The sequence below is a fragment of the Triturus cristatus genome, chromosome 1_1 (genome assembly GCF_964204655.1).
Source record: "Triturus cristatus chromosome 1_1, aTriCri1.1, whole genome shotgun sequence".
Lineage (NCBI taxonomy): Eukaryota > Metazoa > Chordata > Amphibia > Caudata > Salamandridae > Triturus > Triturus cristatus.
Window position 1 is genome coordinate 926,929,817 of NC_140579.1, and position 467,881 is coordinate 927,397,697.

The window sequence follows — 467,881 nt, forward strand, 5'->3', positions numbered from 1 at the left end:
GCTCTGCAACACATATTAAAAACGTTAACAAAGCCAATAGCTCTCTCTAAACACGAGACCTATTGGCTGTGCCAGTGCTTGTTTATTATTATTTCCAGTGCACGGAGTGTCTTTTGTTTTATTTATTGGTTCTTCCATTTATATGCCGCTACTCCAGCTGGTGGTGTCAAATGTCACAAGTAAAAATACAGTGAGAGCTCCCACACAGCCTGCCCTGTGTGTGTATATTTAGTCGCCCAAGATGGCATGTGTTTAATCAGACACTGAGCCGGTGGCTAGTGTGAGGCGGCTTGTGGCCTACTTTCCCGCGTAGATTTGACACATATTATTTACCCCTGAAAGGCCCTGTTTCGTGTGCCGCTGTGGGAGAGGAAGGCCCGTTTGACAGCAAAAAGGAAATCCGCCTTGGGTGAGTGTTTTGTGCGATTGTGTGAGTTTGTGTCAAACTGTGCATGCGTGTTTGCATCTGTGCGTGTTTGTGCGCATGGCTGTGCGTGTGCCTCTGTGTTTGCGCTAAGGGTATATGCATGTTTTTGGGTGTATGCGTGCATGTGTGTTTGTGTGCTGAGCGTATGTGTGTATACCTGGCTGTGCTTGTGCCTGTGTCTTCATGTGCTTGGTTGTCATCAGTTCCTTCTTATGCACCTTTTCCTGTAACCTCTCTACGTTATTGATGTTCGAGACAGCGGGTCAGCTAATAACCTTATGCAAAGACATAGAACTACGAAGATAACCCGGGGGTGTGGCTGTGACATCGTAGAATTCTAACCACCGGGTTGAAAACGGAATCTTGACCACCCGCAGCGCCACTCTTTGATGCAGTGCGAGTTCAGCTGCTTGCAGAATCCCTGCATTTTAAGAGGCTGCTGGGCGGTGCTGTACGAGGGCCACCATCCTTTCCCGAGGACCAAGCAGCGAGGGGATTCCGGCTCTGGAACAAAGGCTTGGTGCATCGAAGCCGCCTCCTCAGGGATAGGAAGTGCTAGATACAAATACAATTTCTTGCAAGCGCCTACTTAGATAAGATGTCTTCTAGCAGTTCTCTGGAGCAATATTCAAATGGGAAGGGGTGTTGGCATTATTAACTAAGCATATTTACTTGGGGGGGTGTGGCGTAACAGTCAGAGCTGCTGACTTCGGCACGGCGTCTGCTCAACATCCTGCTCAATTTCCAGTGTCACGCACACTCACCACAGACACTTTAATATTCACTGTGAGCAGGCACTCACAACGGGCTCTTTGATGGTCTTTGTGTGATTTCACATTCATTAAGTATTTGCAGATGCTCAGCTTGTCAATAGACACTCACTGCATGCCCTTGTATGTTGAGTGTGAACAAACACTCGTATGTGCTCCTAGACGATCTGCGTGAACACAGTCACTACAGACTCGTGGGTGTGCAGGGTGTAAGGTCACGTTCCGGCTCAGGAGGCTCTCAGGTGATAGTGTGACCTCATGCTAGTGAAAACACAGATTTTTAATGTATGAGCGCACACTCTGAGGACAATGGGATGTTAATGCGTGTGAACACACTCTTTACAACAGTAAATATATTAGTGTTTGTGCACCCAGCAATGACTCCGGGGGGATGTATGTATGCAGTGCTCACCCACAGAGGATTTGGGGATGTTTTGTGTAAGAGCACGCACACATGACCGCCAAAGAGAAGTTCAGGTGTGAAAGCCATGATTCAGGGCAATGGGAGGACGCACACATGAAGGGCATTGGACCGCTGACTATGTTAGTACACACTCTCCGTGGTAGTTGTGAACTCACCGACTCCTAAATTACACCAGTGGTGGCAGGCGGGGAGGCTTCCGGTACCAGGAAGCGCGGAGACTCCGCAGTCGGGCTGCAGGGGCTGGAATTGGAGTCCGAGCTGTAGCCGTCGCTACACCCGCAGTCCGCTTCCCCGAATCTGCCAAAGTTCTTAGATATTGTGTCGTGTTGTATGTTGTTGCCATACGGGTATTTGACATTTTCATATAGTTTAGAGCCTGTCATCCAGTTGTCACATTTGTTTGTTGTATTTGTCTTGCAACACATGTCAACACAATCTAGTGATTAAACAAGTTATTTAATTTGTGTACCACCTTTGTCGATAGGCACTGAACTCCTATACAAGTAAGGAAAGGGTAAACAATTACGCAGAAATAATGTGCTTTCAAGTGAGATTTAAATTTGGAGCGCACGGGTTCAAGCAGCAGAGATTGGGTAAGTAATTCCATAGCTGAGTGAGGTGAACTGAGGGAGATGAGGCCTCTCCCCCTGGAGTACTATTCACACCGGGGGACATTCCTGGGTTCTGGCACTCCTTCCCCCAACCAAGAAGGAACTTAAGAACCTCTTTAAACAACGTCTTTTTCTCTGGAACCTTCCAGATGATAGACCCAGTCCCTAAGTCCAGCAGGCGGCATCTCCCATGTCCCACTCCTATGTGCTCCTGTTCTTTGCCCGCACCTTTGCACAGCTTTCCTTTGCTTTGTAGCTAGGTTTGTGCTGTATTAATCTCAATACATATATATTTTTTAGTTTTATATAGCGTAAACCTGACCAGAAGGTATGAGAGCACTTTATATGAGCACCAGATGTGTTAGAGATGGACACATTCATTTTGATAAGCACAGGGAGATTAAGTGATGTGCCCAGAATCAAAGGATGTTGAGAGTCCCTGCCGAGACTGGAACCCAGTTCCCCAGCTTCGAGGTCGACCGCTCTAGCCGTTAGGCAACATCCTTACAAACATACTTACAACCAAATATACAAGTAGTAACCAGTGCTTAATTTGTAAAATAATTAGTACTGTTGCCTAAGGTTTTGCTCAGAGGCCCTTAAAGGTCATGGGTCAGGGTGCTGAATCCCAAGGCTCTGTAGTCCAGATTCCAATGCACGCCTCTTGAATACACTCCCAGACTCTGTCTGTGTCTTTATCTCATTTTTTGAGGTGCTTTGCCATCCTTGCTTTCTCCCTTTGTCACTGTTTTTCCGTCCTTGCCCTTTCCCATTTTCTGTTTTTCTCTCTCTTGCTGTGGATGATAGTCTGATGAGGAAAAATATATGTGGGTCCCCAAATATGAGTGGCTGTGACCCCCTGCAACCACCGGCTAAAACTAAGCAATGGTGGAAAGTAGACCAGTACCTGAAGATTAGGAGCTCTAATGTTGTGCAATTTCTGAATAAATTGTTCCAAATGTTCACGGGCACTGTTGTTTACACTCTTGCTCTTCAGATAACGAAGTGACTGGATTAAGCCAGGGGATCGTTTCTATGCGCTTTTCTTACAGCCGCACTGAAGCGTTTTGAGCCATGAGCAGTTTGTTAAACTCTTTCCAGTGATCCACGGCCGGACTGGGAACCCAAAGCAGCCCTGACAATTTTGATGGACAACCCCACCCCCTGCTGCTTTTGTTACTCAGGCCGATATAGCAGCACTGCCGTAAAACCGCCCCCAGTAACAACAAGCATTTGCAATGCAATAGGTCTCGCATTTACACGAGTTTAAGCTATTGGCATTATAAATGACAATGCGTTTTAGTTATGTTTTAACGAAAACAAAAATAAAAGGCATTGTCATTTGCAATGTCAATAGCTCAAACTCGCGTAAATGCGAGACCTATTGCATTGTAAATGCTTGTTTACAACTTCACTTCGACAAGTTGAAGCTCTTGCGTCCTGTGACTTGACCATCAATTCGTTGATCTTCGGCAGCTCCGTGACAGGGGGCGGCACAACTCAACCGCGTACCTCGTCCTTCCTTAGTTGAAAAAAGACTGAATTTGTTGCGTTCTCGTAAAAAAAAAAAAATTTATAAAAGCATTGGCATAGCCAATAGGTCTCGACTTTGGGACCTTATAAGTGTTTAGTTATCCAGCACCATATCCTTGGAGCAACAACATCAACTATTGCATAGCTAAACACTTATAAGGTCCCAAAGGCGAGACCTATTGGCTATGCCCATGCTTGTTAGTTGCTGGTTGCTAATTTACATTCCTAGTAAAAACTGCCAAATGTATGGCCGCCCTTATGTACAATAAACATCTTTACTTCAGACAGGAATGAAAGAATCAGTTCTGCCAATTTAGAAGGACGACTCTGTTGACTTGTTAAATGGAAGTAAATGTGCAGATGTGTTTTGCCTCCCCCTTCTCTAGCAAGACATCAGGTTGGCTTGGAGGCGGACACTGAAAGACTGCTGCACCCCTCTAATATTAACTAATACAAGCTGGGACTAAAGAAGGCCTATTCTACTTGCAAATAATAGTTTTTAAGACCCGCACCTTCCGCATTTTCATTTATAGTTGGTAGGTGGGCCCACACAAGGTTTTGCGCAGCAACGGGCATTTCGTACATGCAGGGTTTAAAGTTGGCAAAATTGGTGATCTCAGGGCCCCTTTGTATTTACGACAAAAGGCGCATGGATTTGATGCTCAGATTAAGGAGTGCCCGTAAAAATAAATGACGGACTGCTTCCCACCCTAGACAATCTAATCATGGGAGCGTGGAGTCACGGGAAGGAATCTCCAACAGAGCCTTCTGTAGAAAGGGCAAGAGGAAGGGAGTGTTGTGGAACAGTCCCCGAAGAGGAAGGAAAGCGGGCAGGGCTGGGCTGGTAGCTAAAAGGAGCCTAGGAAAATATTTGAACGTCTAGCTAATAGTTCGCAAAGCGAGCGATTCTGACTATTTCAGGGCAAGTTTGGAGAGGCCTCCCCTGAAGAAATTACTTCTTGATTAGGCCTATTTATTCACTTTACTGTACAATCTTCCAAACGCTTGGGATGGAAAGAAGTTATCTCATGGAGACATTTCTGAACACAACCTGGTGAAATATCCCAGTACCTTGGGGTCAGCAGAGTGTCCAGGAATATAGATTTGTTCTCTGCGCGATCAGATCACGTATGCCGTGCCGCCCATGTCGTGTGACGCTTTAAACCAGCCCTGACTATGTTTTCAACTACACGTCGCCTTCTGGACCCGTAGGTCTGCTTTTTACACTTAAGGCACGGGCTCGAAAATACCAGCCCGCCAAATGTTAAGTAAAAATCAAGGACTGGCTGAAGGAGTGGCCGCCAGTGCATCTACCTAGAGGTAGACTTGTATGACACATCCTCGAGGAGGCGGTGTGACTTGGTGGCCTCTTGTCCCATAGTCCTCCAGGGTTATTTTTTGTTTCGTAATACCAGTACCACCCCTGAAAAGAGGCCATGCCTGCTTGATGTTTCAAGTTGTTACCTGATGCAGGGTGAAGTTTGATTCAGGGAGAAGCTCAGCTCGACGTTAGTCCTAAGTGCTGCTCGGCCCAGAGAGTCTGCTAGGCGCACAGATGTTATGCTAAGCCAAGTTTGTTCCAGGGTCAGGCTGGCATGAAGCTCACTCTGTATAGTTTTCTAGGATGAGCACCTGGAAATGTTAGACCCAGACATAGTCAGGCCAGTGCTCAGAAAGTCTTGATGATGCAGAAGTTTATCCAGGGTAGGTACTAAGTGAAGCTAGACTTAGCAACATTGCAAAGCAAAGTTTGCCCAGAATCATGGTGAGGTCAAGCTTGTCCATTGGTGTTACTTAAAATTCGGGCCTTGGTCAGTGTGTGGTGGAACTCGCTCAGTGATCTCTGCTAAGCACAGCTTGCTCAAGTATCCCTTCATAGATTCCTTTCATCTCTTTCAGCCGTAATTCGGTCCATCTCCCAACACCAGAGTGGGACAGAGCCCCTACAACAGTCCAGTGATCCCAACGGTTAGCTTCAGAATATGACAAACCTTCTCAACCTTAATGTGATGGTAAAGAATGAACATCACAGCCAAACCTTCTGGCAAATCAATGGCACTATGCTTTTTTATTAAAAAAAAAAAAAAAAATGTTATTGAATTTTTTAATATGATCAGCACAATTACAGTGTGTTGATTACATTCACACAATGAGCTTAAGTCAAAACATAATTTTCTCAACAAAGAGAAGCTCAGTCCATGGTTGGTTCTTTGTGAAGCTTAGCCATGGGACCAATGGCGTAGCATGGGCAGGGCCACAGGAGCGGTGGCCCCAGACGCAAAATTCTTAGAGATATTCTTTGGGGAGCGGGGCATCTTAGGGGTGCAACATTTAAAAAGAAAAGTGAAAGGATACTCTCCTTATCCCGGGTCCTGGCAACCCACGCTACACCGATGCATGGAACAGTGCTATGCAAATTGTAACCCATGGTCTGTGCTGTTTTTTAAGTAGGATTTTTGGTGGGTTTGTTTTTTCCAAACAATAACAACAAAACATATATTTTTCTGGGCATCTTCATTTCTTGTATACCGGTATCTTTTCCCCCCATTTGCATACTCCTCTTGTCTACCATCCTTTCTCATTAATTACTTGGGAACCGTCTTCGTGTTCCTAATTAAGATTCTATCTATGTAAGGCATGCTGTTTTGTTCTTGCTTACGGTCAATGTGGTTCATCATTCATTGTCTGTGGGTATGTCAGATAGTGTACACTGTCTCAATGATTGTATTATTTCATCTGACGCCCATGCACTCTCCATCTTCCCCATACATCCTCATACTTTTGGGGTCACTCCATCCCCATGCACAAATCCATGTTTCTATGCCTTTTTTGATTGTGAGTGGTTCTTCTGTTATCCACTTTTGTACTACATCTCGTTCCGCTACTACTAATCCTTGGTTTAACAATATTTTGTGGAATCTCAAGAGATTCTGTGTTCTCAGAATACCCAACAGCGTGGTGCTGGTTTCTAGTTCTAGAGGGCACCCAAATATTGTCTCCCTTTCTCTCTGGATTCTCGACCAATTTTTGTGGATAGCTGAACATTCCCATAGTGTGTATGAAGGTCCCCTGTTACCTGTATTTTCACAAGCATGTGTCATTTCCTATTCAGCCGAATTTCATCAGTTGCTTTCTTGTATAATACAACCTGGGTAGGATTTTGAACTAAAGTCGATCATATTGATACTTCACAGTGGAGCATTAAGGCCTCCCACGCTTCATCGTCCATTTCTCCTATATCTTTCTCCCATTGTATTTTTGGTCTCTGTTCTGTTACACTATTTGACTTTAATATAGCATGCAAATGCCACTAGTGTGGCACTGTAGGAATCTCACTGTGTGGCGTGACTACACGAGAATCTGTATGTTTTTTTGGAGAGATCAGTGGTTTTAGTGTGACATGTGGGAAGAGTTGGGTGAGGTGTATGGACCTCACATGTGGTCCGGTTGCTCCACGTTGAACTTGATACTGTGTAAATGTTTATAGAAGTATGTGGGATGATTGGTGTGAATCTTATCCGGCATGTATTCCATGTATCTGACTGATGAATAGTAGTGTGATGGGAGTGCTAGACATTCTTCTGTAGGGTGGTGGTGTGTTCTGTGAGGACCACCCGCAGGAGGGAGGCACGACTGATGACGTCCACAGGCACCATCTGTAGATGGGGTCCTCAAATAACAGTGATTGTACACCCATAGGTAATCAACAGAAACTGGCAACTCAGTATACGGTCTATGGTAATGCAAAGTAATTTGAGGCCCAGGGTCAGTGCTGAGCAGAGTTCAGTCTATGATCGATGCTAGGTGAGGGTTAACTAACACTTGATCATAAGCGAAGTTCAGCCTATCAATCAATCAATCAATCACGTCATTTGTATAGTGCACTACACACCCGGGGGGGTCTCAAGGCGCTGGGGGAGGGGAAAGTTGCTGCTCGAACAGCCAGGTCTTGAGCTGCTTCCTGAAGGCGAGATGGTCTTGGGTTCGCCGAAGGTGGGTGGGGAGGGAGTTCCACGTCTTGGCTGCCAGGTAGGAGAAGGATCTTCCTCCGGCGGTGGCTCTGCGGATGCGTGGTACGGTGGCGAGTGCGTGGCCGGTCGATCGTAGCTGGCGGGTGGGCGTGTAGAAGGTCATGCGGTCATTGAGGTACTTGGGGCCCAGGTCGTGGAGAGCCTTGTGTGCGTGGGTGAGGAGTCTGAACGTCGTTCTCTTGCTGACGGGGAGCCAGTGCAGGTCTCTCAGGTGGCCGGTGATGTGGCTGTGTCGGGGGGTGTCGAGGATGAGTCGGCGGAGGCGTTCTGGATGTGTTGGAGTCTTTTTTGGAGTTTCGCTGTGGTTCCGGCGTAGAGGGTGTTCCCGTAGTCCAGTCGGCTGGTGACGAGTGCCTGGGTGACGGTCTTCCTGGTTTCCGTGGGGATCCATCTGAAGATCTTGCGGAGCATGCGCAGGGTGTTGTAGCATGAGGATGAGAGGGCGTTGACTTGTCTGGTCATTGTCAGGGAGGAGTCCAGGATGAAGCCCAGGTTGCGTGCGTGGTCCGTCGGTTTGGGAGTGGTGCCCAGGGCCGGGGGCCACCAGGAGTCGTCCCAGGCGGAGGGTGATGATCCCAGGATGAGGACGTTTTTCATCCCTTCGTGTAGGTTGGCTCTGGCGGTGGTGGGGTCGCTGGTGAGGGAGAGGATGAGCTGGGTGTCGTCGGCGTAGGAGATGATGTTGAGGTTGTGCTGGCGTGCGATGGCTGCGAGGGGGCTCATGTAGACGTTGAAGAGGGTTGGGCTGAGTGAGGATCCTTGTGGTACGCCGCAGATGACTTCGGTAGCCTCGGATCTGAACGGAGGGAGGCGGACTCTCTGGGTTCTTCCCGTGAGGAACGAGATGATCCATTCCAGCGCTTTTTCTCGAATTCCGATGTTGCTGAGGCGCTTCACTAGAGTTCGGTGGCAGATGGTGTCGAATGCCGCAGAGAGGTCCAGGAGGATGAGGGCCGCTGTTTCCCCGTTGTCGATCAGGGTTCTGATGTCGTCGGTGGCTGCGATCAGGGCGGTCTCGGTGCTGTGGTTGGCCCGAAACCCGGACTGCGAGGGGTCGAGGGATCCGTTCGTCTCGAGGAAGGCGGCCAGCTGTTTGTTGACGGTCTTTTCGATGACTTTGGCCGGAAAAGGAAGGAGCGAGATGGAACGGTAGTTCTTGAGGTCGGTGGGGTCCGCCGTTGGTTTCTTCAGGAGGGCGGTCAGCTCGGCGTGCTTCCAGCTCTCCGGGAAGGTGGCTGTGTGGAAGGAGGAGTTGATGGTGTCTCGGAGATGGGGTGCGATGGTGGCGTCGGCTTTGTTGAAGACGTGGTGTGGGCACGGGTCGGTTGGTGATCCGGAGTGGATGGAGTTCATCGTGCGGGTGGTGTCTTTTGTGCTGATCGGGGTCCAGTTGCAGAGGGTGGTGGTGGCGGGCATTGGTTCGGTGGTAGGGTGCGTGGTCTGTGCGTCGAAGCTGTTGTGTATGTCGGCGATCTTGCGGTGGAAGAACGAGGCGAGTGAGTTGCAAAGGTCTTGCGAGGGAGTGATGTCGTTGTTTCAGGCGCTGGGGTTGGAGAACTCTTTGACGATGCTGAAGAATTCCTTGTTGTCGTGGGTGTTGTTGTCCAGTCGTTCTTTGAGTGCCGTCTTCTTGGTGGCGCGGATCAGCTGATGGTGTTTGCGGATGGCGTGCTTGAGGGCGGTCCTGTTGTCCGTGGTGTGGTCGAGCCGGCAGGCTTTCTCGAGGGTGCGGCAGTTCTTCTTGGATTCCTTGAGTTCGTCGGTGAACCAGGGGGTTTTCTTGCTGCCGTGTCTGCTGGGAGGGTTCTTAAGTGGTGCGAGGTCATCGGCGCAGACGGTCAGCCACTTGGTGAGGTTGCTGGCTGCTTCGTTGGGGTCCGTTGTGCTGGTGGGAGTGTTCTGGCTGAGGGAGGCGGTGAGCTGCTCGGCGGTGATCTTGCTCCAGCATCGGCGGGGGACCTGTTGCGGGTGGTGGTGGGTCGTAGTTTTTTTGAAGCTGAAGTGGACGCAGCTGTGGTCGGTCCAGTGGAGTCCGGAGGCGTGGCTGAAGGAGATGTGCTTGCTGGATGAGAAGACTGGGTCAAGCGTGTGGCCGGCGTAGTGGGTGGGGGTGTTCACTAGTTGCTTGAGTCCGAGGTTGGCGAGGTTGTCCAGCAGGGCGGTGGTGTTTCTGTCATTGTTGTTCTCCAGGTGAAAGTTGAGGTGTCCTAGGAGGATGTAGTTGGCGGAGGGAAGGGCGTGCCGGCTGATGAAGTCTGCGATGTCTTCGCTGAATTGTGTGCGTGGTCCCGGTGGTCTGTAGATGAGGGTGCCGCGGAGGGTGGTCTTGGGGTCAGTGTATATCTGGAAGTGCAGGTGTTCGGCGGCGGTGAAGGTTTCGTCGGAGTTGGTTGAGATGCGGATGGTGTTCTTGTGTACGATGGCGATGCCTCCTCCCGTCTGGTTTACGCGGTCCTTCCGGGTGATCTTGTATCCGTCCGGGATGGCTATGGCGATGTCGGGCGCTGAGGAGGCGTTCATCCAGGTTTCCGTGAGGAAGGCGACGTCCGGTGCTGTCGTGTCGAGCAGGTCCCAGAGTTCCACGGCGTGCCTGTGGATGGAGCGGGTGTTGAGCAGGATGCACTTCAGGTGGTTGCTGCTGGTGCAGGGCTTGGCGGTGGCCGTGCAGGTCCGGTAGCAGGAGAAACGGCAGGCTTGGCAGGCGAAGGGTCCGTGGGTGCGTCTCGGGGTGGCTTGGTAGCAGGCAGGGTTCCGGCCAGTGTTGAGTGCGTTGAGTGTTGCGGCGTCGGGTCGTCTTGCTTCGGCGGGGGCCAGGGGTCCTGGCACTGGGCGCGGTCCAGGCGCGGACAGGCGCAGACGGGCTTACCTTTGGCGCACCTTCGGCGCTCAATCGGTGCTCCCGCTGCGCGCGTCCGCTGCGCGGTCGCTCAGGGGGCGTCATAAGTAAGGAGCCGGGAGGGAGGAGCAGCTGGGTGGCGGGAGCGGGGCGGCGAATGGAGTCGCAGGGGGGCGGGGCCGCAGGGAGGCAGCGGCGGGAAATCCAAGGGTCTGCGGGCAGCGGGGATCCCAGGAGCTGCGGGCGGCGCTCGAGGGAAACTGCAGGCAGGAGGCGGCAGGCAAGGCAGGCAGGAGCGGCAGCAGAGGGTGGAGCGACCAAGCCCTGAAGAGAGCTGAGCGGTCACAAGCTGAGGTCCCCAACGGTCCCCTTAAGTAAGGAGCCGGGAGGGAGGAGCATCTGGGTGGCGGGAGCGGGGCGGCGAATGGAGTCGCAGGGGGGCGGGGGCGCAGGGAGGCATCGGCGGGAAATCCAAGGGTCTGCGGGCAGCGGGGATCCCAGGAGCTGCGGGCGGCGCTCGAGGGAAACTGCAGGCAGGAGGCGGCAGGCAAGGCAGACAGGAGCGGCAGCAGAGGGTGGAGCGACCAAGCCCTGAAGCTGAGCGGGCACCTAGGGTTGGTGTTGGGGAAAGGTCAGCCTAAGGGAAAGTGATCTTCAGCCTCATGTCTGTGCTAGATGACGTTCATGCAGGGTTAGTGCAATGTGATGGTTACTTGGGGTCAGTGACAAGCGAAGCTCATCCCATGTTAAATGCCCTGTGAAGCTCTGTCCATGGTCGGTGCTTACCTTAGGTGTTACAAGAAGCTTGACTCTAGCCAGTATTAAGTGATGCTCGGTCAGTGTTGCTGATGTTGTGCCTCTCAATTGATCCTCTCCCTTCCGACAGGCCATATGCTTCCCATATACTCCAATAGGGGACCCACTCAAACCAAGTGAAACAGTACCTGGCACACTAGGAAGGACACTGCTTAAACTAAATACCCACCTGAGATACTGACCACTGACTGCCACATGTTCATATAAAAGGCTTCACATGATTGCCACATGTGCCATGTGTCAGTTGGATTTGTGCATCTAACCACAGGATGAACATACTGCCTCTTTCATGCCCTCTGCCTCAAAGAATCAAAGTATTAAGACTGTTGTCACGCAATAGGGAACATATGTCTTCCCCTGCAATCACATGTGTATGTCATAGGCCACTTACCATGGAGAAGGCAGCAAGTCAGCATTGTCCCCCAGACTATATGCATATAGAGGCACTGCGTCTGACTCAGCAGATTCAAAATGCTCACTTGCAGATGTAACACCTTGCTACGTGGCCCAGTGGATATCTACCGATTCCTGCCAGGTCCCATCCAACTCCTGGAGCTCCTGTCACACCTACCACCATTAGAAGACCATCCAGAATCCTGCCTTAGGTACGTCAGTGCAATAGACTAAGAATGTGAGTGGGCAACTAGGGACACCGAAGGACAAGGGAACCAGAGAGCTGCCATGCACCAGCAGGGGAGAGAGAGCTCCTAAACACCCCCTGCTGACAGAGGCAAAACCAGGTAGGGCCTGCAGTGTTTCCCCATTGGAGCATAATGCTTCCACAGCCCATGGTCAAAGTTAGTTGAAGATAACCACAAGGGGGGCTCATAAGTTGGATACAAAATTAACATCTGATTTGTCAGTGAATCCGTTTCAACAGAGAGGCTCGGGAACAGATAGGCTTATTGAGCACGAAAGAAGATGAGGAGGCATCTGTATGAAGTTTACAAGAAAGTGTCCCCTAAGATATGATAAGTTTCCCCTCAAAAGTGTAAGGACTTTCACAAAGAGGCAAAGAATCACGTAACTTGCTTCAGTCATTCTCCATAACTTATCTGTTCTATAAGCTTCTTACAATAAGTAATATTTACTGGAATGTTGTTGAAGAATTGACGTCCTGGTCTAAAAACATCTTTTACAAGCTTCTTGAAGCCATTCTCGGTGAACAGATGTATCTAAAACTTCGCAAAGCCTTTCCCAGTACCTGTTTTTTAAGACCTTTTTAAACATGTTTCCAATAACTGATGTCTTCTAAAAGCTTCTCAATGCCTTTACCAGTAACAAATACTTACCTAGGAGCTTGTGTACACACTTCCCTGTAATCACTCGACCAGAATCTTCTTCAAACCCTTCCCAGTAAATGTTGTTTTCTAAGCCCTTTGTTCTTCTCTTCTAATAGGTTCTTGAAGCCCATCCGGTTAACTGATTTCTTATACGATTTTTGCAAAGCCCCTTCCATTAATCTGTCTCTTCTTGAAGTCTATCCCAGTAACCAGTCGCTTGAAGTTGCCTGCAGCTCTGAGGTCCTTGGCAGTAACCCGTTTATGTTTTTCAGCGTCAGGGGTCTGCTGATGTCAGAGATGAGCCCGGCCTGGCAGCAGGGGCCAAGGACTCCAGCAAGGGAGCAGCCTTCCAACACCCGACATCCCTCGTCCTCTGACAGCGACTCTGGCTGCCCACAAGAGGAGGTCCCCTGCATTGCATCAGATTCCACACCAGCTCAGGTATGGTCAAAAAGGTTTTGTAGCAGATGAGTCTCAGTTCCCTCTGGATCAACATGCCCTGCCAAATACTGCAGAGCAGGAACTGCAGCTGTGTTATGATACTTAGAACCTCCTCTATCATTGGGTTAAACCTCACTTTAAAAAAACCGCAGTTGTATTATTTTACATATCAAACTGTGCATGGTACATAATATTTCCAAGACACGTTTGTTTATCTGCATCTCTAGCAAAATAAAACTCATCTTGCGTCCATAATGGTGATATGAGTTTGGACGATTGTCAGTATGCTTCCTGTGTAAAATCTCACCTCAGCCGTGGATGCATTGCATCACTGTGCTGGAAAATCCGGGATGATCACCTCTACCTCCTGCTAAGCCCTGCTGTTGTGCAGGAACCATCATTAACATAGTTTGACCCCTTATCCCCAATGCACCCAAGCTCCTACTATGATTGTAGTTGCGTAAATTGCACTTGCGTTTCTATTGCTCTTCATACCGCTAACGAGGCACCAAAGTGCATTAGCAGAAAGGGAGCGCGCTATTCTGTGGGCATGCCACGTTTGGAAGTGTCTGTCTGTCATGTGTCCTATATAGGTCATGTTTTGGTAGCATGCGGGATGACCAGAGTTACACTCTTACTGTGATTTGTCACTCCAGTTGTGAAGCTGAAGGGGCCAGGTGTGAGGGACCGGACTCAAGGATAAAGCTGGTGAATGGATGGGTCAAGAGTGTGTGAGTGATTTCTGGTTGTGTGGTAGGGTTTTTTATGTCATATGCATGCCAGAGAAAGCTCAGCCTAAGTTTCCGTAAGGTTGAGGCTGCACACATGTAACTGTTTTAGCAGACATCTGAGAACAGACTTGGTGATGTAAAAATGCAGATACCTACATGGTTACAGTGGGTGCCATAGGTGGTACAAGGTGGTACATGCTTCCGTTGGTTATACAAGAGTTCCTGCATTCCACAGGTGGCATGGCAGCAACTCACGTGAAACAGACATTGTACAACTAACCATGAGTGGTATGTGCTACTCCTCCCAACCTAGAGATGGCAAAACCATTGTGATACTAACGTACTAAGACCTCCTGGCTCACTTTGTCCACCCCCCAGTTGCATATAAAATATGTCCCATATCATTTTCTCCATTTACCCTGAACTGTAAATGGGAGTTGTTGATTGACTGTATTTAATTTTCAGCATGTTTGCCAAAATACCTAGGCCCTTGTAGGGAGACTTCTACTGTTTAGTGGAGACTAGATACAATTAAGGCCAAATTATGTTCAGCGTTTCGGACGTGACGCAGATACGAGTAGTTTAATAAGATTTTCAATTTATGGAAAATGTATCACTCTCAATTGTAGCTTCTTCCTGTCCCTGCAGGTGGCACTGACGTGTTTGTCCATGAAGGATGCGACAGCCCTACCAACGAGCAGGTGCCCACATCGAATCAGGACTCTGCTGTGCCAGCTGCCCCCACAAGACATCGATGTAAGAGAGTTGGCCACTGTATTGCTCACATTCTCTCAAAATGCCCACCTTGCCCCCGGCCCTGCCATATCTCTTTCATTTCTCCTTTCATGGCCCCAAGCCCCTTTGACTCACCCATGTGTCCCCAGTGACCCCGCCGAAGGCTCCACTGCTCCTTCCCACTACAACTTCATAGACCCTCTGCTTCTCAATCTTTGTGAGCTGCTTCACTATCGTTTTCGGTAGCCGTGGGTGACAAAATCTAATCATTCACACTCCACCATCTTTCACTGACTCTACTCTGTGTTCCTTGATTCTGCCCACCCCTTCATATAATAGCACTGCAACAGCTTTGCTCATTTTACTGCTGCTGGGTTTGGTAAATGCCATCTCTCAGCAATCTGTGAGCTTTGGCTCACACGTGTCCCTTATGCCTGGACAGGGCTGTAAGAACTTTGGGTAACTCTCTCACCTTTGCCAGTGTACTGACATCCTTGAGTCTCACCAAGGCAGCTAGGTGAGGTCGGCCATTCTTATTCCCAAATGCACCAGGGCTCTATCGTCCCAGAAGAGATGCTGTGGCACCTGACAGCTGTGTGTTTGTATTCCAGGAGCGGTACTGCACAGCCCTGGCAGAGGAGGAGCGGGGGCAACTGCAGCAATTCTACATCCAGAGAAGACTACAGTCCTTGGGACAAGGGAGTGTGCAACCTGTGAACGCTGTGCATGCAGGGAACCTCTGTGAGCGGGTAAGATCCACAAACGATATCTATGTCCACCTTTAATTTACTCACAATGCTTTCTTCAATCTTCACTCATCAAGCTGTAAGCCATTTTTTGCCATCAAAACAAAGGCCAGGTGTCATTTTCATCTTCAAGTCAAGGAGTAGAAGCTATGCTTACTCTCCAGTCAGAGAGTGGAAAGAACATTTGTCCACCCCTTCAAGTCAGACTGCCACTTTCATCTGATAATCAGTATATGAAAGACACTTCTGTCATCAATGGGGTTAATGGCAACTTTAACCTCTAGTAGAGAACCAGCGCCATCATTACTCTCCACTCAGAAGAAGATGCACTATTTATTCCTTAGAGAATAAGTCAGAAACAATATTTACCCTAAATCAGAGAGTGGAATCCATCTTTACTCTTCACTCGGATTTAGAGGGCCATCTCCATCTGACAACCAGAGTATGAAAGCTAATTTTATCCCCCAGTAAGTGTACCAATTGCATCTTTATCCTCCAACAAGGGACATGCCAGTGCGAGGGCAAGATAAGACCATTGCCCTCCAACCAGAAGATGGAAGCAATCTTTACCATGCAGCCCGGAGGCGGAAGCCGTACGTATCTGATACTCACAGAGGGTGGAATGTATCTGTATATTAATCAGATGGGTTGATGTGATCGGACTCCTCCAATCAGAAGCCAGATGTGTCTCTACTCTCCAGCTGGAGAATAACATTTATCTTATCCTCAAGACGAGGGTCACTGCTCTCTATTACCTCGAATCGGGGTATATGCCTGTTCTCCTGAGTTCAAAATACCAGTTGCAAAGGGGCAGATTCTGGGAATCTGCCCCTTTTTGACTGGTATTTTTTCATTTGGGATGAATCATCCCAAATGCAAAAATCGCAATTTAAGTCATCGCTAAATTTGCGATGACTTAAATTGCAATTGCATTTAGGGAATCGCAAATTGCGATTCCCTAAATACAATGCATTAACCCCCAAAAATTTGCGTTTTCGCAATTAAGAAACGCAAATTACTATCAATTCAAAGTTGATGGTAATTTGCGAGAACTTTGAAAAATGCACAAACGTGCATTTTTTTAGAGTTCCATGCTGCACACATGCATGCTCTTGGGGCATGTGTATGTGCAACATGTGGTAACATGGCAAATTCAGGGGTGCATCAGAGTCTCCCTTTGGCACCCTTGAAATTGTATGCGCAATTTGGGAGTACCTATTTGGCACTCGTAAATTGCGCATGCAATTCCCATTCATTCCTATGGGCCTGCAGGCCCATAGGAATGAATGGGAAGCAATTCCTTAATAGCGATTTGCAATTTGTGAGTCGCACTAAAGGAATGTGTAGGAATCGCAATTTATTTTGCGATTCCTACATGCATAAGTAATTGCGATTCCTAAATTGCTATTTCTTAATAATCACAATTTAGGAATCGCAATTACAAAGTTTGATGCATATGGCCCCACATTTCTAAGGCAACATTGTTCGAGAATGAAGATGCTTGAATCTAGAACCTACAACTTTCGATTACCTTCCATTTGAAATTTGATCTTGGAACAACCATGATACCTGATTGGCTGGATCACGCATAACGCAATAGTTTGTAATTCTCTCGGTGCTGTAGCTGTTGAGTTGTATTTCCTAACGCCAAGAAAGAGGCAGCCTACACCACTCAGTGGACAGATTCAGATAAGTGTGCTTTGGCCTCATCGAACTTGGAGTTTACCAATGAGTTAATACTTTTTCATGCTGGATGCAGTCTGAAGCGTGGGTCATTTTCACAGATGTATTAATGTAACTGTACGGGGTTAACATCCATATTGTTAGTAAAGAGAACATACAGCACAAAAAAAACCTATGCTCAGTGTGTTTAATTAATACAATCACACACTTCAATTAGAAATAAATAAACTTAAAATACAGTAGAGAGAAAATGTTTCAAGCACCTATTAACAGCAAGCATTAAAACAAATGAATTCCAGAGTAGGGGCTGGTTGGAATTCCAGAATTTAGATGCCAATATTAAGAAAAGCCGAAACCTTAAAGGAGCACAAGGTGGCTGAGGACATGTAAAGAGACGAAGGTAGAGTTCTTGGTAAAAGGTGATCAGATCGAAGTCTGTGAGATATGGGGTAGGGGCAGAGGGTTTAAACTCATGCAGATACTACACAGAAGTTCATGCAAAGTAGGAAGTCAGGCATAAAAGTACGCCCTTGGGCAACGTGGAGGCTGGCCACCGCATGAACATTACTGGAGACCGCAGTGGAGCTGTGATCCGGCGTGCTGAGGACCCGCTGGCTGCGCACATGACTAGTGCGCATGAAGGTGACCATAATGTAATATCTCACCACAAGTGCCGAAACGAGATGCGTTGTTGGTTGGGCCCTTAAGACCCCTTCTACTATCCCACACACACCGTAGTTCTGATCCGAAGGGGAAAACTACCCAGTTGCTCTGAATAAAGGCATGCCACAGATAGAGGCCACTATCCACCGGCCCGAGGGGGAAAATTACCCAGTTGCTTTGTGTAAAGGCTTGCTACAGACAGAAGCTACCATCCGCCGGGCACATGCATGAAGGCATGGGTCGTAAAGACCCTAAGCAAAGGATTTTGCAGTTTGGAAAGCCAGCAGAGAAAATGCAGGAAACAAGTACCAACATGGCGGAAGGCGGACAAGAGGCCGCCCCTGCATGCGATCCTTCTACAAGCCCGGCTTTCCTGTTACAAGAGCTTAGGGCCGGCTTCTGAAGATTAGATGGCGGTTCGGCACCCTGGAAAAGAGTTTGGACAATCTGGGGGCCAAAATCGAAGTGCATGATAATCGGTTGGATACAGTGGAAGGGAGGGTTTCAGATTTAGAGGACGGGACCGTCCAATCCACTAAGCTCTTGGAACGCATGGAAAAGATCCTCAAGGACGTTGCTATGAAATACGAAGATTTGGAGGCGCACAGTAGGCGTAACAACATTAGCATTTTTGGGGTCCTTGAATCGACTACCACTGGCCAAATTGATCTATTTCTTGAACCTTTACTATCTGATCTTTTTGGTAAAGACGCTTTCACGCCTGGCTTTGTTGTTGAGCACGCACACCGCTTCTTGGGCCCTCTCCCCAATCCTGGTTGCCCTCCTAGACCCATAATTACCCGCATCATGAACTTCCGAGACAGGGACACTGCACTGCGCCTCGCAAGAGAGCGAGGTGCGATCACTTGGCAGGGATCAACATTGGCTCTGTTCCCAGACCTTACAGCGATGGTTCAGGAGGGAGGCGAGGCGCAAGTACAATGGAGTCAAGGCCACGCTTAGAAATTTGGGTCTCAAGTATGGCATGCTTTACCCAGCGCGCCTTCAAGTAGATATTGAGGGCAGATCCCGAGTTTTCGATAGACCCACCGCTGTGCAGGAATTCTGTAAAAGCTTTGAAAACAACAGCAGTCAAAAGAACGCAGATGCCTCTAGATCTTCCCCCCTCACAGTGGCTCGGTTGCCAGCATGGAACTCTTCTCCACTGAATGATGCTAGTACCAAGACCTGAGTCGCTGTTGCTCTGGTCTGAATGTTTTCATACTATATTAAGATAGGATAACTAACATGTTAAGTAGATTTACTACAATACTGGGTTCTGACGGGGCGTTGCCTCTCCCCTGTGTGTATAGCACGTTAAAGGTGTTATTAGATTGGAATGTATCTTACTTTTCTTCTGCTTATACATTTAGGATGTTTACATGATACATTTGGTTATTGTTTGATGGGGAAGGTTCCTTGCGATGCGTTGCGCAAGGATGGGTAGGGAAGGGAGGGAATCTTCACAGTTTTTGGATACGATGATCTGTATACCAGTATGCTCACTGTTTCAAGAAGAGTTTTTCTTATGACGCAAATACAGCATTCATTGAAATTTTGCTTAGATGACAACATTGAATAACCTGTCCGCCTACTCTGACCTGTCGCTTATCACATGGAACGTTAGACGCCTCAACAATGCTAGGAAAGGGAAGCACATACTACATTACTTGCAGAGGCATAAAATTGATGCAGCATTTTTACAAGAAAATCATTTTCTCAAAACAGACGTCACCTATGCAAATCGAGCTGGGGCCCACATCGCTACTTTTCAAGTTATAGCACATACGCGAGAGGCACTGCGATATTGATACATAAGCATCTCCCTTTCCACCTTTAAAAAAACTCACTGCGATAGAGAAGGTCGTTATACATTAGTAGTGGGGAAACTGATGGGCCACAGCGTGGCATTTGTGTGCTTATATGCCCCCAACACCGATTCCATGATTTACACTCTCAAATCCTGCAGCTAGATGCAGAGCACATATTTATGGGGGGCGATTTTAATTTGTTGCTAGACCCTTCCTTAGACCGCTCCTCCACCTCCCCGGTCACAAAGCCGCGTGCGCACCGAGCGTTGTTGGAACTATGCGACTCCTTGAAAATGCTAGCTGCTTGGAAACGGCGCAATCCGACTGGCTCCACCTATTCTCATTACTTGGCTCAGTATGATACATGGACCAGATTGGACTACTGGCTGATCTCCCCAGGACTGTTTCCATGGTATAGGGGCATCCAGGCACTCCCCAGAATGTATTCAGATCACTCCCCAATCGTGCTGGGGGCTCGTATTCCCAGACATGAGGGATGTGAAAGGCAGTGGAGATTCCCAGGACGGGCCCTTAATGATGACGTATTCCATTCCGAACTTAGGAACGCAATAGAAGATTATTTCAAACTAAATACTGGGTCAGTTGAGTCCTGGGCTATTCTCTGGGAGGCCTTCAAGGCCTATATGCGGGGTGTCTGTATTTGAAAACATGCAGGGGTGCTGAAAGATCTCAGGGCCACTGTGGCCCATATTGAACAGCAATTAGAATCATTAGACAGAGAGCTGCTTAACTGCCCAAAGCCGGATGGTCTTAGGAAACGTTTAAACCTTTTGACTGAATTCAGGGAAGCGGCAGAACGGGAAACCCATTTTTTAAGTAAGTATGTTACCGCTCGCCGTTACGGAGAGGGCGAGAGACCTGGCCTCACACTATTGCGACTTTTGAGGCCCCCATATAGAAGATCTTGTATTACCGAAATCAGATCTTCGTCAGGTCAGATCCTCACAGAAACTCTAGAAATTCAAGATTAATTTTTAACATACTATGACACACTATACACATCTAGAGTAACGCATAATCCAACAGATCAGGAGGAATATCTGGCGAGATAGCCTTGGTATATTTGGAAAAATGTATGCAAGAGTTCCTAGCGGAACCTTTTTAGGTCGAGCCTAGAACAGCGCATGCGCTGTTGCTCGACTTCTAGTAAAGGGGATCTCGAAAGTGCTACCCAGGCATTTGCTGGCTGGCTACAAGCTTGAGTGCATGTGCGTGTGCACGCGCGGCCATCTAGCTTTTGCAATGGCTCATTAAGCCATGCTCCTCCACCCCCTCTCTCTCTCTGCTCTCAGTCCCCCTCCTCCCTGCTCCCCCTCCCTCAGCTTCTGATGTGAAGTGAGTTACATTTGTGGATAGAATTACAGCTTTAAAAACGAACGGAGCTAACACGTTTTGATTGGATTTTTTTGTTTTTTTTAATCCTCATTGGATAGCTATAATTATGGTCTCTGTCTGCATTTCTTTATTATGTTGCTGTTGTTATTGCCTTCTCATGATGTGCTACGCAGCCCACAAATTACTTGAGATATTCGCTGAACAAGTGAACCTCTTAAGTGTGGTTAGTTCCTTCCCCAGGATGTGATGACCTTTGCTTAAAAGACGATCCATTTTTGCTGAAACGAAGAAACTAATGAAAAATGGCTCCGCCCGAAGGTCCTTGCAATTATCACAGAATCTCCCAAGATGGTTACAGTGCTTGTCCTCTAACACAACTCCACCAAAATCAAATTACATTTCTATTCATTTTTTTGATGGAGGCATTTTTAAACAAGCATTTACAATGCAATGGTCTCGGCATTGTTAAAGTTAGAGCTATTGGAATTGCTCCTGACATTATTTTGGTTAATGTTTTTGTTTTTAAAACATTTAAAGAAACGGCATTATTATTTACAATGTCAATAGCTTAATCACTCTCAAATGTGAGACCTATTGCATTTGCACCCAGACACAGAGCCACACACACAAAGCCACCCACACACAGCCACTCACATAGAGCAACCCACACACAAATAGAGCCACCCACAGAGCCAGCTACACACACACACACAGATACCCACACACTGACAGAGCCACCACGCATAGAGCCACCTACAAAAAAACCACCCACACAGAGCTACCCCCACACACACAGAGCCACCCCCACACACACACAGAGCCACCCCCACACACACACAGAGCCACATACACACACACACAGCCACACACACACACAGCCACACACAGCCACACACAGCCACACTTTCAAAGCCCATACATGACAGTAACCCGATTCAAGGCCCCATTCTCCCGATTTATATTTTTTAATCTCCCACTTTGCTCTTCTGAAATGTTGGCATGTATGCCTATGGGGGTGGTCGCGCTGCTGAAGATGATAGCGCTGCCGAGATTACTGTACTTTTTCCGTACCCTGCCGGTATGGATCCCGATCACCTTTTTTAAGACGCTTCGGACTTTGCTGACAGGATTTATATGGGGAACTGGGAGGCGGCGGGTGGCCCTGTCCACCCTGATGAGGCAGAGGGAGGATGGGGGACTGGCGGCCCCGGACTTTGAATGGTACTATCTGGCGGCGCAGCTGCAGTGGCTGACACAGGCCGTGGCGCGCGAGTTTCTGGGCCCGGAGGGCCCGGGGGGTAGGCTCATCCCGCGGCATGTGCTGTCCTTTATTGTGCTTCGGCAGAGCCTCCGGCTGGATCAGCTTACCCTCGAGGAGCGTACACTCCACTTGTGCTGGATTCGGAGTCAGAAGCGAGCAGGCTTCGCAGCCCCGTATGCCCCGGAGATTCCACTGGGCATGTGTACGGCCCTCCCTCATGGCGGGGATTGGTCGGCGTTGGCTGGTTGGGAAGAGCGGGGGGTACACATGATTGGGGATTTTTATAGGGATGGCGTATTGTTGCCGGACTTGCAAGGGGCGTATGATTTACCGAGGGGGGATTATTTTCTGCACACTGCCTTGGTGGCGGCGATCCAGAAACAGTGGAGGATGGGGCTTTCGGAGCCCCCGATTTCTTTGGGGTGTCAGTATGTCACTATGGTGGCGGGTACGTTCAGGGCTATCACTTGTCTATACGGGCGGCTGTCCACGGAAAAAGTGCTGCCTCTGGATGCCCTGAGGGGTAAATGGGAAGGGGATCTGGGTAGGCCCATTCCTGAGATGACGTGGGCGCAGCTGGTGCGGCGGGCCTGGAAGGGCACGCGCAATGCCAGATTCCAACTGGTCCAATTCTATACTTTACACAGGGCTTACTTAACTCCGGTTAAACTCCTACAGTACTTCGGAGGCTCCCAATCGCCGTGTCCTCGGTGCAGAGTGGAGGGTGCTGATTTTGGTCACATGTTTTGGTCCTGTGTGGGACTGGGCTCTTATTGGGTAGATGTGGTGGCGTGCCTGAATCAAGTGACGGAGCGAGAGCTGGAGGCGGAGATGGGGACTTGCCTGTTGTTGTGGTTTCCGCACACCCCCAAAACCAAAATTACAAGCAAGTTTTATGATCTAGGATTGATAATGGCGAAGAGGGAGCTCACTATGCACTGGAAGGCTAGATCTGGGCCGAGCTTTCGGAGATGGAAGGCGAGCTTCTTGTCCTGGGCGGGGAGCGAAGGGACGCTGCGCCTGCAGATGGCCAGACGCACGTCTAATGACAAAGCGCTGGAGGCGGCACGGGCGTGGGGAGCTCTGGTGGAAGGGCTTAGATCCTTGGAGGAGTTGAATGAGGAGGATAGGGATCCTGTGGACGGGGATAGGAGGGTGGAACCCGGGGTGGGGCCCCTGGGGCGACTGGGGAGACCGCCATGAATAGGGCCATTTAGGTACACCTGTAGAGGACTCAGCGTTTGCACAATGTATTGGTAACTGTCGACTAGTTGTGGTGGGCGGCTGGGATCTGGATGGGGGGCGGGGGGGAGGGTCTCCGGAGTCTTGAGAACAGTGGACAGGCTCGTTTGATTGCCCTGGGCTCGGATTTCCTGAACCCCGGGTCCCTCCCAGCAGCAGTAAAGGAGGGGTTGACGCGGGCACACTGGCAGGGGGGGTGGGGGTAGAGAGGGCGGAGGGTTGGGGCATTAGGGAGGAAACGCGGGAAGTACGGATTACTCCTGATACATATATTGAGGATTGAGTCCTTTATTTTTATTTTTCTGTTGTTGGTTTCACTGCACTGATGGAAATTTAATAAAAAATGTTTAAAAATAAATAAATAAATAATGTATGCCTATGGGGGTGTGTGTGTGGGGGAGGGGGTGTTCTTTGTTTACCTTGTGGGCAAAGAGATGCTGAGGCTCTGACAGACGGGCATAATGAAAGATGGGTATAATGGCATCCAGTACCCCACAACTTCAAGCGTTTTGTGGAGGGGCGCCCTCGCAGCGCACACGAGAGGTGAACAAATGAACGACATCCCCATGGGGTAGACACCGGGGCAGCTACTGGAAGTCTGCAGGCCGGGGAAAGGGTAACTGGGGGAAACGAAGGGGACAGAAAGAGAAAAAAAAGGCACAGAATCACGGGGACAGCAAAGGGGACAGGAGAAAAAAGGCACAGAATCACGGGGGCAGCGAAGGGGACAGAATCACGGGGGCAGCGAAGGGGACAGGAGAAAAAAGGCACAGAATCACGGGGGCAGCAAAGGGGACAGCAGGAGAAAAAAGGCACAATATTTACATTACACATTCGGGCACGGGGAGATTAAAAGTTGCAATGTCCGCAGCTAAGAAGCCCCGATCTGGTCTATTGTGCCTTAGAAATGAGAGACGAGTCACGGTTTTGTCACCAGTGCTTAGTGTGTTAATGAAACACGAGTCCAGGGAACCAGGGTTTCCACAGGAGCAAACACAGATGCTGCCGGGGCAGTGACTATCGGGCTCGGGCAGGAGGGGCGGGCCAAGCTGCATACATTACGGCTCTGATGGGCAAAGGTGTGCAGTTCCCTTTGTGGGTCATGGCAAATCTTTTTAGGGACCTGAACGTTGAGGCCACAGCCCAGAGACTCCTTGCATCTGTTCCTCTGACTCCTGCGCCCTCGGCACCAATGGCACCCACTTAGCAATCCGCTCAGGGGAGACTCATTTACATTCGGTGCATTCGAAATGAGGGGATGCTGATGAACTTTTAAGGAGTATGGGGAGCCAGATAGCAAATTACTTTACCTAACTTTTGTTTTTTATTTATATAGCGCGACTACCTTTGGTTTGGAGCAGCTCTACTATCCACAGCCCCACTGTGTGAACCTAGCGAATCTACAGACCACCTTTATATGTGGGACAAATACAGACAACACACCGCCCCTCCCCCCTCATGTGTAGAGCTATCACTGCCCACAGACCCTTCTATGTTTGGAGCCACCACTCTCCACACACCACGCCTGGGTGTGGAGCTGACGAACCCCTGTCCACAGATCCCCCCTATATGTGTGAAGTTATCAGTGTCCACAGACCATCTCTCACATCTCTATCCTGATCTGCTCCCTGCAGTGCTGTCCCAGTGATCAGACATCTCTATCTGGCTCTCAGGATGCATACCTGTTCCAAGCCGCATCGTGCACCACTATCCAAACAATGGTACATCCGCAGAGCTCTCGCAATGCATCTTTACCCAAAACTGCACGCTCCTCTGCTGTCCTATGCTAAATCACTCATCACCTGGAGCTACCCCCTCCAGTAGTGTCGCAGAGAGATGCACCAAGCCCCCTCCTGCAAGGTGTTCCCGTCCTCACCGCACACCCACAGAGCTCTCCTCTCACAATAAAATCTAGGGCCTTTCACAAATCACCTCGTTCCTGGGTGCATAGTGCCAATATCGGCAACATTTATCACAACACACATAAGTACATAAATAAAAACACACGACACTGAATGTAAGTGGAGAAATATTGCTGCAGGTTTATTAGCATAAGCAATATGCAAACATGGTGGGTTATCTTACGGGCGATCCCAGGGCAGGCCAGCCCCTATGCCGCCTGCCCGTCTGATAAGCCTAGAGTCACCATGGCAACGCCAATTGGTGTATACCTAATGTTGGGAGGGTCCCCCCCTCCCACCTGTGGACCACCAGTCCACTTGCTACACACGCCCCCCCGTGATGGGTGGGCGGAGCATACATGGCAGCCCCCGGTTGCTCAGACCCACAACCGCCTGTCGGATAGCGGGGCGCCGTCGGTCTTCCAGTGGACACGCTAAACATCCCTGGGTATCCTGGCTTAGCACCACACGGTGCTGCTGCATGCTATACCCCTTGGTATGTGCAGACCCTGGATCGCCCTGTAACTCCTCCTGCAACACAAAGTGAGAATTGTTAGAAAACCTGGCCCCCCCTTTGTCCCTCCGGACGCCGGGTAAGCGGATGGGCGGGCAAGGCGAACGAGCGGACAAGAGGGCGAGGAGGGGGCGGAGACAGAATATGTACCCCCCTGGCTCCTCCCCGCCGGAAGCAGCTATCTGCTGGGGTCTCCCTTGGTCCATCCCAGGGACACGACCTCCCACCCCTGTGCCTTCCTGTGGCACTAAGGCGGCCGCCCTCAAAGGGGCGGGCCGCTGCGCAACCCCCCCCCGGGCAGCCTTACATAGTGCCAATATCGGCAACAGTTATCACAACACACATAAGTACATAAATAAAAACACACGACACTGAATGTAAGTGGAGAAATATTGCTGCAGGTTTATTAGCATAAGCAATATGCAAACATGGTGGGTTATCTTACGGGCGATCCCAGGGCAGGCCAGCCCCTATGCCGCCTGCCCGTCTGATAAGCCTAGAGTCACCATGGCAACGCCAATTGGTGTATACCTAATGTTGGGAGGGTCCCCCCCCTCCCACCTGTGGACCACCAGTCCACTTGCTACACACGCCCCCCCGTGATGGGTGGGCGGAGCATACATGGCAGCCCCCGGTTGCTCAGACCCACAACCGCCTGTCGGATAGCGGGGCGCGTCGGTCTTCCAGTGGACACGCTAAACATCCCTGGGTATCCTGGCTTAGCACCACACGGTGCTGCTGCATGCTATACCCCTTGGTATGTGCAGACCCTGGATCGCCCTGTAACTCCTCCACAGCCTTGGGAGTGGCCACCGTCACTACCAGGGCCCCCCACCAAGGTACCACTCCTATTTGCAACCCGCAGCTGCCAATGCTTCCCCAAGATCCAGTAAAATTAAATCCATGCCTAAAGTGGAGAGGTGAACCCCATCACCCTCCAGGCACCCTGTGGACTTGGCGTGCATACGACGATGAAGCCAAGACCTTTTTGTTCTGCGCAACTACGCATGGCCCCAGGTAGGCCTTTTTACCTCCCAGGTCCAGCCAAAACAAGTCTACGCCCAACCGGACCGGCGGCCAGCATGCACCAACAGGACAGGAGCCCCCATCCTTTCTAAACTCCCCCGTGGATTTTTGACTAAAATGACCTTAAACCTATAACTGGACGATGGTCCAATGTAGCCTTTGCATGGCTGAGGAACAATCCCTTTGACAAGACACTCCTGCCTGACAGTGCCAATGCGGGAGGAGGTAAGAGTTGAAAAGCCCGCCTTACTTCCTCTTTCACTCAGTTGGAGTATGTCCATCGCATTCCATCAGACACCACAATTCTAAACTCCCCATGGATTTAGGACTGAATTTAACCTGCCTAAGAATAGGCGATGGTCCAATGATACCTTTGCCTGGCTGAAGAACAAAACCTATTCCAAGCCACTCCTACCAGGAGGTGCCAATGTGAGTGAGTTAAGAGATGACAAGGTTTGTACCTCCTCTTTCCTCCGTTATCTGAGTCGGAGCACTAGTCGGAGTGTGCCATCACCTTCTGACATTCACCACCATATGTGAAGCCTTGCCCTTCCAACTTTCTGCTAGCGTACTAGAGAGCAGACAAGGCAGCGTGACCCGGGGGGGGGGTGGACCAAAGCATAAATACCCTTCTATGTTGAATACTGGGAAAGACAATGGTTCTCCTGCTACTTGTAGCCCAACTATGTTTCCCAGGAGTTTCCCCCAATCATATGGACCAAGTCGCCCCTGTGGAAGGCCCCTTCCACCCTGCATAGCTGCCAGCCAGTGCTGGAGGGCGGGAGAAGTTGCCCGTTGCCGTTACTCACATCAATAGTACCTGTTTCGCCGAACACAAGGACGGGCCACTAAGTGAGCTGGCCAGGCTCCGCCCTTGAACCAGAGGTCAGACCCAGGCCCCTCTAAGTTCTGCTGCTTCACCTGCCCGTTAACACAAATAACTGGGGCAACTGAACCACTTATCGCCGTGCTGCATGTCCTCTTCCACGGGCACCTGTCCCAGCATCCAAACGCAACCAGAAAGTTGAACCGTACCCCAAACGGTAACCCCCAACTGGCCTGGAAGCGAGACAGACAATACTACTGCCACAACAAGGTATGTCCTTTGCCTATTCCATGTCTGGCTGTAAGAGTTAGACATTGCCAGTCCCGAGTGAAAAAGGAGCTCTACAGCTGCTGGTGCTAATGGTGGAACATGTGGCCTGATGGAGCAGACTGTAATTCCATTGCTACTGCCGTGCACGACCCACAACCATTGGCTCTCCATGGTACAATACCTTCATGCTAATCATGGTTTCCTAGGAGGATGTTGACAAGTCTTGTTTAAGAAGTCTAACCGTGTCCTGAACAGTACCCCCCAACTGGCCCTGATCCGAGACAAACCATGCCATGGCACATAGGTGATTTTAATAGCTAAGAGCCGGTCTAACAGCGTCAACCGGCATCCTAAGCTAAAATAGGAGTGTTGGAGTAAGGGTATCCAGTGCGAATAAAGACGACAGCCTCCCATCTGACCAACCGTGGCGGGAACCACTCCTGTAGATTTTAGTACAAATGGTCCCTGTTGACCTGTCACTGCCTGATGTACGTGACCCCGGTACATGGTCCCCTTGCATGGCGGCATGCCATTGAGACAAACATCCAATCCCCGATAAGTACCACTACCTGCCTACGCAACATTCTTGCCTGGCATTCCTCCATGCCCAGATATACCATGCGATGATTGCTCTACTCCGTCACTTGACCCGGCCATACTTCGAAGAACCAACACAGCATGACAAAGCGGCCTGTGACCTGCCCCAAACTCAACTGAATCATCCCATGAGCCGAATGATGTGCGAGCTCGCCGCCACCTCTGTCAAAGCCTGCCAACCCCACCGGTATTTGGACCCCTATTGCTCCCAAAATTGGGGGGGGGGGGGGGAGGGGGCAGTCCTGTTTGGAGATGTGTGTAATGGAGGACATGTGTCCTAGAGTACCTATTGTTTGGGTGCAAATATCAGTACCACAAATACCTGGTGTGTTCAATACTAAGAACAGTGCTAACCACTCAATCATCGTCTTAAAACCGTGTGTGACAAACCGGGAGATTAAAGGCAGGCAGTGTGACACGGAAAGACCCACCACGCGGCTGTGCCCCAAAATCCACCATCCCACATCAAACAGACCCGCTGGAAATACAACAAGAGCCTAACTCTCTGCACCCGCGGATAACCCAGGAAATAACCAATAACACTCGAGTAAAAAACAACGGAGGTCCTTTCAACGTGTAACATGTGTCCCGAATGTACAATATGCGCGAAGGTGTGCAGGTGTGTAGGAATAAAAACCTAACATTGACTGTGCATAGGAACTAGTATGCGTGCTGCTATGCAGCACAGCTTGGCCCCTCTGATCCACTTCACAAACTTTGGAAGCAAGCCTTTGCTGGTTACCCTCAGATCCTAGCCGTGCACACCTAACCCAGGGGGGTTCCCATACTAACGAAGCAATAGTCCTAATGGTAGACTGCTTACCGCTCAGTGTCCCGGGACATAAAATGCTAAATCCACTACATGATCAAAATTTTAGGCAGCACTTGTCTGGAGACATTCAACATCTGTCATGAAGCGCAGCACGTGGCAATCAAGCTTGGGGAGCTGACACGCCTCTATTTCCCCTTGAACTCCAAGTAGCCAAAAAGAGGCAAAACTGCCCCCCCCCCAAGGCTAGGATAGCTTCGGCAGGAGGAAAGCTAAAAGAACCGACAAGCCAACTCCTACCTCAGGGGAGCACATAGTTACTGCAAAATGGGTACTCCTACCTTCGACAGGATCCAACAAAAGACCGTCATGATGGCCCTAGTGGTATAGGTTCCACTGCCTCACTCATGAAATTACCGGGCACCCAAAGTGAACGGCTAACATAACGACACCAACGGAGCAGAGGGAACCCTGCGCAGGGTTCAAGGATCGTGTAACAGTTAACTAATCTGCAGGGCTAAACAGCTCGCTCTGGCGATCCCCCCTGGCAAGCAGACCGGCCACCAGCACACCGCGTTGTTACTAGGTGTTCCGCACCTGAAATCCTGACTGATCACTATTCATGTCGAATCTCCGCGCACTGAGACACCACGCAATGTAGAAATGTAAATGATGTGACGCCGAAGTAGAAACGTGAAACTAGAGCTCCCCGATACATGGGATACTGAGCACATGTCATGCGTCCCTATCTTCAATGCAAAATAAGCACTCCCTACAACCAGCCCATCTGTTGGCTAACCAGCTGACCAACAGCAGCGTATGAAAACTGGGTCAAACGTGCCCGTGCCGTGGGCCCACTGGAAGGCAACAGCCTTAAGGCGCCTGACAGGTCTTCCGCTTCGTGTGCGCCAGCCTGATCACCCTTCATAGCGTTAGAGTAATGCGCATAGAGAGAAACAATGTTTTTTTTTTTTGTTTTTTTTTTACAATTGTCTGTGTATGTGAGCGCAAGGTTGTCGAAACAAAAAACATGACTCCGGTACTCGACACCTGCGCAAATATCATTGCCTCCCTGAATTCACTACGCGAGGAGCACTACCTACCACAGCCCATCTATCGGCTGATCAGTGCTTTTAATTGTTTACAGTGAAATAAATCATCATCATCGCTCCGGTGCAAGGCCCACCAAGAGCTATTCTACATCATGTCAGCCTGCCTGCGAATACGTCAGCTGGGCTGTCTCCCCACACCAGTAAACAGCCAATTTTCGCTGAAGGACACCAACCGCACCGAGAGAGCCCTGCGCCAGCTTCAAGTATGAATAAGAGATTAAAACTCACGGGGTGTGGACGCAAGCTCGAGGCTCGCACCCTTGTTTCCTGCACCAGAAACGGCGATGCCGCCGACGGACCACACCCTCTCCCAAACTCGACCGCCTAACATTAGTCAAAGTAGCGGAGCACTCGAAGGCCTGAGTAATGTCCCCAAAGCTCTACAACCTGCACTTCTAATAATAGTCACAGGGCAGCGCTGCCTCGCAGTGGCCTGTATAACCTGACACAAGTCCTATGCTCGACCCGCAGGTGAGGAGACTGAACTAGTGTTGATCTTGTGCTGAAGGCGGTCATGGTGACGGAGGGCGACTCCGCGAGCTTGTGCTCAACGCACCATTAAAATAACCATAATAGCTCTACCGGATTTATTACTGCCGAGCGCCGCGTTTACAAGGCAAACTGCCTTGGACCGCCAAAATGCCCACACCATAGCTGAGCGCCCGCGTCTCGGGCTATGCTACTCCCGACCGCCACAACCGTCGGCCACCTCGCTGGTGTGTCACCTGTTCCCCCCCATCTGATGTGCCCCCTATTCCATATTGAAAATAAAAACACTTCTCTCGAAAGCGGGACATGCCAACGGCCCATAAAGCGCTCAACCGTAAAATGTCACATAAGCCCCAGTTCCACAGCCGCTCTCGGTACCCCCTGTCACAATCTCAAAAGGTCTCCCCAGGCCCCACGCTGGAGTGACCGAGGGTGGCTGCTGGCGCGCCAGGAACATGCGTGATTGGGCCCCGCCAAACCTTGGGCCGTTGCCCGTGCAAAATTGCAGCAAGGCAACGACAAACGCGCGTGCCTAAGCCGCAGGCACCGCGCTGCTCGCATTCGAGCTGGAGGGAGGGATGGGGGGCGGGGGGGCGGAGGACAAGGTCGCCTGCGACGAAGTTCGCGCCGCACATGGGCTGGAGGCCCTGCCCGTTATTCGAAACTGCTCCCCCGAGTCCGTGGTCGAAAGTCTCTGCCCCAGGTGATACATAATGACGCCTTATCCTCGCAATTACCAGCACATCCTGCTTTACAGCTGCCCGGTCTGCTGGGCCAATCTTCCTAACCATTTCTCCGTCTCTCTGAACAACGCACGACACAGCAGACCTGCACCGGAGAACCTGCACTCAGAACAGTACCCGGTGAGGCAGGCTGAGTGACCCGCGCCCGCCGAACCAGTAATGTTGTGCAAAATATCGCGAGCTGTACCAGAAAGTAATGGAGCGCTTAAACCCAAACACAGTATTTGCATTACATGATCCGGCACGGGCGGACTAAGCGATGTGGACGCAACCCCAAGGATCGAACACCGATTGCCGGTACCAAATTCGGCAGTCTAGCCGTTCCTAACAAGCCTGTCGTTCCTCTGCCCCATACGTAGGGAAAGGGGGGTGACGGGCACACCATATCCCCCTGCACTCGGGCGCTCTCGTGAATTGTAGCGGCAGGAACGACCCGAAAGAAACAGGCAACTCACACGGCGCCGTCTACCTCCGCCGAATGCCCTGCACGTTCCGAACAAGACACCATACCACAGCGTCAGGTACAAGCTACCCCAGATCGGGACCACGTTGTGTATTATTAAAAAGGCAGCACACAAATTAATGCTCACTATACATGTGACAGTGCTTCTGCCCTTCAGGCGGTGCAGTGGAGCAGATCAGCCCGCAGAAACTGGCGGCGTCATGCCAAACTCACAGACAGGTGCTGCCAGAGCACGCTAAAAACCCAAGCATTGTGGTCAAATTTCTACCCAATTAGCATTTTTACACTCAAAACGTTGTAAATTGGGTATTCTACCTGTGTAACCAAATAAACTCAAATTTCAATCACTTAAAAAGCCGAAACTTTACAAAACTAATTAATTCACAGCGTACAAGCACTAGTGTAATTGTGCGAGTTAGGTCCGGTGTTATACAGTAATATTATGGCATCACTCCCTAGAATATTCGGTGAAAAGGAGTCCGCCTCCCGGACCACAGAAACCAGGAACCAGAAAGAAGGGGGGGCCATATTACCTTCCATGAAAGGGGTAATGGTGCGCCCTTGGAGGGGCCTTGTACTAAAGCACTGCCCTTGCGGGCTTTATAGGATTCACGCGGTTGGACAAATAACGCTGGGGACGAGAACCTGAATTGTGCATGGCACGTAGAGGCTATGAGGCCTTTATGATCGGTACCGATACTCGATAAAGTCCGGTGAGATAAGTGAAAGCCTATTTCAGCCGACATCAGGATAACGTAATATACGGGGGGCGCCCATCCCCGGAGATAAGTGCGGACATCTCAGGACATCCTTACTGGTAGGCCGTATAGTTTAAGGTTGCTCGTTGTCAAGGATCACAAGTTCGATATCTAGCCAAATTAACCCTTTTGCACCATTAAATAATGTTCTAATAATGAATGCATTGCGGTGTGTATGCAGTTCTAGATGAACGTTTGCAGCACACTGTTGAATTTAAGACCTTAATTTATTAATTGAAAGTAACAAAAGGATGCCTCTTTTGAAAATAGCTACCAGCCGACCCACCTACACCCTACGCACTCTGTCTTCCTCTTGGCACACGTTCTTTGCAGCAGGCACACCAACCCTCCGCACGAACCTCCCGGAAGTCAAAACCTCAACTATACAAAATCCCGCTCGCTCTCCAGGAGGATAAAGAATCACACGAATTATCTGACGTTAATGTGAGGCCCGGTAATTGTCGCGGAAGAAACGCAGCCTGTGCTGAACTGCTACACCCCGCCACCAAAATCCCCAGCAGGGGCAGGGCATGCGAGACGACCATACCAATAACACAACCTCCGAGCTACAAGCTCCACGACTCACCGCACACAGAAGAGGCGCACCAGCCAGACCAGCGGGCCACCCCGTGGCACCTCGCCAGCAAACGATGGACGGCGAGCCTTGCCAAGGCGCGCGAGTCACGACCAGGCCCGGAGATATCAGCGACGAGACGACGCAAGCCCTTCAAGGCGAACGAGCGGACAAGAGGGCGAGGAGGGGGCGGAGACAGAATATGTACCCCCCTGGCTCCTCCCCGCCGGAAGCAGCTATCTGCTGGGGTCTCCCTTGGTCCATCCCAGGGACACGACCTCCCACCCCTGTGCCTTCCTGTGGCACTAAGGCGGCCGCCCTCAAAGGGGCGGGCCGCTGCGCAACCCCCCCCCGGGCAGCCTTACAGAATGGTGTCACTGGATTCTGTATAGCTCACATTCCACCACTTGCAGCCCGGGCTGCCTGTCACAATGCATTTCTAGCTCCGTACTGCCTCGTGCACAAATCTATCCCCTCCCCTTACCATAAACTGGTTGGTCTTTTCAAGGGCAAATTTACAAGTGCAAACGCCGCTTTCTAACATCTGGTAATTCCACCTGGTGAAATGCGGAGCCGGCAGCAGGGGCTCCCCAGCAGTGAATGACGAGTCTCAACTTGTCACAGTTTGAGGGCAGCCTCCGGCTTTTGGAGAAAATTCGTACTCACGTGCACATTCCACCAGGCCATTCATTCACCTATTACCCCCTGTCACACAGGCACATGTCAGCGGTATGTACTAAGCGCCTTAGACGAAGTCTACGTTTATACAAATGTGTTTCCTACACTGCCTGCAGCCCGGGGTCGCTCTCTCTTTAGATTCCTTGCCCGGCAGTCGCTATAGAGCTATAACATCCTCCTCCCCCCCCCCCCTTTCACTTGGAGCCTGCTTCGTGCTGTAGAAAAACACATTCATATAGTATATTAATACGTTGAGTAATCGTAGCACTTGTAGTTTAATTTACAGTGAAAAGAAATGACGAACTGTAATACTAGGCGTTATACGAATGTGCTATTGTTATGATTTTCAATAATGTCTGTATTCTTAGGGCCTTTTTTGCTGAAACAATGCTTCGTAGGTCTGGGCACTAAGTCACTACATTTCCAGAAGATAAAAAAAGAGAGGTGGCGCCTCCTACTGGTGACCCCCTCGTACTGCAGGGTCCCCGTGCCCATTCATCAGAGACAGAAAGGAGGCTCATTGAGCAAGGTGGGAGACAGGGGGAGAGGGGTGGGGGAGCGAGGGAGGTGGGTGGCACCCCCTCCTGGGACTACAGCTCAGTTCTCATGCCCTCCAGAGGCCTCCCCCTCCCTGGACGGGGGAAGGAGGTAGACGACAGCTGCTTTCAGCTAGGGCTGCGGTATAAAAGGGGGTGGTGATGGACGGAGCATCAGAACCAATCAAACACTCACACCCAGTCAACAGATCTGGGTTTAATCCATCACCGTTCTTTAGACTACTCTGCCACCCCAGTTCAGACATGGCCATATGCAAATCAGTCTGACCCTGTGCTTCATGGGAACAGTCCAGCCCGAACTGCCAAGCCATGCCTTCCCTGGACCGGAAACAAGCTTCCTAGGACCGGTTTCTGGCATTTCAGCCGTCTTCAGCCAGGCTTGCTTGAATCCAGTGGCAAAGTGAGCAAGGGACTCACGTCTGAGCATACCCTGCCAACTTATGGCGAACAAAGCAAAAACCAAAGGAAATGATGGACGGAGTGTTGAACATTGCAAGCACTCACCCCCAGTCAACTGATCTGGGTTTAATCCATCATCGTTCTTTAGCCCACTCTGCCACCCCAGTTCAGACATGGCCATATGCAAATCAGTCTGACCCTGTGCTTCATGGGAACAGTTCAGCCCGAACTGCCAAGCCATGCCTTCCATGGACTGGAAACAAGCTTCCTAGGACCGGTTTCTGGCATTTCAGCCGTCTTCAGCCAGGCTTGCTTGAATCCATTGGCAAAGTGAGCAAGGGACTCAACGTCTGAGCATACCCTGCCAACTTATGGCGAACAAAGCGGTACAAAAGGGGGTGGTGATGGACGGAGCATCAGAACCAATCAAACACTCACACCCAGTCAACAGATCTGGGTTTAATCCATCACCGTTCTTTAGCCCACTCTGCCACCCCAGTTCAGACATGGCCATATGCAAATCAGTCTGACCCTGTGCTTCATGGGAACAGTCCAGCCCGAACTGCCAAGCCATGCCTTCCCTGGACCGGAAACAAGCTTCCTAGGACCGGTTTCTGGCATTTCAGCCGTCTTCAGCCAGGCTTGCTTGAATCCAGTGGCAAAGTGAGCAAGGGACTCAACGTCTGAGCATACCCTGCCAACTTATGGCGAACAAAGCGGAACAAAAGGGGGTGGTGATGGACGGAGCATCAGAACCAATCAAACACTCACACCCAGTCAACAGATCTGGCTGGACTGTTCCCATGAGGCACAGGGTCAGACTGATTTGCATATGGCCATGTCTGAACTGGGGTGGCAGAGTGGGCTAAAGAACGGTGATGAATCAAACCCAGATCTGTTGACTGGGTGTGAGTGTTTAATTGGTTCTGATGCTCCGTCCATCACCACCCCCTTTTGTACCGCTTTGTTCGCCATAAGTTGGCAGGGTATGCTCAGACGTGAGTCCCTTGCTCACTTTGCCACTGGATTCAAGCAAGCCTGGCTGAAGACGGCTGAAATGCCAGAAACCGGTCCTAGGAAGCTTGTTTCCGGTCCAGGGAAGGCATGGCTTGGCAGTTCGGGCTGGACTATTCCCATGAGGCACAGGGTCAGACTGATTTGCATATGGCCATGTCTGAACTGGGGTGGCAGAGTGGGCCTAAGAACGGTGATGGATCAAACCCAGATCTGTTGACTTGGTGTGAGTGTTTGATTGGTTCTGATGCTCCGTCCATCACCACCCCCTTTTGTACCGCTTTGTTCGCCATAAGTTGGCAGGGTATGCTCAGACGTGAGTCCCTTGCTCACTTTGCCACTGGATTTAAGCAAGCCTGGCTGAAGACGGCTGAAATGCCAGAAACCGGTCCTAGGAAGCTTGTTTCCGGTCCAGGGAAGGCATGGCTTGGCAGTTCGGGCTGGACTGTTCCCATGATGCACAGGGTCAGACTGATTTGCATATGGCCATGTCTGAACTGGGGTGGCAGAGTGGGCTAAAGAACGGTGATGGATCAAACCCAGATCTGTTGACTGGTTGTGAGTGTTTGATTGGTTCTGATGCTCCGTCCATCACTGATGAGTACAGGCCCCAGCTAGGCCCGCAAGTACAAAGGGTTCGCCCTTCTGTGTACGAAGTACTAGAAGGAAGTTGGCACGGAAACTGCAAATACAAAGACAAAGTTTATTAACCTTCAAAGGTGGTCCTACAACCTACGCAACACTCTACAGTATTGCACAGAGTAGCACAAAGAACTTGTGCACATGGTCTCCTTTTATACACAATAGGGGGGCTCATAAGTAGGCGGATACAACATGAAGCAAGATTTATGGTCTTATATGGACATGTTCAGTGCATAATCAATACATGGGTGGAGTTAACGTTTCCTGAGACGTGTGAAAACACATTCGAGCAAAGCCTAATTAGTGACAGATGTGGTCAGTTCTGAACATGCACTGAACGCACAAAGGGTTTATTCATAGACTGTTGCTAGGCAGATCTCGGGAGTGACTAATGAAGAGGTAAGACTCTTCTCGTGCAGAGCACGTGGTTTCGTGGCCATACAAGATGGCGGATGGCTAAGCAAAAATGGAGTCCGAACATTAGTCAATATAAAGCAGAAAACGTAATTCAGACATGAAGAGCACATGTCTTCAGTAAATGCTTAATCATATCGCTGTTTTATTTACAACAGACGACCCTTTCAGCATTTGCTGAAGACATTCGGCTTGCTAGGATAATCAAGATAATCATCATTTATATCGATTCTCATCATCTCAGTTATTTCTTTGTTTATGCTCTTTTGATAGGTGGCATCGGCAACAGCTTTCTTATTGGGGATACAGAATGAAACACATAGAGAACATATCATAGGACCACATTGAATACACGTACAACATGTGAACAAAATTGCTACAATAATACATAGACCAGTAAGAACTTTCCATCCCCATGTAGTAATTAAGGTCCAAAACCATCCAGAAAAGGTCCAAGTGCCATTTTCTGTATGAATGTCAGCAGCAATGTTATGCAATTTATTAATAGCTTTATAAACTGATGGTGTGTGATCAGGGATGAACACACAACAACTACTTCCTATAATTCTTCATGCTCCACCTCTATCTGCTAACATAACCTCTAATACCATACGATTCTGTAATGTAACAATTCTAGTGATCTGCAATTCTTCCGTAATGTTCCCGAGAGCAGCAGCAGTTTGATTCGTCACAGCCTCTACAACCCTAGTTAATCGTCGAACCTTCCTACTATTCAGGGCAGCTCCAACAAAGAAAAACAGTCCTAGATTAAAATCAATATACTGTTGCAAACTGGTATCCGTCTGGTCAACGTCATCAACAGATAGAGTGCGTTTATACCTATTTACGGTTACGTTGTTTAATAACTTCAAATCTTTATGATAAGACGCAGGTGCTAAGAATACAGGGGGTAATAAAAAAGCCACATAACATACCCCGGACCATCCGGCAGGCAAACGATAGTAACCTTTATTACCACACACAAAATAGGTATTGTGGGAGGCCAGAAATGTACTGTTATTTAACCCATCTATATTTAGTACAACAATGCAATCACTGACACCAACAGGAATATGACCAACGCTTTGGATACACATGTCCGCTTGGGCTTGTGCCACTGAAATTACAAATTTCTCGTTTCCATTAGTGTCTCTAGTATTCGTAAAGATGTAGGGAATTGATTCATTGTCTGGGCGATATGCTTCCCATTCCCATATTGTTCCATTGGCTTGTGGGTAGCCTTCTTTATCGTGATGACACTCTTTGTTAAGTCTGAAGAGTAATCGTCCCACTGTAGGTTTTCGTGTGGCAAAAAGCAAAGTGTACCATGCTCTACAAGAGCCGTTATGGGAGAAAGGGAGAGGTATAAATGGTGTTCCCCCTTTCTTCTGATGGGCTGGCATCATACCACATATCCAACAGTTTGTAGCATTTGTAGCAACGTGGGTATGATGCAGCATCTGGATGAAAGTATTATTCAGATAGGATTGGCGATGCTTCAATTCTTGGTATGGAAGGGTGTAGAAGTAGTGCTCCTCAGGCACTGGAGTAGACACAACAAGAAACTCACGGGCAGGAATTACATCCTCAACAAACCACGTGGTTGTAGCAGCAATTGCCATAACAACAATGAAACCTATCGCACAAAAAAATTTCTTCTTCTCCATTTTCAAATAAATGTCAATATCTTCCCGAAACTAAAAAGGTTGTCAGAACTCTTCCCCCTAGGCACCTGTTGATTTCTTCACCATCGGGCCAAGACGGGTGTCGCTACACTAATGCAGGGCTGATCCCCCCCCCTTGCCTCATCGGCTCTCCGTTTCACTAACCCAGGGGCTGCTCTGACAACGTATTTTGATACTCAAAAAAAAATTCACTTCCTCGGTCTGAGTTGATATCTTCTTACTCCAGGGGTCGCTTGGTCCGGGAAGAGCTTCTCAGAGTCATCCGGGTCCACAGCACGGCCTCTCTTCGCAGTCAGGATTTCTCGATGGTCGGTCAATACAGCAGGCTCCACCAATCCGGGTGGCACTCTACGACAATGCATATAGTGGATCCAATTTTTGCGGTTGGAGACCCGGACAGCCGTTCTCGTTGCAAGCAAGACCTGCTCAGGACCGCACCACCTCGGCTCTAGGCTGCTCGTCCTCTCAAACGATTTCACCAAAACAAAATCTCCGGGCCGGATATCATGGCCTTCACCTGTGGACCGGTCAGGGAGCGCTTCTCGAACCTGTTGATGAATAGAGACCAACTTATTGGTTAACTGTACCAGATAATCACTCATCATTACACAAGGTACATCATACACTGACTTTGGTTTCGGTGGGCCCCAAATGTTCATCGGACGTCCAAACACGATCTCATATGGCGTGAGACCGGGTCGAGAATGCGGTACTAATCTGATTGACAATAATGCCAAAGGTAAACCATCCGGCCAAGTCAGAGAAGTAGAAGCTTGTATTTTCGCTATCTTAAGCTTCAGAGTGCCGTTGTACTTCTCAACCAATCCCGCAGACTGAGGGTGAAATACTGCGTGGAATTTGTGTGATTCCCAATCCTTTTAGGACATACTTGATAACGTCCGCTATAAAATGAGGTCCATTATCGCTCCACAACAATCTACAAACACCATATCGAGGGAAGAACTCCTTCAATAACACCTTGGCTGTAGTAATTGCAGTATTGTCTTTCGTAGGGTATGCCTCAATCCATTTGCTGAAGGCGCAAACCACTACTAGGACATACTTCAGATTATTACAGCGTTCAAGCTGAATATAATCCATTTGCAAAACTTCAAAAGGTGCAGTGGGTGTTGCAAATCCTCCTGCTGGAGTTCGTGTCCCTTTTCCCGGATTGTACTTTAGGCAAATCATACAAGTCTGCACCACTCTCTTTGCCGTGCTAGCAATCTCTGGATGCTCCCAAACTTGTGTGAGCAATTTTACAATTGCGGAAGCTCCAACATGAGCTAGCCCATGTGCCATCTGAACCATAGGTTGTACAAAAGCAATGGGTAACTTCCATTTATCCATCTGCTTATTTCTCCAACAACCTTCATCGTCCAATTCTCCGTCATTAGACCATTGCTCCCGTTCTTTATCGGAAGCTGTCCTCTGTATCTCTAACACTTCTCTCCTAGCATCGTGCCATCTTTCAGCCTGCGACTTCACAACATACATTGCAGTGGAGTCAGGCTGCATCGCAGTGTCTTGTGCTACTCGATCTGCCAGAGCATTCCCTTCTCCCACTTTGTCTATCACCTTTTTATGTGCATTGCATTTAACTATGGCAATCTTCTTTGGATATGTTAATGCAGTCAAGAGGTTGCGAACTAACTCTCCGTTCATTATCTGTGCTCCATGTGACGTTCGAAACCCTCTCTCCTTCCAGAGTAGGCCAAAGTCGTGCGCTACCCCGAAGGCATAGCGGCTATCTGTATAGACATTCACACGCAATCCTGCACTAAGCTCACATGCTCGTGTTAATGCTATCAGTTCCGCTGCTTGAGCTGATTTCTGCGGTATGCGTGCTGTCTCCACTACTGTTTATAACGTGGTGATTGCATACGCCGCTGAAGTCGTACCATCTGGTAGCTTCAGGCACGACCCATCCACCCACAGTTCTCCATCTACATCTGTAAAGGGCGTATCCTGGAGATCAATACGACCCTTTGTCTGTTCCTCAGTTACAAAGATGCAATCATGTGCTTCTTGTGCCTCAGGCTGAGTCTCCGGAAATGGCAACAATGTGGCTGGGTTTAGTGTTGCGCATCTATTCAATGTGATATGAGGAGCCAACAACGTCAGCTCATATCCTGTTAGACGAGCACTAGTTAAGTGCTGCGTCTTTGTCTGATTCAACAGGGCATCAACAGCATGGGGGACCAGCACCAATAGCTTATGAGATAACACAATTCCTTTGCTTTGGCGTATTGACACAGCTGTCGCCGCAACCGAGCGAAAACAACCAGGCAATGCTCGGGCAACAGGATCAAGTACTGCCGAGAAATATGCACAAGGGCACTGCTTGTCGCCGTGCATCTGTACTAAAACCGATAACACACATCTCTTTCATGTACATACAATGTAAAGGGCTTCGTATAATCAGGGGTGCCTAACACTGGTGCTGAACAAAGGGCTGGTCGTAATTGTTGAAAAGCATTTCCACACTCGTCTGACCAGGGAAGGGGAGTTGGAGTGTCTTTCGTCAAAAGTGCCAACAGCGGTTTAACTATGTGTGAAAAACCCAGTATCCATTGCCTACAAAAAGAAGTGAGTCCCAAAAATGCACGCACGTCCTTCTGTGTGGAAGGTACTGGCGTGTCCAAAATTGCTTGAACGCGATCCAATGTGAGTGCACGCCCCACCTTAGACAAAAGGTGACCTAGGTAGGTTACCTTTGGTCTACAGAATTGTAATTTTGTTCTTCGATACTTTGTGATTGTGCAATGCCAAAAAGGAAAGCAAGGATAACGTGCACTTCTCACATTGCTCAGGAGTATCGGCCACCAACAAGATGTCTTCGATATATTGTATGAGGGCCACCCCTTCAGGTAAAACAAAGGAATCCAACTGTCGTTTCAATGCTTGACTGTAAATGCTAGGACTTTCTGTGTAGCCTTGAGGAACTCTACAAAATCGATATGAACGATTATTCAAAGTGAAGCCGAAAAGGTATCGGCTATCAGGATGAATAGGAATCGAAAATAAAGCATTTTTCAAATCAATAACAGAGAACGTGGTCGCCGTTGGCGGGACCAAAGTAAGCAATGTCGTGATGTCAGAAACCACTGGGTATTGAGGTATCACTATCTTATTCACCTCCCTCAAATCAATAATAAAACGATAAATTCTAGTATCAGTGTCTTTCTTCAAAATCGGAAGGATAGGACTATTGCAGACATTGTATGGAACTTCCTCCACTACCCCCACCTTAATGAGATCCTGCACTATCTGCGTGAGTGCCTCCTCCCCCTCCTGCGAAATGCGATATTGAGGTAGGCGTGGTAACACAGCTCCCTCCTTTACCCTAATGTGTACCGGGGGGATAACCATCCGTCCCACATCAGTATCCGAGGTAGCCCACAGAGTGCGGGGTAGAGAAGCCAATGCGGTATCCTCTGCAACCACACACATCCTTCCTATCATTGGATAGTTATCGTTTAAAATCACACACACTCCTTCAGGGGAGCAACGGATTGTGGCTCTGAAATGTTTGAGCATATCCAGACCCACAATGTTATCAGGCGTGTTCGGGAAAAGCAAAAATGGACAGGGTGTAGAAAACTTATTAACATGAAATGCAAGGGGTTGTGATAATGGGCTAAGTGAAGGTGTGCCATCAAACCCTATCGATGTAACCGTTAAGCCAGACAGGGGAGCCCTCGGAACCAATTGTTTGGACAGAGCGCTACGAGTAGCTCCTGTATCAACCAGAAACCGATCAGTAGAACCCAAAACATGTGCTGTAACATAAGGACCCCTCTGATCTACTGGCACTTCAACTGATTCCTCCCCCCATCCTACGCAATCCTATGCATGTTGTGAATCGTGATACCCAGGGCGTTCATAATCGGACATTTGATACTGGTTTCGTCGATCAAACACATTAGGCCCATCACGTGGCCGCATATTAGAATCAAATCGAGCACGATCAGTTAAATGTCCTCTAGGGCCCGAAAAACCTCCTCTACCTCTCATCAGCCCCTGGCCACGCCCCTGGCGCTGTGCATGTAATACCAGACAATCCCTGGCCCAATGACCCAACTGTTTGCAATACGCACATTGATCCTTAGTTACATCTGGGCGACCAAAAGGGGGACCATAAAATCCTCTTCCACCTCTCTCAGCACCCCGGCGAGGCGGACCATACACTTGCGCTAACATCACCTTTGTTTTTAAATCTTTCGACTTTTTCTCTTCGTTACCCTTCGCTTCTTGTTCCTGACGCTCGTAATACTGAGCCATCGTCAGGAGGGATGCCGGAGACGATGTTGTCCAAGAGCTTTCACTCGCTTTTAATCGAGCTGCTACTCCTGGCAATAAATTCGACACATATTTATCAACAAAAAGATGTCGTCCCGTATCATCCGTAAGTGACTGACCGCTAAAATCATGAAATGTTTCCTCAAATCGCGTAAAGAAATCAAACGGATTCATCAACCTTCTGTTTGCATGAGGCTAACATATTCCAATCAATCTTTTTAGGGGGGATAATCGTTTTTAACTTAGTCAAAATAGCAGCTGGGAGATCTAAAATAATCTGGGGCAGCTTTTGCGCGGGTTTTCTCTCTCTATCCTCGTCTTCTATGTCAGACCATTTCGCCTTAAAAACAGCTTGATCATCTACTTTCCGTACAGATCGCCACATATCCGGTGGTAAAATAAGCCCAAAGAACAAATCTATATCTGCTAGGGTCATAGTACAAGAATTTAAAGCCCCCTCAACTTCCTCATAAAAGGCGGCAGGATTCTTTCGGGGATCGGGTAGTGCTTTCTTCAATGCCATAACATCAGCCCTATGCCAAGGAGTATAAACCCAATTGTACACAAAATATCCTCCAGCATCGGGGGAAGACATATCCGAACTAGTTCCCGCTCCCTTAGGAGGAACGTACAGAGGCGCTGCCTCTCGCATCGGCTTAGCATGCACTAATTCAATCTTATCTGAATGAATGATAGACGACTGCTTTCCGCCTGCATTTGGATTCAATTGCTCCTCCTCCTCTTTCTTTTGGCGCTCTTTTTCTTTGAGTTGAAACATCGCGTCCCGTAACAACCGTCGAACCGCATCGGGTACCTTAGAGGGAGAAAGGACACCGTTACGTAATGCTTTAGAATCTAATACTATATCATCAGGCTCAAAAACATTGGAGTATTTCCGAAAAGCAGTAACCACTTCATCAGACAAGGTTTCAGCAAAGTATAACTTTTCCCTATCCTGCCATCCTTCCAAAGACGGCAATAATTCAGCGAGAGATAGTTTATTTTTAAGAGCACGAAAAGAAACTTTCCGGAGCTCACCCATGCGATCAGTTGATAACATGGACCGCGTGTCTACCTTCTCCTTGAGCAATCCAGGATCCTTGACTCCCGGAGCGGACGGGCCAACATAAGGTGGCGGAGAACGATCTAATAGAGAAAAATCATCTTCAAGATTAGTAAGGACAGGATAAAGAGGCTGCCGAACAGCATATTGACCCGATATTTGCAACCTGTGCTCTTTCTCCTGTTTTTCCGCCCGTTCTTGTTCCTCACGCTGTTTCGCTTTCTGTGCTTTCACATGGTCCTTTTTCCGTTGTTCTTTGTCACTCAGCGCTTTTTTACGTTTCTCGCGCTCACGCACTTCTTTCATCCACAATCGTATACATTCAAACATGTCTTGTCTCGCACGCCGCTTACATATACACTGCTCCTTATACTCAATCTTGCGCATATCAAACGATCCATACAAAGGCCATCGCAACTCAGGATCCTTCTTGGTATATTTCCTCCACAATGTGCTGTACATTATAGGGGAAAGACCGTGCTTCACGTACATGTCCCTATTAGGAGTCCCCTCTGGGGGGGCTGGTTCAGATTCCTCAAGACTTAACCGGTTTCCAAAACAGCAGCACCACTTACAGAGTGCGCTCAAAGCAGGCATGTTCAAGAATAGTGCAAAATATGCAACATTATCCAAAAATGGCACTTAAACGTTGCGCCGTTCAAATTCAAACAACCTTGGAGAAATATCTCCACATTACCTGCCTATATGTGTTGCAACGCATATATTTTCACATTACTTATTTCAAAATATGACCGGTCATCACAAATCAAATCAAATAGCCACAACAAGCGCATCCTAAAACTGCCTTGCCAACCCAGGCTTCAAAAACTCGCAGCAATTACCGTACAACGGTTCTTACCAATCAAGAGCGTCCAGATTCCAACTGCCAAGTTCCAAATCCGCCCAAACGGCTATTGCACGGCAAAACCGACAGAAGGGGTCTCAGTCGAGGACCGGTGCCACCCAGATGGTCAGCTCGGAAGGGAAGGAAGAAAGCCTCGGGATGCCAGGACTAAAGACGCCGCTGGCAGTGATCACGTCCCCGGCAAGGTTCCACTCCTTCGTCACGACCAGTCCTTCGAGTATCCGAGTCGCCGATGAGCCCCACGTGACGGGCGCCAATTGATGAGTACAGGCCCCAGCTAGGCCCGCAAGTACAAAGGGTTCGCCCTTCTGTGTACGAAGTACTAGAAGGAAGTTGGCACGGAAACTGCAAATACAAAGACAACGTTTATTAACCTTCAAAGGTGGTCCTACAACCTACGCAACACTCTACAGTATTGCACAGAGTAGCACAAAGAACTTGTGCACATGGTCTCCTTTTATACACAATAGGGGGGCTCATAAGTAGGCGGATACAACATGAAGCAAGATTTATGGTCTTATATGGACATGGCAAAAACCAAAGAAAATGATGGACGGAGTGTTGAACATTGCAAGCACTCACCCCCAGTCAACTGATCTGGGTTTAATCCATCACAGTTCTTTAGCCCACCGGTGATGGATCAAACCCAGATCTGTTGACTTGTTGTGAGTGTTTGATTGGTTCTGATGCTCCGTCCATCACCACCCCCTTTTGTACCGCTTTGTTCGCCATACGTTGGCAGGGTTTGCTCAGACGTGAGTCCCTTGCTCACTTTGCCACTGGATTTAAGCAAGCCTGGCTGAAGACGGCTGAAATGCCAGAAACCGGTCCTAGGAAGCTTGTTTCCGAGCCATGGAAGGCATGGCTTGGCAGTTCGGGCTGGACTGTTCCCATGATGCACAGGGTCAGACTGATTTGCATATGGCCATGTCTGAACTGGGGTGGCAGAGTGGGCTAAAGAACGGTGATGGATCAAACCCAGATCTGTTGACTGGGTGTGAGTGTTTGATTGGTTCTGATGCTCCGTCCATCACTGATGAGTACAGGCCCCAGCTAGGCCCGCAAGTACGAAGGGTTCGCTCTTCTGTGTACGAAGTACTAGAAGGAAGTTGGCACGGAAACTGCAAATACAAAGACAAAGTTTATTAACCTTCAAAGGTGGTCCTACAACCTACGCAACACTCTACAGTATTGCACAAAGTAGCACAAAGAACTTGTGCACATGGTCTCCTTTTATACACAATAGGGGGGCTCATAAGTAGGCGGATACAACATGAAGCAAGATTTATGGTCTTATATGGACATGTTCAGTGCATAATCAATACATGGGTGGAGTTAACGTTTCCTGAGACGTGTGAAAACACATTCGAGCAAAGCCTAATTAGTGACAGATGTGGTCAGTTCTGAACATGCACTGAACGCACAAAGGGTTTATTCATAGACTGTTGCTAGGCAGATCTCGGGAGTGACTAATGAAGAGGTAAGACTCTTCTCGTGCAGAGCACGTGGTTTCGTGGTCATACAAGATGGCGGATGGCTAAGCAAAAATGGAGTCCGAACATTAGTCAATATAAAGCAGAAAACGTAATTCAGACATGAAGAGCACATGTCTTCAATAAATGCTTAATCATATCGCTGTTTTATTTACAACATCACCACCCCCTTTGTTCGCCATAAGTTGGCAGGGTATGCTCAGACGTGAGTCCCTTGCTCACTTTGCCACTGGATTCAAGCAAGCCTGGCTGAAGACGGCTGAAATGCCAGAAACCGATCCTAGGAAGCTTGTTTCCGGTCCAGGGAAGGCATGGCTTGGCAGTTCGGGCTGGACTGTTCCCATGAGGCACAGGGTCAGACTGATTTGCATATGGCCATGTCTGAACTGGGGTGGCAGAGTGGGCTACAGAACGGTGATGGATCAAACCCAGATCTGTTGACTGGGTGTGAGTGTTTGATTGGTTCTGATGCTCCGTCCATCACCACCCCCTTTTGTACCGCTTTGTTCGCCATAAGTTGGCAGGGTATGCTCAGACGTGAGTCCCTTGCTCACTTTGCCACTGGATTCAAGAAAGCCTGGCTGAAGACGGCTGAAATGCCAGAAACCGGTCATAGGAAGCTTGTTTCCGGTCCAGGGAAGGCATGGCTTGGCAGTTCGGGCTGGACTTTTCCCATGAGGCACAGGGTCAGACTGATTTGCATATGGCCATGTCTGAACTGGGGTGGCAGAGTGGGCTAAAGAACGGTGATGGATCAACCCCAGATCTGTTGACTGGGTGTGAGTGTTTGATTGGTTCTGATGCTCCGTCCATAACCACCCCCTTTTGTTCCGCTTTGTTCGCCATAAGTTGGCAGGGTATGCTCAGACGTGAGTCCCTTGCTCACTTTACCACTGGATTCAAGCAAGCCTGGCTGAAGACGGCTGAAATGCCAGAAACCGGTCCTAGGAAGCTTGTTTCCGGTCCAGGGAAGGCATGGCTTGGCAGTTCGGGCTGGACTGTTCCCATGAAGCACAGGGTCAGACTGATTTGCATATGGCCATGTCTGAACTGGGGTGGCAGAGTGGGCTAAAGAACGGTGATGGATCAAACCCAGATCTGTTGACTTGGTGTGAGTGTTTGATTGGTTCTGATGCTCCGTCCATCACCACCCCCTTTTGTACCGCTTTGTTCACCTTCAGCTAGGGCTGGGCATGGCCTGGACGCTCCCCCCTCACAGTCGGGCAGCTGTTTCCCTCAGAGGCCCTTGAAGACTCTGGCCGCCTATACCCCGCCCCCATTCGGTTATGTTATGGAATGTATTAAGCACACACTTAACCCCAGGGCTTTATTGCGCTTCATTTCACAGAAAGAATGCGGGTAGCCTAGGGTGAAGTCTGTGGAGCTCTCGAAGGGCGTTTGTGGCTGGCTGACCCAGCCGTAGGCAAGCAAGGCATTTCCGACCTATGGCTGACTACACCCCAGCTCTGCTGGCCTTGCGGACTTTTTTGTTGTTGTTGCAGATTTATATAGCGCGAACTCGACCCGAAGGTATTGGAGCGCTTTACATGCGCGCCGGTTACGTTGCACATTCAGGCACGAGGGGATTAAGTGATTTACCCAGGATCACAAGACGTGGACGCGACCCCGAGGGTCGAACTCTGGTTTCCAGCACCAAAATCGGCAGTGTAGCCGACGGACCGCATCCGCTTCCCCGAAAATACTCAAAAGAAATGAGGATTTAGGAAGAGTATAAAACAAACATGCCACCAGTGCTCGCCCGCTCCCCTCCAAACACCCGCTCCTCGGACAGGAGACGAGCGTTAGAGCCCTAAAACACAAAAGAAGTTAAGTGCGGACAACAAAGTCACCAGGAAGGAACAGAACCGATAAAAACCAACGCTGCACAAAGACAATACTTACAGAAAAGAAACACAACTTGCAGAGTCACGAGTAAGACCAAAACACCCACACCGCCGCCTTTCTCCGAGGTGAAGCAGAAATGCCTCGGAGAAAGGCAGCGGCGGTTTCGGATTCGGGGGCGTGTTTTTCTTTTCTCTCCTCTTGCCAATGGCTGGAGGAGAGAAAAACACGCCCGGGCGAAAAGCAACAAAAAAAAACGCCCCCGAATCCGAAAAGGATGGGGCCTGTTCGGAGTGACAAACCTCTTCTCCAATGGCTGGCCAGCATTCAAGAGGCCAGCCAATGGAGAAGAGGAGAGAAGAGGGGTGGGTTCAAGCCCCTCTTCTCCAAGTCATTAAATCTCGCGAGCGAGACTACGCAAGCGCAGCCTTCGCTAGCCGAGACCTAAAAATTGAAAGGTCTGACTTTCTAATTCACCAGATTCAATGCTGCAAAGTAAGCAACGTGATGAGGTCCTCTAAGTACGGCGTAAAAACAAAATTATATTGGTAGAAGTCACAAATCTACACATGATGTTTTAAAAAACAAACCTTTTAGTTGTCCCATTCGTTTGCCATTACGATTTATGAAGACAAGAAGAAGAACCTATCTTCCAATGAAGCCCTCAAGTTGCAAGAAGCTACAATGCCACTATGTCACTTAAACTGTTTATAAGAGTAATTTTATAGAGGAGATTGGAAATAAATCATCAGCTAACTGAGTACCAGAATTGGAAGGGAAATAAATAGCTTTTTTAAAATATAATATACAAAAATAAAATTAAAAAAGCACACTGAATGATCTTTGTCTCTGAAGGGAAAGAAACTATTTTTGGAAGATATTTTGATTAGCATTTTCAGAAAAACATCAAAAATATAAACATTGAAGGGCACTGGGCAGCCATTCCCCAGCACGCAAGTAGACAGTTATGGGAACCAAGCACTCTGCTAAGTTGGGGTGGCGGGTAGTTTTAAATCCGCTGGGCAGGGAGGCAGGGAGGAGGGAGGGGGGGCAGGGACGTTTTGGGAATGTTGGTTTGTGTTTGGTTCAAGGTTCAGTTACCACACATTGGCATGCTTTGCACCTCAGACTTGTTATAGTTCCAGGAGGAGTTGCGCGGAAACTACTACTTGTCACCACCGCACATGGCGAGAGAGTCACATAATACCGCCTTAGAGGCCACCGTCGGCTCCACAGGGGAACAAGCTAGGCAACACAGTCCCACACTTGCAATTCTATCATGGAACGTGAACGGGCTGGGAGATAAGATCAAACGTGGGCTTGTCCTACAGTATCTCAGGCGCAAGGAGCCGGCGGTGGCACTCCTACAAGAAACGCACCTGGTCGGCTCGACCACGAAAGCACTGGACAGATGGGGGTTTAAGATGGCGATACATTCAGAATTCACGTCTGGGTCCCGCGGGGTTGGCATATTGGTAACCAAGCGCTTCCCACTGATTTTAGTTGACTCCCGTCGGGAGGAACAGGGCCGATTCGCGGCGCTCACCTGCCAATGGGAGGGTAAAGTATATAATTTGGTAACCGTCTACATCCCGCCAACACTCCACCAGGATACGCTCCGGGCATTGGGGGAATTCCTGCTGACATTACCACCGGGGGAACTCATTCTGGGCGGGGATTTTAACGCAACGATGAACCCGCTACTGGACAAGTCATCCTTTAGAGACCACAGTAGCGCAACCCCCAAACTGCGAGAATTCACGGAGGCGCTCGGCCTCATAGACACCTGGAGGGCCCAATGCCCTGAAGACCGACAATACACCTTTCACTCGGGGGCTCACAACACCCTTTCCCGCATAGACTATATCTTCGCGTCACCCATGGGGTTTCGAGGCATGACTGATGTTTCCCATTTACCCAGGGGCATCTCGGACCACTCTCCGGTAGTAATCACATTCACACTCTCTACCCCACGTCACCGCAGAATATTCCCAATTTATCCGGGATACCTTAAAATCCCCAAAATTCGCAAAGCCCTTCAGGCGACGACCAAACATTATTTCGCGGAAAACAAGGACCCTGAGATAGGCCCTGCGACACGGTGGGAGGCGTACAAAACAGTCCTTCGTGGACAGGCAATTTCCATGATTACAGACCATAAGAGGACCCAGCAGCTTGAGGTACTTAGGCTTGAGCAGGGGGTGGCAGAGGCGGAGGCAAACCAGGTCACGCATACAGACGATGACACTGCACATAGTGCCCATTTGGCGCAGCAGGAATATCGCTCCTATCTTATGGAAGCCGCACGAGCCAAACAGACGGCTGCCCGACATACTGTCTACGAGCTGGGAGACAAGGCGGGCAAACTGTTGGCATGGCTTGAGAGACGGGAACGGGCCTCGCGCTGGGTGGCGCGGATCAGGCTGGAATCGGGAGACTACACGTCTGAGCCGCGGCAAATCGTAGAGGCCTTCGCGGCGCACTACAAGACGGTATATACGCCGGAGGCCTCGTCCACGGTGGCAGAAAATGAGGCCTTCCTCCGGGACATCGCGATGCCGCGACTGGCCCCGCTGGAAGTAGAGGCCCTAGAGGCAGACCTGAAGGCAGAAGAGCTCACGTTGGCAATACTCGCTCTCCGTGCCGGGATGGCTATGGGCCCAAATGGTATTCCGGGAGAATTCTATAAATTGAACGCTGCCCAGGTAGTCCCGCATCTACTGGCCATGTACACTGACAGCCTGTCGACAGGGATACTCCCCCCGGACCAGAGAGTGGCTACCATAGTGGCCATTCCGAAGCCTACTAAGCCAGCGCATGAGTGCGCCTCCTATCGCCCAATCTCATTGCTGAATGCGGAGGCAAAAATTCTGGCGAAGGTGCTGGCGACAAGACTGCAGCCCTGCCTCACAACCCTAATACACCCAGACCAATCGGGATTTATGCCGCGCCGGAATACCGCCCTAAATCTACGGCGGCTCCACGGAATTCTTGCGCGCCGCGCATCGATAGAGGAGGACGCAGCCATCCTCTCGCTGGATGCACGAATGGCGTTTGACCGGGTGGAATGGCCGTTCCTCTTCGCTGTCCTTCGCCACGTAGGATTCGGCCCCAAGATGTGCGCTTGGATTCAGCTTCTGTATACCGAGCCGCTGGCACAGGTGGTGGTTAATGGCCATATTTCAGACCCCTTCCCGTTGGGGCGGGGGACGCGACAGGGATGCCCTCTTTCCCCGCTCCTTTTTGCTTTGGCTCTGGAGCCGCTGGCGGCGTGGCTGCGGCAGGACCCGGTGATCCAGGGACTAAGGTGGACAATGGGGTGGGAGGATCGCATTTCCCTCTACGCTGACGACATCCTGTTGTACTTAGCCTCCCCAGCCCGCTCGATCGTTTGTCTCCTGGATATCTGTGCGTCTTACGGGAGGGTATCGGGCTACGAGATTAACTGGGAAAAGTCCATTGTCTACATGCTCCGCGGCTCCCCGCCTAGGCTCCCGCGGGATTGTGCGATTCGGGTGGTGACGGACGGGTTCAAATACCTGGGAATCTATGTGACAGCTGATAGGGACCGCTTTATAGCTGAAAATCTGACGCAGCCTCTGCTTCGGTTTCGAAGCGATGTCAAACATTGGCGCTCCTTGCCCTTGACGTTGCTGGGAAGGGCCGCCCTCTTCAAAATGATGGCTCTCCCTAGATTTCTGTATATACTTCAGAATACCCCCTTCCCGGTGCCCCCAACATACTTCGCCGCCGTCAATGCAGAAGTCACCAGCCTACTCTGGGAGGACAGGACGCCGCGGATAGCATTCCACAAGCTCACCAGGGGGTGGTACGACGGTGGGATAGCCCTCCCAGACATACGACTGTACTATTGGGCAGCGCAGCTCACGGTGATAAACCAGTGGTTGCATGTGTCAGGGGACGACCCGGCATATCGTATGGATCGGCACCTGCTGGGGGCTGAGGGGGTCATGGGGGCGCTCTACAACCATAAAAAGGGCCGATGCCCTCCAGGCCCCACGACACACACCCTCCAGCTATGGTTTGCGGCGCAGCGGGCTCTGGGCTGGGCTGGGAAAATCACCCAAGCTACGCCATTGTGGGAGGCAAAACAGTTGGGGGTGCTACGTACCACTAAGGGGTTCCATCAATGGGACCTCATTGGCATCTCCAGGGTGGGTGACCTTTGGAAGAAGGGAGAAATGGTCACATTTACACAACTACAAGCAGATTTTGACCTGGCTGCCACTGAGGGGTTCAGGTACATACAAATCCGTCACGCGCTCCAGGCGGCGGTCCCGCCGGGGACTCGACTTCCGGAGTCGTCGCCGCTGGAGGATCGGCTCCTCACGGAACACCTGACTCAGAGGGCGACCTCCCTAACATACCGAAAGCTGATAAACAACCGGCCAGATCCCTTCGAGGCTCTTAAAAACCGATGGGAGGCTGAGCTGGGGGAGTTTGATGAAACGGACTGGCAGGCGGCGCTTTCCTCCCCTAGGGAGGTGGGCGTCTCATCCAGACTGCGGCTGGTCCAACTTAAAATTCTGCACCGCACATACTACACTCGTACACTCCTGTTTAAACTTAACCGAATCGACTCCCCGCTATGCCTTAGGCAGTGTGGGATGGAGGGCACCCTCATACATACCCTGTGGGAATGTCTGGTCATAACCCAGTACTGGAAGGGAATTCTGCGCACACTCTCCCAGGTGACCAAGGTCCCGACACTCCCGGAGCCGCGGAGGTGTCTCCTCAACGTCTGGGAACCGACTGATCTCCACAGAATCGCACAACTCTGGGTAACACTGGGGCTTATGTTAGCGAAGCGCAATATAGCTCAAATGTGGGGCTCTAGCCAAGCTCCAACCCTCGCCCAATGGTCCCGAGATATGGACTCCACAATGGTGGTCGAAAAAACTGTCTACATACACAGAGGCTGCCCCAAAAAATGGACCCAGGTCTGGGGTGGGTGGAACGCTTATAGAGGGAATATATGTGAACCCCCAAGCGACACCTCAGACTCAGACTTAAGTGACCACGATTAGAAGATACGTACTTGCTCGACGCAATGTGATAAACACTGTATTGCGAAGCCAGATGGCGCCCACTCTTTTTCACCAGGTCATGAATGTTTCCTTCTACTCGCACTGGACAAGTACTCTACTGACTCTGATGCCAATGTTTCCTGTTTTATGTCTTAATTTCAATAAAAATATTTACAAAAAAAAATATATAAACATTATCACAATTGGAACAAATCTGCAATATTTGATACAATCACATTTAGTCATAGTAGGCATGAGCGACCATGTTTCTGAGACGTTCTACATAATCCTCAACCATAAGATTGGCTCTGCCACGTCCCACAAATGCTGCTGCTGCATAATTTAGTTAGATCTATTAGGGGTCCATTATTTTAGTGATCATCTGCCCCCAAGTGACTAAATCCTCTACGTATTTGTCATTCCTACGGGTGAGTTTAATCAGCCGCGGTGCGTCCATTGGGGCGTAGGGGCGTAGCCCCACCAGCCACTTGGACCCGCGGCTGCTCACGTATGCTAGCAGTGCAGCGCTGTCAGTTTCCTTTTCCTCTCCTTCACAGTTCACAATAGCGTGGGTGGGACCGGCCGATGAAGGGGGTGGGGCCGGGGGCGAGCACTCCGTTTGAGTGACAGTGCACAGTGCACACTGAAGGCCAGCGGCGCGCGGCGTATGCGCATACTCGAGTTTGGGTTGTGACCAACCCAAACATGCGCACTGTCAGCCAGTCAGCCACTACTGGCTAGGAGAGCGAGGGAGGGCCGAGAGGGACCCGAGAGGCCGAGGGTTGCTTCATGCAGCAGCCCCCGGTCTCTCCTATGGGCGAGCCCTATCTGTGCCCACACGGTGCTGTAGCCAATTCAGGCGCTGCTAATGTTGCAGCGTCTTCTTGATTGGCTGAGAGACACCGCGCAGCCTGCAAACCAGGCATTGGGTGCCACGCAAGGTATGGCCAATCACTGTGGCTTATGCGAACAGTGATTGGCCATCATCGTTAGCAGGTGCGCACTGGCAGTCCGTCGTCACCGCGCCACACACACCTCGTGGCGGTGCACACTGTGTGGTACTGGCTGGCTGCTGCTCCTGCTCCTGCTCGTGTTGCCAGGTGAGTTTGAATTGGAACTGTTCCCAGACGGGCTGAAGACAGTGCCTGGCGGCAGGGCTTCGAGCAGTTGGTTTTATTCATTCTATTCCTTCTGCTTTTTCCAAAATTTGATAAAGTTCTCAAGATCTCAACTGTCGGGTCATTTTGTAACCGTAAATATGTGAAAGATTTAAAGCACTGACAGTGTATGTGCTGTACAAATGAGGTGTTACTAGCACCCAGTTCACTAGTCTTGAGTTCATGGACCCCGGATCCCTATTAATGAAAGCCGCGGTATCTGCAAGTATCCGTATACGCTCATCTTCTTTCATATAAAATAAATAATCATCATTAATATTGATATTATTGTTATTAATGTTATTGTATTTAGCAATGACTGAGCACCATATTGTAGCTGAATTTATGTAGTTTGTGTCATATACAACCCTCGAATGACTCGCCTGCCCTCCCTCTTGCTAAATACAGTCGCAGGCCGCTGGTGACAGCAGCGGGGCCCGTAGTGTGCGGCTATCTTCGCGGATGGGCTGTGATTTTAAGGTTAAAAATAGCAGCACTGCGGCAGCGAGAGGCGTCCCCCGAGGGGGCCCGGCCTGGTGTGTGAGACAGAGAGTGTCGACACGTGTGTCCTGCAGGAATGTCCCCCCCCCCCCCAGACACACACACACACACACACACTGTGACCATTGTCCGAACTGAGGGGCAGCTGAGATCCGCGAGAGGAGGCTGGGCTCTGAGGGAAGAGACACACGTTTGTTTTTGTAACAGGCTCACTTGTGATTTTTCTCCTTATGTATCATTACTTTGCCTATTGTGAAGCGCTCTGACACCTTCGGGTAAAGTACGCGCTATATAAAAACGCATTAAATAAATAAATAAAACACAGAGGTCTGTGAGGGGAGGGCTTGGCTCTGAGGGGAGAGACAGATGAGGTATGTGAGGGAAGGCTGGGTTCTGAGGGCGAGATAGGTGAGGTATGTGAGGGGAGGCTGGGCTCTGAGAGAGAGACAGGTGAGGTCTGTGAAGGGAGATTGGTCTCTGTGGGAGACAGGTAAGGTATGAAGGGGAGGCGGGCTCTTAAGGGGAGACAGAGGAGGTCTGTGAGGGGAGTCCGGGCTCAGAGGGGAGAGACAGGTGAAGTATGTGAAGGGAGGCTGGGCTCTGAAGGGAGGGACAGGTGAGGTATGTGAAGGGAGGCTGGGCTCTGAGGGGATAGACAGGTGAGGACGGTGTGTGAGGGGAGACTGGGCTCTGAGGGGAGAGAGAGACAGATGAAGTTTGTGAGGTAAGGCTGGGCTCTGAGGGAGGAGACACAGATGAGGTTTGTGAGGGGCTGCTGGGCTCTGAGATGGGTGATACAGCTGCGGTCTGTGAGAGGAGGCTGGGCTCTGAGGGGAGAGACAGAGGAGGTCTGTGAGGGGAGACTGGGCTCTGAGGTGAGAGACAGAGGAAGTCTGTGAGGAGGAGGCTAGGAACCGAGGTGTGAGAGACAGATGATGATATCTGTGATGGGAGACTGGGCTCTGAGGGGAGAGACAGATGAGATCTGTGATGGGAGGCTGGGCTCTGAGGGGAGAGACAGATGAGATCTGTGATGGGAGGCTGGGCTCTGAGGGGAGAGACAGAGGAAGTCTGTGAGGAGGAGGCTGGGGACCGAGGTGTGAGAGACAGATGATATCTGTGATGGGAGACTGGGCTCTGAGGGGAGAGACAGATGATATCTGTGATGGGAGGCTGGGCTCTGAGGGGAGAGACAGATGAGATCTGTGATGGTGGGCTGGGCTCTGAGGGGAGAGACAGGTGAGGTATGTGAGGTGAGACTGGGCTCTGAGAGGGGAGAGACAGGTGAGGTTTGTGAGGGGAGGCTGACTTGGCACTAGTGTAAGTACAACAATTTGTTCGCACCCTGCTGCAGGTCACAGGTTCGAATGGGCCCGGAAGTGGTTTACCAAACCTTTCAGAAGTATAAGTGAAACAGTTGTCTGAAAGAAAGTCAGTGATTGAAGCGTCTGGGGTTTATGCTGTGTGTTGAATATGTATGTATTGGACACTTCCTTGTAGATTTGGGATCTGGCTTTCTAACGTCATGATTTTACATTCAAGTACTTGGATTCCTACATTTTTTAAAGAAACTTCAAACTGCAAGTATCAGAAAGCAAAAACCAGTACATGTGGGACATCTCAAACCTCAAGTTTTGTTTATGTGCACAAAAGGCATTTAGGGAGCAGCGTATTTTTACAGGGGAAGGGAATAGAGTGCTGGCATGCCTGCACCAGCTCTCCCAAATGTATTCTGGTTACTGTAGTTCATAACAGTTTAAGTACGCCCAGGTAGAAAGTGTTAACCGTTAGCGTTAACGCAGCCAGTGCCTGCATTTCTGGATACAGGTTTATTAGTCACTTTGTAATTTGTCTGTAGTGAAATCCTATAATTCGAACGAGAAATACAAAGCCAACCTTTCTGACAATCTATCTTTCAATTTTAATGCTTACCATCACTTTACGGATGCCACTGAATTAATTTATGAGGTGGCTTGTATTTGATTTCTAGTTATTGTTTTATTTTTATTTTATTTTTTACAAAAAGCAATCCTGCTTTGCATGCTTGAGTTTTAATGCTGTCCGAGCAGAACCCCTAAAATTACTGAGGCATGTCTTTATGTAATTGTTTTATATTTGAAAATATCTTTCCTATTCCTGATTATCCCGTAACACCGCTCTCAGTTAATCCTTCCCAGGGACTTTGTGGGCTCCTTTTCAGCAGATTATGTCTAAAGAGTGGATCAGCGCATCTATTAATAAATGGGTGAACAATTTTTTGCAGCCTTGAGCCACAGATCACGTAATGACATTCTATGACCAATGCATTGCAAAGCACTGCAATGCATAGATCATGGCTTCCTTCTCCTGTGCAGATTCCCTCCTCCTTTACGTTTCTCCATTTACATGCCCGGCTTTGCTTATGTTTTTCCTGGTATTAGGTTCTATGAAAAATTCAAAACCGAGTTTCTTCAGCTGTAGCTCAGCCTATCCGGGCTTGCCTGTGCACAATTTCCATGATTTACCTTTAGAAGGGCATCAATATTTTAAACTTAAAGATTCTTTACATTTTTACCAGTACAAACTTGGACTTAGCTGGATAAGTATCACAAAGTTGCTTTGGGAAGGCTTCTCTAGATATCCAGTACGTAATGAGAACTTTACCAGACTTTTGCCTCTAAGCCAGCAATTTGCAGCACAATATGGTATCTGTCCAGCTCAGAATAAATGTGTCATGGCACTCAGCCGCATGTATTGCTTGAAATGGAAATATAGAAGTATAAGTACTTATTATCTCTAGTACTTGTTTGCTCCAGCAAGTTCTGGTACTTTCTTGGTAAAATTACTAACTGTTTTACAAACCAAAAGCAGTGGCAGACAAAAATACGTCACAATAATATTGTTATCTTTTCATTTTCAGCACCTGACAACCTGAAACATTACCGCATTTTGGGGCAATTTTTCAGCAAACAACAAGAGGACCCCAACCTCCTTTGCTGCTCCCTCACCCGACCCCGGCTACAACCCAGCAAACACCAGTGTTAAAGGTAAGGAAACTGATGCTATATATTTTTTTACATGGGAGTTAGGGATATGTTTGTATGTGGTCACTCTCAAGGCCCTCAAGCAGTGTCTTTCAGTGCCTCCAGCAACCACTATGGCACAGAGAGGCAGGAGGCAGTACGGCTCTATTTTTAGCAGTCATTTGAGATGTATTAGGATAATGCACAAGATATATGTATAATGTATTTATACTGAAATTTCATATTATTGCACTGCACCTTATACGTTGTACTTTGATTATTGACAGGTTTCTTTAATATATATATATATATATATATATATATATTGGTAAGGCCAGCAACACCCCATCATGAATACAGTACAAGAGCTGATTACAAAGTCATTCCAGTCACGGCCACTTGAACAAAAACTACAGTTAAAACAATTGGGACCTCATCAGCCTGAAATAAACCTACAGCAAACTAACCAGGACAGAGGAAAAATGTCAAAACGTACATTCTCAAATGCCTGGTACACAAAAGCTGATTGGCTTACAGGGTGCCCTATAAGAAATTCTCTGTTCTGCTTCCCCTGCTTGCTGTTTGGCGGTGACTTTTCTTGGACACGGCAAGGAATGGTCGACCTGAAGCACATCGCTGAAAAAATAAAGAAGCATGCGCTCACAAGAAATCATCTGGAAAACCTGACAAGACTGGGAATGTTGGGGGAAGACGCACCAATTGAGCAGCAGATAAATGATGCGTATCGCAAATCCATTCAAAAACACAATGAAGCTGTTGATAAGAACAGACAAAATCTATCCAAGATCATTGATTGCATTCGTTTCTGTGGTGCTTTCGAACTGGCATTGCGAGGCCATGACGAATCGGAAACTTCCTCAAAACCCGGGATCTTCCGAGGCCTAGTGGATTTAATGTCAACCATAGACCAGGATTTGGAAAGCCATTTAGCACATGCTACAGTCTTTAAGGGCACCTCTAATACAATACAAAATGAACTCCTTGACTGTATGCTCGAAATTATAAGAAGCCATATTGTGCAAGAGTTGCGAAACACAGACTTTGTGGCTATTCAGGCTGATGACACCACTGATGTGTCCACTCAAACACAGTCCGTGTTAGTGTTTCGGTACCTTGACAGTGACAGAAACATTGTGGAAAGATTTTATGGCTTCACGCATTTAAGTGACTCTAGTGCAGCAACCATCACTGAAGCAATACTGTGTCAACTGGACTTAATTTTCCCGGACCTGCCTCAAAAACAAAAACTTATCGCACAAAGCTATGACGGTGCATCCGTAATGAATGGGAGCCTTAGTGGAGTTCAGAAGAGAATTCGAGATGTGTACCCTAATGCTCATTTTGTGCACTGTTACGCCCACCAACTCAATCTTATTATGCAACAGGCGGTATCAAAGATCAGAGAGACACGAGTCTTCTTTCAGGATATCGGAGGCATAGCAGCATTCTTCACACGTTCCCCCAAAAGAACAGAAGCCCTTCATGAGATTGTGGACAAAAGCGTACCAAGGGGATCCTCAACTCGTTGGAACTTTCACATTCGTACAGTCAACTTAATCTTTGAACAGAGGGAGGGCCTTGAGAAATGTTTTGTCGCCATAGCATCCAGAGCAGACTTTGATCACACAAGTCAGAATGAAGCCCATGGCTTTATTAGAACACTACAAGACAAAGAGTTTCAGTTCTTACTGTTTTTATTTCATGACATAATGATTCCTGTTGATGTGTTATACGATCAGTTGCAAAGAAAAGACCTAGAGACTGTCTCTGTGAAAGCCAATACATCTGCATTTGTACAACAGATTATGAAAGTGAGAGATGGGGTTGAAGATTTAGAGAGCAAACTGCCGCAGCATTCTGTTTTTGCAAACCGCAGACAAAACATCACCTCTCTGGTTCGAATTGGAAAGGAGATATGTGACATTGTAATTGTGCAGGCGAAAGAACGCTTTTCGTTCACAAAACATTTGGTGAGTGCGACTTTATTGCAAAGTAAAGAGTTTGCACAATATGATGAATCCTTCCCTGAGCGTGCTCTGAATCAGGCTGTGGAAGCGTATCCTATGCTCAAAAAAGAGCAGCTGAGAACTGAGTTAACTGTACTCTACGGAATGCCTGTGTACCGGAAGGCCACAAGCGCCTTGACTTTGCTGAGTTTAATTCATAAACTGCATATGGAAAACTCACTTACAGAGACAGTGACTTTACTAAAAATTGTGATTACGACTCCAATGACAACAGTAGAAGCTGAACGATGTTTTTCAGCCTTAAAGCGCATAAAGACATTCCTCAGGAACACCATGCTAGAGGAAAGACTAAATGCTTTGGCGATGCTATCTGTAGAGAGCAAGCTAGTCCAAAAGATACCGGACTTCAACATGAAAGTAATTGACAAGTTTGCTACACTGAAAGAGAGACGTGCGGATTTCATCTACAAAAAGTGAATGCTGCTACTTGTTTGAATACAAAAAATTCTGATTGAGGTAAGAAATGCATTGTTATCTCTGTTTTTAAAAGTTTTGTAGTGTTTGTTCTATTTGGAGACTACACAGATTTGCTCACCTTTGTTCACTGGCCGGACCTGTCTCCCGCAGGGTGAACGATTCGTTGCTTGTGTTGCCTATCAAACCTTTCCCCTTGGCAAATTGCGAAAACCTTTATACCAGTGGTTCCCAAACTGTTTACTCCTGAGGAACCCCAATTGAGTCACCACTGGAAGCCGGGGACCCCCAAGCAATTTGTATGACTTAAATTTCAAACATTAAAACAGTAATTCGAAAACAATAAACACACGTGTGCACACAAAACGGATACTCGAATTACTAAGGATTTTAGTATTTTATATTGAAAGAATTTGCAAAAAACAGGAGGGTTAGCGCTGCATCTCCATGACTAACTTTTAAATGGTTGGTTTTATTTCGCAGTATGAGACTCCTGCCAGGGCCAGACTGGAAACCCAAAGCAGCCCTGGCAAATGTTTTCAGACCAGTCCCCATACAGTGCACACCTAGTGCAGTGAGTGCGCCTGACCACTACAAAGGGGGCTTTGAGAGGCTCTCCCCCCGAGACAATTTAGGAAACAATGGTGCAGTCTACAACAAATTTATCATTATATATTGAATTGTATCAGCTTTTAAAGAGTAGTAAATGATGACCTTACTATGCACCAGGATATGACAATCTTTGTTGGGGTTCTTCAATGATTCCCATATTATCCTCCTCCAACAGTGCCTCTCATCTCTCCATAGCCCCTCTGTCACATGTATTTAATTTGTTTTATAACATCTCTCATACCATTGAAGGATGTCAGAGCACCTTAAATCACACACATATAGGGGCAGATTTACAAGCCCCTTGCGCCACAGGTGCGTCACAAAAAGTGATGCACCGGTGACGCATTTTAGTGCCCCATATTTCCAAGGCAGGAAAAGCAACCCTGCGTGACTTTTACTGGTCTTGTAAATATGGCCCAATTGCACACAGCACTTTACGTGAAAGGGATGTTCCATGAGTGTTGCTGTGGGTGTTCCCACGCATAACCCATGGAACCAGACACATTTCCAGATTTACGAGGAATCGTAAATCTGGAAATGTGTCTGAATGCTACGCCACCCCAGGGGAGGCGTAGGGAGGGGCAACTTGGAGAAATGTATTAATTTCTCCTCTTTCTATGCATGTTGCATTCTGCAGCACGCATAGAAACAGGATATTACCTCTGGTGATTGTTTATGTACAGGAAGGTGTCCCTTCCTGCACATAAACAATAAGTAAAACAATGACATTTTGCAAGTTCTATGTGTGCTAATGCAGCACACTTAGAAGTTGAAAAACGCCATTTCTGATTGTTTATGTGCAGGAAGTAACCCTTCCTGCATGTAAACAATCTCCCCACGACACAGGCATCCTTGCACCATGGTGCAAATGTGCCTGTGCAGGCGCATGGCAGCAGTTTGTGCGCCAGCACAGGGGGAAGCACAGAGATGCAACATATTATTGTAAATATGTCGCATCCCTGTGCTTCGAAAGTGACTCAGTGCGGCGCAGCCAAATGGCTTGCGACACACACAGTCAATTTCCTTGCAAATCTGCCCCATGGAGACAATGATTCATACGTGTAAATCAGTGTATAGAAAATGTTACATAAGGCAAATGCGACTACAGGGTGTAGGATTCACATTTTATTCATACTGGTAGGCATTTTTAAAGAGTGCTTGGTCTGGAGAAGCACAAACTCAGGATTCAGAACATAACAGTGGTTAGCATTGACTTTAACAATAAAATGTATTGCCACCCAAATAAACCTTTTTAGCAGGATTAGGATAATGAAAGACTTGAAACAAACATATGTTTCTAACTTGTATCATGCAGCTTGCAAGCAGCTCTTTGATGACAGTTTATAGGTCACTGTGCTAGATTACTATTGTCACTTATGAACTGCACAGTAACAAAAGAATCTGTGACTAAAGCAGTAACCCACTAACCTAGGCGCATAAAAAATGTTTTTCAAAATGCATGGTACACGTTCTTTGCAGTAGGCATATTAACCCTCTGTGCTACATTAGATAAGTCAAAGCTGCCACTTGACACAACTCTCATCTCTCTCCAGCAGGTACATTAATCACCGACGTAATCTTGACACTTTTATTGTTGCTGGAAAACTGCTGATTCTACAAGGAACTTTTTTGTGCTTTTAAAATTACTGCCTGAGGACCCCCTGGGAATGTGTCACGGACCCCTGGGGGTCCGCGGACCACAGTTTGGGAAACACTGCTTTATACCATTTATATTTGGGGTACTTGCGTGGACCTATGTGAAGTGTGTGTACAAAGTTCAGCTCAACCAGAATCACGGTAACAGCGCATTGCGCTGCCTCTTTTATATTCAGTATATTGTAAGACTGTTTTTCTTCCCCCGCCTTTCCTTGTTTTGTTTCCCTGTTTTCCCCTTGCTTGCCATTCGTTACTCTAGAGTCTAATATTCAGTATGTTGTAAGACTGTTTTTCTTCCCCCGCCTTTCCTTGTTTTGTTTCCCTGTTTTCCCCTTGCGTGCCATTCGTTACTCTAGAGTCTATTCTAATAGAGTCGGAAGGCCGTAGGGGAAGACTGTGGACTTTTCTTCAAGTTCCTGACGCTCCTGCGGAACGAGCCTGGCAACCATTACACTGCTGTGCAACTTCTTCTACTCTTAGAGCTGAGATTTCCATGAGTCTTATAGTCTGAATTCAGCACCTGAGCATAATAGGACAGAATGTATGAAGCTCTGTGGTAATACTGAATAAGCAGCTACCTATGTTATGCCATCTATTAATGTAATAACTGCACTTTCACAATTGCTTTATTAACCTTCCTGCTTTCTCAAATTTGCTTGAAAATGCACGATTTTTCTTCTTTTTTTTCAAAATTTTCTTGGAGGGGGGTAACCCCCCCAAACCTCCCTTTTGGGGTTCGGGCTCGCTGCGCTCGCTCGCTACGGTGCTGTATGCTAATTCGTTTGCGCCCCACCACTTTCAAATATCACCCACCGCCCCTGAGTTTAATGTGCTGTTCATCAGCAAGTGCCTACTCCAGTAAACCAATAAAAATGCGCCACTGAAGAACCCTGGAAAGGTGAGGCAACTGACTCGCACGAAAAGCATCATGCCTTGGTGACCTTCGCGCGCACCGGAGAGCACTTTACTGAGGCGGTACTCCTCTGTGGGGCGTTCCGCCAGTCAGCTGGAGCCGAGAGCTGCGGCCAATGCTTGCTTTCTGAGCTGCTGTTGTCAGGCCAAGGGGGTGGGGGTGTTGCATGTATTTGTGAGCTTGCGTTTAGGTGTTTTTTTTTTTAACCTTTTTTGCCAATTGTGCTGGCTCATTGATGAGGGGCAGGGGGCAGTCCTATTGGCCAAACACTGCACTCTGTTGAAAAGCGAGAGAAAGAGCCTGGGCACTGCTTTGCATAGCAATGACTCCTTCTTAATAATCTTTTCAGATTAAAACACACACCCCCGAAGGAGTGTTTTCAGTGCACTGACCTTCACAGAATCTGACGTTTATTGTATTCTTAATCACCGGGGAAGTAGGCAGATCGGAAACATTTCATTATTAAAGATTCCTTCATTGTAGATCTTTTTTTCTGCCATTGTGCGCCCTAAAGCAAAATCATTTTGTGGTTGAGTGGGGATGAAAGGCGTAATGTTCGAAGGAGTGAGTCCTAATGGTAATCTGCCATGTCATATTGAGGCTGAGGCGGGAAACGGAGCGTTCGAGATATATTCAAAATGTTTTTATGGACATACTTAATGTACTATTGTTCGTCATCTTGGAAGTGTCTGCTCGTGAAACGTGATTTATGGGCATATCACTGAGAGACGAATTTGCGTTATTAGGTCAGCTAGCGGAGGGATGCCCATGCTGCACGCTCATCACTTGTTTTTGTTGCAGTTGTATATAACGCAAACTATTGGAGGTTGCATCTACGATATTACACATTAATTTTACTATGAAGAATGAGCCGTGCTTCATCGTTAGTGGCAGTAGTGTGGGAGTCTTGACCCCGCACCCCATGGGAGTACGGCGAATGCTAGTGCTACAAGCTGGTACCAGCACCTACAAAGCGATGTCGATTATATGGGCACGTTGTGCTCAGAAGTTTCTCGCAGCCCCCTCTGGTCCTGTCCACACCAAACGCTTGGCAGGTAGGAACCAGTTTCTTAGCTTTGACAATGGAGCAGTGCCATGCTGCATGTATAGGAGACGGGTACAGGCCCTGATCCCCTGAGAATGTTTTCCTGAGTTAGGGCACCCATGTGCTGCCAGAAGGTGCACGGTTTTCCATTTGTCTTTGTGCACCATGAAATTCCAGGCTCCAGTAGAGAGTCTGAGACTGGATCAGGCAATAGCTGGAAGAAGGTGTCGTGTCTCTCCAGAACAGACTCACAGGAGACAGGTAAGGATCGCTAATACTTTATTCTGTTACATGATGTTCTCCCAGTGCCCACGCACGTCTGCCCACTTCGTTCACTCACTCTGCAATCCCCTTCCCACACCCCTGACCGGATGTGGTGTCCGGTTCCCTCAGTGTCCATCTAGTGTCTTGCAGGGTCCTAGTGCCCTGCCCCCAGGTCACTACATCTCCCCCTTTTGTCACGAAGAAGTGACGAGAAAAGTGAAACACAGAGATGTGTAGATCGAGATAGATGCAAAGTCTGCCCGGGCACAGGTCGGTGTGCCTCCCATCATCACATTTCTTCTATTAGTCTTTTTGGACGTCTGCATGCTGTTCTCTGGCTTGCTTCCGTCTGTTGCTCTTCTGCTGGCCCCTCACCGCTGTTATGCTCCTGCTCTTCTTGTTCTGCTGTTTCCTTATCCTGGTCTTCCCATTTTTCCTCTTTTAGTTCTTTGAAATGTGAACTGTTTCGTGTTATCCGCTGATGCACTGACTCTGCCGTGATCATTGGTCCCTTTACTTTCATTACTGTTATCGGGTCTTTGGAGAACGTGCTGTTGGATTTCCCTTGTTGCCGCTGACGTACTACCACCGTGTCCCCTTCGTTTAGGTCTGACACTCTGGCGTGTCGCTTGGCGTCTGCATATCTTTTCATTTTTTTCTTCTCCTCTTTGTCTCTCTCTGCAATGCTGCTGTGATCCGGTACCGTGGTTGCCTCTATTTGCGGTAGCCTTATTCTACTTGTTCGTCCCAGTACTAGCTCTGCTGGGCATCTTCCTGTGGCGTTATGGGGAGTGTTTCTGTAATCACGCAGAACCTGGCACAGAGCTTGGCCAAGTGATATTTGCGCCAGTTTTGCTCTTTGAACTGCCTTTTTGATGTTTTCCATGAACCTCTCCACCATTCCATTCGCTTGAGGCCACAGAGGAGTTATCTTCCTGTGGTTTATCCCTAGGTAGGCCATGAATCTGCGGAAGTCTTCCCTTGGGAATGGAGGACCATTGTCTGTTTTTAGTGTTTCCGGTGAACCCCATGCTGCAAAGATGTCATCTAGTATCGGTAGTGTTGCTGTGGCTGATGTCGACGGGACGTGTCGTACTATTGGAAACCGTGAGTATTCATCGATGACCACAAGCAGGTAGTTGCCTGTGTCTAGGGGCCTAAAGAAATCCCCAGCTAGTGTTGTCCACACCGCTCTTGGAAGTTCTGACATTTGTAGTGGTTCATTTCTAGCCGGTGATCCTGTTACTTGACAGAGTTGGCAGGTCGTTATGGTGTCTTCTACCATGAAGGAACCATACTTTCTCTCTTATCAGCTTCTTCGTTGATACTATGCCTCGGTGTGACTCATGAGCCATGTTTACCAGTTGCCTCCTGAGTGAGCTTGGTATCACTATTCTTGTCCCTCATCATTATCCCGGTATCTGTCTCTGATAGTTCCTCATTAATCTTCTTGAGAGCTGTAACTTCTTCCTTGCATACTCCTGTTCCCCAGGTGCAATTATTGTTGACATGCCTCCATCTCTGCCTTCTCATTGTCTCCAAGGCCGTTTGCATCGTGGCGTCTTTCTTCATCTCAATTGCTAGTTCTGTTAGTGTTATTGGTGCCGGGGTGTTTTGTTTCAGTACGAAATTGAGGTACTCCTCTGCCATCGATGTCGTCTCGTGGGCTTGCGGTAGTGGGTGTCTCGACATGTAATCTGCCGGGTTGTGTTCTTTCCCTGGCTTGTGCACAATCGTGAAGTCATAATCCATCAACCTTATGCCCCAGCGTTCAATCCTGGGTGGCATTTTGGCTGATGGGCTGCCATAGATCGTCACTAGCGCCTGGTGGTCAGTTATGATGGTGAATGACTTCCCATAGATAAACATGTGGTAGTGTTCACACGCCCAAACCGCTGCTATGCTCTCTTTTTCTGGTTGTAAATATGCTCTTTCAATGTCTGTTAAACTCTTACTCGCATACGCAACAATTTTCCTTTGTGAATCTCTCCCTGGCAGATGCTGCGCTAGTATTGCTCCTAGTCCTACTGGGCTGGCATCAACAGTCAGTTCAGTGCACAGTAGGGGGTCAAAGTAGGCCAGATGTTCCACAGTCACCACCGCTTTTCTTATTTCTTCGAATGCCCTGTCGCATTCCTGAGACCAGATGAACTTCTGTCCTTGTTTGGTCAGTTCTCTTAGTGGTGTGCTCACTGTGGCGAAGTCCTGTATGTACCGCGCACAATAGCTGGCGAGACCTAGAAACGACTGTACTTCTGCAACGTCCGTCGGGTGATTTGCATTTTCCAATGTTTCAACTTTGCTTGGGTCTAGCATCATCCCTCGTTTGGAGAAGATGTGCCCGAAGAACACTAGTTCCCCTCTTCCCAGCTCGCATTTCTCTCCATTTAACGTTGGGCCCGCTTGCTCCAGTTGTGTGCACACTTGACGCAAAGCTGCATCATGTTCTTTGTCTGTTTTTCCAAATACCAAAATGTCATCGCTGTAGTTCAGGCTGTTCCGTACCGGTCTTATCACTTGTCTTATTGTCTCCTGGAATATCTCCGCTGCTGACGATATTCCAAAACTCAGTCGCTTGTATCTGAACAGACCCAGGTGCGTGGAAAATGTTGTGATGTACCTGGACTGGTGGTCCAGTTCTAACTGATGGTACCCTTTGCACAGGTCCAGCCTCGAGAACCGGCAGGCCCCAGTGAGGCAGCTGATCATGTCATTCAGGTGTGGCCCCGGGTGACATTCTCTTCCGATTGCGGTATTCGGGATCCTCATGTCCACACAGATGCGGATCTTTGAGGTGTTCTTCTTAGGGACTGCCACAATCTGGGACACCCAAGGCGTTGGTCCTTCAGCAGGTTCAATTATATCCTGTGCCAGTAAGATTGTTATCTCCTCTTCAACTTGTGGTTGTAGATGAATTGGTACTCGTCTGTGATGCTGGGCCACTGGCTTGATTGCTTCATTGATATGTCATGTTATCTGTTTTCCTTTTAGCTTGCTAAGACCCTTCAATATGGCTGGGTATTCTTGTAGGATGTTTTCCGTTTCCGACATGTGGTATGTCATTGCCAGAAGCCCCATTACCTGGGCCGTCACGTTGCTGAGCAGGCATGGTGCTGGGATGTCACCCTTAAGCACATGTATTTCGTCTTGGTATGATTTGCCTTTGTACGTCAGAGTCTCTGTAAATTTTCCCATGTTTTCTACCGGCCGTTTGGAACCCCACGTGAACACATCCACGGTTGACGGTGATAGCTGTAGTTTCACTATCATTTTTTGGTATTCTGACATGCACATGATGTTGCAGGTTGCTCCACTGTCAAGCACAAACTTTGCTTGGTGGTTTCTTACGCCGATGTCCACTGTGGCCGTTTTCTTTATTTGTTGTTTTTCCACGAGATAAACATGCTCTGTCTCTTTGTCCTCTCTTGGTGCGTCTGACATCAGATATAGTCTCGCCTCCCTCACAGGTGCTGCCGTCTCTTCTGACTCGTCGGAGGAGCTGCGATTTGCCGTTTCCATGTGTCGTACGTATCTGTTACTGGTCATCCGTGGTCTCATTGTTCTTCCTCTTTCACTTCTGAATTGTCTGGTCATGCACGTGCTTGAGAAGTGATTGTCCCTGTTGCACTTCCGGAACTTCTGACCCATTGCTGGGCAGGCACCGACGTGCGGGAATTCGAGGCCACATCGATAGCACATTTGTTCGCCTTTCTTTTGTGGGACCGGCACCTGGAATTCTTTCTTCTTGAAGTTCACAGTGACGCGATGTGCTAGCGCCAGTCTCTTCTCTTTTCCCATCTCCATCTGCTTCACTTGCTCCGTGGCCCGTGCTTCCGTGCGAACCATCGTCAATATCTTCTCCAACGTCGTTGGTTCCTTCAGAACGCGTGCTCGGAGCTCCACTGATTGACACCCTTTGATGATGCGCAGCCTTATTGCTTGCTCATTGTCGAACTTGTCAAACTCGCAATATGCGACCAGCTTCCTTAGTCTCGTTGCAAAGTCGTCCAGGCTCTCTTCTCCCTGCTGGAATGCCGTGTTGAATGTATATCTTTCAAAATCGACATTGCGTTGGGGGTCGAACTTTTGTGTGAGACACTGCATCACTCCCTTGTAATCCGCGGTCTGGTCAGTAGGGAATGTTAATAAGAGATCTTCTATTTCATCCCCTGCGAGATTCAGTTGCTTGCTATCCGGGACGTCCGTGGCGCTCATGTAGCGCTCAAATTTCCTGACCCATCTTTCCCACCTGATGCCCGCTTGCGGCTCCGATAGGCTGAACGGTAACGGCCTGCGGAAGATGGCTTGCGTGCTCTGCTTCTCCTCGCTTTCGCTCATTTTCTTCCTTGGCCCTCTTCAGCTCTTCTTTTGTTTCTTTATTTCTTTATTCCTTTATTTGTTCCTTTTGTTTTCCCTTTATTGTGCTTTATTTTCCTCTTTTTGTCTACTATTTGCGCCTTTATTGCAATTTTTTCTTGTTTTTCAATGTATTTCAATGGCCGCCTGACTTCAAAATGGCCACCTCTGATTCCTGGCTTCTGATTGGCTCAGTTGCCTGACTCCAAGATGGCCGCCGTAGTCTAGCAAGGTTTCTTTAGTCTCTCTCGCTTCGCCTGACCTCTTAAAATGGTCGCCGCTCGTTTATTGCTTTTGATTGGCCCGATATGCCTGACTCTAAAATGGCCGCCGCAGTCTTGCGATAGTTTGTTCAAATTAACGCACGCCTTCCTTCTTTCAGCGTTCGATTAATACGAGCGCTCTTGGGTGCTGGCGCTTATTTGCATTTCCGCTCGCCGGCTGATGCCCTCCTTATTTCTTTTATTTCCTCACTGTGCACAGCCTCAACAGCGCGCTTACCGATGTGTCGGTCAGGGTGGGCTCCCGCGTCGCGCTGTTCTCTGGCTGCACTGCTCGGACCAGGGTGGGCTCCTGGCTCCGCTTTTCTCTCAGTCACGCCACTCCGCACGGGTGTTTCTTGAGTTGGCCAGCAGACCAAAGTGGGCTCCTGGTTCCGTCACGCTTCTTCTCAGGGAAACAGACGGTCTGATCCACTTCTGCCCTTTGGATCCCGCCTTCGCTCGCCAGATGTCGTGTCTCTCCAGAACAGACTCACCGGAGACAGGTAAGGATCGCTAATACTTTATTCTGTTACAGGATGTTCTCCCAGTGCCCACGCACGTCTGCCCACGTCGTTCCCTTACTCCCCCCTTCCCACACCCCTGACTGGATGTGGTGTCCGGTTCCCTTATTGTCCATCTAGTGCCTTGCAGGGTCCTAGTGCCCTGCCCCCAGGTCACTACATCAGGGTTTCCTGGGTGCAGGCTCGTAGTACTTATTACAGGGCTATGGTTTCCGGTTTACATTCTGATATTTAGAATCGGCACTTGTAAAGAAATAAACCGAACTGCCCATCGGCGCTGCACATCATACCAGTGTTAGATTGTGTGCTGTACAAGTGGCAATTAACTTTAACTTGCCATCCCATCCTGAGTTGTTCCAGTGGCTATTCAAGATTGTCGGCCCCTGGTAGAGGTGAATGGAAGAGAGTGGGCTCAGAACTTCTGCAAAGGTTTTGCCTTTCTAAAGCTTCAAGTCGATGTGCGAAGCTAAGGACCTTCACAGACATTTTGACAAATTATCCTTCAGTGACTTTATTCTTGGTGTAGGACTGCCCGTTGAATTTTCAGACGGAAACTGAATGCTCCCTTATTCTACTATTCCTCCTGTCCCTTAGGGATGTGATGCAGGATTACAGGAGTATGTGAATAACAAATAGTATGCTAACAGCATGTTGTCCATTTCACTGAGCCCTGAAGCTTTCATCGGTGCCTTGCAGCACCCCTCGAGCGCTGACAGAGGTGGCTGTCTGGTTCCAGATTGCAGTTATCAATCTTGCTTTCACAATCCTCACTTTAAAAAGTTTCCTAACCTCACTTTTCTCACAGCACTGCTTGGCACCCTAGAAGTCTGCAAAAATACGTAGATTAGAATGGTCAGCAGGGAAACAAATTTCTGTGCTCATAAAGTTGTATGGGAGTGACCAAGGAGTGTGTGGTAGAAGGCATTGTTGGCCAGCAGAGAGATGCATCTATGTTATCCTCTACAATTCTCTGCTAGTCGCTTCCTTGACGATACAGCAAACGGCTTATTGTGAATAAGAAAGTTCATTACCTTGGTTATCGTACTCAAAGAATTTATATGTTATAAGAAATAGTAGAGTTGGTATCATAATAGTGGGACTTTTGTCCATATTTACAATAGTTTGAAACTCTCATTCTAAACAGTTTTTTTCTGTATTATAGGGTGTTATGAAAAGCTTAGTAGCACAGAAGGCGGGGTCTTGAATCAAGACTGCCTATTAGATCTGTAATTCTTCAAATAGCGGGGACACAATATGATTGGAATGGGGTAGTAAGTATACTATTTACATAATAAAACAGCAACACTGTTTTTGGATTAAAGCTAAAGACTGCTTTTACATTTTAGCGTCGGCTAAAAGCTATGTGTCGTTCATTTGGTTGTAACGAACTTCAGCGCCTCATCAGGGGTAGTAATTGCTACATACAATTACACATTCATTTTATGTAGGCACAGGAGATGAAATGATATGCCTAGGTTCACAGGATGTTGAGCTGGCCCAGATACTGATCCACTCTACAAAGTACATATTTTGTAGCTGGGTCTGTCATCTGCTTTCTCACTTCCCTCGTACCCCCCCACCCAAACAGTCAAAATGTGGGAAAAAAGCAGTATGATGCAGCCAGCGCTGGTTGCTTCATAACCCTTTTTTCCCAGTCCTGATATTCACCCCACCACTCTTTCCTTCTCCACCCGATTCTCCATTCACCACCACACTGATTGCCAAAGCCAGTAGCTCGTTTAATAGGGTAGTTCCGTTGTACATAATGTCTTCTTGGTTATTTATTAGATAATAAAAATGCTTATAATACTTTTCAACTTGCTGCACAGCAGCCACACTGTTCTTCAACATAGCTTAAAGACCTAGGCAAAGCCAATCGCTGTGGCTAAACACTTCTACGGTTCCAAAGCGAGACCTATTGGCTATGCCAATGCTTGTTCATGTTATGAGATTATCAGCGCTATAGAAGCACTGAACGGCTCCACGGCCCCAGGCCTTGATTGCTTTACGGGGGACTTCTATAAGTCTTACAAGGACGCTTGCTTGAGGTGAACAATGAGGCACTCGAGCAGAAAAAGTTGCCCCCAACCCTGAGAGAAGCGGTAATTATTCGGCTGCCTAAACTGTGAAAAGGCCCACTAGCATGTGGGTCCTACAGACCACTTTCCCTCTTGAACTTAGATTACAAAATTTTGGCCAAAATGATCGCTTTAAGGCTCGTTCTGTTGCTAGACACAATAATTTCCCCTGCCCAGTCGGGTTTTGCCCCCCACAGATCTACCTCCCTAAACTTGAGAACCTTGTTCGCGGTACTGCTTAAGATAGCTCCGGAAGTGCAGCAGTCCTCTTAGATACCGAAAAAGCCTTTGCCTCCCTAGAGCACGGTTACTCATAGTACGGCCCGCGGGCCGCCAGCGGCCCGGCAAGCCTTCCTTGGCTGCCCGCGGACCTTGCAGACATCCTACCTGTGTTTAAAAAAAAAAATAATAATTAAATAGTGTTAACAGACTGTGCTGGGTGCAGCAGCCTGGACTCTGAGACTCTGCTCTGTGGGGCCGGGGGTTTCCAGTGATTGTCAAAGTGGAGCTTCAGGGGCCTAAGAAGTGAAATACAACAAAGCTTTATTAACATGTAAATGGTCTTTTAAAGACCTGTGAAGTACTCGGTGTAGGAAGGTGGAATCTGACTATATGGTTGCCCCCACTTTTTTCCTGGTGTTTGAATGGTTTTTGACTAGTCTGGCTGGGATCCTGCTATCCAGGACCCCAGCCTATCTGCTTACTCCCTTAAATGATTGGTGTGCATATTAGAGGCACTAGTGATTGGATACTGTGGTGCCTTATGAGCCCCTAGTATATGGTACCTTAGGTACCTAGGGCATTGGTACTTCACAGGCCTACCAGGGGCTGCAGCATGTATTATGCCACCCCTGGGAAGCACTCACAATCTGACACCACAGGCCTGCTACTGCAGCCTGTGTGAGGTAGTGTTAGCACTCCTCACAGAGGTATAGGTTCCTATATCTCACCATACACACACAAATAAACCTATCAGTCACCCCTATGGTAGGCCCTATCAATCCCAAGGGCAGGGTGCATGGTTTACTATGTGAGGGGGTGCTTCTGCCTGAGCAGGACCCCTCTGCAGCTGGCAGAGTCTATTCTCTGCTACTGTTTGTGGATGCGGTTAAACCATATACTCTTAAGTGCATTATAACCTCGCGGTAAATGCTAACTTTGGAATGACTGCATCAGAACATGTCGTGTTTGGTGTCAAACAACTTGGAATCCTACCCCCACACCAGTAACTGGTGTGGGAGTAGAATCCCACCCTTCTAGAGGGGACGACATGTACCCACTGTACTACACGGTAGAAATCTTTCAGAGCCCTGGCATCACAAAATGAATGCCACCAGCACAGACACCGGGCTGCCCTCCTGCTGCTGACCGAAACTCGCAGTGGAGGGAGCCCAACAAAGGGTTTCATGTCACAGGGAGGTGTCACCACCTCCCAGACAGGATTTAGTGTATTGGAGCTGGGTGGGTGCACTCTTAGAGTGCTTTGAAGTCCTGCACTGGGGGAGCAGTAGGCTCCTCTGTGCATATGCCAGCTCAAACCGGTTCAGGGGCTACCTGCCCCTGCTCTGGCGCGAAACTGGACAAAGGGAAGTGGGTGTAACCACCCACTACCCTGACCCTCCTAGAGGAGTGGTCATAGAGCTAGTCCCTCCCATCTTTTCACTATAAGATACCACACATTGCCAATGCAATTTAGATTACACCTGGACGACGCTCAACTAAGAAGAATCCTGGCCCTTCGACGTTCCACTATCTCTGGAATACTGAAGAATCTCCCTTGGAGTCAAGGAGTGACTCTCCTGCTTGGCAGGCACCAAAACTCTCTACAACGGTTGCAAACTTTACCGCTCCTGCCGGAGCCCGAAGTCACTGCGTCCCCTGAAGCGGATTTCCTGACCTCTCGACGGCCATTTTGAGTCCCCAACGAAGCTGTGGCATCTGGACTCCACGAGTGATGAGGAACAGCAATACCAGGGAACCGTGGGCTGATTTCGAGTGCAATCCCTAAACTACGTCCAACGAAGTTGTGCTTTGGACCACTTGTTGTCCAAGTCCCTTGCAGGTCTAGTACCGAATTTCAGCGGCCTACCCCGTCCCGAGTGACCGTGGGCTGTTGTTAAACTTTTCCTGCAAAGGCGTCTTCGCGGTTGCTTGCCTGTTGGCTAGTAACTCACCTGAAGACTTCCACATCGATTCCAAGGGCTCGCCTGGTTGCTCTGGGCCTGCCCTCACTTATCCTCGCTGGGTAAGTCCATCAGACCTTGCTGGTCTGCACCATTGCCAATCTTCACTCCACACGAGACTTGCGGCTGCCAAGGCTTGTTGGCTCCAATCCGGGTGCCGACACCGTCGACAGCTGCAGACATCATGGGACCTCCCGAATCCAGCTGCTGGTCATCGTTGAGCCTTCCTGGACCTCGTGAGCGAAGAGACAAAACACCATCACTGACCTGAAGGGACGCGACAGCTGTGGTCATCCATCTTGCTGGCCACCGGTCACTGGCAAGTGACTCTGAACTCTGTCCCCTCAATTTCTAGGTCTTCTGCAACTCCAATCTATTGTCGGATTCGAACGGACACCTCTCCAGTCGTCACAAGCAGCAAGTATCCAGTGATCTCCATTGGAAACAGCATCGCGACCCGACACCAAAGGACACCTATGCACCCGGCTTCCCTGGGTGAGGTAACTCGTGCACTCTGGTGCCCAAGTGTGTGTTGGCTCTCGAAATACTTACCCTGTAAGTTGCTTGCCTGTTGACTTTTGCGAAGTGCCCTAAAACTGTAATTTACAAACCGCGACATTTGCCATTGAAACGCATTGAAAACCCGCGTGTGTGCTTAGACACTGCACGCGTCTCCTGTGGGCTGGTTACTTACCTGCTAACACTGCAGAAGTGAAGCCCCAGCGATTCCCAAGGCCCTAGGCCTCTTCATTTTGCAAGTCGAGTTTGTTAACCCATTATTTTAGTATAAGGTCTGGTACGCCCCTAGGGCTACAGCCATATTTGTGCTTAATTTATTGAGAACTGTTGATCTTTTGAATGTTTACCTGGCTCTAATCTCATAAAGAGATTAGTAGAGTATATTTAGAAATAAATACATATATATTTGATATATATACCTGTGTGGTGTCTTTTCATTTGGTAATTCAAGAGATTATAAGGTAAAACAAGCTGCTTTACATTCCTCAGAGACTTAGCCTGAAGGCTGCTCTCCACAGCTACCTTTCTTTAAAAGGTTGTCTTTAAACCTATCTACCAAGAGTCGAATTGGACTGGTGCAAGGTGGCCACTATAACTAGTGACCAGCATATGCCAGGCCAACTTCTCACACTCGGGTGCGGCTGTGAGAGCGCGCTGGGAAGCTGTCTCAGTGCGGCTGTGTGTGCGCGCTGGGAAGCTGTCTCAGCCCGGGCTGAGGGCTGACGCACACAGGGGTGAGATGACAGAGGGTGACGGAGGGAGGGAGAGGGAGACAGAGGGAGGGAGACAGAGGGTGACAGAGAGAGGGAGATAGAGAGGTACAGTCTGGGGGAGACAGAGGGAGGGAGACAGAGGGAGAGGGAGGCAGAGGCAGGGAGAGGAGGGGAGACCGAGAGGGAGAGACAGAGAGGGAGAGACAGAGAGGGAGAGACAGAGAGGGAGAGACAGAGAGGGAGAGACAGAGAGGGAGAGACAGAGAGGGAGAGACAGAGAGGGAGAGACAGAGAGGGAGACACAGGGAGGGAGACACAGGGAGGGAGACACAGAGAGGGAGACACAGAGAGGGAGACACAGGGAGGGAGACACAGGGAGGGAGACACAGGGAGGGAGACACAGAGAGGGAGACACAGAGAGGGAGACACAGAGAGGGAGACACAGAGAGGGAGACACAGAGAGGGAGACACAGAGAGGGAGACACAGAGAGGGAGACACAGAGAGGGAGACACAGAGAGGGAGAGACCGAGAGGGAGAGACCGAGAGGGAGACCGAGAGGGAGACCGAGAGGGAGACTGAGGGAGAGAGACTGAGGGAGGGAGGGAGACTGAGGGAGGGAGGGAGACTGAGGGAGGGAGGGAGACTGAGGGAGGGAGGGAGAGGGAGGAGGGCGACAGAGGGAGGGCGACAGAGGGAGGGCGACAGAGGTAGGAGGGCGACAGAGGGAGGAGGGCAACAGAGGGAGGAGGGCAACAGAGGGAGGAGGGCAACAGAGGGAGGAGGGCTACAGAGGGAGGAGGGCTACAGAGGGAGGAGGGCTACAGAGGGAGGAGGGCTACAGAGGGAGGAGGGCTACAGAGGGAGGAGGGCTACAGAGGGAGGAGGGCGACAGAGGGAGGAGTGCGACAGAGGGAGAAGGGCAACAGAGGGAGGAGACAGAGGGGGACGGAGGGAAACGGAGGGAGATGGGGGGAGACGGAGGGAGGAGGGCGATGGAGGGAGGGGGGAGGGAGGGAGGGGGTGGGATGAGGAGGGAGAGGGAGAGGTGATGGAGGGGGAGAGAGAGAGAGATGTGTGTATGCCGGGTCTGGTGGCTCAGTGGACGAAGGCGTCTGCTGCAGGGACCTGTGTTCAACCTCATGGTCACAATTTGTTTTTGCTTTAGCCCCGCCCCTCCAACCCCGCCCCCATCGGTGCAGCCCTCGGCCACAAACCACACTGTAAATTTGGCCCCCGAGAGAAAGTTTGTGAGTATCCATGCCCTAGAGTGTTCCTTTGTCCTAGCGGTGATGAGGAGAATTGGTATGCCCAAAGGTTTTATTTACCTCACGGCACTGTTATATGCCGCCCCGACTGTGAGACTGCTCTTAAATGGCAAGTTATCTTGTTCATTTGCTCTCTCACATGGCACTAGGCAAGGTTGCCCTCTATCGCCGCTACTTTTTATATTGGCTATGGACCCCCTGGTCAAACATTTTCAAGAAAGACATTTACAGAGAGGTCTCCATTTCAAGACGGGCCCTCTCCTTATATCTCCATACGCGTAAGATTTTATTCTATACGTTCGGACCCCACAGATGAGTCTTGAGCCCCTGATCAAATTATACGTTTGGGCCTGTTTTCTGGCTTGGGCATCAACTGGAATAAGTCAGTGATATTCCCTCTCACCAGCAGCACCAAGCAGTGGAGCTGTGAATTCCCTCTTGAATGGTGTGAAGACTCAACCAAATATTTGGGAATATATATCCACACGGATACAGAACAAATAATTCGATTGAATTACGGCCAAGCTATGCACAAACTAGAACTGCAAGTAGAGAGATGGTTGCGGCTTCCGCTCTCGATTGCAGGATGGGTGGCGTTGACAAAAATGATAGTCCTCCCAATTTATTTTTAACTTATTTAACAATATCCCCATACCACTCCCGAACAGATTCTTTTTGACCTTCTACTCTCATCTTATCAGGCTGGTCTGGGGGGCAAGAGACCGAGGGTTAGCTGGAAGGTTATGACCCTGCCGCACGATAGAGGAGGATTTAACGTTCCAAACCTTCAGTTATATTACCTAGTTGCACTATGTAGTTATGCACACTCCTAGTTTAACCCAGATGCTAGAATTCCATACCTTAGACCGGAGGCAGATTTAGTCCTGCCTGGTGCCCTCAATGTTGTGCTGCCTCGGGGGCTCCCGCGAGACCCACAAGATATTCAAACAGTGTCGACTTCCTGCTGGGCTTGGAAAAAATTGATTAGAACCACTGGGGACCATATTTTATACTCTCCAGAGACCCCGATTTATAAATAATTCATGGATACCCATCATGGAGGAGAAATTGGTGCAGGGCACAGTTTCCAAATATGAAATAAGTAAAATTGGGGACTGTAGGAGAGTAGGGTCTGCTTTCTATGTTCACCCCCACTTTTTGCTTTTGCTTTACTGGTTTTCGACTTAGATGTGGCTGTGGGCCTGCTAATCAGACCCACAGCCCTGCTGTTCTCTCTCTAAATTAATACTATGCACTTTAGGTGCATAACCCATTTGGATAGGATCACCTTATTGGCCCCTGTACAGTGTACCTTAGGTACCCAGGGCATAGGTGTACCCTAGGCCTACCAGGGGCTGAAGCATGTATTATGCCACCCCTGGCCTGGCCTTCCATTATGACACAACTGGCTGATCACTCAGCTGGGGCAAGGTTGTGTAATCACCCTTTGCTTAGGTGTAGTATTCCTATACCTACCTTATATATAGACACATGTGTACCTATCAGCCACTCCTATGGCAGGCCTTAACAATCCTGGAGGCAGAGTGCTTGGTAACATGTGAGATGGTGCTCTAGCATGAGCTGAGCCTGTCTGCAGCTTTCGGAACCATGTCCTTGTAGCTGTTCTATGATACAGCCTACCATATACTCTTAAAGTGCCTTATAATCTTAAACGGTTATGGTAATTATGGTTTGGCTTTATCAAAACATGTTGTGTAAGGTGTCTAACACTTTGGAATAATACCCCCATCCCATTTCTGGGGATGAGGATATTATCCCTTCTAGAGGGAGAAGACATGTTGAAACCTACTTACCCGGTTAAAGTTAACCAGAGCCCCAGCATCACAAAATGGATGCTGCTGCCTTGACACAAGTCTGACCTCCTGCTGCTGGGAGTGATCCCGGCACGGGAGGCTTGGACAATAGGTTTCCTGCCTTGGGAGGTGCGAGCACCACCCCAGACAGGCCTTAGTGTATTGGGGCAGGGAGGGATGAAAGAAACGAGACACTGCCTGGGGCACACAAGGTGTCCCATGCATAGTCCAATTCAAACCGGTGCTGGGGCACTCCAGCCCCAGTCCTGGCGCAAAACTGGACAAAGGGAAGGGGGTGTAACCACCCCCCTCCCAGGTCCCACCCATAAGGCGTGACCTAGCAGGCAACCCAGCCCCCCAGATTAGTATAAGAGTGGTAGCTGGGCCCCAGGAGATTAGATTATCCTGAACCTGCAACTTGAACAGAAACTCTGGACCTTCGACATTCGACGAAAGAAGAAGACTGAAGAATCTCCCTTGTGGCCAAGGAGTGGCCACCCTGTGCGAACAGGCACCATCAAGAGACTTACCATTTGCTTTGCTGAAGTTCTACGAGGGACCGACTGCAGAGCCCGACCAGAGCCTTGACTTCCAGACTTCTCCGACCCTGATCCACATCCACAGCCGAGCTGAGATCCGTGGAGGCGACGAGAGACGTGGGACCGGCTATCTGGGAAAAGTGGCGAGTATCTTCCAGCGCAGCTTCTGAGGCACCCTTGAAGTTGTGCACCGGGGATTGAGAAGCCCCAACCCCAAGCACCATCTGCACCGAAGATCAGCCCCCCACACTCCACGAGTCCTGCGTGGGGCCCTTCTGCATTTTCCTGCTTGCCGCGTCTGTCCGGTTGCTGGCCCGTTGGCTAGCAACCTTTGCGACGACACACCTTTGAACTTCCACTGCTGGTTTGGCTCCTCCAGACTGGCCCCTGCTCCTCTGCAACAGAGAAGCACCCCAGACCTTCCTGGTCTGCACCAGAAGCAAGTCCTCCATTTTTCGTGGGTTCCGCTTGCCAAGGCTTGGTGAGTCCTAGTTCGACTTCGACGCCGCCGACAGCAAGAGCCTTCGTGGGACAGCTCGCCTCCTGGTCCTGGTTGTCCTCGACATCTCCTGGTACCCGTGGCTGCTGCGACAACCTTCACCTCTTCACCTGCAATCTCCCGACATCGCCTGGTTCCTTCCTGGTTCCACGTGGTCACTGGCTAGTGACCCAGATTCTGTCCCTTCTGCTTGCAGGTACCCTTCCTTCTTGATCCCGGCCTTGGGATCCACCGGACACTCTTCACTGACTGCCTGTCAGCAACTTTCCTTCAGGCATCCATAGAAGTCCACGACAAAACCCGACGCAAGTTCACACCAATGCACCTGCAGTCCGTGGGCTAGGTAACTTGGGTACTTCGGTGCTTACAAGGGTATTGACTATCCTAGGGTCTAGTTTCCGAGTCTCGACTTTCTAGCTATACCAGAAGTGTCCTAAAACTGCTTATTTCAGAACTGTACTATTTCTATCGATTATACGTATTACGCGTGAGTGTTTCCACTCTGCACCTGAATCCCGTGGGCCTCCCACTTGCTAACCTTGTGTAGTGTAGTGTAGCCCCAGCGATTCCCTAGGCCTAGGCCTATCCTATTTCCGTGACAGTGGTCCTTATACCACTTCTTTAGTATCTGGTTTGCGTGACCCCTAGGGCCTAACTGTATTACTTACCTGTGTGACTTAATGTATGCTTGAATAAGACTGTGTTGTACTTACCTCGAATCTCATAAAGAGTGCTGAGCGTTTGACTAGAATAAATACACTTTATTTTATATATATATCTGTTGTGGTGTCCTTTCATTTGGTATTCAAGGGATTATATATTGTATCACAGCTGGCTTCACATGCCATTCAGAGTTTAGCCTAAGACTGCTCTTGTCCATGCTACCACTAGGATAGCTGGTCTATAAGGTTGACTTTACAACCAATCACCATAAGGGTTGTTTGGACTGATATAAGGTGTACACTAGAATTAGTGACATCATACATCAGGCCAACTTCTCACAGGGACCTATTCACTGGAGGGCATGCATTCTCTAGCCCCGAAGAGGAGAGATTCAGCGAGGCCACATTTATGGATCACTTTATCCTCAACCGCGTTCGCTCTGCAGTAAGAACGGTAACCCTAAGGTTCCCTTTGGAACCCAAGCCTTTTGTCCCACTCACCACGGTGATTGGGAGCCCAGGGGGAGAGCATCTAGTTTCCAAACTATACAAGGCGTGTGCTGCAAAGATCCCCATTGATGACGCCAAAGTCCGAGAAGCCTGGGAAACAGATCTGGGGCACCCCATCCATGATAGGCAGTGGGCTTTTTGCTGCACACAAACGAAGGTCTCCCTGAACAGCCGACACAAATTGATACATTTCAAATTTTTGCAGAGAATTTACATAACACCAGAGAAAACACACGCTATTGATCCGGATAGACCTCACTGTTGTCTGAAATGTGGGGTGCCACATGCCGACTTTGCGCACCTCACTTGGAATTGTGTTAAATTAAGACCAAAAATAAACTAAACAATGTGGACAAACCCACTGGAAAAGAGTTTGAACAACCTCACTGTTGTGGTTAGCTGTCTCTGAGACCCTTTAGTTTTTCTTAAAAGACCCCTCACACACCAACCAAGCTGGTGTCATGCTTTATCATTGGGGGCCCAACTGGGTGGCCGAATGCTGCCCGGTTGTGCTACGACACCTGATTACATCGGAGCGGGTGTAATGTTTTATGTGATAAGTGTGATTTAACAGATATCTCTGGGAATCCTTGTCTGCTAAGTTTATTAATGACGGCCCCGGCAACCAGTGGAGGGGTTTGGCTCCTAGTTGTCAATTAAAGGTCTACATGTTTCAGCCCATCAAAAACAGAGTGTAGGGGCTTTCTTCAGGACCATGTGGGTTGCAGTGAGTGGCAAAAAATCACAACACGTGAATATAGTAACCAACACACGCGCTAAGGTGTGTGGTGCTGTGCGTAGGTGTCGGTATACTTACAGGCACTGATTAAAAACCTGGGGAGGAAAGGAGAGACAGGACAGACACATAAACAATCAACATAAAATGCAATCTTATAATGGTTCCACCAATTACTGACTATGGTAGGTGGGACACATAGGCAAGGTGAGACTACAAGCAAGATATAACAAGTCAAAGCCAAGTGAGACTGCAAGCAAGGGCATGTTGCTTGTGCTAGTCTCACATAAAGAGTAGCTGTGACTGAAAAGGCATATGCAGAGAAACATTAGAATTTGCCTTAGTTGAGCTGCGACGTTAATCATACAGCTAGTGGTGGCCACGAGTGGCCTGACTCGGTCTAGGTCATATTGAAAAAACAATAGATAGGGCGTGGCTTAGCAAGCCATCATGTGCTGAGTGAGCTCCGTCTTGTCTCGATATACATCCTGCATTTATCCTGCTTCTCCGGCCTGAGTATCCTCTTCCAAATTGCCTCTGGGGTGTAGCAACCTGGCGCTGACTGTTTGAGGCAAGTCCCGACCCGTGGTGAGTCCTGGGGCAGAGGAGCGACGATGACCACAGTTGGGACCTGTAGACCGCGTGGAAGCCACGACCTTGCGTGCGGCATTGTCTGCGTTCCCCGGCGGGGGTGGGGGTGGAGCCGCGGTGGCTCGACTGGCCTGCTGAGTGGAAGAGGCGGGCTGATTCCCGGGTGTCTCCTGTTGGAGCTCGGCTTCCTCCCCGTGTCCCGAGTGCTGCAGGGCAGGTCTCCCTCAATCGGCGGTCGAGTCTGGCCGCGAGGGAGAGGCGTTAGGGGTGCACGTGGCGATACCGGTGAGTCATCGACCCTTTGCGGAGCCTTGAGCTGTGCTGGGGCTGGCCGCCCCGCTGACCAGTGGCATGTGCCTGCCTCCCCCCCGCCCAGCGGAGTCTCTCCCTCGGCATCTAGGGGGCCCCACGAGTAGCGCCTGGGGCCCTCGGAGGCTGGGGACCCTACATTGACCGGCACCCGCTCTGCCATCTGGGTCCCTCCTCCCCCTCCCCCCCCCTGCATAGGCTAATCAGGGGGTTCGGCGACATTGTCGGGCCGTGGGGGGAGTGGACTGGGGGCCCATGCGGGCGGAGTTTTGCTTCCCTCCGGTTGCCCTGGGGGCGCTCATCTTGACGGCCTGCGGACATTGGTGACACCTCCCTTCTTCTCTCGCCCGGCCTACCGTTGGCGGCCTGTCTAGCTGGGCGGACAGCCTCTGGTGCCCTCTGGGGACAGGGCCTCTTGATTACCGACACCTATCCTGCTCTTCAGATGTCCCCGTTCCTCTTTCCCCCCTGCACGTGTTGATTCCGGGGATTCGGCGGTCTTGCCGGATCTCGGAGGGGCGCCGCCTGGCGGTGCTGTGGGGCAGCGACAGGTAACATAAGATCCAGGCGGGGGAGCGTGCCCGCTCGCACATATTGCAGCCCGGTGGGTGGCTGGCGTGGCGCCTTCTCCCTCCTGCGGTGTAGAGCGCCACCATTAGCGGTCGGTCTGGCCGCATGAGCGCTCACCGTGATGATTGGCGGAGGGCCTGGTTGGTTGCGTTCTTTGGGGCACGTGTGGAGGTTCTGGAGTTCGTGTCCTGCCCCTGTGCTCTGCATCGACAGTGGTGGGATTGGCGGTCAGTTCGGGCCGCCTGAGCTGTGGCCCCACACCTGTGTAGCTTCTGCATTAACCGAACAGACCCCACTACCAGAGCAGAGGTGCGCCGGCGACTGGCAGTCTGTCCTCCAGGTCGGGGAGTGACGTGTGGCCCGCCATGACGAGAGATAAGCCTGGGGGAGGATCGACTAGGCAGAGCACTATGGACAAATTCACTGGCCCGGGGGCCTCCGCGGCGGCATCAAGGGGGGACACATGGAGACGTGCCCGACAATGCCGCTCTCATGGCTGCCATCACACAATCCAGGGACGTCCTTGATGCCAAGATCAGGGCGGTAGGCGCCGATGTTATGCTGCTGAGGCAGGACCTATGGAATGCGGTCGCACGCATTACTGAGACTGAAACAAGAATCTCGGGGGTGAAAGACGTAGTTCTCATCCAGGGGATACTCATCAATAGTCATAATCTATGAATAATCTCCGCCCACGTGCGGGATCCTGGAGCATATAGAAAATACATATATATACATATATATGCATATGTGAAAACATATACATGCAGCCTAAAAATGTTTCAAACATGGCAAAGCTGTAAATTACATAGGTTTGCATTGCAGTGCCCCCTAACCCATAAGGAAAAACGGAAGCACCAAGCCAATTGTCACACAACAATGCTTTATTGCCATAAAGCAAACCTGTAATTGCAGGCATTTGCCTGTAGGCTGCAGTAGAGTATCAAGAAACAAAGAAAACTGACACCTTGCCTTTTTAAGGCATTAGAGTAGGGGGACCGTGCCTTTAATACCTGCAGGAGACCCCCTGCTCCCATGATGCACCACAGGTGGCAGTTGGGACAGTTCTTTTTTCCGGCTCCTTCTGTGAGGATCCTGGAGCTTGAGCTCTTCAGTTTTTTGACTGAAAGTTTGGTAATTCAGATTTTTTCAGAATTTTAGACATTTTCTGGCTCCTGAAGGTGTGTTCTGCTGGTTTCCTGAAGAATTCCATATTTTTTCCAGTCAGAATGCCTGCTTTATTCAGGAAATGCCCTTCCTGTGGCAATAAGATGGCACTGGCGGATCCACACTCTGTGTGTATTGTGTGTTTGCCAACTTCACACAAGCCTGACGGGTGCCCCCACTGCCAGAAGTTTTCCAAGCGCACTCTGCGAGATAGAGAGCGCATTAAGCTACATGCCCAGCTGGAGAAGGAGAGAAGCCGTCGTGAAGGCGACAATTCATCCTCAAAACCACCTTCTTCAGCTTCACAATCTCAAAAACGACGACACACCACCTCTCCTGACTCCAGAAAGACCAAGGTTCCAGGAGATTCGCCGTTGACGTCGAAGGTACTGTCGAAGAAACAGAGGACGACTTCTGCGTCTAGGGATTCATCTCGACGTCGAGATTCTCCGCCGCGAAGAAGTAAGTCGGCGTCGAGGCGCAGTCCTTCGGGCTCGAAGGCTGTTAGTCCGGTGAGATCTGGACTGTCTCCGTCGATGTCGAGGCTTCCGTCGACGTCGAGACACTCTCCGCCTCCCTCGAGGGGGTCGGCGTCGAGAGATGCGGCGACGTACGTGGGTCGTTCGACGTCAAGACAAACCCCCACTCGGCGACATGAAAGGTCGACGTCGAAGTCACCAATTCGACGTCGTGGAAGGTCGACGTCGAAGTCGCCTGGTCGACGGCATGGAAGGTCGACGTCGAAGTCATCAGGCCGACCTCAAGCAACTGTTCGGCGACGGAGATCGACGTCTATGTCTCCGCAACGCCGTAGGCGATCGGCGTCGAGACCGCCGTCGAGGGCTGAACGCCATTCTCAGTAATTGGCAACGATGGTGACACAAACGTCATCGACGTCGAGGGGTTCGACGTCGAAGGATACAGCGGCAGTGGCCACGGAGAGAGGAGTCAGATCTAGATCTTCTGGAGATCGATCATCATCTCCAGGCCTGCATATCGTGCAGATCTCTCCGGAAGGATCACCTAAGGCACCAGAGAAGTTCGGACTTTCTCCTCGCTGGTTGGAGGGTGTGGGTACAGGTGACTGCAGAAGTCCGGGCTCGGACTATTCCCGCACGTACTCTCCCTCCAGGATTTCTCCGCACAGGAGCAAGTCTCCGCAGGGTAGTCGAAAGCCGCCTTCTCCACGCCGGTCTCGATCCAGGGACCGTCCCTCTTCGCACAGAAGGCCAAGATCTCCTTCAAAGCACAGATCACGGTCCAGGGCTCACCACAGCGACCGCCCCCACAAGAGGCGACGCACCAGATCGCCCACCTGGTCTTCCTCCACAAGGTCCTCGGTCCGGGACTACTCCCCGACCTTGTCTTCTACACCTCCATCACGAGTGTCCCCAGTTGATGACATCACTACTTTCTCTGACGTCCTGGGTAGAGTTGCGCAGAAATTGAATATCACGCTGCACACCCCTCTGGCACCCACTTCAATCATTTTTGATACATTGCATCACCGGTCAGCACCCAGACCTTTGCTACCATTTGTGCCAGGATTGTTGGAGCCAGCTATGGCCACATTTCTCACCCCCGCTACGGTGGGCTCTGTGCCTTCAAGAATAGCTAAAAAGTATAAGGCTCCTGCTGAGGACCCTTTGTTTCTGAGGGCGGACCCGCCAGCGGACTCAGTGATCGTGGCAGCTGCCATGAAGTCCAATTCTGCCTCCGTGTCGTCTTCTGTTCCCCCGGAGAAGGACAGCAAGCAAATGGACTTGTATGGCACAAAGATGTGCAACACTTCTGCCTCCCACATGAAAGTGGCTGGTGCTTCAGCCCTGCTAGGGCGGTATGATCGTTCTCTGTGGGATTCCCTCTCCAGATTTGTTGAGAAACTGCCAAGAGAAGACAGGATTTTACTGAAATCCTCCAGGAAGGTGGCCTTGTAGCCAATCAAATCATCAGTGCGGCTGCTGATGCTTCCGATCTCGCCGCACATGGCTATTCGCATGGCGTATGTTCTGGGCGCTCAGCCTGGCTAAGGCTAACGGGCCTCAAGCCTGATGCGCAGAAGAAGATTCTTAATCTGCCATTTAACGGGGCATCTTTGTTTGGGGCTCACGCTGATGATCAAATGACCAAAATGAAGGCGGAGTTGGACACCGTTAAAGCTGTGGGACTGGAAAAGCGCAAGGAATATCGCAAGCGCTTTCGGCAGGGCGACAAGCGTGCCTTTCATCAGCGCGTTCAAACACCCCAATGGTCCTCTCAAAATCAACAGAGGTCCCAGTTTCAACAAAGGGGCCGTGGCAGAGGGAGAGGAAGTGCAACGCAGCAACAGTCCTCCACCAAACAGCCCTCAAAGCAGTGAGATTTTACTTCCTCCGCGCTCGTTCGCCACTCCGGTAGGAGGAAGTATCAGTGTTCACCTGGCAGAGTGGGAAGCTATTACAAAAGACAGATGGGTGCTGAATATTGTACAGCATGGCTACTTGCTGAGGTTCAAGTCTCCCCCTCCGCAGGTATCCCCACGGAGGCAGTACCTCCTTCAAATCCAAAAACAGCTTTTACTGGACGAATTAGCCATTCTCCTCTACAAAAACGCCATAGAGGAGGTTCCGCTCCAGCAGAGAAATCAAGGAGTGTACTCCCGGTACTTTCTTGTTCAAAAACGAGGAGTGGTCAACGAGTACAGACCCATTCTCGATCTCCGTCTGCTCAATGGATTTGTCAGGAGAGAAAAGTTCAGGATGCTGGCTCTACATCAGATCTTCCCGCATCTTCACCAGGGGGACTGGATGTGTGCCATCGACATACAGGATGCCTACTTCCATATTCCTGTCTCAGTGAAACACCGAAAATTTCTCAGGTTCCAGATCTCTCGTTGGCACTATCAGTACAGAGTTCTGCCATTTGTCCTCAAATCTGCTCCACGGACATTCTCAAAGTGTATTACGGTGGTAGCTGCCTTCCTCCGCAAACGGAAGATATTCGTCTACCCTTATCTAGACGACTGGCTCCTGAAGAGTTCCACTCCTGCTCGACTCCAGAGCCATCTCTCGTTTTGCCTCAATCTTCTACACTCGCTGGGATTACAGGTAAAAAAAAAGTCAGTCCTCAATCCCACTCAGCGGATTCACTACCTGGGCGCCTCTCTGGACTCCGCAAAGGCAAGCGTGTGTCCTTCGGAGGAGAGGTTATCATCCATGCTTCAGAAATGTCACACGCTTCTCAACGCGGCACTTCCGACAGCCAGGCAAGTGTCGTCACTTCTGGGGTCGATGGCTTCGTGCATTTACATTGTACCCAAGGCACGTCTTCACATGCGACCTCTGCAACAAGAACTAGAGGATCAATGGTCGCAGAGGTCCGGCCACTGGGGGGATCGCATTTGTCTTCACCAAGCTGCCAAAGACTCCATCAGATGGTGGATGAAACGCTCCCATCTACTTCACGGCGTCCCTTTCCATCAGGCGCCTCCGGCACAGACAGTGGTCACAGATGCCTCCATGCAGGGCTGGGTGCTCATATGGGCCAGCTTCAAGTACAAGGTCTCTGGTCCAATACCGAACAGAGTTATCACATCAACTTCTTGGAGCTACGAGGAGTCCATCTAGCTCTCAAATCCCTGTATCCGTCCCTCCAAACCAACCATGTTCAGATTCAGACAGACAACACAACAACTATGTTCTATCTGAACAAGCAAGGAGGCACCAGATCACGAGTCCTATCTCTAGAAGCTCAGTCCATCTGGCGATGGCTTCTGGCGAGAGACGTGTCCATCATTGCTGTTCACCTGCCAGGGACCCTGAACGTGCAGGCAGACTGTCTCAGCAGAGACTTCGTCGAAGCGCACGACTGGGTGCTCAACGAAGACGTCGCTCAAGAGATCTTCCGGTTGTGGGGAGTACCGGACATAGATCTTTTCGCAGACGCGGCAAACAAAAAATGCCCCGTCTTCGCCTCCAGGTTCCCCCAATGGGGATCTCAGGGGAACGCACTTTTGATCAGCTGGTCACGGACATTGCTGTACGCTTTTCCTCCTCTACCTCTCATCCCAGCTGTAATACAGAAATTCTACAGGACCGGAACTCGGATGATCCTGATTGCTCCGGAGTGGCCCCGTCAGTGGTGGTATCCGGATCTACTCCAGCTGTCAGAGGTGCCACACCGGAGGTTGCCTTGCCTACCGAACTTGCTGACCAAGGACCAGGGGAGAGTGTTCCATCCCAACCTCCCCTCTCTTCGCTTGACGGCATGGCTCCTGAATTCATCCAATACGGACACTTAGATCTTCCAGCGGACTGTATGAACATCCTCCGGGAGGCAAAAAGACCCTCCACTAGGAAGTCTTATCCCTTCAAGTGGAAGAGGTTCTGCAGTTGGTGCAGAGATAACACCCTTGATCCGATCCGGGGTCAAGAACAGGTTATTCTCCCCTACGTATTATACTTGGCAAAGTCTGGGTTGAAGTACGTTTCCATCAGAGTCCACTTAGCTGCTATCACAGCTTATAGGAAATCTCCTACCCAGGTCTCATTCTTCCAGATGCCGGTAGTCAAAGATTTCTTAGAAGGGCTTAAGAAAGTATTTCCACCAGTGAGGTCTCCTTCCCCTTCCTGGGAACTCAACATTGTTCTCTTTAAGTTGATGGGAGCCCCTTTTGAACCGATTCATAAGGCATCCTTGCAGCATCTGACCTGGAAGGCTGCCTTCTTAGTAGCCATCACTTCTGCCCGCAGGGTGAGTGAAATTCAGGCCCTCTGCTGCAAGGAACCTTACACTGTTTTCCATGCTAATAGAGTGGTGCTACGTACTCATCCGAGCTTCCTGCCCAAGGTGGTCTCGGACTTCCACATTAATCAGGTGATCACGTTGCCCACCTTTTTTCCTCAGCCAACCACTCCCCCGGAGAGAGCTTTACATTCTCTTGACCTCCGGAGGGTATTGAAATTTTATCTTGCTAAGACCCTTTCGCTTAGAAAGTCTGACAGGCTCTTTGTCAATTACGGTCCAACGAATACCGGGCTGGCTGCCTCCAAGAGGTCCATTTCTAGATGATTGTCTCATGTATAGCCTTGTCCTATCAACTGTCTCACAAGGTTCTGCAGGGTAGACCAAAAGCACATTCTAATCGAGGGAAAGCTTCAACTGTAGCTCTCCTTCGCAACGTTCCCATGTCTGAAATTTGCAAAGCGGCTACATGGCGCTCAGTACATACTTTTACACGCCATTATTGCCTAGATTCAGATGCACAGGCTGACGCCCAGGTGGGGCAGGCCTCTTTGAGGAATTTGTTTGCATAACTGCTATGCTAATGTGATATTAATGCATGTTCTAAAAGCTAAACTGCTCGTCCGCGAGACTTTGGGTATGGGCTTGCTACTCTATTCATAGATTATGACTATTGATGAGTATCCCCTGGATGAGAAGGATTAGTTACTTACCTGTAATCCTAGTTCTCATCCAGGGGTATACTCATCAAAGTCATAAGCGACCCACCCACCTCCCCGGATGAGCATTTTTTCTCCTTAAGTTAGTGTTGCAGATCTACTCAGGTGCGAGTGCATCGTCAAAAAGAACTGGCCCAACTGCCACCTGTGGTGCATCATGGCAGCAGGGGGTCTCCTGCAGGTCTTAAAGGCACGGTCCCCCTACTCTAATGCCTTAAAGGCAAGGTGTCAGTTTTCTTTGTTTCTTGATACTCTACTGCAGCCTACAGGCAAATGCCTGCAATTACAGGTTTGCTTTATGGCAATAAAGCATTGTTGTGTGATAATTGGCTTGGTGCTTCCGTTTTTCCTTATGGGTTAGGGGGCACTGCAATGCAAACCTATGTAATTTACAGCTTTGCCATGTTTGAAACATTTTTAGGCTGCATGTATATGTTTTCACATATGCATATATATGTATATATATGTATTTTCTATATGCTCCGGGATCCCGCACGTGGGCGGGGATTATTCATAGATTATAACTTTGATGAGTATACCCCTGGATGAGAACTAGGATTACAGGTAAGTAACTAATCCTTACTACCCTGCAACGGCGAGTGACCTCCTTAGAGTCCGCCCAACGGGGTCTGGCATCGAGAGTGGAAGATGCTGAGGGGAGGGCGCAGCGTGCCAATTTACGCTTCGTTGGATTTCCGGAGGGATGCGAGGCTGGAGACATGGAGCGGTTCCTTACTCAGTGGCTGGAGAGCTGGCTTCCCCCAGAATCCTTATCCAAATGCTTTGTCGTGGAGCGCGCCCACAGGGCCTTGATGCAGAAACCTCGGGTGGGAGCAAGTCCGAGGCCCATAATTGCTAAATTACTCAATTATCATGACCGGGACGCTATCCTGAAACAGGCTAGGGCCAAGAAACCGCTGTTGTACTACACAAAATTAGTTTAGCAGCAGAGGCAATCCTTCCTAGCAGCTAAAGCCCACCTCCGAGAGCTCAAACTTCCCTATGCATTGCTTTATCCAGCCAGGTTGCGGGTTGTGTATCGCTCTTGTACCCACTTCTTTGATTCCCCGGAAGAGGTGTTCCAGTGGACTGATGAGACAGTGCAGCTGCGTCCTCATTCGCCACCCGGGAGGGACTCTGATTCATCTTCGAGTGGGGTGGCCCGTAAACTGCCCAAAGTAAAGGGGAGGGGCTCCAGGCGCTCCAGGTCTAGAAGGCGATCCAAATCCTGTAATACCATGTCTCGGGCGGGGTCTGCCTCGTGACAGAATGCGTCAGCGAATTAGCTGATACTTGGAACAATAGTCTCAGGGTCTCAGATATACCGAATTGGCTGGAGAAGAACATAGAAGGCCGGTATCTCAGCAGGACTTTTAACGGGTAGAGAGAGGACCAGCAGACAATGGGCTGTAAGTTGGGGATCCATTGGTGGGTGAGGGGTGGGACCTCCCATTGGGGTCAGCCTGCTCTGCCTGCCGCAACAGGTACTTCACTGCTCTTGAGGTATAGGGTCGCGGGGGGACTTGTTGGGTTGTTCTGGGAATTTTTCGTTTTGTGATCGCACTGTCCTGTCCTATGTCGGATGTGTAAAAAGAGACAAGGGCACCCGGAGGAATAGGACAGGGACCTCGGGAACTAGTATTTTACAGGAAACAGTGGTCCCTGAAAGCAAAAAGAGTTTAGTGGTACAATGAATATAGCCTCAATCGGTTCTATATTACAGCCAGTGTCCAGCCAGACAAAGGCAACTTTAATATACAAAATTTAGTAATAATAAGCAAACAGATGTAAGTTAAATCTCAGTGGGATACAAGCCTGTATCCTACAACTTACATATCGCATGGAAAATAAAGTGCGAAAAAATCTTCAGGCAATTTACAAGGATGTTTCAAGCAGTAAATACTTCAAGTAGTGAAACATCTGATACATATAAGGTCACCTTCACAGTAAATTACATACAGTATATATAATGTGTAAGGTGGACAACTGTGTCGACGGCGTTTCGATCCTTATCAGGGGGATATCGGATCATCATCAGGACTAATTAAATAAAATTGCCCGTATATAAATGCCTGCAATTCCAACACTGCCTCACCATTCTGAAAGATTTTTAGGATCCCAAAATCATAACAGGAAACTGCAGGTCATGCATCTCAAGGATATCTCTCCAGGTTCCAGCAGTAGTAACAATCAAAGATCTGATGAGTGCTTTGATTGGTCGATCCACCAGGGGTTGGATTCTAATCAAGGATGAAGAACTGCGTCACAGTAAAACCATCAGCGGTTGATTGAGTCAGATTCTGAAAGCAGGAATGTAGATGAGTCACATCCACTGCCGCATGAATCAAAAGGCTCTTGCCAGCCGGCGAAGGAATGAACAGCCTGTTCATTCCTTCGCTTTTTCTTGCAGCTGGGTCCCCACTATCGCAAAGTGATGGAGGAGGCTAGGGAACGGGGTCGCTTGCCTAGTGACTAGAGGCATGCAGAAGTGGTCGTATTCCTCAAGCCCGGGAGACCTCCCGATCACCACGGGCCATATCGCCCTATTTCTCTTCTCAAAGCTGAAGCAAAGGTTCTGGTCAAGGCATTGGCCAACCGCCTCCGGCCTCACATTTCCTCCTTAGTTCATCCCGATCAAGCCGGGTTTATGCCCCAGCGGGCGACCCGCCATAAAATCCGCCATTCACACATTGCCATTGTGACAGTTAGGGGCCTGGGGGAGCGTGCAGCACTTTTGCTGGCGGATATGGATCAGGCTTTTGATTCCCTGAGTTGGGTGTATTTATTTGCACTTCTGCGTAGATTGAACATAGGACCTCGCTTTCTCTCTTATCTAACCCTACTATATACCGACCTAACCGCGTCTGTACGCGTGGTGGGCTCAGTCTCATCTGTTTTTTCCATCGGCCGAGGCACCAGACAGGGGTGCCCACTGTCTCCCTACTTGTTTGCATTAGCCATGGAGCCCCTGGCTGCCTGGGTGCGAATCGACGCTCAAGTGACCGATCTTGAATGGGCGCATGGATTGTCAGATCGTATCGCCCTATATGTAGAAGACGTGTTGTTCTTCCTTACCAACTTGGACAGGACGGGCCCGCGGCTGCTGTGCATCATGCAGGTCTTCGGGGAAACCTCCGGCCTCTATATGAACTATGAACCCACGGAAGTCTACCCTCTGGGTCCTGGGCGAGGAGGGCGATCTTGGCGCCTGGGCTTCCGCGGTGCAGGTGGTAATTGGGGGGATGAAATATCTGGGTGTGTTCCTGTGAGATTCGCCCACCACATCTTGGGACAGAAATTTGGCGCCGTGTGGGATCATGTACGCGAGGATATTAGAACTTGGTCCCACAAGCCCTTGTCTATCTATGGTCGTTTGGTCATCTTCAAGATGGTCACGCTCCCACGCTTACTTTACCAGCTGCAAAACCATCCTTATCCGATTCCTCCTCGATGGTTCCGTCAGGTTAAGGTGGCCCTGGGTCAGTTTCTCTGGGGTGGTGGGGCAGCTAGGGTGGGCCTATGGACCTGCTTCCAGTCCACATACTGTGGGGGGGTTGGCAACCTCTGATATTCTTTCGTACTATATGGCCTCGCATCTGCTGGTCCTCAACGAATGGTGGTACGGGGATGTTCTGGCGTATGCTGTCTAATGGAGGTGCATGGGAGACCATACCTTACATACGAGTCTCTATTCTGCGCCATTGAGGCGCTCCCTGCCGTCTGCCACGCAGATTGTCTTTCATATCTGGAGGCAGGCGCTACGGAGGATAGGTTGGTTGAACAGGTTGACTCGGAGACCCCTTTATGGCACAACGGATGCCTGCCGCAGCTGGCGGCTTTGCCTGGATTCCGCGATTGGGACACTATCGATATTTCTACTTTGGGGGATGTCATGCGGGGACTTGTGCTGAAATCCTTTCAAGAAATGCAAAAAGATTTCCTAATGCCAAAAACCCAGTTTTTAAAATATTTGCAATTCCGACATGCTATTTCCCCTAGTATGGAGGGACTGGAGGCGCTGGCGGAGTTCAGGCCGGTGGAAGCAAAGGTGTTCATGGGGGATCTTCAAGACCACAAGATCTCCAAAATGTACCAGTCCCTGGTCACGCATAGCTCCCCGTCTCTTCAGCATCTTCGGGAGGTATGGGAGGAAGATGTGGGCCCGATGGACGAGGAAGATTGGATGGAGGCTCTGGCCTCCCCATGCGGGGCAGCCATTGCGATGAGCCTTTGGCTAATCCAGTTTAAATACCTCCATAGGGCATATTATACCAGGGTCAGGCTGTGGAGGGCGGGTTTGGTGGCTTCCCTGGTGTGTCTTCGATGTGTGCATGAGGAGGGTACCTTGTTGCATACCATGTGGCACTGTTCCGCACTAGCATGGTTTTGGAGGGTGGTAATGGCCTGCCTTTCAGAAGTTCTGTGTTGGGATCTTCCCTGTTCGCCCAAATTGGTGCTCCTGCACATTATGGAGGGCATTGGGAGCAATATTTATAAATGCCATCTACTGCTTTTAGGCTTTAACCTAGCCAAAAGAGATATTGCTAGGGCCTGGAAGGCAACAGTGGCGCCCTTCGTCTCTGCATGGAAGAACGGCCTAGACTTTTGTATGGGCTTAGAGGCTCCTATTTTTGTGGTACGGGGTGTCCTCGTAAGCACTATAAAATCTGGAAGCGCTGGGCGGACTATCGTGACCTGGAGCTAGAACCTTTCCCGACCCAGGGCCCAGACCGGGTTTAATCTCTCCCCTCTCTTCTGGTGTGCCTTTTCATGCGTATGTGGTGGGAAAGATGCCCATTGGTAATGACACATTGCAAACATTTGTCTATAGTATTGGCTGGCTAGGTTGCTCTTGGATGGTCGACAATGCGATGTGGGTGGGGTGTGGGGGGGTGTAGTTCTTCTGTTTTGTTTCATCTGTATTGGTTTTCATTTCTACCTGTGCTTATGAGAAAAGTGTCGAAGTCAAAATGATGTATGTTGATGCTGCGAAAGTCTCTGGGTCACAGAGCTCCGCCCCATATGTGTTATTTGACAAATAAAATCTGTTTGAAAAAAAAAAAACAATAGATAGATTGCGTACGCGTAATCTCAATGTGGAGAGAGAGATGGCACATATTTACACTATGGTGTAGTGCTGGGCAGAAATACGGGACTCCGGAGGGGTCTCATCTGTATTCACACATTTGACGCAGACCCGCAATGTACCTATGGCGGTCTCCCGTGGTCCCGGCTGCTCAAGTTACCCGGTATGCAGGCTGTGTTAAATGCTGTGACCCCGGCTGCTGACGTGCGGGCGTTCACGTCGAGGAACTAGGAATCTAGAAGAACTAGACTTCTGATAGCGTGTATACCGCGCATGCGCGGCGGCCATGTTGGATGAGGGGTCCGTGGTATACTATGCGCCTATTAGGTGCCCAGTAAGATCGCATTGCTCGGGTGATGTTGAAAGTCAAAGCCAGTATTTAAAATGCAGGATATTAAAAGAGATGTTGGTTATTGTCATGAGAGACAAAATGTGAATGCAGACATTGTGTAAAGTGAGGAGTAACACAGCAGACTATTGCCGGGGCAAGTAAGGTGTGGACTGGGGTATACTGTAAATGGTACAAGTTGTTGGTCAGAGGAGCATGGCCCGCAGGTCATATGTGGCGTTGGTGCAGAAATGCCCGCCAGGTGTTCACTAGGGTCAGGAAGGAATAGACCCTTGTGATGGATTGGACGTGGTAATCGCGGGGGCTGTATTCGGAGAGTGCGTACCTTGATGTGTAGTATCTCCGGGCTTCAGTCTAATGTGCCACTCAAAGGGTCAGACAACTGTGCTTGAGGTTAGTTCTCTATATGTATAAATATCGGGGATGTGAAGTGTGAAACACAAGCAGCACTCCTCAGTGCTAACTGGCACGTCAGGGCAATGTGGGCCGCGCCCTGTATGAGTGCTGCTATTATTGTTAAGTAAACGGTGTGGGTGACGTGGCTTGCTCACGGTGGTTTGTTGAGACAGTTCCAAGGTATGTTGTCATTAAGGCCAGTCACATGACAGGACAATCGGTAAATCCATCTTAGTTCCTTCTCCAGTAGACGACTGTATGTTAGGCATTTTTGGGTCTAATGTTTCTATCACCACCCATCACGTCATAGGTGGTGTGGCCTATCTCCAAGAAGTGGTTGGTCAGTCGTGTGGTGTTTTTCTTACATCTAATGGTGCTGCGATGCTCACAGATGCGGGTCTCCTTCTGGTCATGCGGATGTAGGTGAGATTGCATGGGCAGACAATGCGGTAGATAGGCTGTGTGGTATTGCAGTTTGTATGTTGTCTGATTTGCCAGGTCTCCCCTGGTTCTAATTGCAGGCTTTTGGTGGTTTCTGTAATGTGGCAGACACTGCAATTCCCACACAGGAAGTGGCCCGTAATGGTAGGGAGACCCCAGGCGTTTAGGAGTGTGTTGATGGGTCTTGGTAGTAGGGCCGGGCATGTCAACACTAAGGTGTCTTTGATGGATCTGGCCCGCTTGTGTGAAAGTAAGGGTTGTTCCCATTGCAGTTTGCCGGTGTGCAGTAAGTACAGGTGCTTGGCAACTGACTTCCAAGTAGACCACGCCTCCAAAGCTTTGTTCCATGTTTTTGAATGCGGTTTGGACGCTCGTTTCGCTTCTGAACTCCTGGATATTTTTGGAACGGATCCTACCTGGCTGCTCAGACTGAGGTGACTCGTAATTGTGTTTACGAATTCTTTTGAATTGTACTGTCCTCGTTTTCAATTTTTTTTAGTGCCCATTTTGAGGAACGAGTTTTTATTTAGGGAAATCTTTTGCTTTCCCGACTTGTCTTTGTTTCTTTTGTTTGGGTGCTGCGCGCGCACCACAATTTTGCTATCGCCAATTGAGCTGTACCGCTGCTCCTGTGGTGTCGGTTATTTTTCTTTGAATATCGCCACTTCCTCGCCGCGGCGGTTATTTTCTATGGGCGTTCCCGCTTCTCTCGCGGCTGCCGCTTATTTCCATAGACGTTGCTGCTACGCTCGCTGTTGCCGCTTATTTCTATAAACGTTGCCGCTTCCCTCGCGGCTGCTGTTTATTTCCTTGGGCGCTGCCGCTTCTCTTGTGGCTGTTCATTCATTTACCTGGACGCCTTGAACATTTCAGCATCGTGCCTTACTCAATCTTGAGCAGCTCTCACACTTCGGGCCTGAAATTGCCTTGGTGTAGGATTGCATTCCTTTTGGCTGGACATTTTTATATTACGCCTTATACCTGATGCGCTTGAATAATTACTGGTTGTTGTGGGATTTGGCTACGCAGATCATCAAGCTCCTTCCTGTGTGGATTCCTGCCCAGATCATCAAGCTCCTTCCTGTGTGGATTCCTGCCCTCAACATTAAGCTTCCTTGTTATTGATGATGGTGAGTCTAGGAGGGTACACAACCTGAGAAGAGATTTAGTTTGCGGGGGTATTGGCCATAAATTACCTACTAGCAGTCGCCAGTAGGTAGTCATAGTTAGGACCTATTTTCCATAGGAAATCCGCAACATTCTATTTGGAATAACGTTGGCGTCGATTGATGAATCTTTGCGAAATTTTCCAAACTTTTGGCCAGCTCCGGTCCGCTCCTATCCTGAAAATTTCACGGTGATTCGTCAAGTGGGGGCCGAGAAATAAGGGGGGTCCCAAAACGCGTTTTCCCCATGCATTTTCCCATAGGACCTGTTGACGCAGCTACAGCCCGAAGTGCTGAATGGAATTACACCAAATTTGGTAAAGAGGTAGTCCTCAGTTCAGACTTGTGCCTTTTGCTTAAATGGTGTAAATCCGTTCAGTAGTTCTTGAGAAAATCCAAAGTAAAATCACATATATATCTGGGCGGAGCCTAACCACACATCTCATCGTGAGATCTGATTGGCTGTCAGCACTTCATCCAAGAAGTGTTGGCAGCCATCTTGGGACCAATATACATGATAGCACCTCATTAAAAAGCATTGCAGTTAATAGAAGGTTTTAAGACTTTAGTTACATTATAAATCATTTGTTGATGGTACCATACTCATTTTAGGAATTGTGGTGTGTTCTAAGGTGATTTTACCATGTGAAAAAGCCTTCTGCTGTGATATCATGAATCATGTTTGAGAGAAAACTATTTTCTCATGCTTTTCCCACAGAGGTTTGGAAGGTGAGCTACAAGCTAAACTGAGAGCATATTTTCTGTAAATTCACATTATCTTTCTCAGTCATGTGAGAATGAAGTCTGACATTCTCAGTAAAACATGTACATCCAACAAGGGTAGAGACTGTCAGTTGATTCCTTTGTGTTCTACTGCAGCTTCCCAGAGTGTTCTAAAGAACAACTAGAGCGCTAACAGTCCAACTTATGACAAACGTATGGCACACCTGAAGCCATCTTGGTTGGAATAAAGTGGTAACTCTCAAAACATTTAATTTAAAAAGGAACAAAATGAGGGGGTTCATTTTGCCCTAGAAAGTATGATTAGTGCTGCAGAAATTAGGGCACATTTTGAGTGACTTCTCAAATCCTCTTCTATTTCATTAAAAAATTCTGACATGCAGACTGAAACATGCACTTTGAATACCAGCAGCAGACTTCCCTGGTGAGCAGTAGCTTTACTACAGTGATCTAATAAGCAACTAGAGTGCTAATATTCTGAATTTATGGCAAATTTGTGACACATCTGAATGCCTTCTTGATGGAATCAAAGTAAAAAACTGAAAGTATTTCCTACTGAGGAGACTGTAGGAAATGAGGAAATTAGGAAACATCATAACAAATAAGTCTCCCAAAATGGCCACCAGAGACAAAAGAGCCCAAATGTAGCCCAAATATCACCCAGATGTAGCCCAAGTATAGCCCAATGACAGAATGTCCCAGAGTGTTCTTAAGAACAACTAGAGCGCTAACAGTCATACTTATGACAAAAGTATGGCACACCTGAAGCCATCTTGATTGGAATAAAGTGGTAACACTTAAAACATTTAATTTACAAAGGAACAAAATGAGGGGGTTCATTTTGCCATAGAAATTATGATTAGTTCTGCAGAAAGAAAAATTAGGGCACATTTTGAGTGACTTCTCAAATCGTCTTCTATTTCATAAAAAATTTCTGATATGCAGACTGAAACATGCACTTTTAATACCAGCAGCAGACTTCCGTGGTGAGCAGTAGCTTTACTACAGTGATCTAATGAGCAACTAGAGTGCTAACATTCAGAATTTATGGCAAATGTGTGACATATCTGAATACCTTCTTGATGGAATCAAAGTAAAAAACTGAAAGCATTTCCTACTGAGGAGACTGCAGTAAATGAGGAAATTGGGAAACATCATAACAAATAAATCTCCCAAGATGGCCACCAGAGACAAAAGAGCCCAAATGCAGCACAAATATCACCCAGATGTAGCCCACATGTAGCCCAATGACAGAAGTGTATAAAACACTTATTTCTTGTGTATTTGCAGTTTTATATAGTGCAGACTTGTCAGGTATTGGAGTGCCTTACATGAGCATTAGTTACATCACACAAGATCAAATTCATTTTGGTTGTAGACATGGGGAGATTAAGTGATTTGACCAGAATCACAGAATGTTGAGCTGAAGCAGAAACTCCAACCTGGTTCCCCAGTTGCAAAGTCTGCAGCTCTGGAAGTAACACCACATCCTCTCCCCTAGGTGCAACATTTAATCAAGTGGTCAACTGGATAAAAAAACATAAAGATTACAAATAATTTAAAAGTTCTTTGTCGCTATTTGAAAACTCAGAAAATATGTCCTCATTTTAGTTTTTTAGACCACTAACCATAATTTTGATGCAAATAAGACCCTCTCATATATGTAATTTCTAAAGGAAATACTCTAGGTATTACAGTTTTGATTACATCAAGATGCCGTCAGGCGTTCCACACTTTTGTAATAAATATAGAATGTTAGCAATCTAGTTGTTCATTGGGATACTGTTGAGAGGCAGAGGCCAGGGGCACGGACTCTGAAAATTGAAGGCAGGTAGGAGAGTGCAGAGGCAACAATTTGACCACACTGGGCAGGCAGGAAGGGCAGTGGCAGCACAACAGACTATGGAGGACAGTGGAAAGGGGGGCAGGGGCAACAAACCAACAATACAGGACGGGCAAGAGAGGCTGTGGCAATATAATAGACCATTGTGGGCAGAAGGAAGAGGCAGTGGTAGTACAACCATACATGCCAACAGACCCGTTTCAGCCAGGAAACGTCCAATGTTTTTAAGCTCAAATGGGCTTTATTTGATCTGTCTCCTATCTACAATCTCCTCTTTTTCAAATATAACTCAAAGGGGAAAATCAATACCCCAGTTTTTTTTCAAAATCTCCCTCTTACCAAGTTCAAAATGTTCGCAAGTATGGTACATTGGATCATGGTAGGCAGGAGGAATTGGGGTAGGGACATGGACTCGGATAACAGAGGACAGGAGGGACATGGAGAGGTGCACTAAACTGACCCTACAGGGCAGGCATCAGGGTTTGCAGCAGCACAATACACCACACAGCGCATGCGAGACGGGAGTGCAGCACAACAATCCATAGAAAGCAATAGGGAGGGGACAGGACCATGCACATGGACAACAGAGAACAGAGGGGAAAGAGGCAATGGTAGCTAGCTGACCATAATGGACAGACAGGAGAGAAAGCTGCAGCATAACAGACCATAAAGGGCAGGAGGGACGGATCAGGGGCATTACAATGGAACAGACAAGCCAGGAGGGAGGGAATAGGGGTCTGCACAAGGAAACAGAGGGCTGGGGGCAAGGGGGCAGGGCAGGAGCAGCAGGATGACCATGGAGGTCAGGCAGGATGGGCACTAGAAACAAGACACACCATGGAGAGCAACAGTGAGACTATGGTGGCACACACACAGACCATGGAGGGAAGGTGGGAGGGGGTCAGGGGCAGCTAGCTGACCACACAGGGAAGGTGGGAGGGGCCATGGCAGCACAGAAGACCATGCATGGCAAGTGGGAGGGTTAGTGGCAGCACAATGGCTATGATAGGCAAGAAGAAGGGTGCAGGGGCATGCACAAAGAACCATGGAGGATAGAAGGGAGGGTCAGGACCTGGGCACAGACCAGAGAGTTCAGGGGAAGGGGCCTCACAACAGACAGCGCGGGGCAGGCAGGAGGAGCAGTTGCAGCACAACAGACCAGGGAGGGCAGAAGGGTGTGGCAGTAAAATGGATCATGGAAGACAGGAGGAAGGGGATAGGGGCATGGCATGTGGACAGGCAGGATGGAGGTGGTAGGGGCAGGTTACAGTCATCTGACTATGCTAGGCAGGTGGGAGGGGAGTGGCAGCTCAACAGAACACTCAGAGTAGATAGGAGTGGCAGGTCCATGGAACATGGTGGCAAAAAGGATGGAGCAGGGGCATGCACAAAGACATCGGAGTGCAGGGGGAAGGAGAATAGGGGCAGCAAGCTAAGCACAGAGGCTAAGCAGGAGGTCAATGATGGGCCATAGAATTGGGCAATGAAGGGCAGGAGGAGTGGACTGGTACATCATGCTAAATGGAGGGCAGTGGCAGCACATCAGACCATGCATGGCAGGAGGGAGGAGGCTAGTCCATGGATTCAGACAACAGAGGATAGGGAGGAGGTGGATGGGGCAGCAAGCTAACTGTTCAGATAAGGTGGGTATTAGGAACTTTATTGTTTTTAAAATGTGTGTCTGTGCGAACTACTTAAAAAATGAACAAGTATGCAGCATAATCTCACTTTTATTCAGGAAGAAGAGGACGTTTGTGACTGCGACTCCGGGCTCACTTGGCAGAAACACCCCCTGACCCTCCACCCCCCATCGCAAAATGTAATGCCCGTGAAAAGGGTAGGAGGACGCAGTGTTATATAGAACATAGTCCTGAGAGCACGATTGAAAATGAAATCTAGATATAGTATATGGTATAAACTGTGCACCAAAAAGTGTGATATAAGATGAACCGGGGCGTGAAATATAATTTGCAATACATTGTGCGCAATGACAGATTCATTGGAGAGCGCGAGATAGCACAGGCACTAGCGCGTGCTATGCGATATGCGCCTTGGAGTGTAATATTCACAGGGCAGTGTTGTGTAACCTAACTAGTCTCTAAAGTTGTAATATAAAATATGTGCTGGGGAGTGTAACGTTGCATATGCACTGTGACAAAGAAATGGATCCCAGATTGTAATATTTATGGCATAGCGCTCTGCGTTATAACATAGGCATTGAGGAAGGCACGTTAGATGGGGCAATATAACCTGTGCGAAGGCAAGTGTTGCATGACATATTCACGGGGTGGTGTTACAGTGCACATGGGCTAGAGAGTGTCATAGCATACGCACTAGCTGGTGGAATACAACACAGAGCTGTGTGGCACTAGACGGGCACTGGTGGGTGTAACACAGCATTGGGCTCAGCCAGGAGCACGCTGTGACTCTCAAGTGAGGTTCGTCTCCTTTCCAGAGAGTAAAATAAAAAGTATTACACATCCGGCGGTGGATGTGTGTTTTATTAACCGTGAGGGGGGTTTCTTGCATAGTTTGGTCGAATTTTTGTCGAATCCCCTTTGAATGGCTTGGTGTGCGTGTATATTAAATGTGCCCGTCAATAGCTACCCATGTTTGTATAAATAAACGACAAGGGTGTCTACTTGGAGAGTACCCACCGGCGGGGGCGCCGGGATTAGGCACGGTAGGGTGTCAGACACGTCAGAGCTTCACTAGCGGTGTAAATACATTCCATGTGGATTCATTTTATGCATAGTCGCCTTTTAATGAATATCAAGCAAATCGTCATGGTGATAGGTACATACGGTTTGTCCAGCATGTCCTAGGTGTTTCTATAAATATATATATTTTTTAAATAATAAAAAACAAAGGCCGGCCCCGGGGGATGGGGTCCCCGGGGCCATAAGTAGCCTGAGGAGGGGGGCAACGCAGCCCCCTACTAAAGATTTTTTTTTTAAAAAGGCCGTGACCCGGGGGTTGTGGTCCCCGGGGCCGATTAAGGCCTTGGGAGGGCCAAATTAATTTTTTTCAACAAAAACAATTAGGGTGCAGGCCCTGGGGGACGGGGTCCCCAGGGCCAGTAAATTAGAAAAAGAAGGGGGGTCCACACAGCCCTCCTTCTTAAAAAAATAAAATAAATAAAAGACCGGCATCGCGCTGGAGGCCCGCCCCCTCCTTGCAGCACGCTGCAAACGCGCCCCCTGGCCAGTTGTAAGTTGGGGAATTAATTCCCCTTCAATACTGAGGGTCCCTGAGGGCCAACTAGCCCAACAGGTATCTCCAGTATGCGCCAGGGAGCTGCGTTGCAGACAGGTGTTCTGAGGCCATGCCCCTTTTTACACCTCTATGCAACGCAGCTCTGTGGCGCTTACTGGAGGTACCTAGAGGGCTAGTTTGACCCTAGGGACCCTTAGGATTCAAGAGGACTTAATCTCTCAACCCAGAACGGCCACAAGGCGCGTATACACAGTGGTGAAGGGAGGGAACGGGGCCTGAGGTGACATGTGCAAACACGCCCTGTGGCGCGTTTTAAGTTGGGGAAATAATTCCCTTTCAATCCTGAGGGACCCTGAGGGCCAACTAGCCCACCAGGTGCTTCCAGTAAGCGCCACTGCTCTGCGTTGCAGAGAGGTGGTGCAGGCCGTGCCCCTTTTTACACCTCTCTGCAATGGCGTTTACTGGACGTACCTAGTGGGCTATTTTGGCACTAGGGATCCTCAGGATTCAAGGGGACTTAATCTCCCAACTTAAAAAACGGCCACAGGGCGTGTTTACACAGTGGGGAAGGGAGGGGACGGGGCCTGAGGTGACGTGTGCAAACACGCTCTATGGCGCGTTTTAAGTTGGGGAAATAATTCCCCTTCAATCCTGAGGGCCCCTGGGGGCTAACTAGCCCACCAGGTGCTTCCAGTAAGCGCCACTGAGCTGCGTTGCAGAGAGGTGGTCTAGGTCGTGCCCCCTTTTACATCTCTCTGCAACGCAGCTCTGTGGCGCTTACTGGAGGTACCTAGTGGTCTAGTTGGACCCTAGGGACCCTCAGGATTCAAGGGGACTTAATCTCCCAACTTAAAACGGCCACAGGGCATGTTTACACAGTGGGGAAGTGAGGGGACGGGGCCTGAGGTGACGTGTGCAAACACGCCCTGTGGCACGTTTTAAGAGGTAGTTTTAATCCCCTGCCCTATTATATACTAGGGGATTACAGAGGAGGTCATGCTGATCACAGGGGGACCCCAACGCATAGTGTTCCCTAGTGTATGTAGGTGTTTTCACTGTATTCTGAGTGTCTTTTAACATAGCACTGGCTCTAGGACTGGTTAGTCAGACTCCGTTACCACCAGTATCCATCTGAAAAAGTTGAGGGTACAGGATGATTTTGCAACAAGGCTTCTTTCTGCTGTTCTGTTTGTTCTTTCTGCACGTTATCCTTCTTCCTGCACTTTTCTTCGTCTTTGAGGACTTCTGTTGCTTCTTTCTGCATTTCTTTTTTTTCTTTCTGTGCGTTTTTTCTTCTTTCTTCACATGTCCTATCTCTGTAGGCATAGTTAGAAATTAGCATTTAAAAAACCTTTGAAATTCACTGAAAAAACCATAGGTTTCAGGCACGTTATAGTTAGGAATTAGCATTTAAAAAACCTTAGAAATTCACAGAAAAAACCATAGGTTTCAGGGGCGTTATAGTTAGCTGGACATTTCACTCGTACAAAACCATTGAAATTCCCCCGTTATAGTTAGTTCAGCTAACTATTACTCGCGCGCCCGCAATGCACTGCTGATGACGTCACATATTACATCACTCATGACATGGTCAGTGACATCACTCATGACATCACTGATGACATCTCAAATGACATCACTGATGACATCACTGATGACATCATCCAGTGAATGTGTGTTTTTCTGAAAATTACATATGTTTTATATATGTATATCTCAAGGTCAATGGAAGAATAAATGGGTATATAAGTGTCTAAATGGATGATTTGTTTTTTGAAAAATTGATTGTATAACTGACTGATTAAGTGTATCTTAGTGAATACATGGCTTAGTGAGTAATGTTTAAATATGTAAATATCTGTATCAGTCTCTCACTTTGTGTATAAGTGGCTGCATGGGTTGGTGAGTAGCTACATGAGTGTCTATATAGGTTATTAGTTTTTGAGTATCAGTATGAGTGTCTGAGTGTCTGTATGGTTCGGTGGGGGGTATTACGTAGTGCATTGGTGCATGAATGAGTGACTCACTGTATGTGTTGAAGACAGCATGTGTGCAGGACTGTATGGGTGGATGAGTGTGTGCATGGGTGTGTTAGTGAGTGAATGACTGGACTGTCTCAATAGTCTCTTTATGAGTAACTACATATGTTTTAAACTAGTATATGTGACTATTGGTGTATATAAGTGAGTATATGTGAGAGTGAGAGATTGGAAGAATTCCTGTATGAATAAGTATGCGTTTCTATAAGTGATTGTTTAAAAGACTAAGTATGTGTAAATTTCTGTAGAAGTAAGTGTGGTGGTGTGTGTATAACTGTATATGCAAGTAAATGGATGTTTGATTCTTTATTAGCATGAGTGACTATGTGTGTGAGTAACTCTATGGATGAGTTGCGTTGTGTAACAGGATGTATAGGTGTATGAGCACATATGATGAGTGAGTACATGTATGAGTGACTGTATAGGACTGTTGGTGAATGAGTGGATGTATATGTGGATCTTAGAATTACTGAATTGGTTGTTGTAACTGGTATGGGTATGTCCATTGTTTTGAAAATTTTAGTTTCTATTTTTGAATGTGTGTATCAAAGGTTATATTAGGGGGAGAGGAGGTCTGCCACTCTATCACAAGGATGATGTCATCAGTGATGTCATGAGTGATGTCACTGACCATGTCATGAGTGATGTAATATGTGACGTCAGCAGCAGTGCATTGCGGGCGCGCGAGTTATAGTTAGCTGAACTAACTATAACGGGGGAATTTCAATGGTTTTTTCGAGTGAAATGTCCAGCTAACTATAACGCCCCTGAAACCTATGGTTTTTTCAGTGAATTTCTAAGGTTTTTTAAATGCTAATTCCTAACTATAACTTGCCTGAAACCTATGGTTTTTTCAGTGAATATAAAGATTATTACAACCAGTGTTAAATTGTTCACATTTTCTGTTTGTCTCCTATTAGGATTTCAACGCTTACATTCAATACTCCTGCAGCTCCTGAGCATATTGTGTTTGTCCTTCACCTTGGTGGTCCTGAGCTGACTCTTCTCTCCCCTAGGGGTGGTGACTAGTAATCCGGTAATAGACAGATGTGGTGGTACCCAGGGGGAGAGTTGAGGTACTCTTCGCTCCCGAGGAATTGACTATCGGCGCCACGGCAATAGTCTGCCGTGTTACTCCTCACTTTGCACAAAGTCTGCGTTCACATTTTGTCTCTCATGACAATAACCAACATCTCTCTTTTAATATCCTGCATTTTAAATACTGGCTTTGACTTTCAACATCACCCGAGCAATGCGATCTTACTGGGCACCTTATAAGCACATAGTATACCACGGGCCCCTCATCCAACATGGCCGCCGCTCATGCGCGGTAAACACGCTATCAGAAGTCTAGTTCTTCTAGATTCCTAGTTCCCTGACGTGAACGCCAGCACGTCAGCAGCCGGGCTCTCGGCATTTAACACAGCCCGCATACCGAGTAATTCGAGCAGCCAGGACCACGGGAGACCGCCATAGGTACATTGCAGGTCTGCGTCTTGACGAATGTGTGACTACAGATGAGACCCCTCCAGAGCCCCGTATTTCTGCCCAGCACTACACCATAGTGTAATTATGTGCCATCTCTCTCTTCACATCGAGATTGTGCGCACGCAATCTATCTATTGTTTTTTAAACATGACCTAGACCGAGTCAGGCCACTCGCGGCCACCACTAGCTGCATGATTAACGCCGCGGCTCACCTAAGGCAACACAGGGCGAATTATAACCCAGTGTCCATTAAATTACCACGTGGGCATGCAACACGATACTTTTGCACTTAAAATACAGTTGCATGTTTCTCTGCATATGCCTTCTCAGTCACAGCTACTTTTTATGTGACTTGATATATCCTCACTACTGTGACGCTTCACAGTCACTGATACACATTAATGTGAGTAATACATGCACCTGGTACAGCCAATATGCAGTCTCACCTTGCCTATGTGTCCCACCTACCATAGTCAGTAATTGGTGGCACCATTATAAGATTGCATTTTATGTTGCTTTGTTTGTGTCTGTCCTGTCTCTCCTTTCCTCCACAGGTTTTTAATCAGTGTCCGTAAGTATACCGACACCTACGCACTGCACCACACACCTTAGCGCGTGTGTTGGTTACTATATTCACGTGGCGTGATTTTTTTGCCACTCACTACAACCCACATGGTCCTGAAGAAAGCCCCTACACTCTGTTTTTGATGGGCTGACACATGTAGACCTTTAATTGACAACTAGGAGCCAAACCCCTCCACTGGTTGCCACACTTGTTTTTAACAATATCCTGGGCCGTCATTCATAAACTTAGCAGACAAGGATTCCCAAAGATATCTTTTAACTCACACTTATCACATAACACACGACACCCGCTCCGCTGTAATCAGGCTTCGTAGCACAACCGGGCGGCATTCGGCCACCCGGTTGGGACCCCGATGATGAAGCATGACACCAACTAGGTTGGTGTGTGAGGGGTCTTTTAAGAAAACCTAAAGGGTCTCAGAGACAGCTAACCACAACAGTGAGGTTGTTCAAACTCTTTTCCAGTGGGTTCGTCCACATTGTTTAGTTTATTATTGAACTGGGGACAAGGACGCACCCCTACAATTCCCTTGCCCTCTCCTTATTTCACACATTAAAATTAAGACCTAATAGTGCGAAGTGTTCAAAGTAATTGGAGAAATGGTAGATCTGGAGATTGCACAAACACCCGAAACTGCATTGATGGGCTATGTGCTTGGCTTCCCGAAGGGGGTCTGTAAGTTTGTGGCAATTGGGTTGTTGCTGGCGAAGAGGGAGATAGCTATTAAATGAAGCCGTAAAACCTCCCCAGCAATAAAAGGCTGGCTTAACAGCTTGGTATACCGCAACATAAATTGCGACTTATACGCTAACACCCAACCACCGGCACCCCGCCCGAAAGACATCTGGGAGCACCTCAAGAGTTATTCGCTGGCATTAAGTGCATCATCTGATGTGCAACAAACACATGGGATTGTGCCCTCTGGTGTGGGCTAAACTGTTTTCAGATAGGTTTCAGTCAGTAAATTTGCAAAATGACATCTCTTGGGCAGGCTGATGCTATATATATGGTACAGTTAGAAAAGAGAAATTTGTGGTCGGCCCGGTGATTTCGGCTGCGGGAAAGATATGTAATAGTTGTCTATTCGGCATTGCATTTTATTGACATGTAAAATTCAGTGTGTAACCATGAATCGAATGTATCTCATATGGAACTGGTAAATAAAGTTACAAAAAAAAGTAGGAGGTCAGTGAAGATGACACCAGGAAGGAATAATATGAAGAGAAACGAAGACCGTACAGTATATTTACTGACTGAAGGATGAATTTAAAGAGTATTAGAGTGTATCAACATAAAGTGAACAACTGAAGTTAAGTATTTTAAACCATGGTTTGAATAATTGTGGCAGACAAGAAACCTCTTTTTAGATCTGATCTGTTAAACGTTGTATAACAAAAAGCAGCACAAGCGTGTAAAAGATGTAAGTTTATAATAATAGTGAAAAGTTGAAAATTACACTTTTATTACATGCTGCTGTGGGGAAAACAGAGGATGAAAGAAATAGAATGGAGGACAGTTGAGAAAGACTAGCAAATGCGTTAAGAGAGGATCAGCTATTTCCCACCCAACATAGAGATAGAGAGGCAGAATGCATGTGTGCAATAAATCAGTGAATGACGAAGATTTGGATGTCGTCTGTGTATAATGAGAAAGAAACGCAAAGGAAGAGATGACAGAAGAGAGGGATAATATAGAGCATGTAGATTTAGAGTGTGTGAGCAGGGGAGATCCGTTAGCTTATGACGTAGAAAGTGAAAGAGATGCTTTCCATGAACCTTGGTAAAAGCAGCCAGCCAAAGGGAGGACCCTCTGGGATTGAACCAGAAAATAATATAGAGGAGTGGGGTGATCAACAGTATCAAAGGCAACAGCAAAATCAAAAGTGCCAACACAGACAAACTGGAGACAGTAAGGAGTGTAATTTCACATAACCATCCTAGTCACAAGTTAGAGGATTGTAAATAATGTTGTGAATTAACAGTTCTTTTCAAAGATTTGCACAGGCACGATCACAGTGAATTTAGATGATAATTAGAGGAATATGAAAAGTCAGCAGATGTTTTCATGAAAAGGGATTTATGCAAAACTGTGGATGTTACTGAGGGTAGATAACAGAAGGATATGGTAGACATAATGAATAATTAAAGTAGCAATGCTGTCATAGGGTCGGCATGACACAGCTGATTAGACACTGGAGCAAAGGACTGGGAGACTGGTTGAGGCATGTTGAGACACCGTAGCTAAGGACCTAACCAAGGAGAAAGCTGGTGAAAATAAGGCATTACCCAGCTGGGATTTGGAAGCAAAGCATAATGCAAACCCCTTAGTAGCTACATTTGAAGAACAGGACAGATTTGGTGGAGGATGTATCAATGATCTATTCATAGTGGAGGAAAGGTGATTGTCCATCACTGCCAGGTATATCTTTGCAGTGATAGTAAAAAAAGCAAAAAATCTCCCTACACCATGGGAAATAACTCCTATGGTGTGGGGATCATTATTTTTTTTTATTTTTCAAAAACAAATCCTGCTTTAGGAGTTTGTTTTTGAAAAATAATACTCTGGAAAAGTTTGAAGGCCAATCATCCTGTTTGACGAAGCCGTCCCATCAGACTTTGCCTACATTAACAGGAAACTCCATGACATCGGTTCCTGCCAATGTATTGAGATGTCGCCGAGGCCAGTGGACATCTCAAATTTTACAGGTGGAGTAAAGACAAGGTGGCTGACGTACAGTCCTCCACCACACTGTCTGCCATATATAAATATGTTCCTGGTCGAAAAAATTAGTGAAAACCTCTTAGTGAAATCAGAATGATGAGAAAAGCAAACACAGACATAGCAGATCTGACTCAGGGCCGCCAGACTCAACTGCCAAACCAAGAATACATTTATTTCGGGGGGGTTAGGTCCCTGCTTTTATCTTGAAGGTATGTACATGGAAATAAGCATAACAAGAGAAAGATTATCATTAGGGTTTCAGGAATTGGAAAAACGGAAGCAAATTTGAGTCTTCATAGAAGGTTAGTAGGAGTCTGACTGGGAAGTAGATGACTATAAGTGGAAGCAGAACATAGTTTAGAAAGCGACAAAAGGGAAATTCAGAAGAGGCCACAGAAGGGAGGGGTATATTAGATAATTTGCATATCCACTCAGGTTATAATAAAATACCCCCTGCTCCACCAATGCTGTGAGTTCTTGGGAGAAAGAGAAGCCTAAGAGTTAGAAGTAGTACGAGTCTACTGATGTGTTTATGCTCAAGCTATCATCCTAGATTGTGCCTTGATTTTATTCTTTTTTTCAGTATTGAGTCTTGTTGTATTTTTTATACTTTATATGTCATTTTGTATTATACAACAATAAACAAGAAAGAATGGCTCAAAGCAGCAGTCCAGTGTCATACAGTACCATAAGCATTGTTCATGGTTTAGGAGCATCAAGTTCATAATCCTGTGTTGGCAACAAAGAAATAGGAACAAATATCATCTTGATCACAACCGCCAGTCATGGTAGTCGTCACTGTTCCTCTCCCTCACATCTAAAGAGTGAAGGGGGGTAGAGGTAGTTCCGTACATCCCTCCCATTGGTATCAGCATCCACTCAGTGTGTGCCTGATCTCTGTAAAGTATTGTTATACTGGCAGGAACCGTCTGAGGTCCTTGCAGGGACTGATAGTGTACACCTGCTGCCCCCTCTATCAAATCTAATTTTGCCACCCAGGTCTCTAGGTTCCTTTCTGCATTCTTATTCCTGGGTGTCTTGTGGTTAACGAGCAATGATTTCTGCGAAGCGGAGCTCTCGAAGTCTGCACGCAGCCTCTATTCAGATAGCAGAAATGATCTTAGGTTCCAATGAGAGGGTGTAGCCTAATAGGCATATAGTACGGTGATATGGCAGTAGGTTCAAATTCTGACAGCCTTTCTGTTTCTTGTAGTGTGACCAGAGGATCCCTAGTGGTGGGCTGGCAGTTCTGGCAGCTGGGCTGGAGGACCAGTCCAGCTGGCATCCCTCATGCTTCATTTGCTGTACCTGTGAGGAGCCACACTTCGACCTCATATACTTTCACCACCATGGACAGATCCACTGTGGTCGCCACCATGCAGAGCTAGTCAGACCACGTTGTGCATCATGTGACCAGGTAAGCAAAATGAAGGGCCTGGTTTATTTATTGACGATAAGTATACCCCGTAGCCAATATAATGGCCTGCCAATTTAATTTATATACTGATGGTTCATGGTTTAACAACAGCGGAGACTACTTTGTTTCCGTCATGGCCAAACTTTTCTAACAGCCAGATGAACTAAGGGCCACCAGAGAACTGGCTATGTCCTCTCACCTAATATAGATGGGCGGACATATAGCCGTCTTTTACTGCCCTTCATTGCCAGGCAAACCCTGGAGGTAAGGCACAGTAAAAAACAAAAAATGTACCCCTTGCCATGGGAGATGACTTCTATGGTGAGGAAGGCTTTTTTTATTTTCAAAAAGAAAATCCTGCTTCAAACTTAAGAAAGCATTGACAGCAACAATGTGACGGCGGTCCTACCAATGCTTTAGAAATGACCCTCAGCTTGGAGATAATTTCTAAAATTGTAAGGTGGTTATTCCTTCAGAGCGGCATAGTAATTTACTCCGTCATCCTGATGCAGTCAATTATGTATGCCAAAAAATAAATTGGCCGCCTAAAGTGTACCTTAGGGACCATGTGGAGCTAGAGGAATACAACACTCTGCTGGGGAGGAGAAAATCACCAGTGAGAGCTACAAACGCACAGACACTGTAACTATGGTTAGAGACCTCATTAAAAGGCTAACTACCCAAGAAAATGCACACTCGCCCCAAAGGCCTATATAACTTTAAAGCTTCACTGACATCAGAAACCCCACCCCAGAACCCAATCTCTTCAGAAATCCCTTACCCCATTGCTCCTACCTCATAGTGCCTCGCTTTGATAGGCTGTAGCCTAAAAATCACAACTCCAGAGTCTTGCTACTCCAGAATTTGCCATTTGAGGAGCTTATTTACAAACTCCTTGCGCCGCCGGTATTTCCCATGTTAAAAGGGATGCACCAGCGGCACAAGAGGCTTGTAAAAAAGCCCCTGACTGCCTGTAAACCACAGTCACTAACTCCACAAGTGTCCAGGTCTGAGAGCCTCCATCCCAGAGCCCATAACGGACACCCTAATCCTAATCGCCCCACCTCAGGAACCTAAACACAAAGGCTACTCCATATAGCCACCCCCATCCCTAAAACGCCTGCCAAGAAAATTCCCATCTTGACCAATTATTTCAGATCCCCATCTATGAGAGCCTTAGTCCCAGAACCCCACCGTATGACATCCCCACAGCTCTGAGTGTCTGACAACATTCCCATCCCAACCCTCAAATGTAAGAGCTCTTATTCCAGAGCCCTACCTCTGCTTTAAGAGCCGCATTCCATAGTCTCCGCTGTGAGAGGGCCTATCCAGAGTCCCAGCTTTGAGAGTTCCTATTTTAGAACACCACCCCAGTGTCATGTTAGCTCTGACAGCTCATGTCCCTCAGTTCCAGCTCTGGCAACCTCTGTTCCTGTGCCCTCACTTTGACATCCCCTTTGCACTGAATTTGGCCTTCCGCGAGAGCCCCACCACAGAGTTTTGGCTTTGAGAGTTCCTGTTCTAGAGCCCTAATTGACATCCTTTATATGCTATTTTTGCCCTTCAGCTCATCTTCACCAAGGAGCTTACAGAGGATGAAGGCTGGCATTGGCACCTTGGGCACTTCTGCTGCACAGACTGTGGTATCACGCTGGGGGACCAGCGCTATGTGATGAAGGGGGGTCACCCTTACTGCTGTGCTTGTTTTGATAGCACCCACGCTGAGACTTGTCACACCTGTGGACAGACGATCAGTAAGTACTAGCTCGAAATGGTCATTGAAAGTGATGAACACTCCATTTTTAGCCTTTTGTGCCAGATGTCGTTCAGAATCCACGGCTCTATCTTTTGTTGGGCTCCATTTATATAAAGAAGTGCTTGCACAATCACAAACCAGGCCTTGTTTATATCACCATGAATTCTCAGACTAGTGACTAAAGTGTGTTACTCACTTTAGTAATGTGTGGTTCTATGACAAAATATCACCGTTGGGAATATCCTCTGAAATTAATATCATGTCCTAAATATCTTTCACAAACATATTGTTCCATTGATTGTAGATTGTTTATAATTAATTCCAATAGGGCGATATTCTGATAATTGATAGTCTGGTACTATACTGTAACTCATGTATTCTTATACCTTTAGCTCTTTCAGATTAAGGAATGCTAATTTCTGCCATCAGTAGCAGTGAGTAGGTGCTGTAGGACTGTAAGAGCTACGAAAATTAAGCTAGAAGAGCGAGAGTGGGTGAATTTGGCCACTTCTAGGCTCTGCCCCCACTTCAGCTCTCATTCTCCTCCTGTGAGCAGTAACTATCTCAACGTTTATTTCCGGTATAAAACCATAAGACATGCATACAATCAGAACATAAGAATATTTTTTTTAAAAACTGTAATAAAATGATCAGTGCTTCACTTGATTCAAAATCGAAAACTGGTAATATGTACATAATCTTGTTTGATAAGAAACAAAAAGAAAAAGAAACAAAAAGGGCCAATCATGTACAAGAACAAGCTAAAATTGTAATAGACTGCAGTGCTGAATGATCCTACAACCTAGCACAAAGAGGTACACTGATCAAATATTCAGTTTGCCTGTTTCGAGCAACCTGCCCCTCTCTTTCATGCATATATTAATTATCTAGAAATGGCACATCCCATGTAGTCAAAGGTATCTCATTTGCACACTCCCTCATGTGCACACTCCCGAGCAACAGAAGGCTCTAAAAAAACCTCATGCACACATTCCTATAAAGGGATCAAAACAACATTAAATGAGCCTCTATTTCTTAAAATTTCTAAGCAATAAAAACAGTTTTTTAGGTCTTGCCTAGGCAGCGCAAGCGCGGTCTTCGAGACATGTGGTACCCAGTCTGTGGGCTTTGAACACGCCCAGTTCTTAGAATTGTTTCTTTCATTTCCCTTCAGAAATTCCTTTGTATTAGTTGGTAAATAGTATACATTTGTCCCGCCTGTTGACTGTTTTGTTCCGCCCTGGAGACAGCCTCTGTTACATGGATCCGTGCACTATTGACCATATGTTTTCGTTTTCGCACACTACTTCTTTCCGCTCTCTCCTTGCCACTCGCTTTGGCTTTTGTTCCTCTACACTTTCACCCCAGATGCGTGCACTGGAAGGGATTTCAACCATTGCCATAGTATGATCAGCATTCGTAAAGCATTTATAATTGTGTTCAGTTTCGCCATTGTTTCAATGTAATTGTTCCAATGGGCATGTTTTTTGTAGGCACAGGGAAAGCCAGCGCCGAGACTCGAACCTGGTTCCTCAGTTTCAAAAAGTGGGGGCTCCTCCGCTAAGGCAGAGGAGTGTTGCCCCATTTCTATTAAAGCAATATAGATAAAGGCAGTACGGGATAAAGGGAAAAAAATTGATAACTCTTACGTTATTATTTCATTTTGTCCTTCTTGCGGCTGCTTTGCAGGCAGGGCTGCTCTGCTGACAGAGCAGGGGAAGGGAGGAGTGGCTTGCCCTCCCATGGTATTCATGAATGTTAGGCCGGCTGTCTAGGTCTGGCCAAACAGCCATGCGCACTTTGCATGTTCTCCACACGGGCTGCATTAGGGCCTGCGTGCAGAACATGCCCAGGCCCTCAGTTACCACCATCTGAGTGCCGAACCATGGCGCTCAGACCAAGTACAACGCTGCGTTGCAGCATTGTGATTGGCTTAGGGGAGCCTAAGTGTTGTTCTGTGTTCTTGTTCCGGAGACAACGGTGGAGAAAGCGTCAAGTTGCTGCAAGAAGGTATGTTTTATTTTCTTTACCCCCTGCCCCCCTCTGCCCTCCCACCTCCAATCTGTGCCAGCCACCATTGGTCTTGGATTCGACAGCTCTATATGTTACGCCGCATCCTCTTACTTGTTTGTTTTGGCAACATATAGTTTCTTGTGTTGACTGTATTCAAAACGCACTCAGAATATCCTTTTTGGTGCGCTTTACATTATGTTTGGGGGCATTGTGTGTTTACATGTTTGCTGCTAAAGTTTATTTAAATAAAAAACTACTGCTGTGTGTTTATATTCTCTGATTTCCGGGTTTTATTGTCCCTGCTCCCCATCACAGCCATGTCTCTCGCAGCAGCACCCCTCCTCACCCTCACTCCTTAAAAGCGCCTGTCTCTTCACCCACCGACCCATCTGCACTCTCCATTCTGCAGGACTCCCACACTGCTCTCTGCTCCTTACAGAATAACCCCCATCCCTCTCCTCTATTTGCTCCCTGCAGTAGCCTCCTCTCTCCTCTGTACTCCCTGAAGCAGCCCCCGTGTATACTCCCTGAATTAATTACCTTTACTCAAATATTTTTTTGCTTTCGTTAAAAAACGCTTTAACAAGAAAGCACATTTTTAATTGACTAAATCTAAACACTATTGGTCTAGAGTCCGTGAAGAAACAAGCAGGGTGTTTTTGATGGGCTGATACTGTTGGGACATAGTAAGTGATTTGAACCGACTGTTCAGTGTGGCAGTGATGTGCAGATACAGCAGAACTCGCGGTTTACTGACTGTGTCTCAGCCCTTCCAGCCTTTCAGGGTCAGTAATGTGGTATCTCTTCCTTATAATAAATGACATTAAATTCTTAGTGTTTACATTTCCTCAGACTTTTTTTTGTATCAAAAGGAGTAGATACTTCGTTTTTGTGTCTGAAAGGCTGGAACGATATCAGTATAGGGCATATCATTTCGGTTTCATTTTTTAGTTGTACATAGAACATACCATGTGCCAAGCCCATTAGCCCTTCAAAAAACATCATTGCATATATGATAGACTCTATCCCATTATTCTTTCAATTTTGCTAATTACATATTTTAGTTTTTATTAAAACACGCTTCTCTATTGGAAAAGTAATTAACTTAGACCCAGCCGTTCCAGCCCTTTCTAATTTCAACAGTAGGTTTATGTGGCAGGTAACTGTGTTGGGGTTTATTCTCACCTTACTGTAGTGTAAATTGTTCGCACCTCTTTGTCCTTTAGAGTGGGTGCTTCAGGATGGAGACAGCCCTCTTGAGAGGAGATGGAACAATCAAAGGTTGTGTCTGGTTGGTAGTCTGCTTTGGCATATGGCCCACTAATTACTGCAATTTCACTGGGAACCGGTGAACAGGAAGATTGCAACTCAGATAGTCTTAGCTTCTGGTAACTCCATATGTTTGCAATTGTAATTTGTTTTTTAATTTTCACAAGCATCTAACCAGCATGTGTATTTATTTGAATAAATTTTGGTTGCAGGCAACTAAAAGTGCAATGCATGTAAACGTAATGTAAAGCAACCTATAATTCTTACTCTGAACGTGTTTTAAAAAGAAAGGGCTGGTACTGTTGGGCCTAAATCAGTTGTATTACTTATTAATTATGTAAGCGTGTATTAATGCCAAAGCAAAAATAAAATTGACTGAAAATAAATAATATTGTTGTTCAGTCTGTGATGTAAAAATAATGTTTTTGAAGGGCTGACAGTGCTGGGATATAGTAAGATACTTGTACCCACTGTTTAGTAACATTAAACTAATTCCGTCTGGAAAACATAAAGCTTTATGCAGAATCCGTCAGTACTTTAATCGCAGCATTAAATAGACAAACACCCTTTGTATTAAATATAGTATGGTTGGCCAGCAGTTGACTAAAAGAGCAGTCCAGCCAACTGTAATGTACAGCTCACCATGGACCAACATATCCGCTTTATAAATGGGAAACTCTCTGCTGAGTAAAAGTACACACTCTTAAGAGTTACCAGTAGATGTTATGTTGCTCCATGGAGAGCTGTATATTACAATTGACTTCATTGCCCTTTTAATAGTTTGCAGACCAGCATTATTCAAATAAGGACAAATGGTGATTGCATTTGTAGAGCTGTGTTTGAAATACTGATGGATTCTGCACAGAGGTTCTCTGATTTCCATGTTTTATTACCCCTGCTGCCATGTCTCACGGCAGCAGCACCTCTCCTTACCCCCACTCCTTGAAGGCGCCAATCTCTTCACCCACCGCCCTAGCAGCTGCACTTGCTGGAGCGGGTAATACAAAATTTTGTATACCCCCATTCTGCATGTTTATATTAATCCGAATAATCAATTGATTGTAATATTATTAATCCGTTTGAAGTGATAACTCACCAGTTATATTAACGAAAGAATTACACGTGGGAATTGCACCTTGCATGGCTATATTAATTGTGAACTAACTGGAGTACGCAAATTAATAGTAGAAAATTAGAATATTGCATGTTATATGTCGCTTTGGTGATGTATTTGTGATTTTGTGCTTTATTCAGTGAGTATAAACTGCTCTGAGTGTTGCTTCTGCTAGATAAATACACACACATATGGGTATTAGCAAGGGGATAACATTTTATTAGCCATTTCTTTGTTTTAATTACGTTTTGTGTTTCTTTTGCTTAAGTTGACCATTTCGGCCTAGACAAGATGGCTGAACGAGACTTTAAACATGACTGCCCCGACAAAACGAGGTTCTGGGTGAAGTGCGCTGGCGTCACCGCCAGCAGCAGTGGCCTGGACCTGACCCCGGGAGAACATGTACCCTTCAAGGACGCTCCGGGAACCTATCCAAGACCAAAGACAAAGCTCAATTTAAAAGCCGGAACAAGCAAGTTTGATGACTTCATCGTTTGACACCCTGAGAACTGTACCCCTCGAGCCCAAGTGGACCAATCAGGACTTTCTAAACCCCGATCTTGATACTTTTTGACATTATTTTCATTATAAAAGTAGGTAGGGAATTGGACAAATGCTAACGCTATCACTGGGACATGCTCTTCTTTGACAAACTCAATTTCCTGACGTTATGCTGACGGAGAGTACGGTGACACTGCTGGACAGCTGTTATCCTGAATCTTTGAGAAACTGAATTGCGGCCTAACTTTGCTGAATAAAATTCTTCCTTGACTGACTGACTTAGAGGACGACTTTAGCCAGAATAGGTAAATGATGCTCTGAAATGCTGATGATGATTTCTAACGTTTCTTGCAATATTTCTTAGATAAAGAATATTTGATTAATTGATAAATGTGTTGTGTCGATTATTTAAGAAGAGAATTAATTAAATGTAAAGACTAGATAAATGACTGTGAATCTGAACCTGCAAACAACTAAATGATCCATCTCCTTATGAGAGGGATATCTTAGGTCTAAGGTCAATGTGTTTAGTGTAAGGTAAAGGTATTCCTTTCATGCCAGCATTTGGAATCATATGTCCCGCAGAAAACAGATCAACTGAGAGTAAGTATTGGTGTTATGGGCCCCACCAATGAATGTATATGAGTGAATTTGATGCCGAGGTAGTTGGTCTGTTCCAAAGGGGAATTTGATGTTCCACGCTGCAGCAGTTTTTCTGGTAGCAAGACAATGGTTTTTATTGTTTTGGTTTGGTGATTTGCTTGTAAATAGCTTATTGATTATTGGTTATTGAAATTGGTTTATGTACTAACACTCTATGTTGAGTCGCGTTGAGTTTTATGTTGTTTGCATGGCTTCTGGGATGTAGGAAGTCGGAAGTTTGTAACGGTTCCGTAGTAGAGCAGAGGTAAGCGCTGTTCTCGGGAAACACGGAATTGTTGTTATCCCGTAGGTACACAGGACAAACGTGTGACGATTGAAGTTGCACGACGCATTGTCTGGGTTCGATTAGGTGACATCGCCGTGTGTTGCCATTAGAGACATTTTCTGTGTGAGAAAAGTGTGTATGATAGCGAAGGTTACCTGTGAAATTCTGGTCTTAGGTACCAGGGATCCAACTGGCATTCCGATAACGCTTATCACTGGAAAGGTAATAGGTACTCTCTGAGCTTGTTAGAAGGACAAAGGAGAGATAAGCGCTGCTTTGTTAACGTATGTCATAATTCTGTAGTAGGACAGACTGTTCGCTGTTCTCGGGAAAGACAGGATTCTGTGTGAATGTACTACTTTTTCTTGTGTGAAAGTGCGTGAATGAAAAAGGCATTCGGGTTAATTGTGAAACTCTAGTTTTATTTCTCAGGAGCATTGGGTCTCCAACTATGTGTCTTAATTCTGGAGAAACAGTTAGCTAATGCTTGTTAGAAGGGTGAAGTAGAGGGATGTGCTACTTTATTAACGGAAGTAACGATTCTGTAGTAGGGCAGAGGTAAGCGCTGCTCTCGGGAAAGACGGAATTCTCGTGAGAAAGGTCTATTGCTATTCTTTGGTTTGCGAAGCGGACAATGGAGACGTTTTTATGTTGTTACTAACAGAATTGTAGAAATTGAAACAAAAACTTACTGAGCAGATTTGTAAAGGAGGGGTAGACAGGAGCAGGAGCTGCCGCAGCGGCTGCTGACGTCAGAACGACCGCGCTGGGATTGGACAGTCGGTCGGAACCGTCAAACGCTCAGGATTGGTGCGTTAGTGTGCGCCGCGCTAGGAGTGGAGAAATACAGGGTGACGTAAACGCTCCCTATTGGTGCGTTAGTGTGAGTTGCGCTGGGATTTGAGAATTGTGACAGTGACGTAGACGCTCCGTATTGGTGCGTTAGTGTGAGTCGTGCTGCAATTGGACAGAATAGCGGTACAGTCGTAAGGAGAAACTAGTGAGACACGAAAGAAAGGAAAATATATTGCGATCCACCAGAAAAGGAGAAAAAGTCATGGTTTGGTAAAATTAAGAAGTGGTTTAAGAAGGAAAAAACGATCATAACTAGGGAAGGACAGTTACTTCCTCCACCGAAAACCCCTGCATCCTTTATGGTTGCGAAATATGGATATCACACCTACCTTTGGTTAGATATTTGGGTTAAATACACTGAAAAGGACGGAGTATTGGCTTTTCCAGAGCATGGTTCATTTAATTTGGCTGTTTTGAGAAATTTAAGAGAGAAAATGATGAATTTAGAACCGAGACCGAGACCGACTCAATTTGAGGCTTTGACGGAATGAGAAGACGAAATGCATGACCGAGAAAGACAGAGAAATGGTAGAGGATATAGGTACCTGTTTGGCAGATCACACGGACATGAGACGCATGATGATCGAATGAGAAGGTGGCAAAATGCGAGTATGACTGAGGGTTTGTTTCCCGTAAGAACTGCAGGAGAGAATGAAGGACGAAAGTGTGTAGAAAAGAGGCATAATGTGGAATTGAGAGGGTATGGAGTGAATGAATCAGAAGATGATATACTTGATGATATGTTTTACAAGAATCCACCACCATACCGACCAGAACCAGAAATATTAACTCCAAGTGCCCCAGTGAAAGAAACAGTACGAATCATAAAATCGGAACCAGAGTTCCAAGATTTGGGAAGAAACAATTCTATTAGAGAGGTAGAGAAGAATTCCGGAGGAAAATTAGATGGAGTAAATTCAGCAGAACTAGCAAAAACAACCCTAGAATTAACCGAGAAAATAAGAGAATTGACTAAGAATTTGGAAGCGGTAACTGTACCAGTAACGATAGGTCCAGTAATGCCTATTTTTGACAAGCAGAAAGACAGTGAACATTGTTTGACAGTTCCTTATAAAAGTAACAAACCGGTTGAACAACCAAGAATGAGTCAGAGTGAGAATCCATGGAGACAGACTATGAGTATGATTGAACCGAATTTTTCAAATAACCTGTTTATAGGTCAAAACTGTGCAGAGAAACGTATGACGATGATAGAGACAATGTCAGAAACTCAAAAAGATTTTGGACAAGGAAATGTAGAGAAGCCAGTAGGACCATCTACAGAAGAGTTGAGTGAATGGTTGAGAAGCTTGCAAAAGAAAGACAAGGAATCCCAGTCAATAGATGTAGCTAAATTACAAATGGTATTGGAAGAATTAATAGTAGGAACTATTCCGACAGAGAAGTTAAAAACTTACCAAGATGAGGAGTTGTTATTTCTGTGCAAAAGCGTAACATGGAGAGCGAAAAGTCTTCATGAAAGATTAGAAGAAGTGGCAAATGAGATGGGTATTGATATTGAAAAGGTAAAAGCCTTACAGAAACCCTATCGAGTAGATTTCACTGAAAAAGACATTGAAAACATGAATACCACAGGACGAATAGGTCAGATTAAGGATATAATTATTTTGTTGAGAAAATGGGGAGATGTGGACAAATGGAAGAGCAGATGGTATCGTAAGCGAGACGAGGTTTCAGACAAAACGTTCTCAGCCTATCCTGTGAGAGAGAAAGAGAAGGTTGTGACAGAATACCCTATGAGAGAGATTCCCGGAGGAGGATATGTGCATGTCCCATGGACTAGACAGGATATTTTGTCATTTACGAATGACTTCCCTCGACTGCGTGAAAAACCCGTCGAGTGGTATAGACAGGTGGACAGATTTGTGAAACTATCCAAAGTATTGTGGATTGATCTGAATAGCTTGTTTGACATAATAGTACCAGCAGATCTATGGACAGAATGCAAAATAGTAATAGATTGGCCGACACAGGAATACCCAAGGGATCCAAAGACAGGAGCTCCAAACCCCGAAGTAATGAAGAAATACAAACAGGTTATGGCATTTGTGAAGAACAAGGTACCCCCTAAAGAGACAGATTGGGTGAAAATTGACAGAACACATCAGGAAAGCAAAGAATCAGTACATGCCTATTATGAGAGGTTAATCTTAGCCTTTAAACAATTCAGTGGAGATGAAAATTTGAGTGACAAGGATTTGAGCCATTTCGTATACAGGTTTGTATATGGTCTTCGTCCAGAAATTAGTGAAATGATTAAACAGCATACGGTAGATTGGCAAAATAAGAAAATAGACGAAGTATTGAGACATGCTAAATATTTCAGTGATGAAATTGAAGCAAAACAGCGAAAACTAAAAGAGAAGGCTATGTGGGCACAAGTAAAAGTAGCAGAGAGACAGGAAGCACAATTAGTGGAACAAGCTGGGTCAAAACAGAGATTTAATCCTGGGAAAAATAAAGGGAATATTGAGGAAGCTAAGAAGAAATTTCCGTGTCATAATTGCGGTAGGATAGGGCATTGGAAATCCGAGTGTAAGAATTCACCAAGTACTAATGATGAAAATTCATCCTTGAATCCACAGGTGCAGAATGAGGTGAGTGGTCAACAGCAACGACAACAGCAGGGTGTAACACAACAGAATCAGGTGCCAAAACCACCTTTTCCACAGAACAAAAATTGCCAGAAGTATAGTAAGGAGAATGGATTCTACAACGAAGAACAGGTAAATAAGCCGCAACGCGCTAGCGCTGCTTCGCAGTATTGGCTGCAACACGATGAAAGCAAATCAGAAGAGGGTTATTGACGTGCCGAAGGGAGGAAGAAGAGTGCGTACTTGGCGCAACTCTAGAAGTAGACCAGACAGGCCCATTTGTAGATGGAAAGGTTAATAATGAAAATATTACTTTCCTAGTTGATACTGGTGCAACTCGATCAACAGTTAGATCAGCTGATGTTAAGAATCTTCCTCTCTCGGATGAAACGATCCAAGTAGTTGGTGTGTCCAACAAACAGATTAAAACTTACCTTACAGAACCAGTGAAAGTTAGTATAGGGAAATGTTCTGAAATGCACAGATTTGTAGTGTGCGACACCAGTCCTGTGAACTTGTTAGGTAGAGATTTATTGTGCAAGATGAATTGCACTATATTTTGTACACCAGATGGAATAGCCTTTGAAACACCAGATGATGATGTGCTGTATAAAATGACAATGGCAAACAGAGAGAAAGAGGTTACAGGAACCTATGCTGTATTCAATCCTGACGAACTACCAAAAGAATTAAAACAAACTGTAAAAGCAGAAGTTTGGGACTTTACAGGAGAAGACGTAGGATTGATGAGGAATGTAGATCCAGTAAAGATAACTGTAAAAGAAGGAGTATGTTACCCAAATGTCCCACAATATAAATTGACCCCTGAAATAATCGAAGGAGTTACTCCTGTGATTGAGAAAATGATAAAACAAGGAATTTTGAGAGAAATAATGAGTAGCCCATGTAATTCACCAATAATGGGACTGAATAAGCCTAGTGGGAAGTTCAGAATAGTGCAAGATCTGAGAAAGATAAACAAAATTGTTGTCCCATTGTACCGAATCCATCTGTGATTTTATATCAGATCCCTCATGGTGCAGAATGGTACACAGTGATTGATTTGTGCCGTGCTTTCTTTTCCATTCCATTACACCATGATAGTCAGCAAATCTTTGCATTTAGTTTCGGCTAGCGTATTTTGGCATGGTGCCGAATTCCACAGGGTTATACAGAAAGCCCCTCAATATTTAATCAGCTATTGAAAAAGTCTTTGGAGAGTCTAGAAATGCCTGAAAATTCAGTACTAGTCCAGTATATCGATGACCTACTTGTGGCATCGAAAACTCGTGAAGCTTGTGAGGTAGACACGGTAGCCTTGCTGAATCATTTGGCAGATGGAGGATTAAAAGTGTCACCATCAAAATTACAATTTTGCATGAAAGAAGTCCAATATTTAGGACACAGCATTGAGAAAGGACACAGGCAAATAACAATAAACAGAATCAGGATCATAAAAAGAATGAGTCCACCCATGACCCAAAGAGAAGTGAGAATGTTTCTGGGAATGGTGGGATATTGTCGTCAGTGGATAGGAAATTTTTCATTGATTGCAAAACCTTTGGTGCGATTGACAAGAAGTGATGTGAGAGGTCCTATTGATTTGAACAAAGAGGAGTTGGCAGCATTCAAGAAGTTAAGAGAAGGGTTTGTGTTAAGCGCCTGCATTAGGTATGCCTGACTACGATAAGGAGTTCGAGTTGTATTGCAGTGAGAGAAATGGATGTGCGCTCTCTGTTCTAATACAGAAGCATGGAAAACTGAGGACACCAATTGCATATTTTTCATCCATGTTGGACCCAGTAGCTGTAGCCCTTCCTGGGTGTCTGAAAGCAGTTGCTGCTACATGTCGAAGTTTGGAACAGAGTGAAGGAATTGTGATGGGATACCCAGTGAAAGTGTTTGTGCCTCATGATGTGGCGATTCTTTTGACAAGAAGTCGTACTCAGTCAGTCGGCTGTGCGTCATATACTAAGTATGAAAAGGTCATTTTGGGTGCAACAAATGTGAGTCTTGTGAGATGTGTGAATGTGAATCCTTCAACATTGTTGCCTGATGTAGAGCATGTGGAGGTAAGAGATTAAGCAGATCATGATTGTTTGGATGTACTTGATTTCTGTACAAAACCAAGACCTGACATAAAAGATGACCCTTTACCAGAAAGTGATTATGTCATGTTTGTTGATGGATCTTGTTTGAGAACAGATGATGGAGTGCTGAGTGCAGCATATGCGGTATGTACAGTTGCAGCAGTGATGGAAGCATCCTATTTGAAAGGAGTAAGGTTGGCCAAAGTAGCTGAACTTATTGCCCTGACCAGAGCATGTAAGATCGGTAAAATTGAGAGAGTGACTGTGATAACTGATAGCCAGTATGGCTACGGGGTGGTCCATGGTTTCGGTCAAATTTGGCTGCAAAGAGGTTTCCTAACCTCAAGTGGAACTCCCATTAAGAATGCTGAAGTGGTTGGAAAGTTGCTTGAGGCAATACAGCTGCCTAGGCAATTGGCTGTGGTAAAATGTGCTGCTCATAGTCGTAGTGGTGATTACATTGCCACTGGGAATAAAGTTGCCAATGACATGGCGCAATATTGTGCACGAAATCAGAATTCAATCAATCGGGCAAAGGAAAGGGAGTCGATTTCTTGTTTCCCAATGTTTACTAACACTGTGGGAACATGGGATGAGGTAAGACAATTACAAGAAGAAGCAGGAGAGGAAGAAGTAAAACAGTGGGTAAAAGCAGGATGTGCACCAAGAGATAAGGATCATGTGTGGGTCTATCGAGATGGAAGACCAGTTATGCCTGATAGCATGATGTCTGCCATGGCATGGATGTATCATGGACAGGGACATATAGGGAGAGACGCCATGATTAGGTCCTTTAAACAAACATGGTATAATGCCAAGTTCAGACTTGTAGCAGAAAGTATTTGTCAAAGATGTCTAATTTGTCAGCAATACAATCCAGGAAGAAAGACAGTGGTGAGTCTAGGAACAATAGGTCGAGAGGGAGGGCCTTTCACCAGAATGCAAGTAGATTTCATTGAGATGCCTCCTTGTAACAGGTTGAGGTATGTTTTGGTGATGGTGTGCCTATTCTCCAGGTGAGTAGAGGCGTTCCCAACAAGGAGAAATGATGGAATGACCGTGGCAAAATTATTATTGAGGGAATTTATACCTAGGTTTGGGTTCCCAGTAACAATTGAATCAGACAGAGGAGGACATTTTCATAATGAGATTATTAAACTGATTTGTGAAGCATTGAATGTACGACAAAAACTGCATTGTGCCTACCGACCAGAAGCCTCTGGTTTAGTTGAACAAATGAATGGTACTATCAAAAACAGAATAGGGAAAATTTGTTTAGCCACAGGTATGAAATGGCCCGATGTCTTGCCTCTAGTACTCATGACTAGTAGATCAATACCAGACAGAACTACTGGTTTGAGTCCTCATGAGATCCTCATGGGACGCGCAATGAGACATGTATTTATACCAGTCAACAAGCTGATGACAATAACTGATGACATGTGTGATAAGTTGGCCTGGCATATGCTGTCCACTAGTTATAGGGGACACCTTGCACCAGTCCAATTAGACTCTTAAGGTGATCGGTTAAAAGACAGCCTTTAAAGAAAGCTATCCTAGTGGTAGCTGTGGAGAGCAGCCTTCAGGCTAAGTCTTGAAGGAGTGTTAAGCTTATTGTTTTACCATGGATAACCTCTTGAATGACCAAATGAAAGAGTAGTCCACACAGGTATACATTCAAAATATATGTATTTATTCTAAGAACAAATCCCACTAGTCTCTTGTGAGGCTGGAGGTAAAGATACAATTCAATAAAGCATTTAAACAACAATAAATAGCACTGGAATCACAGGGCCCCAGGGGGGGACCAAACCATATATTAAAGTGGTATAAGAACCACAACAGTTCTGCAGACAGTGCCTAGGGCACTTAGAGTCGCTGTCCCCTTACGAAACCACCCAAGGTAGTGAGGAAGGGGACCCACAGGAGACGGGTGCAGTGCTTAAACTACAGTCGGGATCCCTATTAAACCCTATGGGAAATGTCGCGGTTGGAAATTACAAGAATCTGGACACTTCTAGCAGGAGTTAGAGTTCAGGAGCTTAGAGTTGAGCCTTTGGAGAGCCCACACCCACGACAGTACCGAGGTACCACTGTTACCTGCCCCAGGGAAGCCGGGTGCATAGGTCGTTTTCGGTGTCGGGTCGCGATCTCGTTTTCAATGGAAAAAGGTGAAGAACTGCTGCTGGCGTGAAGCGTCGTCGATGTCGTGCAGATTGAAGATGTAGATCTTGAAGGTAAGGACCTGAAAGCAGAGGGGACAACGTCTGGGTCACTAGCCAGTGACCAGGGAGCTCAGGAGAAAGAGCCCTTCAATGTCGGGTGTTTTCAGGTTGAAGACGGGTAGCTTGGATCAGCAGCCACGGGGTCCAGGAGGCTTCAAGGAAGGCCAGCTTCTGGAGGGCGACTGCCCACGAAGGATGAAGGCCGCTGCGGTGTTAGTGTCCGGATTGGATCCACTAAGCCTTGGCAACCGCAACCCACGCATGGATCACAAAACAGCTACGGTGCAGACCCACGAGGTCTGAGCGAGGTCTCCAGTGAGGAGACAGTAGAGCAGGCCTGGAGCAACCAGGGGAGCCCTTTAAAGTAAAGATTGACCTCCGCTAGGGCCCACCAGTCGAGAGACAAGGGACCGCGGGAGGCAGCAATTAGGAGTGCGTAAAGATGAGCCCACGGGTCGCCGGAGCGGGCTGGAGCGTAGTCCTTTGGCACAAGTGATGCTGAGAGGTTGGCTCAATGATGGGCCAAAGCACAACTTCCCCACTGGTCGGGGTTGTGTGCTGTGCACGAGGTGGCTGGTGTCCTGGGGTATTGGGGATCTCGGCACCCACGGGGTTCACGGTGCTGAGCTTTGCTGTGCACACTCACTGGCCTCTGGGATGCTTGGAAACCCACCTCAGGGTAGGCAGAAGTCTTCGATGTCCGTAGGAGCAGCGGAGTTCCAACCGGGTCACTTGCAGTGTTTCAGGCCCTTGCCAAGCAGGGGGGTAACTCCTTTACCCCAAGGGAGATTTCTTCATTCAGCTGTGCGGCAGCTCGTCGAAGGTTCAAGTCTTTGAAGTCCAAGATTAATCTGAGGCTCTGGGGACCCTGCACCCACCTTTATCCAGATATTAGGGGAGTGTCTGAATCGGAGCCCACCAATGAGAGTTCAGGCGGGAAAGGGTGGCTACACCCTCTCCCCTTTGTGTGTTTTCCCACCTGGGCAGGGGACAGGATGCCCCTGAACCGGTTTGAGGCGGTGTATGCAGAAGTAGGCACTGGAGAAGCCTACGTGCAAGTTTGAAAGACATCCTATGGTGCACCCACCCAGTTCCAATCCACATAGCCTGTCTGGGGAGGTGGGAACACCTCTCTTCAACAAGATCCCTATTGTCTAGCTGCCGTGGCTGGAGTTCTGCCCTGCAACAGGCAGCCAGAGTCGTGTGGGTGGCGGGTAGCATCCATTTTGTACTACGTGTGCACTTTTAAATTGGTGTCTACAATCTGCCGCTTTTACCATATCACCTCTCTAGCAGGGGGGAATCATGCCCTCACTCCCATGGCTGGATTTATGGTATGATTCCTTGATGTTTGACACCAAACATGACATGGTTCTGTGCAGCCACTCTCGATTTATCACGCTATCGCGATTACTTATAATGCGGTTAAGAGTATATGGTATGGCTGCACTACAAACAACCCAGCAATAGTTTTAACGAAGGTTGCAGAGGGGCCCTACTCAGGTAGGGGTTCCCCCTCACACATATCTCAGCACCCTGCCTTGTAGGATTAGCAAGGCCTGCCTTAGGGGTGACCTATGAGGATATATGTGTTGTATTTAGGTGGGATACAGGATACCTATATCCCTGTAAGGGGTGCAAGCACCACCTTACCCAGACTACAGAAGTGATCTGGTGGTGTCAGTTTGTATGGCTGTCCCAGAGGTGGCACAATAAGTGCTGCAGCCCCTGGTAGGCCTCTGAGGGACCCATGCCCTGGGTACCTAGGGTACCATCTACAAGGGGCTGATAGGGTGTCCTCAGTATCCAATTGGTATGTACCTAGGGTACTCGCATTAGTTTAGAGAGGAAGCAGATAGGCTGGGGTCCTGGATAGCAGGGCCACAGCCTGGCTAGAGTCAGAAAACAGTCAAAACATCAGGAAAAATTTGGGGGCAACTTTGCAGTCGATGCCACTCTCCTACAACATGGTATTGGAGTACTGTAAAAGCCTGGCTGACGCAGTTCATTCTGTGTTTCATCAGGTTGGAGCAGATGCCACCACTCTTGATCTAAGCCCAGGGGACTGGGTAAGGATAAAAGTACACAGAAGAAGAAACTGTTTGGTTCCCAGGTGGGGAAAACCAAGGCAAGTCATCTTGACTACAACAACAGCTGTGAAGTGTGCTGGATTGAAGAACTGGATCCATGCAAGTCATACTTTGAGAATTCCAAATCCAGTTGACTGTAAAGAAAAGGAGTATTTTGATGAATCAGAATCCAGTACTGAGTCAGATGACGGAGAGCCAAAAGATAAGGAAGGAGAAAACTCTGAAAGGGGGAGACAGAGCCAAGGTTAACTTTGGTCCCCAGAAGTAACTCCCTGAGGAAAAGGTTACAGATTTCTGAATCCATTTCAGACTCCGAGACAGAACAAAGAGCACATTCGTCCAAGAAAGAACAAAGGAGGAACAAAGAAAAAGAATGTGGAGAGACAATAAAAGAAATCTGTGAGAAGTGCCAGATGAAAGATTGAGAGAAATTCCACCTGAAACAACACCTTTAGATGGACAGGTGCCAGATACAGAGAGAGAGGGAAAGATTATTGAGGAAGACCCCCGAGGAGGCGTAGAGAACTCCAACATCCAGTTAGAAGCAGGGACAAGTAGTCAGCAGGAAGATTGCGTGACGGAGATTCGAGGAGGGACAGAAGTAGGGAAAACAAAAAAAGAGGTGGAAAAAGAAATCGTTGAAGGTAAAAAGCAAGTTGAAACAGATTCTGAGGAAAGCGAAGATGAAATACCCGAAGGGCGAGTTCTGCGAAAGAGAGCTTGGAGAACTGAAAAGAATGATAAAGGGAGTAAATTGAAAAGAGCGGCAAAAGACGAGGTGTGGCCAAACAAAATAAAAAGAGTGAGATATCGACTGACACGTGTAAATTCGCCAAGAGCTGAACAGGTGAATGAAGTAACGAGTTAGGAAAAATCGAAAGAAGAAGAACAGACAGTAGTCAAAGTAAACAAACGAACAAGAAAACCTAACCATAAGTATAAATCACCGGAATGGACATATGTGGCCCTGCCTGAAGTGAAGGAAGAGGCGGATTGCCAAGGAAATCCAGAGGTGGTTGTACCGGAAGTGGTTGAGGAAGACGAAGAATCGGAAATCCTGAGAGTTATCTTGTCCGATATTGGAGAAGAAGCGGATGTTCAGGACAACCTGTATGCTGAAAACTAAAGGAAAGTGAAAGATGATGAGATGCCAAATTGAATGAGACAAGGAAGTTACTGATGGAAAAACAATAAAAATACTGAAAAAGACAAAAACTGGTAGAACCACGTAGGTGCTTAGAAGCCTTGGGTTAGAAACTAGTTGTGAAGTAGAAGAGGCTAAGTCAAAAGACACGGCTCATTTTAGAAAAGATGGCAAACATAGAAAGTAGCAAAAGTAGATGTACCTTCCTTAGAAGATTGTGCAAAATGTGTTGTTGTTGTACAGGATTATTAATGCTTCTTTGGAGTATTCTTGCTCTACTAATTTCATTTAAAGTTACTGTATATACATTAGAAGGACATAGTGATAACATAACTAATATAGGGAAAGTTCAAAAGGTAGTTCCAACTAGAATAGATAAAAATTATTTACATAAAGATTGGTCAATAACAGATTTTTCTAACAATGTGTTTTTAAAGTTGTTGTATGAATATGTAAAAACAATGGACGTAAGGGATTGCTGCGTATGTATGCAATTACCTGCATCTGTATCTGAAGGAATGACTTATCACCTTCCTGTAACATATGGAATAACATGTAGTGTAATAGCTAGTTTATTTTATCAAACAGGTAAATTAGAGTATTATTTTTCAGATGTAGATACTATATTTTCACAAGTACCAGCAATTAACAAACTAAACAAGGTAAAACCTGCAAAGGTATTAGGTGAATTTTTCTTAGAGACTAAAGAACTAACCTTAGAATATATATTTAGAAATAACTTGACTTGCAGTTTAAAGAAATTAGAGAAGACATTTTTGGATATGGTTGAAGAAAGGAGATTGAAAATGCAAAGAAAGGCTTCAGAAGGGAAAGCAGAGAAAACAGTTTGGGATGTAGAAACGGAGAAACACTTAAGAGGGGAAACGAGTCCAACTATGGCTTTAGATTGGCCTCAGAAAGGGAAATTGTGTATAAGAAGGAATCAGAAGGCGTATGACAATTATTTTCTAGGGAATAGTGAGTGCCATTATACATACCGAATCATGGGAGGATGGGGATTTAAAGGTGGAAGAGATCCAGTCTTTCCAGGACTGTATTTCATTTGTGGGAACAGGGCATATTATCATTTGCCAGACCATTGGTATGGCACATGTTAAGTTGGCCTGGTTTTTCCAAAGATTTTTCATACGGATAGAGGAGAAGATGGTGTACATAGTTTAGGTAGTTATTTAGCACGTAGCAAGAGAGTATCTTGGACTGAAATTGTGGGTGACATTTTTGGAGCACTGATACCCGCAGTGGGAATACCTCTGAATGCGAACAAAATTAGAAGACTTTCAACAGTAGTGGATCGCTTGTCAACAAGCACCGCTGGAGGATTCTTATTGGTGAATACTGAAGTGGTTGCCATGCGTGCTATGGTAATGCAAAATCGACTTGCCCTTGATATTTTATTGGCAAAAGAGAGTGGAGTCTGTGGAATGCTCAAAGTTCAACATTGTTGTACTTACATTCCTGACGAAAGTAGAGATTTGAAAATTTATATTAAAAATATTACAGAATTGCATGACGAAATTGTACCACTGGAGGTTGAAGGTGTCTGGGAGAAGATTGGTAAGAATATATCCGCTATTAAAGACTTTGTAGTAAAATTAGGTAGTACATTTATAGGTAAGATATTATTTCCATTAACATGTGTGATTACCCTGGTATTAATAATTAGACTAGGTTGTATTTGTTGTAGAAAAAATCAGATAAGAATAAAAAGAGAAAACTTAAGGAGAAGGGATAAGAAACAAGAAAGAGAATTTGAAGAAATAGAACTAGAAGAGTTAAAGGATAGCATGTATAAAACAGCAAAAAGAGAAGAAACAGGGGAAACTGAAATATGAACGAAACAAGAAATCAATTTAAATTTCCGTAAAAGGGATACAAAATTTGTAATTAGTGTGGTGATATAATCACCAAAGGGGGGATTGCTGGAGCGGGTAATACAACATTTTGTTTACCCCCCCCATTCTGCATGATTATATTAATCCGAATAATCAATTAATTGTAATATTATTAATCCGTTTGAAGTGATAACTCACCAATTATATTAACGAAAGAATTACACGTGGGAATTGCACCTTGCATGGCTATATTAATTGTGAACTAACTGGAGTACGCGTATTAATAGTAGAAAATTAGAATATTGCATGTTATATGTCGCTTTGGTGATGTATTTGTGATTTGTGCTTTAATCAGTGAGTATAAACCGCTCTGAGTGTTGCTTCTGCTAGATAAATACACACACATATGGGTATTAGCAAGGGGATAACATTTTATTAGCCATTTCTATGTTTTAATTACGTTTTGTGTTTCTTTTGCTTGTAGAGAGGTGTGGCTCACTGGTTAGAGGCGGCAGACCCGTAAGCAGAGAATTGGCCAGGGACCAGGGTTCAATTCCCGACGCGGCAGGGTTGTGGACCAGGGTCAAAACGGACTCGATAATTCTCGCCTCGGTACCTACTCTAACCATGAACACACTCAGCAACTCTGGGCATTAAGCTTGCCTCATCTCTACAACGGCCCCCCACAGATGCTGGGGATGCCTGGTTTCACCTTGGAGATACCCAGAAAGGGACCATCTCACAGGGATAGCCAGGACGGGTTCCCCAGCAGTCTATAGCGCCGGGACACCTCCTCGTGAGGTAGCTGTTCGCGCTTTACAAATATCAGTATTAATCAGTATTATTAAGTTGACCATTTCGGCCTAGACAAGATCGCTGAACGAGACGTTAAATGTGACTGCCCCGACAAAACGAGGTTCTGGGTGAAGTGCGCAGGCGTCACCGCCAGCAGCAGTGGCCTGGACCTGACCCCGGGAGAACATGTACCCTTCAAGGATGCTCCGGGAACCTATCCAAGACTGAAGACAAAGCTCAATTTAAAAGCCGGAACAAGCTAGTTTGATGACTTCATCGTTTGACACCCTGAGAACTGTACCCCTCGACCCCAAATGGACCAATCCGGACTTTCTAAACCCCGATCTTGATACTTTTTGACATTATTTTCATTATAAAAGTAGGTAGGGAATTGGACAAATGCTAACGCTATCGCTGGGACACGCTCTTCTTTGACGAACTCGATTTCCTGACGTTATGCTGACGGAGAGGACGGTGACACTGCTGGACAGCTGTTATCCTGAATCTTTGAGAGACTGAATTGCGGCCTAACTTTGCTGAATAAAATTCTTCCTTGACCGACTGACTTAGAGGACGACTTTAGCCAGAATAGGTAAATATGATGCTCTGAAATGCTGATGATGATTTCTAACGTTTCTTGCAATATTTCTTAGATAAAGAATATTTGATTAATTGATAAATGTGTTGTGTCGATTATTTAAGAAGAGAATTAATAAAATTTAAAGACTAGCTAAATGACTGTGAATCTAAACCTGCAGACAACTAAATGATCCATCTCCTTATGAGAGGGATATCTTAGGTCTAAGGTCAATGTGTTTAGTGTAAGGTAAAGGTATTCCTTTCATGCCAGCGTTTGGAATCATATTTCCCTCAGAAAACAGATCAACTGAGAGTTAGTATTGGTGTTATGGGCCCCACCAATGAATGTATATGAGTGAATTTGATGCCGAGGTAGTTGGTCTGTGCCGAAGGGGAATTTGATGTTCCACGCACACTCTCCATCCTGCAGGACCCGCACGCTGCTCTCTGCTCCTTGCAGAATAACTATTAAAGGTTGTGCGTGCACTGCTGAAGGTTCGTCAAATAGTTTATAAGGTTCTCCGTGCCCCTGGGTATCACTCTCTGAACCAGAGTGTGTGTTAAGATGAACTAAGAAGCATCCCCATTAACATGGGGTATGTCCCCTGGGCACTGGTTTATAGACCTCTCATGAGGTTTTATAAAGTTCGATGAAATAAATTCAATCACAAAGTAGTCTTTCAATTGTTTCCAAATTTGTATTTGTTTATATACAGGGGAAATTATTCATCATCTCTCATAATGCATCAATTGTACACCATAGTTCTCAAATATCCCAATGCATTTTGGCCATATCGGCCTTCATCTGGGGACAATCTGGAATGAATGGAAAAAGTACGTCTCAATATACAAGGGCCACGGAGTCACAATGTAGAAAATATGCATAGTCGGTACAGGGTAAAACGTATGTAAAAAAGGAATGCTTAATTTCAAAATGACGAATGTGCGAAGTTAGTTACATAGATAAACTAACGTAAATGTTAGAGAGGTGCCGGACTAATGATCGATGCTTATTCATTAATGTGGTGGCAAGGATCATGTGAGCGTGTTGCGGAGTGAAGTGTACGTTTGGAAGTGGTTATAAACTAGTGAGTTTTGATGAGTTATAAACGCATTTAAATGATAAGATGTGCTCGATTAAAGACTGTTAAGAATTGATGAGGTTCAATGAATTAAACCAAAGTTGCCAGGGTGTACAACGTGATCGTTTTGTGAGCGGAGGGTGCCTCGTATTTTACAAACCATAAGTGTTCGAGTTAATAACGGTTATGGTGGCATGCTGCGAGCAGCGCGGTGACTTACTCGTAAGGTTAGGTGTGTATAGTTAAGAATCCTGGCGTGTTCTGCTTGGTCGTGGAAACCACGGGGATTGCTAAGTGTGATTATGAAACAAAGACGTGACTACGTGAATGGTAGAGGTAGAAATGGGACTCAATGAATGAACAGTGACTACAGATCGTGATCGTGAAAACCACGTTCTTTGATTAATCTCACAGCGAAAAGACCATATTTCAGTTAGTGCCAATAGCATATTCTGTTTTGATTTTATTTAATACGTTTTTCTTTTAGCTTTATTCATGGCTGATTACCATATACACCACTTGAAAGTGTTCTTTCCCTCGTTCGGGTTTTACTCGATACCAACCCATCGCACCACTCGAGAGCATGGAACTGTATTAGGATCTGTTGTCACTGTTCATTATTCAGTCCCATTTTTATCTTTATAATTCACTTAGTCACGTCTTTGTTTCATAATCACATGGAGCAATCCTGTGGTTTCCATGACCGCGCAGAACACGCCAGGATTCTCAACTATACACACCTAACCTCACGAGTAAGTCACCGCGCTGCTCGCAGCATGCCACTATAACCGTTATTGACTCGAACACTTATGGTTTGTAAAATACGAGGCATCCTCCGCTCACAAAACTATTGTGTCGTACACGCTGGCAACTTTGGTTTAATTCATTGAACCCTATCAATTCTTAACAGTCTTTAATCGAGCACATCGTATCAATTAAATGCGTTTATAACTCATCGAAACTCACTAGTTTATAACCGCTTCCAAATGTACACTTCACTCCGCAACACGCTCACATGATCCTTGCCACCACATTAATGAATAAGCACCAATCATTAGTCCGGCACCTCTCTAACATTTACGTTAGTTTATCTATGTAACTAACTTCGCACATTCGTCATTTTGAAATTAAATGTTCCTTTTCACATACGTTTTACCCTGTACCGACTATGCATATTTTCTACATTGTGACCCCGTGGCCCTTGTATATTGAGACGCACTTTTTCCATTCATTCCAGATTGTCCCCAGATGAAGGCCAATATGGCCGAAATGCATTGAGATATTTGAGAACTATGGTCTACAATTGATGTATTATGGAAGATGATGAATAATTTCCCGTGTATATAAACAAATACAAATTTGGAAACAATTGAAAGACTACTTTGTGATTGAATTAATTTCATCGAACTTTATAAAACCTTGTAAGAGGTCTATGAACCAGTGCCCAGGGGACATACCTCATGTTAATGGGGATGCTTCTTAGTTCACCTTGCAGAATCACCCCATCCCTCTCCTGTATTTGCTCCCTGCAGGAGCCTCCTCTTTCTTCTCTATACTCCCTAAAGCTCCCTCCCCTATCTGTACTCCATGAATTAATGACTTTCATACTAATATTTCTCCTCCTAACCCACCCCACTCTAATCTGCCCCACTCCAGTCCAAGACAAACTGCCCCACTTCTGACAAAAACAATCTTCCCCACTCCAATCCAAAACAATCCACCCACTCCAATCTGCCCCAGCCCAATCCATAGCAACATGCCCCACTCAATCCAAAACAATCTGCCCCATTCTACCCCAATCCAACTCAACCTACCTCACCCCAGTCCATTCCACCACACTCCAACCCACTCCTCCCCACTCCAATCCAACCCAATTCAATTCAATCCACCCCACTCCAACTCAGTACACCCCCCTCCAACCTTCCCCTCTCCACTCTAATCACTCCAAACCACCCTACTCTATTCCAAATCACCCCAACCCAATTCAATCCAATCCAATACATCCAAAACCAATCTAATCTAACCCACTGCAATGCACCCCACTCCAATCCACCACAAACCAATCCACCTCACCTTATTTCAATCTACTTCAAACCAATCCACCTCACCTTATTTCAATCTACTTCAATCCAATCCAATACATAATAACTGTTTGTAACTGTTTTGGGTTGGGATTTAAAGTTGCCTAGTTTAACACATTGCTTTTTAGGTCTCGCCTGGCGAACGCAGCGCGAAGCGTTGCTGTCGCCAGCGAGATCTATTGTTGCTGACTTGCCTCGGAAGTGGGACAGGAGATGGGCACGCGCAGGCTTTTAGCAGATTGGAGCCTGTGTACGCGCTTACAGCCACGCGGCGTGCACATCTCCTGTCCCCCTTCCCTCGCAAGCCAGCATGCAGTTTCAATTTCGTTTTTTTGGTTTTTTTTTTAAACTCGCCCTTTCATTGGAGCGGTCCGCAACGGCGGGTCCGCTCAGGAAGCAAACATTGACACTGTGCCTTCATCGGCACAACCACTGGACAAATGGAGAATCCCCCACTCACCCGGTCTGCGGGGGGAATCCTCCTGAACGGCGGCTGGCTGCGGCGCTTCCGGAGCACTCCAGCTCCACTACTGCCAGCACGACGCGGGGCTCTCTCCTTAGGCTTGGGAGCCCCGCACAGCTATCTGCCGCTCTTCACCCGGACCCCCTCCCGGGACCCGGGACTTCCGCTCCCGCGCTTCCTCTCCGGCGCTGGGGCTCCCTCTTCACCACGGGAGCCCCGGAAGGGGACAGGCGCTGTCTGCACCAGCTGCACGCGCCGCCAATGGGCACGCCAAAGTGACAGGTACCGCGTATGCGCGGGCAGCCCTCGCCCTCCCAGGTCTCCTCCCTGGCCCGGATGTGGAGCTGCTTTCTGTTTTGCTTGTTTGGCTTAGTTGATGTTCGATTTCCATGGCCCATTGCACATACATTCGGCGTTAAGGCGATTAGCAGGGATTCTTTTCAGATTAAAATGTTGTATCGCGTGACCCTGCAGCTTTCGAACACCAGCTCAGTGCATTCGGTTCACAAAAAAGACTATTGTTTTCATCTAATCCCATTTTACCATTTAACCAGTCGCTGTCGCACTCATTACTGCCTTTGTGGTGCGCGTCACTGCCAGTATTACATTGATACCTCGCTCACTCAGCTAAAGGATGCAAACAAATGTTTTTCTCCCTGGCCTGCGACTTGCCTGGTGAATTATCTTCTGGGGGCTGCTTTCTGTTGAGGGAACGGGCTGGTGACTAAGTACATTGCTGAACCCCTCATTTCCGCTTTAGAGTAGGTTTCTCCAGGTTTCCCATTTACATGCGTGAATAGCTCATCCACCCCAGACATTTTCTTTGAATTGTGGGACTTATAGTCGTCTTTTATAATGGGCTGGACAAGACTCCAAATGATAGCATGCAACAAAGAAACCCTGTCCTGAAATTGACAAGTGTTATTTACCAGTAATTTTAAAGATATGAATATATACGGCCTGGTGTGGGGCCCGTTTCATTGTCCCGGGCCGGCCCACTTAAAGCTACTCATGGGTCGGGCTAAATAACTTGAGCTCTGGGTATTTTTGTATTGCAGTGTAGGTTAGTCTTGTACCTTTCATGTATGTACTTCTGTATTTCATATGAGTCAAGTCAAAAAAGCTTTATTTCGATACAATTATATCATAAAAGCATTGGTGTACAGGCTTATAAAGTGCAATATATCGAAAAGAGGGGCATAGCTTCTTGACACCGACGTGCAAATTATAGCAATTTGGGAGATGTACGTTAAAAATCAATTTAAGATATATTCATTAAAAAGTGGGGAATGTTACATTTCATAGTAAAAAGAACAATTTCACTAAAACATTTATACAATAAAAACATGTTAAAAAAGAATTCATTATTGAAAATGTAAACATTTAGCCCTAATATTCCAAGACCACCCGAGGAATTTTGCCACACCACAAACTAGCACTGGACTGGTGTCAGAGCGTAATATTCTAAGTGCGACCCGGTAGTTCGGCGTGCCCAGCAATCGACATACGGGTCCCAACCAACGACTTCTATGTTTTTTGTAGGCTGGGCATTCGAACATGATGTGCGCCATGTTTTCCACCAACCCACTGCAACTCAGACAAGTGGGCGGTGTTTGGTGGGGTGGCTTCCATTTGCTAGTACGCTCGCGGGTTGGCAGTGTGTCGAGTCTAAATTGAATGTACAGCAATCTATCTCTAGGGTTCTGTACAAAGTCCAAGTACGGCTCAAGGCTGACAGCCTGTTTATGTACATAGAAAGCTTCAGTCAGGCAGCCTAAATTGGAACTACTTAATTCCTGTGTGTCTATCCATGCCCAGTAGGCTTTTTTCAGGACAGCCTTGCTCAGGGGTGTGCCTTGCTCCCAAACTTCTCTAAGGCCTAAAGTCAGAAGGGACTTCTTAATGCAACATAGCCAAGTAATTTTATGGGACCCCGGTGAATTCATTACTTCTCTTAGGCCCTCAGTGTATTTCACTAATTCTGGGGTGCGCCATAATCGAGCCCAAAAGAGCAGGGGTCGTAATCTTGCCATGTCTTTTATCGTGCGTCTACCCATATCACTAAAAAGGGGCTGGAGTGGGGCTCGCCTTGGGAGTGAAACCAACTCTCTCAAAAATTTGTTTTCAGACTTGGAGGTGTCCTCGAGATTGTCGAAGCCCCAAAGTTCGGCACCATACAGTGCCGAACCAACGGCTTTTGCCTGATAAATCACCAGCGCGGGAGCGATTGGTCTGCTATGCGAGATGCGATGTTCTTTGATAATTGATCCTGCCACCCGTTTGTGATTTAGCAGCATTTCATATGAGTGTCTCAAATGCTGCTGTGAAACACTGCAGAGCCAGTGCAACAGTTATTGCCACCGTAGATATAACAACGCTCTGCCATGTCATCATGCCCTAGGTGCGACCCACGTCAGGGTTGGATTGGGACCAAAAATAGGCCTGGGCACCCTAAAAAAAAGTTGTCCACACTTGCGGATTATGCATTTTCGCAATACACTGTTTCAGTGTTTTAAGTATTATAAAAAGGAGGGGGGATTCTCTAAAAGAGGCATGTTTTCTTAGCTTCACAGAGACAAAAAAAAAGGAAATGTGGTCAGGACACTTTGTACACGGATTAGTTCACAGTGGTGAACCACACCTGAATATAAGTGAGGCCACTTCTGCTCAATCTGCATACATTAGTGGATGGGCCCAGCGAGAGACTAGGAATGACAATTCCACCCCGTTGGTAAAAGGGTGAAGGGTGGTAACAGAGGCCCATCTGCCCCCAGAAAGGCCGCTCAGGCCCCACTGACACAGCCCAAAGGGGCCCCAGAGCTGCTACTCAGACACCGGCCCATCGCCCGAGTGCCCAAATTACTGCCATCCCAGTGGTGGGCAGACACCTCGCACTGTCTGGCCTCAGAAACGGCTTTCTGACCTATTTTGTAGCTTGTGCTATGCACGGTAGTAAGGGACAAAGGAGCACGTGCTTCTTTTTTTGCTGCAGATAAGCAGGCCCCGCCCCTCTCCCTGACATCAAGGCCTTACTCACTCAAATTAGAAAAGTGAAAGGAGAACGGGGCAGAATGTGAAATCCATTATCAACTCAGTCTGCCAGAAATCATTATTTTTGTATCCTTCACTGAAACGAGTCCATAAAAGGCACTTCAGCTTCTGTGCTGTTTTGAAGTCGTCCTTCTGACTATCTGCCTGTGTCAGAGAATTGTGGCATCTCCAGATCCTACCCCTTGTCCGTCTCTTCCTGTAAAGCACGTGGTTCGACATTGAAACCTTGTGCAGTAGTGGAAACTATTTCTTGTTCGCCCACCCCCGAAGAGTAAGGGAGGGGAGAGGGGAAACAGGACTGCATAGAAAGGGCTCCTTGTGAAGTGAGAAATTCCGCTGACCGATCACGTGACGGATGCCAGCTATCCTGGTTGACGTCTTTCTCTTCAAATTCACACAACCCGCGTCCTGCCGCCTTGATGCACGCTCTGCCAGTCCATTCTCTGCCCACCCTTGTTCGGGTGCTCATTAACTTTGAATGAACCCTTGTCCTTTCCACTACGAAAACATCATGGCCTGCCAATTCCAAGACCTTGTATTTTTTCCAAGTCTGGCCACCTTCACTGCCCTGCGGTGAGGGGGATTTCCTTAACTCCACAACAATCTATAGCTGTGCTTCCCAAACTATTTAGAACCATGGCCCAATTTTTAGAAGGACACATATTTGCGACCCACCTACCTTTAATGGACATGTATTTGTAATGGACAGACCGTATTTGTTAGAAAAACCCCACTCCCACACCGGAAGGGTGGTAATGGGATTTTCCCGGACATACACTGTGGTAGCTTGGCTCGAGTGGTCAGGGATCAGGCACCGTGCTAAGCATACGTCATACCCACACAATAACCATGCGTGCATCCGTTCCAAAAACGACACTACACCTTAAAAATTATACTGAAAATATATCTCTTTATCTTCTTTTCTCTTAGTTGCTGATTAAATAAATAATAATACAATCACAGTACACAAGGCTTTTCCTGTGGAAGGGTAAGTCAAATAAATACTATCTTAACGATTCAATAAATAAGGTAGATCATAAATAATCAAGGCATAAATATAAGTGCATTACATAAAAGGCAATTAAATATTATGGGGCAATAAATACTGCGAGACAATAAATACTGTGCGACAATAAATACTGTGAAACAATAAATACTGTGAGGCAATAAATAGGATGAATACAATAAATACAGTGCTCTCAATAAATAATAAAAGCCAACAGTGACACTTGAAAATCAGTTCACATTCCTGAGGTACTATGGGATGATTTGACCCAATCCCAGCTTGTAGAGATTTGGATGGCCTGAGGGGTATACTCCCTGGCTTGGACAAGGCTGAGGCCTAAACTGAGGTAGATCAAGAGGGAATCTAGAGATCTGGCTCTCCCACACTACACAACCCCTCTGTATTAGTCTCAGCTCACCCCTGGCACTATCAAGCTGGTTCCAGCACCTCTCTAGCCTCTAGGATGGTCTCTTAGGGCTTCACAGGGCCTTAGGCGCCCTCTATTCCACTTACTGCCCTTTTTATGAAGTTCCGACGCCGCTGGAGTCGTGTCGACGCCGTGAGGCGGTTCCGGTTCGATGTCGGTGGCCTCGGCGCAATGACAGTTCTTGTCGACGCCGGTAGGCGGTTCCGGTTCGATGTCGGCGGCCTCGGCTCGATGTCGACCTCCGGTTCGATGACGTCGGGCAGTCTTGGCTTGATGTCGACTTCGGGCGGCTCCGGTTCGATGTCGGCGGCCTTGGCTCGATGTCGACTTCCGGCGGCTCCGGAGTGCGATCTCCACTCCCGACCTCCGGTGCTCCTTTCCTCGGGTTCCGGCGACTCCGGAGTGCGACCTCCACTCCCGACCTCCGGCACGATTCTCTTCAGGTTCCGGCGACTCCGGAGTGCGATCTCCACTCCCGACCTCCGGCACACTTCACCTCGGTCTCCGGCGACTCCGGAGGGCGGACTTCACTCCTCCGTCGACGCCGCACACTCGACCTCGGGTGACTTCCTCCTCGACCTCTGGTACTCTCCACGACCTCCGTCGGCGCCCTCTCTCGACCTCTGGCGGCTCCGGGTACGCCGTCTGCTTTCCAGTCAGCGCCGCTTCTCCACCTCGGGCTCCAGGTCTCCAGGCTTCTCGACGTCGGACTTCAAGAAGTTACCAGTAACCAGGTCAGGAACTTGCTGTTCTTTTACTTTTAAGGCCTGTTCCTGCTGTCCAGGTCCTTAAGATGGTTTTTCTTGCTTTCTCCCACACAGGGCTCCAGGCTGGGCTCAGTCAGTAGGGACTAGTATCAAGGGTGGGTTTATGGACCCCACTCCAGGCACAAGTTTCCACCCCTGCTGCCTCACTCCTTCCTCCTTCAGTTCAGTGCTCCTCTCTCTTCACCAGTCAGGTGCCAACTGCCAGCTCCAACTGTCAACTCTGGCATAGCTTCCCAACATTCCAAACCGCCTCCAACTGTCACAGGGTTCCAGAATGTTGCAGAAGGTTCTAGTAGGTTCCAGTGATGTCACAGGTGACAATGGGTGGCCACCATTTTGTGTTTCAGGCCCTCAGACAGAAGTTCCAGGGGTAGATAAAATGGCTCCCTGAATCTGCATCAATACTAAAAAGTCTGGTGGTTCCCAAAAAGGAAAAAATACTAACAGGGTTTGAGGCAAAAGTGGGACAAAATAAATAATGATGAGGAGGGACCACCCAAAGGGCTGACAGGTCTAACACGCGTCCCCCCCAGCTGAAAGTGGGGAGAGCTACCCAACCCCTTGGGAGTTCTCATCACTAAGGCGGAAATACCTTGAGAGACCGTCGAGGTTGTTTCTTGGACGTGAGCTCCGTGAGGGGGGCTACAATGGTACCGTACCCCTTCACGAAGCGGCGGTAATATCCCGTGAGGCCCAGAAAAGCTCGGACCTCAGTCTGTGTCTTGGGGGGTTCCCAGGCCATGATGTCCTCGATCTTCGCCTGGAGGGGTTGCACCGCTCCCCTACCCACCAAGTGTCCAAGGTACACTACCGACCCCTGCCCGATCTGGCACTTGCTGGCCTTGATCGTCAATCCAGCTTGTCTCAGGGCCTGGAGAACAGCTTGCAGGTGATGCAAGTGATCCTCCCAGCTGTTACTGAAGACGGCTATGTCATCCAGATAAGCAGCAGAGAAACTCTCCATTCCGGTGAGGATCTGGTTTACCAGGCGCTGAAACGTGGCAGGTGCGTTCTTGAGCCCAAAGGGCATCACACAGAACTGGTAGTGGCCATTGGGCGTGGAGAAGGCTGACCTTTCCCTTGCTCCATCAGTCAAAGAGATCTGCCAGTACCCAGAAGTAAGGTCAAAGGTACTTAGATATTGGGCAGCTCCCAGCCGGTCAATCAATTCATCCGCCCTAGGGATCGGATGAGCATCAGTTTTGGTTACTGAATTCAGTCCCCGGTAGTCCACACAGAACCTCAGTTCCGGTTGGGCACCCGGTGGTGCAGCTTTTGGTACTAACACCACCGGACTGGACCAGGGGCTGCTGGAAGGTTCGATCACTCCTAGCTCCAGCATCTTAGTGACTTCACTGTGAATGCTGGCCTTCACCTTGTCTGACATCCGGTAGATCTTGGACTTCACAGGTGGGCTGTCTCCTGTGTCCACGTCATGGACGCACAGGTGAGTCCTACCCGGAACAAGGGAGAACAACGAAGAGTACTGTCCCAGGACCAGGCGGCAGTCCTCCTGCTGTTCAGGAGTTAGAGATGGGGAGAGAATCACTCCCTCCACCGACCCATCCTTCTCTTGAGACGCAAACAAATCGGGGAGAGGCTCGCTTTCCGCGTCCTCTGCTCCGTCAGTCACCATCATCAAAATGACTTTGGGCCTCTCGTGGTGGGGTTTGAGGCGGTTGGCGTGCAGCACCCGTAGGGGCTGACGAGGGGTCTTAAGATCCACCAAGTAGGTAGCCTTACCCTTCTTCTCCAACACCTCAAAGGGTCCTGACCAGCGATCCTGGAGGGCGCTAAGCTCTCCCGGTTCGATCACCCACACCTTCTGGCCAGGCTCCAACTCCACCGGGTGAGCGTTGTGGTCATACCACGCCTTCATCACTGCTTGGCTGGCTTCCAAGTTGTCAGAAGCTTGCTTCCACAACTTAGCCATTTGGCTCCGGAAGGCCAGCATGTAGCTCACCACATCCTGGGGAAGCTTCCTGGGAGTTCTTTCCCATCCGTCTCTCACCAGGTTGAGAGGTCCACGTACAGGGTGCCCATACAGAAGCTCGAAGGGGCTGAAGCCCACTCCCTTCTGTGGCACTTCCCTGTAGGAAAATAGTAGACAGGGTAGGAGGACGTCCCATTTCCTCCGCAGGCTTTCAGGCAGACTTCTGATCATGAAATGCAACAAGACCTACCCCGTACACAAATTTATAAAAATTCTTATGTAGTGTACAGGGACTCAATGTCTGTAGTGCCTGCCTTACTCTCATTCACTGGTATATTTACCGAATGTGTATAAAAAATTGTTGCCCGCTACTCCCAAATGCTATCACTTGGTAGTGGCAACAACCCCGTGATACTTAGTGTTAAAGTGTTTCCCTGTCCAATGGTGCTGTAAAAACCTACTGGTGGTCAGATCAAGTTCAAGGAAGGTGAGAGAGGTAAAAAAGGTGTGATAGGACGACAGCGCCTCACGGAAGCAGCCCCAACGAGGTGTGTGTAGACAGGTACTCGCCTACTACCTCCTGTTGTCATCATCGGTCGCTGCCGCCCAAACAGAAACAGTAAAAGTGGAAAAGAAGTATATAATGTGTGTCACTAAAGCCTTCGTGATAGTCCTAATGACTACTATCTACAGGGCAACCTATGTGTTGCAGTGGTGTATGCTAATATACAAAAACAGGAAGTGTCGACCCAAATTTGGTGAGTTGAGCCTGATCAGGACTCAAGTCACTCAGGGATAAAACCGAGCAGCACTACACTGGCTATACGGTGCTTTATTCTCAGCTGTGTCGCTGCTCATTTAAAAACCGACATGTTTCGTTGCCATATTACTTTACCGGCAACTTCATCAGGGCTTGGGTCGACTGGTCTCTCTGCAACGCTAGTGTGTACCAGCGATAACTTTCAGTCAGCACCTGGGGAAAACACAGTAAAAACACATATACTCAGTATCTCACCCACCAGGTCACACCTGGTCATACCGAGCGAATGCTCATCATCCAAAATAGTGGGCTCATGCTTGGCAGGGATATTTACCCTCAAACTGCTGTGTGGCAGCATACCTGCACCTCCATTATGTAAGTGTCTGGGGTATTTTGCACCAACCCTATTTTGGATGATGAGCATTCGCTCTGTATGACCAGGTGTGACCTGGTGGGTGAGATACTGAGTATATGTGTTTTTACTGTGTTTTCCCCAGGTGCTGACTGAAAGTTATCGCTGGTACACACTAGCGTTGCAGAGAGACCAGTCGACCCAAGCCCTGATGAAGTTGCCGGTAAAGTAATATGGCAACGAAATAAAGCACCGTATAGCCAGTGTAGTGCTGCTCGGTTTTATCCCTGAGTGACTTGAGTCCTGATCAGGCTCAACTCACCAAATTTGGGTCGACACTTCCTGTTTTTGTATATTAGCATACACCACTGCAACACATAGGTTGCTCTGTAGATAGTAGTCATTAGGACTATCACGAAGGCTTTAGTGACACACATTATATACTTCTTTTCCACTTTTACTGTTTCTGTTTGGGCGGCAGCGACCGATGATGACAACAGGAGGTAGTAGGCGAGTACCTGTCTACACACACCTCGTTGGGGCTGCTTCCGTGAGGCGCTGTCGTCCTATCACACCTTTTTTACCTCTCTCACCTTCCTTGAACTTGATCTGACCACCAGTAGGTTTTTACAGCACCATTGGACAGGGAAACACTTTAACACTAAGTATCACGGGGTTGTTGCCACTACCAAGTGATAGCATTTGGGAGTAGCGGGCAACAATTTTTTATACACATTCGGTAAATATACCAGTGAATGAGAGTAAGGCAGGCACTACAGACATTGAGTCCCTGTACACTACATAAGAATTTTTATAAATTTGTGTACGGGGTAGGTCTTGTTGCATTTCATGATTGCGAGAGGGGGGCTACCTACCCTTTAACCCCCTAGGCTCCCTTGTTTTGAGAGACTTCTGATCATGCCTTTCAAGGTTTTGTTAAACCTCTCCACTAGACCATTGGTCTGGGGGTGGTAAGGAGTTGTGAACCGGTAGGTCACTCCACACTCCTTCCACATAGCCCGCATGTACGCTGACATGAAGTTGGTCCCCCTGTCGGACACAACTTCCTTGGGAAAACCCACTCGGGTAAAGATTCCCATCAGGGCCCTAGCCACAACAGGTGCTGTGATGGTCCTCAGAGGTATTGCCTCTGGGTACCGTGTGGCATGATCCACCAGAACCAGGATAAACCTGTGACCAGCTGACGTAGGCGGATCTAACGGACCCACAATGTCGATGCCCACCCTTTCAAAGGGGGTGCTAACGACAGGAAGTGGTTCCAGGGGAGCTCTCAGCTTCACCCCTGTTTTCCCACTGGCTTGGCAAGACACACATGTCCGGCAATAGGTATCGGACGACACTTTCATTTGAGGCCAATAAAAGTGGGGGACAAGACGGGCGAAGGTCTTGTCTTGCCCCAGGTGTCCTGCCAATGGATCTCGTGAGCCAACTCCAGAAGGAAGGCTCGATAACGTTGAGGGACTACCAAGGCTCGTGACGATCCATGTAGGGGTGCCTTGGGTTCACTGTAGAGGAGGCCATCCTCCCAGTAAACACTGTAGTTCCCTTCAACGTTCGCTGCTGCCTGGGCTTCGGCCTGTCGCCTCAGTCCCTCAAGGGTAGGGCACTCCCCCTGGCCCTGGCAGAATTCCTCCCTGGTCGGGCCTCCCTCCACGTGCCACTCGGCTGGGATGGGTAGGTTCTCCAGTTTGGTAACATCCCCCACCGCGGACTCCTGGTCCACCACCTCCGGTGGCCTATCCGTCCTACGGGGGGCGGACGCCGAGGCAGGCTCCTCCTGTCCTCGGTTCTTCCCTTGACTGGCAGCTGGCTGGGCCTTTGTTCCAGGCTCCAGCCGAAACGAACTCCCTCTCCGGGTAGTCGCGGACCCTGTGCTCACACAGGCCCAGTCAGGTGTACCCAGCATCTCAGTGTGAGTCCGGTATTCCACCTCCTTCCAAGCGTTGTGCTCCATGTCATTCCCCAGTAGACAATCGACTGGCACGGCAGGGCTTACGGCAACTCGAAGTGAACCTGCAACCTCCCCCCATTCAAAGGGAACCTCGGCCACTGGATAGTGGCCTGTTCTGCCGTCAGCCATCGCGGCTGGGTAGAGTACATCGGGAATTACCTGCTCTGGAGACACCAGTTGGCTACGTACCATAGTCATACTGGCTCCTGTGTCTCTCAGAGCCTCCCCTCTTTGGCCGTTGATGGTGACCCACTGCCCATACTTTACGGTATTTGCGGGCACCTGGATCTTAGGAACCATCTCCCGTTCTCCCAGGGACACTAAAGTGACACCCGCCCACTCCCTTCCCTTAATTAAAGGCATCTCCTCCCCGAGCACTACACTAGCTACTCCGGGGGCCTTTCCTCCAATGGGAGGGGGTGGTCGTTTTGGGCACTTCGCATCTCCCTTATAGTGTCCAACGCCACCGCACTCGAAGCAATGGACAACCCTTGGCTGCTGACTCTGGCCAGGATTAGGGTTTCTGGGTGGGTTAGCCCTAGGGGTGCTTCCTGTTCCCTTACCTTGGAAATTATTTTGGGGGCCTTTGGAGAACTCCTTTTTCTTTTCCCCACCCTCTTTCTTCTGGGGGGCGCCCTGTCCGGCCTTTTGAGTATCCCCTCCAGTCCCCCTTGTGGACACCCGGGTACTAGCCCAAATGTCCGCCTCCTCAGCAAGCTTCCGGGGATTGGTCAGCTTGTTATCCACCAGGTGTTGACGCAGTTCAGGGAAACATTTTTCGAGCAGGTGTTCCTTCAGTACTAAATCAAACAACCCCTCGTAGTTCCTCACTTCACTGCCCTGAATCCAACCTTCTAGTGCCTTCTTTGCATAGTCCAGGAAGTCCACCCAATTCTGTGTGCCCAGTTTGTGACTACCCCGGAACTTCTGTCTGTACTTTTCGGGTGTTAGTCCAAACTTTCTTATGAGCGCCACTTTCATGGTGGGGTAGTGGGTCTGCTCATCCTCCTCTAGGGCCAATAATGCATCCCTACCAGCTGGAGGCATGTACTTGTACAATCCCGCTCCCCAGTACTTCTCTGGAACCCCATGGGCCCTTAACGAGACCTCATAGGCCGCCAGCCACTTGACGATATCGTCACCCGCCCCATAGCTAGCTACTATGTTCTTCGGCAAGTAGGGTTTGGGTTCCCTAGTGAACTCTTGGTCTTTGCTGCCACCATTAGGAACAGTGTGTGCCCCGACTCTTAGGATCTGAAGATCTATCTCTTTCAGCCTTAACTCGTGAGCCATCCTCTGTTCCTCCTTCTCTTTCTCCAGCCTTGCTAAGTCCCATGTGAGCTGTCTTTTCTCCCTCCGGTCTGTTAACTCCACTTCAGACAAGCCACCGCTAGAGGCACTGCTGCCCTTCCTGGAAAGTGTCCTGGGCCCCGCTAACAGGTTCCCCACCTCAGGTTGGTTCAAACCAGCTCCCTCACTGTCGGGCTCTCTATCCCTGTCCTCCTCCTCAGCCTTGCTTTCTCGTCGTGCCTCCCCCCCAAGCCCTTAAGCTGGTTTGGAGTGCACCCTTCTTTGCTCCTGGGGGACAATACACCCCCTCCCGCTGACAAAACTCCCTGAGTTGGGCCACAGTGTACGTTTCTAAATTCTCCAGTACAAACTCCATCTTGCCCACTCAGGTCAGAGGACAGTTATTTGCAGAAGCTATGCAGGGGGGTACCTTTTATAATACCTCCTCCCACCACCAGAGTAAATTTGGAAAAAACAAAAACTCACAATTAGGAAGGCCGCTTGGAGAAAACTCCCGGTGTAGGCCTATGGACTACCCACAGTTATTGTCGAGTATACGTAGGCACAGCTCTATCCCACCGCTGAACACCAATTATGTTAGAAAAACCCCACTCCCACACCGGAAGGGTGGTAATGGGATTTTCCCGGACATACACTGTGGTAGCTTGGCTCGAGTGGTCAGGGATCAGGCACCGTGCTAAGCATACGTCATACCCACACAATAACCATGCGTGCATCCATTCCAAAAACGACACTACACCTTAAAAATTATACTGAAAATATATCTCTTTATCTTCTTTTCTCTTAGTTGCTGATTAAATAAATAATAATACAATCACAGTACACAAGGCTTTTCCTGTGGAAGGGTAAGTCAAATAAATACTATCTTAACGATTCAATAAATAAGGTAGATCATAAATAATCAAGGCATAAATATAAGTGCATTACATAAAAGGCAATTAAATATTATGGGGCAATAAATACTGCGAGACAATAAATACTGTGCGACAATAAATACTGTGAAACAATAAATACTGTGAGGCAATAAATAGGATGAATACAATAAATACAGTGCTCTCAATAAATAATAAAAGCCAACAGTGACACTTGAAAATCAGTTCACATTCCTGAGGTACTATGGGATGATTTGACCCAATCCCAGCTTGTAGAGATTTGGATGGCCTGAGGGGTATACTCCCTGGCTTGGACAAGGCTGAGGCCTAAACTGAGGTAGGTCAAGAGGGAATCTAGAGATCTGGCTCTCCCACACTACACAACCCCTCTGTATTAGTCTCAGCTCACCCCTGGCACTATCAAGCTGGTTCCAGCACCTCTCTAGCCTCTAGGATGGTCTCTTGGGGCTTCACAGGGCCTTAGGCGCCCTCTATTCCACTTACTGCCCTTTTTATGAAGTTCCGACGCCGCTGGAGTCGTGTCGACGCCGTGAGGCGGTTCCGGTTCGATGTCGGCGGCCTCGGCTCGATGTCGACCTCCGGGCGGCTCCGGTTCGATGACGTCGGGCGGCCTTGGCTCGATGTCGACTTCCGGCGGCTCCGGAGTGCGATCTCCACTCCCGACCTCCGGTGCTCCTTTCCTCGGGTTCCGGCGACTCCGGAGTGCGACCTCCACTCCCGACCTCCGGCACGGTTCTCTTCAGGTTCCGGCGACTCCGGAGTGCGATCTCCACTCCCGACCTCCGGCACACTTCACCTCGGTCTCCGGCGACTCCGGAGGGCGGACTTCACTCCTCCGTCGACGCCGCACACTCGACCTCGGGTGACTTCCTCCTCGACCTCTGGTACTCTCCACGACCTCCGTCGGCGCCCTCTCTCGACCTCTGGCGGCTCCGGGTACGACGTCTGCTTTCCAGTCAGCGCCGCTTCTCCACCTCGGGCTCCAGGTCTCCAGGCTTCTCGACGTCGGACTTCAAGAAGTTACCAGTAACCAGGTCAGGAACTTGCTGTTCTTTTACTTTTAAGGCCTGTTCCTGCTGTCCAGGTCCTTAAGATGGTTTTTCTTGCTTTCTCCCACACAGGGCTCCAGGCTGGGCTCAGTCAGTAGGGACTAGTATCAAGGGTGGGTTTATGGACCCCACTCCAGGCACAAGTTTCCACCCCTGCTGCCTCACTCCTTCCTCCTTCAGTTCTGTGCTCCTCTCTCTTCACCAGTCAGGTGCCAACTGCCAGCTCCAACTGTCAACTCTGGCTTAGCTTCCCAACATTCCAAACCGCCTCCAACTGTCACAGGGTTCCAGAATGTTGCAGAAGGTTCTAGTAGGTTCCAGTGATGTCACAGGTGACAATGGGTGGTCACCATTTTGTGTTTCAGGCCCTCAGACAGAAGTTCCAGGGGTAGATAAAATGGCTCCCTGAATCTGCATCAATACTAAAAAGTCTGGTGGTTCCCAAAAAGGAAAAAATACTAACAGGGTTTGAGGCAAAAGTGGGACAAAATAAATAATGATGAGGAGGGACCACCCAAAGGGCTGACAGGTCTAACAGTATTTTAATGTAACTAAAACATGATGTGGTAGCGCACTGTCATTTACAGATGTCATATGGCAGACATACAGTTTTACTGAAAATTATACTGCACACTAATGATAATGTGTGCAAATCGGGTTTCAGTCAATATTTATGATTTGTACACCACCAAGTAAAATGTCTTAATTTTGTTTTGGTCCTATTAAAATCTTTGTCTTCATCACACTTCAGGATTACAAAAATACGTGCTTCATTTTTGCTTTCATACCTGCCTAATGTATACAGTTCATTTACATTTAATTGTGTACAAAACAGGATATCCAACTGCCTTTCCTTTTACACTCCCTAAACCCCAGCAATATTGTCACATAATTTTTAGGGCGAGCCTGGGCAGCTCATGCGCTGCTCTGCGAGGCATACTGTAATGAGGAAGGGACTTGAAGCTCCGCCCACTCTCTACTCATCTTTCAATTAGCTCCTGTTACTGTTGTTTCCGAATGGTGGCTTCTGATTCGTGAATAGGCCTCTTAGTCCCTCCGTAGTAACGCCTTATCTGCATTTGTAAGCCCCCATGAGGACTGGACTTTTTACTTGTGGTGTTACACTGTATGTTTATTTAGTATGTGAGCACTATTTTCTTTAATTATTTTGTGTTACTGCAGACAAGTAATGCTTTTTTCTGTGCTTACCTTCAGGTTCGAGAATGGCAGCCTCTCATTTCTTTTGTTATTGCCGGCTGCCGAAATTAACACTGATCGCAGACCCTTATCTCCGTCCCTCCCATGTTGTTTCTGCTTACATTTCAAGTGTTTAACTTGTGTTTTTAACAGCAGTTCGTGGGACCCCCAGAGGGCTTCGGACATGCTGCAATGCTGGGCTCATTATATCCTCACCCTGTCCTTGCAAAAATGTGGCAGCCGTCTGGTTTTGTTTTGTTCTGTATTCCAGCGCAGCGCGGCAGCTGCCTCCCCCCCCCACCCTCCCCCACCCCCATCCCTTCTTGCTATTTGAAGGCATTGTGAAAGTTAGGAAAAAAGAAAACTATAATTGTGGACTGCTATAATTACGACCTTCACTATTAACGTTTTAATTGTGACAGTGCATAACTATAGTTCTATTTTCTCCTAACTTTCACTGGTTTCATGGTTGTGACAACAGCGCAGCCTGCAGGCTGCATGGGGCGCAGATCCAACATTTGCAATGCAATAGGTCTCGCATGTGCAAGAGTTTAAGTTATTGTCATTGTAAATAACAATGCCTTTAATTTATCTGTTTTAACAAAACAACACATAAAAAAGGCATTGTCATTTACAATGCCAATAGCTGAAACCCTCGCCAATGCGAGACCTATTGCATTGCAAATGCTTGTTTTAAATGAGGAATGAGAGGGACCAAAGGAGACAATATTTGGACAATTGCGCCATACTTTTGTTTCTAAGCTCAATGTCATGGATCCAGCATGTTTACTAAGCTGTTATCTGCTTTCTCCATAAGACAAGTGCTGTTTCTCTGTCATTAACCCCTTGAGTGCCCCGCCCTTTCCCCCTCCTGTGCCGGGAATTGTATTAGCGGGCGGGGTCCATGACGAGATAGTCTCGTCATGGGCACAGCGCAACTGCGCTCCATGACGAGACTATCTCGTCATGGGCACAGAAGGGGTTAAGGTAGCGAAAAGCTGATTGGCACTTATATTAGTTCTACAAATCCTAATCCCTGAAGGTTCCCTGTGTCTTCATTGTTATTTAATGTATTCCTGTCTTCGCTGTTTGAGATACTAAGTAAATTCCACCATGGGATACAATCATTCAGGCAGCCAATTTTAAAGAAATACAAGATTGCTTTGGGACTGGCTAGCACTGAACTGTGTGCAACTGAACAGTAATAAAATGAGATCATTTTTTTGTCATCTTCTGAATATTTATCCCTCTGATTTATTGGTATAATCTTTTAGAGTTGTCTAAAAAGTTAAAAGCTTTGGGCTATATTTATAAGTGAATATGACTGTGATTTCTGCTTTGTCAGCAGAAAAAATTATGCTACACATACCCACACTCTCAGTGAAATACAGAGGCATAATTATAGATGCAGCAAAAAATGCATGATTAAATTACTGTTACATGCCGTCTTACCAGCCAATACACTAATAGGCAACATTTACAGATCTTTGGCCTGAGGAAACTATTGTGCATGAACACTGGGGTCTTGCTATCCATGATCGCCAATTGGGTGTTCACAGGCTTTTTGAATAAAAAATGTTTTGCATTCTGTCTAGAGTCGCTATGTAGATTTCACCAGCATCAAATTACAGAAAGGATATTAAGCATAAAAAGGAGAAAAAATGTGGTGACCATTCTTTCAGCGACTTTGGAAAAGACACACACTCTCTCTCTCTGTCTCTCATCCTCTGGGAACTCCCAGTATACAGGTGAGTGCAAATAGTTTTTGGACCTGCCCTACCATTTGGCCAGTCTGCACCAAATGTGACAGGCTACAAGACCGCCTCATTGTCAGATACAGTTCAGGAGGCCACAGGGCAGCCAGGGGTTAGTGGCTCACAACCGTGGGGGTTGAGGTCTTTTATCACTACTGTCCTGGTGTCTGCCGCACTGTGGCTGTCGAAACTGGGCTTTGGCTCTCACTAGTAGCGAGGGCGAGCAGTCACAGGCTTCTCAGGAAAGTTAGTTGAGGGTTACTCAGGCTCAAGAATCAACACCACCCCCACAGCAGAGCAATAAAATAGATTCCCAGCCCAGTGCTTCTCTTTGTGGAATAGACAAGTACTTTATTACACTGAAAACATAGAATCCCACTACACAATCAATAATGCCAAATAGTCGGTTCACAGATGCAATTCTTTGTGCTCTAGGAGCTTCTGCCAACTAGTCCTTCACATGGCTGTCATGGGTCTCTCTCTCTGGGCTCTCTCCCTCAGCAGCTCATACAATCCCCTTTGATCTAGTTTTAGCAATCATTTTCAGTTTAATCTCTCACCAAATTCATGGTAGCAGCACAAGGCTGCATTTGGCCCTCCCTTAGCAGGCGGGACTATACTGGTAATAGGAGCCTACAAGAAGCATATATTAGTTTGCTCAGAAGCCATGCGGCAGCTGGACACATAGAGCATCGCTCGTGGGGTCACAGCAAGAGTGGTGGCTTCTGACTGGGGTCCTCTTCAAGGCACCAGGCTGCAGATTGTGACTCACTCTGGACCTCTCATGGGTTCTTGATTCAGAACGCGGCTCACTCCAACACTCCGGTGAACACTTGGCACTTCTTGAGCATGATGGCCACACTGCTTCTGAATCTTCGTTGCCGAGATGCCAGGCACTATCTTGGGCACACAGTGCCCCAAGTTGATGAACTTGATTCTTCACGAGGTGCCCACATGGTACCTCTTGGGTCCCAATCTTCCGGACTGCCTTGGACCCAACAACCCACTTGGCAGTGTTGTGGTCATGTTGTTCTTTTGTGGGGAACATCTGCCACCAGCAGGCATCTATCTAGGCTTCAGTAAGGCTTACCACACAGGCACACCACTACAGCTACCTGACTGCTACGACAGGGATAAATGACGAAGATTGCAGTGCCCGATCTGCTGATACCGCTAGTCCTTCATTGGACTTGCTTAGCGAATCTTTGTCGGCCAGACCTCCACTGGGGTCAATTAGAACAGACCCTTTCACAATCCGCTCTTCTTGAAGGGTTGGCACTTTCTTGCTTCACTCACAAGTAGGATATCTTAGCACCCAGAACACGCTTGCCTCTGTCTTCAAGGGTGCTGTGCCCAATGGGGCAGTTTTCTAAGTGGAGTGCCCACCACAGAATTACAAAGAGGCGAGCGCAGGCTGCACCCAGCTCTTTATGGCCCCTCCTCACAGAGATCAGGAAGAGAAACAATAATCTGTGCCCTCTTAAAGGGCTCCTTTCCGTAACAACAGATACTACATGCCTCACCTTGTACTGCCTGCCATCTACCTAATGGCAGCTGCAATCAGAATCATTTACAGCCCCATGAACCAGGAAGGGCCCGGGCATCTCTAAAAAAAAGTCCATCTCCTTTTTAGATTTCAGCTCTAGATGGCGCGCATGTATTGTCTCGAACCAAGACATGCTATATCTACATTGTGGGTTTCAGCCTGCCCAGTGGCTTCCCATTTGCTGACACCATCGTCTCTCCATTTTGCCTTCTCTCCATTTGTCAAAGTCATGCATACGTCATGCCTCTTCCGTGTTTAGCCCTGCCCGAGTTATTTATTTTAATTTGGTTTTATTTATTTTATAATTTTGTAGAGTGCACAGCTACCCTGAGGGTTTCCCAGCGCTTGGCATGATGGAACAGAAGAACTATCTACTTAGAAAAGCCATGTCTTCAAATCTTTGTGGAACACAAGAAGCAAGTACTGTCTCTAAGGGATTTGCAAAGGGAGTTCCACAATTTCGGACCAAGTACTGCAAAAGAGTGTCCTCCCATCCGGGCCAGATGGAATCTCGGTACAGTGCAGAAAGCCAGGTTGGAAGACCTCAGGGGATGGGTGGAATGTAAGATGTCACTAGTTCTTGGTTGTAGTATGAACCTCTTCTGGTTTTTGCCTTAGACATGTAGCAGTGAGCCATAAATTGGAACCGTTTAGAGACTGTGAGCCAGTGCATTGTGAAACTGAGGCATATTTGGGAAGTCGGTACAGCAGTCTAGCTGTTGCATTCTGGACCATCTGCAGATACCTCATGGATGCATGGCCTGCTCCCAAATATAAGACATTACCGTAATCCAGACTGGATATAACTAAGGCCTGGATCACAGTTTTCTGAGGCGATTGGGGAATCATCCAGATGACCTTCCTCACTCATTTCAGTACAGAAAAACAGGCAGCGATAACTTTGGATACCTGAGGCTTCATTGTTAGTTTGTCATCAATAACAGAACCAAGGTTCTTAACCTTGGTGGATGAAGTCGGAGTGGCTCCCAGGGAGGGGAGCCAATGGTGATGGCCCCAAAGCTGGGTATGTTTATCCAGGATCATGACCTCTGTCTTATCACCATTCAGCATTAGAGAGTTAGCACTTATCCAGGAGGCCACTAGGCTCAAGCCCAAATTAAGGTCAGAGGTTCTGTGGTCCTGAGTAGATGACCAAGAAAATATAATTTGTGTGTCATCTGCGTATGAAAAAATAGTCATATCGCAGCTGTACCATCCAGGAGTCGTCTAAGGTGTTCAGTGACTCCAAGGAGGGTGGATTCAGTACTGTGTCCTGCCCTGAACCCTGACTGTGAGGGATGGATAAATTATTGGGCCTCTACATAGCATATAAGATGAGCATTGACATGTTTCTAGACAAATTTGGGAAAGTACAGGTAGCTAGGAGATTGGTCTGAAGTTCGACCAGACATGTTGAACTATGCTTAAAATGGCCACTGAGACTCCATTTCATGTTGCCATGCACTCGGCAACCTGGTGAAGGATTGCTTTCTATGTCCCTGTTAGAACTTGCTTAACCCTCCTCGCTCCTTGCGGTTGAGCCGATTCCAGAAGCTGCTTGTGTACCTCGCTCCCCCCGGTTGCGCCAGAGACTTAGCCACATCCTGTCCACTGTTGGTAACTCAGCCTCTTACACCATCAGCTGTGCTCCATGACCACGCCATTGGGGCGCTGAAGCAAGAGGCTGTGTACAATCAGAGACCGACGCTCTCTGGCCACGATTACGCCACCTGAGACTGATGAGGAACTTGTTGGATGCGTAAAGGGTGTGGCTAGTGCTATAATTATGTGTGCGCTGCGGAGTGAAGCAGCAGTCTCCGTAGAATTGTCTTTGTACCACTCTGGGACCCTGTCCTTAGCTCGAGCTAATAAATTACATTTACTTTCCTCCACAGCTAAGTTGTCCTGGTCTCTTTGGTAATGCATGAGTAATCAAGGTGAACCCATAGATTCTAGGTGTCCCCTGCACCGCTGGCTTTGACCCTCCAGTCGGGAGGGGTCTCTAAAAGCCGGTTCTACAATTGGTGCCCAAACGTGGGGCGTCTTCGGTGGTCGTCATCGAGCCTGGTGGTCGTGAAGGGTCCGTGATCGAATTCCAAGGGAGGTGCGCCACTACATCGGCTGAAAATTGTCCTTGTGGGCCCGAGGTCTCCGATTGCGTGATTCCTCCCTCATAGGGGCTATCCGACTGCGGCCCCGACTGACGCCCCTGTTCCGGTTCCTAATTTTTGGAGATCGAGACCTCTGTGACACTTGCCGTGCGAGGGAAGATTAACGGTCAGGTAAGAGTGGAAGTGACCAACTTCTTTGGTGAATTGTATTTGGTTTTGGGTATTGTTCGACTTTTGCAAAAGCCGAAGCCAAGGAGTAAGTACAGTCATATGCTGTAACTGTTCGATTGTACCCTTTGATATTTGGAACCAGGATACGCGTCTAGAGATGCCTGGATTTAGTAAATTTTGGAAATGGTGTTGTTATTGTGCACAGGACTCCACATTGGAGGAATCTTGTCCGATTCCTCCCTTGGGGACCCCTAATCATGAAGTCTATGTTAAACATGGTATTGGACCGATTGTGTTTTTCTCACTCTGGCACAAGTATACAAAGTGTAATGCTGAGTTACAATGGCCAATGCATGGTAGTTTTGACCGTCCTGTATTAGACAATCTGGAGGAGAAATTGTTTCAAAGAAAAGTTAGACCTGCGATGTTGGATTCCTTTCGGGTTTGGCGCAAGGAGTCCAAGCAGAAGGAAATCAAACTCAAAAAGAGCGAAGCTAAAACAATGCGCATGAGTGTGATTCAGAAGGCCCAGAATCATGATGATCAGAAAATAGAAGCGGGTATAGTGATGCATGATAGATTACATCGAATGCAGACAGACGGATGTTATGTTACTAAGAAGGTCCCCGAAAAGGCCCGGGACAAGGAGGATGACCCTCTCGTGTCCTCCATGTTGGACACCCCTCCACCTAATGCTCCCACCATGTACCCGGCCTTTGATCCCGCACTATTGGTCCTCACTGCCGCTCCAGTTGTTGCCCCTGCCCATGCCCTGGTTCGTCCGATTCCTCAGCCACTCGTTCCCGATGCCCCGACTGTTCAGGCCACTGTACCGGTACAGGTCCACCCTACCGCTTCCCTTGTTGCTCCTTCAACTGGTACCATGCCTGTCCAACCCAATGTGCCTTTAACTCCCGTCGCAACTAATCCGTTTCTTGTTGACAGTCATCCGACACCTTCCCCCAGTGCAGAGCTATTAGCAAATGCTATATCCCTTATGTAACTCCGCATAGACCACCCACTTCCAGACGACGTACTTTGCGCAGACAGATAGGTAATACACAGGAACAACTCGCTATGAGTCAACAGGCTCGTATGTGGATGGGAAATGGCACTATGTACACTGCTCAGGATATATGGATGACCATGGATCAGTGGATGCGCATCCAACAGATTGACACTTTTTGTGATATGTGTGACATACTGACCCAAATGTGGATAGATTTGGTAGAATCAGGTCCACCCCCAGATCTGTCTGACCTTCGCAATAAGGTTGCGAAGGGGGACATTCAGGGCCTCGCACTATTCTGCGATCTGATCACGTTAGTAGCCTGTAGGGACTCTTTATCTGATGCCATACTGAATAAGGGTTTTCCAATGAGGGAGGTACAGCCTGTTTGGAGGGACCGCGTTGCTGGCGTGGGTGACCAGCCTGACATACCGGCGGGTTTTAGGCAAATGTGGGTCCATGTCCCTTGGAAAAGGTCTGATGTCCTCCAGCTTAAAAGCCAATTTCCTGACCCGCGTAAAAATCCAGCGGGTTATTACAAGGAATTGACTCAGACCCTCCAGTCTTGCGTGATGACTTTAGCAGATATCAATATGTTAAGGGGACAGGTAGTACCGACTGAAGTATGGTCTAAAATACGTCATAATGATCAGGCAGAATTTGGCCACACTTGGCAAAAACTTGGGGAGGCCGACAGAGCTCGAACTGGCGGTGAGAAACCTGATCCCATGATCTTGGCCCTTCCGGCCCTGAAAAAGATGTTGACACCTCACCGTATTAATTGGGATAAATTAGCTGCTTGCAGGCAAAAGAAAGATGAAAGTGTCTCAGACTTTTTCACACTATTTGAAAGCACGTTCACCGACTATAGTGGACAGGATATGACTTCAGAGGGGGGACAGCGACTGTTTGTGAATAAATTTGTGTCCAGTTTGTTACCAGAACTTGGGACTAAGCTCAAAATGTCAGAAAGCGCCTGGCCCATTTCCACCCCGTCTGGCATTTTGACAATGACCCAGTATTATGAGAATAGGGAGAATGAAGAGCGAGACAAAACAGATAAGAAGACTAAAGATCTAAAAACAAAGGTATTACTCCAGCAGGCATACCCGACCCAGACCCAAAACAGGGGTGCCCCGAAGTTTCAATGAGTTGCTCAGAAACCTGCCCCCGTGACTCCTCGCCCCCCGCTGGGGTCAAATCAGTGAGCTTATTGTTGCCAGGAGGGTCATTGGCGCGATGAGTGTCCCTTGTTGGTCCGGAACCACTCTGCTCCTGCTGACCGCTTCACAGGGCAACGACCCCAGAGAGGACGAGGATGAGGCGGACATAGAACACAGTCACAGGATAGGCGCCCCCTCCTGCAAGAGAATAGATTTGATGCAGCCGATTATGAAGATCACAATTATTTTACTGAGAATTACGAGCCCGAAGAAGGGACGGGGTTTCTGTCCCACTAGGATTGCCAACGACAAGGAAAGGGACCCATGCCTATTCCTGTTGAACAGAAGGGACCGTACGTTCATGTTACAACACTGGGTTATACGGAACCATTCTTGGTCGACACTGGTGCAACCAAAAGTTCTATTGCTAGGTCTAAAGTCCCTGGGGCCCCCTTGTCTGGCGCAAATAACGTTTCTGTGGGGTTTTCTGGTACCCATAGTGTTTAGCCCCGTCTCACAACCACTGGAACTAACGAAAGGACCCTACACGGTTGATTCCCCTTTGGTTTTGACTTCCACATGTGGCAAAAATGTGTTGGGTTTAGAGCTATTGAAAAGATTACATTCCACCATATACTGTTCTCCTGATGGTGTTTACATCACTATGGGCCCCCCTACCACACACCCAGTATATTTAGCCTCCTCAGATCCCCTTCCCCAGGAACTTCAAAATGTCCCTTCCACCCTTTGGGCCCAAGGTGATACTGATGTAGGCCTTTTGTCCATACTTTTTTCTGTTACCCTAAAGGAAAATGCTCGCCTTCCCCAATACAAAATACCCAAAGAAGGGGAGAGGGCATTACTCCAGATAATTTCTGAACTTGTTGAGAAGGGCGTGGTTCAAGAGACAAGAGGCAATGTATGTAACAGTCCAATTTTGCCTGTCCTCAAACGCACCGACCCTTCCAAGCCCCCTGTTTATCGTTTTGTCGTTGATTTACGCAAAATAAATAAAATAGTAGTTCCCCAGTTTCCTGTGGTCCCAGATATCACTGCCTTACTCACTATGATCCCCCCGTCGTCATGTTTCTTTTCTGTCATTGATTTGAAGAATGCCTTCTTTAGTATACCCGTTAATGAACAGAGTAGGGATCTTTTCGGATTCTCATTAGCAGGTCTTAGTTTCCGGTTCTGTAGAGCTCCACAAGGATATACAGAGAGCCCTTCCATTTATAGTCAGGCCCTCAAGGGCCAACTTGATTCCCTGTCCCTACTTCAAGGTACCGCATTACTCCAGTACGTTGATGATTTGCTCATAGCAGCCGACACCAAGGCATTATGTAAAGAAGCTACGATGAAATTGCTCCTGCATTTGGCACAGTTCAATCACAAAGTTTCCCTCTCCAAGCTCCAATATTGTCGACATGAGGTTACCTATTTAGGTCATCTCCTGTCGAAGGAGGGACGCTGCCTCACCCCTGAACGAATACAGACTATCAGTAAAATGCCCCCACCAAAAACGCAGAAAGAGGTCCGTACTTTCTTTGGTATCACCTCCTACTGCTGCCAATGGATACCCAATTTTTCTCTACTCATTAAACCTTTGTTGGCCCTCACACTTAAAGATGTTCCCCACCCGCTTCCTTGGACAAATGAGTATCAGCGTGCAATTGAAGAACTGAAAACCGCCTTGTGTTCGGCCTCGGTGCTAGGCACCCCTAGTTATCAGAAGCCCTTCACTCTTTTCGTACATGAGCATGATGGTTGCGCATTGTCAGTGTTAACACAGCGTTTCGGTGACAGACCTGTGACCTATGCCCCTGTGCATATTTTTCTGCAGTTCTAGATCCCGTGGCACGCGCGTTGCCCAGTTGCTAGAGAGCAGCAGCCGCAGCTGCCATATCCATTCGCCAATCTGCTGGTCTGGTTCTTGATACTACGCTTACAGTTATGGTTCCTCACGCAGTTGATACTTTATTGAATAGGACAAAAACTCAACACCTTACTAGTGCACGTTTGTCCGGATATGAGTTGACTCTCTTAGCCAGTCATATCACCATCCGCCGCTGCACTACACTGAATCCAGCCACATTGTTACCCTTTGTTGATGGTAACACTAGTTCTGATCCGCATGATTGTGTCCTCCGGACGGAGGAAGAGACTAAAAGCCGTGTAGACTTGACTGACACACCCCTCTCTGATCCTAATGGTACCCTGTATGTGGATGGTTCTTGTTTCAAACTTCCTGATGGAAGCACAACTGCCACCTATGCTATCACCACGTTACAGACAGTGGTGGAGACTGAGAGGATACCTTACCAATCAGCACAGGCCGCTGAGTTAGTGGCGCTGATAAGAGCGTGTGAATTGAGTGCGGGGATGACCGTCAACATCTACACCGACAGCCAGTATGCTTTCGGAGTGGCCCATAATTTTGAGCGACTGTGGGCTGAGAGGGGATTTTTAACTTCTCACGGTACTAAGATACAACATGGTCAACTGGTCAGCAGACTGTTAGAAGCATTGACCCTTCCTTCCAAAATAGCTGTGATTAAATGTAGCGCCCACAAGAAAGTAACAGATGACATAGGAAGAGGTAATGCATTTGCTGACCAGACTGCAAAGGAAACAGCTAAAAATGTCTCCACCTATATGTATGTAGCTGGCCCCTTAAAAATAGGTTCCTGGAGGGAGGGATGCATGAGGACGCTCTTGAAAATGTGAAGGAAATGCAGGCGGAGGCAACTAGAGAGGAAAAGACTCTCTGGGAAGAGCAAACAGGCCTATTAGATGAGAATGGCTTGAGGAAATATGAATTTTTATGATCAATTGTGTCCCCTATCTTAGACCCCAACGGCTCCATGTACATGCTACAAGTACATGTATGTTCCCTCCACTTCCAGCTATGAAGACGCAAATACATATGCGTCCAACGTTAACATGTCCTCTTTCAGATCCACCATGAATGGGTCGAATATTCCGTTCCTAAGTATGCCTTGCCACCGTCTTTATATAGAGTACCTTTCACGTTTTTCAGCTCTGGCAAGTTAGGCCCTGAATTCTGCCATCGAGCTTTTCCTGCTTTCTGCCTCTGAATGCTCCAGCCTGGACCTGCATCTGTATCCATGACCTTTGTCTTACTTCCTGCGCGGCTAACGGTGCCTGGCCCGGCCTGTTGCCTGCCAAGACTGTATTCAGCCTTCAAGTTATCTGCTCCGCTCCTCGAGAAATGCATTCCTGTCTAGTAGTTTAGGTAAACATCCTCCCAGCTACAGAGCAAAGGGCCCGGCCTTACTGTCTCCGTGCAAGTAATTCATAGCTCCTGTTACCATGGTAGGCCCATGCCCCCTCGCATCTCATGTAGACACGTAGACACTTATACACGCACTAGAAGTCAGTATAGGATAGCCTCTGCCCGAGAGACCTTTCCTTCCAGATAATACCGTTCCTTAAACACAAGATATTAGATACGATTTGGGATTAGGTTGTCCTGACATCCCAGACTTCTGTCTCCTCATGTAGGGCTAAATGTCAAGTCCCCTTCACCCTCCAGTTACACGTCAATCACACGTCATGCTGCCGTGCGCGCATCTCTGCCATATATTTCTGCTGACATTGCAGGATTCTCTTATGGATCCACCCACCTGTGACATCCTCAGAATGACGTTTCTAGTACACGCCCTTATGCACGCCTAGTGTAACGCCTTTTTTTCATTACGTATGTGTATTCTTATCTCTCTTCTCAGCTGTTACGCCTCCTGCATTTGCCTTTACTGTAATGCATTGACTATATATATGACAACCTGTCAATAAAGTATTGCTCTATCCCTTCCCGAACCTTCGTGGTGACAGAATCCGATTGCCTGGTTCGAACCAATTCCTTTGTAAGGAATAAATCCCCTTTTAAAACCTCAAATACCACGGATTCTGCCTCTTATTTTTACTGAGTTATTCTTATTGAACTTTACCGCATAAATTAAGTCTAGGTAATTTAAATTTACCACATAATTGGCGCCCGAACAGGGACACCTCCCCCACCCCACGCGCCGGAGGTGCATTGCAGACCCGGTCTCCTGCCACAGCCGGACGGACAACTACGCGTACCTGCAGGATTTCCTGTACCTCCCTCAGGCCAACGGAGGTGACTGAGGCTGCGATCAACACCCAGACGAGGCGGTGAGGAGTGCGGAGGATCCCGACCAGAGCCTAGCTGAGAGAGCAAGATCCGAGGTATACAGAGGCCCACCAGGTTCCGAAGTTCCGAAGTATCCACGTCACGAGTCGAGTCGAGTCCAGTCTGGTCTAGTCCAGACCAGAGTTTCCGAGGCCTTCTGTTCCGTTCCGTGCTTCCCGGTGAGTACCGTTGCTGGGGACGCATCTAGACGTGCGCATTGGTTTGTGCCGGTCAAGACGGGTTTGGGTACACAGATCCGGTCTGCACTGTTTTAGCAGTGTATCTGTACTGTTTAGCAGTACATCTAGTATTATGCAGTTAGCTAGTTTTATTCTAATTATTATTGTTCGTTTTAAAATGTTTTAATATGTTTTAAATGTCGTGGTATGAGTGATTGTTCGATCTTCATTACTGTGTTTAATTGTGTTCAAGTCCGAGAAAGAATCAAGTAGCAAGGTTTAAGATGCCGTTATTCTCAAAATTAAGACAGATTAGAACTAGAAAAGGGATACTCGAGGAAGCCGTTCCCATTCCACCTAGGGACACTCCAGGGTACTTTATGTACCATAAACATGGCCTAGATGCCGTATTATATCTCGATTTGTGGGTGGACTACACCAAGGATTTAGCAGAGAATCAGAGATGGCCCGCTGCTGGGACATGGGATGCAGATTGCATCATGAGAGTAGAAGAAGCATTTTGGAAAAAGAAAGCCAGACAGTCACAGAAAGATGCCATTGAATTATGGCGTAAAGAATCGCATAGACGCACAGAGAAAGCACTCAGAAAAGAAGAGAAAAGTAGGGAGGATTCAGACAAAGCCCGAGAAAACGTATTAATTGAGGAAGGTATCCGAGCAAAAGCAGAACAAGTAGACAGACAACGAAACACTCTTATGAATGGTATGTATCCTCTTCTGGCCGAGGGTTTACCTAAGGCCACCCTGGAAGTACCGAAAGATCTGCCACCTCCATTGCTTCCGACTAAATTGCTCCCCAAGACCGCAAAGGACATTTTCCTTTCTTCCTATTTAGACGATGTAGCCCCCGAATATGTTAATGCTCCGCCGCCACGCACACCACCTGCTAACGGCGCTCGACCCCGAGATAATCTGCCCCCACTTCCGCAGCAACATACTCCTCCTTCCGTTCCAAACCTTCCGCCCGTTCCTTCACTCCTTCCTGCATCTATTCTTCCTACCTTACACCCAACGAATCCTTTTGGACCTAGCACCTCAGGAGGTGCGACAGGAAGTTTTCATACGCCGCCATCAGTGCGTCGATTGACTTATAGGGATTTAGCACACCAACGTACACCTCAAACAGCGAATTACGACATACTTAAAGAGCCTCTTACAGATTGTAGATATGATCCAGTACCCGGTAAAGACGACAGAATGATGCTATCATCAGTACGTCTACGACGAGTTGCGAACTATTTAATGATATTACCAGGAATGATTGATCATCTAGACAAAATATATCACTTTGTCCAAACAGGGCAAGGTCCTAAAAGTATTGGCGAGGCCATGGCATACCAGAAAGTGGACACGCAAAAACTGTTGTTACGCTTCTTCATAAACTGCCTGATAAGACACAGAGATAGGCCAGGTGTAGACCCGGAAGAAATGAAAGCACTTAACAAATGGGGTCAGAATATAGCGGACGGAAAACATGATAAACAGAATAGTATAGAAAGTATGTACCGAAGGATCCGAAAAACAGTAGAACAAATATGTGAAAGAGAACAACCTGAACGAGAAACAGATGCAGATAAGACTGAGTCCTCGGGGGAGGAGGAACAACTAGAAATGACAACAGGACAATTACAATTACCAGCTAGAGAAATGATAGCTTGTGTAGGTAAGGGAAGATCCTTTAATAATTCAATACGTCCGATACGTCCAGAAAGTAAGAGAATTTTTCAAGCAGCCATGTCAAATCCAAAGACCCCTGAACACTTATTTCAGGCTACTGATAAAATACTTCAAGAACGAATGGGGTACCATGTACTCGATTCTATGGATGAACAAGAATTAGCCAGGTCAGCAGTACAATGGGCTGACAGTTCTGATAAATATAGTGATGACGCGCTAGTACACACGTTTTTGAATCTTTCACCAGACGAACAGCGTTTAGCTGGTATGTACATGATACAACACCTCCTTATATTGTATAAAGGTCAACATTCCGATCCTGGTCCCCTACCTGATATACTGATAGAACTACTCATGAATAAATGGAGAGGTCTAGGTACCGATCTAATTAAAGTACTTCTAGAATATCGGCACAGATATAGTGCCTTTTTGTGTCCAGAGCTTGATCCAGCTCCCTCCATGGAAAGAAAAATGTATTACATAGACAGACAGAATCCCTTACGCGAAGTACACCCAGTTAGAAATGATGATAATACTTTTAGACGCGTGTTTGTGTACACGCCTATAACTAAAATAGAACTATTGGAAATGAAAAAATTAGTGCCCAGCCATGACAGGGATCCAGCAGGTTTTCACCGTGAAATAAAAGACATGTTACTCATGGGTGATTATACCTATCCTGACATTATGAAAATATTAAAAGTATTATTGCCTGCCGGTATTTACGAGAAACTAAAAGAAAAAGAATGGGAGGTGGGAGAACAAAAGATTGATTGGGCAGCATTAGAAAACGAAGAAAATGCCCGAACTGCAGGCCTAGGGCTTGGGGACAAAACTAAAGCATTACCAGGATTATTAGTACAAGTATTGCCACGTTTATTAACTACGAAAAAGGAAGACTGGGGTGCAATCTCAGCTTGCAAACAGAAACCCGGTGAAGACACTAGTGATTTTTATTCCCGATTTGAAAAATGTTTTGGTATTAATAGCGGCCTGAAAGCAAGTAGCGATTCATATCCACATCTTTTTGTAACACAATTAGTCGAGAATTCCCTACCCCAGGTTAAGAACAGAGTATTGAAAGTCGAGAGCACTTGGCAAGCTAATACCCCGTCACAAATGTTACAAATGTTACAGTACCACCAGAATAGAATTAGAGAAGAACAAGAACACGAACAAAGACGTATGAAAGATACGAAAATGAAAATGCTCGTTGCTCAGTCAGTTCCAGCTGACGGTCATAAAAAGGGTGCGACACAGTCCAGTAATTCAGCGGCTCCTGTTAAAGGGACATGCAACTATTGTAAACAGCCAGGTCATTATATACACGATTGTGCAGTTCTGAAACACAATATCTCTACGGGTAAAACCAAGGAGAGACCGCGTCCACCTAGACAGGATCAGATCCAACCACAAGTACCTCAGAATGTACAGCCTATGCAAGCTTCGCAACAGGCCGTAGCAGTACCACAGCCACAGCCTAGTGCCGCAACACAAAACACGACACAACAGATGTACCAGTATGCACAAAATGACTATCCCGATTATCAGCGATACACATGAAACAGCCTAGAGAGGGAGGTTGGCTTGCCTCTTATTGAGGTTCCTGTAGATCAAGAGGGTCCTTACGTACATAGTCAGGTATTAGGGAAAGACAGAAAGTTTTTAATTGATACAGGGGCAAGCAGAACTACAATAAGTCACGACGAGGTTCCAGGGGCACCCCTCTCAGGCTCACAGAATGTTTCCCTTGGATTTTCAGGAAAGCCTATTGTTAACGAAGTATCGCAACCTCTTCCTCTTGCAGTTGGTCCATTTACACGGACTACAGATTTATTGCTAACAAAATCGTGCCCAGAAAACTTGTTAGGTATAAAGACATTGAAAGCTCTAGGAGCTGTAATATGTTGTTCCCCGGAAGGGGTACGACTATTTTTGCGTGACTTTAAAGGTCACTATGTATTTAGAGACATGGATCACCGGTTACAGAATGTCCCTGCACATTTATGGGCACAAGGCCCCACTGATGTAGGTTGTATGCATATTACACCATATCGAGTTACACTCAAAGCAGGAGTGGTATTACCACGAATTCAACAATACAAGTTACCTCCAGATGCTGTAGTGGCTTTGCTGCAAATCATTGACGAGCTCATTGCACAAGGAGTGGTTGTGGAAACCGACTCCAATGTATGTAATTCTCCTATTATTCCAATTCTTAAACGGACTGATCCAAATGCACCCCCCGTTTATCGATTAATTATTGATCTGCGCGAATTGAATAAATGCATTGTACCACAGTATCCTGTGGTTCCAGATATCTCTTCATTATTAACAGCTATTGATTCAGAAGCAACGTTCTTTACTGTGATTGACCTCAAGAACGCCTTCTTTAGCGTCCCAATCGATCCGGAAAGCCAATATTTGTTCGGATTCTGTTTAAATGGACGAAGCTTCAAATTTGCACGCGCACCTCAAGGATTCACAGAAAGCCCCAGCATCTACAGCCAAGCACTGAAAAGACAACTTGACAGTATCCACATGCCTGTTAACACTACCCTGCTTCAGTATGTCGATGATCTGCTGATCACCGCCCGAAGCGAGCCCGAATGTGAAAAAGCATCACTGACGGTTTTACATTTCCTGGCCGACAAGGGGCACAAGGTGTCCCCTTCGAAGCTGCAATTCTGTGTTCAGCAAGTTGTGTACCTTGGGCACTTGCTGTCCAAAGGGGGGAGACAGCTCACACCTGACCGCATCCAGTTAATTGTAAACATGCCACCACCCAAGACACAAAAGGAGGTGCGGGCCTTCATAGGTCTCACTTCATACTGTAGGCAATGGATTCCCCAATATGCATTTCTTGTAAAGCCACTCATTCAGTTGACAACCCAGGAGGCAGCGACTTCGACTGTCCTCCCTTGGACTCAGGAACATGCACAAGCTTTTGAAGACTTAAAGAAAGCCTTATGTCAAGCACCTGTTTTAGCGACACCATGTTACAGTAAGCCTTTTACACTTTTTGTTACAGAACGCGAAGGTACTGCCTTGTCAGTACTCGCTCAGGAACAAGCAAGTTCACACAAGCCGTGTGCTTACTTTTCTAGCACATTAGATCCAGTAGCCCAGGCTCTGCCTACGTGCCTGAAATCAGTCGCAGCGACAGCTTTAGCGATCAGACAAAGCGATTCCATAGTATTAGGACATCAATTGATAGTGCAAGTTCCACACTCCGTGGAAGTTCTTTTAAACCGAACTCAGACTCAGCACTTGACTATAGCACGACTGACAGGTTATGAATTAACATTGTTCCAGCCACACATAGAAATCAGACGCTGTAGTACATTAAATCCTGCCACACTTTTGCCATTAAGTGGAACAGACCCATTGGCACATGATTGTATTGAAGTCATTACTATTACGACGAAACCCAGACAAGACTTGACAGACATTCCATTACCAGATCCAGACCTGACACTTTATGTGGATGGTTCATGCATGAGAACAAGTACAGGAGAGTTAGTGGCCGCTTACGCAGTCACGACAGACACCGAAATTATTGAAACGAATTGTATTGACACATTGTCAGCTCAAGCAGCAGAGCTCATCGCTCTGACACAAGCCTGTATTCAAGCCAAAAATAAAAGAGTCAACATATACACAGATTCACGTTATGCATTCGGAGTTGTACACGACTTCGGAGTCCTTTGGCGAGAGAGAGGTTATTTAACTTCTCACGGTGCCAACATTCAACACGGTCCCCTCATTCAAGCTCTGTTAGATGCAATACATCTGCCTACTTCAATATCCATCATGAAGTGCAAGGCCCATACAAAAATTACCGATATCATTTCCCAGGGTAACGACCTAGCAGACCGAACAGCTAAGCAAACAGCACAGAATCGGACTCATGCAACTGACTTGACAAAGACAATAGTTCCAACATCGACACACTGCATGACAGTTAGGGATCCCGCCCTTGATGTAATTGACATACAGACACATGCTACACCAGAGGAAATCAAGAAATGGACTGAACTAGGAGGGATCCAAACAGATCAGGGATGGATGACGAAGGGAAAATCTACATGGTTTCTCCCCGACTCCATGGTTCAAGTTATCATTAACACAATACATAGTCCAGCGCATCTAGGAGAGAAAGCTATGTTAGACAGTATTCAAAACATTTGGTTTAATAAACACTTACGAGCTGCAGCCAAACAGAAAGTGCGTACTTGCATGATTTGTTGTCAGTTCAACCCAGGTAAAGGCGTTCCTGTAGAGCAAGGTGGATTTCAACCTCCCGATCACCCTTTTGAAGTCCTCCAGATGGATTATATCCAGATGGAACGTTGTCGAGGATTCAAATATGTCCTCGTAGTTGTATGCGCACTTTCCCGTTGGACAGAAGCATATCCAGTCTCAGATTACACTGCCCCGACCACTGCCAAGCAGCTGGTTCGTGAATTCTTCCCACGGTATGGTTTGCCCCGTATCGTGTACTCAGATAATGGTCAACCATTCTCATCCGAGCTAATGAAACACATTTCACTCCTGTTAGGCTATCAATGGAAATTCCACTGTGTCCGGCATCCCGAGGCAGCAGGTCTCGTGGAGCGTCATAATCAGACTCTGAAAATACGACTTTCTAAAATCTGCAGAGAGAAAGGCGTCGACTGGATAGTAGCTTTACCAGTTGCGCTCTTTTACATGAGAATGATAGCACATTCTCGAACAGGGCTATCCCCGTACGAGGTGGTCTTCGGTAGGCCACCAAATATGTGGGGGACACCTATACCTCGTAAAATCACTGATGTTGATTGTAATATGCTGACAGATTACCTTGCTTCCTTGATGTCTGCACTACAATCTTGCCGTTCACAGGTAGCTGCAGCCTTTCCCGACAACACCGAGGTGAAGCCCCATGAAGTGGTTCCCGGAGACTACGTATTTATAAGAAATTTCGACAGGAGGAGCCCGCTGGAGCCTCGCTGGCAAACGCCGAAATTAGTACTCCTGACCACGAGGACAGCAGTGAAGATTGAGGGTCGCAAGGGTTGGCTACATTCGAGCCATATCAAGAAATTTCATGGACTGCCTTCTGATTTGAACTCTCAGCCCTACCCTCCTCCACAGACTGACTCAAAACTCCCCCTGGTCGAGAAAACTGCTTCCCAGGAATATAAACTGAAACTAAGGTCTAGCAAGTCAGACAATTTGATTGTTTAAGTCCTCTCCTAGGTGAATCGGTTAAATTAGTCTCTGACATGTATCCTCTAGACCGAAACAGAGAGAAAGATAGACAAACAGCTCAAGAAACGTGCATATTGTAAATTACTTCGTAGTCACTGTATAGTGACATTATTGATTATGTTTTTTCTAAATCTTCTGATTATTGCTGCAAGTATACTGTTGCACATATACTACCCTATTTTCAAGCGTGCACATTCTGCTTCCGATGTTACTGCCGAACACTCTTTTAGCGAATTACCTCCACATGAGTTGCCCTACAGACTTGCGCTGCGCAATAACACATTCATTAGTATGTTACATCACTCCCATCAGGCCAACAACGCTACAAATTGTTGGATATGTGGCCGACTCCCTCCCTACCAGAAATACAAGGGAGTTCTGCCCCTCTTTCCATATCCATTCACACACAATGGTTCCTGTGGTGCATGGTTTAGTTTGATTAATTCTTTAGATTCAAATACCGTAGTTTACCAGAGCAACTGGGTATGGGGAAACCTGAACTTAGTTTTGCTTAAAGCCTGCTACCCTAACAAGGAGGGACTTCCCAAAAGGACAGGAACTGATCTAGAAAATGAAGTATATGGATTAGGTAATTTTACACTTAACCTCATGATTCTGAATGTTGAATCCGAAGCCGCACCAGTCTTGCCTGCTATGTCCGTATTACCAGTCAAAGGTGAATTATGTGTAAGAAAGAATGGTACAGTACACTTGGGTCATAGTAAATGTACTACTGTGATCGAATTCAGTGATCAAGGCAAGTCTACATTTAGAGCTTCCCGTCATTCCTACTTCATTTGTGGTCATACCGCATATATACGTTTACCTCTAGATTGGGATGGTACCTGTTACATTGCATTCCTTCTGCCACCTGTTTTCCTAGCCCCTCCTGATTATCATAGAAACACCCATCTAGTACACAATAGACCCCAGAGAGATCTCCCGATTGTCGACTACACTGAAACGGCATGGGAACAATATACAGACTTCAATAAAGGTCTCTTCCCCTACATAGGTGTTGTCTCTAATAGTAAACTGATACGCAGATTAACCAGAACCCTTGAAGCAGTAGTGAATGAAACTACCTCTGCCCTAGGCAACTTAACAGAGGAGCAGTCTGCGATGCGGATTGTTGTTCTCCAAAATCGTCTTGTCCTTGACGTCATCCTGGCCGATAGGGGCGGAGCCTGTAGAGTCATCGGATCGAGTTGCTGTGTTTTCATTCCAGAAAACGCGCCATCAGTATATAAAGCCATAACTCGTCTTCATAAGATTGCAAGTCAGATACACCAGAATCCAGGCACCTGGACGTGGTCCGGTTGGTTCTGGAGCGTGTTGTCAGCCTGGGGATGGAAAGTCCTATCCTTCCTAGGTATTGCCCTTCTCATAGTATTCAGTTGCTGCCTGTGTCTACAATGTGGACCAGCGATTTGCGGCCTGTGTGCCACATCATGTATTCCACACTCAAGTTCTCATTCAAAATCCCGGAAGAAGAAAGAAGAACAAATGATGTTACATGAACAGATTGATGGATTCCTGAGGATCGATATCTCATGAAGGGTCCGTAGGGGACAAGGAGGGAATGAGGAAATATGAATTTTTATGATCAATTGTGTCCCCTATCTTAGACCCCAACGGCTCCATGTACATGCTACAAGTACATGTATGTTCCCTCCACTTCCAGCTATGAAGACGCAAATACATATGCGTCCAACGTTAACATGTCCTCTTTCAGATCCACCATGAATGGGTCGAATATTCCGTTCCTAAGTATGCCTTGCCACCGTCTTTATATAGAGTACCTTTCACGTTTTTCAGCTCTGGCAAGTTAGGCCCTGAATTATGCCATCGAGCTTTTCCTGCTTTCTGCCTCTGAATGCTCCAGCCTGGACCTGCATCTGTATCCATGACCTTTGTCTTACTTCCTGCGCGGCTAACGGTGCCTGGCCCGGCCTGTTGCCTGCCAAGACTGTATTCAGCCTTCAAGTTATCTGCTCCGCTCCTCGAGAAATGAATTCCTGTCTAGTAGTTTAGGTAAACATCCTCCCAGCTACAGAGCAAAGGGCCCGGCCTTACTGTCTCCGTGCAAGTAATTCATAGCTCCTGTTACCATGGTAGGCCCATGCCCCCTCGCATCTCATGTAGACACGTAGACACATATACACGCACTAGAAGTCAGTATAGGATAGCCTCTGCCCGAGAGACCTTTCCTTCCAGATAATACCGTTCCTTAAACACAAGATATTAGATACGATTTGGGATTAGGTTGTCCTGACATCCCAGACTTCTGTCTCCTCATGTAGGGCTAAATGTCAAGTCCCCTTCACCCTCCAGTTACACGTCAATCACACGTCATGCTGCCGTGCGCGCATCTCTGCATGTATTTCTGCTGACATTGCAGGATTCTCTTATGGATCCACCCACCTGTGACATCCTCAGAATGAGGTTTCTAGTACGCGCCCTTATGCACGCCTAGTGTAACGCCTTTTTTTCATTACGTATGTGTATTCTTATCTCTCTTCTCAGCTGTTACGCCTCCTGCATTTGCCTTTACTGTAATGCATTGACTATATATATGACAACCTGTCAATAAAGTATTGCTCTATCCCTTCCCGAACCTTCGTGGTGACGGAATCCGATTGCCTGGTTCGAACCAATTCCTTTGTAAGGAATAAATCCCCTTTTAAAACCTCAAATACCACGGATTCTGCCTCTTATTTTTACTGAGTTATTCTTATTGAACTTTACCGCACAAATTAAGTCTAGGTAATTTAAATTTACCACAGGCTGGTGGACGGATCTGTCTGAACAACAGCGGTGGTTGTTACCCGATGGCTATGTTTTGCCAGTGGTCACTAAGGCTCATGGCCCAGCTCATATTAGTGCAAAAGGTATTTGCAAATTGATAGCTCTGGTATGGCATACCCCCTTAAGGACAACACTGCTATCAGTATTGCTAAGATCCTGTTGAAGGAATTCTTTCCCAGATTCGGAATGTCCAGAATTATCTGGAGCGACAACGGAAGTCACTTTACAGGAGAAATAATGAAGAAAGTGTGTGTAGGGATGGGGATCAAACAGAAGTTCAATGCCGCCAATCACCCCCAGTCAGCGGGTCTGGTTGAACGCCACAATGGGACATTGAAATTGGCTAAAATACAGGCTGACACAGGACTGTCTTGGCCGGACGCCCTGCCCCTTGCCCTTTTATCCACTAGAGCCACGGCACATTCCTGAACCGGACTATCTCCTTATGAAATAGTGTTTGGTCGACCAGCTAATGTTTGGGGAGTGCCCCGCCCAAAGAAATATTCTGATATTGAATACCCATTGTTGATTTTTTACTTACATGAATTGACCACTAACCTGCGTCTTATTCATCGTCGGGTACAGGACATCCTGCCACCCAAACCCGAGGGCCCTGGCCACACCATCCAGCCAGGTTATTGGGTCTGCATTAACTTCCAGAGGACCAAGAACCTGGAGCCGAGGTGTAAAGCGCCCCAGCAAGTGTTGTTGGCTACAATGTCTGCAGTAAAAGTGGCAGGAAGAAAGAATTGGGTACACGCGACACAGTGTAAACCAGTGCCTCTGCCTCTGCCACTGCCATTTGACCGGTGGGTCGAGGAGGGCCTGGGAGACGACGAATGTGAACAAGCCCCACGCTTTGTACCCTTCAGTGACGCTAACGTTGCCTGGGCTTCATCTGAGCGAGAGGACGACGACATCCTGCATGCTGCTGTTCCTCCGCGTTTGAGGCTGCGGGACACTCAACAGCCGGAAACGTTGTTTCCTGATCAAACAATGCCCGGATCCACCAGGTACAACCTTCGACCCAGAAAAAAGGACTGAAGGACAAAGGTCTCTGCCCTCTACCTCACCTGGCCTGACGCTCGCTGCAGGGCTGTGATATTTGCCGGCAGATATATCCAACCGGTACCGGTGCAGTGGACCAGAGTGTGTCAATAGGACTGCTGGCATCACTGTCCAGTGAAGCAACCAACAATCACAGGCAGCAACTAGGGAAGACCGGGTGAGGCATGATGGTGACAAAAATAAACACTGAAAGCTTAAAGGACAGGAAAATAAAGAAGAGAAAGTACATAAAGATAATACATGGCCGGTACACGATCTGTCTACTTGTACTCATAATTACTTTACTTGCACTGGCCTGCCTCGGGTGGATAACACACGCTGCCCTTGCAGCACCTGAGTCTCCTACCTCTACAGAATCGCCTCATCAGCATGTCATTGCCCCCTCACGTGCAAACAAGGGCAGAATTTTATAACAATACTTTCATTCAGATGTTACACCAGCACCAGCTTGTGGTGAATACAACAAACTGTTGGATATGTGGGTTGCTGCCCCACACTGCGGGCACAGGGTTGCCCCTGATTCCCGCTCCCTTTTCTCGAGCCGGTTCAGCCTACGGATGGTTTACGGTATTCTTTGACGCCTTCTATTCAGGTAAACCATTTACGCGATCCCAAGGGAAAAATAGTAGCAAGCAAGAATTCACCCACATTTTGGCTACGGAATGGCCAAATATGAATAGGACTTCACCCGAAAAGGATGAATATGAGAACAACCACGGGTCTTTCTATCCGCTGAGCCTTACCGGCAGTGGAGGGAGACGACGGCTGCCGCCCCTCAGGGACCTCCCTGTCTACCCACATTCTGGATGATACTGCATCGAGAGCAGTGGAACAGTATGGGTGGGGGAGAGTGACTGCGCCTACATGCTCCAGCTTAATGGCTCGACTCGCACAGCTCTGATGGCTTCGCTCAATACCTATTTTGTGTGCGGGAGCAAGGCCTACACCTGGCTGCCCAAGTCATGGGCTGGCACCTGTTATATCGCTTGGTTGCTTCCCCCAACATACACAGCTGATGCAACACACCACATCCAGAAGAGAGGTGTAATTGACGCTGAAGACACGGCTGGTCAACAATTTGGAGACTTTGCTAAAGGGTTCCTCTCCTTTTGGGGCCCTGTGGTCAATAGTTGCAATATTCGACACCTTACAAGAGTGGTAGAGGCCACCATCAACGTGACTGCCGGTGCTCTCAGTAACATCACTGCTGAACTTCAAGCGGACCGCCTCATGACTTTGCAGAACTGGATGGTTCTTGACATAATCCTAGCGGACCGTGGAGGAGTCTGTAAATTGATCAGAACCAGCTGCTGTGTATATATACCTGATAATGCAACAACAGTTTATCAAGCAATCCAGAAGCTCCATAAGATTGTTTCCGACATCCATCAGGATGAGGGTTCATGGTCCATAACCGGTTGGTTTTGGGGCCTGGTCTCTCAGTGGGGATGGAAGATATTGATTTTCGATGCCATCATTGCAGCCGCATTCTTTTCTTGCTGCCTCTGTGTTCAATTTATGCCCGCGCTATGTGGCCTCTGTGCCACCTCTTTAACACCCAAGCCAGTAAATTCACACCACCAGAATGCCATGATGATGCTTGAGAAGGAGGTCCAGAATATGATGGACATTGACCTAGGTGATGACTGAAAGTTGCATCTTCATGGCAAAAGGAGGGACTGTTGAACTATGCTTAAAATGGCCACTGAGACTCCATTTCGTGTTGCCATGCTCTCGGCAACCTGGTGAAGGATTGCTTTCTATGTCCCTGTTAGAACTTGCTTAACCCGCCACATCCTGTCCACTGTTAGTAACTCAGCCTCTTACACCATCAGCTGTGCTCCGTGACCATGCCATCTGGGCGCTGAAGCAAGAGGCTGTGTACATTGTGCAATCAGAGACCGACGATCTCTTGGCCACGATTACGCCACCTGAGACTGATGAGGAACTTGTTGGATGTGTTAAGGGTGTGGCTAGTGCTATAATTATGTGTGCGCTGCGGAGTGAAGCAGCAGTCTCCGCAGAATTGTCTTTGTACCATTCTGGCACCAACTCGCGATCCCACAAACGAAAAGCCCGTAGAGGTCAAAGGGCAGGGAGACAAAGAGGACTACCGTACCAAATTGAGGTCAGGACAGAACAGGAAGTAATAACAAATTCAACAGATGATATTGGTGTAATGAACCTTTCCTCTTTACCACTAAATGAAGATATGGTGGAACTGTTAAAGAAAGGATTAAGTTTCAACCCCACTAATGAGGGTGATGTCTGTAATACTAAGGTAGATCTGTACAAATTTATTAGAAATCTGAAATTAAAAAGATTTTTTGAATTGAACCCTGTACCTAAAAAAGCAAATGTACACATACCCACATAGTCTCCGAATGTAAATTTCAGCATACAAGATGCATTGAATACACAATTACTATTATCACTAGCAGACACGGAAGAAACCCCTCAACGTATGGAAATACTCTTACAGGAGTTAGATGTACAAACCGATTACTCACTTACTAGTGGGCTCCGATCCAAATCAAAGTGGACACCTACACTGACAGCTGACAACTCGATCGATACTTTTCACAAATTAGTTCTGACCGACCTCAATAAGTTTGAAGATAAGATGAATCAAAAAAAGAAAATGAGATACTCAGACAACTTGTCTAAAGGTGAACGGGTGGCTTTGAAGGAACTTGCAACTAACAGATTTGATAATCAGAGAGGCGGACAAAGGAGGCAACGTAGTGGTGATGAATAAGTGTGACTACAATGCAGAATTACTAACACAGCTTAATGACACAACGTGCTATGAACTACTACATCATAACCCGATAGGTCCCCTAACGTTACTGGTCAATAAGCACCTCACGAATTGGTACAATGACAGTCTGCTTACCTTAGAAGAAATGACATACCTCAAGGTATTCAGACCTAATTACCCATGCATCTACACACTTCCTAAGGTACATAAACATCTTGCCTTCCCTCCGGGTAGACCCATAGTGGCAGGAATTGGAGGACCTACAGAGAGACTCGCGGAATACGTAGATATATTCCTGTCCCCACTAGTCAAGAATTTTCCATCGTACATTAGGGACACGAAACACATTGTGAATATACTATCAGATCTTAGATGGGAGGAAGGTATGATCCTAGTCACGATGGATGTTGTGTCGCTTTATACAAGCATTGAACTTGATTTGGGTATCAAGACCCTAGAAACCTTTCTTTTTAGAAGAGCGGCGTCTCAATGGAAACATACTGAGATGCTGGTTGATATGATGCGTATCATTCTGAACAATAATGTCTTTTTATTTAATTCCCAATGGTTTAGACAAAAGAAGGGAGTCGCCATGGGTTCTAAATTTTCTCCTAGCTTTGCTAATTTGTTTATGGGTAAGTTGGAAGAAGACTGGATATGGGGACCTGGAGGAGGCAGGTTTCAAGATCACATACTTTATTGGGGGCGCTACATTGATGATTGCCTGATGATTTGGACGGGTACCCCAGAGGTCTTGGCGGAATTTTTCACATACCTGAACTCAAACAACTTATACATGCAGTTTACACAGGTCTCAAGTGACACATGTATCACCTTTCTGGACATTGAGATTTTTATCAAAGATAATAATCTACATACCAAATTATATAGGAAAGACACCGCGTGTAATGCAATCCTACACGCTAGCAGTGCACATCCACCACATCAGATTAATGCCATTCCGTTTGGGGAATTTACTAGGGCCAGACGCAATTGTAGCATTGACACAGATTTCGCTTCCTGCTTACACGATATGGGTGCCAGATTTACTCAAAGAGGGTATCACAAATCAACCATACAAAGAGCAGAAAGCAGAATTAGGAACACAGACCGAATTAATACTATCCTAGACAAAGAGGTGAAAAGCACGGACACAGTGGTTAGATTGATTACTAATTATGATACCTACAGCAGGGCTCTCTCTAAGAGCATGAAGAAACATTGGTATATTCTTACTAACGATTCCTCTCTAACAAAATCTGTCTGTAATAAACCACAGATCACTTACCGCAAGGGCCAAACACTTCGAACCCGTCTTAGTCCTAGCTACACTTGTAATGTAACCCAAAACACTTGGTTGACTGCACGATCGATTGGTTTTTTCAAATGCGGGTGTTGTGGTACATGCAGATGGGCAGAAGACAAGAAGAAAGGTTTCGAAGGCCCCAATAGGACATAAGACATAAGAGTGAACATAAACTGTAATAGTAAATATGTGGTGTATGTACTGGAATGCACATGTGGGGGCAAATATGTGGGCAGTACCATTAGGAGCCTAAAAGAAAGAATTGGGGAACACATTAGGGCTCTGAAACACAAGGATTCGAGATACCCCATGGCATTGCATGTTTGGGAATGTCCCACACAAGATGCAAGTAAGAAGTTCAAGTTCTACGGAATAGATATTTGTAAACAAAACCCCAGAGGGGGCAATAGGGAGCTGAATTTGAGGAGGCTTGAAGCTTTTTGGATTATGCGTTTACGCACATATGACCTAGGTTTTAACAGCGATAGTGAGATGCACTATTTCCTAGGGAGCTGAAATACTTAATGAATACAAACCGGATTTTATTCCAGCACGCCTCCCAAGGGATTTTGATTTCCTTAAAAATAATAGAAGAACGCTATATACTAATATCTAGGTGTGTTCTCAATTACATGCATACAGGATATATTTCCCGGGTATCGTACTACTGTCTCATAGGGTATTAGAATGACCACCACATTAACTGCGGACATTCTCATCATGACTGTATGTAATGTCATTATTTATATGTGTGTATACCTTTACATGTAATTCGTGATCTTGTTTTCGTTTCTACAATATCTTATGTGTCTCTCTTATACTACAAAGCAAATGACTCTAAGGCTTTGAATTTGTCTTATTAGAAACATGGGGAATTTCAGTTGTTATTAATTTTTCACCCTTTGTGTCATAGTCAACAGTAATGACATGAGATCTCGTTGCCTCTATCTGTTCCGCCTCTTAAGACTTACAATGATTCTGGAATGTTGGCGTTTTGTCAATCTATATTTTTTTTTATAACACCTAGTTTTGACTTTTCCTGTATGTGTTAGAACATCTTGACTTTCATGTATAAACTGAACAAAAAGTTATATCGCTAGTAACTTCTAAATAATTTAATAAATTTTTTAAAATGTTGCCACTTGACAAAAACCGGGATGCGCTGCACGTAACGTTACGCATGCGCACTATCACCATACACGTTCTAGTGTTTTGACTGACGCACACGTTCTAGTGTTTATTACTGACGCACACGTTAAAAGGCACTTCCGGGTATGCGCACGCTGCAAACACTGAAGGAAATTCACGCGAGTTGATTGAGGCTGAAGAGTTCGGGATGTACTCGTCCTAGGTAAGGGGGAGCCTCTACTGATTTGGACATCATTTGGATGGATATAATTCGGATAACGTAGTTCACAACAGAAGGGTTTATATGTACTATGTGCACCTTACAGATTAGAAGCGGTTTTTATTGGCAACACTTGGATGGCCATTTATTTCTCGGAGGACGTAGACGGTTCACATTTTCCTTTAAGACCTACCGGGTCGGAATTATCACCGGTTTTAAGGTAAGCCTTATTTGGTTTTACCTTCAAGTGTTATTGATATGCTTCTCACACTTAATAATTGGGGACATTTAAAGCTTTATGTTCCCTTACGGATACTGATTTTCTTCCTGAGCAATAGGTCTGATATACCTGCTACACATATAGAAGGTAGGGGTTTTAACAAACCGTTCGCATGTTTTCCTATAGATGTGGGGCATTAGAAATACCCCTTAATCACGTGACGCGAATAGACACAGTTTTACTTTGTAACACACAATGGACTCACAATAGATGGTTCACTTATCGTGTTATGTGTTTGCAGTTTGTCACACCGGCACTTAACATTATTTTGGAACTCTGCAACTTTATGCATGTCGATTTTCACACCATCTCTCGGTGTTTTGTCAAGGTTCGCAGACGTGAATCTTAATTCTGGTTTTCACTGATTGAGTGTCTTGATATCCAGTTATAAGGGAATCTATTCTTCTTATACGATATTTGTGCATATTCACTGAATTTCATTTCAACCTATTATTGTGAATCCCCTAAGAGGATGCAATCACTTTTTAACAGGTGCCTTTTCCCACCATCCACAAATGGATATTTAAGAATGGGCATGTCTGAAATGTTATATAAAGAATATGTTTGTGATACGTACTTCATGTATGTTTTTTCACCAGCCCTGAAGAAGTCTGGGGTTTTGTGCCCTTTGACGAAACACGTGTTGGCTGGTTGGATCTCCTAACTCTACATAAACAGAGAGACTGAATACAATCCTGTTTCCTGTGGTCCATTGTTCTTGCAACTACTGTGTTCAATGATTGTTTGTCGATATATTATGCTAATACGCATTTTACACCCATCAAACGTGTGCACAGCTTGCAGTTTGTCCATTCTGGGACCCTGTCCATAGCTCGAGCAAATAAATTAAATTTACTTTCCTCCACAGCTAAGTTGTCCTGGTCTCTCTAGTAATGCATGAGTAATCAAGGTGAACCCGTAGATTCTAGGTGTCCCCTGCACCGCTGGCTTTGACCCTCCAGTCAGGAGGGGTCTCTAAAAGCCGGTTCTACAGACAGAAGTGTCCAAATTCGTTTTTTTAAAGAGTGGAAGTACCATAGCGTGCTTCCAGCTCTGAGGGACAAAGCCCTCACTTAATGAAGTGTTCAATAGATCAACCATCACTTGTAATAGTATCGGATCCAGTAGACAGAGTTTGGACGGTGGTAGAGGATCCAATGGGGAGCCTGATTAGATAACTTGCAGAATGGTGAGAAAGGTGGAGAGGTCAAGATTGGACCGGAATGATAAAGTGGGTGTTACAACAGGACTGTTCACACCGTTACAAAGTTCTTGTTGAGGCTGGTTCATTGGCTGATTAGAAATGTCTCCCCAACTACTGTTAGACATACGCAGTGGACATTGTAGGGCATTGTTTCGGACAACTTTTTATTTGACTTAGTTCCTCTGTCAGTTAATCTGTTTTTTTTTCTTCTTAAAATTGCATGTATTGACTCATTTCGCCAGGCATACTCCTAAATGGAATATGTTGGTGACTCCGCCCATCCTGAGCTTCTGACTCCAAGGGCTCGGGTCAAGGTACTGCAGTACACTCAGTAACTCTCTTTTTAGGTCGAGCGCAGCGCGCATGCGCTGAACCAGGAGAGGGCCTCTTAGAATCACTCAAGACTTCTAAGAGACTTCTCCGTGTGGGTCGGACTCCACCCACACATTTTATTGGCCATTGCGTGTGGCTTTCAAAAATAAAAGCATGCAAATGGCCAAAGGCGGGTGTATGTACCGCCTTTTCTGTAAACTTTCACTCCCATGGTCTATGGGTCTCGGGAGCGAGCGGAGCAAACAGCGGCGCGCAGTGTGCCAGCTGCATTCCAGGATCAGGTTACTAATTAACCCAGCGCGGTCGCTTTCACTTTCGCAATGGCGCTTGTTTGCATTCTTGAAGTCTCTTTTTTTCTATGGCCCCAGCGTTAGAAGGCAGACAAGAGAGTGGTCAGTTGTGACTGGCGGACAACGTAGTTTTCAAAAGAGAGAAAATCTATATTTATTTTACGCCTGTTTTACGGTGAACGCATATGATGGATTTCGGATGACAGGTATTTTGTTCTTCGTATTAACTGTCTCCAGTTTTTATTACAACTAAAACTTCTGCATGCTCGATGCCTTGCACCTAAAAGTACATCTGCTTTCCAAGTTCTTGCTGTTTCCTAGTACAGTTGTGGGTTTATCAGATTTATGCGCAGAATCAGTGGCATGGGATTTGCGTCTTCTAGTTTGCTCCCAGATCTCTCCAGAAAGAGATTTAACCACCGAGGTGCCTTACTGGTACAGAAGCAACACTCGGTTCCATACCTTTATGATAACTAGAGTTCTCATAAGTCCTCAAGACACCGTGGTAAATATTTTGTATTCTTTTGGGAAGAGCAGTGATTGTGCTCATTTCGGAGGGTGGGGGCAATGTGGCAAGAAAGACTTCGAAAGTAGCATCATACTCAAGATGGAGCTCACAGGGGGGGGGGGGGGGGTCCGATCCTTTGTTGGAATATGTTACAAGGTCCTCTTATATTCTCGTGTACATATGCTTGCTTTGGACACTTCAGAGAGAGAAAAACCAAACAAAGTATACTTTGGAAGCACAGAATTATCATTAATAATAGGAACTCATTATTAATAGCTTTTTTATCCATACTTTTGCTGTGGACGTTTTGTTTAATGTTTGCTGGGAAACATTCATGGTATAGACCTTGACTGCCTTTATACACTCACCCTGAGTTTTTTTGACGTTCATTATATATTTTGCCGTACTTGAGAGAGGCCCGCCAATGCTCAGAGACTGGTGAAAGATGCAACTGTTTTTTAGGTCGAGCCTAGGCATTGTGGGGGGGATGGTTCAAAGAGTCCGGTTGTCATCGTCAGCAGCCTCACCCTGACTCAAACCTGCTTCAAGTGATAACCCAGGTCCTCTTGTGGATGGGTTAGCCTGCACCCAGCTCTCCGACTCCACTCATTAAAGTGCTGGTGCTTGTGGCTTCTAAGGTGACCCTTTTCCACTAGTCACCCGAAGGACAGCCCTCAGCTTGGCTCAGCCCATGGCTTGCTCCTGGGCTGCACCGCAGGACAGGCTGATGTGTCTTCAGCATCACATTACTGTAGGTATTTCAGATGCGTCTGCACATGTGTTTTTGTTGTCCGGAGCTGCATTACGGACCATCGCCAGCCCTCTGGTTATGGAGAAGCGGGAGCATATTTGTAGTCTCTAGAACTGTGTGCCTCACTGCTATAATTTAGGTCTCTGGAGCACACTAGAAGTGGTGGGTGTTAGGTTTGAGCATGCGGAGAGCTACGAGTGCAAAGTCCCTGCATATTAGGTGGTAAGTTAGAGTTCTTGGCTGCAGGTCTGTTGGTTTTTGCGAGTAGAGATGTCTAAGTATGTTTTTTTCTTTCTTTTTTTTTTAGCATATTTGCATGTTTTTTTTTCAGTATCCTTCCTCCTGTGTATGCATGTGCTGCATGGCTTAACACTTAAAAGGTCCCAAAGGCAAGACCTATTGGCTATGACAATGCTTGTTTTTAAATGCCGAAACTCAAACCCTGTTTCTCCGCACCATAGTCTGCAGCTCTAGCCATAACTCCGTCCGTCCAGATCCTCTGACTGCAAAGGCTCAGGTCAATGTACTGCAGTACACTAAGGGGCGGATTACAATGGCGGACGGACTGGAGTCTGTCCGCCATCGTGGTGGTGACCGGGACCGTGCGCAATACATGCAGCGGTCCAGCACACCCAATTAGGATGCGACTACCACCATGCCACCATTTTGCACTTTAACTTTGCAGCAGGTGCTGCTGACTGCAGCACCCTCCACGATGTTCAAAATGCATGTTGTGCATTTCACTGCACTACGTGGCAGGCACCAGATGGTGTCTGCCAGTTGGTGCAGTGAAATGTTGGGGGGTACCATGGGTACCCTCTCAGTGCACACACACCTCCCCCAACACAAGGGGGGCCCGCAACGGGCCCCCAAAGCCAAACTCCACCAGCCTTTTATGGTTTCGCTGCCACGGAAAGGCTGGCTAAAGACAGCATCCTAATTTTGCTGATGGTGCCTGCTAGGCACCGCCACCATTTTATGAATGCAGACTGATCCGCCAGGAAATCGGTGCGATTGACTGGCGGGTCCGTGGTGGATGATCTTTCCATCCGCCACAGTCGCAGTCTGGATCCCACGCCATCGTAATGTGGCGGGGGAAAATCGTGGTCCGATGTCGGAAGAACCGCCACCGCATGATGGTGGTGATGGTCCTTCCGCCATCATAATTTGCCCCTAAGTATCTCTTTTTAAAGAAAAAGAAAATCAGTTTTGTATAGCCGAACACTACAAATGTATCAGAGCTCTATATGTGAGCGCCAGTTACTTTACACAAGGACACGTTCCTTTTTATAGGAACAGGAAGATTAAGTGATCTTCCCAAGATCACAGGATGTTGTGCAGGTGCCAAAATTCGAATCCTGTTTCTCAGCACCATAGTCAGCAATTCTGGCCGTAACTCTGCCCGTCCTGAACCTCTAACTCCAAGAGCTTGGGTCAAGGTACTGCAGTACACTTTGTATCCCTCGGTCATTTTATTTGTTAATTGTTTTTAGGTCGAGGACGTCCGGTCTGCCGAAAGGCAGAACCGGAAGTCGGAGATTTAATGACTTGGAGAAGAGGGGCTTGAACCCTCCCCTCTTCTCCCCTGTTCTCCATTGGCTGGCCTCTTGAATGCTGGCCAGCCATTGGAGAAGAGGTCAGTCATTCAGATTAGGCCCCGTCCTTTTCGGATCGGGGGGCGTGTTTTTTGCAAGAAGTCTCAAGGAGGAGACAACAGCAAAACACGCCCCCGAATCTGAAAAGGACGCTGCTCTGCCTCGGAGAAAGGCGGTGGTCAACTCGGCAAGTTTGCAGTTGGGCAGCTGCGCTCTACGTCCGTTTCCCTTACGATTCTCTTCCCTTCTCTCTCGCTCACACTCCCCTCTCTCTTACCCACTTTCATCTCTCCCTTTCTCCGCATCACTCTCCCAAACGCCTGCTAAGCATATTCTGTTTGCTGTTTCTCCTTTGAACTCTCTCTTTCTCTCCTGCTTTCTTTTTCGCCTTCTGTTTTCTTTCTCTGCCCCACTGACTGTCCATCTCTCTCGCTCTCTCCCACCCTTCCTCTCTGATTCGCTCGCGGTCTCTTTCTCGCTTCGAGCCTGCCACCTCTCTCCCGCGCTTTCTCTCCTGTTGCTCTGTCTCGCACTTAACCTCGCACTCAGGCCATCTTACGCTGTCGTCCTCTCGTTGCCCGTGGCAGGCTTTGTCTCGCTCCCTCTCTCTCAGGTCTGTTTATCGCTGTCTCCTTCCTCTTTCCCTCTCACTGCTCTTCCTTTTGTATGCTATCTTTATCCATTCACCTCTCCTCCCACTCCTGTGGTCCCACCTGAGGGGACACTAGTACACCGCGTGCCCTTGTGTTTCTTAGAGAGCCCCCGATTGTAATTCATGAGCAGACACGTTTGTCCCCAGCCTCCTGCAAACGTTTGAGAGGGTAAAAAAAAATACAGGGTCCTGGGGCTGCGTGAGAGGGCCAAACTACAGTGCACTGGGTGGGGCTGGGTGAGAGGACCCAGGGGCTGCGTGAGAAGGTCACTACAGTCTACTGGAGCTGCGTGACAGGGTCAAACTACACTACAGGGTACTGGAGCTGCGTCAGAAGGTCAAACTTTCAGTGTACTTGGGCTGCGTGAGAGGACACAGGGACTGCGTGAGAGGGTCAAAGTGCAGGGTACTGGGTGGGGCTGCGTGAGAGGGTCAAAGTACAGTGTACTGGAGCTGCGTCTGGTGAAACGCTTACAAAACTACGAACATTTTTCTATAGATTCATGTTGTAGTCCATTCCCCAAGCAAGGCCTCTCTTCACGCCTAGAAGGACCTGCCCTCTAAGCGCTACTAAAAATGTTTGTAAAAAGGCAGACACACCGCTCAGCCCGTGTGTGTGGAGGGGGCGGGGAGGGGGGGTGGAAGGACGGTCATTATAAGCAGCTCAGAAGTTATTGTCCAGAGAGACTCTTTCTATGCAAGGAGGTGTAAATGCTGCACCCTGCCCCCAAAAGCTGTCCAAAAAATATTTAGTCTAGTCTGGCACTTTCCGTGGAAAAGCATCTCGCAGCAGCTCTTCCTGCTGTGGCTTGGGGGTGGGGGTCGTTAATGGTAAAATATTAGGGGAATTAACCCCTTCGTTCGCTTTGGTCTGCTTCTGAAACACAGCCCTGTGCTTAAGAGTCACAAGATAGACGCTTAGCCCCAAATCACCGGGAAATAATACGAAATACACACACCTCATTCTCAACACACACGCCCAGGAGAAATCCCATTGCAACATTCAGCGGCAATATACATGACGCATGGACCGCCATCCAAGAATGCAAACTATACGCAAACATTCACACGCACACGTCACAGAATATACGGCAAAATTTTATCACAATGACACGATCTACACTGAGCGGAAATCACCAGAGATAAACTACACTCGTCACCAACAGGATAGAATCACCATGACCGTCACCACGAAACACGAACTTCTCACTGAAGAATACATATAAAAGGCACGCGTCATTACCGAATAAACATTACAAACACATGTAATCACTAAATAATAAAAATGACTCGCACATCTTCGTCTCGAAATATGTTGCGCACACGCATCATCAATACCCAGACAACATATAACCGTCACCATCAAAAGAAAACCAAAAAGCATTTACAATGCAACGGTCTCGGCATTGTTAAAGTTAGAGCTATTGGCATTGCTCATGACAATGCCGTTTCATTAAATGTTTTAAAAACAAAAACATAAACAAAAATAATGTCATGAGCAATGCCAATAGCTCTACCTTTACCAATGCCGAGACCGTTGCATTGTAAATGCTTGTTATTGTCTTTTGGTGAATGTAAGCACTGGAAAGAAGAAACTTTAGACCAGCCTTTCCTTCTTAACATAAACCCAACATACACTCCTCAAACCAACCCTCCTCCCTCATACCCCAACGACCTCCCTCAGTGACAGTCATTAAAGCACACAGTCATTTTAAAGAAGACAGACGATACACCAGTCTTTATGGCAACTGCACCTTTTTTTATAATAGCGGTATTGAGCGAATCCAGGTGTATTTTATAAACGTAATGTAATTTCTATTATGATTTCTATGTACATGGGGGGGGGGGGGGATTTGTAATGATTTTAACTAATCAAACAATAAAATTGTATTGTATTGTATTGGGTTATCATTTCACAACGTAATATATATTGCTCTCTGTATCTGGCATCGCAGACTCATCGTTGAAAACGATTCAGAAAGAGTGAGTTCCAGTTCTGTGGACCAGTTGAGAGATGGTGACATAGATGGACCTGAACAGAGTGTTTGTGCAAAAAAGTAACTGCCACGTAGGTGTTGCAAAATAAAGCCAATAGTTTCCACATGCTAATAGATTCTGATAAAGGCTGATTGTGTGATGTTTTCATATAATGATTTTTTTCTAGATGCTACTTCACTGCATTTCTTTTCTCCTCTGCCTGCCTTTTACTATCCAGTGGTCTGCAGTACCAAGGATATCCGTGTTGGTTATAACCGTAAAGCTAACATATTCTGGGACAGATTTACAAGCCCCCTGCGCCACCAGTACATCACTTTCTGTGACGTACTGGTGGTGTATTTTACTGCTCAATATTTACAAGGACAGGGAAAGCAACCCTGCGTGGCTTTTCTTGTCCTTGTAAATATGGACCCTTTACACGCAGCACTTTGCGTGAAAGGGGCGTTCCATGGGTTTCGCTGTGGATGTTTCCACGCAACACCCATGGAACAAATCTGGAAACGCGTCTGAATGCTACACCTCCCCAGAGGTGGCGTAGCAAGGCGCAACGAGGAGAAATGTTTTCATTTCTCCTCGTTTTTAGGTCTCGTGTATATTGTTCCCGTCGGTGGGCAGCCCGTGCAGCAGCGCGTGTTCGCCTCGCTGCCGCACTTCCTCCCCCCGCTCCTCTGTGGTGCGGGCCCACCACTACTTTCGATTCCTGGCCCCCCTCCTCTGTGGTGCGCGCACCACTAGTTTGTTTTTTATATATGCATGGGCGCTGCGCATAATCTCGGCGCGCGCTTAATTTAATATGCACAGGCAGCCGGTATGATGTTGCACGACACCCATTTGATTTTTTTTTTATATGCACGAGTGCCGACCCATGCATAATCACGGCGCCCACTTAATTGAGTATGCACGGGCGCCGCGCATGATGTTGTTGCACGGCGCCCATTGTATCATTATTGTTTTGTTTTTTAGGTAAATCATCAAACCCGGCCCTTCCATTGCCCCGTCTGAGGTCAGGCCTGCCGCCAACGTCACGCCTTTAATGTCGCTAGCTTGGGACAAAGGACAGGATAGAACACAAGTGTAGTAGTGAGTGGAGATACACGTTGTAATATATTTCGATTCTAATTGCACTTAAATTGTATTAAAGCCTGTGTGTGAGACTTGTAAAGCTTAGTTGACTCTTTGGCAGTGTTCTTATAACACCCGTTTCTTACTCAACCCCCTCCTTTCTGCACTGGACCCTTTTCTGGTATCCCGAGGTTGAAGGACAGCAGCTCAAACAACATATGGGGCGCATCGCAGTGTCTGGGGATGTGAACTGCACTCCTAGCCCCCCCGACCCTCCCCCTGCAGACAGGCCTGAAGAGCACAGCTGGCCTATTCTTGCAGTACTCTATGTGCTTTAATACTATTAAAGCATCCCCCTCCCCCTAGCAACAGTTGCGGAAGGGGAAAGAAATGCTACGTCCCAACCCTCACATCGAAGGACCTTTAAACACAGAGAAGAGAAAGATACAGCAACCTGCACATTTTACAAACGCCATCCGTTTAAAATACATCCGAGCAGTATACTTATCTTTATAATTGTATATTTATACTTGATTCACCGTTTTACAGTCATTCTACTTAAAGCCTTATATGATGAATGTAGCTCCTTTTTCTAATAAGTTGACATTGCAATTTTTCATGGCTCCCTCCCTTCCCTTCTTTTTAGTTTATCTTCCCTCCTTTAATTGATTATTTATACTTCTTTAACTATTGTATTTAGAATTGCTTTAAGAATTTTTTTTATTTTATATAGGTATTTTCGCTTATGATAAAAAAAATTCTGTATTGTCTGTATTTGTTCATTATTATGGAAAAATGTAATAAAACATTTTGAACTCAAAAAAAAAAATACATCCGAGCATTCTTCATAACGCCAACTACAGACCTCACACTTCGCCCCACCCCCTTTTGCGATTTTGGCTATAACTACCTGTACAGGTCCACCTTCACACTTCTTGATAATTCTCTGGTTAATAATAATTGTTCAACTTTTGCAGCCACTTACAGATTTTAAATATAAAGACCACTGTTAGACCTGTCAGCCCTTTGGCAGTTCCCTCCTCATTTTATTATTTTTATCCCTTGTCCCCTTCTCATTTTTTCTGTCAACCAAACTTTTTGGGGTGCTGATGTAGAGGTTCTGGGCGCCCCTTCCTCATCACATGAGGGAAAGGCGCAAGGTGCTCCACTGAGGTAGATAGATGAGGAAGGTAGGATTCACAAAATGGTGGCTCCAACTGTCACCTCAGCACCCGGGCCATGACTGCCATGGGAGGTTCCAGAACCTTCTGGACCCCTCTGGCAAGTCCAGCCGAAGGTGATAAATAGAGGTGGCAGGAGGGCGGCCATTTTAGAATCAAGTTGGGCTGTGGAGTCATTCAGGAGTAAGGCACCTGTGTGAGGAGGTGGTTGTACTCAGAGGGGAACGGACAGGTCCACGGGTCTGCACTGAGTCCTAGTCCTAGTAACGCCACCCCTACCCTTGTGACCGGTCCCTGAATGCAGGCGGTGAACTGGAGGAGCAGCGTAATTCTGGAAGTCTCATTAGGGACTGGGGGCCCATGGAGGGGGTCTAGGATTGTGACCTAGGACCGACTCATCCCGAGTACCTTTCTGGCAGCAGGGGGAGAAACAGACTGGCCGTGGCGGTAACCTCCCATCCATAATTGTCGAGGAGGGGACTGCCGCCGTAGCGAGAGGACTGGGCCACTCTGTTCAACTGTCCCGGAGCCTACCCGGTAGCATCGTGCAGCACCAGACCCCCCCCCCCCACCCCCTCGCAAAACCCGCGACGAGTCCCAACCTGAAGCAGACCTCAGTGTCATTCTGAGATCGTCGGGTGGCTGGTGGTCCTTGGAGTGGACTGGCGGTGTCCCGTGGGCTGGAGGAAGAGGGGAGCTGGGGGTCAGCGAGACTGCGGACATCTGAGGAGAATTACTTCAGGAGGCAGGAAAGGGAGGCGGGATCGGCCTAGAGGCCGCCGTCCCCCGATCACGTGAAGAGGGGCCGTAGCGCCGCCCCTCGCTGACGAGAAGGAGGAAGTCTGCCCTACCTTGGCTTCGGAGGCGGGGTACAAGAAGTTCCCAGGCCCCAACTGGTGTTACTGCGGCTGGCTGACAAGAAGCCGTAGCGGAGCGAGGCACTGGCCCGGAGGGAGGGGAGTGTAGGTCTGGGGAAGTACCCGGATTTGCGCCATCCACACGGGAAAGAATAGCCCAGTCTCCCCCAGCGTGAAGGGACAGCCGATCCAGTTCCGGCGGGAATCCTGGAACAGAGGACCACGGGACTGTACCGTAAGCTGGGCCCTAGAGAGAGGGGAGGGGGAGAGAGAGTTCTGTGTGGCCCGCAGCTGGGTTCAGGATACTTCTTAATGGAACCCTTGAATTATTTCTCATCAATGGGAAGCCGCGATCCATAGTAGACCCACATAGATCGTGAGGGGAATGAAAGCCTATATAATGTTGTGAAATGATGTAATGACATGTATGATATCCTTATAAGCCTCTGGATGCCCGGGTGGGAACAACAGCTTCAATAGAGGGCCATAGTAAACGGTACTAAAGTAATGTGCTGTCAGGCAATCTAGAGAACCTTCCTTAAGAATCAGGAGGTCCAGTGAAAGGAGTCGTGTCAGTAGAACCTTGTATAGGCTGTATAATCCACTAATGTGTTGAAGGATGTAAAATCTTGGTGGGTGTGCAATAGGGGGCGGTTACCGGGCAAGGTTGCACAGGGGATTAGATGTCCTCCCAGAGCTCAAGAGTGGTAGTAAGATGCCAAGTTGTTAATAATATTTCATGTCAACAGTTGTCAAGCCATACCTGCCAGTTGTAAATGAAACAGGGGGTTAAGAGTTGAAGAAAAAGAAGCATGTGAAGAAGAGTTTATCTAGTACAGTAACGTCCAGGTTTGGCCTTAGACTATAGAGAGAGGTTCAAATGCAAATGAAATGAACTGGTTCCGTTTGTAATGTTAAACTGAAAACCGGATCTTAATCAGAAGGAAATGTTATAAAGTTTACAGTAAATCTTTTACAAAATCGGTGTAGTGTTCTTTTTGAGTGATGTGGCGCAGGATTGCGAGCTGAGTAGGATGCAGGCCTGAAAAGCCAAACGGAGTGGTGAGCCAGGTGACCTGAGCCAAGCTACCCCTAGGACGTAGGTCTAACAACCACCATTTGATTCTTGATGATTGTGGGCATTCTTTTCCTAAATATCGTAACATAGCCACTACGCGTAGTCCATTGAACATTTGATACATCTTCTTCCTCGCCTTCAGTTGAAGATCTTGAACGCCACTCCATTAAATTTTTCATTCTTTTCACCTCTGTTCTTCCTTCCCTTAGTCCTTCAAAATTGTGACATCACCATCCTTCACCTGTCTCTCTGCCTGCTTTTCAAACATGGTAGTTTGTAATTATAACATTTACCCTCTCCCTCCAAAATTAAAATTCTACCTGTGATCAATTTTAAATGGTATGCTATCCATTATAAACGCAATGTACCATCTTGTTCCCTACCATATCAATAATATTGGGTGTTAAAATTATTTAAATATGTGCAGTTTCTCCCAAATCTATAAACTTCAATGCCATACCCAGATAACCCTAGGGGTGACAGTGCTGCGCCAGAAAAATGCTGACCGATTGCAAGAGAGCAGGAATATTTTGTGCTTCAGATGTTTGAAATATGTGAATGTTCTAATATACTCTGGTGAATACCCCTTTACCCCCTCCCCCTCCCCAGGTCCTTCTTTTTCATTGCTTTTGTGCGTAAGATAACATTTGGTCCCAGTATGAGTACTGCTATTAATAGGTGTGAACCCAAAAGCACTGTTTTAGCAGGAAATACAATTAAGCAATAAGCGGCGACTTTGGATAGCAATAACGTTTTTTTGCCATGTTTTGCCAAGCGATCGATTCATTGTGTTCACTTAGAAAACAAACTCTTGCACGGACCGTGTCCATATTTTGTAACCTTGTATTTGATGTTTTAATTCCTCTGTTCGTTGCTTCTCTTGGTATGCCCCAGGTATCCTTTTTAGGTCTCGGGACCATCCGATCGGCAGACCGGAAGTCCGGAGATTTAATGACTTGGAGAAGAGGGGCTTGCACCCGCCCCTCTTCTCCCCTGTTCTCCATTGGCTGGCCTCGTAAATGCTGGCCAGCCACTGGAGAAGAGGTCAGTCACTCCGATTAGGCCCCGTCCTTTTCGGATCGGGGGGCGTGTTTTTTAAAGAAAGTCTCATTCTCTCCTCCAGCCAATGGCTGGAGGAGAGAAAAGACAAACACGCCACCGAATCCGAAAAGGACACTGCGTTTCTCCGAGGCATTTCTGCTCTGCCTCGGAGAAAGGCAGTGGTGTGCTTGCCTTGTGCGTGAAATGAGGTAAGTTCTCGAAGAGTAGCAGCGAAACAGCAAACCTCTGTAGAGGGCGCAGACCCTGGAGATGATCAGGGCATGTTTCTATCCTGCCATTCCCTATTACGTTTTGCCTGCCTTTGCGTGGCTTTATTTCTGGGCTAGGAAGCAAGTATGTTTCATTAGGCTATAAAAATGTGCGATTCGAAAGTTGTACGTAAGGGGCGAGCACTTTATTTTAATTTTTATTTAAGGCATATTTTAGTTCGTGTAAACTCAGCTCAGCTCGTTTCAGACTGATGTACAGTGTAATCAACAAAATGATTCTTTCAACAAGGTTTGAGGCAACAAGGGTACACGTAGAGAGGTCTGAACAGCATACGAGATGCTTTGCCTATGTCTTCGTAAGTTGTCCGTTCACGCACCGGGAGGACACCTTGCAAAGACTGTTAAATCAAGGCATCCATTGCACGTTTAATCATTGCATTTAACAATGCGAGGCAAAAAACCACCCAGATCAGCAGCTAAACTTATATAGGCCTTCAAGACTGGGGAGAACGCGGTTTGAGGGTGAAGTAGTGACAGGCTCTGGTTCTCTGGCAGTCCTGTGTTGGCCCTCGCGGGGGCAGGCATGCGCAGTCCTCTCCTCGTGTCCTTGACCCCCTCCCCGCGAAAGGTCTCGTCTCATCTGTATGGCTGACTGCAGAAACATCCTCGACAGCGCGCGCCCCGTGAATCTCGGCACTCGTCACACTACAGCGCTCATGGCAGCCCCATTCATCACCCCCACCCTCGCTGCAGCTCTCCCTCCCTCCCCCTCCCGGGGAGCGGAGAGGCGGCCCACCCTGAGCCATGCAGGCATGACTTGCAAGCCCCTGCGAAAAAGGCGACCGAGTAACTCACTCCATGGTTTCAACGCTCAGGCCTTTCTTACACGTTGGCCCTGCTTTTTTACCACTTATAACGAGGCCGGTGAACATAAGAGAATAATGAACGTATAAAACGAGAAAAAATAAGGCATTGTAAGTATTAACTAAACCATCACACCAGATGGCTGTAAAGTAGACACTGGAAAAATAAAACAATTTGTGCATGCAACAGAGAGAGTGGGGAGTATATCGATCATAGCATTATATAAGGGATAAAGAATTGTCTACCCTACATGATAAGTATATTGGAAGTCGCTGAGGAGTTCTATAACCATATAGAGGGACAAGGCCAAAGGCTGAGTTCCTTTATAAGGTTATGGAACTCCGGGGTAACTTGCAATATCCTTATCATGTACTCCAGGGGGTACTTTATTCCATATAATACATAGTCACATCATCACCATTCACAGAAACTACTTAAAACCTTGGTTTGTAGCTTTTTCATATGAAAGAGCGAGTATGTTTGCAAACATGAAGAATAAAAATAAAACCTCTATTATAAAATGTAGATCATCAAAAACCTGTTAGTTATTTGTTGCAAACATATATTACAAACAGCTCAATAAAAGTAAGATTTTTTTTTTTAAAGCTGCACTAACTTGGAATGTGTGGAAACATGCAGAAATTGTAACTTTTCTCTATCTAAGGAGTGCAAAAAATAAACATGTTCTCTCTGCTTGTCTTTGTTAGCTAAAAAATAGAGCAGAAGAAAGAAAATCAAAGTTACATTTTCACTGCTTTAAACAGCTGCTTCAATTATGCTCTGTGACCTGAGCTGCCTTTCACTACGGCAGCAAGCATTGTGACATCGTAACTCGACTGTAATAACTTAAAATAGTCAAATTCTGACATCTTTTCTTTATAATCGGTGACTGGGTACATCACAAATCGCCGATTATAAAGAAATTAGATTCTGGCATTTGTACGGGGATTACAGAATCCCATGTATTATAAAAGGTCTATCATAAGTGCAAATTATGTACTATGGACGTCATTCAAGACATTGTCAAATCGGCTGTGGTCACACTTTCACCTGTGCCCTGAAAAGATCTTGACATTGAAGAAATTGAGAGTCAGATCTTTGTTAATTGATTGGCAGGGGGTTCTGGGATTTCTGGTTGCTTTTGAACCAAGGGTGCTTTCAGGTCATTTGTTTGAAGGCACCTGGGGTTTCCAAGCACAGCCCCATCTTGCTTCTAGAAGTGCAGGAACCTCCACAGATCTTGATCTCCTTGCTAAATATTTGGGTGTGTTTAAGGGAACTGCCTTGTATGTTATTCTAGCACGTTTGAATTATCAGTGTTTCCAACGGGAGCTTCTGAAGCGGCGTGATGTCAACCTTAAGGCAGATGCCAGCCACTAAACAAACAGTGGCATGAAAGAGAGCTATCAGTGGTGCCAATCTTAAATTGGGGAGAGCAACTAAATCAACTTTCCTTTAATCAATTCTGTTGACAGTTGGGTTTGAACAACTAGTTTAAATCTTGCTGAAGATTAATGATTTCCCTTTTTCATATTATTTTTAAATTATTTAGGCCTCTTTCACAATGTTATTAAAATGAGCTTCAATATGGATGTTGTTATGAAGGGTGAAGCCCAGAGATTGCGCCTTTTTAAACACATTAGGTGATATTTCTAGAGGGGTGAAGGGCATGAGCTAGCTTTGAGTCATAGGCTTGTCTTCATGTGAAGCTAAGAGCAGAAAGTCAGCTTTTGTGGGGTTGAGGCTGAGTTTGTGTTCTGATGTTCATGCTTTTGATTTGTTCAGACAATTTGCTTGAAAGGACACATCATCAAGGAAGCGTGTTCTAAGGTAGAGATAAATGTCATCAGAGTAATAGAGGTATTAAACGCAACGCCAGTGTATTTAGGAGGCTGGCCAGGAGCAGCAAGAAAGCAAGAACGGACAACTGTGGTACTCAGAATGGTGTCGAGTAGAGAGAAGAGCTGTGATCAACCATGTGAATTTCCATTTTCCTGTTTCAACGATTGGATAAAAACCGTTTCAGCACCAAGTTCTCCATGCCAAGTCCTTTCTGCAGAGAGTAGAGAATGCTGTGGTCAAACGTGTTGAAAGCAGGACACAGTCCAGTAGGACAAGGAGATCGAACTCTCCATGGACTAAATCGTTGAGGACATCATCAGCTCCCTGGAGAGTAGTGGTTTAAGTATTTTGAGTTGACCCGGTCTAAGCTTTGAATGGAGGTCTCGTTTCAGGTTATTTTTAAACTAGTAATTTTTCAATTGGTCTTCCAAACAGTTTACAAGCAGTTTGACTAAAACCAAAAGATTGAACATTAGTCTCTAGCAGTGCTTTAAATGGGCCGGTACTCACCGGCACTGAGTACCGGCACCTCCGATTATTTTTGCAGTCAGTACCGGCACTTCTCTGTAGCTAGGGAGAGTACCGGTACCATGATCAGCACGGCAGGCACAGATTAGGTTTCTCTTCCAGTGCAGGGCAGATGCAGCTCTGCTTTCGAGGAGCTTGTAATGAGTTAATCTGTTTTAGTGACATAAACGCATTTGTCGTGTGCTTTGATACGTGCTGCAACTGGTACAGAAGTCATTATGTATGATCATATCTTGCCCTTAGACCCGCCCCTAGCCCCGCCCACTTGCCACACCTCTATTTTAGTGAGTACCTGCACTTATTTTTTCCCATTTAAAGCACTGGTTGTGAGCTGTTAGATAGAAATCACAACCTAGATCGTAGTCTTGTGATGTGTATTGTATCACGTTTGTATAGCTCTTGCTACTGCTGAAGAGGCGTTGGAGTGATTTATGCTGGGTGCCACACTGCTCCTCAACCCAAGTTTAGTGGTTCGTCCAGTGTTATTGGTTTTATTGGTCATTGGGATCAGTCTTGTGTCACTCAGCAGCCCGTGCTCGGCTTATGACTCACCCTGATTGTCGCATTATTCCTTCTTTGCGGTCATATGACTGGGACAAACATGACCACGCGGTGTGAGTTATTATTTGGAAAGGGTGACCTGTGTACCCTCCCGGACTGGCCCTGGTCACCTTTTCCCTTTGCTTCACACAGGCTAGTGTGGAACGTCCTTGTTAACAAGATAAGCGGGCAGAATAACTCACCCAGGCAGGGATGAGTGTCAGGGTCACATGATTGCACCCTGGTCACACTCACACAGCTGTATCTCAGCAGGTTCATGCATTTGCTGCAGAGTCGAATGTGTATACATACACAGCTTCCTTTCCTTCTAAAACAGTATAGTGAGCCTTCTGCGTTGTTCCCTGTGTATTCTACAGGGTACAGAATCAAATTCTGGCTCATTGGCTCAGTGGGTTAATGTGTTTGCTGCAGAGGTCTCTATGTGTGTGTGTGTGTATGTGTGTGCCTCTGTGTGTGTGTGGCTCTGTGTGGGTGGCTTTTTTTGTAGCTGGCTCTATGCGTGGGTGGCTCTGTCTGTGTGTGGGTAACTCTGTGTGTGTGTAGGTGGCTCTGTGTGGGTGGCTCTATTTGTGTGTGGGTTGCTCTATGTGAATAGCTCTGTGTAGGTGGCTCTGTGTGGGTGGCTCTGTGTGTGGGTGGCTTTGTGTGTGTGGCTCTGTGTGTGGGTGCAAATGCAATAGGTCTCGAATTTCAGAGAGATTAAGCTATTGACATTGTAAATAACAATGCCGTTTCTTTAAATGTTTTAAAAACAAAAACATAAACAAAAATAATGTCATGAGCAATGCCAATAGCTCTAACTTTAACAATGCTTTAACATTGGCTGGCCTCTTGAATGCTGGCCAGCCACTGGAGAACAGGTCAGTCACTCCGTTGAAGCCCCGTCTTTTTCGGATCGGGGGGCGTGTTTTTTGCGAAAAGTCTCAGGGAGGAGACAACAGCAAAACACGCCCCCGAATCCGAAAAGGACGCTGCCTTTCTCCGAGGCATTTCTGCTCTGCCTCGGAGAAAGGCGGTGGTGTCTTCCGGTGCCCTCGTCGTAGATGTTTAAAGGCTAGTTTTGTTCTATTTTTAAATGGCTGGTGGAGGGGAAGCTGAGAACGTGCAGGGGGTGGGAGCGGTGGTGGAGAGAGGTCTTGTTGCTATTCAACCCCATCCGGCCGCTGTTGCTTATTACGGGCTCTGCGGGAGCGGAGCGGAGCTGGGGGCCGCAGGGGGGGCGGAAACAATGGACCCATTGAGGCCGGAGGGCAGCTTCCCCTCCGCACCACTCTCTGACCACACCACTCAGAGGCTGGCTGACTGACGATGGTGGTGGTGGTGATGGCAAGCCCGGAGCTCGCGGGCACCGAGGCCACTTGGGGATTCTGAATTTGTCTTGGGCCACGAAGACTTCCTCTTTTTTTGTTTGTTTACCAGCGTGAACCAAAAAAAAGGTCAGATAACTGTGTCAAACTAAGAAGTCTTTTCATGGAGTCCCAGCAACTGGGTTTAGAATTCACAGCGAGCGCTGCTCAGCTCTTCGCCTGCGAGGATGAAAACAGACTGCCTTCCAGCACAAGACACATCTTATCCCCGTTTTTTCTTGCATGTGGGGTGATGCAAAATGAAATAAATTATGACACATTCCCTCTGATGTACAGACGATGAATCTCTATTAGTAGTGGTGTTGTTATTTTAGCCTTCATTGGAGCTGAAAACTGTCCAGCACAGCATACCACACACATTGCTTTCTACTCGGTGTTAACAGCACGTAAAGAAACTTTGCAGAGGGCACTATAAGTGCTGTTAATTGTCTGCTCGCTAACGCCGCGAAACAAAAGTGCATATTGAGGAGAAGGGCAATTAAAAAATGTTAACACCCAACACTATGTGGAGAGTAAGGGGTTGTAAGGTTATTAGCACCCATCGCCCTAATCTCACCCAACAGAGGCCAAAAAACACACTTTCTTCCTGCGTGCCCCACACTGACACTATAACACAAGCAGGGCCACTGGAATTGTGCGACGGGCAGGGCCAATGTATGTGTAGACTCTAGGTGACTAAACTAAGCGGCAAGGAAAGGTAAATCATGTGAACTAATGCAGGACATTTTCTGGTAGTACTATTTTATTATTTGGGGGGGGGGGGAGATTTTCACCCCGATAGTATACATTTAACACCAAAATACCGCAATGAGCAGCAGAAAGTGGTGAACAGCGAGCCTTTGCAAAGGGCGTTCCACAGAACGCAACAGGTGTTGCTGCGTTGCTAGTAACTTTTGATCAATTTGTGCTAGAAACCATTTTGTTTTGTTAAACACTGCGCATTTTGCAGCCGATGATGGATTATGTGGAAACTGCGGCAGCCCTATAACCAACATAATTCTAGTGGCCCTGGATACAGGCATACGGTAGTTAGTGGTGGCCTTCTAAGGATCGTGAGTGGCTGAGCCAATAACAGCATTGCATGGAGGGTGTGATCAGGTGTCACTGTGACTCTTCAGGGCACTCATCATGCGTTAACTGCAGTTAATGCATTCGCAATAGGGCAGAAAGCAGTTAATTGCCTGCACTGCAATTATGGGCCGACAGTGTAGGCTCATAATAAAGGAGAAATACAATAAACAGCTCTTGACACCCAACAACATGATGGCAATACAGCTATGACGACAACGGGTAATGTTATAATGATTGTTCTGGCTCGCAGACACAGGTCCGCTTCGTGGCGCTAGGCCGCTGTCAGTTGAAATCGAACCACCCACCCACCCCTTGATGTGTCTGCCATCTCCAAGCCGTGCCAAGCCCCTTTCCCCGGAAGCATCCGCCGCGCCTCCCATCTGCATTTTCAGTGTGATTCAGTGGTTAGGTCTATCATTAGCTCCTCTCGGCCGCCATTCCCAGGCTTGGAAATTGAAAAGCAAGCTCTCTTCCACCGCAGTGGTTACAGGGAGTGGGCTGGCGTCCCTCTAATTGCAGCCGGACCAGAGTACTTCACAGGTCTTTAAAAGACCGTTTGCTCGTTAATGAGGCTTTTGTTGTGTTTCCACCCCTTCTTACAGCCACTCTGCCTATGGCTGGAAGACGTAGCCCCCCCCCCCCCCCCCCGGAACCTTTTTCACCCCCCCCCCCCAAAAAAAAATTGGCTCTAGTTGCCCGCCTGCATAGATCTTATGTGGGCTCCACTTTGCATCCGTCGGTGTTTGCTGTCAGGGATTAATAACAAGCATTTACAATGCAATGGTCTCGGCATTGGTAAAGTTAGAGCTATGACAATGCCGTTTCTTTAAATGTTTTAAAAACAAAAACATAAACAAAAATAATGTCATGAGCAATGCCAATAGCTCTAACTTTACCAATGCCGAGACCATTGCATTGTAAATGCTTGTTCCAATTTTCTGGTCATTGAAACGTTTACGGGTTTCATTGACGAAAGTGATTCTTGTTTGAGAAATGGTGTTTAAACTAATCTAACTTCTGGTGTATTGAGGTACCACATCGAACTCATGTATGTATCATATACTGCTTGTGACTTCCTCCAGCACTACTCGCCTGTCAGGATTGAGATGCAGGTCACAGTATTTGCTAAGAACCTTTGGCAACTGAGGAGCTTGGGATGAACAGTAAACGAGCACCACACTTTATCTTTTACTTGCAGCTTCGACGCAGCATCTCCCCATCCACAAAGCAAGGAAAGGGTGCAGTACCACAGTCTGTTACTAGGTGTCCCTGTGAAGTTGTAAATAGACCTCTATTAGCCGCATAAGGCACCGCACCCACAGGGGCACCCATTAACAACCTTTGGTGCTGCACCCTTATCTTGCTTCGTGCATTTGCTTTTCTTATTTCTGCAATTGCTGGAATATTTTAAAGAAAAAAAAACCAAAGAAAAAACATAATTTGCAACGCCAATAGCTCCAACCTTCACTAATGCGAGACCAATTGCATTGCAAATGCTTGTTTTCTCTTTCAATGCATGCTGCATTCTAAGCACACATTAAAAGAGGAACATGCCTGTAGTGATTGTTTTTGTACCAGAAGGTGCCCCTTCCTGGACAAAAACAATCCCCCCCACGCCTGAGCCGGCGCATGGAAGCTGTTTGTACGCCAGCGCAGGGGAAAGCAACATATTATTCTAAATATGTCGCATTCCTGTGCTTTGGAAGTGCCACAGCGGGGCGCAGCCAAAGGGCTTGCGTTGCTGCGCTGCAGCACTTCCTAGTAAATCTGCCCCTCTGTGTTCCTCATAACACAATCCCTATGTTGCTTTTTTGTTCCCGTCCGTTTGCTATGCATGGTTGATTGTTGGATTTCTTGCATATTCCATTACAACACGTAGCTTTCTTTTCATATAATGCATAAAATGCTTAATTTGTAATAAAATATGTGTCAGTGCCCTCATCAGGAGGCCACAGCAGCTTTAAGCGCCCATTGCCCCTGCCACCACTGCCAATAAAAATACCTACCCATAGCACCTACAAATGTGATAATTCACACTACTCCACGCCCCCCCCAAAGTTATGCTTGGGCAGTAGGAATGAATCGCTCTAAATGTATATTGCATTAATAAACAGGTGTTGTTCTACTCAACTCTAAATTACACTGAGCGCCGCCATGTGGTGGACTGTCATAAGTGCTGATGTTCACAATTAAGTGCCTGTGTCAAGCACCGGAAACCACCAGCTCAAATTAAGTACTGAATAAATGTAACTCATGGCTCATCTATTTATCTCTGATCGCAGTATTTTTATGACCCAGTAATCTATCTATGTACATACTAGGCTGTCTTCAGAAACTTGCACACGCATGGAAAATGTGATGAGAATTGCATCAGACGGCAAAACATTTTTTTTTCATCCGCTGGCTCTTGTGGTGTTAACATTTTCATCTATGTGATGCTATAGACTTGAGCAGGTGCACCATCAGTGAGTCCTCACCGACACTGGTCACGTTTTGAGACAAGAATTTGGAGTGTAGTTCAGATTGATATTGAAAGCACCTTACCGCAATTCTCCTTTTTAGGTCTCAGCTAGACAGCTCAAGCAATGCCTCGAAGAGACGAGTAGTGTTCAATCTGTGGGCTTCAGCCCACCCATAGGCTTTCCATTTGCTTGCTATATTGTCACTCTCAAATGACACCTAATGCCACTCCACATAATTCCAGTACACTCAATACCACATAATTACTATCCACATATTTCCACTGCACACCACGCCACATAATTTCACTATCTATACTCGACTCGACACCACACAATTCCAAGCAACACAATTCCACAACAGACAATTCCAATACAGCCTACATAATTCCCCTCCTCTCCATAACACATGGCTAAAAGACATTCTCATTGACAACACTCTTGAACTGCTGACAGATAATGCATTCCTCACCTTGTACTGCCTGCCATTTACCTAATGGCAGCTGCAGTCAGGGTAATTTACAGACCCTTAAATCAGGAAGGGCCCTGGCATTTCTAAAGTGAGCCTGTGTCGTTTTTTCTCACCTTGGCGTCTAGTGCTCCTGATGGAGCAGGGTTTTTACTTTAAAACCAAATACCTGTTTCATTTTCGTATGTCATTATTAAAAGTACTACTGACTAATTAGTAATTACTAAAGATTTGTCGAGTCTTGTCTAACCAACCTTATTAACAGAAGAATTACACGTGGGAATGCTATTGCATGGCTAAAATAATAAGTGAACTAAGATGGTGAGCAAATTGACAGAATAGATGTTGCTTATGTGATATTATTGTGTTTTGCGCTTATAATTAATATGCATTGATGGCTTTTGAAGTCGCAAATGGCTAGATAAATGCATACACATAAGGGTATTAACAGGGGAATAACACTGTATAATCATTTCCATGCAGTAATTATGTTTTGTGTTTCTTTTTACTTAAGTTGACCATTGTGGCCTGCTATAAAATGGCTACCACCCGCAGCCTGCATTTGAGTAGATGAAAATTGAAAGGAGGCTTTGCGCTGACTGCGACCTTGTCCTCCAATTGAACTGAAAACCCATGAACATGATGACAAATCTGGGAGAGATGCCAGATGCCCCTGAACGTGAAGATTTGTTGCGAATCCATAATCCGACCTGATGAACTTATAATGGTCCCATGGATGAGATACATTTTATCCTAAAGAGACATCCGTAGAAGTAACAAATTAGTTATGGACTCCTAATTTCTATTCATTATCTGAGACTATCAATACGTGAGAAAATCTATCGTTGTATCCCAATGTACCAAGACGACATAATTTCCGCCATTCGACTGTTTTTGTAAGATATGATTGCAACATTTGGAATGTAAATTTGGTATAAATATTAGTAGACTAGAGAGGTCTAGCGCCACTTCTTCCCGAACCAATGATCAGAGGTCCCGATGCTGACGGAGAGGACGGTGACTCTACATCACGGCTAGAAGCTTTAACTATTTTGCTGAGGACCAGTTATGACTTAGAAAGCGACTTTTAGCCAGAATAGGTAAATATGAGAGAAATGATTTTGCATTTAATTGGCTTTTCTTACAATTTTAGATAAACAAAATTCTGTTTGAATTACTGTGTTGGGTGGTTATTGTATTGTCATGTTTATTGAATATTTAGTGTAATATGATGTTTTCACCAAATCTATAGCAACTAGTTGATGCCATTGACCTCAAGGTATATGCAGATTGGTTAGGTATTGAAAGTGTTTCCCCTTATACATGGCACGGATAGAATGGTAGGATGAATGTTGGTGTTATGGGCCCCACCAGCGTGTGATGTGTGTGTGCGCGTGTGACTGTGATATCCACGTCCGTGGAAGTAGAGGGGATTCGGAAGCTCCGATCTGCACCAGTTTCTTGGTAGCAGAATGATGGTTAACTATTATCTTGATCTGGTGAATTTGCGTGTATATAATCTCATTGATTATTGATTGATATCGATATTTGTACTAACACTGTATGTTGAAGTCGTATTGAGTTTTATGTAGTGTGTACGGCTTCTGGGACGTAGGAAGTCGGTGACAGTTCCGTAGTAGGGCAGAGGGAAGCGCTGCTCTCGGAAGCGGCGGGATTGTTGGCCCTGTATGAAGACAGGGGAAAACGTGTGACAATTGAAGTTGCGCGTCGCATTGTCTGAGTTCGATGAGGTAGCATCGCCGTGTGTTGCCATTAGAAACTTATTTTCTGTGTGAGAGAAGTGTATATGATAGTGAAGGTTACCTGTGAAGTTCTGGTCTTAGGTATCAGAGATCCTTATGGCATTCCGATAACGCTTATCACTAGAAAGGTAATAGGTATTCTCTGAGCTCGTTAGAAGGACAGAGCAGAGGTAAGCGCTGTTTTAACGTGTGATATAATTCTGTAGTAGGACAGACTGTTCGCTGTTCTCGGGAAAGACAGAATTCTGTGTGAATGTACTACATTTTCTGGTGTGAAAGTGTGTGAATGAGAAGGCATTCTGGTTAATTGTGAAACTCTTAGGAGCATTCCGGAGAAAACAGTTAATTGGTGCTTGTTAGAAGGGTAGAGTAGAGGGATGTGCTACTTTATCAACGGAAGTTACGATTCCGTAGTAGGGCAGAGGTAAGCGCTGCTCTCGGGAAAGGCGGAATTCTCGTGGGAAAGGTCTTTTGCTGTTCTGTGGCTAGCGAAGCAGACAATGGAGATGTTTGTATGTTGTAACTAACAGACTCGTAGAAGTTGAAACAAAGTCTACCGAGTAGTTTTGTAAAGGAGGGGTAGACGAGAGAGTCAGGAGACAGGAGCAGAAGCTGCTGCAGCGACTGTTGACGTCAGGAAGACCGCGCTGTGATTGGACAGTGGGTTAGAACGGTGGAAGCACGGTGATTGGTGTGCTAGTGTACGCCGCGCAACAATTGGGAGACATACCGGGTGACGTAGACGCTCCAGGATTGGTGCGTTGGTGTGAGTCGCGCTGGGATTCGTGGACTGAGTCAGTGACGTAGACGCTCCAGGATTGGTGCGTAAGTGTGAGTCGCGCTGCAATTGGACAGGAGATCGTACAGTTGTAAAGACAAAAGGGTTGCGGAAAATAAGAAAATGTATTACCACGCTGAGGAAAAGAAAAATAAATCCTTGTTTAGTAAGGTTAAGAACTGGTTTGACAAGGATAAGGATATTGTGACTAGGGAAGGACAGTTACTTCCTCCGATAAGAACCCCCGCATCCTTCATGGTTGCGAAATATGGGTATCATACCTGTATTTGGTTAGACAACTGGGTAAAGTATACTAAAGAGGATGGAGTTTTAGCTTTCCCGGAGCATGGCTCATTTAATCTGGCCATACTGAGAAACTTACGGGAGAGGATGATGGGTCTAGAGCCTCGGCCCAGGCCAACGCAGTTTGAGGCATTGACTGAATGGGAAGATGAAATGCATGAGCGAGAAAAGCAGAGGGGTGGAGGAAATTACAGGTATATGTTCGGGCGAAAGTATGATCGCGAAACTCATCATGACCGGATGAGAAGATGGCGAGATGCCAGTATGACTGAGGGATTATATCCTGTAAGAACTGCAGAGGAGACAGAAGGGAAAAAGTGTACAGAGAAAGTACATAATGTAGAAACAAGGAGATATGGGGCGAATGAGTCTGATGATGATGTCTTAGATGACATGTTCTACAAAAGACCACCCCCGTATAGACGAGAACCAGAGGTAGGAACATCAGTTACCCCAATGAGAGACACCCTGCGGATTATAAAGACAGAAGTCATGTCCCCTGAGTTGAAAAGCAGTAATTCTCTTGCAGAGAGAGAGAGAGAGAAAGGGAGAATGAAATTGAGGATGAAAAGACCAGAGAACTAGCAAGAACTACATTTGAATTGACAGAGAAAATCAGAGAACTGACTAAAAATCTTGAAGCAGTTACGGTGCCTGTAACAATAGGTCCGGTTATGCCTGTTTTTGAAAAGCAGAGGGTTGGTGAAGGTGGTTTGACAGTTCCATATGTAGGCAACAGATTGATTGTTCCTCCAGAGCAGGCAGAAATGAGAACGGGAGAAAATCAGTGGAGATCAGGAGAGAATGAGTGGAGACATACCATATGTGGAGGAGAGTTGAATGTGCAGACTAACTCAGGTTTTAATTCCGGCTGTGTGGAAGGGAACAGAATGATTGGAGGATCGATCTTAGAACCACAAAGAGTGACAGAACCAGTGGGTGCAGAAAAATCCACAGGGATAACTGCTGAAGATTTGAATGATTGGCTGAAAGTTTTGCAGAGGAACGAAAAGGAATCCCAGGGAATTGATGTAGCTAGAATACGTATGGAAATGGAGGAGCTGATTGTAGGAACAATCCCTACAGAAACGCTGAAAAATTATCAGGAGGGGGAAATACTATTCCTATGCAAGAGCATCACATGGAGAGCAAAGAACATACATGACAGGTTGAAAGGAATAGCCAGTGAAATGGGAGTCGACATGGACAAGGTAAAAGCTTTACAAAAGCCTTACCGAGTGGATTTTACAGATAAGGACATTGAGAATCTGAATAATGCAGGCCGGACAGGGCAGATTAAGGAGATGATTGCTTTGCTGCGAAAATGGGGAGATGTGGAGAGATGGAAAGATAGATGGTATAGAAAACGAGAGGATGCAGCAGACAGAACTTACTCAACATTCCCTATGAAAGAAAAGGAGAAAGCAGTGACAGCTTATCCCATGAGGGAGATTCCAGGAGGAGGGTACGTACATGTCCCATGGACCAGACAAGATATTTTGTCATTTACAGATGATTTCCCTCGACTAAGAGAGAAGCCCGTCGAGTGGTATAGACAGGTTGACAGATTTGTGAAGTTGTCAAAAGTGCTGTGGATCGACCTGAATAGTCTGTTTGATATAATTGTACCAGCAGACTTGTGGACAGAATGTAAGATAGTCATAGATTGGCCAACTAAAGAATACCCGAGAGATCCAAAGACAGGAGCTCCAGACCCGGAGGTCATGAAAAAGTATGAGCAGGTTATGTCTTTCCTGAAAAATAAGGTACCCCCCAAGGAAACAGACTGGGTTAAAATAGATCGAACACATCAAGAAGTGAAGGAATCAGTCCATGCTTACTATGAAAGGCTAATACTGGCTTTCAAACAGTTCAGTGGAGATGAACATCTGGGTGACAAGGATCTGAGCCATTTTGTATATAGATTTGTGTATGGCTTGCGACCTGAAATCAGTGAAATGATAAGGCAGCATACCGTAGACTGGCAGAGCAAAAAGATCGATGAGATCCTGAGACATGCAAAATACTTCAGTGATGAGATTGAGGCAAAGCAAAGGAAACTGAAGGAAAAGGCAATGTGGGCACAGGTGAAAGTTGCAGAAAGACAGGAAGCTCAGTTGGTTGAACAAGCAAATAACCCAGGAAATAAACCCAGATTTGGCCCAGGAAAAGGGAAAGGCAATATTGAGGAAGCAAAGAAAAGGTTTCCCTGCCACAACTGTGGAAAATTAGGGCACTAGAAATCCGAGTGTAAGAATCCACCGTCTACTAATGATGACAATCCATCATTGAATTCACAGGTGCAGAGTGAGGGGTGTGGTCAGCATCAGCAACAGCAGAAGGCTGTTAAGCAGCAGAATCAGGTGCCAAAACCACCCTTGCCACAAAGAAGAGGATCCCAGAAGTACAGCCAGGATTCGGGGTTCTACGACGAAGAACAGGTAAACAAGCCAAAACGCGCAAGCGCTGTGTCACAATATTGGCTAAGGAATGAGGGAAGTGATTCTGAGGGAGACTTCGGACGGTGCCGAAGAGAGGAGGAAGAGTGCGTACTTGGCGCAACTATAGAAATAGACCAGGCAGGACCTTTTGTAGATGGAAAAATCAATGGTGAAAGTGTTACTTTTCTAGTTGACACAGGAGCTACGAGATCAACTGTCAGGTCAGCTGATATAAAGAATCTTCCTCTCTCGGATGAAGCAATCCAAGTAGTTGGTGTGTCCAACACACAGATCAAAACTCATCTTACTGAACCAGTAAGGGTTAGAATAGGGAAATTCTCAGACATGCACTGATTCGTGGTGTGTGACACTAGTCCTGTGAATTTGCTAGGCAGGGATCTGCTGTGCAAAATGAATTGCACTATTTTCTGTACTCCAGATGGAATGACCTTTGAAACACCAGATGAGGATGTTCTATACAGAATGACCCTGGATAACAGGGAAAGTGAGGCTATGGAAACATATGCTGTCTTTAATCCGGATGCATTGCCCCCAGAATTAAAACAGACAGTAAAAGCAGCAGTTTGGGATTTTACTGGAGAAGATGTGGGCCTGATGAGAAATGTAGATCCAGTAAAAATTACTGTAAAAGATGGAGTGGTTTACCCAAACATCCCACAATACAGACTGACACCTGAAATAATTGAAGGAATAACACCCATAATTGAGAAAATGATCCAGCAGGGGGTGTTAAGAGAAATATTGAGCAGCCCATGTAATTCACCAATAATGGGACTGAAGAAACCCAATGGGAAGTTCAGAATAGTACAGGATTTGAGAAAAATTAACAAGATTGTTGTGCCATGCTGTCCCATTGTGCCAAATCCATCAGTGATTTTGTATCAGATTCCCCATGATGCAGAATGGTACACAGTAATTGATTTGTGCCATGCTTTCTTTTCAATCCCGTTGCATCACGACAGCCAGCCGATTTTTGCATTTAGATTTGGAGAGCGAATTTTGGCATGGTGCCGAATTCCACAGGGGTATACAGAGAGCCCTTCGATATTTAATCAATTGCTGAAGAAATCTCTGGAGAGTTTAACAATGCCTGAAAATTCAGTTTTGGTCCAATACATTGATGACCTGCTTGTGGCATCAAAAACACGTGAAGCTTGTGAAGTAGACACCATTGCTTTACTGAATCACTTGGCAGATGGAGGATTAAAAGTATCTCCAGCCAAATTGCAATTCTGCAAAAGAGAAGTCCAGTATCTGGGACATAATATTGAGAAAGGCCTGAGGAAAGTGACCATTGACAGGATTAAAATCATCAGGGGGATGAGAGCCCCAATGACACAAAGAGAAGTGAGAATGTTCCTAGGAATGGTTGGTTATTGTCGTCAGTGGATAAGTAACTTTTCCCTGATTGCCAAGCCACTGATTAAATTGACCAAAAGTGAGGTGAAAGACCCATTGGAATTAAACCCAGAAGAAATGGCAGCATTTAAAGAGTTAAAGAAAAGGCTATGTGAAGCTCCTGCCCTAGGAATGCCAGATTACGAAAAAGAATTTGAGCTGTACTGTAGTGAGAGAAATGGATGTGCACTTTCAGTGTTAATCCAGAAACATGGACGTCTGAGGAGGCCAATTGCATACTTCTCATCAACACTTGACCCAGTAACTGTGGGTTTACCAGGTTGCCTGAAAGCAGTAGCTGCTACATGCAGAAGTCTGGAACAAAGTGAAGGAATTATAATGGGATATCCTGTACGGGTATTCGTACCTCATGATGTGGCAATCCTTTTAACAAGGAGCCGGACACAGTTCATGTCTCATAGTCGGCTGACTAAATATGAGAAAGTCATTCTTGGTGCAACAAATGTGAGCCTTGAGAGATGTGTGAATGTGAATCCAGCGACACTGTTGCCTGATGCTGAAAGTGTGGGAGTGAGAGATGAAGTTGATCATGATTGCCTGGATGTGCTTGATTACTGTACAAAACCAAGACCAGACATAAGAGATCTGCCACTGTCTGAGAGTGATCATGTATTGTTTGTGGATGGATCTTGTTTGAGAAAGGATGAAGGAACACTGAGTGCCGCATATGCTGTATGTACAGTTTCAGGAGTTGTGGAAGCATCACCTTTGAAAGGAGTTAAATCAGCTCAGGTGGCAGAATTGGTGGCACTAACAAAGGCTTGCAAGATTGGAAGAAATGTGAGAGTGACTGTAATGACTGACAGCCAGTATGGCTTTGGAGTTGTCCATGATTTTGGCCAGTTATGGCTACAAAGAGGTTTCCTGACCTCTAGTGGAACTCCCATAAAGAATGCTGAAGTGGGTGGAAAATTGCTTGAGGCGATACAGCTGCCTAAAGAACTAGCAGTTGTAAAATGTGCCGCTCATGGTCAAGGTGATGATTTCGTCACCGTTGGGAATAAATTTGCCACTGACATAGCACAGTATTGTGCAAGGAATAATCATTCCATTAACCGGAGTAAAGAAAGAGAAATGTCTTCTTGTTCCTTAATGTTTACTAACGTGGTGGGAACATGGGAGGAAGTGAAACAGTTGCAGGATGAGGCAGGAGATGAGGAAATGAAAGATTGGGTGAAAGCAGGTTGTGCACCAAGGGAAAAAGACCATGTGTGGGTCTATAGGGATGGAAGACCAGTCATGCCCAATAGCATGTTGTCAACAATGTTACGGATGTATCATGGCCAGGGACACCTGGGAAGGGATGCTATGGTAAGGGCCTTTAAGCAGACTTGGTATAATGCAAAATTCAGGCTGATAGCAGAGAGTCTCTGTCAGAGATGCCTGATATGTCAGCAATTCAATCCTGGAAAGAGAACAGTGGTGAGCCTAGGTACAATAGGCAGGGAGGGAGGACCCTTCACAAGAATGCAGATAGATTTCATCGAAATGCCCCAAGTCAACAGATTGAGGTATGTCCTGGTGGTGGTCTGTTTGTTCTCCAGGTGGGTGGAGGCATTTCCAACCAGAAGAAATGATGGGATAACAGTGGCCAAGCTACTGTTAAGAGAATTCATCCCGAGGTATGGGTTCCCAGTGACCATTGAATCAGACAGAGGAGGACACTTTTATAATGAAATCATGGGTTTCATCTGTGAAGCATTAAGTGTACAGCAGAAGCTACATTGTGCTTACCGACCAGAGGCTTCTGGTGTGGTTGAACAAATGAATGGTACCATCAAAAACAGAATTGGCAAAATGTGCCTGGCCACAGGAATGAAATGGCCTGATGTCTTGCCTCTATTCCTGATGACAATTAGGTCTACTCCAGACAGAACAACAGGTTTGAGTCCACATGAAATTATCATGGGACGTGCTATGAGACATGCGTTTGTGCCAGTCAACAAGCTGATGACTATAACTGATGACATGATTTTGGATTACTGTAAGGGCCTGGCTGACGCAGTTCATTCTGTGTTTCACCAGGTTGGAGAAGACGCTACCACCCTTGAAAAGAAACCAGCCCATGATCTGAGCCCAGGGGACTGGGTAAGAATAAAAGTCCATAGAAGAAGGAATTGCCTGGTTCCAAGGTGGGGAAGGCCAAGACAAGTCATTCTGACCACAACGACTGCTGTGAAGTGTGCTGGAGTGAAAAATTGGATACATGCAAGTCACACTCTGAGAGTTCCAAACCCAAGTGACGGCACTGGAAAAGAATACTTTGAAGAATCAGATTCCAGTGATGATGCAGACAGTGAGGCAGTAAAAAAGAAAAAGAATCCTGAAAGTGGGGAAAGTGAGTCAAGAGAGATTTTCATCCCACCAGAGGAAGTTCTAAAAAGAACATTGCAAACTCCTGAGACTAGTCCAGATTCTGAAGAAGTGCCTGAAGTTCCAACTGATAGTGACCAACACAAAAAGAAAGAAAGAAAAGAAAAGAACATTCCAACAGAAGTGACACCTGAATCAAATGAGATAATTGGACAAGTTCCACCTGAGATAATTCTTGAAGAAGAAGGGACAGAAAAAGAAAGAGAGGGACAGATTGCGGAAAAACCCAGAGGAGGTGTAGGGAACATCAACAACAAGCTAGGTGAAGGGACAAGTAGACAGCAAGAAGATTGCGTGTCGGAGACCCGAGGAGGGACAGAAGTAGGGAAATCTCAAGTGGTAGAAAAGGAGACTATTGGAGAAAAAGAAGCTGTTGGAGAAAAGAAAACAGTTGATGAATAAGAGGCAACTGAGACAGAATCTGATGAAAGTGAAAATGAGATACATGGAGGACGAGTTCTGAGAAAGAGAACTTGGATTGGAGAGAGAAACAATAAAGAAGGAAGACAAAAGAGAAATGCTAAAGGAGATCTTTGGCCCAACAAGATAAAGAGACTGAGATATCGACTGACACGAGTTAACTCCTCGAAAGCTGAACAGGTGAACGAAGTGTCAAGTCAAAATCAAACGGAAGAAGAGAAAACAAAGATATCTGAAGGAACTAAAAGGATCAGAAAACCAAACCAGAAGTATAAGTCACCAGAATGGATGTATGTGGCACTGCCTGAACAAGGAGAAGAGGCAGACAGTCAAGGTAGTCCAGAGGAGGCTTTACTGAAAGTGGTTGAAGAAGAAGAAGCAGTGGGAATCCTGAGAGTTATCTTGTCCGATATTGGAGAAGAGACGGATGTTCAGGACCTAATACAGTTTGATGATGATGAGGAAACAGTGAAAAGTGATGAAAATCCAAATTGAGTAAATTCAAAGAAGTCATTTGAAGAAGAAAGTGAAGAAGTAAAATTAAGAGCTAATAGATTGTAATAATCTGTTGGGTACTTGCTGCCCTAAAAGTTCGGTAGTGGAGTAGAAGAGGCTAAGTCAAAAGACACGGTCAAATTAACAAGATGGCTAACACTGAGAATAATCAAAGTAGATGTACCTTCATGAAAAGATGGTGCAAGATGTGCTGCTGCTGTACAGGATTATTAATGCTGCTTTGGAGTGTGCTTGCTCTACTGATCTCTTTTAGAGTAACCATAGACACTTTAGAAGGACATACTGAGAACAGGACTAACATAGGGAAGAGTTCACAGAAGATAGTTCCAACTAGAACTAGCAATGTATATATACATAAGGATAGGTCTATTAATGATTTTTCTAGCAATGTGTTTTCAAAATTATTGTACGAATATGTAAAGACAATGGATGTAAGGGATTGCTACGTCTGTATGCAATTACCTGCTTCTGTTTCGGAGGGAGTGACTTATCATCACCTTCCGGCTACGTATGGAATTTCATGTAGTGTGTTGATTAGTATATTTTATCAATTAGGGAAATTAGATTATAACATGTGTAATGTAGATAATATTCTTGGGCAACTGCTTATGAATAAAGAACTGAATCCTGCTAAAGAAGCTAACACTTTAGGTGAAATTGTTATAGAAACTAGAGAATTAACATTAGAATATGTTTTTAGAAACAATTTAACATGCAGTTTGAAAGAAGAAGAGAAAACTTTCCTAGATATGGTTGAGAGAAGAAGGTTGAACATGCACAAGAAAGCAGAAGGGCATAAAATGAGTGAAACAATGTGGGATATTGAGAAAGAAAAAGAGTTGAAAAATGGAGCCAGTCCAACTATGGCTATAGATGCGCCACAGAAAGGCAAACTATGCATTACCAGGAAGAGATCCCAGTATGATTAGTATTTCATAGGGACTAGTGAGTGCCATAATACATACTTTATTGCAACCGGATGGGGATTCAGAGGAGGAAAAGATTCAGTTTTTCCGGGAGTGTATTATATTTGTGGGAACAAGGCTTATTACAGGTTGCCTAACCATTGGTTTGGCACATGTTATGTGGGCCTGGTCTTTCCAAAGATTTTTCACATGGATAGAGTAGAAAATGCTGAACATACTAATCCATTAACACGCTATAGAAGAGAAACATGGACAGAAATTGTAGGAGATATTTTTGGAGCTTTAATACCAGCAGTGGGAATTTCATTGAATGCATATGGCATTCGGAAGCTGTCAATAGTGGTGGATCGCTTGTCAACAAGCACCGCTGGAGGCTTTCTTTTGGTAAATACTGAAATGGTTGCTTTACGCGCTATGGCGATGCAAAATCGACTTGCCCTTGACATTCTATTGGCAAAAGAGGGTGGAGTCTGTGGAATGCTGAAAGTTCAACATTGTTGCACTTACATTCCTGACTAAAGCAAAGATCTAAAGGTCTATATCAAAAATATTACTGATTTGCATGAGGAATTAGTACCACTGGAAGCTGAAAGTATCTGGACTAAAATGGCTAATAAGATGATTGCTATTAAGAATTTTGTAGCTAAAATAGGTAGTACCATATTTGGTAAGATATTATTTCCATTAACGTGTGTAATTGTTGCATTATTAATTCTTAGATTAGGGTGTATGTGTTGTAGATACAGAAGAAATAAAAAGAAAATTACACGAGAAAATGTTAAAAAGAGACAAAAGAAACCAGAAAGAGATCCACAAGAAATAGAATTAGAAGAATTGAGGGAAAGCATGTATATAGAAACTAAAAGAGAAGATGATATGGAAACAAGGGTTTAAAAATGAACAAGAAGACATTTTGAATTTCTTCAAAAGGGGAAATTAAATTGATTTTTGGGTTTTGATTTTTGTGGTGATAAGATATCACCAAAGGGGGGATTGATGGAGCAGGGTTTTTACTTTAAAACCAAATACCTGTTTCATTTTCGTATGTCATTATTAAAAGTACTACTGATTAATTAGTAATTACTAAAGATTTGTCGAGTCTTGTCTAACCAACCTTATTAACAGAAGAATTACACGTGGGAATGCTATTGCATGGCTAAAATAATAAGTGAACTAAGATGGTGAGCAAATTGACAGAATAGATGTTGCTTATGTGATATTATTGTGTTTTGCGCTTATAATTAATATGCATTAATGGCTTTTGATGTCGCAAATGGCTAGATAAATGCATACACATAAGGGTATTAGCAGGGGAATAACACTGTATAATCATTTCCATGCAGTAATTATGTTTTGTGTTTCTTTTTACTTAAGTTGACCATTGTGGCCTGCTATAAAATGGCTACCACCCGCAGCCTGCATTTGAGTAGATGAAAATTGAAAGGAGGCTTTGCGCTGACTGTGACCTTGTCCTCCAATTGAACTGAAAAGCCATGAACATGATGACAAATCTGGGAGAGATGCCAGATGCCCCTGAACGTGAAGATGTGTTGCGAATCCATAATCCGACCTGATGAACTTATAATGGTCCCATGGATGAGATACATTTTATCCTAAAGAGACATCCGTAGAAGTAACGAATTAGTTATGGACTCCTAATTTCTATTCATTATTTGAGACTATCAATACGTGAGAAAATCTATCGTTGTATCCCAATGTACCAAGACGACATAATTTCCGCCATTCGACTGTTTTTGTAAGATATGATTGCAACATTTGGAATGTAAATTTGGTATAAATATTAGTAGACTAGAGAGGTCTAGCGCCACTTCTTCCCGAACCAATGATCAGAGGTCCCGATGCTGACGGAGAGGACGGTGACTCTACATGACGGCCAGAAGCTTTAACTATTTTGCTGAGGACCAGTTCTGACTTAGAAAACGACTTTTAGCCAGAAGAGGTAAATATGAGAGAAATGATTTTGCATTTAATTGGCTTTTCTTACAATTTTAGATAAACAAAATTCTGTTTGAATTACTGTTTCTGATGGATACATCTGCCAGTGGATTCCTCACCTTGTGAATATCCCCTGCGCCAGCAACATTCGGAAACTTTCGTAGCAGTCCACGCCGATGGGGTCGAAGATGACGTCACAGAGACACGGCTCCGCTCGCGACTCCACTGACGTCACCGGCTCCATAAGAAGACCTCCTCGGCGTGATGACGTCAGTTCCCTTTTTTCCGCGCCGACGACGCCAACGGATTTCGGGAATCGTTACTGGTAGCTTTACCTGTTACTTTGTGTTTATTCCGAAGTTTCTCTGTCTTTCTTCGAGAATGTCGGCAAGGAAGTCTGGTTTCAAGCCTTGCCATGAATGTGGCAAACACATGTCCATCACTGACCCGCATGACGACTGCGTTTGGTGTTTGTCATCGGACCACGATGTTGAAGGATGTTCGTGTTGCAGGAAGATGAGCTCAAAGGCTCTTAAGGAAAGAGAGGCAAAGCTCTTTATCGCCCGGATGAAGAGAAAGGAGAAAAGAGGTAGAAGAAGATCCAGGTCGAGGTCGAGGTCGGCTTCCAAGTCGACGTCGGGACATGCTTCAAAGAGCAAGAAGCATAAGAAGAAAAGGAGGCATTCGTCTCATCACAAGGCCTCGACGTCGAAGTCTAAATCGCCTGCTCGGCGTCGAAGGGAGTCAGTGTCTCCTTCTCCTGTTCCGGCTTCGCCTCCTGTTCCATCTTCTCCTGTGTTTTCTCCGGCTCCGGCTGATTCGCCGGTGCCGGCGTCCTCTCCGGCGCCGATGGCTTCTCCAGGTCCTGCAGGTCCTTCGGCTCCGTCTCCGACTCCGGCCCAGGATGAGGATGATCAGGCTCCGGGTGAGTCTGTGACGCCGCAAGTTCCACCGTCGGCGCCGGCAGGCCCGAGTCCGGTGTTACCTGACCAGTATCCAGCTTTCCCTAATCCAGGTCAGGACCCCTCGCAGTATCTCAATGCGATGTATGGGGTGTTCTCACGGGCCATGTATTCCTCTGGTGCACCTATGGGTCCGATGGGTCCGATGGCTTTTAATCTGGGAGTGCCGCAGGTTTATCCTCAAGCACCGTTTATGCCTTTCTTCCCAGCGACGCCGTCTTGGCAGATGCCGGCGCCGAAAACATCGACGCCGCTTCCCTCTTCACCGGCGCCGACTCGACCTCGTTCGACGCCGGCTGCTCCAGCTGATCCGCGTTCGACGCCTCTGCCGGCGCCGTCGGATTCGATCACGGCGCCGCCGACGCCGCAGGTGCGGATCCGTTCCAGGAGAGAGGCGCAGAGAGTGCTGGAGGAGAGGAGCTATCTTATGGATGAGGCTGAAGAGGGAGAATTGGTCGAATCCGATGAGGTGTTTGACGAATTGAAGGAGGCAAGTGGGTTGGATTTGTCTCCGGAGTGGGAGATCACTCCTCCTTCAGATGAACCTTCTAAAGACGCGGCTCCTTATCATGCTGTGATAAGAAAGGCTGCAGAGTTGTTGGACCTTCAATTGCCATCTGTTAAGTTCAAGTCTAATATCTTGACTGAGGTGTTGCACTCTCCAACTGCGGTGTCAGAGCCGCTGTTGCCTTTTAATGAAGCAATATTGGAGCCTGTGTTGGATGTGTGGCGCAAGCCTTTTTCGGCTCCTGCGGTGTCCAAGGTGGTTGCAAGGAGATATAGGGTGGCTCCGGGGGATCCTGAGTTTTTGTCATCACACCCTTCACCTGAAAGTCTGGTCGTTCAGGCTGCTTGTTCTGGACGTTCAAAAGGTGCGTTTCCTCAGGTCCCAGGGGACAGAGAGGCCAAGAAGGTGGACCAATCGGCCAAGAAAGTCTTTTCTTCAGCCAGTATGGCATTAAAGTCTTCTAATGCGACTTGTTTATTGGGGCGCTATATCCATGCGCTTATGGATTCAGCTAAAAAGTTGGCACCGAAGCTGTCGGAGGTGGATAGGGCAGGCTTCAGTGAAGTACTGTCGGATGCCCAGGCGGCTGCTCGCCAGGTTATACAGAGTGGCTTGGATACAGCAGACTCAGTTGCCAGGGTCATGGGGTCTTCAGTTGCCACCAGGAGGGGAGCATGGCTTAAGTCCTCCGAATTTTCTTCGGATGTCCAGTCGACCTTGTTGGACTTACCTTTTGATGGGTCTGGTCTGTTCGGGAAGAAGGCTGATGCTGCTCTCGAGCGCTTCAAAGAAAGTAAGGCTACGGCTAGGTCGTTGGGCCTTCAATCCCAGCCGAGAGGTACTTTCAAGAGGTACAGAGGTTTTGGAAGGGCGAGTTGCCCAGCAGCAGCAGCAGCAGCAGCAGCAAAGCTCCAAGGGATATAGAGGAAGGCTTAGGGGTCGCTCACGTGGCCGTCAACTCTCCTCCTCCTCTTCCTCAGCCCCTCCCACCACCGCAAAACAGCCCTAGATTCGACATTCCGGATCATGCTGGTCCTGTGGGGGGCCGGCTTACCCATTTTCTACAAGATTGGGAATCGGTTACTACAGACCTTTGGGTTCTGGATCTTGTAGAGAATGGGTACGCCCTTCCCTTTCGGGAATTCCCTCCAGTTTACCCTCCTTGCCAAGGTGCTTGCTCGGAGGACCACCGTCTTCTCCTGCAGGAAGAAGTCCTGAAGTTGTTTCAGAAAGGGGCGATAGAGGTGGTTCCGGAGCAGGAGAGGGGTCAGGGATGCTACTCCCGGTATTTTCTGATCCCGAAGAAGGACGGCAGATTGCGTCCGATACTAGACCTCAGAATCCTGAACTTTTACCTGAAACAGGAAAAGTTCAAGATGCTCACCCTTGCGCAGGTTCTTCAGGCGCTGAATCAGGAGGACTGGATGGTGTCGCTCGACTTGCAGGATGCGTATTTTCACATCCCCATTCTGAAGTCGCACAGGAAGTATCTCCGTTTCACGGTAGGGTCGCAACATTATCAGTTTGCGGTCCTTCCGTTTGGTCTTACTTCGGCACCTCGAGTCTTCACAAAGGTGATGGCAGTGGTGGCAGCCCATCTCAGAAGATCGGGAATTTCGGTTTTCCCTTATTTGGACGACTGGCTGATCAAGGCGGAGTCGTCGGAGAAGGTGCTGTGTCATCTGCAGGATACAACTCGGCTGTTGTACAGATTGGGTTTTTCGATCAACGTGCCCAAGTCTCACCTGGTGCCCTCTCAGCGCAACCTGTTCATAGGTGCGGTACTGGACACTACTGTGTGTCGAGCATTCCCTCCTCCTCAAAGGATTCTCGACATACAGGAAATGATTCCTTTGTTTTTCAGCGGAGCGGTTGTTCCAGTTCTGAAGGTCCTTCGCCTGCTCGGTCTGTTCGCTTCCTGCATACTGTTGGTCAACCATGCACGCTGGCACATGAGGGCGCTCCAGTGGTGCCTCCGCAAGCAGTGGTATCAGCACAAGGGAGATCTCAGGGAGTCTGTGAGGATCTCCAGAGAAGCTGCAGCGGAGATGTCTTGGTGGAGCGTGGAGGGCAATCTGTCCCAAGGGAAGCCCTTCCATCTACCTCCATCGGTGGCCACGGTGATAACGGATGCATCCACCTTAGGGTGGGGTGCTCATCTGGGGGATCTGGAGATCAAGGGTCTTTGGTCTCCAGAGGAAAGGTTGCTTCACATCAACCTTCTGGAGTTACGGGCGATACGCTTGGCGCTCAAGGCCTTCCTCCCTTCCCTTCGCGGTCAGTCTGTTCAGGTTCTGACGGACAACACTACCGCGATGTGGTATATAAACAAGCAGGGAGGAGTGGGGTCTCTTTGTCTGTGCAGAGAGGCCCTGCGTCTATGGTCCTGGGCTCAGGACCATCGGATTTGTCTGATGGCAAATCATCTGGCCGGGGTGCTGAACGTTCGTGCGGACAGTCTCAGTCGGCAGTTCTCTGCCGACCACGAGTGGAGGCTCCATCCGGAGGTAGTTCGTCACGTCTTTCGGACGTGGGGAACTCCTCGGGTGGATCTGTTTGCCACTTTCGAGAACGCGCACTGCCTGTCATTCTGCAGTCTCCAGTATCCGATGCAGGGGGCGTTGGGAGACGCGTTTCAGTTGAGTTGGGGCTCACGACTCCTTTACGCGTTTCCTCCCATACCCTTGATTCCTCGGGTTCTGAGGAAAATTCGCCAAGACCGGGCCCAAGTTATTTTGGTCGCCCCGGATTGGCCAAGAAGGGTGTGGTACACAGATCTTCTCCACCTCTCCTCGTGCCCTCCGCTCCGTCTCCCTCTGAGGGCAGACCTCCTCTCGCAGTCGGAGGGGCAGGTTCTACACCCCCACCTCCAGAGCTTACACCTTCATGCCTGGAGATTGAACGGGGCAACCTGAATTCTTTTTCTCTCCCGCCGGATGTGGTGGACGTTATTTTATCGGCCAGGCGACACTCCACCAAATCCATATACTCCTATAGATGGTCTAAATTCGTTCTCTGGTGTGGAGAGAGGTCGATTGATCCCTTGAAGGCTCGTTTGTCTAACATTCTGCAGTTTGCTCTTTCTCTTGCCCAGCAGGGCTTTGCTGTGGCCACTGTAAAGGGATATTTATCGGCTTTGTCGGCTTTCCTATGCCTGCCGGATCAGCCGTCCTTATTTAAGTCACCTATTGTGCTTAGGTTTCTCAAGGGCCTTACGAATAAATTTCCTCCTACTCCCTTTATTGTACCTCAGTGGGACTTAAACCTTGTACTGGCTTATCTTATGGGTTCTCCTTTCGAGCCCTTACATAAGTGTCCCTTGAGATTGTTGTCTTTTAAGACGGTTTTCCTCGTTGCAATCACCTCGGCAAGGAGAGTAAGTGAGCTTCAAGCTCTTAGTTCAAAACCCCCATTCTTGACTGTGCATGTTGAACGAATGGTTCTCCGGACCAGGGCTGCGTTTTTGCCTAAGGTGGTAACTCCCTTCCATCTGGGGCAGTCCATTACCCTTCCTACCTTTTATCCTCCCCCTCACCCTTCCAAGGAGGAGGAGAGACTTCACCGCTTGGACCCTAAGAGGGCGGTGAGCTTTTACCTGGACAGGACTAAGGACTACAGGATTGATGACCAGCTCTTTGTGGGCTTTGCTGGCTGCAGAAAGGGTCGTGCGGTGCACAAGCGCACCCTTTCAAGATGGATTGTGCTATGCATCAAGATCTGCTACTCCCTAGCTGGTAAGGAGCCTCCGGAGGGTTTAAGAGCTCATTCCACTAGAGCAAAGTCTTCTACCTCTGCTTTGTCTAGGGGTGTTCCTGTGGAGGACATTTGTAGGGCGGCAACTTGGGCCTCCCTTCACACCTTTGCAAAACATTATTGTTTAGATTCTGAGGTGAGGAGGGACGGACATTTTGCCCGTTCCGTCCTTCAGGATTTTCTGGTATAGGGGGATGGACACCCTCCTCCGGGAGCGGGGACTGCTGTGGAATCTATTCACAAGGTGAGGAATCCACTGGCAGATGTATCCATCAGAAGAACAAGTTACTTACCTTCGGTAACGCTTTTTCTGGTGGATACAGTATCTGCCTGTGGATTCCTCACTGACCCACCCGCCTCCCCGTTGTCCATCCTTCTATTCCAGTGACTCTATGACGGTAGTTCTATTATTGATTTCAAATGTATTTATGACTGTCAAGGACATTGGGTTATTTCTAGTGCTTTGATGTTTCTTTTTCACACTGTGTGTGTTGATATGCATATTGTGTACTGTGTATGCTGTTTATGTACATATTGCTGTCAGTCCGTCCGTGTGCCTCGGAGGCACGGAAAAAAGGGGCGGAACTGACGTCATCACGCCGAGGAGGTCTTCTTATGGAGCCGGTGACGTCAGTGGAGTCGCGAGCGGAGCCGTGTCTCTGTGACGTCATCTTCGACCCCATCGGCGTGGACTGCTACGAAAGTTTCCGAATGTTGCTGGCGCAGGGGATATTCACAAGGTGAGGAATCCACAGGCAGATACTGTATCCACCAGAAAAAGCGTTACCGAAGGTAAGTAACTTGTTCGTCGGGTGGTTATTTTATTGTCATGTTTATTGAATATTTAGTGTAATATGATGTTTTCACCAAATCTATAGCAACTAGTTGATGCCATTGACCTCAAGGTATATGCAGATTGGTTAGGTATTGAAAGTGTTTTCCCTTATACATGGCACGGATAGAATGGTAGGATGAATGTTGGTGTTATGGGCCCCACCAGCGTGTGATGTGTGTGTGCGCGTGTGACTGTGATATCACTCCGTCCGTGGAAGTAGAGGGGATTCGGAAGCTCCGATCTGCACCACTCCCCCTCCCATCTAGTAGATGTCAGCAATACACATATGCTGCTGTGAGAAAGCAACCTCTCCTCCATCTTCTACTCAGGTCCAGGCTGTGGACTTTCAAAGTGGAACATGCAGGCCTGTATCATTAATGCACAACACACTATCACGTTTAGCACACATGCACAAGTACAATGCATGCCATGTTGCGTTCAGGATTCTGGGATCATCATGAGCAGCGAAATATTCTATGAATTGACCTGCAAGTGCACATTCATGTCTCTCAAAAAGCCTGCCACTATAAATCACCAACAATGGTACTCTGCCTCCACAGCGTTCCATGCATGAAACCCGCATTAGGGTTGGTAGTCCCGTGAGTCACAGTGAGAGCGTTATTTGTGCATCCCTCCTGGTTCAGGACTAGGTCCAGAACTTACCATTATCAAAAAATCAGGGCTAGGCCAACATGCGCCCACAGGATTAGTATGCAGCATGATCAAAAATTTAAAAATAAAACAAACAAAAAAAAACAGCTTTGCAGATGTGAGTTTGGGCATACAGAGCAGCAGACACAACTGTACCTCATGCAGGGTACATTCCTGTCCCAGCACAGGGGTACCCTGTATTCTATAAGGTTGGTGCACATACAAAACATCATATTCCCTATTGAGCGTGGTGGCAACTTTAACTACAGAGTGTGACTGCACCTCTGTAGTATGTGTGCATGCAAAACTCCACCAGCGAGCGTTTCACCCACTGGGCCACCTGCCTGGGCTCTAGAATCAATCAATTAGTATTTGTAAATCGTTCTAATCACCGGGGGGGGGTATTCTAAATTCCACGTCTTGAGGCTGCTCCTGAATTCAACGAGGGAGAAAGAGGTTCGGAGGGGAATGGGGAGCCCAAGCCTTAGCAGCGAGGTGGGAGAAGACGTGTCCTCTGGCTCGAGTACGATGGATGCAGGGGACGGTGGTGTGGGCCAGGGAGGTGTCTGGTGGAAGGTTAGACGGTATTCAGGTCCCGTGTTGTGGAGGGCTTTGTAGGCGTGCATGAGCTGTTTTAAGTGGTATCTCTTATATGCCACTGCACCTTGCAGCTGCCTACCAGTCCTGCTTTCATTAAACCATCTCCTTTAGTCACTATGGAGAACAGCACCCACTTAAGCGAATCCCGGACCTCCCCAGCAGACCCATTGGGCTGTTCAGGGACACGACATAAAGCCAGTTTTACAAATGGTTTGTTAACCTTTGACCAAAGCACTCGGCTGTCACTGGCCCCTTCTGGTGCACGACCTGGTCCGCCTTATCGGGTGACGGCAGCCCTGGAATGACGCACCGTTTCCTGAGTGGCTGCAGCTCGGGCTTCCTGGCAGCCCAGCAGGGTACAGAACAGGTTACCATGGCAACCAGTGCTTTGTATTGGTACTTCGCCTGTCGATTAATCGTGTGATATACACAGTGGCAGCTCCCCCATTGAGGCGTGGGGGCGTCATCCCACTGCTATCTCGCAGTGCGAGAAGGCAGAAACATAAACAGTAAAAACTACCATTTATGTTTCTGCCTCCTCGCATTGCGAGAAAGCAGAAGTGCCTCAGTGCCTGGTTGGGGACGGGCGGGTGGGCGATCCTGCTCGAGGGCAATGGGGGGAGAGGCTTAGCCACTGTTGTGGGTACTGACTGTTTGGTCGGCCCCAGGGCCGAACAAAGCAGTCATGCACACTCCCCCTTCTATGTAGGCTGCTGCATGCAGACTACATAGAGAAAATGGCCCGGCTGGGGCGCTCTCCGCTGCGCCTCACCAATCACAACGCTTCCAGTGCAACGTTGTGATTGGCTTGGGTAGGGGACGGAAGCTGTCTGCTGGCTGCTTCCTGTTCCTGCAGCTGGAACATGCGAACCCGGCTGCCGCTGCACCAGTACAGCGTGACCGGCCAGAAGCGGAGGCGGTGCGGTACCCGGCACTCCCGGCAGTAAGGTATGTTTTATTGTAATTGTTTTATTCCCCACTGGCGACCCACCCCTCCCCTCCCTCGAGCATGCCGTCCGCCGCTGGTCCCTGGAAGATGCGTTCTGATTGGGAAGGTAGCAGTTTTCCTCTCTTTGTGTTGTATTAAGATATGGTGTCTGCTGCCGATAATACATCTGCCTTTAGGGACGCAATCCACTTTAACATTTTCTTTCCCCTTTACTTGGAGACCATGGAACACAGCACGAGACGCCCACCCACCAAACCCCCATCTCGCTGAATTGATGACGCACAAGGTTCTATTTCCATTCCCCCCACCCTTCACACACACGATAGTCATCTTTTGCAGGTGCTGTATTTGCACTAATTCGTTTGTTTCATACCCTCATAAATAAACATTTACTTTTGGGGGTCATTTTATGGCTGTGGAGAAGACTTTCGCAATCTACATTTGTGATTTCAGTTTACAGGCTTGTGGTAATTCACTCGTGGGTGGGTGCACAGTGAGAACTACGGATTGCATTCAACTACTGTTAGATTTGGGAGTCTCTGGTTGTCACAGGTAGGTACTTGTGACAAGCAGGGACCCTCTCCTCTAGTCAGGATAAGGGGATTACCCTCTTAAAATAACCCCTGCTCACCCTCTAGGTAGCTTGGCGCAAGCAGACAAGACTTATCTCAGAGCGTTATAGGTTAAGCATTACAGTAACTCAGTGACAACACCACAAATGGACACCACACTAGATTTATATCAAAAATAGCGATCTTTTATGTAAAGACTTAGCACAAAACCAAATACCTACAAAAATGACATACACAGTTCAAGAATATGGTTTCAAAAAGAGTTCTTAGTTTAGCGACAAAATCATCCACCTTAGCGTCACTTTTAGCCAACAGTACCTGGTGATGCGATAAAAGTTCTTGGCGGCGCTCAGGTGTCGAAAAACAAGCAACGGCGTCAGTCCTGGAACCCTGGGGAGACGATGCGACAACCCTGCGGCATGCAGCAGGCGTGGGCGACGAATCCGATCTGTATGGAGAGTGAGGCGATACTTGTATGGATTTCAAGGCATAGCTTTTCCGGTAGAAATTAACTCGCTAAGGTACGATGCGACAAATTTCGGCCCGCTAACGAGCGGGGCGGCAATTTCACCAGCGATGATCTTGGTTGACTCTGCGACGATATTCGCAGCGATAAAATTTTGCCCGCTAACGAGCGGAGCGGGGATCTTGGCTGGCTCTGCGATGAAGTCCGCAGCGAGCAAATTCGGCCCGCTAACGAGCGGGCGACGATTTCACCAGCGATGATCTGGCTCAGCGGCAGCAGGCTCTGCGACGATATTCGCAGCGATAAAATTCTGCACGCCAACGAGCGGTGCGACGGAAATGTTCTCGCTAAGCCGGCTGTGCGTGAAAAAGTGGAGATCCTTGGCTTCTTTCTTCTTGGTCTTCTTCCCAACAGCAGGCACAACTTCCAGAGGCCCCACAATTGGATCCAGCACTCTAGGAAGGGCAGAACTCACACAGCAGAGTTCAGGGGGAAGCTGGGGGTGAAGTCCTTTTGTTCCTGGGACTTCTTAACAGGAGGCCAGCTCTACTCAGGCCCTTGGAGATCTTTTAGCAAAAGTTGAAGCAAAGTCTTTTTGTAGTCTTTCTCCTCTCCTTCAGCAGCAAGGCAACCACTGCAGGCCAATCCCCCAGGCCAGGGACAGTACTCCTCCTTACAGCTTTCCCAGTTCCTTCTCCTCAGGCAGAGGTTTCTTCTTGACAAGCAGGATCTAATTTCTTGGGAGCAGGGTCCCAATACTTATACCCCTAATTCCTTTGTTCCTCTGGGGTAGAGGGGCCTTTGCCCAGCCAGAACCAGTTCCTGAGCACTTTGTTGACATGTCTCTGACTTTCCATTCAGGGTGCAGGGCAGAGACATCAGACGCTCCACAGGAGGTGGAGCCAGCATTGTGGTGGCAGAGCACAGCCCTATTCAGAGTCCAGATGCACTCCACCCACCCATTTGGGTGTAAATCTCTCTATTCACCAACAGGCTACCTAGCCCTGCCCTCTGGAATCCCCCAGCCCTGTCACTCACAGAAACCAGACAGCAGATACACATCATAGCAGAGGCGGGTTGAAATGGTTAGGCAAGCAAATACCAGCTTTCTAAAAGTGGTATTTGCAAACACAGAATATTAAAATAAACTTTACTAAAGGATGTATTTTATTATTCTGAGTTCAGGCATACTAAACTCGAATTTCTACCATGTTCCCTGGGACTGTTAGGATCATAGAATGTAACAATTCTGGCCTATGGGAATAGGTAGCCTTGCAATAGTGAAAAACGAAAATGGCTGTAAATCACTATTAGGACATGCCACACACATCAGGGCTTGTCCTACCTTATGCTTATAATGCACCCTGCCCTTGGGCCTACCATAGGGGTGACTCACATGAAGTAAAGGGAAGGTTTAGGGATTGGCAAGTGGGTGCACTTGCCCAGTCAGCATGACAATACCAGACTGCACGCAGGTTCTGCAATGGCAGACCTTAGACACATTTTACAACGCTGCTTCTGTGGGTGGCACAACCAGTGCTGCAAGCCCACTAGCAGCATTTGGGTTTACAAGCCCTGGGCACTCCTGTTGCACTTTACTGGGGTCTGACAGTAAACCAAATAAGCCAATCATGGAATCCAACCAACCTATACATTTTATACAAGGAGCACTGGCACTGTGGCACTGGTTGACAGTGGCACAGTGCTCTGAGCAGCTAACACCAGCAAAACACATGAGGCACAGCAACAAAAAGTGAAAGGGAGACTCACGCCAAGGTGCCAGGTCTAACAACTACATTCACGTAGTTAGTTGTAGTGTAACTAACAGACAGAGCCCGAACTGAATTATATTGTTGCTCAGCTTGGAGCAGAGGGCGGTCATTAAACAGCATAGTATGTGCAAATCCCGATTCCTGCAGGGAACCGAGCCGCTCCCACTTTATGTGCATTCATCCCATTCTCCCACCCTTGGGTCCTCAAAATAAATAAATAAAACACTTGGTGAAATGGGGTGCAGAAAATAGAAAGATATGTGGCTGTGGGTTCAGGGAGCCCCTTCAGAAGAGTTAAAGTGGCATCTACAGCTCAGACGACGCTGCTCTGAGCTGCTGTTGATACAACGCAAAGTTGTGGCAATGTTGTCTGACCTTTTGGGAGTTTGTCATAGCCGATCCTGCAGGGCTGTAAGTCAGAGCCGACCCCTCCTCTCCCTGGTTAATTTACACGTCGCCTCCTGGCCCCCGTTAAACTAATTAGGTCTCATGGGAATTTCTTCACACGGAGCCCTGCATTCTGCTGCACCTCCCCTCCTACCCCCAGCTCCGGGCGCAGAGCAAGAAGGATCTCTTTCCTACCTCTTCACCAATGTATTTTTAGGTCTCGCCTACGCAGCGCGCATGCGCTGATAGGAGGAGACCTTTTGGAATCGATCAGCATTTTGGCAAAAAGCGTGCATGTTTTGCATTGCTTTCTATTGCAACGCGTGCACGTTTGGCGTTTCCCTTGCGGGAGCGACCTTTGGCACCATCTGTTTGTAATTATCTTGAAAACAGATGGGGCCCCCTGCTCGCTCCCGCAAGGGAAACGCTGTATGTGTGTCAGGTCCACCCTGTCTTCTCCGTACACACCCTGATCCTTGTTTTATTTTTAGCGGCGTAAATCTTCAATACGGCTGGCTCAAAGTTTGTTTACCACACATGGTCTTTGAACTTTTGCCACGCCGCATGCCGCACCTCTACCCTCTTTTGTCCTTTTGCTCTCTGCCCCTCCCATGCTGCGTTTGCCTCTGTATATTTTTAATCTTTTACTTTGTTTTGTGCTCGCCCCTCTCTTCCAATTGCGCGCGCCATATGCGGCTCTGTAAACGCGATATCCTCAGTTTTAACGTATGATCTTTTGTCATCTCAGTCCTTTCTTTGCTTATTCCTCGGTAACGTAGGCAGAAATATCAGCAGCTAAGGACCAAGAGAAGGCGAATGCACTGAGGGAGGCGCCGAGCTGTCTGCCGTCTGCAGGGCCCTCGCCCGCCTGACCCACCTCCATTCACCTAAAGTGTGAAATGCACAATTGAGCAAGAGGTTCTTACTTCCGCCTGCTCTTTCTACCATGTCTTAAACATAAACCATAAAAAACGAGCACCACCATCTCCCTGGCTCCTTTTTATTGTACATTTTGAACAGACGAAAACTCACGGCTTTGTAAAGTCACAACATATGACCGGGTACAGGTTACTGACTTAAAAACCATAGCAATTCAATCTGCCATAAATGTTTATTTTGAATAAGTTCTTCAAATCTTACAACATTGCAGAACACTAAACCTCATGCGAATATCCTGTATGAGTTAACACCGAATACAAGTAAATTAATATTGATTTATACAATTTACATAACATGAAAATATTCTTTACATTTTATACATCTTAAAAGTTGCTTTTCACAACATTTTAAAAAGTACACTACCTTTAGGGTCCAGATGCCCGTCTGTAACATCAAGAAGTGAGTACAGTTCCATAAAGACACTCCACATATCACTCAGTACCACATAATTACACACCACATAATTACACTCTACTCAATGCAACAAAAATACACTCCACAAAATACCAATCAGTGCCACATAATTACATACCACATAATTACACTCTACTCAATGCAATATAAATACAATCCACATACCACTCAGTCCCCCATAATTACACTCCACATAATAATACTCTCCTCAATACAACAAAAATACACTCCACATAATACAACTCAGTGCCACATAATTATATGCTACATAATTATACAGCACTCAATGCAACATACACTCCAAATAATACCACTCACTGCCACATAATTACCCGCCACATAATTACACTCTACTAAATGCAACATACAGCCCACATAATACCACTCTGTGCCACATAATTACATGCCACGTAATTACACTCTACTCAATGCAACATAAATACAATCCACATAATATCACTCAGTGCCACGTAATAACACGCCACATAATTACACTCTACTTAATACAGTATAAATACACTCCACATAACACCACTCAGTACCACATAATTATACACCATGTAATTACACTCTACTCAATACAACATAAATACACTCCACATAATACCACTCAGTACCACATAATCACACGTCACAATTACACTCTATTCAATGCAACATAAATACACTCCACATAATAGCACTCAGTGCCACATAATTACACACCACATAATTACACTCTACTCAATGCAACATAAATACACTCCACAAAATACCATTCAGTACCACATAATTACACGTCACATATTTACTCTTTTCAATGCAACATAAATACACTACACATACCACTAAGTTCCACATAATTACATGCCACATAATTACACTCTACTCCATGCAACATAAATACACTCCACATACCACTCACGGCCACATAATTACACGCCACATAATTGCACTCTACTCAATGCAACATGAATACACTCAATGTAATACCACTCAATGCCACATACGTTCACCACATAATTACATTCTATTCAATGCAACAAATACACTCCACATAATGCCACTGTGCCACATAAGTACAAAAAAAATAGAAGACATTTTTTATGTTAAAATATTTTTTAAATCTGGTTGTTCAGTTGTATATAATGTCGTCTTGGTTTTTATAAAGCTAACAAAAATGCTTAACACTTTATTATAACTTTTAAACATAATGCACATCAGCCACAATGAAATACAACATAGCCAAAGCTTCAGGATAAACACATAAGGTCCCAAAAGCGAGACCTATTAGCTATGCCATTGCTTGTTTATATATACATTTCCGCACAGTAAGGAAATACAATTTAAAAATAGCCAGTTAAATCATATTTCTTTCTATCAGACTTTATAGAGTTGAAAGGAATCTGTAGAGATTAATCATCACGCACTGTAGCGCTGGACAGAATCTGCATTTGATCTGAAAATATTAAATATGAAGTAATGCATTATCTGAAGTTGGGCTTTATGTTTAAAAGCAAATGGCCAACATGATTTGAATTTTGAGTTTTAAGACCAGCTTGTAAACTCGGTCCCCGGTGCCTTCTATTGATCTTTTTTGCTCTTTTAATGCATTTTTACTGACCGACATGTCCTGTGGTAAAGATTATTGCCTAAATTAGTTATCTGATTGCTTGAGTTGGTTAATGACGGGACTTAGCTTCATTACACATGACAACACCATCAGAATAATCGCTACCGCCACAGAAGTTCGGCCTGGACGTTTTATTCCATCGTTTTTTAAGTTCATTTATAAAATTATTTAATACACACACACCCCGAGTGGTAATTTATTTCCCTAACACTTTTTTCGATGTGAACTCTTGTAGTGTGTCACAAATGGCGCAGGAAACAAGGTAAACTAGATGTACAGATCAGTGTCCACTGACTCGAGGAGGGAGGGAGCCGTAATCAAGATTCAGGAGCAGACCTTGTCCACAGTCCGCCTTGTGTCCGGCAAATTGTTAGCAAGCGTGGAGGACGTCCAGCTAGACACCTTTGATATCATTACTTCCTTGTTAGGTTGGTTTTTTTAATCAATTGTATTTATATTTCTGGTGCTGATTGACTGGTGAGGGTGATATTGGGCGCTGAACTTCTGCGTGCTCCCTTCGTAGGACAGAACATTAGCGGATGGAAAAGTTAAAGATACAAACACAATACACAGTGAGGAAAATGTTTAACGTATGGTGAATCTTGTGTGACAGCTGCGCAGGGAGCGCTGTAACTGCCCATATAACCAGTAGAGGACATGAACAAGTGAAGGGCATCACTTTGTTCTCTTGTAATTAAAACAGCTACGTTACGTTTAATAAAGCACTCATGGGCCTTGCTGTACCTTTTAAACTTTTTATAGAAAAGCAATAATACCACTTTACAACACAACACTCGGTCTTGCTGCAAACTAAATCGACTGCAGGTGGGCAGTCTTGCTAGCGCTTCGCAGATAAAAACAAACCCTCAAGCTCTCCTTTGAAGTTTGATCACATCTACTTACTCGGCAAAGTGATATATACATCGAGCTGCATTGTGTAAGCGAAACCTTCAACTGTGTATGCATTACAAGTTTATAACCGCATTCCTCAAAAGGCCCGTGCTTGATTTAGCTTTAGAACAAGTACTTGCAACATAAGAACATGGACGTTATTTAGTGGTCGCAACTGCGACCCCTGGAGTGCCCCAGGTGACCTCTGGCACTGCCTGTGCGATTCCTGGCTTCACAGGTAGCAAATGCAATGCAAGGAGCAGCAATTAAACAGGGCTCGCGGAGCTTTGTTTACTTTAGTTCGCCTGCAGGGAAATACTTATATAAAGCTCAGTCAGTGAAACAAATGCAGCCATATCAAACCGTTTGTAACCTGTGGCTCCTTTGTGAGGTGCCCCTAAGATTACATGTCATCGTTCATGAAGGCATGAAAAAAACATTGGGAAAAAAGTAACACGTTCGGAAAAGGCATCAATATTTTTTCTAGCTGCCCCTGGAGGCAAAGGGAAATATAGAAGAGGCACGATAAAGAGAGCACCAGGGAAAGCTGATAGAATGGAAGAGAGAAAGAGTTCACTACAAAGAAATGTGAGACGGTGCGTGTGCGCATGTGTATGAGAGAGAAAGAGAATACCGAGCTGGGAGAGATAGAAGACCGTTTTGATAGAGATATGCATAACCGAGGTGAGAGGGGTAGCAAAAGAGACATGCAGGAAGGAGACAGGAAAATAAAAGGAGAAAACAAGTAAGATGGTGAGAACTAAAGGCAGCCAGTGAGATAGGTGTATTAAAATTGCAGGCTGGTGACAGACAGCTCAGAGTGAGCGTGGGCGACAGAAGAGAGAAAGAGACCTATGATAGAAAGACAGACTAGAAAGAGGCAACTGAGAGAGTTTGGAAGGATAGACAAATGGACAATATAGACTGGTGAGAGAGAGGTGCTTTCTCAAATTTGCTTGAAAATGCACCATTTGTCCGCTCTTTTTTCAAAATTTTCTCGGAGGCAACCCCCTCCCTCCCTCCAACCCTCCATAGGTTGTTCCAGCTCGCCCGCTACGCTCGCTCGCCGCAGTGCATCACGACAATAATTTTACACATCACCCCTTTCAAATGTCACCAGCCGCCACTGGATATACATGTGCTTCATGAGTCACAGCACATGCACTTTGGCGCCCCACCACATTCACACATGCGGAACATGAAATGAGGGCCTGGCGAAGAACAGGGGAGGGGAGAGAGGCAATGAGGTAGAGAGAGGATGCGAGGGACAGAAGCAGAGAGGAGAGAGAGAAAAATAAAAAAACTTGACAGACACTGAGATAGAAAGGAGAAGGAAAGCAGTGGACAGGAGAAGGGGGAAAATAGCCGGGAGAGTGGGAGAAAGAGAGAGCAGAGGCACTAAGGGTAGAATGGTCCATGCTGGACAGAAGGACAGGAGAAGAGCAGAGAAACAAGAGGAGAAGGGAATCTGAGAGGGACAGTGAAACGGAGACAGAGGTGGGCGAAGAGTAGAGAAGAGACAGGGACTGGAAAACAGTAATCGATGAGAGGGAGCGAGGGCAGTGAGAGGGGAGACAAAGTGGTGAGATGAAGTAAAAAAGATAGGTGAGGTTCCTGCGAAGACAGTCGAGGCGGTGAAGGAGTGTGAGATATGAGAGAGCAGAGAGGAGAAATCTGGAGCTTGGAGTAGAGAATGTGTGCCCGGTAAGAGCAGATGATGCTGAGGGGGTCTGAGGGTGGGGTTGGATGGGTTCTGACACAGCTATGTGTGGCTCCCACCAATCAAAGGCTGGCGGGAGCAGCAAGGTAGATGGGTATTAAGATGAAGAGAGAGAGAGAAAGCGTCCTTCCAGTACTGGAAGAGTAGGGGTGCTGAATGACATTTTGGGGTTCAGGCTTACAAATTATCGTCTTTCAATGTATTATCTTACAAAATATAATTTTACAAAGAGCAGAATTTTCTTAATTCCATCAAAGTAAAATAAGGAAGTGGACAAAAATTAAGGATGGGAGGGAAAAAAGAGGGGGGAATGGTATGCACAGGGTAAGACTAATTATTCAAACAATCATATAAATTATGCGGTTACATTATCTATACACGTTTGTACGACCTTAAAATTAGCAAAGATTAAAAAAAATCAAGCTCTGATCAAAACTTAAGAAGCTAGCCATGGAAAAATTATATTTTTCGAACAGATAGTCGCAATATCTTTATTCTTTCCACATATTAGCCAATGGGGACATATCCAAAAGACATTTACGGGGATGTTAAAATGTAAAAAAAAAAAAATGTATGTGCGACTCCCTCCCGTTTCTACACTGTTAATTTATCCAGAACCATCTTCCAATCTGAATGTTGGCTTCTGGGTTCATCAATAGTATGCTACAGAATGTGGGGAAGCTTTGCCTTGCAATACACAGTTTTACCTCTATTCTGTACAATCACCTCACAACTTGTCATCTTATCAATCCAGAACCTGCCTTGGTTCTCCAGTATTGAATCTTTCATAGATTCACATGCTTGTATCTTCCCCGTCGTCATGGTGGGAGTCTCACGGTAACAGAATGACCACAGCAGTATAAGAAAAACTGCATAGCAAAATCCCATAGGGAATCATCTTATTTGGTAACCAAACCTCATCATTATGTGGTCCAAGACTCAGCCAATCGGCTGCTAGCCCTGACATCACACTCCCCAGCAGAGCCTTCCTGCCTCAGATTTCCAACCGCCTTCGTGTGAGGAGGAGTCTCCCTGAGCTCTGCTCAGTTTTGTTCCTGTGTGAACTTTTGACCTCTTGTTCATCTGGAAGTTCATTCCCTTTACTGGATTGAGGTACTGTGCTTCATATTTCTTGCTTACTATGGCTGAACGCTCTAAAAAGAGGCTGTTCAGGCCCTGCAGATCCTGTGGAAAACCTAGATTGTTTTCTGAAGATCCCCACAAGGACTGCTTATATTGTCTGCACCCAAAACATGTGCCTAAAGACTGTAAGCATTGCAGAACCTTTTCTGCGAAAACCCTGCGTGACAGGGAAGCACGTCTTCTGCTGTGGCTTCAAAAGAAGAAGGTCACTTCAGAATCTGACTCTGAAGAGGAATCTAAAACATCAAAAAAGAGGAAATCTTCTACTTCTGAGGATACTACAGAGCTTAAAAAGCAAAAGACAAAAGACAAAGGGGCTCCTTCATCTTCATTGCCTCATACTCCTCTTAAAAAATCAACAGAGTCTAGAGAAGTCTCCTCAGCACCGTCGACGAAAATTGGGGCGTCGCCGGCTGTGATTGCTATAAAACCGTCGACGACTCCGTCGACGACTTCCATCTCGACGACGACAGCGGTGTCGACGGCGACGACTAAGACCTCGTCGTCGAAGAAAGGCTCGTCGACGATCCCGTCGACGGGAAGGGCGGGTTGGTCCTCGTCGACGGCACCATCGTCTTCGTCGGCGATGACTTCGTCGTCGACGACAACTATGTCGACGAATACTATGTCAACGATAATCCAGCTTTCAACGCCGACGAGATCTCCGCCGACGGGAGCTCTGTCGACGGCAGCTTTTAAGTCTCCCAAAGTAAAGACAATATCTTTAAAATCTATTCCATCGTCGACGGGCTCGTCGACGAAGAAGGCTAAATCGACAGATTTTACGGCCTGGACAAAGATTTCTCCGCTTCCCCATCTAATCTGCTGGAATTGCAGTCAGAAGAGGAAGAGTCTTCAGGAGTGGCGTATAGTCCGTCTCAACTTCGGATTAAGAGTCAAGAAACGGACGAGGAGGAATATCATGAGGTTCAGGAGGTCTTCTCTTTCAAAGATCGTCCTGCACGGGATTCAAGGAGATATGAGTCATTTCACCAATCATACGACTACGAGGAAGAGGAATAACCTCAGCCTATTAGTAGAGAGGACACTATCTCAATGCCAACGTCCTTAGTAACTGACTTGCGGCTGATGATAAATGACTACTATCGGCGTTTCCCTGACGCTAACTCTCAAGCGCCACAACCTACAGATAAGCCTGCACAAGTGCAACCACCTCATTCTTCCCCCAAGACTACTTCTCAAAGAATTCGACCTCCACCAATTGTGACAATTAGAGACGATTTGGAAGAAAGTGACGCCGTTCAACCCGAAGAAGGAGAGCTTCTTCAAGATACGCAGGTTGACGATGAATGGGACCAATATATTCTCCCAACTACTCCGTCTCCATCTCCGACACCGGCGCAGTCTCCACCACAAGATATAGGAGGCTTCCATGATATCATGGAGAAAGCGTCAAAACGTTTTGAGCTTCCACTTCCAGTTCAGGAAGCCGAATGTTTCCTTTATGACTTCAAGGAGGATTCACGCAAATCTATTCGGTCCATACCAATAATCACACACATTTGGGAGGAAGGATTAAAAATAATGAGGAACCCAGCTTCGGTGGCTGCTTCAGTTCCTCGAATAGAGAAGAAATATAGAGCCCCAGAATCTTCTCCGGCCTGTTTGATTGGTCATCCGCGACCGGAATCGGTGGTGATGCAGGCCGCCCAGAGGAACTAAAAAAATCCGGCTTCTACATCAGCAGTTCCCCCGGACAAGGACGAAAGACGAATGGATGGTGCAGGGAAGCGTTTTGCGGTGATGGCAGCGTCTTCCATAAAAACTTCAAATTCGTTAGCCCTCATCAGCAGATTCAATAGGCAGATATGGTGTGATATAGCACCTTTGCTGGCTCATCTGCCAGAAGATAAAAAAGAAGAAGCGGCTGCTATTCTAAAGGATGGGGCTAGGGCGGCCTCAGAATCCATAGACATCGCTATGGATTTGTCCTCAGTAGCATTCAGACAAATGGCAGGTGCAGTGGCCCTGCGAAGACAAGGATGGCTGAAGGCCACTTCTTTTAGACCAGAAGTACAGGCTAAATTAGTAGACATGCCATTTGACGGAGAAAACCTGTTCAGAAAGCATGTAGATGATGCCCTCCAAAGTATTAAAACTGACACGGATACAGCGCGGGCGCTAGGATCTCTTCAACAGGGCAGGTTCCAATCCTTTCGGAGGAGAGGATCCAGAGGACAATTCACACAAAGATCTTCTTTTCAATCGAATAGATATCAGCCATACAATCAGCAAGGATATCGCCAATACTCAAATAATCAGCAATTTCGCTCCTCAAACAATTATCAGCAACAGTCCAGAGGAAGATCATCTGCGAGAGGTAAATCGCAGCAATCCAATCGACGACAATGACTTCATCAACGCATCGGCCACTTGTCCGAGAAACAGCATACATTACCTTACTTCATTTTATCCAGCTTGGCTGTTGATAACAACAGACAGATGGGTTTTGGATGTGATTCAACATGGCCATACCCTGGAGTTCGTAAAAAAGCCTCCAAATCAGCCTCCTCTGCACAGGAGACAAGAACATCTATCGGCCCTCTAGGCAGAGGTTTTAACGCTACTACAAAAGGAGGCGATAGAAGAAGTCCCGCAGCGTCAACGAGGGAAAGGCTTTTACTCGCATTTCTTTCTCATAAAGAAAAAAGACACATCAAAATGGAGGCAGGTAATGGACCTGAGAGGTCTCAACAAATTCATCCAAAAGAAATAATTTTGAATGCTATCCCTACAGGAAATACTCCTTCTGATTGGCAGAGGAGATTATTTGGCATCCCTGGACCTCTTAGATGCTTATTTTCACGTCCCAATCCATATAAATCACAGAAAGTTTCTGCGCTTCATGGTGGCGGGGCGTCATTATCAATTCAAAGTATTGCCTTTCGGCCTAAAGTCGGCACCGAGAATCTTTACAAAGTGCATGGCGCCAATAGCGGTGCATCTAAGACTTCAAGGTCACCAGATTTTCCCTTAGCTAGACGATTGGCTCATAAAAGGTGGTTCATTCAGGGAAGCCCAACACTCTCTTCAAGTTTGCATGAACCTTTTCGATCGCCTGGGTCTCAGAGTCAACCTAGAAAAGTCGCATCTTAGACCATCGCAGTCCATTCAATTTCTGGGAGCTCTAATTTGCACGGAAGAGGCCAAAGCTTACCCTTCAGAGGAACGGATTCAAAAGATCATACAGCTGACAACACTATTGCAAATAAAAAAGTCCGTTTCAGTAAGAATCTACAAATCATTATTGGGGATGATGTCCTCTTGTATCCCCTACTTCCAAATTGCAGACTCCACATGAGACCTATACAAGAACTGCTAGACAAGCAATGGATTCAGTCGCAGGGATCCTTCGAAGATCGAATAGTTATCACCCCTCAGATCCGAAAGGCCCTGTCATGGTGGAAGATCAGGGATCATTTAGCGGAAGAACTGAGTTTCGCATTGCAGAGCTACAGTTTCGTAATGATGACGGATGCTTCACTTCAAGGATGGGGAGCGCACCTCCAGGAGCTCGAAATTCAAGGGCACTGGTCAAAGTGCGAAACGCAGCTCCACATCAACTTGCTGGAACTAAAGGCCGTGTTCTTGGGCCTCAAAGCATTTCTCCCCAGGATTCGCGGATCAACAGTACTTGTGAAGACAGACAGCTCACCGTCCATGTTTTACCTTCTAAAACAAGGAGGTACAAAGTCAAAACTGTTGTCGAAGCAAGCACAGGAAATTTGGAAATGGCTTCTAGATCACAACATCTCGCTTCAAGTACAACATGTTGCAGGAGTAGACAACACAAGAGCGGATATTCTGAGCAGGTCGTCAGAGATTTCTCACGAATGGGAACTGAACCAAGAGCAACTTTTCAAAATTTTCAGGAGATGGGGCACTCCAAGGCTAGACTTGTTCGCGGATCGCCACAATTCGAAATGCAAAAACTTTGCAAGCAGGTTTCCGCAGAAAGGGTCGTGGGGCAATGCGCTACAGATGTGCTGGACGGGGATGTTTGCATATGCATTCCCCCCCTTTCCACTAATATTGAAGGTCTTAAAAAAGATGAAATCAGAGCCGTGCCATCTGATTCTGATTCCACCAGCGTGGCCGAGACAAGCGTGGTTCTCAGAACTTCTCAGACTCTCAGTGACACCCAGGATACAGTTTCCATTAGTGCAGGATCTGATCACCATGAACGGCGGACAGATTCTGCATCTAAATTTGAGATCGCTGAACTTGTCAGCATGGAACCTCACGACCATGAGTTCCAACTGTTAAAGATCCCTCAGGACTGCAGAGAGATTCTGTCACGATCTAGAGCAATCTCCACAAACAAAACATATTAGACTAAATGGAAAAGGTTTTGTCATTGGTGCGCATCTAACGATCTACATCCGTTGCGAGTCTCTTCGGATCAGATTCTTCCATATCTGCTGACGTTGGCCAAATCTGGACTCTCGCATATGTCTATAAAAGTACACCTGGCTGCTATTTCAAGGTACACCAGAGCGCCTGACCGACCATCTCTTTGGTCTCAAAGAGGTATTAAAGAATTTCTCAGGGGGGTTTTCAGAATGTTCCCTCCAGTTCGAAGACCAGTGGTTCCTTGGCAGCTTAATACGGTTCTTGCACAGCTAATGAAACCGCCATTTGAGCCTATACATAAGGCGGAATTGCAATTTATCTCATGGAAGACAGCGTTGCTATTAGCGCTGACGTCGGCAAGAAGAGTCAGCGAGATACAAGCTTTTTCAATTGCGGAACCTTTCCTCCAATTCAGGCAGGACAGAGTGGTTTTGAGGACGAACCCCAAATGTATTCCTAAAGTCCCCTCCAGCTTTCATCTGAATGAACCGGTGGTTTTGCCTACATTTTTTAAAGACCCGTCAACACCGGCAGAAAGAGCTTTACACTCTTTGGACATTAAACGATGTCTGAAATTTTACATCGATAAGACGAAATCGTTCAGAAAGACAAATCAACTCTTTGTAGCCTTTGCTGGCCCCAAGAAAGGTGGGGCACTTTCCAGATCTAGTATCTCAAGGTGGATATCTTCAGCAATCTCCTTGTGTCATCTTAAAGCTGGAAAGCCTTTACAAGACAAAGTACGTGCGCATTCCACAAGGAAAATGGCAACTTCTACGGCTCTATTCGCAGGGGTGTCATTGCCAGACATTTGTAGGGCTGCGACATGGAAGAATGCGCACACCTTTACTAGACATTATTGTCTGGACACGGCGTGGAAAAAGGATGCAGCAGTGGGACAAGCGGTTCTATGGCATCTATTTCATTAAGGTATTTATCATGGTATATTGCGATGTGTGTGTGTGTATATACACATATATATGTATATTTAACCAAAAATTTTGGATACCGTAATGTATGTTAACTTTCTATACAAAAGAGCAGAGCCCACTGTTTATTGGGGGTTCTAGCCTGGAAATGCAGTTTGGGATACGTACTGCTTGATATTCTGATACAAGCATGTGAATCTATGAAAGATTCAATACTGGAGAAAAAACTAGTTACTTACCTGTACACTATGGTTCTCCAGTATTATCTTTCATAGATTCACATGCGGCCCGCCCACCTCCCCATTTCGCAGGCAGAACCTTATTGTCTCTAGGTGTATTTTAGTCTCGCACTCGGGCTGGAAATCTGAAGCAGGAAGGCTCTGCTGGGGAGTGTGATGTCAGGGCTAGCAGCCGATTGGCTGAGCCTTGGACCACATAATGATGAGGTTTGGTTACCAAATAAGATGATTCCCTATGGGATTTTGCTATGCAGTTTTTCTTATACTGCTGTGGTCATTCTGTTACCGTGAGACTCCCACCATGACGACGGGGAAGATACAAGCATGTGAATCTATGAAAGATAATACTGGAGAACCATAGTGTACAGGTAAGTAACTAGTTTTTTTTTTTATATCCAGTCCAGAACCTTTGGGTATCTCATGGTGGTGGGGACTTTCCTCTTGACTATGGCATCTGTTCTGAGTGAAGAGACGTTTTGCTTGTGTCATTTCTGGAAATCCTGCCTAATCATTCTAAGGAGTGGGAAGTAGTTAAAGGCAACAGTTTGAGCCTTGGAAGATGCAATCTGAACTCTTTTGATAGGAGAATGAGTTTTAGTTCCAACAAATGGGAATCAGGCTTTAACAGTTTCCTCTGGGCAGGAGGAGTGTGCAAAAAAGGAGTCCCAGACTTGGAGAGATTGGTGTTAAATCCAGAAATTATCCTGAAGGTCTCCAATTCCCGCAGTAAAGAAAGGATCAATGTTAGAAGGTCTGTAAGTGACACCATGATGTTGTCTGTGAAATTTTCTATTTGAAAATGCCTCTGCTAAAGTGTATCCCCTTCATATTAATAGCATCCTTGTCTATTATACTATTCACATGCAGCTCCATTGTCAAGAGAAGTGGAGTGAAGAGGACAGCCTTACTGTGTCCCTCTCTTGATAGCAAATGGGTGCCGACCTGACCCTATTGAATCTAATGTGAGCTCTAGGTGACTGATAACTCGCTAGGAGTCATTTAATAAAGTACAGGCTGAATCCAACAGTACAGAAGGATCTTTTTTTTTAGAACACATTTTATTGTTTTATACAAAGAAAAAGTAAACCAAAGCATAAACATAAAAACAACTATGTGTTCGTGTCTACGGCCCCAGTAGCCCCACGCCAGAGCAAGGGGCTCTACCCTCAAAGTGGTCGATGATATACCGAAGCACAATATAAATACAAATAGCATCAACATAAACAAATAAGAGCGCAGGGTGGGGGGAGGAGCCTAGCGCGCAACCAAGATGGCCGCGTAGGTGCGAGGCTCCCGAGGACCTCCGTGACCTCCTACATAAATCCTGACAATATCCTGTCCTAGATGAGGGGACTGTGTTGGTGAGCCCGAGCTGAGGTGTCACCCGTTTTCCGCTTCCAAATTGGACCTCGGACACCGGCGGGAGCACCGAGTGAGGTTTGCGGCCTTCTCCACGCCAGCCCCCCGGATTGGAGTTGTGGGGCGATCCGGAGACAAAGTGATCAACAGCGGCGGGCAGGGCCGGGCGACTCGCGTACCCCGCACTTTCACTTTCGCTTTTGCACCCTCCTTGCTGCGTAGGCGAGGTTGGGTTGCGGGGCGGTGTGCGGTGGTGTGGCCTCGTTGGGGTGCCCTGCCGGCCCGCCGGCTGTGATCCGTCCTGCGGACCTGTGGTTGCCCCCCCCCGGAGCCCGTGAACTGGTTTGTTGGCCTTTTCCGAGGGGATTGGCACGATTTGGGGACTGAAACCATGTCCACAAAGCAAGATGTCGACCGGGCAAAGGTGAAATCGACCCGCCGTGGCGCAGCCCATCAGTCCAACAACATGGACCGCTACACCCTCCAGAAGGGATCTCCCGAGGTGCCGCGTAGGTCCCCTGAGGGCCCGACTGATGCTCCTGCTCTGCCCGCGGATCTGACCCTGCGAGATGTCATTGGCGCTATCGCCGAGATGAAGGCCTCGGTGGACCAGCGCTTTGACACACTGGCGCAGAAGATTGACTCGGTCCACGTGGATGTTGGCCTGGTGAGGGCCGATCTATCCAAGACCAATGACCGGGTCGATTCTTTGGCCCACACCACCTCGGGCCTCACAACGGACGTAGCGGCCCTCCAAAAGGAGGTGCGCCGGCTTGGCCAGGCGAGCGCCCTGATGGATCGTCGACTGGAAGATTCCGAGGGTCGGGCCCGGAGGAACAATGTCCGCATTGTCGGGGTGCCGGAGGGACGTGAGGAGGCGGCGGCGGACCTGTTTGTGGAGGACCTGATTCTCACCCATCTCCAGCCCCGGGGGCTGAGTAAATTCTTTGCGGTGGAACGTGCCCACAGTGTTCCCGGAGGAAGACCTAAGGCCGGAGCCCCTCCGAGGCCTCTCATTGCCCGGATTTTCAACTTTCGGGACAGAGACGCTATCCTGCAGACTTCTCGGCTACAAGGACCGGTCAGACTCGACAATATGGACGTAAACTTCTATCCTGATTTCACCCCAGCGGTCCAGAAGCAGAGACTGAGCTTTCTCGGAGTTAAACGTCGTCTACGGGACCTGAACCTCAAGTATGCGATGCTTTTTCCAGCTAAGTTGCGGGTGGAGGTGGATGGCCGCACGCACTTTTTTGATCGTCCCGAAGCGGCCGGGGACTGGTTGGACTCTTTGCCCGGGGATCGGGGCCGGGGGGGTGGGGGGGGGGGGGCGCGGTTGGAGGGGAGGGCTCGCCGGATCAGGAGTGAGGGACTAATAGTAGGCCTCGCTCTGGACAACATTATCGTCACTTTTGACTGTTCGTGTAAGTTCCCCTCCTGTGGAGGTAGTACGGGGTCTCCTGGGGGCTCTCCCTCCTCCTCTGGGGGACTAGTTAGTTTAATCATTTATGGGGCGACAGGCACACTGCACTTTGGGGGGGCTGTTTGGGCTCATGCAGGGGTGCAGGGAGGGGGGAGTTTTGTTGGGAAGGGTGGGTTGGGGTGGGGTGTTGTTTGTTTTTACCGCAAGGCAAACCCTTTATTGTATTGGTGTTTTTAAGGTGCTCTCAGGGGGACGAATGATGGCTTCTGTACGTGATGGGGGGTAGGGACCTGACTTTATTGTCTTGGAACGTTAATGGACTGGGGGATAGGATCAAGCGAGGTGTGGTCCTGCAGTATCTGAAACGAACTTCGCCAGATGTGGTCTTTCTGCAGGAGACACGCCTTATTGGTAATTCCTTTTGTGCCATGAATCGGCGTGGCTATCGTTTGGTGGCCCACTCGGGCTTCACGTCGGGCTCACGGGGGGTGGGCATCATGGTGAAGAACTCGCTCCCGTTGGAAATAGACGAGGTGCGCCATGATGAGAGGGGACGCTACACTGTCTTAGTGGGGAGAATGGAGGGCAAAGTAGTTGTCTTTGTATCAGTGTACGTCCCACCGGGGTTACAGTCTACCACTTTTGCAGACCTGGGGCGCCTCCTTCTTGACCTTCCGGGGGGGCTTCTGGTGGTTGGGGGGGACTTCAATGCGGTGGTTTCTGGGACCGTGGATCGCCACCCCCCTAGGGACCTCCCCCGGGCGCAGGCGTGGCTGTCCGGCTATCTAGATACACTGGGATTGGTGGACTGCTGGCGCTTAAAACATCCCACGCAGCTGCAGTACACTTTCCACTCGGGTGCCCATGGTAGCCTCTCTCGGCTTGATTATGTCCTTGTCCCTGCGGCCTATGTGGGGAGGGTAGGAGAGGTACGCCATTTGGCGCGGGGTATTTCAGATCACTCCCCGCTCCTGTTGCACTTTGATGTCTTCCCGAGGGGGGAGGGCAGGGTAGCTCCAATCAACGCCTGGTACCTGCGCGACCCCACCATTCGCGCTGATTTGATTAAATCCTTGCAGCGGTATTTTGATGAGAATGTGGGGTCCGTCCCTTCGGCTATCTCCCTGTGGGAAGCCTTCAAGACAGTTCTTAGAGGGGAGGCCCTCTCCTTTATCTCCCATGCCCGGAGGCGCGAGCAGGAGGAGGTGACCCGGGTGGAGGCCGAAATTGCTGAATTGGAGGGTGATCTAGAGGGTGGGGTGACGGATGCTGCACTACATGTCCTACAACTTAAGCAGGCGGCCTACAGGGCCCTCGTCACGGAGGCGGCCAGGGGCCTCAGTAGAGAGCAACAGGGGCGACTGTATGATGTGGGTGATAAGGCTGGTAAACTGCTTGCGTGGTTGGATAAGAAGGAGAGAGCGAGTCGGGTGGTCCCGCTGATTGAGAGGATGGATGGTGTGCGTGTCACCGAGCCAGAAGACATTGTCTCTTGTTTCGCAGATTATTTCCGCGATGTGTATTCCCCGGTTTCTCCCTGCTCGGAGGAGGATTCCCATGCCCTGCTTAGGGATATCGCGCTGCCTTCCCTTTCGGTGGAGGACAGGGTGTCGTTAGATGCCGCTCCCACCTCCGACGAAATTGCCCTCGCCATACGCTCGGTCGCATCCGGCAAGGCCATGGGCCCGAACGGCATCCCTATCGAGTTGTATAAGCTGCGACCGGATGTACTGGCACCCCATCTCCGCGCGATGTTCCTGGCGGCCCACTCGCTGGGCTCCCTCCCGCCGGACCAGCGTCTGGCTACAATCGTGGTGATCCACAAGGAAGGGAGACCCCGGGACCGGGTTACATCCTATCGGCCCATCTCGCTCTTGAATGCGGAGCCCAAAATCCTCGCCAAGGTGCTAGCCAACCGGCTGGTCGGCGTGGTGGGCGATCTGGTCCACCAAGACCAGTCCGGCTTTATTCCCCATCGCAACACGGCCCTCAATCTGCGGCGCTTGCACGGGGTGCTCGCGCGTGTCCCGTTTGTGCGGGAGCCGGCCGTATTGGCGTCCTTAGACGCCACCATGGCGTTTGACACGCTCGAGTGGCCATATATTTGGGCGATGCTGGCGAAGTTTGGATTTGGCCCGGGGTTCATCAGCTGGGTCAAATTGTTGTATTCGGGCCCTTTGGCGCAGGTGGTGGTGAATGGAAGAGTATCGGTCCCATTCGAGCTGGGACGGGGCACGCGACAGGGCTGCCCCTTGTCGCCGCTCCTGTTCGCGCTGGCCTTGGAACCCCTGGCGGAGTGGCTGCGGTGGCACCCTTCCATCCGTGGTCTCCGTTGGACCCCCGAGTATGAGGACCGCGTGTCCCTATACGCTGACGATATCCTTTTGTACCTAGCCTCCCCGCGTAAATCACTGATTGTCCTGGTTGATGTTTTGCGCTCATTCGGCCGCAACTCAGGCCTTGTCATCAACTGGGCTAAATCATGTGTGTATGTGCTTTCCGGGGAGGCTCCCGTCCTCCCGCGGGGCTGTCCGATCCAGATTGCCTCTCAGGGGTTTCGGTACCTGGGTGTTTATATTACTCTGGACCCGGAGGCCCGCTACGAGCGGAATTTGCTTCCCCCCCTCCAGCGCTTGAAGGAGGACGTCGCGCGTTGGCGGCGCCTGCCGCTTTCGCCGCTCGGCCGGGCGGCATTGTTTAAGATGATGTCGTTGCCACGCTTCCTGTACGCTCTCCAGAACACTATGGATTTAGTCCCAGCGCGCTACTTCCGTGAGATGGAGAGTCTACAGCGCCGCCTGTTCTGGGACGGGAGGCCGCGTATTGCCCTGGCGAAGTTGACGCTCCCATGGTACGACGGGGGGATTGCCCTCCCGGATATTAAACGGTATTACTGGGCCTCCCAGCTAGCTGCAATTAACCATGGCCTTTACGGGCCCGCCTTAAACCCGGCATTTGAAATGGACAAGATGCTCCTGCCTGGTGGCGACTATAATCGAGCGCTCTACTCTGGCGCGCCCGGCCCCCGCCTAACGGGACCTACGCGTGTCATGGTGCGAGTATGGCACGCGGCTAACGCAGCTATGGGGTGGAAGGACCGTTTGACCCGGGCATCACCGTTGTACGCGTCTGAGAGATTGGGCTCCTTGTGGACCTCGAAGGGCTTCGAGAGGTGGGACACGATAGGCATCAGTAAAGTTGGGGATCTCTGGACGAGGGGGGGATTTAAAACATTCGAGACGCTGCAGACGGAGTTTCAGCTGCAGGGCAGTGAATACTTTCGGTACTTGCAGGTCCGTCACGCACTGGGCTCCGTCTTCCCAGACGTCGCCTCCATCCCGGAGTCCTCCCCCCTGGAAGATAGGGTGCTGGACGGCCACGTTCCGGACAGCACGATCTCCCTTATTTACAAAAAATTGATTAATGACCGATCGGGCTTGCTGACTGGCCTCCGCGAGGCTTGGGTTGCCGATGGGCTGGAGTTGGACGACGAGGACTGGATTTCCGCGGTGGCCTCTCCGAAGGAGGTGGCCATACCGGCTCGCCTTCGCTTCGTCCAGCTTAAGATACTCCACCGGGTTTACATGACGGGGCCAAGGCTTCTGCGTATGGGCTATGCTGAGGATGGGTTGTGTAAGCGTGGGTGTGGTGCTTTGGCTACTTTTTTGCATATTTTGTGGGAATGCCCGAAGGTGGAGCGATTCTGGCGTGGTGTGCATGAGGTCCTGCGAGTGGTTACGCATGTCGCGCTGCTGCCTGAAGCGAGGAGATGCCTGCTGAATGTGTGGGAACCAACTGACTACTCGGTTCCGCAGACGCGATGGGTGACTCTGGGATATATGATTGCTAAGCGTGACATTGCTCAACTGTGGGGATCCCAGAGGCCCCCGGCGGTGTCGGCCTGGAAAGAACACATGGATTGGTGCATGTTCCGAGAAAAGGTGGTGTATGTGGCGAGGGGTAAGCCTGGGGCATGGGTGAAAGTATGGGGCCCCTGGAACGCCTACCGCGGGGGTATCTGCGCGCCACCACTGCTGCCTGCTGCCTCGCCAACCCCGTCCCCTTAGTTGACTCATTTCCCCAGCCCCGGGCACAGAGTTCCCCCAGTCCTCGATCTGTTCCCCTTCCCCTCTTTAGACTCCTGTGGATGGCTGGGGTCCCCCATTCAGGGAGCACGTGCTGTTACTTTCGATTGCGGGTTGCCTTGCGGGTGTGATTTTTCGTGTTGTTTGTATAAAATGAAACCGTATTGTGGGGTCAGAGTGATGTGGCCCACGACGTTGATACCTCCTGATTCTGCTTCTCTGCAAGGCCAAGTGTTTTTGAACGTATGTCATATGCTCCTGTCATTCTAGCGGCCGGCCGGAAGGTTGTAGGCCCATACTTGTATATTCTTGAGATTGCAATAAACGGTTTCAAAAAGAAAAAAAAAAAAAAAAGAGCGCAGGGTGCCCCACGCCAGCATCCACTCCACATCCTGCTTGAAGGCAGAGAGTCCATCTATCCCTTTGCAGTGTAATTTAGCAAGGGAGCCTAGCACGGTTTCTCCAGGGAGCCCATATGTGCTCGTATTTATGTGGGACTCCCCATTGTGCCTTATAGACCAGCTTCTCTATTGCAGCGCAATAGTCCATGCCCCTTATCGACTCATGCATTGGCGGAGCCCGTTCAGCTCACCAGTGCCTAGTCAGGTGACTCTTAGCTACCAAATAAGCTGTGGCTATGCGAGAATCTCTATGATCCCCAGCATTATCATTTTAGGATCTAGCGCTAAGCTACAGCTGACCACCCACCCAATCCTGTCCTTAACCTCCAGACAGTATTTTATCACCACTGGACAGTCCCATATTACGTGGTAGTGGGAGCAAGGGGAGCAGCGGCAGCAAAGATACTCCATTCCTTGGGCTCGTCCCATGTGCCAGTCTCTCTCTGAGGAGTAGTAAATCCTATGAAAGTCTCTAAATTGAATCAAGCGCATAGAAGTAGCCAGTTTGTGAGTGCCCATTTTTGCTTCTACCCATTCATCGTCGTCCAGGGCACCCACATCTTCCTTCCAACGGGCCTAAGAGTGAGTAAGGGGTCTGGTGTGTTATTGACTAGGGTCTTGTAAAGGCGTGAGATTTTACCCCTCCCCAGTTCATTATGACCAGTTTGCAATCTAGCGGGCTGTATTCCGGGAGGGTGTCCAGCCTCAGTTTGTATTTATTAACTGCATGACATAGTATTTGTACAGTTGAGAAGAGTGTAGACCAAACTCAGTGGCGAGTTCCTGGAAGGGTTTTATGTGTCCCTCCTCCCAGATGTCCCCCAAGGTAGATATGGCTATGAGGTTCCAGGATCCCAATCTGGCCTGCCTAGCAGGCGCAGACAGCAATGTCCCATGTAAAAGGGGGGTTGCCCTGGCAAGGGTACAGTACCATTTTAAGGGTCGAAAACCAGCACTGAATGGGGACCAGGATATATGTAGCAGTGAGGGGGGGGGGGGGGTTGTTCCGCCATATAGCAATGAAAGCATCCCATGTGGGTGCAGCAACTTCAATTCCAGCCTATGGGCCGGGTCATTTCTATCTGCTCGAAACCAGTAGTTGATGACAACTAGCTGTGGCGCCCAATAATACATCTTGAGCTCCACCACCCCCCAGGCCCGCCTCATACGGGAAGAACCTGCATTTTGTAAAAGAGACTTTGGGTGAAATTTGCCAGCCCACAAGAAACGGGTGATCTGAGTCTGTAGGCCCGTGAAGAAAGTGGGTGCCACTGGGTGGGGGCAGTGTTGCAGTATATACAGGAAGTGGGGGGGGAGCTACCATCTTAAAGAGGGCAGCTCTGCTCGCGATCTAGAGAGGTAGTTTCAACCACTTGCCTATATCCTGCTTTGTCCTGGCCAGTAATAGGGCAATGCTTAGGTCCCAGTATCGGCTCCCAGTGAGGGCTATCATAATACCCAGGTAGCTGAAACTGTCTTTGGCTACACGGAAGCGGTAATTTTTGTCCACCTGTCCAGCACCCCTTGCAGGGGCACCAGGGTTGATTTCCCCCAGTTCGCCCTGCGGCATCCTTGTAGATCACTAGTCTCTCCATGGGCAGAGGAATAGTCTCACTGGAACACCACAAAAACATTAGCATATCGTCGGCGTATATTGAGATGTGATCAGTATGACGGAATGTAAAGTTCACTCTATCAAATGCCTTTTCTGCGTCCAAAGAGTGCAGCAGGACATTGTGTTTTTTGTTATTTCAGTGTACATTAAAGTATGTAGCTTGTTTGTGTTATCCCTGTAATGTTGAACCAGGACAAAGTTCGCTTGGTCTGGGTCTATTATATTCAGCAAGAGAGGAGTTAATTTTGCAGCTAGAATATCTGTGAGAAATTTGATATCAACAATGAGGAGTGATATAGGTCTATGAAAAAAGCACACAGGGAGGGTTTTTGCCCGACTTGGGGATCACTACGACCGCATCTAGCATGTTTTACGTGACTGTGCAGGATTCTCCAAAGTCATTGAAAGACTTAGCAGCGAGGCTAATGGCTTACAAAACATTTTCTAGAATAGGTCTGAAAACCTGTCTAGACCAACAGATTTCCCTATTTTAAGTTTTTAAATACTATTTACCATTTCCTCCTGGGCAGTGGGATAGTCAAGCCTGTGCACATAATTGGGATGCCAAGAGCTTGCTCACTTTATTCTTGAGGCATATTACGTATACTTAGTTCTAAACAGGGTGTACGTGGCTCTATCCCGAAACAAGGCTCACTCTTGGATTCCAAGAGCTCATCTCTTTCACCGGATTAAGTTCAAGGCAAGCTGATGCATAACACCTTTATGATCTCCTTCTCCTCATCTTTTGATGATCCTGCCCTGGCCACTCTGGGCATGCGTTTCAGTCATATGAGGGAGTCCTTAGGGCAGCCACAAATGTGGTAAAGGGGATTCTGGACATATGGACATTTGCATGTATATTCAGGCATTTTGCCTTGCAGAGCAGGCCCCGAATAATGATAATTTTGCAACATGACCTGTTCTCAGGGTCTTTGTGTGTCTCAGTGTCATTTCAACTTATAGTTTATCTAGGGCAGATTGATATGGCTCATGAGATGCTCTTCCTCCTTCTCCGATGTCGTATTTAAGTTGTTTCTAAGGCAACAACCCGGTCTCCCAGTTCCCAATGTCCTTCTGGAGTTCCTGTACCTATTACAAGAAGTCGCTTCTGAGAGTGGTTATCTCTTCGAGGAAGCTAAGCCTGTGGTATGGGAACAGAACCAGCGATTGACCCTGTTGCCTCTGGGGGGTGGCTTGTCTGAGCTTGGTTTTTCCCGCTTATCTCTCACAGCTGGTGTGAGTAGCAGCATGTCCTTTATAGATGGGCCACTTTGTTCCATACCTGCTGCCATGTTGATAATCTGCACTGCAAGTACCTTGAGGGCAGTCATGAGCTCTCTTCTTCCGGAGGCTGTGCTACAGCTTCTTCATCATTTCACTTGATCTTCATACCACAGCAGCGCATTCCTCTCAACCTCCATGCCAATTCACAGCCTTTTCTTTGGGTACCAGCATGCAGTCAGTTCTTCAAATTATGCATCACAGAATTTATAAAGGAAAGCAGAGAAGCATGTCTTTATAGAGGTCAGCCTGTTTTCACTATGTGCTCATTAAAATGCATTGTCAGGTGAGGAGTGCCAAGTTTAGTTGCCTCCTACCAGGAATAGCTCAGGCCCCAGGTCTCAGGGAAACCTGGCAAGGTCATGCTTCAAAAATGTTTCCCATAGGATCATGATGGGGCCTGTATCTTTTACGCTGTGTACGGTACCTCTGCTTCTGCAGGTTCCAAATCGATGGAGCAAGGCCACTCACTCTGGTCTGTTGGTCACATGCTATTTGATAAACTCCTGTAGGACCGTCACTGCAGCAAATACATCTCACATCCATGGTTTATACTCAGCAACCCGAAGTACCTCGCCAGTTGGGACCTGCCAGTCGATGGGCCCGCACCTCCTGGGCAAACATCGACAGCCCTCCAGCCCAGCACTGGCCCTAGGGGTGGGTCAGTGCGGGCTGAGTTTGTGCAGCCACCTGCTTCACTCAGACCTCCTCAGCCCGTGAGGAGAGCCACCGTCCACTGGTTCCTTCTTGGTGCTGTTTGCCAGTTTGAGATTGTACTTTTGCTTCACTCTGGCCCACTTGGCAGGAAGAGCCCCAGCCAGATTCAGATGGATTCAGTGCTGCAATATGGCTGCCCTCTGCCTCGCAACCCGACCTGTCACCTTGCATCTCACAATATCAGGCAGGTGAGAATTTCTTTTTTTGAGCTAAGCAGTCTAGGGGGCTGCTTAGCTTATGGCGGCCCCAAGACATGACTAGGGCACTGATTTTAGTTGATTTAATTTGAAGGAGAGCGGAGTACCTGGGCCTCACATTTGCACCATCCCCCTGCTAAGCCACCCCCCTCAGTCAACTATATATATATTTTTTTAACAACAAATTTTTGTGATTTTCTGCAGTACCAAGTGGGCAGAGCCCAACAAATGTCATACATGTACAGGGCAGATTGTAGAGACTGTAGGCACTGAAAAGTTTCCCCCCAGGAGGTCTGCGGAACATCAGACCGAACTCCCCCTCTCGTCCCTCCCCCCAAACCACGCACCACGCATCCCGTAAAAGCAAGATATAGTTACAGCAAAGGAGCATCCATCCATATCTGTAGTGAGCTAACACATTAAACAGGCGAGTCATTTACTACCAGCCGCTCAAGAGGGTCCTGGTTTGCTAGCGGCGTAAGGAGAGATAAGTCTATACCTCGATATTTAGCCAACCTGGCCCAAATCTTCCCGTGTTTCTGCGGACAGCCCCTCGCCTGAAACACCGCTATTTCGGCCGACATACATTTATCCAAAGCCTTTTTCCATGTCGCAATACCGGGGGGAGATATAGCTTTCCAGTGTTGTGCAATGTCCCGTTTGGCTGGTGTGAGGCCCAAGAATAGGAGGTGTCTCTTATATCTATTCCCCCCGATGTCCTCTGTGCTGTAACAGTGCCAGTCTGGGATCCGCCGTGATGTCCCATGCCAGTACCTACCCCAAGCAAGACAAAACGCCCTACCAGAAGTTTTGCAGTGCCTTGCAGCTCTAAACCATATGGAGGAACAACCCTTCGTTCGAGTCACAGCGGAGACATGTGGGGGTTTGAATGGCCCCCATCTTCCAGACGCGGAGGCGAGTGTAGTATATTCTGTGGAGGTACTTGAATTGAATCAGCCGGTATCTAGTGGACACAGCAGAGTACCTAGGGCTAGCCAGCGCCTCGGCCCAGTCATCATCATTTGTCAGGGCCGGTAAGCCCGCCTCCCACGCTGCCCGGGTCCGATGTATGGTAGTTTTGGAGTGTGTGGTGAGGGTTTGATAAATTTGACGAATTTTGTGGGCCCCTAGATCTTCCATTAACAATCTACCCTCTAGTGGATGGAATTCGGGTAAAGACGTGAGATGTCGTATCAGGGGAGACAAGGCATGGTGAAGCTGTAGATACCTATAGAACTGGAATTTGTGTAAATGAAACTCCTCCTGCAATCTCTGGAAGCACTTAACATGGGCCGCTGGATTATATCCCCAAGTGTAGAAATCCCTATAGTGTCCCATCTGCGGAACCCCACCAGGGTCGAAACAGGCCGAAGGTGGGATCCCTGCCAGAGGGGGGTTGCGCCGGTCAGCATGCCCCACCATCCCATAGACCTGGACACTCGCCTCCATATCTGGATCACGTTCCGGCAGGCCGGGGGGAGCGCCTCTAAGGGTGAACTACTATATAGTAAGTAAAGCAACGGAACATCTGCCATGAATAGCCGTTCCACAGCATAGGCTGGGTCCGCCGGAGAGCTGCACCACCATTCATTGATCACCAAGAGCTCCGAAGCCCAGTAATATGCCCGAACGTTGGTTGGCGCAATCCCACCGCAGTATGTGGACTGAATACACTTCGTAAGAGCCACCCGGACTGCCCCACCCATAGGAACCTGTTCAGGAGTCCATTTATTTGAAGAAACCACGATGGGGGAAGTAGGATATGGATGGTTCTGCAGCCAACAAAGCAAGCGTGACAAGGACACCATTTTAAAAATGGCGAATCGACCATATAGCGAGAGAGGGAGGTGGGACCACACCATCGTTTCGTCACGCACTACTGGGAGCAAGGGAGCTATGTTGTGCGACCACGCTACTTTGGGACATTTTGTGATATATATACTCCAAGGTATTTGAAGCGCTCATCCGCGACGATCAGCTGCGAAGCCCAAGCCTGACTCCTCTGCTCTCCGCAGATGGGATACAAGATGGATTTGGACGGGTTAGCGCACAGTCCGGATGTCTCCCCGAATATCCATAGAATCTGGAGCACCCACGGCCCAGTGACCCAGGGATCAGACATGAAGAACAGGGCGTCATCCGCATATAGCGCAATCTTATCCGAGCACTCCGGCGACCAGACCAACCTTCAGAAAACTGCATCTAGGCGTACCCATGCTGCCAAGGGCTCGATAGCTATGGTGAATAAGAGCCGGGAAAGGGGGCATCCCTGTCTTGTTCCCTTGCGAATGGGGAAGAGGGCAGAAGGTATCCGGCTACGCGGACCGTGGCGGTAAGGCTCGTATATAACAGCTTCACGTAGGCGCAAAAACGCGGCCCCAGATTGATAGTGTCTAAGAGTTTAAAAGGGTAGGTCCAGCTCAACGAGTCGAATGCCTTATCAATGTCCGCCAGCAGGACGGCTGCGGGGTGTCCCAGATGGTGGGCCTCCACTACCGCGTTGTGCGCTTGTCTAAAGTTGTGTCTAGTGGAGCGTTGCGGCATAAACCCCGATTGATATTGGTGTACCAGATCTTCGATACACGTGCGGAGGCGGTCGGCCAGAACCTTCCCTAGCAGTTTAGGCTCGAAATTCAACAGGGATATGAAGCGATATGAACCCGGATCTTCTGGAGGGTGGCCCGGCATGAGGAAGACTACTATCTCGGCGTGCCGCCAGTACGCCGGCAGAATACCCTGCTCAGAGGCCGCGAATTGCGCCTTGAGCAGGTGAGGGCCTAAAGTCCTCATATGTGGGCGCATGAAATCGCACGGGAACCCATTGGGGCCCGGCGCACGTCCTGGGTGCATATTGGATAGCGCTGCCTGTAGCTCGTCTAAGGAGATGGGCTGGTCTAGGGCGTCCCGCTGGTCGGCTGAGAGGCGTCGAGGGGGAATATCTGACAAAAAGTAATTTATGAGAGGGTGGGCTATTACCTACCGTTCGTCGTATAATGCCGCATAGAAGTCGGCAAAGGCCTGCACCACCGCCTCTGGGGAAGCACATACGTCACCGTCTGGGGAACGCAATAGAGGAACCTTTGTCGGGGAAACTCTGGCCTGACACAGTCTATGGAGCATCTGACTGCACTTGTCGCACCATTGATAAATCCTATATTGGGTCGCTAGCCAGACCTCTTTAGCGCTATCAGTAAGCAACTAGTGCAGTTGCTGCTGCACATGTAGAAGATTGCGGCGGGCTCTGGTGTCGGAGCCCTCTACCATTAGGGATTGTAAATTGTCCTGTCTGTCTTTTAATTCCTGTATCTGGGCCAGACGACGCCGTTTCTCCCCGGTACGATAACCGATATCGGCCCCTCAAATCGTAGGCTTAAAGGCCTCCCATAAGACGGTCGGGGACGGGGAAGTCCCGACATTAAGATTAAAGTAGTGGACTATTGCCCGATGCCGCATTTCTCGATACCCGACTTCTCTGAGCAGCCAGGGAGACATGTGCCATCTGTAGGGAATACGGCGGGTCTGCAGGCAGAGCTTGAGTTTGACCGGTGAATGATCAGACAGGCCTCGGGGCAGGATGGAGGTGTTTGACACTTTGTGTACATAACTGTGAGGGAGGAACAAATAATCCAGGCGTGAGAGGGTGGGGTGGATGGATGATGCAAACGTGAACCCGGCTTCCACAGGATGAAAGGCCCGCCATGTGTCAGCCCAGCCCAATGTGTGTGTTAGTATGTTCAATTTGGACCTGGGAGGGGGAGCATCTAATGATCTGGCCCGCCACCTGTCTGAGGGACCCATTACGACGTTCCAATCCCCCCCCCCCCCCCAGAATCGTCAGGCCTCCCGGGAGATCTCTCCACCGCTGCATTATTCTGTCGATGAAAGTCTGGCCAAGCGGAGGAGGGGCGTAGACGCTCCCTATTGTGATCTGTTCCCTGGCTATAGTACCAGAGACGACCATGAAACGGTCACCTGGGTCTAGCCAATGTCGTGTAACATGGAGTGGAACTCTACGGTGGATTAGTACTGCTGTACCACGCGCCCCCTGTGTGAAGCCTGAATGGTACACCGTGGCAAAGCCATAACGGGAGAGGCATGGGGCTTTATTGCCCAGAAGATGTGTCTCTGTAGTAGTAGAATGTTGGCCGAATATTGCTTTGCCGAATGAAGCACTGCCCCCCGTTTGACCTTGTTTAATAAACCCCGAACATTCCAGGAAAGAATGTTAAGTTCCCCCAGTAGATGATCACCCGCCATGTGGGCCATGTTTGGTCCTCAAAGTGTAGCGCAACGGACGATGTGGAGATGTTGGCACAAAGTGGTCCGTGTATGGTGCATGAACTGTCAAACAAACAACAAACAACCCTCCCCAACTCCCCTCGCTCCCCCCATACTTCCCGAAACATGGAGTATCTGTCGCGGTGGAATCTCGACCCAGGCCCCAAACGTGATGACCCAAGTGGTTCCTCCAATGGATCCCCCCACCCAACATTACCCAGCATAACTCAGGTGTGTTAAGTTCAATACCTTCCAGGGCAAATAATAATGACCTTAGCCCCAGGAATCTAAGACACCCTACTGTGTGCCCATCGCTGGGGGCCTGCCCAGTCAGTGAAAAGAATAGGATAGAAAAAGTCCAGGACCCCCAGGGCTACCTCAGTCCTCGGTGCCCGTCTGACTCTGAACACGCCAATTGGAGCGGGATCTGTGTCGCCGATTAGTTGCATCTCTGCCCTGTCGGCCGCTCCTGTGTGAACTCTGGGGAGAGTCTGAGTCTATAGGGGGTGGCGAGTGTTGCTTAAGGTTGCGTCTCTCGTCCGTCCACACAAATACTTCCTCTGGGGTATCGAAGAAGAATGTTTTGGCATTGTAGATCACCTTCATGCGGGCCGGGAACAGTAGCACATAGGATAAGTTCAGCTCCTGTAGTCGTTGTTTGGCCGCTACAAAGGACGGACGCTGCTGCTGGACCAACCGGGTGTAGTCCGGGAAGACCATGATGGGATGGGACTCAAATGTCATTTTGTCTTTGTGTAGCCGGGCAAAGCGGAGGATGGCATCTGTAGGAGAGTGGCATCGACTGCATAGTTGCCCCCAACTTTTTGCTGATGTTTTGACTGTTTTTGTGACTTTAGCCAGGCTGTGGCCCTGCTATCCAGGACCCCAGCCTATCTGCTTCCTCTGTTAAACGATGTGAGTACCCTAGGTACCAACCAATTGGATGCTGGGCATACCCTACCAGTCCCTTGTAGATGGTACCCCAGGTACCCAGGGCATGGGTCCCCCAGTAGGCCTACCAGGGCTGCAGCACTTATTGTGCCACCCTGGGACAGCCACCCAAACTGACACCACCAGACCACTACTGTAGTCTGGGTAAGGTGGTGCTAGCACCCCTTACAGGGATGTAGGTACCCTATATCCCACACCCTTACAACACATATACTCTCATAGGTCACCCCTATGGCAGGCCCTGGTAATCCTACAGGGCTGGGTGCTGAGGTATGTGTGAGGGGGACCCCTACGTGAGTAGGACCTCTCTGCAACCCTCGTAAAATCATTGCTGGGTTGTTTGTAGTGTAGCCATACCATATACTCTTAACCGCATTATAAGTCTATCGCGATAGCGTGATAACTTGAGAATGGCTACACAGAACCATATCGTGTTTGGTGTCAAACATGAAGGAATCATACCCCCAGTCCAGCCATGGGCATGAGGGTACGATTCCCCCTTGCTAGAAGGGCGATATGGGAAAAGCGGTAGAATTTAGACACCAATTTAAAAGTGCACATGTACCACAAAATGGCTACTGTCCGCCACCTACACGACTTTGGCTGGCTGTTGCTGGGGAAAACCCCAGCCTCGCCATCTGGACAATAGGGCTCCTGTGGCAGGGAGGTGCCAGCACCTCCCCAGACAGGATATGTAGATTGGAACAGGGTGGGTGCACCAAATGTCCATTCAGAGTTGCACGTAGGCAGCTGCAGAGCCCCAATTCTGCATACACCGCCTGGAACTGGTTCAAGGGCATCCTGCCCCTCGCCCAGGCGGGAAACACACAAAGGGGAGTGGGTGTAGCCACCCTTTCCCGCCTCTACTCTGATTGGTAGGCTCTTGTTGGGACCATCCCCTAATCTTGGGGATATATGTGAATAACCTGGCCCCAGAGCCTCAGATTAATCCAGAACTTTACAGAACTGACCTTCGACGAGCTGCTGCCCAGCTGACTGAAGAAATCTCCCTTGGGATAAAGGAGTTATCCCCCTGCTTGGCAGGCACCTGAAAGACTGCAAGATACCCGGTTGGAACTTCGCTGCTCTCACGAACTTCGACGCCTTCCAGCAACCTTGAGGTGGGTCTCCAGAGCATCGCAGAGTCCTGTGAGCGTGCCCAGCAAGTCTGAGCACCGTGGACCACGTGGGGGCCGAGATCCCTGCATACCCCGAGACCCCGGCCACCTCTTGCATAGCACACGACCCCTACCAGTGGGGAAGTTGTGCTTAGGCCCATTTCTGAGCCAACCTTCAAGCAGCATCCGTGCCAAATCTCAGCTCCCTAGTCCGCTCCGGTGGCCCGTGGGAGCCCTTTTACGCACTCCATTTTGCTGCCTTCCGCGGTCCCTTGTCTCTCGACTTGTGGGCCCTGGCGGAGGACAATCTACACATCCAAGAGTTCCCCTGGTTGCTCCAGGCCTGCTCTACGCTCTTTCCAAAGGAGAGCACCCTCAGACCTCGTGGGTCTGCACCAGCAGCTGCTTTGTTCATCTTGCATGGGTTGCGGTTGCCAAGGCTTAGTGGATCCAATCGGGACACTAAAACCGCAGTGACTCTCACCCGACGTGGGACAGTCGCCCTCCAGAAGCTGGCCTTCCTTGAAGCCTCCCGGAGCCCGTGACTGCAGAGCCAAGCTGCAACTATCTCACCTGAAGCACCCGACATTGAAGGGCTCCTTGCTGTGAGCCCCCCTGGTCACTGTGCCGTGACCCAGACTCTGTCCCCTCTGCTTTCAGGTTATTCTCTACCTTTTCTACATCTTAGATCTTCACGACTTCATCGACGCTTTCAGCTAGCAGCAGTTTGGACTACTTTTCCATTGAAAATCAGCCCGCGACCCGACACCAGAATCGACCTATGCACCCGGCTTCCCTGGGGCAGGTAACAGTGGTACTTTGGTACTCCCGTGGTGGTGGGCTCTCCAAAGCCTTAAGTCTCAAGTCTTAACTTTGTACTACTGCTAGAAGTGTCTTTAATCCTTAAATATTCAACCGCGACATTCTCCATAGGCTAACATTGCGATCCCGATAGCAGCTCTTTGCACTGCACACGCCTCCCATGGGTCCCCTTCCTCTTAACTGTGGGTGGATTCTGAAGGGGCAAGCGATCCTGAATGCCCTAGGCATTGCCTGTAAAATTGTCGTGGTTCTTATACCACTATTTTAGTATATGGTTTGGTCCCCCCCCTGGGGCCCATTGATTTCTGTGCTATTTATTGTGTTTATAAATGCTTGTTTGAAGTGTAACTTTGCCACTAGCCACATAAAGTGACTGTGGGATTCTGTCTAGAATAAATACATATATTTTATATATATACCTGTGTGGGCTACTCTTTCATTTGGTTATTCAAGAAGTTATTATGGTAAAACAATAAGCTTAACACTCCTTCAAGACTTAGCCTGAAGGCTGCTCTCCACATCTACCACTAGGATAGCTTTCTTTAAAGGTTGTCTTAAACCTATCATCAATAAGAGTCGAATTGGACTGGTGCAAGGTGTCCCTATAACTAGGAACAGCATATACCAGTCCAACTTCTCACAGCGTCCCTATCTGCATAGTTAAGTAGCCGAGCGATAACAGGCCTCGGACGCTCCCCAAGCAGCGGCTTCTTGGTCAGAGCGCGGTGGGCTCGCTCAATCACAAAGCAGGAGGACATGTCTCCGGGGGGCAGGAGCGCCCTGAGCCATCCCGAGAGGAAGGTATCCATCGAGGGCCCCTCGCAACCCTCCGGAAAACCACTAGGCGGATGTTGTTGCGGCGGGCCCGCCCCTCTGCGTCTTCGACCTGTGCCGCTAGCTCTTTGGAGACCACGGTCAACCTGTCTACCTTCTTCTGGAGGGTGGAAACAGTGTCTTCAACAGTGGAGACCCTTGTCTCCACTTCGGTGATTTAGTCGACCACCTTCCGGAGATCTTGGCGGAGGAACGACACCTCTGAACCCACGGCCCGATCTGGGCCTCGAGGGCAGTTCGCGACTGATTAATGGCCTCAAGCAGCGTCGCTGTGTCCGAAGATAGGCCTTCTGCAGCCTCCTTCCCAGCCGGGGTGGTGATGGTGTATTGGTCCATGCTACTTGGGGGCCGTCGCACCGTGTTTATCTTTGCCCATAGCGGCTTGAGGGTCAACCCCGAAGACCTACACCAAATCAGCCCCCACTGCAGTCAGGGATGGTATGAAAATCCGTAGGAAAAGGGCGTGTGGCACTCTGCGGGGCTCGGCACTTACCCCACTTGGGCGGGGGCACCACGTCAGCGCCTCTAGCCATCGCACAAACCCAGGCCCTGGTGGATGCACGTAACTGGCCCTCCGATGTCTGCAGTGTAGCAGAGGGGCCCGCCCAAGCGTCGACAGGCTGCCCCTACTCAGGAAGAGGGCCGACCACAGACAGCACGGCCCGGCTGCCCACTCGGACTGCCAGCTCGGGAGGCCCAAGTCTCTACGCTGTGTCTCTCTCCTCAGGGAATCCGGCACGGGAAGCAGCGACAAAGTGCACCAACTTCTGCACTGATGATGGGCCGGGCCACCTGCCGGCAATACCCGGGTCTCCAGGCGGCAACATTCCACTGCAGCAGGGTGGCCTCCCCAAGGATTACACCGTGACTGGTCAAGATGGCCACCATCCCAGGGCCCGGTCCCAGCGGACACTCGCTAGAGCCTACCTCCATGGTGGACCTCCCAGCTCCAGGTGGGTGAGTAGATGAGTCCCGATGCCAACTAGACCAGCCAGGACTGTGCAAAATCCAGTGGGCTCCGGGCCGCCACTAGGCCCCACCAGGTCACGAGCCACGACGACCAGGCCTGTTGCACAATAAGTGGGGAAAGGGCACTTCTGTGGCGGCACAACGTCCGCGATGCGTCCGCTCCAATCATGCTCTCGTCAGCCTCTAAGGGACGGGCCGCCGTCGACGCTCACCCAGGGCCGCTCAGGTCAGGATTGCGGCCGCCGCCCCCTCGATGTTCGCGGCAGTCGGCAATCAGCAGCCGAGGCACAGCCTCCGCCTCCCTCCAGCTCAGGAACAGCCTCTGTCAGATGAGCGTGGAGGTAGGCTATTCGGCCTCCTATCGCCGCCTGAGCACCTCAGCAGGGTCGCCGTACGTCCCCCGGCAAGCGTCCCACCGGAGCTGCTGCTGGGGTCCAGGGATCATGGAGGATTTTAGCCCTGGAAGGGAGCGAACAGCGGAGCTCTACAGAGACGCGTCCGCCATGTTCGGCTCCTAAGCCACGCCCCCCCAACTCTATTTTGATTTATCTCCTTTTACCGTTGAATTTACTTTCTGATTTGAGCCTCTTCAATACATAACATTCTCAGTCCTGTGAAAGCCCTGGGCTAGCCAGTCCAAAAGAGTGAAATACATATTGGCTGAGGCTGTGTGAATCTCCATGATGTACTAGAAACATAATGTACAAGTAAGACCTGTTCTTGGGTCTTAATTGACCTCTACCTTGTACCTTTTGCCATACAGCTATCAGTACTTTATACAGGAGAATATATTTGTTATTGCTCTTATTTTACAAATAACCATTTATTATACTGAGGAAAATGGCCAAACCGAGACTTGAGCTTTTTGGGCACACGTGGCTTTTCTTTAAATGGCATGGCTATTACCTGGAAGGTAATCTAATCCATTGGCCTTAACTGCACACGACTATATCCCAAACAAAGGCACACACATTGTTATGCAGAACATCGCAATCCAGACAAGTCTTCCAAACATGACACATTCTGGATAATCCTTGAAAGAAATGACAGGTACTTCAGTTGAAAATTGCCCCAAGAAATATGACCGGTGATAATATGAAATCAAAGATTCAAAATCTCGACTAATGCAGAATAAAATTAGAATTTCAGTGATTTTTAATCACAAATGTGCCCAAAAACGCAAAAGCCGGAACCTTGGGAGGCCCAAAGGAATACATGTCAGCTGTGATGCAAGAGAAAGCAGGCCCAGAGCAAGTATGGGCCCAAGATTTGAAAATGCTCTGGAGAGCTGCCAGCTCTGAGTGGGATCCTGACAGGAACTGGATCACCTTTGGTTGTGGAAGATGCAACCTGCTGGATACACCAGGAATGAGCAAAAAACTGTTAAAGAACTATAATCTTAAAATAGTAATGTACTGTTCGAGGCATATGAGCTGCAGATTATACACTGTGCATAGATCGCCATCTGGTGTTGGGCCCGGATGTTTGCAGTTTGTTTTTCCTCTTGGAAAGTCTTTGGAAGTCACGAGGTCGGTGACTCCTCCTTTGGTTCGTATTGCGCATGGGCTTCGGCTCCATCCTCAGATTGTTTTTTTCCGCCATCGGGCTCGGATGTAATACTTCGCGCTCCGGTTCCGAACTTTTCCAGTTCAGCGATCGACGCAAAATCCTCGCTCATCGAGATCCTTCAGATAATAAATCATCTTAATCACCTTCTCTTCGGTACTTCTTCGATTCCGGTCGTCGACGGTGGCCTTCGGGCCTATTCCGGCTCCGGTGTCGGCTGATAGAAAGAACTACCTTCAAGAAGTGCCCTCGATGTGGGTCCAAATTCCCCCACACCGATCTTCATGAGGTGTGCAACCTCTGCCTCTCCCCTGAACACGAGGCCCGAGACAGTCCCGCCTGCAAGTCTTTTAGATCTAAAAAGACTATTCGAGATCGAAGGGCCAGACGCAACATGGCGCACTCCTCGACCTCCGCTCCAGTCGACATCTTCGAGGACGACGTCGAAGCTCCGGGACAGCAGAATATCAAAGAAGAGGACGACGACCTCGTCAGTGCTTCCGAGGCCGACGACTCAGATGTGGAGGACATCACCCCGGCGCAGAGGGTCGTGAGTACTATACCCCCTCCTACACCCACGCCGATACCCAAAAAGGCTTTGGTCACGCCTTCGCCTTCGAGCCTAGGCAAGACCAAGGATACTGCTTCTCACACCCCACCTTCGGGCCCGGTAAAGAAGCCTGTTAAGCCTTCCGGCAGCTCGGGCTCGAGCCAGCCTACCAGCACTACCGAAAGACACCCTTCGGCAGCGAAGAAAAAATCGGCCTCCACCTCCACACCGAGCCCAGCACCAAAGCCCTCGGTGTCGAAACCTGCCCTCTCGGTGCCGACCAAACATCATAAGGCCCTCGGCACCGACACTCCCATGCCGAAGCCTCTTTCGGCACCGAACAAAAAATCGGAGGTCCCGAAGAAGCACGGCTTAGACAAGCCTAAAAAGCCGTCGGCCCCGAAAACCTCGGCGCCGACCGAACAACCAGTGTCGCAAGAACTTTTCACACCGGATCCTCTGGAAAAGACACTTACCAAGGATCCAAAAACTGGACATTTGACACTGTCTTCAAAAAAGAGACACTTGGACAAACCAGCTCCACCTCCACCTCCAAAGAGGAAGGACACTGCTACCTCCCCTTTCAGAGTGCCTTCCCCACCTCCTCCACCTCCTCCACCCTCCCCACCTCCACCTTCACCCCTGCCTCATCGCTCTCCAACCCTGTCTCCAGACCAAGATGATCTGGGGGACCCTTACTATGATCCAGCAGATGTGCCACAAGACCCCACCCCTACTGGATCTTCAGACCCATGGAATGACTATAACAATCCGGACATCCCAGATGTCCCACAGGATGACCTTTACCCATCCAGGCCATCCCCACCAGAAGATTTGTTAGGCTTTCACCACCTACTACAGAGGGCGGCACATTATCACGGGGTGGAGTTACATACTGACCCAGTGGAGGAAGATTTTCTCCTAGATACCTTTGAAAATGCACATTGGTCTACTGCCATTCTACCTATGTTAAAAGGAGTAATCAAACATGCACCGGAGGTTTTTAAAGACCCAGTCAGGGCCAGGGTCCTAAACCCCCGTATAGAGAAAAAATACAAAGCCGCCCCCACAGATCCTTCATACATTAAAGGCCCTGCACCACTGGATTCCTTAGTGGTATCTACAGCTAGGAAGCGTTCAAATTCTCAGGCGTCAGGCGAAGCACCACCACCTGACAAAGAGTCCAAGCTCCTAGACGCCTCAGGGAAGCGCACTGCGTCACAAGCCGCCAATATATGGCGTATCGCCAACACGCAAGCGCTATTGGCCAGATACGACAGGGCGCATTATGATGAGTTAGAGACCATCATGCACCATCTCCCTGAAAAAAACCGAAATAGGGCTAATGAATTGATCCAAGAGGGAAAAACTATTAACTAATACCTCTATACGCTGTGCCCTAGATGCGGCAGATACAGCCTCCAGGGCCATAAACACCAGTGTCCTTCTCCGTCGCCACGCCTGGCTAAGAGTTTCAGGTTTTAAACCTGAGGTACAAGCCTCCATATTGAATCACCCATTCGACCAACAACCTTTATTTGGCCCAAAAGTTGATGAAGCCCTCGAGAAGATGAAGAAAGATACTGATACGGTGAAATCCATGGGAGCCCTACAGTCACACACTCCTAGGCGCTCCTTTCGCCGCTCTTCCTTTCGGGGCACGGGCAGAGGCTAATCCTCGGATAGTGCATCCACGTCCTACAAATCCCCTCCTCAATCTACCTTCACAAAGGGTTATCAAAGAGGCGGATACAGAGGCAATAATAATAAAGGCAGAGGCAAGACAAATACCGCCCGCTCTGCCACACCGCCTACCCAATGACTTTCCCCCGCTCCCTCCAGACCATTCCACTCCGGTCGGGGGCAGAATACAACATTTCCTTCACGTCTGGGAGACAATCACCTCAGACAGATGGGTGACCCAAATTATTCATTCAGGGTATTGCCTAGAATTAACATCTACCCCCCAAACATTCCACGCAGGCAACGCACAATGTCTCAAGAACATGCCACGTTACTAAAACAGGAGGTAATCTCCCTCCTGCAAAAACAAGCCATAGAGCAGGTCCCCATCAATCAACAAAATTTAGGGGTCTACTCCCTGTACTTTCTGATTCCAAAGAGAGACGAGACTCTACGACCTATCCTAGATCTCAGACATCTAAATACTTACATACATTCAGACCACTTTCACATGGTAACCCTTCAACAGGTTCTTCCACTCCTCTCCCAGAACGACTTTCTCACCACTCTGGACTTGAAAGACGCATACTTTCACATCCCAATACACCATGCTCACAGAAAGTACCTCAGATTTGTAGTGGACGGGCAACACTACCAGTTCAAGGTGCTCCCGTTCGGGGTAACAACAGCACCAAGGGTATTCACCAAGTGCCTAGCAGTAGTGTCGACACACCTCAGAAGACAGCACATTCACGTCTTCCCGTATTTGGACGACTGGCTAATAAAAGCCACGTCGTACGAACAATGTGTGCAACACACCGCCGATACAATCCAAATACTTCACCAGCTAGGTTTCACGGTGAACCACCAAAAGTCCCACCTGGTACCATCACACACAAAACAATACCTCGGTGCCACCATAGACACCTCAAAAGCCATAGCCTATCCCAATCCTGTCAGAATTGCAAATATACAGGCTCTGCGTCAAAAATTCATATTTCAACACTCTCTCCCAGCAAGGGTGTTTATGCAACTGATAGGGATGATGGCCTCTTGCCTTTTTATAGTGCCCCATGCAAGACTCCAGATGCGTCCACTCCAAGAGTGTTTAGCGCGCCAGTGGAACCAGGCCCAGGGGCAACTGACAGATCTGGTGTTGGTAGACGGTCGCACCCATCGCTCTCTTCAGTGGTGGAACACCACAAACCTTTCCAGAGGTCGACCGTTCCTGGACCCGGTTCCACAAATAATCCTAATAACAGACGCATCGCTCTCCGGCTGGGGAGCTCATCTGTTACATCTCACAGTACAGGGCACATGGACGCCGCAACAGAAGTTACTCCACATCAACCATCTGGAGTTACTGGCAATCTTCCTCGCCATAAAATCCTTCCAGACGCAGATTTCAGGCAAGGCAGTCCTCATTCGCACAGACCACATGACTGCCATGTACTACATTCAAAAACAGGGGGGCACACACTCTCCACAGCTCTCTCAATTAGCACAGAGCATATGGAGATGGGCAATTCCACAGAAAAGTTTTCTCCTGGCCCAACACGTCCCAGGAGTCCAAAACACCGTGGCAGATCTGCTCAGCAGACAAACGCAACAGATTCACGAATGGGAACTTCACCCACAGGTTCTTCACCCGTTCTTTCAGAAGTGGGGGCATCCAAACATAGACCTATTCGCCACCCACGAAAACCAAAAATGCCCAAGCTTCGCCGCCAGATATCCACACCCATTGTCCAAAGGCAATGCAATATGGATGAACTGGTCAAACAAATTTGCATACGCTTTTCCACCTCTCCCACTAATTCCATTAGTGGTGCGAAAGCTACAACAGCATTCCCTAACACTGATCCTAGTAGCTCCAACATGGGCCAGACAACCGTGGTACACCACACTGCTAAAACTCTCGGTAGTACCACACCAAAAGCTGCACCTCTCACCATGCCTCCTAACCCAGAACCATGGAGAGATCAGGCACCCGGACCCAGCTCAGCTCAACCTTGCGATCTGGCTCCTGAGGTCCTAGAATTCGGATACCTTAACCTTCCCCCTGATTGCATGAATATTATCAGGGAAACTAGACGCCCTTCTACTAGGGCATGCTATGCTGCAAAGTGGAAAAGATTTGTTGTTTACTGGCACAACAACACAATCAACCCTCTAAATGTGTCCATACAGCACATCATATGTTACTTGCTCCATCTACAAAGGTGTAACCTAGCATATACATCCATTCGGTTACACCTCGCAGCAATTGCTGCTTACTTACAGAACAGGCAGCACCTATCACTTTTCAGGGTGCCTGCCATCAAGGCCTTTATGGAAGGCCTCAAAAGAGTAATTCCACCCAGAGTACCACCCTCACCTGTCTGGAACTTGAATATAGTTCTCACAAGGCTAATGGGACCCCTTTCGAACCATTACATAAATGTGAGCTGCAATTTCTCACATGGAAAACAGCATTTATAGTGGCCATCACTTCCCTTAGAAGGGTTAGTGAAATACAAGCACTCACTATACAGGAACCTTTTCTCCAAATGCATCAGAACAAGGTTGTACTCCGCACCAACCCAAAATTTCTACCCAAAGTCATTTCTCCCTTCCATCTAAACCAGTCGGTAGAATTACCAGTCTTTTTCTCACAACCTCAAACCGTTGCGGAAAGGGCTTTACACACACTGGATGTTAAAAGGGCCTTACTTTACTACATCCAAAGAACACAACCTTTCAGAAAAACCAAACAGCTATTTGTCTCTTTCTCTCCACCACATAAAGGCAACCCTATTTCTAAATCAGGGATAGCTAGGTGGATTGTAAAATGCAACGCTATCTGTTCCCCCTAAAGCCCACTCTACAAGGAAGATAGGGGCTTCTATGGCTTTTCTAGGAAACATACCACTAGATGACATCTGCAAAGCAGCGACATGGTCAACACCGCACACTGTCACAAAACATTACTGTGTAGATGTGCAAACCAAGCAACAAGCTAGTGTGGACCAGGCTGTACTAAAAACACTGTTCCAAACAACTGCAACGGATGCCGGTGGTCGCCGCTAGGGTTGGGTACTGCTATATAGTCTATGCACAGTGTATAATCTGCAGCTCGTATGCCTCGAACAGAACATGCTACTTACCAGTATGCATCTGTTCTTGGCATGTAGAGCTGTAGATCTATACACACTCACCCGCCTCCCCGGCTACCTGTATCCGTTCCAGTCTATCTTATTTAGATACAACACACATGGGTTTCTTTACTGTTATTACTATGCTCCATCTTTCCCTGCTGGCGAAAAACAATCTGAGGATGGAGCCGAAGCCCATGCGCAATACGAACCAAGGGAGGAGTCACCGACCTCGTGACTTCCAAAGACTTTCCAAGAGGTAAAACAAACTGCAAACATCCGGGCCCAACACCAGATGGCGATCTATGCACAGTGTATAGGTCTGCAGCTCTACATGCCAAGAACAGGTGCATACTGGTAAGTAGCATATTCCTTACTGCTGACCTGATCTTTACTCCCCAGAACCCATGTATTGATCTTCTCTTTAGCATGTTTATGCCCCCTCTATTGGTGACCAGCAGAAATTAATTGTTCCATACAATGAAATTCTGAAGTGGCGTAAGTGAGGAGTGAAATAGAGCACACAATCATCATCCACCTAGCTTCAGAAACCTTTTACGCCTCTGCTCTAATTTTCTTGGTTAATTTCAAAGGGATCCCCACTTTCAGTCCCTCTTCAGTCGGCCTGTTTTATTTTTTTATGAATTTTGTTCCTGTATAAACGCAAGAGTTTTTCCTAACTGTATTTATTTTATATTGCTAACTGATGCATCGCAGGCTTACAGTCAAAGCATGCTACATAAAAAATGTGACGTTCAATGTGATCGAGACCCCACCCCCAATATGCTCAGATAAAACATAAAGGCATTCTCTGGCTTGGCTTTCACATCATTCAGATTCAGATTTCTACTAAAAAAGAGCAAGGAGTGACTAGAGACTCTAAAACGGCCTTGAGCCCTAGGTGAGGCGTCTTGTATTGAGCAGTAAAAAGGCAGTGTATCCAGCTTCCCAGTTAGCTCCCACCATGTACCATTTGTAGAACTGGATCCCGAAAATTAAAATCTTTCCGAAGTTGTTTCTCCACAGTCCACATTTTCGAGGGACCCCAGTACCAGGCTTGTGATTGCAATTGATAATCCATCAACGAACCCCATTTGATGGCAAGATGTTTTAGACTCCTATTCTTGGTTTTGCCAATGGAGCCTCGTTTTCATGATGCCCATCCTTTGAAATGCTACACAGCATGAGTGGCAATATGATGGATTACTTGACTTAAAACGGTATTTCTTTCTAAGGGTGGAAGGGCCAAGCCAAGTGAAGTTTCTGAATGTTCTATTATTATTTGCAACTGCACAAATGCTAATAATTAGATTATTTATAATTAATAGTGGATACCAGATGAAGGATGAACACAGTTTAGGTAAGAGACCAGTGCATAAACCATTTATTCAAGTAGGGGTAAAAACGAAATCATGGAAGGCAAAGAAGAGCGTGCACAATAGAGTCTGCTTTATGAACATGCTTAGAGCAGAGATCCAGCCACATGTCATTTGTAGTGACTGAGTTGACTTCCTATTAGGGGTGGGCGGACTTTGCGAAATTCACTTTCGCAAACTATCGCGAAAATGCTGAAAATCTCCGCAAACACGCGGAAATATCACGAAGACGCAGAATTTTTTTTCCCGCCTGTTCGCGGTATTTTTTGCGTGATCGCGGCTCGCCAACTTACCCATGCGGTTGCTCACTGGCGCGGCCATCTTGTTTTCACTTGTCCCGCCCTCTCGTGATGCTTACTTCCTGTTCCGGGTCGCGCAATGCATGTTTGCGCCCGTTCGCGGTAGATATTTCCTGTTCGCGAACGCTTTTACTTGATCGCGTTGCTTTTTGCTTGCTCGGGGAGAAAATATCGCGCGAACTTGCGCACATGGTCGCAATGGGCGCGGCCATCTTGTTTTTCACTCTATTGCATGGTTCTGGGGCCTGATTTTGAATCCTCCCTGCATCTTTTCAATCCTTTGTTTAAAGCCACTTTTTTTTATCTTTCTTATTTATTATTTCTCTAACTATTTTCCTGCTTCTATATTTTTGGTTTCTGTATACTTTTTTTTAGTTTTTTAGCTACTTTTTCACTCTTTCTATTGCGTGCTATTTATTTCCTTTACTTCTTTAATTTTATTACGTTTTCTTTCCCGCCCCGTCCCAGAACCATGTCAAAGTGTAGGGCTGGTCGTCGCAGCCAGAGCCGCGACCGCCTTCCTTGCGGAAGGCGGCACCCACAAGGGGTGCAGGCACGGGCCTTATTTGGGGAGGTGGAGTTGGCTGCACTAATTTTATTTGTGCAGCGCCACCTCCCCTCAACCTTTGCAGCAGGTGGCGGGCCTGGGTCCGGGTATGGCCTCCGGGAGCGTCGACAGCGGTGGGGGAAGGTGCGCCGGGCAGTGTTGCCCTGCTCTGGGGTCCGGCGCACCCAGACGCAGTTGACGCACCGGTGGTCCGACATCCTGGACCGTGAGCAGGACCTGCTGGACCTGCTAGGAGTGGAGGTCCCGGGTCTTGGTGAGAAACTATTTAATTATTACTACTTTGTGTCTGTTCTTCTGCTCTGTGTTATATATTGCGAATATCTTGTGTTTCTTCCAACCAGCTAGAATGTTGCTGCTTACATTCCAGGTTAATTACGTTTAAAAGTCTTCTGTGATTATGACACAGGTGCTCCTGTGCGCTACTACTAATCTTACTTGTTTGCAACTTTGCGTTTGCGCTCGCTTAGCGTGATTCTGTAAGAGTTTATTTTAGAGAAATTAAGTTACGTAATGCTACAGTGACTCTAGTCCACTCCTTACTTTGTCCTGTCACTAAGAGATAGGGGCGGATTGATACTTAGGTTTAGGTACTTTGAATGAGTTTCTAATTTGTTAGTGGTATGCGTGATGCCCCCTCAGTTACGTGACGTGCTGCTACTACGCCAGTCTTTATTAGAACCTTTTCTAGTTTGTTCAATGAGTGGTGGTAATTGGCTTAGCACTAGCAGAACATCAGCATCATTCAATCAACCCAAAATTTGGTGTATACAAAAAATGTAGTCATGTGTCCTCCATTTGACCATATGCATTGTTGAGGAATAAAAGAAGTGGAAATGCACACTTAATGTGCAATTGGCATGCCTGGAATAGGTGGGCTAGGTCGGGTGGTACGTCGTACTTAGGCTTAGTTGTAACTTAGTGTGAGAAGTTGGCCTGGCATATGCTGTCTCCTAGTTATAGGGGACACCTTGCACCAGTCCAATTCGACTCTTATTGATGATAGGTTAAAGACAACCTTTAAAGAAAGCTATCCTAGTGGTAGCTGTGGAGAGCAGCCTTCAGGCTAAGTCTTGAAGGAGTGTTATGCTTATTGTTTTACCATAGATAACCTCTTGAATGACCAAATGAAAGAGTAGTCCACACAGGTATATATATAAAATATATGTTTTTATTCTAGACAGAATCCCACAAGTCTCTTTATGAGGCTGAGGCAAAGTTACAATTCAAACAAGCATTGATAGATACAATAAAATAGCACTGGAATCATAGGGCCCCGGGGGGGACCAAACCATATATTAAAAAAGTGGTATAAGAACCACGACAATTCTACAGACAATGCCTAGGGCATTTAGGATCGCTGGCCCCTTAAGAATCCACCCCAGGTTATGAGGAAGGGGACCCACGGGAGGCGCGTGCAGTGGAAATAGCTGCTATCGGGATCTCTATTAAAGCGTATGGAGAATGTCGCGGTTTGATTTAAACAGATTAAAGTCACTTCTAGCAGGAGTACAAAGTTAAAACTTTAGAGTTAAGCTTTTGAAGAGCCCACTACCACGAGAGTACCGAGGTACCACTGTTACCTGCCCCAGGGAAGCCGGGTGCATAGGTCATTTTCAATGTCGGGTCGCGGGCTGATTTTCAATGGAGAAATGTTCAAAAGTGCTGCTAGCCAAAAGCGTCGATGATGCTGTGAAGATTGAAGTTGTAGAACTTGTAGAGAAGAACCTGAAAGCAGAGGGGACAGAGTCTGGGTCACGGCACAGTGACCAGGGAGCTCAAAGCAAAGAGCCCTTCAATGTCGGGTGCTTCAAGTGGAAAGAGGTGTAGCTTGGATCTGCAGCCACGGGCTCCGGGAGGCTTCAAGGAAGGCCAGCTTCGGGAGGGCAACTGTCCCATGTCGGATGAGGGTCGCTGCGGTGTTTATGTCCAGATTGGATCCACTAAGCCTTGGCAACCGCAACCCACGCAAGATGAACAAATCAGCTACTGGTGCAGATCCACGAGGTCTGTGAGAGGTCTCCTTTGGAGAGACTGTAGAGCAGGCCTGGAGCAACCAGGGGATCTCTTAGTTGTCGAGATTGTCCTCCGCTCGGGCCCACAAGTCGAGAGACAGAGGACCGCGGAAGGCAGAAAAATGGAGTGCGTAAAAGGGAGCCCACGGGTCACCGGAGGGGGCTAGGGCGCTGATCTTTGGCACGGATGCTGCTTGGTGGTTGGCTCAATAATGGGCCAGAGCACAACTTCCCCACTGGTCAGGGTCGTGTGCTACGCAAGAGGTGGCCGGTGTCCTGGGGTATTGGGAAACTCGGCACCCACGCGGTCCACGGTACACAGGTTTGCTGTGCACACTCACTGGCCTCTGGGATGCTTAGGAAACCCACCTCAAGGGTGCTGGAAGTCGACGAAGTTCGTGAGAGCAGCGAAGTTCCAACCGGGTCACTTGCAGTGTTTCAGGTGCCTGCCAAGCAGGGGGATAACTCCTTTATCCCAAGGGAGATTTCTTCAGTCAGCTGGGCAGCAGCTCGTCGAAGGTCAAGTCTGTAAAGTCCAAGCTTAATCTGAGGCTCTGGGGCCACGTTATTCACCTTTATCCCCAAGATTAGGGGAGTGTCCAGTGTAGTGTCCACCAATGAGTGGTGAGGCGGGAAAGGGTGGCTACACCCTCTCCCCTTTGTGTGTTTCCCGCCTGGGCGAGGGGCAGGATGCCCCTGAACCGGTTCCAAGCGGTGTATGCAGAATGAAGGCACTGCAGCTGCCTACGTGCAACTCTGAAAGGACATTTGGTGCACCCACCCTGTTCCAATCCACATATCCTGTCTGGGGAGATGCTAGCACCTCCCTGCCACAGGAGCCCTATTGTCCAGCTGGCGAGGCTGGGGTTTTCCCCAGCAACAGCCAGCCAGAGTCGTGTGGGTGGCGGGTAGTAGCCATTTTGTACTACTTGTGCACTTTTAAATTGGTGTCCGAATTCTGCCGCTTTTCCCATATCGCCCCTCTAGCAGGGGGGAATCGTGCCCTCATGCCCATGGCTGGACTGGGGGTAGGATTCCTACATGTTTGACACCAAACACAATATGGTTCTGTGTAGCCATTCTCAAGTTATCACGCTATCGCGATAGACTTATAATGCGGTTAAGAGTATATGGTATGGCTACACTACAAACAACCCAGCAAGGATTTTACGAGGGTTGCAGAGAGGCCCTACTCAGGTAGGGGTCCCCCCTCACACATATCTCAGCACCCTGCCCTGTAGGATTAGCAAGGCCTGCTATAGGGGTGACCTATGAGAGTACATGTGTTGTAATGGGGTGGGATATAGGGTACCAATATCCCTGTAAGGGGTGCTAGCACCACCTTACCCAGACTACAGTAGTGGTCTGGTGGTGTCAGTTTGTATGGCTGTCCCAGGGTGGCACAATAAGTGCTGCAGCCCTGGTAGGCCTACTGAGGGACCCATGCCCTGGGTACCTAGGGTACCATCTACAAGGGACTATCAGGGCATCCTCAGCATCCAATTGGGTTTGTACCTAGGGTACTCACATCAGTTTTAAGGAGAAAGCAGATAGGCTGGGGTCCTGGATAGCAGGATCCCAGCCAGACTAGTCAAAAACCACTCAAATACCAGGCAAAAAGTTGGGGGCAACCATTAGTCAGATTCCACCTTCCTACACTTAGTATTCTGGAATCAGAATGGAAGACTGGATTACTGTTGATAAATAGTAACTTGAGTAGTCGATCCGCGAATCCCCCGATACTACTTGTTGACCAGATGAGATCGGTCAATTTAGTTATTGCAATTGTTGTTTACATAAGTGTTTTTTGACCGTTCTTTACAAATATTTTATTTGTTTGACACCATCCATCAATGTTTGTCTCTTTCTTATACTTTTCCTGTTCATCAGCACCCAGGGGGGCAGACAGACAGGGAGTGGGCAGTCGTCAGAACACCACCACCAGGAGGACACCAATGAGGGCTCCTCTGCTGGCCCCAGTAAGTCTTCTTGCTTTTAATAATATTTCTTATTCCATAACTTTTACTGCACCATATTTTTCCCGAACTATTATTTCAGTTTCCCAATGCTATTTTTTACCAACAATTATCCTTCGATCTGTACGGTTTCAAAAATCTTGTTATCCCTGCCTCTGCTATGATGAATCTCAGTACTACTACTACTGTCTGTCTGTACTGTAGTACCTAAGCTTGCCCAGTTGGCCAATGCCACTCTTTATTTGAAAGGTTGTAATAAAACTCAGATTCACCAGTAGCTCTAGCCATTGAGTCCAGTCCTTTGGGTCGTCCTCTTGTACTACTTCTAGTCTTATTGATCTTGAGTCTTTGTTAATCTTGAGGCTTTGACAATTCACAGCAACAAATGCCCAACCAGATTTATTACTATTTTGATATGATAGCCTATAGGACATACTACTACTGTTGTAGGGATCTTGCACATACAGACCTTTGCACAAGAAAGTAGGATGTTGGTGATGGTAGGTTGGACCTTCCTCACACACCTCAATCAGAAATTCAGAACCCACCACAATCCCCTGCTCGACTATAGTACTGTCTTGCCATAACTATTAGGTCTCCAAACCCTCCCCCCAAGATACCCAACAAGTAGACAACCCAGAACATAACACACCCAACCTCTCAGTCGTGGAAGCAATGCACATGCACACCCTTCCTTTAATTTGCTCACTCGTGTAAGTTAGTCCACACCAAATACCACCAAGTCTATGTAAGTTCAAAATGTTTATTTTGAATTGAGAAGCTATGTACATTATTCTATTATATAATGCAACACCAACCGGAAAATCAATAACATTAAAACAATAAACATTGTTACACTTAATTACAGTTGGGAATTAAATCATGATGACTGAACAGTGGTGGAAGGCAGCACCACCATCCCCTAGGAATTTAGTTTATATAAATTTATAAATGAAGATCTCTGAGTGGAGGGACCCCTCACCTTAGAAGAACCTAGTACTGGTAGTTGTTGCATCATTCATAAGCTCTGCAAAGCTCTGGTTCGTAGAAGGGAATCTTCCGTCTCTAATGCGAAAAATGAAATGGTGCGCGTTTGTATATTGCAACTTGCGAGCATTTCTCAGCCGTGCCAAAAAGTGTAGCATTTATGGATAAGCAATATGGACTAACAGTACACCAGTACTTCATAAAAAAGTGGCTTGTTAATGTTTTTGTTGACCGCTTGTACGCAGCGCGTAGACAGTAGCAGTGTGAGGCAGGTCATGAGGGCTCAAAGGTGTCTTATACAAAAAGCTGCAAGGTAACGTCACATGTGCAAAAATAAAAAACACAAAGGTAAAATGGTTGCATGGCTCGGGCGAACTAAGCAAAGGCTGGAATGACCCTAGGGGAGACCATATATAACTATTAGTGTCTACTCTACTACTACCTGATTTGTACTAGTGATGTATGTTAGTATTAACTCATTTTTCAACCTTGCTACTGATCAATAGGGGGAGGTGTATATGACGCCTAATAAATGTGTAATGTTTTCTAGGCGCACTACCGACCACCATTGCCGGGGCCAGCGAAGGCGACGTGGAGGGAGAGGATGCGGCAGTTGCTGCAGATACCGACGATGGAGCGGTAGGGGGAGTGGCAGCACCAGTGGCGGGCGATGGTAAGTTAGATTCATAATCCTTAACTATTGTTGACAGTACACTCACTGCAAGGGTGTACTGTACGTATACTGTACTGTTGAGACTTAGAGCCCCATTAGGATGGCGGGTGTATTGCCCCCGCCGGGCCGGCGGTATTCACCGCCGACACTGCAGGGGCAAACCTCCCGCCATCCCTGTAGAAAACAGTCAGACCCCCCACATGTCGACCAGGCGGAAAAGGGTTCAATATGGTGGTGGTGTCTCTCTGAACACACCGCCAGCCATCTAATCTGTATTTTGGAATGCCTTTGCATGGCGGCATTGCCGTCCGCCACGAAAAGGCATGCAGACATTGCAGAGTATGCTTGGGGGCCCCCATGGAGCGTACCTATGCTATGGTACCCCCCCTGCCTTTCAAAGCAAAACGTGACAAGCTCCGCGCGGGGCCTGTCATGTTGTGCTTGGAAAAGCAGCACAACATGTATTTTTAGATTTGCTTTTGGCACCGCCAACCAGAATGTAAAAACAACAGGATGTGCCCGCCACTGTGCCGGGCGCATCCTCCTAATTGTCCCCACGGGACCCCCACCCTTTTTAGCGTGAGGATGGCGGGCGGACAAATAATTAACTTGTCTTACTGTTTTCTAAGAGTATATTTTACAATGGTCTTGTTTTTTTCTTTTTGATACACAGCTACTCCTAAACTCAATCGTAAGGAGTTGGCCGCCAAGGCACGGCTCCGGAAGCTGGAGGCAATCCAGCGTGAATACCGGCGGCTGGTGGTCTTGGCAGAGGAGGAAGAGGAGACTGCAGCAGCACTTGAAGCCTCCTCCAGTGCCCCGGGCCCGAGCCACCGCCCTCCAGTGGTACGGCACCACCGTCGGGTGGCTGCCCGCCGCCACCGCAATGCCATCTCTGGTGCCCCCCCCCACTGTGGCTGCAACTGCCGCGCCCTCAGACGCCGCGTCGCCTGTTTAGAGGAGCAGATGCGTGTCCTCCTTCAGTCCCGCCCCACACCTTAGTCCCTGTCTTCTGCCCCTTTTTTAATTCTTGTTTGGGTGGGTAGGAACTGGTTTGGAGGTTGGGTTTTTGCTTTTCGGACTACCATTTTCTCCTGGACTTTCCTACGGACATTGGTTGGGGTTAGGGAGGAGGGTGGGTCAGCTTTTGTGGGTTTTTAGTTTTTTTTTGTTAGGGTAAATTAAATATATTTTTCTACGTTACATGCAATGTTGTTAATGTTTTGTAGGTGGGGTTACTGTTTTACATCACACTGTTTCCTTGCTGGTGCAGGGCCGCCCATAGCCAGTGTTTGATTTAAATAATTGGCTGACTGTGTAAGACACAAACAGATAGATGCGACACCCCTCACTGATTGACTTGTCCTACTAGTACTTTCAGTCTCTCCTCTAGCCTATGCATTCTTTATCTGGACTCAAAGGTGTGTGTGAAATTGAATCCATTGAAAACATGTCCATTATTAATTCTGCCTCCCCCAAACTTCTCTCTTACCTGTGCTTGATGTTTAACTTAGGCACAGCAAGATGGTTTCCTTTTTCTAACATGCCATGACTGGGGTGGTGGTGGTAGTATAGTAGTAGTAGTAGACATTGGCAGGGCAGCAGCATTTGCAAAAAAAGAAAAGGAGACAGTCAATCGCCTTTGAGAGACTGTTAGAGGAGTAGTAGAATGAAGTACAGTACAGAACTTACCAAGCAACAATAATATGCTAAAATATTTTACAACAAAACATAATGGTGGTTGGGATAGCCTACTAGACAGAGTTACAAACTATAGTTGTGTCGAGTCACTTGACTAGGCCTACAGCCTAACAGTTAGTGCTGTGTATGAGGAATGACAACAAACAAATCCAATCAATGCCGGCAATTAATGCTGAGGTATATGTTCCTTTGTTAAATAAAATAACCTCTAAAATATCCTACTCATGGGTGGGCAAGCAGAAGAAGATCATCGCTTGCCTTGAAATTAAAGTACTGTTGCTTTCGCCACATCCGCCCCAGCAAGCGTGTGATTAAGTATTGGTGTACATTTAATTTAGTCACACCTCGACAATAAGTCACACAGCCCGGGGGAAGAGGGTTAGGGTTTGTTGAATGGATGGGAAGGGGGTTTTGTGAAAGGTTTGACAGTGAAAAACAATATGCATGGACAAACCAACGACAATCTTTGAAGACTACCATATGCATATGTTAAGGGAGAAAAAGGAAATGCATGCCTGATAATGAGAGACCGGGATTACATACACTTCTTGTTCTGTTGTTCGGGCCTTAATACTTTTACAGATAGCAAATAGAAATTTTAAATATTGGTAGGGAAGAATCTTAAACAGAGAGCAAACCTAATGATGATAATAACAACAAGAACACACTGTTGTAAAGATTGTAGACAAAAAAATTATTCAAATTATTTAAAAGAAGATAAAAGTTGATACTGTTACTGTGTTATCCTGGTAAAAAATGTGGACTGGATATGCATCTCGGCATTCCTCTTGGTCCTCTCGTCCATCAATCTTGGGTGTGTCGCCACTCGCCACTGCCCGGCTGGAATTTTTTTTTTGATTTATTGGTAAGGTAAGTGTGCATTGCAATGTTTTCCCAAGTATAGGGCAAGGCACGGCCTGTAATTGTAGATGGAAAAACAAAGGGGATATTGAGAAACAAAGTTGAAACAAATGCACAAGTTATGGTGTAGTGCAACAAGAACACTTTCCGAGGTGGCATGTATGCATCATCTCTACTCTAGTCTGTTTCCAGCATTGACCTTCAAAAATAACAGGAGAGAGCAGGCCTACAGTGACAGGCCTGACGGCACGTTGCTTAGCAGTAGCACATCCTACGTTTAGACTTTAGAGTACTTCTTTTTTTTTTTTAAAGAGTTGGACTAAGGCAAAGCACATTATCCATTCCAAACATAGCATTTTACAGTTTAAGTTAGTAAATCAATGCACCGCAGTCATCCCACCGCTATACTCTATTCCACTTCTACACAGACATTTGGGTCTGCTGTGGTTGTTGTTGACGTGTTTACCTTTAGGCTTTTAAGTTTTATGCCACTCATGAAACGTCCTCCTGACTTGTTATTATTCCATCAATCATCATCTCCGATACTTGTACTGACTGACTGTGAAGATCGGCCTGCAGTAGAAGTAAAATTGTTATTACACAACAAGAGTAGAAATATTATTGACTTGAGTCAGTCTTTAGTGTGTACAGAAAGATAGATTACTAGTACACTTTGACTTCACTTTGTGCACAACAAACAAACAACGAAAACACAAACACCAATCGCTCAGAGTCAGGTGTCCAATGCATGCCATTAATTGTCATTACCTGTTCCTTCTCATCTTAAGTTAACGGGCCGTCCATTTCGCCATCATCATCATGGACGGTGCTGTTGTGTCAATCATACTCATTGCGCAGATTGAGTGAGTCCCCTTCCTGTATTGAATTAAAAGCAATGTATCACCAAGCTGCAGGTGAAGTACAAATTTCTTAATTGCAACAAGGGGAAAATTCACCTTGAGTTAAGTTTAGTGTGTACTGTAGAAAGATGATTAGTGCACAATTACATAACTTCATGCACAACAAACACAACAAAATCACTCAGTCTGCGACTCTGCGTCCAATGCATGGCATCAATCATTACCTGTTCCATCTTATTTTCAGTTAATGGGCAGTCTCTCTCGGCTCTGAAAGGAGGATAGCTATAGTAGTCATCTGATTCATGCTCCACTTCTTTTGGCGGGAGTAGGAAAGTTTTAATTTTTTCTTCTATTTACCATCATCCATGAGGGCAATGGATTTGGGCGGGAGATTCAGTATGATGGAGCGGAGGAGCTGGATTCGGAGGACTGTACTGTCAAATTGCAGACACCTGAAACTTGTATATTAAATAAGAAGAGTAGAAGACGGTGGTAATGGATTTGTTGTGATTCACAACTTTGTAACCGGAACGACAGACACACAAATAAAGGGGGAAAAAAGGGAGGAAGACAGTAAGTGCAAGCCTAATTGTCAGGGAAGTATGGCTCGTCCTCAAACTCTGGGGGGTCAGCCAGTTGTAAGTAATCATGTGACACACTACTTCCATCACCTGAGCCGCTGTCCTCATCTTCCTCCATTGATTCATGTATTGTGTAATTCGGTGGTATGAAGTGCTGATTCATTTTGACCATTGTTAACCTCTCCACGTTTTTGGGCGAGAGACTGGTCCTTCTCAATGTTACAATGGAACCAGCAGCACTGAAAACACATTCGGAAGAGACACTTGCGACAGGGCAAGCCAGATAGCTTATCGCCAGCCTGCTGAGCAGTGGCCATTCAGACCTTTTCCTATACCAATACTGCAATGGGTTTTGATCAATGTACACCTCTGTTGGGTCGTCCAGATAGGCCTGGACCGTCCGCTCAGTGTTCAGGGGTGCTGCTGATAAGCTTTCGGGCTCTTTTCTCTGTGCATCAGCACTGTGCTTATTAATGCCTAACTGTACATACCAATCGTCTAACGATTCTACTGGGCCTAATGATCCAGTTATTGTTGCTGTTGTCGATAGTGATGGTGAGTGTTGTGATCCAAACGCACTGCCCTCAGCCGACGAAGTTGCACTTGATCCTGAATGCCCTGCTGCAGTACTTCTTGTGGGTTGATCTTGCGGGCTTTTAATTAACAGCCGTTTGTTTTCCAACTTACTTGCTGCCTCAGCTATACAAGTTTTGTAGCGGGCAACATCAATCTCTGAAAAAGCAAAGAATGTCTTCAGTCCAAATTTTGCACGTGGATCCAGAATTGTGGCACAAATGTAATGTTCTTGTGACAAATTTTTATTTTCTATCCTTGTATTTTCAGCTAAGCGACGGGCTAAGCTCTCCACCAAGTCATAGGCTTCCCTTTTGTCCTCTACACCTTTGTATGATTCAGAAACCTTCTTCAGCTGATGCTCTAGCATTTGCAATAATGGGATAGCTTGGCACATTGTACAGTCCTCCTTGCTGACTTCACGTGTGAAGACCTCAAAAGGACGAATCATCTCAGTCAGGCATTTAATTAGGCTCCATTGCTCCATCTCAAGGTTCATGCCTTTCACACTAGCACCCCCTCTTTTCCAGACATATTCATGGAGTGACCTGTACTGCTCATACAGACGATCAAGCATGTAATACATTGAGTTCCAACGTGTTGCCACCTCCTGGATGAGTGCCTTGACTGGCATCCTATTTTCACATTGGCTGATCCTCAGCTGCTTCCAAGCTTTAAAAGAATGGCCAAAATGAGTGCATATTCTTCGGCAGATGGCCAGTAAGTTGCTGACTATGGGTTCTTTTTTCAGAAAGTCTTGAACTATAATGTTTATGCAGTGCGCCAAACACGGAACCCTGAAATAGGAACCAAGATCCATGGCCTTAAGTACATTACTGCCATTGTCTGTGGCAACAAAACCAATACTAAGCCCTCTTGGGCGCAGCCATTCAAAAACCTTGCTGCAAAACTGTTGCAAAATGTTTACAGCCGTATGAGATTTCTCCATGGCGAACATGGCTACAGTTGCATGTTTCCGAGTACCTTTAAAAATCGCAGCTGTGTCAACAGCACCTCGTGCAGATAGCTTATCTCTAACCCCCACAAAAGAGACCCAGTGTGCAGTGATGCGCATGTAATCTGTGGCTTGGCAACTGGTCAACATGTCTGTTGTCAGGTGGATATTGTGAACAGCACTCTGCTGCAAAGCTTGTCCAACCAATTCCAGCACATCATGATGTAGTGCCGAAACAGCAATTCTTGCGAAATAGGACCGGCTGGGAACCTTCCATTTTAGGGCAGATGGCTGACACAAATTCAAGGAAACCCACCCATTCAACAAATGAAAAAGGAAGAAGGTCCAGCGCTAACATTTTAGCCAGCTTCGCATTGTACAACCGTGCCGTTGGGTGGTTGCATTGGAACTGCCCCTCCAACCTAAGCATGCTCTCAATGGTAGGCTGGATTACTTTCCTTTGTGGTGCTGTTTTCATTAACCCACTTCGGCTCAACGACACAGTTTGTCTCATTGCGGTACTCGGTCGCCTTGGTGTCTCAGCCTGACTCAGAGTATGGCTCTTACTGCGGTGCCACTCTGATGTTACTGAAGAGGATGTGGGCGTTACCACTGCACTACTGGGGACAGGGCTCGAAATGCCTCCCTCTTCTTCACCTTCCACCGCAATAATATCACTCCCTGATTCTTCCTGACCAACTTCAATGGGTTGAGTTTTTCTACTTTCTTTTAACTGAAGAAGGTGATTCTCCCACACGACAGTGTGGTGTATTCTGAGATGACTTGCTTGGCCTCCGGTACCATAGTTTGTACCAAGCTTACCCCACCGAACACCTTGCTGACAAATTGAGCATATAGCAATGTTCTCCTCCTTGGTGCTAACAGAAAAGAAGTCCCAAACTGGGGAGGAGAACTTTCTGGCACTGCTGGATGTGCCACTTTCAATACCAGATGAACTGGAGGGTGTGCTTGAAATGTGACCCTGTGCACCTAGACTGTGACTTTTACTACCACTACCTACTGAGATGGTTGAGCTGGATGTAGGTCCCTGCCGGGCCTTGGAAAACATGGCAGCTGGAGGTAGTAGTGGTGTAACCTGTGTTGGTGATATCCGTGCTACATCCTGCTCAGTAGCAGCCTTTCTGGATAGGGTGAGAATGTTGGTCTCCAATCCCTTTGGGGCGGGAGTAATGTGCGTGATGACTGGCTCGTCTTCATCAATATCACCCCCCTCTTCTACATTTACCTCCATAACTCTAAGTTTTTCTGGGACCTTCCTTTTCAGAAGCATTGTCTTGTGGCGTATATCACTCTCAGACTGAGCTGGTGGGTGCCAAGTGGCATCACGATCATCAGAAGCGGGGCTTGAAGAAGAAGATGATGGACTTAGCCTCCTTTTCCTTGCTGGTGGTCTGGAAGACAATAGGTCTTCTGAAACGGTGATTTGACTTTGTTCCACTTTGTCTGCAGGAAGCTCGATTTCCTGAAATGCTCCTACGTCAGGAGCAACAACTACTATGGTGGGCTGTTGCGGCTGCTGCTGTTCTTGTTGCGGCTGCTGCTGTTCTTGTTGCGGCTGCTGCTGTTCTTGTTGCGGCTGCTGCTGTTCTTGTTGCGGCCGCTGCTGTTCTTGTTGCGGCTGCTGCTGTTCTTGTTGCGGCTGCACACTTATCTGCTGAGTTTGTGCCTGCGTTGATTGTGTACTACTTTGTGATAATGACATTTCAACATCGCTGCTCGTTAGTAGACTGGCTACCTCTGCGACACTAAAGCCCTTGGGCCTAGGTTGGTGGGGTTGGACCGCTGGTGCTGAGGTGCTGCTCCCAGCTTGGTTCCCGGACAACGCTGCTGCAGGCGTAACTTTTTTGGTGCCAAAAAAACATTGGCCGGCACACCACCAGTCGTGGTTAATGGCACTTCCTTTTTCTGTTCCTTCTTCTCACCGGCAACTTTCTTGGTACTGGACCTGGTACCTTTCTTTGGGGCCATCTTCTTCAGATGTCAGGCAGGATGCAGATGCACAACAAGTTCTGGTCACCTGTGGACGTGATGCAGAGCAGGACTTCTGTCTGGCTGGCAGTACAACGGGTAGCCGGGTGATGCTGATGACACCTCCTCCTCTGGCTTTTTGTGCACCTAAAAGCAAATAAGCCAGGAGAAGAACATCAGTGAAATGTTGCATTTGTTGTTGTGGGTCGGTTACTTAGTACTGTACTAGTGCAAACAAAAGATAGTCTAGCCATTTAGGACTTTTTTTTCGGCAAGGGCTATGTTATAACACTGTGTACAGTCACACACTACACTCTCAGGAGGGATAGGAAAGTTAATAAGAACCACCAAAATAAAAATGTAATGGAAGTGGGGTGGACCCTATTTGCCATTAAATTATTTGAGAATCTTAGCATCCATGGAGCTGCTGCTGGCAAAGGGGGTGGGTGGATGGAAGCAGTAAGCCAATAGGAAAACCATGCAGGCCTATATGGCAAAAGCAGGACAGTAATAACTCCCAACACAAAAAAGGCCACCAGCCACATGGACACTCATAAATCACAAACAAGCAGGGGGCCTGGGAAACACCAGGAGCTGACAAAAGGCCTATAAAAGCCAGGTAAAGGATGCATACTAAAGCACACTGCTCTGCCCTTTTAATGCAACAAAATGCAAATACGAACATTCACAGGCCCCAAAAAGGTCTGCTGCAGGGTGCATGCATTGCACACCAACACACACCACAAAAGCATGTCTTTAAGACAACCAACATCAGAAAGCCCACCCCAAAAAAACACACTTCCCCAACTCAATCCAATGCCATCCATGCCCTAAATGATGTCTAAATTCAACAGACCACACAGAAAACACTTGATTAATAAAGCTGTGGCTACCTGCTCTGATCCTACTGGATGAAAGCAAGCCTGTTGGCAGACAAGGCCAGGCAAGCTTGCAGGCCTAGGCTTCAAAATGCCACCAGCCACATGGCCAGGCCCAACAACATCAGAAAGCCCACCCCAAAAAAACACACTTCCCCAACTTAATCCAGTGCCATCCATGCCCTAAATGATGTCTAAATTCAACAGACCACACAGAAAACACTTGATTAATAAAGCTGTGGCTACCTGCTCTGATCCTACTGGATGAAAGCAGGCCTGTTGGCAGACAAGGCCAGGCAAGCTTGCAGGCCTAGGCTTCAAAATGGTCACCAGCCACATGGCCAGGCCCAACAACATCAGAACGCCCACCCCAAAATAACACACTTCCCCAACTCAATCCAATGCCATCCAAGCCCTAAATGATGTCTAAATTCAACAGACCACACAGAAACACTTGATTAATAAAGCTGTGGCTACCTGCTCTGATCCTACTGGATGAAAGCAGGCCTGTTGGCAGACAAGGCCAGGCAAACTTGCAGGCCTAGGCTTCAAAATGGCCACCAGCCACATGGCCAGGCCCAACAACATCAGAAAGCCCACCCCAAAAAACACACACTTCCCCAACTGAATCCAATGCCATCCATGCCCTAAATGATGTCTAAATTCAACAAACCACACATAAAACACTTGATTAATAAAGCTGTGGCTACCTGCTCTGATCCTACTGGATGAAAGCAGGCCTGTTGGCAGACAAGGCCAGGCAAGCTTGCAGGCCTAGGATTCAAATGGCCACTAGCCACATGGCCAGGCCCAACAACATCAGAAAGCCCACCCCAAAAAAACACATTTCCCAACTAATTCCAATGCCATCCAGGCCCTAAATGATGCTTGAAAATGAAATACATAAAAAAAAAAAAAAGGGACAGTTGCTTCATCATGCACACACCCATGAGGCCATGACTAGCTCTGGCCTACTACTGGCTACTACTACCCACAACATTTTTGAAAAAAAGGAATGATGATAGTTACCAAAAATAAATTGTAGTTACAACAACTGCAATGCCCCCAATCAAACAGACACAACAACCACTTATTTGTAAAATATCCAAAGAAAAAATCCTCAAATCCAATTGCAATGATGCAGCAGACAAAAAGAGTGATCTTTCCAGCTCAAAATCCAAAGGCAGAATGAGCAGGAGATGGTCAAAGCACTGGGAGGATCCTGCTAGACAGGAACAGGAAGTTGGAGATTCTGTGGCACTTCCTCCCTCTCCCCACCTTTTAAAAAAAAAAGGACTCCTTGCACAAAAAAGGACAGCCAAATGTCAATCTGAGGAGTTGTTATCATCCAAAATCATCATTTGCAGAAGGTTTCATGCTGCTAGAGCTGATATTCTTCTCCAAATTGAAAATTTTACATGTTCGAGTTCTCGAGCTTCACATTACTTCCGCCGGATGTCGATGGCGTGTCCAAAATGACTTGATCGCGTTCTCTCGCTCCCTGTCGCGTTGGATATGACGTGTTCGGGGTCTCTTTCTCCTTTTCGCGTTCGATTAGACGTGCCCGCGTCCTCACGCTCTCGCTCGCGGTGGAGAATGACGTGTTCGAGATCTCAATCTTATACTCTCGCGGTGCATGATCGCGAGAAGAAAGACGTGATCGCGCAACAAATGACGTTAATGCGGGCGACAAATGACGTTAATGCGGGCGCGAACTGTCGCGAGACAGCGCAAAATGGCTACCAACAATCCAACATCTCGTGGAGAACGCGACCGGGTCGGGAAAACGTGTCGGCGAACGCGGGGATTCAGGTAAGGCGATCGCGTGCACGCGAGAATGTATTTTTTTACAGCGCGAGCAAGAAACAAATTACCGCTAAGATGCGGATTGCGGAAATTTTGACATTTTCGCGCTTTCCGCGGAACGCGAAAATGCCAAATTATCGCAAATTCTGCGAGCGGAACGGAATTTTGGCCCAGGCCTACTTCCTATTGAAAACAGCAAGAACTACCCATGCGCTTTCCCGAGCGGTATATGAAATTACGCACCCTAGAGATTCACAGTTTATCCATCCTGCGATTTTTGATTGTTTAAAAAATCTGAGCTAGATTAAAGAGGTTGAAGGATTCCAGTCACAGAAACTGGTTTAGATCATAAATCCCCTCCAAAATAGAAACATGGCTATGCAAATCATTGTTGATGCTGCTTCATCAGGAACAATCCAGCCCACACAGCTAGCCTTTGCCCCGTCACTATATCAACAGTACAGATTACCTTCCCAGCACATGAGTGGATTGCTACCTCGGAATTTATTGTGGTTGAACTTTGTGAGCTTATTCATTGTTTGTAACTGTGAGTCTTATCTTGTAAGATAGCCCAGAACACGTCACACCTTGTGCCACCCGAATCCTGCTGATACAGATGTATTAATAATGAATTGTATAGCATCACAGAGATAAAACAAACAATTTGCAGACATGATCTGATTTTCTATTAATGACTCAAGATCTTTGTTGACTAATGAAAGTAATTGCATTAAGTTTCCATGAGGACAGTGGTAAGAAAAAAATATTTTATGCTCAGTATTACTACCCAAACCTCCACTGGCGTACTTACGTTAAAATGTTAATCCAGAGTCCCATGAACAGCAAGCACCAATTATGAAGCCTTGACTTCTGAGCAGAGCCAACGACAACAGACATGTGTAATCAGTGTGAGAGTGACAACACATCAAGAATGGAAGTAATATTTATTAGTTATAACAGGTACAGAACCTCCAATCCCTTATGTATAATCATCATCTATTTATGCTATTTTTGATTTTGGATGTTCTATTTTGCTCAGGAAGAAAATATGAATATGTTTAAGACTTGAGTCAACTGACACTTGTCTTTGGCTCTTCCTCCACAGGCCTGGACTGTGAGCGGGTAACGCACCAGGGCCAGCACTGGCACGCGCATGCGTGCTGCTTCCGCTGCCATCGCTGTCATAGTTCCCTCCTCGGCCGAGACTTTCTTCCATGCGGTGGAATGCTTTTGTGCTCTGCAACCTGCAGAGCACTGCCTGACTCTTCCTCTGGCTCAGATTCTTCAGACTCTGCCTTCCTGTCGGCTCCATCGCCTGTCTCAAAGCGCTCCATTAGAGGAGCCGGTGTGCCGCTCACTGCCCATTTAACACAGGTGAAGCCAACAGAGTGCAAGTGGGCGAATGAGAACAAGGAAGCAGACAGAGCCAAAGCCAAGGTAGCTCAAAGTGGTGCCTTAATCTCAGCTAGCATGCATCTGGAATCCAGCCACTTTCAATCAGGGGCCCACAAGTCTATTGAGGTCCTCACCACAGAGGCTCCACCATTCGGGACACAAGCACTTGAGGGAGGCAGGAGGGCCGATGGACCTGATGCACATTTGAGTGGACAAGAACATGGTGATGGAAGCTGCAGTGGTATATCATCTGCCTGCAATAAGGCCCCAGGCACACCATACAGCACCACGGAGAAGACACAGGTTAATGTGCAGCAAAAACAAGGTAGAGAATGAAGTACTTGTGAAATGCATGCAGTCACATGGGAGGCTGAAGTCCTAGTTATGGTTGCAGGCCCAGATATGGGGCCCAGTGGGAAGAGTGAAGTATAAAGATGTTTTATCTCTAATGCGAGAACCACTTTAAAGGTATTCTGTTAAGGAGCCACATATTAGAGACACAACAAGGGTAAAGTAGCCATTTTAGAAATGTATGGGAATACCACACTTTCCTGACGCCCTCTCAGTTGTTGAACCATGTAAGCTGTGTACTGAAACTTAATTGTGAATCTCAGACAAAAACCTGGCAGTGACTTGACTAAAAAAGACAAACTGAAAACTAGGTGCTGTCAGAAAATATGTCTATATTTACATATGAATTAACCAATCTGCAAACTAGATACTGTCGGAAAATACATCGAGAGTTAGATACACATTAACTAGTTGCACATATGATCAGAAAAATAATGCATACTGTCCAGAGGCAATGATGAATGTGTGGCAGAGAAACAAATTGCCTGAAGAACAGTGCAATGAAGAGAGCAATCAGTCCATTTTCTAAAGGGGGGCAGCACTCTTACAGCAAGATAGCCAAAGTTATAGATCTGGTATCACAAATCCATAACTTGAATCCACTTAGTCTTTTTTGGAATTAGTGCTCATTTGGACTGAAGGGACTGTGGGTCTCAGGTCAGTGCGCAATAGTTAGCCTGATATCCTTTGTAGCGCCACAGTATTAGTGGAGCCACATATCTTTCTAAAGGGTTTGAAACTACTTCTTGCTTTTAAGGAATAAAGTAGATATGTATATGTGTTTCTTGTAGAGAGATAACCTAGTTGAAATGCAGAGGGACTTCTCCAGAGAAGCTATCAGAGAGTGAATCTAGGCAGGGTAAGTGTGTAGGAAACTGGCTCTTTATATAGTATACCAAAAAGAGGTATGCTGTGTAAAGAGTCCAGGTATCCCTTATGAGTGGACAGGGCTTGCTCCAGCAATCCCAAGGTGCTCTATCTAGGGTAGTGAGGTCAAGCAGCCTTAGGCTTACCAGAGAGGAGTGTTATACCGTTGTTGCACACACAGAGTCAATAAATGATACATAGATTCAAGAAGGAGATCCACACAAATTTAGAAAAATAACAGGTATTTTGATATATATATTGAAACCAAGAACTTTGTAAAGAGGTAAGGATTTTTTCGTAATAGACTTTTTACAGTTTTATAAATGTTAATCAACAGTGTGTTTTTTTTTTTAGGGGAGGAGCCTAGCGCGCATCCAAGATGGTCGCGTGAGCACAGGGCTCCCCGGACCCTTGCTGCTCCTCGGAATTTATCCTGAGAATATCCTGATGTGGTTTGTGGAATCTGGCAGATGAAGACCGGCTGAGCACGTATCTCTTTTCAGAACTCGAATCGGACCTGGGAATCCTGAGTTGTCGTCGTTCGAACTTTTGGGACCCACCCGACGGAGGTGCCCGGGGCGAAGGTGAACCGTGGAGCCGTGTCGTAATTGAACAACAGCGGCTGCAGTGCGGTGCCAGTGGCCGCTCTACCACTTTCGGTTTCATTTTCGTACTTCAGGGGGCTGGCCTGCGAATGCAATTGATGTGGCGGGGTATTCCCCTGGCCTCTGCGCGAGGCCTTGTCTCCACCTGCCACTAGAGTGCCCGTCCTTGGGTCCCCCCGCACCGCTATATTGTGGTCTATGGTGAGGCGCTGGTCTGCGGTGCCGGTCCCCCTACGACTCTTGATCGGCGATCCCCTTCGGTGTCCGTGACCACATGGGGGGCAAGGGGGGCCCCGAGGGGCGTAAGACTAAGGCCTCCCTCCGCGGGGGACCGGTCCAGGCCAACAACATGGACCGTTACACTCAGGGCAGAGGGTCCCCTGGAGCGACCGGCCCCCCCCCGGATGCCGTCGGTGGTGGCACGACCGTCTCTCCGGAGCTCTCCCTGCAGGACATCATGGGCGCCATTGAGGGCATCAGGGAAACCATCGCCACGCAATATGAGGCCCTGGCCCGTAAAATCGACACGGTGGCGATCGATGTCACCTTAATTCGGGCAGATCTCTCCAAAACAAATGAGAGGGTACAGGCTCTCGATGTGCGGACCTCCACCCTTGGTACGGATGTGTCGGACCTGCAGGCCGCGCTTGGTGACATTAAGGCGGTCAACGACCAGATGGCCCGGCGGCTGGAGGACTTCGAGGGACGGGCCCGACGCAACAACATCCGTGTCATAGGCGTACCGGAGTCCTCCGACAGCCGCCCGGTTGACCTCCTGGTTGAGGAACTCATCCTCCAACAGTTGGCCCCTGCTGGCCTAAGTAAGTTCTTTGCCGTGGAGCGGGCACATCGAGTTCCGGGCGGTCGGCCACGGCCGGGGGCCCCCCCGAGGCCTATCGTGGCCAAACTGTTCCACTATAGAGACCGAGATGCGATTCTACAGGCCTCACGGGTCCACGGCCCGGTGCGTCATGAGAACTCATCCATTAACTTTTATCCGGACTTTACCCAACTTGTTCAGAAACAGCGGATGGGATTCCAGGGGGTGAAGCGCCGTCTCCGTGAACTGGGCCTAAAGTACTCTATGCCTTACCCTGCAAAACTCCGGGTGGAACATGAGGATCGGACTGCCTTCTTTGACTCTCCTGTGGCCGTGAGTGACTGGCTGGACTCGTTGCCGGACAGAGGTGACCATCCCGGGCCCTCTGCGGGCGCCGAAGGTGACGGGTCCCCTTTGGAGTAACTTTTGGTCCTTGATTTTGCCATTTTGCACTGTTCAGCTGGGTTTTTTTTTTTTTTAAACTTTTTTTTTATTGCCATTTTTACATTAGACACATTGTACATCGTATAGATCATTCAAATAGTTATAACAGCTTGTACATTCCATAGTGGTACACATCATCTGCATATATCCGTGATACGTCATCGGAGAGCATGACCCACGTGCAAACTTGATATGAGGTGTATACCCCGGTGTCTCAGGTTCCAGATATGGCACAGAAACTAGGGTAAAACAAAGGCCTAAACTATGGGGGGGGGAGGCATGAACAGGCACAACCAATGACATCAGCGAGGGTATGTAGCGTCGTAGGGGTAAGGCACCACTGTGTCCCATGAGTGTCTATCCTATTGGGGGTCGACCTAGAATTACGTTAGCATAATCGATCTTGGAGTATGTAAGGATATCATGTGGGCGGAGTGTCGAGAGATTGGTTGGGCGGGGTCTGTGACTGCGCGTGCAGGGCCGACGGTGTGAGTGGGTTGTCTATTGGATCTGCACCCGGGGATAGCTGCTTGAACTGGTACAATAGCATGGCCCATTCCATTGATATGTGGTGTTTGCGGACCCCTCTCACCTCCTCCTCCCGCAACGTCTCCTCCTCTGCCGCCGCCCACTTGTGTGTAGCTCCCACCCAAGCACTGTTCAGCTGGGTTTTACTTCTTTTGTTCATTTTGTCTCACTAGGACCAGTGTGGGGGGCGGGCGGGGACGGGTCCCTTTCCTCCTCCGGGGTCTTTTCGTAGAATGGGGTTAGTAGGGCGACAGGCACACTGCAAGTTGGGGGGGTTTTAAGGCCCGCAGGGGTGCAGGGTGGGGGGAGTTGGGATTTTTGGGGGGGGGTTGGGGGGAGGGAGGGGTTGTTTTGCTGTGTGTTTTTTGTTTACAGGGCGAGGTATTGATTTTTGTCCAGATACGGGAACTGTGCTACTGACTGGGGGGCCTTTGGTCTATTGGAGGGGATGGGGGGGGACGGGTTGAGACTGATGTCATGGAACGTCAATGGGTTGGGGGATCGTATCAAACGGGGTATAGTACTGCAGTATTTGCGTCGTCTTACTCCTGACGTGGTGTTTATCCAGGAGACGCATCTGGTGGGCAATGTTTGTCATGCAATGAACAGGGGAGGATACCCCCTCGTGGCCCATTCTGGTTTCACAACTGGTTCCAGGGGGGCGGGCATTCTCCTGCGATCCTCACTTCCGTTGGATATCACTAGGGTAGTCTCGGATGACAGAGGGCGCTATGTGTGTCTGTCTGGGAGATGGGAGGGGCAGCCCCTTTCCCTGGTCTCAGTCTACGTCCCCCCGGGCCTCCAGAACTCCACCTTCGCGGACTTGGGTCGAATGCTGCTTGAACTTCCGGATGGCCTTTTGCTTATGGGCGGGGATTTTAATTCGGTGGTTTCGGGTGACCTGGATCGTCACCCACCCAGGGCCCTCCCCGCTGCCCAGGCATGGCTTGGTGGCCTGCTGGATACCTTCGGCCTGGTAGATAGCTGGAGATTAATGCATCCGACCCAATGTCAGTACACTTTTCACTCTGGGGCGCATGGGAGTCTTTCTAGGTTAGACTATTTCCTTATGCCCGCGGCACAGACTAGTCGGATTCGGGAGGTTAGGCACCTGGCGCGGGGTATTTCCGATCATTCCCCGCTGCGGCTGCTCTTTGACGCCGAGACGCGGTCTGCAGGGCGGATTGCTCCCATTAACCCGTGGTACCTGAGAGACCCTATGACTCGCGACAGCCTGGTTAAGGCTATGGACCAATACTTCCATGATAACGAGGGGTCGGTGTCGTCCGCAATGTCCCTGTGGGAAGCCTTTAAAACCGTAATCCGCGGACACGCCCTCTCCCAGATAGTGGTGGCTAAGAAACTCAAGAGTGAGGCAGTGGTGAAGCTGGAGACTGACATTTCGGGGCTGGAGTCGGCCTTGGAGGCGGGTGTCACACCGGACGGGCTCCATGCCCTCAGCCTGAAACAGTTTGAATACAGGTCTCTTGTCACTGACGCCGCCAAAACGTTGTATAGGGAACAGCAGGGTCGATTGTATGATGCCGGGGACAAGGCGGGAAAGTTGATTGCATGGCTGGATAGGAAGGAGAGAGTGAACCGAGTGGTCCCGGAGCTGTGTGTCGCGGATGGAGTGTGTGTGACTGAGCCTGGTGAGATTGTGGAATGTTTCGCTGACCACCTCCGGGCCGTGTACTCCCCGGTGACTGACAGGGATGAAGAAGACTCTCGCCTTCTGCTGCGGGATATTGCTTTGCCCGGCTTGTCTGTCGAAGACCGTGAGCAGCTGGACGCCCCCTTGTCTGTAGATGAAATTGCAACGGCGATTCGGTCCCTTCGTTCGGGGAAGGCGATGGGCCCTAACGGGCTGCCTATTGAATTATATAAGTTGCGCCCGGATAAACTCGCGCCCTTCCTCCGTCGTATGTTTCAGGAGTCCCTTGAGGCAGGCTCCCTTCCTGACGACCAACGTCTGGCAACGATAGTCGTGATCCCCAAGGAAGGTAAGCCACGAGATCGCTGTGCCTCCTACAGGCCTATTTCGCTGCTAAATGCAGAGCCTAAAATCCTGGCGAAAGTCCTTGCCAACCGTTTGTTGAGCGTCATCTGCGATTTGATTCATCCTGATCAATGCGGCTTCATCCCTCACCGTAACACCGCTCTTAACTTGCGGCGTCTTCACGGCGCCCTCGCCAGGGCGGAGTACCTCTCCGAACCTGCCGTGCTGGTTTCTTTAGACGCCACGATGGCCTTTGACACCATCGAGTGGCCATTTCTCTGGGCTGTCTTGACCAAATTCGGCTTTGGGGAGGGATTTCTTGGCTGGGTGAAGCTTCTTTACACGGGACCCATGGCTCAGGTGGTAATTAATGGGCGGGTCTCTCGGCCCTTCGCTCTAGGTAGGGGCACGAGGCAGGGGTGCCCGTTGTCCCCTCTGCTCTTTGCTCTTGCCTTGGAGCCGCTCGCTGCTTGGCTCCGCTGGGAGCCCTCGATCAGAGGGATCCGGTGGGCCCCGGGCTTCGAGGATCGGATCTCGTTGTATGCGGACGATATTCTCCTGTATCTCACCTCTCCGCGGCAGTCGCTTAATGTTCTCTTTGATGTTCTGACTTCCTTTGGGAGAAATTCGGGTCTAACGATCAACTGGTCTAAATCCTGTGTCTATCCTATCTCTGGTGACCCTCCTCTCTTGCCGCCTCGGCTTCCGATCCAATTATCTCTGTCCGGCTTTAAATACCTGGGAATATACGTCTCGATGGACCCGGTGGCTCGCTATGAGCAGAATCTCCTGCTCCCACTTCGGCGTTTGAGGGAGGACACGGCTCGGTGGTGTAGGCTGCCCTTGTCCCCGCTGGGTCGGGCAGCGCTGTTCAAAATGATGTCCCTTCCCAGATTTCTCTATGCACTTCAGAACTCCTTCGATGTTATTCCGGTGTCCTACTTTCGGGAGGTGGAGAGCCTGCAGAGGAGACTGGTGTGGGATGGACGGGCGCGTATCGCTCTGGCAAAGCTTACTCTCCCCTGGTACGACGGGGGCATCGCGCTTCCCGACATTCGCAGGTATTATTGGGCCTCACAGCTGTCGGCCATTAACCATGCCACGTATGCGCCTGGCTTGAATCCGGCGTATGAAATGGATAAATTCCTGCTTCCCGGCGGGAACTATAACAGGGCACTTTACTCCAGCTCGGCGGGACGGACCCTTACGGGCCCTACTAAGATTGCGGTACGGATCTGGAAGGCGGCCAATGTAGCCTTGGGCTGGAGTGAGCGATTAACATGTGCTACTCCTCTGTTTGCCTCCGATCGCCTGGGAAGCCTCTGGACAACGAAGGGGTTTGAACGTTGGGACACGATTGGTATTAGTAGAGTGGGAGACTTATGGATTAAGGGTGCTGTTAAAACATTCGCGGCGCTCCAGAGCGAATACGAACTTACGGAAAGGGAGTTCTTCCGCTACGCCCAGATTCGGCATGCCCTGCTCTCTGTTTTTGGGGAGGGGACCAATATCCCGGCTTCTTCGCCCCTCGAGGACCGCATACTCGATGGTCATGTCCCCGACAGTACTATTTCATTAATTTATAAAAAACTTATCAACAATCGGGCTGACCTCTTGGTGCGCCTCCGGGAGGCGTGGACGGGGGATGGGGTGGAACTGGACGACGAGGACTGGCAGTCCGCACTGTCGTCCCCCAAGGAAGTGGCCATTCCAGCCCGTCTCCGCCTGGTCCAACTTAAGATTCTCCACCGGGTGTATGTGACGGGTCCCCGTTTGGTCTCGATGGGATTTTCTGAAGACGGGCTCTGTAAGCGGGGATGTGGACTCAGAGCCACCTTTCTCCATATCCTTTGGGAGTGTCGCGAGGTGGCGGAATACTGGCGTCGGATTCATGTGGTCATGGGACAAGTCACCGGGGTTGTGCTGCTGCCGGAGGTGCGTCGCTGTGTCCTGAATGTGTGGGAGCCCAATGATTATAACGCGGCTCAGACTCGGTGGGCGGCCCTGGGTAACATGATTGCCAAGAGAGATATAACGCAGCTTTGGGGTTCCCAGCGGCCTCCCACCGTGTCCGTATGGAAGGAGAACATGGACTGGTGCATGTTCAGGGAGAAGACTGTGTATGTTGCTCGTGGCAAACCGGGGGCGTGGGGTAGAATCTGGGGGCAATGGAATGCGTATCGTGGGGGTATCTGTGTTCCCCCCCTGGTGGACACCGATATTGCCTTGTCCCCCTGACCCTTGACGGTTCCCTGCGACTTTTGGGATAATCGAATATAGACGTTCCTCTCCCGTGCCCCCCCCCCCCCGACCTATCATTACTCCTGCCTTTTAGTAGCTATTTGAAGATCAGAAGTAGAGTCCCCCGGATGTAGCCTTACCCACATTTTTTGGCCTTTACGCCTCGCCTTTTGTTTTTATCTGTTATTTATGTTAAACCTATGTATCCTGCTTCCCTAGGACTTTCCGGAGTCATGTACGGGGCTGGACCCCGGGAGTCGACTACTGCCTTAACTCTGTATGATCCTTCCCGAATCTAGCGGCCGGCCCCGGTGGTTGTAGGCCCATTCTTGTAATTGATTTATTGTTCAATAAAATTTTCAAAAAAAAAAAACAGTGTGTTTTTACGTGTCATGCTTTTCTATGGGAGAAAGATCATTCACTGCATACATATACTTTCATTCAACTTTTGGTCGTGAGGTGGTAGAGGGACAACGACCAAAGCTCCACCAGCAGATCGGTCTTATCTGCCCTACTTAGTCCGGGTGCAGAGGTGCTGGACAGGATGGCAGCCTTCTACGCAACATGGCTCGGGTGCAGGGTTTTTGTAATTGATTGGCTTTTGTGAGTCAAGGCGCTCACTGTTGTTGGTCAGGAGCAGCAAGTGGGACAAAAACAGGACAGCTGGGTCACTCAGGGTTAGCATCTCGGGTGCTGACATCCCTCGTCGGCTGTCATCAGAGTCCGGACTGGACTTTCGACAAGCTTTGGTTGCGGCAAGGGTCTTGTACCCTGGGTACTGGTGCAGGAGGGCTTGTGAGGTCCTGGCATCTTCAGGCGATGGATCTGATCTTCTTGAGTGCGCTGGATGAATTCCTCGAAAGAGAAACAGCAGACAGGAATTACAGGAATAAGAAGAACTCAAATGGATCACCAGGTAACCTCCAAGAGCGTCGAGGGAAGACAGCAATCGTCGCCAAAATTGTTGTGATGGTTTGTTATAAAACAGAGCACAGCAGATGTAGTTAGAAGAAGGTTTATTGAAGAAAGGAAACCTGGCATCCGACACCCTCGACGGTCCAGCAGCAACTGTCACCAATCGAGTGTCGTCGACCTTACATTCTAAAGAATACAGGACTAGGAGAATTCCAATGTGAGGTAAGACAAGAATGTTGGAAGAGCCAAAGGTAAGTAAAATAAATTTTAGTAAACATTACATCATAAGAGAATGTTGACTGGAGGTGTATGATGGGATGGGGGATTATTCAGTGTTATCTCTATATGTCATGTGCTGATACCAGATTGTTTGTTGGAAACCAATAAAAAGTTTATAAACAAAAAAAAGGAATGTCATGAGCTATCGTAGAGAGTGAGTGTTTTAGCCAGAGAGACAGGAATACTAGTCATAATGATTTTGTAGATGATGCAGCAGGCTCTGAAGATGATGCAAGAGTACAAGGGCTTGAATGTCAGTTATGAAATCGCTGTCTGGGAGGACTGGTTTCACTTTCTTCAGTGGGACATGGTAACAAGCCATATTGCTTTTCTTGGCAAATTGTTCCAGGAGTGTAAGGTCAGTGTTAATAGTGAATCCTAGTGACCTGGCATTGGTTGAAAATTGTGTTTCAGTGCCACCAGGTTAATATCATCGAGCCAGGTGTGGACTATTGCTTGTTCTTGGCAAAGAGGAAGAAGTCACTTTTGATAAAATCAGATTTCAGTTACGTAAGGTGCTGGACATCCATATATGGATGATGTGCTGGCAGAGTTAGTTGTTTGGAACGTACGAGATGTTTGTGTATAGTTGTGTGTCTTTGGCATAATGATGTACTTTGATGCTGTTATGAATGAGTAGAGTTTGAAGGGTTTCTATGTTGAAGATTACAGAGGACAAGATGAATTCTTACGGAATTTAATTGGGGATGAGGATCTTCTGGGATTTGGAGGAGCGCAAATTAACACATTGGTGTTGTTTGGAGAGGTAGGAGGTTAACCACTGGAGGACATAAACAGTGAATCCTATCTGAAACTGCAAGATGTTGATGAGGTTGGAATGGTCGATGAGGCTCGATAGCTCAAACAATATCAAGAAGGAGAGGCCAACTTTACTTATGGTCAAGAGGACATTGTCCATGATTTGTAAAGTAGCTGTTTCTGTCCTGTAGTGTGTTTCGAAACAGGATTAGAAGTCATGCAGAAGACAATTTCCTTTGCTGTCACCTCAGAGTTGTGTGTAGACTCCTTTTTCGTTGATGTTTCCAATAAAATGTAGGTGAGTGAGGGCCAGCAGTGTGGGTTTCTTCTGGAGTTAGAGATTCTGGCCTCTCTTGAGAGCTTCTGGGAAGTGTTGATAAGTGAGCGGGCTTTTATAAAGGATGGTGGTACAACAGCTTTATAAAAGGTGGCTTTGAGAAAGTTAAGGATATTGGCATGGCCTGCAAAAGGTTTGAGGGTGTCCATTGCGGGATGCAGCACAGTGGGGTAGATCTATGAGCAGAAGCAAGCTTGATTTTCTCAATGTGATGAGGGATCTTATGATTTGATTTTTTTCACTATAGAATAATATGAGGGTATTAAACTAGAGTGTGGAATTTGAGGATTGTGTAAGGGGTTGACAAAATGCTTGAAAGATTTGAATATCTTCCTTGCTTCTGTTGGCTAATTTATTGAAGGGGTTGATATAGTACTGTTTATTTAGTTAACTGCATGTTGCACACAGGCACGATAGTAATTGAGGGTTCTGATTCTCTTCATTTTCATCATGGTCTGTTGATAAAATGTTTGTTGGTGTTGAGGTCTCCAGAGTACGAAGGAACTGAGAAGTTAATCCTGCACTTTAATTTTCTGTTCTGTAAAAAGTAGGACGCTTTGTCTCAATTATCCCTCAAACAAAGTATTTTTCAGTGAGCGGAATGCTTACAAGAGACTTCATTAATAAGCCTAGACATAAAGGAGCTTATTTACAAGCCCATTGCTCCGCCAGTGCATTAATTGTATTGACGTACCGGCAACGCAATGGGCTTCCCCATGTAAGGTCACCCTGACGGGGGGGTGGGGGTGGGTGTTAATGGGGTGAGGGGGGGAGGTGGTTTTGGTTGGTAAGGAGATACAACCAGGAGAAATACTTGTATTTCTCCTCGTTTTTTCTCTCTTTCTATCTGTGCTGCATTCTGCAGCGCGCATAGAAAGAGGAACATGCCTTGAATGATTGTTTTGTGCAGGCATCTTAACCCTCCGCACAGGAACCCTTGCAAAATGACGCAAGGGTGTCTGCGCTGGCGCATGGCTGCTGTTTGAGCGCTGGTGCAGGGAGGAAGGACATGAATGCACCGTATCTTGTAGATATGGCGCATTCCTGCCCTTTTATTTTGATGCACGGCAGCGCAGCAGGAAGGCTTGCTGCTCATTGTAAATGATGGCCAAAGTGTTTTACTACTTTCATGTGCTAAGACACATGCTCCAATCTGAAGGGTGGCAGAGAGATAGGACTGATCATTATGATCCCTAAAGCAGAATATCTCTAAAGAGGCACACTCACTCCCCACCAGCACAACCCTTAAGAGACATGCAAAATAGCTCATTATGCTAATATCACACATTCACATGGCAACAGTGGATTGGGATATCATTTATATAAACTTCTGTACAGTAGTAACTTAGCCCTATATAAAAATAAATAGTGCAGTTTTCAGTGTTCGAGAGGAGAGTGAAATGGAAGATAGCGACGGATCTAGGACCAGAAAATAATTATTTGGCACTATGGCTCAGATGGTTGTCACACACAAAGTCCACTTGAAACAACCACTCCTAATCCTTGCATAGGGTAACACCATAGAGCCCTTGCTGATAGAGCCTGCAAATTTCACATTCTAAGTCTTGCACTTGTTTCCACCCAGGATGTCATAGGTCTTTCAAAGCCAAACCTTGACACATCAGAAGCCGTGGCTTTTAATATATCATGTTAACTGACAGTTAGCGGGGAATGTCAACATTATTCATAAAGCTACTAGTCTTTACAAATAATTTTGACAATCAGGTTACTTGAAAATAAAGACCGAATGCAAAGTCTACTTCGATTCATATTAAATGAACAGCATTACCAGTTGTAGCCTGGTCTCTTTGGAGTTCTCTAAGTTTTATGGTAGGGCACTGTCTCTAAAAGATAGAAAGGGCTGCCGAAGAGTCCTCAGCAGCTCATCAGGCTAAGGCACTGACTGGTCAGGAGATCCACTAGTTTAGAATAAACCTTCCCCACCCTAAAGGCCCAAAAAATTAATTTGTGTATGATGATTTCCTCAATCCCAAGCCATCATGCACATCTAAAGAAAGTTTTAATACACAACAAAAGTCACTCATACTGCCGTCCTACTTATTAGGTGTCTATGCACTGCCGTAAGTGAGTGTTCTCAGTGGTGAGGATCACACACCACAAGACTTTGCTGCTACATTTTTTGTTTTGTTGTTGTAAATTCTGTTCATTAGGCGTTATACAACCATTTGCCCAGCACAGGGGCAATGCAAAGTAACTAATTTCTTACATGTATTAGCATGTACTTTTTACCCTTAAAGAACTAATAGATAAACAAGAACAAGCAGTACGTTGTACAGGCTATATGTCATTTTGATATCATCAATAATACAGATCCAGAAAGTAGTCTAGAAACCCCCACCAGTTTCCTCAATTTCTCAGAAGCAGTCCATAGTGCTATAAGTCTACTCAGTCCACATACTCTCTGTGTCATCCCTCTCAACCTTTCACAGAGCAACCCATTCGACTTTGCTGCAAATTTTGAGATTTTGTGGGTGGGTGTGACTGAACTCCTTGGTGAAAGGCATCCACAATGAATGAGACTTTTGTTGTCTCACATTGACATCTTGTGACCAAATTCATAACAGGTTTTACTCACGGTTTCTTTTAGCAGATTTATGATGCTGATGTTGGTTTTCATGCTCTTGTTCACAGATTCAGCAGCTCATAAAGGTTTGCCGTCCTTATCCTCTCTCCCAATCTCCAAGAACCTCTACCTGGAGGACACAACTGCAAGACACAAATGTTCCCTTGGGCCTGGCCCACCTGAGTCAGATATGCAGGCTCCAGTAGAAGACATCAGCATCCACTGTACTTCAGCCCTACAAGGAGCAGCAGCACCATGGCAACTCCATCAGAGCGGGCAATAAGGGGCAGATTTGGATGAACAAGATTCCTTCACAGGAAAATTTTAGCTCCCCTGATAACATGGTTGCCCACGGGCAGAGTCTCCCAGGAAAGGCAGCAAGCAGCCATGTGGGCACCAGACATGAAGAATCCAGGTTTCCCACCTGCTCCTCATCTTCAGACTCAGAGCAAGAAGGTTTCTTTTTGGGGAGGCCCATCCCCAGCTTCATGTTAGGGGGTGATTCTGGCTCTGATGGAACTGAAAGACTACATCACAAGATCAGTCCTAAGAGTAAACACTGCACCCTGTCGTAGTGATTAAGAAGTGGTTCCATGTGGGTCAGCTTGAGTAACGGTGGAGCAAGGTAGACTCCAGATCCAGATACTGTGAATGTGGGTAAATGGACCCCTCAAAGCCAATTAGCGCGTCTTGAAATTGTGACGCAAGGCCAATCCTATAATTGTCTGAATTCACCTTCTTTTTGCTAAATGGCATAAATGGAGAGGCATGAATTAGATCTATATTCTGATTGAGATTAAAAAACATATCCGGGGTCTGAGTAACATTGATCTTAGTAGGGTGAAACAGGCCGCTGGGGCCTCAAATGACTTCTCTTTCTAGTAAGGAACAGCAGAGGCTCAAAGGGAAGATGGCCATTCCTTCTCCATCATGGGACCTTTGTTTATAGTCATAAACACTATACTAAGGTACAACGCCAGGCCCTAATCAGAAGGAGGATGTGAGAGGCTGGAGACTAGAGGAGAAGCTGATATACTAGGTTTCCATGATGACTCTGAAATCAGAGTCAAGGTGGCATTGTCTTGAAAAGGCATAGAATGAGCTCCAAAAGGCAGCTCTACAAATGTCATTACCAGGAACATTGCTGAGAACAGCAGTAGTGTCTGTCTTTCCTCGAGGTGACTGCTTTGTGATCATTTAATCTTCTGATGGTATGGTATTTGAAGATGCAGGAATCAATAGACCTGGCAAAGTATGTTCAAAAATTGCTATCCAGTATGACTAGCACTAATATTTGCAAACAACGTTTGGTTTGCTGAATATCTTTGGTTCCATCAAAATCTTACCTTAGGGATGTAAATACCTTAGGTCTCTTTCACGTCTGTGCCAGGAAGACAAGTTAGGAAAAGAAGATAGATGAAGGATAAATTGGGACTTTGAAGGAAAAGTGCTTAGAGTCACTTTTTTCTTCTGCTTCAACACAGTGCAGTTTGTATTTAACCAATCCTCGTGTATTATGCAATGGCAACTTAAAAGAATCTTCCACGAATGGTGGTGTAGGTCAAATGTAAGCACTGGTTAAAAAAAGTAACACATTTAACTCCTAAGAGAAATAAAGTCTTTTTCTAAGGGAAGACACACAATCCTAGGACTACCTAAGAAATCCTTAATTACAAGAATAACAGGCTGTTATGGCATAAGAGAGCCATAATGGGAGAGATTTGCAAACAGCCTTGGCAAGAAATATTGAGATAAGGAACCCCTCTCTCTTATTGGCATGCCTTCATTGTGAAGACAAAAGGTAACCTTGTAACTGGATGCTGGACCTCTTTCAGAATGTTCATACATGTAGGTAACATGTCTACTGGGTAAGTGTTAAGCAGCCGGGCATTTAACCACACTTGTAGAAGGTTGTGCTGCAGAAAGCCACTGCCCATCTTGGAGAGGAGGTCTAGTCCACATAGCAATCTCGTATAGGACCGTCCTAAGAGTAGGCAAATCTAGAAATTTTTACTACTGCCCTTGCAGCTTTGGAACAATAGGAACAGTTTTAGTTCTGGCCTTCTTCAGCTGGGGTATGACCTTCTGCCAATGAGGAATGGGTTTGAAGCACAAACAAATGCCTGACCAGATTCATTACTGTTTGAGTTTGGTTTAATACCTGGACCAAAAGGGTTTTTTGCAAATTGCACTTCATAGTGTTGCAGAAACCTAAATATATGCGAGGTCCCAACAGGTTGAAGACTTCTGCGAGAACCTGGTAGCTGAGAACCCACTCACGATCTTCCGAAAGAGACTTCTTTTACATTGTTTCACTCTGGAAGTTGGGTTGATGTAATGTACAGGCCTCAAGCCAGTAACAACTTGATAATTGTTTAAGCTTCCCTCATTTCTCAGTTTGCACAGAAAACATGTTTGTTTATGTTGTTGGTTTGCACCATGATTCTCCTCAATGTTATAAGAACACGTTTGTGCCTGAAACACCTCATAAGCAGAGAATTATCTGTACGTACATGGAAGTTGCTTGTGTCGGTGATGCCGGTGTATCTTGAGCTCCAGACGACAGAGTTCTTGGGATATCTAGTGGAAATCTTGAAGAACTTTCTGGTAAGAGCTGACCTTGAGAAGCCATTTATTTAGGAGGGGGAAAGAATTAGAGCTAAGCAACTACTACCACCACAGGAGCAGGCTAGGCCAAACGGCAAGTCCTAGAATTAACTAAAATGTTTATGGACTACAAAACGTATTAAAAATATTCATGTAGGAATGAAAGTGTAAGCACTAAGATGTTAGTATAGTAAGTAATTTGTTGCAGAATGCATGCATAGAGAAATGGGCAAGATGAAAGGTGATGAAACAGTTAGTGGATGAATACTGCATTCCATATAATAGCAGATACACATGTACATTTAAATTTAAGACAAAGGGAGAGAAAATTATTTTCTTAGAATCAAAGGGGCATATTATCAAGAACGGCGTTAAAATTATCGCCACTTTAGCGGCAGGAAACTGCCGCTAAAGCGGCGATAATGGGCTTGATAATATGCCCTTGAGCATTCCAATAGACGCCCATGTTCTGGTGTGAACCTGGGCTTGTATTGGAATTCTCAAGGGCATATTATCAAGCCCATTATTGCCACTTTACAATAATAATTTTAACGCCGTTCTTGATAATATGCCCCAAAGTGTTCTGAGTTAACAAGGTAGGAGCTCATCTTAAACATAACTCTTGTAGATCTTCCATTTCTCCTAGCAGAGATACAGGTAAATCTGTCAACATCCTAAATTGTTTCTTTATTCGCTTATTTGGAGTTTTCACATTGGCAATTGGTCTGCTGCTCTTTGTATTTCTTTCTTCATTCGTTAATTGTGGGTAAATATGAACACATTTTCCTACAGCTTTTTATTTTAGGAGTAGACACATCCCTTGAACCAACAAGTTTGGGTGAAAATGTCAGCTTGAATGCTTTGGTCGAATGCTTGGAGGACAACATTTGATTATACATATATATCATTAGCACAATGTGTTATATTTTGCTTGTCATGCAATTCACCATCTCCGTGCTGCTCAGTCTGCGGGCGTGTGAGGTAGATGGATTCTCGATGAGAATGTAGGAATGCGTGTTTTGAGTGTCTGGCAGTTCGAGCGTAAGCAGCTGAGCAGCAAGAAGGTGTAGTCCGATGGCGCATTTTATTATCATACAACTTGAACAATAAACATGATTAACCGTATCTTCTACAGCGGACTCTTTCTTCATATTAACAAGTAACTACAAAAGTGGCGACGATCGTACTCCGCGTGCAGATCCGACATATAAGTGTAGGAGAGTGGCATCGACTGCATAGTTGCCCCCAACTTTTTGCTGATGTTTTTGCTGTTTTATGACTCTAGCCAGGCTGTGGCCCTGCTATCCAGGACCCCAGCCTATCTGCTTCCTCTGTTAAACGATGTGAGTACCCTAGGTACCAACCAATTGGATGCTGAGGATGCCCTGACAGTCCCTTGTAGATGGTACCCTAGGTACCCAGGGCATGGGTCCCTCAGTAGGCCTACCAGGGCTGCAGCACTTATTGTGCCACCCTGGGACAGCCATAAAAGCTGACACCACCAGACTGCTACTGTAGTCTGGGTAAGGTGGTGCTAGCACCCCTTACAGGGATATAGGTACCCAATATCCCACCCCATTACAACACATGTACTCTCATTGGTCACCCCTATAGCAGGCCTTGCCAATCCTACAGGGCAGGGTGCTGAGGTATGTGTGAGGGAGGACCCCTACGTGAGTAGGGCCTCTCTGCAACCCTCGTAAAATCATTGCTGGGTTGTTTGTAGTGTAGCCATACCATATACTCTTAACCGCATTATAAGTCTATCGCGATAGCGTGATAACTTGAGAATGGCTACACAGAACCATATCGTGTTTGGTGTCAAACATGTAGGAATCATACCCCCAGTCCAGCCATGGGCATGAGGGTACGATTCCTCCCTGCTAGAGGGGCGATATGGGAAAAGCGGCAGAATTTAGACACCAATTTAAAAGTGCACAAGCAGTACAAAATGGCTACTACCCGCCACCTACACGACCCTGGCTGGCTGTTGCTGGGGAAAACCCCAGCCTCACCAGCTGGACAATAGGGCTCCTGTGGCAGGGAGGTGCTAGCATCTCCCCAGACAGGATAATGTGGATTGGAACAGGGTGGGTGCACCAAATGTCCTTTCAGAGTTGCACGTAGGCAGCTGCAGAAGCCTCATTCTGCATACACCGCTTGGAACCGGTTCAGGGGCATCCTGCCCCTCGCCCAGGCAGGAAACACACAAAGGGGAGAGGGTGTAGCCACCCTTTCCCGCCTCACCTCTCATTGGTGGACACTACTCTGGACACTCCCCTAATCTTGGGGATAAAGGTGAATAACGTAGCCCCAGAGCCTCAGATTAATCTTGAACTTTACAGTCTTGACCTTCGACTTGCTGCTGCCCAGCTGACGGAAGAAATCTCCATTGGGATAAAGGAGTTATCCGCCTGCTTGGCAGGCACCTGAAACACTGCAAGTGACCCGGTTGGAACTTCGCTGCTCTCACAAACTTCGACGACTTCCACAACCCTTGAGGTGGGTTTCCAGCGCATCCCAGAGGCCAGTGAGTGTGCTCAACGAGTTTGGGCACCGTGGACCGCGTGGGTGCCGAGATCCCCAATACCCCAGGACACCGGCCACCTCTTGCGTAGCACACGACCCTGACCAGTGGGGAAGTTGTGCTTTGGCCCGTTTTAGAGCCAACCACTCTACAGCAATTGTGCCAAAGACCAGCACCCTAGCCCCCTCCGGTGGCCCGTGGGTGCCCTTTTACGCACGCCAAATTGCCGCCTCCCGCGGTCCCTTGTCTCTCGACTTGTGGGCCCTAGCGGAGGTCTATCTCTACAATCAAGAGTTCCCCTGGTTGCTCCAGGCCTGCTCTCCAGTCTCCTTGAAGGAGACCTCTCCCAGACCTTGTGGGTCTGCACTGTAGCAGATTTGTTTATTCTTCGTGGGTTGCGGTTGCCAAGGCTTAGTGGATCCAATCCGGACACTAACACCGCAGCGACCCTCATCCGACATGGGACAGTCGCCCTCCTGAAGCTGGCCTTCTTTGAAGCCTCCCGGAGCCCGTGGCTGCAGATCCAAGCTACACCACTTTCCACCTGAAGCACCCGACATCGAAGAGCTCCATGCTTTGAGCCTCCTGGTCACTTTGCCGTGACCCAGACTCTGTCCCCTCTGCTTTCAGGTTCTTCTCTACAATCTTCACATCTTTGATCTTCACGGCATCATCAACGCTTTTGGCTAGCAGAACTTTTGACTATTTTCCCATTGAAAATCAGCCCGCGACCCGACAGCAGAAACGACCTATGCACCCGGCTTCCCTGGGGCAGGTAACAGTGGTACCTCGGTACTCTCGTGGTAGTGGGCTCTTCAAAAGCTTAAGTCTGAAGTTTTAACTTTGTACTCCTGCTAGAAGTATGTTTAAACTGTTTATTTCCAGCCGCGACATTCTCCATAGGCAGTAATAGAGATCCCGATAGCAGCTACTTGCACTGCACGCGCCTCCCATGGGTCCCCTTCCTCATAACCTGGGGTGGATTCTTAAGGGGCCAGCGATCCTGAATGCCCTAGGCATTGCCTGTAGAATTGTTGTGGTTCTTATACCACTTTTTTAGTATATGGTTTGGTCCCCCCCTGGGCCCAATGTTAATAGTGCTATTTATTGTGTCTATCAATGCTTGTTTGATATTGTAACTTTGCCACAGCTTCACAAAGAGACTGTGGGATTCTGTCTAGAATAAATACATATATTTTATATATATACCTGTGTGGACTACTGTTTCATTTGGTTATTCAAGAGGTTATTATGGTAAAACAATAAGCTTAACACTCCTTCAAGACTTAGCCTGAAGGCTGCTCTCCACAGCTACCACTAGGATAGCTTTCTTTAAAGGTTGTCTTAAACCTATCATCAATAAGAGTCGAATTGGACTGGTGCAAGGTGTCCCTATAACTAGGAGACAGCATATGCCAGGCCAACTTCTCACAATAAGGACTAAATAATTTCTAAAGAAGGTACGTGGAAATATTTATACATCTTTATGTATTTTCGGAGGCATATATCGAGCCTCAATACTCAGATGTATTCCGCGATTCTACAATTTTACTTGTGCCCCATCGGGAATGTTCATATTCCGAAAGAAGACTAGGCTAATTTGTGAATACTCATATTCCTCACATGAGTATTACTAAACTACGAGCTAACTTTTTGATTGTGAGACCTGGTGCCATGCAAGAGAACTTTCCCTCCTGGAGTTCGCTTAGAGTGTTGAAAGGAGCTAATTGAGGTGGAAATTGGCATTTGTATTTGCCTCGCAGTTCTATTTCGATGCGACAACAGTCCAGATTTTGCAACGTTTTCATGCGGTGAAATTCACGGAATTCATTTAAAAATAATTACCTTATGGTAGTTGAGAACGCTGTCCGCGATTGCCACAGAACTCTCAGCAAGGTTCTAAGAAAATCGCGCAGCTGCTGGGAACAAGATTCGTGCTACAGGAAGTTGTCGAGAAGACGCCTCACGTCATCGCGTTGCAGTGTCATCCGTATCTTAGCAACAGAGCCGGCTTACGAGGAAGCATCACGGACTCTGTTTATCAAGCATTTTGTGTACACGTTTCAAGTTATAAATACTTTTCAAAGCCTGCAGCTGCATTTCAACTGTTTGCAACCTTAAGTAATGTACTTTAAACGAGTTTTCTATTAATCTTTGAGACAACGGTGACAACATTAATTATTTTAACTTATTTTTTTTTGTGCGTTCATCAACTTTATTAACAAACATTAATTAACAAACATCTCTATTTCAAGATTTAAGCACCACAGACAACGGTGACTACATTAATTGTTTTAACTTGTTTTTTTTGGACTACTCATTACTACTTTATTTAACAACAACAACAAAAAAATTCCTCACCTTAAGATTTAAACACCATTTTTCTCTTTCTTATGTAACCAGCCAACCAACAAGGATATCTACTTTTATTATATTAATTTATTAATTAATCATAAATCCTTACATGAACAGCTACTTAAAAAAATATATATATTTGACAGCGGGGACTACGTTTAGTATTTTAATTGTTAATTATTTTTTTTTTGACACTATTGTGTGTTCCTTATTACATCCTGCTATAACATATTATTGTATACAATCTGCAACCATGGAAACCAACTCTGTACTAGCTCCACCTAAGTTCCTTACAAAATCCCGGTTTGCCTCCCATTGCTTGGGAAGACTGGCAAGAATCTTTTGAAACTTCTCTTGAAGCAATTGGTGGTGAAACATGTTTAGCCTCACGTAAATTGGCCCTTTTAAAACATAATCTTGGTGTGGAGGGAAGGAAAATTTTAAAAACCCTACCTAAACCCGTAAAAGTTAATTCATCAACCAGTAATGTTGTACTTGGTGAAGAAGGGGGTAACTCCACTGACGAAGAAATTGTCTTCGATAGTTCCAAAGCAGAATTGTATGTCACTGATGAATATGTAGATGCATTAAGAGCATTAGAGGAGAACTACGGAAAGAAAACTAGCATTGTTGTCGAAAGACACAAATTCTTTTCAAGGGCGCAATTAACGGGAGAAACTGTTGAACAGTATGTTGCAGTCTTAAGAACTCTTGCCGCAACATGCAAATTCAAAGATTTACATGAAGAAATAATTAGGGATCAATTTATAAACAGGACTAACAATCCAAAAAACCAAGAAAGATTATTAGACCTCAATGACCATTCTTTACAGAAAACCATCAGTGTAGCTAGAAGAATTGAAAATACTTCAAGATATGTGAAAGAGTTAAAATGTGAGAATTCCAACAACCAAAGCGATGTAAGTCTCGTAGATAACAGCACATCAAGAACCACAGCTATTGTACCAAAAGATCACAGTAATGCTTTTAAATCCAAACCTAAGTTGAAGTCAAGCTATGAAAGGCACAATGAATCTCGCACTCATCCCAACAAGGTTAAGACGCAATTTGCTACTCACAAACGCTTTTGTTTCAGATGCGGTACCAACATTCACACTGGCAATAATCCACGTTGCCCTGCCATCAATGTCACTTGCTTTAAGAGCAATAAGACTGGTCATTTTTCTAAAATGTGTAAAACTGGTGATCGTGAATTTTGGAAGCGTTCTGTAAACGTTGTTAATGATAGTAATGAATCACCTCTGAGTGATAACGATAGGGAAATTGAAGTATTGGTTATTTGGGACAATGAAGTAAATGAGGTGTCAGGTACATATCAACCACCCAAATGTGTATTGTCTATTAACCAAGTAAATGTTTCCATGTGGGCTGATTCGTGTTCACCTTTCACTATTATAGACAAGCACATGTGGTTGTCCATTGGTAAAAGCAATCTCTTGCCATCAGATGTAGAACCTGTAGGGTATTGTGGAAACAAACTTCCTGTCTTAGGATATTTTGTTGGTAACATATCGTACAAATGTAGAAACACTCAAGCTAATATTTATGTAGTTGACAAAGGTAGAGCTTTGTTGGGATGGAAAGAACAAAAAAGTTTAGGAATGATTCTCGATCCCAACCATCCCAACCAAGTGCTACTAACAGATGACTCCCACACCTCGGATTAGGGCGTGAAATATCCTGAGTTGTTCAAAACGAAACTTGGTTGTTTAAATAAATTTGAACATCGCATCATATTAAAGTCTGATGCAATTCCAACAGTACACAAAGTCCGCAATGTCCCTTTGGTTTTAAGACCACAATTAAAGCTAGAACTAAACAGGTTATGTGAGGAGAACATAATTGAACCTATCAAATCATCTGAATGGCTTAGTCCGGTGGTTTTGGCACGCAAACCCAATGGAAAATTGCGTATGTGCGTAGACTTAAGAGATTTGAATAAAAATATATGGATAGACCGTCACCCTCTTCCACGCATCAACGAAATGATAGCTTGTGTCAAGAATGCCAAATATTTTTCAACTATTGACTTGTCTAATGCATACCACCGGATAAAATTACACCCCACCTTGCGTCATCTCACATCTTTTATCACCCCTGAGGATGCATTTCAATTTCTTAGAATGCCTTTTGGTTTGGCTTCTGCTTCGGCAGTTTTTCAAAGGCTCATGTGTAGCATCCTCAAGGGTGTTAACAACATGCTTGTTTTTCAAGATGATGTGCTAGTGTGGGGAAAGATAGGTTAACTCATGACGCGATTTTAAATGATGTTCTAATGAAACTACAACATGCTGGTTTGACAGTCTTGGCTGATAAATGTAAATTTGCAGTGACACAGATTGACTACTTAGGTCACACTTTATCGGCTGATGGAGTCAAACCCCCCAAAAATCTTCTTGATGCGATTAATAATGCTCCGTTTCCTGTTGTTAAGGAACAACTTCGCTCATTTCGGGGTTGGCGGAGTACTATTCTAAATTTGTAAGTCACTTCGCGTCTAAGGTTCATTGTTTGAGACTTTTAATGAAAAAAGGGGCAAACTTTAGATGGAGCCCCGAGTGTCAAACAGCATTCGACAGCTTGAAAAATGATATTAGTCAAGCTGTTGCCCTTAAACCATATGATCCTCACAACAAATCTATTATTGTAGTGGATGCCAGTGCTTATGGTTTGGGTGCTGTTTTAATGCAAAGAAGAGATAACAGTGAGTGGGTAGTAGCATTCGCCTCTCGCACTTTAAAAGGTGCGGAAGCGACCTATTCAGTTATTGAAAAGGAAGCCCTTGCTTGTTTTTGGGGCATCAACCATTTCAGAACATATGTTTGGGGTACCAAATTTGAATTAAGAACAGACCACAAACCATTGATAGATATCTGCACAACTAAAAGGAGGAGGGAAGGCCACCCCCAGAATTGCGAAGTGGCTGTATAGATTACAAGAATATGATTTTCAGGTGGTGTATGTACCCGGTCTCAAAAACGTCAATGCTGACTGTTTGTCACGCTTACCCCTTCCAGAAACCTCCAAGGATGACATATCTCATGAGGACTTTGATGAAGATTTCTTGATAGCTTCGGTAGAGGAAACTTGCAATGGTGCAATCAGCTTAGAAGAATGGAAACAAGCTACTTTAGCAGACCCAGTGTTGCAACTGGTTGTTTCAGGCTTAATTGATCATTGCAATCATCAAGCCTTGTTCAATATGGAGTTACCTGAATACAAAATGATTTGGTTTGAATTATCTATTGAATCGCCACCAGGTATACTAAGGAGAGCAGATAAATTGGTAGTGCCATTGGGATTACGCTCTAGATTGTTGGAACTCTTACACGAAGGACATCCTGGCATGTCTTGCATGAAAAGAAGGGCAAGATGTGATTTTTCATGGCCAGGCATAGATAAGGACATTGACAGGTGTGTAAGGAACTGTGTAGCATGCATGTGTAGTGACAAATCACATACGTCACAAGATACCACCATTACACCTACTGCATTTCCAGAAAGACCGTGGCAAAAACTAGCCATGGACATTTGTGGCCCGTTCAATACTAACTACACAACTGGTAAATTTGCCTTTGTACTGATGGATTATTATACCAAATGGCCTGAAGTTGCTTTTGTAAAGGAAATCAAGGCATCTAACGTTATCAGTTTTTGTGAATAAATTTTCCATAGAGAGGGTTATCCTGAAAGTATCACTACGGATAATGGTCCACAATTTTTAGCTAATGAATTTCAAGGATATTTAAAAGAGCAAGGTGTTAAACATATTACTACTGCTGTGTACAATCCCAGGGAAAACGGTATGGTTGAGAGATTCAATCGTGTGTTGAAAGAGTGTATACAGTTGGCTGAAACGGAGGGTGAGGATTGTAGGTTATCTGTTAAGAAAATGTTATGGAATTATCGTAACACTCCTCATTCTGCTACTCGAGAAACTCCATTCAGTCTCCTCAAGGGGAGAATGGCATGTTGTAAAATCACACCTGCATGGATGTGTAAGGAAATTGTAAAAAGAATTCCAAGGGAAACTTTAAAGCAAAGAGTCAGTGACTATCAATATAAATATGCTCTGAGACACAATAGTAAGATAAAAGGTCAGACACGTTCAATCAAAATTGGGGATTGGGTGAGGACTTCACTAGAGGGGTTGCCCAAGACTGGTATGTCCAGATGGTCTAAACCCAAGGAAGTGTTGAAGACAAGTGGAAATTGTGTTAGGTTAAGTGATGGACGATGGTGGAATCTCAGGAAGGTGACCTTGTGCAATGATCTTGAATGTAGGTTATGGACAAATAAAGAGTGCAGCGTCCCTTCTCCAAAACCTAGTGACCTTAATCCTGTCCCCTTCAATAATAAAATTAGAGGGGATTCGTCAATTGCACATAATGCCGGTTCCAGGAGATTATCTGGTCGAATCATTCATAGGCCATCTTGGCAAAAGGATTATAATTGTACCTAAGTAATTCTTGTTTAGTATTTTCCTTTGTTGGAAAAAATGTTGTTCTAATTTTATGTATCATATTATAGGAACATAGTTGTCTTTATCAACATTAACTTATCATTGCAGTTTATTTTATTTTTCTCAATTTATCATTGCTGTTTATTTTATTTTTCTCAATCTATTGTTCCTTTATGTTGTTGTCCTTGTAGAAGGGAGATGTGTTATATTTTGCTTGTCATGCAATTCACCATCTCCTTGCTGCTCAGTCTGCGTGCGTGTGAGGTAGATGGATTCTCGATGAGAATGTAGGAATGCGTGTTTTGAGTGTCTGGCAGTTCGAGCGTAAGCAGCTGAGCAGCAAGAAGGTGTAGTCCGATGGGCCATTTTATTATCATACAACTTGAACAATAAACACGATTAACCATATCTTCTACAGCAGACTCTTTCTTCATATTAACAAGTAACTACAAAACAATGTGCAGCACACAATTTTCCGTTTGGATGGCCTCTCAGCGTGATGCTTCCCCCCCACTGGGAGCTTGCTTGTGGAAGGAGAGAGCAGGTGTACAGCTTTAGATTTTCTGGATGTTTTCAAGCTGCTGCAGTTGAGTAATGTTCTCTTCTTACTAGTTTGTCTTTTTTATTTCAAGCAGTAGGAAGTGGGGATTTGAACCAATTAACTGGGTTTATTTCTTTCCATGCCTCCTCTCTACTGAGGTCTTGCAAACCCCTCTCGTTTTGCTGATTTGAGTCTGTCCTTTTCAGTCTTCAACTTGTGGTTCTCCTCCTTTATTACTGTAGTAGAATGGTACCACACATTTAATATAAGCAGCAGACACAGAATAAAAGCTGACGACTTACAAATCTATGATTGCATACCAAGTGGATAAAGATGAATGACCTTAAAGATAAAAAAACACCTGTTTGCAACATACCAATACTTCAATTAATATTAAGACAGAAATTGTGCCATATTATAAAAAAAAGTTTCAGAGCAGAAGAGTAGTGAGTAAACACCTTCTGAAGAATGAAAATCATACTCCTATTTCATTCCACTATTCTGAACAGTTTGGTGAATCTTTATCTTTCAACAATTGAGCAAGTAATGTGTTTGTGAGAAACAGCGGCAAAAGAAAAGGATGATTGTATTTAGGATCTGCAATCCAGGATATGATGGTCTCCGTGTCAACGTTTCTGATCTGACTGAACATCATGATAATAAACTTAAAGACTGTATCCCAGAATTTACAGAGATGACCCCCAGCAAACAAATACGTGCAGCTTTTAAGACATCATAATAGAATGTTTGAGAAATTCTGCAATCCCTATTTCAGGTCATTTAAAAATCTTGTCAGTAGTATACTAAAAAATAACACAGATTTGTATTACAATAATTTGTATTTGGATGCTATGGTAATTAAGCACATTCTAAATACAGTCTCTTCACAGGCAAGAGGGCCATTTATCCGCCAGTAACATAAGATTATTCATCCAAATAAGACATAAGTACAGATTTGAAATCAAAGACCTAAGAAATGGATACTTTCTAATGGCATGACTGAAATTGGTTTTGCTGCTTTAAGGAGGGTTATAGGCTTAAGTTTTTTTTTATGTGTATTACAAACTCCAGACCGATTTGTACTAATCAATTAAGAACCGGTCTTTCATACACAAGAGAATGTCTTCAGATATTGCAGCTATCTTCAGTAACCAGTGAAGAGAGTAGAGCTGTTCCAAATGGTGGAAGCCCCGTGAAGTCTATGAATACTCTTTTAGTGCATCCTATACAGGTTCTCATTGGTCACATAAGAATCAAATAACTTGGAACGTGAGAAAACCAAGTACAGAACTTTTTGGTGAACAGCTAACTTCACACCTGACAAAATCATCCGCGATATGCTCAAGATAGGATCAATGTGGAAATAAACATGTCTTGTGGAATCTGCCACAAAAGCTGCTGCACTAATTACTTATTGGATCAACTTGTCATTGAGAGTTTCCAACATATTGTATATTGTGCTTCTCGTTACTGAGAAGAATCACATATGTCATGTAGATAGATTGCTAAAAACGAATCAGTTATATCAGCCCAACAAAGAAGAATATAAACATTACGCATTGCAGGGAGTCGCCTACTTTTTAGGTCTCGCCTGAGACAGCGCTTTAGCGCTGCTCTGGCGAGACTTATAGTAAGCGACTTTTGGAAGTGGAAACGAGTGCATTTCAGGCCGCCAACTACAGTGCATGTGCTCCGGGCGCGCGAACCATTTGGCAGCCTGAAAGCATTCGTTTTCTTTCACTTTCGCGGCCGCACGGCCGCCCGCGAAAAGTGCTCACCATTTGCCAGCCTGCATTGCCTCTCTCCCCTACCCCCTCCCTTATCCCACTTCCTGCTTGTTGTTCTTGTTTTTACTGTTTCAGAGGTTACTTTCTAAATCCTATCTATGGCACCATCTACTGTTCGTCCTGAATTATTCTAAAAACAAAGCGTTGTGGTTTGTAACGACCATGCTGCCATCTCTTTCATGTCCGTAAAACCTTTATTTAGATTGCGAACAGGAAGTGGGCAGACTGGAAGGAGCCTTAGCTGCATCTGCCCGTTATTTCTTGGTTGTTTTCAGTTCGCTGGCTTCATTTTCATCTTGCTCTCTTTCAACACATCGCGGCGGTTCTTTCTTTTCAAAGTGCCTTTTCAGATCTTCTTGGCGCTTTTACTTGCGTTTTATTTTAAGTGTGTAGCTTCCCAAATTTTCATGGGTCTTTTGCTGTTACTACATTAGCCCATTGTTTCAGGTTAACCCACACAGCAGTTCTGGCTGGTGTTTCTTCTAACGTGTCTATATGCGGCGCTCTCATAACTTGCAGGGATATTAGCGCTATATTATGTATGAATACAATTTCTCATACTACACACAGAGAAACACACAGAGGCAACATCTATCATTTGTTATTGGTGGCTTCTGCAATATTTGACCTCGTACTTGTGTGCGCCTGATGTGCTGTGCCACATAAGTGTTTGTACTTTCTACTTACTTGGGGGGACAGCCTCAGGCAACATTTGCCAGTTCTTGGTCGCTTTTGCGTGCAGTATCTAGAACGCGCTGTTTCCAGGTTTATAGCGCTCCCACATTGGCGCATTGCAACATTATTATTTATATGTGCCTTTTTACACCTTTTAATTTTCACTTAACCTAATAGTGGCGCATTATTTAGGTGTATAGCTTCTGAAATATTTTAACATTACTGCTTTAGCGGCAATAGGCATAGTTTCAAATCACCTCTTGATATAGGCCCGGATGCTGTCATTCTTATCCTACCTATATACAGTGCTCTCTAAACGTACAGTCAGATTACACATACTGTACAGGGAAACAAACAAAAGCGACATCTGTTCAATAGTTACCGATTACCTCTGCACTGGTTTGCAAGCAGTAATATCGCGAGATGTGTATGTGACAGGCTAATCACTTAACGCAGAGTACCGCCTGAAAATAATAAGGCACCCCATAGATTGGCAGAACTGTTCCAATATCAAACACTCAAAAAAATATACGATGAACTAAAGCTTCACTCTTGATGAATACGATTTAGTGGCTTGTCGTTTTGTCAGCAAACAGAGCAAAGCTGCCTTTCTGATTTATCTGCTGTGGGAGTGCAGTGTGCTGTTCCTGCCACCCCGGAGCTGTATACGGGTTCAAGGACCGTATACTAACTCGGTGTGTGTCTGGATACGGCCCACTGCCAGCGCTATATGTGTACTGGGAACATTCCACCTAACGGACAGTACTAGGGTGTACAGAGCTTTCATAGCTGTGCGTGTGCTGGACCAGCCGGTGTAGTGAGATCTTGCCCATAGGGGTATACTGGCTGGTTGTTTTTTGTTTTGTTTTGCAGTTTTATGTAGTGCGAACTACCCCCAAAAGTAGTTGCGAGCTTTACAGGAGAAATAGTTATATTACACAAAAAACACATAGATCATAGCGTCTATGCTGTGGTATACCAGTTGTTAGCGCTCCATGTAATTGTTTGTCTACTTAAATACTTCACACGAGGCAGACACATGCCCTCCAGCACTTTTTTTTACTGTTTCGGGGGTTAGTTTCTAAATCTTATCTATGGCACCATCTACTGTTCGTCGTGAATTATTCTAAAAGCAAAGTGTTGTGGATTGTAACAAGCATGCTGCCACCTCTTTCATGTCCGTGAAACCTTTATTTATATTGCGAACAGGAAGAGAGCAGACTGGAAGGAGCCTTAGCTGCATCTGTCCTTTATTTTTTAGTTGTTTTCAGTTCACTGGCTTCAATCTGCCTGCTTTCATCTTCATCTTGCTCTCTTTCAATACATCACGGCGGTTCTTTCTTTTTAAAGTGCCTTTTCGGATCTTCTTGGTGCTTTTACTGGCTCATATCGCAGCGTTTTATTTTAAGTGTGTAGGTTCCTAAATTTTCATGGGACTTTTGCTGTTGCAACATTAGCCCATTGTGTTAATTGTGTAGTGAGTTAACCTGGAACAAACATTAAGCAATTTTGTGATTACAATGCCAATAACTCCAACTCTAACCGATGCGAGACCTGTTGCATTGCAAATGCTTGTTGTATATGGTCTCTGGAATTCGATGAGTAATCATTTTAATGTTACCAAAAGGCCACCAGTGACTCTGGAGTTGGGTTGTTTTTAATGAAAATATCTTGTTATCAAGTACAATTTTTCTTTTCTAAGACTTTATGAATAAGCGGATGGTGGTGTATGAAGTCCACCAACAGCCGAGTATCAAAACGATAGAGGATCCTGACTATTTTTGGAGGCGAAGGATCTTAAAAATAATTTGTCTAAACTTAAAACACCTAGTGGTATTAACCAGCTTAGTAGTTCCTCTGGTCATCACTCCATTGAAAATGGTGTAGTCATGTGGCTGAGAAACTCTTGGTGGTAACCGATCCTGTGATATAATTGAATACTGGCTCCAAATGGAGTCTGAACTTGGACAATAGTGTCACCTGGTAGGAGTAAGAGCTATAAGCGGCCCGACAACTTTTTTACTCTCTGCCATAGATTCTTACGTGGTGGTCTGCTCAACTGTGAATGTCTTGCATGTTCTCTTGAATGAGACATCTTCCTGGATTTTGACTGTTGGCAGAGGACAGTCAGTCGCATACACTTTCAAGTAACACCATGGGCTTTAGCTTGCAAAACTCCTCCTAGATTCTGAGGTCCTGAAAGGGTCATGATGACCTTGGTGCCTAGTTTGGTTAAATCGTAATCAAGACTAGAGATGGAATATTTGTCAACCGTAATGAAACTCTCAAAACTGAGGTTCGTGCTGTTCTGTAGCTCTATGTCAAAGCCCTTGAAGTCAAACATTGATTCAAAGGTGAGCACCTCACAGAAAAAAACACTAACATTGAGGCTCTGGATGTTGAAACTCTTGATACCATGAAGTAGCTACTGTGATGACTTAAGTGTTCTCAGTGCAGCTTGGGGTATCAGAATAGGGTTTAGTACGGTGTGTTTTGGAGGGATCAGAGCTACTCACAGAGACATTCACAAAATCCTCTGAGGGAGACCTGGAAAGATTGCTGATCATGTTAAGTTTAGCTTAGAAATGCTGTATCACTCCTATCTTCCCAGACTGGTTTGCCAAACCTGGCACTCCTCTGCAGTGCTACTGTAAAGACATCCAAAGCATACAGCATGGTCACCTTTATTTAACTATCGCACAAGCTTGCTTGTCGTCTAAAAATGCACATATTGGTGTTTAAGTGAGCAGTCAAAGAGAAGACGTTTCTTAAGAAAGGTTATTGAAAAACTCAACTTGGCTTCTACATAGAAATGTAAGAATAAGGGTAACACCTAAAGATAGTGAATGATGCAAAATGTTTTGTTCTAATAACAAACCGTTACGTAAATGACAGGCCAGAGACCCAGTGTGGATGGATTCTTGCTCGAGAGAGAAGAAAAATACACCAAGGGCTAATGCCAACTACACTGCATTATAGTTCCTTCTTGCAGCTTGCTGGCAGAGGCCACTTTCTTTCAATGAGAGGCTACCTCTTATATCGTTTTCTTGACTTTTAAAAAAATAGAATTTAAAAAAGAGGGACGGACATTTGGAGCTTTTTTGAAATGTTTAAAGCTAATCTGTCTAAAAAAAAGAACGTCTGGTTCAGATCTGTATATTGTGTGAATAGCAATAGTTAACTTTGTAAAAATAGTTTGTGGGTCAAGCACTCTATCCGAGATCGCTGGGTGTTCGTGGGTAATAATGAGGCTGCCATGAAGGAGAACATCTAGTCAAAGCAGTACACACTCCAAGCATACAGTGCACGATATTGAAGGGAACAACACAGCAGACGACTGCAGGGAGCAATATTCAATGCACACATGGAGGCTCATTTCATTCAAGACTGATGGGGCAGGACGTCACAGCCTGATTTCGCGAGATGCAGGCGGAACGTGGCCATCCACCAGGCTCTCCAAAAGAAATGAGTAGCAAAGAGGGAGGTGTGGAAGAAGAAAGAAGTTCAAATGGGAAGATGCAACAGCAGAAGAGAGAAGTAACAATGGGATAATGCGAGTGGGAAAAGAGAGGACAGAACAGAAGGTGCACGTTAAGGAACAGCGGTGATGGGAGCAACAGAGATGGTAGAGAAAGGTACTTTTGCCGAAAGCGGAGGAGTGGGAGTTCAGCTAAAAAAGGAGGAGAGGGTGGGGTGATAACAGGATCATGCAAAAGTATTTACTGGTCCATACATTTCACTGCTCCATTCTCTTTAGGAGGTCTACAAGTGATTTGATAGAGGCGGTTAGATCCCTACTGAGAACAATTACTGTGCTTGTGTTTGTACTTCAGATATTCGTTTGCAGTTCTTAAATGTTGTCTTAATCAATAAACCTCATTCTGAAACCCAGATAGTCTTATGGATAGATTAACCGTTCCATTCTAGGAAACCCACGTTCCTTAAGCATGGGATGGTTCATGCTGTTTGCAGTGCTGGAGCCTCAACAGTGATGCAGTGGGGCCTTGGAGTGAAACTTGAACCCTTTGGCGCAGCCACGTTTGGGTTGTTACTGCTTTGAGCCCCTGGCAGTGAAGCATCTTTTCCTTGTGGTGATGAACAGAGTCTGTATGGTGTTTGCCCCTTGAAGTAACACTGGGGCTCCTGGTGTTGGTAAAGTTGTTCGGGTCATGCTTACATTGGTACATGTGATGATACGTCTGCTCCAGGCACCACACGTGTCCTCCTTGGGGTGGTGATGTTTGTTGGGTTGTACAGTGCTGGACCAAAAAGGAAAGTTCAAATTTCTTGTAGAGTGACGAGTTTGAGTTGAATAACATTTTGCTCATATTTAAAAAAAAAATCTGTTCTTTTTTTGAGAGGCCATTCCAAGATTTGGTCCAAGGGATAAAACCTCTGTTCCTAGGGAAGCTCAAGGTGAGCTGTTACAGTAGTAATATCACCATTATAAGATGCTTTCTTTAACAAATATTAAATGATGAGTTCAGAGTTCTGTAGATTCTCAGTCTGCCTCCTTTAAATGGCGAGACCCTGAAACAGGAACTGGCGTGGCAGGGGTCTCCTAGGTTAAGTTCATTACAATGGGAGGGAAAGGGAGAGGTGTTGGCCTAACGGTTAGGGCGGTCGACCTCAAATGTGGGGAACTGGGTTCGAGTCTCGGCAATGACGCTGAACATCCAGTGATTCTGGGCAAATCACGTAATCTCCCGGTGCCTAACAAAAATGAATGTGTCCTCATGTAATGCAGTTGGTGCTATGTACGGGTCAAACTCCCACCACTCTCTCGCTCCCAGGACCTGTATAGGTCCAGCCTAACTAACTCTGGGACATCAGTGGTGCTTTTTAAAAAAATACTGTTTATTTGTAAATTTTTATCGTTTTTACTAACTAAAATAACATATTCTGAACTTCTGATTTTAGAGCGAACCACTAAATTTCAGGTTAAATGTAGATAAATACTATATCTACTTTGCAAACCTACGTTACTTGGTGGTATGGATGAGTGGTTGCAGCATTGAGTCTATGAGATGAAAGTATACTCTTTAAAGGGGAGTTGTTACATCATTGAGCAAATGACATGCCACTTGCAAAAGGGTGATCTATCTAGGCTACACTTCACTGTCGTGGGGATTCATACACCAGGTTCTTAAAATGTTTTATACGGTCACTTTAAAAATTCATCTATTGGTAACCTCATCTTCTTCATCAAGACAAACTCCCACTTCGGCTTTTCCCTAGAAAGCTAAATGCCATCTCTTAGACGTCTCTGTTCTGTCTTCCTCCCGTTAATTATTTTCGTTGCACCTACATTGTCCTGCTTAATATCAACTGCTTCTTTGCCTCAACAAACAACTTTTGTTTGGGAAAATATTGCTGCAGGTTTAATCCATACAAAATTATGCAATATGGTGGGTTAACTTGCGGGCGATCCAAGGGCAGGCAGCTGTAACCAACCTATGCTGCCCCTGATGAGCGTAGCACTGTGGAGAACCCAATCATTCTATGTACCTTGCCTGCCACCCCCACACCGGGTAAGCTGTAGGGTGGGAGACGGCGTGACAGAGGACGCCAGGATGGCTGGGGGAGGCATAAATACCCTCCTCGGCGGGCCGGAAGTACGCACCTAAGGTAAGGGGGGACTCCTACCTGAGTCCCGACATTGGAGGGGTGGGTTAGTGCCCAAATGGCACTAAAGGACCGCCCTCTTAGGGTGGCCCCCTGCGTGGGTCGTGGGCAGCCGCATAGTGCCATTATTGGCAACACACCCCACCCGCACAATAACAGAGCATGCATGAATAAATAAATACACAACACAACTTTTATTTGGGAAAATATTGCTACAGGTTTATTCCATACAAAAGTATGCAATATGGTGGGTTACCTTACGGGCGATCCAAGGGCAGGCAGCTGTAACCAACCTACGCTACACTGCCCCGCCCGCCTGATGAGCGAAGCACTGTGGAGAACCCAATCAGTGCTACACCTTATGGAGTGATCCTCTTTACAGGATCACGTGACACATTGGTTCCTTATTACTCACGCCCATTTCAGGGCAGAGTGTAGCAAGGCAAGCCCCCGGTTGCTCGGGCCCACAACCGCCCGAAGGACTAGCGGGGCGCCGACGTGGTTTTCCAGGAACCTGCTATGAGGCGCCTGGTCTTTGGCTCTGGCACCCCTATTGTGCCCCGCAGAGGTACCCTTATGTACCCATCTGCTTCCAGATCGCCCTGTAACTCCGCCTGCAACACAAAAGAAAACATTACAACATTCTATGTACCTTGCCTGCCACCCCCACGCCGAAAGACAGGCTTATCTTGGGGCGATTTTGCACTCATGTTATGCAGAAGGAAAGATAAAATTAATGAACCTCCATTGCGAATGGCTTGCCAGAGTTGCCAATAATTATACATGTAGTGCGTAGGCTTGTTGGCCGCCTTATTCCGGCTTCGGATAATTGTTCTTTCCTAATATCTCATTCGTACCAATTGTCCACCCGCTACCTGATTATCCGTTAATTTGCACATGAGCTGGTCAAGCTGCCCAATTGGCCTCACCTTTCACCTAGTGTGTGTTCCGTGCATATGCTGCTTTTATGTGCTGTGCAATTCTAAGTGCTAACTTAGTAATATTACCCTGTGTGTCTTTGCTGCTTCCATAAAGGTTGCTACCTGTGTTTGGGGAAAGCAGAGGTGATTAACTTTACATTTGCTTCCAGTCGTGTTACACTTTTAGGACAATGAGCTGACCATTGCATTCTGAATCAACAAAGTGTTGCTGGGCCATAATCTTTTGACCGTATACTGTAATCCTGCCCATCCAATATTAAATAAACAAATCGCCCTCTTCCTTATACTAACAAAACACAAAACAGAGGGACAGTGCCACCCTGTGGCCCAAACACCTCATTGTGTTGTTATATGTTCACATTCGTGACCCTCCCGGTGTCGGCCTGATGGCTTAAAGGCTGTAACCACATCTTCCTGCCCTATTCCATGAACGGCCGCCAGTTATGTAGTGTCGCGGTCTAGTGGACGCGCGCACTACGGAATGACGTAGAGGCGCGTAGCGGACGTCGGACGCTACTGCGCATGCGCGAGGCATAGCGGCGCGAACGAGAGACGCGATCGGAGCGTGTTGCCCGGCGCTCTCTCCATAGGTGTTTTACTAAGTGTAATAAAGGTTCTAGTTGCAAGCAGAACGTATCCAGAGAGTCTGTGGGGGAAGGTACTTACAGCCTAGCATCGTACTACATTACAAGTTATGCCAGCCAGTTACCAGACAACCCTGGAGTAGAGGTTTACACACTAGATCACATATTGGCTACCCGAAAGGGAAAACTACAGAACCGTAAAGAAAGCGGTTATACTGGTGCTGCTGTAATAGACAAAGAAAACCTTGCACCAGTTCCCCACAATGACCTCAAATCTTGATTTAGCTGTTCAAATGAACAAAGAGACCCAAAATCAAAGTACACAACCCTCCTCATGCACGATGGGAAACCGCATCCCTGAAACACACAAGAACCGTGGTTCCATTAAACATTGGCATCAGAGAAATCATCGTGCGCGTCGACCACCGCAGCCAACCCTCCCACTCTGGATATGCGGTTGGTCAGTGATACAACGCTAATCGCTCATAACGTAATGCTGCGTGCTGTGCAATACCTTTTACATAAGCAAGGGAAGTACCTCCGTTCAGCTAAAATCGGCATGTGTAATGATGTAATTCATTCTGTTTCATGTCAATGTTAACATTCTGTTCTTAGCATGCGCGCAGCTCCTGTCGCGCGCGCATGCTGTGTTATTGTCTCTTGAATAAAGCATTTCTTGAATGTGCATTCCCGTGCGCTCTAACCTCCTCCTTGAAGCATGAACGATCTCTGCTGTTAGATTTTGTTTGCACTTCAAGGAGGAAGGACGCACTCCAGTGGTGTCTACATTTGATCTCCAAATAAACCTACAAAAACTCATTCCTGCTTGTTTCCTTGGATCTTATTTTTCATAAGGATTTACCACATTTCATTTGGCGACAAGGATTTACTTATTTTCTTCATGTAACACCACAAATGTTGTGCCTCCTACGTTCACTGGATCAGCTGATGTTTCAACGATCCTCGTATGACTCACTATTCAGTTCATCAGCATATTCCACACTGAACTGTCTTCGGTGTTCATCAGCTCCGTCATTCTGCTAAGGCAATCCCTTCCTTTTAAGCTGCTGTTTCGCATTGGCTGGAAAAGCGGGCTTCCGGATTGGCATTTAAATTTTACATTTTCAGTGACGATTTCCTCTCAGGGTGAGTTACTGGTCTGGGCGTGCCAACCTCTCAATCTGACAACAGAGGATTGATTGGTCGATGGATCCTATGACTTACTATTTGTAATACACGCGCTGTGATTGGTTCCACTCATGTATATTTACTCACCTAATTATTTAACTCTTGTGCGTGACGCTCAAGTGGATATTCTTCACACATTTTTTTTCCTGCATACTTAATTGATTCACAACTTCAAACCTCACTGCATATTCATGTTTGGGACTTTGATGTAAGTTTTATCACGCTCTACACACGTGCAACGTGATTTTGCTTATAACTTGTTTATACTTCTTGGCAAACACCTCTAATCACTTGGGTACTTACCTCATCAAAACGACCTCCCTTCCTTATTATAAGCACTGCTTATCTTGTACTTTAAATGGCTTCTCAACAGATTTGTCAATTGGATCATTTTCAGGCAAACCAAAAGAAACCTGGAAACTCTGGTTTAAGTCTTTTCATAATTATTTAGTTGCCATAGATGCGGAGAGTTACTCACCCAAACGCAAGTTAGCAATTCTTTACAATCTTTTAGGTAGTGCTGGTCGTGAAACTTTCGACAATTTACCAGTATCTATTCCACCACCAGAAGAAGGAAATGGATGGAACATATACACTGATGCAGTTAACAGGTTAAATAAAAAGTTTCTGGAACAGCCAAGCGTAATGTTGGAGAGATTTAACTTTATGAAAAGGAAGCAGAATTCGGATGAGACATTTGAGGATTATATTTCAGTACTGAGGAATTTAGCTTCAAACTGCAACTTTGGGGCTGAATTGGATTCTTACATAAGGGATCAATTTGTCTACAGCTCCTTTCACAAGAAAATTCAGGAACGCATACTCAGCTGCAGGGATCCCTCGTTAGCTGAAGTTCTTGATATTGCTAAAGCCATTGAGAGATCTATTATCACCTCAAAATGATCAAATGATGAAAATGTTTTTCCTGTTAACATGGTTCAACATGATTCTGCCATTAACAATGTTTCTTACAGGTTTAAATTTGGGAAATCATTTTGATAGAAACAGAACAAATCTAACCCATATTGTTATAGATGTGGTTCAAAATCGCATTGAGGAGATAGTCCTGTTTGTCTGGCTTTGGGTAAAAAATGCACCAGGTGTCGCAAAATGATTCATTTTTACACAGTTTGCAGAAGCAAGAAAGTTGTCAGAGTCAGTAATCTGGATACCGATGAGACTCTAAAAAATTGTAATGTCGAACCTAATAAGTTATTATCTGACAACCTTGAGAGACTTATGCTTTCCATTGACTCTCAAGACTTGATTCTCTCTATAGAAAGAGTCAAGGAACCATTTTCTGAAGTTTTGGTTGGTGATATAAAGGTTATTATGATGGCTGATTCTGGAGCACCAGTCACCATTATTTCTGACACTCTTTTTGCAGAGCGTTAGTCCTCACAGAAACCTTTACAAGCTTTGGATATCATTCCAAAAGCAAATGGTGATCATATCATTGAAATGTTTGGATATTTTACTGAATTCATCAAATGTTTAGAACGCAAAGTTTTAACAAAAGTGTATGTTGCTCCAAAAGGTAAGAACATTGTTGGCTGGCAGGATTTAGCAACAAGCATTTGCAATGCAATAGGTCTCGCATTCACGCGAGTTTGAGCTATTGGTATTGTAATCGACAATGCCCTTTATTTATGTTTTGGGTTTTAAAACATAAATAAAACACATTGTCATTTACAATACTAATAGCTTCAACTCTCCCAAATGCGAGATCTATTACATTGAAATAAAGGGCCTTCTCGACCGCTTGTTAGATTGTAAATATCAGAGGAATAGACCGGCCTGTGACGTCTTCAAACTAGTGATAAATACTGCAGTGAAGAATATGTGTGTTGTAAATTACACAGACACAAAGTGTGAAGTGAGAGTTACATATGATCCGAACTATAAACACTGACAAAGCGCTCCAACACCTTCCTCTCTGTGATTACACTGTTGCAGCTCAGAGGGAAGAGTGGGAGGGGGGCTATTTCCTGCCCGCTCTGTGATTTGAGTGTGCAGTGTGACATTGCCTAATATCATTGCTATATTTGGCCTAATAAAAAACTCTCCAGCTGTAGTAGGGCCCTAGCTTCACCTCCTGGTGCAGGGCGGGCTGTGCTTTATGGCAGGCATGGAGGGAGGGAGGGAGGGAGAGAGGGATGGTCTAAGCTGCAGCTCTGGCCTCGTTCAGTGCCCCTGCTATTACTAGTGAGCAAGAGGTGCTGAGTTGGTGGCATTGGTATTGGTGGTGGTGGTGGCAGTATTGGTGGTGGTGGGTGGGGTATTGGTGGTGGTGGTATTGGTTGTATTGGTGGTGGTATTGAATGTGGTGGTGACATTGTTGGTGGGGGTGGTGGTAGTGGTGGTGTTGGTTGTCGTGATATTGCTGGTGGTGGTGGCATTGGTGGTGGTGGTGGAGGAGGTATTGGTGGTGGTGGTATTGGTGGTGGTGGCATTGGTGGTGGCGGTACTGTTATTGGTGGTGGTGGCTATACTGGTATTAGTGGTGGAGGTATTGTGGTGGCGGCATTGGTGGTGGTGGTATTGGAGGTGGTAGTATTGGTGGTGTTGGTGATCTTGGTGGTGATATTGGTGGTGGTGATATTGGTGGTGGTGTTGGTATTGGTGGTGGTGTTGGTATTGGTACTGGTGGTATTGGCATTGGTGGTGGTATTGGTGGTGGTGGTGGTATTGGTGTTTGTTGGAAGGCGGACCCCGAGGAGTCGGTGAGACCACCAAGGGGGGGGCCCTCTCACTGCACGAAGTAGCCGAGCGCTGCCGAGAAGTCTCCTGAGAGATCCTTCTCCTATCCCGTACTAGCACAGTAACACCACCACACCGGACTCAAGGAGGTTGTCTCAAGACAAGCAATTCTTTATCATCAATAAAAGGTTACGAGCTCAATATTTACACGAAGGGATCGAGGGATCCACCAAAAGTCTCAATGTCTCTTTGGAAGGGTAGGGGTAGCGGGACAGTCTTTGGCAGGAATGTGGTACGAGGGTACCTGGGGCCCAGTTCTTATCCTCACGCTGGAGGACCTCCGATCTCGGAGGGGTCGAGCCGCGACGGCGTCAGCAGGGCTCTGGCGTACAGTTCGTGGAGAGCCGCGATTCAATCAGCAGGGCTCTCAAGATGGTCTCTGTTCAGCTCGAGCCGCGACGTCGTCAGCAGGGCTCCGAGGAAGGTTCCAGCGAGGTTGGGCCGCGACGGCGTCTGCAGGGCTCCGATGTTCCAGGTGGTTCAGAAAAGGGTTCACAGGAGGGAGCCGCGACGCAGTCAGCAGGGCTCGTGATGGTTCCGACAAGAGTTCTTCTCCGTAGGGTCAGCCGCGATTCAATCAGCAGGGCTCTCGACTCCGGGATACAACTGCCGAGCTGTGGTGGGGTCGCCCCAGATATAGGTCTGGAGCCCTTTGATGTCCGGACCTATGCGCCCGAGGGGGCGGAGTGGCCGGGTGGAGGTGGCCAGACGCCCAGCAGGAGAGGCGCCAGGCCCATGGGAGTTTGCAGGGTGATCACACCTCGAGAGGGGAGGACAGTTGGGGGTCCCATCGATACTGTCCTCCGCCGGGGCGATGAATGGTTCCCGCGGCACCCCCTGGCCAGTTCGTGGTGCCTCGATGTCGGGGCTTCGTTGGGGTCGAGGCTGGGTTGAGCGGGGTCGCGCCGGCTGGGGCACGGTGTGACGTGGATGCCAACAAGATGGCGGAGCCACGAGGAGTATGCGACCACGTGTAGCTCCGGGTGAAGGGCCTTGGTGCAGTCCAGACGGGTGGCCCGTGACGGCCGGGGCGGGGAACGGCCACAATCCAGGGGGTTAAGGACCACGCCACGAGGCCAGGTCCAACAGGCGTCCCCCCCAGCCGAAGGCATGGAGAGTCACCCATCTCCTTGGGGATTCTCCTCGTCAAGGCGGAAGAAGCGGGACAGGCCGTCGGCGTTGGCGTGGTCATTGCCGGGCCGGTGTTCGACGTCAAAGTCCATCCCTTGTAGCGAGATGGACCATCGCAGCAGCTTGGGGTTCTCGCCCCGCATTCGCATTAACCATTGCAAGGGCCGGTGGTCGGTCTGGACCCGGAAGTGGGCGCCAAAGAGGTAGGGCCGGAGCTTCTTGAGGGCCCACACCACAGCGAAGGCCTCGCGCTCAATAGTGCTCCAGCGTTGCTCCCGGGGCAGTAGTCGCCGGCTGATGAAGGCCACTGGTCTGTCGAGCCCCCTTTCGTCAGTTTGGGAGAGGACGGCCCCGATCCCATACTCGGAGGCGTCCGTCTGTACCACGAACTCCTTCTGGTAGTCCGGGGCTTGCAGCACCGGAGCAGTACACATGGCCGTTTTGAGGGTGTCGAAGGCTGTTTGGCAGCGGGGTGTCCAGTGTACCTTCTTGGGCTGTTTTTTGGACGTTAACTCTGTGAGGGGGCCAACAATGCTCCCATAGTCCCGGATAAACCGCCGGTAGTATCCGGTGAGGCCCAGGAAGGCCCGGACAGCGGTCTGGGTAGTGGGGGGTTCCCAGGTCTGGATGGCATCTATCTTCGCTTGGAGGGGGGCCACCTGCCCGCTCCCCACTTGATGGCCCAGGTAGGTCACGGATCCGTGGCCGATTTGGCATTTGCTGGCCTTGATTGTGAGCCCGGCCCGCTGGAGGGCGGCCAGGACGGCCTCCAGGTGGAGGAGGTGCTCGGCCCAGTGGTTGCTGTACACGGCAATGTCATCTAAGTAGGCCGCGCTGAAGGCCTCAAGCCCGGCCAAAACCTTGTTCACCAGTCTTTGGAAGGTGGCCGGGGCGTTCTTCATTCCGAAGGGCATCACCCGAAAGTGGTAATGCCCATCCGGAGTCGAAAAGGCGGATCTTTCTTGGGCGCCGGGGGTGAGCTGGATTTGCCAGTACCCGGCGGTGAGGTCCAGCGTGCTCAAGTAGCGAGCGGCCCCTAGGCGGTCGATCAGTTCGTCGGCCCGGGGTATCGGGTGTGCGTCTGTCTTGGTTACTACATTCAGGGCTCGGTAGTCCACGCAGAATCGCAACTCCGGGGGGTGACCGGGAGCTGCGGCCTTGGGCACCAGGACGACAGGGCTGGCCCACGGGCTGTCGGAAGGCTCGATGACCCCCAGGGCCAGCATCTTCGCTACTTCGGCCTGGATGCAGGCCCGCACTCGGTCAGGCACCCGGTAGGCTCTGTGTCGTATGGGGGGTTCTCCCCGGTGTCGACGTCGTGGACGCACCAGTGGGTCACCCCCGGGGTGAGAGAGAAGAGGGCTGCGTAGTCCCGCAGTAATCGCTGGCAGTCGTGGCGCTGCTCCGGGGTCAGGGACGAGGCGAGTTGGACCCCTTCGATCGATCCATCGTGACTGTCGGATTGCAAGAGGTCGGGCAAGGGCTCGGAGTCGTCCTCGCTCCCCTCGTCGGTCGCCAGCAGCAGGCTCAGTTCGGTCCGGGCGAAGTGGGGTTTTAGCCTGTTCGCATGTAGGACCCGGAGGGGGTTCCGGGGGGACTCCAGATCGACCAGGTAGGTGACGGGACTTTTCTTCTCCACCACCTTGAAGGGCCCGGTCCACTTGTCCTGGAGGGCGCCGGGTTCGACCGGGGCCATGACCCATACTTTCTGACCTGGCTCGAATTCTACCGTAGAAGTGTTGCGATCGTACCACCGCTTCATGTCCTCCTGGCTGGCCTCGAGGATGGCTTCGGCTATGGCTCGGAACTTGCGGGTCTGGTTTCGGAGGGTCAGGAGGTATCGGTAGACGTCAGGAGGGGCGCCTCGGGGCTTCATCTCCCAGCCCTCCTTGACCAGGCTGAGTGGTCCGCGGACCGGGTGCCCATACAATAGTTCAAACGGGCTGAACCCCAGGGACTTCTGCGGGACCTCCCGATAGGCAAACAGGAGGCAGGGCAGCAGGACATCCCATTTCCGCCTGAGGGGTTCTTCCAGGCCCTGGATCATCCCTTTCAATGTTCGGTTGAACCGCTCAACCAGCCCGTTCCCCTGAGGGTGATATGGGGTCGTGAACTTGTATGTGACCCCGCATTGTTGCCACAGGGACCGCATGTACCTGGAGATAAAGTTCGTGCCACGGTCGCTCACCACTTCGCTGGGGAATCCCACTCGGGAGAAGATCCCCATCAAGGCCCGGCCTACCACAGGGGCCGTTATAGTTCTGAGCGGGACCGCCTCCGGGTACCTGGTGGCGTGGTCCACGAGGACCAGGATGAAGCGGTGGCCCAGGGCGGTTTGGGGGTCCAGGGGTCCCACAATGTCGATTCCGACTCGTTCAAACGGGGTGCTGACGGCGGGAAAGGGCTGGAGGGGGGCCTTGACCCGACCCCCCGTCTTCCCGCTGGCTTGGCAGGTCTGGCAGGACCGGCAGTGGTTGTCCACATCTCTCCGCATCCGAGGCCAGTAGAAGTGGGTCACCAGACGACTGTACGTTTTGTCTTGCCCCAAGTGTCCGGCGAGGGGCACATCATGGGCCAGGTTGAGAAGGAACTCCCGGAAGCGGAGGGGGACCACCAACACGCGGCCGGCCCCGAGTTCTGCCACTTTCTGTTCACTGTACAACAGGCCCTCGGCCCAGTAGATTCAGTGGGTGCCGGTCTGGTCACCGTTGGCTTGCGCGGTCGCCTGCTGTCGGACCCCTTCGAGAGAGGGACAGGACTGTTGCTCTTGCTGGAACTGCTCTCGGGTGGGGCCCCCTTCATGTTGCCATTGCGTCAGTTCTGGTAGGGCGCTCGGAGAAGCCATCTCTTCGGGGGAGGATTCGCTGGGCCCGGGGTCGGTGTCCGCCTCCTCCTCGCTGCTGGCGGGAGGGGGTGTGAGCCCCTCGGGTCGGGCCGTCCCGGAGGTCGAGGAGGAGCGGGGGGCCTGGGCGGTCATGGACCGGGTGATGGCGCAGGCCCAATCAGCCAGTCCCAACATTCGGAGGTGCTCTCGTCGTTCTACTTGAGCCCAGGGGGAACTCTCCAAGTCGTTCCCCAGGAGGCAGTCGACCGGGGCGTCGTCGCGCACCGTCACCTTCAGCAGGCCCGTCACCCCTCCCCACTCGAAGGGGACCAGGGCCATCTGGCATAGGCTTTCACTGTTGTCGGCCGTCCGCACCGGGCACAGCACATTCGGTAGAATCTGTTCAGGGGTCACCAGGTGGCAGCGGACAGCGGTGATACTGGCGCCGGTGTCGCGAAGGGCTTCGGCCCGTTGTCCGTTGACCGTGACCTGCTGCCGGTACTTCTGGGTGTTGGTTGGGATGGGGGTGCAGGGTACCATCTCTCGGCTACCCAGGCAGACCAGGGACATGGCTGCCGGCTCCCACTCAGTGTTTTCTCGGTCGAGGGCCTCTTCTTCCTCCTCTCCCCCCAAGGCGGCGGCTGTCAGCTGCCGGGGCGGGGGCCCGCCGGCCCCGTTTCTTCGGTTCAGGGGGCAGGCCGGGTCGCTGGCAAAGTGTCCGGTTTGTTGGCAGCCATAGCAGGTCACGGGTGGCCGTGGTCCGGGTCGGGCCGGGCCCACCCTTCGCGCTAGGCTCGGGGAGAGATGTGGCTGCGGTGGCCCTCGAGGGGGGCTCCTGGGGGCCCCAGCGGGAGGGTCTCGGTTCCTGTTCGGCCCTCCCCCCCCACCGCGCTGGCGTGGGGGTCCGTTGGGGTTCCTCTGGTACTCCCCCATTGAGCTCCGGGGGACCCGGGAGTTGACCCATCGATCGGCCTCGACGGCAAGTTTTCGCGGGTCGGTCATTTTGCTGTCGAGGAGGTGCTGTCTCAGTTCCACGAAGCAATTATTGGAAAGGTGTTCCCAGACGATGAGGTCGACCAGTTGTCCGTAGGTGGTTACTTTGCTGCCTTTGATCCACCCTTCTAGGGCCCGACTGAAAAAGTCCACATATTCCACCCATGTGGTACCCGGGATTTTCTTGCAGTCTCGGAACCGCTGGCGGTACATCTCCGCTGTTAGCCCGTATCGGGTGAGCAGGGCCTCCTTCATGTGATCGTAGGAGGTCATCACCTCCTCCGGTAGCTGGAGCAGCGTGTCCCGCCCTTCACTCAGGAATCGCCCCCACAGGCCTGCGCCCCAGTCTTTTCGGGGCACCCGATGGGAGGTCATGGCCACCTCGTAGGCCTTGAACCATTGTTGGATATCGTCATTCTTGTAATACTCCTTGACGACCTCCTTCGGGATATGCACCTTGGCCTCGGGGGGCGGTAGAGTGTCTCTAGTACTGGGGGTGTTGGTCCCTCCGTTCTTGGCCTTGATCTCGAGCTCCTTGAGACTGCGCTCGTGCTCAAGAGTTAGTTTCTTTTCCTCCAACTCCCGGTGTCGTCTCTTCTCTTCTATTTCTTCTTGAAGGCGTAGCTGCTCGAGGGCCAGTTTCTTTTCTGCCAGCTGGAGTTCGCCGTCCAGCCGCAGTCGGGCGAGCTCTAGTTCGTGGCTCCGGACCTTTTCCCGCTCTCGTATTTCTTCCTCGGAGAGGCCGGTTTCTAGGCTCTTTCTTCCTCCGGTTGCCGGGGTCAGTGCGGTTGCTGTGGTCTCCGTCAGGGGCAAGGGCCCTTCTTCCTGGGAGGGGCCTGCCCCAGCCTCCAACCATGCCCTCAGAGCTTTCTGCATCTCTTCCTTGGTACCGAGGCTGGTGGTTGCAATGCCTTTGTCTCTGCAGAACTGTTTTAATTCTTTGTGCGTATATTCTTCCAGCCGTTCGGGCTGGAACTCCATTGTCGCGTTGTTTTCCTGGCTGCTCATGATGCTATTCGTTTGGATGGGTAGCTAGTGGGTACTGGCTGGTACGTACTGCGTTCGGCTCGGATCCCGTCGCTGGCCACCAAATGTTGGAAGGCGGACCCCGAGGAGTCGGTGAGACCACCAAGGGGGGGGCCCTCTCACTGCACGAAGTAGCCGAGCGCTGCCGAGAAGTCTCCTGAGAGATCCTTCTCCTATCCCGTACTAGCACAGTAACACCACCACACCGGACTCAAGGAGGTTGTCTCAAGACAAGCAATTCTTTATCATCAATAAAAGGTTACGAGCTCAATATTTACACGAAGGGATCGAGGGATCCACCAAAAGTCTCAATGTCTCTTTGGAAGGGTAGGGGTAGCGGGACAGTCTTTGGCAGGAATGTGGTACGAGGGTACCTGGGGCCCAGTTCTTATCCTCACGCTGGAGGACCTCCGATCTCGGAGGGGTCGAGCCGCGACGGCGTCAGCAGGGCTCTGGCGTACAGTTCGTGGAGAGCCGCGATTCAATCAGCAGGGCTCTCAAGATGGTCTCTGTTCAGCTCGAGCCGCGACGTCGTCAGCAGGGCTCCGAGGAAGGTTCCAGCGAGGTTGGGCCGCGACGGCGTCTGCAGGGCTCCGATGTTCCAGGTGGTTCAGAAAAGGGTTCACAGGAGGGAGCCGCGACGCAGTCAGCAGGGCTCGTGATGGTTCCGACAAGAGTTCTTCTCCGTAGGGTCAGCCGCGATTCAATCAGCAGGGCTCTCGACTCCGGGATACAACTGCCGAGCTGTGGTGGGGTCGCCCCAGATATAGGTCTGGAGCCCTTTGATGTCCGGACCTATGCGCCCGAGGGGGCGGAGTGGCCGGGTGGAGGTGGCCAGACGCCCAGCAGGAGAGGCGCCAGGCCCATGGGAGTTTGCAGGGTGATCACACCTCGAGAGGGGAGGACAGTTGGGGGTCCCATCGATACTGTCCTCCGCCGGGGCGATGAATGGTTCCCGCGGCACCCCCTGGCCAGTTCGTGGTGCCTCGATGTCGGGGCTTCGTTGGGGTCGAGGCTGGGTTGAGCGGGGTCGCGCCGGCTGGGGCACGGTGTGACGTGGATGCCAACAAGATGGCGGAGCCACGAGGAGTATGCGACCACGTGTAGCTCCGGGTGAAGGGCCTTGGTGCAGTCCAGACGGGTGGCCCGTGACGGCCGGGGCGGGGAACGGCCACAATCCAGGGGGTTAAGGACCACGCCACGAGGCCAGGTCCAACAGTGTTGTATTGCTGGTGGTGGTATTTGTGGTGATATTGGTGGTGGTGGTATTGGTGATGCTGGTATTGGTGGTGCTGGTGGTATTGATGGTGGTGGTGGTGTTATTGTTGGTGGTGGTGGTATTGGAGGAGGTGGTATTGGTGGTGGTGATATAGTTGGTGGTGGTATTGGTGGTAGTGGTGGTGGTATTGGTGGTTGTAATATTGCTGGTGGTGGTGGTATTGGTGGTGGTATTGATGGTGGGGGCATTGGTTGTGGTATTGACGGTGTTGGTGTTGGTGGAATTGGTGGTGGTGGTATTGGTGATGCTGGTATTGGTGGTGCTGGTGGTATTGATGGTGGTGGTGGTGTTATTGTTGGTGGTGGTGGTATTGGAGGAGGTGGTATTGGTGATGCTGGTATTGGTGGTGCTGGTGGTATTGATGGTGGTGGTGGTGTTATTGTTGGTGGTGGTGGTATTGGAGGAGGTGGTATTGGTGGTGGTGATATAGTTGGTGGTGGTATTGGTGGTAGTGGTGGTGGTATTGGTGGTTGTAATATTGCTGGTGGTGGTGGTATTGGTGGTGGTATTGATGGTGGGGGCATTGGTTGTGGTATTGACGGTGTTGGTGTTGGTGGAATTGGTGGTGGTGGTGGTATTGGCTATGGTGGTGGTTTGGGGGCTGTTGGTATTGGTGGAGGTAGTGGTATTGATGGTGGTGGTATTAATGGTGGTGGTATTGGTAGTGGCGGTGGTGTTGTTGTTGTTAATAAAACAGGCTTTTGAAAACAACCCGTTACGTGGCTTAGTGCAGATGACATGTAACACGGATATGCTGTTGTCAGCTTCAGCCTATTAGAACATGATTATGTGCTACCAGGAATTCACATGACTTAATTCGCTGATCATTTCTAAATCCATTTTACTTGGGTGGGTGGGTGGGGTAAAACAGCCACGAGATAATGCCGGGTTAAAGTGATTGAAAGCGGGCACCCATGTTACGGGGAAGCCGTGCTGCTTAAAAAGTGGTTTCAGCTGAAGCAGCGCAAGTCCGTCCTGCAGTAAAAGAGACTTAATAAAGTAAATAGTGCTTACAGACTAAATAACAGGTCCCGTGTAACATCCGAAGTAAAGGGGCCAGTAGCCGTGGGAGTTTACAAATGAAGACAAGCCAGTACTAAGGAGGGACTAACAAGCCTATTAACGAATCCGAAGGAAGCGTTTATGAAAGACAAGGACATAACCTATGAAAAATATGGGAGGAGAGTGGGCACGGCTTAGCTCCCATACTCTACTACAGCAGTCTCGCAGACTGAGCAGTAAATGCGTGCTGCCACTAGGCTCGACCTAAAAATAAGACTGATACCATTTCAGCGAAACTAAGACTGATCCAATTCTACACCGGGTTTACCTCTCTGGACGGCAACTAGTACTAATGGGTAGGAGTGAAGATGGGATGTGCAGGAGACAATGTGGACTGGAAGGGACCTTCCTGCACATACTCTGGGAGTGTCCGCTAGTTCAAAATTACTGGAAAAAAGTGCATGAGTGTGGTTTGAGGGGTTACACTACGACTCAAGGTAAAAAGATGTCTCATGAATATCTTGGAGCCCACAGACTTGAATGCAAAGGGTAGGCTCTGGGTGACGCTTGGACAGGCAGTCGCCAAGCGAAATATAGCTAGACTCTGGAGAGCAACAGTGCCACCGACGATCAATGCCTGGAAAGAGGACATGGACTGGTGTATGGCATGGGAGAAAACAGTCTATGTGGCCCGTGGCTGTCCTTGAAAATGGATACTGTTCTGGACTAAATGGAATGTGTATCGTGGAAATGTGTGTGAGCCCCCATTTGTCCCCTCCCTTGACGACCAATTAACACTCTGAAACCAAAGAAATGTGACAACGTAGTAAAGTAAGTCAAAATGAGACACAATGCTACAGCCTGTAATAGACACCGTACCCAGGTATGTGGAAATGATAACTTGTATAACATGACCTTTCTTTCTTAAAAAGAACTATAAAAAAAAAATAAGACTGATAGCCGATATCACACACATCCACTTCAAGTAATAAACCAAAAAGGTACCATGATGATCATGGCCGCCTCTGATGACAAGAGGATAACTAGGAATGTCGCCCACTTTCATAAGTGTACACCAACAACCAGAGAACCATCAGCTGTGTTAGAAAGTGAAGATGCTGAGGACTATCAAGCACCAGCCAGTGAGACTATCTCTCCCTCCTCCTCGACTGAAGGGGAGCGTTCTGATCAGGATTTCGCCAGCAGACCACAGCGTGCTCGGAGAAGACCTGCACATCTTCCCTGGTCAAACAGGATTACTTTAGAAGCCATCCCAGAGTCATAGGATGATCATCCAACTACTTTAGAAGTGATTTTCACGTCATGAGACATCATCAAGCTCTTGAAGTCATCAGCAGAGTTTAGAAACTTGAGCCTGATGATTCAAGAATTACTTGAAAATGAGTATCTGATGACTTCACAAGAAGTAATTGTTTCTGATGACCCGAGGATGACTTGAAAATGAGTACCTGATGACTTCACAAGCTGTGATTGAACCTGATGATCTCAGGATGAGTATTTGATTACTTGACAAAAGGAAATTGTTCCTGCTGATCTGAGCATGACTAGAAATTGGGTTTTCAATTATTTCACAAGCACAGCTGAACACTTGAAGAGCCAATTCACTATTTTGCTCCATTTTTATGTTTAACATGTTGACTAGTTGGATGATTTTGTAATTATTTGCTTATTACTGGACAATGAACGCCATTTAGATATTACATAATTTTTTTAATTATCTGCAAATATGCATAATGTCTGATTAAGAAAACTGTGTGGAGTCAGTCACTGGTTAATTAGGACTGGGGGAAATTTGCATTATGCCTGCATGATTCTCGTAATGTTGAGAATATTCCCAAAATTATGCTATTTTGCCAGTATGTGTAATTATGCACCATTCATGGTAAAACGTACAGCAAACCCTGCCATTTGTGGTTAACATTTACCGCTAATGCATAGGACTAATAATAATGTTAGCACCTGTGTGTTGTTCACTGTTCTTTTGTTTAAATGTGTCCTTGAGCCAAAATACCGAAAACTGATGCTGGGGCAAATTTCATGCTAAAATATAGTATGAAACGACAGATGTCCACTTCGCGCAATTACGTGTAATTTCATGTAATTACGTGAAAGCAATTTACAAAAATTTTGTGCAACCCTAGATACAATTTTTGGTCTTTATTGACTTTTAAACCATTTGAATTGATATTAATGGGTAGAAGCAAGCATTGGGTGTTAAAAAGATCAATGCATGATACTGATATTGATAAAAATCGGACACTGTGGGCAGAGCTACTAAAATTAAATGGCAAAGAACTGAGAAATTAGCGTGTAGTGTAGGGTGTGTGCACATTTTAAAAGGAAAAAAAGGCAAACTATACAGCACGTTTCTGTTACCAAATCCACTTGACACTTTAATTTGATGTATGTAAAGACACACATTTTGGTTAATAGCAACTGTGCAACATTTTTATGCGCTCTCATACAGAAAGGAAGTGGACTAAAAAAAATTAGAAAACATACACTGGGTGAGTTACAGCAAAGACACAATGTGTAAAATTCATTACTAGACATAATAAACGCGAAATATGCTCAGTGAGACACACCACTTCCAGACGGCATGCCCGAGGCGCTTTGTATTTCATCATGATCTGCCGGGGTAATAGTTTGGGGTTGATTATCTCTAAAGATAGGCATTTATGGTATTTACTAACAATAAAGGCCAGACTACAGGGGATTCTTTCTCTGTTAGGTTTTGGGGGTCCTGTTGTTTCTGAGAGCACCCGCCCGTCACAGAGGGTAATTGCTTGGAGTCTGTGGGACTGCTGTAAACACAAGGCCTTGATGAAAATGCCCATTAGGTCTGGCAAATGTCATGTTTGGAGTCGGTGCTCGACTCCCTGCGCGTGGTCTACGCTATGGTGGCACCAAGCAGCTTTTCTTTGAAATTAAGTGAAAGGATGCAGCGTGGTAGCGGCTGGACCCTAGGCCATACGCCCTGCCTTTCATTTTAGCATGTATAGCTCCTAGAAACACGCAATGCAGCTGCTTAGGTGTTTTTAAAAAAAAATTTATAACAAAATGCAATGCGTCATTAATAACTACAAGTAAAGAACGTTTCCGTTGCCCCAAAGTTTGAGACAGAATCATCGAATTTATAATGCTATTTTCCTTTAGAGTGATAGCACAGTGTAAAGACCTAATTTGTAGCTTTAATAGGACATGAGTCGTGTTCAGGGAATTAAAGGGTGGGGTCAGTATGCTTCCCTTAAGAAGTTTGTGAGTTGAAATATGTTCACATTTTGAAGGGCAGCGCACTCGGCAATTAAGCTATGTTTGTTTTCGCTCTTTCTTTTGCAGGGCGTTTTGCAGAGCTAACGAACAGCACAGCATCATGCTGCAGTACAGCACTGACAGCATGCATGCCGCTAAGCTGCCCTAGGTCCACGGTAGAGTGGTCAATAGCACAGCTGTGGTAGGCATTGCATGGATGGTAAACAGCCCTGCAGTATTATGGGCCACAGAGCTCGCCGCAAGCAGTCGTGCTGTAGCACAGCCCGACACGCTTTACAACAAACAAATGATGGACGGAATGCTGACAATGCATACATTCTCCCCCAGTCAAGAGATCTGGGTTAAATCCATCATTCTTTTGCCCACTACACCACCCCAGTTTAGACATGGCCATATGCAAATCAGTCTTGACCCTGTGCCTCATGGGAACAGTCCAGCCCGAACTGCCAAGCCATGTCTTCCCTGGACCGGAATCAAGCATCCTAGGACCGGTTTCTGGCTATCAGCCGTCATCAGCCAGGATAGCTTGACTCCAGTGGCGTAGTGAGCACGGGTCCCACGTCTGGGAATACCCATCCCACTTAGGGCAAAAAGCGTTACAACAAACAAATGATGGACGGAATGCTGACAATGCATACATTCTCCCCCAGTCAAGAGATCTGGGTTAAATCCATCGTTCTTTTGCCCACTACACCACCCTAGTTTAGACATGGCCATATGCAAATCAGTCTTGACCCTGTGCCTCATGGGAACAGTCCAGCCCGAACTGCCAAGCCATGTCTTCCCTGGACCGGAATCAAGAATCCTAGGACCGGTTTCTGGCTATCAGCCGTCATCAGCCAGGATAGCTTGACTCCAGTGGCGTAGTGAGCACGGGTCCCACGTCTGGGAATACCCATCCCACTTAGGGCGAAAAGCGTTACAACAAACAAATGATGGACGGAATGCTGACAATGCATACATTCTCCCCCAGTCAAGAGATCTGGGTTAAATCCATCGTTCTTTTGCCCACTACACCACCCCAGTTTAGACATGGCCATATGCAAATCAGTCTTGACCCTGTGCCTCATGGGAACAGTCCAGCCCGAACTGCCAAGCCATGTCTTCCCTGGACCGGAATAAAGCATCCTAGGACCGGTTTCTGGCTATCAGCCGTCATCAGCCAGGATAGCTTGACTCCAGTGGCGTAGTGAGCACGGGTCCCACGTCTGGGAATACCCATCCCACTTAGGGCGAAAAGCGTTACAACAAACAAATGATGGACGGAATGCTGACAATGCATACATTCTCCCCCAGTCAAGAGATCTGGGTTAAATCCATCGTTCTTTTGCCCACTACACCACCCCAGTTTAGACATGGCCATATGCAAATCAGTCTTGACCCTGTGCCTCATGGGAACAGTCCAGCCCGAACTGCCAAGCCATGTCTTCCCTGGACCGGAATAAAGCATCCTAGGACCGGTTTCTGGCTATCAGCCGTCATCAGCCAGGATAGCTTGACTCCAGTGGCGTAGTGAGCACGGGTCCCACGTCTGGGAATACCCATCCCACTTAGGGCGAAAAGCGTTACAACAAACAAATGATGGACGGAATGCTGACAATGCATACATTCTCCCCCAGTCAAGAGATCTGGGTTAAATCCATCGTTCTTTTGCCCACTACACCACCCCAGTTGAGACATGGCCATATGCAAATCAGTCTTGACCCTGTGCCTCATGGGAACAGTCCAGCCCGAACTGCCAAGCCATGTCTTCCCTGGACCGGAATCAAGCATCCTAGGACCGGTTTCTGGCTATCAGCCGTCATCAGCCAGGATAGCTTGACTCCAGTGGCGTAGTGAGCACGGGTCCCACGTCTGGGAATACCCATCCCACTTAGGGCGAAAAGCGTTACAACAAACAAATGATGGACGGAATGCTGACAATGCATACATTCTCCCCCAGTCAAGAGATCTGGGTTAAATCCATCGTTCTTTTGCCCACTACACCACCCCAGTTTAGACATGGCCATATGCAAATCAGTCTTGACCCTGTGCCTCATGGGAACAGTCCAGCCCGAACTGCCAAGCCATGTCTTCCCTGGACCGGAATCAAGCATCCTAGGACCGGTTTCTGGCTATCAGCCGTCATCAGCCAGGATAGCTTGACTCCAGTGGCGTAGTGAGCACGGGTCCCACGTCTGGGAATACCCATCCCACTTAGGGCGAAAAGCGTTACAACAAACAAATGATGGACGGAATGCTGACAATGCATACATTCTCTCCCAGTCAAGAGATCTGGGTTAAATCCATCGTTCTTTTGCCCACTACACCACCCCAGTTTAGACATGGCCATATGCAAATCAGTCTTGACCCTGTGCCTCATGGGAACAGTCCAGCCCGAACTGCCAAGCCATGTCTTCCCTGGACCGGAATCAAGCATCCTAGGACCGGTTTCTGGCTATCAGCCATCATCAGCCAGGATAGCTTGACTCCAGTGGCGTAGTGAGCACGGGTCCCACGTCTGGGAATACCCATCCCACTTAGGGCGAAAAGCGTTACAACAAACAAATGATGGACGGAATGCTGACAATGCATACATTCTCCCCCAGTCAAGAGATCTGGGTTAAATCCATCGTTCTTTTGCCCACTACACCACCCCAGTTTAGACATGGCCATATGCAAATCAGTCTTGACCCTGTGCCTCATGGGAACAGTCCAGCCCGAACTGCCAAGCCATGTCTTCCCTGGACCGGAATCAAGCATCCTAGGACCGGTTTCTGGCTATCAGCCGTCATCAGCCAGGATAGCTTGACTCCAGTGGCGTAGTGAGCACGGGTCCCACGTCTGGGAATACCCATCCCACTTAGGGCGAAAAGCGTTACAACAAACAAATGATGGACGGAATGCTGACAATGCATACATTCTCCCCCAGTCAAGAGATCTGGGTTAAATCCATCGTTCTTTTGCCCACTACACCACCCCAGTTTAGACATGGCCATATGCAAATCAGTCTTGACCCTGTGCCTCATGGGAACAGTCCAGCCCGAACTGCCAAGCCATGTCTTCCCTGGACCGGAATCAAGCATCCTAGGACCGGTTTCTGGCTATCAGCCGTCATCAGCCAGGATAGCTTGACTCCAGTGGCGTAGTGAGCACGGGTCCCACGTCTGGGAATACCCATCCCACTTAGGGCGAAAAGCGTTACAACAAACAAATGATGGACGGAATGCTGACAATGCATACATTCTCCCCCAGTCAAGAGATCTGGGTTAAATCCATCGTTCTTTTGCCCACTACACCACCCCAGTTTAGACATGGCCATATGCAAATCAGTCTTGACCCTGTGCCTCATGGGAACAGTCCAGCCCGAACTGCCAAGCCATGTCTTCCCTGGACCGGAATCAAGCATCCTAGGACCGGTTTCTGGCTATCAGCCGTCATCAGCCAGGATAGCTTGACTCCAGTGGCGTAGTGAGCACGGGTCCCACGTCTGGGAATACCCATCCCACTTAGGGCGAAAAGCGTTACAACAAACAAATGATGGACGGAATGCTGACAATGCATACATTCTCCCCCAGTCAAGAGATCTGGGTTAAATCCATCGTTCTTTTGCCCACTACACCACCCCAGTTTAGACATGGTTATATGCAAATCAGTCTTGACCCTATGCCTCATGGGAACAGTCCAGCCCGAACTGCCAAGCCATGTCTTCCCTGGACCGGAATCAAGCATCCTAGGACCGGTTTCTGGCTATCAGCCGTCATCAGCCAGGATAGCTTGACTCCAGTGGCGTAGTGAGCACGGGTCCCACGTCTGGGAATACCCATCCCACTTAGGGCGAAAAGCGTTACAACAAACAAATGATGGACGGAATGCTGACAATGCATACATTCTCCCCCAGTCAAGAGATCTGGGTTAAATCCATCGTTCTTTTGCCCACTACACCACCCCAGTTTAGACATGGCCATATGCAAATCAGTCTTGACCCTGTGCCTCATGGGAACAGTCCAGCCCGAACTGCCAAGCCATGTCTTCCCTGGACCGGAATCAAGCATCCTAGGACCGGTTTCTGGCTATCAGCCGTCATCAGCCAGGATAGCTTGACTCCAGTGGCGTAGTGAGCACGGGTCCCACGTCTGGGAATACCCATCCCACTTAGGGCGAAAAGCGTTACAACAAACAAATGATGGACGGAATGCTGACAATGCATACATTCTCCCCCAGTCAAGAGATCTGGGTTAAATCCCTCGTTCTTTTGCCCACTACACCACCCCAGTTTAGACATGGCCATATGCAAATCAGTCTTGACCCTGTGCCTCATGGGAACAGTCCAGCCCGAACTGCCAAGCCATGTCTTCCCTGGATCGGAATCAAGCATCCTAGGACCGGTTTCTGGCTATCAGCCGTCATCAGCCAGGATAGGTTGACTCCAGTGGCGTAATGAGCACGGGTCCCACGTCTGGGAATACCCATCCCACTTAGGGCGAAAAGCGTTACAACAAACAAATGATGGACGGAATGCTGACAATGCATACATTCTCCCCCAGTCAAGAGATCTGGGTTAAATCCATCGTTCTTTTGCCCACTACACCACCCCAGTTTAGACATGGCCATATGCAAATCAGTCTTGACCCTGTGCCTCATGGGAACAGTCCAGCCCGAACTGCCAAGCCATGTCTTCCCTGGACCGGAATCAAGCATCCTAGGACCGGTTTCTGGCTATCAGCCGTCATCAGCCAGGATAGCTTGACTCCAGTGGCGTAGTGAGCACGGGTTCCACGTCTGGGAATACCCATCCCACTTAGGGCGAAAAGCGTTACAACAAACAAATGATGGACGGAATGCTGACAATGCATACATTCTCCCCCAGTCAAGAGATCTGGGTTAAATCCATCGTTCTTTTGCCCACTACACCACCCCAGTTTAGACATGGCCATATGCAAATCAGTCTTGACCCTGTGCCTCATGGGAACAGTCCAGCCCGAACTGCCAAGCCATGTCTTCCCTGGACCGGAATCAAGCATCCTAGGACCGGTTTCTGGCTATCAGCCGTCATCAGCCAGGATAGCTTGACTCCAGTGGCGTAGTGAGCACGGGTCCCACGTCTGGGAATACCCATCCCACTTAGGGCGAAAAGCATTACAACAAACAAATGATGGACGGAATGCTGACAATGCATACATTCTCCCCCAGTCAAGAGATCTGGGTTAAATCCATCGTTCTTTTGCCCACTACACCACCCCAGTTTAGACATGGCCATATGCAAATCAGTCTTGACCCTGTGCCTCATGGGAACAGTCCAGCCCGAACTGCCAAGCCATGTCTTCCCTGGACCGGAATCAAGCATCCTAGGACCGGTTTCTGGCTATCAGCCGTCATCAGCCAGGGTAGCTTGACTCCAGTGGCGTAGTGAGCACGGGTCCCACGTCTGGGAATACCCATCCCACTTAGGGCGAAAAGCGTTACAACAAACAAATGATGGACGGAATGCTGACAATGCATACATTCTCCCCCAGTCAAGAGATCTGGGTTAAATCCATCGTTCTTTTGCCCACTACACCACCCCAGTTTAGACATGGCCATATGCAAATCAGTCTTGACCCTGTGCCTCATGGGAACAGTCCAGCCCGAACTGCCAAGCCATGTCTTCCCTGGACCGGAATCAAGCATCCTAGGACCGGTTTCTGGCTATCAGCCGTCATCAGCCAGGATAGCTTGACTCCAGTGGCGTAGTGAGCACGGGTCCCACGTCTGGGAATACCCATCCCACTTAGGGCGAAAATCGTTACAACAAACAAATGATGGACGGAATGCTGACAATGCATACATTCTCCCCCAGTCAAGAGATCTGGGTTAAATCCATCGTTCTTTTGCCCACTACACCACCCCAGTTTAGACATGGCCATATGCAAATCAGTCTTGACCCTGTGCCTCATGGGAACAGTCCAGCCCGAACTGCCAAGCCATGTCTTCCCTGGACCGGAATCAAGCATCCTAGGACCGGTTTCTGGCTATCAGCCGTCATCAGCCAGGATAGCTTGACTCCAGTGGCGTAGTGAGCACGGGTCCCACGTCTGGGAATACCCATCCCACTTAGGGCGAAAAGCGTTACAACAAACAAATGATGGACGGAATGCTGACAATGCATACATTCTCCCCCAGTCAAGAGATCTGGGTTAAATCCATCGTTCTTTTGCCCACTACACCACCCCAGTTTAGACATGGCCATATGCAAATCAGTCTTGACCCTGTGCCTCATGGGAACAGTCCAGCCCGAACTGCCAAGCCATGTCTTCCCTGGACCGGAATCAAGCATCCTAGGACCGGTTTCTGGCTATCAGCCGTCATCAGCCAGGATAGCTTGACTCCAGTGGCGTAGTGAGCACGGGTCCCACGTCTGGGAATACCCATCCCACTTAGGGCGAAAATCGTTACAACAAACAAATGATGGACGGAATGCTGACAATGCATACATTCTCCCCCAGTCAAGAGATCTGGGTTAAATCCATCGTTCTTTTGCCCACTACACCACCCCAGTTTAGACATGGCCATATGCAAATCAGTCTTGACCCTGTGCCTCATGGGAACAGTCCAGCCCGAACTGCCAAGCCATGTCTTCCCTGGACCGGAATCAAGCATCCTAGGACCGGTTTCTGGCTATCAGCCGTCATCAGCCAGGATAGCTTGACTCCAGTGGCGTAGTGAGCACGGGTCCCACGTCTGGGAATACCCATCCCACTTAGGGCGAAAAGCATTACAACAAACAAATGATGGACGGAATGCTGACAATGCATACATTCTCCCCCAGTCAAGAGATCTGGGTTAAATCCATCATTCTTTTGCCCACTACACCACCCCAGTTTAGACATGGCCATATGCAAATCAGTCTTGACCCTGTGCCTCATGGGAACAGTCCAGCCCGAACTGCCAAGCCATGTCTTCCCTGGACCGGAATCAAGCATCCTAGGACCGGTTTCTGGCTATCAGCCGTCATCAGCCAGGGTAGCTTGACTCCAGTGGCGTAGTGAGCACGGGTCCCACGTCTGGGAATACCCATCCCACTTAGGGCGAAAAGCGTTACAACAAACAAATGATGGACGGAATGCTGACAATGCATACATTCTCCCCCAGTCAAGAGATCTGGGTTAAATCCATCGTTCTTTTGCCCACTACACCACCCCAGTTTAGACATGGCCATATGCAAATCAGTCTTGACCCTGTGCCTCATGGGAACAGTCCAGCCCGAACTGCCAAGCCATGTCTTCCCTGGACCGGAATCAAGCATCCTAGGACCGGTTTCTGGCTATCAGCCGTCATCAGCCAGGATAGCTTGACTCCAGTGGCGTAGTGAGCACGGGTCCCACGTCTGGGAATACCCATCCCACTTAGGGCGAAAATCGTTACAACAAACAAATGATGGACGGAATGCTGACAATGCATACATTCTCCCCCAGTCAAGAGATCTGGGTTAAATCCATCGTTCTTTTGCCCACTACACCACCCCAGTTTAGACATGGCCATATGCAAATCAGTCTTGACCCTGTGCCTCATGGGAACAGTCCAGCCCGAACTGCCAAGCCATGTCTTCCCTGGACCGGAATCAAGCATCCTAGGACCGGTTTCTGGCTATCAGCCGTCATCAGCCAGGATAGCTTGACTCCAGTGGCGTAGTGAGCACGGGTCCCACGTCTGGGAATACCCATCCCACTTAGGGCGAAAAGCATTACAACAAACAAATGATGGACGGAATGCTGACAATGCATACATTCTCCCCCAGTCAAGAGATCTGGGTTAAATCCATCGTTCTTTTGCCCACTACACCACCCCAGTTTAGACATGGCCATATGCAAATCAGTCTTGACCCTGTGCCTCATGGGAACAGTCCAGCCCGAACTGCCAAGCCATGTCTTCCCTGGACCGGAATCAAGCATCCTAGGACCGGTTTCTGGCTATCAGCCGTCATCAGCCAGGGTAGCTTGACTCCAGTGGCGTAGTGAGCACGGGTCCCACGTCTGGGAATACCCATCCCACTTAGGGCGAAAAGCGTTACAACAAACAAATGATGGACGGAATGCTGACAATGCATACATTCTCCCCCAGTCAAGAGATCTGGGTTAAATCCATCGTTCTTTTGTCCACTACACCACCCCAGTTTAGACATGGCCATATGCAAATCAGTCTTGACCCTGTGCCTCATGGGAACAGTCCAGCCCGAACTGCCAAGCCATGTCTTCCCTGGACCGGAATCAAGCATCCTAGGACCGGTTTCTGGCTATCAGCCGTCATCAGCCAGGATAGCTTGACTCCAGTGGCGTAGTGAGCACGGGTCCCACGTCTGGGAATACCCATCCCACTTAGGGCGAAAAGCGTTACAACAAACAAATGATGGACGGAATGCTGACAATGCATACATTCTCCCCCAGTCAAGAGATCTGGGTTAAATCCATCGTTCTTTTGCCCACTACACCACCCCAGTTTAGACATGGCCATATGCAAATCAGTCTTGACCCTGTGCCTCATGGGAACAGTCCAGCCCGAACTGCCAAGCCATGTCTTCCCTGGACCGGAATCAAGCATCCTAGGACCGGTTTCTGGCTATCAGCCGTCATCAGCCAGGATAGCTTGACTCCAGTGGCGTAGTGAGCACGGGTCCCACGTCTGGGAATACCCATCCCACTTAGGGCGAAAAGCGTTACAACAAACAAATGATGGACGGAATGCTGACAATGCATACATTCTCCCCCAGTCAAGAGATCTGGGTTAAATCCATCGTTCTTTTGCCCACTACACCACCCCAGTTTAGACATGGCCATATGCAAATCAGTCTTGACCCTGTGCCTCATGGGAGCAGTCCAGCCCGAACTGCCAAGCCATGTCTTCCCTGGACCGGAATCAAGCATCCTAGGACCGGTTTCTGGCTATCAGCCGTCATCAGCCAGGATAGCTTGACTCCAGTGGCGTAGTGAGCACGGGTCCCACGTCTGGGAATACCCATCCCACTTAGGGCGAAAAGCGTTACAACAAACAAATGATGGACGGAATGCTGACAATGCATACATTCTCCCCCAGTCAAGAGATCTGGGTTAAATCCATCGTTCTTTTGCCCACTACACCACCCCAGTTTAGACATGGCCATATGCAAATCAGTCTTGACCCTGTGCCTCATGGGAACAGTCCAGCCCGAACTGCCAAGCCATGTCTTCCCCGGACCGGAATCAAGCATCCTAGGACCGGTTTCTGGCTATCAGCCGTCATCAGCCAGGATAGCTTGACTCCAGTGGCGTAGTGAGCACGGGTCCCACGTCTGGGAATACCCATCCCACTTAGGGCGAAAAGCGTTACAACAAACAAATGATGGACGGAATGCTGACAATGCATACATTCTCCCCCAGTCAAGAGATCTGGGTTAAATCCATCGTTCTTTTGCCCACTACACCACCCCAGTTTAGACATGGCCATATGCAAATCAGTCTTGACCCTGTACCTCATGGGAACAGTCCAGCCCGAACTGCCAAGCCATGTCTTCCCTGGACCGGAATCAAGCATCCTAGGACCGGTTTCTTGCTATCAGCCGTCATCAGCCAGGATAGCTTGACTCCAGTGGCGTAGTGAGCACGGGTCCCACGTCTGGGAATACCCATCCCACTTAGGGCAAAAAGCGTTACAACAAACAAATGATGGACGGAATGCTGACAATGCATACATTCTCCCCCAGTCAAGAGATCTGGGTTAAATCCATTGTTCTTTTGCCCACTACACCACCCCAGTTTAGACATGGCCATATGCAAATCAGTCTTGACCCTGTGCCTCATGGGAACAGTCCAGCCCGAACTGCCAAGCCATGTCTTCCCTGGACCGGAATCAAGCATCCTAGGACCGGTTTCTGGCTATCAGCCGTCATCAGCCAGGATAGCTTGACTCCAGTGGCGTAGTGAGCACGGGTCCCACGTCTGGGAATACCCATCCCACTTAGGGCGAAAAGCGTTACAACAAACAAATGATGGACGGAATGCTGACAATGCATACATTCTCCCCCAGTCAAGAGATCTGGGTTAAATCCATCGTTCTTTTGCCCACTACACCACCCCAGTTTAGACATGGCCATATGCAAATCAGTCTTGACCCTGTGCCTCATGGGAACAGTCCAGCCCGAACTGCCAAGCCATGTCTTCCCTGGACCGGAATCAAGCATCCTAGGACCGGTTTCTGGCTATCAGCCGTCATCAGCCAGGATAGGTTGACTCCAGTGGCGTAGTGAGCACGGGTCCCACGTCTGGGAATACCCATCCCACTTAGGGCGAAAAGCGTTACAACAAACAAATGATGGACAGAATGCTGACAATGCATACATTCTCCCCCAGTCAAGAGATCTGGGTTAAATCCATCGTTCTTTTGCCCACTACACCACCCCAGTTTAGACATGGCCATATGCAAATCAGTCTTGACCCTGTGCCTCATGGGATCAGTCCAGCCCGAACTGCCAAGGCATGTCTTCCCTGGACCGGAATCAAGCATCCTAGGACCGGTTTCTGGCTATCAGCCGTCATCAGCCAGGATAGCTTGACTGCAGTGGCGTAGTGAGCACGGGTCCCACGTCTGGGAATACCCATCCCACTTAGGGCGAAAAGCGTTACAACAAACAAATGATGGACAGAATGCTGACAATGCATACATTCTCCCCCAGTCAAGAGATCTGGGTTAAATCCATCGTTCTTTTGCCCACTACACCACCCCAGTTTAGACATGGCCATATGCAAATCAGTCTTGACCCTGTGCCTCATGGGAACAGTCCAGCCCGAACTGCCAAGCCATGTCTTCCCTGGACCGGAATCAAGCATCCTAGGACCGGTTTCTGGCTATCAGCCGTCATCAGCCAGGATAGCTTGACTCCAGTGGCGTAGTGAGCACGGGTCCAACGTCTGGGAATACCCATCCCACTTAGGGCGAAAAGCGTTACAACAAACAAATGATGGACGGAATGCTGACAATGCATACATTCTCCCCCAGTCAAGAGATCTGGGTTAAATCCATCGTTCTTTTGCCCACTACACCACCCCAGTTTAGACATGGCCATATGCAAATCAGTCTTGACCCTGTGCCTCATGGGAACAGTCCAGCCCGAACTGCCAAGCCATGTCTTCCCTGGACCGGAATCAAGCATCCTAGGACCGGTTTCTGGCTATCAGCCGTCATCAGCCAGGACAGCTTGACTCCAGTGGCGTAGTGAGCACGGGTCCCACGTCTGGGAATACCCATCCCACTTAGGGCGAAAAGTGTTACAACAAACAAATGATGGACGGAATGCTGACAATGCATACATTCTCCCCCAGTCAAGAGATCTGGGTTAAATCCATCGTTCTTTTGCCCACTACACCACCCCAGTTTAGACATGGCCATATGCAAATCAGTCTTGACCCTGTGCCTCATGGGAACAGTCCAGCCCGAACTGCCAAGCCATGTCTTCCCTGGACCGGAATCAAGCATCCTAGGACCGGTTTCTGGCTATCAGCCGTCATCAGCCAGGATAGCTTGACTCCAGTGGCGTAGTGAGCACGGGTCCCACGTCTGGGAATACCCATCCCACTTAGGGCGAAAAGCGTTACAACAAACAAATGATGGACGGAATGCTGACAATGCATACATTCTCCCCCAGTCAAGAGATCTGGGTTAAATCCCTCGTTCTTTTGCCCACTACACCACCCCAGTTTAGACATGGCCATATGCAAATCAGTCTTGACCCTGTGCCTCATGGGAACAGTCCAGCCCGAACTGCCAAGCCATGTCTTCCCTGGACCGGAATCAAGCATCCTAGGACCGGTTTCTGGCTATCAGCCGTCATCAGCCAGGATAGCTTGACTCCAGTGGCGTAGTGAGCACGGGTCCCACGTCTGGGAATACCCATCCCACTTAGGGTGAAAAGCGTTACAACAAACAAATGATGGACGGAATGCTGACAATGCATACATTCTCCCCCAGTCAAGAGATCTGGGTTAAATCCATCGTTCTTTTGCCCACTACACCACCCCAGTTTAGACATGGCCATATGCAAATCAGTCTTGACCCTGTGCCTCATGGGAACAGTCCAGCCCGAACTGCCAAGCCATGTCTTCCCTGGACCGGAATCAAGCATCCTAGGACCGGTTTCTGGCTATCAGCCGTCATCAGCCAGGATAGCTTGACTCCAGTGGCGTAGTGAGCACGGGTCCCACGTCTGGGAATACCCATCCCACTTAGGGCGAAAAGCGTTACAACAAACAAATGATGGACGGAATGCTGACAATGCATACATTCTCCCCCAGTCAAGAGATCTGGGTTAAATCCATCGTTCTTTTGCCCACTACACCACCCCAGTTTAGACATGGCCATATGCAAATCAGTCTTGACCCTGTGCCTCATGGGAACAGTCCAGCCCGAACTGCCAAGCCATGTCTTCCCTGGACCGGAATCAAGCATCCTAGGACCGGTTTCTGGCTATCAGCCGTCATCAGCCAGGATAGCTTGACTCCAGTGGCGTAGTGAGCACGGGTCCCACGTCTGGGAATACCCATCCCACTTAGGGCGAAAAGCGTTACAACAAACAAATGATGGACGGAATGCTGACAATGCATACATTCTCCCCCAGTCAAGAGATCTGGGTTAAATCCCTCGTTCTTTTGCCCACTACACCACCCCAGTTTAGACATGGCCATATGCAAATCAGTCTTGACCCTGTGCCTCATGGGAACAGTCCAGCCCGAACTGCCAAGCCATGTCTTCCCTGGACCGGAATCAAGCATCCTAGGACCGGTTTCTAGCTATCAGCCGTCATCAGCCAGGATAGCTTGACTCCAGTGGCGTAGTGAGCACGGGTCCCACGTCTGGGAATACCCATCCCACTTAGGGCGAAAATCGTTACAACAAACAAATGATGGACGGAATGCTGACAATGCATACATTCTCCCCCAGTCAAGAGATCTGGGTTAAATCCATCGTTCTTTTGCCCACTGCACCACCCCAGTTTAGACATGGCCATATGCAAATCAGTCTTGACCCTGTGCCTCATGGGAACAGTCCAGCCCGAACTGCCAAGCCATGTCTTCCCTGGTCCGGAATCAAGCATCCTAGGACCCGTTTCTGGCTATCAGCCGTCATCAGCCAGGATAGCTTGACTCCAGTGACGTAGTGAGCACGGGTCCCACGTCTGGGAATACCCATCCCACTTAGGGCGAAAAGCGTTACAACAAACAAATGATGGACGGAATGCTGACAATGCATACATTCTCCCCCAGTCAAGAGATCTGGGTTAAATCCATCGTTCTTTTGCCCACTACACCACCCCAGTTTAGACATGGCCATATGCAAATCAGTCTTGACCCTGTGCCTCATGGGAACAGTCCAGCCCGAACTGCCAAGCCATGTCTTCCCTGGACCGGAATCAAGCATCCTAGGACCGGTTTCTGGCTATCAGCCGTCATCAGCCAGGATAGCTTGACTCCAGTGGCGTAGTGAGCACGGGTCCCACGTCTGGGAATACCCATCCCACTTAGGGCGAAAAGCGTTACAACAACCAAATGATGGACGGAATGCTGACAATGCATACATTCTCCCCCAGTCAAGAGATCTGGGTTAAATCCATCGTTCTTTTGCCCACTACACCACCCCAGTTTAGACATGGCTATATGCAAATCAGTCTTGACCCTGTGCCTCATGGGAACAGTCCAGCCCGAACTGCCAAGCCATGTCTTCCCTGGACCGGAATCAAGCATCCTAGGACCGGTTTCTGGCTATCAGCCGTCATCAGCCAGGATAGCTTGACTCCAGTGGCGTAGTGAGCACGGGTCCCACGTCTGGGAATACCCATCCCACTTAGGGCGAAAAGCGTTACAACAAACAAATGATGGACGGAATGCTGACAATGCATACATTCTCCCCCAGTCAAGAGATCTGGGTTAAATCCATCGTTCTTTTGCCCACTACACCACCCCAGTTTAGACATGGCCATATGCAAATCAGTCTTGACCCTGTGCCTCATGGGAACAGTCCAGCCCGAACTGCCAAGCCATGTCTTCCTTGGACCGGAATCAAGCATCCTAGGACCGGTTTCTGGCTATCAGCCGTCATCAGCCAGGATAGCTTGACTCCAGTGGCGTAGTGAGCACGGGTCCCACGTCTGGGAATACCCATCCCACTTAGGGCGAAAAGCGTTACAACAAACAAATGATGGACGGAATGCTGACAATGCATACATTCTCCCCCAGTCAAGAGATCTGGGTTAAATCCATCGTTCTTTTGCCCACTACACCACCCCAGTTTAGACATGGCCATATGCAAATCAGTCTTGACCCTGTGCCTCATGGGAACAGTCCAGCCCGAACTGCCAAGCCATGTCTTCCCTGGACCGGAATCAAGCATCCTAGGACCGGTTTCTGGCTATCAGCCGTCATCAGCCAGGATAGCTTGACTCCAGTGGCGTAGTGAGCACGGGTCCCACGTCTGGGAATACCCATCCCACTTAGGGCGAAAAGCGTTACAACAAACAAATGATGGACGGAATGCTGACAATGCATACATTCTCCCCCAGTCAAGAGATCTGGGTTAAATCCCTCGTTCTTTTGCCCACTACACCACCCCAGTTTAGACATGGCCATATGCAAATCAGTCTTGACCCTGTGCCTCATGGGAACAGTCCAGCCCGAACTGCCAAGCCATGTCTTCCCTGGACCGGAATCAAGCATCCTAGGACCGGTTTCTGGCTATCAGCCGTCATCAGCCAGGATAGCTTGACTCCAGTGGCGTAGTGAGCACGGGTCCCACGTCTGGGAATACCCATCCCACTTAGGGCGAAAAGCCTTACAACAAACAAATGATGGACGGAATGCTGACAATGCATACATTCTCCCCCAGTCAAGAGATCTGGGTTAAATCCATCGTTCTTTTGCCCACTACACCACCCCAGTTTAGACATGGCCATATGCAAATCAGTCTTGACCCTGTGCCTCATGGGAACAGTCCAGCCCGAACTGCCAAGCCATGTCTTCCCTGGACCGGAATCAAGCATCCTAGGACCGGTTTCTGGCTATCAGCCGTCATCAGCCAGGATAGCTTGACTCCAGTGGCGTAGTGAGCACGGGTCCCACGTCTGGGAATACCCATCCCACTTAGGGCGAAAAGCGTTACAACAAACAAATGATGGACGGAATGCTGACAATGCATACATTCTCCCCCAGTCAAGAGATCTGGGTTAAATCCCTCGTTCTTTTGCCCACTACACCACCCCAGTTTAGACATGGCCATATGCAAATCAGTCTTGACCCTGTGCCTCATGGGAACAGTCCAGCCCGAACTGCCAAGCCATGTCTTCCCTGGACCGGAATCAAGCATCCTAGGACCGGTTTCTGGCTATCAGCCGTCATCAGCCAGGATAGGTTGACTCCAGTGGCGTAGTGAGCACGGGTCCCACGTCTGGGAATACCCATCCCACTTAGGGCGAAAATCGTTACAACAAACAAATGATGGACGGAATGCTGACAATGCATACATTCTCCCCCAGTCAAGAGATCTGGGTTAAATCCATCGTTCTTTTGCCCACTACACCACCCCAGTTTAGACATGGCCATATGCAAATCAGTCTTGACCCTGTGCCTCATGGGAACAGTCCAGCCCGAACTGCCAAGCCATGTCTTCCCTGGACCGGAATCAAGCATCCTAGGACCGGTTTCTGGCTATCAGCCGTCATCAGCCAGGATAGCTTGACTCCAGTGTTGTAGTGAGCACGTGTCCCACGTCTGGGAATACCCATCCCACTTAGGGCGAAAAGCGTTACAACAAACAAATGATGGGCGGAATGCTGACAATGCATACATTCTCCCCCAGTCAAGAGATCTGGGTTAAATCCATCGTTCTTTTGCCCACTACACCACCCCAGTTTAGACATGGCCATATGCAAATCAGTCTTGACCCTGTGCCTCATGGGAACAGTCCAGCCCGAACTGCCAAGCCATGTCTTCCCTGGACCGGAATCAAGCATCCTAGGACCGGTTTCTGGCTATCAGCCGTCATCAGCCAGGATAGCTTGACTCCAGTGGCGTAGTGAGCACGGGTCCCACGTCTGGGAATACCCATCCCACTTAGGGCGAAAAGCGTTACAACAAACAAATGATGGACGGAATGCTGACAATGCATACATTCTCCCCCAGTCAAGAGATCTGGGTTAAATCCCTCGTTCTTTTGCCCACTACACCACCCCAGTTTAGACATGGCCATATGCAAATCAGTCTTGACCCTGTGCCTCATGGGAACAGTCCAGCCCGAACTGCCAAGCCATGTCTTCCCTGGACCGGAATCAAGCATCCTAGGACCGGTTTCTGGCTATCAGCCGTCATCAGCCAGGATAGGTTGACTCCAGTGGCGTAGTGAGCACGGGTCCCACGTCTGGGAATACCCATCCCACTTAGGGCGAAAATCGTTACAACAAACAAATGATGGACGGAATGCTGACAATGCATACATTCTCCCCCAGTCAAGAGATCTGGGTTAAATCCATCGTTCTTTTGCCCACTACACCACCCCAGTTTAGACATGGCCATATGCAAATCAGTCTTGACCCTGTACCTCATGGGAACAGTCCAGCCCGAACTGCCAAGCCATGTCTTCCCTGGACCGGAATCAAGCATCCTAGGACCGGTTTCTTGCTATCAGCCGTCATCAGCCAGGATAGCTTGACTCCAGTGGCGTAGTGAGCACGGGTCCCACGTCTGGGAATACCCATCCCACTTAGGGCAAAAAGCGTTACAACAAACAAATGATGGACGGAATGCTGACAATGCATACATTCTCCCCCAGTCAAGAGATCTGGGTTAAATCCATTGTTCTTTTGCCCACTACACCACCCCAGTTTAGACATGGCCATATGCAAATCAGTCTTGACCCTGTGCCTCATGGGAACAGTCCAGCCCGAACTGCCAAGCCATGTCTTCCCTGGACCGGAATCAAGCATCCTAGGACCGGTTTCTGGCTATCAGCCGTCATCAGCCAGGATAGCTTGACTCCAGTGGCGTAGTGAGCACGGGTCCCACGTCTGGGAATACCCATCCCACTTAGGGCGAAAAGCGTTACAACAAACAAATGATGGACGGAATGCTGACAATGCATACATTCTCCCCCAGTCAAGAGATCTGGGTTAAATCCATCGTTCTTTTGCCCACTACACCACCCCAGTTTAGACATGGCCATATGCAAATCAGTCTTGACCCTGTGCCTCATGGGAACAGTCCAGCCCGAACTGCCAAGCCATGTCTTCCCTGGACCGGAATCAAGCATCCTAGGACCGGTTTCTGGCTATCAGCCGTCATCAGCCAGGATAGGTTGACTCCAGTGGCGTAGTGAGCACGGGTCCCACGTCTGGGAATACCCATCCCACTTAGGGCGAAAAGCGTTACAACAAACAAATGATGGACAGAATGCTGACAATGCATACATTCTCCCCCAGTCAAGAGATCTGGGTTAAATCCATCGTTCTTTTGCCCACTACACCACCCCAGTTTAGACATGGCCATATGCAAATCAGTCTTGACCCTGTGCCTCATGGGAACAGTCCAGCCCGAACTGCCAAGCCATGTCTTCCCTGGACCGGAATCAAGCATCCTAGGACCGGTTTCTGGCTATCAGCCGTCATCAGCCAGGATAGCTTGACTCCAGTGGCGTAGTGAGCACGGGTCCCACGTCTGGGAATACCCATCCCACTTAGGGCGAAAAGCGTTACAACAAACAAATGATGGACGGAATGCTGACAATGCATACATTCTCCCCCAGTCAAGAGATCTGGGTTAAATCCCTCGTTCTTTTGCCCACTACACCACCCCAGTTTAGACATGGCCATATGCAAATCAGTCTTGACCCTGTGCCTCATGGGAACAGTCCAGCCCGAACTGCCAAGCCATGTCTTCCCTGGACCGGAATCAAGCATCCTAGGACCGGTTTCTGGCTATCAGCCGTCATCAGCCAGGATAGGTTGACTCCAGTGGCGTAGTGAGCACGGGTCCCACGTCTGGGAATACCCATCCCACTTAGGGCGAAAATCGTTACAACAAACAAATGATGGACGGAATGCTGACAATGCATACATTCTCCCCCAGTCAAGAGATCTGGGTTAAATCCATCGTTCTTTTGCCCACTACACCACCCCAGTTTAGACATGGCCATATGCAAATCAGTCTTGACCCTGTACCTCATGGGAACAGTCCAGCCCGAACTGCCAAGCCATGTCTTCCCTGGACCGGAATCAAGCATCCTAGGACCGGTTTCTTGCTATCAGCCGTCATCAGCCAGGATAGCTTGACTCCAGTGGCGTAGTGAGCACGGGTCCCACGTCTGGGAATACCCATCCCACTTAGGGCAAAAAGCGTTACAACAAACAAATGATGGACGGAATGCTGACAATGCATACATTCTCCCCCAGTCAAGAGATCTGGGTTAAATCCATTGTTCTTTTGCCCACTACACCACCCCAGTTTAGACATGGCCATATGCAAATCAGTCTTGACCCTGTGCCTCATGGGAACAGTCCAGCCCGAACTGCCAAGCCATGTCTTCCCTGGACCGGAATCAAGCATCCTAGGACCGGTTTCTGGCTATCAGCCGTCATCAGCCAGGATAGCTTGACTCCAGTGGCGTAGTGAGCACGGGTCCCACGTCTGGGAATACCCATCCCACTTAGGGCGAAAAGCGTTACAACAAACAAATGATGGACAGAATGCTGACAATGCATACATTCTCCCCCAGTCAAGAGATCTGGGTTAAATCCATCGTTCTTTTGCCCACTACACCACCCCAGTTTAGACATGGCCATATGCAAATCAGTCTTGACCCTGTGCCTCATGGGATCAGTCCAGCCCGAACTGCCAAGGCATGTCTTCCCTGGACCGGAATCAAGCATCCTAGGACCGGTTTCTGGCTATCAGCCGTCATCAGCCAGGATAGCTTGACTGCAGTGGCGTAGTGAGCACGGGTCCCACGTCTGGGAATACCCATCCCACTTAGGGCGAAAAGCGTTACAACAAACAAATGATGGACAGAATGCTGACAATGCATACATTCTCCCCCAGTCAAGAGATCTGGGTTAAATCCATCGTTCTTTTGCCCACTACACCACCCCAGTTTAGACATGGCCATATGCAAATCAGTCTTGACCCTGTGCCTCATGGGAACAGTCCAGCCCGAACTGCCAAGCCATGTCTTCCCTGGACCGGAATGAAGCATCCTAGGACCGGTTTCTGGCTATCAGCCGTCATCAGCCAGGATAGACTTGACTCCAGTGGCGTAGTGAGCACGGGTCCCACGTCTGGGAATACCCATCCCACTTAGGGCGAAAAGCGTTACAACAAACAAATGATGGACGGAATGCTGACAATGCATACATTCTCCCCCAGTCAAGAGATCTGGGTTAAATCCATCGTTCTTTTGCCCACTACACCACCCCAGTTTAGACATGGCCATATGCAAATCAGTCTTGACCCTGTGCCTCATGGGAACAGTCCAGCCCGAACTGCCAAGCCATGTCTTCCCTGGACCGGAATCAAGCATCCTAGGACCGGTTTCTGGCTATCAGCCGTCATCAGCCAGGATAGCTTGACTCCAGTGGCGTAGTGAGCACGGGTCCCACGTCTGGGAATACCCATCCCACTTAGGGCGAAAAGCGTTACAACAAACAAATGATGGACGGAATGCTGACAATGCATACATTCTCCCCCAGTCAAGAGATCTGGGTTAAATCCATCGTTCTTTTGCCCACTACACCACCCCAGTTTAGACATGGCCATATGCAAATCCGTCTTGACCCTGTACCTCATGGGAACAGTCCAGCCCGAACTGCCAAGCCATGTCTTCCCTGGACCGGAATCAAGCATCCTAGGACCGGTTTCTGGCTATCAGCCGTCATCAGCCAGGATAGCTTGACTCCAGTGGCGTAGTGAGCACGGGTCCCACGTCTGGGAATACCCATCCCACTTAGGGCAAAAAGCGTTACAACGAACAAATGATGGACGGAATGCTGACAATGCATACATTCTCCCCCAGTCAAGAGATCTGGGTTAAATCCATTGTTCTTTTGCCCACTACACCACCCCAGTTTAGACATGGCCATATGCAAATCAGTCTTGACCCTGTGCCTCATGGGAACAGTCCAGCCCGAACTGCCAAGCCATGTCTTCCCTGGACCGGAATCAAGCATCCTAGGACCGGTTTCTGGCTATCAGCCGTCATCAGCCAGGATAGCTTGACTCCAGTGGCGTAGTGAGCACGGGTCCAACGTCTGGGAATACCCATCCCACTTAGGGCGAAAAGCGTTACAACAAACAAATGATGGACGGAATGCTGACAATGCATACATTCTCCCCCAGTCAAGAGATCTGGGTTAAATCCATCGTTCTTTTGCCCACTACACCACCCCAGTTTAGACATGGCCATATGCAAATCAGTCTTGACCCTGTGCCTCATGGGAACAGTCCAGCCCGAACTGCCAAGCCATGTCTTCCCTGGACCGGAATCAAGCATCCTAGGACCGGTTTCTGGCTATCAGCCGTCATCAGCCAGGACAGCTTGACTCCAGTGGCGTAGTGAGCACGGGTCCCACGTCTGGGAATACCCATCCCACTTAGGGCGAAAAGTGTTACAACAAACAAATGATGGACGGAATGCTGACAATGCATACATTCTCCCCCAGTCAAGAGATCTGGGTTAAATCCATCGTTCTTTTGCCCACTACACCACCCCAGTTTAGACATGGCCATATGCAAATCAGTCTTGACCCTGTGCCTCATGGGAACAGTCCAGCCCGAACTGCCAAGCCATGTCTTCCCTGGACCGGAATCAAGCATCCTAGGACCGGTTTCTGGCTATCAGCCGTCATCAGCCAGGATAGCTTGACTCCAGTGGCGTAGTGAGCACGGGTCCCACGTCTGGGAATACCCATCCCACTTAGGGCGAAAAGCGTTACAACAAACAAATGATGGACGGAATGCTGACAATGCATACATTCTCCCCCAGTCAAGAGATCTGGGTTAAATCCCTCGTTCTTTTGCCCACTACACCACCCCAGTTTAGACATGGCCATATGCAAATCAGTCTTGACCCTGTGCCTCATGGGAACAGTCCAGCCCGAACTGCCAAGCCATGTCTTCCCTGGACCGGAATCAAGCATCCTAGGACCGGTTTCTGGCTATCAGCCGTCATCAGCCAGGATAGCTTGACTCCAGTGGCGTAGTGAGCACGGGTCCCACGTCTGGGAATACCCATCCCACTTAGGGTGAAAAGCGTTACAACAAACAAATGATGGACGGAATGCTGACAATGCATACATTCTCCCCCAGTCAAGAGATCTGGGTTAAATCCATCGTTCTTTTGCCCACTACACCACCCCAGTTTAGACATGGCCATATGCAAATCAGTCTTGACCCTGTGCCTCATGGGAACAGTCCAGCCCGAACTGCCAAGCCATGTCTTCCCTGGACCGGAATCAAGCATCCTAGGACCGGTTTCTGGCTATCAGCCGTCATCAGCCAGGATAGCTTGACTCCAGTGGCGTAGTGAGCACGGGTCCCACGTCTGGGAATACCCATCCCACTTAGGGCGAAAAGCGTTACAACAAACAAATGATGGACGGAATGCTGACAATGCATACATTCTCCCCCAGTCAAGAGATCTGGGTTAAATCCATCGTTCTTTTGCCCACTACACCACCCCAGTTTAGACATGGCCATATGCAAATCAGTCTTGACCCTGTGCCTCATGGGAACAGTCCAGCCCGAACTGCCAAGCCATGTCTTCCCTGGACCGGAATCAAGCATCCTAGGACCCGTTTCTGGCTATCAGCCGTCATCAGCCAGGATAGCTTGACTCCAGTGGCGTAGTGAGCACGGGTCCCACGTCTGGGAATACCCATCCCACTTAGGGCGAAAAGCGTTACAACAAACAAATGATGGACGGAATGCTGACAATGCATACATTCTCCCCCAGTCAAGAGATCTGGGTTAAATCCATCGTTCTTTTGCCCACTACACCACCCCAGTTTAGACATGGCCATATGCAAATCAGTCTTGACCCTGTGCCTCATGGGAACAGTCCAGCCCGAACTGCCAAGCCATGTCTTCCCTGGACCGGAATCAAGCATCCTAGGACCGGTTTCTGGCTATCAGCCGTCATCAGCCAGGATAGCTTGACTCCAGTGGCGTAGTGAGCACGGGTCCCACGTCTGGGAATACCCATCCCACTTAGGGCGAAAAGCGTTACAACAACCAAATGATGGACGGAATGCTGACAATGCATACATTCTCCCCCAGTCAAGAGATCTGGGTTAAATCCATCGTTCTTTTGCCCACTACACCACCCCAGTTTAGACATGGCTATATGCAAATCAGTCTTGACCCTGTGCCTCATGGGAACAGTCCAGCCCGAACTGCCAAGCCATGTCTTCCCTGGACCGGAATCAAGCATCCTAGGACCGGTTTCTGGCTATCAGCCGTCATCAGCCAGGATAGCTTGACTCCAGTGGCGTAGTGAGCACGGGTCCCACGTCTGGGAATACCCATCCCACTTAGGGCGAAAAGCGTTACAACAAACAAATGATGGACGGAATGCTGACAATGCATACATTCTCCCCCAGTCAAGAGATCTGGGTTAAATCCATCGTTCTTTTGCCCACTACACCACCCCAGTTTAGACATGGCCATATGCAAATCAGTCTTGACCCTGTGCCTCATGGGAACAGTCCAGCCCGAACTGCCAAGCCATGTCTTCCTTGGACCGGAATCAAGCATCCTAGGACCGGTTTCTGGCTATCAGCCGTCATCAGCCAGGATAGCTTGACTCCAGTGGCGTAGTGAGCACGGGTCCCACGTCTGGGAATACCCATCCCACTTAGGGCGAAAAGCGTTACAACAAACAAATGATGGACGGAATGCTGACAATGCATACATTCTCCCCCAGTCAAGAGATCTGGGTTAAATCCATCGTTCTTTTGCCCACTACACCACCCCAGTTTAGACATGGCCATATGCAAATCAGTCTTGACCCTGTGCCTCATGGGAACAGTCCAGCCCGAACTGCCAAGCCATGTCTTCCCTGGACCGGAATCAAGCATCCTAGGACCGGTTTCTGGCTATCAGCCGTCATCAGCCAGGATAGCTTGACTCCAGTGGCGTAGTGAGCACGGGTCCCACGTCTGGGAATACCCATCCCACTTAGGGCGAAAAGCGTTACAACAAACAAATGATGGACGGAATGCTGACAATGCATACATTCTCCCCCAGTCAAGAGATCTGGGTTAAATCCCTCGTTCTTTTGCCCACTACACCACCCCAGTTTAGACATGGCCATATGCAAATCAGTCTTGACCCTGTGCCTCATGGGAACAGTCCAGCCCGAACTGCCAAGCCATGTCTTCCCTGGACCGGAATCAAGCATCCTAGGACCGGTTTCTGGCTATCAGCCGTCATCAGCCAGGATAGGTTGACTCCAGTGGCGTAGTGAGCACGGGTCCCACGTCTGGGAATACCCATCCCACTTAGGGCGAAAAGCGTTACAACAAACAAATGATGGACGGAATGCTGACAATGCATACATTCTCCCCCAGTCAAGAGATCTGGGTTAAATCCATCGTTCTTTTGCCCACTACACCACCCCAGTTTAGACATGGCCATATGCAAATCAGTCTTGACCCTGTGCCTCATGGGAACAGTCCAGCCCGAACTGCCAAGCCATGTCTTCCCTGGACCGGAATCAAGCATCCTAGGACCGGTTTCTGGCTATCAGCCGTCATCAGCCAGGATAGCTTGACTCCAGTGGCGTAGTGAGCACGGGTCCCACGTCTGGGAATACCCATCCCACTTAGGGCGAAAAGCGTTACAACAAACAAATGATGGACGGAATGCTGACAATGCATACATTCTCCCCCAGTCAAGAGATCTGGGTTAAATCCCTCGTTCTTTTGCCCACTACACCACCCCAGTTTAGACATGGCCATATGCAAATCAGTCTTGACCCTGTGCCTCATGGGAACAGTCCAGCCCGAACTGCCAAGCCATGTCTTCCCTGGACCGGAATCAAGCATCCTAGGACCGGTTTCTGGCTATCAGCCGTCATCAGCCAGGATAGGTTGACTCCAGTGGCGTAGTGAGCACGGGTCCCACGTCTGGGAATACCCATCCCACTTAGGGCGAAAATCGTTACAACAAACAAATGATGGACGGAATGCTGACAATGCATACATTCTCCCCCAGTCAAGAGATCTGGGTTAAATCCATCGTTCTTTTGCCCACTACACCACCCCAGTTTAGACATGGCCATATGCAAATCAGTCTTGACCCTGTGCCTCATGGGAACAGTCCAGCCCGAACTGCCAAGCCATGTCTTCCCTGGACCGGAATCAAGCATCCTAGGACCGGTTTCTGGCTATCAGCCGTCATCAGCCAGGATAGCTTGACTCCAGTGTTGTAGTGAGCACGTGTCCCACGTCTGGGAATACCCATCCCACTTAGGGCGAAAAGCGTTACAACAAACAAATGATGGGCGGAATGCTGACAATGCATACATTCTCCCCCAGTCAAGAGATCTGGGTTAAATCCATTGTTCTTTTGCCCACTACACCACCCCAGTTTAGACATGGCCATATGCAAATCAGTCTTGACCCTGTGCCTCATGGGAACAGTCCAGCCCGAACTGCCAAGCCATGTCTTCCCTGGACCGGAATCAAGCATCCTAGGACCGGTTTCTGGCTATCAGCCGTCATCAGCCAGGATAGCTTGACTCCAGTGGCGTAGTGAGCACGGGTCCCACGTCTGGGAATACCCATCCCACTTAGGGCGAAAAGCGTTACAACAAACAAATGATGGACGGAATGCTGACAATGCATACATTCTCCCCCAGTCAAGAGATCTGGGTTAAATCCCTCGTTCTTTTGCCCACTACACCACCCCAGTTTAGACATGGCCATATGCAAATCAGTCTTGACCCTGTGCCTCATGGGAACAGTCCAGCCCGAACTGCCAAGCCATGTCTTCCCTGGACCGGAATCAAGCATCCTAGGACCGGTTTCTGGCTATCAGCCGTCATCAGCCAGGATAGGTTGACTCCAGTGGCGTAGTGAGCACGGGTCCCACGTCTGGGAATACCCATCCCACTTAGGGCGAAAATCGTTACAACAAACAAATGATGGACGGAATGCTGACAATGCATACATTCTCCCCCAGTCAAGAGATCTGGGTTAAATCCATCGTTCTTTTGCCCACTACACCACCCCAGTTTAGACATGGCCATATGCAAATCAGTCTTGACCCTGTGCCTCATGGGAACAGTCCAGCCCGAACTGCCAAGCCATGTCTTCCCTGGACCGGAATCAAGCATCCTAGGACCGGTTTCTGGCTATCAGCCGTCATCAGCCAGGATAGCTTGACTCCAGTGGCGTAGTGAGCACGGGTCCCACGTCTGGGAATACCCATCCCACTTAGGGCGAAAAGCGTTACAACAAACAAATGATGGACGGAATGCTGACAATGCATACATTCTCCCCCAGTCAAGAGATCTGGGTTAAATCCATCGTTCTTTTGCCCACTACACCACCCCAGTTTAGACATGGCCATATGCAAATCAGTCTTGACCCTGTGCCTCATGGGAACAGTCCAGCCCGAACTGCCAAGCCATGTCTTCCCTGGACCGGAATCAAGCATCCTAGGACCGGTTTCTGGCTATCAGCCGTCATCAGCCAGGATAGCTTGACTCCAGTGGCGTAGTGAGCACGGGTCCCACGTCTGGGAATACCCATCCCACTTAGGGCGAAAAGCGTTACAACAAACAAATGATGGACGGAATGCTGACAATGCATACATTCTCCCCCAGTCAAGAGAGCTGGGTTAAATCCCTCGTTCTTTTGCCCACTACACCACCCCAGTTTAGACATGGCCATATGCAAATCAGTCTTGACCCTGTGCCTCATGGGAACAGTCCAGCCCGAACTGCCAAGCCATGTCTTCCCTGGACCGGAATCAAGCATCCTAGGACCGGTTTCTGGCTATCAGCCGTCATCAGCCAGGATAGCTTGACTCCAGTGGCGTAGTGAGCACGGGTCCCACGTCTGGGAATACCCATCCCGCTTAGGGCGAAAAGCGTTACAACAAACAAATGATGGACGGAATGCTGACAATGCATACATTCTCCCCCAGTCAAGAGATCTGGGTTAAATCCCTCGTTCTTTTGCCCACTACACCACCCCAGTTTAGACATGGCCATATGCAAATCAGTCTTGACCCTGTGCCTCATGGGAACAGTCCAGCCCGAACTGCCAAGCCATGTCTTCCCTGGACCGGAATCAAGCATCCTAGGACCGGTTTCTGGCTATCAGCCGTCATCAGCCAGGATAGGTTGACTCCAGTGGCGTAGTGAGCACGGGTCCCACGTCTGGGAATACCCATCCCACTTAGGGCGAAAATCGTTACAACAAACAAATGATGGACGGAATGCTGACAATGCATACATTCTTCCCCAGTCAAGAGATCTGGGTTAAATCCATCGTTCTTTTGCCCACTACACCACCCCAGTTTAGACATGGCCATATGCAAATCAGTCTTGACCCTGTGCCTCATGGGAACAGTCCAGCCCGAACTGCCAAGCCATGTCTTCCCTGGACCGGAATCAAGCATCCTAGGACCCGTTTCTGGCTATCAGCCGTCATCAGCCAGGATAGCTTGACTCCAGTGGCGTAGTGAGCACGGGTCCCACGTCTGGGAATACCCATCCCACTTAGGGCGAAAAGCGTTACAACAAACAAATGATGGACGGAATGCTGACAATGCATACATTCTCCCCCAGTCAAGAGATCTGGGTTAAATCCATCGTTCTTTTGCCCACTACACCACCCCAGTTTAGACATGGCCATATGCAAATCAGTCTTGACCCTGTGCCTCATGGGAACAGTCCAGCCCGAACTGCCAAGCCATGTCTTCCCTGGACCGGAATCAAGCATCCTAGGACCGGTTTCTGGCTATCAGCCGTCATCAGCCAGGATAGCTTGACTCCAGTGGCGTAGTGAGCACGGGTCCCACGTCTGGGAATACCCATCCCACTTAGGGCGAAAAGCGTTACAACAAACAAATGATGGACGGAATGCTGACAATGCATACATTCTCCCCCAGTCAAGAGATCTGGGTTAAATCCATCGTTCTTTTGCCCACTACACCACCCCAGTTTAGACATGGCCATATGCAAATCAGTCTTGACCCTGTGCCTCATGGGAACAGTCCAGCCCGAACTTCCAAGCCATGTCTTCCCTGGACCGGAATCAAGCATCCTAGGACCAGTTTCTGGCTATCAGCCATCATCAGCCAGGATAGCTTGACTCCAGTGGCGTAGTGAGCACGGGTCCCACGTCTGGGAATACCCATCCCACTTAGGGCGAAAAGCGTTACAACAAACAAATGATGGACGGAATGCTGACAATGCATACATTCTCCCCCAGTCAAGAGATCTGGGTTAAATCCATCGTTCTTTTGCCCACTACACCACCCCAGTTTAGACATGGCCATATGCAAATCAGTCTTGACCCTGTGCCTCATGGGAACAGTCCAGCCCGAACTGCCAAGCCATGTCTTCCCTGGACCGGAATCAAGCATCCTAGGACCGGTTTCTGGCTATCAGCCGTCATCAGCCAGGATAGCTTGACTCCAGTGGCATAGTGAGCACGGGTCCCACGTCTGGGAATACCCATCCCACTTAGGGCGAAAAGCGTTACAACAAACAAATGATGGACGGAATTCTGACAATGCATACATTCTCCCCCAGTCAAGAGATCTGGGTTAAATCCATCGTTCTTTTGCCCACTACACCACCCCAGTTTAGACATGGCCATATGCAAATCAGTCTTGACCCTGTGCCTCATGGGAACAGTCTAGCCCGAACTGCCAAGCCATGTCTTCCCTGGACCGGAATCAAGCATCCTAGGACCGGTTTCTGGCTATCAGCCGTCATCAGCCAGGATAGCTTGACTCCAGTGGCGTAGTGAGCACGGGTCCCACGTCTGGGAATACCCATCCCACTTAGGGCGAAAAGCGTTACAACAAACAAATGATGGACGGAATGCTGACAATGCATACATTCTCCCCCAGTCAAGAGATCTGGGTTAAATCCCTCGTTCTTTTGCCCACTACACCACCCCAGTTTAGACATGGCCATATGCAAATCAGTCTTGACCCTGTGCCTCATGGGAACAGTCCAGCCCGAACTGCCAAGCCATGTCTTCCCTGGACCGGAATCAAGCATCCTAGGACCCGTTTCTGGCTATCAGCCGTCATCAGCCAGGATAGCTTGACTCCAGTGGCGTAGTGAGCACGGGTCCCACGTCTGGGAATACCCATCCCACTTAGGGCGAAAAGCGTTACAACAAACAAATGATGGACGGAATGCTGACAATGCATACATTCTCCCCCAGTCAAGAGATCTGGGTTAAATCCATCGTTCTTTTGCCCACTACACCACCCCAGTTTAGACATGGCCATATGCAAATCAGTCTTGACCCTGTGCCTCATGGGAACAGTCCAGCCCGAACTGCCAAGCCATGTCTTCCCTGGACCGGAATCAAGCATCCTAGGACCGGTTTCTGGCTATCAGCCGTCATCAGCCAGGATAGCTCGACTCCAGTGGCGTAGTGAGCACGGGTCCCACGTCTGGGAATACCCATCCCACTTAGGGCGAAAAGCGTTACAACAAACAAATGATGGACGGAATGCTGACAATGCATACATTCTCCCCCAGTCAAGAGATCTGGGTTAAATCCATCGTTCTTTTGCCCACTACACCACCCCAGTTTAGACATGGCCATATGCAAATCAGTCTTGACCCTGTGCCTCATGGGAACAGTCCAGCCCGAACTGCCAAGCCATGTCTTCCCTGGACCGGAATCAAGCATCCTAGGACCGGTTTCTGGCTATCAGCCGTCATCAGCCAGGATAGCTTGACTCCAGTGGCGTAGTGAGCACGGGTCCCACGTCTGGGAATACCCATCCCACTTAGGGCGAAAAGCGTTACAACAAACAAATGATGGACGGAATGCTGACAATGCATACATTCTCCCCCAGTCAAGAGATCTGGGTTAAATCCCTCGTTCTTTTGCCCACTACACCACCCCAGTTTAGACATGGCCATATGCAAATCAGTCTTGACCCTGTGCCTCATGGGAACAGTCTAGCCCGAACTGCCAAGCCATGTCTTCCCTGGACCGGAATCAAGCATCCTAGGACCGGTTTCTGGCTATCAGCCGTCATCAGCCAGGATAGCTTGACTCCAGTGGCGTAGTGAGCACGGGTCCCACGTCTGGGAATACCCATCCCACTTAGGGCGAAAAGCGTTACAACAAACAAATGATGGACGGAATGCTGACAATGCATACATTCTCCCCCAGTCAAGAGATCTGGGTTAAATCCATCGTTCTTTTGCCCACTACACCACCCCAGTTTAGACATGGCCATATGCAAATCAGTCTTGACCCTGTGCCTCATGGGAACAGTCCAGCCCGAACTGCCAAGCCATGTCTTCCCTGGACCGGAATCAAGCATCCTAGGACCGGTTTCTGGCTATCAGCCGTCATCAGCCAGGATAGCTTGACTCCAGTGGCGTAGTGAGCACGGGTCCCACGTCTGGGAATACCCATCCCACTTAGGGCGAAAAGCGTTACAACAAACAAATGATGGACGGAATGCTGACAATGCATACATTCTCCCCCAGTCAAGAGATCTGGGTTAAATCCATCGTTCCTTTGCCCACTACACCACCCCAGTTTAGACATGGCCATATGCAAATCATTCTTGACCCTGTGCCTCATGGGAACAGTCCAGCCCGCACTGCCAAGCCATGTCTTCCCTGGACCGGAATCAAGCATCCTAGGACCGGTTTCTGGCTATCAGCCGTCATCAGCCAGGATAGCTTGACTCCAGTGGCGTAGTGAGCACGGGTCCCACGTCTGGGAATACCCATCCCACTTAGGGCGAAAAGCGTTACAACAAACAAATGATGGACGGAATGCTGACAATGCATACATTCTGCCCCAGTCAAGAGAGCTGGGTTAAATCCATCGTTCTTTTGCCCACTACACCACCCCAGTTTAGACATGGCCATATGCAAATCAGTCTTGACCCTGTGCCTCATGGGAACAGTCCAGCCCGAACTGCCAAGCCATGTCTTCCCTGGACCGGAATCAAGCATCCTAGGACCAGTTTCTGGCTTTCAGCCGTCATCAGCCAGGATAGCTTGACTCCAGTGGCGTAGTGAGCACGGGTCCCACGTCTGGGAATACCCATCCCACTTAGGGCGAAAAGCGTTACAACAAACAAATGATGGACGGAATGCTGACAATGCATACATTCTCCCCCAGTCAAGAGATCTGGGTTAAATCCATTGTTCTTTTGCCCACTACACCACCCCAGTTTAGACATGGCCATATGCAAATCAGTCTTGACCCTGTGCCTCATGGGAACAGTCCAGCCCGAACTGCCAAGCCATGTCTTCCCTGGACCGGAATCAAGCATCCTAGGACTGGTTTCTGGCTATCAGCCGTCATCAGCCAGGATAGCTTGACTCCAGTGGCGTAGTGAGCACGGGTCCCACGTCTGGGAATACCCATCCCACTTAGGGCGAAAAGCGTTACAACAAACAAATGATGGACGGAATGCTGACAATGCATACATTCTCCCCCAGTCAAGAGATCTGGGTTAAATCCATCGTTCTTTTGCCCACTACACCACCCCAGTTTAGACATGGCCATATGCAAATCAGTCTTGACCCTGTGCCTCATGGGAACAGTCCAGCCCGAACTGCCAAGCCATGTCTTCCCTGGACCGGAATCAAGCATCCTAGGACCGGTTTCTGGCTATCAGCCGTCATCAGCCAGGATAGCTTGACTCCAGTGGCGTAGTGAGCACGGGTCCCACGTCTGGGAATACCCATCCCACTTAGGGCGAAAAGCGTTACAACAAACAAATGATGGACAGAATGCTGACAATGCATACATTCTCCCCCTGTCAAGAGATCTGGGTTAAATCCATCGTTCTTTTGCCCACTACACCACCCCAGTTTAGACATGGCCATATGCAAATCAGTCTTGACCCTGTGCCTCATGGGAACAGTCCAGCCCGAACTGCCAAGCCATGTCTTCCCTGGACCGGAATCAAGCATCCTAGGACCGGTTTCTGGCTATCAGCCGTCATCAGCCAGGATAGCTTGACTCCAGTGGCGTAGTGAGCACGGGTCCCACGTCTGGGAATACCCATCCCACTTAGGGCGAAAAGCGTTACAACAAACAAATGATGGACGGAATGCTGACAATGCATACATTCTCCCCCAGTCAAGAGATCTGGGTTAAATCCATTGTTCTTTTGCCCACTACACCACCCCAGTTTAGACATGGCCATATGCAAATCAGTCTTGACCCTGTGCCTCATGGGAACAATCCAGCCCGAACTGCCAAGCCATGTCTTCCCTGGACCGGAATCAAGCATCCTAGGACCGGTTTCTGGCTATCAGCCGTCATCAGCCAGGATAGCTTGACTCCAGTGGCGTAGTGAGCACGGGTCCCACGTCTGGGAATACCCATCCCACTTAGGGCGAAAAGCGTTACAACAAACAAATGATGGACGGAATGCTGACAATGCATACATTCTCCCCCAGTCAAGAGATCTGGGTTAAATCCATTGTTCTTTTGCCCACTACACCACCCCAGTTTAGACATGGCCATATGCAAATCAGTCTTGACCCTGTGCCTCATGGGAACAGTCCAGCCCGAACTGCCAAGCCATGTCTTCCCTGGACCGGAATCAAGCATCCTAGGACCGGTTTCTGGCTATCAGCCGTCATCAGCCAGGATAGCTTGACTCCAGTGGCGTAGTGAGCACGGGTCCCACGTCTGGGAATACCCATCCCACTTAGGGCGAAAAGCGTTACAACAAACAAATGATGGACGGAATGCTGACAATGCATACATTCTCCCCCAGTCAAGAGATCTGGGTTAAATCCATCGTTCTTTTGCCCACTACACCACCCCAGTTTAGACATGGCCATATGCAAATCAGTCTTGACCCTGTGCCTCATGGAAACAGTCCAGCCCGAACTGCCAAGCCATGTCTTCCCTGGACCGGAATCAAGCATCCTAGGACCGGTTTCTGGCTATCAGCCGTCATCAGCCAGGATAGCTTGACTCCAGTGGCGTAGTGAGCACGGGTCCCACGTCTGGGAATACCCATCCCACTTAGGGCGAAAAGCGTTACAACAAACAAATGATGGACGGAATGCTGACAATGCATACATTCTCCCCCAGTCAAGAGATCTGGGTTAAATCCCTCGTTCTTTTGCCCACTACACCACCCCAGTTTAGACATGGCCATATGCAAATCAGTCTTGACCCTGTGCCTCATGGGAACAGTCCAGCCCGAACTGCCAAGCCATGTCTTCCCTGGACCGGAATCAAGCATCCTAGGACCGGTTTCTGGCTATCAGCCGTCATCAGCCAGGATAGCTTGACTCCAGTGGCGTAGTGAGCACGGGTCCCACGTCTGGGAATACCCATCCCACTTAGGGCGAAAAGCGTTACAACAAACAAATGATGGACGGAATGCTGACAATGCATACATTCTCCCCCAGTCAAGAGATCTGGGTTAAATCCATCGTTCTTTTGCCCACTACACCACCCCAGTTTAGACATGGCCATATGCAAATCAGTCTTGACCCTGTGCCTCATGGGAACAGTCCAGCCCGAACTGCCAAGCCATGTCTTCCCTGGACCGGAATCAAGCATCCGAGGACCGGTCTCTGGCTATCAGCCGTCATCAGCCAGGATAGCTTGACTCCAGTGGCGTAGTGAGCACGGGTCCCACGTCTGGGAATACCCATCCCACTTAGGGCGAAAAGCGTTACAACAAACAAATGATGGACGGAATGCTGACAATGCATACATTCTCCCCCAGTCAAGAGATCTGGGTTAAATCCATTGTTCTTTTGCCCACTACACCACCCCAGTTTAGACATGGCCATATGCAAATCAGTCTTGACCCTGTGCCTCATGGGAACAGTCCAGCCCGAACTGCCAAGCCATGTCTTCCCTGGACCGGAATCAAGCATCCTAGGACCGGTTTCTGGCTATCAGCCGTCATCAGCCAGGATAGCTTGACTCCAGTGGCGTAGTGAGCACGGGTCCCACGTCTGGGAATACCCATCCCACTTAGGGCGAAAAGCGTTACAACAAACAAATGATGGACGGAATGCTGACAATGCATACATTCTCCCTCAGTCAAGAGATCTGGGTTAAATCCATCGTTCTTTTGCCCACTACACCACCCCAGTTTAGACATGGCCATATGCAAATCAGTCTTGACCCTGTGCCTCATGGAAACAGTCCAGCCCGAACTGCCAAGCCATGTCTTCCCTGGACCGGAATCAAGCATCCTAGGACCGGTTTCTGGCTATCAGCCGTCATCAGCCAGGATAGCTTGACTCCAGTGGCGTAGTGAGCACGGGTCCCACGTCTGGGAATACCCATCCCACTTAGGGCGAAAAGCGTTACAACAAACAAATGATGGACGGAATGCTGACAATGCATACATTCTCCCCCAGTCAAGAGATCTGGGTTAAATCCCTCGTTCTTTTGCCCACTACACCACCCCAGTTTAGACATGGCCATATGCAAATCAGTCTTGACCCTGTGCCTCATGGGAACAGTCCAGCCCGAACTGCCAAGCCATGTCTTCCCTGGACCGGAATCAAGCATCCTAGGACCGGTTTCTGGCTATCAGCCGTCATCAGCCAGGATAGCTTGACTCCAGTGGCGTAGTGAGCACGGGTCCAACGTCTGGGAATACCCATCCCACTTAGGGCGAAAAGCGTTACAACAAACAAATGATGGACGGAATGCTGACAATGCATACATTCTCCCCCAGTCAAGAGATCTGGGTTAAATCCATCGTTCTTTTGCCCACTACACCACCCCAGTTTAGACATGGCCATATGCAAATCAGTCTTGACCCTGTGCCTCATGGGAACAGTCCAGCCCGAACTGCCAAGCCATGTCTTCCCTGGACCGGAATCAAGCATCCTAGGACCGGTCTCTGGCTATCAGCCGTCATCAGCCAGGATAGCTTGACTCCAGTGGCGTAGTGAGCACGGGTCCCACGTCTGGGAATACCCATCCCACTTAGGGCGAAAAGCGTTACAACAAACAAATGATGGACGGAATGCTGACAATGCATACATTCTCCCCCAGTCAAGAGATCTGGGTTAAATCCATCGTTCTTTTGCCCACTACACCACCCCAGTTTAGACATGGCCATATGCAAATCAGTCTTGACCCTGTGCCTCATGGGAACAGTCCAGCCCGAACTGCCAAGCCATGTCTTCCCTGGACCGGAATCAAGCATCCTAGGACCGGTTTCTGGCTATCAGCCGTCATCAGCCAGGATAGCTTGACTCCAGTGGCGTAGTGAGCACGGGTCCCACGTCTGGGAATACCCATCCCACTTAGGGCGAAAAGCGTTACAACAAACAAACGATGGACGGAATGCTGACAATGCATACATTCTCCCCCAGTCAAGAGATCTGGGTTAAATCCATCGTTCTTTTGCCCACTACACCACCCCAGTTTAGACATGGCCATATGCAAATCAGTCTTGACCCTGTGCCTCATGGGAACAGTACAGCCCGAACTGCCAAGCCATGTCTTCCCTGGACCGGAATCAAGCATCCTCGGACCGGTTTCTGGCTATCAGCCGTCATCAGCCAGGATAGCTTGACTCCAGTGGCGTAGTGAGCACGGGTCCCACGTCTGGGAATACCCATCCCACTTAGGGCGAAAAGCGTTACAACAAACAAATGATGGACGGAATGCTGACAATGCATACATTCTCCCCCAGTCAAGAGATCTGGGTTAAATCCATCGTTCTTTTGCCCACTACACCACCCCAGTTTAGACATGGCCATATGCAAATCAGTCTTGACCCTGTGCCTCATGGGAACAGTCCAGCCCGAACTGCCAAGCCATGTCTTCCCTGGACCGGAATCAAGCATCCTAGGACCGGTTTCTGGCTATCAGCCGTCATCAGCCAGGATAGCTTGACTCCAGTGGCGTAGTGAGCACGGGTCCCACGTCTGGGAATACCCATCCCACTTAGGGCGAAAAGCGTTACAACAAACAAATGATGGACGGAATGCTGACAATGCATACATTCTCCCCCAGTCAAGAGATCTGGGTTAAATCCATCGTTCCTTTGCCCACTACACCACCCCAGTTTAGACATGGCCATATGCAAATCATTCTTGACCCTGTGCCTCATGGGAACAGTCCAGCCCGAACTGCCAAGCCATGTCTTCCCTGGACCGGAATCAAGCATCCTAGGACCGGTTTCTGGCTATCAGCCGTCATCAGCCAGGATAGCTTGACTCCAGTGGCGTAGTGAGCACGGGTCCCACGTCTGGGAATACCCATCCCACTTAGGGCAAAAAGCGTTACAACAAACAAATGATGGACGGAATGCTGACAATGCATACATTCTGCCCCAGTCAAGAGAGCTGGGTTAAATCCATCGTTCTTTTGCCCACTACACCACCCCAGTTTAGACATGGCCATATGCAAATCAGTCTTGACCCTGTGCCTCATGGGAACAGTCCAGCCCGAACTGCCAAGCCATGTCTTCCCTGGACCGGAATCAAGCATCCTAGGACCAGTTTCTGGCTTTCAGCCGTCATCAGCCAGGATAGCTTGACTCCAGTGGCGTAGTGAGCACGGGTCCCACGTCTGGGAATACCCATCCCACTTAGGGCGAAAAGCGTTACAACAAACAAATGATGGACGGAATGCTGACAATGCATACATTCTCCCCCAGTCAAGAGATCTGGGTTAAATCCATCGTTCTTTTGCCCACTACACCACCCCAGTTTAGACATGGCCATATGCAAATCAGTCTTGACCCTGTGCCTCATGGGAACAGTCCAGCCCGAACTGCCAAGCCATGTCTTCCCTGGACCGGAATCAAGCATCCTAGGACTGGTTTCTGGCTATCAGCCGTCATCAGCCAGGATAGCTTGACTCCAGTGGCGTAGTGAGCACGGGTCCCACGTCTGGGAATACCCATCCCACTTAGGGCGAAAAGCGTTACAACAAACAAATGATGGACGGAATGCTGACAATGCATACATTCTCCCCCAGTCAAGAGATCTGGGTTAAATCCATCGTTCTTTTGCCCACTACACCACCCCAGTTTAGACATGGCCATATGCAAATCAGTCTTGACCCTGTGCCTCATGGGAACAGTCCAGCCCGAACTGCCAAGCCATATCTTCCCTGGACCGGAATCAAGCATCCTAGGACCGGTTTCTGGCTATCAGCCCTCATCAGCCAGGATAGCTTGACTCCAGTGGCGTAGTGAGCACGGGTCCCACGTCTGGGAATACCCATCCCACTTAGGGCGAAAAGCGTTACAACAAACAAATGATGGACGGAATGCTGACAATGCATACATTCTCCACCAGTCAAGAGATCTGAGTTAAATCCATCGTTCTTTTGCCCACTACACCACCCCAGTTTAGACATGGCCATATGCAAATCAGTCTTGACCCTGTGCCTCATGGGAACAGTCCAGCCCGAACTGCCAAGCCATGTCTTCCCTGGACCGGAATCAAGCATCCTAGGACCGGTTTCTGGCTATCAGCCGTCATCAGCCAGGATAGCTTGACTCCAGTGGCGTAGTGAGCACGGGTCCCACGTCTGGGAATACCCATCCCACTTAGGGCGAAAAGCGTTACAACAAACAAATGATGGACGGAATGCTGACAATGCATACATTCTCCCCCAGTCAAGAGATCTGGGTTAAATCCATCGTTCTTTTGCCCACTACACCACCCCAGTTTAGACATGGCCATATGCAAATGAGTCTTGACCCTGTGCCTCATGGGAACAGTCCAGCCCGAACTGCCAAGCCATGTCTTCCCTGGACCGGAATCAAGCATCCTAGGACCGGTTTCTGGCTATCAGCCGTCATCAGCCAGGATAGCTTGACTCCAGTGGCGTAGTGAGCACGGGTCCCACGTCTGGGAATACCCATCCCACTTAGGGCGAAAAGCGTTACAACAAACAAATGATGGACGGAATGCTGACAATGCATACATTCTCCCCCAGTCAAGAGATCTGGGTTAAATCCATCGTTCTTTTGCCCACTACACCACCCCAGTTTAGACATGGCCATATGCAAATCAGTCTTGACCCTGTGCCTCATGGGAACAGTCCAGCCCGAACTGCCAAGCCATGTCTTCCCTGGACCGGAATCAAGCATCCTAGGACCGGTTTCTGGCTATCAGCCGTCATCAGCCAGGATAGCTTGACTCCAGTGGCGTAGTGAGCACGGGTCCCACGTCTGGGAATACCCATCCCACTTAGGGCGAAAAGCGTTACAACAAACAAATGATGGACGGAATGCTGACAATGCATACATTCTCCCCCAGTCAAGAGATCTGGGTAAATCCATCGTTCTTTTGCCCACTACACCACCCCAGTTTAGACATGGCCATATGCAAATCAGTCTTGACCCTGTGCCTCATGGGAACAGTCCAGCGCAAACTGCGAAGCCATGTCTTCCCTGGACCGGAATCAAGCATCCTAGGACCGGTTTCTGGCTATCAGCCGTCATCAGCCAGGATAGCTTGACTCCAGTGGCGTAGTGAGCACGGGTCCCACGTCTGGGAATACCCATCCCACTTAGGGCGAAAAGCGTTACAACAAACAAATGATGGACGGAATGCTGACAATGCAAACATTCTCCCCCAATCAAGAGATCTGGGTTAAATCCATCGTTCTTTTGCCCACTACACCACCCCAGTTTAGACATGGCCATATGCAAATCAGTCTTGACCCTGTGCCTCATGGGAACAGTCCAGCCCGAACTGCCAAGCCATGTCTTCCCTTGACCGGAATCAAGCATCCTAGGACCGGTTTCTGGCTATCAGCCGTCATCAGCCAGGATAGCTTGACTCCAGTGGCGTAGTGAGCACGGGTCCCACGTCTGGGAATACCCATCCCACTTAGGGCGAAAAGCGTTACAACAAACAAATGATGGACGGAATGCTGACACTGCATACATTCTCCCCCAGTCAAGAGATCTGGGTTAAATCCATCGTTCTTTTGCCCACTACACCACCCCAGTTTAGACATGGCCATATGCAAATCAGTCTTGACCCTGTGCCTCATGGGAACAGTCCAGCCCGAACTGCCAAGCCATGTCTTCCCTGGACTGGAATCAAGCATCCTAGGACCGGTTTCTGGCTATCAGCCGTCATCAGCCAGGATAGCTTGACTCCAGTGGCGTAGTGAGCACGGGTCCCACGTCTGGGAATACCCATCCCACTTAGGGCGAAAAGCGTTACAACAAACAAATGATGGACGGAATGCTGACAATGCATACATTCTCCCCCAGTCAAGAGATCTGGGTTAAATCCATCGTTCTTTTGCCCACTACACCACCCCAGTTTAGACATGGCCATATGCAAATCAGTCTTGACCCTGTGCCTCATGGGAACAGTCCAGCCCGAACTGCCAAGCCATGTCTTCCCTGGACCGGAATCAAGCATCCTAGGACCGGTTTCTGGCTATCAGCCGTCATCAGCCAGGATAGCTTGACTCCAGTGGCGTAGTGAGCACGGGTCCCACGTCTGGGAATACCCATCCCACTTAGGGCGAAAAGCGTTACAACAAACAAATGATGGACGGAATGCTGACAATGCATACATTCTCCCCCAGTCAAGAGATCTGGGTTAAATCCATCGTTCTTTTGCCCACTACACCACCCCAGTTTAGACATGGCCATATGCAAATGAGTCTTGACCCTGTGCCTCATGGGAACAGTCCAGCCCGAACTGCCAAGCCATGTCTTCCCTGGACCGGAATCAAGCATCCTAGGACCGGTTTCTGGCTATCAGCCGTCATCAGCCAGGATAGCTTGACTCCAGTGGCGTAGTGAGCACGGGTCCCACGTCTGGGAATACCCATCCCACTTAGGGCGAAAAGCGTTACAACAAACAAATGATGGACAGAATGCTGACAATGCATACATTCTCCCCCAGTCAAGAGATCTGGGTTAAATCCATCGTTCTTTTGCCCACTACACCACCCCAGTTTAGACATGGCCATATGCAAATCAGTCTTGACCCTGTGCCTCATGGGAACAGTCCAGCCCGAACTGCCAAGCCATGTCTTCCCTGGACCGGAATCAAGCATCCTAGGACCGGTTTCTGGCTATCAGCCGTCATCAGCCAGGATAGCTTGACTCCAGTGGCGTAGTGAGCACGGGTCCCACGTCTGGGAATACCCATCCCACTTAGGGCGAAAAGCGTTACAACAAACAAATGATGGACGGAATGCTGACAATGCATACATTCTCCCCCAGTCAAGAGATCTGGGTTAAATCCATCGTTCTTTTGCCCACTACACCACCCCAGTTTAGACATGGCCATATGCAAATCAGTCTTGACCCTGTGCCTCATGGGAACAGTCCAGCCCAAACTGCCAAGCCATGTCTTCCCTGGACCGGAATCAAGCATCCTAGGACCGGTTTCTGGCTATCAGCCGTCATCAGCCAGGATAGCTTGACTCCAGTGGCGTAGTGAGCACGGGTCCCACGTCTGGGAATACCCATCGCACTTAGGGCGAAAAGCGTTACAACAAACAAATGATGGACGGAATGCTGACAATGCATACATTCTCCACCAGTCAAGAGATCTGGGTTAAATCCATCGTTCTTTTGCCCACTACACCACCCCAATTTAGACATGGCCATATGCAAATCAGTCTTGACCCTGTGCCTCATGGGAACAGTCCAGCCCGAACTGCCAAGCCATGTCTTCCCTGGACCGGAATCAAGCATCCTAGGACCGGTTTCTGGCTATCAGCCGTCATCAGCCAGGATAGCTTGACTCCAGTGGCGTAGTGAGCACGGGTCCCACGTCTGGGAATACCCATCCCACTTAGGGCGAAAAGCGTTACAACAAACAAATGATGGACGGAATGCTGACAATGCATACATTCTCCCCCAGTCAAGAGATCTGGGTTAAATCCATCGTTCTTTTGCCCACTACACCACCCCAGTTTAGACATGGCCATATGCAAATCAGTCTTGACCCTGTGCCTCATGGGAACAGTCCAGCCCGAACTGCCAAGCCATGTCTTCCCTGGACCGGAATCAAGCATCCTAGGACCGGTTTCTGGCTATCAGCCGTCATCAGCCAGGATAGCTTGACTTCAGTGGCGTAGTGAGCACGGGTCCCACGTCTGGGAATACCCATCCCACTTAGGGTGAAAAGCGTTACAACAAACAAATGGACGGAATGCTGACAATGCATACATTCTCCCCCAGTCAAGAGATCTGGGTTAAATCCATCGTTCTTTTGCCCACTACACCACCCCAGTTTAGACATGGCCATATGCAAATCAGTCTTGACCCTGTGCCTCATGGGAACAGTCCAGCCCGAACTGCCAAGCCATGTCTTCCCTGGACCGGAATCAAGCATCCTAGGACCGGTTTCTGGCTATCAGCCGTCATCAGCCAGGATAGCTTGACTCCAGTGGCGTAGTGAGCACGGGTCCCACGTCTGGGAATACCCATCCCACTTAGGGCGAAAAGCGTTACAACAAACAAATGATGGACGGAATGCTGACAATGCATACATTCTCCCGCAGTCAAGAGATCTGGGTTAAATCCATTGTTCTTTTGCCCACTACACCACCCCAGTTTAGACATGGCTATATGCAAATCAGTCTTGACCCTGTGCCTCATGGGAACAGTCCAGCCCGAACTGCCAAGCCATGTCTTCCCTGGACCGGAATCAAGCATCCTAGGACCCGTTTCTGGCTATCAGCCGTCATCAGCCAGGATAGCTTGACTCCAGTGGCGTAGTGAGCACGGGTCCCACGTCTGGGAATACCCATCCCACTTAGGGCGAAAAGCGTAACAACAAACAAATGATGGACGGAATGCTGACAATGCATACATTCTCCCCCAGTCAAGAGATCTGGGTTAAATCCATCGTTCTTTTGCCCACTACACCACCCCAGTTTAGACATGGCCATATGCAAATCAGTCTTGACCCTGTGCCTCATGGGAACAGTCCAGCCCGAACTGCCAAGCCATGTCTTCCCTGGACCGGAATCAAGCATCCTAGGACCGGTTTCTGGCTATCAGCCGTCATCAGCCAGGATAGCTTGACTCCAGTGGCGTAGTGAGCACGGGTCCCACGTCTGGGAATACCCATCCCACTTAGGGCGAAAAGCGTTACAACAAACAAATGATGGACGGAATGCTGACAATGCATACATTCTCCCCCAGTCAAGAGATCTGGGTTAAATCCATCGTTCTTTTGCCCACTACACCACCCCAGTTTAGACATGGCCATATGCAAATCAGTCTTGGCCCTGTGCCTCATGGGAACAGTCCAGCCCGAACTGCCAAGCCATGTCTTCCCTGGACCGGAATCAAGCATCCTAGGACCGGTTTCTGGCTATCAGCCGTCATCAGCCAGGATAGCTTGACTCCAGTGGCGTAGTGAGCACAGGTCCCACGTCTGGGAATACCCATCCCACTTAGGGCGAAAAGCGTTACAACAAACAAATAATGGACGGAATGCTGACAATGCATACATTCTCCCCCAGTCAAGAGATCTGGGTTAAATCCATCGTTCTTTTGCCCACTACACCACCCCAGTTTAGACATGGCCATATGCAAATCAGTCTTGACCCTGTGCCTCATGGGAACAGTCCAGCCCGAACTGCCAAGCCATGTCTTCCCTGGACCGGAATCAAGCATCCTAGGACCGGTTTCTGGCTATCAGCCGTCATCAGCCAGGATAGCTTGACTCCAGTGGCGTAGTGAGCACGGGTCCCACGTCTGGGAATACCCATCCCACTTAGGGCGAAAAGCGTTACAACAAACAAATGATGGACGGAATGCTGACAATGCATACATTCTCCCCCAGTCAAGAGATCTGGGTTAAATCCATCGTTCTTTTGCCCACTACACCACCCCAGTTTAGACATGGCCATATGCAAATCAGTCTTGACCCTGTGCCTCATGGGAACAGTCCATCCCGAACTGCCAAGCCATGTCTTCCCTGGACCGGAATCAAGCATCCTAGGACCGGTTTCTGGCTATCAGCCGTCATCAGCCAGGATAGCTTGACTCCAGTGGAGTTGTGAGCACGGGTCCCACGTCTGGGAATACCCATCCCACTTAGGGCGAAAAGCGTTACAACAAACAAATGATGGACGGAATGCTGACAATGCATACATTCTCCCCCAGTCAAGAGATCTGGGTTAAATCCATCGTTCTTTTGCCCACTACACCACCCCAGTTTAGACATGGCCATATGCAAATCAGTCTTGACCCTGTGCCTCATGGGAACAGTCCAGCCCGAACTGCCAAGCCATGTCGTCCCTGGACTGGAATCAAGCATCCTAGGACCGGTTTCTGGCTATCAGCCGTCATCAGCCAGGATAGCTTGACTCCAGTGGCGTAGTGAGCTCGGGTCCCACGTCTGGGAATACCCATCCCACTTAGGGCGAAAAGCGTTACAACAAATAAATGATGGACGGAATGCTGACAATGCATACATTCTCCCCCAGTCAAGAGATCTGGGTTAAATCCATCGTTCTTTTGCCCACTACACCACCCCAGTTTAGACATGGCCATATGCAAATCAGTCTTGACCCTGTGCCTCATGGGAACAGTCCAGCCCGAACTGCCAAGCCATGTCTTCCCTGGACTGGAATCAAGCATCCTAGGACCGGTTTCTGGCTATCAGCCGTCATCAGCCAGGATAGCTTGACTCCAGTGGCGTAGTGAGCACGGGTCCCACGTCTGGGAATACCCATCCCACTTAGGGCGAAAAGCGTTACAACAAACAAATGATGGACGGAATGCTGACAATGCATACATTCTCACCCAGTCAAGAGATCTGGGTTAAATCCATCGTTCTTTTGCCCACTACACCACCCCAGTTTAGACATGGCCATATGCAAATCAGTCTTGACCCTGTGCCTCATGGGAACAGTCCAGCCCGAACTGCCAAGCCATGTCTTCCCTGGACCGGAATCAAGCATCCTAGGACCGGTTTCTGGCTATCAGCCGTCATCAGCCAGGATAGCTTGACTCCAGTGGCGTAGTGAGCACGGGTCCCACGTCTGGGAATACCCATCCCACTTAGGGCGAAAAGCGTTACAACAAACAAATGATGGACGGAATGCTGACAATGCATACATTCTCCCCCAGTCAAGAGATCTGGGTTAAATCCATCGTTCTTTTGCCCACTACACCACCCCAGTTTAGACATGGCCATATGCAAATCAGTCTTGACCCTGTGCCTCATGGGAACAGTCCAGCCCGAACTGCCAAGCCATGTCTTCCCTGGACCGGAATCAAGCATCCTAGGACCGGTTTCTGGCTATCAGCCGTCATCAGCCAGGATAGCTTGACTCCAGTGGCGTAGTGAGCACGGGTCCCACGTCTGGGAATACCCATCCCACTTAGGGCGAAAAGCGTTACAACAAACAAATGATGGACGGAATGCTGACAATGCATACATTCTCCCCCAGTCAAGAGATCTGGGTTAAATCCATCGTTCTTTTGCCCACTACACCACCCCAGTTTAGACATGGCCATATGCAAATCAGTCTTGACCCTGTACCTCATGGGAACAGTCCAGCCCGAACTGCCAAGCCATGTCTTCCCTGGACCGGAATCAAGCATCCTAGGACCGGTTTCTGGCTATCAGCCGTCATCAGCCAGGATAGCTTGACTCCAGTGGCGTAGTGAGCACGGGTCCCACGTCTGGGAATACCCATCCCACTTAGGGCAAAAAGCGTTACAACAAACAAATGATGGACGGAATGCTGACAATGCATACATTCTCCCCCAGTCAAGAGATCTGGGTTAAATCCATTGTTCTTTTGCCCACTACACCACCCCAGTTTAGACATGGCCATATGCAAATCAGTCTTGACCCTGTGCCTCATGGGAACAGTCCAGCCCGAACTGCCAAGCCATGTCTTCCCTGGACCGGAATCAAGCATCCTAGGACCGGTTTCTGGCTATCAGCCGTCATCAGCCAGGATAGCTTGACTCCAGTGGCGTAGTGAGCACGGGTCCCACGTCTGGGAATACCCATCCCACTTAGGGCGAAAAGCGTTACAACAAACAAATGATGGACGGAATGCTGACAATGCATACATTCTCCCCCAGTCAAGAGATCTGGGTTAAATCCCTCGTTCTTTTGCCCACTACACCACCCCAGTTTAGACATGGCCATATGCAAATCAGTCTTGACCCTGTGCCTCATGGGAACAGTCCAGCCCGAACTGCCAAGCCATGTCTTCCCTGGACCGGAATCAAGCATCCTAGGACCGGTTTCTGGCTATCAGCCGTCATCAGCCAGGATAGGTTGACTCCAGTGGCGTAGTGAGCACGGGTCCCACGTCTGGGAATACCCATCCCACTTAGGGCGAAAAGCGTTACAACAAACAAATGATGGACGGAATGCTGACAATGCATACATTCTCCCCCAGTCAAGAGATCTGGGTTAAATCCATCGTTCTTTTGCCCACTACACCACCCCAGTTTAGACATGGCCATATGCAAATCAGTCTTGACCCTGTGCCTCATGGGAACAGTCCAGCCCGAACTGCCAAGCCATGTCTTCCCTGGACCGGAATCGAGCATCCTAGGACCGGTTTCTGGCTATCAGCCGTCATCAGCCAGGATAGCTTGACTCCAGTGGCGTAGTGAGCACGGGTCCCACGTCTGGGAATACCCATCCCACTTAGGGCGAAAAGCGTTACAACAAACAAATGATGGACGGAATGCTGACAATGCATACATTCTCCCCCAGTCAAGAGATCTGGGTTAAATCCATCGTTCTTTTGCCCACTACACCACCCCAGTTTAGACATGGCCATATGCAAATCAGTCTTGACCCTGTGCCTCATGGGAACAGTCCAGCCCGAACTGCCAAGCCATGTCTTCCCTGGACCGGAATCAAGCATCCTAGGACCGGTTTCTGGCTATCAGCCGTCATCAGCCAGGATAGCTTGACTCCAGTGGCGTAGTGAGCACGGGTCCCACGTCTGGGAATACCCATCCCACTTAGGGCGAAAAGCGTTACAACAAACAAATGATGGACGGAATGCTGACAATGCATACATTCTCCCCCAGTCAAGAGATCTGGGTTAAATCCATCGTTCTTTTGCCCACTACACCACCCCAGTTTAGACATGGCCATATGCAAATCAGTCTTGACCCTGTGCCTCATGGGAACAGTCCAGCCCGAACTGCCAAGCCATGTCTTCCCTGGACCGGAATCAAGCATCCTAGGACCGGTTTCTGGCTATCAGCCGTCATCAGCCAGGATAGCTTGACTCCAGTGGCGTAGTGAGCACGGGTCCCACGTCTGGGAATACCCATCCCACTTAGGGCGAAAAGCGTTACAACAAACAAATGATGGACGGAATGCTGACAATGCATACATTCTCCCCCAGTCAAGAGATCTGGGTTAAATCCATCGTTCTTTTGCCCACTACACCACCCCAGTTTAGACATGGCCATATGCAAATCAGTCTTGACCCTGTGCCTCATGGGAATAGTCCAGCCCGAACTGCCAAGCCATGTCTTCCCTGGACCGGAATCAAGCATCCTAGGACCGGTTTCTGGCTATCAGCCGTCATCAGCCAGGATAGCTTGACTCCAGTGGCGTAGTGAGCACGGGTCCCACGTCTGGGAATACCCATCCCACTTAGGGCGAAAAGCGTTACAACAAACAAATGATGTACGGAATGCTGACAATGCATACATTCTCCCCCAGTCAAGAGATCTGGGTTAAATCCCTCGTTCTTTTGCCCACTACACCACCCCAGTTTAGACATGGCCATATGCAAATCAGTCTTGACCCTGTGCCTCATGGGAACAGTCCAGCCCGAACTGCCAAGCCATGTCTTTCCTGGACCGGAATCAAGCATCCTAGGACCGGTTTCTGGCTATCAGCCGTCATCAGCCAGGATAGGTTGACTCCAGTGGCGTAGTGAGCACGGGTCCCACGTCTGGGAATACCCATCCCACTTAGGGCGAAAAGCGTTACAACAAACAAATGATGGACAGAATGCTGACAATGCATACATTCTCCCCCAGTCAAGAGATCTGGGTTAAATCCATCGTTCTTTTGCCCACTACACCACCCCAGTTTAGACATGGCCATATGCAAATCAGTCTTGACCCTGTGCCTCATGGGAACAGTCCAGCCCGAACTGCCAAGCCATGTCTTCCCTGGACCGGAATCAAGCATCCTAGGACCGGTTTCTGGCTATCAGCCGTCATCAGCCAGGATAGCTTGACTCCAGTGGCGTAGTGAGCACGGGTCCCACGTCTGGGAATACCCATCCCACTTAGGGCGAAAAGCGTTACAACAAACAAATGATGGACGGAATGCTGACAATGCATACATTCTCCCCCAGTCAAGAGATCTGGGTTAAATCCATCGTTCTTTTGCCCACTCCACCACCCCAGTTTAGACATGGCCATATGCAAATCAGTCTTGACCCTGTGCCTCATGGGAACAGTCCAGCCCGAACTGCCAAGCCATGTCTTCCCTGGACCGGAATTAAGCATCCTAGGACCGGTTTCTGGCTATCAGCCGTCATCAGCCAGGATAGCTTGACTCCAGTGGCGTAGTGAGCACGGGTCCCACGTCTGGGAATACCCATCCCACTTAGGGCGAAAAGCGTTACAACAAACAAATGATGGACGGAATGCTGACAATGCATACATTCTCCCCCAGTCAAGAGATCTGGGTTAAATCCCTCGTTCTTTTGCCCACTACACCACCCCAGTTTAGACATGGCCATATGCAAATCAGTCTTGACCCTGTGCCTCATGGGAACAGTCCAGCCCGAACTGCCAAGCCATGTCTTCCCTGGACCGGAATCAAGCATCCCAGGACCGGTTTCTGGCTATCAGCCGTCATCAGCCAGGATAGGTTGACTCCAGTGGCGTAGTGAGCACGGGTCCCACGTCTGGGAATACCCATCCCACTTAGGGCGAAAAGCGTTACAACAAACAAATGATGGACAGAATGCTGACAATGCATACATTCTCCCCCAGTCAAGAGATCTGGGTTAAATCCATCGTTCTTTTGCCCACTACACCACCCCAGTTTAGACATGGCCATATGCAAATCAGTCTTGACCCTGTGCCTCATGGGAACAGTCCAGCCCGAACTGCCAAGCCATGTCTTCCCTGGACCGGAATCAAGCATCCTAGGACCGGTTTCTGGCTATCAGCCGTCATCAGCCAGGATAGCTTGACTCCAGTGGCGTAGTGAGCACGGGTCCCACGTCTGGGAATACCCATCCCACTTAGGGCGAAAAGCGTTACAACAAACAAATGATGGACGGAATGCTGACAATGCATACATTCTCCCCCAGTCAAGAGATCTGGGTTAAATCCATCGTTCTTTTGCCCACTACACCACCCCAGTTTAGACATGGCCATATGCAAATAAGTCTTGACCCTGTGCCTCATGGGAACAGTCCAGCCCGAACTGCCAAGCCATGTCTTCCCTGGACCGGAATCAAGCATCCTAGGACCGGTTTCTGGCTATCAGCCGTCATCAGCCAGGATAGCTTGACTCCAGTGGCGTAGTGAGCACGGGTCCCACGTCTGGGAATACCCATCCCACTTAGGGCGAAAAGCGTTACAACAAACAAATGATGGACGGAATGCTGACAATGCATACATTCTCCCCCAGTCAAGAGATCTGGGTTAAATCCATCGTTCTTTTGCCCACTACACCACCCCAGTTTAGACATGGCCATATGCAAATCAGTCTTGACCCTGTGCCTCATGGGAACAGTCCAGCCCGAACTGCCAAGCCATGTCTTCCCTGGACCGGAATCAAGCATCCTAGGACCGGTTTCTGGCTATCAGCCGTCATCAGCCAGGATAGCTTGACTCCAGTGGCGTAGTGAGCACGGGTCCCACGTCTGGGAATACCCATCCCACTTAGGGCGAAAAGCGTTACAACAAACAAATGATGGACGGAATGCTGACAATGCATACATTCTCCCCCAGTCAAGAGATCTGGGTTAAATCCCTCGTTCTTTTGCCCACTACACCACCCCAGTTTAGACATGGCCATATGCAAATCAGTCTTGACCCTGTGCCTCATGGGAACAGTCCAGCCCGAACTGCCAAGCCATGTCTTCCCTGGACCGGAATCAAGCATCCTAGGACCGGTTTCTGGCTATCAGCCGTCATCAGCCAGGATAGGTTGACTCCAGTGGCGTAGTGAGCACGGGTCCCACGTCTGGGAATACCCATCCCACTTAGGGCGAAAAGCGTTACTACAAACAAATGATGGACAGAATGCTGACAATGCATACATTCTCCCCCAGTCAAGAGATCTGGGTTAAATCCATCGTTCTTTTGCCCACTACACCACCCCAGTTTAGACATGGCCATATGCAAATCAGTCTTGACCCTGTGCCTCATGGGAACAGTCCAGCCCGAACTGCCAAGCCATGTCTTCCCTGGACCGGAATCAAGCATCCTAGGACCGGTTTCTGGCTATCAGCCGTCATCAGCCAGGATAGCTTGACTCCAGTTGCGTAGTGAGCACGGGTCCCACGTCTGGGAATACCCATCCCACTTAGGGCGAAAAGCGTTACAACAAACAAATGATGGACGGAATGCTGACAATGCATACATTCTCCCGCAGTCAAGAGATCTGGGTTAAATCCATCGTTCTTTTGCCCACTACACCACCCCAGTTTAGACATGGCTATATGCAAATCAGTCTTGACCCTGTGCCTCATGGGAACAGTCCAGCCCGAACTGCCAAGCCATGTCTTCCCTGGACCGGAATCAAGCATCCTAGGACCGGTTTCATGCTATCAGCCGTCATCAGCCAGGATAGCTTGACTCCAGTGGCGTAGTGAGCACGGGTCCCACGTCTGGGAATACCCATCCCACTTAGGGCGAAAAGCGTTACAACAAACAAATGATGGACGGAATGCTGACAATGCATACATTCTCCCCCAGTCAAGAGATCTGGGTTAAATCCATCTCTCTTTTGCCCATTACACCACCCCAGTTTAGACATGGCCATATGCAAATCAGTCTTGACCCTGTGCCTCATGGGAACAGGCCAGCCCGAACTGCCAAGCCATGTCTTCCCTGGACCGGAATCAAGCATCCTAGGACCGGTTTCTGGCTATCAGCCGTCATCAGCCAGGATAGCTTGACTCCAGTGGCGTAGTGAGCACGGGTCCCACGTCTGGGAATACCCATCCCACTTAGGGCGAAAAGTGTTACAACAAACAAATGATGGACGGAATGCTGACAATGCATACATTCTCCCCCAGTCAAGAGATCTGGGTTAAATCCATCGTTCTTTTGCCCACTACACCACCCCAGTTTAGACATGGCCATATGCAAATCAGTCTTGGCCCTGTGCCTCATGGGAACAGTCCAGCCCGAACTGCCAAGCCATGTCTTCCCTGGACCGGAATCAAGCATCCTAGGACCGGTTTCTGGCTATCAGCCGTCATCAGCCAGGATAGCTTGACTCCAGTGGCGTAGTGAGCACGGGTCCCACGTCTGGGAATACCCATCCCACTTAGGGCGAAAAGCGTTACAACAAACAAATGATGGACGGAATGCTGACAATGCATACATTCTCCCCCAGTCAAGAGATCTGGGTTAAATCCATCGTTCTTTTGCCCACTACACCACCCCAGTTTAGACATGGCCATATGCAAATCAGTCTTGACCCTGTGCCTCATGGGAACAGTCCAGCCCGAACTGCCAAGCCATGTCTTCCCTGGACCGGAATCAAGCATCCTAGGACCGGTTTCTGGCTATCAGCCGTCATCAGCCAGGATAGCTTGACTCCAGTGGCGTAGTGAGCACGGGTCCCACGTCTGGGAATACCCATCCCACTTAGGGCGAAAAGCGTTACAACAAACAAATGATGGACGGAATGCTGACAATGCATACATTCTCCCCCAGTCAAGAGATCTGGGTTAAATCCATCGTTCTTTTGCCCACTACACCACCCCAGTTTAGACATGGCCATATGCAAATCAGTCTTGACCCTGTGCCTCATGGGAACAGTCCAGCCCGAACTGCCAAGCCATGTCTTCCCTGGACCGGAATCAAGCCTCCTAGGACCGGTTTCTGGCTATCAGCCGTCATCAGCCAGGATAGCTTGACTCCAGTGGCGTAGTGAGCACGGGTCCCACGTCTGGGAATACCCATCCCACTTAGGGCGAAAAGCGTTACAACAAACAAATGATGGACGGAATGCTGACAATGCATACATTCTCCCCCAGTCAAGAGATCTGGGTTAAATCCATCGTTCTTTTGCCCACTACACCACCCCAGTTTAGACATGGCCATATGCAAATCAGTCTTGACCCTGTGCCTCATGGGAACAGTCCAGCCCGAACTGCCAAGCCATGTCTTCCCTGGACCGGAATCAAGCATCCTAGGACCGGTTTCTGGCTATCAGCCGTCATCAGCCAGGATAGCTTGACTCCAGTGGCGTAGTGAGCACGGGTCCCACGTCTGGGAATACCCATCCCACTTAGGGCGAAAAGCGTTACAACAAACAAATGATGGACGGAATGCTGACAATGCATACATTCTCCCCCAGTCAAGAGATCTGGGTTAAATCCATCGTTCTTTTGCCCACTACACCACCCCAGTTTAGACATGGCCATATGCAAATCAGTCTTGACCCTGTGCCTCATGGGAATAGTCCAGCCCGAACTGCCAAGCCATGTCTTCCCTGGACCGGAATCAAGCATCCTAGGACCGGTTTCTGGCTATCAGCCGTCATCAGCCAGGATAGCTTGACTCCAGTGGCGTAGTGAGCACGGGTCCCACGTCTGGGAATACCCATCCCACTTAGGGCGAAAAGCGTTACAACAAACAAATGATGTACGGAATGCTGACAATGCATACATTCTCCCCCAGTCAAGAGATCTGGGTTAAATCCCTCGTTCTTTTGCCCACTACACCACCCCAGTTTAGACATGGCCATATGCAAATCAGTCTTGACCCTGTGCCTCATGGGAACAGTCCAGCCCGAACTGCCAAGCCATGTCTTTCCTGGACCGGAATCAAGCATCCTAGGACCGGTTTCTGGCTATCAGCCGTCATCAGCCAGGATAGGTTGACTCCAGTGGCGTAGTGAGCACGGGTCCCACGTCTGGGAATACCCATCCCACTTAGGGCGAAAAGCGTTACAACAAACAAATGATGGACAGAATGCTGACAATGCATACATTCTCCCCCAGTCAAGAGATCTGGGTTAAATCCATCGTTCTTTTGCCCACTACACCACCCCAGTTTAGACATGGCCATATGCAAATCAGTCTTGACCCTGTGCCTCATGGGAACAGTCCAGCCCGAACTGCCAAGCCATGTCTTCCCTGGACCGGAATCAAGCATCCTAGGACCGGTTTCTGGCTATCAGCCGTCATCAGCCAGGATAGCTTGACTCCAGTGGCGTAGTGAGCACGGGTCCCACGTCTGGGAATACCCATCCCACTTAGGGCGAAAAGCGTTACAACAAACAAATGATGGACGGAATGCTGACAATGCATACATTCTCCCCCAGTCAAGAGATCTGGGTTAAATCCATCGTTCTTTTGCCCACTCCACCACCCCAGTTTAGACATGGCCATATGCAAATCAGTCTTGACCCTGTGCCTCATGGGAACAGTCCAGCCCGAACTGCCAAGCCATGTCTTCCCTGGACCGGAATTAAGCATCCTAGGACCGGTTTCTGGCTATCAGCCGTCATCAGCCAGGATAGCTTGACTCCAGTGGCATAGTGAGCACGGGTCCCACGTCTGGGAATACCCATCCCACTTAGGGCGAAAAGCGTTACAACAAACAAATGATGGACGGAATGCTGACAATGCATACATTCTCCCCCAGTCAAGAGATCTGGGTTAAATCCATCGTTCTTTTGCCCACTACACCACCCCAGTTTAGACATGGCCATATGCAAATCAGTCTTGACCCTGTGCCTCATGGGAACAGTCCAGCCCGAACTGCCAAGCCATGTCTTCCCTGGACCGGAATCAAGCATCCTAGGACCGGTTTCTGGCTATCAGCCGTCATCAGCCAGGATAGCTTGACTCCAGTGGCGTAGTGAGCACGGGTCCCACGTCTGGGAATACCCATCCCACTTAGGGCGAAAAGCGTTACAACAAACAAATGATGGACGGAATGCTGACAATGCATACATTCTCCCCCAGTCAAGAGATCTGGGTTAAATCCCTCGTTCTTTTGCCCACTACACCACCCCAGTTTAGACATGGCCATATGCAAATCAGTCTTGACCCTGTGCCTCATGGGAACAGTCCAGCCCGAACTGCCAAGCCATGTCTTCCCTGGACCGGAATCAAGCATCCTAGGACCGGTTTCTGGCTATCAGCCGTCATCAGCCAGGATAGGTTGACTCCAGTGGCGTAGTGAGCACGGGTCCCACGTCTGGGAATACCCATCCCACTTAGGGCGAAAAGCGTTACAACAAACAAATGATGGACAGAATGCTGACAATGCATACATTCTCCCCCAGTCAAGAGATCTGGGTTAAATCCATCGTTCTTTTGCCCACTACACCACCCCAGTTTAGACATGGCCATATGCAAATCAGTCTTGACCCTGTGCCTCATGGGAACAGTCCAGCCCGAACTGCCAAGCCATGTCTTCCCTGGACCGGAATCAAGCATCCTAGGACCGGTTTCTGGCTATCAGCCGTCATCAGCCAGGATAGCTTGACTCCAGTGGCGTAGTGAGCACGGGTCCCACGTCTGGGAATACCCATCCCACTTAGGGCGAAAAGCGTTACAACAAACAAATGATGGACGGAATGCTGACAATGCATACATTCTCCCCCAGTCAAGAGATCTGGGTTAAATCCATCGTTCTTTTGCCCACTACACCACCCCAGTTTAGACATGGCCATATGCAAATCAGTCTTGACCCTGTGCCTCATGGGAACAGTCCAGCCCGAACTGCCAAGCCATGTCTTCCCTGGACCGGAATCAAGCATCCTAGGACCGGTTTCTGGCTATCAGCCGTCATCAGCCAGGATAGCTTGACTCCAGTGGCGTAGTGAGCACGGGTCCCACGTCTGGGAATACCCATCCCACTTAGGGCGAAAAGCGTTACAACAAACAAATGATGGACGGAATGCTGACAATGCATACATTCTCCCCCAGTCAAGAGATCTGGGTTAAATCCATCGTTCTTTTGCCCACTACACCACCCCAGTTTAGACATGGCCATATGCAAATCAGTCTTGACCCTGTGCCTCATGGGAACAGTCCAGCCCGAACTGCCAAGCCATGTCTTCCCTGGACCGGAATCAAGCATCCTAGGACCGGTTTCTGGCTATCAGCCGTCATCAGCCAGGATAGCTTGACTCCAGTGGCGTAGTGAGCACGGGTCCCACGTCTGGGAATACCCATCCCACTTAGGGCGAAAAGCGTTACAACAAACAAATGATGGACGGAATGCTGACAATGCATACATTCTCCCCCAGTCAAGAGATCTGGGTTAAATCCCTCGTTCTTTTGCCCACTACACCACCCCAGTTTAGACATGGCCATATGCAAATCAGTCTTGACCCTGTGCCTCATGGGAACAGTCCAGCCCGAACTGCCAAGCCATGTCTTCCCTGGACCGGAATAAAGCATCCTAGGACCGGTTTCTGGCTATCAGCCGTCATCAGCCAGGATAGGTTGACTCCAGTGGCGTAGTGAGCACGGGTCCCACGTCTGGGAATACCCATCCCACTTAGGGCGAAAAGCGTTACTACAAACAAATGATGGACAGAATGCTGACAATGCATACATTCTCCCCCAGTCAAGAGATCTGGGTTAAATCCATCGTTCTTTTGCCCACTACACCACCCCAGTTTAGACATGGCCATATGCAAATCAGTCTTGACCCTGTGCCTCATGGGAACAGTCCAGCCCGAACTGCCAAGCCATGTCTTCCCTGGACCGGAATCAAGCATCCTAGGACCGGTTTCTGGCTATCAGCCGTCATCAGCCAGGATAGCTTGACTCCAGTGGCGTAGTGAGCACGGGTCCCACGTCTGGGAATACCCATCCCACTTAGGGCGAAAAGCGTTACAACAAACAAATGATGGACGGAATGCTGACAATGCATACATTCTCCCGCAGTCAAGAGATCTGGGTTAAATCCATCGTTCTTTTGCCCACTACACCACCCCAGTTTAGACATGGCTATATGCAAATCAGTCTTGACCCTGTGCCTCATGGGAACAGTCCAGCCCGAACTGCCAAGCCATGTCTTCCCTGGACCGGAATCAAGCATCCTAGGACCGGTTTCATGCTATCAGCCGTCATCAGCCAGGATAGCTTGACTCCAGTGGCGTAGTGAGCACGGGTCCCACGTCTGGGAATACCCATCCCACTTAGGGCGAAAAGCGTTACAACAAACAAATGATGGACGGAATGCTGACAATGCATACATTCTCCCCCAGTCAAGAGATCTGGGTTAAATCCATCTCTCTTTTGCCCATTACACCACCCCAGTTTAGACATGGCCATATGCAAATCAGTCTTGACCCTGTGCCTCATGGGAACAGGCCAGCCCGAACTGCCAAGCCATGTCTTCCCTGGACCGGAATCAAGCATCCTAGGACCGGTTTCTGGCTATCAGCCGTCATCAGCCAGGATAGCTTGACTCCAGTGGCGTAGTGAGCACGGGTCCCACGTCTGGGAATACCCATCCCACTTAGGGCGAAAAGTGTTACAACAAACAAATGATGGACGGAATGCTGACAATGCATACATTCTCCCCCAGTCAAGAGATCTGGGTTAAATCCATCGTTCTTTTGCCCACTACACCACCCCAGTTTAGACATGGCCATATGCAAATCAGTCTTGGCCCTGTGCCTCATGGGAACAGTCCAGCCCGAACTGCCAAGCCATGTCTTCCCTGGACCGGAATCAAGCATCCTAGGACCGGTTTCTGGCTATCAGCCGTCATCAGCCAGGATAGCTTGACTCCAGTGGCGTAGTGAGCACGGGTCCCACGTCTGGGAATACCCATCCCACTTAGGGCGAAAAGCGTTACAACAAACAAATGATGGACGGAATGCTGACAATGCATACATTCTCCCCCAGTCAAGAGATCTGGGTTAAATCCATCGTTCTTTTGCCCACTACACCACCCCAGTTTAGACATGGCCATATGCAAATCAGTCTTGACCCTGTGCCTCATGGGAACAGTCCAGCCCGAACTGCCAAGCCATGTCTTCCCTGGACCGGAATCAAGCATCCTAGGACCGGTTTCTGGCTATCAGCCGTCATCAGCCAGGATAGCTTGACTCCAGTGGCGTAGTGAGCACGGGTCCCACGTCTGGGAATACCCATCCCACTTAGGGCGAAAAGCGTTACAACAAACAAATGATGGACGGAATGCTGACAATGCATACATTCTCACCCAGTCAAGAGATCTGGGTTAAATCCATCGTTCTTTTGCCCACTACACCACCCCAGTTTAGACATGGCCATATGCAAATCAGTCTTGACCCTGTGCCTCATGGGAACAGTCCAGCCCGAACTGCCAAGCCATGTCTTCCCTGGACCGGAATCAAGCATCCTAGGACCGGTTTCTGGCTATCAGCCGTCATCAGCCAGGATAGCTTGACTCCAGTGGAGTTGTGAGCACGGGTCCCACGTCTGGGAATACCCATCCCACTTAGGGCGAAAAGCGTTACAACAAACAAATGATGGACGGAATGCTGACAATGCATACATTCTCCCCCAGTCAAGAGATTTGGGTTAAATCCATCGTTCTTTTGCCCACTACACCACCCCAGTTTAGACATGGCCATATGCAAATCAGTCTTGACCCTGTGCCTCATGGGAACAGTCCAGCCCGAACTGCCAAGCCATGTCTTCCCTGGACCGGAATCAAGCATCCTAGGACCGGTTTCTGGCTATCAGCCGTCATCAGCCAGGATATCTTGACTCCAGTGGCGTAGTGAGCTCGGGTCCCACGTCTGGGAATACCCATCCCACTTAGGGCGAAAAGCGTTACAACAAATAAATGATGGACGGAATGCTGACAATGCATACATTCTCCCCCAGTCAAGAGATCTGGGTTAAATCCATCGTTCTTTTGCCCACTACACCACCCCAGTTTAGACATGGCCATATGCAAATCAGTCTTGACCCTGTGCCTCATGGGAACAGTCCAGCCCGAACTGCCAAGCCATGTCTTCCCTGGACCGGAATCAAGCATCCTAGGACCGGTTTCTGGCTATCAGCCGTCATCAGCCAGGATAGCTTGACTCCAGTGGCGTAGTGAGCACGGGTCCCACGTCTGGGAATACCCATCCCACTTAGGGCGAAAAGCGTTACAACAAACAAATGATGGACGGAATGCTGACAATGCATACATTCTCCCCCAGTCAAGAGATCTGGGTTAAATCCATCGTTCTTTTGCCCACTACACCACCCCAGTTTAGACATGGCCATATGCAAATCAGTCTTGACCCTGTGCCTCATGGGAACAGTCCAGCCCGAACTGCCAAGCCATGTCTTCCCTGGACCGGAATCAAGCATCCTAGGACCGGTTTCTGGCTATCAGCCGTCATCAGCCAGGATAGCTTGACTCCAGTGGCGTAGTGAGCACGGGTCCCACGTCTGGGAATACCCATCCCACGTAGGGCGAAAAGCGTTACAACAAACAAATGATGGATGGAATGCTGACAATGCATACATTCTCCCCCAGTCAAGAGATCTGGGTTAAATCCATCGTTCTTTTGCCCACTACACCACCCCAGTTTAGACATGGCCATATGCAAATCAGTCTTGACCCTGTGCCTCATGGGAACAGTCCAGCCCGAACTGCCAAGCCATGTCTTCCCTGGAACGGAATCAAGCATCCTAGGACCGGTTTCTGGCTATCAGCCGTCATCAGCCAGGATAGCTTGACTCCAGTGGCGTAGTGAGCACGGGTCCCACGTCTGGGAATACCCATCCCACTTAGGGCGAAAAGCGTTACAACAAACAAATGATGGACGGAATGCTGACAATGCATACATTCTCCCCCAGTCAAGAGATCTGGGTTAAATCCATCGTTCTTTTGCCCACTACACCACCCCAGTTTAGACATGGCCATATGCAAATCAGTCTTGACCCTGTACCTCATGGGAACAGTCCAGCCCGAACTGCCAAGCCATGTCTTCCCTGGACCGGAATCAAGCATCCTAGGACCGGTTTCTGGCTATCAGCCGTCATCAGCCAGGATAGCTTGACTCCAGTGGCGTAGTGAGCACGGGTCCCACGTCTGGGAATACCCATCCCACTTAGGGCAAAAAGCGTTACAACAAACAAATGATGGACGGAATGCTGACAATGCATACATTCTCCCCCAGTCAAGAGATCTGGGTTAAATCCATTGTTCTTTTGCCCACTACACCACCCCAGTTTAGACATGGCCATATGCAAATCAGTCTTGACCCTGTGCCTCATGGGAACAGTCCAGCCCGAACTGCCAAGCCATGTCTTCCCTGGACCGGAATCAAGCATCCTAGGACCGGTTTCTGGCTATCAGCCGTCATCAGCCAGGATAGCTTGACTCCAGTGGCGTAGTGAGCACGGGTCCCACGTCTGGGAATACCCATCCCACTTAGGGCGAAAAGCGTTACAACAAACAAATGATGGACGGAATGCTGACAATGCATACATTCTCCCCCAGTCAAGAGATCTGGGTTAAATCCATCGTTCTTTTGCCCACTACACCACCCCAGTTTAGACATGGCCATATGCAAATCAGTCTTGACCCTGTGCCTCATGGGAACAGTCCAGCTTGAACTGCCAAGCCATGTCTTCCCTGGACCGGAATCAAGCATCCTAGGACCGGTTTCTGGCTATCAGCCGTCATCAGCCAGGATAGCTTGACTCCAGTGGCGTAGTGAGCACGGGTCCCACGTCTGGGAATACCCTTCCCACTTAGGGCGAAAAGCGTTACAACAAACAAATGATGGACGGAATGCTGACAATGCATACATTCTCCCCCAGTCAAGAGATCTGGGTTAAATCCATCGTTCTTTTGCCCACTACACCACCCCAGTTTAGACATGGCCATATGCAAATCAGTCTTGACCCTGTGCCTCATGGGAACAGTCCAGCCCGAACTGCCAAGCCATGTCTTCCCTGGACCGGAATCAAGCATCCTAGGACCGGTTTCTGGCTATCAGCCGTCATCAGCCAGGATAGCTTGACTCCAGTGGCGTAGTGAGCACGGGTCCCACGTCTGGGAATACCCATCCCACTTAGGGCGAAAAGCGTTACAACAAACAAATGATGGACGGAATGCTGACAATGCATACATTCTCCCCCAGTCAAGAGATCTGGGTTAAATCCCTCGTTCTTTTGCCCACTACACCACCCCAGTTTAGACATGGCCATATGCAAATCAGTCTTGACCCTGTGCCTCATGGGAACAGTCCAGCCCGAACTGCCAAGCCATGTCTTCCCTGGACCGGAATCAAGCATCCTAGGACCGGTTTCTGGCTATCAGCCGTCATCAGCCAGGATAGGTTGACTCCAGTGGCATAGTGAGCACGGGTCCCACGTCTGGGAATACCCATCCCACTTAGGGCGAAAAGCGTTACAACAAACAAATGATGGACAGAATGCTGACAATGCATACATTCTCCCCCAGTCAAGAGATCTGGGTTAAATCCATCGTTCTTTTGCCCACTACAAGACCCCAGTTTAGACATGGCCATATGCAAATCAGTCTTGACCCTGTGCCTCATGGGAACAGTCCAGCCCGAACTGCCAAGCCATGTCTTCCCTGGACCGGAATCAAGCATCCTAGGACCGGTTTCTGGCTATCAGCCGTCATCAGCCAGGATAGCTTGACTCCAGTGGCGTAGTGAGCACGGGTCCCACGTCTGGGAATACCCATCCCACTTAGGGCGAAAAGCGTTACAACAAACAAATGATGGACGGAATGCTGACAATGCATACATTCTCCCCCAGTCAAGAGATCTGGGTTAAATCCATCGTTCTTTTGCCCACTACACCACCCCAGTTTAGACATGGCCATATGCAAATCAGTCTTGACCCTGTGCCTCATGGGAACAGTCCAGCCCGAACTGCCAAGCCATGTCTTCCCTGGACCGGAATCAAGCATCCTAGGACCGGTTTCTGGCTATCAGCCGTCATCAGCCAGGATAGCTTGACTCCAGTGGCGTAGTGAGCACGGGTCCCACGTCTGGGAATACCCATCCCACTTAGGGCGAAAAGCGTTACAACAAACAAATGATGGATGGAATGCTGACAATGCATACATTCTCCCCCAGTCAAGAGATCTGGGTTAAATCCATCGTTCTTTTGCCCACTACACCACCCCAGTTTAGACATGGCCATATGCAAATCCGTCTTGACCCTGTGCCTCATGGGAACAGTCCAGCCCGAACTGCCAAGCCATGTCTTCCCTGGACCGGAATCAAGCATCCTAGGACCGGTTTCTGGCTATCAGCCGTCATCAGCCAGGATAGCTTGACTCCAGTGGCGTAGTGAGCACGGGTCCCACGTCTGGGAATACCCATCCCACTTAGGGCGAAAAGCGTTACAACAAACAAATGATGGACGGAATGCTGACAATGCATACATTCTCCCCCAGTCAAGAGATCTGGGTTAAATCCATCGTTCTTTTGCCCACTACACCACCCCAGTTTAGACATGGCCATATGCAAATCAGTCTTGACCCTGTACCTCATGGGAACAGTCCAGCCCGAACTGCCAAGCCATGTCTTCCCTGGACCGGAATCAAGCATCCTAGGACCGGTTTCTGGCTATCAGCCGTCATCAGCCAGGATAGCTTGACTCCAGTGGCGTAGTGAGCACGGGTCCCACGTCTGGGAATACCCATCCCACTTAGGGCAAAAAGCGTTACAACAAACAAATGATGGACGGAAAGCTGACAATGCATACATTCTCCCCCAGTCAAGAAATCTGGGTTAAATCCATTGTTCTTTTGCCCACTACACCACCCCAGTTTAGACATGGCCATATGCAAATCAGTCTTGACCCTGTGCCTCATGGGAACAGTCCAGCCCGAACTGCCAAGCCATGTCTTCCCTGGACCGGAATCAAGCATCCTAGGACCGGTTTCTGGCTATCAGCCGTCATCAGCCAGGATAGCTTGACTCCAGTGGCGTAGTGAGCACGGGTCCCACGTCTGGGAATACCCATGCCACTTAGGGCAACAAGCGTTACAACGAACAAATGATGGACGGAATGCTGACAATGCATACATTCTCCCCCAGTCAAGAGATCTGGGTTAAATCCATCGTTCTTTTGCCCACTACACCACCCCAGTTTAGACATGGCCATATGCAAATCAGTCTTGACCCTGTGCCTCATGGGAACAGTCCAGCCCGAACTGCCAAGCCATGTCTTCCCTGGACCGGAATCAAGCATCCTAGGACCGGTTTCTGGCTATCAGCCGTCATCAGCCAGGATAGCTTGACTCCAGTGGCGTAGTGAGCACGGGTCCCACGTCTGGGAATACCCATCCCACTTAGGGCGAAAAGCGTTACAACAAACAAATGATGGACGGAATGCTGACAATGCATACATTCTCCCCCAGTCAAGAGATCTGGGTTAAATCCATCGTTCTTTTGCCCACTACACCACCCCAGTTTAGACATGGCCATATGCAAATCAGTCTTGACCCTGTGCCTCATGGGAACAGTCCAGCCCGAGCTGCCAAGCCATGTCTTCCCTGGACCGGAATCAAGCATCCTAGGACCGGTTTTTGGCTATCAGCCGTCATCAGCCAGGATAGCTTGACTCCAGTGGCGTAGTGAGCACGGGTCCCACGTCTGGGAATACCCATCCCACTTAGGGCGAAAAGCGTTACAACAAACAAATGATGGACGGAATGCTGACAATGCATACATTCTCCCCCAGTCAAGAGATCTGGGTTAAATCCCTCGTTCTTTTGCCCACTACACCACCCCAGTTTAGACATGGCCATATGCAAATCAGTCTTGACCCTGTGCCTCATGGGAACAGTCCAGCCCGAACTGCCAAGCCATGTCTTCCCTGGACCGGAATCAAGCATCCTAGGACCGGTTTCTGGCTATCAGCCGTCATCAGCCAGGATAGCTTGACTCCAGTGGCGTAGTGAGCACGGGTCCCACGTCTGGGAATACCCATCCCACTTAGGGCGAAAAGCGTTACAACAAACAAATGATGGACGGAATGCTGACAATGCATACATTCTCCCCCAGTCAAGAGATCTGGGTTAAATCCATCGTTCTTTTGCCCACTACACCACCCCAGTTTAGACATGGCCATATGCAAATCAGTCTTGACCCTGTGCCTCATGGGAACAGTCCAGCCCGAACTGCCAAGCCATGTCTTCCCTGGACCGGAATCAAGCATCCTAGGACCGGTTTCTGGCTATCAGCCGTCATCAGCCAGGATAGCTTGACTCCAGTGGCGTAGTGAGCACGGGTCCCACGTCTGGGAATACCCATCCCACTTAGGGCGAAAAGCGTTACAACAAACAAATGATGGACGGAATGCTGACAATGCATACATTCTCCCCCAGTCAAGAGATCTGGGTTAAATCCATCGTTCTTTTGCCCACTACACCACCCCAGTTTAGACATGGCCATATGCAAATCAGTCTTGACCCTGTGCCTCATGGGAACAGTCCAGCCCGAACTGCCAAGCCATGTCTTCCCTGGACCGGAATCAAGCATCCTAGGACCGGTTTCTGGCTATCAGCCGTCATCAGCCAGGATAGCTTGACTCCAGTGGCGTAGTGAGCACGGGTCCCACGTCTGGGAATACCCATCCCACTTAGGGCGAAAAGCGTTACAACAAACAAATGATTGACGGAATGCTGACAATGCATACATTCTCCCCCAGTCAAGAGATCTGGGTTAAATCCATCGTTCTTTTGCCCACTACACCACCCCAGTTTAGACATGGCCATATGCAAATCAGTCTTGACCCTGTGCCTCATGGGAACAGTCCAGCCCGAACTGCCAAGCCATGTCTTCCCTGGACCGGAATCAAGCATCCTAGGACCGGTTTCTGGCTATCAGCCGTCATCAGCCAGGATAGCTTGACTCCAGTGGCGTAGTGAGCACGGGTCCCACGTCTGGGAATACCCATCCCACTTAGGGCGAAAAGCGTTACAACAAACAAATGATGGACGGAATGCTGACAATGCATACATTCTCCCCCAGTCAAGAGATCTGGGTTAAATCCCTCGTTCTTTTGCCCACTACACCACCCCAGTTTAGACATGGCCATATGCAAATCAGTCTTGACCCTGTGCCTCATGGGAACAGTCCAGCCCGAACTGCCAAGCCATGTCTTCCCTGGACCGGAATCAAGCATCCTAGGACCGGTTTCTGGCTATCAGCCGTCATCAGCCAGGATAGGTTGACTCCAGTGGCGTAGTGAGCACGGGTCCCACGTCTGGGAATACCCATCCCACTTAGGGCGAAAAGCGTTACAACAAACAAATGATGGACGGAATGCTGACAATGCATACATTCTCCCCCAGTCAAGAGATCTGGGTTAAATCCATCGTTCTTTTGCCCACTACACCACCCCAGTTTAGACATGGCCATATGCAAATCAGTCTTGACCCTGTGCCTCATGGAAACAGTCCAGCCCGAACTGCCAAGCCATGTCTTCCCTGGACCGGAATCAAGCATCCTAGGACCGGTTTCTGGCTATCAGCCGTCATCAGCCAGGATAGCTTGACTCCAGTGGCGTAGTGAGCACGGGTCCCACGTCTGGGAATACCCATCCCACTTAGGGCGAAAAGCGTTACAACAAACAAATGATGGACGGAATGCTGACAATGCATACATTCTCCCCCAGTCAAGAGATCTGGGTTAAATCCATCGTTCTTTTGCCCACTACACCACCCCAGTTTAGACATGGCCATATGCAAATCAGTCTTGACCCTGTGCCTCATGGGAACAGTCCAGCCCGAACTGCCAAGCCATGTCTTCCCTGGACCGGAATCAAGCATCCTAGGACCGGTTTCTGGCTATCAGCCGTCATCAGCCAGGATAGCTTGACTCCAGTGGCGTAGTGAGCACGGGTCCCACGTCTGGGAATACCCATCCCACTTAGGGCGAAAAGCGTTACAACAAACAAATGATGGACGGAATGCTGACAATGCATACATTCTCCCCCAGTCAAGAGATCTGGGTTAAATCCATCGTTCTTTTGCCCACTACACCACCCCAGTTTAGACATGGCCATATGCAAATCAGTCTTGACCCTGTGCCTCATGGGAACAGTCCAGCCCGAACTGCCAAGCCATGTCTTCCCTGGACCGGAATCAAGCATCCTAGGACCGGTTTCTGGCTATCAGCCGTCATCAGCCAGGATAGCTTGACTCCAGTGGCGTAGTGAGCACGGGTCCCACGTCTGGGAATACCCATCCCACTTAGGGCAAAAAGCGTTACAACAAACAAATGATGGACGGAATGCTGACAATGCATACATTCTCCCCCAGTCAAGAGATCTGGGTTAAATCCATCGTTCTTTTGCCCACTACACCACCCCAGTTTAGACATGGCCATATGCAAATCAGTCTTGACCCTGTGCCTCATGGGAACAGTCCAGCCCGAACTGCCAAGCCATGTCATCCCTGGACCGGAATCAAGCATCCTAGGACCGGTTTCTGGCTATCAGCCGTCATCAGCCAGGATAGCTTGACTCCAGTGGCGTAGTGAGCACGGGTCCCACGTCTGGGAATACCCATCCCACTTAGGGCGAAAAGCGTTACAACAAACAAATGATGGACGGAATGCTGACAATGCATACATTCTCCCCCAGTCAAGAGATCTGGGTTAAATCCCTCGTTCTTTTGCCCACTACACCACCCCAGTTTAGACATGGCCATATGCAAATCAGTCTTGACCCTGTGCCTCATGGGAACAGTCCAGCCCGAACTGCCAAGCCATGTCTTCCCTGGACCAGAATCAAGCATCCTAGGACCGGTTTCTGGCTATCAGCCGTCATCAGCCAGGATAGGTTGACTCCAGTGGCATAGTGAGCACGGGTCCCACGTCTGGGAATACCCATCCCACTTAGGGCGAAAAGCGTTACAACAAACAAATGATGGACAGAATGCTGACAATGCATACATTCTCCCCCAGTCAAGAGATCTGGGTTAAATCCATCGTTCTTTTGCCCACTACACCACCCCAGTTTAGACATGGCCATATGCAAATCAGTCTTGACCCTGTGCCTCATGGGAACAGTCCAGCCCGAACTGCCAAGCCATGTCTTCCCTGGACCGGAATCAAGCATCCTAGGACCGGTTTCTGGCTATCAGCCGTCATCAGCCAGGATAGCTTGACTCCAGTGGCGTAGTGAGCACGGGTCCCACGTCTGGGAATACCCATCCCACTTAGGGCGAAAAGCGTTACAACAAACAAATGATGGACGGAATGCTGACAATGCATACATTCTCCCCCAGTCAAGAGATCTGGGTTAAATCCATCGTTCTTTTGCCCACTACACCACCCCAGTTTAGACATGGCCATATGCAAATCAGTCTTGACCCTGTGCCTCATGGGAACAGTCCAGCCCGAACTGCCAAGCCATGTCTTCCCTGGACCGGAATCAAGCATCCTAGGACCGGTTTCTGGCTATCAGCCGTCATCAGCCAGGATAGCTTGACTCCAGTGGCGTAGTGAGCACGGGTCCCACGTCTGGGAATACCCATCCCACTTAGGGCGAAAAGCGTTACAACAAACAAATGATGGACGGAATGCTGACAATGCATACATTCTCCCCCAGTCAAGAGATCTGGGTTAAATCCATCGTTCTTTTGCCCACTACACCACCCCAGTTTAGACATGGCCATATGCAAATCCGTCTTGACCCTGTGCCTCATGGGAACAGTCCAGCCCGAACTGCCAAGCCATGTCTTCCCTGGACCGGAATCAAGCATCCTAGGACCGGTTTCTGGCTATCAGCCGTCATCAGCCAGGATAGCTTGACTCCAGTGGCGTAGTGAGCACGGGTCCCACGTCTGGGAATACCCATCCCACTTAGGGCGAAAAGCGTTACAACAAACAAATGATGGACGGAATGCTGACAATGCATACATTCTCCCCCAGTCAAGAGATCTGGGTTAAATCCATCGTTCTTTTGCCCACTACACCACCCCAGTTTAGACATGGCCATATGCAAATCAGTCTTGACCCTGTACCTCATGGGAACAGTCCAGCCCGAACTGCCAAGCCATGTCTTCCCTGGACCGGAATCAAGCATCCTAGGACCGGTTTCTGGCTATCAGCCGTCATCAGCCAGGATAGCTTGACTCCAGTGGCGTAGTGAGCACGGGTCCCACGTCTGGGAATACCCATCCCACTTAGGGCAAAAAGCGTTACAACAAACAAATGATGGACGGAATGCTGACAATGCATACATTCTCCCCCAGTCAAGAAATCTGGGTTAAATCCATTGTTCTTTTGCCCACTACACCACCCCAGTTTAGACATGGCCATATGCAAATCAGTCTTGACCCTGTGCCTCATGGGAACAGTCCAGCCCGAACTGCCAAGCCATGTCTTCCCTGGACCGGAATCAAGCATCCTAGGACCGGTTTCTGGCTATCAGCCGTCATCAGCCAGGATAGCTTGACTCCAGTGGCGTAGTGAGCACGGGTCCCACGTCTGGGAATACCCATCCCACTTAGGGCGAAAAGCGTTACAACAAACAAATGATGGACGGAATGCTGACAATGCATACATTCTCCCCCAGTCAAGAGATCTGGGTTAAATCCATCGTTCTTTTGCCCACTACACCACCCCAGTTTAGACATGGCCATATGCAAATCAGTCTTGACCCTGTGCCTCATGGGAACAGTCCAGCCCGAACTGCCAAGCCATGTCTTCCCTGGACCGGAATCAAGCATCCTAGGACCGGTTTCTGGCTATCAGCCGTCATCAGCCAGGATAGGTTGACTCCAGTGGCGTAGTGAGCACGGGTCCCACGTCTGGGAATACCCATCCCACTTAGGGCGAAAAGCGTTACAACAAACAAATGATGGACGGAATGCTGACAATGCATACATTCTCCCCCAGTCAAGAGATCTGGGTTAAATCCATCGTTCTTTTGCCCACTACACCACCCCAGTTTAGACATGGCCATATGCAAATCAGTCTTGACCCTGTGCCTCATGGGAACAGTCCAGCCCGAGCTGCCAAGCCATGTCTTCCCTGGACCGGAATCAAGCATCCTAGGACCGGTTTTTGGCTATCAGCCGTCATCAGCCAGGATAGCTTGACTCCAGTGGCGTAGTGAACACGGGTCCCACGTCTGGGAATACCCATCCCACTTAGGGCGAAAAGCGTTACAACAAACAAATGATGGACGGAATGCTGACAATGCATACATTCTCCCCCAGTCAAGAGATCTGGGTTAAATCCATCGTTCTTTTGCCCACTACACCACCCCAGTTTAGACATGGCCATATGCAAATCAGTCTTGACCCTGTGCCTCATGGGAACAGTCCAGCCCGAACTGCCAAGCCATGTCTTCCCTGGACCGGAATCAAGCATCCTAGGACCGGTTTCTGGCTATCAGCCGTCATCAGCCAGGATAGCTTGACTCCAGTGGCGTAGTGAGCACGGGTCCCACGTCTGGGAATACCCATCCCACTTAGGGCGAAAAGCGTTACAACAAACAAATGATGGACGGAATGCTGACAATGCATACATTCTCCCCCAGTCAAGAGATCTGGGTTAAATCCCTCGTTCTTTTGCCCACTACACCACCCCAGTTTAGACATGGCCATATGCAAATCAGTCTTGACCCTGTGCCTCATGGGAACAGTCCAGCCCGAACTGCCAAGCCATGTCTTCCCTGGACTGGAATCAAGCATCCTAGGACCGGTTTCTGGCTATCAGCCGTCATCAGCCAGGATAGGTTGACTCCAGTGGCGTAGTGAGCACGGGTCCCACGTCTGGGAATACCCATCCCACTTAGGGCGAAAAGCGTTACAACAAACAAATGATGGACGGAATGCTGACAATGCATACATTCTCCCCCAGTCAAGAGATCTGGGTTAAATCCATCGTTCTTTTGCCCACTACACCACCCCAGTTTAGACATGGCCATATCCGAATCAGTCTTGACCCTGTGCCTCATGGGAACAGTCCAGCCCGAACTGCCAAGCCATGTCTTCCCTGGACCGGAATCAAGCATCCTAGGACCGGTTTCTGGCTATCAGCCGTCATCAGCCAGGATAGCTTGACTCCAGTGGCGTAGTGAGCACGGGTCCCAAGTCTGGGAATACCCATCCCACTTATGGCGAAAAGCGTTACAACAAACAAATGATGGACGGAATGCTGACAATGCATACATTCTCCCCCAGTCAAGAGATCTGGGTTAAATCCATCGTTCTTTTGCCCACTACACCACCCCAGTTTAGACATGGCCATATGCAAATCAGTCTTGACCCTGTGCCTCATGGGAACAGTCCAGCCCGAACTGCCAAGCCATGTCTTCCCTGGACCGGAATCAAGCATCCTAGGACCGGTTTCTGGCTATCATCAGTCATCAGCCAGGATAGCTTGACTCCAGTGGCGTAGTGAGCACGGGTCCCACGTCTGGGAATACCCATCCCACTTAGGGCGAAAAGCGTTACAACAAACAAATGATGGACGGAATGCTGACAATGCATACATTCTCCCCCAGTCAAGAGATCTGGGTTAAATCCATCGTTCTTTTGCCCACTACACCACCCCAGTTTAGACATGGCCATATGCAAATCAGTCTTGACCCTGTGCCTCATGGGAACAGTCCAGCCCGAACTGCCAAGCCATGTCTTCCCTGGACCGGAATCAAGCATCCTAGGACCGGTTTCTGGCTATCAGCCGTCATCAGCCAGGATAGCTTGACTCCAGTGGCGTAGTGAGCACGGGTCCCACGTCTGGGAATACCCATCCCACTTAGGGCAAAAAGCGTTACAACAAACAAATGATGGACGGAATGCTGACAATGCATACATTCTCCCCCAGTCAAGAGATCTGGGTTAAATCCATCGTTCTTTTGCCCACTACACCACCCCAGTTTAGACATGGCCATATGCAAATCAGTCTTGACCCTGTGCCTCATGGGAACAGTCCAGCCCGAACTGCCAAGCCATGTCTTCCCTGGACCGGAATCAAGCATCCTAGGACCGGTTTCTGGCTATCAGCCGTCATCAGCCAGGATAGCTTGACTCCAGTGGCGTAGTGAGCACGGGTCCCACGTCTGGGAATACCCATCCCACTTAGGGCGAAAAGCGTTACAACAAACAAATGATGGACGGAATGCTGACAATGCATACATTCTCCCCCAGTCAAGAGATCTGGGTTAAATCCCTCGTTCTTTTGCCCACTACACCACCCCAGTTTAGACATGGCCATATGCAAATCAGTCTTGACCCTGTGCCTCATGGGAACAGTCCAGCCCGAACTGCCAAGCCATGTCTTCCCTGGACCGGAATCAAGCATCCTAGGACCGGTTTCTGGCTATCAGCCGTCATCAGCCAGGATAGGTTGACTCCAGTGGCGTAGTGAGCACGGGTCCCACGTCTGGGAATACCCATCCCACTTAGGGCGAAAAGCGTTACAACAAACAAATGATGGACAGAATGCTGACAATGCATACATTCTCCCCCAGTCAAGAGATCTGGGTTAAATCCATCGTTCTTTTGCCCACTACACCACCCCAGTTTAGACATGGCCATATGCAAATCAGTCTTGACCCTGTGCCTCATGGGAACAGTCCAGCCCGAACTGCCAAGCCATGTCTTCCCTGGACCGGAATCAAGCATCCTAGGACCGGTTTCTGGCTATCAGCCGTCATCAGCAAGGATAGCTTGACTCCAGTGGCGTAGTGAGCACGGGTCCCACGTCTGGGAATACCCATCCCACTTAGGGCGAAAAGCGTTACAACAAACAAATGATGGACGGAATGCTGACAATGCATACATTCTCCCCCAGTCAAGAGATCTGGGTTAAATCCATCGTTCTTTTGCCCACTCCACCACCCCAGTTTAGTCATGGCCATATGCAAATCAGTCTTGACCCTGTGCCTCATGGGAACAGTCCAGCCCGAACTGCCAAGCCATGTCTTCCCTGGACCGGAATCAAGCATCCTAGGACCGGTTTCTGGCTATCAGCCGTCATCAGCCAGGATAGCTTGACTCCAGTGGCGTAGTGAGCACGGGTCCCACGTCTGGGAATACCCATCCCACTTAGGGCGAAAAGCGTTACAACAAACAAATGATGGACGGAATGCTGACAATGCATACATTCTCCCCCAGTCAAGAGATCTGGGTTAAATCCATCGTTCTTTTGCCCACTACACCACCCCAGTTTAGACATGGCCATATGCAAATCAGTCTTGACCCTGTGCCTCATGGGAACAGTCCAGCCCGAACTGCCAAGCCATGTCTTCCCTGGACCGGAATCAAGCATCCTAGGACCGGTTTCTGGCTATCAGCCGTCATCAGCCAGGATAGCTTGACTCCAGTGGCGTAGTGAGCACGGGTCCCACGTCTGGGAATACCCATCCCACTTAGGGCGAAAAGCGTTACAACAAACAAATGATGGACGGAATGCTGACAATGCATACATTCTCCCCCAGTCAAGAGATCTGGGTTAAATCCATCGTTCTTTTGCCCACTACACCACCCCAGTTTAGACATGGCCATATGCAAATCAGTCTTGACCCTGTGCCTCATGGGAACAGTCCAGCCCGAACTGCCAAGCCATGTCTTCCCTGGACCGGAATCAAGCATCCTAGGACCGGTTTCTGGCTATCAGCCGTCATCAGCCAGGATAGCTTGACTCCAGTGGCGTAGTGAGCACGGGTCCCACGTCTGGGAATACCCATCCCACTTAGGGCGAAAAGCGTTACAACAAACAAATGATGGACGGAATGCTGACAATGCATACATTCTCCCCCAGTCAAGAGATCTGGGTTAAATCCATCGTTCTTTTGCCCACTACACCACCCCAGTTTAGACATGGCCATATGCAAATCAGTCTTGACCCTGTGCCTCATGGGAACAGTCCAGCCCGAACTGCCAAGCCATGTCTTCCCTGGACCGGAATCAAGCATCCTAGGACCGGTTTCTGGCTATCAGCCGTCATCAGCCAGGATAGCTTGACTCCAGTGGCGTAGTGAGCACGGGTCCCACGTCTGGGAATACCCATCCCACTTAGGGCGAAAAGCGTTACAACAAACAAATGATGGACGGAATGCTGACAATGCATACATTCTCCCCCAGTCAAGAGATCTGGGTTAAATCCCTCGTTCTTTTGCCCACTACACCACCCCAGTTTAGACATGGCCATATGCAAATCAGTCTTGACCCTGTGCCTCATGGGAACAGTCCAGCCCGAACTGCCAAGCCATGTCTTCCCTGGACCGGAATCAAGCATCCTAGGACCGGTTTCTGGCTATCAGCCGTCATCAGCCAGGATAGCTTGACTCCAGTGGCGTAGTGAGCACGGGTCCCACGTCTGGGAATACCCATCCCACTTAGGGCGAAAAGCGTTACAACAAACAAATGATGGACGGAATGCTGACAATGCATACATTCTCCCCCAGTCAAGAGATCTGGGTTAAATCCATCGTTCTTTTGCCCACTACACCACCCCAGTTTAGACATGGCCATATGCAAATCAGTCTTGACCCTGTGCCTCATGGGAACAGCCCAGCCCGAACTGCCAAGCCATGTCTTCCCTGGACCGGAATCAAGCATCCTAGGACCGGTTTCTGGCTATCAGCCGTCATCAGCCAGGATAGCTTGACTCCAGTGGCGTAGTGAGCACGGGTCCCACGTCTGGGAATACCCATCCCACTTAGGGCGAAAAGCGTTACAACAAACAAATGATGGACGGAATGCTGACAATGCATACATTCTCCCCCAGTCAAGAGATCTGGGTTAAATCCATCGTTCTTTTGCCCACTACACCACCCCAGTTTAGACATGGCCATATGCAAAATAGTCTTGACCCTGTGCCTCATGGGAACAGTCCAGCCCGAACTGCCAAGCCATGTCTTCCCTGGACCGGAATCAAGCATCCTAGGACCGGTTTCTGGCTATCAGCCGTCATCAGCCAGGATAGCTTGACTCCAGTGGCGTAGTGAGCACGGGTCCCACGTCTGGGAATACCCATCCCACTTAGGGCAAAAAGCGTTACAACAAACAAATGATGGACGGAATGCTGACAATGCATACATTCTCCCCCAGTCAAGAGATCTGGGTTAAATCCATCGTTCTTTTGCCCACTACACCACCCCAGTTTAGACATGGCCATATGCAAATCAGTCTTGACCCTGTGCCTCATGGGAACAGTCCAGCCCGAACTGCCAAGCCATGTCTTCCCTGGACCGGAATCAAGCATCCTAGGACCGGTTTCTGGCTATCAGCCGTCATCAGCCAGGATAGCTTGACTCCAGTGGCGTAGTGAGCACGGGTCCCACGTCTGGGAATACCCATCCCACTTAGGGCGAAAAGCGTTACAACAAACAAATGATGGACGGAATGCTGACAATGCATACATTCTCCCCCAGTCAAGAGATCTGGGTTAAATCCCTCGTTCTTTTGCCCACTACACCACCCCAGTTTAGACATGGCCATATGCAAATCAGTCTTGACCCTGTGCCTCATGGGAACAGTCCAGCCCGAACTGCCAAGCCATGTCTTCCCTGGACCGGAATCAAGCATCCTAGGACCGGTTTCTGGCTATCAGCCGTCATCAGCCAGGATAGGTTGACTCCAGTGGCGTAGTGAGCACGGGTCCCACGTCTGGGAATACCCATCCCACTTAGGGCGAAAAGCGTTACAACAAACAAATGATGGACAGAATGCTGACAATGCATACATTCTCCCCCAGTCAAGAGATCTGGGTTAAATCCATCGTTCTTTTGCCCACTACACCACCCCAGTTTAGACATGGCCATATGCAAATCAGTCTTGACCCTGTGCCTCATGGGAACAGTCCAGCCCGAACTGCCAAGCCATGTCTTCCCTGGACCGGAATCAAGCATCCTAGGACCGGTTTCTGGCTATCAGCCGTCATCAGCCAGGATAGCTTGACTCCAGTGGCGTAGTGAGCACGGGTCCCACGTCTGGGAATACCCATCCCACTTAGGGCGAAAAGCGTTACAACAAACAAATGATGGACGGAATGCTGACAATGCATACATTCTCCCCCAGTCAAGAGATCGGGGTTAAATCCATCGTTCTTTTGCCCACTCCACCACCCCAGTTTAGACATGGCCATATGCAAATCAGTCTTGACCCTGTGCCTCATGGGAACAGTCCAGCGCGAACTGCCAATCCATGTCTTCCCTGGACCGGAATCAAGCATCCTAGGACCGGTTTCTGGCTATCAGCCGTCATCAGCCAGGATAGGTTGACTCCAGTGGCGTAGTGAGCACGGGTCCCACGTCTGGGAATACCCATCCCACTTAGGGCGAAAAGCGTTACAACAAACAAATGATGGACGGAATGCTGACAATGCATACATTCTCCCCCAGTCAAGAGATCTGGGTTAAATCCATCGTTCTTTTGCCCACTACACCACCCCAGTTTAGACATGGCCATATGCAAATCAGTCTTGACCCTGTGCCTCATGGGAACAGTCCAGCCCGAACTGCCAAGCCATGTCTTCCCTGGACCGGAATCAAGCATCCTAGGACCGGTTTCTGGCTATCAGCCGTCATCAGCCAGGATAGCTTGACTCCAGTGGCGTAGTGAGCACGGGTCCCACGTCTGGGAATACCCATCCCACTTAGGGCGAAAAGCGTTACAACAAACAAATGATGGACGGAATGCTGACAATGCATACATTCTCCCCCAGTCAAGAGATCTGGGTTAAATCCCTCGTTCTTTTGCCCACTACACCACCCCAGTTTAGACATGGCCATATGCAAATCAGTCTTGACCCTGTGCCTCATGGGAACAGTCCAGCCCGAACTGCCAAGCCATGTCTTCCCTGGACCGGAATCAAGCATCCTAGGACCGGTTTCTGGCTATCAGCCGTCATCAGCCAGGATAGCTTGACTCCAGTGGCGTAGTGAGCACGGGTCCCACGTCTGGGAATACCCATCCCACTTAGGGCGAAAAGCGTTACAACAAACAAATGATGGACGGAATGCTGACAATGCATACATTCTCCCCCAGTCAAGAGATCTGGGTTAAATCCATCGTTCTTTTGCCCACTACACCACCCCAGTTTAGACATGGCCATATGCAAATCAGTCTTGACCCTGTGCCTCATGGGAACAGTCCAGCCCGAACTGCCAAGCCATGTCTTCCCTGGACCGGAATCAAGCATCCTAGGACCGGTTTCTGGCTATCAGCCGTCATCAGCCAGGATAGCTTGACTCCAGTGGCGTAGTGAGCACGGGTCCCACGTCTGGGAATACCCATCCCACTTAGGGCAAAAAGCGTTACAACAAACAAATGATGGACGGAATGCTGACAATGCATACATTCTCCCCCAGTCAAGAGATCTGGGTTAAATCCATCGTTCTTTTGCCCACTACACCACCCCAGTTTAGACATGGCCATATGCAAATCAGTCTTGACCCTGTGCCTCATGGGAACAGTCCAGCCCGAACTGCCAAGCCATGTCTTCCCTGGACCGGAATCAAGCATCCTAGGACCGGTTTCTGGCTATCAGCCGTCATCAGCCAGGATAGCTTGACTCCAGTGGCGTAGTGAGCACGGGTCCCACGTCTGGGAATACCCATCCCACTTAGGGCGAAAAGCGTTACAACAAACAAATGATGGACGGAATGCTGACAATGCATACATTCTCCCCCAGTCAAGAGATCTGGGTTAAATCCCTCGTTCTTTTGCCCACTACACCACCCCAGTTTAGACATGGCCATATGCAAATCAGTCTTGACCCTGTGCCTCATGGGAACAGTCCAGCCCGAACTGCCAAGCCATGTCTTCCCTGGACCGGAATCAAGCATCCTAGGACCGGTTTCTGGCTATCAGCCGTCATCAGCCAGGATAGCTTGACTCCAGTGGCGTAGTGAGCACGGGTCCCACGTCTGGGAATACCCATCCCACTTAGGGCGAAAAGCGTTACAACAAACAAATGATGGACAGAATGCTGACAATGCATACATTCTCCCCCAGTCAAGAGATCTGGGTTAAATCCATCGTTCTTTTGCCCACTACACCACCCCAGTTTAGACATGGCCATATGCAAATCAGTCTTGACCCTGTGCCTCATGGGAACAGTCCAGCCCGAACTGCCAAGCCATGTCTTCCCTGGACCGGAATCAAGCATCCTAGGACCGGTTTCTGGCTATCAGCCGTCATCAGCCAGGATAGCTTGACTCCAGTGGCGTAGTGAGCACGGGTCCCACGTCTGGGAATACCCATCCCACTTAGGGCGAAAAGCGTTACAACAAACAAATGATGGACGGAATGCTGACAATGCATACATTCTCCCCCAGTCAAGAGATCTGGGTTAAATCCATCGTTCTTTTGCCCACTCCACCACCCCAGTTTAGACATGGCCATATGCAAATCAGTCTTGACCCTGTGCCTCATGGGAACAGTCCAGCCCGAACTGCCAAGCCATGTCTTCCCTGGACCGGAATCAAGCATCCTAGGACCGGTTTCTGGCTATCAGCCGTCATCAGCCAGGATAGCTTGACTCCAGTGGCGTAGTGAGCACGGGTCCCACGTCTGGGAATACCCATCCCACTTAGGGCGAAAAGCGTTACAACAAACAAATGATGGACGGAATGCTGACAATGCATACATTCTCCCCCAGTCAAGAGATCTGGGTTAAATCCATCGTTCTTTTGCCCACTACACCACCCCAGTTTAGACATGGCCATATGCAAATCAGTCTTGACCCTGTGCCTCATGGGAACAGTCCAGCCCGAATTGCCAAGCCATGTCTTCCCTGGACCGGAATCAAGCATCCTAGGACCGGTTTCTGGCTATCAGCCGTCATCAGCCAGGATAGCTTGACTCCAGTGGCGTAGTGAGCACGGGTCCCACGTCTGGGAATACCCATCCCACTTAGGGCGAAAAGCGTTACAACAAACAAATGATGGACGGAATGCTGACAATGCATACATTCTCCCCCAGTCAAGAGATCTGGGTTAAATCCCTCGTTCTTTTGCCCACTACACCACCCCATTTTAGACATGGCCATATGCAAATCAGTCTTGACCCTGTGCCTCATGGGAACAGTCCAGCCCGAACTGCCAAGCCATGTCTTCCCTGGACCGGAATCAAGCATCCTAGGACCGGTTTCTGGCTATCAGCCGTCATCAGCCAGGATAGGTTGACTCCAGTGGCGTAGTGAGCACGGGTCCCACGTCTGGGAATACCCATCCCACTTAGGGCGAAAAGCGTTACAACAAACAAATGATGGACAGAATGCTGACAATGCATACATTCTCCCCCAGTCAAGAGATCTGGGTTAAATCCATAGTTCTTTTGCCCACTACACCACCCCAGTTTAGACATGGCCATATGCAAATCAGTCTTGACCCTGTGCCTCATGGGAACAGTCCAGCCCGAACTGCCAAGCCATGTCTTCCCTGGACCGGAATCAAGCATCCTAGGACCGGTTTCTGGCTATCAGCCGTCATCAGCCAGGATAGCTTGACTCCAGTGGCGTAGTGAGCACGGGTCCCACGTCTGGGAATACCCATCCCACTTAGGGCGAAAAGCGTTACAACAAACAAATGATGGACGGAATGCTGACAATGCATACATTCTCCCCCAGTCAAGAGATCTGGGTTAAATCCATCGTTCTTTTGCCCACTACACCACCCCAGTTTAGACATGGCCATATGCAAATCAGTCTTGACCCTGTGCCTCATGGGAACAGTCCAGCCCGAACTGCCAAGCCATGTCTTCCCTGGACCGGAATCAAGCATCCTAGGACCGGTTTCTGGCTATCAGCCGTCATCAGCCAGGATAGCTTGACTCCAGTGGCGTAGTGAGCACGGGTCCCACGTCTGGGAATACCCATCCCACTTAGGGCGAAAAGCGTTACAACAAACAAATGATGGACGGAATGCTGACAATGCATACATTCTCCCCCAGTCAAGAGATCTGGGTTAAATCCATCGTTCTTTTGCCCACTACACCACCCCAGTTTAGACATTGCCATATGCAAATCAGTCTTGACCCTGTGCCTCATGGGAACAGTCCAGCCCGAACTGCCAAGCCATGTCTTCCCTGGACCGGAATCAAGCATCCTAGGACCGGTTTCTGGCTATCAGCCGTCATCAGCCAGGATAGCTTGACTCCAGTGGCGTAGTGAGCACGGGTCCCACGTCTGGGAATACCCATCCCACTTAGGGCGAAAAGCGTTACAACAAACAAATGATGGACGGAATGCTGACAATGCATACATTCTCCCCCAGTCAAGAGATCTGGGTTAAATCCATCGTTCTTTTGCCCACTACACCACCCCAGTTTAGACATGGCCATATGCAAATCAATCTTGACCCTGTACCTCATGGGAACAGTCCAGCCCGAACTGCCAAGCCATGTCTTTCCTGGACCGGAATCAAGCATCCTAGGACCGGTTTCTGGCTATCAGCCGTCATCAGCCAGGATAGCTTGACTCCAGTGGCGTAGTGAGCACGGGTCCCACGTCTGGGAATACCCATCCCACTTAGGGCAAAAAGCGTTACAACAAACAAATGATGGACGGAATGCTGACAATGCATACATTCTCCCCCAGTCAAGAAATCTGGGTTAAATCCATTGTTCTTTTGCCCACTACACCACCCCAGTTTAGACATGGCCATATGCAAATCAGTCTTGACCCTGTGCCTCATGGGAACAGTCCAGCCCGAACTGCCAAGCCATGTCTTCCCTGGACCGGAATCAAGCATCCTAGGACCGGTTTCCAGCTATCAGCCGTCATCAGCCAGGATAGCTTGACTCCAGTGGCGTAGTGAGCACGGGTCCCACGTCTGGGAATACCCATCCCACTTAGGGCGAAAAGCGTTACAACAAACAAATGATGGACGGAATGCTGACAATGCATACATTCTCCCCCAGTCAAGAGATCTGGGTTAAATCCATCGTTCTTTTGCCCACTACACCACCCCAGTTTAGACATGGCCATATGCAAATCAGTCTTGACCCTGTGCCTCATGGGAACAGTCCAGCCCGAACTGCCAAGCCATGTCTTCCCTCGACCGGAATCAAGCATCCTAGGACCGGTTTCTGGCTATCAGCCGTCATCAGCCAGGATAGGTTGACTCCAGTGGCGTAGTGAGCACGGGTCCCACGTCTGGGAATACCCATCCCACTTAGGGCGAAAAGCGTTACAACAAACAAATGATGGACGGAATGCTGACAATGCATACATTCTCCCCCAGTCAAGAGATCTGGGTTAAATCCATCGTTCTTTTGCCCACTACACCACCCCAGTTTAGACATGGCCATATGCAAATCAGTCTTGACCCTGTGCCTAATGGGAACAGTCCAGCCCGAACTGCCAAGCCATGTCTTCCCTGGACCGGAATCAAGCATCCTAGGACCGGTTTCTGGCTATCAGCCGTCATCAGCCAGGATAGGTTGACTCCAGTGGCGTAGTGAGCACGGGTCCCACGTCTGGGAATACCCATCCCACTTAGGGCGAAAAGCGTTACAACAAACAAATGATGGACGGAATGCTGACAATGCATACATTCTCCCCCAGTCAAGAGATCTGGGTTAAATCCATCGTTCTTTTGCCCACTACACCACCCCAGTTTAGACATGGCCATATGCAAATCAGTCTTGACCCTGTGCCTCATGGGAACAGTCCAGCCCGAACTGCCAAGCCATGTCTTCCCTGGACCGGAATCAAGCATCCTAGGACCGGTTTCTGGCTATCAGCCGTCATCAGCCAGGATAGCTTGACTCCAGTGGCGTAGTGAGCACGGGTCCCACGTCTGGGAATACCCATCCCACTTAGGGCGAAAAGCGTTACAACAAACAAATGATGGACGGAATGCTGACAATGCATACATTCTCCCCCAGTCAAGAGATCTGGGTTAAATCCATCGTTCTTTTGCCCACTACACCACCCCAGTTTAGACATGGCCATATGCAAATCCGTCTTGACCCTGTGCCTCATGGGAACAGTCCAGCCCGAACTGCCAAGCCATGTCTTCCCTGGACCGGAATCAAGCATCCTAGGACCGGTTTCTGGCTATCAGCCGTCATCAGCCAGGATAGCTTGACTCCAGTGGCGTAGTGAGCACAGGTCCCACGTCTGGGAATACCCATCCCACTTAGGGCGAAAAGCGTTACAACAAACAAATGATGGACGGAATGCTGACAATGCATACATTCTCCCCCAGTCAAGAGATCTGGGTTAAATCCATCGTTCTTTTGCCCACTACACCACCCCAGTTTAGACATGGCCATATGCAAATCAGTCTTGACCCTGTACCTCATGGGAACAGTCCAGCCCGAACTGCCAAGCCATGTCTTCCCTGGACCGGAATCAAGCATCCTAGGACCGGTTTCTGGCTATCAGCCGTCATCAGCCAGGATAGCTTGACTCCAGTGGCGTAGTGAGCACGGGTCCCACGTCTGGGAATACCCATCCCACTTAGGGCAAAAAGCGTTACAACAAACAAATGATGGACGGAATGCTGACAATGCATACATTCTCCCCCAGTCAAGAAATCTGGGTTAAATCCATTGTTCTTTTGCCCACTACACCACCCCAGTTTAGACATGGCCATATGCAAATCAGTCTTGACCCTGTGCCTCATGGGAACAGTCCAGCCCGAACTGCCAAGCCATGTCTTCCCTGGACCGGAATCAAGCATCCTAGGACCGGTTTCTGGCTATCAGCCGTCATCAGCCAGGATAGCTTGACTCCAGTGGCGTAGTGAGCACGGGTCCCACGTCTGGGAATACCCATCCCACTTAGGGCGAAAAGCGTTACAACAAACAAATGATGGACGGAATGCTGACAATGCATACATTCTCCCCCAGTCAAGAGATCTGGGTTAAATCCATCGTTCTTTTGCCCACTACTCCACCCCAGTTTAGACATGGCCATATGCAAATCAGTCTTGACCCTGTGCCTCATGGGAACAGTCCAGCCCGAACTGCCAAGCCATGTCTTCCCTGGACCGGAATCAAGCATCCTAGGACCGGTTTCTGGCTATCAGCCGTCATCAGCCAGGATAGCTTGACTCCAGTGGCGTAGTGAGCACGGGTCCCACGTCTGGGAATACCCATCCCACTTAGGGCGAAAAGCGTTACAACAAACAAATGATGGACGGAATGCTGACAATGCATACATTCTCCCCCAGTCAAGAGATCTGGGTTAAATCCATCGTTCTTTTGCCCACTACACCATCCCAGTTTAGACTTGGCCATATGCAAATCAGTCTTGACCCTGTGCCTCATGGGAACAGTCCAGCCCGAGCTGCCAAGCCATGTCTTCCCTGGACCGGAATCAAGCATCCTAGGACCGGTTTTTGGCTATCAGCCGTCATCAGCCAGGATAGCTTGACTCCAGTGGCGTAGTGAGCACGGGTCCCACGTCTGGGAATACCCATCCCACTTAGGGCGAAAAGCGTTACAACAAACAAATGATGGACGGAATGCTGACAATGCATACATTCTCCCCCAGTCAAGAGATCTGGGTTAAATCCCTCGTTCTTTTGCCCACTACACCACCCCAGTTTAGACATGGCCATATGCAAATCAGTCTTGACCCTGTGCCTCATGGGAACAGTCCAGCCCGAACTGCCAAGCCATGTCTTCCCTGGACCGGAATCAAGCATCCTAGGACCGGTTTCTGGCTATCAGCCGTCATCAGCCAGGATAGCTTGACTCCAGTGGCGTAGTGAGCACGGGTCCCACGTCTGGGAATACCCATCCCACTTAGGGCGAAAAGCGTTACAACAAACAAATGATGGACGGAATGCTGACAATGCATACATTCTCCCCCAGTCAAGAGATCTGGGTTAAATCCATCGTTCTTTTGCCCACTACACCACCCCAGTTTAGACATGGCCATATGCAAATCAGTCTTGACCCTGTACCTCATGGGAACAGTCCAGCCCGAACTGCCAAGCCATGTCTTCCCTGGACCGGAATCAAGCATCCTAGGACCGGTTTCTGGCTATCAGCCGTCATCAGCCAGGATAGCTTGACTCCAGTGGCGTAGTGAGCACGGGTCCCACGTCTGGGAATACCCATCCCACTTAGGGCAAAAAGCGTTACAACAAACAAATGATGGACGGAATGCTGACAATGCATACATTCTCCCCCAGTCAAGAGATCTGGGTTAAATCCATCGTTCTTTTGCCCACTACACCACCCCAGTTTAGACATGGCCATATGCAAATCAGTCTTGACCCTGTGCCTCATGGGAACAGTCCAGCCCGAACTGCCAAGCCATGTCTTCCCTGGACCGGAATCAAGCATCCTAGGACCGGTTTCTGGCTATCAGCCGTCATCAGCCAGGATAGCTTGACTCCAGTGGCGTAGTGAGCACGGGTCCCACGTCTGGGAATACCCATCCCACTTAGGGCGAAAAGCGTTACAACAAACAAATGATGGACGGAATGCTGACAATGCATACATTCTCCCCCAGTCAAGAGATCTGGGTTAAATCCCTCGTTCTTTTGCCCACTACACCACCCCAGTTTAGACATGGCCATATGCAAATCAGTCTTGACCCTGTGCCTCATGGGAACAGTCCAGCCCGAACTGCCAAGCCATGTCTTCCCTGGACCGGAATCAAGCATCCTAGGACCGGTTTCTGGCTATCAGCCGTCATCAGCCAGGATAGCTTGACTCCAGTGGCGTAGTGAGCACGGGTCCCACGTCTGGGAATACCCATCCCACTTAGGGCGAAAAGCGTTACAACAAACAAATGATGGACAGAATGCTGACAATGCATACATTCTCCCCCAGTCAAGAGATCTGGGTTAAATCCATCGTTCTTTTGCCCACTACACCACCCCAGTTTAGACATGGCCATATGCAAATCAGTCTTGACCCTGTGCCTCATGGGAACAGTCCAGCCCGAACTGCCAAGCCATGTCTTCCCTGGACCGGAATCAAGCATCCTAGGACCGGTTTCTGGCTATCAGCCGTCATCAGCCAGGATAGCTTGACTCCAGTGGCGTAGTGAGCACGGGTCCCACGTCTGGGAATACCCATCCCACTTAGGGCGAAAAGCGTTACAACAAACAAATGATGGACGGAATGCTGACAATGCATACATTCTCCCCCAGTCAAGAGATCTGGGTTAAATCCATCGTTCTTTTGCCCACTCCACCACCCCAGTTTAGACATGCCATATGCAAATCAGTCTTGACCCTGTGCCTCATGGGAACAGTCCAGCCCGAACTGCCAAGCCATGTCTTCCCTGGACCGGAATCAAGCATCCTAGGACCGGTTTCTGGCTATCAGCCGTCATCAGCCAGGATAGCTTGACTCCAGTGGCGTAGTGAGCACGGGTCCCACGTCCGGGAATACCCATCCCACTTAGGGCGAAAAGCGTTACAACAAACAAATGATGGACGGAATGCTGACAATGCATACATTCTCCCCCAGTCAAGAGATCTGGGTTAAATCCATCGTTCTTTTGCCCACTACACCACCCCAGTTTAGACATGGCCATATGCAAATCAGTCTTGACCCTGTGCCTCATGGGAACAGTCCAGCCCGAATTGCCAAGCCATGTCTTCCCTGGACCGGAATCAAGCATCCTAGGACCGGTTTCTGGCTATCAGCCGTCATCAGCCAGGATAGCTTGACTCCAGTGGCGTAGTGAGCACGGGTCCCACGTCTGGGAATACCCATCCCACTTAGGGCGAAAAGCGTTACAACAAACAAATGATGGACGGAATGCTGACAATGCATACATTCTCCCCCAGTCAAGAGATCTGGGTTAAATCCCTCGTTCTTTTGCCCACTACACCACCCCATTTTAGACATGGCCATATGCAAATCAGTCTTGACCCTGTGCCTCATGGGAACAGTCCAGCCCGAACTGCCAAGCCATGTCTTCCCTGGACCGGAATCAAGCATCCTAGGACCGGTTTCTGGCTATCAGCCGTCATCAGCCAGGATAGGTTGACTCCAGTGGCGTAGTGAGCACGGGTCCCACGTCTGGGAATACCCATCCCACTTAGGGCGAAAAGCGTTACAACAAACAAATGATGGACAGAATGCTGACAATGCATACATTCTCCCCCAGTCAAGAGATCTGGGTTAAATCCATAGTTCTTTTGCCCACTACACCACCCCAGTTTAGACATGGCCATATGCAAATCAGTCTTGACCCTGTGCCTCATGGGAACAGTCCAGCCCGAACTGCCAAGCCATGTCTTCCCTGGACCGGAATCAAGCATCCTAGGACCGGTTTCTGGCTATCAGCCGTCATCAGCCAGGATAGCTTGACTCCAGTGGCGTAGTGAGCACGGGTCCCACGTCTGGGAATACCCATCCCACTTAGGGCGAAAAGCGTTACAACAAACAAATGATGGACGGAATGCTGACAATGCATACATTCTCCCCCAGTCAAGAGATCTGGGTTAAATCCATCGTTCTTTTGCCCACTACACCACCCCAGTTTAGACATGGCCATATGCAAATCAGTCTTGACCCTGTGCCTCATGGGAACAGTCCAGCCCGAACTGCCAAGCCATGTCTTCCCTGGACCGGAATCAAGCATCCTAGGACCGGTTTCTGGCTATCAGCCGTCATCAGCCAGGATAGCTTGACTCCAGTGGCGTAGTGAGCACGGGTCCCACGTCTGGGAATACCCATCCCACTTAGGGCGAAAAGCGTTACAACAAACAAATGATGGACGGAATGCTGACAATGCATACATTCTCCCCCAGTCAAGAGATCTGGGTTAAATCCATCGTTCTTTTGCCCACTACACCACCCCAGTTTAGACATGGCCATATGCAAATCAGTCTTGACCCTGTGCCTCATGGGAACAGTCCAGCCCGAACTGCCAAGCCATGTCTTCCCTGGACCGGAATCAAGCATCCTAGGACCGGTTTCTGGCTATCAGCCGTCATCAGCCAGGATAGCTTGACTCCAGTGGCGTAGTGAGCACGGGTCCCACGTCTGGGAATACCCATCCCACTTAGGGCGAAAAGCGTTACAACAAACAAATGATGGACGGAATGCTGACAATGCATACATTCTCCCCCAGTCAAGAGATCTGGGTTAAATCCATCGTTCTTTTGCCCACTACACCACCCCAGTTTAGACATGGCCATATGCAAATCAATCTTGACCCTGTACCTCATGGGAACAGTCCAGCCCGAACTGCCAAGCCATGTCTTTCCTGGACCGGAATCAAGCATCCTAGGACCGGTTTCTGGCTATCAGCCGTCATCAGCCAGGATAGCTTGACTCCAGTGGCGTAGTGAGCACGGGTCCCACGTCTGGGAATACCCATCTCACTTAGGGCAAAAAGCGTTACAACAAACAAATGATGGACGGAATGCTGACAATGCATACATTCTCCCCCAGTCAAGAAATCTGGGTTAAATCCATTGTTCTTTTGCCCACTACACCACCCCAGTTTAGACATGGCCATATGCAAATCAGTCTTGACCCTGTGCCTCATGGGAACAGTCCAGCCCGAACTGCCAAGCCATGTCTTCCCTGGACCGGAATCAAGCATCCTAGGACCGGTTTCCAGCTATCAGCCGTCATCAGCCAGGATAGCTTGACTCCAGTGGCGTAGTGAGCACGGGTCCCACGTCTGGGAATACCCATCCCACTTAGGGCGAAAAGCGTTACAACAAACAAATGATGGACGGAATGCTGACAATGCATACATTCTCCCCCAGTCAAGAGATCTGGGTTAAATCCATCGTTCTTTTGCCCACTACACCACCCCAGTTTAGACATGGCCATATGCAAATCAGTCTTGACCCTGTGCCTCATGGGAACAGTCCAGCCCGAACTGCCAAGCCATGTCTTCCCTGGACCGGAATCAAGCATCCTAGGACCGGTTTCTGGCTATCAGCCGTCATCAGCCAGGATAGGTTGACTCCAGTGGCGTAGTGAGCACGGGTCCCACGTCTGGGAATACCCATCCCACTTAGGGCGAAAAGCGTTACAACAAACAAATGATGGACGGAATGCTGACAATGCATACATTCTCCCCCAGTCAAGAGATCTGGGTTAAATCCATCGTTCTTTTGCCCACTACACCACCCCAGTTTAGACATGGCCATATGCAAATCAGTCTTGACCCTGTGCCTCATGGGAACAGTCCAGCCCGAACTGCCAAGCCATGTCTTCCCTGGACCGGAATCAAGCATCCTAGGACCGGTTTCTGGCTATCAGCCGTCATCAGCCAGGATAGGTTGACTCCAGTGGCGTAGTGAGCACGGGTCCCACGTCTGGGAATACCCATCCCACTTAGGGCGAAAAGCGTTACAACAAACAAATGATGGACGGAATGCTGACAATGCATACATTCTCCCCCAGTCAAGAGATCTGGGTTAAATCCATCGTTCTTTTGCCCACTACACCACCCCAGTTTAGACATGGCCATATGCAAATCAGTCTTGACCCTGTGCCTCATGGGAACAGTCCAGCCCGAACTGCCAAGCCATGTCTTCCCTGGACCGGAATCAAGCATCCTAGGACCGGTTTCTGGCTATCAGCCGTCATCAGCCAGGATAGCTTGACTCCAGTGGCGTAGTGAGCACGGGTCCCACGTCTGGGAATACCCATCCCACTTAGGGCGAAAAGCGTTACAACAAACAAATGATGGACGGAATGCTGACAATGCATACATTCTCCCCCAGTCAAGAGATCTGGGTTAAATCCATCGTTCTTTTGCCCACTACACCACCCCAGTTTAGACATGGCCATATGCAAATCCGTCTTGACCCTGTGCCTCATGGGAACAGTCCAGCCCGAACTGCCAAGCCATGTCTTCCCTGGACCGGAATCAAGCATCCTAGGACCGGTTTCTGGCTATCAGCCGTCATCAGCCAGGATAGCTTGACTCCAGTGGCGTAGTGAGCACAGGTCCCACGTCTGGGAATACCCATCCCACTTAGGGCGAAAAGCGTTACAACAAACAAATGATGGACGGAATGCTGACAATGCATACATTCTCCCCCAGTCAAGAGATCTGGGTTAAATCCATCGTTCTTTTGCCCACTACACCACCCCAGTTTAGACATGGCCATATGCAAATCAGTCTTGACCCTGTACCTCATGGGAACAGTCCAGCCCGAACTGCCAAGCCATGTCTTCCCTGGACCGGAATCAAGCATCCTAGGACCGGTTTCTGGCTATCAGCCGTCATCAGCCAGGATAGCTTGACTCCAGTGGCGTAGTGAGCACGGGTCCCACGTCTGGGAATACCCATCCCACTTAGGGCAAAAAGCGTTACAACAAACAAATGATGGACGGAATGCTGACAATGCATACATTCTCCCCCAGTCAAGAAATCTGGGTTAAATCCATTGTTCTTTTGCCCACTACACCACCCCAGTTTAGACATGGCCATATGCAAATCAGTCTTGACCCTGTGCCTCATGGGAACAGTCCAGCCCGAACTGCCAAGCCATGTCTTCCCTGGACCGGAATCAAGCATCCTAGGACCGGTTTCTGGCTATCAGCCGTCATCAGCCAGGATAGCTTGACTCCAGTGGCGTAGTGAGCACGGGTCCCACGTCTGGGAATACCCATCCCACTTAGGGCGAAAAGCGTTACAACAAACAAATGATGGACGGAATGCTGACAATGCATACATTCTCCCCCAGTCAAGAGATCTGGGTTAAATCCATCGTTCTTTTGCCCACTACTCCACCCCAGTTTAGACATGGCCATATGCAAATCAGTCTTGACCCTGTGCCTCATGGGAACAGTCCAGCCCGAACTGCCAAGCCATGTCTTCCCTGGACCGGAATCAAGCATCCTAGGACCGGTTTCTGGCTATCAGCCGTCATCAGCCAGGATAGCTTGACTCCAGTGGCGTAGTGAGCACGGGTCCCACGTCTGGGAATACCCATCCCACTTAGGGCGAAAAGCGTTACAACAAACAAATGATGGACGGAATGCTGACAATGCATACATTCTCCCCCAGTCAAGAGATCTGGGTTAAATCCATCGTTCTTTTGCCCACTACACCATCCCAGTTTAGACTTGGCCATATGCAAATCAGTCTTGACCCTGTGCCTCATGGGAACAGTCCAGCCCGAGCTGCCAAGCCATGTCTTCCCTGGACCGGAATCAAGCATCCTAGGACCGGTTTTTGGCTATCAGCCGTCATCAGCCAGGATAGCTTGACTCCAGTGGCGTAGTGAGCACGGGTTCCACGTCTGGGAATACCCATCCCACTTAGGGCGAAAAGCGTTACAACAAACAAATGATGGACGGAATGCTGACAATGCATACATTCTCCCCCAGTCAAGAGATCTGGGTTAAATCCCTCGTTCTTTTGCCCACTACACCACCCCAGTTTAGACATGGCCATATGCAAATCAGTCTTGACCCTGTGCCTCATGGGAACAGTCCAGCCCGAACTGCCAAGCCATGTCTTCCCTGGACCGGAATCAAGCATCCTAGGACCGGTTTCTGGCTATCAGCCGTCATCAGCCAGGATAGCTTGACTCCAGTGGCGTAGTGAGAACGGGTCCCACGTCTGGGAATACCCATCCCACTTAGGGCGAAAAGCGTTACAACAAACAAATGATGGACGGAATGCTGACAATGCATACATTCTCCCCCAGTCAAGAGATCTGGGTTAAATCCATCGTTCTTTTGCCCACTACACCACCCCAGTTTAGACATGGCCATATGCAAATCAGTCTTGACCCTGTACCTCATGGGAACAGTCCAGCCCGAACTGCCAAGCCATGTCTTCCCTGGACCGGAATCAAGCATCCTAGGACCGGTTTCTGGCTATCAGCCGTCATCAGCCAGGATAGCTTGACTCCAGTGGCGTAGTGAGCACGGGTCCCACGTCTGGGAATACCCATCCCACTTAGGGCAAAAAGCGTTACAACAAACAAATGATGGACGGAATGCTGACAATGCATACATTCTCCCCCAGTCAAGAAATCTGGGTTAAATCCATTGTTCTTTTGCCCACTACACCACCCCAGTTTAGACATGGCCATATGCAAATCAGTCTTGACCCTGTGCCTCATGGGAACAGTCCAGCCCGAACTGCCAAGCCATGTCTTCCCTGGACCGGAATCAAGCATCCTAGGACCGGTTTCTGGCTATCAGCCGTCATCAGCCAGGATAGCTTGACTCCAGTGGCGTAGTGAGCACGGGTCCCACGTCTGGGAATACCCATCCCACTTAGGGCGAAAAGCGTTACAACAAACAAATGATGGACGGAATGCTGACAATGCATACATTCTCCCCCAGTCAAGAGATCTGGGTTAAATCCATCGTTCTTTTGCCCACTACACCACCCCAGTTTAGACATGGCCATATGCAAATCAGTCTTGACCCTGTGCCTCATGGGAACAGTCCAGCCCGAACTGCCAAGCCATGTCTTCCCTGGACCGGAATCAAGCATCCTAGGACCGGTTTCTGGCTATCAGCCGTCATCAGCCAGGATAGCTTGACTCCAGTGGCGTAGTGAGCACGGGTCCCACGTCTGGGAATACCCATCCCACTTAGGGCGAAAAGCGTTACAACAAACAAATGATGGAAGGAATGCTGACAATGCATACATTCTCCCCCAGTCAAGAGATCTGGGTTAAATCCATCGTTCTTTTGCCCACTACACCATCCCAGTTTAGACATGGCCATATGCAAATCAGTCTTGACCCTGTGCCTCATGGGAACAGTCCAGCCCGAGCTGCCAAGCCATGTCTTCCCTGGACCGGAATCAAGCATCCTAGGACCGGTTTTTGGCTATCAGCCGTCATCAGCCAGGATAGCTTGACTCCAGTGGCGTAGTGAGCACGGGTCCCACGTCTGGGAATACCCATCCCACTTAGGGCGAAAAGCGTTACAACAAACAAATGATGGACGGAATGCTGACAATGCATACATTCTCCCCCAGTCAAGAGATCTGGGTTAAATCCATCGTTCTTTTGCCCACTACACCACCTCAGTTTAGACATGGCCATATGCAAATCAGTCTTGACCCTGTGCCTCATGGGAACAGTCCAGCCCGAACTGCCAAGCCACGTCTTCCCTGGACCGGAATCAAGCATCCTAGGACCGGTTTCTGGCTATCAGCCGTCATCAGCCAGGATAGCTTGACTCCAGTGGCGTAGTGAGCACGGGTCCCACGTCTGGGAATACCCATCCCACTTAGGGCGAAAAGCGTTACAACAAACAAATGATGGACGGAATGCTGACAATGCATACATTCTCCCCCAGTCAAGAGATCTGGGTTAAATCCATCGTTCTTTTGCCCACTACACCACCCCAGTTTAGACATGGCCATATGCAAATCAGTCTTGACCCTGTGCCTCATGGGAACAGTCCAGCCCGAACTGCCAAGCCATGTCTTCCCTGGACCGGAATCAAGCATCCTAGGACCGGTTTCTGGCTATCAGCCGTCATCAGCCAGGATAGCTTGACTCCAGTGGCGTAGTGAGCACGGGTCCCACGTCTGGGAATACCCATCCCACTTAGGGCGAAAAGCGTTACAACAAACAAATGATGGAAGGAATGCTGACAATGCATACATTCTCCCCCAGTCAAGAGATCTGGGTTAAATCCATCGTTCTTTTGCCCACTACACCATCCCAGTTTAGACATGGCCATATGCAAATCAGTCTTGACCCTGTGCCTCATGGGAACAGTCCAGCCCGAGCTGCCAAGCCATGTCTTCCCTGGACCGGAATCAAGCATCCTAGGACCGGTTTCTGGCTATCAGCCGTCATCAGCCAGGATAGCTTGACTCCAGTGGCGTAGTGAGCACGGGTCCCACGTCTGGGAATACCCATCCCACTTAGGGCGAAAAGCGTTACAACAAACAAATGATGGACGGAATGCTGACAATGCATACATTCTCCCCCAGTCAAGAGATCTGGGTTAAATCCATCGTTCTTTTGCCCACTACACCACCCCAGTTTAGACATGGCCATATGCAAATCAGTCTTGACCCTGTGCCTCATGGGAACAGTCCAGCCCGAACTGCCAAGCCACGTCTTCCCTGGACCGGAATCAAGCATCCTAGGACCGGTTTCTGGCTATCAGCCGTCATCAGCCAGGATAGCTTGACTCCAGTGGCGTAGTGAGCACAGGTCCCACGTCTGGGAATACCCATCCCACTTAGGGCGAAAAGCGTTACAACAAACAAATGATGGACGGAATGCTGACAATGCATACATTCTCCCCCAGTCAAGAGATCTGGGTTAAATCCATCGTTCTTTTGCCCACTACACCACCCCAGTTTAGACATGGCCATATGCAAATCAGTCTTGACCCTGTGCCTCATGGGAACAGTCCAGCCCGAACTGCCAAGCCATGTCTTCCCTGGACCGGAATCAAGCATCCTAGGACCGGTTTCTGGCTATCAGCCGTCATCAGCCAGGATAGCTTGACTCCAGTGGCGTAGTGAGCACGGGTCCCACGTCTGGGAATACCCATCCCACTTAGGGCGAAAAGCGTTACAACAAACAAGTGATGGACGGAATGCTGACAATGCATACATTCTCCCCCAGTCAAGAGATCTGGGTTAAATCCATCGTTCTTTTGCCCACTACACCACCCCAGTTTAGACATGGCCATATGCAAATCAGTCTTGACCCTGTGCCTCATGGGAACAGTCCAGCCCGAACTGCCAAGCCATGTCTTCCCTGGACCGGAATCAAGCATCCTAGGACCGGTTTCTGGCTATCAGCCGTCATCAGCCAGGATAGCTTGACTCCAGTGGCGTAGTGAGCACGGGTCCCACGTCTGGGAATACCCATCCCACTTAGGGCGAAAAGCGTTACAACAAACAAATGATGGACGGAATGCTGACAATGCATACATTCTCCCCCAGTCAAGAGATCTGGGTTAAATCCCTCGTTCTTTTGCCCACTACACCACCCCAGTTTAGACATGGCCATATGCAAATCAGTCTTGACCCTGTGCCTCATGGGAACAGTCCAGCCCGAACTGCCAAGCCATGTCTTCCCTGGACCGGAATCAAGCATCCTAGGACTGGTTTCTGGCTATCAGCCGTCATCAGCCAGGATAGGTTGACTCCAGTGGCGTAGTGAGCACGGGTCCCACGTCTGGGAATACCCATCCCACTTAGGGCGAAAAGCGTTACAACAAACAAATGATGGACGGAATGCTGACAATGCATACATTCTCCCCCAGTCAAGAGATCTGGGTTAAATCCATCGTTCTTTTGCCCACTACACCACCCCAGTTTAGACATGGCCATATGCAATACAGTCTTGACCCTGTGCCTCATGGGAACAGTCCAGCCCGAACTGCCAAGCCATGTCTTCCCTGGACCGGAATCAAGCATCCTAGGACCGGTTTCTGGCTATCAGCCGTCATCAGCCAGGATAGCTTGACTCCAGTGGCGTAGTGAGCACGGGTCCCACGTCTGGGAATACCCATCCCACTTAGGGCGAAAAGCGTTACAACAAACAAATGATGGACGGAATGCTGACAATGCATACATTCTCCCCCAGTCAAGAGATCTGGGTTAAATCCATCGTTCTTTTGTCCACTACACCACCCCAGTTTAGACATGGCCATATGCAAATCAGTCTTGACCCTGTGCCTCATGGGAACAGTCCAGCCCGAACTGCCAAGCCATGTCTTCCCTGGACCGGAATCAAGCATCCTAGGACCGGTTTCTGGCTATCAGCCGTCATCAGCCAGGATAGCTTGACTCCAGTGGCGTAGTGAGCACGGGTCCCACGTCTGGGAATACCCATCCCACTTAGGGCGAAAAGCGTTACAACAAACAGATGATGGACGGAATGCTGACAATGCATACATTCTCCCCCAGTCAAGAGATCTGGGTTAAATCCATCGTTCTTTTGCCCACTACACCACCCCAGTTTAGACATGGCCATATGCAAATCAGTCTTGACCCTGTGCGTCATGGGAACAGTCCAGCCCGAACTGCCAAGCCATGTCTTCCCTGGACCGGAATCAAGCATCCTAGGACCGGTTTCTGGCTATCAGCCGTCATCAGCCAGGATAGCTTGACTCCGGTGGCGTAGTGAGCACGGGTCCCACGTCTGGGAATACCCATCCCACTTAGGGCAAAAAGCGTTACAACAAACAAATGATGGACGGAATGCTGACAATGCATACATTCTCCCCCAGTCAAGAGATCTGGGTTAAATCCATCGTTCTTTTGCCCACTACACCACCCCAGTTTAGACATGGCCATATGCAAATCAGTCTTGACCCTGTGCCTCATGGGAACAGTCCAGCCCGAACTGCCAAGCCATGTCTTCCCTGGACCGGAATCAAGCATCCTAGGACCGGTTTCTGGCTATCAGCCGTCATCAGCCAGGATAGCTTGACTCCAGTGGCGTAGTGAGCACGGGTCCCACGTCTGGGAATACCCATCCCACTTAGGGCGAAAAGCGTTACAACAAACAAATGAGGGACGGAATGCTGACAATGCATACATTCTCCCCCAGTCAAGAGATCTGGGTTAAATCCCTCGTTCTTTTGCCCACTACACCACCCCAGTTTAGACATGGCCATATGCAAATCAGTCTTGACCCTGTGCCTCATGGGAACAGTCCAGCCCGAACTGCCAAGCCATGTCTTCCCTGGACCGGAATCAAGCATCCTAGGACCGGTTTCTGGCTATCAGCCGTCATCAGCCAGGATAGGTTGACTCCAGTGGCGTAGTGAGCACGGGTCCCACGTCTGGGAATACCCATCCCACTTAGGGCGAAAAGCGTTACAACAAACAAATGATGGACAGAATGCTGACAATGCATACATTCTCCCCCAGTCAAGAGATCTGGGTTAAATCCATCGTTCTTTTGCCCACTACACCACCCCAGTTTAGACATGGCCATATGCAAATCAGTCTTGACCCTGTGCCTCATGGGAACAGTCCAGCCCGAACTGCCAAGCCATGTCTTCCCTGGACCGGAATCAAGCATCCTAGGACCGGTTTCTGGCTATCAGCCGTCATCAGCCAGGATAGCTTGACTCCAGTGGCGTAGTGAGCACGGGTCCCACGTCTGGGAATACCCATCCCACTTAGGGCGAAAAGCGTTACAACAAACAAATGATGGACGGAATGCTGACAATGCATACATTCTCCCCCAGTCAAGAGATCTGGGTTAAATCCATCGTTCTTTTGCCCACTCAACCACCCCAGTTTAGACATGGCCATATGCAAATCAGTCTTGACCCTGTGCCTCATGGGAACAGTCCAGCCCGAACTGCCAAGCCATGTCTTCCCTGGACCGGAATCAAGCATCCTAGGACCGGTTTCTGGCTATCAGCCGTCATCAGCCAGGATAGGTTGACTCCAGTGGCGTAGTGAGCACGGGTCCCACGTCTGGGAATACCCATCCCACTTAGGGCGAAAAGCGTTACAACAAACAAATGATGGACGGAATGCTGACAATGCATACATTCTCCCCCAGTCAAGAGATCTGGGTTAAATCCATCGTTCTTTTGCCCACTACACCACCCCAGTTTAGACATGGCCATATGCAAATCAGTCTTGACCCTGTGCCTCATGGGAACAGTCCAGCCCGAACTGCCAAGCCATGTCTTCCCTGGACCGGAATCAAGCATCCTAGGACCGGTTTCTGGCTATCAGCCGTCATCAGCCAGGATAGCTTGACTCCAGTGGCGTAGTGAGCACGGGTCCCACGTCTGGGAATACCCATCCCACTTAGGGCGAAAAGCGTTACAACAAACAAATGATGGACGGAATGCTGACAATGCATACATTCTCCCCCAGTCAAGAGATCTGGGTTAAATCCCTCGTTCTTTTGCCCACTACACCACCCCAGTTTAGACATGGCCATATGCAAATCAGTCTTGACCCTGTGCCTCATGGGAACAGTCCAGCCGGAACTGCCAAGCCATGTCTTCCCTGGACCGGAATCAAGCATCCTAGGACCGGTTTCTGGCTATCAGCCGTCATCAGCCAGGATAGCTTGACTCCAGTGGCGTAGTGAGCACGGGTCCCACGTCTGGGAATACCCATCCCACTTAGGGCGAAAAGCGTTACAACAAACAAATGATGGACGGAATGCTGACAATGCATACATTCTCCCCCAGTCAAGAGATCTGGGTTAAATCCATCGTTCTTTTGCCCACTACACCACCCCAGTTTAGACATGGCCATATGCAAATCAGTCTTGACCCTGTGCCTCATGGGAACAGTCCAGCCCGAACTGCCAAGCCATGTCTTCCCTGGACCGGAATCAAGCATCCTAGGACCGGTTTCTGGCTATCAGCCGTCATCAGCCAGGATAGCTTGACTCCAGTGGCGTAGTGAGCACGGGTCCCACGTCTGGGAATACCCATCCCACTTAGGGCAAAAAGCGTTACAACAAACAAATGATGGACGGAATGCTGACAATGCATACATTCTCCCCCAGTCAAGAGATCTGGGTTAAATCCATCGTTCTTTTGCCCACTACACCACCCCAGTTTAGACATGGCCATATGCAAATCAGTCTTGACCCTGTGCCTCATGGGAACAGTCCAGCCCGAACTGCCAAGCCATGTCTTCCCTGGACCGGAATCAAGCATCCTAGGACCGGTTTCTGGCTATCAGCCGTCATCAGCCAGGATAGCTTGACTCCAGTGGCGTAGTGAGCACGGGTCCCACGTCTGGGAATACCCATCCCACTTAGGGCGAAAAGCGTTACAACAAACAAATGATGGACAGAATGCTGACAATGCATACATTCTCCCCCAGTCAAGAGATCTGGGTTAAATCCCTCGTTCTTTTGCCCACTACACCACCCCAGTTTAGACATGGCCATATGCAAATCAGTCTTGACCCTGTGCCTCATGGGAACAGTCCAGCCCGAACTGCCAAGCCATGTCTTCCCTGGACCGGAATCAAGCATCCTAGGACCGGTTTCTGGCTATTAGCCGTCATCAGCCAGGATAGCTTGACTCCAGTGGCGTAGTGAGCACGGGTCCCACGTCTGGGAATACCCATCCCACTTAGGGCAAAAAGCGTTACAACAAACAAATGATGGACGGAATGCTGACAATGCATACATTCTCCCCCAGTCAAGAGATCTGGGTTAAATCCATCGTTCTTTTGCCCACTACACCACCCCAGTTTAGACATGGCCATATGCAAATCAGTCTTGACCCTGTGCCTCATGGGAACAGTCCAGCCCGAACTGCCAAGCCATGTCTTCCCTGGACCGGAATCGAGCATCCTAGGACCGGTTTCTGGCTATCAGCCGTCATCAGCCAGGATAGCTTGACTCCAGTGGCGTAGTGAGCACGGGTCCCACGTCTGGGAATACCCATCCCACTTAGGGCGAAAAGCGTTACAACAAACAAATGAGGGACGGAATGCTGACAATGCATACATTCTCCCCCAGTCAAGAGATCTGGGTTAAATCCCTCGTTCTTTTGCCCACTACACCACCCCAGTTTAGACATGGCCATATGCAAATCAGTCTTGACCCTGTGCCTCATGGGAACAGTCCAGCCCGAACTGCCAAGCCATGTCTTCCCTGGACCGGAATCAAGCATCCTAGGACCGGTTTCTGGCTATCAGCCGTCATCAGCCAGGATAGGTTGACTCCAGTGGCGTAGTGAGCACGGGTCCCACGTCTGGGAATACCCATCCCACTTAGGGCGAAAAGCGTTACAACAAACAAATGATGGACAGAATGCTGACAATGCATACATTCTCCCCCAGTCAAGAGATCTGGGTTAAATCCATCGTTCTTTTGCCCACTACACCACCCCAGTTTAGACATGGCCATATGCAAATCAGTCTTGACCCTGTGCCTCATGGGAACAGTCCAGCCCGAACTGCCAAGCCATGTCTTCCCTGGACCGGAATCAAGCATCCTAGGACCGGTTTCTGGCTATCAGCCGTCATCAGCCAGGATAGCTTGACTCCAGTGGCGTAGTGAGCACGGGTCCCACGTCTGGGAATACCCATCCCACTTAGGGCGAAAAGCGTTACAACAAACAAATGATGGACGGAATGCTGACAATGCATACATTCTCCCCCAGTCAAGAGATCTGGGTTAAATCCATCGTTCTTTTGCCCACTCCACCACCCCAGTTTAGACATGGCCATATGCAAATCAGTCTTGACCCTGTGCCTCATGGGAACAGTCCAGCCCGAACTGCCAAGCCATGTCTTCCCTGGACCGGAATCAAGCATCCTAGGACCGGTTTCTGGCTATCAGCCGTCATCAGCCAGGATAGGTTGACTCCAGTGGCGTAGTGAGCACGGGTCCCACGTCTGGGAATACCCATCCCACTTAGGGCGAAAAGCGTTACAACAAACAAATGATGGACGGAATGCTGACAATGCATACATTCTCCCCCAGTCAAGAGATCTGGGTTAAATCCATCGTTCTTTTGCCCACTACACCACCCCAGTTTAGACATGGCCATATGCAAATCAGTCTTGACCCTGTGCCTCATGGGAACAGTCCAGCCCGAACTGCCAAGCCATGTCTTCCCTGGACCGGAATCAAGCATCCTAGGACCGGTTTCTGGCTATCAGCCGTCATCAGCCAGGATAGCTTGACTCCAGTGGCGTAGTGAGCACGGGTCCCACGTCTGGGAATACCCATCCCACTTAGGGCGAAAAGCGTTACAACAAACAAATGATGGACGGAATGCTGACAATGCATACATTCTCCCCCAGTCAAGAGATCTGGGTTAAATCCCTCGTTCTTTTGCCCACTACACCACCCCAGTTTAGACATGGCCATATGCAAATCAGTCTTGACCCTGTGCCTCATGGGAACAGTCCAGCCGGAACTGCCAAGCCATGTCTTCCCTGGACCGGAATCAAGCATCCTAGGACCGGTTTCTGGCTATCAGCCGTCATCAGCCAGGATAGCTTGACTCCAGTGGCGTAGTGAGCACGGGTCCCACGTCTGGGAATACCCATCCCACTTAGGGCGAAAAGCGTTACAACAAACAAATGATGGACGGAATGCTGACAATGCATACATTCTCCCCCAGTCAAGAGATCTGGGTTAAATCCATCGTTCTTTTGCCCACTACACCACCCCAGTTTAGACATGGCCATATGCAAATCAGTCTTGACCCTGTGCCTCATGGGAACAGTCCAGCCCGAACTGCCAAGCCATGTCTTCCCTGGACCGGAATCAAGCATCCTAGGACCGGTTTCTGGCTATCAGCCGTCATCAGCCAGGATAGCTTGACTCCAGTGGCGTAGTGAGCACGGGTCCCACGTCTGGGAATACCCATCCCACTTAGGGCAAAAAGCGTTACAACAAACAAATGATGGACGGAATGCTGACAATGCATACATTCTCCCCCAGTCAAGAAATCTGGGTTAAATCCATCGTTCTTTTGCCCACTACACCACCCCAGTTTAGACATGGCCATATGCAAATCAGTCTTGACCCTGTGCCTCATGGGAACAGTGCAGCCCGAACTGCCAAGCCATGTCTTCCCTGGACCGGAATCAAGCATCCTAGGACCGGTTTCTGGCTATCAGCCGTCATCAGCCAGGATAGCTTGACTCCAGTGGCGTAGTGAGCACGGGTCCCACGTCTGGGAATACCCATCCCACTTAGGGCGAAAAGCGTTACAACAAACAAATGATGGACGGAATGCTGACAATGCATACATTCTCCCCCAGTCAAGAGATCTGGGTTAAATCCCTCGTTCTTTTGCCCACTACACCACCCCAGTTTAGACATGGCCATATGCAAATCAGTCTTGACCCTGTGCCTCATGGGAACAGTCCAGCCCGAACTGCCAAGCCATGTCTTCCCTGGACCGGAATCAAGCATCCTAGGACCGGTTTCTGGCTATCAGCCGTCATCAGCCAGGATAGTTTGACTCCAGTGGCGTAGTGAGCACGGGTCCCACGTCTGGGAATACCCATCCCACTTAGGGCGAAAAGCGTTACAACAAACAAATGATGGACAGAATGCTGACAATGCATACATTCTCCCCCAGTCAAGAGATCTGGGTTAAATCCATCGTTCTTTTGCCCACTACACCACCCCAGTTTAGACATGGCCATATGCAAATCAGTCTTGACCCTGTGCCTCATGGGAACAGTCCAGCCCGAACTGCCAAGCCATGTCTTCCCTGGACCGGAATCAAGCATCCTAGGACCGGTTTCTGGCTATCAGCCGTCATCAGCCAGGATAGCTTGACTCCAGTGGCGTAGTGAGCACGGGTCCCACGTCTGGGAATACCCATCCCACTTAGGGCGAAAAGCGTTACAACAAACAAATGATGGACAGAATGCTGACAATGCATACATTCTCCCCCAGTCAAGAGATCTGGGTTAAATCCATCGTTCTTTTGCCCACTCCACCACCCCAGTTTAGACATGGCCATATGCAAATCAGTCTTGACCCTGTGCCTCATGGGAACAGTCCAGCCCGAACTGCCAAGCCATGTCTTCCCTGGACCGGAATCAAGCATCCTAGGACCGGTTTCTGGCTATCAGCCGTCATCAGCCAGGATAGCTTGACTCCAGTGGCGTAGTGAGCACGGGTCCCACGTCTGGGAATACCCATCCCACTTAGGGCGAAAAGCGTTACAACAAACAAATGAGGGACGGAATGCTGACAATGCATACATTCTCCCCCAGTCAAGAGATCTGGGTTAAATCCCTCGTTCTTTTGCCCACTACACCACCCCAGTTTAGACATGGCCATATGCAAATCAGTCTTGACCCTGTGCCTCATGGGAACAGTCCAGCCCGAACTGCCAAGCCATGTCTTCCCTGGACCGGAATCAAGCATCCTAGGACCGGTTTCTGGCTATCAGCCGTCATCAGCCAGGATAGGTTGACTCCAGTGGCGTAGTGAGCACGGGTCCCACGTCTGGGAATACCCATCCCACTTAGGGCGAAAAGCGTTACAACAAACAAATGATGGACAGAATGCTGACAATGCATACATTCTCCCCCAGTCAAGAGATCTGGGTTAAATCCATCGTTCTTTTGCCCACTACACCACCCCAGTTTAGACATGGCCATATGCAAATCAGTCTTGACCCTGTGCCTCATGGGAACAGTCCAGCCCGAACTGCCAAGCCATGTCTTCCCTGGACCGGAATCAAGCATCCTAGGACCGGTTTCTGGCTATCAGCCGTCATCAGCCAGGATAGCTTGACTCCAGTGGCGTAGTGAGCACGGGTCCCACGTCTGGGAATACCCATCCCACTTAGGGCGAAAAGCGTTACAACAAACAAATGATGGACGGAATGCTGACAATGCATACATTCTCCCCCAGTCAAGAGATCTGGGTTAAATCCATCGTTCTTTTGCCCACTCCACCACCCCAGTTTAGACATGGCCATATGCAAATCAGTCTTGACCCTGTGCCTCATGGGAACAGTCCAGCCCGAACTGCCAAGCCATGTCTTCCCTGGACCGGAATCAAGCATCCTAGGACCGGTTTCTGGCTATCAGCCGTCATCAGCCAGGATAGCTTGACTCCAGTGGCGTAGTGAGCACGGGTCCCACGTCTGGGAATACCCATCCCACTTAGGGCGAAAAGCGTTACAACAAACAAATGATGGACGGAATGCTGACAATGCATACATTCTCCCCCAGTCAAGAGATCTGGGTTAAATCCCTCGTTCTTTTGCCCACTACACCACCCCAGTTTAGACATGGCCATATGCAAATCAGTCTTGACCCTGTGCCTCATGGGAACAGTCCAGCCGGAACTGCCAAGCCATGTCTTCCCTGGACCGGAATCAAGCATCCTAGGACCGGTTTCTGGCTATCAGCCGTCATCAGCCAGGATAGCTTGACTCCAGTGGCGTAGTGAGCACGGGTCCCACGTCTGGGAATACCCATCCCACTTAGGGCGAAAAGCGTTACAACAAACAAATGATGGACGGAATGCTGACAATGCATACATTCTCCCCCAGTCAAGAGATCTGGGTTAAATCCATCGTTCTTTTGCCCACTACACCACCCCAGTTTAGACATGGCCATATGCAAATCAGTCTTGACCCTGTGCCTCATGGGAACAGTCCAGCCCGAACTGCCAAGCCATGTCTTCCCTGGACCGGAATCAAGCATCCTAGGACCGGTTTCTGGCTATCAGCCGTCATCAGCCAGGATAGCTTGACTCCAGTGGCGTAGTGAGCACGGGTCCCACGGCTGGGAATACCCATCCCACTTAGGGCAAAAAGCGTTACAACAAACAAATGATGGACGGAATGCTGACAATGCATACATTCTCCCCCAGTCAAGAGATCTGGGTTAAATCCATCGTTCTTTTGCCCACTACACCACCCCAGTTTAGACATGGCCATATGCAAATCAGTCTTGACCCTGTGCCTCATGGGAACAGTGCAGCCCGAACTGCCAAGCCATGTCTTCCCTGGACCGGAATCAAGCATCCTAGGACCGGTTTCTGGCTATCAGCCGTCATCAGCCAGGATAGCTTGACTCCAGTGGCGTAGTGAGCACGGGTCCCACGTCTGGGAATACCCATCCCACTTAGGGCGAAAAGCGTTACAACAAACAAATGATGGACGGAATGCTGACAATGCATACATTCTCCCCCAGTCAAGAGATCTGGGTTAAATCCCTCGTTCTTTTGCCCACTACACCACCCCAGTTTAGACATGGCCATATGCAAATCAGTCTTGACCCTGTGCCTCATGGGAACAGTCCAGCCCGAACTGCCAAGCCATGTCTTCCCTGGACCGGAATCAAGCATCCTAGGACCGGTTTCTGGCTATCAGCCGTCATCAGCCAGGATAGGTTGACTCCAGTGGCGTAGTGAGCACGGGTCCCACGTCTGGGAATACCCATCCCACTTAGGGCGAAAAGCGTTACAACAAACAAATGATGGACAGAATGCTGACAATGCATACATTCTCCCCCAGTCAAGAGATCTGGGTTAAATCCATCGTTCTTTTGCCCACTACACCACCCCAGTTTAGACATGGCCATATGCAAATCAGTCTTGACCCTGTGCCTCATGGGAACAGTCCAGCCCGAACTGCCAAGCCATGTCTTCCCTGGACCGGAATCAAGCATCCTAGGACCGGTTTCTGGCTATCAGCCGTCATCAGCCAGGATAGCTTGACTCCAGTGGCGTAGTGAGCACGGGTCCCACGTCTGGGAATACCCATCCCACTTAGGGCGAAAAGCGTTACAACAAACAAATGATGGACAGAATGCTGACAATGCATACATTCTCCCCCAGTCAAGAGATCTGGGTTAAATCCATCGTTCTTTTGCCCACTCCACCACCCCAGTTTAGACATGGCCATATGCAAATCAGTCTTGACCCTGTGCCTCATGGGAACAGTCCAGCCCGAACTGCCAAGCCATGTCTTCCCTGGACCGGAATCAAGCATCCTAGGACCGGTTTCTGGCTATCAGCCGTCATCAGCCAGGATAGCTTGACTCCAGTGGCGTAGTGAGCACGGGTCCCACGTCTGGGAATACCCATCCCACTTAGGGCGAAAAGCGTTACAACAAACAAATGATGGACGGAATGCTGACAATGAATACATTCTCCCCCAGTCAAGAGATCTGGGTTAAATCCATCGTTCTTTTGCCCACTACACCACCCCAGTTTAGACATGGCCATATGCAAATCAGTCTTGACCCTGTGCCTCATGGGAACAGTCCAGCCCGAACTGCCAAGCCATGTCTTCCCTGGACCGGAATCAAGCATCCTAGGACCGGTTTCTGGCTATCAGCCGTCATCAGCCAGGATAGCTTGACTCCAGTGGCGTAGCGAGCACGGGTCCCACGTCTGGGAATACCCATCCCACTTAGGGCGAAAAGCGTTACAACAAACAAATGATTGACGGAATGCTGACAATGCATACATTCTCCCCCAGTCAAGAGATCTGGGTTAAATCCCTCGTTCTTTTGCCCACTACACCACCCCAGTTTAGACATGGCCATATGCAAATCAGTCTTGACCCTGTGCCTCATGGGAACAGTCCAGCCCGAACTGCCAAGCCATGTCTTCCCTGGACCGGAATCAAGCATCCTAGGACCGGTTTCTGGCTATCAGCCGTCATCAGCCAGGATAGGTTGACTCCAGTGGCGTAGTGAGCACGGGTCCCACGTCTGGGAATACCCATCCCACTTAGGGCGAAAAGCGTTACAACAAACAAATGATGGACAGAATGCTGACAATGCATACATTCTCCCCCAGTCAAGAGATCTGGGTTAAATCCATCGTTCTTTTGCCCACTACACCACCCCAGTTTAGACATGGCCATATGCAAATCAGTCTTGACCCTGTGCCTCATGGGAACAGTCCAGCCCGAACTGCCAAGCCATGTCTTCCCTGGACCGGAATCAAGCATCCTAGGACCGGTTTCTGGCTATCAGCCGTCATCAGCCAGGATAGCTTGACTCCAGTGGCGTAGTGAGCACGGGTCCCACGTCTGGGAATACCCATCCCACTTAGGGCGAAAAGCGTTACAACAAACAAATGATGGACGGAATGCTGACAATGCATTTATTCTCCCCCAGTCAAGAGATCTGGGTTAAATCCATCGTTCTTTTGCCCACTACACCACCCCAGTTTAGACATGGCCATATGCAAATCAGTCTTGACACTGTGCCTCATGGGAACAGTCCAGCCCGAACTGCCAAGCCATGTCTTCCCTGGACCGGAATCAAGCATCCTAGGACCGGTTTCTGGCTATCAGCCGTCATCAGCCAGGATAGCTTGACTCCAGTGGCGTAGTGAGCACGGGTCCCACGTCTGGGAATACCCATCCCACTTAGGGCGAAAAGCGTTACAACAAACAAATGATGGACGGAATGCTGACAATGCATACATTCTCCCCCAGTCAAGAGATCTGGGTTAAATCCATCGTTCTTTTGCCCACTACACCACCCCAGTTTAGACATGGCCATATGCAAATCAGTCTTGACCCTGTGCCTCATGGGAACAGTCCAGCCCGAACTGCCAAGCCATGTCTTCCCTGGACCGGAATCAAGCATCCTAGGACCGGTTTCTGGCTATCAGCCGTCATCAGCCAGGATAGCTTGACTCCAGTGGCGTAGTGAGCACGGGTCCCACGTCTGGGAATACCCATCCCACTTAGGGCGAAAAGCGTTACAACAAACAAATGATGGACGGAATGCTGACAATGCATACATTCTCCCCCAGTCAAGAGATCTGGGTTAAATCCATCGTTCTTTTGCCCACTACACCACCCCAGTTTAGACATGGCCATATGCAAATCAGTCTTGACCCTGTGCCTCATGGGAACAGTCCAGCCCGAACTGCCAAGCCATGTCTTCCCTGGACCGGAATCAAGCATCCTAGGACCGGTTTCTGGCTATCAGCCGTCATCAGCCAGGATAGCTTGACTCCAGTGGCGTAGTGAGCACGGGTCCCACGTCTGGGAATACCCATCCCACTTAGGGCGAAAAGCGTTACAACAAACAAATGATGGACGGAATGCTGACAATGCATACATTCTCCCCCAGTCAAGAGATCTGGGTTAAATCCATCGTTCTTTTGCCCATTCCACCACCCCAGTTTAGACATGGCCATATGCAAATCAGTCTTGACCCTGTGCCTCATGGGAACAGTCCAGCCCGAACTGCTAAGCCATGTCTTCCCTGGACCGGAATCAAGCATCCTAGGACCGGTTTCTGGCTATCAGCCGTCATCAGCCAGGATAGCTTGACTCCAGTGGCGTAGTGAGCACGGGTCCCACGTCTGGGAATACCCATCCCACTTAGGGCGAAAAGCGTTACAACAAACAAATGATGGACGGAATGCTGACAATGCATACATTCTCCCCCAGTCAAGAGATCTGGGTTAAATCCCTCGTTCTTTTGCCCACTACACCACCCCAGTTTAGACATGGCCATATGCAAATCAGTCTTGACCCTGTGCCTCATGGGAACAGTCCAGCCCGAACTGCCAAGCCATGTCTTCCCTGGACCGGAATCAAGCATCCTAGGACCGGTTTCTGGCTATCAGCCGTCATCAGCCAGGATAGCTTGACTCCAGTGGCGTAGTGAGCACGGGTCCCACGTCTGGGAATACCCATCCCACTTAGGGCGAAAAGCGTTACAACAAACAAATGATGGACGGAATGCTGACAATGCATACATTCTCTCCCAGTCAAGAGATCTGGGTTAAATCCCTCGTTCTTTTGCCCACTACACCACCCCAGTTTAGACATGGCCATATGCAAATCAGTCTTGACCCTGTGCCTCATGGGAACAGTCCAGCCCGAACTGCCAAGCCATGTCTTCCCTGGACCGGAATCAAGCATCCTAGGACCGGTTTCTGGCTATCAGCCGTCATCAGCCAGGATAGGTTGACTCCAGTGGCGTAGTGAGCACGGGTCCCACGTCTGGGAATACCCATCCCACTTAGGGCGAAAAGCGTTACAACAAACAAATGATGGACAGAATGCTGACAATGCATACATTCTCCCCCAGTCAAGAGATCTGGGTTAAATCCATCGTTCTTTTGCCCACTACACCACCCCAGTTTAGACATGGCCATATGCAAATCAGTCTTGACCCTGTGCCTCATGGGAACAGTCCAGCCCGAACTGCCAAGCCATGTCTTCCCTGGACCGGAATCAAGCATCCTAGGACCGGTTTCTGGCTATCAGCCGTCATCAGCCAGGATAGCTTGACTCCAGTGGCGTAGTGAGCACGGGTCCCACGTCTGGGAATACCCATCCCACTTAGGGCGAAAAGCGTTACAACAAACAAATGATGGACGGAATGCTGACAATGCATACATTCTCCCCCAGTCAAGAGATCTGGGTTAAATCCATCGTTCTTTTGCCCACTACACCACCCCAGTTTAGACATGGCCATATGCAAATCAGTCTTGACCCTGTGCCTCATGGGAACAGTCCAGCCCGAACTGCCAAGCCATGTCTTCCCTGGACCGGAATCAAGCATCCTAGGACCGGTTTCTGGCTATCAGCCGTCATCAGCCAGGATAGCTTGACTCCAGTGGCGTAGTGAGCAAGGGTCCCACGTCTGGGAATACCCATCCCACTTAGGGCGAAAAGCGTTACAACAAACAAATGATGGACGGAATGCTGACAATGCATACATTCTCCCCCAGTCAAGAGATCTGGGTTAAATCCCTCGTTCTTTTGCCCACTACACCACCCCAGTTTAGACATGGCCATATGCAAATCAGTCTTGACCCTGTGCCTCATGGGAACAGTCCAGCCCGAACTGCCAAGCCATGTCTTCCCTGGACCGGAATCAAGCATCCTAGGACCAGTTTCTGGCTATCAGCCGTCATCAGCCAGGATAGCTTGACTCCAGTGGCGTAGTGAGCACGGGTCCCACGTCTGGGAATACCCATCCCACTTAGGGCGAAAAGCGTTACAACAAACAAATGATGGACGGAATGCTGACAATGCATACATTCTCCCCCAGTCAAGAGATCTGGGTTAAATCCATCGTTCTTTTGCCCACTACACCACCCCAGTTTAGACATGGCCATATGCAAATCAGTCTTGACCCTGTGCCTCATGGGAACAGTCCAGCCCGAACTGCCAAGCCATGTCTTCCCTGGACCGGAATCAAGCATCCTAGGACCGGTTTCTGGCTATCAGCCGTCATCAGCCAGGATAGCTTGACTCCAGTGGCGTAGTGAGCACGGGTCCCACGTCTGGCAATACCCATCCCACTTAGGGCGAAAAGCGTTACAACAAACAAATGATGGACAGAATGCTGACAATGCATACATTCTCCCCCAGTCAAGAGATCTGGGTTAAATCCATCGTTCTTTTGCCCACTACACCACCCCAGTTTAGACATGGCCATATGCAAATCAGTCTTGACCCTGTGCCTCATGGGAACAGTCCAGCCCGAACTGCCAAGCCATGTCTTCCCTGGACCGGAATCAAGCATCCTAGGACCGGTTTCTGGCTATCAGCCGTCATCAGCCAGGATAGCTTGACTCCAGTGGCGTAGTGAGCACGGGTCCCACGTCTGGGAATACCCATCCCACTTAGGGCGAAAAGCGTTACAACAAACAAATGATGGACGGAATGCTGACAATGCATACATTCTCCCCCAGTCAAGAGATCTGGGTTAATTCCATCGTTCTTTTGCCCACTACACCACCCCAGTTTAGACATGGCCATATGCAAATCAGTCTTGACCCTGTGCCTCATGGGAACAGTCCAGCCCGAACTGCCAAGCCATGTCTTCCCTGGACCGGAATCAAGCATCCTAGGACCGGTTTCTGGCTATCAGCCGTCATCAGCCAGGATAGCTTGACTCCAGTGCCGTAGTGAGCACGGGTCCCACGTCTGGGAATACCCATCCCACTTAGGGCGAAAAGCGTTACAACAAACAAATGATGGACGGAATGCTGACAATGCATACATTCTCCCCCAGTCAAGAGATCTGGGTTAAATCCATTGTTCTTTTGCCCACTACACCACCCCAGTTTAGACATGGCCATATGCAAATCAGTCTTGACCCTGTGCCTCATGGGAACAGTCCAGCTCGAACTGCCAAGCCATGTCTTCCCTGGACCGGAATCAAGCATCCTAGGACCGGTTTCTGGCTATCAGCCGTCATCAGCCAGGATAGCTTGACTCCAGTGGCGTAGTGAGCACGGGTCCCACGTCTGGGAATACCCATCCCACTTAGGGCGAAAAGCGTTACAACAAACAAATGATGGACGGAATGCTGACAATGCATACATTCTCCCCCAGTCAAGAGATCTGGGTTAAATCCATCGTTCTTTTGCCCACTACACCACCCCAGTTTAGACATGGCCATATGCAAATCACTCTTGACCCTGTACCTCATGGGAACAGTCCAGCCCGAACTGCCAAGCCATGTCTTCCCTGGACCGGAATCAAGCATCCTAGGACCGGTTTCTGGCTATCAGCTGTCATCAGCCAGGATAGCTTGACTCCAGTGGCGTAGTGAGCACGGGTCCCACGTCTGGGAATACCCATCCCACTTAGGGCAAAAAGCGTTACAACAAACAAATGATGGACGGAATGCTGACAATGCATACATTCTCCCCCAGTCAAGAAATCTGGGTTAAATCCATTGTTCTTTTGCCCACTACACCACCCCAGTTTAGACATGGCCATATGCAAATCAGTCTTGACCCTGTGCCTCATGGGAACAGTCCAGCCCGAACTGCCAAGCCATGTCTTCCCTGGACCGGAATCAAGCATCCTAGGACCGGTTTCTGGCTATCAGCCGTCATCAGCCAGGATAGCTTGACTCCAGTGGCGTAGTGAGCACGGGTCCCACGTCTGGGAATACCCATCCCACTTAGGGCGAAAAGCGTTACAACAAACAAATGATGGACGGAATGCTGACAATGCATACATTCTCCCCCAGTCAAGAGATCTGGGTTAAATCCATCGTTCTTTTGCCCACTACACCACCCCAGTTTAGACATGGCCATATGCAAATCAGTCTTGACCCTGGGCCTCATGGGAACAGTCCAGCCCGAACTGCCAAGCCATGTCTTCCCTGGACCGGAATCAAGCATCCTAGGACCGGTTTCTGGCTATCAGCCGTCATCAGCCAGGATAGGTTGACTCCAGTGGCGTAGTGAGCACGGGTCCCACGTCTGGGAATACCCATCCCACTTAGGGCGAAAAGCGTTACAACAAACAAATGATGGACGGAATGCTGACAATGCATACATTCTCCCCCAGTCAAGAGATCTGGGTTAAATCCATCGTTCTTTTGCCCACTACACCACCCCAGTTTAGACATGGCCATATGCAAATCAGTCTTGACCCTGTGCCTCATGGGAACAGTCCAGCCCGAACTGCCAAGCCATGTCTTCCCTGGACCGGAATCAAGCATCCTAGGACCGGTTTCTGGCTATCAGCCGTCATCAGCCAGGATAGGTTGACTCCAGTGGCGTAGTGAGCACGGGTCCCACGTCTGGGAATACCCATCCCACTTAGGGCGAAAAGCGTTACAACAAACAAATGATGGACGGAATGCTGACAATGCATACATTCTCCCCCAGTCAAGAGATCTGGGTTAAATCCATCGTTCTTTTGCCCACTACACCACCCCAGTTTAGACATGGCCATATGCAAATCAGTCTTGACCCTGTGCCTCATGGGAACAGTCCAGCCCGAACTGCCAAGCCATGTCTTCCCTGGACCGGAATCAAGCATCCTAGGACCGGTTTCTGGCTATCAGCCGTCATCAGCCAGGATAGCTTGACTCCAGTGGCGTAGTGAACACGGGTCCCACGTCTGGGAATACCCATCCCACTTAGGGCGAAAAGCGTTACAACAAACAAATGATGGACGGAATGCTGACAATGCATACATTCTCCCCCAGTCAAGAGATCTGGGTTAAATCCATCGTTCTTTTGCCCACTACACCACCCCAGTTTAGACATGGCCATATGCAAATCCGTCTTGACCCTGTGCCTCATGGGAACAGTCCAGCCCGAACTGCCAAGCCATGTCTTCCCTGGACCGGAATCAAGCATCCTAGGACCGGTTTCTGGCTATCAGCCGTCATCAGCCAGGATAGCTTGACTCTAGTGGCGTAGTGAGCACGGGTCCCACGTCTGGGAATACCCATCCCACTTAGGGCGAAAAGCGTTACAACAAACAAATGATGGACGGAATGCTGACAATGCACACATTCTCCCCCAGTCAAGAGATCTGGGTTAAATCCATCGTTCTTTTGCCCACTACACCACCCCAGTTTAGACATGGCCATATGCAAATCAGTCTTGACCCTGTACCTCATGGGAACAGTCCAGCCCGAACTGCCAAGCCATGTCTTCCCTGGACCGGAATCAAGCATCCTAGGACCGGTTTCTGGCTATCAGCCATCATCAGCCAGGATAGCTTGACTCCAGTGGCGTAGTGAGCACGGGTCCCACGTCTGGGAATACCCATCCCACTTAGGGCGAAAAGCGTTACAACAAACAAATGATGGACGGAATGCTGACAATGCATACATTCTCCCCCAGTCAAGAGATCTGGGTTAAATCCATCGTTCTTTTGCCCACTACACCACCCCAGTTTAGACATGGCCATATGCAAATCACTCTTGACCCTGTACCTCATGGGAACAGTCCAGCCCGAACTGCCAAGCCATGTCTTCCCTGGACCGGAATCAAGCATCCTAGGACCGGTTTCTGGCTATCAGCCGTCATCAGCCAGGATAGCTTGACTCCAGTGGCGTAGTGAGCACGGGTCCCACGTCTGGGAATACCCATCCCACTTAGGGCAAAAAGCGTTACAACAAACAAATGATGGACGGAATGCTGACAATGCATACATTCTCCCCCAGTCAAGAAATCTGGGTTAAATCCATTGTTCTTTTGCCCACTACACCACCCCAGTTTAGACATGGCCATATGCAAATCAGTCTTGACCCTGTGCCTCATGGGAACAGTCCAGCCCGAACTGCCAAGCCATGTCTTCCCTGGACCGGAATCAAGCATCCTAGGACCGGTTTCTGGCTATCAGCCGTCATCAGCCAGGATAGCTTGACTCCAGTGGCGTAGTGAGCACGGGTCCCACGTCTGGGAATACCCATCCCACTTAGGGCGAAAAGCGTTACAACAAACAAATGATGGACGGAATGCTGATAATGCATACATTCTCCCCCAGTCAAGAGATCTGGGTTAAATCCATCGTTCTTTTGCCCACTACACCACCCCAGTTTAGACATGGCCATATGCAAATCAGTCTTGACCCTGGGCCTCATGGGAACAGTCCAGCCCGAACTGCCAAGCCATGTCTTCCCTGGACCGGAATCAAGCATCCTAGGACCGGTTTCTGGCTATCAGCCGTCATCAGCCAGGATAGGTTGACTCCAGTGGCGTAGTGAGCACGGGTCCCACGTCTGGGAATACCCATCCCACTTAGGGCGAAAAGCGTTACAACAAACAAATGATGGACGGAATGCTGACAATGCATACATTCTCCCCCAGTCAAGAGATCTGGGTTAAATCCATCGTTCTTTTGCCCACTACACCACCCCAGTTTAGACATGGCCATATGCAAATCAGTCTTGACCCTGTGCCTCATGGGAACAGTCCAGCCCGAACTGCCAAGCCATGTCTTCCCTGGACCGGAATCAAGCATCCTAGGACCGGTTTCTGGCTATCAGCCGTCATCAGCCAGGATAGGTTGACTCCAGTGGCGTAGTGAGCACGGGTCCCACGTCTGGGAATACCCATCCCACTTAGGGCGAAAAGCGTTACAACAAACAAATGATGGACGGAATGCTGACAATGCATACATTCTCCCCCAGTCAAGAGATCTGGGTTAAATCCATCGTTCTTTTGCCCACTACACCACCCCAGTTTAGACATGGCCATATGCAAATCAGTCTTGACCCTGTGCCTCATGGGAACAGTCCAGCCCGAACTGCCAAGCCATGTCTTCCCTGGACCGGAATCAAGCATCCTAGGACCGGTTTCTGGCTATCAGCCGTCATCAGCCAGGATAGCTTGACTCCAGTGGCGTAGTGAGCACGGGTCCCACGTCTGGGAATACCCATCCCACTTAGGGCGAAAAGCGTTACAACAAACAAATGATGGACGGAATGCTGACAATGCATACATTCTCCCCCAGTCAAGAGATCTGGGTTAAATCCATCGTTCTTTTGCCCACTACACCACCCCAGTTTAGACATGGCCATATGCAAATCCGTCTTGACCCTGTGCCTCATGGGAACAGTCCAGCCCGAACTGCCAAGCCATGTCTTCCCTGGACCGGAATCAAGCATCCTAGGACCGGTTTCTGGCTATCAGCCGTCATCAGCCAGGATAGCTTGACTCTAGTGGCGTAGTGAGCACGGGTCCCACGTCTGGGAATACCCATCCCACTTAGGGCGAAAAGCGTTACAACAAACAAATGATGGACGGAATGCTGACAATGCACACATTCTCCCCCAGTCAAGAGATCTGGGTTAAATCCATCGTTCTTTTGCCCACTACACCACCCCAGTTTAGACATGGCCATATGCAAATCAGTCTTGACCCTGTACCTCATGGGAACAGTCCAGCCCGAACTGCCAAGCCATGTCTTCCCTGGACCGGAATCAAGCATCCTAGGACCGGTTTCTGGCTATCAGCCATCATCAGCCAGGATAGCTTGACTCCAGTGGCGTAGTGAGCACGGGTCCCACGTCTGGGAATACCCATCCCACTTAGGGCAAAAAGCGTTACAACAAACAAATGATGGACGGAATGCTGACAATGCATACATTCTCCCCCAGTCAAGAAATCTGGGTTAAATCCATTGTTCTTTTGCCCACTACACCACCCCAGTTTAGACATGGCCATATGCAAATCAGTCTTGACCCTGTGCCTCATGGGAACAGTCCAGCCCGAACTGCCAAGCCATGTCTTCCCTGGACCGGAATCAAGCATCCTAGGACCGGTTTCTGGCTATCAGCCGTCATCAGCCAGGATAGCTTGACTCCAGTGGCGTAGTGAGCACGGGTCCCACGTCTGGGAATACCCATCCCACTTAGGGCGAAAAGCGTTACAACAAACAAATGATGGACGGAATGCTGACAATGCATACATTCTCCCCCAGTCAAGAGATCTGGGTTAAATACATCGTTCTTTTGCCCACTACACCACCCCAGTTTAGACATGGCCATATGCAAATCAGTCTTGACCCTGTGCCTCATGGGAACAGTCCAGCCCGAACTGCCAAGCCATGTCTTCCCTGGACCGGAATCAAGCATCCTAGGACCGGTTTCTGGCTATCAGCCGTCATCAGCCAGGATAGCTTGACTCCAGTGGCGTAGTGAGCACGGGTCCCACGTCTGGGAATACCCATCCCACTTAGGGCGAAAAGCGTTACAACAAACAAATGATGGACGGAATGCTGACAATGCATACATTCTCCCCCAGTCAAGAGATCTGGGTTAAATCCATCGTTCTTTTGCCCACTACACCACCCCAGTTTAGACATGGCCATATGCAATTCAGTCTTGACCCTGTGCCTCATGGGAACAGTCCAGCCCGAGCTGCCAAGCCATGTCTTCCCTGGACCGGAATCAAGCATCCTAGGACCGGTTTTTGGCTATCAGCCGTCATCAGCCAGGATAGCTTGACTCCAGTGGCGTAGTGAGCACGGGTCCCACGTCTGGGAATACCCATCCCACTTAGGGCGAAAAGCGTTACAACAAACAAATGATGGACGGAATGCTGACAATGCATACATTCTCCCCCAGTCAAGAGATCTGGGTTAAATCCCTCGTTCTTTTGCCCACTACACCACCCCAGTTTAGACATGGCCATATGCAAATCAGTCTTGACCCTGTGCCTCATGGGAACAGTCCAGCCCGAACTGCCAAGCCATGTCTTCCCTGGACCGGAATCAAGCATCCTAGGACCGGTTTCTGGCTATCAGCCGTCATCAGCCAGGATAGCTTGACTCCAGTGGCGTAGTGAGCACTGGTCCCACGTCTGGGAATACCCATCCCACTTAGGGCAAAAAGCGTTACAACAAACAAATGATGGACGGAATGCTGACAATGCATACATTCTCCCCCAGTCAAGAGATCTGGGTTAAATCCATCGTTCTTTTGCCCACTACACCACCCCAGTTTAGACATGGCCATATGCAAATCAGTCTTGACCCTGTGCCTCATGGGAACAGTCCAGCCCGAACTGCCAAGCCATGTCTTCCCTGGACCGGAATCAAGCATCCTAGGACCGGTTTCTGGCTATCAGCCGTCATCAGCCAGGATAGCTTGACTCCAGTGGTGTAGTGAGCACGGGTCCCACGTCTGGGAATACCCATCCCACTTAGGGCGAAAAGCGTTACAACAAACAAATGATGGACGGAATGCTGACAATGCATACATTCTCCCCCAGTCAAGAGATCTGGGTTAAATCCATCGTTCTTTTGCCCACTACACCACCCCAGTTTAGACATGGCCATATGCAAATCAGTCTTGACCCTGTGCCTCATGGGAACAGTCCAGCCCGACCTGCCAAGCCATGTCTTCCCTGGACCTGAATCAAGCATCCTAGGACCGGTTTCTGGCTATCAGCCGTCATCAGCCAGGATAGCTTGACTCCAGTGGCGTAGTGAGCACGGGTCCCACGTCTGGGAATACCCATCCCACTTAGGGCGAAAAGCGTTACAACAAACAAATGATGGACGGAATGCTGACAATGCATACATTCTCCCCCAGTCAAGAGATCTGGGTTAAATCCATCGTTCTTTTGCCCACTACACCACCCCAGTTTAGACATGGCCATATGCAAATCAGTCTTGACCCTGTGCCTCATGGGAACAGTCCAGCCCGAACTGCCAAGCCATGTCTTCCCTGGACCGGAATCAAGCATCCTAGGACCGGTTTCTGGCTATCAGCCGTCATCAGCCAGGATAGCTTGACTCCAGTGGCGTAGTGAGCACGGGTCCCACGTCTGGGAATACCCATCCCACTTAGGGCGAAAAGCGTTACAACAAACAAATGATGGACGGAATGCTGACAATGCATACATTCTCCCCCAGTCAAGAGATCTGGGTTAAATCCCTCGTTCTTTTGCCCACTACACCACCCCAGTTTAGACATGGCCATATGCAAATCAGTCTTGACCCTGTGCCTCATGGGAACAGTCCAGCCCGAACTGCCAAGCCATGTCTTCCCTGGACCGGAATCAAGCATCCTAGGACCGGTTTCTGGCTATCAGCCGTCATCAGCCAGGATAGCTTGACTCCAGTGGCGTAGTGAGCACGGGTCCCACGTCTGGGAATACCCATCCCACTTAGGGCGAAAAGCGTTACAACAAACAAATGATGGACGGAATGCTGACAATGCATACATTCTCCCCCAGTCAAGAGATCTGGGTTAAATCCATCGTTCTTTTGCCCACTACACCACCCCAGTTTAGACATGGCCATATGCAAATCAGTCTTGACCCTGTGCCTCATGGGAACAGTCCAGCCCGAACTGCCAAGCCATGTCTTCCCTGGACCGGAATCAAGCATCCTAGGACCGGTTTCTGGCTATCAGCCGTCATCAGCCAGGATAGCTTGACTCCAGTGGCGTAGTGAGCACGGGTCCCACGTCTGGGAATACCCATCCCACTTAGGGCGAAAAGCGTTACAACAAACAAATGATGGACGGAATGCTGACAATGCATACATTCTCCCCCAGTCAAGAGATCTGGGTTAAATCCATCGTTCTTTTGCCCACTACACCACCCCAGTTTAGACATGGCCATATGCAAATCAGTCTTGACCCTGTGCCTCATGGGAACAGTCCAGCCCGAACTGCCAAGCCATGTCTTCCCTGGACCGGAATCAAGCATCCTAGGACCGGTTTCTGGCTATCAGCCGTCATCAGCCAGGATAGCTTGACTCCAGTGGCGTAGTGAGCACGGGTCCCACGTCTGGGAATACCCATCCCACTTAGGGCAAAAAGCGTTACAACAAACAAATGATGGACGGAATGCTGACAATGCATACATTCTCCCCCAGTCAAGAGATCTGGGTTAAATCCATCGTTCTTTTGCCCACTACACCACCCCAGTTTAGACATGGCCATATGCAAATCAGTCTTGACCCTGTGCCTCATGGGAACAGTCCAGCCCGAACTGCCAAGCCATGTCTTCCCTGGACCGGAATCAAGCATCCTAGGACCGGTTTCTGGCTATCAGCCGTCATCAGCCAGGATAGCTTGACTCCAGTGGCGTAGTGAGCACGGGTCCCACGTCTGGGAATACCCATCCCACTTAGGGCGAAAAGCGTTACAACAAACAAATGATGGACGGAATGCTGACAATGCATACATTCTCCCCCAGTCAAGAGATCTGGGTTAAATCCCTCGTTCTTTTGCCCACTACACCACCCCAGTTTAGACATGGCCATATGCAAATCAGTCTTGACCCTGTGCCTCATGGGAACAGTCCAGCCCGAACTGCCAAGCCATGTCTTCCCTGGACCGGAATCAAGCATCCTAGGACCGGTTTCTGGCTAACAGCCGTCATCAGCCAGGATAGGTTGACTCCAGTGGCGTAGTGAGCACGGGTCCCACGTCTGGGAATACCCATCCCACTTAGGGCGAAAAGCGTTACAACGAACAAATGATGGACAGAATGCTGACAATGCATACATTCTCCCCCAGTCAAGAGATCTGGGTTAAATCCATCGTTCTTTTGCCCACTACACCACCCCAGTTTAGACATGGCCATATGCAAATCAGTCTTGACCCTGTGCCTCATGGGAACAGTCCAGCCCGAACTGCCAAGCCATGTCTTCCCTGGACCGGAATCAAGCATCCTAGGACCGGTTTCTGGCTATCAGCCGTCATCAGCCAGGATAGCTTGACTCCAGTGGTGTAGTGAGCACGGGTCCCACGTCTGGGAATACCCATCCCACTTAGGGCGAAAAGCGTTACAACAAACAAATGATGGACGGAATGCTGACAATGCATACATTCTCCCCCAGTCAAGAGATCTGGGTTAAATCCATCGTTCTTTTGCCCACTCCACCACCCCAGTTTAGACATGGCCATATGCAAATCAGTCTTGACCCTGTGCCTCATGGGAACAGTCCAGCCCGAACTGCCAAGCCATGTCTTCCCTGGACCGGAATCAAGCATCCTAGGACCGGTTTCTGGCTATCAGCCGTCATCAGCCAGGATAGGTTGACTCCAGTGGCGTAGTGAGCACGGGTCCCACGTCTGGGAATACCCATCCCACTTAGGGCGAAAAGCGTTACAACAAACAAATGATGGACGGAATGCTGACAATGCATACATTCTCCCCCAGTCAAGAGATCTGGGTTAAATCCATCGTTCGTTTGCCCACTACACCACCCCAGTTTAGACATGGCCATATGCAAATCAGTCTTGACCCTGTGCCTCATGGGAACAGTCCAGCCCGAACTGCCAAGCCATGTCTTCCCTGGACCGGAATCAAGCATCCTAGGACCGGTTTCTGGCTATCAGCCATCATCAGCCAGGATAGCTTGACTCCAGTGGCGTAGTGAGCACGGGTCCCACGTCTGGGAATACCCATCCCACTTAGGGCGAAAAGCGTTACAACAAACAAATGATGGACGGAATGCTGACAATGCATACATTCTCCCCCAGTCAAGAGATCTGGGTTAAATCCCTCGTTCTTTTGCCCACTACACCACCCCAGTTTAGACATGGCCATATGCAAATCAGTCTTGACCCTGTGCCTCATGGGAACAGTCCAGCCCGAACTGCCAAGCCATGTCTTCCCTGGACCGGAATCAAGCATCCTAGGACCGGTTTCTGGCTATCAGCCGTCATCAGCCAGGATAGCTTGACTCCAGTGGCGTAGTGAGCACGGGTCCCACGTCTGGGAATACCCATCCCACTTAGGGCGAAAAGCGTTACAACAAACAAATGATGGACGGAATGCTGACAATGCATACATTCTCCCCCAGTCAAGAGATCTGGGTTAAATCCATCGTTCTTTTGCCCACTACACCACCCCAGTTTAGACATGGCCATATGCAAATCAGTCTTGACCCTGTGCCTCATGGGAACAGTCCAGCCCGAACTGCCAAGCCATGTCTTCCCTGGACCGGAATCAAGCATCCTAGGACCGGTTTCTGGCTATCAGCCGTCATCAGCCAGGATAGCTTGACTCCAGTGGCGTAGTGAGCACGGGTCCCACGTCTGGGAATACCCATCCCACTTAGGGCAAAAAGCGTTACAACAAACAAATGATGGACGGAATGCTGACAATGCATACATTCTCCCCCAGTCAAGAGATCTGGGTTAAATCCATCGTTCTTTTGCCCACTACACCACCCCAGTTTAGACATGGCCATATGCAAATCAGTCTTGACCCTGTGCCTCATGGGAACAGTCCAGCCCGAACTGCCAAGCCATGTCTTCCCTGGACCGGAATCAAGCATCCTAGGACCGGTTTCTGGCTATCAGCCGTCATCAGCCAGGATAGCTTGACTCCAGTGGCGTAGTGAGCACGGGTCCCACGTCTGGGAATACCCATCCCACTTAGGGCGAAAAGCGTTACAACAAACAAATGATGGACGGAATGCTGACAATGCATACATTCTCCCCCAGTCAAGAGATCTGGGTTAAATCCCTCGTTCTTTTGCCCACTACACCACCCCAGTTTAGACATGGCCATATGCAAATCAGTCTTGACCCTGTGCCTCATGGGAACAGTCCAGCCCGAACTGCCAAGCCATGTCTTCCCTGGACCGGAATCAAGCATCCTAGGACCGGTTTCTGGCTATCAGCCGTCATCAGCCAGGATAGGTTGACTCCAGTGGCGTAGTGAGCACGGGTCCCACGTCTGGGAATACCCATCCCACTTAGGGCGAAAAGCGTTACAACAAACAAATGATGGACAGAATGCTGACAATGCATACATTCTCCCCCAGTCAAGAGATCTGGGTTAAATCCATCGTTCTTTTGCCCACTACACCACCCCAGTTTAGACATGGCCATATGCAAATCAGTCTTGACCCTGTGCCTCATGGGAACAGTCCAGCCCGAACTGCCAAGCCATGTCTTCCCTGGACCGGAATCAAGCATCCTAGGACCGGTTTCTGGCTATCAGCCGTCATCAGCCAGGATAGCTTGACTCCAGTGGCGTAGTGAGCACGGGTCCCACGTCTGGGAATACCCATCCCACTTAGGGCGAAAAGCGTTACAACAAACAAATGATGGACGGAATGCTGACAATGCATACATTCTCCCCCAGTCAAGAGATCTGGGTTAAATCCATCGTTCTTTTGCCCACTCCACCACCCCAGTTTAGACATGGCCATATGCAAATCAGTCTTGACCCTGTGCCTCATGGGAACAGTCCAGCCCGAACTGCCAAGCCATGTCTTCCCTGGACCGGAATCAAGCATCCTAGGACCGGTTTCTGGCTATCAGCCGTCATCAGCCAGGATAGCTTGACTCCAGTGGCGTAGTGAGCACGGGTCCCACGTCTGGGAATACCCATCCCACTTAGGGCGAAAAGCGTTACAACAAACAAATGATGGACGGAATGCTGACAATGCATACATTCTCCCCCAGTCAAGAGATCTGGGTTAAATCCATCGTTCTTTTGCCCACTACACCACCCCAGTTTAGACATGGCCATATGCAAATCAGTCTTGACCCTGTGCCTCATGGGAACAGTCCAGCCCGAACTGCCAAGCCATGTCTTCCCTGGACCGGAATCAAGCATCCTAGGACCGGTTTCTGGCTATCAGCCGTCATCAGCCAGGATAGCTTGACTCCAGTGGCGTAGTGAGCACGGGTCCCACGTCTGGGAATACCCATCCCACTTAGGGCGAAAAGCGTTACAACAAACAAATGATGGACGGAATGCTGACAATGCATACATTCTCCCCCAGTCAAGAGATCTGGGTTAAATCCATCGTTCTTTTGCCCACTACACCACCCCAGTTTAGACATGGCCATATGCAAATCAGTCTTGACCCTGTGCCTCATGGGAACAGTCCAGCCCGAACTGCCAAGCCATGTCTTCCCTGGACCGGAATCAAGCATCCTAGGACCGGTTTCTGGCTATCAGCCGTCATCAGCCAGGATAGCTTGACTCCAGTGGCGTAGTGAGCACGGGTCCCACGTCTGAGAATACCCATCCCACTTAGGGCGAAAAGCGTTACAACAAACAAATGATGGACGGAATGCTGACAATGCATACATTCTCCCCCAGTCAAGAGATCTGGGTTAAATCCATCGTTCTTTTGCCCACTACACCACCCCAGTTTAGACATGGCCATATGCAAATCAGTCTTGACCCTGTACCTCATGGGAACAGTCCAGCCCGAACTGCCAAGCCATGTCTTCCCTGGACCGGAATCAAGCATCCTAGGACCGGTTTCTGGCTATCAGCCATCATCAGCCAGGATAGCTTGACTCCAGTGGCGTAGTGAGCACGGGTCCCACGTCTGGGAATACCCATCCCACTTAGGGCAAAAAGCGTTACAACAAACAAATGATGGACGGAATGCTGACAATGCATACATTCTCCCCCAGTCAAGAAATCTGGGTTAAATCCATTGTTCTTTTGCCCACTACACCACCCCAGTTTAGACATGGCCATATGCAAATCAGTCTTGACCCTGTGCCTCATGGGAACAGTCCAGCCCGAACTGCCAAGCCATGTCTTCCCTGGACCGGAATCAAGCATCCTAGGACCGGTTTCTGGCTATCAGCCGTCATCAGCCAGGATAGCTTGACTCCAGTGGCGTAGTGAGCACGGGTCCCACGTCTGGGAATACCCATCCCACTTAGGGCGAAAAGCGTTACAACAAACAAATGATGGACGGAATGCTGACAATGCATACATTCTCCCCCAGTCAAGAGATCTGGGTTAAATACATCGTTCTTTTGCCCACTACACCACCCCAGTTTAGACATGGCCATATGCAAATCAGTCTTGACCCTGTGCCTCATGGGAACAGTCCAGCCCGAACTGCCAAGCCATGTCTTCCCTGGACCGGAATCAAGCATCCTAGGACCGGTTTCTGGCTATCAGCCGTCATCAGCCAGGATAGCTTGACTCCAGTGGCGTAGTGAGCACGGGTCCCACGTCTGGGAATACCCATCCCACTTAGGGCGAAAAGCGTTACAACAAACAAATGATGGACGGAATGCTGACAATGCATACATTCTCCCCCAGTCAAGAGATCTGGGTTAAATCCATCGTTCTTTTGCCCACTACACCACCCCAGTTTAGACATGGCCATATGCAATTCAGTCTTGACCCTGTGCCTCATGGGAACAGTCCAGCCCGAGCTGCCAAGCCATGTCTTCCCTGGACCGGAATCAAGCATCCTAGGACCGGTTTTTGGCTATCAGCCGTCATCAGCCAGGATAGCTTGACTCCAGTGGCGTAGTGAGCACGGGTCCCACGTCTGGGAATACCCATCCCACTTAGGGCGAAAAGCGTTACAACAAACAAATGATGGACGGAATGCTGACAATGCATACATTCTCCCCCAGTCAAGAGATCTGGGTTAAATCCCTCGTTCTTTTGCCCACTACACCACCCCAGTTTAGACATGGCCATATGCAAATCAGTCTTGACCCTGTGCCTCATGGGAACAGTCCAGCCCGAACTGCCAAGCCATGTCTTCCCTGGACCGGAATCAAGCATCCTAGGACCGGTTTCTGGCTATCAGCCGTCATCAGCCAGGATAGCTTGACTCCAGTGGCGTAGTGAGCACTGGTCCCACGTCTGGGAATACCCATCCCACTTAGGGCAAAAAGCGTTACAACAAACAAATGATGGACGGAATGCTGACAATGCATACATTCTCCCCCAGTCAAGAGATCTGGGTTAAATCCATCGTTCTTTTGCCCACTACACCACCCCAGTTTAGACATGGCCATATGCAAATCAGTCTTGACCCTGTGCCTCATGGGAACAGTCCAGCCCGAACTGCCAAGCCATGTCTTCCCTGGACCGGAATCAAGCATCCTAGGACCGGTTTCTGGCTATCAGCCGTCATCAGCCAGGATAGCTTGACTCCAGTGGTGTAGTGAGCACGGGTCCCACGTCTGGGAATACCCATCCCACTTAGGGCGAAAAGCGTTACAACAAACAAATGATGGACGGAATGCTGACAATGCATACATTCTCCCCCAGTCAAGAGATCTGGGTTAAATCCATCGTTCTTTTGCCCACTACACCACCCCAGTTTAGACATGGCCATATGCAAATCAGTCTTGACCCTGTGCCTCATGGGAACAGTCCAGCCCGACCTGCCAAGCCATGTCTTCCCTGGACCGGAATCAAGCATCCTAGGACCGGTTTCTGGCTATCAGCCGTCATCAGCCAGGATAGCTTGACTCCAGTGGCGTAGTGAGCACGGGTCCCACGTCTGGGAATACCCATCCCACTTAGGGCGAAAAGCGTTACAACAAACAAATGATGGACGGAATGCTGACAATGCATACATTCTCCCCCAGTCAAGAGATCTGGGTTAAATCCATCGTTCTTTTGCCCACTACACCACCCCAGTTTAGACATGGCCATATGCAAATCAGTCTTGACCCTGTGCCTCATGGGAACAGTCCAGCCCGAACTGCCAAGCCATGTCTTCCCTGGACCGGAATCAAGCATCCTAGGACCGGTTTCTGGCTATCAGCCGTCATCAGCCAGGATAGCTTGACTCCAGTGGCGTAGTGAGCACGGGTCCCACGTCTGGGAATACCCATCCCACTTAGGGCGAAAAGCGTTACAACAAACAAATGATGGACGGAATGCTGACAATGCATACATTCTCCCCCAGTCAAGAGATCTGGGTTAAATCCCTCGTTCTTTTGCCCACTACACCACCCCAGTTTAGACATGGCCATATGCAAATCAGTCTTGACCCTGTGCCTCATGGGAACAGTCCAGCCCGAACTGCCAAGCCATGTCTTCCCTGGACCGGAATCAAGCATCCTAGGACCGGTTTCTGGCTATCAGCCGTCATCAGCCAGGATAGCTTGACTCCAGTGGCGTAGTGAGCACGGGTCCCACGTCTGGGAATACCCATCCCACTTAGGGCGAAAAGCGTTACAACAAACAAATGATGGACGGAATGCTGACAATGCATACATTCTCCCCCAGTCAAGAGATCTGGGTTAAATCCATCGTTCTTTTGCCCACTACACCACCCCAGTTTAGACATGGCCATATGCAAATCAGTCTTGACCCTGTGCCTCATGGGAACAGTCCAGCCCGAACTGCCAAGCCATGTCTTCCCTGGACCGGAATCAAGCATCCTAGGACCGGTTTCTGGCTATCAGCCGTCATCAGCCAGGATAGCTTGACTCCAGTGGCGTAGTGAGCACGGGTCCCACGTCTGGGAATACCCATCCCACTTAGGGCGAAAAGCGTTACAACAAACAAATGATGGACGGAATGCTGACAATGCATACATTCTCCCCCAGTCAAGAGATCTGGGTTAAATCCATCGTTCTTTTGCCCACTACACCACCCCAGTTTAGACATGGCCATATGCAAATCAGTCTTGACCCTGTGCCTCATGGGAACAGTCCAGCCCGAACTGCCAAGCCATGTCTTCCCTGGACCGGAATCAAGCATCCTAGGACCGGTTTCTGGCTATCAGCCGTCATCAGCCAGGATAGCTTGACTCCAGTGGCGTAGTGAGCACGGGTCCCACGTCTGGGAATACCCATCCCACTTAGGGCAAAAAGCGTTACAACAAACAAATGATGGACGGAATGCTGACAATGCATACATTCTCCCCCAGTCAAGAGATCTGGGTTAAATCCATCGTTCTTTTGCCCACTACACCACCCCAGTTTAGACATGGCCATATGCAAATCAGTCTTGACCCTGTGCCTCATGGGAACAGTCCAGCCCGAACTGCCAAGCCATGTCTTCCCTGGACCGGAATCAAGCATCCTAGGACCGGTTTCTGGCTATCAGCCGTCATCAGCCAGGATAGCTTGACTCCAGTGGCGTAGTGAGCACGGGTCCCACGTCTGGGAATACCCATCCCACTTAGGGCGAAAAGCGTTACAACAAACAAATGATGGACGGAATGCTGACAATGCATACATTCTCCCCCAGTCAAGAGATCTGGGTTAAATCCCTCGTTCTTTTGCCCACTACACCACCCCAGTTTAGACATGGCCATATGCAAATCAGTCTTGACCCTGTGCCTCATGGGAACAGTCCAGCCCGAACTGCCAAGCCATGTCTTCCCTGGACCGGAATCAAGCATCCTAGGACCGGTTTCTGGCTATCAGCCGTCATCAGCCAGGATAGGTTGACTCCAGTGGCGTAGTGAGCACGGGTCCCACGTCTGGGAATACCCATCCCACTTAGGGCGAAAAGCGTTACAACGAACAAATGATGGACAGAATGCTGACAATGCATACATTCTCCCCCAGTCAAGAGATCTGGGTTAAATCCATCGTTCTTTTGCCCACTACACCACCCCAGTTTAGACATGGCCATATGCAAATCAGTCTTGACCCTGTGCCTCATGGGAACAGTCCAGCCCGAACTGCCAAGCCATGTCTTCCCTGGACCGGAATCAAGCATCCTAGGACCGGTTTCTGGCTATCAGCCGTCATCAGCCAGGATAGCTTGACTCCAGTGGTGTAGTGAGCACGGGTCCCACGTCTGGGAATACCCATCCCACTTAGGGCGAAAAGCGTTACAACAAACAAATGATGGACGGAATGCTGACAATGCATACATTCTCCCCCAGTCAAGAGATCTGGGTTAAATCCATCGTTCTTTTGCCCACTCCACCACCCCAGTTTAGACATGGCCATATGCAAATCAGTCTTGACCCTGTGCCTCATGGGAACAGTCCAGCCCGAACTGCCAAGCCATGTCTTCCCTGGACCGGAATCAAGCATCCTAGGACCGGTTTCTGGCTATCAGCCGTCATCAGCCAGGATAGGTTGACTCCAGTGGCGTAGTGAGCACGGGTCCCACGTCTGGGAATACCCATCCCACTTAGGGCGAAAAGCGTTACAACAAACAAATGATGGACGGAATGCTGACAATGCATACATTCTCCCCCAGTCAAGAGATCTGGGTTAAATCCATCGTTCGTTTGCCCACTACACCACCCCAGTTTAGACATGGCCATATGCAAATCAGTCTTGACCCTGTGCCTCATGGGAACAGTCCAGCCCGAACTGCCAAGCCATGTCTTCCCTGGACCGGAATCAAGCATCCTAGGACCGGTTTCTGGCTATCAGCCATCATCAGCCAGGATAGCTTGACTCCAGTGGCGTAGTGAGCACGGGTCCCACGTCTGGGAATACCCATCCCACTTAGGGCGAAAAGCGTTACAACAAACAAATGATGGACGGAATGCTGACAATGCATACATTCTCCCCCAGTCAAGAGATCTGGGTTAAATCCCTCGTTCTTTTGCCCACTACACCACCCCAGTTTAGACATGGCCATATGCAAATCAGTCTTGACCCTGTGCCTCATGGGAACAGTCCAGCCCGAACTGCCAAGCCATGTCTTCCCTGGACCGGAATCAAGCATCCTAGGACCGGTTTCTGGCTATCAGCCGTCATCAGCCAGGATAGCTTGACTCCAGTGGCGTAGTGAGCACGGGTCCCACGTCTGGGAATACCCATCCCACTTAGGGCGAAAAGCGTTACAACAAACAAATGATGGACGGAATGCTGACAATGCATACATTCTCCCCCAGTCAAGAGATCTGGGTTAAATCCATCGTTCTTTTGCCCACTACACCACCCCAGTTTAGACATGCCATATGCAAATCAGTCTTGACCCTGTGCCTCATGGGAACAGTCCAGCCCGAACTGCCAAGCCATGTCTTCCCTGGACCGGAATCAAGCATCCTAGGACCGGTTTCTGGCTATCAGCCGTCATCAGCCAGGATAGCTTGACTCCAGTGGCGTAGTGAGCACGGGTCCCACGTCTGGGAATACCCATCCCACTTAGGGCAAAAAGCGTTACAACAAACAAATGATGGACGGAATGCTGACAATGCATACACTCTCCCCCAGTCAAGAGATCTGGGTTAAATCCATCGTTCTTTTGCCCACTACACCACCCCAGTTTAGACATGGCCATATGCAAATCAGTCTTGACCCTGTGCCTCATGGGAACAGTCCAGCCCGAACTGCCAAGCCATGTCTTCCCTGGACCGGAATCAAGCATCCTAGGACCGGTTTCTGGCTATCAGCCGTCATCAGCCAGGATAGCTTGACTCCAGTGGCGTAGTGAGCACGGGTCCCACGTCTGGGAATACCCATCCCACTTAGGGCGAAAAGCGTTACAACAAACAAATGATGGACGGAATGCTGACAATGCATACATTCTCCCCCAGTCAAGAGATCTGGGTTAAATCCCTCGTTCTTTTGCCCACTACACCACCCCAGTTTAGACATGGCCATATGCAAATCAGTATTGACCCTGTGCCTCATGGGAACAGTCCAGCCCGAACTGCCAAGCCATGTCTTCCCTGGACCGGAATCAAGCATCCTAGGACCGGTTTCTGGCTATCAGCCGTCATCAGCCAGGATAGGTTGACTCCAGTGGCGTAGTGAGCACGGGTCCCACGTCTGGGAATACCCATCCCACTTAGGGCGAAAAGCGTTACAACAAACAAATGATGGACAGAATGCTGACAATGCATACATTCTCCCCCAGTCAAGAGATCTGGGTTAAATCCATCGTTCTTTTGCCCACTACACCACCCCAGTTTAGACATGGCCATATGCAAATCAGTCTTGACCCTGTGCCTCATGGGAACAGTCCAGCCCGAACTGCCAAGCCATGTCTTCCCTGGACCGGAATCAAGCATCCTAGGACCGGTTTCTGGCTATCAGCCGTCATCAGCCAGGATAGCTTGACTCCAGTGGCGTAGTGAGCACGGGTCCCACGTCTGGGAATACCCATCCCACTTAGGGCGAAAAGCGTTACAACAAACAAATGATGGACGGAATGCTGACAATGCATACATTCTCCCCCAGTCAAGAGATCTGGGTTAAATCCATCGTTCTTTTGCCCACTCCACCACCCCAGTTTAGACATGGCCATATGCAAATCAGTCTTGACCCTGTACCTCATGGGAACAGTCCAGCCCGAACTGCCAAGCCATGTCTTCCCTGGACCGGAATCAAGCATCCTAGGACCGGTTTCTGGCTATCAGCCGTCATCAGCCAGGATAGCTTGACTCCAGTGGCGTAGTGAGCACGGGTCCCACGTCTGGGAATACCCATCCCACTTAGGGCGAAAAGCGTTACAACAAACAAATGATGGACGGAATGCTGACAATGCATACATTCTCCCCCAGTCAAGAGATCTGGGTTAAATCCATCGTTCTTTTGCCCACTACACCACCCCAGTTTAGACATGGCCATATGCAAATCAGTCTTGACCCTGTGCCTCATGGGAACAGTCCAGCCCGAACTGCCAAGCCATGTCTTCCCTGGACCGGAATCAAGCATCCTAGGACCGGTTTCTGGCTATCAGCCGTCATCAGCCAGGATAGCTTGACTCCAGTGGCGTAGTGAGCACGGGTCCCACGTCTGGGAATACCCATCCCACTTAGGGCGAAAAGCGTTACAACAAACAAATGATGGACGGAATGCTGACAATGCATACATTCTCCCCCAGTCAAGAGATCTGGGTTAAATCCATCGTTCTTTTGCCCACTACACCACCCCAGTTTAGACATGGCCATATGCAAATCAGTCTTGACCCTGTGCCTCATGGGAACAGTCCAGCCCGAACTGCCAAGCCATGTCTTCCCTGGACCGGAATCAAGCATCCTAGGACCGGTTTCTGGCTATCAGCCGTCATCAGCCAGGATAGCTTGACTCCAGTGGCGTAGTGAGCACGGGTCCCACGTCTGAGAATACCCATCCCACTTAGGGCGAAAAGCGTTACAACAAACAAATGATGGACGGAATGCTGACAATGCATACATTCTCCCCCAGTCAAGAGATCTGGGTTAAATCCATCGTTCTTTTGCCCACTACACCACCCCAGTTTAGACATGGCCATATGCAAATCAGTCTTGACCCTGTGCCTCATGGGAACAGTCCAGCCCGAACTGCCAAGCCATGTCTTCCCTGGACCGGAATCAAGCATCCTAGGACCGGTTTCTGGCTATCAGCCGTCATCAGCCAGGATAGCTTGACTCCAGTGGCGTAGTGAGCACGGGTCCCACGTCTGGGAATACCCATCCCACTTAGGGCGAAAAGCGTTACAACAAACAAATGATGGACGGAATGCTGACAATGCATACATTCTCCCCCAGTCAAGAGATCTGGGTTAAATCCATCGTTCTTTTGCCCACTACACCACCCCAGTTTAGACATGGCCATATGCAAATCACTCTTGACCCTGTACCTCATGGGAACAGTCCAGCCCGAACTGCCAAGCCATGTCTTCCCTGGACCGGAATCAAGCATCCTAGGACCGGTTTCTGGCTATCAGCCGTCATCAGCCAGGATAGCTTGACTCCAGTGGCGTAGTGAGCACGGGTCCCACGTCTGGGAATACCCATCCCACTTAGGGCAAAAAGCGTTACAACAAACAAATGATGGACGGAATGCTGACAATGCATACATTCTCCCCCAGTCAAGAAATCTGGGTTAAATCCATTGTTCTTTTGCCCACTACACCACCCCAGTTTAGACATGGCCATATGCAAATCAGTCTTGACCCTGTGCCTCATGGGAACAGTCCAGCCCGAACTGCCAAGCCATGTCTTCCCTGGACCGGAATCAAGCATCCTAGGACCGGTTTCTGGCTATCAGCCGTCATCAGCCAGGATAGCTTGACTCCAGTGGCGTAGTGAGCACGGGTCCCACGTCTGGGAATACCCATCCCACTTAGGGCGAAAAGCGTTACAACAAACAAATGATGGACGGAATGCTGACAATGCATACATTCTCCCCCAGTCAAGAGATCTGGGTTAAATCCATCGTTCTTTTGCCCACTACACCACCCCAGTTTAGACATGGCCATATGCAAATCAGTCTTGACCCTGTGCCTCATGGGAACAGTCCAGCCCGAACTGCCAAGCCATGTCTTCCCTGGACCGGAATCAAGCATCCTAGGACCGGTTTCTGGCTATCAGCCGTCATCAGCCAGGATAGCTTGATTCCAGTGGCGTAGTGAGCACGGGGCCCACGTCTGGGAATACCCATCCCACTTAGGGCGAAAAGCGTTACAACAAACAAATGATGGACGGAATGCTGACAATGCATACATTCTCCCCCAGTCAAGAGATCTGGGTTAAATCCATCGTTCTTTTGCCCACTACACCACCCCAGTTTAGACATGGCCATATGCAAATCAGTCTTGACCCTGTGCCTCATGGGAACAGTCCAGCCCGAACTGCCAAGCCATGTCTTCCCTGGACCGGAATCAAGCATCCTAGGACCGGTTTCTGGCTATCAGCCGTCATCAGCCAGGATAGCTTGACTCCAGTGGCGTAGTGAGCACGGGTCCCACGTCTGGGAATACCCATCCCACTTAGGGCGAAAAGCGTTACAACAAACAAATGATGGACGGAATGCTGACAATGCATACATTCTCCCCCAGTCAAGAGATCTGGGTTAAATCCATCGTTCTTTTGCCCACTACACCACCCCAGTTTAGACATGGCCATATGCAAATCAGTCTTGACCCTGTGCCTCATGGGAACAGTCCAGCCCGAACTGCCAAGCCATGTCTTCCCTGGACCGGAATCAAGCATCCTAGGACCGGTTTCTGGCTATCAGCCGTCATCGGCCAGGATAGCTTAACTCCAGTGGCGTAGTGAGCACGGGTCCCACGTCTGGGAATACCCATCCCACTTAGGGCGAAAAGCGTTACAACAAACAAATGATGGACGGAATGCTGACAATGCATACATTCTCCCCCAGTCAAGAGATCTGGGTTAAATCCATCGTTCTTTTGCCCACTACACCACCCCAGTTTAGACATGGCCATATGCAAATCAGTCTTGACCCTGTGCCTCATGGGAACAGTCCAGCCCGAACTGCCAAGCCATGTCTTCCCTGGACCGGAATCAAGCATCCTAGGACCGGTTTCTGGCTATCAGCCGTCATCAGCCAGGATAGCTTGACTCCAGTGGCGTAGTGAGCACGGGTCCCACGTCTGGGAATACCCATCCCACTTAGGGCGAAAAGCGTTCCAACAAACAAATGATGGACGGAATGCTGACAATGCATACATTCTCCCCCAGTCAAGAGATCTGGGTTAAATCCATCGTTCTTTTGCCCACTACACCACCCCAGTTTAGACATGGCCATATGCAAATCAGTCTTGACCCTGTGCCTCATGGGAACAGTCCAGCCCGAACTGCCAAGCCATGTCTTCCCTGGACCGGAATCAAGCATCCTAGGACCGGTTTCTGGCTATCAGCCGTCATCAGCCAGGATAGCTTGACTCCAGTGGCGTAGTGAGCAAGGGTCCCACGTCTGGGAATACCCATCCCACTTAGGGCGAAAAGCGTTACAAGAAACAAATGATGGACGGAATGCTGACAATGCATACATTCTCCCCCAGTCAAGAGATCTGGGTTAAATCCCTCGTTCTTTTGCCCACTACACCACCCCAGTTTAGACATGGCCATATGCAAATCAGTCTTGACCCTGTGCCTCATGGGAACAGTCCAGCCCGAACTGCCAAGCCATGTCTTCCCTGGACCGGAATCAAGCATCCTAGGACCGGTTTCTGGCTATCAGCCGTCATCAGCCAGGATAGGTTGACTCCAGTGGCGTAGTGAGCACGGGTCCCACGTCTGGGAATACCCATCCCACTTAGGGCGAAAAGCGTTACAACAAACAAATGATGGACGGAATGCTGACAATGCATACATTCTCCCCCAGTCAAGAGATCTGGGTTAAATCCATCGTTCTTTTGCCCACTACACCACCCCAGTTTAGACATGGCCATATGCAAATCAGTCTTGACCCTGTGCCTCATGGGAACAGTCCAGCCCGAACTGCCAAGCCATGTCTTCCCTGGACCGGAATCAAGCATCCTAGGACCGGTTTCTGGCTATCAGCCGTCATCAGCCAGGATAGCTTGACTCCAGTGGCGTAGTGAGCACGGGTCCCACGTCTGGGAATACCCATCCCACTTAGGGCGAAAAGCGTTACAACAAACAAATGATGGACGGAATGCTGACAATGCATACATTCTCCCCCAGTCAAGAGATCTGGGTTAAATCCATCGTTCTTTTGCCCACTACACCACCCCAGTTTAGACATGGCCATATGCAAATCAGTCTTGACCCTGTGCCTCATGGGAACAATCCAGCCCGAACTGCCAAGCCATGTCTTCCCTGGACCGGAATCAAGCATCCTAGGACCGGTTTCTGGCTATCAGCCGTCATGAGCCAGGATAGCTTGACTCCAGTGGCGTAGTGAGCACGGGTCCCACGTCTGGGAATACCCATCCCACTTAGGGCGAAAAGCGTTACAACAAACAAATGATGGACGGAATGCTGACAATGCATACATTCTCCCCCAGTCAAGAGATCTGGGTTAAATCCATCGTTCTATTGCCCACTACACCACCCCAGTTTAGACATGGCCATATGCAAATCAGTCTTGACCCTGTGCCTCATGGGAACAGTCCAGCCCGAACTGCCAAGCCATGTCTTCCCTGGACCGGAATCAAGCATCCTAGGACCGGTTTCTGGCTATCAGCCGTCATCAGCCAGGATAGCTTGACTCCAGTGGCGTAGTGAGCACGGGTCCCACGTCTGGGAATACCCATCCCACTTAGGGCGAAAAGCGTTACAACAAACAAATGATGGACGGAATGCTGACAATGCATACATTCTCCCCCAGTCAAGAGATCTGGGTTAAATCCATCGTTCTTTTGCCCACTACACCACCCCAGTTTAGACATGGCCATATGCAAATCAGTCTTGACCCTGTGCCTCATGGGAACAGTCCAGCCCGAACTGCCAAGCCATGTCTTCCCTGGACTGGAATCAAGCATCCTAGGACCGGTTTCTGGCTATCAGCCGTCATCAGCCAGGATAGCTTGACTCCAGTGGCGTAGTGAGCACGGGTCCGACGTCTGGGAATACCCATCCCACTTAGGGCGAAAAGCGTTACAACAAACAAATGATGGACGGAATGCTGACAATGCATACATTCTCCCCCAGTCAAGAGATCTGGGTTAAATCCCTCGTTCTTTTGCCCACTACACCACCCCAGTTTAGACATGGCCATATGCAAATCAGTCTTGACCCTGTGCCTCATGGGAACAGTCCAGCCCGAACTGCCAAGCCATGTCTTCCCTGGACCGGAATCAAGCATCCTAGGACCGGTTTCTGGCTATCAGCCGTCATCAGCCAGGATAGCTTGACTCCAGTGGCGTAGTGAGCACGGGTCCCACGTCTGGGAATACCCATCCCACTTAGGGCGAAAAGCGTTACAACAAACAAATGATGGACGGAATGCTGACAATGCATACATTCTCCCCCAGTCAAGAGATCTGGGTTAAATCCCTCGTTCTTTTGCCCACTACACCACCCCAGTTTAGACATGGCCATATGCAAATCAGTCTTGACCCTGTGCCTCATGGGAACAGTCCAGCCCGAACTGCCAAGCCATGTCTTCCCTGGACCGGAATCAAGCATCCTAGGACCGGTTTCTGGCTATCAGCCGTCATCAGCCAGGATAGGTTGACTCCAGTGGCGTAGTGAGCACGGGTCCCACGTCTGGGAATACCCATCCCACTTAGGGCGAAAAGCGTTACAACGAACAAATGATGGACAGAATGCTGACAATGCATACATTCTCCCCCAGTCAAGAGATCTGGGTTAAATCCATCGTTCTTTTGCCCACTACACCACCCCAGTTTAGACATGGCCATATGCAAATCAGTCTTGACCCTGTGCCTCATGGGAACAGTCCAGCCCGAACTGCCAAGCCATGTCTTCCCTGGACCGGAATCAAGCATCCTAGGACCGGTTTCTGGCTATCAGCCGTCATCAGCCAGGATAGCTTGACTCCAGTGGCGTAGTGAGCACGGGTCCCACGTCTGGGAATACCCATCCCACTTAGGGCGAAAAGCGTTACAACAAACAAATGATGGACGGAATGCTGACAATGCATACATTCTCCCCCAGTCAAGAGATCTGGGTTAAATCCATCGTTCGTTTGCCCACTACACCACCCCAGTTTAGACATGGCCATATGCAAATCAGTCTTGACCCTGTGCCTCATGGGAACAGTCCAGCCCGAACTGCCAAGCCATGTCTTCCCTGGACCGGAATCAAGCATCCTAGGACCGGTTTCTGGCTATCAGCCATAATCAGCCAGGATAGCTTGACTCCAGTGGCGTAGTGAGCACGGGTCCCACGTCTGGGAATACCCATCCCACTTAGGGCGAAAAGCGTTACAACAAACAAATGATGGACGGAATGCTGACAATGCATACATTCTCCCCCAGTCAAGAGATCTGGGTTAAATCCCTCGTTCTTTTGCCCACTACACCACCCCAGTTTAGACATGGCCATATGCAAATCAGTCTTGACCCTGTGCCTCATGGGAACAGTCCAGCCCGAACTGCCAAGCCATGTCTTCCCTGGACCGGAATCAAGCATCCTAGGACCGGTTTCTGGCTATCAGCCGTCATCAGCCAGGATAGCTTGACTCCAGTGGCGTAGTGAGCACGGGTCCCACGTCTGGGAATACCCATCCCACTTAGGGCGAAAAGCGTTACAACAAACAAATGATGGACGGAATGCTGACAATGCATACATTCTCCCCCAGTCAAGAGATCTGGGTTAAATCCATCGTTCTTTTGCCCACTACACCACCCCAGTTTAGACATGGCCATATGCAAATCAGTCTTGACCCTGTGCCTCATGGGAACAGTCCAGCCCGAACTGCCAAGCCATGTCTTCCCTGGACCGGAATCAAGCATCCTAGGACCGGTTTCTGGCTATCAGCCGTCATCAGCCAGGATAGCTTGACTCCAGTGGCGTAGTGAGCACGGGTCCCACGTCTGGGAATACCCATCCCACTTAGGGCAAAAAGCGTTACAACAAACAAATGATGGACGGAATGCTGACAATGCATACATTCTCCCCCAGTCAAGAGATCTGGGTTAAATCCATCGTTTTTTTGCCCACTACACCACCCCAGTTTAGACATGGCCATATGCAAATCAGTCTTGACCCTGTGCCTCATGGGAACAGTCCAGCCCGAACTGCCAAGCCATGTCTTCCCTGGACCGGAATCAAGCATCCTAGGACCGGTTTCTGGCTATCAGCCGTCATCAGCCAGGATAGCTTGACTCCAGTGGCGTAGTGAGCACGGGTCCCACGTCTGGGAATACCCATCCCACTTAGGGCGAAAAGCGTTACAACAAACAAATGATGGACGGAATGCTGACAATGCATACATTCTCCCCCAGTCAAGAGATCTGGGTTAAATCCCTCGTTCTTTTGCCCACTACACCACCCCAGTTTAGACATGGCCATATGCAAATCAGTCTTGACCCTGTGCCTCATGGGAACAGTCCAGCCCGAACTGCCAAGCCATGTCTTCCCTGGACCGGAATCAAGCATCCTAGGACCGGTTTCTGGCTATCAGCCGTCATCAGCCAGGATAGGTTGACTCCAGTGGCGTAGTGAGCACGGGTCCCACGTCTGGGAATACCCATCCCACTTAGGGCGAAAAGCGTTACAACAAACAAATGATGGACAGAATG

The 467,881-nt window shown here is 48.7% G+C and overlaps 1 protein-coding gene across 1 annotated transcript; it reads left to right on the forward strand.

Annotated features, from left to right (window-relative positions):
* The first annotated feature begins 13,019 nt into the window (after nt 1-13,019).
* On the forward strand, nt 13,020-298,431 carry LOC146871306 (protein prickle-like). Its single transcript, XM_085599746.1, is given in 8 exon segments — nt 13,020-13,172; nt 14,552-14,659; nt 15,250-15,387; nt 111,079-111,282; nt 112,850-113,036; nt 284,838-285,452; nt 297,925-298,066; nt 298,068-298,431. Coding segments are annotated over 8 exon segments (1,911 nt in total).
* The last annotated feature ends 169,450 nt before the right edge of the window (nt 298,432-467,881 follow it).